The following is a 459,555-nucleotide window of genomic DNA, read 5'->3' as shown; positions in this document are numbered from 1 at the left end:
GGTTATTTAAAATTATCATGTACAAAAATCAATGCAGGCCTTGACAAAACATACAATTAGTTAGGCTAGTCCTTCCTGATAATCTTTGGGGAATAGTCAAAGAGACTAAACATCTCCTACAAGGCCCCGTTTCAGCTGTCTAAATAAAGCTATCTCTTAATCTGAAGAAAAAGTCAATTTTGAATATCTGATATCTTTGTAATTTTTTTCATGTAGCTAAGTGCTTCCATTTAGTAACTATGGTATCCCATAATGGAAATTTTTGCCAATCATCTACAGAATTTGAATTTAGATGCACCTAAACCCAATGTTAGCCTACTTTTGGATTATAAGTAGATTTATACGCTGCTTTACTAAGAATATAGTAATACTCATGAAAGAGAATGCAATCCCTGAAAACTATTCCTAAATGTAAGTGAAGCCGTTTGTTGGAGAGACGATTAGTCTTGGCGCACTAAAAGCCATAGAATACTATATTACCTGTAATAAAGTGTGAATTTAGAGGGAAATAAAATAGCTTGACAATCTCCTATTAAAAATTCTCTTTGAGAAAATACTTATTTATAATAAACATCTTATTTTAGCCATCTTGATTTTGTTTCTAGTATTGTGGTTTCATTTTGGGAAGTATTAATTGAGCTCTTTCTGTTTGCAGCTAGGATAGTCAAGTGTATTTGGCGGTGAGAAGAGAAAAAAACAACACAGAAATTTGTTCAGTCTGTGGCCTCAACGAGTTGATCATCTAGCCAGGGAGAAATTTTTTTTTTTTTTTTTTTGAGATGGAGTTTCGCTCTTGTTGCACAGGCTGGAGGGCAATGGCGTGATCTCAGCTCACTGCAACCTCCACCTCCCGGGTTCAAGGATTCTCCTGCCTCCGCCTCCCAAGTAGCTGGGATTACAGGCATGCGCCACCATGCCCGGCTAATTTTATATTTTTAGTAGAGATGGAGTTTCTCCATGTTGGTCAGGCTGATCTCGAACTCCTGACCTCAGGTGATCCGCCCGCCTCGGCCTCCCAAGTGCTGAGATTATAGGTGTGAGCCACCGTGCCTGGCCAAGATTTTTTTTTTTAATTATTAATTTTATAAGTTAAACATATTGTAATAGAACACTGGGAAGATATGAATCAGACACACACACACACTAAAGTCAAGTGTATTCTTGCTATCTTCAGAGATAATCACTGTTTACATTTTCTATGTATCTTTTCAGTTTGTTTTCTGCATGGATTTTTCTAAAAAGATGATCATACAGTATGTTCTGTTTTATAATCTATTCCTTTTATTTAATATGTCATGAACATCATACACATATAGAATTCTACACATTCTATTATTACATCATGTTTCTTTTAACTTTTATGGGTACCTAGTAGGTGTATATATTTATTGGGTATATAAGATATTTTGATGCAGGCATACAATGTGTAATAATCACATCAGGGTAAATGGAATATATTATATCATTTTTAATACCTGAAGAAATTTTAGTTATAAAGATTATGCCACAATTTAGTTAATAAATTGGTATTAGTAAACCTTTGGGTTTTCAAAATTTTTGTGTTAATACATGCAACAATGCGGTGAACATACTGTATATATTGTTTTCCCATATCCCTGATTATTTCTTCAGGATAAATAAATATAATTCAGATTTCTGGGTCCAAGTGTACTGGAAATGGAAAGACTACACATTATCTACCCCCCATGATTTTTTTAAATATTAGTTTTAAAAGGAAAGTCCATTTTCAGTTCCGAAATTGGCAAAGATAGTAACTATTGTTGGCAAAAGTTGAGGAAAAGGAGCACTCTCCTTATCTTATATACCCAAAATATCTTATATACCCAATAAATATATACACCTACTAGGTACCCATAAAAGTTAAAAGAAACATGATGTAATAACAGAATGTGTAGAATTCTATATGTGTATGATGTTCATGACATATTAAATAAAAGGAATAGATTATAAAACAGAACATACTGCATGATCATCTTTTTGGAAAAATCCATGCAGAAAACAAACTGAAAAGATACATAGAAAATGTAAACTGTGGTTGGGGTATATTGATGTGACATCTGGAGGACGATTATATAATAGATTGCCTTCCATTTCTAGTAGACTAGTCAAATGCTTCTGAAATGCCTTCCACATTTTCTATCAGTAAGTTTATCTTTCTCATATGCATTTTTATTTTTGTATTTATTTTCTCATATGCATCATTAAAGATATATACATATTCAGGTAATCTTTAGAGCAAATGCATAACCTCTCTTCATGGGCTGAACATTCAGCCGCACATCCCCAAGCTAGACACGACGTCTTCTTAATGATACAGTTTTGTACCCGTCTGTTGACTTGTCACTCACAAGCAGCAGCAAAACACCTATGTGGTATGATGAATTCAAACAATAAACAAACTATTGCCCTTAAGTTTTTACTACCTTCAACTCCTATGGTGTCTATGAAATGGGGTGGTATATTAGTTTTTTAGGGCTGCCATAACAATTGCCACAAAAGTAGTGGCTTAAAATAACAGAAACGTATTCTCTCTGTTTTAGACGCTAGAAGTTTGTCATCAAAGTGTTGTTGGCAGGGCTATGCTCCCTCCGGAGGCTCTAGGGTTAATCATTCCTTACCTTCTCCAGCCTGTAGTAGCTGTCACCACTATAATCTGCCCTTGTATTCACATGGCCTTCCCCGCCCTCTCTGTGTGTCAAATATCCCTCTCCTTTCTCTTACAAGGACACCAGTGATTGGATTTAGGGCCCACCCTAAATCCAGGATGATGTCATCTCAAGATCCTTAATGGCATTTGCAAAGACCCTGTTTCCAAATAAGGTCACATTCACAGGTAGCAGGACTTAGGTCTTTGGACATATCTTTTAGGGGGACATCATTCAATTCACCACAGATGGTAAAAAACTGCCAAGATGTAAATCCTTCTCCAGGGCTACAGATGCACAGAAAGCAAAATACAGTCATCCCTGGGAATTCTTGGGGCATTTGTTCCTGGACCTCCTTGGATATCAAGTTCCTTAGGTAAAATGGCACAGTATTTGCATGTAACCTACACACATCCTCCTGTATACTTTAAATTATCTCTAGATTACTTATAATACCTAAGACAATGTAAATGCTATGTAAATAATTGTTACGCTGTGTTTTTTGTTATTTCAAATATTTCCCATCCACAGTTGGTTGAATCCACAGATGTGGAACCTGTCATATGGAAGGCCAACTGTGTGCCCAATGTGGACAGAAGGTACCAATGCCAGGTTTTACCACCAAGCTTATCAAATCATTTCTTCATTTATTGACATTCTTTGATTATAATCGTCTTTTTTGGTAGGGTGCAGTCTCTTTTTTCTCTTTTTTTCCTTAAATTTCCCTAGACCTGACATTCTTCCTTACTCCCCTTTTCTACCTGCATCATCTTCATTCTTACTCTCCTGCACTAGGTATTACATATAAACTAGCTACTGGGGCTGGGCACAGTGGCTCATGCCCGTAATCCAAGCAGTTTGGGAGGCTGAAGCAGGCGGATCACTTGAGGTCAGGAGTTCAAGACCAGTCTGGCCAACATAGCGAAAACCTGTTTCTATGAAAAATACAAAAATTAGATGGGCATGGTGGTGTGCACCTGTAATCCCAGCTACTCAGGAGACTGAGACATGAGGATAGCCTGAACCCAACAGGTGGAGGTTGCAGTGAGCCGATATTGTGCCACTGCACTCCAGCCTGGGCAACGAGTGAGACTCTGTCTAAAAAACAAACAAAAACAGAAAAAATGACCTATTGGGCATTGAACCATATTTTCTCTATGCTCAGAAAATTTATATAAAGACATATGAAGAAAAATTTTGTACATGCTTTTGTAAAAGAAAAAAATATCATTTTATATAACTTTGATCTGCTTTTTTTCAGAAAAGTCTGTAAGTCAACTGAAAAAGCTAATTCCTTCCTTTAACAGTCACATACTATGTCTGTAGAGATTGTAGTGGAAGATGTTGGTGTCCCACCCAGGTCCCATTTGAATTGGCCTAGTGTACCCATCCCCAAATCCTGTGAGCATTGGCTGCTAATGGCTTACAGCTACCTCTTCTCAGGAGAGCTACTCTAAACCCAGAGGCCACCTTGTCAGAGAAGTTATGCCAAGAAGATTTTTATGTCTGCCTTCCTCCTGTGTGTCTGTACCCATAGACAATGACTTTGTACATACATTCTTTTTAAGAAGGCCAATAACTTTGTACACATATTGTTACCTACTTATGTTTTCATTTATAAGTGTTAGATTCTAATGAATGAAATCTCCAGGTCAGAAAAAGATTTGCACTCTTTACTAAGTATTGCCTCATTATTTTGCAAAAGACTGTAACAATTCATAATTCTACCAGCCATTCATGAGTACCATTTCCCATAACCTCGTTACCTATTGCCACTGCCAGTTAGTAATAGGTACTATGTTCTTTTTAATTTTACCAATTATTAGTTCCTTGTTATTTTGTTTTGAAGTTTCTGATTACTAATGAATTTGAGTATTTAAAAAATATATTGCTAGACATTTGGATTTGTTCTTCTTTGAATTATCTATATTTATTGCCCATTTTCTTATTTTTCTTATTTGTAAGAGTGCTTTGTGCATTATAAATGTTATTAAAGATATTAACCTTTCATCTATCCTCTTTGGTACAAATATTTTTTGCAAATTGTTTTATATTTCTTTCAATCATAGGATGCTTTACCAATTAAAATGCTTTAATTTTTCTCTAATCAAATATGTCTATGTTTTCTAGTCTGGGTTTCTTATCTTGATTAAAAACCCTTAGGTCTTCTAAATATTCTCCTAAGCATTTTGCCTTGTACATTTAAGTTTTAATCTATCTGTAATTTTATATATATATGATATGAGGTATAGGTTCAATTTAATTTTCTTCTAGATGGAGAACCAGTTGTGTCAACATCAATTATTTTTAAAATATCTTTTCCCAACAAGTTGAAATACCACCCTTGTCATATATTACATTCTCATTCATGGGAAATTTATTTCTAAACTGTCTTTTCTCTTCGACTAATTTTTTTGCCCTTTCTTAAAGCAATACGACACCTATTGATTATAATGATGTCTTAAAATTTTTAGTATCTGGTAAAGGAATTCCCTGTTTCACTATTTTTCTCTTTAATATACCCCTTGGCTATTTTTTAGTTTTATTCTTTCATATAAATTTATAGATCATTTCATGTAATTATAAAATGAATTACATTGGAATTCAATTCAGGTTTATATATTAATTTGCAGAAAAATTAACATTCTTGGGTTATTAAGTGTTTCCACTCAAGAATGTGGTAATCATTTCACTTATTCAAATCATATTTCATTATCTTTATTAAGATTTTAAAGTTTTCAGTATAGGTTTTAAAACTTTTATGTTAATTTTTAAGCATCTAATTGTTATGTTGCTATTTTAAATAGAATAATTTTCAATTACTAAATACCCAATACTATATTCTATATTTTTGGAAGACCATGAATACTGCTCACTGCTAATGGAGTTAATAAATCACAGATACTTTTAAGATCCATGAGGTTGTTTTCTTTTTCACATTTAACTTTTCTAAAATTGGAGTGTGTCTTAAAATCAAAGTACACATTATTTGAATTTTCTTTTTCCCTATAAAAAATATTTAAAGTTGATGATGTTTTACAGACATCAGACAGGTTTTACAGACTTTTACAGATTTGAGAAAATAAGTGAGCCTATGCAGTTTACAGAGCTGAAAGGAAGTGTGGCATAGCATTTTGAAGACAGAAAGACCCAGGTTTAAATACTTAAGTAAACTCTAACTTTTGTGAACTTTTTAACCTTATGTGGTTGTTCTTAAGAGCCAGTGAAATGAATTAAAAGCTCTTACTACAGAGCCAGACACATAATGCACACTGAATAAATGGGAGGTAGGCAAAATCTTCCAGTAAATTCCAACACTCTGACAATCACACATTATTTTAGCAGTTTCAAAAGCAAAAACAGTAAGAATGTCTTAAAAATTTAACTGAGATAAGGCAAACCTACAAATTTATAAGTTGAGTGGAGTTGTTACAAGGATATTTAATCATTTGCTTAATTTTGAAGTCCTCTTACAGGCTTAGTAACTTAACTGGGCATACTCTTATAATTCTCTTAGGTTGTGTTAGGGACTACACACGAAGGGCATATTTATTAAATCTCCTAACAGTCTTGGTCCACTAGAAAAATAGATAGATGTGCTAAGTTTTACTTTTTATCAGCACATTGGATATATCTATGAGTATCAAGTAGATTATTTTATTACAAAGGAATTTAATATTCCCTGGATTTAAGAAAGATGGATTGAGTTTTTATCAACAACTTGTTAATAAAAATTTGTTCCCAATGACTGGCGCTTAAAATATTATCAAAACTATTATTTTGCAAGCCTTTACTTCTTTACTCTTATTTATATTTTTTGGCTGTAAGAAATGAATACATACGAAATAAGTTTCAATCTATTTTAAAATTATATAATAGCTTAGATATTCTTAGGTTACTTATCAAAATTAAAGAACTTTTAAAAACTAAAACAGAAATTCCTATGAATTTCTCAAGAGAAATTATCAGCCATTCTTATTTATTTTACTTAAGCATTTACTATGTATGAACATTTTATTAAATTAGATTTCTCCTTAATGATAAAGTCTAATGAAAAATTTTGTCTTGATATTTATAGCATATGAAACCAAGGGTTTAAAACACAAATGAATTAAAGTTCTTCTTTAAATACCTTTTTTGCTCTTTATTGAGCATCGTAAGAAATAGCTTTGTCGTTTTCTACTATAAATTAATTCTTGACAATCCTCAGAGATGAATCTGTCTTCTCATATTTGAATGCTTTCTGGTTTTATGTTCATTGTAATGAATGCTCTGATGTAAACACTAGGATTGTGCTTTGGAAATAGTTTTAAAATATGAAATTAAATATGGTACATTTGCAGGTTTTTTGGTCATATAATTCTTACTTTCTCAGAACCAGATTATGTTTCTCTTCATTCACAGAGGTTGCAGTGAGCCAAGATTGCACCACTGTACTCTAGCCTGGCCTACAGAGTGTGATCCTGTCTCAAAAAAAAAAAAAAAAAAAAAAAAAAAAAAAAAAATTTCTCCTTATTCATTCGATGAAGACCTTTATTGGTTACCATGTCAGTCATTGTGCATATATTTTTCCTGCTCAGTTTCAATTCTTCCATTCATTTGTTGAGCTCCTAGTGCCATAGCTAGGGATACCATAGTAAGTATGAAAAGACATAGTTCCTGTTCTGATTGAGCTTAATGTCTAAAAATCACCCACATAAAGGTACACTTACAAGTAAACTATTAAGAGATAATCAATCTGTTATTTTGCTTTGTTTCTTTTTTCTCTTTTTTTTTTTTTTTTTTTACACAGTCTTACTCTGCCACCCAGGCTAGAATGCAGTGGTACAATCTTAGCTCACTGCAACCTCCACCTCCTGGGTTCAAGTGATTCTTGTGCCTTGGCCTCTTGAGTGGCTGAGATTACAAGTGTGTGCCACCACACCTGGTTAATTCTTTTATTTTTAGTAGAGGCTGGGTCTTGCCATATTGCCCAGGCTGGTCTCGAACTCCCAGCCTCAAGTGATCTGCCCACTTTGACCTATCAAAGAGCTGGGATTACAGGCATGTGCCACCATGCCTGGCCTGACAATCTGTTTTTTAAGAAGATACAATAGCAATAAGAGAGATCTTTTAGATATCAAGCGTTGTTAGAATTAATTAGAATAAGAGAAAAATGAGATTACTCCAGACAGAAAGAACAGCATATACAAAGGCACTGTTGTAGGAAGAAACATACATGAAGAATTGGAAGAAGGTCACTGTGGCCAAAGCTTAGAGTAGAGAGTGAGGGCAAATACTGTGGAAGATATCTCTGAAGATACAGGTTGCAGCCAGGCCAGGCCAAACTTGTGATGATGAAAGGTTTGGAATTAATCTAAAATCAATGGAAATTCTTTAAAAAAATTTTTTTTGTAGAGATGATGTCTCACTATGTTGTCCAGGCTGGTCTTGAACTCCTGAGTTCAAGTGATCCTCCTGCCTCAGCTTCCCGAGGAAGATTACAGGTGTGAGCCACCACACCTAGCCTGCAATTCTGACATTGTTTTAAGTTGAGGCAGGAGGGCAGTAGGGGGGAAATAGTGAGTTTGAGTAGGAGAGATTGGTTAGGAAATTATTCATTAGAATAGTGAAAGAATTATGGCACATGGTGGTGTCACTATAGATGAGAGACACAGATAGATTCAAGAAACATTTAGCAGATGCATCCAGGAGTAGTTGTGATGACTTCAATAATCACAAATGGACAACTGGCAAGGCGCAGTAGCTCATGTCTATAATCCGAGCACTTTGGTAGGCTGAGGCGGGCAGATGGCTTGAGTGCAGGAGTTCAAGACCAGCCTGGGCAACATGGGGAGACCCCGTCTCTACTAAAAATACAAAAAATAGCTGGGTGTGGTGGCGTGAGCCTGTGGTCCCAGCTACTTGGGAGGCTGGAGGACCACCTGACTGGAACCTGGAAGTTGCAGTAACCTGAGATGGCACCACTGCACTGCAGCCTGGGACAGAGGAAGACCCTGTCCCAAAACAAAAACAACAAACAAACAAACAAAACGAATGGCCAATTAGAAGATTAGAGTTAACGCTCTGTTTTTAACCTTACTCAATTTGATGACTGGAAGAGCACAGGGTTTGCAAGAGGGATAGTTTTGTTTTGGACACAATGAGTCTGAATTGGTTTCTTACTAATCTAGTGAAGAGATTACTAAAACAGATCTACTGATCTGGAGTTCAGAAGATAAATCTGGCCTAGAAATATAAATATGCGAGTCAGTTCCATCTAGGTTGCTTAGTTTGGATGTTTGACCCTCCAAATCTTGTGCTGAAATTTGACCCCCAGTATTGGAGGTGGAGCTAGTGGGAGGTCTTGGGTCACATGGGAGTGCATCCCTCATGAATGGTTTGGTGCTATCTTCTAAGTAATGCGTGAGTTCTTGCTCTATTAGTTCCTGCAAGAGCAAGTTGTTAAAAAGAGCCTGACACCCCCTGTTTGTCTCTACTCTCACCGTGTGATTCCTGCACAGGCCAGCTTCCCTTTGCCTTCTGCCATAAGTAGAAGCAGCCTGAGTCCCTCACCAGGAGCAGACACTGGGCCATGCTCCTTGTACAGGACTGTGAACCAAAGAAACCTTTTTTCTTTTCTTTCTTTCTTTTTTTTTTTTTTTTTTTAGAAAGAGTCTCGCTCTGGAGTGCAGTGACACAATCTTGGCTCACAGCAACCTCCGCCTCCCAGGTTCAAGCAATTCTCCTGCCTCAGTCTCCCTAGTAGCTGGGACTACAGGGGTGGTCCACCACGGCCAGCTAATTTTTGTATTTTTCTTAGTAGAGATGGGGTTTCACCATGTTGGCCAGGATGGTCGGTCTCTATCTCTTGACCTTGTGATCTGCCCACCTCGGCCTCCCAAAGTGCTGGGATTACAGGCGTGAGCCACCGCGCCCAGCCTAACCCCTTTTTCTTTTCTTTTTTTTTTTTTTTTTGAGATGGAGTTTTGCTCTTGTTGCCCAGGCTGGAGTGCAATGGTGTGATCTCAGCTCACTGCAACTTCCGCTTCCCAGGTTCAAGCGATTCTCCTTCATCAGCCTCCTGAGTAGCTGGGGTTACAGGCATGTGCCACCAAGCCCAGCTTGTTTTGCATTTTAATAGAGATGGGGTTTCACCATGTTGGTCAGGCTGGTCTCGACCTCCTGACCTCAGATGATCTGCCCACCTGGGCCTCCAAAAGTGCTGGGATTACAGGCATGAGCCACCACGCCTGGCCCTCTTTTTTCTTTATAAATTATCCAGCCTCAGGTGTTCCTTTATAGCAACAAAAATGGACTAACATGATGGTATTGAAGCTGTTCATTCACTAATTCATTCAATCAGCATGTTTATCACACTCCTATTATGTGCTGGGCACTGTTCTCGGTTCTGGGGATTCAGATAAATTTTAGAGTCAGCTTGACAACTTCCATGAAAATCCTTTAAGATTTTAATTGGAATTGCATTATTTGTATAATTGATACCTGTATAACATTTAGGCTTTTCATCCTGAAAAAGGGTGTCTCTCTTCTTTACTTGAATTTTATTTAGTTATTTAATATTTTTGTAGTTTTTAAAATTTCATTATATATTTTGCATGTTTCTTTTGTTGAGTTTATTCCCGGATATTTTATAAGCTTTTTATTATTGTAAATGGAATCTGTTTTTTAGAGATGGGGTCTTGCCCCATCACCTTGGGTGCAGTGCAGTGGTGCAATTGTGGTTCACTGTAGCCTGAAACTCCTGGGTTCAAGCAATCCTCCCACCTTGGCCTCACAAAGTGCAGGGATTACAGGCATGAGCTGCCACACCCAGCCAGTCTCTTCCTTTCTTTTTGGACCTCATTGCATTGGCTACGACTGCCAGTACAATCTGAATAGCAAGAGGGCTAGTTAGAGCTTCTTTTATTTTCTTTTGTGATTTTGCAAGTGATGCAGGATTTTTGCTCCTTCACTCAGCTAAGTCCGGGTTACTGTCTCATGGTCAGGAAGAATTAGGCATGCGGACACCAGAGAATGAGTGGAGTAGAATTTATTAAGCGAAACGAAAGCTCACAGCAAAGAGAAGTGTCCTGAAAGCAGGTTGCCAGTTTCCCCCTTCACAGTTGAATACAAGGGTGTAAGGCACGAATTTCTGGTGGCTGCACCCCATCCTTTGAGTGTGCCTGTGGGCCCTTAGTCTGAGCCACTCCATATTAATTTATATCCCTTACTGTGCATATGTTAAGGAATGGAATTTTCCACGTGGACATGTTTAGACAATCTCCCTTTGCAAGTTCCCTTATCTGCACAAAACACCTCATGTAAGCACTTGTGGAGCCAGTGGGAGGTTCTCCGGGGACCCTTCCCTTACTGTCTGCCTAAAGCAAACTGGCTAAATTCTTTCACAAGTTTTTCTTTTTTTTTCTTTTTCTTTCTTTTTTTTTCAATTTGCATTAGAAACCTTTTATTGAGACAAGGTAAACAGTGGGCTGAAAATGTTACAGGCTGAAGGAAGGCTGAGGAAACCAGTATGAAGGCAGCTCAAATGATGAACTAAATACATTCCAAAGGTACTATTTATACTTAAGGCAGTTTTAAAAATGAGGTCTTAACCAAAAATCCTTTACAGGGCATTCAAAAAAAAAAAAAAAAAAAAGAGGGGGTCACTTAAATCTTTTGTATTGACTAACAGAGCTAAATTATGTACCCAGAATCTGTATAGCAAGGGCCTGTTTTCAGCAGGTAAGCCTATGTACAAGTAAGAACCTCTTACTCTTATAACATAGTCCTGTTTTGTTTTGTTTTATAGGAATGTATAACTCCTATCCCCACAGAGTTAGTCCAAAAGGCCTGAGTGACCTCATAGAAATATGGAGCTACCTCTGCTAGAGAACTATTTATACTGTGCTGTAAATACACATATGTGTGTCCACCCCCACAGCTAAGCTGTCAATGCCTTGAGTGAAGGGGTTACAGCTCATTCGTTTTGTATCTATAGTGACAATTGATAGGCACTCAATACTTTTTTTTGCATGATTGATAAATGAAATGATTTTACACTACCACCACTATTTACATTAACATTCCCACCATTAGCCGTCTCCAAAATAAAAACACCAAAGTGCTGCCACATTTTCAGCAGTTTTCACAATACAGTGCTTCTGGACTTTTTAATGTAAACAAACATGCTTGATTTATCAATTTTCAGAGTAATGACACAAACTTAGCATTCTTCTTGGAATGGAAAACTTGCTGGGAAGTTACTTCATTCTTTTTCTCTTTTTCAAAACTGCATCTCATAGCACCAACTCTTTTTCTTGGAAGGAACACTTATTTTTTCTCCGGACATTCTGGCTATACTGCATCATCATAAAGTTCTTCTGTTTTTTCTTCTCTTTATTTGCCGAACGAGAAAATAGATTCATTTTGGTTTTCTTCCTCACAAATTCTTATCAGTCTGTCTTTCTAGCCATTGCAGTTGCTAGTCTTGTCTCTTTGTCAGACTTTGGCTTTTAATGAAGGCGTTCAATGTCCCGAAGAGAAAGTAATTCACCCCTGGGCTCTTCATCACTGTCTATTTCAGTGTATTTCCTCTTCTGGGATTTCCCAGGGGCAGCATCAAGTTCTTTTCTCAGTTGGGCCATGTGGATTTTCTGGAAGTCTTCCTAAGTTAAAACTTGGCTGGTGCTGATGGCTGCAGCTTTGGCTTTCCGCTCCTCCATGGGCATCCTGTTCAGCTTCTTGGAGATTTCTTGCTGTTCTTCATCGGAAGAGTGTTGCACATCAATCCATTCACCATCAGCATCCTCCTCCTCCTCACTGAGACTGGTATTTTCCCATCCATCTTCATCATTTTCAGCATTCTCTTCTTTCTCACCTTCCAGAACTTCTGCTCCTGGAATGTAATCTTTAGCATCTAATTCTCCATATTCTTGTACTCTTGCTTCTATGGAGGCCTCTGTAGGGTTACCCCGGAATTTCTTCTGCAGCATCTGAGGATTCAGCGTTCGGAAGAGCTGAATCAAAGTTCTAGCAGACATCATTACATTTTTATCCTTGTGTGTTTTATTCTGAGCCGGGTCTTGGAGAAGTTCTTCAGTCATGGCCAGAGAACATTGAGCTGTTATCTCTTTTATAGCATTGATTTCTACTGTCATGACTTCTCCAGAGTTCTTGTCGGTAACAAAATTTTTTGCCACAGTCATAAGCAATGATTGAATAATCCCTGGGGGTACTAGGTGATGAGATGCTTGTGCAGCAAACAGAGGATCTTTGTTACTTCTCTTTGGTGGGGCTGCAGAAACCTTTGCAAAAAAGGATAGAAATTGAAGAGGAAGAGCTCATGAATTCCCACCAATCTGGAGATGAGGTTCCTGAGCATCATCTTTACTTCAAACCTCTCCTTACTTCACTCAAGCTGCTTTAGTAGTTTTTCTGCAAAATCTTAGGGATCGTGAATTAAGTGAATGGCTGAAAAGTTAAACATCTCTGGTTTTTTCTTCTTTTTTTGTTTCTCAGATTCGGAGTCACAGTCCTGTTTCTCATCCTCACCTTTTCCAAGACAGAATGTCAAAGTGGCAGCTAATATCTTGGTGACCTTAGAAAAACGGGCAGTTGTAATAACATTGACAGTTTTGGCATCATTCCAGATGTTCCTTCTGTAGAGTTCAATCATTACCTCTAAAGACATCTTGGCTGCGGTTGCATTGCTATGTCTTAACATGGTGTACATGAAATTTTGCAATACTGCATTCACTTTATTGTTCTTGTGTTTTGCGTTTATTTTCTTGATATCAGTCACAATATGTGTATATAAAGTCTTTCGCAGAAGCTTATCATGGCAACGTAGAAGTTCAAAGAAGAGTTCTAGCAGGCTTGATGGATTGATGAGATTCTTATTTCTCAGCAAGATCAAAGCTTTGCAAAATGTCATTCAAAGATCTGGATCCTATACAGTATGATTGCAGGAGAGAAGATCTTTCACCTCTTGAGGAAAATTACTTAAACACTCTGGGTAGCAGTGACTAATCTGTAACAAAGCAAAGGCTCTTCTGAAGTGTCTTTCTCTCCCATAATTAAGATGCACACATTTAGGCTGTTCTGTGCCATAAACATCACCAGCTCTGCTAGTTCTTTGCTGGGTTTATTTGGTTGCAATTTGGAAATCTCCACATTGGCTTTGTAGTGATTTTACTGCTGTAGAAACTCCTCGATGTAGGCTGGTGGGTCTTGCTTGATCAGATTCTGCAACTGCGGCAGGTTGCTGGGCAGCTTGTTGTTTCTGCCAGATATTTTGGCTGCAGACTGGCTTCGCGGCGAGCAGTTTTAATAAAACTCAGATGGCTGGCAGCCCCCAAACCCTGCCAGCTGCAGCTACAAGTTTTTCAAACTTATACCCTTCCCTGCTAAAGAACATATTTTTTGGGGATATAGTTAGTAATGTCCTCAAATGCTTGAATTTACAAGAAAATAAATAATATATAGTAATTTGATTTATAGGCTTTATTTTATTTTTACAAAATATGAAAACATTTAATTTTACTGTTCAGGTTCGGTGCAGTGGTTCACACTTGTAATCCCTGCACTTTGAGAGGCCAACGCAGGTGGATCATTTGAGGCCAGGAGTTTGAGACTAGCCTGGCCAACATGGTGTAACCTGGTCTCTACTAAAAATACAAATATTAGCCGAGTGTGGGGGTAGACACTGGTAATCCCAGCTGCTTGAGAGACTGGGGCAGGAGAATTGCTTGAACCCAGGAGGCAGAGTTTGCAGTGAGCCAAGATCACTGCACTCCAGCCTGAGCAACAGAGCAAGACTGCATCTCAAAAAAATAAATAAATAAAAATTGTACTGTTCAAATGAATTCTCTGAAAAAACTATTGACATAAGATGGACTTGCCAATTCTAAACAAGAAGGGTCCATCTGGTTTTCTGTTTGAGATTTACGTCCTGAAGTATATCAAATGAGTTTAGAAAATATCAGGAATAACCAAGCCTAATTTGAGTGTATGTCTGAAAGACTACAAAAATACTAGTCTCGCAGTTAATGATGACCCTGTAGTATGTGCTACGAATAGCATTTTAGTTCCTGTTAATAACAGCTTGCCATCTAAACAGAATAATGTAAGGTTTGATGAGTATTACTTTAAAAATAAATATTTCTTTTATTTTCAGTGAAGTAGAAACCAGTGCCTTTGTCTTGGTTGTATATTTCAATTGCTGCAAAAATAAATATGCTCAAAAGTGCATCAGACAGCCATTGTGCAGCTCTGAATTCAAGGTATAGCCAACTAGACTTTTCTGTGAAGAGCATATTATTATTCGTCTTCAAAAATTTGGTTGACCAGGATTATCTGACTTGCCCACAAAATTGCATAATTTTAGTGGAATTTAATGTCAAAATGAATAAAACAATGATGACTTTGCCATGCCCACTCTGTAGATAAAAACAAATTATTTAGTTCTAGAAAAATATACTTCATAAAACAGAAAGCATTTGATTAAATGGTCAACTATTCATATTTTCAGTCAAAATATATGTTGACTTTCAAATTATGAATGATTGAGAGTATTGTCTGGCTTCAACTAAACTCCACAGCAAGTAACTTTCATCTTGTTCGGTTATACTAGCCCATTACCAAGAATTTTAGAAATCCTGTGTAACACTGGACAACCCCGTATCACTTCACACATTTTAAACATACATAGATGATTGAAAAATTTAGATGTATATTTCAAATTTAATCATTGTTCAGAGTTGTATTCCTAACTACAAAGACAAAAATTATCTAAAAAATATTATGATTTTCTCTAAGTGATCAAATTATGAGTGACTTTATCTTTCAACTTTTCTGTATTTTTAAAATTATTTGCAGTGAGCATATATTACTTAATTAATGAAAAAAAACTAGTATTTTTAGAAATGGATTCAAGCCGATTGGAAATGTTTATTAGAATAAATCTTCCCAAGCGCAGAAATTTTGCAGATGTTTCTGAGCTACAAATAAATCTTGTGTTCCTTATCAGATCTCTACCCTTCACCAGCCTCCCCTCTCTTTGGGGTGAAACTTGACCAGCAGGAAACAGGAGATGGGGAGGAACTAGCAGAATAATTCCCCTGGTGCAGTGTTTATTATGAATTGCCAAAGTGGTTCTACCACTTTATGCCTTGATTAGCAGTGATATGGTTTGGCTGTGTCCCCAGCCAAATCTCATCTTGAATTGTAGTTCCCAGAATTCCCATGTGTCATGGGAGGGACCCAGTGGGAGGTAATTGAATCATGGGGGCAGGTCTTTTCTGTGCTATTTTCATGGTAGTGAATAAATCTCACGAGATGTGATGGTTTTATAAATGCGAGTTTCCTGCAAAAGCTTTCTTGACTGCCGCCATGTAAGATGTAACTTTCCTTCTTCTTTGCCTTCGGTTATGATTGTGAGGCCTCCCCAACCATATGGAACTGTGAGTCCATTAAACCTCTTTCCTTTATAAGTTATCCAGTCTCAAGTACGTCTTCATTAGCAGTGTGAGAACAGGCTAATACAAGCAGTAAGTACCCATTCCTGTCTCCCACATCTTTACCTGTGTTGGGTCTGGTTTGCAGCAATTGTCAGACCATGTTGCCTCATAGGTAGGGACCTGAGTTTGTTCACCTCTCTCTCCACTCCATCCCAACTATACATACTCCTTGCCCTTGTATTACAGAGATTAGGACCATTACATGAATACTGAAGCAAGGACTCGTTGTATTTATTTCATTCATTCAGAAACTATTTAGTACCTCCTGTGCATTGCACATGGGGGACAGATGATAAAAGAGCAAACAAGGTAGCTTTCAAAAAACCATCAGCCTGGTGGGGGTCACTGGGCAGACACTTTAACGTCCGGCACAGTACCCTGTGATAAGTGCTGTGGTGAAGCTGTGGGTTACATGCATGTTCAAGCTGCCAGGAGAAAGAATGTGAGGTTGTAACTGATTGTATCTGGGCAAAAAAGGGTCAGTCAAGGCAAGGTCGCCCAGGAAATGGTATTTAGGCTGAGTCTTACAGGTGAACAGTAATTGCCTTGCCCAGTTTAGAAAAAAATATACATCAAACTTTTTTTTTTTTTTTTTTCTCCTGAGACAGAGTCTCACTTTGTCACCCAGGCTGGAGTGCAATGGCACGATCTCAGCTCACTGCAACCTCCACTTCCTGGGTCCAAGCAATTCTCCAGTCTCAGCCTCCCGAGTAGCTGGGATTACAGGCATAGACCACAACACCCAGTTAATTTTTGTAATCTCAGTAGAGACGGGGTTTCACCATGTTGGCCAGGCTGGTATCGAACTCTTGACCTCAAGTGATCTGCCTGCCTCGGCCTCCCAAAGTGCTGGCATTACAGGCGTAAGCCGTGGCTCCTGACCCAATATATACCAAACTTCTACAAGGATTAACAATGCTAACTTAAGGCCTAAAGCTATAACTCTGAGTCATTCACGCCTTTGGGTCAACTGCCTTTCCTTTTGAACTCACCTTTAAAAGATGATTTTGTTTCAAACTAATGGTGCTAAAATGTCTAAAAACACTTCCAGCTCAAAGAATTCATATAAAATAATCACTGAACAATTTTACTTATTTGAATATTGTTTTACTTCTGCAGCTTCCAAGAATAAGAAATACTTTAAAAAGTGATCTAAAATTTAAGAATTAAAAAAAGCCCAAATCTTTATTATAATTTTACATGGTGGAACAAGAGCCTAGAGTGAGAAGACTTGGCTCTGCTGCTTATCAGCTACTGGATGCTGTCACTCATATCATTTAACTTTTCTGCCTCCCTCATAAGGAAAACATTACTGAAAAAAACGGCAGTCAGGTCCGAATGGTGGCATCCCCTTACTCTCTAATACTGGAGTATTTTCTAAATGCTTAGGCTCCCAGAACAATGTTATCATTAAGAGCATGGATTTAACAGGCCGGGCTTAGTGGCTCAGGCCTGTAATCCAAACACTTCGGGAGGCCAAGGCCGGCAGGTCCCTTGCGTTCAGGAGTTCAGAACTGGCCTGTGTAACACAGTGAGACTCCATCTCCACAAAAAATACAAAAGTTAGCCAGGTGTGGTGGTGCACGACTGTAGTCTCAGCTACTTGGGAGGCTGAGGCAGGAGAATCACTTGAGCCCAGGAGGTTTTGGCCATAGTGAGCCATGATTGCGCCACTGCACTCCAGCCTGGGCAGCAGAGGGAGACACTGTCTCAAAACAAACAAACAAACATGGATTTGATGTTAAATAAACTTCATTTCAGTCCCAATTCTCTTAATTCCTAATGATTGACACTGGACAAATTACCTAACTTCTGTGTGCCTCCGTTTTATCATCTGTAAAATGGGAATAGCTACCACATGAGGGTGCTGTGGGAATTGAGTGAAATAATTAGTGTAATGTGCTGAGCACAGTGTCGAACATAGTAAGCCCTCAATAAATATTTGCTGATAGAACAATTTATTAATGGGATAGTGATATAATTCCATTTCAGAGTGGACTTCTGGTGGGACATAGAGTTTGATAGAAATACTAGTTTTTCAATTCTATGAAGAAACTGTATTTGCACAATAGTAAATGTGAATCCTAATAGAATTATAGTACTAAAGTCAACTTGTTACTTTTTTTTTTTTTTTTTTGAGAAGGAATCTTGTTCTGTCTCCCAGGCTTGGCTCAGAGATCTCGGCTAAATGCAACCTCCACCTCCCGGGTTCAAGCCATTCTCCTGCCTCAGCCTCCTGAGTAGATGGGATTACAGACGCCTGCCACCACGCCTGGCTAATTCTTGTATTTTTAGTAGACACGGGGTTTTGCCATATTGGCCAGGCTGGTCTCGAACTCCTGACCTCAGGTGATCTGCTCCACCTTCCAAAGTGCTGAGATTACAGGATTGAGTCACTGCGTCCAGCCCATTTTAATTTTTCAGCCTGTTTCTTTTTGTTGGGAGAAAAGACAGACAGGGTGGGAAGCCTACTGATTAAACGAGACTCAAGAGATACAGTAATCAAATGCAACATACAGTCTCTGGATCCTGAATAAAAAATTAAACAACAAAAAAATCATGAGACAATGAGGAAAATGATAGTAGATTCACTATTTGATAATATTAAATTATTTTCATCAATTAATATTAGTAACAGTATTGTGATCTTTAAAAGGTGTGTGTGTGTATGTGTGTGTGTGTACTGAAGTTTTTGCAAACGAAATATGTTTGGGATTTGCTTTAAATCATCTAGTGAGGGGAATGAGGATTTATGTGGGATGTGGAAAAAACAAGATCAGCTATAAATGTTGATACTGCATGAGGGGTACCTGAGGGCTCATTATACTCTATCCTCTATTCCTGTACATATTTGAAAAGTGTAAAATATTTTGCTTTCACAAGAGAGCAGTAGTAATTTATGTAATTCCTATGATTTAGTACTAGAAAAGCTCTTTTTCTGTTAAATTGTTGAGTGGTCATGTTAATCATCTCACATTTCTGATAATATCTTTGACATAAAAATATTTATAGAGCATGCCTTTGAATTTTTATCTCTAAGTGCTTTTATAATTTATGAAACTCAAAAGAACATTTCTGGGCACCTTGGCTCAATGCAGGTGAAAAAACATTGAAAAGTGGAGTCACGATTAAGAAATTTTTGAAAGGTCTTAAAATGATTAGGCTCCCAAAGGAACAGAGCTATGATTTTATTTTATATTACACCCATTGATAGGAGAGTCAAGGGATGAAAAGCGATTTTAGAAGAGGCACACTTTAAGAACATCTGAACTCTGAAATGTCATCAGAAATAACTATTCATTTACCAAAGGATTTGCTTCAGCCTTCCTTTAAATAGTGGATTCCACTTGAGCACTAAAATAAACAACCCAAATGTGATTAACTATCATTTTTAAGAGCACACCTATTAGACAGAATACCTGTAATTACATTCTGAGCTGGAACCTTCCAAAAGATTGGTTAGTATTTCTGTTGCATTTTGTTTTATGCTTTATGGTATTATTACATACATAGAAAAATGTGCACGTAAACATACCGCTTGATGCATGTTCACAAGCTGAACATGTGTATGTAACCAGCAGCCAGATGAAACAGGAAATTCACCCTTTGTGTCACCTCCCAGTTGCCTCCCCCTCCCAAGAGAAGCTATTATCCTGACTTCTAACACATGGATTAGCTTTGCTCAGTTTTTGTACTTTACATAAATAGAATCAAATAGTAAGTATTTTTTGTGTCTAATTTCTTTCACTTATTATTATGTTTGTGACATTTATCCATGTTTTGTGTATCATTATCATTGTTGTTTTATATTGTGTTGTGTAATAGACCACAATTTATTCATCTTTCCATTTTCCCATTGATGGACATTTGGGTTGTTTTTCAGTTTGGGACTATTATGAATAGTGTTGCTAACAGCATTCTTATACATATCATTTGGTCAGCATTACTACATCTTTCTGTTGGGTATCCATTACTCCGAGAGGAATTGCTAGAACATGACTACATGCTGACAGTCAGCATGAGCTGATGTGGCCAAAGAAGTACTCACAACTACCAGAGTGTGAGCATTACAGTTGCTCCAAATCCTTCCCAATATTTGATATTTTCTGTCTTTTTTAACTTTAGTCATTCTGGTGGATTCTAATTTGTAAATGGTTTTAATTTGCATTTCACTCATGACTAAAGAAGTTGAACACAGTTTCAAACATTTACTGGCCACTTAGATATTCTCTTTGAATTTGTCTTTCATAAGATATTGTCTGTTCAAATCTTTTGTTAATTTCTACCAGATTACCTTGTCATATTTTCTTATTGACTTGTAGAAGTTCTTTATATATTCTGGATTAACATCTTTTGTTGAATACATGCATTGCAAATATTGTGACTTTTCTGTGGTTTGTGTTTTAACTCCTTTTATGGGACCTTTTGATGAACAGAAGTTTGTAATATTAACATAGTCCAATTTTTTCAATTAGTTCTGTTTTTAAAAAAAGTTTTATTATTGTACCTTTCATACATCAATTTGCAATTCACTTGGAATTGATATTCGTGTTAGGGTCAAATTATATATACACATATATGTGTGTATATATGTAGAGAGAGAGAGAGAGAGCACATAATAAAAAGGCCATTCTTTACCGCCCTGCAAAGCCACTTTTGTCATAGATCAGGTAACCATGTATATGTGTAAATACAATTGAATGTGGGATGTATTTGATGGGGGAGGGGGAGAAAGGAAAGTGTTTATGCTTACATACATTAAAATGTTTTAAAAATGTAAGCTTCCCAGCTGAGCACAGTGGCTCACACCTGTAATCCCAGCACTTTGGGAGGCTGAGGCAGGCGGATCACCGTAGGTCAGGAGTTCCAGACCAGCCTGGCCAACATGGTGAAATGCCATCTCTACTAAAATTACAAAAATTGGCCAGGCATGGTGACGCATGCATGTAATCCCAGCTACTCAGGAGACTGAGACTGGAGAATCGCCTAAACCTGGGAGGCAGAGGTTGCAGTTAGACGAGATCACGCCACTGCATTCCAGCCTGGGTGACAGAGCAAGACTCTGTCAAAAAAAAAAAAAAAAAAAGTAAGCTTCCCAAATGCATATCCTTGTTACTCATATCCACAGTCAGTGCTCATGAACAAGATGATATAGATGAAATCAATACTTTTAGCAATCTCTGAATATAAAATCTTCAATTTCTTACATTGGATGGAAAAATTGTTGAAACCATACTAGCATACAAACACCACATAAACAGGCTTGAGTTAAAAACACCTGGCAACAACAAGCAAAGTTAAGCAAAAGCCATAAAATATCTATCATTTGTGAGAGAAATAAAAGGAAAATTCTTTAAAAATCCATATTCTTAATGACCAACATAAATCACTTTGTGTATGATAAAACAAAATTTCTCCTGCCTCCTTCACCTGTCTTCATTATTTAGTTTATCTTGCTTTAAAATCTACCCAGAGGAAAAGCAAGGACAAGAGTGAAATCAGTTCCCATCAGTGCAATTGAAAAGGACGAGCCCAGGGAGCACTGGAGGTGCAGGAAGAGCATAAAGTGCACAAATTTTTTTATCTTCTTAACTTTGAAGGCCTTGGCTTAGAAATCACAGGGCTTGGTTTCATCCTCAGCCTAAGGAAGATAGAAGGAAAATCATCTGTGACAGGTAATTGTCCAAAGCAGAACACGTAGGAAAGGGTTGACAACATTTTTGGAGTGAAAGGTGCTTCCTATTCAGGTTAGAATATTTCAAACCCATTTGCTCAAATCTTAGCTTGTGTCTTAATTGCTGACAATTTTACTCTTTCTTCCTCAAAATGGATAATAAAGATTTATTATCCTGTGAGCTGAGATCTTTCTTTTCTTTTAACTGAAGTATGAAATGTCAAATGAACCAATCTTTCATTGCTATCTGTTGTGGTGGAAGATGAGTATAAACCATGGAAGTTTAGTAAGTAGGAAAGAAAAAACCAAGAAGGATAGGGACTTCCTTTAACACATCAGCCCCATCCTTTAACAAATGAGAAACCAGAAGCCAAAAAATGGTAAGACTTATTCAAGATCTAGCAGCGAGCTAATGAGAGAGCTGAGAATGGAATCCAGGTTTGCCATATTCCTCCAACACATTCATTTTATTGCGTGCATTCAGTTTTTATTTCAAAAGACAGCACCAGGCAGCAAAATTTATGTCATGGGAAATCTCTGTGTATCAATTACCTATTGGCTACAAAATGAACTACCCACTACTTGGTGGTGTAAAACAGCAACAAACATTTTGTTGTTGTTATTATTTTGAGACAGGGTCTTGCTCTGTCACCCAGGCTGGAGTGCAGTCACCCGATCATGGCTCACTGAAGCCTCAGTCTCCCTGGGCTCAGGCAATCCTCCTGCCTCAGCCCCCTCAAGTAGCTGAAATTACAGGTGTGTGCCACCACGCCTGGCTAAATTTTTTGGGAATAGTTTTTAAAGATGGAGTTTCACCATGTTGCCTGGGCTGGTCTTGAACTCCTGAGCTCAAGCAATCTGCCCACTTCAGCCTCCCAAAGTGCTGGGATTACAGGCCTGAGTCACTGAGCCTGGTTGTTGTTGTTATTATCTCTCATGGTTTTGGAGGTTCACTGGGCTCAGGTATGTAGTTCTCAGTCAGGAGTCTCCATGCAGTTGCAGTCAGCTGGCAGCTGGAAACTCCTGACATCTTCTTCGCTCACATGTCTAATGACTGATGCCGATGTTGCTGTCCTCGTGACCTCAGTGAAACCTGTCAGCCAGAACACCTACATATGGCTTCTCCACCTGGCCTGGGTTTCATCAGGGCATGGTGTCTGGATGTCAAGAGCAAGTGTCCTAGGAGAAACCAAACAGAAATTGCACCATCCTTTATAGTCCAAGTTCAGAAGTCACTGGGCCACTGTCACTATTGTCACAGCACACTAAGATTTAAGAAGAGGGAACATAGCCCTTATGTCTCCATGGGAAGAGTGTAAGAAGAGCCTGTGGGATAGAAGATAGCATTGTGATCATTTTGGAAAATGCAATCTGCTATACCATGGTATCATGAAGAATCGATCTAGTCTTTGTTCTCAGTTTCTGACACAGAGCTTCGAAAACACTTGGAATTTCCTGTGGTAGGAGTGTTTTTATTATGCTAAAAAGGTGACTCATGGTGGGACATTAGCGTTAGGGTGTGAGCTGGCTGCCAGAAAGACCAACCGTGTGATTAGAAGGCTGGATCTTTGGGTCAGTCTGACTTCCAGGGATGGGAGAGGAACTGGAGACCGAGTTCAATCATATGACAAGAATGTAATCAATCATGCCCAGGTAATAAAATTCCAATAAAAACTCTGGACACCAAGGTTCCATGGGGATTTCTGGTTGGTGCACACATCAAAGCTCTGGGAGGGTGATGATCCCAGATTCCACAAGGGAAAGGCTTAGAAGCTCTATGTCTCCTCCACCACCAAATCTTGCCCTGTGCATCTCTTCTTTTGGCTGTTTCTGATCTGTATCTTTTTTTTTTTTTTTTTTTTTTTTTTGAGATGCAGTTTCACTCTGTCACCCAGGCTGGAGTGCAGTGGTGCAATCTTGGCTCACTGCAACCTCGGCATCCTGGGTTCAAGCAATTCTCCTGCCTCAGCCTCCTGTGTATCTGGGATTCAGGCACACGCCACCATATCCGGCTAATTTTTTTGTATTTTTAGTTGAGACAGGGTTTCACCATATTGGCCAGGCTGGTCTCGAACTCCTGACCTTGTGATCCACCCACCTCAGCCTCCCAAAGTGCTGGGATTACAGGCGTGAGCCACTGTGCCTGGCCACTGTATCTTTTGTAATAAAACGGTGATTATAAGTACAGTACTTTCCTGAGTTCTGGAAATCATTCTAGCAAATTATCAAACCTGAGGGTGTCATGGGAAACCCTGAATTTGGAACTGGCTGTTCAGAAGTGCAGGTATCCTGGGGACCACTTGTGGCTGATGTATGAAGTGAAGTTGATCTTGTGGAGGACTAACCCACTAACCTGTGGGGTCTATACTGTTAAAAAGAAAAGCCTTAGACAAATGAAATTTAACACAGTTTAATGGAGCAAAGAACAATTCATGAATCAGGCAGCCTTCCAAGCCAGAGTAGCCTCCAAGAGACTCCAGGGTAGCCATGTGGAAGAAGAAGATTTATGGACAGAGAAAAGAAAGCGATGTACAGAAAACAGAAGTGAGGTAGAGAAATAGCCACATTGGTTACAGCCTTATTTGCACATGGTTTGAACAGTTGGTCACCTTTGATAGGCCAAAACTTGGTGATTGGCACAAAAGTAGGTTAGTCTGTTTACACATCCAGTTACGTTTCAGTTTATTATGTACAGAGAAACCTTTAGGATGAATTTAAAGTATCTAAGGAGGCCGCTTTAGGCTAAACCTCATTTAACTGTGCTCACTCTGGGTTAGCAGCATTTAAATTGAATTGCAGGACACACAGTTGGCATCATAGAATTCGTGTGAGAACACTCATACATGTGACCTTCTTCAGTTATCAAGTTTTCTTTTTATTATTTTCACTTGTCTTAAAACGGAATTTTATACATGTGGTACCCACTCTACATGCTGGAGACAGCTTACAGGTATTACAAAAAGCTCAGAGAGCATTCTGTTTTTGTCGCCAAAGCTCTCTCTTTTCCATTTTCTTCCTATGTCAAAGATACCTAGTGAACATTTGTAATTTCCACTTTAGTGGGTTTCCTATCCTATCTTCAGTTTTAAGAATCATGAAGGCTTGGACAGCACTTCTTTCTGACAGGTCAGAGTGTTCTGCTCTGATGGAGATAATTACAGCAACACCTCCAGTACTCAGTCCTTGAATATTTTCTCTTTTTCTGCCTACATTCTCTCTTTAGTTGATTTCATCCTGTATCATGGCTTTAAGTACCAGCTATCTACTCCCGACAGGATGTCTCCTCTGAACTCCAGATTTTTACACTAAATTGCCCAGCCAACACCTCCACTCATATGTTTAATACTCATCTCAAACTTAACATGTACAACACTAAGCTCATATGGTTTTCTCCAAATCCTGTGCCTCTCACAGTTTTCCTAATCTCAGGTAATGCTGCCTTTATCCTTCTAGTTGCCCAGGTGCCATCCTTAACTCTCTTTCTTTTTTATTCCATCAGCAAATTCTAACAGACCTGTTTCTAAATACGTTCCAAATTTAACCACATCTTTCTACCCACCACTGTCACCATTATTTATTGACTAAACTATTGCAAAGTCCTCCTAATTGGTCTTCTCGCATCCACCCTTGCCTCATCCCACAGTCCGTTCTCAACACAGAGGGCAAAGAGAGTATGTTAAAAATTAGTTAATGAATAAATTAGATCATGTCATTTCTCAAACCCTCCAAAGGCACTCTATCCCATTCAGAGTAAAATGCAAGGTTGTTAGTAAAACTTACAGACCTTACAAGGCCTAGTTCCCTTACCTCTCTGATTTTGTATTCCAACTTCATCTTTTTTTTTTTTTTTGAGACAGAGTCTCGCTCTGTCGCCCAGGCTGGAGTGTAGTGGCACAATCTCGGCTCACTGTAAGCTCCGCCTCCTGGGTTCACGCCATTCTCCTGCCTCAGCCTCCCAAGTAGCTGGGACTACAGGCATCCGCCACAACGTCCAGCTAATTTTTTGTATTTTTAGTAGAGATGGGGTTTCACCTTTTTAGCCAGGGTGGTCTTGATCTCCTGACCTCGTGATCCACCAGCCTCGGCCTCCCAAAGTGTCCAACTTCATCTTTTTATTCACTGCATTACAATCACAATGGCCTACTTCCTCCAGCATATCAGACACACTCCCACCTCAGGGGTATTGTACTAGCTGTTCTCTTTGCTTGGAATTTCACTCCCTTGTACCCACATGGTTCACCCCTTGCTTAACTCAGATTACTACTCAAAATTCTGCTTTTCAGTAAGACTTTCACAGATCACCTTATTTAAAACTTCAAACCTCTTCCTTTCTGGATATTCATTGTATTCTTTCCTGCTTGATTTTTCTCCTTAGCTAGTATTACTATCTAACATACTATATATTTTACTCATTCAATGCCCAATTAGGAGCCAAATAAAATAAGCAATTTGGGAATTTGGAAAAAGGGGAGATTCATAAGGCAAGACTTCATGGAGCGGGAGGATTTGAGTGGACTTTTGAAGAAATGAGTGGGCTTTGAATAGTCAATGAGATGTGTACAGGTAAAAAAGTTAATACCTTTTCCTCACCCATTGCAAGGGTCATAGCTGACATGTCTGTAGCAAAAGACAGATTAACAAGAGAAAAATGTAATAAATGTATTTAATCAAAGTTTTATATGACATGGAATCTTCAGAAATGAAGATCCAAAGATGCGGGGAAAACTGTATTTTTAGGCTAAGTCTGATGAAATAAGTGGATAGCTGAGGAGAAACATGAATGGACAAAAAGTACATGATCTAGTGGTAATAAACTGAGGAGGAAATTCAGCAAAGTCTCTTTGTTCAGCTTCTTCTTGGTCTCTCTGTGTAGCATTCCTTTCCCCAGGACATCTGTCATATGAGAGTATTATGACCTACTTTCAGGAAAGGTAGGTCATAAGGTCTTATGGCTTGCTTTGGGGAAGAAAAAGGGGTGAAAGACAGGATGGAGGGAGAAGATCAGGGAAACCTTCTAGCTTCTGAGGCCCTTCCTGTCTCCTTCAGCTCAAAAATACTCAGTGTTGCAAAAAGTATCACAATACTTTGTAATATGTGTTCTGAGTCCTGACCAGAGAAAGGGAGTAGTCCACATAAGAGAAGGTGTAAGCTATTTTTCTGAGATTTTTGGATGCAAAAAAATCTGACCTCTTAGTAAGTAGAGAATTTCAGTACTTTTTAAAAAAATTGGCACCTCCTTGAATGCAAGAACTTTTTAATCCCTGTGTTCTCAAATTTTATCTATCTGGCATAGAATAGAAATTTAATAAATGTTGGGTGGATTATTCAATGAGTAAATGGATGGATGGATAAATAGAAGATGGAGGTAGGAATGAATAAGGGATGGGTAGATGGATCAATGGGTCAATGGATCAACAGATCAAAGGATGGATGAGCAGGCAGATGACACAAACTCTTGCATTCAGCTGCTTCCTGTTTAAATGACATTGGTCTCTAACCATAAAGATGTTTCTACACCTAGTGGATCAAAACACTCAGATAATTTTGACCTACAACTGAAAAAATCTTTCAAACGAACTATAAGACATTTTCACTTTTCTTTATGCTACTTTTACAGGTGCGGTCACTGGAAAACTTTCTATATTGGAAGCTAAAGTTCCCTGTCATGCAATTCGAAACTAGATTGTGAAACAAGAGCTATTTTTAATTTCTTGGTCTAATCTTTATATGTATTTGGTAGGGAAAATGATAATTATCTTCATTATATAAGTGAAGCAAGTCAAAATATCATGCTTTGTGAATTCCAAGACACTCATTTTTTCCCTCACCTTTTAATATCTCTGAAATAAAGATGTATCTTCACACATCAATGGTGTTTTAGTATTGTGTCATAGTTTAATTGGCAACATTTTTTCTCTCCTGGTGGCATTTTTTAAATGGTATATTGGATAAGCATTGGTGTCTTAGAGCCACGAAACAAGATCAATAATTATCTCAAAGTGTCAAACCCAGTCTGTGGTGGAAGTGGGACTGGAACTAAGATTTCCTCAGTTTTTAACTAGTGTTTTAAAGACCAGATGAAATTTACACTAAAAAATGGAGCCCTTGGCAAATTGCTTTTATACCATACCTTATAAATTTAAAGAAACTATCATTCTCTTCTTCATGTCTCCCATTTGATGTTACAAGGGAAGAAATGTTGAGTTTCAGAGACAATATCTTATGATAATTTTCCTGCAGCTGGTACCTCACCTAATGTTGCCAAATATAGCAAATAAAAATACAGGAATGTTCCACATGTTGGATATGTTGGGGTTCATAAACCAACACCCCTAAATATGGCTCTTTGGCATGCAGAACAAAGGAAGCAGCCTCAATATCTCTCTGATCTCACCAACCACCCCCATCCTGTCTCTCAACACTTCTCACAAAGCATAAGATGAGGTTATTCTCTGAAATTCCCTTATCTGCCTAGAAACCAGACCTACCAAAAAATTGCACAATTGCCTTTGATTTCCTCCCTGAAATTCATCAACCAGAGAAGAGATAAACTCATATCACAGAGAAAGAGACTGAACATTAAACACCATGTCTAGAGCCCAGGCAAACTTTGTCCCAAACCATTGTTTGTTCTCAGGTCCCAATCAATTTCCAAAGAGAATCATTTACAAGATACTGCCTGCCACCCAGGTCCATTCATTCCCCACTAAAAATTATTCACTCCTATATCCCCATCTCCTCTTCCCCTATGAAGACGGGCATACATGCCTCTGGACCTCCCTGGGTTATTTGAGTAATCATCCTCCAGAATTCCCCTGTGCTTATGCATGTTAAATAAGTTTGTATGTCTCATTCTCCTACTAATCTGCCTATTGCCAGCTAATTTTCAGCAAACCTTTGGAAGGCACAGGGTGGGGAAGCCTTCTTTTGTCCCCTATATTTGGAACAGACGCTGAAAAATAATGTATTGTTAATCTGAAATTCAAATTTAACTGAGCATCCTGTATTTAATCTGGCAACCCTAACCTCACCCAACTTTCACAAGAAAGGAAATCAACAGACTGGTTTAACTTTCCACAAGATTCCACAAGAGTGCCAAGCAGGGGAGCTGGGCAGGGAGGTTGGGGCTGCTCCAGTTACCCAGGGGTGGAAGGGCATTGTCTGACCCAGGATCTTGGGAGCTCCGCTGATTCATTTCTTAAGATTCGTGCTGGAAGTGTGCCAAAACTCATTTTGGTTGAATGCCAACTGGCTTAGTGTTTAAATAAATATCAGACTGAAGCCAACTATCACCAACTTAGAAGGAACTTCTGGGGTAGATTGTTCTCTTTTAAAACTCATAGGTGGAATGGAATTTAATCATGAAATAAAAATACAGTTTTTAAAGGTTACTTTATGTCATGAATAATAATCTAATAATTCTGCAAAGATTTCAAATATGTTTTACATATAATCCTTTTATTCTGCCTTCCATTCTTATTTAAAATTGTATAAACATTTATTGGTTCAAAAAGGATAGAGTGTTCCTAAAGCTATCTAGTAGAGGCATTCTCTCTTTGTAGCTTTGTTTTGTAGAGACAGGGTCTTGCCCCATTGCCCAGGCTGGAGTGCTGTGGCACCATCACAGCTCAGTGCAACCTGGAACTCCTGGGCTCACACAATCCTCCTGCTTCAGCCTTCTGAGTAGCTGGGGCTACAGGTGCATGCCGCTACACCTGGCTGGCCAAGACTTTCTCTTTTACTAGATTTCTGTTAGCTGCTGATCTTGCTTGACTTAACTACTTGAAAGCTTTAAATTACTGATTTTGTAGGTAAAATCCTCAGCTTTCACAATCACTAATTATAGTAGCATTTTAAACTCTTACAATAATGAATATATATTTATACTCCAACTTACTGATAGGATTTTAACATATAAAGGTTACGAGGAGATTTTTCACACCAGGTTATATCTAAATGATCTAGATTCTTACCTCTATTCAAAAATGAATATTCAGATATTAACAATAAATCTGAAATATGTACAATAATTATATGTAAATAAAAATAAAAATAAATAACACTCCTGAAAGAATGGCATGCTTGTTTTATTTAATTTTTTCTTTAAAACACTGAAAATGTGGTCCTGCATCAGCAGCATTACCTGGGAGGAATTCAGAGGCTCTCAGGCCCACTCCAGGCTTTCAAAATCAGACCCTCTGAGGGTGGGGCTGTGTTTAACAAGCCCTGCAGGATACACAAGTTGAAGTTTAAAAGCCCTGACCTTGCAACAGAAGCACCTGGCAGCTGGTTAGAACTGCTGGATCTCAATCGCAACCCAGCCTAGGGAATTGGAATCTGCATTTTAACAAGATGCCCTGGTGATTTGTGTGTACCAGTAAGTCTGAGACACGCTGCTCTAGAAAATACTACAACTGAAGGTTGTGTTTTAGTCATTGTCTCTAACCAGCTGATGCTGATGAAGAACCAGGGTCTCTGAGAACCAGACCCTTGCACCTGGGACTGACAGCTGGGCCTAGTTCAAGACTCTTCCCTGATCAACGACATATGGGAATTATTTCAAAGCAAAGAGGCTATAGACCCCACAGAAGTCCGAAAACTGGTATGGCACTAACCCCAAAGTCTTAACTCATTCCAGCATTAACTCAAAAGTTCAAGTCCAAAGTCTCATCTAAGGCAAGTCCTTTCTGCCTATAAAGCTGTAAAATCAAAAACAAGTTAGTTACTTCCAAGATACAATGGGGGGATAGGCATTAGGTAAATGTTTGCATTTGAAATGGGAGAAATCAGCCAAAGCAAAGCGGCTACAGGCCCCACACAAGTCTGAAACCTGGCATGGCACTAATTAAAGCTCCAAAATAATTTCCTTTGACTCCATGTCTTACATCCAGGACACACTGATGCAAGAGGTGGGCTCCCAAGGTTTTGGGCTGCACCTTAGTAGAGGTTCTCTATGAAGGCTCTGCTCCTGCAGCAGACTTCTGCCTGGATATCCAGGTGTTTTCATACATCCTCTGAAATCTAGGTGAAGGTTTCCAAACCTCAATTCTTGCCTCCTGCACACCTGCAGACCCAACACCACATGGAAGCCACCAAGGCTGGGGACTTACACCCTCTGAAACCATGGCCCAAGCTATACCTTGGCCCCTTTTAGCCACATCTGGAGGTGGAGCAGCCTGGGATAGAGGGTGTCACGTCCTGAGGCTGCACAGAGCAGCTGGGCCCTGGGCCTGGCCCATGAAACGATTTATTCCCTCTTAGGCTTTTGCGCCTGTGATAGGAGAGTTGCCATAAAGTTTTCTGAAATGTCCTGGATACATTTTCTCCATTGTCTTGGCTATTAACATTTGGCTCCTCTTTACTTATAGAAATTTCTGCAGCCAGCTTGAATTTCTCTCCAGAAAATGGATTTTTCTTTCTTTTTCTTTCTTTCTTTCTTTTTTTTTTTTTTTTTGAGATGGAGTCTCACACTTGCCCAGGCTGGAGTGCAGTGGTGCAATCTCGGCTCACTGTAACCTCTGCCTCCCAGGTTCAAGTGATTCTCCTTGCCTCAGCCTCCCAAGTAGCTAGATTACAGGCTCCTGCCACCCCACCCGGCTAATTTTTTTGTATTTTTAATAGAGACGGGTTTAACTCTGTTGGTCAGGCTTGTCTTGAACTCCCGACCTTGTTATCTGCCCACATTGACCTCCCAAAGTGCTGGGGTTACAGGCGTAAGCCACTGTGCCCAGCTGGGATTTTTCTTTTCTACCACATGTTCAGGCTACAAATTTTCTAAACTCTTACACTCTGCTCCCCTTTTAAATATGTTCCAATTTTAGTCCATCTCATTCTTTACGCAAATGAGCATAGACTTTTAGGAGCAGCCAGGCTACATCTTTAATGCTTTGCTGCTTAGAAATTTCTTCCATCAGATACCCTAAATCATCTCTCTCCAGTTCGAAGTCCACAGATCCCTTTAGCAGGGGCACAATGCTGCTTTTTATGCTTTTTAGCATAGCAAGAGTGACCTTTACTCCAGTTCCCAATAAGTTCCTCATATCTATCTGAGACCATCTCAGCCTGGACTTCATTGTCTGTGTGGCTATCAGCATTTTGGTCACAACCATTTAACAAGTCTCTATGAAGTTCCAAAGTTTCCCACGTATTGCTGTCTTCTTCTGAGCCCTCCAAACTGTTCCAACCTCTGCCCATTATGCAGCTCCAAAGTTACTTCTATGTTTTCCGGTATCTCTATAGCAATGCCCCACTTCCCTGGTACCAACTTTTGGTATTAGTTTGTTCTTACACTGCTATGAAGAACTACCTGAGACTGGATAATTTATGAAGAAAAGAGGTTTAATTGACTCTCAATTCCACAGGCTTAATAGGAAGCATGATGGCAGGCCACAGGAAACTTACAATCACAGCAGAAGGCAAAGGGGAAACAACTACCTTCTTCTAATGGCAGCAGGAGAGAGAGAGACTGAAGGGAGAAGTGCCACACACTTTTAAACCATCAGATCTCATGAGAATCACTTACTATCATGAGAACAGGAAGTGCAAAATCTGCCCCACGATCCAATCACTTCTCACCAGGTCCCTCCCTGACACATGGGGATTACAATTCGACATAAGATTGGGGTGGGGACACAGAGCCAAACCATATCACTACCCAAAGGAAAATAAATCAATATGTTGAAAAGATACCTGTATCTATATTACATGTTTATCACAGTACCATTCACAATAGCAAAGATGTAGAATCAACCTAAGTTGTCCATCAATGGATGAATGGATAAGGAAAATGTGGCATACACACACACACACACAATAAAATACTATTCAGCCATAAAAAAGAATGAAAACGTGTCTTTTGCAGCAACATGAATGGAGCTGAAGGTCATTATCTAAAGTGAAACAAACCAGGCACGGAAAGACAAATATCACATGGTCTCACTCATAAGTGGATGCTAAAAAAAGTGTTCATTTGGACATAAAGAGTGCAATAACAGATACTGGAGACTTGTGAGGGTGAGAGAATAGGAGGGGGACGATGATAAGAAATTGGTTAGTGGATATACTGTGGATTATTTGGGTGGCAGGTACCCTAAAATCCCTGACTTGACTATACAATCTAAGCATGTAACAAAATTGCACACGTACCCCATAAATTTGTACAAATAAAAATGAAAAAATATTTTTTCAAATTATTAAAAACATAAATATATATTTTTTGAGATGGAGTCTGGCTCTTTCACCCAGGCCAGAGTGCAGTGGCTCTATCTCAGCTCACTGCAAGCTCCGCCTTCCAGATTCACGCCATTCTCCCGCCTCAGCCTCCCGAGTAGCTGGGACTACAGGCGCCCGCTGAATACATAAATAATTTTTATCTGCATTAACTCATTTATCCCACATGATATTCTATGAGTTAGGCCTTATTACCAGTTTACAAGTAAAACACTGAAACAATAAGGATAAGTCACTTGTCCACGTTTAGAAGACTAGTAACTAGTCTGGGTGCAGTGGCTCCCAGAACTTTGGGAGGCTAAGGTGGGCAGAAGGCTTGAGCCCAGGAGTTTGAGACCAACCTAGGCCCGTGATGAAACCCCGTCTCTACAAAAAAATATAAGAATTAGCTGGATATGTTGGTACATGCCTGTAGTCCCCATTACTTGAGATGCTGAGATGGGAGGATCATTTGAGCTGGGAGGTAGAAGCTGTAGTGAGCCATAATCATGCCACTGTACTTCAGCTTGGGTGACAGAGTGACACCCTGTCTCAAAAAACCAAAAATCTGGCCATGTGCAGTGGCTCACACCTGTAATCCCAGCACTTTGGGAGGCTGAAGCGTGTGGATCACTTGAGGCCAGGAGTTTTGAGACCAGCCTGGCCGACGTGGCGAAACCCAACCTCTACTAAAAGTACAAAAATTAGCCGGGCATGGTGGCACACACCTGTAATCCCAGTTACTTGGGAGGCTGAGGTGGAACAATCACAATCACATGAACCCGGGAGGTGGAGGTTGCAATGAGCCAAGATCATGCTACTGCACTCCAGCCTGGGTGACAGAGTGAGACCTCATCTCCAAAAAACAAACAAACAAACAAACAAACAAAAAAGACTAGAAACTGGTAGAGTCAGAATTTGTACCAGACTGTACTTTTAGGATATAATCCTATCTTTGTAAAAAAATAAAAAAGAATGTGCAAAAAAATCTGGAAAGATACACACCAAAATATGAACTGTGTTTACCTATGGTTGGGTAAAAAATACCTTTTTTGGTGCTTATTGTTCTTTCTGATTTTTCTAAAATGAACAATTTTTTTAATGTAACATGTTTTTTAAAAGTTGGGGGAAAGAGAAGCCAAAGTGGACACTGCAAAATAATGCCCTCACAATAAGTCATTAGTGAAAGCCACCACTCATTGGTTAAGAGTATTAATGACAAATGATAGAGGCTTGAAAGGGACCTTTCTATATTATGTTATCTCATTATATCTTGGCAGAGTGTCACAAAATGGCCCCAATACTCCTTGTCACCTTCATTCAAGCCCTTTGCAACATGGCATTACAGCTACTCCCATAAAAACGTCTATTTTCCCACACTGTGACTAGCTAGTCCTCAGCTGATTCACAAATTGAGATCCACCAAAATCAGCAGAGCCAGGCCAAATCTATGGAGCCAATCTGCTGACCAATAGCAAAAATATGTGATGTTACTTTAAGCCACTATATTTCGGGTGGCTTCTTACACAGCAATAGTTAACTGATGCAGTGTCCACTAGGATAGCTTTATCAACGTCTTTGTAAAGCCCTTTGCAAAAAATATCTTGAGAGCTCGTACATAAAAGTCTTCAGATTTGTTAAGAGGCTTCTAAAGCAGGATTCCCAGTCATCACTGCGTATTAGACTCACCTGGTAGCTTTAAAAATTCTGATAGCCAATGAGCTCTCCAGACAATTAAATTAAATCTCTTTGGCTAGGACATAGTTCTTAATCTTTTTCTGAAAGTTTCCTAGGGAATGATTCCCGTATGTAGCAAAGGTAGAGAAGCAATAATCTGAAGTTTGGTTTAATTACCACACCTTCTCTATACAACGTGGCCTATGAGGCTAAGCTTAAAGCTCATAGTCTTTAAAGTTCAAGTGAATGAAACACATGGCTTCTTGGTTGGGAGTCTTATAAGCTCTTTATTGTCCCATAAGAGGAGCCTTCTAAGTAGGAGGTAAATGGGTACCATCCCTCTGAAAAACCCAGTCATTTATGAAATCTACACCAAACCCATTCCTGGAACTAAGTTCTTATCACCTGCTTCAGACACATCAAAAGTTTGCCAAGGCCTGGCATGGTGGCTCACGCCTGTAATCTCAGCACTTTGGGAGGCTGAGGTGGGCAGATTACCTGAGGCTGGGAGTTCGAGACCAGCCTGACAAACATGGAGAAACCCCGTCTCTACTAAAAATACAAAATTAGCTGGGCGTGGTGGCACACGCCTGTAATACCAGCTACTCAGGAGGCTGAGGCAGGAGAATCACTTGAGCCCAGAAGGAGGAGGTTGCGGTGAGCCGAGATTGTGTCATTGCACTCCAGCCTGGGTAACAAGAGCAAAAATCCGTCTAAAAAAAAAAACAAAAAACCTAAAATTTGCCAAAAGGCTCACATTTTATTTTCTCTTCTTTCTGACCTGATGACGCCTCTCCCCAGTGTGTTGAGTTGCATTCCCCATCCACCCCCTTACTTTACCACTAGGAAAAAGATCTGATATGTGAGGGTCAGAGTCCTGTAGACAGCTAGAAATTGACTTTTAAGTTTGAACTCTAGGTTAAATATTGATTGATTTTGATCTCTCAACCTAACATAGTCTTTGGGAGAAAATATTTGTGTTTAACAACTCTTACGGCCATAAGACTATTGCTTAAATTTAACCCCAATCCATCCAGCAGCTGAACAAATTTATCTCCATTACAGAAGAAAATTCTTGATTACAGCTCTGCAATCCCAGATGTGTTTGGAATTTGAAATTTTTGGGCTGTAGAAAGATAACACAGTGCATATATTGCATATTGCATTCCATCTCCAGGGGGATCTAAAGCAGCATCCTGTAATAAACACATTTAAGTCTCTGCAATAAAACACAAAAATTCACAGTAAGTGAGATAAACTGACATTATAAACAGCCTCATGTGAGTTCCGGTTTTCCATTCAGTTTAAGAAAAAACTTAGTTTTCACAGCTTTTTCTATTTGGATAGTATGGATAAGAGAGTGTGGATTCCAAGAACGAGGTACAAGTTGCTGTGAAAAATTAAAGGGAATGAGCACCAACTGGGAAAAACTGAAGGGAAACAAATGAACAACAGCAGTGGTAGACACTGAAAAAGCTCCTTTAACAGATTTCTTTCCACAAGCAAGCTGCATTTAGATGAAAATTCTTGCTCTTCAGGGGCCAGTCTCAGATTCCCGACCAGGAGATCTTGCAACAAAAATGAGACTGATTTGGATTGAGAGATAAAGTTTAAGGGAGAATGGAAGGAGGGAAATAATAAAGAGCTTTAGGAACACCTAGAAATGGCACCGCGTATGTGAGCTAATTATTTCCAAGGCTGATTCATTTCCCAGTTCACAGCTGACTCCCTTTTATTCCCCTCATTCTTTTAATTCATCTTTGTCCATGTGCTGAGTGGTGGGTGGGTCAGGAAGTCTTGGCCCACCCTCAAATAGACCCAATGTTTTCGTAGCCTTTTAGAAATCTCTGGCAGAGCGTGGCTCACATCCATAATCCCAGCACTTTAGGAGGCTAAAGCAAAAGGATCACTTGAGCCTGGGAGTTCAAGACTAGCCTGGTCAACATAGTGAGATCCTGTCTCTATAAAAATAGATTTAAAAGAAAATAAAAAGAAATCTCATAGCCTCTTCTTAGATCTTTTAATTTTACATCCCAAAGCCTCAGGTCCGCTCTGCTCTTTGTTTTTCTTCACAGGGAGAAGAGAGGGATCTTTTGGGTCTCCTCTGATTATTTAATTGGCCTTTGGTCAAGGATCATAACAGGTTAGTGGAAAGGAGATGGAAATTGGAAGGCTGTGGCCCTCCTTTAAGAAACATGGTGCTGGCCAGGCGCAGTGGCTCACGCCTGAAATCCCAGCACTTTGGGAGGCCGATGCAGGCAGATCACTTCAGCTCAGGAGTTCAAGACCAGCCTGGGCAACATGACAAAACCGTGTCTCCACAAAAAATACAAAAATTAGCCAGGAGTGGTGGCACATGCCTGTAGTCCCAGCTACTCGGGAGGCTGAAGATATGGGGGGATCGCTTGAGCCAGGGAGGTTGAGGCTGCAGTGACCTGAGATCACACCACAGCAATCCAGCCTGGGCAACAGAGCCAGACCCTGTCTCAAAAAAGAAGAAAAGTAAAAAAGATTAAAAAGAAGCATGGTGCTTTTCTTTCTCAGCATGTTCCTGAGGATTTTCTTTTTACCATCATCTTTTAAAAAGTGAATCTAACCTGAGATCTGACAAAGATAGGTTAAATATTCAAGAGCAAATCATTTCTTCCTCACAAATACCTTCCTGAGTAGAAAAACAACGCACCTCAGAAGTCTATATCACTTTTAAGATAGTCACAGGGTTTTTTGTAATGGAAATTTTGTTAATGTGTGGCATACATAGAGAAAAGTGCACAAATCCTAAGTGGACAGAGAGATGACAATGACATCATAAGAAATGTATATTTGGTCTCTGCTCACAGTTCCTGGCACAGGGCTTCTGAATCTCTTGTAATTTCCTGAGTGATAAGGTGCTAGAAGCATTTTTCATTATAACGTAGTTGTCCTTCAGTAGCTTCAAGAACCCCCCTTCACCCCGGATAGCAAAATAGGAGGTTGCTCAAGTCCCTGAGATAAAATGATGTAGTATTTGTTTATAACCTATGCACATCTTCCCATATATTTTATATCATCTATAGATTACTAATAACACCTAATACTATGTAAATGCTGTGTAAATAGTTGTGATACTATACTGGTTTTTATATTTGGTTTTTTTTTTTATTATTTTTTCCAAATGTTTTTGATCTGCAGTTGGTTGAATCTCGGATATGATGGGCTCACTGTATTTGTTATTAGTCCTGGATTCTGACGCACAAGCAGTTCTAAACCTTTTGGAGTTTCTGGAGTGATCAAAGTGTCTTTTTGTACGTCAGTGAGAAGACTGGCGTCTGAAAGCCCCTAGAAAGATTCAGGGTGGGGGCTGGTTGCCAGAAGAACAAACCATGTGATTAAAGGGCTAGAACTTTCCATCTAAACTCCAACCTTCAATGGCCAGTGATCTAATTAATCATGTCTACATAATGGAACCTTTGTAAAACCCCTACATGATAGGGTTTAGAGAGTTTCTGAAGACATGGAGGTGCTGGGAGGTGGCTCTCCTGGAGAAGGCATGAAAGCCCCACAGCCTTTCCTCATACATTGCCCTGTATACCTCTTCATCTCCCTGTTCATCTCTATCTTTTGTAATAGCTTTTATAATAAACTGGTAAACATAAGTAAATATTTCCCTGGGGTTTTTTAGCCATTATAGTAAGTTATCAAACCTGAGGAGGGGATTGTAGAAACTCCTGATTTATTGCTGGCTCTTCAGAAGTACATATGAGAACCTAGGACTTAAGTAGGGGATAGTTTTATGAAACTAAGTCCTTAATCTGTGGGGTCTATGCTAACTCACAGTGTCAGGATTGAATCATAGGACATTCAGTGGTTTGCAGAGAATTGGAGAATGGCTTAGCGTGGAAAACCCACATATTTGATGTCAGAAGTGTTGTAAGAGTTTAGAAAAACAGTTGTTTATTCTCTTTAATGACTTGTCACAGAGTTTACATACTCTGTAACCAGTGCAACAGACCAAGTAATAGAACATAACTAGCTCTGCAGAAGCCCTTCCGAGTCCCTACTCCAAAGGTGGCCCCTATCTGAACAGAACATAGGTTAATTTTGTTTGTTTTTAATTTCATTCTTTTGTTTTGCTTCTTATGCTTAACATATTCATGAGATTCAGCCACATTATTGTGATATGTTGTAGTTCAACGGTTTGTATTGGTGTGCAATACTTTATTGTATGATATGCCACTTAACCATTCTCTAATGAGTGGTCATTTGGCTTGTGGCCAGTCTGGACTATCATGACTAGTACTGTTTAAGCATTTCTGTACCTGTCCCTTGGTGAACATGCATATGCATTCCTGTTGGATACCTAGCAGTAGGATTCCATGGGTGGGTCACTGGGCATGTGCATGTTCAGCTTTAGTAGATATTAGGTTGGTGCAAAAGTAATTGTGGTTTTGGGCCGTGAATTTTAAATCATTATAACTAGGCTCAAACACCTTTATTAATCAAAATAGGAACCATTATAACCAACACATTTTTGCCAATGAGAAATAAGTTTCTTTTATTCCTGTAGCATAAAAATCCATGCTTTGGGATCTGACAAACTCTTGGAAAGCATGTTCTGCATCCTGCTGGTAGTGGAAGCATTTTCCCTGCAAAAAGTGTCGAGATGCTTGAAGAAGTGGTAGTTGGTTGGCAAGAGGTCAGGTGAATATAGTGGATGAGGGAAAACTTTGTAGCCCAGTTTGTTAAACTTTTGATGCGTATGTTGTGAGACCTGCTGTTGGGCATTGTCCTGGAGAAGAATTGGGCCCTTTCTGTTGACCATTGCCGGCTGCAGGAACCACAGTTTTTGGTGCATCTCATCAATTTGCTGAGCATACTTCTCAGATGTAATGGTTTTGCAGGGATTCAGAAAGCTGTCGTGGATCAGACCGGCAGCAGACCACCAAACAGTGACCATGGCCTTTTTTTGGTGCAAGTTTGGTTTTGGGAAGTGCTTTGGAGCTTCTTCTTGGTCCAGCCGCTGAGCTGGTTGTCACTGGTTGTCGAATACAGTTCACTCCTCGTCGCACATCACGATCTGATTGAGAAATTCATTGTTGTTGCATAGAATAAGAGAAAACAACAGTTCAAAATGATGATGTTTTAAATTTTTGGTCAGCTCATGAGGCATCCATTTATTGAGCTTTTTCACCTTTCTAATTTGTTTCAAATGCCCTAGAAAGGTCGACGTTGAGTTATTTGCCAACTTCTCATGTAATTGTAAGAGGATCAGCTTTGAAGATTGCTCTCAATTAGTTGTTGTAAATTTCTGATGGTCAGCCATTATGCTCCTCATCTTCAAGGCTCTCATCTCCTTTGCAAAACTTTTTGAACCACCACTGTACTGTACGTTCGTTAGCAGTTCCTGGGCCAAACGCATTGCTGATGTTGCGAGTTGTCTGTGCTGCTTTATGACCCACTCATTTTGAACTCAAATAAGAAAATCCCTTGAATTTTCTTTTTGTCTAACATCATTTCCATAGTCTAAAATAAACATAAACAGCAAGTAGTAAGTCATTAGCAAAAAAGCATAAAGAGAGAAATGCCCATTAAAATGATGTATAATATAACCACATTTATTGAAGAATGTATTCCAATATCAAATGGCAAATTCCAGTAATGCAAAAACCACAATTACTTTCGTACCAACCTAGTACTACCAAAGAGTTTTCCAAAGTGGTTGTACCAATTTATACTCCCACCAGCAGTGCATGTGAATTCCACAGGGCTTTTTAAAACACATCTCCATGCACAGTCATGTAATTTTTCAGTTTAGATATTTGAAGTTGTCCCTCTATCTTATATCTATAGAGATCCTCTCAGTTGGACTATGAGCCTCTCTTTACCTTTTAAGTCATCCCACCTTTTAAAGTAAGCTCTGGGTTTCAGAAGAGAAATGCCTGGCTCACTGTTCTGTGAGCTTCACAGCACTCGAGAGCCTTTCTTGTTCCTCCTTGACCAATCTTCTTTTGTAACACCAGGTGTATTGATTCGATCATTTCTGAACTTTCAGAGAGCAGTTTAAGGGGCCCACAATTTAATGAGTAATGTTCAGACTAAAAGTTAATTAGTGAGGCATTGAAGAGTTAGCTGAGAAAGTATACTCAATTCTAGCAGAGTCTAACACTGAGCAGAACTTGAGACAGCAAAATCAGGGTGACTTTCACATGCAGTTTGTATGTCTCATTACTTTGTAATCACATGTATGGCCATACATAAAGCAAAGACACAGGGTGTAGGTACCTTACAGAAGGCTTTACTGGCCTCATTTTATGCACAGGTGTATAATCTAACACCAATAACACCTATTGATTAACCACTGGCTGTGTGCTAGGCAGTGTGATTGAGGCTTTAGATTCTTGCTATTCAAAGTGTGGTTTTGACATTAGCAGCATAGCCATCAACTGGGAGCTTGCTAGAAATGCATAGCCTCACGCCTCACCCCAGGCAGGTGGACTCAGAACCTTCAGTTTAACCAGATGCCAATGGGGTTCTGAAATACATTAAAGTTTGACAAGTGCCGTTTTAGACACATTATCAAAATTAATCCTCATTATGACCATGTAAGGATGGGAGAGCAATATCTTCACTTTAGAGATGAGGAAACAGGGAAGTAGAAAGTTCTGAAAAGAGCAAATTCAGAGAAAGACTGACAGCAGAGCACAGACTTGTAATCATTAGTCCATGAGACCTCCAAATTATTCTATAAGCATTTAATTTATGTATAAATTTTAGGAGCTTACCTTGATATAAATAAATGCTGACTAACATTGGAAGTCTAGCCTTTTCAGTATTGACTTTTGGTAATTCTGATATGTTGCTGCTGATCAGACAAGGTCGACTAGACAAGGTTGAATGTGACAATAGAGAACTAGTTTTGTTCTCAGGTAAGGTGGGCAATTTGGTGTAGATGGATAAGCAGATGAGTAAATGAGTTGACATTGTTGAACTTGACCTGAGCCCTGTGCTCCCATAAAACAGCACAATTAAGAAATCCTCACAACATTTTGTTATCCAAAATCCCCCCCAACTCTTTTTTGTTCCAGGAGAAGGTTTACGGCAAAGAGCCATCCTCCCTCACAGAGTTAGGTCAGACTGGCTGTCCACTTTCTGATGATTCCTATCACTCTTCAATGGAGGCCTCCCTGGTTTACCTGTGACAAGGCCAAATATAGACCTTTCTTCTTTGGCTTGAACCTGCTCAAAGGCCAGAGACAGACCCTCCACCTCTCTTTTCTTTGTCTCATGAATGATTATCTGAGATTAGAACTACCTGTACCCTTGAATATAGCTAGACATAGAGATAAACATTTTCCTTTCAGCTAACAGATAGAGAATTTTCCTAATTGCAAAATAACCTAACTGTAAATCACCCCATTTATAATGTGTCTACACCTCCCTATGAAAGTGTAAGGCAGGCCGAGCGTGGTGGCTTACACCTGTAATCCCAGCACTTTGGGAGGCCGAGGCAGGCTGATCATGAGGTCAGGAGATCCAGGCCATCCTGGCTAACGCAGTGAAATCCCATCTGTACTAAAAATACAAAAAATTAGCTGGGCTTGGTGGCACATGCCTGTAGTCCTAGCTACTCAGGAGGCTGAGGCAGGAGAATCGCTTGAACTTGGGAGGCAGAGGTTGCAGTAAGCTGAGATCATGCGACTGCCAGCCTGGGCAACAGAGTGAGACTCTGTCTGGAAAAAAAAAAAAAAAAAAAAGTGTAAGGCAAACTACCCTGCCAAGACACTGTGGGGTTTTCTCCTAGTTTTAATAGTCTGAATAACATCAATTTCCTTACTTGTTGGTTTTTATCTTTAACAGGGCTCATGGTCTTAGTCTTTAGTGACTCAGAGTTGGTGGTCAACTTGGCAAAGATGAATCTTGCCTTATTACCTCTGAGTTTGTAATGTCAAAGATAAGAAATGAGTGTTCCTTTCAAACTGCAAGAATTATCTTCTCCCTCAATTACTGTCATCTTCCCCCAGGTCTGATAATTTTAATAAACTACCATCTTCTTAAAGGCTTTCTGGAGCACAGGACATCACCTGGGCTCCGGCATCAACCAGTATTAAGTTTATCCTTAGCAGGTTCAGTGGCCTCTGAGTTTCCTGCTAGAGGCTGAAAATGTTTGAAAACTGTGAGAATATTTAAAGCAGAAATCCCCTAAATGTCTAAGTGTGTAATGAGGTTGCAGAATTGATCTGACAAGCATCGAAAGGCTTTGCACTAAGATATATAATGCATATCTCTTTCAACATTTGCATTTCATTTAGTAACATCATTTTGTTCCTCTAGAAGTCTGCTTAACCTTTGAATATAAAAGGTGTTAGGAAGAAATATGTATTTATTCCATTTTATTTGTCACAAAGGAAGAAATCAAGCTCTTTCCTATGCTTTACTAAAATACATGCTTTCTACAAAACAGAATTTTAGAAGCAGCAGGGAAAGGAGGTTTGCATTTGTTCTGTCTTCCATTTTTGCCATTAGAAGCAATCCTGAGATCTATATAAAAATCCATTTAGGGGTCCTTCTTTGCATTGCATTTGTGTTGTGGGTCAGATATTAAATGATTAGGAAATAGAGAATAAATAAACAAATAAATAGAGAAGTCCTGATTAACCAAATGGTTTTTGGCTTGAGTTTTTAAATCCTGACACTTGAATGTGTTATTCAGTGTTCTTTTCATATTAAGTGTGAGTGTATTTAATGAATTCAAATTAGAAACTATTTTTAGGTTCTGTTAAAATCAGGTCTAAGACATCAGCAGGAAGTGAAATATCAAGGTCTATTAATTACTATTTCTGTAAAACTCTATAAAGCTATTATTAGAATTATTATATCCGAAGTTGTCAATATGTAAATGTTTATGACTGTAGACATTCTTATTTGGCATAGAGTCTATGCAGAAAGGTCATCTACTTGTCAGTCACTTTCACTGCCCACCACCAACCTGTTGTCACTAAAATCTCAAGACTTACTTTCATGTCTGTATTTTCTAGTCTATCTCTAGGGAATAATTAGACAGAACCAATAGCACTGGAGATAACTAAAGGGTTGTAATGGATTTCAGAAGTAGTGAGAAATAACAACAAGCAAAGACCTTTCTGCACAATAGCAACAGTGTGGCTGGATTTTGAACCTAAGCCAACTGAATTATTTTTGTAGTATGAGTATACACTTAGGTTATCGCAAAGTTATCTTAGCCTTTTTACAAGATAACCTCTACTATGAATCAATGCATAAGATCTCAAGACTGTTGTTTATTATTTTTTTGAGGTTATTTATAGACTGAGTTAATCTAAGGTCAAAATAGCAGCACCTTCTGTTGAATGCAAATAATTCCATTTGTATTTTCATTTTTAAAAGTTGGATGAGCTCATGGTCTACTTATGATAACAAATCCACCAAGTGAGTGTTTGATTTAATTGAACATTTCTGTTTTATAAACTTAAAACAATTTATATTATACTAAATGTTATTTTTTAATAAAATAAAATTTATTGTGACATTTAAAGACAATCAAAAAGGTATAAAGAATAGCACAGGGATGATATAACACGTACCCACTACCCAGCTTCAGAAGTAGAATTTAACCTTTACATTTGAAACTCTTGTATTCTCTCCCCCAATTACAACTCCCTCCCTTTGGAGAAACCACTGTCTTATTTATTAATTAATTAATTAATTTATTTATTTATGTCTTCTTCTTCTTTTTTTTAATTGTACCTTAAGTTCTGGGATACATGTACAGAATGTGCAGGTTTGTTACATAGGTATACATGTGCCATGGTGGTTTGCTACACCCATCAACCCGTCATCCACATTAGGTATTTCTCCTAATGCTATCCCTCCCCTACCCTGCAACCCCCTGACAGGCCCTGGTGTGTGATGTTCCCCTCCCTGTGTCCATATGTTCTCATTGTTCAACTCCCACTTATGAGTGAGAACATGTGGTGTTTGGTTTTCTGTTACTGTGTTAGTTTGCTGAGAATGATGGTTTCCAGGTTCATCCATGTCCCTGCAAAGGGCATGAACTCAACCTTTTTAATGACTGTATAGTATTCCATAGTGTCTATGTGCTACATTTTCTTTATCCAGTCTATCATTGATGGGCATTTGGGTTGGGAACCACTATCTTAAATTTGGTGATTGATATTCCCCTGCAATTATCTTCAAACATGACTGTATCCCCAAGCAATACACAGTATTTTGTGCATCTTTTAAAACTTTACCTAAAAGGTAATATATTGTATGAAATTTTCTTCAACTTGCTGTATTTTGCCAACATATATTTGTGAGATTTATTTCTGTTGATGCATACAACTGTGGGTCATTTTTTTAACTACTGTATAGTATTCTAGTATTCCTTTTTTTTTTTTTTTTTTTTTGAGACAGTCTTCCTCTGCCACCCAAGTTGGAGTGCAATGATGCAATCACAGCTCACTGCTGCCTCTATCTCTCAGGCTCAAAGGATCCTCCCACTGTGGACACCCAAGTAGCTGGGACCACAGGTGCATGCCACCAAACCCAGCTAATTTTTTAAAATTATTTTTTGTAGAAATGGGGACTCGCTATGTTACCCAGGCTGGTCTCTAACTCTTCGGCTCAAGTGATCCTCCCATCTTGGCCTCCCAAACTGTCGAGACTACAGGTATGAGCCAATGTGCCCAGCCTGTACAGTATCCCATTTTATAACTATGCCATAACTTATCCATTTAAGATATTGCTTATTTTACAAAGTTGTTTTAATTTATATGTAATTTACCCATAGTGGCCTATAAGGGTCCCTATTGTTTCATAGCCTTGCCAGCATGTGATATGGTCAGAGTTTTCCTTTTTGCAAATTGTATGAATATGCTAATTATTAATTTAAGTTAACATTTTATTAACATGTAAACAAATTTTAAACAACAAAATATATAATTTGGAGCTAAATTACCATTCATAGGTATATTAATTAGAGCAGAGATAAGCAAATTTTTTCCTAAAAGGCCACATGGTACATACTGTAGGCTTTGTGTGCCATGAGATCTCTGCTGCAACTACTCAACCCTGCCATTGTAGTGCAAAAGCAGCCATAGGAAATAGACAGACAAACGGGCATGGTAGTGTTGCCATAAAACTTTATTTACAATATCAGAAGGCCTATATTCAAGCTATATTTGACAACACTGAGTTAGAGTTACTGTATCAGAGTTCTTCAGAGAGACAGAGTCAATAAGATATATATATGTTGTTGAAGGACAGGAGAGGAAGAGTGTATCCTAGCTCCAGCAGATAGATTGATACATTAACCTTTTTTCTGCTTTTGTTCTCTGGGGGGTCCCCCAGCAGATTGGATGATGCCAGATCACTTTCCCCACCTAGTTCATCCAGAATCACATGCTAATCTCTTCTGGAAACATCCTCACAGATGCATCCTGAAACAATGCTGGTATGGTTTGGCTGGGTGCTCACCCAAATCTCATCTTGAATTGTAATCCAAATTGTAAACCTCACATGTTGAGGGAGGGACCTGGTGGGAGATGACTGGATCATGGGGGTGGTTTTCCCCATGTTGTTCTCATGATAGTGAGTGAGTTCTCACGAGATCTGGTTGTCTGATAAGTGTCTGGTACTTCCCCCTTCTTCCCTCTCTCCTGCTGCCATGTAAGACGTGCCTGCTTCCCCTTCGCCTTTTGCCATGATTGTAACTTTCCTGAGGCCTTCCCAGCCATGCAGAACTGTGAGTCATTTAAACGTCCTTTCTTTATAAATTACCCAGTCTCAGGTATTATCTTTATAGCAGTGTGAGAATGGACTAATACAAATGTATTTTGTATTTTATTAAATGTTTTATTAAATGTTTTATTAAAATATGTTTTATTTTGTTAAAAAATAACATTTAGTACAATATAAATTACCATGTTTCTAGGTATTCTTTAATCCAGGCAAAGTGACACCTAAAATTAACCATCACAGTAAGTAACACTAAATGCTATAATAAATCTTCTCCAAATTTCAGTGGATTAACACAATAAAGATTTATTTCTTATTTAAGCAAAATCCAATGTAGAATTTTCTGGTTATTTGGCCCCCTGGGAAGTTCTCCTTCAAGCAGCAACTCAGGCTTCTGTGCTTCCTTCACGTTGTGCTCTGTAACATGTGACTTCTATGGTTGCCACAGAAGGGGAAAAGAGATGGTGCATTTGGTCGTATGTCCAGCCCGCAGCACCTCCATATGTACTCCATTGGTCATACTCCAGTCAAATGGCTCCAACTGAAGGTCAAGGGAGGCTAGAAAATGGAGCTGTCACATGTGCCAGGAAAAGAAACAAGAGTAATGAGCATGGAGCCAGTCTGCCACAATATGAGTTAAATATATTAGTTATTTCATGAGATTCCACAAAAAAGCATCATGATTTCCAGACTTGCTGCCTGAAGAATTTGAAAACCATTCAGGTACATTCTTCTTTAAAACACTAACACTTCTGTTGGACTCTAGAAATGCTGATCTAGGCTGGGCACCAGTGGCTCATGCCTATAATCCCAACACTTTGGGAGGCTGAGGCAGAAGGATCGCTTGAGCCTAGGAGTTTGAGACCAGCCTGGGCAACATAGTGAGATCTCATCTCTAAAAAACAAAAGTAAATAAATGCTAGTCCAGCATTTTCAACTATTAAAAGCCTGAAACAAATTAGTTGACTAAGTGCCACGGATATAAATTAGTATTTTCATTCAATGAATGTCTTCATTCTTGTCTACATTCCCATTCAAGAACAGAATTTCTGGAGTAAAATTGAGAGAAATACTTTTTCCTCTCCTGCAGACTTCTTAGCTAGGCTTCATACATTTCTTTTTAACTCTTCAACCCAAGGGTCACACATGCTATGGAAATTACAGCAGATACTAATTGATTTTATTCCAAGTTCCTGAGGCTTCTTAGGCACTTATATTATTCTAAAAGAAATGCCCAGGATGGTCATGTGGCACTCTAGGGATGATGTGTACTTTGGGGTTAGGATAATCAGAGTACATTATTTTTCACCAAAGCCAATTTGTTCAAGCTATTTGCTTTCCAAACTTCTATCTACAGTCTGTTGCTTGTATGGTTCTATTTTATATTGATCACTCTTTTATTCGGTGGAAGCATAAATGACTATATAAACTACACATAGTTTCTATAAACCTTTTTGTTTCTGCTTTACAATGAAATGGCTATCACTAACTTGCCGTCCAAAGGCCTTTCCAACAAACATTCAATAGTTCCTTTTTAGTGTTGTGAAATAAATGTAAATGAGTCAATTGGAAATTGGATGGAAATAAAAGAGGATCAAATATCTAGAATGACTAGTATATTATTATTAAGATATAGGCTTTTTCTCTATTTTCCCTAATAATCACTCCTGTGATTTATTATGAGATGTTGCTGATTGTGGTGCTGGTGGTCAGGAGATGATGACTCTGTGGATATTGCGATGTTGTGTTATGTATAGTTTTAGCAATATCTCAAGGAGGTATTATTATCTTCATTTTGTTGAAAATGAAACTAAGGTGTAGTGTCCCATCTATCACCACATGCCTAGTAAGCAGTAGAGATGACACTGAAATGCAAGTTTTCCATTAGAGTTGTTAGTAACACTGTCATCTGTACCAGAGCTGCCTCTGTTAGAAGGACACCCAACTACAGAACACTATGTTTACAATTTATGGCCAAGAAACCCTGTGTTGGCTTTTTTTTTCCTTCACAGATTCCCAGAATGTTATAAAATTCAATTCTTCACATAGCAATTTGATACTTTGTATCCCTCCCCATGGAATCTGCCCACAAAAATTGTTATTGTTGATTCAGGCTTTCCATTGTCTGGGAAGAAGAGTTGTGCTTTATTAAATTAGAAATGAGAAAAGAACTATTGATCCAACAAAGCAAAATGAAACATTACTTGAGGGAGTGAAAAAAGTGTTGAGCTTTCTGAGAAATGAATGAAACCTCTTTGTTCAAGTCCTAAACACACCATATACAGGAAAAAAGCCTTAGCAAGTGTCATAGAAAATATTTATGGGACTTGGTGCAGTAGCTCACGCCGTAATCTCAGCACTTTGGTAGGCCAAAGTGGGAGGATTGCTTCAATCAAGCTGGTTTGAAACCAGCCTAGTGAGACCTTATCTCTATAAAATGAATTAAAAAAAATAAAATTAGTTGGGTGTGGTGGCATGAGCCTGTAGTCCCACCTAGTCTGAAGGCTGAGGCGGGAGGATTGCTTGAGCCCAGAAAGTCAAGGCTGCAGTGAGCCAAGATGGCCTCACTGCACCCCAGCCTGGGTGACAGAGCAAGACCTTGTCTCAAAAATAGAAAAAAACAAACTTCAAAAGAAAATGTTTAAACCCTTTAAAAAAGAGAGAAGAAAATATTCATGGACTAGATAGAAAAAATGTTAATTTATGAAATGCTCATATCATTGTGTTTTGCATCAAAGCACCTATATGCTTTGATTTTAAAAAGAGATATCACTATTAAAACTGTTTCATCTTTCTGGAGCTCAGTTTTCTCATCTGTAAAATAAGAACAATAAAGTCTATTCTTCTTATCTCTTGGTGTTGTAAAGGTTAAATGAAAGGATTAGCCATTCCTATTGACTTTTGTGCTTTTCCCACTGCTCTCTATGGGTGCACTGGCTGTTGCAGTGGCTATAATCCTAAGAAGAGAAGAATAAGCCTGCCATTTCCCAGCTTCCTTCAGGTAGCAATAACAATACAATATGCACTACTGGCTGGGCACGGTGGCTCATGCCTGTAATCCCAGCACTTTAGGAGGCTGAGGCAGGCAGCTCACGAGGTCAGGAGTTCAAGACCAGCCTAGCCAATATGGTGAAACCCCATCTCTCCTAAAAATACAAAAATTAGCCGGGCATGGTGGCAAGTGCCTGTAGTCCCAGCTACTCAGGAGGCTGAGGCAGGAAAATCACTTGAACCTGGGAGGTGGAGGTTGCAGTGAGCCAAGATCATGCTACTGCCCTTCAGCCTGGTTGACAGAGTGAGACTCCATCTCAAAAAAAAAAGGAATATGCACTACCATGTAGATATGCTACACTTGATTTATTATAGACTGACTTTGACCAAGGTCAGGGAGAGAAATCCACTTGGGCCCATAAACTCTCAAACAAACATGTAAGTTCAATTTAACTCTATTATAAATAACTTCAGAATGTTTTCTCTCTACGTTATCTTTTGTAACCTCAATCCCAAGGTAGAACTAGAAAGACCACCACTAGCTCCACATGTAATTACTATTTACTTCCTTTGGATGTGTTTTTTCCCATTATCAGATGGGGAAGGGCAGGTCTTAACCAAGGAACCTAAGTGGGCATGTGTTCAGGCTCTGTGGGACTCCCTACCCCACTGGATCACATTCCAACTGTGTTCTTGGCTCAGTTCACTTTTGTGGTTTCAAGAATGTAAATAATTTGCAGTTTTACCCTCTTCATTTTATCTATTTCTCCACAAGGTATTGGTGACCTGAATATATTCCCTTGAATTCACCGACTTCAAACATTCCATTTCTGCAACTGACCTCAATATCTTTTCCTCCTTTGAAACAATAAACTCGCTAACAGATCAACACAGTCTACTCAAGTGAAAAGATCATGAATAAACATGAGACTCTTTAGAATTTTGATATTGCTATTGCTAGCTTTGTGTTGCTCGTTTTAAACCCAAAACACTAGTAAGGGTGAACTAATCGTCCCAGGACCACACGTTGTCTTTCCTGTCTTTAGATTTTTGCTCCTGTACTTCTGCTTCTTTCAATGTCCTCTTGTTGTCCTGACAAAGGTTTCAATACGACCAACCTTGGTACTGAAACTTCCTGTAAACACTTTCTTAATTTCCCAAACCTGGAGTCATTATTCACTGGCATTTATTGTTTATAGAATTTATTTATTAATGTACTCAAGAGCTGCCTTGCAATATTGCTTCACTTACTCTTTTACCCCTTATTTATCCTTCATTCTGCTTAGTGCCATGTTAATGTCATTTCTCCCTGCCTAGAATTTTAACTCCTCAAGAACGAGAACTGTTTATTGTACTTGTAGGTAATCCAAACTTCCTCAGCTCAATGCCTTAATTTAGGACACCCTGAAAAAATAATTGTTTTTATTTTTTGTTTTAAGCATTGGTAGAATATAGTTGCTTCCTACATTTTGTCAAAGGAAGTTAACTTGAGCTGGTGCTGCTTTAACTTATTTCTGAGATAGAATAGGAATGGGATGCAGCTCCTCCTTCACATATTTTTTTTTCTTTTTCTCTAGTTCCACTGATCACAAAACCCACACCACTCACTGGTGATATACCACTCGCTGGTGATATGTCCACGAATCCCAAGGCTTTAGTCACACAGAGAAAACAGCCATTCTTTCGTGCTTTCATAACATGTAACCATGCCTTTTATGTAAAGAATTCCGGAAACTGGCTTAGGAAATCTAAATATTGTGGACTGTCCCACCTTGGGAAGGAATGCTGAACAATTGATTTACAGCTTTGTTGCTGCCAGTCAGACCACCAGGTAGTCCATCACTGAAGATAAACATTGCAACCAGATATGCTACCTGAATAATCTACCCCTCACATGCTTTGAGCCTGCGTACCCTATGCCTGATGTTAATTCCCGTGCTTTGCCTAATAAAAAAGCCCCAACCAGCTTTTTCAGGGAGTCCTTGTACCTCCACTGTCTTCCTTGAGCTTGAGCACAAGCTCCAAAATAAAAACCTTGACTGGGAAAACTACTTGGCCCCGTATTAATTTTTATTACATGGGAAACCAAAGAGGTTGTGATCTGTAACATTTCCAAATCTTCTGCTCTGAATTTTGTTTTTCTTGAGACAGAGTCTCACTCTGTTACCCAGGCTAGAGTGCAGTGGCACGATCTCGGCTCACTGCAACCTCTGCCTCCCGGTTCAAGTGATTCTCTTGTTTTAGCCCCCAAAGTCGCAGGGATTACAGGCATGCACCACCGCACCCAGCTAATTTTTTGTATTTTTAGTAGAGATGGGATTTCACCATGTTGACCAGGCTGGTCTCAAACTCCTGACCTCAGGTGATCTGCCCGCCTAGGCCTCCCAGAGTACTGGGATTACAGGCATGAGCCACTGTGCCTGGCCTGAAAATTCTTTTTTTTAAATTAAGATTTACTTTTTTAATTCAAAAGTTAACATAGCAGAGGTGTTTGTTCCAGGGGTGGTTGTGATGATGGTGGTCTATGACACAGCTTCCACACCTCAAGAATAACAATCGTCAGTGTTCAGTGAGCACTCCCTATGTGTTGTACTGTGAATAATCAAAACACGTATTTAGGCTACTGGGGAGGCTGAGGTAGGAGAATCACTTGAACCCGGGAGGCAGAGGTTGCAGTGAGCCAAGATCACGCCATTGCACTCCAGCCTGGGCGACAAGTTTTGAAACTCCGTCTCAAAAAAAAAAAAAAAAAGTATTTGGTCTTTGCCCCTGATTCCTGCCACAGAGTTTCAGAAACCCTTGGAATTTCCTTAATGATAGGAGTGTCTTTTGTTATTCATAATGAGCCACTTTTGCTATATCCAAGTATATGCCAATAAGGTAACTTTTGGCAGAGCCCCTAGAGAGCTTCAGGATGGGGGCTGGTAGCTAGGAAAATCAACTGTGTGGTGAGAGGGTTGGAACCTTCAGCCCCAGTCCCTGACTGCTGAGGAGGGAGGCCAGAAACTAAGGCTAATGTGGCTAATGACTAATTAAATCATGCCTACATAATAAAACTTCAAAAAAAGCTCTGAATGATGAGGTGTGAAGTGCTTCCCAGTTGGTGCACACATTGATGTACCAGGAGGGTGGCAGACCCTGGCTCCATGGGGACAGAAGCTCCTGTGTTCAAGACCCTTCCAGATCTTGCCATCAAATGTTTTTACATCTGGCTATTCATTTGTATCCTTTATGGGAAAAGAGTAATTGTAAGTACAGTGTTTTCCTGAGTCCTGTGAGTCATTCTTTCACAGGGTAAACCTCAAGGGGGTGCATCCTGGGAGGTCACATGGGTTCTTGCCTTCGTGCAGGAAGGAAATCAAAAGTGAGGTGACAGAGTAAAGTGAAAGCAAGTTTACTAAGAAAGTAAAGGAATAGGCTGGGCAAGGTGGCTCACACCTGTAATCCCAGCACTTTGGGAGGCCGAGGCAGGTGGATCACGAGGTCAGGAGGTCGAGACCAGCCTGATCAACATGGTGAAACCCCATCTCTACTAAAAAGGCAAAAATTAGCTGGGGGTGGTGGCACACACCAGTCGTCCCAGCTACTCGGGACGCTGAGGCAGGAGAATTGCTTGAACTGGGGAGGCGGAGGTTGCAGTGACTGCATTCCAGCCTGGGAAACAGAGTGAGACTCCATCTCAAAAAAAAAAAAAAAAAAAAATCAGAAAGTCTTATGGGGGCAAAAACCAGTTACTGCATTGTGAGGGCTCAGTTGGCAATGTATTCCTGTTTAGTTTCTCCCTCTTGATTCCCTGATCCCCTGTTCCCCTCCAAACCACTCCTGCTTCCTGGAATTATTTCCCAAATAAACTACCTATGTGTTCTCAGGCTCTGCTTTCCAAAGAAACCAGGCCACAAATAGATATGGCTAACCTCAGCCAGAGGGATATTGATGTCACCTTAATGACAAAATGGTACAGAGACGAATGGGTTCTTGCTAAGTTTACTGCTCCTGTACTTTGACTTGTGGTGAAAGAAAATATGTTGAAACTAATTAAAATAGTTTCACATCATGAAATTTTTTGAAATAAATGACCTCAAGCTAATAACATCTGAAAAATGAATAATAGGACAATTGAAAAATTAACAATGAAGAGTGTTCTTTAGAATTTACGGAAAAATTAATATGAAGGGATTCAGAGTAGATAAGATATCCTTTTATGTGAATTTAAAATGTATTTTATTTTACTGCAGAAGAATTTAGAATAAAAACCTTTGATAAGTTGTCATCTGGCTAAGGAAGGCCAGTGGCCACATCATGCTGATATTTGCATCCTCACCATTTGGTGCCTGGAACATAATAGATATTTAAAAAATGTGTGTTGAATGAATAGAATCTTAAAATTGGTGGTTAGGCATTGTAATGGGTTGCATCGTGGCCATGAAAAACATGTCCAAGTTCCAACTTCAGATACGTGTGAGTGTGAATGTGATCTTATTTGGAAAAAGAGTCTTTGTCGGTGTAATTAAGCGAAGAATCTCAAGATTAAACCATCCTGGATTAACCAGGTGGGCCCCAAATCCAATGACAAATGTGCTAAAAAGAAGAGAAGAAGCAAACATAGGGGAGGACCATGTGAAGATGGAGGCAGAGATTGGAGTTGTGTAGCTGCAAGCCAAGGGATGCCTGGAGACATCAGAAACTAGAAGAGAGCTTTTCACAAGATGGTGCCAAAGATGAAGAAGGAAGCTTCCATCCCTCCTAAAGCCAAGGCCAAAGCAAAGTCTTTGAAGGCCAAGAAGGCAGTGTTGAAAGGTGTCCACAGCCACACACACACACACACACACACACATAAAGAAAATCTGCACGACACCCACCCACCAAGACACTGTGACTTCAGAGGCAGCCTAAATATCCCGAAAGAGCACCCCCAGGAGAAACAAGCTTGGCTGCTATGTCATCAAGTTTCTGCTGACCACTGAGTCTCCCATGAAGAAGACAGAAGACAACACCACACCTGTGTTCATTGTGGATGTTAAAGCCAACAAGCACCAGATCAAAGAGGCTGTGAAAAAGCTCTGTGACATTGATGTGGCCAAGGTCAACACCCTGGTTAGGCATGATAGAGAGAAGAAGGCATATATTCTTCTGGCTCCTGATTATGATGCTTTGGATGTTGCCAACAAAGTTGGGATCATCTAAACTGAGTCTGGCTGGCTAATTCTAAATATATATATCTTTTCACCAGAAAAAAGAAACTAGAAGAGATAAGGAAAAATTCTCCCCTACAGCCTTGGAGGGAGTGTGGCCTTGCTAACACCTTGATTTCAGACTTACAAACTCTAGAACCACGAGAGAATAAATTTCTGTTGTTTAAAGCCACCAAGTTTTTGGTAGTTTGTTATGGCAGCCCTAGGAAACTGATACAAAGGTATGAAAAAAAATATGGCAAAAGCTAATGGAACATAAACAATGATTTCAACCATAAAAACATTCAACAAATATTTATCAAACATTTACTATATGCCACGGACTTCTCTAGGGAAACAGCAGTGAGCAAAATATATGGAGGCCTGTGCACTCACAGTGCTTGCATTCTAGCAATATTCTGGTCAGAGAAGCCAGCTTATTTGAAATCTTTACTCTTAACCAAGGTGTGTTTATGTCTGTACCTACATCAGGACCAACTTTACACAACTAGCGGTAAAGAATTTAGAAAATAAAGATTACATAACAACAAAGAAGCACTTACTCACCACAGAGGACTCCAGCTCCAAGTTCCCAGATGGGATATATTATTTTTTAACAAGGATAACAGAAGAAAGACATTCAGAGTTTTTTGACCTTCAGATTTCCAAGCAGCTCATGAGATAGATTGGAATTGTCTCCTGGGTTGCAATGGAAGGTTTATCTTCTATAAGCAAACACAAGGGCTTCTGCTAAAATGTAACAGCATTCCAGTTTGGGGAAAAATAACTCAAGGAAATTTTTCTTAAACTTGTTTTTCTACAATACTTTTTAAAAATATTATGCATCTTAAACTTTTGACAGGTGCCATTGATTATCTGCCAGAGAGGACTAGCCGGTAGCTAGACAAATGATCATACAACAAACCAATATTAAGGGATAGGTTTGATTCAGAAACCTATGAATCAAATGTGTGTGTGTGTGTGTATTTGGATTTGTACACTTGCGATCATGACACTATTGCCTTTCATGCTGTGTAAATTTAATTAAATATAATGACCCTAATCAATATAAACTTAAAATAACCAAACATAATTTTGTGTTAAAGTGTTATCTGTGTGATTGGAATACAACATAACAGTACTATATTCTGCAAGAAGCACTTTGGCTTCCATTGGCTCTAATACTAGAACAATTCTGAGGCCTGCTTGGTTAGCATCAATCAGCAAGCAGAGCAAAGCTCAGAAACGCTGGACAGAGAAAGCATAAGATCAAATCTGAGAGAACACTTAAAGATGAATCTGAAAACTTCTTTACATTTTAATATTAATATGTCAGGGTTAAATCATAAATGTATTTCATGTATGCAGGTTCAACTTGGCAAAAATAAATAAATAAACAACCTTTTAAATTTTAAATTGCAACTGCTAATCCACTAATTGAGAGTGAGTCCTGTGGTCAATGTGAGATAGGAAACTTCGTACCCTCAGCCTCCTCAGTCTCTGAATGCCTCTTGTGTGTGTGTGTGTGTGTGTGTGTGTGTCTGTGTGTCTGTGTAGCTAAGTTAAATATAATTCTTATATTTAAAATTATGTAATTTTTCATAGAACATGTCCTCTGATTCTAAGCCAACTATTCTCCCTAGCTTTTAACCAGACCTTTCACTGTGTTCAGCATCTTGAAAGGGATACAGACTGTGTTTTAGGGGTAATTTGAGGGGTTTTTCAAAAGTAAATTGGCTCTGGAATTTCTGTCTCATATAGAATCTAAATGAGAACTAGAGAGAGAGAGAGAGAGAAAGAGGCTCTGTTGAACATTATATGACACAGCCAAGAATATGAAAAATGATGACAGTCGCCCCAGCAAACAGCTTGACTGCAATCTCGTGAGACACCCTGAGCCAAAACTATGCAGCTAAGCTGCTTCTGAGAAACTCTGAGAAAATAAATGTGTGTTGTTTTAAGCTGATGAATTTCAGAGTAATTTGTTATGCGACAATAGATCACTAATACAGTGTCATAGATTTGAAGAAGAAAATGTAGAGTCTTTGCCTTTCTATATTTTGAAATCAAGATGAAAGAAATACGTGCAAAAAAAAAAACCCTATAAAACAATGTGAGAAATGCCATAATAGGAGCAAGTCATTAATGAGCCAAATAGTATTTAGGAGAAAAAAAATGGTTACTCCATTTCTGATCACTAGAGGACTACATTATACTCCACTAAACAAAGAATAATCTGCTTTCAGCAAAAAGTTTCCTAGTTTTGGGAAGTCCAAAAGGACTATTGCCAAGGGAAATCCAGGTTATACTAGTAAGAAATGGCGGAGGAGAGGAAGAGCTGAGAAGCACACAGGAGGGCCACTGACACTTATTGATTACTTATGTCTCATGTACTTTATCCACATTTTCTTATTTGATCTTCACACCAATTGTATGAGTTAGATCTAATTTTCTTTATCTTATAGATGAACGCTATCTATACCAAGGAATGAAAGCTTTTTTTTTTGGAATATTCTATAGCATTTGGCAAATTTGATCACCAAGACTATGCTGAAAGTCAGACTCTCTGGCCTGTAATAGATGGTGACCTGAATTTTATTACTAGTCAACTGCCATCAGAGAGCTATGACAATTTCGTAGGGGTTGGGCAGCTATTTCAAGAAGGGTCAGGAATTAAACAATGAGCAAAAGTAACGTAATCAATAGGTTTTTCTTTCAGCCCATTTCTCTTAACTTTATAGGTGAATAATACTTTCCAATCTTATTTAACTCTCCTGAAGTACTCCAAGTGGATATGTTCACTGTAATCTTTACCTTGACAGTTATGATTATGTCCAAATTTTTAAATCACTTGAATAATTAAGAATAAGCACCAGACATTTGCCTTCCAAGAAAAAATTATCAATGGCTTAAATTTCTTTGAGAATATGCACTACAGCATCACTCTTATTGCTAATGATTTATAATTCTGTAAAATTAGACTTGTAAAACAGAAATGAAAGGAAAATGGTTATTACCAGGTGAGGAACAGTTAGAAGTTGGCCTAGATAATTGTATTGCTAAAGAGCCACTTACTTCTTGTTTTAGTCTGTTTCATGCTGCTTTAACAGATTACTGCAGATTGGGTAATTTATAATAAACATAAATTTATTGGCTCACACTTCTAGAGGCTGAGAAGCCCAACGTGAAGATTCCAGCATCTGGCGAGGACTTTCTTTCAGTGTTAAAACATGGCAAAAACCATCATATGGTAGAAGGGCAAAGAGATCAAGAGGGCCGAACTTGCCCTTTATGTCAACAGTAATCCCACCTATGAAAGCAGAGCCTCATGGCCTAAGCGCCTTTTAAAGGTCCCACCCTTAATACCATTACAATTAAATTTCAATCTTACTTTTGCAGGGGACAAACATTCAAACCACAGCACTTCTGTACCTTGAGAAGTGCTGAAAGGTTACTCCTCAAATGATTTCTTTATTGTTTTGTTAAAATACTTATAATACCTGTGATCAGAGTCACTGCTTTTGTAGTTTTGCAAGGTTTGATCCTTTAATGGCCATGAGAAAGACTACATGATCAAAAAACAAAACAAATACAACAGCAACAACAAAACACAGACCCAGGAACTTTCAGTATGACTTTGTGTAAGTAAGTCTCTTTCTTTTTCTCCTCCTGAGATCTATACAAAATCTTCAAGGAGAATGAAAAAACACACTTCAGAGATGCCATCTTTAGTAAAAAGTAGGAGACAAATATGATTCACAGACTGTAAAATATAAAAGCAACAGAGAGGAAGAGCAGTTGAGAAAAGTAAAAGAGAAAGGGAAGGATAAAGGCAAAAGGTTAGTGAAAGAACCCAGAAAAAACAGATTTCAGAAAGCACTGTAAGAATACACTGGCTAAAGGTGACAGAGCCATCCTGAAGTGACTATGGACAATATAGAAATTTTACAATACTACAAATCGGAGTGAAGAAAGTAGGAGTTAAAATAAGTCTGCTGATTTAAATGACATCATTAAAAGCTGACTAATGAAGTGATAGGCATACACACATTTTTAATAATACAAAGGTAACAATAAGAAAGATAATGTTATTGATTTAAATTGGGTGGTGGGGAGGAGAGGAAGGGAATGGGGAAGAAGGAGAAAACACTATTTTTATTTCTTATAACAGGGAACTATTACGTGCTGACAATATGCATTAATAAAAATAACCATCAAAACAGAACTACAGACCTCCTCAAATCTTAGAACTATACACAGAAAGCAAACCAAAGAAAACAGACTGCATGAAGTCTTTAAAATATTAAAGACTTTAATATATAAAAACAGAAAATGTGAAACAATATGACAGAACAGAGACCAAACATATGTCAGCTCAATAAATATAAATGGATTTAGCTTACATTTTAAAGGAGAATAAGTTTAAATTAGGTTGGAATTTAAGCGATTGTAAACCCTATGCCATATATGAGGGACACATGTTAGAAAAGTGATTTAGGATGGTCAAAAATTGAAGGATGAGCAAAACTGTATTAGGAATGGCAAATTTTTGAAAACCCAGGAATCATGGTCATAATATCTGAAAAGATGTAATTCAGTCCTAAAAGCTGAAGGTGCTTCATAATTTTGGAATGTGTAAAGCATATAAAAATATATCAGTTTTTTGGGAGGCCGAGGCTGGTGGATCACCTGAGGTCAGGAGTTCGAGACCAGCCTGGCCAAATGGCGAAACCCTGTCTCTACTGAAAATACAAAAATTAGCTGGGCGTAGTGGCGGGCGCCTGTAATCCCAGCTACTCAGATGCTGAGGCAGGGAGAACAGCTTGAACCCGGGAGACGGAGGTGGCAGCGAGCCAAGATTTCGCCATTACACTCCAGCCTGGGCAACAGAGCAATCAAATAACATGGCAACAAAAAATCATAAGATGGAAACTATAGAATAATAGAGGACTTCAAATCAACTCTTTTATTCTAAAATATTTTATTATTCTATTTTATTCTATAATAGTTTGAGTGGATGAAAAATAAGAAATGATATGAAAGGTCTAAATAACATAATTTTAAAGTAAAATTGATTATATATATATACACATAAACATACACACACATACGTGTGTGTGTATATATAATATATATATGTGTTTATTAGAGCATATGCATTCTTTCCAAGTGCCCACCAACACATACAAAATAGGGTACAAAGAAAACCTCAATAAATTCCAAAAAGTAGAGATACTTTTTGTCTTGAATGAGTGAATGACTGTTTCGTGACCACTTACTGTGTTTTATTTTGGATTCTGCCAGAGAACAGACTCTGACACAAAGATTTGAATGTAATTTAGGAGCTGAAAATTTGGGGCTTATTTAGAAGATAAAGGCAACTGGAATTGAGGGTTACATGAGACAGAGAAAGGGAAAGGAGCCAATGATATGTACCTTGTCAAGTCAGCTGCTGTTAGGGATGGCTGGAGCTCAGTTCTGCTGGGAATACTCTGAAAGCTAGTGTAGAATATTCTACCTGAGGGTTAAAGAAACTGAGACATTTATACGCCAAACAGCAGAGGGGGATCCAGGGGACAGTGAAAGACCTTAGGGAAGGAAATGCGAGGGCTGGCTGTTGAAAGTTTGACTGATGTGCACTGAAGAGGAGTCAGGGGTTACAAGGTGGTGCACCAACAGCATCTGAACTTCAATGTGTGCAAATACAGCATTCAACAACGGGGGAGAGCTGGATAAAAGCAAAGTCAGATAAAGATAAAGTCAGAATGGACAAGTTATTCTGGGCACCCAGGTTAGGTTAAGCAGAAGTCTAAAATCAGAAGCCTTCTTCCAAAGCTTTCTTCTGTTGTTTTTCTATTTTCTTAGTTCTTTCATTAAGGGCTTTTCCTATGAGTTTTCCTTACAGGGAACCCCCTCTGCCAGTTGGTGTGTAAATGCCTCAGTTCGTTCCTCTATGTAAGGCTGTACAATTCTTCAATATTTAGGAATTAAAAAAAAAATCTAACACTTTTTGTTAGAATTGTTTGCATAATCTTTCCTCGTTTGGGTAGCATTAGATGTAGAATTAACATTGGTTCCCATTCTATGCTTGTTCTTCCTGGCTTTCCTTCTATTTTGCTGCTGCTGTTTTTAAAGAGATTTGCATTGATTTTGTGATGTGGCTGGTGGGTGCCAGGAGGAACTTAACTGGAAAGGAACTGTGAACAATTTGGCGATGTGGGGACTGTAAAGCCAGGGGTAAAAATGTAAAAATATTTAGTGTACAACACGGCGTGGGCAACAACCAATTACCATGTGAACCCTGGACTAGATACTGACTTTCTGCTCTATGCCAGAATTACCCTTTAGTAGGTGACTGATCCTGGGGGTTCTAGAGGGAGAGGCTGGGATTACTGGGATAACCTGAGGATTATATGAGTGGCTCAGAGCCATGGCTAGTTACCAAATGGTGCTTAAGTATTACATATTTTAACAAGATGTGAATACTTGCTGAATCTCAGCCCTGTGTATAACCTAGATAAAACTTTGTCAGAATTTGCTTCTTTCTTCCAGGTGCAGTGGTATGTGCTTATGTCTCAGGATCCTTGGAGTGTCACTTCACCAGCTAGGAACATCTGTGGCCAATGGCACTTTTGCCTGAGTTTTGCTCGGGCCCACTGGACTTGTTCCACCCACTTGGCCTGGCAGGCTGCACTCGGCTTTTGCTACTAGCCTGGATCCCACACCTGCCAAGGGTGAGCCAGGCATGGACCAGTGAGGGGGTGCATGAATGAGTGAGCCTGGGGTCCAGCCACTGTGCACAGCCAGGCACACTGGCCGTGGCGGGGCAGGCAGCTCCAGGCATTGGCATGGGTGCTGGCTTCCTGCTGTGGCTGAACTAGGCATACCACAAGTGGTTTCCACTGCAGACACTGGGGAACATGTTGGTGCCCAGAAGCTTGGAGACACCAGGAATGGCAGAGCCCTAAATCGGATTTCATAGCCCTGGTTCTGGGAGCTCTTAGTCTGGGCTTCCAGAAGGGTGGCAGCTCTTCTCTCATCTCTTTCTCCTTGCCATGACGTGGTGAGCAGTGGGGGCATGTTTCAGCTCTGTTTGTGTTACAGCTCCTCCAGCCCCACCATTCTGTGGGTCTCAAGTTCTTGTCCCACATCCAGGAAGAATGAGATACGAGGACAACCGGAAGGTGAGCAAGGGGTGCTTTACTGTGCAACAGTACAGTGCTCAGGAGACCTTAAGTGGGTCGCTCCTTTCTGCAGGCAGGTAGTCCTGACAAGTGTGCAGCTCTCAGCAGAAAGGAGACTCAGAGTGGGTAGATCCTATCTGCATCCAGGTCATCTGGATATCTACCCAAGTCTGGCTGAGTCTGGGGTTTTTATGTGCTTCAGAAGGGAGGAAGTGCATGCTGATTGGTCCATGGGAGGTGATGGGCAGGCCTGGAGAAAGCACCATAAGTTCTCACTCTGGTCCAAGGAACTGGCAGCCCCGCCCCTAGTCTTCAGGCTGTCCCTGGCTTGAAGGCAGGGCTTCACCAGGGTCCTGCCCCTTTCCACCCAGGAGGCTCTCTGCCTCCTACCACCATCAACCTACCATCTATGGCACCCACAGCACCCAGGCTGTTCATGCAGAGGGGTGCCTGCAGGCCCATGCCAAGCTGCCCTCAGTTCCCCCTCACTCTCTCCTGTGCTCACTAGTACTCAAAGTCCAGAAGGGACTGAAGGGGCAGGGGGCTGGCATGTCAGTGCCACCCCAAGAACACATAGACCTGGCCAAGTTGAGACAGTGACCAGTCTCAGCCACAACTTTGCTGTGAAATAGAAGCAGGTGCTGGGAGCCAGGAGAAGGAGGCCAGGCAGTAGGATCAGGCACTTTCAAGCCTGCAGGGGCAGGGGGGCTTCGCAGGTCCACACCCTCTCCAGAGCACAGGGATGCCCAGGTCTGCAGCCATAGTTGGGCGGCTGCAGCTATGCCCAGGAGTGTGGGGTTCCCACCCCACCAGCTTGGAAGGGGATGGGGCTCCTGGCTGTTCCCAACTCCTGCTGGCTCTGTGGAGCATGCAGCCCTGGCTGCACCTCCCTCGCTGCAGCAGGCATCTTTGCAGCAGTGGCTCCAGATAGGCTGCTGCTGCCATCATTATAGTCACAGTTCCTTAGAAGGCTGAGGCAGGAGGACAGCCTTCAGCACAGGAGTCTGAGGCCAGTGTGGGCAACACAGCAAGACCCTGTCTCAATGCAATAATAATAATAATAAATTTACTCCTGTGAATTGGGCTTAATATGACATTTTGCCTACCTCTGCTTTTCAGTTGGGGGCTAAGGAGTCTACAAAATCCCCCCAAATGTCTATAATTCATATTGGTCATGTCTAGTGACTGCGGGAAATACATAACCTCTGAAGAGGTAACATGGACAAGATTAGTCTAGACTGGTATTTTGAAACTCTTGCTCCAATAACATTTCTAAACATTAACTTACAAATGAAGAATTTAGTGTTTCTCTTTCAATTGATACTGAAGGAGAGTCTGAGGATCTCTAGTGCTGTTAAGCTAGTTTCATTGTAACATGTGGCTGCAATGCACAAATTTTCAGTCATATATTCATGGGATTTAAATTATTTCAGATGTGCCTTTTCCCTGAAGACATTCTTCTGATTTCAATCTCATGCTTTTTTTTTTATTAATATTGCTGTTAAGAAAAAATATTACCCAAAGCTTATACGTAAGGTAAAAAAAAAACAAAAGGAAATTTTGTTTCCATTGTTAGACAATGCCCTGTTCCCAGATCAAAAATTGGCACATGATATAGTTTGGGTGCCCCCTCCAAATCTTATGTTGATGTGTAATGCCCAGTGTTGGAAGTGAGTCCTGGGGAAAGGTGCTCAGGTCATGGGGGAAGATTCCTCATGGCTTCGTGCTCTGCTCACAATAGTGAGTGACTTCTTTTAAGATCTGATTGTTTGAAAGTATGTGGCACCTCCTTCTTACCCCTTGCTCCTGCTCTTGCCATATGATGTGCCTGCTACCACTTTGCCTTCCACTGTGAGTGAAAGCTCCCTCGGTCCTCCCCAGAAGCCAAGCAGAGGCTGTCGATATACTTGTACAGCCTGCAAAACTGTGAGCCAATTAAACCTATTTTCTTTGTAAATTACCCAGTCTCAGGTATTTCTTTATAGCAAAACAAGGATGTCCTAACACATCAAGATTTTTGTTATATTTTGTTTTCTGTAAAGAGGCCAGATAGTATTTTAGACTGTGTGGGCCATCCAGTCTCTGTCACAACTATTCGACTCTGCAGCAAAAGCAGCTATTTAAAACATGTAAACAAATATGTGAGGCTGGGTTCCAATAAAACTTTATTTACAAAACAGATGGTGAGCTAGTTTTGACCCAGAGTCTAAGCAAGGCTCTGATTGGATGACTTCTGCCCTAGGGTGACATGATATATAAGTTTGTTTGATTTACCATTTACTGTTCATTACCATTTACAATTTACAACTCTATAGTATTGCTTTACTGGAAACTGATAAGGCATAAATAATTTTCGACCAATATTATGCAATAATTTCTGTACAGAAACAGTGGGGATTATTTTTGCCTGGTGGTGATACACACAAATTTCCTTGGGTAGAAAAGATAACCTCAAAGGATATAGTTGTATTGCTGGTAGAACAATAACAGTTTTGCGTCTAACTTTGTGATTTATTGCAGAATTCTTTTCTTTCATTGACTATATAATTGTCAGTCCTTGTATCCTACAAGTTTGAACCTACAAGTTGGTTTGAACCAAGTTTGTTGGTTCAAAAAAACCGTTAACTCATTATTAAGTCCAATAAAACTTTGATTTCTATTCATTATAAATTTAATTGAGAATTATATAATTTTAAACATTTTGAAAATTACATTTTGGGTATTGTCTGTTAAGATATTTGCCTAGATTTGATCCCAGTGCTCTTGTCCTTCAATTTTATGAACAGGTAGGGAAAGGAAAAAGTATTTCTATTGACTTTCAAATCCAACTCAAGACTCTTAAATAATCTAACCAAGAGTTGAAAACAAGTAAAAACTATCTGAACGTGATAAAGAAGCCATAGGTGCCTTGGAAAGAGCATTTAACTGAAATGTCAGGATGTGGCTTCAAGTTTGGCAGTAGCAGAAAGCATGTGGCATGTGTTTCTAATTCTGATACAGCGAACCTCTTGCAACATTTTCTGTTTTCTGGCAACATCTATCTCAGGATGGCAGGTGTTTTGCTCACTGGAAGTTGTCAGCACTTCTTTGATGTTACCTTTAAAACAGGAATGAAGGAACATTTCAGAGTAAGTGAAATCCATGCATTAAATGTATTTTTCCCAAAAAATAACCCTCAGGAAAATTTAAGAATTGAGATTCTTCTCTCCCGCTTTGGCTCCCAGCAGTGACTGTGTCTGCTTTTAGGAGAGGCTGAACTTTTGAAGGACGGCTGAGCTCATGCTAATCAGCAGGCAGTAGCAAACTGAAGTGGATTTTTTTTTCACATTAGACTAGATGGTGTAGTGCCAAGTGGAAAAATATTATTCAGTTTCATTTTGGATTCATGAGTTTTTTTTTCTACTGTGTGATACTTGAAAGTCAAACTGAATGTCAGAGATAAAAATGTCATGCAGATTACAGCTAGGTTCCCTGGGTTAGTTGGAGATATACACAGTTGAGACTGTTGACTGAGGTATAGAGAGGTCAGTTCAGCCCTGCTGTTCCACAGCTGCCCCCTGCTATTCCTTACTCCAAAACAGTAATTCAGTTTTTGTGTCCAGTTGAAACTCAGGTATGACTAATATTCAGCTGCGCTCCTAAAAGCTTAAAGACAGTCAGTTTATGAAAGTACTAAGGATAAAGTTTTTAGAAAAGATAGACTTATAACTCTTCTACAAATAGAAAATGGACACATATCTAAGATTTTATTTAACTCATTAATGAGGAAACAGTAAGATGTTACAACCAGTTCAAAGAACAATTTGAAGAGAAGACATACATGTAGGCTACCATAAATGTCAAAATGAATTTGAATTTCCATAATTGGTGCCAAAATGACTTGTTTGGGTAGGGGGGAATCAACTGAACCTCCACCAGATTCACTTGTATATTTGTGGAGGTTCAATTCAATCCCAATGCTATGGTCTTTCAATTTTATGAACAGGTAGGGAAAGGAAAAAGTATTTCTTTTGACTTTAAAAACCAACTCAAGACTCTTAAATAATCTAACCAAGAGCTGAAAACAAGTAAAAACTATCTGAATGTGATAAAGAAGCCATGGGTGCCTTAGAAAAATCGAATGTGGAGCATCATTTGCATTTCTTTTTTTTTCATAGCAGCATTATTTGTAATAGCTGAAATGTGGAAGAAACACAAATGTTCATCAACTGATAAACGGACAAACAGAAGGTGGTATGTCCACACAATGGAACACCACTCAGCCCCAAGCCATAAAAACGGATGTGTTCATTCATGCTATAGTATGGATGAGCCTGGAAAACATTATGCTGCCTCAGAAGAGCCAGACACAAAAGGCCATATGTTGCATAATTCCATTTATATGAGTTGTGTCCAGAATAGGCAAATCCACAGAGGCAGAAAGTAGATCAGTGGTTGAGAAAGGCTGAGAGGAAGGTGGAAAGGAGGGTGACTGTTAATGGAGATGAAATTTCTTTTGGAGTGATGAAAATGTTCTGAAATTAGTGTTGATTGCATAATTCTGAATCATTTGCATTTTTCAGTTGCAGAATTGTAAAGAACTCAAATAAAATAAAAGGTATAGAGACTCCAAAGTATCAGGTAACCTGGAAGGGTATATTAGACAATGCCTATATTTTAATTTAAAACATACAGTAATTTTTTTGGTGTATTTTAGTCCTTTGCAATTTTTCTCTACAAAAGAAAACTCAACTAAAATTATGTTTGTATCTCTAGGGTTATATAAAACAGAAAAGGCAATAGTGTTCTTCTCCTGCATCTGTTTGCCAAAAACAACATAATAGAACAACAGATGGACTAAGTAGCAGACACTTGAAAGCTAGAGAAATCAAATGGAAGAAAAAGTAAACTTTATTCTTTGCTTAATCATTGCCCTTACAGCATTTTACTTTGTGTTTCACATTGTGGAAAATTTTAAGAGAAAAATACTAAATGGACTGAGCTGTCTTAAGCTCCCTGTTTTCATTTTACAACTTTTCAACATTTTGGAATGTCAGAAAAAGCAATATAAATCTAAAGCCTTAGAGAATAATGTGGAAATCTTGTGACAATTTTTCATGGAAGGAAGAGGCGACAGCACAATGGATTCCACATGGCATACCTTTCTAATAACCCTTCTTATATACCATCCCCCCGAAATGTTCCACTCCTAATAGCTCTTCCTGAATCTTTTCTCTCTCACGTACTCTCCAAAGTTTCCAGTTGTGCTAGCTCTTCTGTTTCTCCCGTCTTTTCTCTTTTTGTGCTCATGAAGATTAATTGCACCTTCTCAGTTCTTCAAGTCTTCTCTCCTTCCACAACAACACCCTGATAAACAAACCAAACAAATACTATTTCTTTTACCCTTAGGAAGAAATGGAGAGGGTGATCACAAAAACTTGTAATTTGGTATTTTCCTCCACACCCCACTTTATTTTTAACCTAAAGATTAAATACGTTTGCTATATACCTTGGAATATAAATAGCTGCCACACTGTAATTTTGAATAAGTACACCATAAATGATAGCAATTTTATTAAACTTGGGTAAAAAAGTATTTCTATACTTCATCTAAATGTCAACTGGGTTCCTCCCAATACTTCCAAAATTCAGGTAGGCAAAGGGCTGTATTAGTTTGCTGTGGCTGCCATAGCAGAATACCATTGACTCTGTGGCTTACAACAGAAATTAATTTTCTCACAATTCTGGAAGCTTGGAAGCATAAGATCAAGGTGTTGGCAGGTTGGTTTCTTCTGAGGCCTCTCTCTTTGGCTTGGAGATGGCCATCTCCTCCCTGTGTATGTCTAAATTACCATTATAGGTAATTTGTTTAGTTTAATGTTTATGATTCTTACGGAGAAAATAAACATAATGCACACATTTAAAGTGTTCTTCATTTATCTTTGCATTAGTGCCTAAAATACATATTTCTCTTTCAAGATGGCATTTAAAAATTATTCTAATACAATAGCAGCAAAAATACAATTCTGCAATTATAAAAGAGCTCAACTGGAATCCACAATTAAGCTATTCTTATGTTTAGAATTGTGATTCTGAGGCCAGGCATGGTGGCTCATGCCTGTAATCCCAGCACTTTGGGAGGCTGAGCCAGATGGATCACTTGAGTTCAGGAGTTCAAGACCAGCTTGACTAACATGGTGAAACCCTGCCTCTACTAAAAATACAAAATCAGCTGGGCGTGGTAGCGCATGTCTATAATCTTAGCTACTTGGGAGACTGAGACAGGAGAATCACTTGAACCCGAGAGGTCGAAGTACAGTGAGCCCAGATCATGCCATTGCACTCCAACCTAAGCAACGAGCAAAACTCCGTCTCAAAAAAAAAAAAAAAAGAAAAGAAAAAAGAAATAATTGTGATTCTGAAATAAATACCACTACTATGTAGCTCTGTTGTAAGCTAAGTTTAGTTTAGTTTATTTATTTATTTATTTATTTTTTTGAGACAAAGTCTCGCTCTCACCCAGGCTGGAGTGCAGTGGCATAATCTCAGCTTACTGCTACCTCCTCCTCCCGGGTTCAAGCAATTCTCGTGCCTCAGCCTCCAGAGTAGCTGGGATTACAGACGTGCAGCACCACATCCGGCTAATTTTTGTAATTTTAGTAGAGATGGGGTATCGCCATGTTGGCCAGGCTGGTCTCAAACTCCTGGCCTCAAGTGATCCGCCTACCTCGGCCTCCCAAAGTGCTGGGATTACAGGTGTGAGCCACTTTGCCCAGCCTAGGTTTGGTTTAAACACACACATACACAATTTCAGTTGTGGGAGGCTTTACAAGTTATACTCCAAGCACTTTTTTGAAAGAGTTCCAAAAGAGCCAACCAGTACACAAGACAGGCAAAAAAGAGTTAAGTAGGATAAATAGGACTCCTACATAACATTAAAGCATGCAATAATCTGCAGCAAACAGGGAGTACTTCAAGGTTGCCCTACTGTCTTCTTTAGAACTGATTTCATCTTAACATTTTTGAAAGGTGGACATTTTAACATCATCAAGTCCATTTAGGTGACATGTTTCTTTTGTGTTAACTTGACTTGCCTGAGTGACCTAGTTAGTGAACCAGTCATGGGTAATTTGGTCACCAAGCAAATCAAGCCTGCAAGAAAGGCAGCCAATATTCAAAATACCATATTATTGTCTGAATATATTCAATTTGTTTTCAACATAAACATGTAACCTCAATAGTGAAATGTGTAACTAATGCAAGCTCCTCCAACAAGACCAAGAGAGCATCTCTTCTTCTAAGGCTTGGGTTTTGCCCAGAATTCCCAATATAGGGAATAGCCCATACCAGGAGTCATTGCTCCCGCAACAAAGCCTTGGGCTGCCATACACATGTGGATCAGGTGAAGGGACATTTTAATATTTCCCCTGATCTTTAATTTGTTAATCCATGAGCAACAACTGCTGCAAAACCTGCTATTCCAGTGGGGATTAATGGTGTCTCTTCAGCTTTTCAAATAGGTTTGGATTCCTGATCTTCATTATATGAAGAAAGAAAAACATCTGTGTTGGTTGACATAGTGATTGCTTGAAGAATCTTCTGAGAGCGAGAAAACCTCTCACAATCCAAATGGCTTCTCCAATCTTTATAGTTTTCAATTTTTTTCTTATTATTGAGTTTTAGGAATTCTTTGTTATATTTTGGATATAAATCGTTTGTCAGATAAGTGTTTGCAATTCTTTTCTTCCATTCTTTCATTTTTTTAACAGTGCCTTTTGCAGATAAGTTTTTAATTTTAACAAAATCTGACATAACTTTTTTTTTCTCTCATAGATTGTGCTTTTGGCATTATATCTAAAAACTCATCTTCTAATCCAATCATATAGATTTTCTCCCAGGTTTTCTTGTAGAATTTTTATAGTTTTACACTTTACATTTAGGTCTATGATCCATTTTGTGTTAATTTTTGTGAAAGGTGTAATGTCCTTATCTAGGTCCCAGGACCATTTGTTGAAGATCCTTTCTCTGCTGAATTGTCTTTGAATCTTTGTCAAAGATAAGTTGACTATATTTGTGTGGGTCTATTTCTGGACTGGTTTTAATCAATATATGTAGAAAACTTACTGTTAGGTAGCTTAATACCTACATTAGGTATTCAAATTTATTCTCTAAGAGGTAGAAAACAAGTGCCCCCAAGTCTGCTATCTCTCCGGAAGGAAAAAAAACAGGATAAAAATAAAATGCATTTAATTTCAATAAGCATGCGTGTGTATGAAAATCTACCTCAAAATAGCTAAAATGGTAAAAGATGTGTTGCTATTTTAAAGTCAGAAGAGTTGGATTTGCCTCCGGCAGCTTTAAGCTTCCAGGGTGTTATGGCTCACTAGTTTCAGGTTAGAAAATTAGAAATGCAAGCCATTCTATAGTTTCAGTATCTGCCATTCTATCATAATTTTGTAGTACAAGGGTTTCCAGGGAGGGACCTAAGGCAGAAGGTAGGAGGGAGGGGACAAAAATTTATGGAGAAAAGAATGAAAGGTACCAAGAGAACTGGTCCAACTATCTGTCTTTATTTTTAACAGCTTTCAAAGCAAGTCATGCATGCTGAGCACTACAAAAGCACCAGGCATTTGTGGAGGGGGAAAAAAATCCTCTGGGAATGCACTGCTTGAGGGGAGAAAATGGCTTCATAAAGAAATGATGCAAACACCATACTTTGCCCTGCCAGCAACTTCTCTCTTAATTTGCAACTGCAGAATGAAATATCCACTACACCAAAGCCTCAGTCAGCTGCAAAAACAATGTATTGTAATCTGATATTTATTTTTGCTGAAATGGATCCACGGCCTTGACATTTCAGATTCTGCAGCTTTGCAAAGCACCCAGAGAGCTTTTGCTGCCCATGAGGGAGTGCAGAAGGCCGTGAAACATCTTCCCTTTTGCAATATAATTTTTCTTCAAGAACCCAAGCCAGAGTTGCATGAGTTTCCATCCAGCTTTGGGAGGGAAAAACAAAAATGAATTAATTGAGCTTACCAGACAGCCTTCAAAAAGTGTAATGTCAGCCCTTTATTATGATATAATATCAGCCAACACTTGGTTCACTTTCCCTGGGAGATACTGGACTGGAGCTGCTGATTATGGAAGAAGCACTTGGCTGTCCCAGCCCACACACTCAAGTGATTTAAATCTAGTCTCAGGAGAGACTTGACATCATAAAGGGAAATTGTATTCAGGTTTTCTAATCTATGAAAACATTACCTCAATACTGCTAAACGCAAGCCTTACCACCATTTATTTCTTTCCTTCTGTCACAAAACTTCACAGAAGAGGAATCAATGCTTCACTACTTCACCACCTAACATTTCCTTAACTCTGAGATCCACTGCCATAGAAAATGCAAACAATGCTCTTCTTTTAAATGTCACCAAGGACCTCACATTCTTCAATCCAATATGTCTTTTTCAGTTGCCGTGGACTTTACCATTAGACACCACTTCCCAACCTTTTTTCCCATTCTGAAGCTTTGTGTTTCCTTGCCTTTTGTGGACATAGTGCCGGAAGTTTCCTCTCTGTCTCTTTTCTGTGCATTTTCCAGGCCGTTCCCTGTGCTCATTCTCCAAGGTTCTTTATTTCAACCTCTTATTCTTTTATATTCCTTCTCTCAACAAGCCCCCATTCCCATATTCACAGCTATCATCTCCCTGATGGCTGGCACTTTAGCAGCAATCTTGAATCATGAAGTACCCTTGAGGATGAAATTCACCAGTGGAGGATGCTGAAGCAGGGCATTAGAAGAAACTTGCCAACCTCCAGATTTCTTTTATGTAGTAGAATAAGCCCTGTGTGTTTAAGCCATTCTTCCTTTGAACTTCTTATTTTATGCAACAGAATCAAATTTAACTAATACAAATAGGTATCAGCCTGCGTATTGTGGCTCATGCCTATAATCCTAGCATTTTGAGAGGCTGAGTTGCAAAGATCGCTTGAGGCCAGCAATTAGAGACCAGTGTGGGCAACATAGCAAGACCTCATCTCTACAAAAAATAAAAAGATTAGCTGGTCATGGTAGCACAGGCCTGTAGTCCTAGCTACTCAAGGAGGCTGAGGTGGGTGGATTGCTTGAGCCCAGGAGTTTGAAGTTATAGTGAGCTATGATTGTGCCACTGCACTCCATCCTGGGAGACAGAGCAAGACCCTGTCTCTTAAAGAAAAAAAAAAAAAAAGAGTATAATAATGCCTTGCTCGTAAAGTCAGTATGAGGTTTACAAGATACATACAGGTCATGTGTCTAGCTTAGAACCAGTCATAGCCTATGTGACCAAATTTTACAGATATTATTATTATAAACTCTATGCTTATATTTTAGCTGTGGTATACACCATACCACAGACCATCAACTGTGTCCTAAACAAATCTCCCCACAACCAATTCCTCCTAATCTCCTTCTTCTTTGGTTTATGACATGACTAATTTGTTTCTAATGAAGGTGTTGATTTTCCTATTCTTTCCCTTTTAATATTGAATCAGTTACTAAACCCTACTAATGTAGTCCTTTGAAGCATCTCCAATTACTTTCCTCATTTTTATATTTCCTCTGCAAACTCCCTAGTAGGGACTTTCATTATTACCTACCCAAACTATTGCAACTGTCAACTCAGTTGTTCCCCCACCCTTGTGGATCTTCCTCTTTTCCAGGTTACTCTATGGAAACCTTGAGATGAAACTTCCAAGAACCGTGCTCTAATCTTGTTACTCCTGTAACTGAAGACCCGAAAAACATATGATGGTCCACTGAGCTAGATAACTCCCTCCTCAGCCTGGCTCTTGAGACCCCAACCTATCTTCTGACCTTGATCTCTGTCTCCTTACATGCCAGTCAGTCTAGACCCTTCAATTTGCCTTCTACTTTCTTAACTCTGTTGCTTGGCTCATGTTTCACTCATCCAGAATGTTCTCTTACTCCGTCCACTTCCTACATTTCAATTTCTTAGCAAACTCACAAAGCTGCATGGAAATATTGTCATTTCAGGAAGTCCTCTTTCTAAAATGGATGTTATTTTCCCTTTACTTCAAGCATTTTGTGTCTGTCTTATGGCATTTGTGTTCTATTGCTTCACAGCAGTGATTCTCAAAATTTGGAGAGTATCAGAATCACCTGGATGAATTCTGAAAACACAGATTGCTGTGCCCCACTCCCAGGGACCCTGATTTACAAGGTCTGGCGGGGTGGAGCCTAAGAATCTGCATTTCTCATAGGATCCCAGGTGATGCTGCTGGTTTGGGGATATCACATATTGGGAACTGCTTTACAGTGATTTGGATCTAATTCTTCTTCTATATTGTAAATGTCATGAGATGGAACAATATGGCTTATTTTAACCTTTGTATTTTCTGTATCTTTCAACACACAGTAGATATTTAATGATTATTTATTAATATTGAAGGCCAAAGTTTTGCTTTTAAACTTGACACTTAATCTTTGGAGTTATGTTCTGTTGTTGGTTCTCATCAGCCAGAAAGAACACATCTAAGTGCTATTGCCAAGGGCACAGCCGAATTCTTCCTAGTCTTCGCTGTTGTTTTTGGTCTGGGGATGTGAGCTCACAGCATGTACTTGGAGAAATGTTAAGTATCGAAAGCAACGACATGACATGAATTCAGTGAACGCAGTAGTTGAAGGACTCCCCCAAAGAAATAGGATGACAAAAGTTCAACATTTGTGAAATTAAGTATGAAGGTTGCCATGGTAAGGTAACAACAGATTTGAAATCTATAATTGTACTGGAGAGAGGCCTGTTAGAGTCCCCTCCATGTATTTTGTTCCCTCTTATGCTTTTAATGCTTCAGAAGCAAGTCACTCTGAATTCAAGTTGTGATTATAATTACCCTTATTATTATTCTCAGAATGTTCTTTGGAACCAACATGGTTTTTAGGGAAGAAAATTAATTGCAGCTTTTCTTGGTTTAGAAATGTAGGCAACTGGATATTCTGGCAAATTCACATCCTGTCTTCCTCCCATGCGTAGATAACAGACTTTCTCTTTCTACCTGTCTATCCAGTTTTCCAGTCAGGGTATTTTTTCAGGAGGGTATTACAGAATTCTGCATATTGTAATTGTTTTTGAAATCATAAGAAAATCAAGAACAAGTCAGCCAGAAAAACAATAACGTCACAGTCATCTCCCCAGAGACCTTTGTTTTTAGGTTTTAATATTTCATGTCAGACTTCTCATGAAGTGAATTCTATAAAAATAATGAAGGATATACGGAGATCATTACAATAAAGGACACATATCAAATATGGATATTTTTTATTTTAAGGAGGCAATTTAATTATATCCAGATGGAACATTTAAAAAGTCACATCTATGCATCATCATCTTTCAGCAGTAGCACAGATGGTACCTTTTCATTTGTACCACGTGCCAACATTGACAGTGTGTCCAGCTGTCTACCCCGCCTCCATCACAATTCCAAGTTTATGTGTAAAAGGACATGTTGGTTAAGTCAGAGACCCGTGGGAAACTGCATTACCAGGGGCCATGACATTACTATTTTACAATATTTCCTTCTTGAGGGAAGCAGATGGGGTTGCCAGACCTTGGCTTTTGTTTGCTGCACTTGAGTAAGGTGCCCCAAGTCTTTTTGCCTCATCCCGGGGACAGGCCACAGATCTGCAGTGATAGAGAGAACCTTGCAACATCTGCAGACCTTCTGTTAAAGCCCTTGTTTGTTTAATATTCTGTTTCCTTGCTATTTATGTTTCTAGAAATTAGGGAGAGCCTTATCCCTTCATGTCCCAAATAAAGTTAAAAATGATGACTGATGTCATCAAGGGCCCTACAGCTTACGAGAAGCAAACGAACAAACCCATAAAACCAAATAGAGTGGAAACACATCATCACCAGCACCACCAGCACCAGCACATCGCCCCCCTCCCCCATCTGACTGTAGGAATGGTTTGTGTGGAGACAGCAGCAGGAATTTTGTTTCTCTAGGGAAATTCCTACGGTCTTCCTGGGGCAGCATACCAGCTTGGGGCCCAGAAAAATCCCAACCAGGGGAGGCACCAAGAAATTAAGTAATGGGAAGCACTTCTCATTGCATTTGAGGGCAGCTAAAGAGACAATGAAAGCACTTGCCGGCCGGGCACGGTGGCTCACGCCTGTAATCCCAGCACTTTGGGAGGCCGAGGTGGGCGGATCACGAGGTCAGGAGATGGAGACCATCCTGGCTAACACGGGGAAACCCCGTCTCTACTAAAAATACAAAAAATTAGCCAGGCGCAGTGGCGGGCGCCTGTAGTCCCAGCTACTCGGGAGGCTGAGGCAGGAGAATGGGGTGGACCCCAGGAGGCGGAGCTTGCAGTGAGCCGAGATGGAGCCACTGCACTCTAGCCTGGGCGATGGAGCAAGACTCGTCTCAAAAAAAAAAAGAAAGCACTTGCCACTCTCAGGCTGACCTGCAGTTTGTTTTGCTGTGATAACACAAACTGTCCAAAGAGCACAGAATCCCTAATTTTGGCATATCCCAGGGCCCTAGGGCATTTCATGGCCTAGCACTTATCACTTTATTGACAAATCCTAAACTGACTGATGTCACTGATAGTGATAGGCGCTTATCATTTTCAACATTCCTGTGTCCTTGCGCTTAGTCAGGAGCCTCTGCAGCTCCTCTCCTCAAGAGATGGAGCCTATTTCCTTGCCCTTTGGTTCCGATATCATCTGTGTGATTTGCTTTCGCCAATGGGACGTCGGCAGCCGTGACTCAAGCAGAAGCTTGAGAAAAAGCTTGTTCTTTTGCAGTGGGGTTTGCTCCTCTGCTGCGGCCATAAGCAAGTGCCCAGGCCATCCTGCTGGAGAATGAGAGGGATGTGGGGCAGGGCTGGGTTGTTCCATTTGTCCCAGGTAAGAACAGTCTAGGAGCAACTCACAGCCAAAGGACTCTGAGACCAGTACTTTACCTGCCATTTCATTGTCAAATTCTGGTTTTAGGGCTGGGCACGGTGGCTCACTCCTGTAATCCCAGCACTTTGGGAGGCCAAGGCAGATCATTTGAGGCCAGGAGTTCGAGACCAACCTGGGCAACATGGTGAAACCTCGTCTCTACTAAAATTACAAAAATTAGCCAGGCGTAGTGGTGCGTGCCTGTAATTCCAGCTGCTCAAGAGGCTGAGGCATGAGAATTGCTTGAACCTGGGAGGCGGAGGTTGCAGTGAGCCAAGATCACACCACTGCACTCCAGCCTGGGTGACAGAGCAAGACTCTGTCTCAAATAAAAAAAATCTGGCTTTATCTCCCATGTAATTCCCAAGCTTGCCCACTTCGCTCTAACTCCATGGCTGCCATCCTCACAGTTGTACCATATTTCACCTGGATTTCTGTAATGCCCTTTTTCCTTCACACTTTCCTGCAAGACTTTGCCCACTCAGCAACCTGGGAATCTTTTAGAAACATAAATCAGATGGTGTCAGTCTGCTGGATAAACCCTTTGCTGGGTGCTCCTTCCTCTTAGAATAAAAGCCAATACTTAGGCCAGGCGCAGTGACTCACGCTTGTAATCCTGGCATTTTGGGAGGCTGAGGTGGGCAGATCACTTCAGGTCAAAAGTTCAAGACCAGACTGGCCAAAATGGTGAAACCCCATCTCTACTAAAAATGCAAAAATTAGCCTGGCATGGTGGCGGGCCCCTAATGCTGGCTACTCGGGAGGCTGAGTCAGGAGAATTGCTTGAACCCGGGAGGTGGAGGTTTCAGTGAGCCGAGATCACACCACTGCACTCCAGCCTGGGCAACAGAGCAAGATTCTGTTAAAAAAAAAAAAAAAAAAAAAAAAAGCCAATACTTAGCAGTTCTCAAGGCTCACATGGTGTGCTTCCTTAGCCGAACTCACTACACTGCCCCAGCCTCTTCCTAGGCTCCTATTCCACTGACCTGCTTTTTTCCCTCAGCAAGATAACTTCCTTCCCATCTCTGAGTCTTTGTCCGTGCTGCTCCCTCCACTTGGAATGCCCTTTCCCCAGCACTGCCAATCACTGGCTGATTTTCCTGCTTCAATCTTTGCTTAAACATTACCTCCTCCTGGAAAGCTTCTCTGTCCTCTACCTAATGAACCCTCCAAGCTGCAGTCATACCATCTAGATGATTTCTTTCATAACATTAATCACGGTCTGTAATTATCCTATTATTTATTTGCTTCTTCGTTGGCTGCCTTCCTAGTTAGAATGTAAGTTCCTCTTAGACAAGATTGTGATTTTCTTACTTTCACTGATATTTCCAGCACCTTGCCCAGAGCTCAGCATATTGTCAGTGCTCTGTGGATGTGTCATACATGAGGTTAAAAGTGGAGAACCCTTATATCTGTACATGCATTCACACAAATAACATACATGCAATAAGTGTTCATGTGAATATGTTAGTGATTCCTTTTTCTTTCTGTGTGTGTGTGTGTGTGTGTGTGTGTGTGTGTGTGTGTGTGTTTTGACCCTGTCACTTAAACTGGAGTGCAGTGGTGCAATCACAGCTCACTGCAGCCTCAACCTCCCGGGCTCAAGTGATCCTCCCACCTCAGTCTCCTGAGTAGCTAGAACTACAGGCACACACCATCATGCCTGGTTAATTTTTTGATTTTTTTGTAGAGATGAGGTCTCACTATGTTGCCCAGGCTGGTCTTGAACTCCTGGGCTCAACTGCTTCTCTCACCTCAGTCTCCCAAAGTCTGGGATTATAGGCATGAGCCACCATGCCTGCCATGATTCCTTTAACTTCACTCTCATATGTAATGTACATGTGGAACACACATACATGTGATATATTTGCAGTATTTGTGTATAATGTATAATATACGTATATATGTAATGAGATCTTTATTTAAAACATTTTTGGAGTCCTTTATTTTTCACCCAACACACACACATAAATATACACAATTTACTCCTGAGAATCTTGCATTGTATAAAAATAGAAATTGAGCATCTTTTTGTAACAGCAGATATAAGCTTACTTATTTTTAAGGTTGCATAGTATTCCTTTGTGTGGCTATATCATAATTTATTTAGCCATTGTGATTTAGTAAGTACTAAGGTTGTTTTCATTCAGTAATGAGAAAACAGAAGCTGAAGGAGAAAAATAGTTTGTCCAAGCCAACCAATGTTGAACTTGGGGTCTGAGTCCTAGTAATGGGGTGGGGCACCTGAAGCCTAACCTGGCACACCCATGCCATGCGCCTGGTAGGAGACATGTTTGTTGGGGGTAGATTCCATTCCTGTTGCTGTCTTTTTTTTTTTTTTTTTTTTTTTTGAGATAGAGTCTCATTCTGTCACCCAGGCTGTAGTGCAGTGGCGCAATCTCGGCTCACTGCAACCTCTGCCTCCCAGGTTCAAGCGATTCTCCTGCCTCAGGTTCTCAAGTAGTTGGGACTACAGGTGCGTCCCACCACGTCCGGCTAAGTTTTTGTATTTTTAGTAGAGACGGGGTTTCACTGTGTTAGTCAGGATGGTCTCCAACTCCTGACCTCGCGATCCGCCCGCCTCGGTCTCCCAAAGTGCTGGGATTACAGGTGTGAGCCACCGCACCTGGCCGCTGTCTTATTTTTTTTGGCTCTACTTTCTCCAATCAATTCATCTCCCAACAAGTTGAAAGGGATCATATATGTCAGTGGTTTTCAAACATTACTGCTCATAAAATTACCCAGAGATCTTGTTATAACACAGACTGCTGGGCTCCACCTCAGAGATTCTCACTCAATAGATCTGGGGTGGAGGCTGAAAATTCTGCATTTCTACCAAGTTGATGGATGCTGAAGCTACTGGTCCATTGTCCGTGCTTTGAGTATGTGAAGTGCTCTGTAAAGTCTGTAAAATCAAGAGGGTGTGAGCTTTGAGCCTGTACTGAATCCTTACTGAATGCCAACTATTGGGATAAGCATTACAGGGAAATAAAGAAACCCAACGTGGAGTCTCATCCATAAAGACTTGAGAATTTAATCAATGAAAACAAAATGTGTAACAATAGCGTAAGTTTTCAGTACAAAGAAGAGTGATATAAGTGCCAAAGGAATAGTCTTTAATTAGAAACCAGTTCTGGGGAAATAAACACTCTACTTAGTGCAGACCATCTGATTTTTGGAAACTTCTCGAATATCAGTTTTGTTGATAAAACCTTCTCCCCTCACTTTAGCATGTGTGGAATTAAGTGTTTTCCTGGAGCTTGACAACTGGTTTGAGCCTCTGCTTGCTGTCTCTCTCTTAGCTGAGACTGTCCCAAGAGCCACATTACCAGAAATGGAGGCTGACTTAGATCTGTTTTCCTAGAGCAGAGCCTGAGATGGGAGGTTCTTGTGCAAGTGATTTATCTAGGGAGTGCTCTCAGAAGAAATCTGAAATGGGATGAGGAGAGCAAGACAGGGCAGGGGCAGGAGAAAAATGAGGATATGGGCTCCGTTGTAGCCTCAGCCTGACCCCACAGGGAGCTCTGGAACAAGAACAGCAGCAGAGCTGTGCCACCGTGAGTCAAGGGGGCAGCCTTCAGTGCCCTGCTATCAGTCACTGCTGTGGGTTGTTCGGGGCGGGGGGTGGCATCATCTCCAGGGTGATGTGGCTCCCTTTGGCACAGGTGCCTTCATGAGGACCTTGTAGGCCAGGGGACTCCTCCTGACTTTCCCCCATTTCCCCCCTGATTCTCACAGTCTTTGTAAAACCCTCTTTTCTTTCTTCTCTTTTATTTGGCAAGCACGTACCACACACATATTCTAGGCACTATTTGTATACTTGTAAGGTCCGTTCAGGGGCCTCAATCTCTGTTCCAGAACAAACAGCGATGTCAATTGCTGACAAAATCTGACCTGGTGTCTCCAAGGAGGTCCTTGACACTCTGCCTCCAGGGTCATACACCTGTATTTTATTGGTGGTCTTCTAAAGACAACTCCCAGTGTAAGATCAAATGTCCTGCCTCTGGGTTCGCCCTCTCCTGCCCTACCCCACACTGTAGCCAGGGGAATCTCCAGTCAAGAGAGGCTGGCCCCTTTACTCTCACTTAAAATCTTTAAGGATGCTGTATTGCCCTCCAGGTAAAGTCCAAATTCCCCATCCTGGTTTGTAAGATTCTTTATGTTTTGGTAATCAGCCCACCTCATCTCTCACCTCTACTTAAGCTTGAGGAAAGTCGAAATGGCCACTCACCAGGGCATCTGCATGTCTGTGTCTTAGCTTGTTCTAGTGTGCTGAATAATGGCCACCACAAGATACCAGGTCCCAATCCGTGGAAACTGTTAATGTTACTTCGCAGGAAAAATGGGTCCTTTAAGATGTCACTGTAAATGATCTTCAGATGGAGAGATGTTCTTGGATTATCTGGGCCCTAAATGCAATCCTAATGTGTTTGTAAGATAGAAGCAGGGCCGGACACAGTGGCTTACTACAGTAATCCCAGCATTTTGGGAGGCCAAGGTGGGCGGATCACTTGAGGTCAGTTCAAGACCAGCCTGGTCAACATGGCAAAACCCAGTCTCTGCTAAAAATACAAAAATTAGCTGAACGTGGTAGTGCACACCTGTAATCCCAGCTACTTGGGAGGCTGAGGCATGAGAATTGCTTGAACCCGGGAGGCAGATGTTGCAGTGAGTTGGGAGGGATCACACTACTGCACTCCAGCCTGGGAAACAGAGTGAGACTCTGTCTCAAAACAAAACAAAACAACAACAAAAAAAGACAGAGGCAGTGGGAAAGTTGACACATAGAAGAGGTGAGGGGAAGAGGGAGACAGAGATTGGAATGGTACGGCCACAAGTCAGGGACCGCTGGCAGCTACCTGAAGTTGGAAGAGGCAAGAATGGATTATCCCCTAGACCCTAGCCTCTTTAGGAAGCGTGACTCTATCAGCATCTTAATTTCAGATTTCTGGTGTCTAGAACAGCAAGAGACTAAATGTCTTTTGTTTTAAGCCACCTGCTTTGTGGGAATTTGTTATAGCAGCCATAGGAAACTAATACGGTTGTGATTTACCTCTTCCTGGAATTACTCGGGACCCCCACTCTCTCCCACAACACATATTTCATCAGCATAATTCTTTGTAGCTCATATGCTGCCTCCTCCAGGTAGCCTCCCAGATTTCTCCTCTCATCACCTCCAGGCTTGGGTCTGAATAGACAGACCTCCTCTCTCTCCCATAATTCCTTATGCGATCCTCTGTCATTGCTTTTGCTCCATTCTTTTGTATATGACTCTTCCTAGGTCAATCTCCTTGTTAAATTCTAAATCCCCAGGGTCCTATTCATTTTCCTAGCCCCCGGGCTTGGCATCATGCCAGGTAAAAGTGTCTTTTCTGTATTTGTTTTCTGCCATGATGGGGACGTAGATGCTATGGTCCAGTGGTTAAAGGAGAGATTTGGGGACCTGACAAATCACCATACATGGATGGGTGACAGCTCCCCAGGCTGAGCCAGGAGTGGGCAGCTTTCTCCCTGACTGTCCAGCCCTCCAACTCAACCTGCTCTAGAGCTTTTTGGGGCCAGGGGCCTGGGGTGCTCCTTTCAGTTTCATGTCTGCAGCACCCATGTTTATTTTCTGCTCAGCTTTTTTTATAATCTCCTCCTCTCTCTGCTCTCCTTCTCCTGCCTCCCAAACAACAGTGACTCACCACCTCCGATGCTGCTCCCTTTTGTCATTATTTTTAGGAGCCGCATGATTTCTCTCATTATCACCCTCGGGCTAGACCAGGATTTGGCCTGCAGTGTTTTATTTCCTAGGGCCAAGGTGCAGAGCACAGACCAAGTGACATTTCAGTAAACTAGATGTCAGGTTAGTGTTCTAATAACCTGGTTTCTCTGAGGAGGTAGAGGCTGAACATAGCATTTGAAAATTAAAGATTGGGCTTCAGTCAAAGAGATGATCTTGAGTCTTTTCAATTCTTCCTCTGACACACAGAATTCCTGGCCAACATTTGCAGTCAATTTTGACACTCCCTCCTAAAATCGGACATTTTTTATTAGCTTCAAATGAAGGTAGGTAATTGTTTTGTTATGTTTTTAGACACCAGGTAGAGGGATTCTAACGTGGAGGTGGTGGTGACAGCCTATTTTCTACCCTTTGTGCTGTTTAGAAGCCACTGTAATGTTGTAATTATGAAAGCTGGGCTTTCGGGGAGAGTTTAATAGCTTGTTCATAAAGTGGCTGAAATAGTTATCTATTGCTACGTACAAATTATCCTCAAACTTAGCAGCCCCAAACAACAAACATTTGTGATCTCACAAAGTTTCTGAGAATCAGGATGCAAGAGCAGCATAGCTGGGTGGTTTTGGCTCAGGGTCTCTGATGAGACTGCAGTCAATATGTTGGTTGGGGCTGCCATCTTCAGAAGGGGCTGGAGGATCTGCTTCCTAGAAGCAGATCACATGGCTATTGGCTGAAGTCCTCAGTTCCTTGTCACACAGACCTCCTTAGAGGGTTGCTTGAGTACTTGTATGACATAACAACTGGCTTCTTCCAATGTAAGTGATCCAAGGGAAAGAAAGGAGGAAGCCACAGGCCTTTGATAACCTAGTTTCAGAAGTTACACATTGTCACCTCTGCCTTATTCTAGTCCATAGAAGTGAGTCACTAAGCTCATACTTGAGGGGAAGAGAATTAGGCCTCACCTTTTGAAGGGAGTGTTGAATAATTTGTAGACATATTTTAAACCACCTAACTGTCTTTTTTTCAAACAGCTTCACACAAGGCAAACAAGTCATTGTTAGCCTGTGGATAAAAATACCACCTGGTATTTGAATGTTCTGCTGGGAGGTTGCAAGAAACATGGAAGTCTTATATATCACACTCATTGAAATAGTGAAAAAGTCGTATTTATGAAGATGAGTGAGAGGGTATTCTGCTTTCGTAGGCATGGATGAGGGAAGAGTTTGGAAAATGTGGGGGACACAATTTAACTTAGAATTTTCTGTTTAATATATACATTGCTAACTAGCTATCTCATTGGGCTCTTTGATTCAACCATTCAACACTATGAGGAATGAGACAAAAATCCCTGCCTTCAAGGCTGAGAGATGAATGATGCAGAGCTAACCCAGCTAAGCTGCCCAAACCTAGCCCAGCCTAGACAGAAACTCAGCTGACCCACAGGTGCATAAATGATTCCAGCAGAGACGGGTAGAACTGCTTAGCTGAGCCCAGCTCAGATATATACTGAAGAAGTGTGAGACATTAATACTTATTGTTGTAGGCCACTGAGATTGCATGATTACTTGTTATGCAGCAATAGGAACAGACACAAGTTTACAGTGTCAAAAGAGACAAACATAATGAAAAAATTTGCAAAGCAATATACAATAAATATTATACTTGAAGATTGTATAGGGTGCTCTGAGAAGAGTGAAATGGGAGTGTTTAAATTTGCCTTGGGAAGTTGAAGACTTCAGTTTCCTGAATAAAGTCCCAAAGATGAGCAGGTATTTGCCAAGGTGAGGTGGGAAAAGCACATCCTTTCAGCTACTGCAAGTATCTTAGTAAATTGGAGAGCGATAGTAATGGATGAGTCCTAATGGTTGGCAGCCACTGGATCAGGAATAGCTTCATATATAGTGCTAGAATTTTCACTTCATCTTAAAGGTAACTATTGCAGGACTGAAGAGGCATAAACTGATCAGACTGATGGTTTTTTAACCATGCTCTGGGAGTGGTATGGAGGGTGAGGCGAGACCCAAGCAGGAACTGGGTAGGCTCATACTGAGTGTGTGCTCTCCCAGATATGGCCGTGGGAAAGGAGGGGGCAGAGGAAAGAGATATTCGGAGGTGGCATAGACAAGACACGGTGACTGATTTAATGAGGGGGTGGTTCCTGGCTTCAGTCCCAAGGCAGAGAAGTTTAGAAGGGGGCGGTGGTGAGCATGTCATTGTGGTTCATGATGAGTTTGAAGTGCCTGTGGGTGAGCTAGAAGGAGGTGTTTAGTAGGCAGGCAGAAATGTGGTTTTGGGCCTCAGAAGAGGAGCCTGCAGCAGGCATCTAGGTTTGGGGATCATTTGCATAAAGGTAGTAGCTGAAGCTATTATAGGCAAGGTTGGGTTCGTATACTTTGAGAAGCAAACCCAATTTAGTATCTTAGGGAAATGCAGACACCTAAAATATGTGCAGAGGAAGAGAAACTGAAGGAGATCGACAAAGAGCAGCCAGAGAAGACCCAGGGGAAAGTGGTTTTGCAAAAACAGATGAAGGAGTTTTTTTTAAGTTGGAGGTTAACAACATCAAATATCCCAGGGAGACTAGAGTAGCTGAGGATTGAAAGATTTTACTTGTTTGTTTTGTGCCCAGAAAGTATAATGAGTTTTATGGTGACCTGAGTGAGGGTTTCATAAAGGTCAAGAAGGATGGAAGATAGACTGTAAAGAATGAACAGGAAAACTAAGTCAAGAAACGAAAACCATAATGGTTATCAACTGCTGCATGATATTTGAACTATCCATGGTTTCTTGGTCTTAGCACTGACTTTCGCCATGGATGGGTAGACAATTCTGTGCAGGCTTTGAATCGCTTCAAGCAGGAGGCGTCTTGCCTTTAGTGTGTACCTTGGGTTTTCCTTTTTGTCTCAGGGCTTCTTCAATGCTATGGGCATCGATGAGAGTTTGCTCGACCCTGTGCATGCAAGCGTGGCAGTGTGGGGAAATTAATACCTCTAGAAATAACCCTTTAGGTACAGGGGATGAGAGCTGATGAATAAATGCTCCTGCCACCCATCTTTTGGGTGGCCAATACTGAGAGTCATTCTGTACACTTCTCAGAGGTCCCATGGAATTGAGCCCCATTGTCCAGAGTGGTGACCTTGACAACAATGCTTATGGTGGCCTTTCTTTCTTAAAAGATCTCTTACTCTGGCTCTCTGAGATCACCTCTTAAATAAACTACCTGAATCAAAGAGCATATGTCAGTCTCTGTTTTGAGAGCATCTAAAGCAAAAAGGAAATATTTTAGACACTAGCAATTTAAGACGATTACATACATTATCAACAGGTACTCACTCACTGCACCCATTCTCCCAACTACAGCTCCTGCTACTTAGGTAGCCATGTTTTGTGTCACATGACCAACTTCTCCATCAATAGCTCATTGGACCAAAGGTGAGCACATGACTGAGCTCAACCAATCCAAACATAGGCTGCTCAGCAACCTATGATGTTGCCTGTTGTGAACCTAAGGTGGGGAAGTAACTGGATTCTTTTCTGTGGGAATTTCAGTAGAAAACATCTCAAGAATGAGGGAGAAAGCAATGAAAGCAGAAGCTGAAAGGTTGAGATGAAAAAAGTAAATGGAGAAAACATGGTTGGTTCTCTTTAGCCAACATTATGAGGTAGCCAAAGCGGTGAGAATATAAAGACAAACAGAAGTGGAAGCACCACATAGCTGTTAAGCAAGAGGAAGAGAAGACTCTATGACTCTCTAATTTCAATTCTTCTGTGTGACGTTCACCACAAGCTTCCTTTTGCTTGAGGGACGTTTAGTAAGACTGTTTCATGCAGCTACAACAGCCTCAGTAGAGTCAGTGTGACTGGAGAAAGATACCTATGGAGAGGGAATGTGTTTGAAGCCTTACTCATTGCTCCAAACCAACACTCTACCCTTCTCCACCCTGTTCTGGGTCTTGGAAGTGCCAATTTGTGTGGACCTCATTACTGACTCCCATCCACTAGCTTCTGGTAGGCTTTGGCCCTTGGAAGCCATCAGAAAGGCAAGAAATCAGACTGTAGGAGTAGAGGGAGACTGGTATTTATTTTCAGTTTTCTCTCTCCACGTTGCCCTAAGTTGGCTCCATTCCTTCACCAAAGGCCACAGCTCCAGCCAGACGGTGTCCTCTCCATGGAAAACTACTTTTTCTAGGTTCAGGGAAACTGCTCCCTTTCCTTGCCTCTTTGGGACTAGGGGTGGGAAGGGCCCCCAGTGTTGCTAGTCCCAAGGGACTGCATGCACTCTCCTCCTTGGTTTCTCTAAACCTGCCCACACCTTTATAAAGAGTCACTGTTATTAAAGTCCTGTTACATTACCCAGGCATTCTAAGAGCCTGACTGATACAGGAAGGCAGTACAGCATAATTGGGAAGGGACATTTTGAAACTGGAGGGACAGGAAATAAAAGTGGTTTATGCCTTATAATTGCAGACCATGGTGCTGTACTACTGCAGGGAGCATTTTTCACATTGGGAAGCAATTATGTAACCTATGCCTATATATATGTCATTTTGGTAACTATTTTGAACTTCCATGTTGAGATATAACATACATACAGAAAAGTGCACATGTAACATATTACACAGATCAGTAAACTTTCACTGACTGAACATGCCCATGTAACCAGCACCTATATCAAGAAGCAGAATTACTAGCACCCCAGAAGCTTCCCTTGCATCTTTAGTCACTAACCATTTCCCCCAAGGATTACCACTATTCTGGCTTCTAACACTATGGGCTCATTTATCCTGTTTCTGAACTTTATACACATGGAATGGAACAATGTGCTCTCTTTTGTATTTGGCTTCTTCCATCCTATATTGAAATAATAAGACTTATGTATGTTGCTTCAGCATGTAGTTGTAGTTTACTTATTCTCATTACTGTAGGTGTTCTATGTGAAAACAACCAAAATTTATTTATTCATTCTATTGTTGATGGGCATGTGGATAAATGCCAGTTTGAGCTACAAACATTCTAGTACCTGTTTTTGGGTGAACAAAAGTATATACAGTTGACCCTTGAACAACCTGGGTTTGAACTGCACAGATCCACTTACATGTGGATTATTTTCAACCAAATGGGGATGGAAAATACAGTGTTCATATGATGCAAAGCTCAAGGATACAAAGGGCTGACTTTTTCTATACTCAGGTTTCACAGGACTGACTTCAAGACTTGAGTGTACACAGATTTGGGTAGAGGCAGAAGTCCTAGAACTAATCCCTTGCCTATACAAAAGGACCACTGTATTTCTGTTTAATAGATACTTAAGAATGGAATTGCCAAGTCAGTGTATGCATACAGCTTTAGTACATACAGCCAAATGGTTTTCTAAAGTGGTTATACCAGTTTACACTGCCACCTGTTGGGCATGAGAACTTCAATGGGATCATACATTTTCCGTGGTACCAGTCCAGGATTTTCCTGTGTTCCCAAGGACCCCAGGCCTAAGGAGGTGTCAGGCAGAGAACTCTATTGATCCAGAGTTTGGGATTTATAGTCCAGGATTGAAGGGCAGAACAGGGAAGATGTTGACCCAAGAGTGGAGGCTGTCACACACTGGAGCTCTTGGCAGGATTGGAAATTGGGGTCATTGAGAGAAAACTTAAAAGCAGACATTAGAAGTTTAGGTTAGTTTGAAGGGCAAGTGCAAAGACATAAGAAAGAACATGAGAGACTGGAGGTATGAGTATTTTGATTAGAGAATGACATATATGGAGTTTAAGATTGCTGAACTTTGGAACAGTGTTGGATGAGCTGAGACCCAGGATGAAAACAGCTTTGTGGTGTAGGAGGGTGTACTCAAGGGCACCTTGGTGATGGCTGTGAGAATAAAGAAAGAGAGGGCAACCAAGGAACAGGTTATTTTGGGAAGATGAACTAGAAATAGCCTGAAGAGGCAAGGGAGAACTGAGTTTGTAAACAGCCTCTGTCCTCCAATCCTTCAGAAACCATTGTTATTTAAAAGCTTCTTTTTATACTTTTTTCTCTGGTTCCTTTTTTTTTTTTTTTGGACGGAGTCTTGCTCCGGGCTGGAGTGCAGTGGTGCCATCTCGGCTCACTGCAACCTCTGCCTCCCGGGTTCAAGCGATTCTCCTGCCTCTGCCTCCCGAGTAGCTAGGACTATAGGCACCGGCCACCTCACCCGGATAAGCTTTGTATCTTTTGTAGAGACAGGGTTTTACCGTGTTGGCCAGGCTGATCTCGAACTCTTGTTCCTTTTTAACTAATAATGACAGTTCTCCTCATTCTCTTCCGTGTTGCCATTTTGTCAAAATTGTTTGACTCTATCTTCTTTGGTGTTCCTTTTCCTTGTCTTCCTGTTCATGCTAAACTATCTGGTTCATTGCCTCTGGGTCTTTAGGATTAAAAGAAACAAAACCAAAAACAAACCAAAAAACACCTTTCCTGATATTATTATCTGTCATCCAAAACCTTAGATCTACTGCCAATATTTAGAATATTTATATATTAATTTTTCCATCTGCTCTTGAGTTCATCCTATTTGTCTTCTAAATTATCTAGAACAGAGACTTTTAAAGATTTCTCTCTCTCTCTCTCCTTTGCCTCTTCTTTTTTAACAGTGAAAGTGCTTTCAAACAAAATCTTCGATGAAACCCTATATATGGAACAGGCGAATGTGGAGCTGCTGTTACTGTATGCAACCTGAACGATGGGATGCAGTACCCTGGGTAGGTGCCCTGCTTGCGTGGTCTCTCCCTCATTTCCCTCCAACAGTAGATGCTTCTTAAATACACCTTCTAATTTTCTTGTCCCTGTCTCTTATTCCACCCACAACAGTGGCAATCAGTTTCATACAAGGTCCAACCAGCCTTACGGAAGTGTGAGCTGACTGTCCCCACTGCAGCCCCACCTCTCCCTTCTGCCCTGGAATTTTTTAGTCCTCTGGTGCAGGACATCCTTGCAAATAACCCGTTGTCATCCATGCACACAACCGAGAACAGGGAAGTAAACACCCTGCCCTGTGGTAATCTCTAAGGTATATAAATGAAGGTTCTGAGAGTAGAAATTTACATAGGCCATTGTCACAGTCAAATTGATAATTGTGTAAAACAAAGTGTGGCAATCCTTGACCAGAAGGAGTTGGGAGTTGAGGGGCAAATGCAGCTCCCTTTCTTGTCCCAGGCAGATGGTCCTAATATGCATTTCATAGGCTTCCCAGCTGTCCCACAGAATCAAACGTGCAGGTGGCTAACTCCATAACTCATGCCTCCATTGGCTTTCCAATGACTTTTTTCACCATTCACTTTTTCATCCCTCATTCCTGCTCCCTGGAGTCACAGTTCCAGATAAACTACTTAAACTTATTCCTCTATTTCAGGCTTTGTTTCCTAAGGAAGCATCCTGTAACATCCCCTAACTTGAGAAAAGCACTTCCAAGGTACTCCAAAGTTTCTTCTTGGTTTGAAATCATTGCTCTGGAATAAAATTACGTTGAGATAGTTGGAAGAGCTATCTTGACTAAAGAACTGTTAATTATTCTCAGCGCTGAGTAGGTTATTTGCATTTAATGTATATAAATGAAAGCTCTGAGAGTAGAAATTTAAATGGGCCATTGTCATGGTCAAATCAATCCGCATTGAAAACAAAGTGAATCTTTAGTGGAGTGGTATAAAAGCTCCAGCCCCTTGGAGAGTCTGTTTGTTCTGGTTTGGAGTTTTGCCTTTAATAACAAATGAAAGTACAGATTTAGGTCTCTAGGGCTTTCTATCTCCACAGCCTCTGGATGTTTAAAAACACATACCATTAGCACTTGCCTCATCTTTCCTAAACTGGCAGTTGTCACGGTTCCTTTAAAGAAGTACAACAGTTCCTCGGAAGATAGCAGCCACTTCCCACACCCCACACCCCCAGACACCCAGGATATATCTTGTGTATACTTAAGCTGTCTTTGACACACATAATTTCTTTTTCAACCCTGAGTAATCAGTCCTTTTTGTCCCCTTAGTAAAGAGAACACTGTATCTTTGTACAGAAAACGTGGGGAGGAAAGGAAAATAAAAGAAAGACCCCTTTCCTCCCTAAATTTCAGTGCAAATTTCCACAAAATAGCAACAAATAAAAGATAGAAAGGAAAATAAATACAGAAGTGTCCAGAATAAGGGTATTTGTCAAGTGCTAATTGAGGATCCAGTTTTATTTGTACATTTTGAAATGTTTTCTTTCAAGTTCTGGGTATTCAGGGGTTAATGATGTGGCTGAAACCCTATTGCTTTGAATAGGAGGGATTAGTTTTGTTGTTTCAGGATTAAGGTCAGTCTTATCAACAGGCTGTCAGCAGCCACCCTCAGCCCTACCTACAATCACTCTGCTCATGGTTCTCAAATCCTCCGTTGGGCTGCTGGACCACTGAGTCCTGTGATTTTTCTTTTGAATACCATTAAAGGGGAAGAATACTGGCATGTGCCCACTCTAAGAAACACAGAGAGTTCACCTTAACTTTTTGTTTTCATGAGTGTCTAGGGTCAAAGAGGAGAGAAGAATTCCATACACCTCTTTGAGGTTGTAGTAGATTGATTGCAAAGACAGGCATACTATTCACCAATCTCTGTATGCACACTCTTTGCAATGAGACTGAAGAATTTTTCAACAAGAAGCAGAGCATATTTCTCTATTTCTTGGATCTGGACAGGTCTTGTGACTTGCTTTGGCCAATAGGACGTGGCAGAGATGAAAAGCTTAGCCCTCGAGATAACTTGCATGCTTCCAATCTCTTTTCTGGACTCCTGACTTTGTCATGAGAACAAACCTTGGCTCCCTGCTGGAGAATGAGAGACTTCATAGAGAAGGAGCCTCAGCCAATAGCTGGCCAACTCCCAGAAGCTGAGCTACCCAGTGGGCTGTAGCTGACCACAATCACATGAGGAGCCCAGCAGAGACTGGAAGAACTGCCAGCCAAGCTTATCCCCAAATGCCAAACTGCAGAATTGCAAGCTAAATAAATATTTATTATTTTAAGACACTGGTTTTGGGGCAGTTTGTTACATAGTAGTAGCTAACTGATAACAGAAGTTCATAGTCTCCACCATATTCCTTGAATATTTTGCCTGGTTTCCCTTATTATCATTAACAGTACTGGCAAAAATGATAACAATAGGTAACAGTAAGATAGAACCGTAGAGCGTAAAAGTCGTTTGGGATCATAGTAACATTTGGGGAAGTATTCCTATTTTCTGGACATGAACAAAAGAGAAAACAGTATTAATGCCCTTGACCTTGATGACTTTTGGGTAATGGTCAGAGACTGAATTTTAATGGTGAAAAATTCAGTGCCCCCACTGCTACAATTGGGAACATGGAGATACTTGGGCAGTTTATTGGTAGACCTGACAAAAGTATGAAACATATTTGATGTGAAATTAATTTACTTAAACCTAAGATGAAGTCCAGTGAGTACAACCTATGCACATACATGTGATAAGTGAATATTCTAATTAAAAGTAGCAAGAGAGGCCTGTTTCTGACCCTGATGGTGCTGATTGTGTTTCCTTTCACCTTAATCATCATCTTAGTGGTATGGAAGATTTACAAGGCAATTTAATGAACATTATCCTCATTGATATTCCCAGCCACCCCATGGAAATGGTAAGGCAAGCATCGTGACGTCCATTTTGCTTATCCATAGACTAAAACTCAGGGAAGTCTTAATCAAGACTCCTGATTGAATTCTCTTTCCAGAGCATGTCCATGCTACCCTTTAGTGTGCAATTTTGTGGGAGGCAGAACATTGCCTTTTACTATAAACTTTCATTTCTCCAACCCTTGTTTGGGGAGGGTGTAGTGATGCCTGAGGACAAAGGCTAAGTTTCATTGTGAAGGGCAGTGGGTTTAGGCAATCGTTTTGGTATTGCTTTGCATGCAGCTTCTTGCTCAGCACCAAAGAATGCCAAGGGGCATTTCACTGAATAATGATGGATCCAAAAAATGCTTTGAAGCAGATGGAAGGCAGCATATTTCTCTACAGCAGTGTTTTGGGGAAGATGCTTAGGAGCTGTCCTGAATCTTGTGAAGGTATTATCTTAGTAGGACTCTCTGAGGAGCAGACCCTGAAACAAGGTTTTTTGGGCAAGTAGTTTATTTGAGAGGAGATTCCAGAAAAAAAAAGTAGGAAAGGTGGGAAAGAGACAGAGAAAAGCAGATAGCCAGTAAAGTGATTGATAATTATCAGGTGAGTTATCACATGAGCAATTAGAGATTGATTCAGCTGGGGAACTCTGGGAGACAATGCAGAACACACACCTTGGAGTTATCCCAACCTAGGGCCAAAGAAGCTGGGGTATCCACTCATCCGTCCTCATCCATTCTTGATGACTGCTTGCAAGGCCATTAAAACTTCAGCGTTCTGGCTATCCCTGCTGCAAGGCAGAGAATTACATGATTCTTCACTGCAAACAGCCTTTTATGAACAGAGGTGTGGCTTGGAGGATGTGGGCAAGGCATCAGCAGGGTCTGGTAGGAGGATTATCGGCCAAATTTTTCTGATTTCTTTATGGAGATAGGATCATAAACTCAAGGCAGTCAACCCCCTGAATAGAATGGTCTTGAAGCTATGTTATGGCAAGAGGCTAGAGGAGCCAAGGATTGTGTAATGGAGGGTGGTGAATACCAGCTGGAGGCATCCTGCCTGGGATTGCTCCTCCAGAACAGTGAGACAACTGAGAGTGTTGGCAACTCATCCAGGAGATAGCTGCGGGTACTACAGTTCAATGCCTTGATAATGGTTCACTTTTCCTTTGTTTTCTTGTTCCCTACATTCTAAGAGACAGACTTGAGTATCCAAAACTTAAAGAACCTGAGGTAGGTACACAACAAACATGTTTGAAGGTAAATTAGTAAGTGGATGATTGTATGAAGACCTAAATCTTGGACCATGAGGTCAACACCTTCTACTCTTCTAAGAAAATTTGACTTGACATTCATTCCTTGCATACCACTTGTCTCATTATCTGAACTTGCTTCCTTGCTCACTGGGCCAAGGGTTTGCAACTTTCTTCTAGCATATGTAGGAAATACTTAGCACGAGTACTGATTTGCAGAGGAGGTACTCCACTATTATTAAATGAAAATATAGAGGCAATTTGTACTTTCGTTTCATCACTTTCAGCCTCTGCTTCTCCAGTGGGTCACTCTGGATATATTTTAATTACTCTAAACCTTGAAGAATTCCCTGACTAAACTTCACTTTATTGGTGAGGTCTTCCCTGACCATTCTGTTTTACAGTAACACCTGGCTATGAATTGAATGTGTCACCTCCAAAATTCATGTGTTGAAACTTAAACCCCATTGTGGTGGTATTAAGAAATGGGGGCTTTTGGGGAGTGATTAAGTCATGAGAGCTTCACTCTCATGAATGAATTAATGCCTTTTAACAGGGCTGGAGAGAACTGGCTTAGTCCCTTTTGTCCTTCTACCTTCCTCCATGTGAGGACACAGAGTTTTTTGCCTCCAGAGGATGCAGCAATAAGGCACCATCTTTGAAGCACAGAGAGCAGCCCTTACCAGACATCAAATTTGCTGGTAACTCCATCTTGGACTTCCCAGTCTTCATAACTGCGAGAAATAAATTTCTTTTATTTATGAATTACCCAGTCTGTGGTATTTGGTTATAGCAGCACAAGTGGACTAAGATACACCCTCTGTCCTACCTCTTATGCTCCGTACCCCCTTCATTGTGTTGCATTTCTCTACAATATTTACCATTCCATATACTTTATATATTGTTAATCTCTCTCTCCGTAGCTTGAGTGTAAGTTCAGTTAATGCAAGGAATTTTCCCTGCTTTGTCTGTTTGCTTTTTGTTTCTCATATTGCTGTTTTTCTGATACTTAGAACAGGGCTTGATATATAATGGAAGCTCAATAAATATTTCTTGAATGAATGAGTGAATAAAAGGTAGGTTCACAAGGACCTTCTGCTATGACATCTAGTCCATCTTTCTTTGCTTCTCCTTGTGGAGGCAATTGTCTCCAGGAGTTTCTTGGCTGGCTGAATTGACAGAGGTGCATTTCTGAAATGTATATTTCAGGACTCTCTAAAACTTCAAAGTCACACACATCTGGCTTAAATCATTTATTTATTAGCTGAGACAGCTTGTTCAAATAAACTGTCAGTTTCTTCATCTGCAAAATGGGGCTAATAATGCTGGTTTTGCCAAATTGCCAAGCTTTTTTTTTTTTTTAAAGAGTTTAATGAGTCAACATAAATGAAGCTCTTAGCACAGTGCCTGGCATGTACTAGATAGATGATCACAAAATACGGATTTTCTTTTCTTTTTCAATGCAATCATCAGTTTATTAATGAATTAGTGACACAGAGATTGGGGAAAGTTGGTGAAAGCAGAGGCTGGAGGAGGATGTGGAAGAAGAGTAACAGACATAGAAATGAGAGTCCGACAAGAGAAAAGGACTCTGTTACTGGGATCTGGGGCCACCCTTCACCTTCTGGTCTTTTGTAGAAGGGTCCTCTGCCAGTGCCAAGTACGAGGGAGGTAGAAGATTGAGCTTTCACAGTGTTCCACATTGCCCTAATCATTTCATTTCTAATGTACTTTCTGAGTTGGCGCATTACCCAGAGCTGATTCATCCCTGGGGCATAGGTCTCCCTTTAGCCTAATGGAGATGACTGCATACAAGCCGTGGCTGGATAACCTCAATCATCAAAAGAAATATGCTTCAGAAAGAATAATGTGAACGGCTTTAAAGCAAAATGCCTGCATCTTACTTTTAATGTATCCAGTGAGAGGTTTTAGTTACTCAAATGATGTGGAAACACACTCACTCATCTGGCTAAGAACAGATGGAGTTTGGAACAGAATTTTCAAATGTGGCCCATATTTGACACCTTGGCAGCTTTGACATATGCAGTAAATTTATTCACTTTTCCCATCTTCTAGCATCCTTTCTACTACCTTAATTTTAAGGAATAAGTTTGTTGTTACTATTGTGCCTTAGAATAACTTCCAAAAGCCTCTGGCTACTTATAGAGCCTGTTCTCAGGCTTGGGAAAAGGTTAAAGAACTACTCATATTTACTGTCATCACTGTTGTTGCTCCTTAATTGCTCTCACCAAACCTCCGGAGATGCTTTTATGGATAAAATTATCTGACAGCCAACCAAGGCAACCAGGATGAATGTATCTGCATTGCTACTATGTGGACATAGAGAGAGGTGGAGGAGGTGGCAGACATGATGGAAGTGATGATGATGATGTTGGCAGAGGAGATGGGTGGTCAGGTGTTGGTGGTGATGGTGGCAGTGGGAGCGGTGGTGGTGATGGAGGTGATGATGGTGATTATAATGGTGGTGGTAATAAGGGTGGAGGTAATGGGCATGCTGGTTAAGACGGTGTGGAGGTGGTGGAGCCAGTGGAAAAGGTAAGGTGGTGGTAATTGAGGCAGTGGTGGTGTTAGTAGGAGTAGGGATAGTGATGATGGAGGTGATGGTGGTGGAGGTGTTAGTGGTGATTGTGGTGGGACAGGCAATGATGTTGGTAAAACTGTGGGGCAAGTGAATAAAAAAATCTATGTCTACACAAAAACTTTTACATCAATGTTCATAGCAGCATTATTCATAATAGTCAAAAAGTGGCTGGGCGTGGTGGCTCACGCCTGTAATCCTAGCACTCTGGGAGGCCAAGGCAGGTGGATCACCTGAGGTCAGAAGTTTGAGACCAGCCTGGCCAACATGGTGAAACCCAGTCTCTACTAAAAATACAAAAAAAAAAAAAAAAATAGCTGGGTGTGGTGACAGGCGCCTGTAATCCCAGCTACTTGGGAGGCTGAGGAAGGATAATCACTTGAACCAGAAGGCAGAGGTTGTAGTGAGCCGAGGTCGCACCACTGCACTCCAGCCTGAGCGACAGAGCAAGATTCTGTCTCAAAAAAAAAAAAAAAGTCAAAAAGCAGAAACAATGCAAATATTCATAACCTGATGAATGGATAAACAAAATAGTATCTATGCATACAATAGAATATTATTTGGCCATAAAAAAGAATGAAGTACTGATCTGTGATACAACATGGAGGAACCTTGAAAACATTATATTAAGTGAAAGAAGCCAGTTCCCGAAGACCACACATTGTATGATGCCATTTATATGAAATGTATAGGCAAATCTATAGAGATAACTAGTAAACCAGTAATTCCCTAGGGCTGGGAGAAGTGAGATGGGACTGATTGCTAATAGGTATGGGGTATTTTGGCGGCAGTGATAAAGATGTGCTAAAATTAGATTGCGTACCTCTGTGAATATACAAAAGAAATTAATTATATATTTAAATGGATGAATTTTATAGTGAGTCAGTAAAGCTGTTTAAAAAAACATGGAGTCAGTGGTGGTGTGGTAGTGAAGCCCTCAATTTTAGATGGTGGAGATTTTGTGGAAAGGAAGGAAGATTGGAGTTGACAGACACCAGATATACCTGAATCTATGTAGGGCCATGCCTGGGTAGCATAGATTTTTTTCCTATAAATTTTTTTTCTATGTCTTCTGGATAACTACATTTTCTCCCTTAGTCAACACTGAATTCACAAGGTAATTCTGGAGCAGGTTATGAGAATCAAGCCAAGTTGTCAGTTGCCGCTGGAATCATGCTTAAATCTTCTATTTTCCCCCACACTGTCCTCGGCGCACAGAACTGGCTTTTAGTAGCTGGGATAGGGTAGCCAGGCTTTCTCTTCTCGTGTGAGTGCAAAATCAGACGAGTCCATGAATAAATTAAAGCAGATCATCTGGAGTCTATAATTTTTAATAATTTTAAACTAGCTACAAAATGTCAATCACTTCACAAACTGACAGAGGAGACAGGAGGAATTTAATATTACATGCTATAATGATATTTATCTCACAGTTTATCTATATTTCATTCATTTATATTATTTTTTAAAAGGTTTCTTTATCAGCTACTAAACATCTCAGCAATTTGGTGTGCATAGCTCTAGATTAAGCAACAAAGAATTGTACTGATAACAAACCACAGGGGAAATGGTGGTTAGTAAGAGTCAGCCTTATAAAATTTACATCCACACTGTCTCACAGCAAGATTGCTCTCTCCAAAACATAGCCATCAAAAGCAGCAAACAAACCCTATATTACATCCATTTGACATAATTTCAGCCAAACATATATTTTGCTGGAAATGATTAAATGGTGAGTGTGTCAAATCCATCTTTTTTAAAATTCTTTTTTTTAAAAAAGGATGATTATGATTTAGAAGTCTATATATATTGACAGGAAAAAAGTGACACTACTGCACTTTTGCTGGTATAACTTAATCTTGACAGTGTCTCAATACTGAGCATGCTTTGTTGTTGTTCTGTTGTTGTTGCTGTTGTTTTGTGTGTGTGTGTGTGTTGTCTCATCAGTATGCTACTGTCATGGAAAGTTTTTGTTTAAGTAGGAATCTAAAAATCTATTTAGTTCTCATGCATAAATGCATAAATCACATCACTTTTAGTGCAATGCCTGTTATGTAATTCCACATTGTCTAATCATGAAATCATAAAGACAGATAACAGCCATGAAGAACCAAAGACGGCACATTTTGAGAGATTCAGAGCCTGACACTCAAAGGACCGTGGCAGTAACTCTGTGGAATGTCACAGTTTTACAAGAACAATACTGTGGATTGAAAGAATCAACAGCACATTGAGCATTCCTAAATTGTTGTTATTCAGCAAATGCCACCAAGGAGAGAAAATGAAAAATGAAACTCAAGACATCGAGGAGTTAGAGCCACCAAATGACCACTATGTACAACCTTTGGAAAGAAAGAGACCAAGAGAGAACAAAAGACACAAAGTATTGTTGGGAAGCTGACAGATGACACAGGACAACATTCACAATGGGGGTGGACTGATGTGTGTTATGTGTGCAGACCTACTAGATAATACCATGAGAAAAGCATGAAGGAGCTATCTTGCCCGACAGCATTCGGAGGAGAGCACAGGTGGGCACATTTAACCACTTCCCAGCATCTTTGTTGCACGTTGGTTGGCCTCATCAATTCTGGTTTTGTTGGAATCAGCCTAGAAAAGGGGGAAAAGAAACAGAACTCAGGTTACCCCTTAAAAATCCATTCACCCTTCTGGGTCCGGGTCCAGTGCTTCCTCTCGGGTGAAACCACTTAAAACCTCCTTGGTGAGCATGGGCCATCCTTTCTTTTGTCTTCCCAGAACGACGGCTATGGCTGTATTTGAACGTGACCGTAGAAGCTTAATTTTCATTTTTTTTTTAATGAACGAACATATTTATTCAGAATCATTGCTTTTTTAATTTTCATTTTTCATAATTTTCCCTAGCAGAGAGCATAGGCTTATATATGATTTATCTTTCTATCCTAGAAAGACACTCAATGATTTCTGTGGTAGGCATTCACATCTGTTGGACCAAGTTGAATTACACTTCTTATACAGTAGGATTGAAACTATGGCTAATTTATTAGCAGTGTCCCTTTGAACAAATTACATCTTGTGGGCTCACCTTTCTCATCTCCAACCTGGATGATAAAAAAATATTGCTAATGAGCATGAGCATGTACAGTGGACCCTTGGACATCATGGGTTTGAATGGTGTGGATCCACTTTTATGTGAATTTCTTTCTTTCTTTCTTTCTTTTTTTTGAGACAGGGTCTTTCTCTGATGCCCAGGCTGGAGAACAGTGGTGTGATCATGGCTCATTGCACCCTTGACTGCCTGGGTTCACGTGATCCTCCCATCTCAGCCTCCTGAATAGCTAAGACCACAGATGCATGCCACTATGCCTGGCTAATTTGTCTATTTTTTGTATAGATGAGATCTCACTATGTTGCCCAGGCTGGTCTCAAACTCCCGGGCTCAAACAGTCCTCCCTCCTCAGCCTCCCAAAATGCTGAGATTACAGGCATGTGCCATTGTACCTGGCCAGGATTTTTTTCAATAAATATACTGGAAAATGCTTTGGAGATTTGCAACAATTAAGACAAACTTGCAGATGAATGTGTTACTTAGAAATATTGAGAAAATTAAGAAAAAATTAGCCAATGTCATGAATGCATAAAATATATGTAGATACTAGTCTAGTCTATTTTTACTATCATAAAATACATATAAATCTACTATGAAAAATTAAAATTTATGAGACTTAAACAAATATAGACCATACATGGGCCTATTTGCAGTTGAGAGAAATGTAAAGATGAAGTATTAAATCATAATTGTATAAAATTAACTGTAGTCCATACTGTACTACTCTAATAATTTCATAGCCACCTCCTATTGTTGTGGTGAACTCAAGTGTTGTGAGCATCCGTTTAAAATGCTCTGTGATACTAATCATCCTCACCATCTCTGCAGTAAATTGCATAGTGCAGTAAAAAGTGATCTCTTGCAGTTTCACATTTTAAAAAAATCATGTTTAGTGCAATACTGTAAACCTTGAATAACGTCATGGCACCCATACAAAGTGCCACCAGTGATGCTAGCAGTGCTCCCAAAAAGCAAAAAAAAGTCATGACATTTCAAGAAAAAGTTGAATTGCTTAATGTGTACTGAAGATTTCAGACCGATGATTCATCTTGTAAACAAATGATATAAACTGATGGTATCAATAAATACAGTATAGTATTATAAATGTATTTTATCTTCCTTATGATTTTATTAATAACATTTTCTTTTCTCCAGCTTACTTTATCATAAGAATACAGTAAAAATACATAAAACATAGATGTTAATGGACTTTTTATGTCATTAAGGCTTCTGGTCAACAGTAGTCTATTAGTAGTTAAATTTTGGGGGAGTCAAAAAATTTTCAGCTGCATGGGGGTTGACACCCTAAATCCCCATGTTGTTCAAGGGTCAACTGTACTTTGTTCCATTCATTAAACTTTGACAACATCAAGATTAACAACATCAACTATAAAGTGTGTACTATTATTAGCTCCCTTTTCCAAATGAGAAAAGCAGTCAGAAACGATCTGGGGAATTTGTCTGAAGTCTTAGTACTAATAAATGGAGAAACCAGAGTCTGAATGCTAGCAACCTGGAGTCAGAGTCCACACTATTCATCATTTACTATTCAATTTGCTGAGATCAAATGAGTTTATACACATAATGTGCTTAGAATAATGTTTTGCAAAATGAAGGGCTCATTAGTTTATCTTGCAATTATTGTTACTGTGTGAAAACTTGGCTTGCTTCTGGGATGCTTAATAGTTTTTAAGTTGCATTTCTGAAGATTCATTTCTATGAGTTTAAAACTCTCTTGTCTTTAACAGGTGCACATTTACCATGATTTTGTAATTGGCTGGCTTTAATCTCTTGGTTGATCTCTTTACTGCTTGGGTTATGTTTGCTGTATATGCAGCATGAAACCTAGGGCTGCTACCAGCATAAATCTTTAAATTCCAGAAAATGAGTGATTCCCATCACTGCTGAGAAAAATGCATCAGCAAGCAGAGGTGAAGACAACGATTCTGTTGAGGCTTTTCTTTTGTCCTTCCCTGACTAGTAATGCTGTCTATCCTTCTACAGCCTGGGAAGAAGAGGAGGAGGCTGCCAGGCAGTGTGGGGAAACCAAACTGTTTTTCTCTCAACCAGTATCACTCAATGATTACCAACTTTGTACCTATTGTGGTGCTGTACTTCCCAACTTTTATTGAGCTGAGTCTTCTGCATTCAGTTCATATTGTGAATTCTCAGGACATTAGAATTATCCATGTTCAAATAGAAATTTGCAAAGTTAAAACAAACATATTTCCGATTAATCATAACTTTGAATACCTGGCAATGGTTCTCTGTCATCTGTTTGGATAATTGACACTTGTCTTTAAAAATCAGTATTTACATAGTAAGATAGGGCATTGATTTTGATTGTTTTGAACTACAGACTCACATTTTTGACCTCAGGTTTCTCAATTGGAAAATGGATAATCTCACCAATTTTACTTGGTTCTTAAGCCTTCCCTTTCCAGCTACAAATGGTATCAGAAATAATGACACTTCAGTGCAAAGGAAAATTACAGGATCAGGGCAATGTGAAATGTTCCTGTAGACTGAATTATTATGTTGCCAGACTAAATGCTTTGAAAAGCTCAAATGAGAAAAATAATTCATTTAAAAATGATGGCATTTCTGAGCGCAAACATTCTAGGATCTCCTGTACAAGAATGCACTGAGGGGCCTTCACTTGGGGATATTTGAAGTGGAGCATGAGGTTACTCTGGATATCCTCAAAGGATCTGGGAGGAGCTGAAACAGACTTATGTTCAATGAGCATCTGTGATTTCCACCTAACTTATTTCTGAAGCATATGAAAATTCCACCCCATGCAATATTTGACACAGAAAGTACTGCCCCTTTATTATATAAAAGAATTAGCTTCTTTTAGAAAAAAAAAGTCTGGAATCTCCTTGTAGATGTCTTCCTGGTATTTGGAGAATGCCCCTATGATCACCCTATTTATATGCTGTCGGACTTTATTTATGATGGCTGTCCCATTCCAATTTTTATATTTCTATTTAGAAAATTCTAAATTTGCTGGAGTGCCCAACATATGTTACATGTTTGTCCTTGTGAGAAGGCCAGGATGACCACCAAAGAGCCAGTAAAAGTTTAGAAGGAGCTGTTCAGCCCATCTTCTGAACACTCTGGGAATCTCTTCAACTTCAGACCATGCCAGGTAACTTTTAGTACCCAGTTCAGACTTCCAGCCTGTTCTGATCCTGGGTTTGAACAGTTCTCTTACTATCCCTTCAGGTGAGGCAATCAGGTCACAGAGCTGGTGAATGGCAAAACCCTGTTAGAACTCAAAGTCTTAGCTCTCAAATGCTGTGTTTTCTCACTGGTAGAAGAACGTGAGGACTGCTAAAGCGTCAGCTTCACTGTATTCCAACGTGTGCCTGTCATCTACCACTGACAACTTTATTTTTATTTATATATTTACTTATTAGAGATGGTATCTTGCTCTGTTGCCCAGGCTGGAGTGCAAGTGCAGTGGCACGATCATAGCTCACTGCAGCCTGAAACTCCTGGGCTCAAGGAATTCTCCCGCCTCAGCCTCTGGAGTAGCTGGGACTGTATGCCTAACTTACCACTGATAATTTTCAATCAAAGTTTGAACATTGCTAAGGTTATTTCCTTAGCAACAGTTCCCATGAACCCTCTGATATAGGCTTGCTTCCAATTCAGTAAGTTTTCTGAAAAAATTATGTTTTTAACCTTAGAAGGTATATCTATATATGGTTGTTTATTTTTATATATGGTTATTTATATATAGTTATTTATTTTATATATATAAGGTTATTTATTTATATACATAAATACCCTTAAGCAGAAAACGAGATTTTTAAATAAAGTAATTTCTTGACAATCCATGAGGATGTATTGAAAATCTCATTGTGAAGGACTCCCAAAACTTCACTATTGATCCAAGTGATGAGAAAAGATCATGATTGATAGAGCTGGGTAAAGGTTGCTGTTGGGGTCATGAGAGACTATGAGAGAAACATCATAAGACTCTCCTTACCCCTACAGTGTGATTGTAATTACATATTAGATGTGCAGGAAACTTCTGCATATTGTCCCGTTATCAGAAATGAGAACTTCAATGAGAAGGTGGAAATCTATTAATAATTGTGCAGTTCATGCGACATGATCATTTGGGGCAATGCTGGGTTGAAGTGGGCTCTATTTAAATCATGTGTGGATTTTGATTCTGGAAAAAAAAGGGGCTATTTAAAGTGTTGACTGGAAATTAATTATTCAAAGGCAATTAGACCCTTCTCCCACTTAAATGATTCTGCACTCAAGGAATGATACAAATTGAAATAGTCATTATCCATCCACCTGCCTGGCTTCTGATTAAACCTTGTAGCTGCATATGTCTCTGTCTTTATAGTACACTGGGCCTAGAAGAAAAACCTTCTCCCTAAAGATGAGAACTAGAAATTCAAAGTGGCAGAATCAAGATGCCACTTGCCTTTCCAGGAACACATTTTCTTGCTTAAAGTTCAACTCTGTCAATAAGAGTTTGACCCTTCTATTAGTAAAGACTCTCCTTCTGGAACCCTAATTGGCTTTGATGCATTATCTAGCTGCATCTGCAAGTAAAGTGGGTCCATTAATAGAAAATGAATACTTCCTGTTTTTTTTCAAATTGCTTTTTCTGTTGGAGGGCAGCTCAGCAATGATTTCTTAGTTCATTATTCTGGGCCGTAATGGGTTAGGTCAGCTTGTGTTGGCTCTAGTGAGTTTTGAAACTCTCATTATTATTTTAATATCTATTGATTTACACAGCTTTAACAGCTTTATCATATGAAAACCTTCTTAACAATGATAAGCATGCCATTACTTGCAAAAGTAAGCAAAGCACAAGTATTTTGCTAACCAACACTAAAGTTTGTGTAGTTCATATTGATCAGGCAAAATATGCAATCAGATATTTTTAACATGGAGTATGTACAACACAACAGGACAAATGTTCCCTTTATGCCTACTTCTTCCTTTTTCGAGTCATTGGAGGCTGCTTGCATACCAAGAAACTACTATTTAGACTTATGATTCTAAAAGTCTTAAAAGTATCCTTCTCTGCTCACCAAAATGGAATGAATTATTATAAGAAAATTTAGGATATCAGACAAAGAACTTCAACATCTCCCAGGGAATAAACACACAACATAAGTTACCCACATTGAGTAGATTATAGATGTACAATTATCATTAAATCTATAATGTCTGTATTTCTCCTTTTTAGCATTTGGACATAAGAGTTTGTAATCAATATTCAAGACCCCACTGACTGAGGAAAGGGCATGAAACTTGGAAATATAAATTATGTCAGAGTTCTGTGTTGCAGAATATCAGGTTTTGTGCCCTAGGTCTCTTTATAGGAACATTCCAGTGTTTTTTTCCAATCTCTTCTAATTTTAAGCCCCGAAACCCACCCCTTCCCAGTCTACTCCCTCCAGTCTTTCTTATGGCCCACGTTGACATGGTGGATCTTAGAGCCAAGTCTGGTGTCCTTGTGTAAACTCAATTTCATCATATAAAATTCGCTGTTTTTAGATCTGGGGATGTGAACTGTTAAACTGGAAATGGAACCTGGATATTTTTGAATTATCATTCAAGCTTTGCCATTTATAAAAACAAAGCTCACAATCATGTCCTGGCTAAACTGACTATTCTTTCCCCCATTTTCTGATTCTATCCCTTCACCACCACCACTTGACAAACTATTAATACTAACCATCCTTCAAGATTCAATTCAAAGTCAACTTACTCTGAGATTTTCCCGAACTTTGCCTCTTGAGATCTTTCCTTATCTAACCTTGTTTAGCATTTTATCTGTGGATCTCTTAGTGAATTATATTTTGAGTGATAGAAAATTCATCTGGAGGCTCGTTGCCTCCCATAGGCCATGAATTTCTTGGCAGTAGGGGTGGTATCTTTCTCATGTGTACATGGCCCACAGTGCCTAGCACAATGCCTGGCTGACAGGAGCCTCTGAGAATATTTGCTGGATTAAATTTGACTCTCTTATTTTCACTCCAATTCTGTTGCTGAGTCCTATATTTTTCTCTTGGAAAATGAAGAACATTTCCAGCTATCAGTGCGCCTGAATCCAAGGTCGTATTTTGAGGATCTTGTTATGCCCTTCACACTTCCTGTTGGTCATTTCAGAAGTGACTCGCAGTAGCGACTTGCTGACTGCCACGTGCTCACCTTCTCCATGATCCTGTCGATCTGGCGATTCTGTGTATCGATCTCATTGCCCATATCCAGGGCCATGTGACGGAGGTTCCCGATGATGCCGCTCACCTGCTCCAGGTTTTCATCCATTTCATTTTCTCGGGCATCGTTTGTTACCCTGGGATTCAAAGAGCAAGTTTTAGAAGACAGAGGGTGGAAAACATATTGAATACCAAGGACCCAAAGCATAGTGGAAATCTGTAGTCCTCTGGGCATCAACTTTATCTATCTTTAATCTCCATCCAGTACAAAAACACATTTTAGCTTTCATACATTTATAAAAAAATGTTTAAAATTGCTTTTTGAACCTTGAATTTCTATTCTTAAAAAAGGTACATTAAATAGATTAATTTATCTACTTTCTCACTCCTTCCATTATGTTGTTTCCCCTTCTTGTGTTTATTTCAATTTTTATTGTTTAAGGATGAAAAAATTTTGTTTGAAAGGACTTTAGGTCAGAGCACGAAGATGGAATTAGAAATGGCATTCTTCTTTCTAAGAATATTCTTAATATTTCTAAGACTCAAATTAAGTCTCAAAATTTCTAAGACTCAAATTAAGAATACAATAAAAAGCTTATTGTGCTAAGTCAGAGTCTCTGTGCTCATCTTTTCACACTTGGGATTGACACAAATGGGAAGAGTAATGATAATTACAGTCTGCCCCTTAACCCTGCTGGCTCCCAGGAACTCCAAGGAGAGCTACTTGTTCAAGATGATTTTTATTTACTCATATGTTAATAACATGGGTTTTTTAGTGGCATGGTGCATAGGTGATTTCAGAGTCAAAAACTGTGAAACTGTGACAAAAGAGTGGGAATGGGAGGAAGGAGCTGGCTCACAAAACACATTACATTTTTTCACAGTCCAACTTGAAAGTTAGGGAGGTACTTATTTCAGAATTTCCCTAGTATATACGGTATTGAGCTAAAAAATATTCAGAAGGGTTAAAATCCTTCCCCCATGGTAACTCCCAATGTAGACTGGCTCATTATGGTTTCAAAAGCAGCCCAGGGCAGAGAAAATTAAAAAATTAAAGGAGAACTTTCTAGCTTTTTTCTGTAGGGAAGAAGTTTATTTATGCGATCATGAACAGCTAAGAGATACTTCTAGTTTGATGGTGCTTGGCCCTGAGTACATATCAGAATCACCTGAGGAGCTTTAATGGGCCACAGGTGCTTGTGTCTCACTTCAAGAGAGTCTGGTTCAGTTGGTGTGGATTGGGCCCAAGCACTGGTAGTAAAGGAAAAAAAAGTCTCCCCTCATGATTCTAATGTACAGCCAGGCTTGAGAACCCTTGGGCTACTTTCCCTGGGAGCAAAGGGAGAGCTGAGTTCTGAATTGGCTAATGTGTGTAACTTGAGTTTTTTTTTTTTTTTTAAAGGAAATGCCCCTGAGTCATAATTTGAACTTTTAAAAATAGATATTTAAGTTGGCTTTTGATTCTAGGTTTCAAAATAAATCATTAATAAGAAGCTCATTATTCTCTATTTTCACTCCAAATCCATTCTTGGACCTTCTTTGCTCTGTGCTCTCAGGAGCTGACCTCATGACTATATCACCCAGCTTCTATTACCCTCTGGCTTTCAGTAGGCTTTGGCTAATGGCCAATGAAACTGCAGGGCAAGAGGAGTGAGGGGTTACGGCATTTATTTCCCTCTTTCACTCCCTGTTAGCTTTGGTAGTGGCTGTATTTTTCTACTGATAGTTCCTTGCCCACAGTAGTAACTATTGCTGGGTTCTGATAATCATTCCTTCTCCTGTCCCCCAGGACTATGGTGGTAACAACTTCCTGCTATTGCTAGCTCAGAAGTGCTTCACCATTCCTTGTTATTAGTCCTGCCCACCCGTCTGTAAGTAGTCTCTTTTATAAGCTCTATTCAATTAAACTCATGGAATGTGATGCCTGTCTACTGCCACATTGAGTCTGGATGTGGTCATGTGACTTGCTTTGTCTAACGAAACCGGCAAATACAAGGTAAGCAAGCAAAGGTTTGATAAGTGCACTGAGGCCTGCCCCCTTGGAATGCTGCTACCACCATGTAAGGAACCTGGGCTTTCTTGCTGAAGAGGCCACATGGAGAAGAACAGATGTGCCCCACCAACAGCCCCAGCCAACCACCAGACAAGTGAATGGGGCCATCTTGGATCACCCCACCCAGGCAAGGTCCAGGAAAGGCTTAGAAAAGAACACTCAGCCGGTATGTAGATTAATGAGCAATAAAATGGTTGTTTTTTAGAAAACCACTCAGTTTTGGAGTTGTTTGTACTTGACAATAGAGAACCACTACAGTGTATGCTGCATGAGGCTCACCTGCGGATGAAGCCGCCACTGATGGCCATCTGCTCCCGTTCGTCCACTACACGAGCAGGCTGGCTGGCCACCACTCCATCCTGATTATTGCCCCAGGCTTTTTTGTAAGCATCACTTGATTTAAGCCTATGCAAAAGAGAGGGTGAGTGACAAGGCACAGGGGTGGAGGAGCAAGCTCTCAACAATTGTCATTTCTTCAAGCGAAGAATCGAACCAAGCGAATGAGTTTTAAGTCGAGGCATTAGAGAATACCGATATATCATAATCCAGACCCAAACAGTTGGCCACCACCATGCCTCAGCTACTCAACATTTCACTTCCAATCGAATCCATTGCAATAGACTGCAATCTTTGCCCACAAGGTTGTTCTTGTTTTGGTTTGTTTTGTGGTTTAGTTTGGATTTTGGACAAGGATTAAGGTAGCTGGAGGACATTTAGTTCTATTTAAGTGATGTGATTATATTTGGAGACACAAAACACACAGAAAAACATACTGGCAGACAGACACAAAACAAGACTGCCAAGTAGAGTGTGCACATCACACCACAGCAACACACTGTCATCAAGAAAACATCCTCAACCAAGTTTTTACACACCATCATGCAAAGATCCCTGTGGAATATTTTTTTTTCCCAACACATGTGGAACTAACATTTCCAAATGGAAATGTCCATGAAGGACAAAAAGGACTGGTGGTTGGCCAAGAGTGACGGTCTTTGCATTGCCTCTAGAGTGATTTGAATTAGATAATATATCGGTACTTCCAAACAGTCACCATACATCCAGAGTTGATGTACAAACCTTTGTCCACAGAGACAAAAAGTAAAAGAAGCATAGTGAAATGAATGCAGGAAAAGAGAAGAGAGAACAAGCCATCTAGCACCAAAAAGGGAAACCCCTCTATGTCTTCTTCATGCACCAGCTACAGGCATGAGTAGAAAGTGAAGCATTCTCATTTAAGCCAAACTACTCCAGAAGTTGACCATTCTCGAAAAAGGCACTAGCAGGACAGTAATAGCCTTCATGAGGATTTGAAACGCAGGTTCAGTAGCTTCTTTGTTGGGCTGAGGGGCAGGGCAGAGAGTGCTTACAAACTCCTACTTTAAACTATCCTGGGGTTGTAATGGAGGAGAGTGGTTTAATGCTGGTATGGTCTCCATGGGCTGTATTTCGCTGAGCTGCCTTGGAGAAAAACTTAAAATCCAGGCATACCTATTGTGCCCAATAGAAACATGTGCAGCATATTTTGGTGAGTGTTGTAATTAAAGGCAATCAAAGATGTTTTTAGGTTCTTTACATAGTAGAAACCATATGCTTTTTAGTCCAAAAACAAGAGACATTCTTTGGTCCCATTTTCACATTTTTTTTTGTAAGACACCAGAATTTAACATTTTATTTTCTTCTTTCGCCAGAGGACCACAGCCATCTATTAAAACTGGCTTTAATACTTGCAGACTGGGGACCAAGCAACCCTAGAGACAAACTGGAAAATTGTACCAATGGAATTTCAGCAACTCCCACAATCAAGTCTATAATGCCGCAGGCCTTAGTGCAGTCAAAATTTATTACACCAAAGGGCCATGGACCCATTCAATGAAGCAAGATCCCCAAACTAAATTTAATAGGACTTAGAGTCTGGCTTTTTTAATTTTTATTTTTCCAACTCCCCATCTCCTCCCTCCTCAGATTAAAAGAAGTTATATGGACTTTGTGATGTTTTCTGCTATGTCAAATGTCTGCTATACCATCTTTGGCAAAGTCAAAGGAGTGGGAAGTATGCGTTTCTGAAAGAAGGCAAACCACTGCACCCACAATGCTGCACATAGACTCACATCACTGCCGTACATCTACCATCATCCCTTGAAACATGCCGAAACAGGGCGAAGCCCTCAGAGAGTCCAGGGCACCACCAGCCACTGCGTTGTGACACATGGTTTTTAAAGCATTATTTACACACAATAGGGAACACCTCAGTCAAGCTTTGAAGCTTAGTTTAGGGTCTCTTGTGCATTAAGGAAATTAGTGACCACTCAAAAGTGGAATTCGTAGGAGCCATCATTTCATTAGAACATTAGAATCCATCCCAGGGGACCCTGCCTTCACCCTTTCTTCACACACAGTTGATGAAGGGGGGAAAATGTATCTGTTGGAATTTATCATGAAATGGATGGAAATCTCACCTGGGGGCAAGTTGCCACTGAAAGGAATATACAGTCAAATCTTGACTAACTGGAATGCTTGGTAATGAGGTTTTTTTTTTTTTTTTTTTTTTTTTTTTTTGATGAATTATATGACTTTCTTAATGAACAGTGGGGCCATGGAGGAAAGTTTTGTTTCATGGATGATGAGTGAATATCTTTGCTAGACTCCTGAGCCACTTTCCTGCCTGAAAGTCTTAAGGTAGAAGACCTGACTGAATCTTTCCTTGGTTATCATTTATACTGATTGCTTGATGGCCTTTTCTGTGAAGATCAACTCTTATTGTTTGGTCCTCATAGATGTGGAAGTTGCAGGAGGATGGAGACTAAGTGAGACAATGCAAACTACCCTGGAAGAAAAACCATTTTACATTTCTGATGTGATTTTTTTTCTTTATTTCTTTTTTGCTAAAAATGGAAGGGAGCAAGAGCATGCAGCTGAGGTTTCCAGTTAGCTAGATTCCAGTTAATCAGGCTTTACTGTAGATCATTCTTTAAAAAGCAAAATTTTTTAATTTTTTTGCAATATGAGCCCCTCCCCCTCCTAAACAGGAAGTGGGATATTTTAAATCAGCCTCAAAGTTTAAAGGATGTGAATGGTCATATAATCTGCTAAAAATGACGTCAATTTCTATTCTAAAAGCTAGGATCAGGAGAGCTTTTAGGAAAAAGTCTTCTTTTAAAAGGGGGGAAGTGGGAGGGGTGAGGGAGATTGGATAAGGAGTTTAATTTTCCAAATGCATGTTGGGCAATCCACTCATGCATTTCTTTTTCCACCACTAGTCCAATGAGACAATCTTCCAGAACCTTCAGTTTTAGGTTCCTTCTGTTGCAAACCTTTATAACCACATGTCACATTTCTGCTACATTCCAAAAAAGCGTTGCAGAACCTTGAGAACAGTTGAATGTTTTGTGATGTTGTGCATGCAAAATCTACACATTTCAACATTTCAGCCAGTGTACGGGTAGATCTTCCAAGGAGAAAAATTTGGGAGGGATGGGTCCAATCTGAGTAAGGCTTGAGCACTTCTTGCTGAAGAGCTCATTGCCTCTGTGTTGGGTGCAGCAGCAGCATCTATTGACAAAATTTGGCAACTGGTGGGCAGTAGAAAGGGAGAATCTCTGTCATATTCTCTAATTTATAGAATGCTTCCCTAGGCCAAATTATCTATCTCTTTTATTTTGGAAAAAATCAAACCTTCACATATGTGTTTCTCATCTTCCAAACTTACCCGCAGCCTTTTCTAAATCTGTAATTTTGACTCTTGGGGTTGGGGAAAAGGAAGTTCCCTGGGTGCCTCTTTCTTGAGGCTAGCCTCTGTCTCAAGGTACACTTTCTGGAAAATGTTGAAACGTTCATCAATAAAAGTTGCTGACAGTGAAGCTTTCACTGTAGTATGCCTGATTTTTAATGCATCAACAGTAACTCCTGCTAATATCATCTATGCTATGAGATGAATGCATTGGAGACGGTATTGATCTGTTCTGCATGCCACATGCTCATCCTGCCTATGAGCTTGGCAGGAATGAGCTTGTCAAGGCTTGGAGATGGGCCTTGGGAAATCAAAGCTTCAGGCAGGCAGGCAGCACCTACTTGTTACAGGGACACACACAAAGCCCGCAGAATTTTCCTAGGTCCGTCAAATTCTTTTCTGCTTCTTTCATGTCCTTATTGATTTGGTCCATCCCTTCCTCAATGCGTTCCAGTTGTTCTGATTAAACACAAGTATTTTATCCCCACAGAATGAAGCAGATGGAAAAGGACAAAGAAAAAAAGACAAAACTTCAGACATTCACTTTGACATTAAAAAAGAAAAAAAAAAAAAAAAAGAAAGAAAACTGGACGCCACAGATTAGAGCTGGTACCCAGTACCTACTTGTTACAAGGACATATGAAAAGGCCACAGCATTTCCCTAAATCTTTTAAATTTTTCTCAGCCTCCTTCATGTCTTGGTTGATATGGTTCATGCCTTCTTCGACACGATCGAGTTGTTCTGGTTAGGACAAAGGGATGACAGTGTGGAATGAATTTTTTGGGGGTCTCCAACAGAATATGAGAAATGACTATGTGAAACAGAATTTGAAAGAGAGATATTACAATGCATTGTCCAAGAGGATGCATTGTTGAAGACTGCTACCGCTGCCCTACACAGGTATGGGTGGAAGGAAACAAACCAAACGATGCTCAAAATAGTTTGTAATTCAAACATGATGGGATGGGGTGGAAGGCCTGTTTGATTCTGAGTGTCCAGGAAAACAGCACAGCATATTCGCTTACTCGGGCACCAGTGAAATCCAGGAGAAAAAAAACAGGGTGTTAGTTTATGTTTTAGGCATTCCAATTTAATGCTACTAAAGAAAGTATCTGCTTCAACTTTAAAATATCTCCATCTTTTGGTTTTTAAGCATCCTCAACCAGAAAAGGGTAGAAAATAGAATCCATTTTCTTCTTTGTAGACAACAGCAGCAGCAGCAATCATAAGCAATGGGTATGGATCTCTTTTCTTCCCCTAGCAGTGGCAGTCTAGCCAGAGGTAGCCATGGTCTGCACTTAATTGTGCATATGTAATTCATAAAAGCTGTTAAAAAAAAAAAGAGTAACATCCACACAGCAACATTGTAAGTCCTGGAACATTGCAATTCCTCTCTCATCCTATGACTTAATTGCTATGAATGTTTTGGAAGGCATTTCACTTCTCTTGCCCCCTGATTTCCAAGTCTATAATGGGGGTCATGCTCCAAGCCCAGGCAGAGAGCAGGGAGAATGAATGTCTCCTTGGAAGTAGGATGATGAATTGGAACATAGGACAATATGGTGTCACTGCTGCCACATAGGTGACCTTAGTGTATCTAAGACATAGATCAATAGTCATAAAAATGAATCATACTTCTAGGTTGCCAAGGTTACATACACCAACTTGATTAATTTTTTTGAATTGTGTCACCAAATTGAGATAACTACAAGTTCAATGAAAGGATTTTTAAAACAGCTTTTAAAAGACCATTAAAGGAAGGCAGCAATGGATGTCTTGGCTGTCTAATTACAAAACCTAATTACATTTCCATTCCTCTTTTCATCTGTATTTTTATGCATTCATGCCTATGCCTCCTGGAATAAAGGCATGCCTAGAATACAACTGATAAGTACATTTCTAGCCTAAGGGCATACATTATCACTTAAACACAATTTCACATTAAGTTATACAGTGGAAATTGTGCTTCCAAAAAAACTAAGATACATTCACTAGTGACCCAAACTGCCAGACTGTGAATTTGGAAAATAAAAGCCTATTGTATTTTCTTTCATGAGGCTAAAGAACAGAATTCAGTTCATGAGGAATCTGCTATTTCTCCCATGCTTTTGAAATGACAGGTGAAAACAAAATTTCATTGTTTATCCAGCATTGAGTACCTGGAGGAGATAATAAGGTAGTGCAGGAGAACTTTTGCTGAATAAATACAGGCACAGTGATGATATAAAAAAAAAATCCGCAAATATAGCCAGGCGTGGTGGCTCATGCCTGTGATCCCAGCACTTCGGGAGGCCGAGGTGGGCAGATCACCAGAGGTCAGGAGTTTGAGACCAGCCTGGCTAACATGGTAAAACCGTGTTTCTACTAAATATACAAAAAAATTTCTGGGCGTGGTGGCATGCGCCTGTAATCCCAGCTACTTGGGAGGCTGAGGCAAGAGAATCGCTTGAACCTGGGAGGTGGAGGTTGCAGTGAGCTGAGATTGCGCCATTGCACTCCAGCTTGGGCAACAAGAGCGAAACTCCTTCCCAAAAATAAAAATTACAATTAAAAAAATTTTTAAGAAAGGCTATATATATATATATATATGGCAATCCCCTACATTCGAGAAGATTTTTTTCTTTTCTAAGGATTTCACTCCAGTTTCCTTATAAGAATGCAATAAATTAGTCTGTAGATGAAGGTAAATATTCAAGTAGAGGGACTGGTGTGGGGAAAGGAACTCATCATCAGATGAAGAACCATTATATGTACAGAAAATAGGGATGCCAAATCCCAATCAAGTAACTGCTAATGGCCTCTGGGAGTGCAGGCTTGAGATGGATTGGAGGAGGCATCTGGGCTCAGGAGAGATGCTGCCCCCAGCTAATGACAGCTGAAATAAGCATAGATTATGGCATGGGGACACATATGCAATTATCCGTCCTTCTTGAGGAGTTTCTCCTAAGTTACAAAGTAAATTGATAATTTTTTTTTTTTTGGCCAAAATATTAACTCTCTGACAAGATATTAGGGACCCATCCACTGTGCTTCCAGAGATTATGAGGTAACATATGTATGTGAATTGGTGCACAGGTATTGGACCTATGAATTAGATAATTGATATTAAAAAGGGAAAAACAAACAGGCATGTCTAAATCATATTTCAGAAAGCTGGGCTCTGCCATCAGTTACCAGCTTAATTTGGCAAAGTTTTGACTAAAAGAGAAAACTCTGAAGCTGAATTTGATTCAGAAAACTATTCAGAAAATAGTTGATTCAGAATACTATTTTATAACTACCAATATCAGTTGAATATATATTTATATAAGAATTCTAAGTCAAACCTTTAATTTAAAAAATATTGTGGAATCATTTTGTTGCAGAAATTCTAGCAATAATATTAATTTTTTAGAGTGTACTGAGTTATGTTTGTGGAGATGTTTGGCATATTGGGACTTCACGGCACTTCAATGATTTCTGTGAAGATACTTCTCAGGAAATGCTTAAAAGCATCTCATTCTGGGATGGACAGCAGCATCTCTGAGGCTGATGCAACACACCATCCAGCGTTGACTGCTTTTGATCTCCCTAAGCTTGTTTTCTGGCTGGTTTCTGTTTATTCTTGGGGGCTGGGAGGAGAATAACATTTTGAGTAGGGAGGGGGTCTTCAGGTAGGTGACACTATATGTTGGGGCCAGAGCTTGGGCTTTCTTTTGCCATGATATTGGATCACTGGATATTTGTGATAGATCCACCAATGACAAGATCCTCAAGGATCTATATTAATGTTTTCCATTAATATTTTTCCAATGACTGATGAAAACAAAATTTCTACTAATCTCTCCTAAGTAAGCCAACATGGGGCCCTTAGTATTCTCAACCTAGTAAAAATCAGTAGAAGAATAGTAAGCGTTAATACTATTAATCTAGTATGCAGCCTTCATGAGTATATCCAGTTACAAGATGCTGCCTCTATGAATTCCATTCTTAGCATTTATGAACATATAGAAATTCATTTAAATTTAAATAGCCTTATGTGGCTATCATGACTAAGTACAGACTTAATCATTCATAACAGATATTGGTGAGTGGACTTTAGCTAGAGAGATGGTTTTTCAAATGCCACCTTATAGTGCCATGAGCCTTTTAAGATAGCTGACTCTCTGGACAGGGATTTACTTTGTCTTTCTTCTGTCAGACAGTAGTCAAATATTTCACTGTTTAGTTTAGAGTTGATCCCAGGAGATTTTCCCAAAAGTCACATCTTCAGCATCAAAACAGACATACAACTCAGCAAAGACCAGCAAAAGGAACAAGAGATATGCAGGTAAAAGCCCACATTAGTGCCAAGGTCATTTGGGGACTTCCCTTGGTGACAAACTTTCTAGAGAATTGAAAGTCCCAGGGCTCAGTACGTTTCCAGGGCTGGTTGTCATGCTCAGTGCTCCTTGGTGTCTCCCGATACCTGGGTATAAAGCAAGAATCCCATAGGAAATTTCCTAGTGCAATCATTTAACTGGACAACCTGGAATGGCCTGGCCTGACCCAACAGTGGTTGAGATGGTTCTTTAGAAGGATGGCTGTTTCTTGAGGCTCCCGTGCTGCTGTGAGGTAGAAATAGTCAACACTTTTGGTGCTCAGGCATAAACAAAATTAGTAGAGCATAACTGAAGAGAAATTTCAAAGCAGTTACTGATCTAAACAAGTAAAGGCAAAATTAAAATGCACTTATAATGGCAATGAAGATAGCTGTTGACATGCTCATCTGTCAATTAGAAAGGTCCTTCTGGGTCTCTACTGCTTAATTAAAAAAAAAAAAAAGGTCCTAAGCTCCTATTATACTATAAATGAAATGTGTACCTTTAAGACTGGCCAGAAACCACCCACTTTCGGGGGTTTTACAGTTGCATGTTTCTCATCAGTGTCTATCTACTCACCACACATCTGGTAAAACCCAGTCTATCCTTGTTTAACTGAGGAATTCAGCATTTACTGTGGTATGGCCATAATTGGAAATGTCTTAGCCGAGAACATTAAGTGTGTCATGGGGAAATCTGTCAAACAGACACTCTATTCTGCTTTGTTTCTCAGAGAATAATACATAGGTGATTCTGGAGATCATTTGTGCTAAAGAATATATATTTTTGCATTTTTATGAAGATTTCAGCAAATTATATCTCTAGATTTTCTTCATCAAAGTGCAGTGCAATTTATCACTCATGTAAGCCTGTTATTCATGTTTTCTCTTTTTGATTCCAGGTTTGTATATATTATTTTCCATGTCTTTATGTCAGTGCTTTATTGTTCGGGGGGGAAAGTCTCTATTCTAAATCTTCCCTAAGTCTACCCTCCATTGTAATGTCTCTTTTTCCACCCACATGAAGTTACAAATTATTAACTTAAAAAATAAATAAGACGAAACTGCTAATTATTTGAGTGTATATGTTTCAGTTTTGCACCGGAAATCAGGTACCACTCTTCTATTGGGCACCTGTTGTTTAGCTATCTTTTTTAAAAGCAATGACTTGCTGCATCCTCAGTTTCAAAGCCTGGGACATTGTTACACAGATCCAGCCAACAAGTCACGTTATAATAACAAACCCATTTGGGGAGTTCTGAAGACTTCCATTGCCACTGCAATATCTTCAACATGGAACTCTAGTAGACTTTGTTATTTGTGTACAACTTTTGACAATTTGTATTGTGAAAACTGAAGGAAAAACGTTGGGGTTTATGTTCAACTTTTTTTCAAACTTTTTTCTCCATTTTTTTGATCAATTGGTATATATTTATTGAAAAAGTTTAATACAAATAAATAATGTAAAACCGAAAGTCTTTATGTGACAGCCAGATGCCTTCCAGCTGTGCACCTATGCAGCCTGCCACAGTGTTTACATTGAGGCCAGGCTCTTCCTGGGATGCTTCAAGCCAATGGCTGAGCACAATGGGCTACTAGTGCTAGAACATTTCTGCCCAACACAGGGCTCCTCTAATCAGCAATCTTTGCTCTCAGGCTCCCCATTGGCCTGGCTGAGGGCTTCTCAGAGCAGTACCCATCTACTTTTATAGGCGTCACATAGTCTGAAGGCTGTCTCTGCCTGCTCCCGCCCGCTCTCCCCTTCACCTATCACAGACATTTCCCCAATAAATCTCTTTTGCTTCTAATTGCTTCCTGGTATTTGCTCCCCAGGGGACCCCAAATGAGGCCATCTTCCTCCAGTCCCTTCCTTCTCCCACCCCAACTCCACAGAAGTCAGTAAATAAAGATTTACCTCATGTATTATATTGGTGGCAGAACAATTCTTTTATGGCCGTACCACAATTAATTGGGTTGGTCTCCCCACCGACAGATACTTAAGTTGTTTCTAGTCTTACATTATTATGAGTAAGCCACATGCATTTTACTTCATATAACTGTAAATGTATATCTGCACTGTAAAATTCTAGGAGTGGAGTGTCTTGGTCAAAGATGGGTGCACTTTAAAATGTGAAGATATTATCAAATTATTCTTTAAGACATTTGTATCAGGCTACAGTGCCTAGCTGTGGAATAAGAGTTTCTGTTTTCCCAACATATTCACAACACTGGTTATTATCATTTTTTAAAATTTATGCCAGTCTGCTCTAAAAAGTGGTATCTTGTCCTTGTTGGTGATTAGAGCATGGTTTCATACATCTGTGATGACGTCTTATTTTACATCCATTTTTCCTTTAGGTTGCTGCCCTTTTCTTTGATATGCAAGGGCTCTCTGAATTTTAGGAGAAGTGCCTTCTCTCTGCTGTCTGTCAGGTACGTTCCCCCGCCACAGCTTGAGATTTATGCTTAGAGTTTATTTAAAGTTTCCTGTGTTGTGAATACATTGTACATTTTTATCTTTGCCATTAAAAAAAAGTCATGACTCCAAAAAATTTTCTAATGCTTTTACAAAACATGAATAAAAAGAAAAAAACTTTGCAGAAATCTGTTTATCATGATAAGAATTCAGAATGGAATCAGGTAACTGACTTGTGGCTAGAATTATGTACAATCTCACCATAGGGCTAGATACATTGAGATGAAGAAAAATGATGGTATTACCCTTTTCAGTTTCCATGTTAGATATAGAGATGCTATATTAAAAGGCTGGCTCTCTGATTTTCCTTGCTTCTAGCATTTCTGTAATAATCTTTAAAACAGGCCAAATATTTCAATTGGTTCAATGTTGTATTTTCCAGATAATTTCCCTCAGGTTATATTCTGTGAAAAACAGCTCCCAGGTATTTAAGAAATACCCAAAACTACTAGATACTGAGTTGGGATGGTCAAAAGAAGTAGACAACATGATATGCCATACGCTCATTCTATCTACGTATTATTAGAAGAAAACCAAATTTATTGGGAAAGTTTAGGGGCAAGGATAATAAGAAAATTCTTACACTGTCCAAAATACTATCATTTAAAAAAAAAAAGACAATGGCTTTTGCCTTCAAAATTCTGTTACCTCAACATATATAACAGAGATAGTGGTATCATTGATTCACTCATGAAGAAGGCCTCCACATTTCCATACGTTTACCAATCTTTTCAACAGAGAAAGAAAAAAAGCAAGATGAAAAATCTAGAACCCTCACATTCATGTACGTGTGTAACACGTGTCAAAGCGATCATCTGCGTATGCACAAATAATTTTAAAATGCACATTATTCAGAAGAGGAATTGTTCTTACTGAAGAAATCTGAACTTACCTCCTTGTTCATCCAACATAACCAAAGTCCTGATACCAGCATCTTTACTCTACATTCCAATAATGGTAGCAAAGTTGAAAAGGAGTTAGAGAGAGAAAAGAGAGAAAGAGAAATCAGTAAGGGGACAATTAGCCCTAGAAATGGAAAATGAAGAAGGACCAAAAGAAAAAAGGGAGGAAGTATGACAAGAGTCCTGAGGGGTTATGGAGGGATAGAAGAATGGGCCAGCTGTGGACTTGATCTACCAGTGATGCTTTAGGCAGAATGAGGAAATGGAGCACTGTCTCCATGGGGTAGGGCTGGGGTGGGGCCTGCATGAAATCAGGATACACATATTTCATATTATACTGTAATTTTATGTTTGGAAATAAACGTGTCCACAGTTTTTATACCACCAATCACAGAAAGCAACCCTTTGGAAATCTTCTAGTCTAAATTTTCTTCTTTGGCACGATCTATCAGAAAGTCTTCATCAGTGAAATTGGGGAGGGATGCCCCATGGGAAGATGTGCAAGAATCTTGGTGGTAGGGGTTGAGGTTTTCAGGTTCATCAGAAGAGAGCATGGCTTTACAAAGGTTGGGAAACACAGCTCAAAAGGAAACTCACTCTCCAATTTTCTTTCTCTATAGAGAGGGTCTGCAGTATTTAGAATGGGTTTGAGATGAGAAATAAGGGCTCTTAATTCTGAAATCTAACATTCTGCATAATAATCTAGTGTGAGAAAATAATTTCTTTACACGCTTTACAGAAGTTCTTCTGTGCAGGGGAAGTCTTTAAAAGGCATCCCTCATCTCCTTATTGTTCAAATAAACCAAATACCACCTGAACCACGAGCAGGAAGTGGGTGGGAGTTGGTGGGCAGGAGAGAAGTAACAAAGATATCTGTATCACTCACACTTAAGAATCCTCATTTCTAGAAAGCCTAATCAGTTAATGCCTTCCATTTTACAGGGCAACTGTTAATGGGTATAAAATGGCATTGCTTACAGTTTGGATGAATTGGTTTTTCAAGTAAAGCTCATGGTACCCCCAGAAGAAATTCTAAGCTAAGACCTCTCTCATGGTGCTTATTTTCCACTGATGTACTTTGAACTTAGAAAGAAAGAGAGAGATACTAGTGGAGGCCAACAAAGTGCTTTTAAAAAAATAGTATTTTAACAATTAAATTTCAATAGTGCTTCTGAAAAATAAAATACTGAAAATGATTTCTATGAGCTTTTATAAACTCACCATTTTAGAGAATGTGTGCAGTTAAATCTCCAGGACACAAAAGCCTACCTTGCCTTTGAGCACACTTTGATAGGCTTTAGTGGCAAAGTCAGGATGTAGTATGGACAGGGCCGGCCCAGGATGGCCTCAGGAGTCCTTGACAGCACAGACTCCGGAGCCAGACTCTGGGCTGGAATGCTGGTGATTTCATTCCCTAACTGTGGGGCCTCAGGCAAGTGTCCTGATTGCTCTGTGCCTCCGTTCTCTCCTTTGTAAGACAGCCATGACAATAGTTAATACCTCATTGAGGAGGTATATGCGTTAAACAAATTAATATGTGGAATGTGCTAGAATGGAGTGTTTCTAAAATAAGTGTTTCTAAAATAAATATATTCAGAAAATGCATCTATAGCAGGCTATCTAGGCAAACTAAAAGCTATCTAGGCAAACTAAAAATATCATCATTATCAAGTATCTGAAGCTTCTAGACCACTACTTTTCAAACTGGAATGTGCATATGAATCCTCTGCACATGAATCATCTTGTAAAATGTAGATTCTGATTCAGTAGGGCTAGGGTAGAGCCTGGGCTTTTCATTTCTAACAAGCTCCCTGACACATGGAGCTGGTTCAGAGACATACATTAAGTTGCAACGTTCTAGACCACAAAAGACATTTCAAAATATTTTCTTTAAATGGGTTGTAAATAGGCTTTTGTCTGTACTAGCCTGTATTTTAATGATTTATTTGCTCTTTTCTTCATTCTTTCTCCATTTCTTGTGAGATGAAATTATACAAGGCAGATGGCTATTCGGGCATAGGGATGTGACAATGCAGGTTCTGCTGAGGGCAGAGGCATCTCGGAGAGCACTTTCTCCTCGAGGGCCCAATCAGGCCACACATGAAATCTTTGCTCCATTCTACTGGGGACAGTGGATGGGAAAAAGGTTAGTGATTTTAGTTTGGTCAGTCCAGCCCTCATCTGTTTACACTTTCTTGATATTCTATTATACCCATTTATTTTTATGTGGAGCCCTGCAAGTATAATTGCACATTTGTCCAATTTGGTGCTGAATGTTTTAACACTAGAATGATTCACGGAACTAATTTGAGGGAGCAAGAGTTTTTCAGGTTGCCCCAGTTTGGGAGAACAGAAGCAGAGAGCACTGATGTGGGAGTCAGGAACACTGGGCTGTGCTCTTAGCTCAGCCAGCAACCAGTCATGAGACCCTGGAAGAGACATCTGACCTTCCGGAATGTTTCCCCATGTTTAAGATAAGGATAGGGATGCCGAGTAAGACTGAGAAGATTGAGTGGTTGATAGGTTGGCTAATCACTCACAGGCTCCTTTTTACTTTCCTTCCTTTCCTTCCTTCCTTCCTTCCCTCCTTCCTTCCTTCCTAGTGTTTATTGAGCCTCTACTCTGCTCTAGGCACTAAGGATAATGGGTAGACAAATGCATGACCTCTCAAATGTGTTCCTTTGTTTGTGAGACAATTTGGTCAGGTGGGCAGAACCAGGATCTGGGAGTCATTACTTCTGAATTCTAGACCTATCTTAATAATGCTAGTGCTCTCAGGTCACCTGTTCTGTGTCTCAGCTTCCCAGCTGTCAAATGGGGACAGTAACTGCTCCCTCATAATTTCTCACAGTAGTTATGAGGGTAAGATGAGCCTCAGAGGGTCCAGCCTCTCAAGGTTCACCTCTATGGGAAGCTGACACCTCCATGAGTTCAGGAAATAAGACATTGAGTAGAATCTCAATCTACTTAGAATGAGCTGCTTTGTTTCCTTAGATCTTTTTTTTTTTTTTTTTTTTTGTGGAATTTTCAAAGAAAAATAATGATTGTAAGAGATGCTGGTGGATGAGAAGTGTGATGTGTAAGAACTTACACTCTGAAATCAGGTAGGCCTGGGTTTTAACTTCATCTCTGCCGTTTATACCTGTGTGTCTCAAGCAAGCTACTTAACCACTGTGTACCTCAAGTTCCTCTACAGTAAAACAGAGATCAAACTAGTAGTAGAAGGAAGCTAACAAAGATTAAATTAGGTAATGTACATTTGATGATGATGACAATGATAACTCCAAGCACAGTACCTGGCACATTTCACCTCGGTACATGTTAGAACTTGCGTTTGGCTCCAGTCTTTTGCTGACAGCTTCTATCAAAAATAACTAGGTTGCTTTTGTGGGGAGCTAGAAGCTTGAGATCGGCAGGGATAGAGACATGATTTCAGGGAGGCAGAATATTACTTTCTCTTATTCCTTAAATAGTATTATGTTTTAGTAGCTAGGAATGTGAGGAGGTGGTTCTATTTTTATCTTAGCTCAATTCTTAGTTTCTGTTTGAGATTGCTGGGAAAATCGCCTACCTAAAAACAGGGGAGTTGAAGATATGAAGGATTACTTTTTCTTTTCCATTTCTTTCTTTTCTCTTTTATTTCTCTATTTTAATTAAAAAAAAATTTTTCCAGATGAACTAAGACAATCTTTATAGAACGTTTTGAATCTTTATTTTGCCATTCTGAGATGCTTTTCCCAAAGTCTAAAACATTTGAACTAAAACTAGAACACTCCAGGCACTCTCTCCAAAAGACCCCACATCTGCATATCTGAAAAGGACTGCTCAACCTGATTTTTTTCATTTTTAGGGGGAAATCTGGCATACACCACTTTAGAATGCTTATTCTCTTCGCATGGCCAAAGTGTCTTGAAAGTCTTGAAAGATAAGTTGGCATAAAAAGAAGGATGCTAAAACATTCATGAAATATTAGTTGTGCAATAACCACTCCATGGAAGTTATGTGGTGTCTCTGAATTGGCCTGCCCTAAGGCTGTGGGGCTTTTCCTGGGCTTAATTTACATAGCCCAAAGCATTGATGTGCAGGCTCCATTTCCTGCATTTAGCATTAGCAGAGTTAACTTTTTTTCCTGGAATTAAATACTCCGTCCTTGAGGATACCTTAATGAGTCTCTTACCAGAATCAGTTGTTCCCTCCCCTGTGCGCCTAAGGCAAATATGGCCTTGAATTTGCAGAGCTACTTACATATCTGTTTCCCAGCAAGATACCAATTTACATCTCCCTTCCTATCCCCAGAGTTAGGCATTCTGTGAATATTTGTTGAAATGCATTCACCAAAAGAGAGTTCCTAACTCCAGGCTGAGAACCAAGTGCTACATGATTTCTAACCTTTTTACCTATCTATGGCATTCATTTTTTCTGAACTTTCTCCACTCACCTCTGCGTAGTTTTACATTACCCTTGAAATGCTGATAACGATGACTATTAAAAAGCAAGGCCCCACCCCTAACCACGGCTACACCCTGGAGTCTGTTAAGGATGGTGTAAAGTTGTATATTCCACTGAAAGAGAGATTGTTTGCCTTAGGGAGACTTCACAAGTTTAGTAACCTTTCCTGTCTTAGAGACTGAATTTCAATAAGGATTCAGCTCAATTCAAATTATATGGCACTGTCAAACCTTGGGATCATGAGGAAGATCCTGGTACTTCAATCCTCAGGTTTTCCAAATGATTTCTGCCCTTGATGAATATTTAATGCAGATTCTCTTTAGAGAATGTCCTTTTTGATTGAAAAGCAGAATATCATCTAAATAGCCAATGTCCTAGACATCACGATGTTTGACCATAAATATAAAATAACCCAGGAGGAAGTAAGAGCAAATCAATCTACTCTAATAACACTTTGCTCACAATTTCCTAAGCATGGAAAGTCTAATAGCCTCCTCTTATTTATCAGAGGCAGGAGATAGCTTCCATCTCTTTTGTTCCTTGTTCTAAGATGTAGCTGCATGCTTGACTGAAAAATGCTTTAGGAGAAACAAAAACGTATGATTCGAGAATCCTACTTCAATCAATAAGCTTTTGAGAGATTTTCCCCTAGAATAAATTAGAGCAGATACTCATTTTTGAAGACTGGCCGACATGGCTTGCATTTTAAGACGATACATGAAAAAGTGACCATGTCTCAGACTCTGATGTGTAAGGGATCAGTTCAAGGTGTGCGTTCTGATTCATTTGTTTTGCTCCTTTCCACTGTCTAGGCAGCATTTCAACATTGCACAGGCAGGCAAATTAGTGACAGTTCTGATATTTCGGAAACTTATACCAGATGTGCACACATGTAAGCAAAAAAAGAAAAATGGGTTTGGAGGCTATGGTTGAAAGCCATAAGGATGTATTGTAATAATATACAATCAAATAAATATCTCGGTTGATTTCTAGGCTCCCTTCAGGTTAACTTCAGAGCTCATGTAGGCATATTACTAAGATGGGCTTCTTTCATTTTTCTTCCTCCTGAAAACTTGAGAGAGAATAAGTCCATGCTAAGAGTCTTGCCTGCACTCCTAGATTTAGAATATCTACCCCCTTCTTCATCCTCAAGTATTTCTGCATGAGCAGCAGCGTTCCTTGGACAGTGCAGATAAAATATTGCTCTTCGCTTAGACAGAACGCTGCTTCCCTGTACTGAGGATCTGCTTTGCTAGGGTTGCCTTCCGGTGTGGCCCGTTTGTGCCACATTGCAGGCTCGAATTATCATTTTGGGGGATAACAGATTTTGTTATGTGTGCCCCACCCCCCCACCCCCTGCCCCACCCACTTCCCCGGCTTCCTAGGGAGTGCATGCTTGCCACCTCCTTCCCACTCCTCCTGCGGCAATTCACATTTAGCCATATCTCCTTCCTAGGTGAGAAGCTGAAGCTACAGATATAAGAGAAGGAGGACATTGGCTCCTAGAGGGTGAGAGGTGGCTGCCTTTCCTTTTACCCTTTGTAAAATTTATCTTTTCTTCCTTTTCAAGTTGTTGCATATGAAATTTATGATAGCATGAGGGGAGTAGGCTCATTTAATCATTCTGCCAGAGAAAGCCCAAGATCTCTAAAAACGATAATCACACATAAATTTATATACTGATAAGCAGTATCAAAGCACAGCTAAAACAGCATCTCACTGAATAAAAACTATTAGGCTTGTTTTATTAGGTTAAGATAAATATAGTCCAACCCATTCTTTTTCCACTTCATCTCTCCCATTGGGCAAATTCAATTAATCCATTTATTCTGCCTGGCTGACTGCTGCTCTACCAAATTGGAATGAGTGAGGTTTATGATTGCAAGTGCCTTTTGATTCCATTATTGCTATTTGCCCCCATTTTACCCATTTAAAAATAGTTTGGGACTCATTAACCCTGCCTTGCAAATGGACTCAATCCAGACAGGAATATAAAAAACCTTCTGTATTTATATTATTGGACTTGATATTTCCCTTTGTTAAAGGGCTTTCCTATTTTTTTTTCATAAATTTTAGTGCTTGACTTTAAATAGAACAATTTCTAAAAATGATACACCTATATGCGTACATATTTTTAAAAGTCATATATGTGGCTAAAGTTAGAACAGAATCTCAAGATTAGATGTAATTTATAGGCACCAAAATAATTACAAATAAAGTTTTATGTAGATAATTCCTTTGTATATTAAAAATTGCTCTGATTTGCTTAAAGTGATACAATCTTCTGTGATTTCTTGTGAGCACTGACTTGGAAATTCTGTTATTCTCTGCTTCCCAGACCAGACTACAGAGGTGGCTTGGGCTGGGAAGGAGGGTGAAGGTGTCTTCATGGCTATCTGGCAACTTAATTACAGCATCTCCCTCATTCTGAGCCTTTCTGATAGGCTACATCCACACTGGAATCTAGGGGATCATGGCCTAAGGAAACATAATAGCAACTAGGAAAGGATATATCAGCATAAGGGATTTGTTTCTTTATCTTAAAATACTGTCACTTCTTACCTCTTCAACCAGTTGCAGCATACGACGGGTGCTTTCCAGCGACTAAGATTTAAAAAACAAACAAACATAAACTTTGTGAGTGCAGGATCCAGAGATCTTGGAAAATCAGAAATACCTTATTTACTTGAGAAACACAAAGGGTATCTATCACATATTCTTTTCAGTTGGCAAGTGAAACACAAAATGTCAGTACATTTTCAAACTCTTTCCTATCAGGCTTTTTACATGATCAGATTCCCTAAAGCAATTACATTAAAGCTTATCTTCAGAAAATCAAAACCATATGAAGCTGATCTTGATATCAAAGACAAAGTAATCTGGAGAAGATAATTTTGCATGCTCGGAATGCATGAAAAGTTATCTCAAATACTCAGAGGACTAATTTGGCCTCCCTGGGCCAGGAATATTAAATTTTAAACACAAACATAATTTTTCATGAATCGAGATGAATATAACATCAAGTTTCTTACAAAGCTCCTAGAAACACAATTGGAAGTTCTTATCAATACAAATTAAGTTGTCGCCTTAGGGTGAAAAAAATCAAGCATGTTTGAAATGACTAGCCTATAGGAGACAGCTATAATAATTATCTTCATCCTTAGATAAGAAAAAATGAGACGGAAAGGCTGAGCTCTGCAATGGTCCCCCAGGCACGGCGTTGTCACTTTTTTCTCAGTTCTTTTGAAACGACTAGAATCCAACAACCAGTGTGATTTCTCAAAGCTTTGCTTTTAACTGACAAACTTATTTTGAACAAGATTCTACAGGAACCTGAAGGATGTTAACTTCCCTGGAAGAGCTGTCAGCCGGCTGCTTTTTGAAATAGAATGGCTGCAAGCAGCAGTCTGCTGGTAAAGGTTTAACTACCGGCTCTCTGGGAAAAATATACGAATACATACATGTATTCAAGTTTATTATTTTACTGATATAAAGGATGAATAGCACAAAATTTATAAATAATAATAAAATATACAATACTGTCTTTATTGTAAATTCCACATAGCCAATTGATTCTCACAGAAAGCTTTTACTGATTTTTGCTGAACTTTTGTGTCTATAGCTAACCATGTGATGAACCAGAGTAGTTCTGACATGAATGTTGGTTGGATATTTTCATTTATATTAATGAGTAAGAAGAAAATTAAACAATGAAGGCACGTGTTGGAATTGTACTCATTTGTGAATGACAAAAAGGATTTCTTTGCCTTAGAGAATCATAATTTTCAAATACTGGAAGATTTCCTCTTTTTGTGTTATTCATAGTATAATGGCTGCAGACATACATACTTTTAACTTTAATCTTCATTATTAATATTTTCTCTACTTTTTAAAGTCTAGACAATCAGCAAAACAATAAGTCAAGTCCTGATCTGCAGTATGTGCAGATTCTTGGGTTATAAATACTCTTACTCTGTCTGATTTTTAAATTTTTAAATATTTTTAGAGATGGGAGTCTCTCTATGTTGCTCAGGCTGGTCATGAACTCTTGGCCTACGTGATCCTCCTGCCTCAGCCTCCCAAGTAGCCAAGATCACAGGTGAGAGCCTCTGTGCCCAGCTCTGACTGATTTTAAGCTACAACTTCATATTACTGATCATGAAGTTGGAAAGATACATGGTAACACATTATTATACCTTATTTCCACCCTACAGATAAAATGGATGGATCTCAAGATCATGGATAATGGAGTAAAATGTAGCAAAATAATTACGAAGTGATGAAGTTTGAGTGTTTATTACTTTTGATTTTAATAGAATCTGTCTAATTGTCAGTTTATATGATTCAATTTTAATAATGTCTGCATTTAGCAACCAGCTTGCAAAGTTCCCGAAAATGTTAACAATCTGTTCTCAGAACTGAGCCTTCTCCAGCATAGCACTCAATTAAGGCACCCAAAGACATTGCTTTCTTTTCTTAGAGGACCTTGACTTCTCAAGATTTCTAGAAATTGAGAGTTAGGGCCAAGACATTAATTTGTATGCAGCTTTTATAATCAACTCATTCTGGTCCACAGAAGTCTTAGGTGTACAGAAAATCAAAGTCATATTACTTTTTCTAAAAGAAATTGCGACATTGAAAGAAAGGCTTTCCCCACCTGAACCTGAATAAGATAAACCACTCAGGCCTTCATCTTTTGCCTCCCTTCCTAGGTCTCCACTCCTTACCTCATCAGCCAACTGGTCTGCCCTTCGCTGCATCTCCTCCAGCTCATTACGCATGTCTGCGTCTTCGGCCATGGTAGCGGTGGGGAGTGGCTGGGCACCTGGGCTGGGGGGTCAGTGACGGGTTTGGCTCTGGACCTGGGAAGAAGTAGATTTGAAAATATGAGAGCTTATATATGTTCATGTAGGTGTGTGCAAAGACCAGAAAATCTAAATGGCCCGTACTTAGTCCACATGACGCAGTTTTCTGATCTGAAAGCCATGCTCAGACAGGGGTCAACAGAATTGTGCTGTTTCTCCAAAAGATGCCACAAATACATACTTGCCAATTCTGCCATGGAGATATACACCTATCTACCTATGAAATATTTTTAAAGAGACAAACTACCCAAGGGTTGGGAATGATGAGGTTGGAGGGATGTGGTTTGGGGTTAGTGTACTTTTATCATCACATTTATTTATTTATTTATTTATTTATTTATTTATTTATTTATTTAAATAGCTCTATTAAGGTATAACAGATATACAGTCCACCTCACATATTTGAAGTGTACAACTTGAGAAGTTTCGACATATGTATACACCCAGGAAACCATGACTGCAATCAAAACGATGAACATAGCCATTACTCCTCCAAATTTCCTCCCCACCCACTGGCCCCTGCCCTATCCCACATGTCTATGCCCAGAAAACTGCTGATCTACTTTCTTTTTATAATTTTTTTGAGATGGAGTCTCGCTGTGTTGCCCAGGCTGGAGTGCAGTGGTGCGATCGCAGCTCACTGCAAGCTCTGCCTCCTGGGTTCACGCCATTCTCCTGCCTCAGCCTCCCGAGTAGCTGGGACTACAGGTGCCTGCCACCACGCCTGGCTAATTTTTTGTATTTTTAGTAGAGACAGGGTTTCACTGTGTTAGCCAGGATGGTCTCGATCTCCTGAGCTTGTGATCTGCCTGCCTTGGCCTCCCAAAGTGCTGGGATTACAGGCGTGAGCCACCGCACCCAGCCTGATCTACTTTCTGTCACTATACATTAGTTTGCATTTCCTATAATTTTATATAAATAAAAATCACATAGTATGTACTACTTTTTGTCTGCCTTCTTTCACTTAGCATAATTATTTCGAGATTTATCTATGTTGCATCACGTATTAACAGTTCATTCAATTTTTGTTGTTGAATAGTGTTCCTTTGTGTTTAGAAGCCTGCGGAAGCCAAAGGCAGAAAATCTCTCATCTATTTCTGTTGTCATCAGAGGTTGCCAAAAGGGCTTGTGTGAGGGTAAGCTGCTATCACTCCAAGGAGGGTGGGTCCTTGGTCCTGAAAGGTGACCAGTCCATTTCTTGGCTACTCTCTTGAAATCCCACATGGTGCAAATGACAGGAACAAGGACTGAGTCCATTCCAGAGAGAGCCCTCCTTCCTCCTTCCTCCTCAAATATTTATTGAGCACCTGTAATATGCCAGGCAGTGTTAGGCACTAGGGATACAGTGATGGACAAGATAGGCAAATCACCTGCCTTTACAGAATTCAGTCTAATTGGGAAGATGCAAGCAAAAGAGGGAACTAGATGATTCAGGGTGATGATAATTACACTAGGGGACATGTCTGGTATCATGGGTGCCCATGGGTTTGCAACAGGCCTTTCTGAGGAAGCCATGTCCCCAGGCCATCGAAGGGAAGGGGGTAAAGGGCCCGATGGGGTAGGTATCTGATAGAATGAAAAATTCTCTGTGAGTAGCACATTTGAAGAAGGCATGGGCTCTTGTCTTGTAGATGAGATGGTCAACTGTGCACTTTATCCTCACTGTTGCATGGTAGAGCATGATCTCTGGGAAATGGCTGTGCAGCCAGGAATTACATTTCTAGTTCCCATCGCAAGGAAGTGGTGCTTTGTGGCTAGAGACAGTCCATGAGTGGTAGTAGAACAATGTGTGTCCCTGTCAGTCTAAGGCAGTTCAGAAGCAGGTATTCTCCTCCCTCTCTTTCTCCTTCTGCCAGAAAAACAGTCTTAAAGGATGGCTAAGCCATGAGACCATGAGACAGAAGGAACTTGGGCCCTCCATATCCCTGCATGGAGAAAAATGACTCCTGGCCAGTAACACCTGAACTCTTATGTGAGCAAACAATATATTTCTATTATGCTATGGAAAATGTGAGAGTTGTTTTGTTATAGCAGGCTGTGTTACACTAACTAGTAAATGTCTGAAGAAACTTAGAACAGAAACATTGCATATGAGCTTGATTTCCTAACCAAAAAACATATTTGTGTTTGTCCTTCTATTGAAAACCGAAGCTGGGAAAGGAAATCAGATTTGGGGCCTTGGGGCACTACCATGTTTATTATTATTATTATTATTTGCATGAGAATGAGAATCACTTTTTGGAAAAATAAAAATGAAAATTCTGTATGAAAAAAAATCAGGAACATACTCATTGAGAGGCAAGGCAACAAAAGTTCCCAGAGGCAGGTCCTAGACCTCATCCTGGGGGAGGAGGCTCTGCCATCTCGCCTCCCAGGTCCACGATTCTACTGCTTTCTCAACAAAGATGGAATTTTCTAGGCTTTTAATTTAGCACATATTAATATCACTTTCCAAATTTATTGCTCTTGTGAAAAAAAATCATACCTTTAGGGTTCTTAGGAGGAATCCTAAAGTGAAACTTCTTTGGAGATAACAGGTTTCACAGTTCTCTACCCAGTGATTGCTGGGCAAAGCAACAAATATGAAATCTGAGTAAAAAAAGAAATAACAAAGCTTCAGGTTTGCCTTATTCTACCACTGGCATTAAGCAAATAATGGAGTAAGTTTATGTGAGGTTAGCTTTATGGGCAGTCATTTAATAACTGACAGAGCATCTTACTATGAGCCTGCTAATTTTCAAATGCCTGTTCCGGCCACTAGAACATGTGCTCGTGAGATGATATAGAGATGTGAACACTGTGTTTTATTTAAATACATGAGACTTTATTTCCATGTCTCCATTTTAGAAATTAGTATCTAGAAAACAGACACTAGAAAGAATTTACACCAAGTCACTCCAGAATCTTAAGAATCACGGAAATGAAATCTCAGTATTCTCAAGTGACTGGGGATCTATCCTCCAGAATAAAGCAGTGGACCCGTGGGGAAGTTGAGTAGACTATGGACCATAGTTTTTGGAGTGGGTGGATAAAGACATTGATGTCAGAAAGACCCAGCTGGACTGTTGGCTCTGGCGCTCAGAAGCTGGGTGAGTCTAAGTTCATCGCCATCTCTGAGCTTTAGTTTTCTCAACAGGACAAACAATACCAATCTCATGGGGTTGTTGAGGGGAATAAATTACAGAAAAGTTCTGGCCAACCTTTTTTGTAAAAAAGGATGTGGAGCTTAATATTCAGAAAGCCTCACTAATTCAGGACAGCCCTACACCCTTGGCTGAGTGTGGAACAAACCCGGTATTTGTTAATCAGCTTTCCTCTACTAACGGCTGGGCATAAGGCATGTTGCTGTGGTGCTCAGCACCCACGGAAGCTTGAAACCAGGGAAACCAGCAGAGTGCCTGAGCCTCCAGTCTCCAAGCAGCACCTCTCACAGGAGTACCACGAGGAGACAAACAAGAGTGCCTTCTGGCCCCATGCTCCATCTTTATATTTTGCTGCTGGGTTCCTGGGGGGAAAATGTGTATTTTCAGCCTAAGCAAGCCATTGACCTTTCCTTTTCACAGGCCAGTTTATTAGAAGGCAGGGGTCCATGTGCTTTCAGACTTGTAGTGCTATTGCTCTGTCCCACTCCTTCAGGTCTATTTGCTGATGAATGTTTCTGTGCATGGTTCTCTCTCTTCTCTCTCTCTCTCCCTCTCTCTCTCGCTCTCTCTCTCTCTCACACATACTCAAGTTTCCTGTGTTTCCTTGGCAATCTCCTCTCAAAGTTGTTATTCTCAGCATGTGAAGAACAGCTGTAGGGCGCCCTGGCTCCAAGTTGACAGCAGCCTATCCAGGCCTGGCTGATGGGCAGCTGGTGCGATGGCGGAGAAGCCATGTGGCAGATACCCTTGGTTTCATCACTTTCACGGTTCCCCCAGGAGCTCCCACACCTTTGTCCTGCTCTAAAACATGGAGATACATCTGTGATTTGGGAGGAGGGCTGATGAATCCGGTGGATCTCAAACACACAGCATTTCAAAGCTGAAAAAGTGATTCCCTCTCTTGTAATAAGAACAGCTGGAGAGTGGGCGCTGAGTGTACCTCCAGATCTTCTGTTGCGATGTTTACTGCTAGTGTTTAATAAATTGTTCCTATAAACCCCAAACTCATGCATGTTAGCATTCTAAAAGACAGCAGCTGAAGAGGCATAAGGATGTTTATTAATAGTAATTTCAGTAGCTGAAAAGATGTTAGTAGTGAAGTGGCATTTATGATCAAGGCAGCCTGTAATACATCCCTCATATTAGCACATTAAACTGCCATCTTGTGTGTCGCAGAGCAGGTAGAAAGAGGAAACTAGGAAGGAGAGGAAATTAGGAAGAAAAGCCACTCAAAACTATTCCCCGAGGCTCTGATTGTAAGACAAACTCCCAGTCTATTAAGAGCCTAACAGATCTAATTAATTATCTCAAATCACCAGTGCTTATTAGCAAAGGGTCTGACCCCTAGTAAGGGTTCAATTCATGTTAACTGACATGGATGAACTGTTCTGACACTCCCATGTAGCATTCAGTGTTTCCAAATCAGCACTTTACAAGGTGTGGTCCAGGACAGAGCTTCTGAAACTTCCCCCAGAGTCAGAATATGCAGAAACCTTGTTAAAATGGATTGCTGGGCCCCACCCTCAGGGATTCTAATTCAGTTGGTCTGAAATGGGGTCACTGATTCTGCATTTCTTTCTTTCTTTCTTTTTTTTTTTTGGAGACAGAGTTTCACTCTGTCACCCAGGCTGGAGTGCAGTGGCGCCATCTCAGCTCACTGCAACCTCTGCCTCCCGGGTTCAAGTGATTCTGCTGCCTCAGCCTCCCAAGCAGCTGGGATTACAGGCGCACGCCACCACGCCCAGCTAATTTTTTGTATTTTTAGTAGAGATAGGATTTCACCATGTTGGCCAGGCTGGTCTTGAACTCCTGACCTCAAGAGATCCACTTGCCTTGGCCTCCCAAAGTGCTGGTATTACAGGCGTGAGGCACCGTGGCCAGCTGATTCTGCATTTCCAGCCAGCCTTCAGGTGATGCTGAAGCTGCTGGTTCACAGAGCACACGTTGAGTACCTCTGGTCTGTAGGACCTTCTCTCCTGGAATGTTCATGAGCGTCACCAGGTGGGGTGGTGGGAGTCCTATGGTATTTTTTGTTGTCGTTGTTGTTTTTGAGATAGAGTTTTGCTCTTGTTGCCCAGGGTGGAGTGCAATGGCACGATCTCGGCTCACCACAACCTCTGCCTCCCAGATTTCAAGCAATTCTCCTCCCTTGGCCTCCCAAGTAGCTGGGATTACAGGCGTGCACCACCACGCCAGGCTAATTTTGTATTTTTAGTAGAGACGGGGTTTCTCCATGTTGGTCAGGCTGGTCTCGAACTCCTGACCTCAGGTGATCCGCCCGCCTCGGCCTCCCAAAGTGCTGGGATTACAGGCGTGAGCCACCATGCCGGGCTGGAGTCCTATAGTTATATAGAGTGGGAAACAAGGGGCAGGCTACATTAACCAGGGGCTTTGGGGAAGTTAGGGCCCACGGGCCAAATTCAGCTGTTTTTGTATTGCCCTTGAGCTGAGGGTGGTTTTTACATTTTTAAAATGATTTAAAAGACTCAGAGAAAAAATTTTGTGACATGTGAAAATTATATGAAATTCAAATTTTAGGGTCCGTAAATAAAGTTTTACTGGAGCACACACACATCCATTTGTTTATCTGTTGTCAATGGCTCCTTTCACGCTACAACAAGAGTTGAGTGGAAAGACCATATGCCCCCAAAAGCTGCAAATAGTTACTACCTCGCTCTATGCAGAAAATATTTGCAGATCCTTAGCCTAAAAAGAATTAAGCAAAAATTCTGAAATTTTTCAAAATCAATCTTAATATCCCCAGAGCATTATACATTTCCTATAGACAGACACGGTAAATTTTTTCTGTTCATATGTGTCTGTAAAATCCCCTTTTCATGGAGCTTCTAAGGTGGGGTTAGTGTTTTCTGGAACATAGTTTATTTTTAATTTTTTATTTTTAAGATGGAGTCTTGCTCTGTCACCCAGGTGGGAGTGCGGTGGCACAATCTTGGCTCACTGCAACCTCCACCTCCCGGGTTCAAGTGCAACCTCAGCCTCCCGAGTAACTGGGAGTACAGGCATGTGAACCATGCCTGGCTAGTTTTGTATTTTTAGTAGAGATGGGGTTTCACCGTGTTGGCCAGGCTGGTCTCGAACTCCTGACCTCAAGTGATCCACCTGCCCTGACCTCCCAAAGTGCTGGGATTACAGGCGTGAGCCACTGCGCCGGACTTCTGGAACATATTTTAAAACAATGCATGAAGTAAAATACAAGATGTAAAAACAAATTTGCCTTTGATCGACTATTCCTACAGGGTTTTAGGATTGCAAATCAGATTTAATCTATATGATTGATTGCAAGGTTATAGGGTGCCCTTGTGGCCCTCAAAACAATTTCTAACTTCTGCAACCAGCTGCGGACAAATGTTCCCAGCCCCAGTAGTAGTGGTGGGAGACAGAAACATCTGAGACAGATGTTTAACATCAGAAACGGAAACATCTGAGGGTCTGTCACTGTCAAGATACTTGCTTCAAGGTGGGCAGGCTGCAGTTATTCTTTAGTGTCAAGGGTAATTTGAAAAGCTCTTTATTCTTTAATGCTACACGTAAGTCTATCTGAAACCCTCATGACATGGGGGGCAAATGGACTCCACAGAAAACTGTTCTTCCCTGTCAAGGGGCTTACTTAGTTAGGTGCCTTAGGGTAAAAATGCTTTCCTGCTGAAGACTCTGAACTGAAATATGAGTTTAGGGCCCAGGAAGAGAGGTGAGTGTGGATAGAGCAGGGTGTGCTTTTTGATATACAAGGTGAATAGAGACATGGCTATTATGCTGGGGACATGGGTCATTAGTCCAAGTGCCAAAGGACAGGAATGTCTCAGGAAAGGTATAAGGAAAGTGTACCCTGATCTAATATATTTATTTCTGTTCCTCTTTTAATAAATAAACCAAACTAACAAATATGTATAAATCAACACCCATCAGCTGAATTATCACAGAGAGCCGAAACCTACATCTTCATTTCTCGCCACACTGTTGATCATTTGTATGAAACTTCTGCAGGATAGATCGTTCTCTTCCTGCAGACCCTGCCTGTTTTCTGGTGGAGGTACACCTTCAAATTCAACAAAAGTTTATGAAAACTCACTATATTTAACAAAGCCCAAAGAAGAACAAAAGGATTTTATAAACCAAGTGGGACAACTCTCCTTATCTATTAATAATAATCATATTAACTAACACTTACGGAGGGCTTGCTCTTTGTTGGGCACTATTTTAAGTGCTTTTCATATAATATATACCTTTAATCAAACTTTCAGTGATACACGGTGTGCATACTATTACTATCCCCACTTTGAGATTATGAAGCAGGCTTAGCGGTAACTATTAAGATTAGGCTAAATGTTAGATCAAGAGTTTGGGCCATTTAAAAAATATATTTTCAAAGTATATTTATTCTCAAAGCAAAGTGTGTGGCTATTTCGTGTTTTAATTAAAAACTGGAGACTATTGGCCGGGCACGATGGCTCATGCCTATAATCCTAGCACTTTGGGAGGCTGAGGCGGGCGGATCACAAGGTCAAGAGATAGAGACCATTGTGGCCAACATGGTGAAACCCCATTTCTACTAAAAATACAAAAATTAGCAGGTGGCGTGCGCCTGTAGTCCCAGGCACTCGGGAGGCTGAGGCAGGAGAAGCCTCGTACCTGGGAGGCGGAGGTTGTAGTGAGCCAAGATCATGCCACTGCACTCCAGCCTGGTGACAGAGCGAGACTCTGTCTCAAAAAAACAAACAAACAAACAAACAAAAAACCTGGAGACTATTTTTAGTTTCATTTACATATTGGAAAACAACACAGAGTGATTTGACAGGTACACCTCAGTAAATCCCAGTTTTCATTACTGTTTATCATCTCTACCTATATTTTAAATCACTGGTTCTTCCACACACCCCACCCCCACCTTTATTCTTATTTCTTTTTTCTTCCTAAGATGTGTTATTGTGTTGTTCCTTTTATATCTTCTTGAATTGACAAATGACTCCTTTACTTGGCATTTTTCTTGTTCTGGGTATAGTATACTTATTGCTATAAATTGTCCTCTATGTGTTACTGTGGCTGTATCTTACAGGTTTTGTCATATAGTATGTTCTTTGTTATTTATTTCTATACAGTTTTAAATTTCAGTTTTAATTTCCTCTCTAATGCAAGAGTTATTTGAAAATGTGATGTTAAGATTGAAATATTAGAGGTTTTTTTGTGATCTCTAATTTTATTTTCAATATGTTGAAAGTGGTCCATATGATTTTTACTATTTGGAATTTGTTGAGATTTCCTTTGTGCCCTAACACATGGACAATGGCTGTGAATGTTTAATTTGTGTCTGAAAAGAAAGTCCATTCTGTCCTTGACTCTAACTACCTACCTATTGACATCAAATCAAGCAGAAAAGGAAGGTTTATGTTTTCAAACTCTCTAAATTCCCTAGTCAATTTGACCTATTGATTTCTGAAAGGGGTGTGTTCAGGTCTTCAACAGTGAGTTCGCTCCATCAATTTCTTCTATTTCAGCCTATTTTTACTCTTTACATTTTGCAGCTGTGTTGTCATGCTTATACGTCCATGATTGCTACCTTTTCATAGTGCATTATTGCTTTTATCAATATTGAAGATAAGTATTGCTACCATAACCCTGTTCCACTATGTTATTCATGTTGCATAATCTTGATCAAACTCAATCCAATCAAATATTCATTTCTCTTAGCCTTATGTCTCTCATCTTCATCAAACAAACCGAAACAACAGCAACAACATCAAAATAGTGCATCTAAGCGTCTAAGTCATGGGTTAATGTGCTCTCATTTGGCTCACAGTAGCCACCTTTTTTTCTCTGGGTTTCCATTCTTGCCCTCCAGAAAGAGCCAGTACTTGGATTTGTTTGGAGACTAATAATCTCTTGCCCTGACCGTAATGGCATGGGAATATGATCAAAAATGGGTTTGGTGCTATTATTTTCACTGGATGAAATTTCTTGAAGAGAATGCAACTGTAAGATGCAAAGCACTTATTCTAAGGGAATATATTGTTAAGCACAGTGACTGCTGCTGAGACAACTCCCTAAGTCCCCTCATTGAAGGGGTGAGTGAAACTGGTGGAGAGGTGATTCCTTCCATTTTCTGAATCATCAGAATTTGCCCCAGGGTTGAAGCAGACTTTCCCTGTTAGGCAAAATCAGCTGCATCTATTCTAACATTCTATGCCACACAACTGTTAGTTGTCAAAACACTCTTCATAATAATAGTTATTATCAAGAACTTGCAATGTGATAGGAATCAAACTAAGAACTTTATATAAAACTAGAGGGATTATATAGAAATCCCCAAACCTTTGGTACTGCAAATGTGTTCCCCAGACCAGCATCAGCCTCACCTGGGAGCTTGTTAGACGTTCCACCCCAGACTTATTGGATTGGATCACTTACTGAACAACATATCAAGCACTAAGTTTGAGAAGTGCTGCCCTAAATCACATTATCTCCATATTAGGCTGGTAGGTGTGAGAGGCGGAGTTCCCACCTTGGGGGTGACTCTGTGCCTGTGCTCCACTCTTGACCATGTGACGTTATTTTAACCTCGCCAATTCACATGTCCTACAGACTCCCAACATCATTTACTTCCCAAGCTCACTGAAAGCTCCACGGGGCCATGGGTTCTGAGTCTCCTAATGGTGCCCTGCCCTGGAGGGTGGACAAAATGAGTGATTTCCATGAGATAAATTCTTGTATTCAGAAAACGAAGAGAAGATAGTTATTAGAAAAAGCACACTGACGATGTTCTGTCTCTCCCAAATAACAGGGTTTGTGAAGTCTTGTTCTATAAGATAGAGGAAGAAGAGACGGAGGATTTTGCACACTGGAGACTCTGTGGATGGTACTGATAAATTATTCTTCTTCCTCTGCAAATAATTAAAACTTATGTCTTAAGGCAAACTAAGGACCAGAGCAAAAAGTACTTTCAGCAGATAACCTGTTATAAGTTTCTGTTTACATTTCTATCACTAAGAATGGACACTTCTTAAATCTGCCGTGTTCATAGTTGTAAATTTTCTAAAGCATGGGATGGACTTAGCTCCTTGTTATTGTATTTTTGAATATTCCTGTGCATGAAATTCAATCTCCTCTTTTCATAGCAGGAAATACTGGTTTTAAACTATTTCCTAGTTAAATCAAAAGATTATATTTCAAATATGATGAACACATGTCTTGTGGATGAATTGATATACCATCTTGCATCTATTTTACACCCATTTTCTGGATAACAGATGAGTCACAGTGGCTCATAACAGGGCCTCTTAGTGAGCCGAGATCGCGGCACTGCACTCCAGTGTGGGCAACAGAGCGAGACTCCATCTCAAAAAAAAAAAAAAAAAAGCATGGTCTGAGATCTCCTTGCATCAAAATCTTTTTTAGTTGCTTGCTAAAATGCAGATTCCCAGTTACATTACCTGTGGAAAGCAATCCTGTGGAGGTTGGGCTAGTATCTGCATTTTCAACAACCACAGGTCCTTCTTATGCTCCCCCAGAGTGGAAGGATCCATGTGTAGCATGACTTAGGGCTGAAGGTCTTTGTAAGGACCCAGTGGGAAACTCTGGTAACCTTATGATAAGCTATCCAAAAACACAAGAACGCGGCTCCCCAGCATTGAGGAGGCCATCTTGATCTGAGGTGATGGTCACTTTTCCTTCCCACCATGTTGTTTTCAATATTTGATGACATAGTATGTGTTAAACACCATTAATATGCTTCTTATAGGAGAATTTGGCTTAAGAACAATCTCAAGTGACAAGTACTTTAACCAGCCCACAGAATTGTCACCCTCTCCCACAGTGTCTCTGAGAAGAGGCACTAGCATTAAAGCCCAATTCCTTTCAAGCTTGGCTAATCTATTTCTTGGAACATTCCACCCCACACCATTCCTAAATGGGATTCTATATCTGTATGTCTGGATATAAATAGACACAGTCTTGATCTGGTTTCTTCTGAGAAGGGAAGTCTGGCTTCCCTGATATGCCCCTTCCCTGGGCTAGTCCAGGATTAGTGACAGCATCATGAAAAGCGGCCTCTGCTTGGGTTTTGTATTTTAGGGTGCTGGGTCTGGGGAGGCCTGGCATTGAAATGCAGCCAGCATTGGCATTTCTTAATTGTAACAGGGCATCCAGCCACAACCAACACTGATTATGCCTAAATCTCCCTTTTTCGAAAATGCCAATGTTTCTTTTGTCTGTTTTGCAAATGTGGCTAAATGGGTATTTAGCCCTGTGGTTTGTATTATGCAACAGTTCCCGATTGTTTACTTAGGAGCCAAAGCACAGCAGCCTCACTGACCAGGAGAGAGAGAAGAGGGGCCCCAATCTTGTCTCATTGATTCTGTTCATAGTTAAACAAACCACGGTAACAGCTTCATTCATTTAACCAATATTTACAGAGTGCTACTGTTAGTGCAGCCGCATCCAGCCTGAAGCTGGAGTGGAGAACCGCCCCTAAGGGATGGTTCTAGGAGCTCTCGCAAGAAACCTTTGCGTTTGGGTCTCTTCCTTCCCCTTCCTAGGACAGAACTGATGAAAATGTTTGTATTCTGAGGTACACAGCTTGGTTCTTGGGAGATGAGTAATCTTCTGTGGGGCTAACACTTGGCCACAATAAAAGAAAGTCTTGTTATACCCTAAACAAAATGATTCCTCTCAGGAGTGCGTGAACAGACAGAATCTAAGACCAAACAGAAAGACCCCACTCCCACCATTCTCATGAAAACCAAACTGTTTCTGTGCTGCTATGACCACACCAACACCTGGAAGGAAGCTGGTGTGTATTCAGGCTTAGTAACAGTTTTGTCTTCAGCAGTCGATGTTATTGGGTACCTGCTCAGCTCCCTTAGGGGTTCTTTGTGGTCATCTCCATGTTTCTGTGCCTGTGATCCTCTTTGTAAGAACACCCCAGGGTTGGCCCAGTGCAGTGGCTCACGCCTGTAATCCCAGCACTTTGGGAGGCTGAGGCGGGCGGATCATGAGGTCAGGAGATCGAGACCATCCTGGCTAAGCCAGTGAAACCCCGTCTCTACTAAAAATACAAAAAAATTAGCGGGGCATGGTGGCGGGCGCCTGTAGTCCCAGCTACTCAGGAGGCTGAGGCAGGAGAATGACATGAACTGGGAGGCGGAGCTTACAGTGAGCCAAGACTGCGCCACTGCACTCCAGCCTGGGTGACAGAGCGAGACTCCATCTCAAAAAAAAAAAAAAAAAGAGCACCCCAGGGTTGCTTCGCCTGATCCACTGAGAGTGGCAGCAAGTACCTGGGAGCTCCGCCCATCCCCAGGGCAGGCCCCTAGCTAATAACTAACTGGCAGAGGAGTACAAAAAACTAGCTCCTGTACTGCTTCTGTGCCTTAAGGTGAGACAAACCATAAGGTGTAACGTACACTCCAAAGATTCTCTCAGGATCATGCCAAAGTTGGGACCCTGCCGGCAAAGGCTCCTTGGCTTGGCTTCTTTCTGTCCCCACTGTCCTTCTCCAAACTCCCTTTCTGGTTTCTCCTGCGAGCACTGCCTTAATAAATCACTATCATGTAAATCCCTGTCTAAGGGTCTGCTTCTGAGGAATCCAACCGAAGACAACTTCCACTTGTTTATGAGCTATGTTTTTTTTATCACGTGTGGATAACTGGACGCCGTGTACTTAGAGGAATCAACAAACCACTGAATCAGGAAAAGAGGGGAAAAAGAACAAAAATTCTCTGTATTCTCAGCTTGGCTGAACTTACTTGGATTTGAAGACTCCACATTCCAAATACCACAGAATGGCTAGAACTTGAGGATTACTGGGTGTCATTTGTCACAGGAGGAAGGGAAGCTCAGAAAGGTGGAGTAATTTGAAACTACAGAGTCATGCAGAGTCTGAATCTTTAAGTCCCAATCTAGGGCTCACCTTAAGGTATCCTTGAAATGGCAAACATCAAAATAGTGGAGAAGAAGGGACTTGTCTGTGCTAGTTGAGAATGTTTTTAGAATATATAAAAATAACAGGACTAAGGCCAATGTAGCCTGTCTTTTTCCTACTGTTAATTTCAGACAATTGCTATTTTTATATTTCATGATATCATCCTTCCATAGCAAAACTAAAACTCTACTTTTTTCTGACTTAGATCTTCTCTGGTGGGTGCTGGTCTTGGTATAGAAGGCTTTCTCTCCTGAATTAAAGCAGGCATATGAGCTGTATGGTATTTATCAAAGAATCAGTGGTGTTTGTGTTGCTAAACTCATTGTGTTTTGGCACTTTGTGTTATTTTTTACTGCCTTCTGGAGAAAAGATGAACAGTTTGGCAGGTAAATAATGCTGATCAACATAATTTCTGTTTTCCTAGAAAAAGTTCTTATGGTGAAGACAACTCTGGCCAGGGCCCCCATATCCTGAACTCATTATCCTTGTGAATAGTTTTTCCAAAACCCTGGGCCTCTTATGTTTTCTTCACAATTTAGGCATAAACTCACGCTACATTGTTAATTCCCTAAGTCTTTTTAAAATCATTGATTTTAACGCACCTTTCAAACCTAGCCTCATTCTAAGTAATAATATCTATAAAATCAGAAATGTTATGGCCAATTATGTTTGTTTAATATACATTAAAGTAGATACACAATTACTAAAATGTATATTGCAAATTTCATCTATCATCCTCCTAAGCTCATTTCGCCAGCCACTGAAGGTATATGTGCTATACTGGGGAATTCATTGCTATAGATAAGGGGATGGATCACACACCCACATTCTTGCCTATGTTTCCATATGTCTGACCCATGTAGAGGATGCAAACATAGGCAAGGGAAGCTTGGCAAAGAGAGGCTCTGAGTTTGAGCAAGGTCTAGGGTGTGGTGGCTCAGGGAATAGAAGTGGAACATTTAGGGTGTGTGTAGGTACCTTTATCCTGGGATCTGGAAGCCCACAGAACAAGTGATTTCCTGAATCATATGTTCATACTCATGTTCATACTCATTCATTTGTAGTTACCTTAAAGCTGGGAGGAGAACAGTGTGGTCAAGGGCTTTGAAATCCCATTATACTAAAAATGATTGAGGGTATGAGGGTATTTAGCTTGGAGAAAAGAAGACAGAGCATGACTCTGGTTACTGCAAGGAATAGATACTAGACTGGTTCAATGTTAGCCATTAAATTGTAATTTAACTTAAAATTCATTGACATGAATGTATATTAGTTGTAATCTGTACCCAAGAGGTGGTTAGTAAACAGTCATGGTTCCCTAAGCAGAGATAGAGACTTCTAGGATATGCAGTTAGCATTTGAAAGAGTTATATCAGGAGCTCACATTTCTGAGATAGCTACTATTAGTGCTTCAACTCCCTTTGCCTGTGATCTACAGAAAGGTTTACTAATTAACCTAATGGACGTTAGGAATAATTTTTTATTGGTGGAATGAATGTTCAAAATATAAAAATTGGCTAGAAATACTGTAAATGTACTATCATCCCACATAATATAAGCCGTGTGTGTGTGTGTGTGTAGTGAGTCTGAGTATGCCATTAACCTAAGGCTTACATTTGCTCCTTGATTCTGTCATGGTTAGGGGAGTTTCCTGACTGGTTTTCACGGGTAGGGCTTGTTAAAACTCAGATTGCTGATGTAGTAAGTGATTCTGGGGTAGGGCCTAGCAATTTGCATTTCTAAGCTTCTCATTGTCTCATGCTGCTGCTGGTGGTGGTTCAGGGAATGCACTTTAAGAACCACTTTTTTTGTTTGTTTGTTTTAATCTGATCTGACTGCAAGGTCACCTGAATCCTGCCACTAGAATATTATGCAAGGTGCTGATTGGAATGCCCAAGTGAACAGAAAATGTATACTTCATTGTGTTTATAGAACAAGTTTTCCAACTAGTATTGTGTCTGCTTGCTAAGAAATATTTTGGTGAGGGAAGAATCCATCCTGAGGCTTGTTTTCCTTAAATATAATACCTAGTTTCAATGTCATGAGGGAGGAGACCTACGAACTTCACCTACTTTAACTACGTCTATTAAAATAATTACTGAGAATTACCAGATCGGCAGAGGAAAATTTGCAACAGACTCTAAGGAATAAAACCGTCAGCACTGGGAGGAAGTGACAGAAGAACTTTCTAAGAGATCTGTCCAAAGTCTGGGTTAGAGGACTTGGAAAAAATGAGTTACCTATTTCAGGGAAAGGCTGACCAACCAGCTGGTAGCCTTGATGGACATGATTCATTTATAAGATGGAACACTGGATCAGGTGATGTGCAAATTCTCTTCCAAACCTGAGGTCTCTGGCTCTATGAAGAAAGCCAAGGTGTATGCACAGTGTTGATGACACAAACCCAGGTCCTTTCATAAGAATGGGTTCTGGCTGGGCACAGCGGCTCATGCCTATAATCCTAGCATTTTGGGAGGTCAAGGCAGAAGGATTGCTTGAGGCCATGAGTTTGAGACCAGCCTGGGCAACATGGCCAGACCCATCTCTACAAAAAATTTAGAAGTTAGCCGGCATGGCAGTGTGCACCTGCAGTTCCAGACACTCGGGGGGCTGAAGTGGGAGGATGGTTTAAGCCCAGGAATTAGAGGCTGCAGTGAGCTATGATCACATCATAGCATGCCAGCCTGGGCAAGAGAATAAGACTCTGTCTCAAAAAATGAAATAAAAAAATAAAAAAAGTCCTGATTAGCTGGTCCTTTAAAATGGTTCCTCAGAATCTAATTTCACCCACAAGACTGTCATAGAGATTAGAATGCTGATGGACCTAATTCTTTCTATCCTCCCATCCTTTTTGGAAAAGGTTTACCGTGCTGGAAGAAACACCATCTGCTCCTCAGTATTACAGGATCCACTGTGGAAACAAGAGAGACATTTCCTAAGCCAGCAAACTCCCAGGAAGGAGCTGACTCACTTGCAAATTCTGCTTCCATGGAGGTGAGAGAAACAAAAATGCCAACTTAATTGTTATTCCTCAGATTAATCTAATAATCTCATATCAAAACACATGGGCATTCACCCTGGACTTCATCATTATTATCACCTCTGCTGAATATATATATATTTTGCCATACTCTGCCATATATATATCTTTGTATATATATAGCCTTAGATAACAGTTCTGCTATGTCCCTCTTTGAAGAAACCAGGACCTATGAACACAATCCCACTCTGAATAAACCTACTGTATACCAACCTACTAAGAAGTTAAACTCTCTGGAAAATTATTTGCTCTAGAAGTGAATTCACTGCAGGGTTTCTTTAAATAGCAAAGCTACTAGCTTATATTCTAGAATTTTATAGATCATTGTGGGAGTACTTGACACAGAGAGGGGTAACAAAAAATAGAAAAACGTCCGTGGCCAAAGTGTCAGGAGTCCCATTTGATGGCAGAAGAACTCCACATGATGATCAAGTGTCTCTGAAGTGATTGTGGGAGTCAATGGTGGCAGAAGACTGATTGGTAAAATTGGATTTACCCAATATCTAATTGCTTAAGGTAAGTAACTACTGTGACTGTAACTACCCTAGTGTGTAAATTTGACTTCTCCAGTTACTCAGTTTGGCATTCCCTGTCATTATCATGGAGTGGATGTAAAAGGCACTTGGATTAGACCTCGTGGGCAAAGGGCCTGGAGATTTTTGTAAGCCACACAGACTGCATGTTCTGAGAACATCAGAAGAAGGAAGCATATTGTGGCCAAATGCTAAGATGTTGTTGCTGGATCAATCACCACTCAGGATGAGTTTTCTAGGTTCACTTCTATCACTAAATCCATGTTTGATCATCGACAGTTTTCAAGGTACCCTTTCAAAAAGTTAAAAACATGAGTCTCATAAAAATATAGGAGTATGTGATGAAGATTTATTAACTCATTAATGAGAGAGCCAACAAGATGGTAAAGCTGGTTCAAAGAGAATTCATACATAATACTGGAATAAGATTACTAACTGAAATACAAAGCTGGTTAATATCTTACAGAGCAATAAAAGTGTCACTTTTGCAGTTGTTTTTTCTATCACACAGGAATCATTTAAATTTCCATGACATGAGAATCTCTAAATTAACAAACATGTAACTTCACAGAGTCTGGACCCTGATCAAAAGTTAATAGTATGTCAAAGACAGAGAATGGGATAATCCTTGAGTGGGCCCATTAGATGACCAGTATGTCAAATGAAAGATGTGCATCAATTATTTTGCTTTATTTCCAAGTTATGGATAATTTTTCTTAATAATACAAACAGGTAAGGTTTTCCTTGGGCACTATTCTATGAAATTTGCTGGCAACTAGCAGGTGAACTTTTTCTTTTTTTTTTTTTGAGACAGAGTCTCACTCTGTTGCCCAGGTTGGAGTGCAGTGGCATGATCTTGGCTCACTGCAACCTCTGCCTCCTGGGTTCACGCAATTCTCCTGCCTCAGCCTCCTGAGTAGCTGGGACTACAGGTGCATGCCACCATGCTGGCTAATTTTTTTGTTTTGTTTTGTTTTTGAGATGGAGTTTCGCTCTTGTTGCCCAGGCTGGAGTACAATGGCACAATCTTAGCTCACTGCAACCTCTGCCTCCTGGGTTCAAGCGATTCTCCTGCCTCAGCCTCCCGAGAGCTGGGATTACAGACATGCACCACCACACCCAGCTAATTTTGTATTTTTAGTAGAGACGGGGTTTCTCCATGTTGGTCGGGCTGGTCTTGAACTCCCAACCTCAGGTGATCCGCCCGCCTCAGCCTCCCAAAGTGCGGGACAGGCGTGAGCCACTGCGTCTGGCCCATGCTGGCTAATTTTTGTATTTTTAGTAGAGACGATTTCATCGTGTTGGCCCGGCTTGTCTCGAATTCCTGAACTCAAGTGATCCACCTGCCTCAGCTTCCCAAACTGTTGGGATTACAGGCATGAGCCACTGCACCTGGCCAGGTGAATGTCTTTTTGCTTCGGAAGGCTAAATAAATATTTATTCTTTCTCCAAGTCTTCTCAGTGAAGAATTGTTTTTTTCCTTTTTTAAATCATATGCCCATAGTTCTCAAATCTGGAGGGGTGCATTTAAATCTCCTGGGGAGCTTTAAAAAAATCTTGATGCCCGGGTGACACCCCAGACCAATTCAATCAGAATCTGAGAATGAATACCAGGATGCAATATATTTAAAGCTCCCCAGTGACTTTAATGTGCAGCCAAGATTGGGAACCAATGTGCTATTCAGAATCAACATACATGTGTATGCCTGCATATACATAAATTTATTTGTTAAAGAATCAGATACACACATATTATCCTGTTTTTTATAGTTAATTACATTATGAAAATTTTCATATATTAGACATTGCTCAAATGACATTTTTAATGACTGCATGATGTTCCCTCACATAACATATTAAGATTTATTTGGCTAATCTCCTGTTACTGGATGTTTAGAGTTGTTTTGTTTCCTCTCTCCTCTTCCTTCCCCATCCTTTCCTTTCCTTTCCATTGCCTTTCTTTTTGCCTTTGTAAGTTAGGCTATCATGAACATATTTACACAAACATTGCATTTACATCTTGGATTATTTCCTTATAATAGATTCCCAGGAGTGGATTTACAGGTCAAAGAAAATAAATTAATGACAGCTGAGGTATATTACCAACGTGCTTTCTACAAAGGCTCATCAGTGTATATTTTTAACTTGTGATTTCCTCAGTATTTTATCTGTAAAATATTTGCATTTTCCAAAATGAGTTAAAAATTCATTTTTTTCTAGTTTTCTCAGTGGTCATATTTAATTCAACGTTTTAATCCAGCTAAAATTTGTTTTAGTGTACATACGGAAAGAATTAAAGCCCTAATTCTATATTTTTCCAAACAGCTCCTTTTTCAACATCATTTATTGAATAATTCATTCTTTCTCCATTAGTTTATGACTCAAAGAAGTTTAAAATAAAATATGTAGGTTAATTAATGGTACTTCGTAATAGTGGATAGACTCGAAAGATGCACAGGAAGAAGGTTTCAACTACTAACAAACTAGTTTAAGCACATTCTTGCCTAAATCTTAGCTATTATTATTTCTTAGAGATACCTAGCTCTGATTTTAACTCTTACTCATTTATAGAACACTTAGGTGTTGAAAAACAACCCAAAGCTCATCCTCTCTAAGATGGCTTTAATCTGTCTGCAAGCAGCTTGTAGCTTTGCCAGTAACAGGTCTGCCTAAATCCATCTGTTCTACTTCACATGTTCTCCCTCTGAAACATTGTTTATACCCTTGCATTATCTACGAATAAAGGTTTTTTTACATAATGTTGATTGATTACCAATTCTGAATGTAATGGAATCGATTTTTGTAAGTTTTGTTATTATGCATTTATTTCTGTTCTTATAATAATCATAGTCTCACTGTTCTGTGCTTAATAGCCCTATATAAAATCTGTAAATGAAGCCCAAAGTTATCAAAGCCATATTAACAAAGGGAAAGGAGGCTAGAATTTTTAATTATGTCCAAGAAAACAGAAAAGCATTCAATAAATGGAGGACACAAATCTTCTAACCCACATGATTCCTGTGTTAAAAATCACAGGAAAGGTAGATTTGCCTACTAATCTTTTTAATGAGTTGTACTTCATTAGTAACTCTAGTACTCAAGTTGTACTCTTTATCAGCTTTCTTGGGCCCCAAACCCTACATTTTGCATCTCCTATTGCCCGGTAGTGTTTAGACCACAGTGAATTCCCACCCCAGAACCCTGAGTTGGCAGAAGAAATAAATTGTGTGTGTATGTGTGTGTGTGTGTGTTACTGTTCCAGAAACTTGGAAGAACTTACCCTGACTCATTCACCCTCTCCCACCTAGTCTCCATATAGCTCAGAGTTATTTGCCCATTGGAAGGAAACACGCAAGAGGGTGGACAACACTTAAGAGTGTCACTTGTGGCCAGGGGAGCAAGCATCGTTTGATGGCCGTTTAAGCAATCAAAGTTTGAAGTGCTTTGCCACACCAGTGAGTCTGTGTAGTACCATCCAGTCTTTTGGAAACTTGGCAGGTTGGCTGTCACAACCGTTATTCTTATCCGTGGGCCCACTTGGACCCTGGGATTTGGCAAACTCCAAAAGACAAATTTGCAGATATTTTTCTTACCCAAAGTCTAGGCTATGGGCTGCCCTGATGGCTTGGGGAGAAGGGATCCCTCTATATCATTTCAAGTACCTTAGCCACAAATGGCTGGGCTCAGGAGTCCCATTGTGTCCCATCAATCATTTTACTTCAGATGAAGAAACAGTTGGAAGGCACAGGACCCTTTTCTATGGTGACTGAGCTGAAGAGGGAAGCTAGGGAGATTTTCCCTGAGGCCATTGAGACACAGGCAGGCTATATCTGTTTTGGAAGAAGTTCATGAGGCTCCGAGACTGCCCAGTGCTTTAAAAAATAATTTTCCAGACCTGAGGCAGGTCTGCGTCTCCAGCACTTTGCCCTGGGGGAACTGTTTTTTCCTTGGAGGATTTGAATTGCTGTTTTCTCCATTTACCGCAAGGCCTGTGTCTTTCCATCTGGTTTCTCCTCCTGCTCCCAAAGTGTTTACAAAGCAGGTAGCTCAGGATAGGGCAAACTGCTCAAAGTTCTGTGTTTCTAAGAACTTCAGAGCAGGACCGTCCTCCTTTGGGATTCCATAAGCTACCTGCAGAGAGGCTCTTCTCTAGTGGAGGTGGGAGTGTGGGGGAAAAGGAGCTCCTCCTGGGTTTGCTGCTTCTAAGAGCCAACCCTGAGCTAAGAGTCTATGTGCAGGGAATTTGTTGAGGGAATGCTCCGGGGGGAGATCAGGAAGGGCGTGGTGGAGATAGGTCAGAAAAGGGGAAGATGCCAAGCAAGGGGGGTGTGCCAGCATCAGCATCATCCTCCATGGAGCTCTGGAGTCTTAAATGCACCTCAGAGCATGCCTCACCTCCAGGAGAGAGAGCTGGGCTTTGCACACTTCTATATCAGTCAGTCATTGGCTAAAGCCACTTGTAGGGTACAAAAACTCCCAGCCATTTCTGGTCTCTGTATGGATGAAGCAACTCTCTGTATGAGTAAAATCATAGATTGCCTTTAGCAGCAAAACATGCAGAAGCTATGCAATGGGCTGGTAAAAGGGAAAAAAGGGATCTCATAGGAGACCCACAGTGCCTGCTAAAGGAACCTTCCGGGGATAAATCTTGTAGCTCAGGCTGAGCAATGCCCCAGAACTAGGAAGCAGCCATCTTCCCCAAAGCAGGTGGTAAGCCATCTGTGGGCTCTGTGGGAGGAGGAGGGCACATCCTGCGTAGGGAACCCTGCCAGTCAGCAGGGTGGAAGGTCTGGCTAGGCCACCCTGAGAACTGCCCGGTCAGCCCCTTTGTGGGTGTTAACAACTTTTTTCCAGCCCCAGGGTGTGTGTGACATGTAGATCACAAAGTGTATAAATGTCATTAAACTACATCTACAACTGCCAGACAGCTTGTATTAGTACCCCCAAATACACCTTTGGAGTTATTGCTGAGTGACACCGCAAAGGGGAATTGTCCTGCATATAAAAATTACATTTTCAAGTCTCATCATTTTGAGAAGTCCACCAACACTCCTCAGGCTTGCTGAATGGGACCCTTGGCTGACTGACCGCTCATTCACAGGTGCTCATAGTAACAGGGATGATCCCTGAGCATGTAGAGTCCTCCCAGCACTGTATAGATTCTGGTATGTGATAACTCAGTATCATAGTCCCACCACCAGCTCTATGTGAGGTGGGTGCCTTCATCATTCCCATTTTATAGATAGGAAACCAAAACACAGAGGGGTTCAGTAAGTAGCCTACAGTCACATAGCTAGTAAGTGGCAGAATCAGGATTCGAATCCAGAGTCCTCATCACTGAGATACAATACCGTGGACAGAGAGCCCTAAGAGCTTATGAGATTCTGGATGTGAAGAAGCCAGGATTCCATCAGGATTCAGTCCAAGGCCTGGTGAATCCAAGTCTAAAAATTAGGACCTGCTTTAGCTCTCATATACTCCTCGCAGTTTGTAGCTGAGGAATCAGAAAAAAGGTAAAGACAAGTGACCTGATCAAGAACACAGTTCTGAGTGTCCTTAGGATCTCATCCCTGGTCTATGATATTTTTTGTCTCATTGTCTCTCATTCACATAGCTCCTGAGCTACAGTGCTCCTTGGAAATGATAATTAAGAACAGTTAACCTTTACTAGGTCCTTAATATGTACCAGGTGCTGTGCTAAGCACCCAAATGCATATTTTTATTTAACCCTAGTAATACACCTATGAAACAGAGATCTATTATTATCTCCATTTTTTTTTTTTCAGATGGAGAATCTGAGCCTCAGGGAGGTTTAAATATTTTGCCTAAGGTTATAAACTTACTAAGTGGCCAAAACTTAAACCTCTTTGAGTTGAGAACAACTACTTTAATTAAAGCCAAGAAAAATTATCTAAAGCTTGAAAGCTAAAAAAATAAAAAAGGATGAGGAAATTCTTTTATATCATATTGGAACATTTTCTAATAGGACTGCCTGGGGATTAGCTAATTTTTTAGGGGAATGTAACTTGTTTGGGCTTACTATTTTTTTCTAACAGCTTTATTGAAGTATAAAGAACATACAACGAATGCACACATTTATTTCAAAATCTGTTAAATTTTAACATATGTATATTGCCATGAAACCATCACTACAATAAAAGTAATAAACATGTCAATTACCCTCAAAAGTTTTTGTTATTTACTCTTGATTAGAGACCAGACTGACAAGTTAGATGTTGCTTTATACAAGATTGAGCACATGACTTTCATCCAGTAAAGAAGCAAATGATATCTCTCTGGTAGAAAAGATAATCCCAAGCATTGTAGTTGTATTGCCTGGAGGGCATTAATCAGTTTTGAACCCAATTAAACAAATTTTTTTAACCTCCCTTTCCTGACTGACCATATAAATCTTTGTTCCTCAAATACTCTGTGAACTGACTTGATCTGCCTACTGGTTTTCTCACTAATGAAGTAAATAAATCTCTGACATACAGTCACTATACATTCATATGATAGTCATGTGCTGACTCTGGAAATTATGCATTGCCTCTACTGAGTTTGCACGTGGGTGTCTCCGTATGTGTAGATGTACAAAATGTTCCCAAGAGCAAACCAGGGCACATAGGGCCTGTTAACTGGAGGGTGGTAGAGTTCCAGATGGTTCTAGAAGGTCGTGGCAGCCATATAAGAAAGCAAGCTTATGAACTTCGCTCAACCTGATTTGGCATGTGCTGCTGGAGTGACCTGTCAAACACAAATGTACAGAGAATTTGTGCCTCAAGTCTCTGTAGGTTCCTGTTCTTTCCATCTCCGCAGATTTGAGATTTCCTTTTCTGTAGCTGCACAAATATCCAAAATTTCCATCAATTCACTTTCTAGGAGGAACATATGATAGGCAAACAAGCTTTTCTGGGCCTGTAGTTCATTTACCTAGAACCTTGAGGGGATATACGATGAAAACAGAAGATCTCATGAATAACAAAAAGGAAAGACAAAAGCCACCCAGGAAAGGTTAGCCTGCTTCAATCACAAGTGCAAACATGGCTCCCTTCAAATAGATTTATGTGTTCCTTTTTGGAGGTAGGACAGGTTTGTTTAACGTTCTCCAAGGGATCAGATCTCATGCTTATTAATCATTGCTCCTTCAGGAGCATGCCTGATGAAAATGCTTCCCTACTTACTTTTACTGTAATCCTTCCAATGTCTGCTATTTCTTTTGCCATAATATCATCCCTCAACCCTTTTCCAGCCTTCCATCCAGCCTTCAAAATTCTGAACAAATGGCATCTCCTGGAGTAGGCCGGCAGCCTGGACCAAGGCTCCCTTTGGACTCCTGTGTGGTTCTCAGGTATCCTTCCCAGTATTTCTTGCTTCGTGCTACATTGGCCTCTATGTCATCTCTATCCCCCAGGAAACTGTGATAGGTCCTCAAATTCCCCTTGAAGCACAAATTCTCCAGGAGACAAAAATACTGTGTACATTCGGGTTTGACAGGTCACTCCACCAGCATCCTTTTAGTCTAAGTGCCTACCATGCAGAAAGAAGCAAGTAAGTAATTGTGAGGGCAAGGATCATGTCTCACACCTCTTTATAACATTTTTTGTTTGACATGGTGCTGGGATCTTAAATTGGAGTATACAGTCATGCGTCACTTAACGATGGGGATACCTTCTAGGAAATGCGTCATTAGGTGATTTCATCATTGTGTAAACATCATAGTGTGTACTTAGGCAAACCTAGATGGGATAGCCTACTATACACCTAGGCTATATGGTATAGCCTATTGCTCCCAGGCTACAAATCTGTTTAGCATGTTACTGTACTGAATACTATGGGTAACTATAACACAATGGTAAGTATTTGCATATCTAAAGATATCTCAGCTTGGAAAAGGTACAGTAATAATCTGGTATTCTTATCTTACGGGACCACCCATCTATCCATCATTGACCAAAATGCATAGCGCATGACTGTGTATGTTTTTTAATTGTTTCATGAAGCTTTTTGGCACCAATCTTCCTTGGACTATTTAAGGCAATATATTTCAAATTAATTTGAGCATGTTAATACTTATAGGAGAGTCCAATGAGTAATTTAAAAAATTCTTTACATACTTTGCCCATTAAGCGTCAGTATCCTAGAGACTGTGGGTTAAGATACTGAGGGTTTAAGACTAGAGATAAGTACTTTAAGGTTTCTTCCTCAGGGGACTTGGAGACCACTTGTGATCATTTGGGTGTCATTTTTGCAGGGCTTGACTAATGTACTCCAAAAATTTAGTCCCCCACAATGTGTATCAGGAGGGCTCTGGTTCTAAGCAGATGGAAGGTGATTAAAGTCTCCTGAACAGGAAATCATGAAGCCATGCCATACCTCTTCCATTTACTTACACTCAACAAGCTCTTTCAGAAATGCCCTGGACAACCAGAACCAGTTCTACTTTAACATAGTTTGTGGACTTTGATTGAAAAATAAGTTTAAAAAGTAAGTAGTTTTCTGAAGAAACTGAGTTCCCTAAGTAAGAAAATATAATTTTGAAATGGAATGACAGAATCAGAGATCTTGAAAAGGTCTGACAGTTGCAGTCAGTTTTTTTTTTCTTTAAGAAGAATGCTGCTAAAGGAGTCTAGGAATGTGGTCCAGGACAGGCAGCAGCAGCATATGCAGGAACTTGCTAGAAATGCATATTCATGAGCTCCACCCTAGATCCGCTGAATTGGAATCTCTGAGGGTGCGGCCCAGGAATTTATGTTTGAATAAGCTCTCCAGGTGATCCTGATGGTCACTAAAGTTTGAGAAGAGCAGACCTTTAGGTCTAACACTAGACCTAAAGGGTTTTAACTTTCCAGAGGGTTAGCTGTTCTCCTCGGGAAGCAAAATAATTAGCTTTGCAGGGTTCTTGTTAGACTAGGGCTTCTAAAAATCACCTGGAGAACTTATTAAAACACAGATTCCTGGGCTCCAAATCTAGAGATTCTAGTCCAGTCGGCCTGTGGTGGGGTTTATGAATCAGCATTTCTATCAAGTTGCACAGTGATGCTATTGTCTGTGGCCCGCACTGAGCAGGAAGGATGGACACCCAGAGAGCTCCAAGCTGGTCCTACATGGCTACAAAAGCTACACTCCATCTAGGCAGACATCACAGAGGCTCTGCCATCATAGGAGGGTTATTTTTTTCTTGTAAGGAACCCACCAAAATAATACCAGTCTCTTTGCTGTTAGAAAATAGCACAGAGGTCTTTGGAACTGGTTCCTGTCAATAGCTTCAACAGGTAACATCTTTGTGCCATTTTTTTTTTCTGTTCATACTTCACTTGGTGAGATTGTCATTCCTTCAGTCAGAAACAGTCACTTCAGTATCAGTATGTGGATGCTGCTGGGGGCAGGAATCCTACCACCAACCATCATGGATGGGGCTTCCCAGCTAGGGCTCCTTGCCAAGGGATTGAATGAATGAGCGAACAAATGAGTGGCTGCAATCCACATACCTCCCAGTAAAACCTGGCTCTCAGAGAGGCTGCATCTAACTTCCGAACTATCTCCTTAGCACTATAGCCTCACCAGAAGAAAGGCACGAGCTATCAAATGAAGTAAACATTGGCTGTTATTGTTTTCCATGAGAGTAAACTGGAAAATGGACATAACACAGACTTGACAAGCTGTGTGTCCATGGCCTATTTATTGAATCTTTCTGAACTTCTGTTTTTTCATCTATGAAGCGGAATTAGCAGTACATACCTTGACACTGCTGTGACCAGAGTTATTCGCAGAGTGGTTGATGAACCTGCAGTATCAGCATCACCTCCGAGTCTGTTAGAAATGCACATTCTTAGGCCCCAGACCAAATGAATCATAATATCTGGAAATGATGCTCAGCAAATTGCTTTAACAAGCCCTTCAGGGGATTCTAGTGCACACTAATGTTTGAGTAACATTGGATGTGAGGATCAATAGTACAGATTTTAAGGGTCAAAAATGCTCTGAGGAGTGGGGCTGCACTACTTTGAATGCTGGCTCTACTACTTACTTGCTGTGTGATCCCAGGAAAGATGTCTAGCCTCTCTGTGCCCCATTTTCCTCATCTCAAAAATGATTGTTGTTGTGGGGATTAAATGAACTAATACATATAGAGCAGTTAGCAGACATTCTGACACATAGCACATAACAAATGGTGTTATTGGATATTTAAATATAGATATAAACCAGGTCATGTTATGTCGTATGTATAATAAAATAATTATTCATAATTATTGCCTCTGCACACGAGATTATGGTTAATTATATTTTCCTTGTTATGTTCCTCTTTGCCTATTTTTCTGCAATTAACATGAATTACTTTTATAATCAGAAAAAAACACTATAAAATAATTTGCATTGAAGGAGGGAAAATGTTAACAGCAAAATTACATGAGGTGTTGGGGTTGGCTATAAACTATTTTATGGGTCTCCTGGGTCTCCCTGCACCCTATACCCTTCTCCTTAAAGCCAAGTATACTTTTTGTCGGCGTCTGTGCACACATGTGTGTTTGATAATTCCCATGCAATTCAGTTGGGGAGAACAACTTTTTAGGTCTCATTATCTCATAAGCATGGGCTCAACATGATTAGATTGGAGTGTTCTCCATCCGTCTTTGTATCCATGCAACCACTAGGTGAACAAACCCAGGCTAGTCTAATGGATCATGAGATACACCCTGCGGAAGAGAGAGAAATCGTCTTAGCTAAGGCACTCTAAACCAACGAGCCCTCCAGCTGATCCAGCAACAGACTACAAAGGGAGTCCAGCTGAACTCAGCCCAAACTGCTGACTTACGGAATCATGAGCTAAATAAATGAATGTTGTTTGAAGCCTCTAAGTTTTAAGTTGAGGGTCATTTGTTACAAAGCAAAAGCTAACTGACCTACTGAGTATGTCTCAAAAGTTTGCTTTCGTGCCATCATCCTCTCTCCCAGTTCTGCCCTCCATACCCTGCAGTCACATTTCTTTTCACTCTTTCATGTTAGGAGTTTTAGAGACAGTTGGACTATTGGGATGAGTAAGCAGCAGGCAGCAAGTAGAGCAGAAATGCAGCATGCTTGGAAGGCACATCAGTCATGGAAGGTGCTCGCTTCACATCCTTTACCAAAAGAAAATAGGCCAAGAGGAAAAAAGGAAACCTGACTTAATCTAAATTTTTCACATGGCATCTCAGGAACAACCAATGATTCTATTCTTAGCCTTTTCCTCTATCGAAGCTAAAATGTATTTCCAGTTTAATGCCTGTGTTGGTCTAAAAGGGAATACTGAAGTTGTGGGCTAGGACAGGAAGAACGTCACTGGTGAAATAAAATCTTGTCATTTCATTTCATTTCAGGAGCCAGAAAAAAGTTTGCTATAGGGCTGGCCCTAAATGTCATCACTGATCGGAACAAGTGGTTGTTGTTGGCACCACTCGACCACTCTGTTGTTGGTCATTGATATGAGAGCTCAGGGGCAGCCTTCTGGGAAGAACTAGGGTGTTCTCTGCAGCTTCCCAAATCCTTTAAGAAGTAAAAAAGATGTTTGCATTTGCCATTGAGAAATTGCCGGTTCTTTTCTAACTTTTGGGTCATATGGATCTTAACTGGATGCATGAGGCCATCTTCATGCTTAGAAACACCATAGTTGACATCTGTGAATCACTCACATCATGCCAAGCAGTGTCTAACTTCTTTATGTGTGTTAGTGCTCATAACAATGTTATGATCATCACCCCTTTTCTACACATGAAGAATGGAGAAACAGGAAAGTTAAATAACTTTCCCCTAGGTCTCAGGCTGTTAACCTTTATGCTAAATTGCCACTACATGCAGGACAGTGCCTGGACATAATAAATGCTCAACAAATATTGTGCCCAACGATGTGAGCCCTAACAGGAATATTGTACCCAGTAGCTGGTGAACACATCTTTAGAATGAATATTAGTGATAGGGCATTTATTTATTCTCCTCTTCTGTCCTTATCTCTCCCCTTAAAGGGCCACCCTTAGCACATCTATTCTTTCTGGATTTCAAGGGGGCTGTGAAATTAAAAGGTGGCAATTTGGTGGGAAGTTTAGGAGACTTGTCTGGAAAGTGAGTTTTTTAGCAAGCATGTAGTTTTCACTGAGGCTGTGTGTGCATTGTGGCTGAGGGCTGGGGTACTGATGAGCCCCTGGGGATGGTGGGTAGCAATAGGACTCATTCCCCTGCCACTGTCAGGGTGGCTTGCCTCTTTTCTTTCTTCTCCATAAGACGTTTTAGATAAACATCAAAATTTCCTGGGCTCAGCCAATCATTCTGTCTTCACTGATAAGGAGAACCTTGCAAGTGCAATTCCCCTCCCTCTCAATAAACAGGCAACCCCCTTTTATCTCTCTCTCCACCTTCTCCCCTCACCCCATGTACATGCACAGATGTGCGCAGGATGCGCTCACACACGAATGCACGCACGCGCACACGCGCACACACACACATACACCCACACTATCTTCTCTTTTACTCTAAACCAGGAAAATTCGATGTGAGACCCTGTCTTTGAAACATAATGGCTCAGAAATAGCTCAGACTCAGCTTAGAATCAATATGCTCTCTGTGAAGCCACTGGAATTCCAAGTTTTCCTAGCAGGCTTTAGACAGAAGTGGAGTCAACATATTCAGGCATAAAATGAATTCCAATGAGCTCCATTAAATAATGTCAATGCTTGAGGACACTCACTAGTTACCTCGGCTGAAGGGCACACAGCTTTGAAGTCTCAGACTTCAGTAAAGGTATGTTTAAAATTTCAGTCATGAAGTGAATTAAGATGCTTTTCTTCCCTGCCAATTTTGGAAGTAGAAAGATGATTTTATATGGGGACAAGATGGGACAAAGGAAAGGACAAAGCTTATGATTTACATGTGCTCTTTGGATTTCAAATATAGATGCAGTGACAAATAAGCAAGTCACGGCACCTTATCATAAGTCTAATTATAGATTTATTTAAGACACATATTGAGCACCTATTGTGTGGGAATTGTCAGTGTGTGTGTGTGTGTGTGTGTGTGTGTGTGTGTGTGTATAAGATGAAGATAGCATTTCTGTCACCCAGAAGTTTGTAGTTGAATTCTGATGCAAGACTTTGGATCTGGGCACACGCCCAGGGTGAAACTGTAAATGTGATGCTTTGAAACCCACACTGCCCCAGAAACAAAACTTTTTTTAGACCCCCCAGTTTTAAATGAACATTCACTTTCCCCAAATATAATTTGATAGCTAATCTAAATTCTCCCAATCAGAAACTTCCTTTGCCTTACGAAACTCCTGACCTAAAAGCGAAGGAGGGTGGATTTTTAACTGTGGAAGACACAGATGAGGATGTGCTTTGAGTGGTCCAGGTTCTTTTATACCGGCGATCAGTTCCAGTTATTGAAAGAGATGCCCTGCCAGCTCCAACCTCCCTAAAACCAAAGACCGACTGAATTCCCAAGGGCACATTCAGAAATTGAGAGAGCAGGATATAGACAGTGAGAGAGAGAATGAGATATTTCTCAGAAAGAAAATTTAATATTAGTTGGCTTTGGGGGAGAATGCTTAATATCAGCTGGCTTTTGTAGAGGATGCCACACTAGACTGGGAGTTTCCTTAGCAATCTTTCCGAACACCTCAGCTCTCTTTTCCTGACCCTGGCCCCTCTCTCCTGTCTGGCATATGCTTGCTTAAGATTTAACAGATGATGGCCGGCCACGGTGGCTCATGCCTGTAATCTCAGCACTTTGGGAGGCCGAGGTGGGTGGATCACCTGAGGTCAGGAGTTCGAGACAAGCCTGACCAAGATGGTGAAACCCCGTCTCTACTAAAAATACAAAAATTAGCTGGGCTTGGTGGTGCGTGCCTGTAATCCCAGCTACTCATGAGGCTGAGGCAGGAGAATCGCTTGAACCCGGGAGGTGGAGGTTGCAGGGAACTGAGACCACGCCATTGTACTCCAGCCTGGGTGACAGAGCAAGACTCCATCTCAAAAAAAAAAAAAAAAAAAAGAAAGAAAGAAAAAAAAGATTTAGCAGATGTTATGTCTCACTGGGTTCCTGCTCCTGATGAGACCCAGTCATCTTTCACACAGTCTCACAGTTTATACTTCTTGTTTATCCCACATAGCATCGTGTAGTGGTTACAAGTGTAGACTCTGAAGTCGAACTGCCTATATTCAAATCTTGGCTCTGCCACTCACTGGCTGTGTGCCTTTAGGTAAGCTGCCTCACCTAACTGTGCCTGTTTCCTAATGGGTAAAATAGTGATAATAGTTCCTACCTTGAATTCTTTTCATGAAGATGGAATGGGTTAATATTTATAAAAATGATTTGAACAATGCTGGACATATAATAAGTGCTAAGTGTTTCTTTATAATAAATAAACCTGGTGGATTTAGTTTCATAATATGTCTCTCTTTCCCAAATGTAAGTTCTAACTTACTGTTTTATGTCACTGAGGTGCATTATTGTGACCCTAGATATCAGATACACAAGGTCAGAGTAATGAAGGCAATTATTACTACGACTATTAACATGATTGATAGTGAACATTTGTTGAATGTTTGCACCATAGTCAAAACCTTATAGGCATTATCTAATTTAATCATGGCAATAACTCCTAGAAATAGATATTTGACCAATACCCATTTCTCAGAGGAGGAAATTGAGGCTCAGACAAAACTAAATAACTTACCCAAGGTAACAGTCAAGAAGTGCTGTCTCAATCCCAGGGGAACTGAGGGGTATGCAAAGTCCTAGATCATTTGAGAAAGTTTGCAAACAGTGATTGGGAACTAAGGCAAAGAGATGAGGATAGTTTGGTGGCCATAAAAATGTGTCTCATAGATTTCTGACTGATTTTCACCCACCTCTACACACGCCATACTTTGAGGGTGAGCTAGACTCAGTCAAAGATTAGAATAGGGAAAGGGAAAAATACTAACTTTACAGTGGAGAGACCTGGCAAATATGACCTTCACCAAATAACAAAGTGTAATATTACCAGTAATGTCATATGGATCTACTGTATCCCCTGACATGAAATGATGAGTAGGCCACTTTACCTTAGCTGTACTCTTTCCAAAAACCCATAACCTGAGTCTAACAACCTTAGTCTTGTTCCATTACAAGAACAATAGACAAACCCAGATTGGATGATATTCCACAGGATCCCTGTCAATGCTCCTCAAGACTGTCAAGGCCATGAACAACAAAGAAAGACTGAGGAACTGTCACAAACTAAAGAAAACAGGGGAGACATGACAATTAAATGCAATGTGGTGCCCCAGATTGGTCCTGGAACAAAAAAGAAACACTAATTGAAAAGCTGATGGAATCCAAGTAAAGTCTGGAGCTTGATTAATAGTAATGTACTCATGTTGGTTTCTTGGTTGTAACCGATGTATCATGATAATGTTAGGTTTCAACAATGGGGGAAATTGGGTGAGAGGTATACCACCCTTGCAACTTTTCTGTAACTCTAAAAATATTCCAAAATAAAAAGTTTATTTAAAAAGTATTCCCAGAGATTGTAATTCAATTGGTTCAGGATACGACCTGGGCTTCTGGATTTTTAGAAGATCCCAGGGCGTTCTGATGTGCAGGCAAGGTCTGGAAACCACTGATCTACATTCTAAAGAGCTACACAGTTGAATGGTAAAGCCAGTGCCTCTGAGCAAAGCTGTGGCCATCACAGAAGCAGCTGTTAGGCGGCCCTACTTCTTAGCTACTGGTTTCTTCTCTGCAATCACAGAGCAGGGGACAGGAAGAGCCACTCCTTGCTAATAGGCCATGTTTATTCTCCATTTATTCTCAAAAACAGGATCAGATAACTTTGGCAGAAGATTCTAATGTACTGATTAAGTGCACCTAATCCTAATCTCTTTTTATGCTGGCTAAATGGATATTTAGATATAACCTTCCAGAATGCAATGAACTTATTCTTGGGAAGCTGGATGAATGGAATGCCCATAAGTTGATTCCTATTTTAAGGGCACACTGGGAGCTGATTATTTGGAGAGCATCTGTAGGCAATGAGAGGTTCATCCTGTAACAGGCCTCCTATGTTAGCTCATTTGCTTTTAGAAATGTGCGTCCTGTGCTTTCTTGCAGCAGGACACTTTCTTAGTCTAGGCATCCTCCCTCTCCTCTCTCAGTAAAGTCATGGCCACTATAACAGACGCTGGAGGTGCTCTGCCCAGATTCCTGTTACTTTCCACTAGCAAGTGCACCTGTTCCCCAGATACCGGGCTTCACATGGCTTAGAGTTTATACCTGTGACTTCTCCTGAGCCATGCCCTTGAGACACAGGAGCCCCCTCCCCTACTGGGAGTTTCTAACACCTCCACTCTGTGCTGGAATGACTGACCAGTTCAGGGCTACCAAAGCCTGGCACTCCGAGTCTCAAGGCAGGAGTAACTATGATGCAATCCACACTCCAGGGCTCCTCTGGGATCAGCTGATGCTAGTCTCCAGCTGCAACCACATCCTTGCTTGCTTCTTTCTCCTGCCGCATTCTTTCCCCCTCATTTTCTTATATAGGTTTCACTTGAGAATCCTTCCTCACTTAATCACTTGCGTACACATTCTGCTGCATTTAGGGAACAGACTTAGAATCAGCTTCTCTTCTGCTCCAGGCGGAGACTGTGGAAACAGCAGTTAGGGTTCTCCAGCAGCTCCCCATGGTGTGTACCCGCTGGCCATTACTATCCAGTAGGGATCCCCTAGTAAGGAATGCTGCCTCCCTGGGTTAAGTTGCTTCACCCACAGTCATACTCTGGAGCTGCAGCCGCCTCCTTGCTCTACTCCAATCCAGATTATCTTGTAGAAAGATAAATCAGATGGTATCAATCTCCCTGTTACAATTCCAAGGGCTCCCCAGTGCTTTTTGAACAAAAGCCAGTCTCCTCTGCAGGCTGGCAGGCCCTGGCTAACCTGGCTCCCTCCTAACACTTCACTTTCCTCTGTGTTTCCCTCCAACAGCATCAGCCTATTGCTGTGTCTTGAAAGCACCCACCTTGCCCCTGCCTCAGGCTTGGCATGAACTGTCTGCAACGCCCGTTCACACCATCTCATGACTGGCCGTTCTTGTCATCAGGCCTCAGCATAAACATCTCCTCCTCGGAGAGACCTTCCCTGACCCGTCTCTCTCGACCACCTCACCCTATTTCAATCTTTTACTTAGCCACCATCCCCATCTGATATTTTTCTTGTTCATCTGTCTGATTGATGTCTGCCCCTTCCCATTAAAATTTAATCACCCTGAGAGGAAATATTGCCTGGCATGTTCACCCCTGTTTTCTCAGTGCCCGGAGCAGCGCTAGGCATGTAATAGATGCTCAGTAAATGCATGGGAAGTGGCAGAAAGAGGAAGGAGGGGGTATTGATGGACCCGGGGGCTGCAACTGTGCGTGATGAAGATGATGAGGATGATGAGGGCGATGAGCAGCTGGGGTGCGGAGCCACCCCATGCACTCTGAGGCTCAGGAGATACTGCTAGGTTGCCTGTTAATCACAGAATACAGATGCTGCCCTCACTCCCCCCACTGCACCTACCCTGCCCTCCCATACTGATCCCTGCCTTCCCAGCCAAGGCCTCTGCTGTTCTCTTCAGTGCAAGAACAGCTTCATCAGGAAAGCCCATGTCGGCCCTGCAGTTCACACTGGGCCTCTCTTGAGCAGGGCACGCAGCCCTAGAATCTTGCCCGGCTCCGTGGAAACTCAGCAAGGCAGCAGGGCATTTCCATTACTCTGGCAGCTGCTTCGCAGAGGCTTTTCTCCAGCTCATGTCGGGGACCCCCAAAGCCTGCTGTGACTGCTGGCTCCACGGAGCAATTGAAGCCATTCGCATCACTCCCCAGGTCGCTAATGGCAAACACTGAAAGACTGAATGTTCCAGAACCCCCTGCCTGCTCTTCCAGGGCTCTGCAAGCCTAGCCTCCTCTGGAGGGATGATTGTAGATTAAGGCAATCAAGGTCAGAACAACGCATATAGGCCCCAACTCAGGCAGGTGGATGGGTCTGCAAACATCACAATTACCCAGGTCAGAATGAGGCCTGGCCGCTAAGAAATGTTCGTTTGGGAGGCCTCTGGCCGTGTGATGTGGACCAAGGCTCTCTGTAGGGCAGGAACACTTGCAGCCTTGGAGAGAGGCATGGAGAATGGCGGAAGGAAGCAGGATCACGCTTTCCTGGCATGCAGGGTGCCATGCTGAGATGACCCCCAGCATTTCTGTGCCCTGGTGCCCAAGTTCTTTATAATCTCCTTCTCTTGAGCATGGGGGGCACCTGTGAGCATGACAGGATGCCATTCTGTGATTAGCTATGATATTTGGAAAACGTAAATGGATCCTGCATGTATAATTAAGGCTCCCAATCACTTGATTTTGAGACAAGTAAAAAAGGAGATTGCCTGGGTTGGGCCTGACTTAATCAGATGAAGGCCCTTAAAAGAAGGACTGGCCCTTCCTGAAGAGAGAGATTCTTCTGCTGGATTTGAAGTCAGCTGTCACGTTGTGAGCTGCACCAAGAGGGTCACGTGGTAAGGGACTGAGCATGATTCCTGGATGACAGCCAGCCAGGAAACAGGGCCCTCAGGGTGATGCAAGGAACTTGCAAATTCTTCAAACAACCTGAATGAGCTTGGAAGTGGAGAAAGCTGCAGATGAAAATGTGCCCTAGCTGACCCCTGCACAGCAGTCTTGTGAGACCCTAAGAAGGGAGCCCTGCCTTGCTGGGCCCAGACTTGTGATTCCCAGAAACTGCAAGATAAGAAATGTGTGTTGCTTTAAGTCACTAGGGTTGCGGTAATAGTGTTACACAGCAATAGCTAATGAATACACCCAAGTTCCAGAAAGGCCTCTCTGGGTTCTTGCTGCTGCCTCCCCAAAATCAGGGGGCTTCTACCCTGTCTTGTCCTCCTCTGCTCCTCTACTTAGGGAGGGCTCATGGGACATTGTGGAGTAGCACAGAAGCATTGGCCCAAGGTCATGCAGGTTCCAGGGATGGCCACCCCACTGACTAGCATGGTCATATTCCATATTCTGGGCATATTCCTTGTAACTTCTTAGAACCTCAGTTTCCCCATCTGTAAGTGGAAATGTTGAGATTACCTACTGCATTTGGCAGAGTGAATAGCAAATGACTTCATATGCATACAGCACTCAGTTAGTGCCTGGGAGCATGTGAAATTTGTGATGACTTTTTGAAATAATTCTCCCCTGCTTGTACACCTGCCTGCAGCCACCAAATGAAGTCTACTTTGTAGTTTAAAAAGATCTACAGGCTTGGGCCAAGAAAGAATTCAATTGTGTTCCAAAGCCAAAATTCTTAGATGAATGCCCACTCTGTCCAAATATAGTATCTCCTTCGTTCTCTCTGTTCCTCCTACTTTGTTTGTCTTCAGAGGACTTACATTACCTGAAATATCACCTATGTGAATTTCATATATGTGTGCATGAAATTCGACTATTGCCTAAAGCCACAAAGGTGGCACCGCACGCTCAGTGGTTCAAAAGAACCTGGAGTTGGAATCTAAGATGGGATTTAAAATGAGGTTTGAATGACTCGAGGCCCCCTACTCTTCCTTCTCTATAAAATACTTTAGATTTTGTCATTTAAATGGTCCATTTGGAACCAGTGTATAAAATTTATGCTCCCTAATCTATACCAGGGCATTTTCCATCAACAACCTCTGTCACATTATTTTTTTAGGTCTAACTTTATTTTTTGTTTTTGGCCTGTGATGGATGGAGAGAATCTGCTACTCACTGATAGTGGCTTCTGAGCCCCCACCAGAGATGGTGTCAGAATTGACGCCTTATTGATATTATTATTATTATTATGTGAAACGGAGTCTTGTCTGTCACCCAGGCTGGAGTGCAGTGGTGTGATCTCGGCTCACTGCAACCTCTGCCTCCTGGGTTCAAGCGATTCTCCTGCCTCAGCCTCCTGAGTAGCTGAGATTACAGGTGCCCACCACCATGCCTAATTTTTTATTTTTAGTAGAGACAGGGTTTCACCATGTTGGCCAGGCTGGTCTTGAACTCCTGACCTCACGTGATCTGCCTGCCTCGGCCTCTCAAAGTGCTGGGATTACAGGCATGAGCCACCATGCCCAACCTATTGATATTCTTTTTGAAATAATAGTATGATCCTCATGAAGTTGGATATGTTGACTCTAAAACAGAGTTGCACAGCATCCTTCTGCACCCATCCGTTCCCCTTATACTTTTTGCCACCTGGAAGCTACAGTTTTGTTTATTACTGTGGAGCCCTCCTGAGACTGCAGGAGGTGCCACCTCCCTCCCACTCCCTCTCTGCCAGGCTAGAATTAATTACTCCCTCTCTTAGTGCTTGCTGCATGCTATCTTAGTTTTAAAATATTAACCACGGTAAATCAGAGTTTACACTGTGGCCTGATGCTTATGAACAAATCAAGCAGTTCAATTTGCTTGGGACCCACAGGTAAGATCAGTCCTAAACCTGCAAGATGCTACAAAGAAATGGTTCCATGATTCCTTCCCCACTAGGATGCCAGAAGCAGTAGGATCCACCAAAGCACCTGTTGTGTGTGGGTGGAACAAGACCAGATCGTGGGTGGGTGGGTATGAGTTGGAGGGTGTTTAAGGACTTAGAGATTCAAAGATGTCTTGAGCATGCAGACAGTGATCCCAGCCCCCAGGGTAAGGAGGTCTGGAGGATGAGAGGGATAGCCCACTTCCCCAAGAAAGGATCTAGAACACTGAAGGGACATCAGTTAATTCCATGGAGCCAACCTGAAAACAAGAGATAAAGGAACAGGAAAGACCAGAAAGGAAGAGGAGAAAGATTCAGGAGAAATGGTGGTATGGAGGTTGGACATGGCTGGGCCTTTTCTCAGCAGGAGAAAAGACTCCTCACCTAATTGGGGTGAAGCTTGCTGTGGATAGAGCTTGGGCTTTAAAGTGGATCTGGATGGGAATCTCAGCTCTGTTATTTTTAAGCTGAGGGACTTAAGATAATTTACTTAACCTCATTGTACCTCGGTTTTCTCAGCTATAAAATGAAGCTAATAATACCCTGCATGTTGTCCTGAGAATCGGATGCGATGATGTATGAAAAAATTTTATCTCAGTACCTGGCACATAGATATTGAATGAATGGAACCCACTAGGGACCCAGGGAATAAATGAAGGTCCAAGCTATCAATGTGCTAAAGCTAGAGACAGCCATTGTGATACTTGGGGTGTCTGGTGATAACAGTTTGCAAAATTCTAGCAGCCAGTTGGTGCCCACCATATACCCTCGGCACTCGCCTTTTCTGTATATTCTGAGGGCCTCTTCTGCTAGTGCCTCTACTGTGAGTGAGGCAAGACTCACTGCCTTAGGATTTTCTCCAATCTGAGGTGTAGAGTTGGTCTCCTGCAGGGCTGGGTGCAAGTTTACACTCTGGGAACAGCCCTTCACCACTGAAGGATGGGAATTGGTGCATAATACTCCAGCTTCCTTGCCTTTCAGGTCAGGCAATCCAGGCATGTTGTACACTCTCTCTGAGAGAGGTCCCTGGCTGGGCTGAGCCCCAGGAGCTGGCAAACTGCTCATGAGTGCCCCCTGTATTGGCTTTCTTTGAATCCCTGTCTAGATTCTCCACTCCCCCCCATCAGCGCTTCCTAGGATTAACACCCAAATAAAATATGTGCACCCTCATCCTTCACTAAGGATCTGCTTTTGGGAGGGCTCAACCTAGGACAGCATTCCAACAAAAGAATTTAGAAGCATGCATTTATTTATTTATTTATTTATTTATTTATTTATTTATTTATTTTCCTTTGGAGGCTCAGTAAACTGAAGCTGGTGCAGGAACTGACACAGTTCTGCCCAGGGCCTCATCTTTAGGGGTCTTCTATTTGATATCTGAAGTGAGTTGAGCAAATGTACAGCCAGGTATCAGAATGCCCTATGGAAGTGCCTGGCTAGGCAGCTGGGTGAGTCAGCTGTGCCCTGCTAATCCCTGGAATCACTAAGAAGAAGGCTCTGGTGGGACCTGCTGCGAGGCTTCCACGCAGTTGCTTGGCTTGTTTTCCATGACGCAGCAACACAGCTGAAAGGCCTTCAGAGTTTTTTCCATTGCCTCCTCCCTTGGTTCCCATTACCAAAGTACTCATTGGGCAGAGGGCTGGCAGAGAATTGTTTTTAACATTATGGGTAGCTCTTGTAATTAGATGAGAAAGTAGAATTTGCTTAAACAGCGGGCACTTCTGGAGAGACAGGGAAAAAACTTAAAATGCAGTCGTCTTTACCAAGACAGGCTCAAGTGAAATTACAGATAAAGCAACATTACCATAAAACAATAAGATGCTGATCCCCTCCTGCTCCACCCTGCCAGTTTGAATCCAGAAAAGTTTACTTATCCTCAATATTCAAAGGAGAAAATTTCCCCTTTGACTTCCCTGCTGAATTGATCAGATACCTGTGTCTATGATTCCTTAGTTACCTTGGAGAGATGCAACTAGATATTCAGGTGCCCTCTTGAACCAAGGATATCCAAAGTTAAACTTAAGGGCTCCAAGGCCTATGGGGACAGGGTACTAATAAGCCAGGTCTAAGTTTCCTGGTTTGTGGAACTTAGTGGAAGATGTGTAGCCACAGGATGGATGGGCAGAGGCCATCTATCTATGGCAGAGGTGGTGCTCTCTCTGACTTATGCTCCCAAGATTGGTGGGAACTATGGTTGATTTTTTGTAAATATAGTTGGCATAATTCCCCTCCCAAGATCCATAATCCCCTTTCCACACTGACTCTATGCTTGGTCATGTGACTTACTTTGGTTAATGAGATAATAGCAAATTGTAGCCTCAACAAAGACTTGGAAGGTGCTTGCACATTGGGGCTTGTTCTCTCTTGCTGTTTTCAGAAACTCTGTAACTCCCACCATGTCTGTATGCCAACACTAGGGCTAGCCTGTTGGATGAGAGACATGTGGTCCAGCCCCTGATGCCCTAGCCAAGAGCCAGCAATAACCACTAGACATGGGAGTGAACACATCAAGCAGGCGCCAGCCAATCTACCAATTGACTGAAGAACTAACTCATTAGCCCATAGACCCATACACAATAAGAAATGGTTGCTGCTTTAAACCACTGAGTTTTGGGGTGGTTTGTTATACAACAAAAATGACTGCTTCAGGGCCAGCCAGTTTCACTGGACCTGGATGACATGTGGATCCACTCCTCCCTCTACTTGACTAGCTTCCTTCCATCCCACCACCCACAGGGGTTCAGGAGAGCTCGACACTGATGTCTTCATATCATTTTACAGTTGTTGCAGATATCTCAAAATAGCAAATATTCTCATTACCACTTTGAAATTATGATAGTTATTAGACTTACCACTAAATATTGTTATTTAATGCTTTAATTAAAAAACACATATTATACCACAAATGTGGTTTTTCTAAAAATATTTTAATAGTTGTATTTAAATAAAATTGGTTTCCTATATAGTCCCCATGTATTTATTTTTATTTTTTAATTTTTATGTTTTAGAGATGAGGTCTTGCTCTGTTGCCCAGGCTGGAGTGCAGTGACATGATCATATCTCACCGCAACCTCAAACTCGTGGGCTCAAGCAATTCTCCTACATTAGTCCCCTGAGTGGCTGGGACTGCTGGTGCAGGCCACTATGCCCAACTAATTTACTTTATTTCTGCAGAGACAGGGTCTCACTATGTTGCCCAGGCTGGAATGCAGTGGCATGGTCCAGTTCAAGGCCACTGAACTCTTGAATTCTTGGGCTCAAGTGATCCTTCTGCCATGGCCTCTCAAATAGCTGGGATACAGGTGCACATCACCATGCCCAGATAATCCCTATTTATTTTATTTTATTTTATACATTAAAAAGTATCACTCTGAAAATGGCTTCAGTAGATCTTCACCATACTACCAGTGGGATCCATGGGAAAAACAAAAATCTAAGACTGCTTGAATTCAACTCAGATCAAAAGCCATAGTCTATTTAGTGCAATTTATATGTCTAATCGTGTTTCCCCAAATACTGACATAACTCATGAAGACATTCATAGGAAAGAGTTGTGGTAAAATAACTCAAGAAACTTCTAGTCATTTCTGATTCTGGCAGATCATAAAACCATGACAAATTGTACAACTTTTGTAAGCAATGGAAGCAATCTCAAATGCCCATAGGGCTGGGAGAATAATAAAAATTATGCCTTGGGCATAAGTAATGGTAGGCTTTCCAGCAAACTGGAGAGGGAGTATCCTGCCTTAAGGCATTTCAGATTAACAATTTTGTAAATCCAGTACTGGCCAAATAAAATAAATTTGTGGGTAGTATTAAGCCTATAGAGCACTAGTGTTCCATTTATGGATTAAGAACAAGATTGGGGAACTGGACATCTGGCTAACCTTCATCCCTGAACTGGCTCTGTCATCAAATAAGTAGGTGATCTTTTCCAGGGCAGTCAAATTTCTATGTCCCAGTTTTCATATCTGGAAAATGGCTGTGGTTTCTGTATCATCTTCCTTTCCAGAACTGTGATGAAGTTAAAAAAAAATTAAATAATAGTGGGGAAACAATTTGAAAAAAAAAGAAACAAGGATCATTAAACAGATGCAGAATAAATCAATGCAATTGTTTGGTAAGTGACCTGAAAAAACTTAAGTCTATCTATATAAGACATGGTTCTTTTAAGTTACCAGCCTGTCAGATCCAAAAGGGGAACTTCAAAAATGATGAAGGGAACTTTGCCCGCTTCACTGAGAAGCCAATTTTGATCCATTGGGCCAAAATTGTTAATAGAGTTGGGAGGAAAAAGCACATAAAAGAGCCACCCATATGAGTCTCAAGCCCTAAGGTGGAGGACTAATTTCCAATTCAATAATATACAAAAAGCTACATGCAGGCAAACAAAGTTGAAAACAAGCTTAAAGAATAAAAAGGAAGGAAAACCAGACTCCTGAGATACTAGGACAAGAAGGGAATAGAACAAGTCGAGGGAGAACGTGACCTTGAAACTAAATTTGCCGGTCCAGAGGCACAATCTTGCAGCCTAGCAGCATCTTTGGGCCCAGTTCTTCCACCTCAAGAGGGTCTAGTTCTCAGGTCTGTATGCCTTCCTGCATCCCATCATCCAATTAGATGCCATCCCTTAATGCTTACCTTCTCAATGGACCAGAGACAACTCAGCTTTACACTGGGCCTTTTTTGTGATTGATGGAAAGATGGGTTTTGGTTAGTAAATGCAGAGGAAGGAGATTCTCCCTTTCCCTTCCTTCACTGTGTCCAAGAAAATTTGTGACAGGGTTAAATATTATGGTTGGCTGGGTCAAGGAATCACATTCATATCTTTTCCCTCTGGGTTGCATATATTTTCATAAAGCTTACATGAGATGTGGCCTAAGTAGGTCTGGAAGGAATCTTAGGCTTAATGGGAATTCACCACCCAGTTTAATATCCTGTGACAGAATCTTTGGTTTGGCTCTAATCTTTGAGCCCTTTAGCCCACACAGGCCATAGGTGCCCCAGCTCATCCATATATCTGTGCACATAATACGGTCATGATAGGAGGCAAAATGAGCCAGAGGAGGAAAGACGTGAACCAGAGGACCAGTTATCCCTTATTTTCTGCCACTGTGGACTGTTTGGATTTTATGAAGTTCTTTTCTCTCACTGTATCCTTGAGCTGTAAGTGTGCCCGGTCATGAAATCGGGGAGACAAATGAGAAAATGATGGGAAAGCAGATCTATATGATTCAGATCAAGGTTAAGTTTATTTTTATTGTTGAAAAATAAAGGGATTAAGTGCTGGAGTTCTGCTGATGTTATAACGGGAAGGGGGCATAAAAATCATTGAGCCCACAGATGATTTGGTCTCTGCTTAAATGCTGCCTCTCAGAGATACATTCTCTCATAGTTCTTTCTTTCTTTTTTTTTTTTTAAATTTATTATTATTATACTTTAGGTTTTAGGGTACATGTGCACAATGTGCAGGTTAGTTACATATGTATACATGTGCCATGCTGGTGCACTGCACCCACTAACTCGTCATCTAGCATTAGGTATATCTCCCAGTGCCATCCCTCCCCCCTCCCCCCACCCCACAACAGTCCCCAGAGTGTGATGATCCCCTTCCTGTGTCCATGTGTTCTCATCGTTCAATTCCCACCTATGAGTGAGAATATGCGGTGTTTGGTTTTTTGTTCTTGCGATAGCTTACTGAGAATGATGATTTCCAATTTCATCCATGTCCCTACAAAGGACATGAACTCATCATTTTTTATGGCTGCATAGTATTCCATGGTGTATATGTGCCACATTTTCTTAATCCAGTCTATCATTGTTGGACATTTGGGTTGGTTCCAAGTCCTTGCTATTGTGAATAGTGCCGCAATAAACATACGTGTGCATGTGTCTTTATAGCAGCATGATTTATAGTCCTTTGGTTATATACCCAGTAATGGGATGGCTGGGTCAAATGGAATTTCTAGTTCAAGATCCCTGAGTAATCGCCACACTGACTTCCACAAGGGTTGAACTAGTTTACAGTCCCACCAACAGTGTAAAAGTGTTCCTATTTCTCCACATCCTCTCCAGCACCTGTTGTTTCCTGACTTTTTAATGATTGCCATTCCACAGCCAATATCATACTGAATGGGCAAAAACTGGAAGCATTCCCTTTGAAAACTGGCACAAGACAGGGATGCCCTCTCTCACCACTCCTATTCAACATAGTGTTGGAAGTTCTGGCCAGGGCAATTAGGCAGGAGAAGGAAATAAAGGGTATTCAATTAGGAAAAGAGGAAGTCAAATTGTCCCTGTTTGCAGACGACATGATTGTATATCTAGAAAACCCCATCATCTCAGCCCAAAATCTCCTTAAGCTGATAAGCAACTTCAGCAAAGTCTCAGGATACAAAATCAATGTACAAAAATCACAAGCATTCTTATACACCAAAAACAGACAAACAGAGAGCCAAATAATGGGTGAATTCCCATTCACAATTGCTTCAAAGAGAATAAAATACCTAGGAATCCAACTTACAAGGGACGTGAAGGACCTCTTCAAGGAGATCTAATAGTTCTTTCTAAATCATCATTTTACTTCCTTGGGGTATCACTCTATGTCTCTGTCCTGCATTCTTTAAGTCATAGCATTGTCTTTCTCTACTAGAAGGTAAGCTCTATGAGAACAGGACCTCATCTACTTTGTTCTCTGCTTATTACCATTGCTTAGAACTGTGCCTAGTCTATGGTGGGGGCACAATCTATATTTGGCGAATGAATTGTAACATGGAGGGAACATCCTGCAGAACCAGGCTAGTGCGAGCACAGAAAGGTGAAAGAAACATCCTTCCTCACTTCTGTGAAGTCTCCTTAATGTTCTCAGAGGTGAGTAGTTTATTCTTCCAAAGCAGCAGAGATTTTACCTGTGGTTTGCTATCCAACCCAACCTTTTGGAGAAAATAAGGAAAGATGGCTTACTGTGTCTGCTTTGAAACTGGTTCTTCCCAACTGAACTGTGTGGTTCCAGCATAGAAATCACATTCCTCCATGCCACTCCACACCCACAATTGATTGAGCACTTGGCCCAAGCTATGCCAATCAGAGATCTTCCTTGGTATTTTTGAATCGAGGATACAGACAACAATTGGCAGTTCCTTTTCCATAGTGGAAGTCCAGAGAGTACAAATCGCATGTGTATGTTTCTGGTATGGGGAGGGAGGAAGTGTTTTTCAACAAGAGAAAGTGGAATCAATGTACAGAAAGAATCAGGGACAGGAGGCTGAGAAAGAGAGAGCTTTGATAATGTTTGCACACTGGGCTTGAGTTGTTCCTGAATTCCAGCTACATCTCTGCTTTTCCTATGGCTTGACTGCTCAACATTTACTTAGATTGTTTAAGCCAATAAATCTGAATTGTTGCCAAAACCACTTATAGCTGGGTTTCTATAATATGAAAAACCCAAAGAGATGTAAGCAGTATAGGTTGAGTATCCCTTATCCAAAATACTTGAGACCAGAAGTGTTTTCCATTTCAGATATTTTTAGATTTTGTAATATTTGCATCATGTTTACCAGTTGAGCATCCCAAATCTGAAAATCTGAAATCTGAAATGCTCTAATAGGCATTTCCTTTGAGGGTCATATTGCTGCTCAAAAAATTTCAGATTATGAAACATTTTGGGTTTGGGTACAATCTGTACACCCAAATTTTTGAGGAAGCTCTGCCTGATAGCTCAGGGTTATGAGAATGTTCCTACCCTGTTTTGTAGAGTTTGGCACACCATTTGAGGCCAAGACCTCTGAGTGTACCAACAGACTGAGAGAATTCCTGATTGGGGATCTGGAAACTCCAGGAGATTGGGGCTGCACCAGAGAGAAAATTTGGAAGAGATGGAGGCAGATGTGGTAAGGCAGTAAAGGGCAGTGGAAGGAGAGCTGAAGCTTGAGTCAGGAGCCTTGGCTGCAGTGCTCACCCTGTGACCTTGGTGTGAAGTTTATCTCTGGGCCTGGTCATCTGCAATTTTTTTGAAAATACAATTTAAAAATCTCAGCAGGTACTCTGAACCCATGATTCTAAGCAAGAGGAGGACAGGAAAAAAAGGGCAATGTAAGACATCAGGATCCTTTTCCCAAGGGCAATGGGTATTTTAATCCAGGGCAGAAACAAGACATTGCAGGGGATGAGTAGAAAAGGCCAGGATGACTCTCTGCATCTGTGGTAGCTCATTGCTGAGGGATGGGGGCAGGAAGTGTGGGGGGTGACACAGAGGAGGAGTGATAGAAACTCCTTTATTCTTTGCACTGCGGACACTTTTTCCTCTTTGGTATCCTTCAGAGGCTACGGGCTGGGACTGCAGAAGGAGGAAAGGAAATGTCCTATTATTTGATGAGATTTTAAGCTTTGGAGACAAGATTCTGGGGGCTGGGATTGGGCCATTGCTGAAGAAAACAAAGCACAATAAAGGAGCCAATTGGCTCCCACCTCACACACTTGTCCTCACTCTGTGAATGCTCACCTTCCTCATCCTTCAAACTCACTTGGATGAACAATAGCATCTTCATTACTAAATCAGAGGGTAAGTGGAGACTTCTATCCAATGGTCCAGGACATCTCTTCTCTTGCTAAGTACCCAGTGACAGCTTTTGAAAGGTTGAAAACAGTGAAAACACCTCATTCTCAACAGGCTCAGTTTGAGACAGATGTGAAAGTCTGAAGGAACAACTAAGATCTCTAGGGCAGTGTTTCTCAAACTTGAGCATGCATCAGAATCACCTGGAGATGATTAAAACAGAGGTTACTGGGTCTCATCCTAGAGTTTCAGATTCAGTAGGTCTGTGTGGGGCCTGGGAATTGCATTTCAAACAAAATCCTGGGTGATGCTGATGCTGCTAAACACCATAGTTTGAGAACAAGTGTCCTAGAGTAATGAATCATTGATTGTAGAAGGTCATTGCACTTGAGATCTTAAATTCAAACTCAAGTTCTCTCTCTTATTAACTGTGTAGAAGAAGGAACCATTTTCCCCCTCTCAAAGACTCATCAATTCCTACTTTGTCCCACAAAATGGGATTCTCCATTCTTTGGGAAGATGAGTGTTGGGATGATATTCCCTCCACCCCTTCCTTTACTTGCCCCTCGAACCCCCAACTAAAGTATTCTGTGAGATGGGAAATAAGCAGTGAGCAAGTATAACTCAGTTCTCCTCCTTGGCTTTTTCTCTGGGATCTGCCTGCCTATAGCAAGCTTGCATTTTCTGCTCCCCTAGATTGCAAGTTTCTGGAAGCAGGTTCTGTCACTTGGGGGAATGGGTGGGAAAAGGAGAGAAAGGCCTTTGGTTCTCTAGCTATCCTGTCTGACTATACACATTTCTGCAGCCCTTTCTCCTTTGGTAGGTCCCAATGTCTAATCTTGGAGTAGAACTAGAAAAGAGTAAGGAAATGATAGACTAGATTAAGAAAATGTGGCACATATACACCATGGAATACCATGCAGCCATAAAAAATGATGAGTTCATGTCCTTTGTAGGGACATGGATGAAATTGGAAATCATCATTCTCAGTAAACTATCGCAAGGACAAAAAACCAAACACCGCATGTTCTCACTGATAGATGGGAATTGAACAATGAGAACACATGGACACAGGAAGGGGAATATCACACTTTGGGGACTGTTGTAGGGTGGGGGGAGGGGGGAGGGATAGCATTAGGAGATATACCTAATGCTAAATGACGAGTTAATGGGTGCAGCACACCAGCATGGCACATGTATACATATGCAACTAACCTGCACATTGTGCACATGTTCCCTAAAACTTAAAGTATAATAATAATAATAATAAAAAAGAAAGGAGTACGGAAGTCTGATAATCTGACTCTGGCTGCTGGCTGTAATCTTTTCTTTTCTTCTTCTTTTTTCCCCACAATTCTGCTTAACAAAATGCCTAGTATTTTAATCACTAACCCCTGTTTATGTATGAACTGGTTTGTCGGGGGAAGAGTTGTGATCAGTACCTTAGAATCCATTGTAAGACCTTGATTAAACAGTATTCTCTCTTAGTCAAGTGTGACGTATAACCTGCCACTCAGAAGGTTGCTGTAGAAAATAAATACAAAACAAGCAACGATAGCGTAACATAATATCTACCACATAGTAGATGCTCAAAAAATAGTGTGACTTTCAAAATCTTTCCCCAGCAAGCTCTCTTGTCTGTAGAGTTTCTCCCTAAAGCAGAATTTGAAGTCATTGCTTTATATAGGGTTGTTTTGGAAGCCTTTTCCAACTTTAAAGAAAAATCATTCTGTGAATGCAACTTAGGAGCATAGATTCTGCTGTTCTTGTAACTTGCTTGTGCAGGTTTTATATTTATTGGTTTATGAATAAAACTAAAGCTTTTGACAATGAGATGATGCATGTAGGAATTTTGTATTCAAGACTGGCTCCAAGAAAGGGTCTGGGTTTGCATCTCTCTGCTTGTGTATTGTGTGCACGTACAAAAACACATGTGCACACACAATATTTAATAAGAAACCTATCCCCACCCCCAACAAAAATCCTTAACACAAAGCTGAATATAAAATGAAGCCAACAGATGCAGCTTCAGTAATGGTTCACTAAATAGCTTACAGAAAATTTCTTTTTCAAAAGCTAAAGAATAGCAGGACATATTGCATATCATCTCTTTTAACTCCTCAAGCATCTTTAAAATACAAAATGTTAAGGAAGAGGGGACCAGTGTTTAAATAACAACTGGGCCTCTTTGGGTATCTAAACATTACCCTGAGAAACATGAGGTCATTCCCAAAGCAGAGATGCTAATCAAAGGTATTTAAAAATCTTCCCCCAAATAGAAAAATCAAAGGCTGTTGATATATTTCCCCATTTTATTTTGCATGCTGATCAAGCTAAAAAATATGTGATACCAAGACTTGTTTCTTTAAGCTAACAGAATAATAAAGAGGAAAAGAAGCATATGGCCTTCATGTAACCTATAATAAAGAACCCTGGAAATCTGGTATGGCAAATAGCGGGTAACTGAACATAACAACAGTCCCTTCCTCTTTCTCAGAGTGGTGGAGGTAACTACTTCACAAGCATTAGCTCCTTTAGGTCTCATGACAACCACTTGACATATATGCATGGCAGCAATTGCTCTCCTTTTACAGATGTAAATAAAAGTAAGGCTCAGTTCAGATTAGGTAAATTGTTCAGGGTTATACAATTGAGGCTCAGTTCAGATTAGGTAAATTGTTCAGGGTTATACAATTGAAGTGGCAGAGCTGGCATGCAGCCAGCTGACTCTCCACCCATTGCTCCATGAACTTGTTTGGACACATAGTTTCTCTGGTCACTTACACCACCATATCTCACCTGGCTATTTAGCTTGGAGGACTCAGCTTTTTAGATTTGGCTGACTCATGTTCTATGTATCAGCAGTGTGCTTTCTGTTAGAGGATCTCAATGTATTTTGTGCAACTCATGGGATAATTTATGGGGTGGTGAGGAAAACCATGGACTTTGCGGTCAGAGACAAGTGTTCCGAACTCTTTTAAGGCTGCCATGGAAATTAAATGAAATAATATACATCAAGTGCCTAGTGCAGCACACAGTAGGCATTTAGGAAGTTAGTTACTTTTTTCCTTGTGGTCATTAAGTGGTAGTATCTTCAGTCTTCTCTGGAGAAAGTTGGATGCAGAGTAACCCGTGTTTCCATGAGAAGGAATGGGGAAAAAAGAAATGCAAAACTCAGTGCTCAATTGGTGAAGGTTTTTTTCTAAGGACAAATGGGACTGATTTACCAAATCATGCCCAGGCTTATGATTCTCTCCCAGGCAAGAGGACACTGACTATTTGAGAGGAAAAGCCAGAGACTGGTGTCTCTGAAGGACACTTTCAAGGAAGCGGAATCGACATGAAAAACTTGTGTCCACCATGCCAATTCTAATAGTGCAGCAGCAAATATGTGACCCTGAAAACATGAGTTGGCCAAAGCCATAAATCTACCCCACTGGTGAATGTAATATATGTCTCAAATGGATGTATGAAATATCCTTTTCATCCTAGTGGACAGTAAAACATTTAAACTTATATTTCATATATGCTAAACCGCTTGGCTTTAAATGTGAAACTGACTTAAATTACTCTTAGTGAGTGGCTTTTAATCTCTGAATATAAACCTTATTTTAGCAATGCCTTTATTGAGAATCCTTTGATCCTTCATTAGCATTTTAACTCCTGACTCATAAGTGATAAAATAACAGATTAGAATATTGTATCATTTGCCATAGATTGGTAGCTAGTTAGGGTAAACCAAAGTAATTCCTTGGGACATAATTTTATTCCAATATTTAGGATGAATCTATGTGCAAGGGTACACAACAATTCCTGAGTTATTCTGATCATAACATTTGATCAATAAAAAGCAGGATTACTTACAGTGGTAGAATTCTTTTCTCTGCAAAGGGGTAGCTGGTATCCCCATTCGCTCACTTATTTCCTGCATACATGGGTGTGACAGGCACTGTTATAGGTACTGAAGATTCAAAGAAAGCTAAGATATTACCCTTGCTCTCAAAGACTTCCAAAGTCTATTAAGGAAGAGAAATACATAAGTAGGTAATTACAAAGCAGTGTGATCAATCTTACAAGGGAGACAGGGGCATTGCTCATTGGTAAGAGGTGAATTTCTAGAAGTAGGAGTTTGGGGAATTACGACATAATTCTACTTGATCCAGATTCACTACATAATTCTACTTGATCCTGAATCACTGAACCTTGTTTAGTGATAGGAAGTTTTCAGAGGAGGAAGGTGGATTGGATTGGGAAGTACTCTCATCCAAAGGACCCTTTCTTAGTCAACCTATTCTTGCATTGCTCCATGAGTTTTAGAGTTGGGAATAGGATTTCTAGCCCAGGAGGTACCATGTTTCTTAAAGCTTGACCCCTTCCTCCCGTGAGTGGCAGAAAGTGGTCTGTATAGGGAGAGATCCCAACAGATTGGGATACTGGAATATAGTCATGTATTTAAGGGGCATTTTAGTGACATCCTAGTTGATTGCCATGTAAATAGAGACAAGTTCACACAAAGACATATCTTAGATATTTACTGAGTTCGGTGATGGCTGAGGCTGGTTCTTAATATGTATTTGTTTATGATATAGCAATCTCTCTGTAGATACTGACAGCTCAGTAGAAACCTTCAATAGATTGTATATTTTGATTAGAGAGCCGTAGCTCTTTTCTACATTGAGTTAATGTCTTAGATTCTAAAAGGTATCCCATTGAAACATGCCTTCTAAAATAATGACACCCCAAGAGGGGACACCTAGCATAACACATGGAGGGCAGAAACACGACAATTTTATTTACAGCTCTGACTTCAGGAACTAGTGTATGTTTTCCTGGTACATGGCAGGTGTTCAATAAATATTTATTCAATGGATTAATTAATGAAGAATGCCATAATAGCAGTTGATTTATGATGAAGGAATACATGGGCAGTGATCATGGAATTGGAAAAAGTAGATATATTCAGCAATTTCTCTGGCATAAATTAGGAATGGACTTTCCCATTAAAATAAAAAATTCACTCAACAAGGCTAATGCGTATTGAAATAGTTTGCCGGTGTTTTTCCTAGCAGGCTTTCTGGCATTTATTTCTGTGCATTTTCTGTTTATTGATAGAGAAGTCACAGTGTAATTTACCTATACCTAGCTGCCAGACCAACTTCGGAATAACTGCAGGGAAATTTAAGAAATTCACTGTTTTGGAATTTGCCAGTCATTATTCTTTGAAACTGTACCAAAGATGAACATAAATAAAGGAGATCAACAACTTGGTCTGAGACTCTTCATGGAAAGGGAACTCTGTCCAACTTGCAGGATTTTCAGAGCTCAACTGAGAAAATTCTCTGAAAAAGCAATGAGGCAGGAGTGTGGGGCTGAACTCTGGCCTCAGGGGGCACCTAAGAGACTTTCATTATTTTACTTGCTGTTATCAGTAAAGGACAGAAACCACTGATTCAAGGTTACAGGCATGGAAAGTCATCTCTCAAGTTCAAGATCTGTGACTAGTGTCATTTGAATAAAGGAAGTGATGGGGAAGCTGGGACCAGATGGTCATTTTGTAGAACCTGCCACTTTGGAGGAAAATAACCTTTTTCTTTAAGTAAAAATGGACCACCTTGGAAGATTAAGACACGGTGAGTCAGCAGAAAGTGCCAACAGTCTCAATTTAAGACATGAGAATTAGACATCTTTGAGTAATATGAACCATATCAACAACAGCAAAGAAGAGGATGAAATATATTTTTCCACACCAAAGAAAGCAAGCCATAAGCCCAGTACAGCTGTTATTCAGCATCATTCGGGAGCAGGCATCATTTGACTGAATTTCTCTGGAATCATTGTTAAGCATTTAAAAGGAAATGCTAATCCTTAAATAGGATTTCCCCCCATCTCTTTTTAGGGATACAGATTTGTTCTTACCAGTAAGTCAGTCACTGCTGAGGTTGACCTCTGTAGTCAACAATAAGAAAATCAGTTAGGATTTCCTCTTGTGATACCATGTTTTACCTTGGTGGAAAGACACTGAAATCTGCAGTAGGTTGTGACAAGGCGAACGTGGTTTTTCTTTTTTTTTTTTTTCTGGGACATGTGAATTTATCTGATGTGTGACTATGAATTTAATTAATCAACGTTGTACCACCAGCTGCTGACCTCTGACCTCATAGGCTTTAAAGCTCCCTTCTCTCCTTGTCCCATGTTTTCAAAGCTTTCCTGTAATGTCATTTTACCCCACATCCTCCCAATGTGATTAGTTTTTGAGCTGGCTATCAGTATCATGAGATTCAGGTCACACAGGAATGCTACTTTTAAAGTACTTTACAGCTCACAGATTCTATAAAAGCTTCTGTTTCCTCTTTGCTAAGTGGCAGAAGAAGTAAGAGGATGAGTGAGGAAACTGCAGCTAATGTATCGCTAAGTCAGACACAGGAGATGATCAAAAAGAAGTCTAGAAAGAAATTTTTAAGAAGTTAATTTGGTTGAAAACAGAATTATACAGTTTAGGCAGGTTGTAGGAGACAGTATGTGCCAGATAGCTACAAATCTGATTGAGAAGAACAGGAGATACCCAAAGCAGTGATGACTCAGAATCAGGGCTTTGAGGAAGAAGACAGGATTTCTTAACTCTGGGAAGGCTTCAGAAAGATGAAGGCAAGCAATTTTGAGGGGGAAAAAAATAAGGATTGAGATGAGGGAGGTGATGAATGTAATTAATCTTCCAATTGGGTCCAGATCAGTTACTGAAGCATTATTAAGATGATGCCAGCTGAGGCCATCGGTCACTAGGCCAGGACCCATTGCCTGGGGTTTTCAGCACTGATTTCCTTGATTTTTGAATGGTAGGGATATTGGACATCATTAGTCTACTTCTATCATTCTGCCAGTAAAGAAACCAAGTTCAACAGTGGTTCACTGACTAATTTAAAGACTGTGTAATTTCAAACAGGAAATTACAAGCAGTTGTTTCAGGGCTAGAGCTGGGTCTTCTGGCTCTGACCAGCATCCTTACCTTCAGGCCTTGCTACCCAAGTGAGGAGGAAAAGACTGCAAAAAAAAGACATGTACAATCTCTATGCCTTATTTGGCCAATACGAAAAATGTGGATGATGCAAGAGGTAGCATAAAATATACTTCATAGCTTAATCTCTGGAGTCAGACTGATTACATTTAAGTCCTGGCTCTGCTCTGTGACAAGTTACTTACCCTTGTTGTGCATCAGTTATTTCATCTGTGAAATGGAAATAATAATAGTAATCTGACCGCAAGGTTGTTAGGAGGATACAGTGAGCCAGTATAGGTAAACACTTTTAGAATGAGAATCACATTCTTCTTCCCCATAAGCCCATTCTGATTAATCACTGATTTGGATATCTCTGTCATTCTAAATCAATTTATGTCTGACTAAATGTGATCTAATACTATATCTGAACATATGTGTCTGTGGGTTGCACTATTTATTTAGAAATCAGAAATTCCTTGGACTTTCATATTGGGTGAAGTGCTTGAGAGCCTTGTGAAGAAAATTATTTAGAAAGAGTAGGTATTATTGTTAAGGCAATAATAGCAATTCTGAGGAGTTCACAGTGTAGCTGGGGTTCTCTAGAAATTTCTATGAAGTGTTTTTCCTCTTGTAAGACTTTTTTTTTTAACTTTTTGTCCCCTCATCATATCCTACTTCCTCAGTGCTATGTCATATCTCCTTCCTTCACCTTACTTGATGCTTGTGTGACCCCTGGACTCAGTTTAATAACCACCAACCTGACCTCCTAAAGCATCAAATGTCACTACCTCTAAGTTTCCCCTAGGTAGTCAGCTTGGGTATAAAAATGTTATCCTGTGGTGTCTCTACTGCCAGTGTTTTAGTGAAGAATAGATGAGGATAGTCTCTTGATACCTTATAGCCAGAAATGAAATGGCAGTAAAATCGGTATCTACCGTTGCCATTTCTTCCTCTACCTGAGCCCACTGGCTATTTTGGCTTAGCAATTCTGTCAGCATTTGGAATTTTGAAGCTCTTCTGTGAGAGTAGCAACCACAAGGTTAGAAAGGAAATGGGTGTAATCCAGACCTCAAGGTAGCCCTGAAGTGAGGGTAACTAACAAGAGTCAGCAAAATAGGCAGGGAAAGAAATCTGATATACTACCCATCCCAGTTTTTCAAAATTCTACCATTCCATCTTTTTCCTCCCATTTTTAGCCACTTGGGACTGGTCCTATATGTTATGCTGCTCAAAACATGCTCAGGAGAACTGACAATTTTTTTCATTCCTCCAGTCAGTGCACTTGACAATGCTGAATATTCACAGAGGGCAAGAGAGTGTTCGGCACCATGTTTATTATTCAAGTGCACCTTCTGGGACCTTCTGGGGGTGTCTCATCACCAGATTCTGGACCTTCTTTTCAGTCTGCCTGGCAAGTGCTCAACTTGCATAATTTCTTTTAGTCAATAATGGAAAATTGAAACTTGCAATTAACTTCCAAGCAGGAATTATATGTCTATGTAGGCATATGTATCCTGAAAAGTGATCTTAAAAGATGCTTCAGTAAGGACTGATTTTTTTTCATTAACCATCTCTTATGATACCAATTTGTTCCCCTCTACTTCTGGAAGAATGCAAATTAAATCCACTCTGTCAATAGTAATTTCTGGATATTAAAAGGACCTGGTTACTTTGTTATATCAGCTTCTGCTCAGAAATCAACTTTAGAGGAAAAAGTACCAAATTCTCAGCTTGACATTCAAAGCCTTCCACAGAAGGCTCCAACTCTGCATCCTAGCCTATTCCCTCCAACCTTCCCACTCCACCCAAATGAATGGGCATTTTCAGGGTTTGCTAACTGTGGAGTGGGCTTGCCTAACTTGATATTCTGCATATGTTGTGACTTCAACTTAACAGAACTCTCCCACCTCTCTGCAACCTCCAAAAGCCATCTCAAGGCCTGCCTCTTCTCTCAGATTGTTCCAGTCCACTGCGATATTGCCCTCCTGAATTTATGTTACTTATTGTTGGTCACATTCACTTGGAAATTAATCACATATGTCCTCATAATTTGTCTTCTAATGTTTTATTGCATTTAATTCTGGTTTTATTTATTAACTTATTGTTTATTGCTTTTATTAAGATTGCTAGATGCTAAACTTATTGAGGTCAAGACAAAATCATGAAATTTTATATCTCCCATGGGATTCATTTCTGTATCCGGTGAATACCGATTGATCAATATCTTCCTATCAGGTTGGTCCTTGCTGACAAGGGATGACATTGCAGAAAGTATCCAGCACTGAGGCTTAAAACATGGATTTTTCCTTCTTTCATAGAATTGTAAAGCAGTCCCATAATGTAAGAAACATTGTTTATTCACAGTGAATTATCTAAAAAGCAGATTTTCTATTTTTCTCCTTCATGTCTCCTCTCTCAATCTCTTTCTCAGATTATTTTTCTCATTTCCACTAATCGTCAAAACCTACGTGTTATGCTGAAGGCTGACTGCTTACGCAGCTTCTAGGTGTCACTGGCAGAAACATGTCTTTCAGCTGATAACCCTCACTCCAGGGTTAACATTTAGAGCTTAGGAATATCTTTAGACAAGCTAATTAAGGGGTAGTTTGCATTGTGTTTGTGCACGTGTGGTTGTGTCCATTTAACAAAGTAAAAATAAAGTTGTGAATTCTTGGGAGATTTTGCCATGAAGAGGTTAAGAGGATTGTAAATTGTTCTGTAATTTGAACACTGAGGTGGTAATGCAGTAAATGCTGATGAACAAACAGGCATCAGAGGGTCTGTGTGAATGACTCCTGGCTCATCCTATGTCCATCTGCTCCTGCCTCTTCTCACCGCATTGCCCTGAATTTTAAAAATTCTAACTTAAAATAGGAAATTTCTTGATTTTTTTCCCTGGAAGCTTGTCAATGATATAAATGTTAAATTCATAGCTCAATGATATATTTTTTAAATTTCTCAGTAAGCTATTCCAAAATTAGCTTTCTAATTGTGCACATTGCTTCTTCCTCTCAGCTCTGTGCCCTTTGCCATCTTCACTGCGGTCCTCTACTTCCCCCGCTCCTCCCCAGTCTTCCACTAGCAAACAAACCCAGCAGTAATTACTGATGTCCAAGCACGTAATTCCGGCAGCATTAGGCTTTTCATTTGACGCAACTACGCAGACAGCTGTCTGGACATGCAGCATGAAGTTAAAGCATTTTTAAAGATTCCTACCCATATTTTCTCTCCTCCACTACTAAAACACAGTTGTTTATTTTTGTCTGCAGATTGCAAAGTTATAAACTTCTTTTATATATTTACATACTCGTATATAAATGTCCACCCAAATAATTTTACATCCATGCAAAATAACAGATCAACATATACATACATAGAAACACATGGTCATCTATAAAAAGAAAAAACACTAGGAAATAAATAGCTGGGAATGAAATTACCTTCTGTATATGGACAGGGAATTTTAGTATCTGTAGCATACAGATGATAGGAGGTATGACTATCTAAACACAATCCAAGTTCTCATTTGGGGTCTTTTAAGGGGATCATGATAGCGTTTCTTTAATGCATTGTATAGATTATTACATATGACGCTGTTACTCTTTTTTGCTAACGACTCAAATGGCATAATTTTGACTCTGGTCATTTTTATGCCCGTTTTATCTATATCAAACAGAGAGAAATACCCCTGATGACTTTTGCTCTTTCAGATGCTCCAAGCCTCAGAGTAGAAAATGGTTAAAGTAGTCATCACCACCTCAGCAAAATCCCGCAGTGCCATAAGAGAAATTGCAGTAGATCTTTAGGTCAGAGTTAAGTTCTAGTTTAACACCATGGTTCTTTACCTGCATTACCCTGAAGGACACACTTGGATTCTCCTGAGGAAGGCCAATCTTAATATTGTCAAAATCTGAAGCTATCAGCCTGCGATAACCAGTGCTGATAGGAAATACTTCCAGTAACTCTGAAACCGTGGCCAAAGAGGTTAAATCTATTCAGTAAAGGACCAGTAAAATTTCTCAGATATGTGTTTTTGTGGATGAATGCTTGTGTTCATGCCTGATTGCAAGGATGGGGGAAGAAGGAAAAGGAAGAGTGATTCATTCTTAAAGTTGATTCTGTTTAGTTCAGCTAATCTCACATTTTTATCAAATGGAAACATAGAGAGAGATGTATCATCCCTATAAACAGATAGCATTGGCTTCTTCATACATACAGTACTTATGCTTACCCAAGATCTGTAGACAGATCTACTCTGTGTTAAAAAACAAAACCAAACAAAAACCTTGATACCCTGCTGGAGGATAAATCCATATTTAAAAAAATGTATTTATTTTCTACGTAAAATAAGGGTCAGAGGGCAACACAGAAGATTTCCACAAGTAGACTACTATTTTGTTGAAGCTATGCAGGAGGTGAGGAGGGGAACAGGAAATTGTCTGCAAAGGAGTCTCTGTGAGGAAGATTTATTTCTTTCTTGTTTTCTTTTAACCTACTATGACTCCTCTATTAAGGGTCTCCGTAAGACCGGGGTCTCAGAGAGACAATTTGGTCTTCAGCCCTGGCACATCCAGCCCTGGCCAGGCATTTCTGCCGCAGGCAGATGCGACGCAGCGGCTGGACCGCTGTCCCCGGTGCTGAAAGGTCGAGGGCGCCCGCGCGAGCCCTCTGTATTGCTATCCAGGGTGCTGAGCGCGGGCCGCCGCAGTCCCCGAAGCCAGCCCACCCGCGCCAGCCCTCCGCAAAGCCCTCCCACCCGGCACGACCCGCCCGCCTCCCGCCAGCCTGCAGTTGACGTGGAGCAGGCGGCATAAATCAAGTCCGCGGGGCATGGAGGCTGCTGTCGCTGCAGCAGCTCAGCTTGCCCGGGGCGGGAACTCCCCCTTTCTCCTTTCGCCTCCCCAGCACCCACACCCTGTCTCCCCCTGAATTCTTCCCTGGATAATAGCACCCTAACGACAACAGTCATAATAATAGGGTTAGAACGACAGGGGAGGAAAACCCAACAGCCTAAATATCTCTGAAAACTGCATCGCAAAATGGAAGAAAGAGGGGGTCCCACTACTGTTTCAAAAGAGTAAGTTATTATTCGGTACGTACCCTCGCTCTTCCTCCCCGTCGCTCCATTTGCAGGACTCCCGTTTCCCTTTCCCCCAGCAGCTCACCTCGAAAACACTTTATAAAGCCCCCACGAGACGTGCACACACGGAATACCGCACCCTAAGTGCACCAATACTTGTATTTACCCAAGCCCACTCGGACTGCCCAGCTGCTGTCCCTTCTGGGTAGGCAGCCATCCCGAGCCAGAACCACGACCTGGGGAGGGGGGTCCTTACCTGGGCTTTCGGGAGGGTTGTGTTCTCCGGGCCTCTGCAGGTTGCAAGTGTGGTGGAGCCGCCGAGCAGGGAGGGAAGGAAAGACAGCGCCTGACCTCCCCGAGGTTTCGTCTTCAATGCAACGTGAGCTCTGCCCTCATCAAAGATGGCCGTCCGTTTTGACGTCAGCAGCTTTTAATAGCCGCCCGGCGAGGGGCGGGAGGAAGTGGGGGCGGGGCACCGGCGGGGGCGGGGGCGGGGCCCGGGCTGCGGCGCGCTTGACTCGGCTCCCAGTGCGCTGCCCTGCAAACCTGCGTGTTTTCACCTTCTATGAACACCCGCACGGGGCGACTCTTATGACTCCATTTTAACACTCGGTCTTGGGCAAACGCGTTCATCCCGCAACTGCATTCCTGATGTTCTTTGGTGTGTGTGCGTGTGTGTGTGTACATATGTGTATATGTGTGTGTGCATATATGTATGTATATATTTTATAATACATGTATAATATATGTATAATTTGAGTGTGTGTGTATATTTCCCCCCCACCCCCACCCCCTTTCAGTGGAATCTGTGGTTGAGTCATCTAAGGAGAGGGGAAGGCAGAGGAGGGGTAAAAGGTAGTGATGGGAGGGGTGGGGGAAATTTCAGCGGCGATTCGTTTTCTCCGAAGAGGGTCCGGAGGGGCATCCCCGTCCACCCTCGCCAGCTCCATATATGGCCAGGCTACGTGGGTTGCTATTTTTATGAGTGATTGCTTCATGTTATCGAAGCAGCGTCGAGGGCTTGTGGCTCTCGTTGCTGTGGTCAGCCGGGCAGCGAGGCTGGCGCACGTTATTTTGAACTACGTCAGAGCCAGGCTCTCTGAGCTGTTGCAGGAGTCGGGGGAAGAAGGGAAGCGGAGTTAGCCCAGCCAGCGTGGGTTTGCAAGGGCTCGAGGCTTGAAGTTGAGTTGTTTGCCGAGGGCAAAAACGGATGACTCTGCTTTCGGTGGAATTTGCAGTCGGCGCTGGGGTTTCGTGCTGGGTGTCTTAGGGGTACCCCACGGAGGCACAGACGCCCCGAGGGAACCGTCCAAACAGCCGGGAGGAGGTGGGGGATTCAGAGCAAGGACGGCTGGGGCGCGGCCGAATCTGGTGGTTCACTCAGTGCGCCAACCCCGGGGTACCCGTGCAGGCTGCCTCGGGGGGCCCTCGGATGCTCAAATCAGGGCGGGGAGACAAAGGCTACTTGTGCTGGTCATATTAGAGATTAAAAGTGATAATTATAAAGCAACAACCCTAACTGTCCTCCCTGGCCATGCCCGGGCCCGGGGAGGGGGTGGTGCGCGGATCGCTCGGCGGTGGCAGCCTCCCGGATGATTCACAGGTGTTGGGGAGGCTGTCGCGGGGCTCTCCGCGGGGAGGGAGGGCTGGGGAGAGCGTGGGAGGTGGGGGACCTCGTCTGAGGAACTGTTTGTACTTTTCCGGGAAGGATGCGATTAGAAGTCGTGCCTCGCAATGTTAAAACTTGATGGCCTCTTTTAGGCGATGGAAAATCCTTGTCTCGCTTAGGAAAAACCATTTAGAGCTGAGTTCGGAAAAGCGGCGAACAACCTCTCCCCTTGCACCCTCCCCCCCCACCCCCTCCCCACCACACACACACACACACACACACACACACACACACACATCCCTAGCTGGTCTGAGAGCCAACCTTAGGCAATAATACGGCCTTTGATTGCACTCCATTGCGGAGGGAGGGAAGCGGGGTGGGGGGAAGGGAAGAAGAGTTGTGAAGGCGCTGCGTTTAGAAAGAGACAGGCTGTTAAGAATTTAATAAAGGATGCCTTTAATCAAAATCAGTAGACATAATTGTTTCTTAAAGATTCCCTGGCCTGAAGGCTTTTTTTGACGTAATAATGTTTTTGCCATAATAATTAACAGTGTTTGAATGTTAATTAAAGCCAAATTCCTAAAAAAGGCATGCTGCTGAAATTTGTTTACTTAAATATTCATTAAACATTTAAGATTTCCATACAATAAAGAAGAAAATCTGCAAAGTCCTTAGATACTTAATTGCCAATAAAAGTCTCCTGATTATGGCTCTTACTTTCATTATAAAGCAAGTTGGAATGGGGGAAAGGGGTTTGAATGCAATGTACTGCAAAATCCTTTATAGTCAGAATTTTTTCCAAAGTGTGACACTTTAAAAAAAGGCAGCATGCGGAAGTTTGAAGAGAAAAAAAAAACCTGCAGAGGGAGAAAAAAATATGTGTATGGCCCTCAGACTAGAAATCATTCAGGCAGAAAGTTTTGTGAAGGAATAGAGGAGGTGGGGGATTTTCCAAGTTAAAAAAAAAGTTAAAAAGCAACTACGTCAGTGATGGAGGCTTATCCTGCAGGCAAAAGCTATGTAGCAGTCACAGGGAAGGACTGGCTTGGTATTCTGAGTTTTCAACTGATGATGCCCCACACTGACATCTTTAAAAATGACAGATAAGAGGAGAGAGGCAGACTGTTTCAAGGCATTACAGAAAATACGATGGACCCTACAGGATTAGCTGGTGGTGATGACAATGTTTTCCATTGCTAGTGCTTGTTTTGAAAATGATGCTGTTTGAGAGGTTCTTCATCTTGCTCTGGGAAAGGTAAAAGAGTCTAATTTGAGATACATAAACATTGGGTACATAAAAATCTGCTAAGGATGACCAGATAACCCTAAATGTATTTTGAATATGATAATGAAATTTTTTCCCCTTAGGATTTTCTCATGGCATGATTAAAGCAAAACAAAAACAAACAAGAAAACGTCATCATCTTTGCCAGTAGGGAACCAGCAGATTCATGTTACTCAGAGTTTGCAATGGCCTGAACCACACAGCAAAGGAAGGTGATGGAAAATTTGTTCCAAAATGGTTCAGCTGCTATGGGTTATTTCTGCAAAGGACTAACACACAGAGTATCTAATGCTTAGGATGAGTAATGAGAAAATTACCTGCTCTGCTAGATGGATATTTACACTATGATAATTCAAGCCTCTGAAAGCTTTTTTGATACATTATGCCCCAAAGTATTCTGGTTTACAGTAGCTCTAGGTCCAAGGTATTTAGCTTGTATCTCCAAGGTAAGGTACAAGATTCATAGTTGACTCAATAATTACAATTTTATAAGGAATAATAATAATAACTTTTCTAAAATCCCATGTGATCTTTCCAAAGTCAGTTTAGAGATAGCCCAGCTCAGAAGTCCTCTCTCCAGAGTCCTCCTTTGGGACATCCCTGGCACTCTATGACAATGTTTCAAAACACTGTGAGGGCAAAGAATATTCAGTTCTGCGCAAGAATATTCAGTTTGATAGAGCAACTGTTTTGATTCCTTGGTTTGCTTTCCACGTGGTTTGCTTGCCACTTTCTCTTCATATATTCTTCTAGCCCTTAACCCAGCCTCCCACCCCATTTATATATAGTGAAGTAGTAGTACCTTAAAATGCCTCAAGTGGTTTAACTCTAGGTTTAAACTATCCAGGCTGTTCTTGTTCCCTGAAGCTTCTAAGGTAGATACATATCTTATGAAAGGTAAAAAGAGAACCCGGAATATTAGTTGTTGTTTCTGGTTTGCCATGTTAAGAAAAAATAGGACTGTACACTCAGAATATTAAATAACACTTTATTCTTTACTACGGACGTATTGTGGGAAGGAAGAAGGGGAGTGTCCGGCAGCCAGAGGCTGGATGTTTTCACACTTTTGTTCCTTGATGCACCAAAATTACAGACTTTATTTTACAATGCATCCTAGGACCCTTCCCAATGCTGAGACATGCCTGTGGTCAATAGGTAGGAAGAAACTGTGACAATTAGGAACAGAGAGGCAGAGAAAATGGTAGTCCAAATTAGTACATTTCAAAAAGGCTATTTGTTTGGGATCACAGTATTCCTTGAGTAAATCTTTTAGGAATCATATTAGTTCTGTAACCTCTTTGTATCTCAATTATCTCATAGGTAAAATGGAGACAATAATTATACCAAATACACAAGGAAATTATGAAGCACTGAGTGTCGTGTCTAGCACTATGAAGTATTGGCTAAATAAAATCTATCATTTTGATGAGACTTTAACTTTATTTCTCTAAGAAATGACATGTAGCTTGGTTTTAATATGGAGGATTGCCATTCTTTTCGTTAGCTATTAATTAGATATGTATCAATCATACTGGGCCTTGTTTTTTTCATCTGTGTGAACTTATTCATTTACTCAATATCGAATAGCTGCCATACGCTTAGCACTGGGGTCTAGGAAAAATTGAGTAGAGAGTTGAGGGTTAGAGCGGTTAAATAACCAGGCCAAGGACACAGCTAAGAAATGGGATAGCTGGGGTTTGAACCCCAGGGCCCAAGCTCATAATCACTACGTTTTAGTACAGCCTCCTCCAGCTCCATCAGACTCCCTTCTGCCCTCTGCAGCTACCTTCTCTGCCTCAACACACTGTGGCTTGCATATGCGTTTTCTCATTAGTAGCTTCAGGGTTTCATTTGCTAGAGGGATGAGTATGAATTACTGGTTTGGTTGGGTGAATCATAAGGTTTCGCTGCGGCGAATTTCAAGAAAGAAGTCTAGGCTGTTAACCTGCGGTGAACAGAAACAACATATTCAAAGGAAGAGAGTTCAAATTATAATCAAGGAGGGAATTCAGAGATCAATATCCAATAAACAGCTTAAATAAGAATCAGGGCAGAAAATGCTCTCAAAATATACCTAAGCAAGTCAGCCAGAGGTCAGAACAGAATGGCAATGTGGATCAGTGGTTTTGAAGCAGATGATATGAGGTCTTCAGCACGAATTGATTCCAAGGGTAAAGAACTCTGAAGGTGAGGATGGGGTTAAGCTGGGTTGAAATGAATGACTCAGGATACACCTGGAAATGGAGCAAGAATATCTCGTGCCATTTTATTGATACTAGCAGAGAAGGGCATCACACTTCTGCCAGCTCACAGGCACCAGCCTAGGCAAGGAACATTCTAAGACATCAGCAGATTGCATCAATAATCTCTTGGTCATGTCCAAAGGACTTTTCATCTATATTGACTTCTGGGTTCACCTGATGGCATGTACTTACCCCTTCCCTTTCTTAAAGCTTTCATTATCAAGTGGCTTCACCTCTGTTTCTCCCTTTTTTGTTGGCTCCTCATTTTCCGTAGCAGATGGGTTGAAGCAGCAAAATTGTTGTGCCCAGCAGGTTAAGCTGGACATTTCCTTGAGTCCTGCACAAGCCCCCTGGGAGCTCCATATGTCCATAGAACCTGTCCTGACTCTCCACCCTGAAAGCTTCTGTGCTCTAAGCCAAAGAGAAAAAAATTAAATAGCTCTCTTTTGTATAGCTCTGTGCCAAAGAAATACGAAAGTTGCAAAGAACTGTCACACACATGATCTCATTTTATTCTTGCAACAACTCTCTGAGGTATGTATAATAGTAATTATTATTTTAATTCCTAATTAATACATGACGATCTTATACCATGCAGCCAGTTGGTAATGGAGTTAGAATAGGTACTGAAAACTTCCTACTCTAAATTCTACATCAGAAAATGCAGAATTCTGATTGGTCCTTCAGCCTTCTCTACTGACCATGGTACATCAAGAGACTCTGTTCTATATCTTCCTTCACATGTTGTCTTCAAAAAATCTGATTTCATACCCTTGAGTTTAACCACCTTTTTATATATTTGACTTTTAATTTCCCATTGCCAGTCTCACTCGCTCTTGTGAGCTTCAAAGTCATATTCCTAGCTTCTTAATGAACACTCTTATCTGGCTGAATCAAAGGCACCTCAAACTGAACATATATGTGCATAAGTTGATTCTATACTCTGCAAGAATCTACTTCTCCTCTTACATTCTTAATTAACATTTTCTCATGATGTCCCATCCTCCAAACTAGTATACTCACAAGCATCTTATTTTCACTCTCCTTTGCCGGCTTTGCTTTCATTTTCTCAACTCCGAGGGTTCAAGACTTGGAACTTTTCTCCTCTCTACATAATCATTCCCTGGTAATTGTATCCATTTCTAGGGCCTTGGGTAGTATCTATGTATTGATGCTTTTGTGTTACATATTCAGCCCTAATTTTGCTCCTGGACTGCATCATGTATGCACAAATTTCTACTCAATATCTGTACTTAAGCATAAGGCAAATATGGAGATCTAACTTAGCATATCCAAAGCAGATTTCAGATTTTTTAACTTCAAGAGGCTCCCTTCATCTTAGTTCTCCATATTAGTGAATGGCATTGACATTCCTAGTCCCCGAGGATGAAAATCTTGTATTATTTCAAGGATATTTTTTACATTCACACATAATAAATAACACTTGCTGCTCTATTGTCAAAATACTTTTCAAATCCAACTACTTCTCAGCACCTCCGCGGATACCACCTTAGTTTAAGTCGCCATCACTTCTCTCGGGATATTACAGTAACCTCTTAATTTGTCTTCTAGCACCTGTATCTCCTCTACATAGCTGCTGCAATGATACTTTTAAAAGACAAATCTGATCATATTTCCTTTCTCAAAAACTTTCAATGTCACCCATCACACTTAGAAGTCCTTCCTTTACTCTACAAGATCATGCTCCTGGCCACCTTTCCGAACTCGTTTCCCAACACCTCTCCATTCCAACCACATTGGCCTTCTTGCTGTCCATTGAATAACCAAGCACACTCCTACCTCAAGACCTTTGCACTAGTTATTGTTTCTACTTGAAATAGCCTCCCTCAGATCATCTCATGTCTCATCTCCTCAAATGCCACGTTTACAAAGGAGCCTTCTCTGACAATCTAAACTAGTTAAAGTTGCTAACCTCTATTTTTTAAAATTATTTTACCATGCACTATTTTTCTTCATAGCACTTTTCTCCTGTTGACATTATGTATGTGTTTATAGCTACATCTATATTATATTTCCCAGAGGCAATAGTTTTCAATGGCATTTGCATTTTCTTTGGTTAATTTCTTTTTTGTTTCCAAATAATACGCAGACGTTGCTAATTCTTGATTTATAAAATAGACATCAGTTGACTTCCTAATAATAAGGCTCTCTTACATCACCCTTGTTTCTTCTCCCCATCCTGTCAGTAACAAAACTGTTTGTTAGTCACTCTGCCATGAATATATCTAGGTAAATATTGTTCACTGTAAGTAGTACTACATAATGAGTATGCTTCTTTTTATTTTTGCATATTTTCTCACTTTCCCTAAAGAAGCTCTTAGAAGCTTCATAGAGAAGAAAGAGGTGGTTGCATACAAAGGAGGAAGAATTACAACAAAATTGGACTTCTCAAAACAAATTCAGATGGTAGGAGTCAATGGAACAGGTCTTCAAATACTGCAAGAAAAATAAATCTCCATCTGTAAGTCTATATTAAGCCAGAATATTAATAAAGAACGAAGGGCAAAATGAAAACATTTCTAGATGTGATGTGGACAGACTCAGGACGATTACCTCCCATTAATATTTTTTGCAAATAAAAATATTTTCTAAGGATTTTACCTTAACAATACAACTCACAAAGGAATCTATGCAAAAGAGGAAGACCAGGAACTTAGGAAATATTAGAACTAAGATAGCATTTTTTTCCTAGGACCAAAGCTAGGAAACAGGTATGGTAATAAATCAGTGTAAAATTAGTTTGACAAATAGTGTAGTTTAAAAGCTAATTATAGTATTAACCTGACAATGGCATAAATATCTCCTATCAGTAGTGACAAGAAAATGCCCCTATAATGACAGGAAAAACAAAAGCTATATCATATATTTTTGGTTCAAATCTGAAGTCAATTATATGACACAATTTTGAGCATTTTTTGATGGAGTTTAAGGAAATATTTTTTATTTGTCCTTTATCTTCAATTTTTTTTCTTTTTTGGTGTGAAAATTTAGTGCCACAGAGAAATTTTTTCTTTAAAGGTTTACCACCCTACCTGGTTCTGCAATAAATACTATTTATATAATCATAAGCTGTAAATGCTCTTTTTTGATCTTTGAAGTTTAAATTAAACTGTAGACCAAGAATAAAGACTTAATATTTACCAAACAGAATCTGAATATTATGGGACCTAACATATAGAAGTAGTAAGAGAGCTGTCAGATGTGGGAAGTAAAGGACAGGGCTTAGGAGAGGCAAGGTAAAGAGATTTTATAATGCAGACATCACAATTTACTCATTTTATATGGTAAAGGATTAAAATAATCAGTATAAAGTTCATAAAAGGAAAAATAAAGTTTACTCATGGTATAATCATATATAAAGTTATATGTATAATTTTAAAGTTAGCCAACAGAAGCCCAAAAAGTAATAGAAGTACCAAAGTTCAGTGGTTGCAATAAGGGAGACAGAGCCAATAAGATAATGTTCTCAGTTTTTTCATAAAGGACTTTTATATATTATTTAAAATTGGTAACTCAAGAAATAAAAAGATATTATTTAAAATTAAGGTTGGAAACACCAAAGATAACTTGAAGAGGAAGTATTTCAAGATGGTTACTTCTGGGAAGGATAATGAGTAAGATGCAAAAAGATTTTATTTTATTTAAACAATCTTCATTATTGTTTTCCTGTGAATGTGTTACTCTTCTTTAAAAGAATGGCAGTAACAAAATTATTTCAAAAAGCTTTTATGCAAGCTCTCCTGGTTTGGGTGGGCTGCAAAGTTCTGTCTTCAATGTCCTCTCCTATAATGCTTTGGCAACTCCACAACCTTTCTTATTCAGTATAACAAAATGGCATTGATTTTTAAAGTGGAGAAAAGAAAGATTCCTTGAAATGTATTTTTAACCCCTTTGTTTTTCTAGGCAATGTTAAGGAAAGATACTGAGATTAAAATAGAAATATGAGATATGAGAGCTGACATCTGGTCAGGAGGTCTGTTGGAGCCAACATTTTAATAATAAAATTATGATTATGAAAGAGCCACTTTGGGGATGGTTGAATAAGGACCCTGAAAATCTGTTCCTTCATAAAAGCCACAAGAACACTAGCAAAAATTGTTAAAATAATTTTTTTTTTTAGAAATCTGGAAATTAACCAAAGACTTGCAACAATCTGAGGAGCATTTATTCAAGAAAAATGTCTGCATTTTGGTAAGAACAAGAAACTTTGTGGCATTTAAATTGCCCTATTGCCATTCCCCTTTCTGCAGCTTTATAGCAACCTTGAAAACCAGGAACCTACATGTCATTTGGAAGGTAACAGAATTGATTTGGAGCTCCCCAGAATCCCATCCAGAGAAAATTGTCACTATTTAACTTGTCTGAAAGTTTCCTGAAGGTGAGGATCAAAAAACTACCTATTGGGTACAATGCTCATTACCTTGGTGACAAAACAATCCATACCTCAAACCCCCATGACATGCAATTTACTCATGCAGCAAACCTACTCAGGTACCCCCTGAATCTTAAATAAAAGTTGGAAAGAAAAAAAGTAAAAATAAAAAATAAAAAGTTCCCTAAAAACTACCACTCTTGAGGCTTATCTTTATTTGATGTAACTTAGAGCTCACATAGTATAAACATTATCTCCCCAAAGCATTAGTCAAAAACAATCAGCATCAAATGTTTCACATAGCAGCTGCCTGAGGCAGTGATAACAGCTGGGACAAATAAGAAGCTGACCAAAAATCATAACAGGAAATGCTGGAAAATGAGATGTTCATAGGGTATTTTGAAAAGCTCTGACACATTCCTGGGAACCTAGAAAGCCATGCACATGCAGAAAGCTGGGTGCATGCCCCAAATCTGAGAAGGCCCTATTCTCTCACCTCTCCATAACCTGAGACTGCATCAACAGGAAGCAAAGACTAAGGCAGCTTTGTAACCTGCCTGGCGGAGCATTGAAAGATTACTCCAAAAAACACATACACAGAACTTCTCAGCAAAGACTGTGAGACTTATTGGTGCAAGGTATTTAGGGAAATCTCTGTCCAAACATGAGCTGAACATTAAATTAGCTAAGTAGAGACTTCCGGGCCACACACAATAAAGAAGACTTACCAAAGTAGTTCAGCAAAATCGCTCAACAATCAAACAAAACTCCCCCAAATAGATTGAAAAAAAAGATGAAATATATATACCATGCAAATAATCAAAGAGAATCGGATAAAGTGGATATCAGACAAAATAGAATTTAAGACAAAAATTGTTACTAGGGACAGTAACAACAGTAGTAACAAATAGCAACAATAACAAATGCTGTGGGATGAAGGTAGAAATCTGATTTCCAGAATTGCCACATTATATTATTTAAAATGTGTAGTTCTTAACTAAATATTAAGACATACAAACAAATGTGGCCCATATACAGGAGAAAAACAGTCAAGAGAACCTGTTCCTGAGGATACCTAGGCATTAGAATTTCTGGACAAGGACTTAAAATCAGCTCTTATAAATGTGTTAAAGAGCTAATGAACTAGCCGATGTCCAATGAACTAAAGGGAAATATGGGAAAGATGTCTCACAAAATAGAGCATATCAATCAATAAATAGGTATTGTAAATAATCAAATAAAAATTTTGAAGTTGAAAAATCTCATAACTGAAATAAAAAAATTCATTGGAGAAGCACCGTAACATATTGGAGGTGGCAGAATAAAGAACAAGCAATTTCAAAGATAAATCAATTGAGATGATTCAGTCTGAGGAACATGGAAAAAGAATGAACAAAAACTAATGAAGCCTCAGAGACCAGTGAGACATCATCAAGCATACCAAGTCAGCATAAAGGAAAACAAAAGGAGATGAGAGAAATGGGTAAATAGAACATGTGAAGATGTAATGGCCAAAACTAACAAAATTTTGAGGAATAACATTAATCTAAACACCCAAGAAGCTCAACAAACTCCAGTAGGATAAGCTTAAGGAGATCAACATCTGCATGCATTACAATCAAGACTAAAAGTCATGGAGGGAGAATACTGAAGGCAGAAAGAGAAAAATGGCTCATTATGTACAAGGGATCCTTAATAAGATTAAGATTCTCATTAGAAACCACGGAGACAGTGGGATGACATGCTCATATTTAAAGTACTGAAAGAAAAAGACATTCAACCAAGAAGTCTACATTCAACAAAATTATCCTTCAAAAGGAAGGAAAACAGCAACAATAACTAAAATAATTTGTTGCTAGCAGACCTTCCCTGTAAGTACTAAAGGAAGTGCCTCAGCTGAAATGGAGGGACTGGACAGCGACTCAAATCCACATAAAACAATAAAGAGTACTGGTAAAGGTAGGTACAAAGAGAAATATAAAAGCCAGCTTTATTGTGTTATTTTGGTTTGTATTTTTTTCTTCTCCTATCTGATTGAAATTACATAAAGCAATAATTGTAAAACTATGTTGATGAGTTTATAATGTATACAGATGTAATTTGTATGAAAATAAAAGCACCAAGGAGGTAGGAGGGAATAGAGCTATGTCAGAGCAAAGTTTTGGTGTATTATCAAAATCAAGTTTCTATTAATTTGAACTAGATTTTTAAAACTTATCACATTAATTGTACTTCCCAGCTATGCAGTGGCTCACCTTTGTAATCTCAGCTACTCAAGAGGCTGAGGTGGGAGGATCCCTTGAGTCCTGGAGTTCAAGTCCAGCCTGGGCAACATAGTGAGACATCATCTCCAAACAAACAAACAAACAAACAAACAAACCAAAACAAAAACTTTACTGAAAAACCCAGAAATGTTTTTGGGAAAATAAACAGTATGGTTCTAAAATTTATATAGAAATGCAAGTAACCCAGAATAGCCAAAAAATCTTGAAAAAGAAGAACAAAGTTGGAAGAGTCACTCTTCTGCATTTCCATACTTAATACAAAGATATAGTAATAAAGACTTTATGACACCAACATAAAAACAAATAAATGGAATCAGATTAAATGTCCAGAAGTAACCCTTTCATTTGTGATTAATTTATTTTTGACAAGGGTGACAACAGAATTCAATGTGGAAAAAAATAGTATTTTTAACAAATGGTGCTGGAAGAATTGGATATCCACATGCAAAAAAATGGTGTATCTGTTTCTCACGCCATATAGAAAAACTAACTTACCTGAAGTGATCTATAGGTTCAATGCAATTCCTATCAAAATCTCATTGACTTCTTTTTTTCAGAAATAGAAAAATCCCTCTAAAATTCATACAGAATCTCAAGGGATTCTAAATAACCAAAATGATATTGAAAAAGAAGAATAAAGTTAGAGTTTCAGATTTCCTGATTTCAAAACTTACAACGAAGCTCCATAATCAAGGCAGTGTAGTATTGGCATAAAGTCAGACCAATGGAATAGAATAGAGGGTCCAGAAATAAATGCTTCCATACAGTATGATCAAATCATTTTTGACAAAGGCTCCAAGACCTTTCAATAGGGGAAGGGGCAGTATTTTCAACAAATGATGCTCAGAAAACTGCAAAATATGCAAAAGAATGAGGTTCATTTGCAAAAGAATGAGGTTGGCCCATTTCCTTATATCATAGACAAAAATTAACTCAAAATTGATCAAAACTTAAATATAAGAGCTAAAACTATAAAAATCTTAGCATAAAACATATGTGCAAATTTTTATGACCCTGGATCAGGCATTGAACACCAAAATACAAATGACAACAAATGATAAATTTGACTTTCTCAAAATAAAAAAACTTAAATGTGTTTCTAAAAATACAATTTTACAAATGAAAAGACAAAAAGCAAAAAGGAAACTAATATTTGCAGATCATATATCTGATAAAGGACTTCCATGCAGAATATTTAAAGGACATTTACAACTCAATAATAAAAAGACAACACAACTTAAAAATGAGAAAAAAATTTAAGAATTATTTTTCTAAAGCAGATATACAAATGGCTAATAAACACATGAAAAAATGCTTGACATGATCAGTCATTAGGGAAATGCAAATCAAAACCACGATGAGATACTGCTTCACATCCCCAAGATATCTCTAATCTAAAGATGAAAAATAGCAAGTGTTGGTAAAGATGTGGAGAATATATAACACTTATCTATTGTTGGTAAGGTATAAGATGGTGTAGCCACTTTGGAAACATTTTTGCAGTTCCTCAAAAACTTAAACACAGAGCTACCATATGATGCAGCAGTTCTACTTCTAGGCATAAACCCAAGAAAACTGAAAACACATATCCATCAAAAAAATCCTGTACATAAATAAATGTTCATAGCATTATGTCCAATAGCCAAAAAAGTGGAAATACCAAAGGCACAGGCAACAAAAGAAAAAAAGTAAATTGGACTACATCAAAAATAAAAATCTCTAGGCATCAAAGGAAATAATTAATAGAGTGAAAAGACAACCCACAAAATGGAAGAAAATATTTGCAAATAGCATATCTGATAAAGAATTCATATACAGAATTCATAAGAAGCTATAATTCAACAACCACACAACCCATCTCAAAAATGGGCAAAATATTGGAACTGATATTTTTCCTGAAAGATATACAAATGGCCAATATGCACATGAAAAGATGTCCAATATCACTAATCACTGGAGAAATGCAAATCAAAACCACAATGAGAAGCCACCTCACACCCCTTAGGATAGATACTAAGAAAAAAACCTGAAAATAACAAGTATTGAAAGAATGTGGAGATATTGGAACTCCTGTGCATTGCTGGTGGCAGTGTAAAATGGTAGTTACTATGGAAAACAGTAAAATGTATCCTTGAAAAATTAAAAATAGAATTGCCATATAATCCAGCAATTCCACTTCTGGGTATATATCCAAAAGAATTGAAAGCAAGGTCTAGAAGAGGCAGTTGCCAACCGTGTTCATAGAAGTATTATTCACAATAGCCAAAGGGGGAAACAACCCAAGTGTCCATCAATGGAGGCATGGATATGCAAAATTCATGTACATACAATGCAATATTTTCCGCCTTAAAAAGGAAGAAAACTTGGACACATATCACAACATGGATGAACTTTGAGGATACTATGCTAAGTGAAATAAGCCAGTCACATAAGCACAAATATTGTTTGATTTCACTTGTGTGAAGTACCTAGAGTAGTGAAATTCATAGGGACAGAAAGTAAAATGGTGGTTGTCAGGGTGAAGATGGAGAAAAGAGAAAGTTATTGTTCAATGGGCACAGCATTTCAGTTTTGCAAGATGAAAAGAGTTCTAGTGATGGATGGTGGTGATGGTTGCACAGCCATGTGAATGTACTCAATCCCATAGAACTCTACACTTAAAAATTGTCAAGACAATTATTAAAGTAAATTATTATAGTAAATTTTATATGTATTTTATCACAGTGAAAAAATACTGATGCCTGGGTAACCTTTCCAGAAATCCTCAGTTAATTGAGTTGAAGTGAGTTCTGAACATAATTTGATAATTAAAAAATCAGGCCAGGTGTAGTGGCTAACACCTGTAGTTCCAACAATTTGGAAAGCCGAACGGGAGGATTGCTTAAGTCTAGGAGTTTGAAACCAGCCTAGGAACATAGTCAGATCCTGTCTCTATAAAAAATTTTCTTAAAAAAGTAGCCAAGTGTGGTGGCACATGCCTGTGGTCCCAGCTACCTGGGAGGCTGACTGGGAGGACCACTTGAGCCTGGGAGGTTGACGCTGCAGTGAACCATGACCCCCCCCACCCAGCCCACTGCACTCCAGCTTGGGTGCCAGAGTGAGAAAAAAATTATTTTTCTGGTGCATCTGGTATTTCAGTCTACTCCTTGGGTCAACCATGAATAAACTAATAGGTGTTGCCTTGTTTGTTTCTTTCTGGTTCTTTCCATCCACTCAATGCTTTTTTTCTAATTCCTTTCTCCCTTCAAGAAGCCCTAGTGACCTAATCTGCTGCTGCAGATAGCTTCTACTAAGTATAGATTATCAGGTGACTAATTCATAGTAAGCATTTAGAGACTTCTCACCATGCTAGAAAATCAGAGTAATTTTAAGAATTGAGTAAGGTGAGGTTTTACACACATTGCCAGGTCGTTAAAGAGATCTTGTGGGAAGAGATATTTCTGGTACAGGACTGCGGCAGGGTATGAAAAATATGCTTTGGACGTGAAGTCAGATTTATTTATATTTATTTAATAAACACACATATAAAATGTTGTAAGTTGCTAGCATTCTGAACACTTTAGAGATTTAACCCCCTACAACTTTCTGATGTTTATACTATTATAATGCCCATTGAACAAATGAGTAAACTAAGGCACAGAGCACTTAAATATCTTACCCAAGGACATTCAGCTAATAAGTGCCAGGACCCAGGTGCCAGCTCCAGAATACAAGTGCCCAAACATGACCCGTTATTCTCTTGAACCTTCTCAACTCTCCTGTAGGTTCTCATTCTTCCTCTGCTATGTCCGTACTGTGTGACTTTTTGAAAACCAATTAACTTCTCTGAGCTTATTTTCTCATTTGTAAAATAGAACATTGTGTTTAGTTGGAATAGGATGTCATGCCACACACAGGGTCTAGTCAATCTTTTTCTTTCTTTCTTTTTTTGAGATGGAGTCTCCCTCTTGTTGCCCAGGCTAGGGTGCAGTGCTATGATCTCGGCTCACTGCAACCTCCACTTCCTGGGTTCAAGCGATTCTCCTGCCTCAGCCTCCTGAGTAGCTGGAATTACAGGCGCCCACCACCACAGTCAGCAAATTTTTGTACTTTTAATAGAGATGGGGTTTCGCCATGTTGGCCAGGGTGGTCTCGAACTCCTGACCTCAGGTGATCCACCCACCTTGGCCTCCCAAAGTGCTGGGATTACAGGCATGAGCCACTACGCCCAACCAATCTCTTTCTAACTGATAGAGGCACCTTTTTATTTTTCTACCATCTGTGTTTCCTGTTAAGCTGCATGTTAAGTTGTCACAATCTATGTAAACCAGGAACCCCTAACTATGAGTGTCTTAGAAAGTCTGGGCTGAAGTAAATCTCCAAAATGTCTGCTGATTTCATGATGAGGAAACTGAGGAAGAGGAGGAAGTACAGGGCCAGCCTTCTAACCATCAGGCGGTTACTTTCCCCCATAGTATATGTTTGAGTAGTGAGCTTCTATACAGAACCCAGCACTTCAGGCCTATTCTATGCTATTGAAGAATTGTGTCTATCCCAAGTCTCTGGGGTCAATTCCCACTTGTGATTACGACAGCAAATATAATATGTAAAAATTTTGTAATTTGGAAATTGGAAAATGACTGTCACAGGTGATTGGAAACAGAAGAGAGACAGGAAGTTGAGGCAAAAACTTGTAAGGGGGGGCATCAAGCTTACAACATAGGGTGGCTTTGCAGACCAGGACCATTTTGCTTGCAAATTATAGAAACCAGACCACAATAACAGGCATAAAAGGAAATGTATTGGCGTATGCAGTTAAAAAATCTGGAATCAGATCTATAGTTTCAAGCAAGGCTTGATTTAGGTCCTCAAACAATGTCATCAGGAACTTATCTCTCATCATCTCTGTGTTGATTTCATTCTCAGATAGACTCAGCCAATTATCATCAACAGCAGAAAAGAACATGCCACTTTTCCAATCGTTCCAGCAAAATCCCTACTTTTTTTTATTGGTCAGACCTGGGTCATATATTCATTCCCGGAAGCCATGATAAGTCCAACCTGACACACATCGCCTAGGAGTGGGGAAGGAAACTCCTTTCAAGGAAAAATCAGAATGAGGCAAACAAGAAGGAAATGCATATGGAGCAAGCAAAAATACCAGGCAATCATCCCAGAGAGCAGGGCCAATTGACAGTGGAAAGTATTGAGTGCTTGGGTGGGAGGTCAGAAACTCCGTAAGGTGCTGGGCCTTGAAGGGTTAATTCGTCTAATACAGTAAATCTGGCTACACATGCTTTTCCAGTAGTATAATCCTGGTGCGATTCTTGCTGAACCTGTGCTTCTCAGATTCTGATTTAGTGGGTCTGGAATGAAGTTCAAAAGTCAACATTGCTAACAGACTCCCACGTGATGCTGATGTTGCTGGTTAGTGGACCGCATTGTGCTAAAGCATTAACATGAATAATCTCTAGCTGTGGTGAGTTCTGGCATCTTAATTGCCCTGCCCTTGAATTGGTGAGAGGTTGGACGATTCTGTATGCCCTGTCTGTGTGTCCTTGGCAGGCTCCATCCTGCTATCATTCATCTGTCTCAGGGGGATTTGGGAATAGAGGCAGCCTTTCTGCCAGAATTATGGGCTTCCTCATTTCTCTACCCCAGGACTGCATGGGTTTAAGGCACTGGACCAAAGGAAAGCCTTGGCATGGGGTTCTGGAAGGTTAGTTAGCTGGCCCAAGATCAGCATTTTATTTAATAAAAGAGTCAGAGATTATTCAGTTTCTTGCTGCTCACTTATTGCTCTTTGGCTATAGACTAAAGAGATTTGCCAAAGCCCAGATGACTACAGTTGCAGGAGTGGGTCCTGCTGAGGCCAGCTTCAACCAGCAGAATGGCCAAGTTGACCCACAGGTTGATAAGTCACACAGAATGGTTGTTGTGAGCTGCTGAATTTGGGGGAAATTTCAATACTGTATTATTATGGCAATAGATTACTAAAAGACTATCTGTGTGGATTTGGGAATTTTTTTAACCTCTGTAAGCCTTTGTTTTCTCTGTAAAATGAAGATAAACTCATGTAGGGTTATTGTGAAGATTAAATAGAATAAGAAAGAGGAAAAACTTGACGTAGTATTCCAATAAATAGCAGAATTAGAACTACAGTTTTCCTGTATACAGCTAGTCTTCAAGAAGCCTCATAGAGAAAGAAACTTTCTGGTAGAATTAAAAAGAGATGGTGTAAAAAAAGAAGAGAGAAGTGGAATTTGTTATTCCCTTTTGGTGTCAGGTGGTTTCACAGATCATCCAATATATTTGATAGAATTGTATCTTCCCTACCAACTTATATGGTAAGTTTTTCTATTCCCTTTTCATAGATGAGGAAACCAAGACACAAAAGTGAACTGATTTTGTTAAAGTCAGATAGTCAATGGTAGAGGACCTGGGATTAAAAAATCAAAAACACTAAAAAATGAAAAATAAATACAAAAGTTAGATCTTTCGCTCTAAATACCTTGCTCTTTCCATCATTAAACCCCAACTCAAACCTTAATCACATGACAGCTTTTATTTAAATATTTTTATTCAGAGCTCCCACTACAGAGTAAGAAAATATATGTCTCAAATAAACCTTTCAAAGATTACTTTTGCTTTTTCTGTTTAACTTAATTTATCTTTTCTTTCCAGAACCAGTCTCTCTCCCCATCTCTTTGAATTTCTCCCTGACTCTCCAGCTGTGTCTCTCTTCCTCTCTTCTCCCTGACTTTTTCTCTGTCTCTTTCTTTCTCTGCCTAACACAGGCTGTCTTCAGATCCTTGTAGTTAAAATTCAAGTGGAAAACAAGTGACTCAGCAAGCTGGATGTTAATTTCTTTAGTTTATTTGTTCTTAAAGAAAAAAATTCTCTTGGCAGCATATGTAGAAAGAGAGAAATGAAAATTTTAAGGCTCTTGTAGGAAAAGCATCTTAGGTATACACAGTCTATATGGTATTTTTAAATTCAACCAGGCAGGAAAGGAGGCCCAAGCTCACAGCAGAGTTTAAATAAACCTCTTTACCGTTTGTGCTCACATGAATGAGCCATTTCTTCTTTCTATGTTTAGTGTCTGTAGGAAATCAGACCTAGGATTGCTTTTTTTTTTTTTTTTTTTCTTTGAGAGGGAGTCTTGCTCTATCACCCAGGTTGGAGTGCAGTGGTGCGATCTTGGCTCACTGCAACCTCCACTTCCCAGGTTCAAGCGATTCTCCTGCCTCAGCCTCCCAAGTAGCTGGGATTACAGGCATCCACCACCATGGCTGGCTAATTTTTGTATTTTTAGTAGAGATTGGGTTTCACCATGTTGGCCAGGCTGGTGTTGAACTCCTGACCTCATGTGATCCACCCACCTTGGCCTCCCAAAGTGCTGGGATTACAGGCATGAGCCACCACGCCCAGCCCCTAGGATTGCTTTCGTCAAGTTTGATTCTTCACCTTTACGTGATTCTTGATTTGTACACATACAGCTTTTTCACTTTGTATTCATAGAAACAAAAGACTCAGAACCATGTTGCCATTTGGTGCCATATGACCTAGATTTGGATGAGGTATTGGTCAGCAAATGCCATGTTATACTGCAGTAACAAACATCCTCATGCTCATAATGGCTTAATATAAGAAAAGTTTATTTTTCCTCTTGCTATGTGCCCAGTGTAGATCAACAGAGCCTTTCTTCATCATACTCACTAGTGGATATCTGCTGATGGAGTTTCCAACTTGGGATTCCATGATTGTCAATGTAGAGAGAAAGGGGGAATGAGTCAAGCACAGTTACTTAAATGCTTCTTCTGGAAGAGACATTCATTACTCTTACTCATGTTTAAGCCAAGTCATGTGGCCTTTTTTTTACTTTAGGGAGTGGGGAAGTGAGTCCTCCCACACCCCTAGAGAAGGAGAGCCAGGGTTTTATAAACAGCTCTAATAACTAGCCCAGATGGTCTCCCTGAAGTCAGGTAGGGTCCTTGCTTCTCCTGGACCAATAATAAAATAGGATCCAGGCTGATTCACTTTTCTCTTAGGTGAACTAACTTCTTTTCTTGGAAAGAAACGATGCCATATCTTATTATACAGCTTAGAAGGTTAACATGTACAAGAAATATCTGTGCTTTGAAAAATATTACACAAAATTTTATTCTTTAAAATGATATGTACGTGGAGATAATACCCTTAAAAATAAGCAGTGTCCTTTTTTAGTTATTTCTTGCTTCTAATGTTACCTGGAAAAAGTCTTAACATTGCTCATGCTCTTGTTAGGAGTTATTAACTTTATTTTTAACCTATAATCCATAATTATCACTGAGCTCCAGGAAGCTAAAATTTTGTTCATATTGTAGATGTGAAATTTGGCTTTCCAAGGTGAACTGAACCTTCAAATTTATAAAATATATTTTAAGAAATTGCATGCATATGTTTAAATTTCAGCCAAATAAAGGTCCTCTTATGCTTTTCTAAAACATTTATCGTATTTTCTACCAAATAGGATCGACAGAACTTGACTTAGAAAGCTGGCACACAGCTTCATGGAAGCAGCTTCTAGAGGAATGCTATCCAACATAACTTTCTGTGATGACAGAAATGTACTACAGCTGCCTTGTCCAATAAGGTGATTACTAGCCACATGTGGCCATTTAGTGCTTAACATGTGGCTACTGCCACTGAGGAACTGCATTTTAAATTTTGTTGAATTTTGATTAGTTTAAATTTGTATAGTCACACAGGCCAGTGCTAGTATATTGAATAGCACTGCTCTAGAAGTTGGGCTTTCAACTGATGTTTATTATTGTTGAACTTTAAAAACCGAAAATGCATCCTTAACTTGAAATAAAGGAAGCTCACATGTGCATTCCTGGTCTGCTTGCTGAGAACCTGAAACTGCCACAGTGATGTTTTCTAATTCTGGGGTGTGAGCATCTTTGAATTCTAGCAACCTGCAGAATCACTTATTTGGGAGTCTCTGGGTTAGACCATGTTGGGTAGCATTTTTAGACTGTGGGATGGGATAGAGGGCAAGCTAGAGACTGTCCTCAAGAAGAACTATTACATCAGTTGTTTGGTGGCCTGATACCCTCTCCTGGTGAGACCTATGGGCTCCAGCAGGTCACCTGAGGTGGTCAAGGAGAGGATCCTGCCAGCTTATGCTGCAGAAGAACTGAGGTTCACATACAATCATCCCATAACTTAACTCCTGCTATCATCATCCCCCATCACTGTGGGGATCAAGGTTGACAGTTTTACATCTCCTTCTATTATTTGCCTCCCACCTCAGTATGCCCTCTCCATCATTCTTTAAAATTACATTTGCTATTTTATCCAATTTTTCTAGAGTATAAAACAAACATAATGTCATCCGTCCCTCAAGTATACACTCAAAAGACAAATGTTCACCCTACAAACCAGCTCTTCCCAATATAGATATTTGGGAGTGGACATTGACCATCACCATCATCATCACCAGGAGAAAGAGTCGACAACGCTTCCTCTCTGATTTGTCCAGAGTTGCCAATCCTTCTTAGGTCTAATAGGTGCCAGCCTCTGTGCTAAGCCCTCAGGGTACAAAAATGAATTACAAAGGTTTCCTCTTTCAGTGAGCTCCCAACCAACAGCTGGAGTTAGACATATAAACAGTTGACTCGTGATAACACATAATAGTAGTGTGAGGTGCTTGAAAACAAAGGATAGGGAGTAACAAAATAAAATATTTAGAATGAGATTAATATTCCCCCTAGTTACTTTGAATTTAGAGAAAGAAATATTTCTGGGGCCAGGCTTGTTGGCTCATGCCTATAATCCCAGCACTTTCGGAGGCCATGGTGGGAAGATTGCTTGAAGCTAGGAGTTTGAGACCAGCCTGGGCAACATAGCAAGACCCTTTCTCAGAAAAAAAGAAATATTTCCAAAAATGTTTATGGTAGAGATGGTATTAATACTCACCAATCCTGATGCTTCTTTCAGGTCTCACAGGCTATGTTACCCAGCCTCATTTTTTGTTTTTTCTTTGAGATAGGGTCTCACTTTGTCACTCAGGCTAGAGTGCAGTGGCATGATCTCGGCTCACTGCAGCCTCAACCTCCCAGCTCAAGCGATCTTCCCACTTCAGCCTCCCAAGTAGCTGAGACTACAGGCATGTGCCACTATGCCCAGATAATTTTTAATTTATTGTTTTTTGTAGCGACGAGGTCTCCCTATGTTGCCCAGGCTGATCTTGAATTCCTAGGCTCAAGAGACCCTCCTGGCTCAGCCTCCCAAAGTGCTGAGATTACAAGCATGAGCCAACACACCCAGCCACTAGCCTCATTTTCATTTAGGCAGAGGCCATGTGACAAGGTTCTGGGCAAAGTATCTGGTTAAATTGACATGCCTCCCATAAAAACCTCCTGTTTTGTTCTTCATGTTCTCTTCTCTTACAGGAGCCATGGAAGCCAAATGCTGAGGATGGTGGCATCATAGGGTGAATGGAGCTGGGTTCTTGAAACACTGCTTGGAGGAAAGACAGCAAAAATGCCTCATGAATCCAACTGGACTGTTATGTGAGAAATAAACTTTCATTGTGTTAAACTACTGGAATCTGGGGGCCGTTTGTTGTAACGGCTAGAATCAATTACCCTTACTAATATATTGTTCAAATGGTTTCAATTGGGTTATCAGATATAATCTTTTTAATCTCCATATTTTACCAAAGAAGCAATGAAGTAACTTGCCTAAATTCATACAGCTAGTTTTTGGAAGTTCTAGGACCAGAACCCAGTCTCCCAGTTCGCAGCCAAAGCTCAGCTCTACAAGGCCAAACTTGCCTCTATTCATCTATAAATAATTTTCAACAACTCTTGTATGACTGCTGGTAAAACAGAAATATGTAGATTGAATTTTGTGGAAAATAAAAGTTGTCTTTATGGGGAAGAGAACAAGGTAACACTGAGGTTTACCAAAAGTGATTTATTTTGATATTAGCACATTTAGGTTGCTTATAAAGTGCTGAATTTAAAACATGGCTGGATTTATCTATCAGGACAATTTTAGATTTATCATTAGGACAATGCCTTGTTACATGGTGTGGTTTTGTTATTGTATGCCAGGTATATAAATTTATCCATTGCTGGGAGGTTGAAACTATTTGGATACAACATATGGGTTCATCAATTACTGAGAAGAGTAGACTAACTTTTTCAAGACTCAGTGTCATCAGATTGAGCTCTAAGTTTCTTAGTCCATGGACTTAATCCATAACATCCATATTTTCTAGAATAAAGAGGGACAAAAGAACCTAGAGTAATTCAATTGCTATGGCAGATGCTGTTGCCGGTATGATCAATAGCCATTCTTCCCTTCCATCATAGATATCAGAATCTTGATACATTCGGGTGGAACCAGCCTAGCCCAGGTGATGATGAATGGTGATGAACGTAAATCAGGAGTGGCAATCTTGGTCTCCCTTGCAAATGATAGTAGTGGGAGTGGAACCAAATTCTGGCCAATGAAATGTAACTAGATATCCACTGAAGGCTTCAGGAAACTATTTTTCTCTTTTCTGAGTGGAAAGTACGAGGAAGAGCCATTATTGTCTATCCCTTCCTTCCTGCATCTGGATTTAATTGGGTGAGGATATGACTCTTGGAGTGGCAGCAGCAGTTCAAGGAGGGGGAAACCTGTCTGGGTGGGAGCATTCTGTTCTTCACATCCCTTTGCAACACTCCCTCCCTCAAGAGCACAATTGCTTGTTTTTCAAGTCATGGGAATTGAGCGATTAAAGATTGGGCTCTATATAGGAACTATAGGGTTCATGTCCCCACTCCACTTCTCTGACAAATTGGCCTGGTTACCATACTGTCTCTCTACTCTGAGTATAAGTAATACAAATAATGCCTGCCCTCAAATTTCTTATTTGTAAAACTAGGATGATAAAAATCTACTTGATAGTGTTATTGGAAGACTTAGATTAGTTTATTAAACTAATGTTTACTGAGTGCCTACCATGGGCCAAAATTTGTGGAAAGCACTTATGATGCTAAGTGAACAAAGTAGACATGGTATCCTGCCCCCATGAGATTTCAAATCTAGTGGAAAAGACAGGCAAGAAAACACATATTGTTAAGTAAATACACCAAGAATCAGCAATCGTAATATTTTCAATGAACTGAATAGGATGGGACAATGGAGAAAAATGGTGGGGCAAGAAGACCACTTTAGACAGGGTGGCCAGAAAAGACCTTCAAAAGGTGGCGAGACAATCTGGGATAAGAAAGAGGTAAAGGAAGACACCCGGCAAAGAGCAAGAAGAAAGGAAAGAGACTTTTGTAGCAGATTAAAGAGCAAGAGCAGAACCCTTCAGATGAGGAAGAGCTTGGCTATTTCAGGAGAAGCAAGAGGGCAAACATGGGCTGGGCATGGTGGCTCACACCTGAAACTTTAGCTTTTTAGGAGGCTGAGACAGGTGGATCACCTGAGGTCAGGAGTTCGAGACCAGCCTGGTCAAAATGGTGAAACCCCCTCTCTACACAAAATTACAAAAATTAACTGGGCCTGGAGGTGTGCTCCTGGTGTCCCAGCTACTCAGGAGGGAGGCTGAGGCAGAAGAATCACTTGAACCCGTGAGGTGGAGGTTGTAGTGAGCCAAGATTGCACTACAGCACTCCAGCCTGGGTGACAAGGTGAGACTCTCTCTCAAAAAAAAAAAAATATATATATATATATTTATATATATAAATATATATATTTATATATATTTATATATTTTTTATATATATATTTATATATATATATAAAGAAGGCAAATGTGGCTGGAATGTAGTGAGTCAAAGAGTGAGAGTGGCGGGAAGAAAGACTGGGGAGAAGGAAAGGAAATAGGTCATGGAGGGTCTCATGGGCCATGATACCCAATTTGGATTTGATTCTAAGCATGATGAAAAGTTTCTGAATGGTTTAAGCAGGGAACTGACATGATCTTCTAGGATTTTTAAACCAAAACTAGCTTTTGTGTAAAAAAGGTTTGGAGAGGTTCAGAAGGGATCAGACAGGAGGCTACTGTAGTGCTGTTGGCATAAGACGTGAGCAGCTTAGCCTGGCAGAAGTGATGTGAATGGAGTGGACAGAACTAAATGGATTCAAGAAAAATTTAGAAATTAGAATCAGCAGGACTTTCTGATGGATTGAATGTGGAAGGTGAAGGAAAGGAAGAATTAAATGGTATCATCCAGAGTTTTGGCTTGAAGAACTGGACAGATAAGGGGGCCACTTTTCAAAAGGAAAACACTGAAGAGGTTTTTAGATGGGGTAAACATCAAATTTGGTATAGTTCTTTTAATGGCTATGAGATATCTATATGGAGGTGTAGATTGGTATTGAATACATGTCTACACATATGTCTAAGCTGGTATATCAGTTAGCTATTGCTGTGTAACAAACCACACCAAAACTCAGCAGTTTAAAACAATAACTATTTTGTTACCCTATGATGTTGCAGCTTGTTTATTTAGCTGGGTTAAGCTGGGGGGGACTCATTTGGTCTTGCTTGAGTTACCTCATGCATCAGTAGTCAGCTGCAAGTCTGTTAGATGGCTTTGCTTCTGGGGGTTGGTTGATTGTCAATGAGTGTAATGTTCCATGCGGTTTTTCGTTCTTTAGTGGGCTGCCTTGGGTTTGATCATATGGTAGAGGGAGGGCTTCAAGAGTAAGCACAGCCTTAAAGTTGGTAATGCAATTGGTATTCCCCAACCTTCTATTGGCCAAAGAAAGTTATAGAGCCAGTTCAGATTCACTGGGTAGGGAAATAGATTCTACCTCTTGATGTGAGTTGTTGCAGTGTGACTTTGCAACAGCTCACATCAAGATATGAGAGGGATATAGAGAGGCCATTAATTGGGGCCATAAATGCAATTAATTCGCTGTAGTACAGGTTATAACTCTAGAGTCTTTAGCTTACAGGTGTTATTTAAAGCCATGGGACCAACTGAATTCGGCCAGAGAGAGGTTTAGATGAAGAATAGTTGAGTTGTAGGAAACTTAAGTATTTTGTCAATAATTGATTAAATAATTTGTCAATGAGGTTGGTGACAGCAAAAAGACTTAGAAGGAAAGGCCAGTGATATAGAAGATAAAATAGGAAGCAAAAGCATGTAGAGCAGAGATTTGTGTGTATTAATGTTTAATAAACTGAGTCTGATATAGTTCATATTCATTTACTCAGGGTGTCCTCATTTCAGGGTACTTAGCTACCACTATGTTAGAAAAAATGTGTGGTATAAACTACAGTCCTACTATCCAGCCATGTAGAATATATCATTGAGTTGGAGCCTTTATGTAAGCCTTATGCTTACATAAAGTTAATAACAAGGTAGGACAACTATACAGGTGTTTTTCAAGAGCCCATCAGTGAGACTTTTTAAATAAGATAACACTTTTGCTGGTTACATGAGTGTTTTAAGTTTGTGAAAATTCATCAGATCACATAGTTATTACTTATGTGTTCTTCTATGTCAATGTTATACTACAATAAAAATTTTAAAACAAACACACACACATGCCTTACTCCTCTGGATTGTTGATGCCTCAAAGTGGTTTAGTTTGATTAAAGGTGCTAAATGTCTTTTCATTAGAACTTACTTTTATTATTTTCATTTGCATATATGTGTGATATACTCATATATATTTCAGAGCCAAAATTTAGAAAAAGAGGCTTCGAAATAAACAAAACAAATTCCTTCTCTCTGTATGCAATTTAATCATGATTGATTTTTAAAGGTTTTAATAGTTTTGAAAAATATTTATTATCTTTGTCTTCTATCCCAGCTTAAATGAATCTCCAATATGTAAAGGGAATTTAGTTATCTGCCTTAGCATGCATTGCCCATTTAACATAGAGAAAAATAAAATTCAAACAAGATAAATTGCTTTTTGTTATAAATTTATGCTAATAAAAGGTATAGAAGCCTCTTTTGAATAAGACTCAAGAACAAAATTGGAACAGTTAGAGAGAAAAGAAGACCTTGCAGAAATTTTTTAGAAGGCCAAATCAGATAGGGGCTTGCTTGGAAAACTGGCATAGGGACAAATTGGCTGAGTCAAAAAGGAAAGCAGCTTTTAGAAAATTGGCTATGGAAACAATCAAAGCATCAAAAGTTGGTAAGAATAATTTAGAGATGCTTGGGAGGAGGGAGGGCAAGGCAGCTCAGATCCTCAGGAGGTTTGCATCATGTTCTGTGAAAAGTTGAAATAGAAGCAAGCCCTCTTAAAACTAATGCAACTAAAAAATTATTATTAACTGTGTGTCAATGGCCTGTGAGCATAGTCAATGGCTGAACTCTCATAGAGCTGGCTGACTTGCAAAGCACTTAGAAATGATGAGATACAAGGACATTTAATTCAGATGAGAAAACTGAGGCCCAGGGAGACTAAATAATTAGCCAAAGGCCATCTGACTAATAAATGGTTGAAACACAACTAGAGCTAATAATGAAGACATATAGAACTGGACTGAGTTAAGACCTTAAGGTTTCAACAGAGACCTGCCCTGTTTCTGTGGGCAGAATGCAAATGTTGACTTTGTAAAGGATGAAGTTGGTGTGGATTTTTTTTTTTTTTTTGTATCGGTCAAGGCCAGTGACAGAAGCAGTGAGAGTACCAGAAGTACTCTCCAATGGGTAGGATGGAGACTGATTTCTGTAAGAGTGAATGCAGCAGTTTAGAATAAAATGGCCACAGATTCTCGGATACTCCTTTCACTGAGAGCTTGGGGGTCTATATCTCCTCCCCTGGATCTGGGTAGGCTTGTGACTGCCATCTGAATAATGGATTGGGGGTTGGAGGTCAAGGAGAGAAGCCAGGGCACCAGTTAAGAGACTGTTGCTGCCACATGGGATGATGACAACTTGAACCCTAACCCTAACCCAAACCCAATCCCTAACCCTAACCTCTTTTCTGGAGGTTAAGTGAAGACAAAGGTTCTAAATATATTTTGGAGGCAGAATGAATGGGACTTGGTGATAAAATGGATGTGGGATGGTATGCCTTGAGCAACTAAGTAGTGTTAATTCCCTCAGATAGGAAAAGCTAGGCATAGAACCCCAAAGTTCTATTTTAGCCATGTTCCATTTGGGGTGACCATGAAATATCCTAATTTCTATTTGGGGTTGGAAGTCAAGTGGGAAATTGGATTTACAAACCTAGGGCCCAAGAAAGACTTCTGAGGTAGACATATAATTTTTCTTATTAAACAAAAATGAGTTTTTAAAACTTGAATTATTCTTTTGACACAGCTACTTTGGCTGTGGTCTTAAATCCTGTAACTTTCGATGTCCTTTTGGGCTTCCCAATCACTTCAGCTCCAGGTTTATTCCTGTAACACCAGTGTCATCTTTCTCCATCTTTGCTTTGGTGTCTATGAATATTTTTTTCAGCCCTCTTCTCTTCTTATGAAGTAAAGCAAAGGCTGACCAGATTTCTGGACTCTTAGTGGCAGCATCAGAAAAAAAAAAAAGATCTGGAGCTTAAATGGCTCCATACCGTGTATTTGTAACTTCACAGCAGCCCCCAGACTTAAAGAAAAATATTGGAGGTTCTAAGTCAGAAAAAATTGGTGCTCCATCATCAGTTTGCCTGTGAAATTCTGTAACTTGATATGGCTGATTACATCCATTTTTTTTTTTTTTTTTGGTCTATAGAAGCATGAAGGGATGGCTACCTTTCCAGATCTAATAACTTCCCATGGGACTATAATGATGGTTAGTCCCTTACACCCAAATCCCCACTATTCCTCTTTCAGAATTGCCATTATTTTCCCATTAGGTCATTTCTATTCCTGGAGCTTGTTTTCCTGACCCCATTAAGTCATAACTTTGGAAAGATGCACTTATTTAATTCCTGTCCTCAGAAATCATTCCCATTATTTCTTTATTTCATTGATTCTTGCTCTGCAATATTTGTAATTGGTTCTTGTTATAGGAAGTCAAGAGGCTGAAAAGAGTAGAAAGGATGCTTTTCTCCAAGATATGACATATGCCTACCTGTATAGAACTGTTGTTTTGGATTTCTGCTCTTAGGAATCTAACTGGGAAATGCCCCACCAATACCCTGCTGAAGTGTGTTCTACATAATGGGGAAGGGGGAGGGCAGTTCATTAGTGTCAACAATTTTGTCAGAGTGGAAATTAGCATCTCCCACAAATGGACATGATCACAGACTTAGGGACAGATCAGTCTGGGTATATAATGCTAGTCTGACTTAGCAGCTTGAGCATAACCATGACCTTGAGCATGACCTTGAGCATAACCATTCAATATTTCTGTAAAATGTTCCCCTCATCTAAACTTTTGCACTTCTAGCTCATCTTTACCCTTCAAATCTTAACTCAAATGTCCTTCCTCTGAGAGGCCTTTCTCCCTGCCCTCCCATGTAAAGAAACCAGCTCCATTTCTGGGTAATTATTCTCTGTTTTATTACTTTATTTCCTTCCTTCTACTTACGATAATTATCTGAAATTGTCTTATTTACAATGTTTGCTTGTGTGCTTATTTCTGATTCAACTGCCACTTTATCCCTTGCTCAGGATAGGTGCTCAGTTAATTAATGAAATGTCTGTGCAAGGCCAAAATCACTAGCCAGTCTAGTGAGAAGACTCAATCCAAATGATTATTTGCTATCCTCTGCTTAGCACTGTCCATTGGAAATATAATGCAAACCACTTATGTAACTTTAAATGTTCTAATCATCACATCAGAAAAGTCAAAAGAAACAGGACAAATTAGTTTTATATTGTATTCTACTTTACCCAATATATCAACATATTTCAACGTGAAAGTTATTAACATAAAAATTATCAATGAGTTTATTTACATTCTCTTTTTTATAGTATTTTTTTGAAATCTTGTATGTATTTGTTATATGTAGCACATTTTAATTTGAATGTTAAATTTTTATTCAGAATAGTCGATCTGTGTTTAGATTTTGTAAGATTTATAGTTGAAAAAGGAAATTCACATACCCAAATTGTTCCAAATATGTTTAAACATTTTTCAATACTCTAATCAAGCATCAGGTTTTAAATTTAAGTTTAAATGAATTAAGATGAAATAAAATTAAAAGTTCAGTTCCTAGTTACAATAGACACATTTGAGTGCTTAATAGCCACATGTGGCCAGTGGCTACCATACTGCAATTCTAGATCTTGCCAAACATTTCTCATCATGTTGTCTTGTGGAAACATGTTCTTACAATCAGGTTATGTTATTCCAAAAGGAAGAAGAGAAAGGAACTTGTGTGCATTAAATGGAGGTATACAGCGGGCACTTTGGTAAATGTTTTTTAAACAACCCTTTAATGAATCTATGAGGCAAGTTTCATCATACTCATTTTATACACTGGGAAACTGAAGGTTGAGAGAGAGTTTGCTGTAGGCCCATAATGTCCCTCTTCCTCTGCAGCGGTTTTTAGCTGAGAAGCCAGTGAGCAAAGAGAAGCTCACTCTCAGCTTTCTACCTGGTCCTCCCGACATCTTCCCAAGCACTACTCCGACCATCTGAGAGCACACCTGGCTTCTTCTCCTCAGATAGAGGCAACGCAAAGTAGGCTTTTTGCTTCTCACTCTTGCAGAACCTGGGGTTGACTGGCCACAGGTGAGGCCCTCTTGCCTAAGGAATAGAACTAACATCCTTCTCCCCCTTTAAAGGGCTGAGAGAGCACTGCCTTATCTCAGAGCTAGAGTGTAGACAATTGAGATCTTTCCTCATGGTTCTATGGGAAAGCCTCTGGGTTGGGATGCCCCTGGGGATATGGAAACCAATTTGGCTGCAATAAGTTAAAATCTTCTGCATTATTCAACCTAGATAATGCTCCTTCTATCCTTTGAAAAAAATAGTATATTTATTTGTATTTTCATTTCATTTTTTAATTTTATTTTTTTTGAGACAGAGTCTCACCCTGTTACTCAGGCTGGAGTTCAGTGGCATGATCTCGACTCACTGTAACCTCTGCCTCCCAGTTTCAAACGATTCTCCTGCCTCAGCCTCCCACCTGAGTAGCTGGGATTACAGGCATGCCACCACGCCCAGCTAATTTTTGTATTTTTAGTAGAGAAGGGGTTTTGCCATGTTGGCTAGACTGGTCTCAAACTCCTGACCTCAGGTGATCCACCCGCCTCGGCCTCCCAAAGTGCTGGGATTACAGGTGTGAGCCACTGTGCCTGGCCAATTGTATATTTAAAACAAGTTTGAAGTGCCCAGTCATAATCTATCTTTACGCACTCAGTTTCTCAAAAGGTTTGGGGGGGAAATAATTTTGATGACTTTATATGTCTAAGATTACTACTTGAACTTCAATATCCCCTTTCCCTTCTTCTTTGGTGGCAGAACACCTCATTTTTAGCTGGGCACATACGTCTCCCCTGAGAACAAGAACAACATTTCTCAGCTTTCCTTGCAGCTAGGTGTGGTCATATGACTAAATTGGGCTAATGCAGTATATGAGGAAGTGTTGTGTGAGGCTGATGAGCAATTTCCTTAGAAAATGAGCCTTTACCCTTCTTTACTTCCTTCCTCTACTGTGCAGGCTGGAATGCAGGTTTGATGTCTGGAGTTTCAGCAGCCATTTTGAGCCATAAAGTGAAGGCCATGAGCAACAAAATAAAAGGAGCTCATATTCTTGGCACCATGGAGTGCTAAACCTGCCCTGCACTATTTAAATTTTTCTTATGTGAGAGGAATATAAACTTTTATTTCTTTAAGTCACTGTTTGCATTGTCTATCATAGGCATCTGCACCCAAATCAAATTCTAACTGAAACACACACACTTCTGAAGTAGAAGACAGTTATGGAAGTGAGTGTTCTGCAACTGAAATGGCCCGATTAATTAGGTTACACATGGAGATGAGAGGTATGAGGCCTCACTTAGTCTGCTCATTATTAAAATGTATCTGATCTCTAGGCCCATCATCCGTATTTATTCATGATGTAAGAAATTTGCATTAGATTCTTAGATTAAATATTAGGCCAGATGTAGAGACTACAACATTTTCCACATCTTGTTCATTTTACCACTTTTTATCTATTGATATATATTTATTTTTAAATTTCCTTTTGTTTCACTCTTACCTATATTTTTTGATTCAACATTTCTTTTGTATCTTTTCTTTTATTTTTTGAGACAGACTGTCACTCTGTCACCCAGGCTGGAATGCAGTGGCACAATCATGGCTCATTGCTGCCTCAACCTCCTGGTTCAAGCGATCCTGCCACCTCAGCCTCCTGAGTAGCTAGGACTACAGGCATATGCCACCATGCCTGGTTAATTTTAAGTTTTTGTAGAAATGGGAGTCTTACCATGTTACCCAGGCTGGTATTGAACTCCTGGGCTCAAGCCATCCTTCCACCTTGGTCTTTCAAAGTCCTGGGATTACAGGAATGAACCATCATGCCCAGCCTGGTTCAACATTTCCACATTAGACTTTCCAATGTTATTTTTCACAGACACAGAGAGAGAATCATTACCAAGTGGAGTATTTTTCTGGTTAGGGCAGAAGGGCACAAGGGTTGAACAAGGAAGAAGACAAGGTTGGCTTTCTGGGCTGTCAGAAAGTTATGCTTGTAATGTTGGCATCATTACCCAAGTATGGTTAATAATGTGCAAAGGACACATGCAAAAAGTACATGTGCAGGAAAAAGACAGAAAGGAAGTGCCCAGATTGAGAGCAGTTGTTATTCTCTGGAGAATGGAATAGAACTCACACTATTATTTTTCATCTTATATACTTTTGGATTATTTGTTGTGTTTTTATCCTTAGAATCAGCATTTTTTATTCTACAATTTGAGAAATAGAAATTAGTCAAGAGGTGCATAGTCAAGAGGTGGTAGTGATTTTAAAGTCACAGAAACCATGGGAATGTTCAGCTGTGCCTCTGTCCAAAAGCCATTCACAGACCTAAGACCACATTCTGGAAAACCTTAGCTCCTGCTTGGATCTGCCCTTGTGTCTTCCAGGAGAGTTTCCTCTTTCCTGCTTAGTTAATACAAGAGAGTCGTTTCCGGGTAAGTAGTAGGAGGGCAGTGAAATGCTGGGCCAGGCTGAGGGTTACCTGCAGACTGGGTCAACACAGACTCCAACCTAAATATTTACCCAGGTGCTGATTGCATGACTGTGCTTTCATTTTGTCATCACACTGTTTGCTGAGTTCCCTGAAATACCCCAATTGCTCTTACTCCAGGCATTTTGCTATTCTTCCTCCCAGGAACCTATTTCTCTGTCCAACTTCATGGTCATTGGCTTGTTATTGTAGATGATTGCATTAAAGGTCACAGATTTCCATGCCTCCATTTACCCACAGCTTTGGTTACTGACCTTCCACGCTGATTCTGGGCTTGGCTGAGATGTGTTTAGCTAGGGAGACAGTAGCCAACTCATAGAAAAAAGTGGCTCAAAAAAGGGCATGAACATTTTGGCTTTCTCTCTTTCCCTTGGATCCTTGCCGCAATCTAGAGAACAGGCTTCAGCTGGCCTGCTGGAAGGATGTGAGAGATACATGGAGCAGAGCCAAGTCATCCAAGCCAAGGCCACCCTGAACCAGGAACTGAGAGCTAATTCAGCAGCTGAGAGTGGATGCCAGAACAAGCCCTGCCAAGATCAGCCAAGACCAATCCAGATTTGCAGAACTTTCTAGTAGAAATGTAAGCTCATGAGAAATAACAAATGGTTGTTGTTTTATGTTACTACGTTTTGGGATGGTTTGTTACATAGTAACAGCTAATTGATTCAGTTGCACATTCCTTTCCTCATCTGCCTTCCTCCTTCCACCTTACTGCAAGCCCATCAGCCCGTCTCTAAACAACTGCCTCATTTCCAATTCTCATAGCTTCCTTGGTCACATCTTCAAATACTTCCAATAGCTTGCATTCCACCCATAAGCCTGCAGAAGAGAGAGAGAGATTAAAAAAAGAAATATATTGAGGATCCTAGTGGTGGCCTATTTCATATGAGAGGGGCAAGGATTAAACTCTCCGTCTGCCCTGGGACACAACTGAGCCAGGCAAATGCTACGTTATACTGGGCCAACTGAATGGTTTTTAAGATGACTGTTCTTTCACCTACAGAGCCCTCATTCTCTCCCTTTTGTTGCTTACTTCACCACTAACACCATAGATTTTAGTCAATCTCATCAAAGCCAGAAAGCACATAACTAAAGGGCAAACCCATAACTTTCTATTCATAATTTAGAGAAGGAGGAAAAAAAAGAAGGAAAGCAAAATATTTAAGTTAATATAGTTAGAGGCTCTGTATATTGACTCGATGCTGGTGGACACATGGGAAACTCATGTTGTGGCCAACAGGAAAATTATGAATCACCATCCCATTGATTCGGAACTGTGTGGTATAAACAGGTCAAATAGTGATTACAAGTTCCAGCTCTGCCATTTAACACCTATGTGACTGTATCAGTTTTCTCTGTGTAACAAACTTCTCCCAAATTTTGTGGCTCAAAACAACCATTCACTCATAATTGTTCATGAATCTATGGATCAGCTAAGGGTTCTGCTGATTCGGGTTAAGCTTGCCTGATCTTGGTGGGGTTTGGTCATGCACTTGTGGTCAACTGGAGGTTTGGCTGGTGCTGATTGATTTCATATGGTGACATGAGAATGATTGGAGTCTCTCTCCACAGACAGAGACGCATCACTTAACATGCTAGCCTAGGTTTATTCACTCAATGGTCACGGTGTTCCAGAGTATGCAAGAGAAGAAATCCTAGTGCATTAGCACTTTCCAGGGCTCTGCTGGCATCAAGCTTGCTCTGTCCTATTGGCTGAAGCAAGTCACATGGCCAAGCCCAGCATCAGCAAGGAAATGTACTACCAATAGGTAGATTCAGAGAGGCAGGAAAAATATTGGGGCCATTATGGCATTGATTCACCACAGTAATGTTACATAAATCCCTTGGTTTCTCTGAGCTTCAGTTTCTACCTCCAAAAAGTGGATATGGTAATATTAGCCTGTTGTGGGTTATTATGTTCCCCAAAAAATATGTAGATGTTCTAACCCCTGGTAGTTGTGAATGTGACCTTATTTGGGAATAGTACCTTTGCAGGTGCAATCAAGTTAAGATGAGGTCATTAGTATGTGCCCTCATCTAATGTGACTGGTGTTGTTATAAGAAGAAGAAAATATCACATGAAGACAAAGGCCCACAGGGAGAATGCTATGCGATGATTGAGGCAGAGATTGGCATAGCACAGCTACAAGCTTGTGAATGCCGAAAATTGATGGCCACCATTAGGAACGAGGAACAGGCAAGGATGGATTCTACCCAGAGTTTCAGAAAACATGGTCCTGTGAACACCTTGATCTCAGACTACTAGTCTCCAGAACTGTGATACTACATTTAAGCCACCCAGTTTGTATTACCTTGTTATGGCAGGGCTAGTAAACTTCAACAGAGCCCAACTCATCTGGCAAAGCTTTTATCAAGGTTGAGTAAGAACAGTTACTGCTGATGGACGGACTCTAGTCCTACAAATGGTTATTCTGAGATAATGCAGATCTTATAGTTTCTTATTTGTAGGAGGCTGTTCAGGCATGGTGGAGGTTATATAGTTGCTGAAGCATCAGAGCAGCCTCAGATCTCTGGTGTTAGAGTCCCTGGGATTTCCAAGGGAGGAAAATGCCAGCATTGCTTGTCCTCCTGTCAGCTTCCCTCCTGGTTTGTAGTGTTACCGGGGCTCCTGACAGACCTGCCTCCACCAATCCCTGAGCTTGAAATGCCTGCAGGGCCTGGGATTTTCCCCTTTGCTAAAGGAGAAGCCCCAAGATCTGGTAGCTGGCCTTGCTCCCATGTAGCTCTAGCTCTGGGAGCATTTCAGGAAGGCAGAGCCTAATTTAATCTTCCTTATCTTGTGATTTCAATACTTCAATACTGTGTCCTCCATTTATACTTTCTTATTATGCAGGGAACATGGTTCCAGACATTGCTAGAGGCAGTAGTAGTTGTTTTTGCAGGCAAACACAGGCAGGGAAAAGCTTGTCCTGTGGGCTGCGGGAAGTCTCACATCTCCCTGGGCATTGGATGAGGCTAAGTACATGAAAGGGCACCCAGAATGCACCACTGGATTTCTCCCAGAATGCTCCCTGTTGCCTTCCCTAATTTGGCTCACCCTATTCACTTTGACTTGAGAAGGCTTTCTACCATCTCTCCATGTTAAAATGGTTCTTAAACTTGGAGAACTTTAAGACAAGTAAAAATGGAGAGAATATAGGACTTGAAAGAAAGACCTGAGTTTAAGATTCATATTTCACATTTACTGGGTGACTTTAAGCAAATCACTTAACATCTCTGATGTTGAATAATTACTATTATTATTATTATCTGGTAGACAGAGTAACCTCATTCTGAGAGTCAGCTAACATAATGGGCCTGAAAGTGCTAAACTGCATAAGACCATTCAATTTAGAAGGAGAAAATTTACTCATTCATTCACCTAACTAATAACTATAGGAAGCCTGTTCCATGCCAGGTTCTCTACTAGATGGTAGGGATGTGAATGAACAATATAGTTGAAGTCTCATAGAGCTTACATTCTAGTGCAGGAAATAGGCAATAAAATAGCAGACAAAAAAATGACATAATTGCAAATAATTACAAATTATAATAATTGCTAGGAAGGAAGCCAATTGGATCTTAAGCAACATGGACCGAATTGATAATGTCTGCGTTTGAAGGCTCTAATTCTCTGTACCTGGAGGAAAAACCAGGAAGGGGTGTGATAGGGATGGATTTTTTTTTTTTTTGAAGTGGAGTCTCAGTCTATTGGCTAGGCTGGAGTGCAGTGGCAGAATCATGGCTCACTGCAACCTTCCTTGAAGTCCTAGGCTCAAGTGATCCTCCCATCCCAGCCTCCCAAGTAGCTAGGACTATAGGCACACACCATCATGCCTATTTTTTTTTTTTTTTTTTTTTTTTTAGTAGAGATAGGGTCTTGCCACCATACCCAGCTAATTTGTTTTGTTGTTGTTGTTTCTCAGTAGTGACAGGGTCTCGTTATGTTGCCCAGGCTGGTCTTGAACTCCTGGACTCAAGTGATCCTCCCACCTCAGACTCCAAAAGTGCTGGGATTACAGACGTGAGCCATCTAGCCCAGACCATATTTTTTTCATGTATTCTGAATTTCCTGTTGACCTGTTTTTCTTACTGCCTTGCCATTCTCTACTTATTAAGTCACTGGCATATGTATCTTCATGGGATGGCAGGGGCCCCTAGACAATAAGGGGTGTCACTGAATCACAACTTAAAAGTTGAATGAAACAAAAGTTTAGAAAGCTAACTTTAGTCAGCAAAGAAAAAAAATTTAAAATAGTTAAGCCTTTCTTTACATATTAAGAGCAATGTGTGGAGACTGAACACAGAGTTTCACTGTAAAGCAGAGTAGAAAACTTAGCTTACATTTAAAGGAAAGTTTCAATGAGACAGAAAGGAGTAGAAAGTTTCCCACCACTGAAAGAGAGAGGGAGAAAGAGAAACTGAGGGGCAGGAGGTCAGATATGAGTGAACTGGTTCCTTCTAGCAGATAGACAAAACCTTTAGAAAGATAGTTTTAGATGATCACTTAAGATGATTATTTTTGAGCAATTAGCTTCGTATTTGCCTGCTCCTTATTGATAGACTGAATATTTTGATAGCTGTCCATCTTACCTCACACAGTCCATAGTGACCAGAGAAACTGAACTCACCTTTAGTTACTGGGGTGGGGCTTAGTCTCAGCAAAAATTATGGTAATCCCAGTCCCCTTGATGGCAGTTGGTTCAGAAACCCAGGTGTTTGTCAGTCAGCACATGGTATTCCTTTGTCCATTCTTACTTGTTCTGAGATGGCCCAATCAAGATGAAGGAAAAGTTTTTAAATATAAGGTTACAGAGAAATTTTGTTTTTTTCTTTCCCATTGGTGATGGAGGAAGCAGGCTTTCTATACAGTAGTCAGTCCCCCCCGTCTCCATGGTTTTATTTTGATTTCTGCATCTCGGTTACCTATGGTCAACCACAGTCTGAAACTATTCCATGGAAATTTTCAGAAATAAACAATTCACAAGTTTTAAATTGTGCACCATATCCACATTGCACATGCTACCACGCATTAGTCATTTAGTCCTCTCAGCTACCAGATTGACTGTTGTAGTATTATAGTGCTTGTGTTCAACTAACCCATATTTTACTTACGGTTGTTAATCTTTATGGTACCTAATTTATAAATTAAACTTTATCATAGTATATATGGATAGGAAAAAAGATAGTATATATAGCATTTGGTACTATCAGCACTTTTAGGCATCCACTAGAGGTCTTGGAACAATTCCTCTTGGATAGGGGGGTATTACTGTACTATTTACAGCCAACTTCTGGCTATGCAGAAAAGTCAGCTTTGGAATGAAATCAACAGTGTGGATTTCATAGTGAAGAGATGGAAATAACCCATGTCCCAGCTGACATTGCTGAGCCCTTGAATCAACCAAACCTAATGCTAGACTTTTCATTTTGTGGTATAATGATGTTCTTTCTTGTTTAATCCAGTTTGAGTCAGGGTTTCTGTTATTTAGAGCCAAAAGCATCCAAGATGATACAGTGGGAGAAATAACCAGACAGTTTTGGAGGAATGCCAGAACAAGGAAAATTATTCCTCACTTTTACCAGCAGATCCTAGAACATTTAAAGACCTTAAGATGAGTCCTATGCCAACAGGGAGATGTCAAAAAAGAAAAGAAATGAACACATGATAGTGTTAAATACCAAGAAAGCTTATTTCACCTGCCTTAGCCTGAGAATGCTTTACAGAGAATTCACTTTCCTGCATACCCCAGGAAACTGACTTGTGACCCCACCAATGGACTCTCAGTAAAGAATGTGGTGATTTTGTAGAAGAGGCCTGCAGGGTGGGTCACTCAGGCTCTAGGTTGAATGGGAATCATTGCCATGTCCCAGAGGAGGAATTTCAACACCAAGACCCCCAAAGAAAGACAATTCAGCAAGGACAGCCTATAAATTGCACAAGACCCATCAGCAATAGATGCAGTAAAATTAGAGTTTTCCCTGGTAGGGTATATCTGAACTTGAGGTCACTGGGAGCCAGCAGAGAACAATATGTAGGTAAGAACATAAACTTCTATCTGTTCCCAAACACTGTATTAGAAGGCAAGATCAGGTGTTGTGAGATCCACTGAGAAGGAAGAGATAACAATACTTCTAGAGAATTTGAATAAAAAGTGATTAATTATTTGCCCAAATGAGACTGAGTTAATCTGAAAGAGATGATGTTAAACTGGTAGTGATGGATTGCACCATTTGTCCTAATTCTTTGCCCAACCCTGTATTCATGTATCCTTTTGTCAGGTGACCTCATAATTCCTCTTTCTATGAGGTAGCATCTAGGGCACAGTCTACTTCCACACTCCTTGGATCTGGGGTTGGTCACTTGACTTGCTTTAGTGAATGATGCAGACTGTAGTTGTATTTAGTTAGCATCTGTCTCTCCTTTCCCACTTACGGATACATTAGCTATGGGTACAGGGCAGATTAAGACACTTAACCAACCCAAATGTGGCCTGCACAGTCCACACGGCACCCAAGTCCACCCCATGATAATACGGGTATGGGCCAGTTTAGACATTTTTATCTGATGGAGATTTGAGTTCTTCCCAAGACTGAAAGCTGCTGGTCTCACAGAGCATTGCTATCCAGACCACTGGGGGCAGCACTGCATTTGGCCCAAGGATCGCTTCTTTCTGGCTAAGAATCTCATTGCTTCTGTCCTTGGAATAGGGATTTCCCAGAGATGGTCTTCTTCTAGGGTTCATATCCAATCCCACTTAAGATTTTGATGCTGAAACAAAATATTTTATTTTATTTTTCTGTGGAATACTTCATTTTACTTTTCTAATGTGAGAGTAACAGCTAACTGAATGCTGTTATTTCCCAGCTGTCTTAAAAGGCAAACTGAAGGACTGAGGCCCAGGAGCTACCAAGCTGGAGGCTTCTTTGAATTATGCACTTAGGTGACCAATATATTTTAGACAAGAACTCAAACAAGGTCTAGGCTGACAACTTTGCTCCTTCTCAAAGCAAAGATGGCCTATGAAACTAGTGAGAACAAAGACCAAAGAAGGAAGAAGGCCTGCCTTCTGGCACACAGGTGGCAAATGCTAAGTTTTTTTATGTCATTAATAACATTAATAATATTGGTAGATAACAAGCATCATAAAATCTCATCAAAAATGATAAAAGCTGTGTTTGGCACCACAACGTCACTTGGAAACTGGCCTCTGTTTAATAGTAATTGTCTGAATCACTAAGAATATTTGCCTGTTCCAGGCTTATCACTGGGACTTGCTCTAAAAACCATCAGCATTCATTTATTTTTTCTTTCCTTCATGAGTTAAGTTTCCCTGCATTATTAGTACACAGAGGACTTCTGAGATGAAATGAAGCTTGGTTGATTTACTGCATCTCCTGCTGCCACAGCATGTGCTGGAAATGAGACTTTCTGCCCAGGAATAGTGGAAAGGGGCACCTGTTCCATGTTCTGCTTCTGCCTCCCAGCCAAGGATCTCTGTGGATGCCTTCCAGACAGTTAATTTAACTGGTTTCCTTGGATGGGCCAACAGCACAAGCTCTGGGCTCTGGCAGTTCCCAAGATAGGACCTATTTACCACATACCTTGTTTTGCTGACTGCAAAACTCTTGTTAGAACATGCTTATTTCTTCCCTAAACACTTAAAACATCTTTCTAGTTGAAGCCTGCATATCCTTTGTGGAAACACATGGATCCTACATTTAGTTTCTTTCAACTTGCTAAACTGCTCCTCGTAAGTTATTGAAGCTTTATCTTTCAACACAAGTGTGCAGAATGGAAATAGCAACCATAAAGCAGCCAATCAGTTAACAGGCATTGAGTGGGGGAATAATCTTCTCTCTACAGTAGAAACATACATAAAAAACATTATGGGTTATATGTAAGTAAAAAGTAAAGACCAAAAAATATGAGTCACAATGGAGTACAATATATGTATAAGCAATAATCGAGGAATACAAAATTAACAAAAGAGTCCAATCTTCAAGACAGTCCAAAGATCCCACTGTTAGCCACTCTACCCCTTGCATGTTTAGATAAATAATGGGAAACTGCTGTGGAACTAATGGATGCCATTGCAAAAATCTGCTACCATAAGCAATTTTAGAAGTTCCTTGAGGTTGAAGAAATTAAACAATATGCTCGATCTGGTCTTTGGATTACAGATTTTTCATTTCAGATCTAGACCCAGCCCAACTTATTGTTTGCTGGTGCAACCCAAATATGATAGGGCTCTCTTGTGGACCAGTTTTTGCCTGGACAAGATAGCAGTGTAGTTTCTGGTGCCTAGAAGATGAATGTAAATCTTTACTGTAAGTTTTCTCAAAGATGTGGTATAGGGGCTTCTCACAGTGAGTTGCTCAGAAAACATTCACAACATCCTCTCTAGGTATCTCTTCACAAAATTGTTGAGTGAGAACAACTGCTAAATTTTCTCTTTCTTTTTCCAAACCTTCCTTTCACCAGCACGTGGCTTCCCATTTCTTCATTCCCTACTCTGTACTATTTCTACCCATCATGCTTATGACATGGGAACTCCCTCACCCCTTACGCTTTACAGTATTGTTCTTCTGTTCTTTACACTATTGTTCTTCTGAGAATCATCCTCCTTCCCACTCCAACTTTAAATGAAATTCCAGTAAATAAAGTTCTTCACTATGGTTAAAGACAGAACTCCCCACTCCTTAAGTGTGGACTACAATTAGCATCTTGATTCCAAAGAATACAGAATGGAAAGGGAGAAAGAAGCAACTTTACAGTGGAGAAGTTGGCAAACAGCACATTAGCCAGATGGTCGAGGTTAACATCATTGGTGATAAGTCACGTTGATGATATGCACACTTGATATCGTGTGTTTAAAATGCCATTTTGCCTCTGTGGTCTTTTCTGTGTGGGAAGACAATAACTCAAGTGTAACTATGAAAAGAAAAATTTAGAAAAATCCAATTGAAAGGCATTTCACCAAATGCCTGACTAGCTCTCCTCAAAACTTTTGTGGTTACCCTAAAAAAGGAGAGTCTGAAAAACTGCCACAGCCCAGAGGAGTTAGGAAGACATGACAAACCAATACAATGTGGTATCCCAATTAGGATGTTGAAACAGAAAAAATGTTATTCGGGAAAAATCAATGAAACCAGAATAAAGTATGGAGTTGAGGTTTTTTTCTTCCTTAAGAAAAGGGTAATTGATGTTTTGATTTGGACCAAGTATTTAGAGAAGGCACAAACTCTGGTTGTCCTTTCAGGGGATGATTCTTAATTAAATTTGCTCCAGATAACTACCCAGTTTGCATGTGGTTTAGGCCTGCCAAAGTGTTACATTAAAAACCAACTAAGTTAGTGGCCGATAGTAATAAAAATAAAAAATAGATCAAACTTCACTTCTGTATCTGGAAGAAAAATAAGAGATCCAATTCATAACTCAGTACAGTATTTTAAAACATTCTTTCTTCTCTCTAGTTTTCATGTAGCCATAGTTTTATTCATTCTACAAATCCCTTCCTTTCTATTCTGCACCCCAGCTTTTTCTGCTGCCCCATCTTATGTGGTTCTCCTGTCTGATTCTCTTACTTTTTTCTTCCTGATTCTTCTAAACTTTATGTTCCCATTATTCAGAGTCAACCACCACAAATCCTGGGACCTTACCCAGTAAAGACAAGGGGGAATACACAAAGTTGAGTGATCAAACAGAGCATTCTCATTCACAAGGAGGAGAAAAGGGGATAAGGAGAGGCTGAGAACCCTGTAAGTTAATACGGATTGCCCCGTCACTACAAACAATTGGCTTTGATAGACAAACTAGCCTTCAGGGAACCATAACAACCACTGCGGGTGAAAAGTACATCCAGAGGAGGAATCATACAGTCTTGGTTGAAGTCCCAGTGACACCACTTAAATGGTAAACTCTATGTTCTGTACAGATAAGATCTATGTCTGCCCTGCTTTCTGTTGTGACTCCAGTGCCCATTCCTGGAAAAGAATTCCTATATATTTGATGGGCGAATTTGAGAAGAAGAGTATCAGTTTCTTCCATTGTTAGGTAGCAAATTTAGGCAATTTCTGCCTAACCACTTCACAGAGATTTTATGATAATGGACATGAGCTACATCGTATGGGAAATAACTTGGAAAAAGGAGATATAGTGGACAAAACATCAGTGTGGACAGAGTATCAGTGTGGAAGGCAGCATAATCCTGTATAATTTATTTAATCAAATGGGGACTTGGCTAAGCTTGGTGCCTGTAGTTTCTCATCTGTTAAATGGGGAGGATTGGGCTAAATGATCTCTGAGCTCTTACTGGTGCTCTGCAATGTGTCTTTGCAGCTCCTTCCATCAAGAAGCGGGGTTGTGGCCGGGCGTTGTGGCTCACGCCTCTAATCCCAGCACTTTGCGAGGCTGAGGCGGGTGGATTACCTGAGGTCAGCAGTTTGAGACCAGCCTGGCCAACAAGGTGAAACCACGCCACTACTAAAAATACAAAAATTAGCCGGGTGTGGTGGCACACACCTGTGGTTCCAGCTACCGAGGAGGCTGACACAGCAGAATCACTTGAACCTTGGAGGTGGATGTTGCAGTGAGCTGAGATTGAGCCACTGCACTCCAGCCTGGGTGACAGAGTGAGACTCTGTCTCAAAAAAAAAAAAAAAAAAAAATAGGGTTGTGACACACTTTGACAAATAGAATGTGGCAGGATGACAGTGAGCAAGTTCTGAGCCCAAATCTCGAGAGACCTTGTGCAATTTTGCTCTCACTCTTGGAACCCTGCCTCCCCCGTGTGAATAAGCCCAGGCTAGGCTCTGAAGGATGACAGATACATGAGCTCATCACTCCCATTGCCTCAGCCAATAGCCAGCCAAGTTCAGACACAGAGCCACTTAGCTGACCAGAAGCCAATTGCAGATCCCAGGTAAGCCCAGAAAAACTATCCAAGTCTACACAAAGACAAGCCAAACACATCATTTTTTAAGTTACCAAATTTAGGGGTAGCTTGTTACATAGCAATTGTTCACTGAAAAACTTTCAAATCTAAAATGTAGCCAGTCAATTACTTTGGCTTCACTTACACTTTCAGACAGAGGGTACATTTTCCAGGGAATCTGCCATGACCAACAAGGGAATCTGAAATATCCAATGCATTGTCTTGACGGTCTGTTGTGTGCTTCTGTGTACTTCCTATACATCACTGCTATATTAGCTATTGTAAAAGCTCTTATAGTTATGGTTAAAACCTATAAGAGCTATTATAAAAACCTATAAGAGCTATTATAAAAGCTCTTATAGTTATGGTTAAAAGAGGTCCCTATGGTTGGAACCTCTTTACTTCTTAAGCTCTTTCATATTTAGCAAAGGCTAAGCTACCAATAACTCTTGATACTAACTGAAAAAAAAATGTAGTAGAACATTGCTGTCTTCAGTTTCCTCACCCTTCTCCACTGAGAGCCATTATCCTTGAAGATGGATAGCACCCACTTGTCTTTAGATATCTGGAATCTTTCACCAGGAATGTTGAAGCTTGCTTGTTTGCTGTCATATTAGATTAGAACTCTATTCTCTGCATTTTAAAGCAACACATTAACTCTGCTATGATGTGGCTTATCATAGAAAACTCAGTTCAAGTTTTCTTGGGTGAAAAGGGGGAATTAATATCTGTTACCGGAAGGATCTGGCTTCAGAAATGGTATTAATTAGGTTTCAGTCTTTTTCACTCCATGAATAATCTCTTTTCCTCTATGTTGCCTTTCCATGTGGTGACAAAATGGCTGCTGGAAGCTCAAGGCTCCCATGTTTTCTCCTAAATAACTGCAGCAGAAACAGATCTTTCCCTTCCCAATAGTTTCAGCCAGTCTTGAGACTGATTTTCATTGGACCCCGTCGTATCACATCTTCTGCCTGAACCAATTACTTTTTTCAGGGGAATGGAAAAATGCAAAGAGGCCAAACTGGTAGCCTGCTATTCCCCCGAAAAAAAGTAAAATGGGAGGTGATGATGGGGTTAGTGTAACTCAATCAAGTGGACCAAGAAAGAGTGGGGTTTCCAAAGGAACATCAGGTGCTATTAGTGGAAGGGAGAACAGATGCTGACCAGCAAACTAGCAGCTCCCACGAGAGCAGAGGTTTTCAGTCTTACTGTTGTTATAGTCACCTGGAGGAGCTTTTAGAAAACACCTCTAGAGGTATGGTCTGAGGTATGGCCTGGGCATCAGTGTTATTTTAAATTCTCCAAGTGCTTCTAGTGAATAGCCAAGCAAGAGAATTGCTGTGTTAGAGATATTAATAGGTCATTAAACCTTATCCTAAGGATACCTTGAAGTGCTATGGGTTTTTTAGTTTAGTTTTTATGTTAGTTTAAAGGAGTGCATCTCTCAGGTAGAGTTTCCAACTCTAGAGAAGGCCAAGAGTCAGTGTGGTGCAGTGGTCTGGTTATAGATTGGGGTGGGTAGGTGGGAAGCTCTAATTGCCCCCAATCTGAAATACATTAGCAACCTCCTTCTGTGTACACAGCTGCCAGTCCTGATGGAAACTTCCGAAATTAAAATTTGAGAAATCTTTTGTTCCAGAAAGCCAAAGAATACACTCTGATGCCCCCAATTACAGAACGAGAAGTACAGAAGGTTAGGTACCTGGTCAGAGGCCACTTCCTTCAGGGTTAAATGTATAGACCCTTGGGAGTCCCTGGCATCATTCAGCCTGTTGAGCCCACCCCTGGCTCCCTGACATCCTACCAGTGTGGGGTGGAACAGCCATTGCTATCTCTGCTACTGCAGTGTTTTCTCTCAGCTGGTTGGAGGACTGGATTCTCCTCATCTCTCCAGTGAGGAAAAGTTCTGGCCAATCACAAGAAACCAACTGGAGACTGCAAATATGGGGATGAGATGGCAAAATCTGTTTTTGGAGCTGCAGGAGACACACCTCTCCGTGTGCAGAGATGCCCCAGAAACTTGTCAGGCGGGCATTGGCAGCTGCTGAACGCCCAGGGTTGCGTGGGGGTTTCGGAGGCTGTCTGGGTCTCCACACTCGGAATTCCATGTCTTCCCTTACCGAGGTCGAGGCCCTGGGAAAACCACTCTGTGTTGCTTCTCTCGCAATTTTAATTTCTGAGAAACCGGAAGAAGAGAATGCCCAGGGAAAAGCAGTGGATGCAGGAGGCAAAGTAATGGATCGCAAATCCCAACCACAAAACCTTGATTCCTGTCTGCGTTCCTGCCTCAACCTCAGTTTTCTCATTTGTAAAATGGGATATTAGATAATGTCTGAGAGTCCTCCAGGCTCTGTGGGTTCTGAAACTATGATGAGGCGGCAGCAGCCACTAACCTGCTTTGCTTTGGGGGCAACTCGTTGTTTGCAGCCGATGGATTGTTTATGACCCTTCTCATTTTTAAGAGCAAAAGACACCTCCTTTCCTCCTTGTCATTTTCTTCCCTCCTGTCCACCATCACTGTCATGGCAGGAGCATGAACTTTGGGTTAATGTCTAAAGTGTGTGAAGGGCAGGCCAGCCAAGTCCCATCTCTACGGTTTTACTTCCTATATCACACAGGGAGCTGTTTTGCACTTCTGCAGTTATGAAAGCTCAAGTTACCTTCCATTTTTGTTCCTCTCCCGTCGTCTGTCTTCCTCCCCCTCTCCTCTCCAGTCCTGACCTGCCTTCCTTCGCTGCCGTTTACTGATCACCCGAGTTGTGATGACGCCAGGCATTGTGCCAAAGGCGAGGGCCCGAATTCATCAGGGGGTGGATTAGAAGGCTCTGCCTTAAGCGAGTCTATCTTGTAACAGAGCAGATGTAGAAATAAACAAACAGTGACAATGCAGTCACAGCACAGCGCCCCGAGGGCTCCCGCGGAAATGAGCACAGGCTGTTTGGAAAGCCCACGGGAGGCCCCTTGACCCAGGGGATGCCTTGCTGGCGCCCCTCGGCTCGGTGGCAGCGGTGGCAGATTGCAGGCGGCGCGGGGGTGGTGCTGTCGCCAGCCCTGCCAGTGCCGCAGTGAGTCAGGAACCCCGCCTCCCAGCCTGCGCCCGCGAACAAATCACCGCCACCCAACTCACTGCGGCACCGGACAGATCCCTCCCGCCCACACCCTCACCGCGGCCCCGCCCTCCCTCCTGGGCGTCCCCCTCTCCACCCCCCGCGCCTTCTGCTCTTCCCTGGGCTCTGGCGCCCCGACCTTCCGCCCGGCCCGCAGCAGCCCGAGGGGTGGGGGTGGCCGGCCCAGCTGTAGGGAGGCAATCGCCCCGCTCCGGTGTTCCTTTGCATCAGGAACCTTGCTGGGGAAAGGGGAGAAACAGAAACAGTGAAATGACTCAGGATTTTTGAAGGGCTGGGACACAGTAGCGCAGAGGCCTCACTTCAGAAGAGGTGGGAGGCAAGACGCTTTGCCAGTCTCTGTGTCTCAAACACAGGGCCCCTGCCCAAGCTCTGAGCTTGCATTTCTGCAGGAGAGTAGAAATGCAGATATAATTTATAGCTCTAAAAATAAACGGATGTATTTGGATGAATTCACACCAAGCAGGTGACCCAGAAAAAGGAAGTAAGCTCTCAGAACCTTGAGCGTCCACAAAATAATCTCTGCTGGACAGAGATCGCGTTCTCTCAGCCGGCTGCCTTTCCAGTTGACCTTTAGGGAAGAAAGGATGGAAATGAAAAGTAGTGACTAGAGTCATTTCAGTCTCAAACTACCCAAAGGTACATCGCAGCAAAGCCACTCTGAGATGTATCCCGCTGGTTTGAGACGCCCTGGCTATGGGGGTCACAGGTTCCGCAGGAGCTCCTGCTGTAGCTAGGATTGACTTTGTACCTCCCAGGTCACTAGCCATGGGCTAATGGTGAGGAATGGTGCTGCCTTGGCCTCTGGGATCAAAGACTTAGCTCAGGCCCAGATGGGCTTCAACCAAGATGGGCAGTGATTTGTTCAGTAAAACATATGACTCGGAATCTCACCTCTTAGGGTGGCAGTGGGAAGCTTCTCGTTTCTCTGGTCCATACCAGCTTGATATCAGATGAGGAAATGGCTGCCCGTCCTTCATACAGCAGCCAAGGTCACACTCAGGGAACCTAAGTTAGTTCATACCTTCATCTGCTCAGATTCCCCCACTGCCTTCCCATCCAAAGTCATTACCAAAGCTAAAAGACCCTCCAGGATTGGGCCCCTGTTATTGCTCACCTCCTTGCCTTCCGTTCTCCCGGCTGTTCCCTCTGCTCCAGCAGTACTGGCCTTCTCCCTGCTCCTTGAAGATGCCAGGTGCACCCCAACTTCATGGCCTTCCTGCTGTCCCCTCCACCTGGAACTCTCTTCCCTCAGATATTTATTTTATTTCACCGCTCAAAAGACCATCCTATCCAAAATAGCATCTTTTTCACAGCGCTTTTGTTCTCTATTGCTTTCATGTCCTTATTGTATATTTATTTATTGGTTTATCATATATCTTCCCTAGAAGGTAAGTTCCCTTAGAGCAAGGACTTTGTCTTGTGGACTATTCTATTCCCAGTGTCTGACACGTTGTAGGTGTTCAATAAATACCTGTAAAAAGAATGAGGTTGGAATAGGCCCCATAATTTGCTTAACTTCAAGCAGTCGATTAGTGGCACAGCCAGGAACCAAACCCTCATTTCCTCCTCCTTGTCTAGAACTTTTCAAGAATCTCACCTTCAAGCTGGTTATATGGAAATGATTTTGAAATGGAATCAGATTGGACAATGGCCACTGGACAAGCTGGATACCTTTTGAGCAAGATGCAGTTTTTAGGGTCCTATAATCTCTCTAAAAGCTCAAATCCTCCTTACTTTGGAATGTGAATATTTATAAAATTGGGAAGTTCCAATAGATGTTGAGAAGTTCACAAGGCAGTACCAACCTCTGGTCTTTCTTGACATTTCTTTTTTAGTCACCTTTGAAGGCTTGGCTGGATGCCAAAGTTTATGGAGTTGAGGGCCTTTGTAATGCAGCTCATCCTACCCATTAAGGCCAAAGCTATTTTTGGAAGAGTGAGTCCTGCCAACTGAACCCAAAATTATAAAATCATAAAATCTGTATCAATGTGTTGGAATGTGGCTGATGATCATCTGGGCAAAGATGAGCATTCTAAGAGGTTCAGTCCTCTTAAGGCTATTTTTCGAGCTAAGAAAAGTTCCTTTTCTTAGCAATGATTTATTTTCTCTTCTAAGGTTGTGTATTATAAAAAAGTCCAAGAATTTCAGCAGTGCTAGTACTTTTTAAAATAGCGTGATGCAAAGAAATAATTCCCAGAGTTAGAGACAGGAAAACTGGGTTTGTGTCTTGGTTTCTCTGTATACCAACTCTGTGACCTCCTTTGTACTCTGAGTCCTCATTTGAACAGTTAGGGTCATCCTATCCAACTGAGAACACCATTGTGAGGGTCAGATGAGTTAGTGTGGAATAAAGTGCCTTGTAAGCACTATAGGATTGGATACTACAGTGCCCAGCATGATGCTATTAGAAAGAATATATATATTCTTATAATTGAGAACCAAAGTCCACCTTTCTGAGGCTACACTCAGGGTGGGGGATATGTACAAAACAAAGCCCACTGGGGTATAATAAAAAAGAAGTTGAGAGCCAAAATGGAAAACCTGCAGGTGTCAAGAATCAAATATGAAAGAAGCACTGTGCCAATGACTAGGGAGGAAATGTGATCAGTGAACACTTTGGGAGAGTTGCAATGGCTGAATCACAGGGCTGGAACTGGTGATAGTTGGCAAGGCCAGATAAATGGATCTGACCAAACTGAGATGAAAACACAAAGTGGAAAGAATGGAAAGATGGGTAGGGCAGGACTAGTTCCTATTTTCCTCCCTTCTTTAGTTTAGTAAATATTGTTGAAGTGCTTACCATCCAAGTGTTAGGCACTGTCTTCTTTCCATCATCTTCAGGAAATTGTCCTTAGATAACTGATGAATAGTCAAGTCCTTCTTTGTGAAAGTGGGTTGATATTGGTACACTCTTCTCCCCTCACCCCAGCTTGGAGCAGTTTCTTAAAGAACTAAGCAACTTAAACCTCTGAAACACCTAGAAAAGCATGTAATTTTCTATAGATGGAAACCTGCCACAGGTTTCTAGGAATGCAGGAGAATTGGGTTTTCTGGGGCTTTGGAAATTAATAATCAAGCAAATCTGAAATGGTAAGATAAGACCAAACAAAATATTTAATCTTACCCTTTTGTTATCAATTTATCCAATACTTATCTATATTTTCTACTAGCTACCTGCCTCTGTATTGCCTGTGTTTATCAATAAACTATAAGGCAATGGGCATCCTGTCTTCACAGCACATCAAGCACCAGGTCACTATGTAAAGAAGCACATAAGAAATGTTGTCTAATGGCAATGTGTTTTCTCTAACTTGTTAACCACAAAATAATCTTTAAATGTTTGAAGTTTTCAACCATTTATTAAATATTGATCTGGCACCCCTGATATTCTATTTTGTGGGTATAACTTCACCTACCTTATTTTTACTACCATCTCACTCCCTAATAATAGTTTTTTGTAAATTAATGATGATGTAGATCTTGATATTGAGACTCCTGATAAGAGGTGGTGATTTGCTATGTGGAAAGAAACAGACAGTAATAATAACTTCCATTTGCATTGAAGTGGAAGTAGGAAGATGAAAGAAATGTAGCAAGTGTATTAGTCAGCTATTGCTGTATAACAAATCAGCCCCAAACTCAATAGCTTCAAATAACAATATATGTTTTTTCTTGCTCATGTGTCAGCAGTTGGCTGTATGCTGGATGATCTAGACTGGGCTCAGATGTGCTTGTCTCAAAGCAGTGAATTAGGTTTGGATCTATGCACATGTTTCTCATTTCCCTTGGTTCAGTGAGCTACTGTAGGCAGATAATAGGAGCACAAGAGGGCAAGCACAACCAAGTAAGTCAATTTCTAGTCTTTGCTTGCATCACACTTGCTAACATTTCATTGGATGAAGCAGATCACCTTTCCATTGCCTATCGTTAATGGAGCAGGAGAGTGTATTCTGTCTCTAGTGTGAAGGATTGCAAAAGGTCACATGGATACAGGAAGGAGTTAAGGACTTGCATCAGTAATGGATAAATAAGAATCCAGTTTCTCTATTTGGAATGTTCCCAGATTGTGGAAATATATCTTATTCTACGCTTTGATGTTCTAACTCATTGGAATCTGTTAATCCATGGATTAGGCTTTTCAAGCAGCAGTCGGACTTCTCAAGTGAAGGCCCGTTTGGCTGTAGGTTCATTGGTAAATGCCAAATCAGATGCATTACTGGACAGAATCAAAGAGTCTTAGTTTCAAGTCCCAGTGGCACATTTACCATTGGTGCATTCTTGAGCGGTTGTTTAACCTCTCCAAGACTTCATTTTCTTCTCTGTAAAAACGGGGGTAATAATTCATGCTCTATTTTTTCACATGGGGTTGTTAAAATTTTCTGTAAACTGGAAATAACTATACCTGTAATGTAGTATTATTACGGAACAAAGAGCTTAAAGTCTTCTGAAGGGTACTATTTGTACTGGAAGCTTGTAGAAGTTGATCTTCTTGACTGATTCTGCTGATTCAATGACTTGCATTATTCTTATGCCTCTTAGGCTTGTTCTTGGGGCAGCCAAATTAAAGCATAAGGAATTTGAGTTGGGGGTGTGATAGAGCAGAATTTTCAATAAAGGGACATAGAGAAAGGTGGTAAAGCTAAGGAAAAACCCAGCCCACTCCTTGCTCTTCTGAATACTAATTCTGCCATCCATGGACGTCCTATGGTCTTAGAGCATGGAAGCTTGAAGTTAACATCCTTTGCCGCAGTTTTGAATTATTTCTTCCTGGTTCTTCTCGAGTGGTTTCTCTAGAGGTTGGAGCATGCTATGAAGGCCAATACCAACAAACATGGAATAATGCATAGCTTTCAACAGTGTTTGTGGTTTCATTTGCTTGGCTTTCATTTTAGTTATAAAATTCTTGATTTTCATGAATCCACCTAAAAATACATACTTATTTAACAACTTAGCAGTCTACATTATACATATTCATATCTGGAATGCCATCTGTTCTATCTCTTGGAAAGAGTTGGTTCCTCGGTGTGTGCCATCCAACCTCATCCAGGAGGTAGCCTGGGGAGTCCATATGGCTTCTGGCATTTTCCGGGCCATACCAGTACCTGGGCTTAGGCCCAGGAAGTGGTCTGGGATTAGGAATGAGCATGAAACCAAATGGACTAAGGTTGAATCTGGAGGATAATCGAACTTTTCAGGCTGTTCCTAAAAGGATAAGAAAAGGCTATGGGCTACTTCTTGCAATGTCTCAGTGACAAAATTCATTATGTGGGAGGATTTCTCCCCAGTGCATCTATTTAGGCAAAGCCACTAATACAGTGGAATAATCTTAGGTTTTTCTAAGAATAAACAACCCACATCACATGCAAGATAAGTTATAGGGTTGAAATATGAGGTTAAGATAAAGCAAACATGCAAATCAAGCAAAATACTTAAACCAGAATTGACGAGGATAGTATGAAGAGGGCATGGAATCAAGATTCCTTAGTTCTGACCCCGACTTTGTCACTAACTAGCTGTAAAATCTTGAACAAAGCATTTCACTGATTTGTGCCTCAGTTTCCTCATCTGTGACAGGAATAAATTGGAGCATATACTGTTAAAGTCCTGTCCAGGTTTGTCATCAAAGACTTTTGTGCCCTCTTTTTTTTTTGAGATGGAGTTTCGCTCTTGTTGTCCATGCTGGAGTGCAATGGTGTGATCATGGCTCACTGCAATCTCTGCCTCCCGGCATCAAGTGCTTCTCCTACCTCAACCTCAGTTAGGATTACAGGCATGTGCCATCATGCCTGGCTAATTTTTTGTATTTTTAGTAGAGACAGGCTTTCTCCGTGTTGGTCAGGCTGGTCTCAAACTCTCAACCTCAGGTGATCCGCCTGCCTCAGCCTCCCAAAGTGCTGGGATTACAGGCATGATCCTTCTTTATCCTTAGTGGCAAAATGAGGAAATAGGGCCATTTCATCTAGAAATTGCTGGCTCCTCCATCCGTGATTTTCTAGTAGGAGTGCGACGCAGTCAGTGCAAGTCCTGTTGGCCATACATGTTCTTTGGCAAGGATTTTTGGTTGGAAGACCGAAAGGAAGAAGAAAGAGAAGTAGACTTTCTCCATGAGTATTAAAGTGAATGTTTTGTTTAAAATGCCCCAAATAAAAATAAAACAAAGGAATCCACATTTTGACATTTTTCATGTAAATAATAGTCAACATACCATTAGGAAGACTAGTCAGAAAGTACATAATTTAAAAGTGCGTTTTTCATTTGCCAGGTACTGTTTCGAGTGAATGTTTCTGGCAAAGCCCCATGCCTGGTGATGTTTTCCTTAGCATGGAGGATTTAGGAACTGAGAGAGAGGCTATGCAGAGGGGGAAGTGTATCCAGAGATTCAACGTGTCTGTGCTGCTCATCTTTTAGGACCACCAGATTAATAACCTCATTGACTCTGACTTTCAGTGGAGTATCCAGACAGCTCACTGCCACTTCTGGAGCCTGAGGACGAATGAGCATCCTCCACACCTTGGCTTGTTCATGCTTTTGCTTCCCTTTCTCTCCTAAAATCTTCCATCTATTCCATCACCCTCTGCTTGGCTGGCACTGACAGGAAAGAACACTTTGGCTTACGTGGATTTCAATTCATAACTTCTTTCTAGGCTGAGTTTATGTCAAATGGTTTGGGTATGCATCAGTCTATTTGGGGGTGGAAAGGTGGAAATCATGTAAGCCACAATTTGTAGGGTGCATTTTTAAAAATTAATTAATTTATTTTTTATTATACTTTAAGTTCTAGGGTACATGTGCACAACGTGCAGGTTTGTTACATAGGTATACATGTGCCATGTTGGTTTGCTGTACCCATCAACTCGTCATTTACATTAGGTATTTTTCCTAATGCTATCCCTCCCCCAGCCCCCCACCCCCCAACAGGCCCCGGTGTGTGATGTTCCCCACCCTGTGTCTATGTGTTCTTGTTGATCAACTCCCACCTATGAGTGAGAACATGTGGTGTTTGGTTTTCTGTCCTTGCGACAGTTTGCTGAGAATGATGGTTTCCATCTTCATCCATGTCCCTCCAAAGGACATGAACTCATTCATTTTTATGGTTGCATAGTATTCCATGGTGGATATGTGCCACATTTTCTTAATCCAATCTATCATTGATGGACATTTGCATTGGTTCCAAGTCTTTGCTATTGAGAATAGTGCTGCAATAAACATAGGTGTGCGTGTGTCTTTATAGTAGCATGATTTATAATCTTTTGGGTATATACCCAGTAATGGGATCGCTGGGTCAAATGGTATTTCTAGTTCTAGATCCTTGAGGAATCACCACACTGTCTTCCACAATGGTAGAACTAATTTACACTCCCAAAAACAGTGTAAAAGTGTTCCTATTTCTCCACATCCTCTCCAACATCTGTTGTTTCCTGACTTTTTAACAATTGCCATTCTAACTGGCATGAGATGTATCTCATTATGGTTTTGATTTGCATTTCTCTGATGACCAGTGATGATGAGCATTTTTTCATGTCTGTTGGCTGCATAAATGTCTTCTTTTGAGAAGTGCCTGTTCATATCCTTTGCCCACTTTTTGATGGGGTTGTTTATTTTTTTCTGGTAAATTTGTTTAAGTTCTTTGTAGATAGTGGATATTAGCCCTTTGTCAGATGGGTAGATTGCAAAGATTTTCTCCCATTCTGTAGGTTGCCTGTTCACTCTGATGATAGTTTCTTTTGCTGTGCAGAAGTTATTTAGTTTAATTAGATCCCATTTGTCTATTTTGGCTTTTGTTGCCATTGCTTTTGGTGTTTTAGTCCTGAAGTCTTTGCCCATGCCCATGTCCTAAATGGTATTACCTAGATTTTCTTCTAGGGTTTTTATGGTGTTAGGTCTTACATTTAAGTCTTTAATCCATCTTGAGTTAATTTTTGTATACGGTGTAAGGAAGGGATCCAGTTTCAGCTTTCTATGTATGGCTAGCCAGCTTTCCCAGCGCCATTTACTAAATAGGGAATCGTTTCCCCATTGCTTGTTTTTGTCAGATTTGTCAAAGATCAGATGGTTGTAGATGTGTGGTGTTATTTCTGAGGCCTCTGTTCTATTCCATTGGTCTATATATTTGTTTTGGTACCAGTACCATGCTGTTTTCGTTACTGTACCCTTGTAGTATTGTTTGAAGTCAGGTAGCTTGATGCCTCCAGCTTTGCTCTTTTTGCTTAGGATTGTCTTGGCTATGCAGGATCTTTTTTGGCTCCATATGAACTTTAAAGTAGTTTTTTTCCATTTCTGTGAAGAAAGTCAGTGGTAGCTTGATGAGGATAGCATTGAATCCATAAATTACCTTGGGCAGTATGGCCATTTTCATGATATTGATTCTTCCCATCAATGAGCATGGAGTGTTCTTCCATTTGCTTGTGTCCTCTTTTATTTCATTGAGCAGTGGTTTGTAGTTCTCCTTGAAGAAGTCCTTCACATCTCTTATAAGTTGGATTCCTAGGTATTTTATTCTCTTTGTGGTAATTGTGAATGGGAGTTCACTCATGATTTGGCTCTCTGTCTGTTATCGGTGTATAGGAATGCTTGTAATTTTTGCACATTGATTTTGTATCCTGAGACTTTACTGAAGTTGCTTATCAGCTTAAGGAGATTTTGGGCTGCGATGTTGGGGTTTTCTTTTTTTTTTTTTTGAGGAGGAGTCTCGCTCTGTCACCCAGGCTGGAGTGCAGTGGTGCAATCTCGGCTCACTGGAAGCTCCGCCTCCCAGGTTCACGCCATTCTCCTGCCTCAGCCTCCCGAGTAGCTGGGACTACAGGCACCCACCACCACACCTGGCTAATTTTTTTGTATTTTTAGTAGAGACGGGGTTTCACCGTGTTAGCCAAGATGGTCTCGATCTCCTGACCTTGTGATCCACCCGCCTTGGCCTCCCAAAGTGCTGGGATTACAGGTGTGAGCCACCGTGCCCAGCTGGGGTTTTCTAAATATACAATCATGTCATCTGCAAACAGAGACAATTTGACTTCCTGTTTTCCTAATTGAATACCTTTTATTTCTTTCTCTTGCCTGATTGCCCTAGCGAAAACTTCCAATACTATGTTGAATAGGAGTAGTGAGAGAGGGCATCCTTGTCTTGTACTGGTTTTCAAAGGGAATGCTTCCAGTTTTTGCCTATTCAGTATGATATTGGCTGTGGGTTTGTCATAAATAGTTCTTATTATTTTGAGATATGTTCCATCAATATCTAGTTTATTGAGAGTTTTTATCATGAAGGGCTGTTGAATTTTGTTGAAGGCCTTTTCTGCATCTATTGAGATAATCGTGTTTTTTGTTGTTGGTTCTGTTTATGTGATGAGTTACGTTTATTGATTTGTGTATGTTGAACCAGCCTTGCATTTCAGGGATGAAGCTGACTTAATCATGGTGGATAATCTTTTTGATGTGCTGCTGGATTTGGTTTGCCAGTATTTTATTGAGGATTTTTGCATCAATGTTCATCAGGGATATTGGCCTGAAATTCTCTTTTTTTGTGGTGTCTCTACCAGGCTTTGGTATCAGGATGATGCTAGCCTCATAAAATGAGTTAGGGAGGATTCCCTCTTTTTCTACTGATTGAAATAGTTTCAGAAGGAATGGTACCAGCTCCTCTTTGTACCTCTGGTAGAATTTGGCTGTGAATCTGTCTGGTCTTGGCCTTTTTTTGGTTGGTAGGCTATTAATTATTGCCTCAATTTCAGAACTTGTTACTGGTCTTTTCAGAGATTTAACTTCTTCCTGGTTCAGTCTTGCGAGGGTGTATGTGTCCAGGAATTTATCCATTTCTTCTAGATTTTCTAGTTTATTTGCATAGAGGTGTTTATAGTATTCTCTGATGGTAGTTTGTATTTCTGTGGGATCAGTGATGATATCCCCTTTATCATTTTTTATTGTGTCTATTTGATTCTTCTCTCTTTTCTTCTTTATTAGTCGGGCTAGTGCTCTAACTACTTTGTTTTCAAAAAACCAGCTCCTGGATTCATTGATTTTTTTGAAGGTTTTTTTGTGTCTCTATCTCCTTCAGTTCTGCTCTGATCTTAGTCATTTCTTGCCTTCTGCTAGCTTTTGAATTTGTTTGCTCTTGCTTCTCTAGTTCTTTTAATTGTGATGTTAGGGTGTCAATTTTAGATCTTTCCTGCCTTCTCTTGTGGGCATTTGGTGATATAAATTTCCCTGTACACACTGATTTAAACGTGTCCCAGAGATTCTGGTACGTTGTGTCTTTGTTCTCATCAGTTTCAAAGAACATCTTTATTTCTGCCTTCATTTCGTTATTTACCCAGAAGTCATTCAGGAGTAGGTTGTTCAGTTTCCATGTAGTTGTGTGGTTTTGAGTGAGTTTATTAATCTTGAGTTCTAATTTGATTGCACTGTGGTCTGAGAGACAGTTTGTTGTGATTTCTGTTCTTTTACATTTGCTGAGGAGTGTTTTACTACCAACTATGTGGTCAGTTTTAGAATGAGTGCAATGTGGTGCTGAGAAGAATGTATATTTTGTTGATTTGGGGTGGAGAGTTCTGTAGATGTCTATTAGGTCTGCTTGGTCCAGAGCTGAGTTCAAGTCCTGGATATCCTTATTAACCTTCTTTCTCATTGTTCTGTCTAATATTGACAGTGGGGTGTTAGAGTCTCCCATTATTATTGTGTGGGAATCTAAGTCTCTTTGTAAGTCTCTAAGGACTTGCTTTATGAATCTGGGTGCTCCTGTATTGGGTGCATATATATTTAGGATAGTTAGCTCTTCTTGGTGAATTGATTCCTTTACCATTATGTAGTGGCCTTCTTTGTCTCTTTTGATCTTTGTTGGTTTAAAGTTTGTTGTATCAGAGCAACCCCTGCTTTTTTTTTTTTTTCTGCTTTCCATTTGCTTGGTAGATCTTCCTCCATCCCTTTATTTTGAGCCTATATGTGTCTTTGCACGTGAGATGGGTCTCCTGAATACAGCACACTGATGGGTCTTGACTCTTTATCCAATTTACCAGTCTGTGTCTTTTAATTGAGGCATTTAGCCCATTTACATTTAAGGTTAATATTGTTATGTTTGAATTTGATCCTGTCATTATGATGTTACATTAGCTGGTTATTTTGCTAGTTAATTGATGCAGTTTCTTCCTAGCATCGATGGTCTTTACCATTTAGCATGTTTTTGCAGTGGCTGGTACCTGTTGTTCCATTCCATGTTTAGTGCTTCCTTCAGGAGCTCTTTTAAGGCAGGCCTGGTGTGACAAAATCTCTCAACATTTGCTTGCCTGTAAAGGATTTTATTTCTCCTTCACTTATGAAGCTTAGTATGGCTAGATATGGGATTCTGGGTTGAAAATTCTTTTCTTTAAGAATGTTGAATATTGGCCCATACTCTATTCTGGCTTGTAGGGTTTCTGCTGAGAGATCCGCTGTTAGTCTGATGGGCTTCCCTTTGTGGGTAACCCGACCTTTCTCTCTGGCTGCCCTTAACATTTTTTCCTTTATTTCAACCTTGGTGAATCTGACAATTATGTGTCTTGAGGTTGCTCTTCTCGAGGAGTATCTTTGTGGTGTTCTCTGTATTTCCTGAATGTGAATGTTGGCCTGCCTTGCTAGGTAAGGGGGAAGTTCTCCTGGATAATATCCTGAAGAGTGTTTTCCAGCTTGGTTTCATTCTCCCCATCACTTTCTTGTACACCAGTCAAACGTATATTTGGTCTTTTCACATAGTCCCATATTTCTTGGAGGCTTTTTTTGTTTCTTTTCACTCTTTTTTCTCTAATGTTGTCTACTTGCTTTATTTCATTAATTTGATCTTCAATTACTGATATCCTTTCTTCTACTTGATTGAATCGGCTATTGAAGCTTGTGCATGCATCACAAAGTTCTTGTGCCATGGTTTTCAGCTCCATCAGGTCATTTAAGGTTTTCTCTACACTGTTTATTCTAGTTAGCCATTTGTCTAACTTTTTTCAAGGTTTTTAGCTTCTTTGTGATGGGTTAGAACATACTCCTTTAGCTTGGAGAAATTTGTTATTACCGACCTTCTGAAGCCTACATCTGTCAACATGTCAAACTCATTCTCTATCTGGTTTTGTTCCCTTGATGGCGAGGAGCTGCGATCCTTTGGAGGAGAAGAGGCACTCTGTGTTTTGGAATTTTCAGCTTTTCTGCTCTGGTGTCTCCCCATCTTTGTGATTTTATCTACCTTTGGTCTTTGATGTTGGTGACCTACAGATGGGGTTTTGGTGTGGATGTCCTTTTTGTTGATGTTGATGCTATTCCTTTCTGTTTGTTAGTTTTCCTTCTGACAGTCAGACCCCTCAGCTGCAGGTCTGTTGGAGTTTGCTGGAGGTCCACCCCAGACCCTGTTTGCCTAAGTATCACCAGCAGAGGCTGCAGAACAGCAAATATTGCTGCCTGATCCTTCCTCTGAAAGCTTCATCTCAGAGGGGGTACCTGCCTTTTTGAGGTGTCTGTTGGCCCCTACTGGGAGGTGTTTCCCAGTCAGGCTACATGGGGGTCAGGGATGCACTTGAGGAGGCAGTCTGTCCATTCTTGGAGCTCGAACGCCATGTTGAGATAACCACTCTTCTCTTCAGAGCTGTCAGACAGGGTTGTTTAAGTCTGCAGAAGCTGTCTGCTGTTTTTTGTTCTACTATGCCCTGCCCCCAGAGATGGAATCTGTAGAGGCAGTAGGCCTTGCTGAGCTGTGGTGGGCTCTGCTCAGTTCATGCTTCCTGGGCTCTTTGTTTACACTGTGAGCTACTCAAGCCTCAGCAATGGCAGATGCCACACCCCCCAACAAGCTGCAGCATTGCAGGTCAATCTTGGACTTCGGCATGAGCAGTGAGCAAGGTTCTGTTGGCATAGGACCTGCCGAGCCAGGCACAGGAAGGTATCTCCTGGTCTGCCAGTTGCTAAGACTGTGGAAAAAGCACAGTATTTGGTCAGGAGTATACCATTTCTCCAACTACAGCCTGTCATGGCTTCCCTTGGCTAGGAAAGGGAAAATCCCCTGGCCCTTGTGCTTCCCAGGTGAAGCGATGCCCCATCCTGCTTCAGTGCACCCTCTGTGGGCTGCATCCACTGTCCAACCAGTCCCATTGAGATGAACAATGTACCTCAGTTGGAAATGCAGAAATCACCCATCTTCTGTGTCGATCTTGCTGGGAGCTGCAGACTGGAGCTGTTCCTATTCGGCCATCTTGGAAGTGACTCCCTGTAGGGTGCATTTTAAAAGGTATAAGCAGATGTTACTTTGTATAAATTCCTTGTGGACCCAAGTACAAGTGACTTAGAAGGTGATACCAACAAACCAATAGAGAAATGGGACAGAGAAAAGAAGGCAGCCAATTAAGGGTCGTTATCAAACAAACTAGGCTCAATCCCCCTGAGGAACTCTGAGAGCTCATATAGAACATGTGTCTCAGCATTACACAAAAGGAACAAGGAAGCTGGGATATTTACTCACCAACTGCTGCCAATCATTCATTGAGGGCTGCCTCGGTGTGGTGTTTTGTTACCCACCACTTCTGTACTATCTAGTGCTGAAGCAAAATCACTACAGTTAGCCCTCGGGAGTGGGAATTCAGGTAGGAGAACATTATAGTGGTAAGATCTGAAGTGATGTGGGCAGGGCTTCACCTACACTTGCTCCAAATAGACACATCCAGAAGACCACTTGTAACAAACACATCTATGTAGCTGAAAGTATTAGAATTTCCAATTCAGACTTAAATAATATGAGAGCCATAAGGATTCAAACTGAAATGTCCAAAGATTGATTTGGCTTTAGGTAAAGCTTGATCTAGGCTCTTAACAGGTGTGGGTTTCTTTTCTCTAATTCTTTCTACCACTTACTATATGTTGGCTCCATTATGGGTAGCATCTACCTTCATGGTTGCAAAATAGCTAACAGTGGTTCCTTGGGGCTATATTTTCTAGGTTCAACATCCAGCCAAGAGGAAAACTTCTGTTTTTTAAATAGCTTAAATAAATTCTGAAATTAATTCTTTTGGGGCATGAGTGGCCTTATTAGGGTTCATCTTTATACCACTTTCTGTAGCCAGAGGGCTTCAGTCTTTCAAAACTCACTTTGCCGGGGGAGAGGGCAGGCTCTAACTCAAAATACATGCTTCGGAAATTTGAGATCTCTTACGACAAGACTACGAAGTAACTAATAATGGGGCCCTTAAATCTAGTAGCAGCACAAGCATTTGATAACCTTAAGCAAAGGAGCTAAATCAGTGATATTATTTCAGTCCTCTGATGTCAGAATCCAGCTGAACATCCAGGGAGGAGAGAAAGAGATTAGCGGTGGACTGGTAAGGGAAGGAGATACAGGAAGAAAAATTGATGGTGAAAAGCTTGGGTACCAACAGCCACTCAAGGGAGCTGAATTCAGACTGTATCTCTGACAACATTAATGCTGGGTAATATTTATTTAGCTAAGCCTAATAAGCAGTGTAAAGAATCTCATCTCTCAAATTGGCACAGCAAGGTGCCATAGCAGCCAGGCTGCTGATAATTAACAGTGAAATGCCTGACGTGCTTTCTCCCTGCAACATCTGAAGGGGTGCATAGGACTGCTGGGTGAATTCATTTTCCTCTCACCAGCTGGGATAAGGATAGAGCTTGCTGCAGAAAATTACTGGAGAGGCAGTCAGACAGGAGCAGAACAAAGTGGCTCTTGTGAGGATGCAGGCAGAGGAGGGCAACTCATCTCTTACCTGTGGAAGGTCACATACCCACCACATACTGCACTTTCAGTCCCCATAGGTGTAGTCCAATGCAGGTGAAGGGAAGTTATGTTGTTTATAACTCACAAGTGCCACATTTGAAACAGCAGTTGCAAAATCATAGAATGTTAGAACTCAGATGAACGTTGAAGATGGTGTAATTTATCCATCTTGGCTGATGAAGAAACAGAGACCTAGAACAGATGTGTGGCTTGTCTAGCCCTGTGGTGAGTTTGTTGTAGAATTGACACAAGAGACCAACACTCTTATTTGCAGGTAGAGTGTTAATAATAACAATAGTGTCTATGATCTAAATTCTTGAGATTCAACATGGACATAGACCCTGTTCCTCTTTTGTAGCTGAATCATTTGGTGAAGTTTATATAGCAAGTCAGTAGCAGATGAAAAACTACAACCTTGATCAGTACTGTCCGCAAATAATTCTGGAAACCTCTCAAATTAACTGATAATAATGATGATGGAAATGACAGATAATAATTATTTAGCTCCCAAAATATATGAGGCACTGTGTTAAATAATTTACAAGCATTATTATTTTTAATTTTAATCCTTATAATAACTCTTAGAGAGTTCTCAAAGAACTAACAGTTTAACTACCACTTAACCAATTAATCCCATTACTGGGTATATACCCCAAAGAAAATAGATCGTTCTACCAAAAACATGCACCTGTGTGTTTATTGCAGCACTATTCACAGTAGCAAAGACAGAACCAATCTAGGTGTCCATCAATGATAGATTGGATAAAGAAACTGTGGTACATATATACAATGGAATACTATGCTGCCACAAAAAAGAATAAAATCATGGCCTTTGTGGTGACGTGGATGCAGCTGGAGAACATTGCCCTAAGTGAATTAATGCAGAAATGGAAAACCAAATCCCACATGTTCTCACTTGTAAGTGCAAGCTAAACTTTGGGTACACATGGGTATAAAGATGGGAGCAACAGACACTGGAGAATATAAAAGGGGAAATGTAGGGAAGGGGCAGGGGTTGAAAAACTACCTATTAGTTACTATGCTCAATACCTGGGTGACTGGTTCAATTTTACTCCAAACCTCAATGTCACGCAATATACCTTTGTAACAAACCTGCCCATGTTCTCCCTGAATCTAAAATAAAAGTTAAAAAAAAAAAAAAAAAAACTCCTTGCGTGGGCACTAGTCCCACTGTATGGTGGAGGAAATTGAAGTTTATAGAGTTTATGAACTTGCCTGAGATCACACAATTAGTAAACTAGTGGAGCCAGGATGTGATCTTGGGTGTTCTCATTTAAGAGCTTGTACCTGTAACCATTACTAACCTTAACTTTTTCTACTTAGCCCTGTCAGTGTTTCAATGACTTCTAGTGCATTCTGCTTCTCCCATAAGAAATTCTATATCTTGAGAAATCTGGTATAATTTATTTTACCCCAACAAAAAAATTATAAATATATTATACTTTGTAGAATTGCTGTTAAAGATTTTGGAGATTTGGTGTTTTTCCAAAAGGATTGCATGTGAAACACATTTACATATTAAAAGACAGTTTTCCTAAATATCATTTCAAAATATAGATTTATTAGGATTTGGAAATAAAATTATTTTCTTTTATTGCTGATGCTTCTACTGAAGGGTGTGCAAGTTACATCCCTGAATTAGAGCATCGTGGGAGAAGCTGACCCCGCCCAAAGTATTCCTGCCAAATAGCCTTTCTTCCTTACCGTTTCCCCACCCCTGATCTGCCTGACTTCCAATTCTCCTTCCCCAGTTTCTCCAGATGGCAGGCATCTTTCAGCCTCCTGGCTCCTGCAACTTTTTCCTACTGAATTAGAGCCAATTCCTCTAATCCAACTACCTCCTCTTCAAATGGGTGTGCATAGCTTCTACAAGGATGCGGCCATCTGACTCCATTGCCTGTTGTCTTCCCTTGCCAGCGTCCTTATTTAACTTCAGTTTTTCTCCAATCAGTCCCCATGGTGAGATGACCCTTGGCTTGACTCGGATCAAGTCTCCCTGTTGTTCGTTATCTCATCTTAATTCTTATTTTTCTGAACTTTACCATTAGTATCCCACTCTTCTCTCCTTTGCGGCTGTCTCTACCCCCACTATAATAGCATTATTATCACTTGGAGCAGCTGGGTCATCTCTGATATTTTAAATGTCAAGCCATTTTGGCAATTATATCACCAGAGATCTGGCTCAAGTATGACCAAATAATTGACTGTTCATCTATAGGGGTGTGGGAGGAACTGCTTAGCAGGAAAGAGAAACCCACCACGAAAGAATGGATTATTGAGGCAGAGGTGGGAATCACATAGAACATACCTAAGTATGGTTTCTACTTTTCTCTTTTTCTATCCGTTCTTAGCTCATTAGGAACTGAATTTGCCTATCTTTCCTGTCTTTAAGCAATTACTGTCTTGTGTGCTGTATTCCAAGCTTTTCCTACATTATTGATAAAAAATTGTCCTCCATCTTCTAGAAATTTTCAGTCTACCTGAATGTTTATCATATGTATAATTGAACATTTCCCTAAAGCATAAAGATTCAATCAATGGGCTTCTACTGCTCACTGAGATAATCACCTTTAAAAAGACAAATATTTTTTCTGCTAGATCTCTTTATCTTCACTGTGGGTTCCTCTTATTTTGTTTCTACATCAATGTTCATATTTAACTTATTATTTTATCTTATTTTTAAATTTCTTTTATGTTGAGCCTTGATGAAAGCCATAGATTCTCTCTCCCCAATAAAATGCCCAAATATCACACACTCACAAATACATGTACAATTTTGGCCAAAATTTCGAAGTGTTCATGGACACACCCATTCCTCACATTGCTGTCAGTCTAATTGTTCTATGAGATGAGTGAGGCCAGTTTACTTTTCAAATCTTTGTCTTCCTTAGAATAAAGTCCAAAGCTTTTCATGACCATTGCATAAATTACTCTTCCCTTCCATTTGTCTTCTGTTCTACCAATTTTTGTGCATTCTTATCTCTTTGTGCCTTTGCTTATGTTGTTCACTTGACCTGGAATGCCTTCCTCTCTTTCTGTATATTGAATAACTATATGCATCTTTCCTACTCCCACTAATGACACCTTCTGTGAATCTCTCTATAATCCCAACCATCAAAGAAGGCACAAATGCTATCAGGATTCATCTCTTCTTTCTTACCTTTCAGCTCCCTGAAACTTTTATCTTTTGACACTACTTAGGACCACATAAATCTGAAGACTAACTAGAACCTTAAAAATCATTTGGAAAACTGTTTTTGAGTTTGCCTCATATTATTCACTCACTTATAGATAATAATAAAATTTAAAAATATTTAGTGTGCAACTACTATGAGCCAGGCACTGATAAGAGCCCTGGGATGTAGCAGTGGACAAAGCATTGCCTTTGGTCTTCTAGAAGCTCTTCATATTGAGAGAAAAAAGACTAGAAATACATTTTAGAAAACATCTACGGCAAAAGATACTTTCAAATATGGAGTATTTGGAAGAATAATACTTTGAAAAATGAAGTAGAGAACGACTGAGGTCGGGGAGGAGGAAATTTTTTTTAACTGGGAAGTCAAGAAAATCATCTCTGACATTTAAGTTGAGGTCTGAATGGTGAGAAGGAGTGGGCCAAGTAAAGAAGTAAAGGTGGGAGAAGAGACTGTGTGGCAGAGGATATAGCAAGTACAAGGGCCCTGAGGTGGGAGCTTTCTTTCTTTCTTTCTTTCTTTCTTCTTTCTTTCTTTTCTTTCTTTCTTTCTTTTCTTTCTTTCTTTCTTTCTTTCTTTCTTTCTTTCTTTCTTTCTTTCTTTCTTTCTTTCTTTCTTTCTTTCTTTCTTTCTTTCTTTCTTTCTTTCTGTCTTTCTTTCTTTCTTTCTGTCTTTCTTTCTTTCTTTCTTTCTTTCTTTCTTTCTTTCTTTCTTTCCTTCTTTCTTTCTTTCCTTTCTTTCTTTCCTTCTTTCTTTCTTTCTTTCTTTCTTTCTTTCTTTCTTTCTTTCTTTCTTTCTTTCTTTCTTTCTTTCTTTCTTTCTTTCTTTCTTTCTTTCTTTCTTTCTTTCCTTCCTTTTTCCTTCTTTCTTTCTTTTTGAGATAGAGTCTCACTCAGTTGCCAGGCTGGAGTGCAGTGGCGTGATATCGGCTGCAACCTCCAACTCCCTGGTTCAAGCAATTCTCCTGCCTCAGCCTCCTGAGTATGGGATTACAGGCACATGCCACCATGCCCAGCTAATTTTTTGTATTTTTAGTGGACATGGGGTTTCACCATGTTGGCCAGGATTGTCTCAGTCTCCTGACCTCATGATCCGCCCCCCTTGGCCTCCCAAAGTGCTGGGATTACAGGTGTTAGCCACCACGCCTGGCCTGAGGCGGGAGCTTTCTGAGGCACATCAGAGAGCCAGTCCAGCAGTAGGGGAGTAGGATGTTTTTAGATGAGATCAGAGGTCTCAGGAGAAGCAATAATCTTGAATTTTTTTCTAAATGACATAGAGGCTTCCAAGTCTGCAAGTTCCTTGAAAGCAGACATACCTTAGTTTTCTCTATATTGCTATGGCCTAGCACAGTGCTTGGCAAAAGAAATAAATGCAATGAAGGAAAAAGTTTTACAATCAAGTCATTTTGAGAATGTTAAGATGCTCCTTATTGTAAACCAGAAGAAAATGTCTCCTATGTCCATGGTCACATTTCGCTAAGAATTTGGCCATTAAGTAACCGCATTTAGATTTCAATTTCCTCCTAGGACCATTGTGGGGATTTTTATGAGCCTATAACAGTCCTTCTTGCCCTGCAAGTTCCCATTCATTCTACTTTCTTTGGTTCTATCTTATCACTGAAATGGTTTGAAGCCTCAGGAGTTTTACAAGCTTCAATCTGCTCTTGGCTTTTTGCCTCTGACATTTAATTTTCACACCTACTTTTATGAATTCAAGAATGGTACTAGACTGGCTTCTTCTGATAGAATGTTTTTCCTTTTCAACACATTGTCAAACATTACTTATTTAGAAGGCTGTATAAAACATATATGTTTAAAGAATAATTATAAAGCAAATACTCGTGCAATCACTACCCAGGTTAAGAAATAAAATGTCACATTTTGTAATATGGGATTTTAGAACCAAAAGTAACTTTTAGAAATAGAATCAGTTGGTTTGCAAACCTTTTACAGATGAAAAGACCAAGGCTCAGAGTAGGCAAGTGGTTTTATACAGGTCCATACAGCAGTTACTGATGCAGTTAACCAAGATTCATGAACTCTAAACCATCAGGCCCCACAAAAATCGGGTTTAATTTCTCATACCAGGCTGTCTGGGCTCTAAATGAATATTTTCAGATTGAGTTGAGGAAGGAGGACCTAATTATCTCATGAAGGGACTGTTGTTTTCATTTCCAGGAGTTTTCCATAAAGGCAATGCTGGTGGTCTACTCTAAAGGCGCTTGCTAATCTCAAAAGTGTTTGGATTTTTAGCAGGGAGTTTTTTTTTTTTCTTTTTCATCACCAACTTGGCTCATGTTTAGAGATAATATTTTCTTAAGTACCATGAGATTTTTGGTGAGTAAATCTTCTGTATGTTGTGGTATGAGTAGTTCGGAGTTCTAAATTGTGACTTTTTATGCCAAAGACAATTTTAGTTGCAGGGGTGGAGCATTGTAAGCATATCTGATCTTTTCCCTAGTAGGGTTGAGATCTAGCTTTCTCTCTCTCTCTCTCTCTCTCTCTCTCTCTCTGTCTCACACACACACACATACACATACCCCTCAATGAACCAATCAACTCTGGTACCTTGGAAGCACTAAACCATGGGGACAACAGTCACACAAACATGTATATTCTCCATTTGACTTCTTTGACCTTCAGTAGGCAAGTGGGGAAGGGCAATGTTTTTTGATTCCTAAGGATTAATTCAAAGGTGGAAAACTCCTGGGTATCTACCAAGAGGAAAAGAAGCCATTATACAAGAAAGATACTTGCGCATGCATGTTTATGGTAGCACAATTCACAATTGCAAAAATATAGAACCAGCCCACATGCTCATCAATCATCGAGTGGATAAAGAAAATGTGTATATATGTGTGTGTGTGTGTGTGTGTATGTATATATACCATGGACTACTACTACTCAGCTATAAAAAGGAAAGAAATAATGACATTTGTAGCAATCTGAATGGAATTGCAAACCATTATTTCAAGTGAACTAATTTAGGAATGGAAAACCACTAAGCTATGAGGATGTGAAGGCATAAGAAAGATACAATAGACTTTGGGGACTCGGGGAGGGGGAAGGTTGAGCGTGGGGTAAGGGATAAAAGACTACACATTGGGTGCAGCATACACTGCTCGGGTAATGGGTGCACCAAAATCTCAGAAATCAGTACTAAAGAACTTATTCATGTAACAAAACACCACCTGTTTCCCAAAAACCTATTGAAATAAAAAAGTAAAAACAACAAAACAAAGGTGGAAAACTCAAAATGTCTTATATTCTTGGCAGAAAATATAAGGAAGGGAAGATATGAGATTTTGGGAAACATAAGTATAGTATGTTGGGAGTTAAATAGCAAAAAGTCCTGGGGAACCACATTTAACTAGAGACCATTTGCCCAGTCTAAAGACATTCACATTCAGAAATTTAACAAATACCCTGTGAAGACCAAACAAAATTTATCTGTAGGTAGAATAAAGCCTATAGCCATTTCCTTCCAAGTTTGTCATCTCTGAATCTTTTCATATCAATCAAATCAAATTAAAATCGCCAAAAAGTATAGTGGTGGTGGGGAAAAAATTCAGAGTTGTAGCATGTGGGTTCAGGGTTCTGGTAGTGGTGATGGTAAAAAAGGTGGTAGATGGAAGGGTCATGATATAGTTTGGATGTTTGTCCCCTCCAAATCTCATGTTGAAATGTAATACTCAATGTTCGAAGTGGGGACTGGTGGGAGGTGATTGGATCATGGGGGCGGATCCCTCATGGTTTAGCACCATCCCCTCGGTGATAAGTGAGTTCTTGCTCAGTTCACACAAGATGTGGTTCTTTAAAAGTCCGGGATCTCTCCCTTCTCCTACTCTCTTGTGCCCATTCTCACCACGGGATACATCAGCCCCCCTTCACCTTCTGCCAGGACTTTTTTCCCACCACCATGATTTTGAGCTTCCTGAAGCTGTCACCAGAAGCCAAGCAGATGCCAGCACCATGCCTCCTGCAGAGCCTGCAGAACTGTGAGCCAATTAAACCCCTTTTTTTAAAAAAGTAAATTATCCATCCCCAGATATTCCTTTATAGCAACTAAAAAAATGGCTTATACAAGTGAGATGTAGGGGAATTAGTGTGTGTGTATAACATACATATACATACATATACATATATGTATATTTATGTACATATACATACATATACATATAATTATATGAGATAACCTATGGCTTTCATCAAGGCTCAACATAAAAGAAATTTAAAAATAAGATAAAATAATAAGTTAAATATGAACATTGATGTAGAAATAAAATAAGAGGAACCCACAGTGAAGATAAAGAGATCTAGCAGAAAAAAATTTGTCTTTTTAAAGGTGATTATCTCAGTGAGCAGTAAAAGCCCATTGATTGAATCTTTGTGCTTTAGGGAAATGTTCAATTATACATATGATAAACATTCAGGTAGACTGAAAATTTCTAGAAGATGGAGGACAATTTTTTATCAATAATGTAGGAAAAGCTTGGAATACAGCACACAAGACAGTAATTGTTTAAATTATATATTGTATAATTATATATATACACACATATATGTATGTATATGTATTTTATGCACACACATACATACACACACAAGTGTGTGTGTGTGTGTGTGTGTGTGTTTTGGTGAATGATCATGACCAAGAGGGAAAGTGTGAGATTTTGGAAAATATATGATTTGGGATCCTGAAAGACAAATCTTCTCTTTTCACAAACTCAGGATGTGTGACATCTTCAGAATCAAATGAGTTCTTTTTGTGAGGTTCAGCTAAAGAGTCAACGTCTTTTCAACACATGCTTCTTATGAGTTTGAAAGTTGGCATATCAATCTGTGAGTGCTTGCAAAAGAGGGCTTTCTTAATTTTCTTGGCTTAAAATTTCTAAAGCACATGAAGAAATTTTTTTAGTAAACTTTTTATTGAAATATGAAATAAATACAGGAAAATGCACATATTATAAGTGCACAACTGAATGAATTTTGGTAGTTAACACATCTGTGTAACCAGGACCCGAATATAGAACTAGATCATTACCAGTACCCCAGGTGCCTCTTTCATGTTCTTTTCTAGTGACTAACTCCCTAAGGGTAACCACAATCCTGATTTTTCACACCATGAATTAAGTCTGTTTGTTTTTTTGAACATCAGACCAAATTAGTTAGTATATACTCTTTTGTGTTTGGTTGACTGGCTTCTTTCTCTCAACAGTATGTATCAGTATCATACAATGCAGTTGTAAACCATCCATTCTCATTTTTTGTACACTAATCTATGCATGAATTCCAATATAATTTATCCATTCTACTGTTGATAAACATGGGGATTCTCACCATTTTTGGCTATTACAAATAGTACTGTTGTGAAAAATCTGGTGCATTCTTGTTACCATTGAGTAAACATGTATATGAGGGAGATTATTGACCTTTCCTCTTCTAAGCCTTATTCTCTTCACCAGGATTTACACCCAGATTCTTGTCCTTGATCTCTTAACCTGGGGCATAGGCAGTTAAAGACTCTGAGATAGTTTCCATGAGCTGCCTTCTGAATGAACTGGGAACACTTTGTCCAGCTTACTGTGACCTTTGCCTGGACCATATTTCTAGAATCAAATGGCCAAATAGGATGAGTTTGATAAAAAGCAGAAAGACCTCATCAGTAGAACACATCATTCTGGTTTAAACTCTGGGTCTAATGTCACAATTTCTGAGCACTTGTCTGTGATTCCACCTGGTGAACCAAGTTTTAGATGCTAGCCATTACAGGTTGTCTTAGAAACCAATTCTGCCATTTCCTAATTGAATCTTTTAAGAATGCAAGAAAAACCTTTTTCAATCTATAGAGTATACAGTTCCTTCTGAAAATATAATTACAATTCTACTAGCTAATGGCAGTCTGTGAGAACTCACAAAGAAGGGATGTCTGTTTGTAGGATCTTCAAGTTTCTTAAAATCCACTTGGATAGAAAATCTGTCCATATATTAGAACAAAAGATGTTAAAAGCAGGGCTTGTGATTAATGTGAGTTTTTGTCATACATACCTCAAAGCTAAACAGATGGCTATTATGAGAATTAGAGTAAAATTATTCATTCCACAAAGCCAACTGAGCGTCTACTATTTGCTACTGTCTATGCTAATGTAATTTACATTAAATTATATTAAATTAAATGTTAATTATATAAGATAGCATCATTATAACATGATACATTATAATTTCAATGAGTGATAAGAGCTAAGGAGAAAATAAAACAAAGTATGGAGAAGAGTGGGAGTAAGATGTTATTTTAGATGGTGGGTAGAGTCAGGAAATATCTTTGAATGGACAACCTGAGTGAAGTGCGGAAGAAAACCTTGTGAAGATCTGGGAAGAAAGTATCCTGGAAAGAGGGAGCAGCAAGACCAAAGGCTCTGAAAGGGAAACAAGATTGGCAAATTCAAGGCAGAGTGGCTGGAATATAGTGAGCAAAAGGGAGGGGAGGAAGTAAGATGAGAGAGGAAGAGAAATGCAGGTGTATTAGTCTGTTCTTGTGTTGCTATAAAGAAATACTGGAGACTGGGTAATTTATTAAAAAAGGCTTCATTGGCTTGCGGAAGCATAGCACTGGCATCTGCTTCTGGGGAGGCCTCTGGAAACCTGAAATCATGACAGAAGGCCAAGCAGGCGCTTGCATGTCACATGGCAAAAGGAAGAGCAAGAGAAAGAGGGGAAAGGTGCCACACACTTGTAAATGAACAGATCTCATGGGAACTCACTCACTACTGCAAGGACAGCACCAAGGGGATGGTGTTAAACTATTCATGAGAAATCCTCCCCCTTGAGCCCATCACCTCCCACCAGGCCCCACCTCCAGCACTGGGGATGACATTTCAATATGAGATTTGGGCAGGGACACACATTCAAACTATATCAACAGGGATCAGATAAGGAGTTTGGATTTTATTCCAAGGGTGATAGGATGCCACTGGATGTTAAATAGGAGTGGAAAATGTGGAGTTTGGTTTCATATATAGTTGGGAATGATCGGTTTGGCTACTTCATAGAGAACAGGTTACAGGCATTAGGAATGAAAGCAGGGAAGTCTTCCTGAATTCTGAGAAATGCATTTAATTCCCTGGGGTTGCGGGGGCGGGGGGATATGTGTTATAGAAGTTGCTATAGGGCAGAGTAAAATATTGTTTCAAAGGAAGAAAGGAGTCAACATAGGTGAGCAAACTGTCAGAATTTCAGGTTGAGAAGATACCAGGCATATCAGTACCCTCTACTCATTTATTTTACAGATGAGAAAACCAAGGCTCAGAGAGCTTAAATAAGTTTCCTAAGGTGAAGATGTGATAACAACATTAAAAACATGAAGAAATTTGGTGAAAATTGATGCTATTATAAAATTAAACTATTCATATGCAATAAAGTAAATTTATGGGTAACAGTTACAAACATTTTGAAATTGAGAGTTAAATTTTTTTTCGAAAGCTGAAAATTTGGAGAAAACAAAATGACCAACTTGTGATACTTTATGCATCTTAGGAAAGCAGTATTGACTGAACTTTTTAATGGCAAGGTCTATGCCATATTAATTTTCTAAAACTGTTGTTGTGGACAATGCTTGCCATATGGTGGGTGCTCTATAAATGCCTGTTGAATGAATACAAGATAAAACCAGGCATCAGAATACTTCTGGGGGGGGGGGTGGTTGTAGAAAAAGGAAGAAAATAAAGGTCTATGCTCTCTAATTAGTACTTTGTTAATGTTGAAAAAGAACAATTAAAGCATTCGTCAGAGTGCCTTGGATTGTGAGTGACAGAAAGTCAGTTCAAACTCATCTAAGCATTAATGAACATCCATTGGTTCATGTAACTAAGTCCAGGCAGTAGTTCTGACTTCAGGTATGGCTGGATCCAGGGCTCATATGGCATTTAAAGGACTATCTCTGTCTCTGTTTTCATCTCTCTTTTTTCATTTATTTGTTCATCTTTCCTTCATGTTAGCTTCATTCTCAGGTAAAGCTTTTCTCGCAGAGAGGTCTCCCTACAGTTATAAGGCTACATCCACCAGTTTATTTACACCAATAAAAAGAGCATCCCTTTCTCAAATGGTGCCATCAAAAGTCTTCAGACTCATGCTCATTGTCTGGGGTTGTCTAGGTTTACATCATGTGACCATGTCTGAACCAATCAGAGTGGTCTAGATGACGGAATGATCTCGTTTGCCAGGCCTGGGTCATGTACTCAGTCAGCCCACGCCAGGCCAGTCAGCACATCTTCACATGGGCTGAGAGTTGGAAAGGGAGTATTTCCTAAAGGAAGAGTGGAGTATGATTAACAAAAGTTGGTAGAGTGGATAGTGGCAAGCAAAACAACAAAGATCTTCTACCAAATCAAAAAAAGGAAAAGAGAATCTTGTAGTCTAAGAGGCAATTTCTGCTTATGCAATCCCCTAAAACCTAAGGCTCCTCAGCGCTAGAGCAAGACTTGTTAACTCAGTATTCAAAAGGTTCCTTTGCTCACATTACTGATGGTGCAGATACTTCTAGACATTTTCAAGTGCTCTACCTATCTTCTTTCAGGCTTTCTGAGACAGCTAAATTTTCCTAAGACCTCCCTGATAAATTAAGTGGACTTCTTGGGTGCATAAGATCTCACAGGGCTAGCAGTCACTGCTATGTCTCTCTTCTCTTCACACCCTCCCCAGCCATCGGTATAGAGCCCCAACCACTCATAGTTTATCCATAGCTTTTTTTGAAGCCATTCTTCATGTTTATTGAAGGAGCCATCCACTGAGCCCAACATCTGCTTTTCTCAGAAGCTCAAGGGCTAGGTCAACTGAAATAGTAAGTCACGTGGAGTTGTGGCTTCAGGTAAGTATGTAGCTTTTACTCTGTGATGAAGGTAGCCAAAGAGACAAACTCTGTTTCCTTATATTCCACCAAAATGTCCAAAAAGCCTCCTCCAAACCAGTTGAAAAATCAGTCAGCTGAAGGACTCCAAGACAATTAGATTAATTGAAAGCACATTTCATAAAAGGAATTGAATAGATTTTTTAAGGCAATAGGACATCAATTAATGAGTTTCCTTTGGCATTTCCAGCTTTACTTTGCCTCCAAATTGTAATATTTTGAAATCCATTCAGGTATCCTTTGTGTAAATTCTGAGAATGTGTGTTTCTAGTTATGTCACCATGAGACCAGTGTTTACCACCGTCACAATTTTGCCACATGTGTTAAATTAATAAAGTAATGAGAAACCACTCTAGGTATTTCAAGCAGAAGGTGATTTAATACAGGGAAATAGATGCTTATAAAATGGTGAGAAGAGTATGGAAGTCAGAGGCACCAGTGGAACTTTGGTATCCATGTCAATGGAAGAAACCACAGTTTTCACGTTTTTCACTCTTGCTGCCATCATAACTGCCTCAGTCGACTAGAGTAGAACCATGAGTCTGACTCCTGCATGTGCTCAAATCTCACAAAGCTTACTAATCAGCTGCCATTACTGCAGCAAGGCTCCCTTCACTTTCTTTCTGCCTTACAAAACTCATGCAACTGCATTTAATTGGCACAACAGAATTCATCCAGAGCCTTAACCACAAGGATGTCTGGAAAGTATAATTCTAAGACATCCAACCTCTTGGAAAGAAAAGGGGAGTTTGAAAAAACTAATCCAAGAATATACCACCTGTACTAACTTTACAAATTAAAGTTATTTTAAAAGGAAACTTTGTATTTATACTGTAAACGAAAATCCAGGATCATTTGCCATTAACAGATGGTACTTGTCAAAGTAAATGCAAGGAAATTGTTTGCTTAAGTTTCCCAAAGATGTTCTTCCTTCCAGAGAGAACAGAGTGATTATAAAAAGGCTCTCCTCCTAACCTCTCCTTGTTACTGAGGGTTCTGTCCTTTCTGCACCCTTCCTCTGTGCTACTCCCATCTATCCACTTGGTGGGAGCCAAACAACAATATTTGTAATAAAATTACAGGTCATATCTTGAATTATGGCAGAATTCTATGCAAATCATATTCAAGATTCTTTTATTTTCCTGGTGGGGAGATGAGAAGACCACTTAGAACCTCTCACTCCCACCAACAGTGCCCTTCAATGAACTTTACTGATGTGAAATCTTTTATTAGCATGTAAGCATCTTATAGATACTTTGACCTCCTCTGTCTGAAGTTCTAGGACAGAACTCAGTTTTTAAAAATTCAACCTGAATTTCAAATTTTAACTAAGAAAGAAAATCAAGAATGATGACTCTTTCAAATAGTTTCAGGAAGTGAAGAAACCCCAACAGTGAGTTTAAAAGCAGGGTCTTTGTTGCCTTTGAGGTGGGGGCTGCATTCCTGGGGACACTCATGCAGGTTGAGCCACCAACTCTGGACAAGAGTTGTCTATTTAATCCAATTCCTTTCCTGGTGCTTTGAGTTGATCCTTCTTATTACTAGCTATACAAATCCTTCTCTGCCATGGGAACTATAGCTTTCTCCTCTTTTTCCTCTACTTCACCTTGGTCATCATGCCCCTTAACCTCCTATCCCCAACTCTGTTTTATTTGTTTTCAGAGCAGTTACCACTCCCAACTTCATATATACTACCGTCTGCCTTTCAAAGACCTCCATGATTGTCTGTTTTGTTTACAGTGGAAGCCCTAGACTTAAAAACACTGCTTCTTATAAACACTCAGTTCGTGTTGATTGAATGAAAAATAAATGGGTGAATGAGCAGTCAGCCTGCCTAGCTCAGCCAGGCCAGTCTCTGAAAGATGTCTAAACCCAGCTGAAACTCCCTGTGGCCCTTACTGTGTTTCACAAAATGTCAGATTAACCAAAACTATTTACAACAAAATGTACTTCAAACTCCAGACAACTCTAATCAAATACAGGCCTCATGTTGCTGTAAACTTAATTTTGAGGTAATGTTGGAATTTTTGTCTTTTGTTTTAGAGAGCAAAGAATTGGGCTTGAGCCTTGAGTCTGCCAACCCTGAATAAAAAGTCATTTAGATTTTTTCTCATCTGTAAAATGAAGATATTTGCATTTAATTCACTAATTGTTGCATGGCTCATATGAAATAAGGCATTTATCCATAGATTTCATTATTAAGGAAGTAGTTTTATGAGTGCCTACTATCTACAAGGCTTTTAAATACATATCACAGAAAGGCGTGTGTAAGTGCGTTCTAACCTGCAAAAGTGTATAGAGATTCAAGGCAGGACTACAGTATAATGAAAGACTGGATGATTGGTCTTGTTTCTTCACTCTTTTACTATTGCAGAATTATACTTCCACATCCTTTGCTGTGGGTTTGCAGTGCCTCCCCCTAGGGCATGTGGAATGTAATTCTCCATCTATTTGATGTTGGCCTTGGTCATGTGACTTGCTTTGCCCAATGACGTGTGAGTGAGCAGGAGCTTTAAAAGTGCTTCATGGTTTGGCTGGGCCTCTTCTTCTGTGATCACCATAGAATGTGTCTTTCGGTTCCGGAAAAACTCAGAGGCAAGGTGGGCAGACATGAGCCCAACCTACAGCCTGCAGTCAAGCCACCCTGAGCCCAGCCAAGATCACCCAACCCACAGATCCATAAGTGAGAAAAGCAAATGCTTGTAGTTGTAAGTAACTGAGATTTAAAGTTGTTTGCTGCGCAGCAAAAACTGACTAGGACACATATTATTTAAGTGAATTGTTCTGACAATGGGTATGCCAGACTGACACTTTCTCAGAGATACCAGGGAAAGCCGAAAACACTAGATTTCAGTGCTGGCCTTCTTTCTAGGTACTGCTGCAACCATTGGCAATGGGATGCTAGGCAAGCTGGCTACTGTCACTTTTCTCACTTTACAGCCACATTGGTCTCTTTTGCTACTTCCTCCACTTGACAAGTGCACTCCTGACCCAGGGCCTTTGTACTTGTTGTTCACCACCCAGAATCCTGCTCCTCCAGGTTATCCGCATAGCTTGCTCCTTTCCCACTTGTGGTCTTTAAATGTCATCTTCTTCAGACCCTGCCTAGCATTTCAACCCTCCCCCACAACACTCCTCTTTTCTGATTTGCTTTTCTCAAAAGCACTTTTCACTTTCTCACGTAATATATATTATATTGATTTATTAGATTGGTGCAAAAGTAATTGCAGGTTTTGCCATTACTTTCAATGGCAAAAAACTGCAATTACTTTTGCACCAAACTAATATATTATTCATTATAGATATCTATTTAATTTTGTATTGTGTGCCTCTCCCTACTAAGTTTTAAGCTCCATGAGAATGAGTTTAAAGAAAATATTCGTTGCTGTTCTATTGCCAAGGTCAGGCTCATAATAGGCACTTAATGAATAATGTGGAATAAATAAACAAATGTCCCATGCTCAGAGTACAAAAACTGACATAAATCAGTCTACTGTATAAAACTTGAATTTATTCATTATTAGAGAAACTCTGAAGAATTTGTGGGCCGGGCATGGTGGCATGTACCTGTAGTTTCAGCTACTCAGGAGGATGAGGGGGGAAGATGGCTTGAGGCCAGGAGTTTGAGACTAGCCTAGGCAACATAGTAAGACCCCATCCCTTAAAAAACAAAAAAGGAGAAAAAAATGTGTGTTCTATACTGCAAGATGGCTTGTGGTCACCTGGAGAATGGTTTAGGGATGGAGGGCCGAAGGGCTGAGGTTGGGTTTAGGGAATGGTTAGGAAGTCAGTGCACAGTTCCAGGTAAGAAATGACAAGATGTGAATGAACTCAGACAATGTCTGCGAATGAAGGGAAGTGGATAATTAGGAAATACTGAGGCTGTAGAATTGCAGAGCTTGTGGCTGCTTAGATATGAGGCATGGTGAGAACAGTGGAATCTCCATTGAGTCCCTAGTTTCTAGATTAGGTATCTGAGTAGATGCTGCTGCTCCCTGAGTGGGGAGATGCCAGAGAAGGAGAGGGTGTTTGAGGGGCAGGCACAGGGAGACATGAATGTGGAGTCAGGTCCCCATGAGCCAAGAGATGTGTACCAGGAGGTTGAGAATGTGGCTCTGGGGCTTAAAAGACAACTTGGGCTGGGGATGAAGATTTGAGAGCCACGATTCTAGACCCTAAGGGCAGCACGTGGAGTGAGGAAAGGGGAGGACCAAAGGGAACACCATTAATTAAGACAAGTCCAGAAAAAGAGAAACTGCAAAAATAATGAACAAGCAGCCATCAGAGAAGTGGGATCAGAAAAATTCCCAGGGAATTTTTCTAAGAAGAGGAAGCCAACAGTGTCAGATGTCAGAAAGCTATAAAGCAGCACAGGAATGAAAAGTCCCCACTGCACTTGGCAGACAGAGGTTCGGGTGACAGGATGGACATTCTGTCAGGAAGGCTGAAGATCCTCACTTTCATTCTCATCCCACATCTCCATGAATGGGACCACAGGAGAGTGTTTCATTGTCCTCAAAATAAGCCTTTTGCCTGCCCGATTTGAGACCCTGGTGTTCTGCATCCAGATGGAAGAGATTCTCATTTACTTAAAATCCCAAATGACTATTATCTTCCTTAGGCCAAATACCTGCAGTTCCTTTATTGTATTAAGCAAGCATGGTGTGCTGGAAGGTTCTGGAATTAGAAGCTAAAAAGCCTGGGCTGATTTAGCTTAGGATCTGTTATTGTTAAAGGGAAAACTTGAACAATATATGGATTTTTTTTAATTCAGTGTTTCTCATCTGTAAAATTTTGGGGTTGACCTCAGTCAGGTCCCTGGGAAGATGTATCAGGAATATTTGAACTATCTTTTAGCTTTCACATGTATGAGTTAATGAAATCAACGGTAGACATTCATTGAAGATTCAACTAGTGGGCAATTTCTATTCCCTTCTAATAATAATTTTGCTGTTGGACCCATTCCATTCCATTCCTCTATATACCTTCAGTAAAACACAGAAGCCTCAACAGTCCACAGAGTTCTCTACCATGGCCATGACTAATGCAGAGTACATAAGAAGGCAGAACGAAAGTACAGATTCTATACCTCTGTTGTAGGCTGCTGCTGTTGTCAAGCTGCTAGTGATTTATTTAGTATTCTAGTCACAAGGAAGGAGAATACGAAATAAATATCAAATAATTTGCATTGATTCTTCAGGTTCTCTTTAAAAGTAATTAACCCAAATTAAGACAATACTTACCAAGGGTCCTGAAAACATAAAACAGATAAAACCACCAACCTACTGAATCAATAGTCAGATTTCTTAAATGTAGCTAAGGAAATTTTGTTCTCTGTGTTGTGCGTTTTCCCACTGGGATCTTAATATGTTTTGCAAACGTGGCTCAAACGCCAGTGATACCTCCTCATCTTTGTCTCTTAAAGAAATGGAGCCAGTGAGAACCGAAGACCCATGACACCATCTCATTGGTTGTATTGAAAATGTCATCTTTGGCGTTCGTGAATTCCTTTGCCCCGGTCTTCAAGGGAAGTGTGTACTTTCCTGCCCAGCAGATGTTGGCCTTGACCATGTGTCTTGCTTAGGCTAGCGGCAGTGGATGGACATGACAGTGTGTGCCAGGTGCCTTCTTTGACCTCAGGAGACAGTGCATTTTCCTGCTAGTTCTTCTGGAAGCTTCTTCCTCCATCCTGAGAAGAGCTTCTCACTAGTAGCTGCTACCTTTGTGGCCTTGGGTCTAAAAATAATATTCTTGGAACAAAATTGCCCCAGTCAACCTACAGACCCTGAGTCCAGCCAATCTGGACTCAGGCTCCAGCCAATCTGTAAACCCAGAAACACAAGAATGACTATTGTTTTAAATCACTGAATTCCAGAGTGGTTTGTTAACAATAGGACTATGTAAATAGTTAACTGAAATAATATCCTTTGGTATAACAGCTTATCTTATAGACACATTTTGAGATCTCTGGTCTCTATCACTATCTTGTTCAGGGCCTAATTGAATACAAGGCAAATACCATGGCAGAGCTGTGCTTAGAGAAAAGTTAGTTTACAACTTGAAAAAGCCCAGAAATCAAATTTGTCTAACAGTTGCCCATTTTTGAGGCCTAAGTCTGTGATTCTCAACCAGAGGCAATTTTGCCTCCTAGGGATATTTGGTGACGTCTGGATACATTTTTAATTGTTATCACATAGGGTAGGGATGCCGCTGGCTTCTAGTGGTTAGAGGCCAGGGAATGCTGCTAAACATCTTACAATGCACGACTCCTCACAGTAAAGAATTATCCAGTCCCAAATGTCTACAGTTTCAAGGTTGAGAATCCCAGAGCTAAACCTATATTTCTTTGTATAACTGACTCTAAGGGCATATCAGATGTTATCTTTGGGCAGCACGGCATTAAAACTGGTATCATTTATTAGGAACAAACAGGAAAACTTCACCAAGTAAACGACAGCTTCCAGAGAAGAGACCAGAATTCTTCTATTATTTATTACTCCATTGAAAAACATAAAGCAAAAGTAATTATCTGCTCCCTTTTTGAGACTTAAAATATTTCATTGGATTTATATGTCTCACTGAGGCGTCCCTTTTTTATGAACACTTCTGTATTACTCAGATATCAGAGGCTCCATTATCTACCTAGTTATTTACTATCTCATCCATTCAGCTTATTTATGGAGCACCTACTATATGTTGGGCACCCTTAGAATTTCTCATTCCCAAGATGTCAGGTTTAATTTATGTTTGTTTTGTTTTGTTTCAAATGCTGTATATAAGAGTGCATGAACATTCACATTCATTTTGAGACACCTAGCAGTGAACACCATCTTTCTGTTTACCCTGCATCTTTGAACACCCCTTCCTGTGTTATGAGTCTTGAAAGTGGTAGAACCTGCCTCCCACTGGAGATAGCTGAGACCTGAGATGCATTTTCCCACCTTACCTTATAAATTATGAGATACAGCTGTGTGGGACTTTATATTAGAAGCTAGCGGAACCCATTCTGGTGATAGCTAGAAGTAGGTGCAAACGTTTAATGGTAGCAATAGAAGCACACAGATTCACTGTACAAGCACATTTCTTGGTATATTCTATAATTTAGTATCATGTTTTATGAACACATGTTTGATGTGTTTTGTTAGTAAGAGGTATGCCAACAGAATTTGATACCACTAGGTCAATGAGGATAATATTAAGCTTAGAACAATGGTGATCTCAAGAGAAAACTCATTAGGCTTAATCTAAAACTGCTGAGCAGCAGGCTTTTGTCCCTCAAAAAAGAAAGAATTTTCTGGCAGATCCACAAGCCCAGCAAGGGCCTCAAAAAGGTGTGACCTAGCAAAATTGTCCCCACTTTCCACTGTAGGTTCCAAGGGAGGATGTGGCCAGGGCAGGCTCTGGTCATGAAAGTGCCAGCTCCACCATTCTCTTAGTTTTGCCCCTTTGAAGCCACAGGAGTGGCTTCCCGAGGAGCCAGGATGTGAAGCAGGCAGAGGGTTCAAGATCTGACCTGAAAGCCTGACCTCAGGAGTGCAAACAATGAGTGAATACAGCAGTTCCCTGGCCACAATGTACTGGAATGCCCTTGTTTTTCTGCTAATTTAATTTAGCTGTTTTGGATTCCACACCAATAACTCCTTCACACAATGCTTCTTCCTGTACCCAGCTACAGAAAGACTAGAAGGCGTCTAGCCGGAAAACAATCCTCTGACAATAGCAGAGAAAATCAATGGCAGATGCCCCCTTCAATTTTTTTTATCTAATCCTTACAAAAACCATGCGAGAAGGGTTAGTTTCTATTTTTCAGGTAGGAAAATGGAGATTCAAAGTGGTAACCTGAATTCTAACTCAAGTTAGTCTGATTTTCAAGTCCATATTCTTTTTTATTAACTGCAAAAGTCAATGTGGATTTCATTTTATAACTTGTTTATATTCAAATGAACAAGATTTTTGTCATGGAAAAATCCAAGCCATACCGGGAGGGAGAAAACAAGGAACATAAATTCAGCTCCTTTGGTGAAAGGGTGACATTGCATATGGTTTCAAATCGCTTGGAGAGGCAAGAAATCTGCTCTGAGTTTGCAAATTTGATTCTGAGGACTCCAGGCACGGGAGCTGTGTCAGATTCAATATATCTGCCCAGGGATAGATTAGGACCAGATGACTGCCAAGCTGTTCTCTGTACCTTTCTGACTCACCTGCCCCATTCAGCAAATCACTGTGCAGTCAGACCATTGAGGCAAAAGGTAACTTTGTGCCCTCTGCCTTTTGCCCTCTACCTCTCTCACTGGGCTTTTTAAGACACCATGTTGGTGGCAACCAGTGACCACCTGCTTATAGGCACAAGTCATTTGAAGTCATAAAACAAGAGCCAGCACCAGCCACTGAATTAAAAAGGGTGTCTCAGCTTTTCTTTGAGAATACATGTTTTTTTCAAAGGGTCAAATGGGGTACAGATGCTCCTCAACTTACAAAGGAGCTATGTCCCGAGAAACCCTTCATAAGTTGAAAATATTATAAAACACATTTAACACACCTAACCTACCAAACATCATAGCATAGCCTAGCCTGCCTTACATATGCTCAGAACACGTACATCAGCCTATATTTGGGCAAAATCATCTAACACAAAGCCTATTTATATAAGGTGTTGCATATCTCATGTAATGTATTGAATACTGTACTAAAAGTGAAAAACAGAATGGTTGTGTGGGTACTTGATGTATCATTTCTTCTGAATGCTTATTATTTTTTTACCATCATAAGTTGAAAACCATGAAGTTGGACCATCACAAGTAGCGGGTTGTCTGCACATATGTGAACTCTGGAGTCAAATTGCTCTCAACCTGGTGCTCCTCTTTACTTACTGTGTGGCCTTGGGATGGTGCTTTACCTCTTTAATGCCTAGGTCTCCTCATCTGTAAAACTGACTGATTTATTCCTTCCATACATACATCCCGAGCACCTGCCCTATGCCAGGCCTTGATTCTCTGTGCTGAAATGGAGCACTGAGCAAAGCCAAGCAAGTCCTTCTGTTCTCCCAGAGGAGACAGATCATAAACAGATATAATTGCAGCATTATTTTCGGCAGTGCTAAATGCTATCAAGACAAATCAAACAGGGTAAGGGATGGAGAGATGGGGGAGGGGTGGTTATATTATCCCCTCTTTCGGAAGACAGGGAAGGACTGGGGAGGAAATAATACCCTGAGAAGATCAGAATAATAGGAAAGGAGGGAGATATTTGAGGCAAGAGCATTCCAAGCCGAAGTGAGGACAAAAAGAGACAAAACAAAACATCATAACTGTACCTAGCTTATTGGACTGCTGTGGGCGTTAAGTGGGATAATACCTGTAAAGTGAGACCATAGGAGCTACTCTGTGAAGGTTAGCTTTGCATGTGTTGTAGGCTTTCAGAGTTAAAAGAATGCTGAGTTCTATTCCAACTTTTGCTTATAATGCAGGTGACTCCTATACATAGTCGTGGAGCTTCAGCTTAAGTACCTGTCGTCATGGGGGGGCTCCTTCTTCAGGAAGCAGGGCCTGGCCTCCCATTGTTGGGTGGTTTTTCTTTGTGAGAAAGTGCCTCCTTCTACTGAACCTATATCCCACCTGCGGGAACCGCAAAGAACACACCTGCTGCCTCTTCCCACGACGACGCCTCCAACGTTTGAAATAACGTTTCATCTCAGCTCCATCAGTTCCTTCAACCACTCCTTATCTATATGGCTTTCAGATTCCTCACACTTTCATTTCATCATTTCAAAAACACAGCACAATATGCTCCATCTCTGAAAGGCATGGGAAAAATGACGAGATGAGCCTTTGAGGCTCGAACCTCCTCACACAAAAGCCCTTTCCTAAATAGCAGAGCCCTTAGATAAAGGGCAGTATGTCTACGCTTCCCAGTGTGTGCCTGCCCCTTCTCGCCATCCTGCTCAGGCACACCCCCAGTGTGCACCAAGCTGAAAACACATTTTTGGTAATAATTGAGAGACTAAGTTGGCTGATCAGTGGGTCCAGCTTCCTGGAGACTGGTATGAGAGGAGAAGGCAGGGAGGGTTGGGAGGGTGATGAGTAGCAGTATGTTCACAGCAGATGTTAATGCCCTGTTATTAATTAAGCATCAAATTAACAGGACTAAGACAGAGCTGATGAGTCAAAATCCTAGGATCCACTTCATGTGAGCCAGCCAGGTCCTGCTACTCAGCTTCAGCCCAACCTCCCTATCCCTGCCAGCTGCCTTATAAAGATGAGCCATGGCCACAGAGGTTAGAGAGTATAGACAGCTCATCACAAACCCATCCCTGCTTCTGGAAAACAATGGCCCAATGGTAAATGAGTTGGGCTATGTTGTCTTTAGAGCTTACCTGACAAATCCTCCCTGGCATGACTTCTGAAGCAATGGGCAGATTTTATCACCATAGACTACAGGCCTGAATTGTTAGCAGTTTGTTCAATGGTGAATGAGAATTTCAATATAACTATGCAATTGTGAAGTTCTGTATAATCTTTTTTGAATTCAATTGTTGGACAAACAGACATTGTGGGTGGTAGTTAGAAACAAGAGATAACAGTAGAGTCATGTTTAGATCTGTTTATTCATTTATTTCAATTTTCATATTGAAAACAAAAATCTTAATTCTTAAATGGAATGCAGGAAGGATGAGTGCAAGAAAACTGAGACACCTGCTCAGTCTGATCTAATATGAAACAATAGTCATGGTGCCAACAGCCTCTAATCAAAACTTCTCAGTGGTTTATCTGCTCTGTTGGACTGGCTTGATAAAGCAGCCACCACACCGATGTTCACATGATGCCACTCCAGAATTCAATTTGCTGGGGGCTGCCAATTGGCTGAGTAACTGCTGGAAAATAATGAGCCAGTTTCTCACTGGCTGATCTACTTGACTGACAGGTGGGTTGGACAAGGCCAGGAATCTTTCCTGGGCGGGTCCATTTCGGTACAGCAGGCAATCTGACCTTGAAGCTGTCCAAACTGGGCGAGTTGCCATTTGGGGATCCTGATAGCATCAGCCACAAGAATTTGCAGACTCATTCTACCTAAGTCAAAGCTTTTGCTGTTGTGGAAAATGTGTCTGAAAAATGTCACTGCCTTCCGCAGTTTGCAGACATATTTTTTTTTAACTCAGTGGAGGTGGGAAATTACTACTCCTTGAGCTCTCTATACTCAGCCAAAGCCCAGACATCCTTTAAAGGCAAACTCCTGCATGGATTTTTTTATTTTGACCACTGATGTGCACAATAATCTCTCTCTCCCCTGAATTTTTAGAGCTTCTTTTGTCTAGATCAGTAGATTTCAAACTTTAATGTGCATGGAAGCTCCTGGGGAATTTCCTTAAAAGGCAGGTTCCTTAAAAGGCAGGATTTAGCAGGTCTCAGGTGGAGTGTGAGACTCTATCTCTAACAAGCTCTCAGGAGATCCACAGTTCTGTAGCAAGGGTCCATTTCTTTGACAGTAGAAATGGGCCGTGTTGTGGCCTTGCACGTTTCTCCACACGTATCTGAAGCTTCTTGAGGGCTTGTCTGCTGTCTTCCTTTGTACCCTCCCTAGCACCTTGGGCAGTGCTATGTAAGCAGGTGGTGCTCAATAAATATTTGTAGAATAAGTGAACGCCTATATGGTAGACAGTGTACTGCTTTCTCACTAGCACAGTGACTCAAGCATGGCAGGTACTCGATAACTATTAATCGAATAAATGAGTGAACTGTCAGTATCTAGGTGACTAGTGAAAGAAGACTGAAATCTGAGTGAGATTGTTAAGCCCTGTCTGCTTCAGTTAAACAGGTGGGAAAAATAAGGATGGAATTTCAGATAGGATGGTATCTGAATTAACTTTTTTATACCCTTGCCATGTGACATCCAACACTGAACCTTTTCTGCCACGAAGATTTTTTTAAATTTCCACTGTCGTGATAGGGTTTGGATCGAATTCCCTGATGTGTCCTGCTTTGGGTGTTGTATACAGGTATACACAGCAGGGAGTAGGGAAGAAGTTGAGTAGCATCCATTCTGGCAAACCTCATGGGAAGGACGTCCTAGGTTGCTTGAAAAGCTGTTAATCCCTAAACAGTGGTTTTGGCTGATGCTTTTCAGGGACCTCCACCTCCTTTCCCCACCTCTGGTCACCTGTCAACATACGCCCAACACTCACAACGATTTTTAACCTGGGCCTGGAAACTTGACCCTCCTTCTTGTATGGCTTTGTCTGCTAGAAGGTTGGATTCAGTGCCCTTGCCACACAACTAGGCCCTGACTGAATACAGTCTGCAGCGATTCATAGAGAAAGGCATCTGTCTCCTCTCTCTATGAACACTGGGGAAGGGTAACATTTAACGTGGACGGCAGAAAAGTAACATTTATGGAGGCAAACCGGGCAGCTGGGAGCACTGGGGAGGCTGCACAAGGCAGAGGCAGGTGTCCTACTCTTTAGACTGAGGGGGTTGATTGGGCTCACACTCCACGGGGACAACTCACTACACATTGTAACTTTACCTCCCTTCAAGCTTCTTTACCTGCCCTGAACAGCTCCCTTACCAGCCAGTGGTACTCCCTTCCTTTTGCCTGTCCCAGAACCTCTGCTATCCTTTTAGGTTAGGAAACAAATCAGACATTGGCTTTGGAAGGCCACTGCTAACTATACCTTTGATGTCTGGCGCCTGTGGGGGTGGTGTGGGGGAGGCTGTACATTTTCTTGGAGTCTTCCCATACCAGTACACAGGCAGGCAGAGCCCTGGGGGTATTTTTCAGTCTCCTCCAGCTGTATTTGAAAGGAGGCCGTGGAATCTAGTTTCACTGATCTGAACCATGAGCCGTGCTGAGCCAGTCTTCCTGGCTGTGGGACTGTCGTGGGGCTCAGGGTCAATGGGGAGCATCCAGACATCTTCAGGGTAGGCAGAGCAACTCTGCAACCTGGAGCTGCTTCCTGGAGGGGGGTGCAGAAACAGATGGTGAAAACCCAGGGTCCTCAGACCCTGCAGGTGTGCAAGGGCATGGTGCTACACCCATCTCAGGTTACTGCAGTCTGAGCTACACCCATCTGGGGTTACTGCAGTCTAACTGGCTTTACTGCAGAGCTGTGTTCTCTCTGGTGCAGGTGGCATGGATGCTCTGCAGTACCCAGCAAAGGTGCGCTGGGCAGCCTCCACTCTCCCTGCGTAGCTGAGAGTTCTGCAGTGGGGGTGCAGGCCAACTCCAGGCTGGCTGCCAACAGGCTCTAACAGACTGCGTCACAGCACAGATCTCCTGCCTGCAGGCAAGGGAGGAGCAGACAGCAAGGCCAGGAACTTGAAATGCGTCTCTGGAGCCCCTTCATTCCTCTTTCCCAAGCCCCTCTGGGCCATTTCACGTGGTGGCTGGGGTTCCTCATTCCTTTTCCCTTCCTCTGCCCTGCCCCCTTTGCCCCCACTTACCACACTGCAATATTTATGTCCTTGGTGGCTCCTCCTGCCAACTTCCAAACAAAGTTACACAGTGCATGCCCTTAGGACACTGCTCTCTAGAGAGAGGCAGGCTGGTTGGCCTGATAAAGCGTTAGGAGTGCCAGTGGGTATCAGTGTGAAATAATGGAAATATCTGTGTTCAGAAAATCAACAGAGCTTCCACCTAGAGACCTTCCCCTGGCAGAGAACCAGCAAGGTGCCCTTGGCACATCAAATTCACCTTTCCGCATCATATTTCCCTATCTGTAAAATGAGAACAGTTATTCCTCCTCTCTCTGTTTATAGAGTTTTGTATAAAGTATCAGTGGGATAATACAGGGCTTCACAAACTTTAACATGCCCGGGAATCACTTGGGGATCTTTTAAAAATGCAGATCCCGATTCCAGGTCTGGGGTGGGGCCTGAGATTCTGCATTTCTTACAAACTCCTAGGTAATGGACGCAAGTTGTCGGGAGGCCACTCTGGGTAGTGGGGGAGCTAATAAATAAAGGATAATTTGAACATTGTGAAGGACCAGCAAAGGTAACATTTAAATTCTTTTATGTATTTACCCTTCTAAAAAGCATATTTGCATCTCAAAAGGAATCTTCACGTCTTTACTTCAAATGAATGTCATTTTAGTCACTTCGGATAGCCACTAGACACAAAACGTGAAGTTAGGAAGAACTGATATCATTTCTGTAGTCACTGGAGCTACCTTCTTCTTTCTCTCCCGTTTCCTCCTCTTGCCCTTCCTCCTAGAGTGGGCTTTGAATTCAGGGGCAGATTCTTACTGAGCCTGTGGGAATGGGTGACCAAGGGTGTCGGGTCATTACTCAAACCAGTTGATGAACAAAGGAGGGATTGATTAAAAGCCACCGGTTTAGCAAGAGAAAGAGAACGTGTGTGCACCAAAAGACACGTACAAGAATGTTCATAACAGCCCTATTCATAAAGTCAAAATGTCTAATAACAGTAGACCAGAATAAATTGTAGTATATTCATAAAATGGAATATTACAGAATGATAAAAAAAGAACATCTTACTATAACATGCACCTCCATGTAAGAATTCTACAGGCAAAATAATGAGCAGAAAAAAAACAGAGTTGAGGGCATGTACTGCATGATTTCATTTATATGAAGTTCAAAAATAGGCAAAACTAGTCTGCAATGGTAGAAGTTAGAAGAGGGGTTGCCTCTGAAGAAGAAGAGTTGACCAAGAATGGGCACAAGGGAGACTTCCGGGTGCTACAAAGCCTTTTCGTGTTGATCTGGGAGCTTACACCACCAATTCACTAGGCTGGACTCTTAAGATCTGTGCAATGTATTGTTTTGTGTTTTCATTTGTTTTGTTTTAGTTTTGCTTTTTTGAGACAGGGTCTCACTCTGTAGTCCAGGCTGGAGTACAGTGGCATGATCACAGCTCACTGCAGCCTCAAACTCCTGGGCTCAAGGGATCCTCCCACCTCAGCCTCCTGAGTAGCTGGGTCCACAGGCATGTGCATGTCCACCTAATTTGAAATTTTTTTGTAGAGACAAGGTCTCCCTACATTGCCCAGGTTTGCCTTGAACTCCTGGGCTCAAGCGATCCTCTCACCTTGGCCTTCCAAAGTGTTGGGATTATAGGCGTGAGCCACTGCACCCAGCCAATTTACTGTATTTTTGTTATACCTCAATAAAGAAAAAATTTAAAGCTACAAAAAAAACCTAGTTCTAATTTTACCCCCAAATTTCACACTTCTGGGCCCTTCTCTCTTTCTCTTCCACATCTTTCATAAAACGGAAGCCCATGTTGGCCCCATCAGTCAACTTCCCTGATTGGCTCCCTGCTGGCTTCCCAGGTACTTTTTCTAGATCACATAACAAAAATAGAACCTGCCTTCTCATCACTTCCTCCCCGTGTGACTTCACAGAAGGCTCCAGGCTGTGCTGTTCGCAGCTCACGAGCCCCTCTGAGCTCTAAGCCTGCTCTGTCTCGAGTGCTGTGTTCTCTGACCACTAATGCCTCTGCCTTCTCCGTGGTCCATTTCCTCACACCCAGAGTCAGGTGTGCAGAGCTGTCTGTAGTTTGTAGTTTAATGCTTCTGTCCCATATTTGGGTCTCTCCAGGAAAGGTCTGAATGTCGTGAGGTATCATTGAACCGTTGTCACAATAATTCTGCCTAACAAGGCACCCCAAAAGTCAGTGTCTTCAAATAGCAGCCATTATTAGTTCTCAAGGTTACAGGTCAGTGTGTGACCCTTTTGCCCTGGGCCTTTCTCTGTTGTTCTCACCTGAGTTCATATGGGACTCATTGGTCAACCAGAGGAGTGCTGCTCCAGGATGGTCTTGCCCACATGTATGGTGGTCAGCTGGCTGTTTTGGGGGGGATGGCATGACTGGGGCACAAGTCTCTCAGGCTAGTTTGTCTGGGTATCATCACTTGGTGCTGGCTAAGGGTCTGAGAGAAAGAGGAGAGTGTTCAAGCCTATGGAGGCCAGGCTTGGAACTGGCAAACCATCCTTTCCACCACATTCTATGGCTAATTCAAGTCATAGAGCAGATTCATCTGGTGGGGAAACAGAGTCTATTTCTGGATTGGAAGAATCACAAAATCACATTGCAAAGAGTGTGCATACAAGGAGGAATGGGAAATCAGGACTATTTATTTTTCTATAATTAATCTACTACCTGTGGCAGGGGCGCCAAGACAATGGTGTTGAGAATCAGGTCTTTTCCCCTCCACAACCTGTCTATGTAGAAAGCAGCATTTATCCAGGCCTCCTAGGCTGCAGCCCCTGATACTGACCCTACAAACCAGTCAAATGTGTTCTCCAGTCGTCTTCCATGCTTTATTCCTTTGGGGCTCAGCAGGCTGTTTTCATCTTGCCTGGTGAAACAAATGTGTGGCAGTGTGGGAGAGCTCATAAGGAACAGTCTGAAATGTGGATTCTTGTTAAGTGTTATGTGACAGAGGAGAAAGAAGAGCGGGGCTAGACATAAATGTGGTCTTCCCTGGTGCTCTTCTGGGGAATTTGACCTAAAACACTCCTCCTGTGAGCAGAAACATTTAAGATAGGAGACAGCTGTAATGTTTAAATACCCTAGGTGATTTCTTTGTATAAGTAAGGTTGACTACCATTGTTATAGGGGAAGTTCTCAGATTTTGGCTTATGTCAGAATCACCTGGAAAGCTTGATAAAACAGATTACTGGGCTCCACCCCTAAAGTGTCAAATTCAACAGGGCTGGAATGGGACTGAGATTTTGCATTTCTCACAGTTTCCCAGAAGATGATTATGCTGCATGTCTAGAGCAATATTTCAAGAACCACTGCTTTAGGCCAGTGCTTTTCAAACTAATATGCACAACCACCACAGGAGGTCTTTTAAAATGTGGGGTCTGATTTAGCAGATTTAGGATGACTGAGAGTCTGCATTGCCAACAAGGGTCCAGGAAATGCTGATGCTCCTGGTGGGAAGACCCTACTCTGAGTACCAAGTTTCTAGATTTTGCTCCCCCCATCATTTTATTTTGCCTGTGTGGATTGGGTGTTTTAGCATTCTGCTGGCTAGGTCCTCAGGTGGGGGTTGATGGAGAGGAGCAATAATCCATTAGGATGTTTGACAGGCAGTAGTGAGCATCAGATGGCTTTTTTGGGACTAGAGGCAGAGCTGGGTAGGAGATTGCCTACTCTAAGTGCAAGAAGGACATTTTCTTGATTAAATGTAAACCTTAGCTGCCAAGAAGAAAAACGTAGCTGATGAAAGATGCACATATCAAAGTAAATGGACTTAAGAGTACTTCTCTGTAATAAAGATATTACTGTTTGGACTTGTTTGCAAAATAAAAATTTCTGGCCAGGAAGTAACACTAAGATATGAACAAAATTCCATAATTAAGTGGAATGAAGTCAGTCAAGAAAAAACAACATGAGCCATCTTCCTCAACTACAGTGGCCCAGCATTACACACCGATATTACAGTTGGTGCTAGCAATTCAACTTCCAAACTTTTATCAAGAGTAAAAATCATCCAGTGATGAAGAAATAATAAAGAAAGGTGTAAATACAGTGGCAAATGTTGCATTTTCAATCTTAAGAAGAATAATTTCCAAAATAAAATCAAGCACACTTTACCAGAATTAGACCTTATGCAATACAATTGCTAACCACCCTTTTTATTTTTATTTTTTACTTTTAGGAGACAGGGTCTTACTCTGTTGCCTAGGCTGGAGTGCAGTGGCGTGATCTCAGCTCACTTCAACCTCCACCTCCCATGCTTAAGTGATCCTCCTACCTCAGCCCCCCTGAGTAGCTGGGAATACAGGCATGTACCACCATGCCCAGCTAACTTTTTGTGTATTTTGTAGAGATAGGGTCTCGTCATGTTGCCCAGGCTGGTCTTGAACTCCTGAGCTCAAGTGATCTGCCTGCCTCGGCCTCCCAAAGAGCTGGGATTACAGGCGTGAGCCACCAGGCCTGGCCTTAACCACTCTTTTTAAACTCTTTGTACTTTCCTATTGTCCCTTCCAGCCCTGATGATGAAATATTTGATTAATGTTTTTATATGTTATGTCACATGAGTGGTGGCCACTTGCTGAAGCTTCCAGGAAGCCTTTTAGAAGTGGAGAGACCCAGCTGGCATGTACCTTTTACCTTTTGCACTTCTCATTCTTCTTCCTGCCTGGAACATGGCAGAGGTGAAGCAGCTATCTTATGGCCTTGAAGTGTTGAACCTGAGGGAAAAGGCCACTTACCAAGGTAGAAGGAGCCTGGGACAATGATGATGTTCTGGTTTTGCAGAATCAGCCCAGGGTAGCTGAACTCCATTCTTCTTGTGACAAAAAAATAAACCCTTATTTAGTTAGACCACCGTGGTCCAGTTTCTTTCTTTTTTTTTTTTTTTTTTTTTTGGCCTACAATAGTCCCAACTGTTATAACCACTTGCTTCTTAAAAGTAGCTCTGTTACTGGCTGTAGTTAGAGCAGTAATTCTGCAAGCGGCAGAATCATCTGGAGGGGTTGTTAAAATACAGGTTTCTGAGTCCCAACCTCAGAGATTCTGATTCAGTAAATCTGGGGAGGGGCCTGATAATTTGCATTTTTAACAAGTTCCCTGGTGATGCCCATGCTGCCTTCTGGGAACCACACTTTAAGAGCCCACTAATATAAATGTACAGGAAAGGAAAAAAAAAAAACAAAAAAAACCAGTGTGTTGTGGTATCAATGTATCCCTTCCACAGGCAAGGGCTTGGAATGGGTGGTGATACTTCAATGTCCATTTCTTGAATCCCCTAATTCTGCGAACCTGTTTACACTTGCCCGAAGACATAAATATTATCTACCTTTAACTATTAGTTTCAAGAGATTCAAACTCTCCAAATGATTGGGTTAATATTTTCAAGGCAACCTAGGTATTCCATCACTGGGTAGGAACAATTAATTATTGAGTCAAATTGTTTCATGAACACTTATCTTTCCTTGAAGGTACTAGGGTTTTTCTTGGGATCCAGTACACATATGTAGTAAGTTTTAGGCATCTAAATGCCCAGGCAGAGGTTTGTTGCAGGGGCAGTGCCCTCATGGAGAATCTCTGCTAGGGCAGTGCAGAAGGAAAATGTGGGGTCAGAGCCCCCCCACAGAGTCCCTATGGGGGCTCCATCTAGTGGAGTTGTGACTTCCTTTTGCTGCCTCTGCCTGCCAGGACGACTCCTCTCCAAAGTTTGTTTGAGGGAAAAACTTTTTTCTTCTCTAATAGCAATGAGTTTGGAAGAAACTCAAGGTGACATTGTCTTACCATTCCTCTTTTAAAGACTCTCTTTCACATCGTCTACTAATAATTGCTAACTTTTCAAAGGAGCCAGGGGAGATTAATACTCTGCAAAAGTGGATTTATAGCCAGCCACCTCTGAGAACATGGCCTGAGTCACTCTCCCTGACTCATGCTCACTCCAGAATATTAATGATAAAACTCTTCTTTTTAAACACAGAAAATTTATGAGCAAACTTCAAGGTCCTCCTTCCAAGTTTAGCAATTAATCTTGAAGCCAGATAGGAAAAGCAAATGAAGGCTATTTGTAGAGCAGCACAAAGGGATGCCCCAAATTTGGTTTTTCAGGCTGTCTACAGGTTGTGACTCCATTGACCCTTTGTCCTTCATGCTTCCTGCATTCTCCCAATTTGGGATAAGGCAGAATCTTCCCCCAGTTATAAGGCCTAAGTGGTTTAAAATATAAGCTACTTTTGAGAATCCACAGAACAGAATGCTAAGTATTAAAATAATAATAATACATTTATTGGGCATATGTCCCTGTTTTAATGACTGAATCTTGAATTAAAAAAATTTTTTTCATTTTTAATTTTTAAAATTCTATTATATTTTATTTTAAGTTCCAGGATACATGTGCAGGGCATGCAGCTTTGTTGCTAATATGGTTTGGCTCTGTGTCCCAATCCAAATCTCATCTTGTAGCTCCCATAATTTCCATGTGTTGTGTGAGGGACCTGATGGGAGATGATCAAATCATGGGGGTGGGTCTTTCTTGTGCTGTTCTTGCAATTGTGAATGGGTCTCACAAGATCTGATGGTTTTAAAAACAGGAGTTTCCCTGCACAAGCTCTCTTTTTTGCCTGCTGCCATCCATGTAAGATGTAACTTGCTCCTACTTGCCTTCCATCGTGATTGCGAGGCCTCCCCACCATGTGGAAATGTAAGTCCAATAAACCTCTTTCCTTTATAAATTACCCAGTCTCAGGTATATCTTTATCAACAACATGAAAATGGACTAATACAATAAATTGGTACCAGGAGTGGGGTGCAGCTGAAAAGATACCTGAAAATGTGGAAGCAACTTTGGAACTGGGTAATAGGCAGAGGTTGGAACAGTTTGGAGAGCTCAGAAGAAGACAGGAAAATCTGGAAAAGTTTGAAATTTCCTAGAGACTTGTTGAATGGCTTTGCCCAAAATGCTAATAGCAATATGGACAATAAAGTCCAGGCTGAAATGGTCTCAGATGGAAATGAGGAATTTGTTGGAAACTGGAGCAAAGGTGAGTCTGGTTATGTTTTAGCAAAGAGACTGGTGTCATTTTGCCCCTGCCCTAGAGATTTATGGAACTTTGAGGTTGAGAGAGATGATTTAGGGTATCTGGCAGAAGAAATTTCTAAGCAGCAAAGCATTCAAGAGGTGATTGGGTGCTGTGAAAGGAATTCAGTTTTAAAAGGGAAACAGAGCATAAAAGTTTGGAAAAATTGCAGCCTGACAATGCATTGAAAAAGAAAATCCCATTTTCTGAGAAGAAATTCAATCCTGCTGCAGAAATTTGCATAAGTAATGAGGAGCCGAATGTTAATCCCCAAGACAATGGGGAAAATGTCTCCAGGGCATGTCAGAGGGCTTCATGGCAGCCCCTCCCATCACAAGCCCAGAGGCCTAGGAGGAAAAAGTGGTTTTGTGGGCCCGGCCCACGGTCCCCATGCTGTGTCCAGCGTAGGGACTTGGTGCCCTGCATTCTGGTTGCTCCAGCCATGGCTGAAAGGAGCCAATGTAGAAGTTGGGCTGTGGTTTCAGAGGGTGCAAGCCCCAAGCCTTGGGAGCTTCCATGTGGTATTGAGCCTGTGAGTGCACAGAAGTCAAGAACTGGGGTTTGGGAACCTCTGCCTGGATTTCAGAGGATGTATGGAAATGCCTGGATGCCCAGGGAGAAGTTTGCTGCAGGGGCAGTGCCCTCATGGAGAACCTCTGCTAGGGAAGTGCAGAAGGGAAATGTGGGGTCAGATCCCCAACATAGAGTCCTTATGGGGGCTCTGCCTAGTGAAGCTGTGAGAAAAGGGCCACCATCCTCCAGACCCTGGAATGGTAGATCCACAGACAGCTTGCACCGTGCACCTAGAAAAGTTGCAGACACTCAATGCCAGCCTGTGAAGGCAGCTGGGAGGGAGCCTGTATCCTGCAAAGCTAAAGGAGTGGAGCTGCCCAAGACCATGGAAGCCCACTTCTTGCATCAGCATGACCTGGATGTGAGACATGGAGTCAAAGGAGATCATTTGGAGCTTTAACATTGACTGCCCTGCTGGATTTTGAACTTGCATGGGGACTGTAGCCCCTTTGTTTTGACCAATTTCTTCCATTGGGAATGGCTGTATTTACCCAATGCCTGTACCCCCATTGTATCTAGGAAGTAACTAGCTTGCTTTTGGTTTTACAGGCTCATAGGCAGAAGGGACTTGCCTTGTGTCAGATGAGACTTTGGACTGTGGACTTTTGAGTTAATGCTGAAATGAGTTAAGACTTTGGGGGACTGTTGGGAAGGCATGACTGGTTTTGAAACATGAGAACATGAGATTTGGGAGGGGCCGGGGCAGAATGATATGGTTTGGCTCTGTGTCCCAACCCAAATCTTATCTTGTAGCTCCCATAATTCCCATGTGTTGTGGGAGGGACCCAGTGGGAGATGATTGAATTATGGGGGCGGGTCTTTCCCATGCTTTTCTTGTGATAGGGAATGGGTCTCATGAGATCTGATGGTTTTAAAAACAGGAGTTTCCCTGCACAAGCTCTCTTTTTCCCTGTTGCCATCCACGTAAGGTGTGACTTGCTCCTCCGTGCCTTCAACTATGATTGTGAGGCCTCCCCAGCCATGTGGAACTATAATTCCAATAAGCCTCTTTCTTTTATAAATTGCCCCGTCTTGGGTATGTCTTTATCATCAGCATGAAAACAGACTAATACAGTTACATGTGTAAATGTGTGCCATGGTGGTTTGCTGTGCTTATCAACCTATCACCTCTGTATTCAGCCTTGCATGCATTAGCTATTTATCCTGATGATCTCCCTCGTCCCAGCCCCCTGACAGGCCCCAGTGTGTGTTGTTCCCCTCCCTGTATTCATGTGCTCTCATTGTTCAGCTCCCACTTATAAGTGAGAACATGCGATATTTGGTTTTCTGTTCCTGTGTTAGTTTGCTGAGGATAATGGCTTCCAGTTGCACCCATGTCCCTGCAAAGGACATGATCTCATTTCTTTTTGTGGCTGCTTAGTATTCCATGATGTATATGTACCACATTTTCTTTATCTCATCTGTCATTGATGGGCATTTGGGTTGATTCCCTGTCTTTGCTATTGTGAATGGTGCTGCAGTAAACATACGTGGGCATGTATCTTTATAATAGAATGATTCATATTCCTTTGGATGTATACCCAGTAATGGGATTGCTGGGTCAAATGGTATTTCTGGTACTAGGTCTTTGAGGAATCACCATACTGTCTTCTACAATGGTTGAACTAATTTACATTCCCACCAACAGTGTAAAAGCATTTCTTTTTCTCTGCAACTTTGCCAGCATCTGTTGTTTCTTGACTTTTTAATAATTGCCATTCTGACTGGCATGAGATGTTATCTCATTGTGGTTTTGATTTGTATTTCTCTAACGATAAGTGATGTTGAACTTTTTTTCATATGTTTGTTGGCCACATAAATGCCTTCTTCAAAGAAGTGTCTGTTAATGTCCTTTGCCCACTTTTTAATGCAGTTGTTTGTGTTTTTCTTGTAAATTTGTTTAAATTCCTTGTAGATTCTGGATATTAGGTGTTTGTCAGGTGGATAGATTGCAAAATTTTTCTCCCATTCTGTAGGTTGTCTTGAACCCTGAATTTTTAAGAGGTCATTTAGTCCTTTAGTCTACTGACATTTAGTGGTGGCCTCAAAAATTTTCCCATTTTACAGATGGGTAACCTGGGCAAAGAGAGGGACATAACTTTCCCTGTATCATAGCTACTAGTGGTGATGGCCAGTACTAGAAACCCAGCAGAAGCTCTTAACCACATAATGTACAAACCAATCTGATCCAAACCAAAAGAAAACAAACAAATAGAAAACAACTTGACTCAGGGATAAACTAGTCACAAGGAATTTTTTGATTGGTATTGTTTTGTTTTCATTCTCAGACCTTTAAAGGATGTTAAGGAAGCATATTTAAATAAGAAGGAATTTTTTTTAGGTTTCAAACGAATTCAGGGACTTCCAGCTTTTAAGCTGCAACAGGAGATATATATAGGGTTCATAACAATTATAACATGTCCAATTGTTATAATTTTATACTATATAATTACATATACATTTATACAATATATAATACACAATAATAAATATGAGATACATATTATATTGATTATAATGTGTTATATAATATATATTTAGCATATATTATATAAAGTGTTTGGAACAGCTTTATCAAGATGTACTTCAAATATTATAAAATATATTAAGGTGTGTAAGTCAATACTGTTTAGTATAGTCACAGAGTTGTGCAACCATCACCACTAATTGCCGAACATTTTCATTACCCCCAAAAGAAACTCCATACCCACTAACAGTCATTTGCTATCTCCCTTCTCTCCCCTCCGATTGCCTGGCAACTACTAATCTACTTGCTGTCTCTATGACGTTGCCTATTCTGGATATTGCATATAAATGGAATCATAAAATATAAGGTCTTTTGTGATGGGCTTCTTTCACTTAGCATGATGTTTTCAAGGTTCATTCATGTTTTAGAATGTATAAGCCAGTACTTCATTCCTTTTTATGGCCAAATGATAATCCGTATGGAGTATACCACATTTTGTGTATCTATTAATCAGTTGATGGACATTGGGGTTGTTTCCACTTTTTGGTGATTGTTACCTAGATGTGGAATTGCTGAGTCAAACAGTAATTCTAAGGCTGAGGTGGGAGAATTGCTTGAACCTAGGAGGCGGAGATTGCAGTGGGCTGAGATTGCGCCACTGCACTCCAGCCTGGGAAACAGAGTGAGACCCTGTCTCAAATACACACACACACACACACACACACACATACACACAAACAGTAACTCTATTTTTAACTTTTAAAGAACTGCCAGACTGTTACTTAGAAATGGCTACACCATTTTACAATACCATCAGCAATATATGACGGTTCCAATTCTCTACCCTCGCCAACGTTTGTTACTGTCTGTCTTTTATTTTTAATCATCCTAAGGGATACAAAGTGATATATCATTGCAATTTTAATTTATAATTGCATAGTGGCTAATGATGTTGAAGATATTTTCATGTGCTTATGAGCCATATGAATATCTTCTTTGGAAAAATGTTCATTCAGATCATTTCCCCGTTTGTTAATTGAGTTGTTTGTTATTTTCTTGTTGACTTTGAAGAGTTCTTCATATGGCAAGTGTTTTATCAGATATATGGCTTGCAAGTATTTTCTCCCATTCTGTGGTTTTCATTTTCACTTATTTCATGATGTTCTCTGACACACAAAAGTTTTTGATTTGTGCTTTTGGTGTCATACATATGAAACTATCACTTAATATAAGATCACGAATATTTATACCTAGGTTTTCTGCTAAGATTTTTATATTTTAGTTCTTACATTCAGATCTCTCCTACATTTTGAGTTAATTTTTGTGTATGATATGAGGTAGGGTCCAACTTTATTCTTTTGCATGAGGATATCCAGTCACCCCAGCACCAGACTGTTCTTTCCTCACTGAATTGTGTTGGCATCTTTGTCCAAAATCAATTGATTATAAACGTAAGGGTTTATTTCTAGGCTCTCAACTTTGTTCTATAGATCTATATAACTATCCTTATGCCAGTATAAAGTATTCAAGATGATTCCTGTAGCTACGTAGTAAGTTTTGAAATGAGGAAGTGTAAGTCTTCCAACTTTATTCCTCTTTTTCAGGACTATGTTTGCTATTCTGAGTTTACTACATTTCCATGTGAATTTGAGGATAAGTTTGTCAAATTCTGTAAGCAAGGCAGTTGAGATTTTGATAAGGCTTGGGTTTAATCTGTAAATTAATTTAGGGAGTGTTGCTATCTTAACAATATTGTCTTCCAATCCATGAACGTAAAATGACTTTCAATTTATTTAGATATTTTAAGAATTCTTTCAGTAAATTTTTTTAATAATCTTGCATTAGAGTTCTCCAGAGAAAGAGAACTAGAAGTATACATATATGTGTGTGTGTGTGTATATATATATATATTTATATATACATACCCCATATGTACCTATGAAAGAGAGAATAATCGATTATAAGGAATTCGCTCATGGAATTATGGAGGCTGAGAAGTTCCACGATTTTCAGTCAGCAAGCTGGAGAACCCAGGAGAACTGAAGTTTCAGTTTGAGTCCAAAAGCCAGAAAAGACGAGCTCAAGCAGTCAGGCAGGAATTTCCTTTTACTCAGCTTTTTTGTTCTGTTGAGGTCTTCAGCTGATGCGTTGAAACCAACACACATTAGAGAGAGCAATCTGCTTTACTCTGCCTACTGGTTCAAATGTTGATTTCCTCCAGAGACACTCTCACAAACATGCCTAGACATGCCTAGAGTAACGCTTGAACAAATGTCTGGGTAGCCCAAGTCCTAGTCCAGAGGACATAAAAAATAAATGACCATACACTTCTTTGCTTACATTTTTTCCTAAGTATTTTATTCTTTTTAATGTTATTATAAATAAAATGTCTTTCTTAATTCCATTTTTGGGTTGTTCATTGCTAGTGTACAAAAGGAGAACTGATTTTTGAATTTTGATATTTTATCCTGTAGTCTTGCTGAATTCACTTATTAGTTATAATAGCTTTTTGTGTGTATGCGTGGATTTTTTAGGATTTTCTATATGCAAGATCATGCCATCTGCAAATAGAGATGATTTTACTTCTTCCTTGCAAATCTGGATGTCATTTACTTATTTCCTTTTTTCTTACTTCTTTTTGCTTAATTGCCCTGGCTAGAAGCTCCAGTATAATGTTTAATAGAAATGGTAAGAGTGGCCCTCCTTTTCTTGTTCCTGGTTTAGTGGGGAATCTTTTCAATTTTGTGTAGTATGATGTTAGCTGTGAATTTTGTGTATTGACTTTTATTAGTTAAGAAAATTTCCTTCTTTACTATTTGTTATCATGAAAAGGTACTGAATTTTGTCAAATGTTTATCATGTGTTTATGGGGATGATCATGTTTATGGAGTAATTTTCGAAATGGGAAATAAATGAAATGGACGGATAGAAAAGGGTGTTCTCAACCCAAATGCCCATCAATCAACGAGCGGATAAAAAACTGGTATAGGCTGGGCACCATGGTTCATGCCTGTAATCCCAGCACTTTGGGAGGCCGAGGCGGGTGGATCACCTGAAGGTTAGGAGTTCAAGATCAGCCTGGCCAACATGGTGAAACCCCATCTCTGTTTAAAATATAAAAAATTAGCCAGGTGTGGTGGCAGGTGCCTGTAATCCCAGCTACTCGGGAGACTGAGAAAGAAGAATTGCTTGAACCCAGGAGGCGGAGGTTGCAGTGAGCTGAGATCTCACCATTGCACTCCATCCTGGGCAACAAGAGTGAAATTTCGTCCCAAAAAAACAAAAAACAAACAAACAAACAAACAAACAAAAAAAACCCCCAAAAAACCAGGCTGGGCTTGGTGGCTCACGCCTGTAATCTCAGCACTTTGGGAGGCTGAGGCGGGCAGATCACCTGAAGATGAGGAGTTCAAGACCAGCCTGGCCAACATGGTGAAACCTCGTCTTTACTAAAAATACAAAAATTAGCCGGATGTGGTGGCAGGCACCTGTAATCCCAGCTACTCGGGAGGCTGAGGCAGGAGAATCACTTGAACCCGGTGGGTGGAGGTTGCAGTGAGCTGAGATCACACCATTGCACTCCAGCCTGGGGAACAAGAGAGAAACTTCATCTCAAAAAACAAAACAAAACAAAAAATCCCAGTATATATATATATATATATATATATATATATATATATATAAATAAAATACCCAGTATATATATATATAATACCCAGTATATATATATATATATATAATACCCAGTATATACATATATATAAAATGGAATACTACTCAGCCATAAAAAGGAATGAATTAATGGCATTTGCAGCAACCTGGATGACACTGGAGACTATTATTCTAAGTGAAGTAACTCAGGAATAGAAAACCAAACATTGCTATGTTCTCACTGAGATGTGGGAGCTAAACTACGAGGATGCAAAGGCATAAGAATGATACAATGGGCCAGGTACAGTGGCTTATGTCTGTAATCCCAGCATTTTGGGAGGCTGAGGCAGGTAGATCAGCTAAGGTCAGGAGTTCAAGACCAGCCTGGCCAACATGGTAAAAACCCTGTCTCTACTGAAAATACAAAAATTAACCCAGAGTGGTGGCACATGCCTGTAGTCCCAGCTACTCAGGAGGCTGAGGCAGGAGAATCATTTGAACCTGGGAGGCAGAGGTTGCAGTGAGCTGAGATTGCATCACTGCACTCCAGCGTGGGTGACAGAGTGAGACTCTGTCTCAAAGCAAACAAACAAAAAATCAAAGTAAAGAATGATACAATGGACTTTGGAGACTTTAGCAGAAGGGTGGGAGGGGGATGAGGGATAAAAGGCTACAAATAGGGTACAGTGTATACCCTATTTGTATAGGTGTCAGGTGATGGGTGCGCCAGGAGCTCACAAATAACCACTAAAGAACTTACTCATGTAACCAAATACCACCTGTACCCCAATAACCTATGGGAAAAAAATGTAAAAAAAAAAAAGAAAGAAAGGAAGAAAAGAGTGTTCTTAGGGAGCCCATCTGATCAAGAATTTGTCTGAGGCCAGGTGCGATGGCTCACGCCTGTAATCCCAACACTTTGGGAGGCCAAGGCAGGTAGGTCACGAGGTCAGGAGATCGAGACCATCTTGGCCAACATGGTGAGACCCATCTCTACTAAAATACAAAAATTAGCTGGGTGTAGTGGTGTGTGCCTGTAATCCCAGCTATTTGGGAGGCTGAGGCAGGGGAATCGCTTGAACCCAGGAGGCGGAGGTTGCAGTGAGCTGAGATCATGCCACTGCACTCCAGCCTGGCGACAGAGCGAAATTCCATCTCAAAAAAAAAAAAAAAAAGAATTTGTCTGATTATGTGATTTGATCAAAAATATGTTAATAGATGACAGGATATTAAAATATCTTTCTTCTAAGCCTCAAGTCCATAGGCTGGGTGAGAACTATTTTGTTTTATTTTATTTTTGTAATAAAATTTTGGTTAACCAATGTTTCTCAATGCCAAACAAAAGTAACTGCATTAATCTGTTTATTAAATAGCTTCAAAATTTTGGATAACATCTCACCTTGTTTTATGGTTTTCAAGTTTTTCTTCAAAGCAAAATAAGGCAGGCTTTATAAATTCCTGGGCTGTTTTCTTTGACCACATCAGAGTCTGGTTTCTAAGTTCCTAATGGTTTCAATCAAGGTCTCATTCTCCTTAAATTGTCGTTTCTCTGTTAAGAGGGTTGTAATTTCCTCCACATTTATTTGAAATTGAATGGTCAATTAAAATACACACTAACCCTTAAATCGATTGGACTTCTAAGAGATTTTTCAAAAGGTATTTAGGGGGATATTAAAATAAATGATGCTTGAATGTTTAAAAGCCCCACAGTTCTATTAAGGCCCACTCTAATTTAGGCAAAACCCATGCAATATGCAAAGAGCTATAAAGAATGGAGCAGAGCAGTGAGGGGATCTGTGTTCTTCACTGAAAGGAAGGGATGGGCAGAAATAGCAAAGGCAGAGAGGTGGAGATTAATGGAGACAAAGAGAAGGATGGTGGCTTCCAATCTCACACCTTAGCATCTTCTTAGAATAGGATATATATATAACACCCACGAAGAGAAGCTTGACACCAGGCCCTGGGGAAACAGCCATATAACAAGGTACCCTGTACCCCAAAATGACAGAGAACTGTCAGAGCCACCTTCTTTCCAGGGACTACACAAATCTGAACAATGATCATGCAAGTTGACCAAATAACAGTGACATCAAATTCTATGCTGTGTACAACTTCCTGGGCCATTTTGGGAGCTGAGGGGTGGGCAGCAACAAATCATACTCACTGAGATTGAATCTTCCTCCACCTAAGTAAAACAAGGAGTTGGAGTCAGCTACAATTTGACTTTTTTTCTTTTGAAGAATAAATCATGGTGCCATATTTTTAATCATGAAACTTTTTTGGAAGCAGAAGGAAGCTGACAACTTAAGTTAAAAATCTTCCTTCCCTTTGATCACTGCATTCCCTTACTCTTAGTAAAGAGTCAAAACCAAGCAGACATGAATAAGTCATATACTTTGTGGTTAGAATAAAAACAGATGATGGAGGCAGGTCCACAGTGATAGAAATTCTCTCACTTACATTTAACAGGAACCTTCTGGATTGCATGCTTTAAGAATAGAGGCATCGTGGAAAGACAGAGCGCAGAACCCAGGGGCCGATGAGAAGGCACTCTACCTTGTCAGAGGGGTGTAGGGTAGGGCTAAGAGAACAGCTGTGTTCAATCCTAGCATCACAGCTTACCACCTGTGTGATCTTAGGATGCTATTTATCCTCTCTGTACTTCAATCCCATCATTTGTAAATGGTGATAGTAACAGAATATCTCATAATGTTTTGGAGATGATCAAATGAGGTAAGATATTCATAGCACTTAGAACAGTGTCTTGCCCAGAATTAGTACTTGAACATTAATATCATCATCATCATCATCATCATCATCATCATCATCATCATCACTTGTGTCTATGTCAGGTGACCATGGTTCTCATTCTGATTTTAGCACTTCCTTTTGCACAACAAAAAGGACTAGATCACTAGGATAAGATCAGCTATTTCCAAACATGTTTTTAGCAGCAGAAATCATTTTCTTCTACTGCTAAAACACAAACTCCAAGAGAAGCTAAGCATATATGTACACATTGATTTTTAAAATTCTAGTTCCATAAATCACCAAACAAAATAAACTTGTGAGCTCACATAACAAAATAGTCCAGGGGAGATCAGCTTCAAGAACAGTTGAATATCAGGTTGAAAGCCGTTAGGATCAACTTTTTTTTCTGTCTCTTCTCAGATCTACTTCCTCTCTTTCCACTCCATTCCTAGGATTCTCTGCCACTTTTCCTATGGTTGCTAGCAGCTCTCAAAGTACTATACTTCTAAATTCCAATCTAGTGAAAAAGGGAGAACATTGTTTTCCCAGAACTCCCTGGGAATGTCCTGATACTCACTTTGATTGACCTGACGTGGACTACATGTCCAGCCCTACACCAATCACAATGGCAAGAAGAATGTGTTGCACTGATGGGCACCTTGGGTCAGTTCCACCCCTGAGGCTGGGAAGAAATCCTCCCTCTGATGCCAGAGAGAGAGAATACTGTGTCTCTAGAAGGCTTGCTTTCACCGTACTTCCTTGGAATCCCTTCTCAAAACCTGAGTGTTCCTAGTTTGAAACCCACTGAACAAGGGGATTGCTAACATTTGGCAAGTTTCCAAGATTGCATATCCTCTCAAGGCAATTACTGTGGAAGAGGTCAGGGACCTGAGCAGCCCCCTGAGGGAGGTTACTTTGAGTCATTCTCAAATCATAGCATGCAGACATCCACCCACTCTACTGTCTTGTGAGGCATGGCCTTGGCTCTGTGCACCCACAGCAGTGCCAACTCTCATAGACGTGTATCCAGTGGTGGGTAGGAGAGTCCTTTGGGTTGAATTGTACATTATATTATGTGTAATGCACCTCCTGTTCCCATTATGTATTGCAGTGGAACCAACATCTTCAAAACACAGTAGCTTAAATCAATAACAATTTATTAGTATCTCTCACAGTTCTGGGGTCCACTAGGCTCCTCTGGGCATTTCTGGCTTTGGGCTCTCTGTGATTACAGTTGAGCAGTAGCTAGGGCTTGTGCCATCTTGAAGGTTTTGTCACTCCCATGTATGATGCCTGAATAGCTAAGGCTTGTTGGTCATCTCTCTCTCTCTTAGTGGCCTCTCCACCTAGTATGTCCAGCAGGGCAGCCTCGGGACAGTAAAATTTCTTACAGGGAGGCTGAATATACAAAGAGTATGTGTTCCAGGAGAACAAGGAAAACGCTACATGACTTTTTTCAGACCCAGCCTTGGAAATTATAGTGTCACTTCTGCTGCACTTTGTTATTGATCAAGGCAGTAACAAAGCCCACCCAGGTTCAAGAGGTGGGAACATAGACCCTACTCTCAGGGGGAGAAGTATCAAAGAACGTGCAGTGCTCTTAAAACCATCCTACTTCTAGGCCATGTGCAATGGCTCATGCCTGTAATCCCAGAACTTTGGGAGGTCGAAGCAAGTGGATCATGAGGTCAAGAGATCGAGACCATCCTGGCCAACATGGTGAAACCCCATCTCTACTAAAAATACAAAAATTAGCTGGATGTTGTGGCACAAGCCTGTAGTCCCAGCTACTCGGGAGGCTAAGGCAGGAGAATCACTTGAACCCGGGAGGCGGAAGTTGCAGTGAGCTGAGATCGCACCACTGCACTCCAGCCTGGTGACAGAGTGAGTCTCTGTCTTCAAAAATGAAACAAAACAAAAAAAACAAATAAAAATAAACCACACACAAAAAAACCCATCCTACCTCTTGAGGATGGCTTTGGGTCAACCTACTAAACAATGTGTACCTTCCAGGCCTCTGACAAACCATGTCACACTTCTCCATTTGAAACCACATTTTAGAGATTATCCTTGTCCATGCTGTTCTGATTCTGTCCTGCTCTTGATGGAAATAAGTTATTCAAGAGGAAATAAGTTATTCAAGAGGCAAGATTATCAGGGCATAGCAAGAAAAGTGGTTTCTTAAACAATTGTGTGCTGGAAAAGAAGCTTAGACGTTATGCGCAAAAGCAATAGCCTCCATCTGGGCACATTGACCAATATTAGGAAGAGCAGTAATCCTTTTTAACACTTGTGAAAATATTACAACACCTCACCCTGGTGCAGCTTAGGCTTTTACTAAGAAATACCACTAGAATCGAGAAAGACATTATCTTTATCATGTGCTTATTAAAAGCAGTGAGGCACCTCGAAGGAGCTGTGATACAACCTGAGGTTACTACCTGGAGTTTGAGCATCTTCAGGAGAAAGATGGTGCTGTTTTCAAGGTGAGCTCCAGCATTAACTGCGAACCTTAGCCTGGCTTTATATACAAGGTAAAGGGGGAAATACACAAACATCTGAGTGCACAAAAGCTCAATGCTCTGCTGTTTATGGCTACCCCATCCTTACAGTGATTATTAAGCCTGTGAGTAAAATCAGAAGGCAGGGAGAAAGCAAAATGAGAATGTTTCTACATGGCGTTCCAGAAGAAGTGGATTATGAAATCTCGATTCTCACATATTTTCAAGAGTGTTTAAGAAAGCATGGCATGGGTATAAGTGTGAAGGTATTGTCAAAACATGCAAATTATGCCTTCATTTTAATTTCTGGCACCAATTCCAGGCCTAATCCCTTTCATTAGACCTTAAATGCTTTCAAAGTAGTGGAAGGATGAAATTCAGCATTTTGGAATTGGCTCGGGACTAGGAGCTAAGTTTTGCTGAACAAAGAACACGCTGACTATAAAGTCAGTGAAGATGGCCTTCAGCCTTCTACTCCTTAGTGTGCTAACATTTGTGCCTGAAAAATCTATTCTCTTCCTAGTGACTGGCAGATGTCCAGATGGGCTGGACAGTTTTCTTCAGGGCTAAAGTGTTACTTTCATACACTAGGAAGCATATAGACTTCAGCATGAGAAGATGTGAGCTTTAGAATAAGGAAACAATGGTACATAATGGCAGAAATTTTGCCAAGAGGCTGCTGGAGGTAGCATCAAGCAATTGGATCAAATGACTGGCCTGTGGGCTGTCACAGGCAGTAGAACAGCTTCAAAGCTCATTACTGCCTCAGCTTTCTGAGGCTCACATGGTGTAAAGGAACTGAAGGTGTGGAGGAGTTCGTATAAATAGACCAGCTTGGAAAGGGGGGATTCAAACTTGTAACTTCAGATAAGCCTTTGGGACCAGCAAGGTACTGATGTTTGTGGGCATGTACCCAGCTGTTTCCTGTGTGATGAGTTTATCCCCAACAAATACACCAGCTGGTGAAGTTTTATTTCCTTGTTGACTTTTTGCTGCTATCTAGAGAGTCCTGGTAACTGTAAACAAAGCTTTAGAACACTAATAAAGTGTCAGGCGCCAATGCAGTGGACTCTGAGCAGGTACTAAAATCCAGGAGCCTGTGGATAGGCACATGGCATGGGGGGGCCCCAGCCACACAGGATGATGGGGAGTAGGAGGAGGCCAGGAGCAGGAAGGTGGGATGAGAAAAGGGATCTGATTGCTGAAGTCCTTCGTTCATTGCCCAAGGCCCAGGCACTTGTAGTAGATGCTGGTGGATGAGCAGGGGCTCTAGCCTCCAGCTGCTGTATTGACGGCTAAAAGCTAACAGAGGTCCTCTTCCCTAAGTATCACCCTAAGTTAATGCCCAGAAAGTTACACTCTCTAAACGGTTTTATCAGGAGAAGTCTATGGCAATGACTGGCTGATACAGAAGTACAAAAGGCGAACCACCTTGTCTTAATGATGAGGACCATCATGTCACTGTTGTAATTTATGCTCCAGATCCTCTCTCATATCAGGCCAGGTTTAGATTTTTCCTGAACATGCATCTTTGCTTGGCTTCTTACCCCAGTTGTCCTGTCTGCTTTTCTTCTTTTAGATGCTTCTTTTGAGAGTCTTTCCTCAAGAGGACTGAAGCCATGTGTGCCTGATTTTCCCTGTCTTGGGTTCTGCTTCTGGGGAACCCAACCTAAGACAGCATTGAGAGTTTTAGGCCCCATTGCCATGGTTCAGTCTGGCGGGATGAAGGCAGGGCATTGAAGCAGAAAGTCCCTAGAGATGTGTATTTCGGGCAAATTCTCCATGTGTCTCTGTGAAAAATGGCAGATAGAAGTTGGAGACATACTTTGAGGAGCAGGTGTCAGCTCCTGGGGAAAATGAGTTGGCAGAGGATGGGTGTCAGGGGCTCAACTAGGAAAGTACTAGAGCACTCAGTAAGAGAACCAAGGATAAATCCAGTGCTAGAGACTGGGGTCAGCAAAACCAGGTTAGGGAATGCTATGACTTGTAGGATACATGCAGAGTCAGGCTCATGTCTGACTCACTAAATCCTTGGTTGGTTTGTGGCAAGGGCTGGCCACATAAATCTGGGCAAGTTAATCTTCAGATCTAAACTTCCATTTCTTCATCTGTAAAGTGGCATATAGCATGCATTCAATACATAGTAAATATTTTATTATATAAATATTATTCTAAGCCACAGTGGTTAATGAAACTTTTTGCCTGATAAAAGGTACACCTGGCTTTCTAGACAAGGCCCACCTATAAATCCAGACTTGGAAAGCAAAGAAATGCAAAGCTATAAGATACAAAGTAGAGGCTGAAATAATGGCTCAACCAACTGGAAAGCCCATGATGTTGCTTGTATGGTCACCTGTGGTCTTGCATCTTAAAGGCCAGAATCCCAGAGTTGCCTTCTTGTATATTCAGAGCCAGTCTTAAGAGAAGTAAGCAACTGCATTGAGAGAGAGAGAGAGGCCAGGAATCCTCCAGATTTGGAATTGGGCCATTATTAATCTGGAATTGGACCCAAGAGGGTATGCTCCGGACAGAAAGTTGGCCAGTCAATAATAATTGACCTGAAGTCTGAAGTTGCAGCAGTGTTTTTCTAGCTTGGCAGACACTACATTCACAATGCCAGGTTCCTAGTGCCCAAATCAAACTGGAATTTCCCAATGATAAAAGCAGCAGGAATCCTTAACCACTTAAATATTCTTTCCCTAGAACTACTTTTTTTTTTTTTTTGGCATTATCACACTTTTACTTGTACAGTATATATACTTAGGTAAATGACCAAAATAGCCTTACAAATAGTGGGATTATGGGTGATTTTCATTTACTTCAAATTTTTTTAAATAGAGAACATACTTTTATGGAATAATCCTGTTTGTTTGTTGTTTTTAAGTTCAGGGCTACTTGTGTAGGTTTGTTATATGGGTAAACTTGTGTCACAGAAGTTTGTTGTATAGATTACTTCATCACCCAGGTATTAAACCTAGTACCCGTTAGTTATTTTTCCTGATCCTCTCTCCTCTCCCACCCTCCACCTTCCAATAGGCCCCAGTGTCTGTTATTTCCCTCTTTGTGTCCATGTGTTCTCATTATTTAGCTCCCACTTATGAGAACATGCTGTATTTGGTTTTCTGTAGAACCACTTTCTACTCTCTTTTTACTCCTAGTACAGAGCTGTATGGTCCTCATCTTAGGAAAGGGTTCCCAGAAGCAGACCTTGAGATGAGAAATCACATGCAACTCAATTTATTGAGGAAAATTTTCAAGGTAGAACTGGGTGTAAAAAGCAGGAAAGAGAAGAGAAGAAGCCAAGCAGAGATTCAGCCTCAGCCTGATCCCACGGGGGAGCTTCAGAGTGAAAATTATACCTTAGATTTGTCCGAACTCTAAGGCAAAGGAGCTGGGCTTCCATTTACCCACACCAGTCAGTCATTGAATAAGGGCCATGATTGAGGGCATAAAATCCCAGGAACTTCTGTTTCACAGTAGCCACCCCAGTGGCCTAAGGGTGGTTCTCCATAGAGAATCACAGAGATGGATAATTAGAAACATAATTTATATGTAGGAGGTAAGAAAAGGCACACTGAAAAAGTAAAAGAAATTCAAGGTAACCTGAGTGGAACGTTGACAGATATGCTGCCACACTAAGGTTTCTCTTAAGGACATAGAAAAGGCTAATCATTTCTGCAGATATGCAGTTTATTCTACATGTGTTAATGTTATAAAATGGAGAGGGCATAGGATTAGTATTTAGAAAGTGTGAGTTTTAGTCCTAGCTTGAATTCATACAAACTTTGTGATCTTGCATGAATCACTCAACTTGCCTAGGCCCCAGTTTCTATATCTATAAAGTGGGTTTATTATTTTCCAGCTTTTTAACACAAATTGGTGTTTTCTGCTGACTCCACTGGCTTTTGATATGTGTTTTAAAATCTCAGACAAGATAGTAGATTTTTCAATTTTGTTTTGTAATTTTGTCAGCATTTTTCTTTTATATTTCAAGGCATAATCTTAGCCATTCAAATACAGTACTGGTTTTTTTTTTTTTGCTTTTTTTTGAGACGGTCTCACTCAGTCACCCAGGCTGGAGTGCAGGGGCGCGATCTCGGCTCACTGCAGGCTCCGCCTCCCGGGTTCACACCATTCTCCTGCCTCAGCCTCCCGAGTAGCTGGGATTACAGGTGCCCGCCACTACACCAGGCTACTTTTTTGTATTTTTAGTAGAGACGGGGTTTCACCATGTTAGCCAGGATGGTCTTGATCTCCTGACCTCGTGATCTGTCCTTCTTGGCCTCCCAAAGTGCTGGGATTACAGGCATGAGCCACCGCGCCCGGCCAGGACTGTTCTTTTTATCACTACATAATGTCTCTTTTTATGTTTTTTGGCCTAGATCCAATGCCATCTAACATTAATATTGCCATATCAGCTTTCTTTTGGTTAGTGATTGCGTTACTTGTTTTTTTCCATTTCTTTATTTTCAAACTTTGTGGACCATTATGTTTTAAATGTGTTTATTATAAGCTACATATGGTTGGATTTTTAAATACCTACCCTGATAATCTTGCTCTTATAAGTAAGTTGATTCCTTTACATTTATTTTGATTACTGCTGTATTTGGACTTAGTTATTATATATTTTATGTTTACCATCCTCTTTTTTTTTGCTTATTTTACCTCTTTTCTTTCTTCCTGTTTGATTGATAGTTTTAATATTTTAACATTTTTAAGTAAAAAAAATTCCAAACAGAATTTCAGTGATTTAGTATCTCTGCTGTTCTCCCAAATAACCCAAGAACTAAATATGCTTTTATTACACACATAATATCTTTCCCATCTATGTCTTTCTTGGTGTTATTTGAATTTTGTCTCATGATGTGAAAAATACCATTCTTTTTAAGAGTCAATAGTTAAGTAAATTTATCATCATATTTTATGAAATTCTGTACTGTTTTTTCTGCATTCCACTCCATTCTTCTATATCTCTTAGGGTGTTTTCTTCTGCCTGAAATACATTCTTCAGCAGATATTTTAGTGAAGACTAGTGGGTAATAGTCTCTTTTATTATTTCCACTTCATCTGGAGTGAACTCAGTTCTATTAGTTTATTTTGTTGCTGTCTTTCTTAGTATTACTTCCTTATGTGTTTTGGAATTTCATTATTGAATGGAGGTCTCTCTCTCTCTCTTTCTCTCTCTCTGTCACTCTCTCTGTCTCTTTCTCTCTCCCCCATTTTATGTCTCACAGTCTTGCAGATTTATATTTAATTTCTTCTTCCACCATTTCTCAATAACATTTAGTCAAAAACCAGGTCTTATATTGGTAGCTCAAGGCTCCCAAACTGCATTGAAATTGAGGTTTTCGCACATTCAGCTACCAAGTCAGCAGTTAAGCCTAAGTTCAGGATAAAAGACTTTATTTTCTACGGCTTCCCTGCTATCCAGTTTTATAGTTCAGACAGTGGTTTTAAGAGCTTATTTCAACCCCCTTTAATGCATGAGAGAACCTCAAACTTGTTACTAGTTCCAAGCAATGAGTTTGAAGAGTGAATCTCTTACTTCCCATGGGATACTTTTAGTTTTGCTACCCCACAGGGCCCCAGATGTCTCCATTTGCTTCTGGATGTGGAATCAAGTGAATCTGCAAACTCAATCCCAGTCTGAGTTCACTTACATTTCTGGGTCTCAGAACTGTTGATCTCTATTTCAAGCTGGTTATGTTGTCTTAAATTCTTTGCAGGTGTCATATTTTGTATCAGTCAGATACTGCTGAATTAAAAAAAAACTCCTAAAAATGGAGTAGTACAGCAGTTACTCCTAAAAATGGAGTTAGTACAGCAGTTGTTAATTCTCACTAATTTTTCTGAGGTTTGGTAATGTGGGCTGGGCTCAGCTGGGCAACTGTGCTTTAGTCTGCAGGAAGTGAACTGGGGGAATAGAAACTGTGGCTTCTTTATCTCCCTGCTATCCGGTCTTCTGTTAGTATCCCTGATAGCTCAGCCTGATTATGGCCAAAGGACTAGGACATTGATACATACATAAATGCCAGTCTCCTGAGCACAGAGTTGAGTAGAGAAGGTGACAGAAGGCAACAGAGAATATCCAGCACATGACCCAAGGGGAGTCATGGGTAGTTGGAAAATCACTGGGAGACAAAGGCCACATGCAAACATGAAATGAAGAGGACTCACAAGCTGAAAAAAGATATGATCACCCAAGACATATTTTGGAAACTTACTTTCTTGGGCTTTTGGAAATTGGCAACTCTTGGCTCAGATGGAGGATACTGAGGCAGAGGGGACCACGTTTCTTCAAGTGGGAAAATCCTGTCACCTTTGGAAGCTTGTCTTGCACTCAAAGAAATATAGCACCCCATGGACTTTTATGACTTAGATCTCATTAATCTAGGGTTTTATACGAAAAATAATAAAAAAGGAACAAATTTTTCCATTCAGTGGATGCTGCAGTGACAGTCAGAAAATCTATTGAGTTCCAGCTCTGCTGCTGTCAAGCCATGTGACCTTGGACAATTCACAGGGCTTCCTTAGCCTTCAGTTTCCTGCTGCAGAAAGTGAGGAGATTGAATCAAATGCCTTCAAATCTCTAAACACTCAGATAGCTACAGCTTATAGGTGGGATAAATGGCTTGCATTTAAACATTTTTATTCAAAAACATTTAACAGTAACTGCCTATGTTCTGGTTTCCTTGCTGAATCACTTGAACTAACGGGAATCTTAAAAAATAACTTTGTATTTTCCATCTTCTCTCTTAAGTCCATTATTTTCTTCTATGCCCCCAAGCAAAGAAAAGCCATCTCTGACAGCTGCTCAAGGCAAACCATGGTTTGATAATGGTAAAAGGAGAAGCTATCAGCCTGCAAATTTAGATTTCCAGCATGTGTACTGATTTCCTGGCCTCACAGACATCTCAGTAATTATCTAGAATTATGCATAATTTACCTACTTTCATTTTCTAAGAAATTGTCAGTTTTAAGGTCAGAGTTTGACAATTTATTGGTTTGTCCTGTAGAAACAAATTGGGGGCATTTGGAGCTAGAGTCTTTAATGTGTGCAGTTGGGGCCATAGATGTGAAGCTGCCTCCTATTTATAACTGGGTAAGCTTAATCGTTGCTTTTCAATCTAAATAGAAAGGCTCTGTTTACTGCTGCTTTTAATTGTAGCAAGCTGGTGAAAAGGCATGCAGGGCCTCTTCAGTAAAGGCAACTCAATAAAAGCATTTTGCAGTAAATTATTATTGCCATCATGAAAACCATGCACAGCATTCAAATATAAAGCAAGAAACAGCTTAGATTCTCTCTTCAGTGGCAGAATCTTTGATGAACCCAGTGCACGGCTTTTAAATGTTCTTAATTCATTTTTTTCTCATTTTCTTAGAATATTAGGGCTGATAAGGGCATGTGGTTCTCCTTATTATTCAGATTTAATTTTAAGGATGAAAATCTGAGTTCCTTGTTCAGGTCTGAGACAGGTTTATGTCCAAAATCATAAAAACAAAAGATTATCTGGGAAATCAGAATGTCAACCCCCTTTCTGTATGTTCCTGTTTGAAAGAGAACTATGAGGCACACTGAACCTTTATTTAGAGAGTTCCCTCTTTGATAAAGATCTTCTCAAAAGTTTTCTGCCAAATGTGCCATTTTATCCTCAAATCTCTGGAAGTTGGGTAGCATAGCATAAGGATCCAATTCTGATCTGGAACAAAATCACAAACCCAAGTGTTTGAAAGAAAGTTCCAGAAAGAGAAGCTTCGTGTGGGAAGGTAGGTATGAATGGAGGATTATACTCTCCAAACATGACCACAGCAGTAAATGCAGTCCCACATTCTCTTCCAGACCTTGACACTCTCCATCAAAAGGAAGAGTCTATTTCCCCATCTCTTGAACTTTGACAGTCTTTATAAATGCCTCAAATGAGTAGAATGCAACCAAAGGAATTTTTAGTGACTTTTGAAGTTAGGTCATAAAAAGCACTACAATTCCACTTTTTCTCTTTCAGGATGCTCACCCTTGGAGACCAGCAACAATGTATGCAGAAACCCAGGCCATGTGGAAAGGCCCCACGTACGTGTACAACTGAGGTCCCAGCTGACAGCTGGCATTGACATGTGAGCGAGACTCTGAACGTTCCAGCTGATGACGAGTACAGTTTGAGCGAGCTATCCCTGTTGGGCCTGTCAAAACTGCAGATTTCATGAAGCAAATAAGAGTTGACTTAAGCCAGTAAGTTTTGACATACTATGTTGCACAGCCATAGTAGCTGGAAGAGTGTGAAACAAATACTATTCTCTTGTGTCTCATTTCTCTATAAAGTATATCTTCCCCCTTCCTTGCATAGGGATTCTTTCTCCTTTTCTCTCAGACAATTCTGCTATTATCCCTGCTAGAGATGCTATTACTACTTCAAATACTATTGTTTTTATATCTGTTGCTACTACTGAAAATAAGATAATTTTATAACTAATTTTGAGTATGCATCTACTGTATAGATTTACATCCTTAACATGTATTAAATCACGTAATTCTTATATCAAAAGCAAGGAATTTTATCACCCCAAGATTCATATGTTGAAGTTCTCACCTTTAGTATTCGCAATGTGACCTATTTGGAGATATGGTCTTTAAAGATGTGAAATGAAGCCATTAAAGTAGTCCTTAATCCAATATGACTGGTGTCCTTATAAGAAGAGGAGATAGGACACAGACACACACAGAAGCAAGATCAGGCGAAGATATAGAGAAAAGATGGTCAACTACGAGTCAAGGAGAAAGGTCCTCAGAATAAACCAACCCTGTTGACACCTTGATCTTGGCCTTCTAGCTTTCCAAATATGAGAAGGCAAATTTCTGTTGTTTAAGCCACAAAGTCTGTGGTACTTTGTTATGGAAAACCTAGAAAACTAATACAACTTTATGAGTAAAGTACTATTAAACTTTAGATAAGGAATCCACAAAAGAGAAAGCTGACACATTGTAAAGGTAAGTAACTTGCCCGAGGTTATACAATTTTATTTCCTTTCAGAAATAAGAAAACAAGGGCCCAATAACTTGACTTCCTGAAGTTTCACAGTCAGTTTAAAGAAAGATTCAAAACTAAAAAAATCAAACTCTACCCTATATTTACACCATTTAGTATCAGAGTCCTCAGAAATATGTCACTTAGTCCTGTTAGCTAAGTTAAGACAGGATGGCAGCATTATTGAGCACCAACTACTTACAAGCACTTACAACCTCAGTTTTTCTTCGTAACAGAACCTCAATTTTGTTCAAGTGCCCTGTCTTCATGTAGCCCATGTGACTCCAAGGAATACCCTCAGCTTCAGGAGTAACTCTGATTGGGTTAAGGGTTAGCTCATACCCCCTTGTCTGTGATTTGTTTATAAAAAGTCCTGTGACTCAGTTCTGGCCAATGATATGTGAAGGGAGGTTCATGGAAGACTTCTGGGAAAGTTCTGCCTTGCTCTAAAGAACAAACTATTCTCCCGCTCTCTCCCCAGATTTGAATGAAAGTGGATGAATCCACAACTGTCCTCTGGTGGGAACCAGCCTTAAAAATGAAGTCAACCGTGTGTATAGCAAAGACAAGAAATGTAGAGAAACTAAGTCCTAGGTAATAACACTGGGGTACTGGATCAACCAGCTTTTATTAAACTTCCTGTTAAATGAGCTTATATATTCCCTCATTTTAAAAAGCCAGTTTAGAGTATATTGAAATAACTGAAAGTTAATGGCTGCAAAAGCATCCCAGTAGAGTTGACCCTTGAACAAGGTTGGGGTTAGGAGTATAGACATCCTGTGCAGCCAAAAATCCATGTCTAACTTTTGACTCCCCCAAAACCTAACTAGTAGCAGCCAAATCTGGACCAGAAGCCTTCCTGATAACATAAACACCTAATTATCACATATTTTGTATATTATATATATATATCATACACTGTATTCTAAAGTAACCTAGAGAAAAGGAAATGTTATTAAGAAAATCATTACTATTCATTAAGTAGAAGTGAAACATCATAAAGGTCTTCATCCTCTTCTCACTTTGAGTAAGATGAGGAGGAAGAGGAGGGGGTGGTCTTGCTGTCTCAGGGGTGGCAGAGGTAGAAGAGGTGGAGGAGGTAGAAAGGGAGGCAAGAGAGACAGGTGCTTTTATTGAAAAAAGTCCACATGTATGTGACCCACACAGTTCAAATCCATGTTGTTCGAGGGTCAACTGTAGTTCCAAATTTCTACAATGGAGCAAATGATCTCTACCCTCTGTTCCCATAGCAGCAATAGCCAAGATTGGCTTTATCCCTTCTAGCTCTGTCTTCTTAGGCTATAAATGGCCAAATGGCTTCCTTCTCACATGAAGGATCATAGGATGAACTCTGTGCAATCTCCCCAAACCAGTCCTGAAATAGAAAATGTTGGAATCTCAGCATTAAGGTGGTCCACTCTGTACAACACAGCGTAAATGAGGTTATTTCACAGCAACCCTTGCAGCAGAAAGAGAACACGTGGCATATTCCTGGTTTCTTCAGTGAGTCATAGGGCTGGAAAAGAGATCAGGCTCTTCTCTTCTCTTGTCCAAGATTGTCTTTGCTTATATTTCTGAGATTTATTGAATGATGGTGAAAGTGAAATTAGTTGGTAGTCTTAGTCAGGTAATTATATTTCTAAACTACCAGGAGAAATAGGCTTTGAGGCATCATTTATATAATGCAAGCTTTTAAATACCAAATATTTGTATAGAGCCTTGGTTCTTATGTTTTTAAAGTTTTTCTCTTAATTAATATAATTTTTACCTATTATCAACTCTGGGAGATAACTGTAGCAGGTCTTGTCAATTGCATTATACAAATAATTTTAGACAAGAGGAGTTATTTACTTAAGTTGATTGAATCAAAACCTGAATCTAAAACTCCTCACCCAAAGTCCAGTGCTCTTTCCAATTATTTCTCCACTTGACCTCTTTCATATTTAAAATTCACTTTAGCCTTAACATTTCTTAAAAATAAACTTTTTGAGATAATTGTAGATTCACATGAATTTATAAAAAATGATACAAAGGAATCTGGTATACCAATTACCCAGTGTCCTCCAGTGGTGACATCTTACAAAACTGTAGTGTAATATCACAACAAGGATATTGATATTGATGCAGCCAGGATACAGAACATTTCCATCACCGCAAGGATCATTCATGCTATACTTTTACAGTCAAACCAACTTCCCTTCCACCTTTACCCTTAACCCCTGGCAACTAGCAATCTGTTTTTCATTTCTTTAATTTTGTCATTTTAAGAATGCTATATAAAGAAAGCCTTATCGTGTGAAATCTTTGGAGACTGGCTTTTCTTTTCACTCAGTATAATTCCCTGGAGATTCATTCAGATTATTGCATGTATCAATAACTCCTTCCATTGTCTTGCTGAGTAATATTTCATTGTATGGAATGGTTTGTTTAACTATGCATCACCTGAAGAACATCTGGGTGCCTTGTAGTTTTGTGCTATTATGAATAAATCTGCTATAAGTATTCATGTACAGGTTTTTGTGGGAACATAAATTTTTATTTATCTGAGATAAATGCTCAGGAGAGCAATTGCTGGGCCACATAGCAGGTGCTTTTTTTTTTTTTTTTTTTTTTTTGAGAGCAAGTCTCACAGTGTTGCCCAGGCTGGACTGCAGTGGTGTGATCTCTGCTCACTGCAACCTCCGCCTCCCAGGTTCAAGCGATTCTCCTGCCTCAGCCTCCTGAGTAGCTGGGATTGCAGGTGCCCACCACCACGTCCAGTTAATTTATTGTATTTTCAGTAGAGATGGGGTTTCACCATGTTGGCCAGGCTGGTCTTGAACTCCTGACCTTATGATCTGCCCGCCTTGGCCTCCCAAAGTGCTGGGATTACAGGCATGAGCACCCGGCCTCACAGGTGCATGTTTATTCCTTTTTTAAGAAACTGTGGAACTCTTTCCAGAATAGCCACACCACTTTATATTCCCAGCAGCAATATATGAGTGATATGATATCTCTGTATCCTTTCCAATATTTGGTTTTGTTAATTCTTTTTTAATTTTAGCTATTCTGATAGATGTGTAATGATATCTCAATGTGGTTTTAATTTGCTTTTTCCAAGTGGCTAATGTTGTTGAACTTCTTTTTATGTGTTTAATTTCCATCAATATAACATCTTCAGTGAAATATCTCTTTCTTTTGCCTATTTTCTAATTGAATTGTTTGTTTATTGTTGCATTTAAGAGCTTTTTATATATCCTAGGTACTAGTCCTTTGACATGTACGTGGTTTGCAAATATTTTCTTCTAGTTTGTACCTTGTCTTTTTATCTCCTTAATAGGTTCTTTCACAGAGCAAAATTTTCTAACTTTGGTGAAGTTCACTTTTTCAATTTTTCTTTTTATGAATCACATTTTTGGTGTCTAAGAACCCTTTGCCTAGTTTTATATACCAAAGAGTTTTTCTTGTGTTTTTTTTTCTAAAGGTTTTATAGGTTTACAAGTTGTAGTAGCTATTTTCATACTGCTGTGAAAAAAATACCCAAGACTGGGTGATTTATAAAGAAAAAAGAGGTTTAATAGACTCATCAGTTCCGCATGGCTAGGGAGGCCTCACAATCATAGCAGAAGACAAAGAAGGAGCAAAGGCATGTCTTACATGGTGGCAGGCAAGAGACCATGTGCAGGGGAGCTGCCCTTTATAAAACCATCAGATCTTGTGAGACTTATTCACTATCATGAGAACAGCATGGAAAAACCCACCCCCATAATTCAATTACCTCCCACTGGGTCCCTCCCACAGCACCTGGGAATTATGGAAGCTACAATTCAAGATGAGATATGGGTGGTGACACAGCCAAACCATATCGCAAGTGGATAATAAATTTTAGTTAATTTTTGTATAAGATGTGAAACTTAGAGTTCATTTTATAGTTTAGAGTTCATTTTATAGTTCATTTTCAACAAATGGTGCCATCACCTTTTGTTGAAAACATCTGTAGTGATATTCCCTGTTTCATTCCTGATACTGACCTTTCTTCTTTTTATCTGCTTTGATTGATGTTTGTAAATATCATTGATGTTTTCAAGGAACCAGCTCTTTATTGATTTTAAGTTTTCAATTTCGTTGATTTTTTTGCTCTTATTTTTGTCATGCCCTCCCTTCTTTTTGAGGTGGGAGGTTAGAATTTTTATTTGAGGATTTTCTCCTTTTGCAATGTATGCACTTAGTGATATACATTTTACTCTCAGTACTACTTTAGCTGTGTCCTACACATTTTTTAATTGACACTTAATAATTATACATATTTATGCAGTATAATATGATATTTTGACACCTATATACAATGTGTAATGATCAAATCAAGGTAATTAACATACCCATTTTCTCAAACATTTATCATTTCTTTGTATTAGGAATGTTTAAAATTCTTACTTCTAGTTATTTTGAAATACAAAATATTGCTAACTATAGTAACCTTAGAGTGCTGAAAAACACTAGAACTTATTTACCTTACCTAGCTGTAATTTTGTATCTGTCAACCAACCTCTCCCTATTTCCTCCTTCCCCCTTCCCTTACCAGCCTCTAGTAACCACTGTTTTACTCTCTACTTCCATACCTCACCTTTTTTAGCTTCCACACATAAGTGAGAACATGCGGTATTTCACTTAACATAATATCCTCCAGGCTTATCCATGTTGCCACAAATAGCAGGATTTTATTTTTTATATGGCTGAATGGTATCCCATTGCATACATATATATCACATTTTCTTTATCCGTTCATCTTTTTTTTTGTTACCAAACATTCATTTCCATTCATCTGTTGGTGAATACTTAAGCTGATCTATATCTTGGCCATTGTGAATAAATGAACATTGGAGTTCATTTATAAATAAATTATTTATTTATAAATAATGAACACAGAAGTGCACATATCTCTTTGACATACTGATACCCTTTCCTTTAAATATATATTCAGTAGTGGAATTGCTGGATCGTATGATAGTTCTATTTTTAGCTTTTTGAGAAAACTCCCTACTGTTTCTCATAATGTCTGCACTAATTTATATTCCCACCAACAGTGTACAAGAGTTCCCCTTTTCTCTACATCTTTGCCAGCATTTGCTATTTTTTATCTTTTTTTTATAACTAGCCATCTTATGGATCAAAGACTTAAATCTAAGCCTTGAAACTATAAAAATTTTAGAGGGTAACATCCCCAAAACTCTTCTAGGCATTGGCTTAGGCAAAGAGTTCATGACCAAGAACCCAAAAGCAAATGCAACAAAAACAAAGATAAATAGATGGGACTTAGTTAAACTAAAAAGCTCTTGCACAGCAAAAGAAACAGTCCACAGAGTTAACAGACAACCCACAAAGTGGGAGAAAATATTCACAAACTATGCATCCAACAAAGGACTAATATCCATAATCTACAAGGAACTCAAACAAATCAGCAAGAACCAACAAATAACCCCATCAAAAAGTGGGCTAAAGACATGAATAGACAATTCTCAAAAGAAGATACACAAACGGCCAATAAACATATGAGAAAATACTCAACATCACTAATTATCAGGGAAATGCAAATTAAAACCAAAATGTGATACCACCTTACTCCTGCTGGTGGGAATGTAACCTAGTCCAACCACTATGGAAAAGTGTATGGAGACTCCTTAAAGAACTAAAAGTAGAACTGCCATTTGATCCAGCAATCCCACTACTAGCTATCTACTCAGAGGAAAAGAAATCATTATATGAAAAATATACATGTTTTTATAGCAGCACACACATATTTGTAGAAGCACAATTTGCAACTGCAAAATATGGAACCAACCTAAAGGACCATTGACCAATGAGTGGATAAAGAAAATGTGGCATATATATACCGTGGAATACTACTCAGCCATAAAAAGGAATGAAATAATGGCATTCACAGCAACCTGGATGGAGTTGGAGCCCATTATTCTAAGTGAAGTAACTCAGGAATGGAAAACTAAACATCATATGTTCTCACTTATAAATGGGAGCTAAGCTATGAGGATGCAAAGGCAGAAGAATGATATAATGAACTCTGGGGACTCAGGGGTGGTACTACACATTGAGTACAGTGTACACTGCTCAGGTGATGGGTACACCAAAATATCAGAAATCACCACAAAAGAACTTATTCATGTAACCAAATACCACCTGCTCCCCCCAAACTGTTGAAATAATGAAAAAGAAAAAAGAAAAAAATAATTAGCTATCGTAACTGGGATGACATGATATCTCACTGTGGTTTTGATTTGCATTTTCCTGATGATCAGTGGTGTTGAGCATTCTTTCTTATACTTGTTGGCCCTGTGTGTGTCTCCTTTTGAGAAATGTCTATTCAGACCATTTGTCCATTATAAAAATTGGATGATGATGATGATGACGATGATGGTTTGCTGTTGAGTTATTTGTATATTTTTGTTGTTAGTCCCTTGTCAGATGAATACTTTGCAAATATTTTCTCTCATTCTTCAGGTTGTCTGTTTACTCTGTTGATTGTTTTCTTTGCTGTGCAGAAGCTTTTTAGCTTTATATAATCCTATTTGCCTATTTTTACTTTTGTTGTTTGTGCTATTGAGGTCTTACTTATAAAATCTTTGCCTAGGCCAATGTCCTGAAGCATTTCCCTTATGTTTTTTTCTAGTAGTTTTATAATTTCTTGTCTTACATTTAAGTCTTTAATTTGTTTTGAGTTGATCTTTGTATATGGTGAGAGATAGGGATCTAGTTTTATGCTTCTGTGTGTGGATATTCAGTTTTCCTAGCACTCTTTATTGAATAGACTGTCCTTTCTCTATGACACTCAAAAGAGAAAGACAGTATCTCTTCACAGGCCACACAAAGACACCTAAGTTTGTTCTAGAAATACACTAGCTGCTCCTTCAAAGTAGATTTTAAAGCCTTGGGGAAAGTTGGGAATATTTATTGTTACATTCTAGAATCCCTTTTTCCATAAGAGGAGATGTCTCTTCACCCATATTTCCAAAAGCTATTTTCTATTTTTTTTTTTTTTTTGGTCTTAGGTCAACTCTGTCTCTGGATTGAGAGGATTCAGGATGAGGCTTTATTTAAGATTTTTCTGTTTCTAACCACATCCAGACAACCAGCCAATCGTATGGTTTGACTCGGTGAGAAAGATGAGCCTAACTAATCATTGTACTCACATTGGTGGTGGTGGCTGGTGAGGGTCCTGGGTAAGCAAGCATTTTTTGAGGAACCTCCTTGCTTTGGGCACTGTTCCCACCTTGCTTTAGACACTGTTCCGAGTACATTATTTTATTTGAGGTTTATGACAATTCCCTGACATCACTACTATCATTATCCTCATTTTATAAACAAGAAAATGGAAGCTCAGTAAAGGGAAGTATTTGTCAACAGTTACTCAAGATCCATATCAATGTCACCTCTTGAACCCTATCAGCCCTTGCTAATTACAGGAGAACATCATATTCTTTTCTCTCCTTTTTTGAAATTTAAGATAAAGATAATAAGATGACATCCACCTAATATCCATTATGAGGAATTGATCATTGTTGACATTTTATCTCACTTGTTTAAAATATTTTAAAGAAAATGTTAAATGCCTTTGACCCTCACTTTCAACCTCATCCTATTGCCTCTCTCATTTCCATTCCTGTCCCCAAGAATAAATTCTTCATTTTTTTCGTTTTCGTATTTTTAGTAGAGACAGGCTTTCACCATGTTGGCCAGCCTGGTCTTGAACTCCTGATCTCAGGTGATCTGCCTTCTTCGGCCTCCCAAAGTGCTGTGATTACAGGCGTGAGCCAACACACCTGGCCCCTCTTTTTCTCATGGCATTTTGTGAAGGCTGGGTATGGGCTTTCTCTAAGTTTGTAAAAGACATGAAGAGTTCTCTCTCATTTACATTCAAGGGAGAAAGGCGTATCTCTTTTCAGGCCACACCAAGACACCTAACTTATAGCAAAGAATAAATCTTTACTATTACTATAGTAAGAATAAGTCTTTACTATAAGTTTACTGTTTTTTTCTTGCAGTCCATTTTTCTGTACCTCTCAAAGACCTTTCTTGAGGCAGAAGGCTTCGTTCTCCTTACTGCTTCTCCTCCCACGGGTTTTGCGAATCCTAGTTTTTAGAAAATGCCTCCTAACTTAGCCTGCTCCTTTGTGCTTTGGCCCCCATGGTTTGTGATGTTGCTGCCAAGGTGTGAGCTCAAGATGGAGTGGTGGCCTTGGTAGAGCTGAGGCAACCCATCATTGCTTTGGCTGGGACAGTTGTTTGCTCTCAACTCACGCTGATAATTGTTAAATTCCAAAGACAACTACGAGCATCCCTTTGCATTTTTTTTTTTCCTGAGTTATAGGACGACTTAATACAATGCCATCTAGTGTTCCAACCTTTGCCAGCAAGAGAACTGAGGCATCATCCAAAATACAGTAAACAGACTTAAAAAAAGAAAAAAAGATGTTTTGACTAAAATAACATAAATCTGAAACTTGAGATTTTTTTTTTTCTTTTTAATCACCATCACAGTGTAGGAGATGTTGTAGGTGGTGCCCTACTCATATCCTCCTTCCCTTTTATCCTCTTTGCCTAACCGCTGCAGGGCACAATGGTCCAGCTAAGCTAGCTGCATCTGCTTTTCTTTTTTTTAATTTTTTTGCAAAGGTCTTGCTCTGACCTCTTAAGCCACATTGCCCAGAGTGGAAGGCTGAAATTACAAGGAATTTCTGTGCTCTGAGAGCAGCCTGAGTAAATGACTGATATGGATTGTATTAGTGTGTTCGTGCTTTGAGAAATACCTGAGACTGGGTAATTTGTAAAGAAAAGAGGTTTAATCAATTCACAGTTCTGCAGGCTGTACAGGAAGCATAATGGCTTCTGCTTCTAGGGACACCTCAGGAAGTTTCCAATCACGGTGGAAGAGGAAGGAGGTATAAGATGTCTCACATGGCAGGAGCAGGAGCAAAAGAAAGTTGGGGTGAGGGAGGTGCTATACACTTTTCAACAACTAGATCTCATTAGAACTCACTCATTATCATGGGAGCAGCACCAAGTGGATGATGCTAAACCATTCATGAGGAATCCACCACCATGATCCAATCACATCCCACCAGGATCCACCTCCAACATCGGGGATTGCAATTCAACATGAGTTTTGGGCAGGGACCCAGATCCAAACCATATCATGGATTGATGTATAAACATCCTGGCGTCCTCCTTTAGGTAGGATAATGATGAGGCCTGTTTCCTGCACCAGCTTCCAAAGTTCTCCAGTGGAATTATACTCCAACTGCCCAGAAGGCTAGCTGACTTGGCTTTGCACCCTTTACTGGCTGCTGCTTCTCTGTGTCTCCATTTTTCTCTCCCCTACCAGTATTTCCTTTCCTTTCCAAGTAAACCATTTGCTTTGGAATCTTGGTCTCAGACTTTCCTAAACTAAGAAAACCTCTCGGTCGTAGATTGCAAAAATGGCCACGAAACTTCCGCCTCTCTACATCCTTATACAGTAAGGTTACAGTTCCTTTCATTAAGAAGTGGGCTCACCTTGGGTCTTGCTTTGGCCAGTAGAGTATAGAGGAAGTCATGACATGCCAGTTCCAAGTCTAGGCTTCAAGGGATCTTACGCATTTCTCCTTTTTCTCAGAGACTTGTGAGCAAGAATACATGGTTGTTGTTTAAAGCAACTAAGTTTTGGGTGATTTGTCATGCAGCATGACATCATACAACTCCCACCCCAAGCACATTTTTGATATCCTCTTGTGTGTTCATTCCCTTGAATGAGAGTATTGTTTTCTCTAAAGAAAAGCATCTTTTCAGGCACAGAGAGGTTGAATGACCTTCTCAGATTTGCTCAGGAGAATCTGGGTGCCAGTTGTTGGCAGTATCCTGGCATATTCCTTAGCCCCAGGGCCTCTGTGCTGACTCACCTTGTCTGGGTTTGCTTGCTAGCTGCTGCATTTTCTCTCTGCTACAGTGGCCAGCACAGCTGCTGTTTTTTTCCAAAGCCCTCTTTCACAGAGCTGTTAGGTAGGAGGCCACTGTGTTTCCATGATTGTGCGGATGACATATGTGTCTGACAGGGATTCTAGCACCTCAAAGCTGGCCTGGGATGGAGAGCTCACCAAAAATACTACAGTTGCTGGATGCCAGGGAATTTATTGAGCTTTGGAGCCAGCAGGATGCAGAGTAAACAGCATAGAAATAGAGTGAGTCAGGATGCTTAATCCTGACTTTGCCTCTTGGCTAATTGTATGGCCTTGAGTGGGACCCTTGACCTGCATTTCTTTAATTGAGACAAGGTAGCCTCTGAAGTCCCTTTCAGCTCTAAAATGCTAGAATTCAAGGACTGAATAGGGCTTTATAAAAATGAAATGCCAGAAAGCATGGAGTTAGTTGTCTAATTAGAGGAAGTTCTGATAGGCTAGAACACTGGTTCTCAAAGTGGGGTCCCTAAACCTGCAGCATCACAACATCACCTAGGAACGTTAGATCATAGCTCACTGCAGCCTCGAACTTCTCAGCTGAAGGGATCTTCCTCCCATGTAGATGGGACAACAGGCTCACACCACAATGCCTGGCTAATTTTTAAAAAGTTTTTGTAGAGATGGGGTCTCACTATATTGCCCAGGCTGGTCTCAAACTCCTGGCCTCAAGTGATACTCCTGCCTCGGCATCCCAAAGCACTGGGATTACAGGCATGAGCCACCATGCTGGGCCCAGAACTTGTTAGAAATGCAAATTTTCAGGCTCCACTCTAAACCCTCTGAAGCACTTTCTCAGCAGGTACTCACGCTCACATGAGAAAGAGGTAACCAGCTCTGTTAGCAAAGGTAGATAATTAATTAACCAATTTATTCATGGATAACCTGTTTCTGTGTGCAAGAAACTGTTTTATTCTTGGGGTGAAAGTAAAGGGGAAGGTGCAGGGCTATTATAAGAGAGTCTTAGAGTAGTGCCCAGCAATTTGTGTATTAACGAGCTCTTCAGGTGATTTGAATACAGGTTCAAGTTTGAGACTTACTGATCTAAAGCTGCGTTATTCCAAGTGTGGCTCACATCATCGGCATCATCTGGGAGCTGCCCGAAGAAGCAAAAGCTTAGCACTACCTCTTTAGAACTCCTGTGCCAGAATCTCCATTTAACAAGATTCCCAGTGATTTGAATGCATATAACAGCTGAGAAATCCTGGGTGTAGCCTCCATTCTTGGAGATTGTAATCCAATAGAAAGGGATTGGGGGGAGTGGCAGCAGGAGAGCAGAAATTTACGTTTCTAAAAAGCTCCCAGACATGGCTGAGAGCTTGCCGTTGCAGGTTCAGGGACCACTTTGAGTAACAAGGCTCTAGATTTCAGCCCAGGCTTAGAATCTTGAATATGGAAGGGTTTCAACCCAAAAGTTGGTTTCAGCTACACTGTACAGATGTGCAGGTTGTGCACTGCCAAATTCCAGAAGGCACCATTTGCATAGACTGAGTCAAGAACCTGAACCCCAAAGCTAAGAGGCAGGGGCTAGCTAAAGAGTGGGTTTTAGAGAGTGTTAGAATTGGGTTTGGATCCTAATCCTGCCACTTACTTAGTTGACCTTGGGAAATATATTTAACTCTGAGCCTCAGTTTCCTCAACTGTAAAATGGAGATGAACATACCTGTGTCCCAATATAAGATACTCAACAGTAAGCACCCAGTAGAAGCCCAGCTATTTGCAAATAGCTATTCTCTCTGGCCTTTCCTTTCAGCTAAGGGAAGAGTAGTTGTTATCAGATGGCATAGGTTCCTTTCCTCCTTCAGTCTCATCCTGGCCAGTGTGGCCTAATCCCCTGGTCAGGCTGAAGGCCCGGTGAGTATGATGGGCTTTTCTTTAGAGCTCCCAGGGGTCAGATGAAGGTGATACCACCATAATGCAGACTGTTTATATTTAGGAAAGCTTCCCATGGGTTTGTACAAATCAGTTCATAAAAATGACCCACACAGCCAGTTTCAAACCATGCCCTGAGTTTACCTGCTTACCAAAGTCATAAAAACCAGTAATAGTTCCTGGTCCTACCAAGGCTTTGATGCCCCTGATGCCTGGAATCACTCAAAGGCTTTGCAGGGGAGGGCACTTTGGCCCATTGGGCCTGGAAATCTTCGTTCTTCTGCATAAAGAACCCACTTAGACCCCTTGTGTGTTTCTGTGCGAAAAAGACCATCAGGAATTCTCTGAAACAAACCTAAAGATGCATTTGGGGTGAGGGAGAGCCATTTGGGGGTACAAGCAGGCAAGCAGGATACTTTTGAAAATCAGTTGCTTATATATGTGTAGGTCTGTGTCTGGAGTCTGTACTCTGTCCATTGATAATTATGTCTACCCTTATATCAATCCATGCTGTCTTGATTACTGTTAAGTCTTGACATCTGGTATAATCTTTCAACTGAAAAATAAAAAGCTCATTAAAACACAAACCAGGGGAAGGCTATGAGACCAGATAAATCTTGATCAGAAACTAGACATAATTAAATTTATTTCTTTGCGGTTTATGAGAAGCAAAATAAATATATATACATATTTTTAAATTCAGGGACTGGTTGAAATTTCAGCAGGAGCTGAGAGGCTGAATTCTGAGGGATTTCAGCCTAAGAATAGCCACTAGAGGGCCTAGGAGATCCAGAAACACTGCATGGTGTTTGTAGGAGCCAGGCAGGCCCAGAGAGCTGCCAAGGCCTGAGTATGGTGTTCAAGGTGAACCTGATTCCTGAGAACCTTCTCACCAGGTGCTCACCTTCATGTGAGAAAGAAGTAACGAGCTCTGTTAGGGAAACTAGATCATTCACTAAGCAATTTATTCACCAATAACCTATTTCTGCATGCAAGACACCGTTCTATTCTTGGGGTTAAGGGAAGCTGAGAATGCAGGACTATTATAAGCAAGCCTCTCACTTAGGGCTCAGTGGTGGCATCAAGGACCAGCTTGGGAGGTGTGGGCTTTGGTGCCCATTATTTCCATGTGCTGCACCAATAAACTTAAAATCAAGATAAAAATAGCGTATGTGCTAAGCAAATACAGCTTCAAGTCAAATCCCTTTAGATCACTAGACTGCCACACTTTAATCCTTCTGTAGAAACTCTAGAGTTTTTGTGATTGGAGCTTTGTGATGTGTGTTGAAGCAGGGATGAAGCTGATTTCTCTATTATTGTTTAAAAAGTCCTTAAAGTATACAGTACTTTACAGACAGAATACAAAAAAGTTCAGAAACTCGCCTTTCCTAGAGAGACCTAGGGGCTATCTAGTTACGGCATGTGCTAGAAAATGACCTACGAGGTATGTTCTAGCCCGAGGAATTGCTGGCATGTGAATCATGGGGACAGATGCGTGGGCAGAATGTACCGTTTCCTCTGTCAGCATCTGCTAGGCAAGAGATGCCTTCCCCTCGGCACCCTGGCTCTGCAGTTTTCCCGCCTATGGGAGGCCTTTTTACCAACGTGACTATGCCACCCACACTCACTCCCACACCACCACATCTGGCAGCAAATTTTGTGAGCCAGGAAGTTTGGGGGGTACAAAAGAGGGGCTCCTTAAAGTGGAAGAAGGGTCTCCCAGTCCATGGATAGCTCTAAAAGAGCTGAGTCCTAGAGGACTTGCAGATATGGTCCCCTCCGTGATCAGAGCTTCTAAAAGAGGAAAGAAATTGGTTGTTTCAGCATGTTTCCTTGGTCATAGGAGAAAGACAGATAAAACAAGCGAGATAAAACAGATGATATCAAGCAATGCAATGATGCTTCCCTTTCTTATAGAAATTTCCTTTTCAGAGGGTAAAAACACAGTTAACTTCTCATATACCAATTTCCCCAGGATATAAGGAGGGTCTTCCCTGTAAGATTTGCTGTCTGGATTACTGAGGCCAGCCCCTCTGACTGCTCTCTTTCCACCTGTTTATATTAGGAAAGCTTGCCATGGGTTTGCACAAATCGATTCATAAAAATGACCAATGCAGCCGGTTGCAAACCATGCCCTGGGTTCACTTACTTACCAAAGTCACAAAAAACAGTAATAGTTCCTGGTCCTGGAAAGACAGAGGTCATAGGGACTGGCCTCAGTAATCCACATCCATCCTCCTACAGATACAACTTTTGTCTGATCACTCTTTGCTCCATAGCTTCTATCATGAGTTCAAGTGTCCTTACCCGACTCCCAAGGACAGGCCATCGTTTCCACTCAGTACTGATCCTTTACTCTTGTAACTGCTCAACAGGTTCATTTTGCCATCTGTCCAGATAGAACCGATTTATCAAGACAGAGAAATTGCCATAAAGAGTTTAATTCTCGCAGAGCCGGCAGAATGCGAGGCCAGAGTTTTATTACTACTCAAGTCAATCTCACCAAAAATTTGGAGACTGGGGTTTTTAAGGATAAATTGATGGGTAGGGAGACAGGAAGTGGAAAGTGCTGATTGGTTGGGTCGAAGATGAAGTCATGAAAAGTCGAAGCTGTCCTCTTGTCCTCATTCCCAGATGGTTAGGCATTCTAAGTCACAGGATGAGATAGGAGGTCGGCACAAGATATAGGCCATAAAGACCTTGCTGATAAAACAGATTGCAGTAAAGAAGCTGGCAAAAACCCACCAAAACCAAGATAGCAATGACAGTGACCTCTGGTCATCCTCATTGCTCATTATAGGCCAATTATAATGCATTAGCATGCTAAGAGACACTCCCACCAGCACCATGACAATGTACAGGTGCATGGCAATGTCAGGAATTTACCCTATGTGGTCTAAAAGCCTGAGGAACCCTTAGTTACAGGAATTGCCCAGTCCTTTCCTGGAAAACTCATTATTAATCCACCCTTTGTTTAGCATATAATCAAGAAATAACCACAAAAATGGGCAACAAGCAGCCCTTAGGGCTGCTCTGCCTATGGAGTAGCCATTCTTTATTCCCTTACTTTTTAAATAAACTTGCTTTCACTTTATGGATTGGCCTAGAAATTTTTCTTGTGTGAGATGCAAGAACCCTCTCTTGGGGTCAGGATCCGGACGCCTTTCCAGTAACAGTTTCAGTTTCAACCTCTCATCTTACTCTCTTATATAAAGATTATTGACATTGACCCTTCTGGACTTTTGCTCATGCAGTTCCCCTTGCTAGGCAAGCCTGTCCTTCTGGCTGACACAAAAGTGCACCTAAGCTACTTTTTCTCTGGAGTCTTTCTGGACTGCTTTAGCCCTTATTGATTGCTTCTCCTTTGAACTTCTTATAGACATCGGGGGCCTTAATCTAATACCGGTGGGGATTTTTCTTTTATTTTAGGAATCCTGACTGTGGCTTGGCAATCAGATGGCTAGATCCTTGAGGACAGAAGTTTGTGTCCCAAGACTCCAGCATGGTGACCCCTTGCACACATTAGAAGCCCAATTAACATTTGCCTGGTTAACTTCCATGGATCCTTGGGCTCTTAGGTTGACCCTCACTTCCTGAGGGCAGCCCAACCCATTAGATCCAAATCTCCTACTACAGATTCTAATACAACCAGGCATCTCTCCTGCATAGCACTACTCAAAGATGGACAGTTTTATTCGTTTGCTTTTATTACTCAGTTCCCTCCATGAGGGCTGGAAACTGTATTTGGTTTTATTTAGTGCCTGGCATACACTGGGTAATCTATCAATATTTATTAAATTAGTGAATACGTGTGGGTTGGCTGAACTGAAATGTGACACAGACTTCTTGGGAAATGAGAGCAAAGCTGAAGATGTTAATCTCCTGGGAGCCAGTGCCCTTGAGCACAGTCCTAAACAGAATCTAACAACAAAGGCTCAGATGGGCCAAGTTAGCAAAATTATTGCAGGACCATTAGTGGCAATGAGTGGCCATATATATATATATATATATGTATGTATATATACATATATATGTATATATATGTATATACATATATATATATTTAGAGATTTTATACAAATCTTTATAGTTATAAGTAATACATGTCCTTGTGGAAAACATGTAAACTTTAGAAAATTATAAGGAAGCAGAGGAAAGTAACTACAATCCCACCACTCAAAAACTTTTAAAAAGTTAACATTTTCTTCCAATATTGGTTCAGTACATGTTTTTTACAGTGTGGAAATTCTACCAGATTATACAATTTTAGATCTTGCCTTTTAAAAAAAACCACTTAACTTTAAATTATAAATGCCTTTTCTTTTTATTGAAACTATGAATCATAATTTTAAACAGATTCAGAATATTCTGCTATATGGATGTGCTCTAATATTCCCTCAATACAGGACAGGAAGGTTGATAAATATAAGTTTTGGCCCTTATGATTTTGAAGGCATTCTATATCTAAAGACAATTAAGATAATGGGAGAGGTATTATATTATAGGCTTCCCCAGCAGTTTCAACAGAATGCCTACTTTTGTTCATTGAGACCTGGCTACACAGTTGTCAGCCCTCCCCAAGTGAGTGCTCCTCATTCCTTGCTCTCTCATCCCCCAGCCCCTACTCTGCTACCCTCTATTTTCCCCATATAGCAGACACGATTGATGCTCTATTTACATATCATCAATACTCAGTATTCCTGCACATGCCAATGGTTTCTTACTGCAAGCACCTTGGATTCTGCTTAAGGACTTTCTTTGGCTGCAGGAGCATGATCAGTTATGAGTGGGGCAGGCTAGGAGTGCCCAAGTGCAAATGGGAGTTAGTAGATAAATATCCCAGCTCCTCATCACACGTGGGAAACAATTTGGAGCTGTGTTCTACATAGAGCTTTCCGTGGGGACTGATTTCCAATTACCCACTCATTAATGCACCTGTGTTAGCTTCCTTTCCTTCACTGTCTCATTTCCACATTTTCCTACAATGGTTGCCGGGGTCACCTCACAAATAAACCATCTGGACTCAAACCCTTGTTTCAGTGTCTGCTTCTGGGGGACCAGTGTAAGACTCCCCTCCTTCTTAATTATGAGTTCTAGCACTCTCCAGCTTAGACTTTCCCTGTTTTTTTTTTTTTTTTTTTTTTTTACTCAAGTGGAAGCTAAAAAGTCTAAGTGATTCAACATATATTTTAAGGAACTGTGTAAATATGCAAAACGGTGCCAGATTGCTAACTCTCTTTTCATCAGAACTACTGATAGGAATACTCCCAAGAGGGAATAAATTATACAGAGACTCTGGTCTCTTTGGAGGTGACTTTGAACTGTTCTTTGTTTCTCCTCTCTGTTGTCCTCTCTCATTTCTCTCCTAATCTATTTCCTCTGCAATAGAAGAGAAACAGCTGACTGTTTTTGCTACCAACTCCTAATTAAGTTTCCAGATACACCCATAAGCAGGGGTGTGATGATAGGCATGTTATAAAGCAAGTTTATATTCATTTTATATAATTAATTGTTATTACTGGTTACTAAAGACTTGATGTATGCTGAGTATTTACTAGGTTCTGCAGGAGATTCTGCAGAGATTAAGATGTTGTCTTTGTAGGGAAGATAAGACACATTACACAGCTGGACTCATTCAGCGATAAGTGTGATGTGTCAATTGAGGGGCACACATAGATCAAAACCAATAAACAACTCTAGATATTCAGAGAAAGCTGTGGTTCACTCTGGCTGGATTTTGAGAAAGCTTCATGGAAGAGGCTAGGAATGGATGGGTTGGGTTTTAATAGATAAATAGGACAAGACACAGAGAAGAGAGGTGTTCCAAGCCTTCCCCATCTCAATTCCTAGGAGACTTCTATTTGATGTTAAATGTTGAGACTGCTGCTTCCCTGCTCTCCCCTCCTTCTGCCCTCAGTAGGCCATAAAACCTTCAGTTTCTTTCTATTTTAGTTTCTCCAATACCCAATGGGGGAAACTACGCCATCTTTCTGATGCAAACAGACTAAGCCAGTTCCAAGCCAAACTGTAAATTAGGCATATCAGTTAGAAATTCATTTAATTTTAGATATCACATTAGATATCACCCATGTAATAGGGGCTTAAATAAAATGGACATTAATTTTAGCTCTAAGAAAAAGAAGACTGAGGCATTTGTTACTGGTGGTTTAGCTAACTCAGCAACAACATCAAAGATCCATGCCTTTTCCATCTTCCTCCTCTGCCCTCCTTAAGCTGTTGATTTTTCAACCTCATGCTGCTCCCCACCTGGCTGCACCTTGGCTGCATTAGTTTCAGGAATCATGACTGCCTTCAAGGCAGGAAGAAGGGAGAAGAGCAGTAACAAAAGTCTGCTCTTTTCATGATGGCAAAAGTATTTCCAGGAGTCCCCTGCAAAAAAAAAAAAAAAAAAAAAAAAGAAACGTGTATCACTGGCTACAAATGCATCATATGGCCACCCTAGCTGTAAAAAATTCTGGAACTTGAGTATTTCACTCCTTAGATTCTATAATTACACAAAGCAAGGAAAAAGGGCCAGGGAATGGCTACAATGAAGGCTACAAATTCTGCCTTGTCTTAGGGGAAACTTTACTTGCTATGATTAAGACACTCAGAGCATCTCTCTGTCTTAGATGAATAACTAGTGTATTAGTCAACTGTTACCTCGACCATACTGCACAACAAGCCACCCCAAATCTCAGTGACATTTAATGATAAGCATTGATGATCACACTCACAGACTTGATGATTGGCCAGGGTGCCTCTGTTCCATATGTCTCACATTCTTCTAGAATAGAAGAATGGTGTGGCAGAAACCAAGAGGAGTGAGCAGAAAGGGATAGCACTTCTTTGGGTGTAGGCTCAGAACAGTACATCCTCACTCTTTCCCATATGTCACTGGCCAAAGCAAGCCACATAGGACAAAGCACACTTTCTAGAGGAAGGAACCGGAGAGTTCTTGGGCAAGGACATGGGTACGGGGAAGAGTAAGGAATGGGAACATTCCCACACCCAGCTGAGTAATCTGGTACATTACCTACATGACAGTGGTGGTGGTGCTAGAATGTTAATGTGTTTCCCTCCAGGTAGCAAATATCCCTGTAACAGGCAAGGGCCTACTTGAGGCAATGGCAAATCAGAGAACTGACCCTAGGGCTGTAATTTTAGACTAATCTTTTTGGAAAGGTAGAGCATGTGGTCCCTTGAATTACCTTTTATAGGTGGCTCTTTCCTTTTATTTATTGAATGTATTCAACAATAAAGGGACTCTAAGACTTGACTTCTCACCATATATCAATTTGGCATTTTTAGGAGCAGGCAATTCCTATTCTCAGTCTTCTTATGTGTCTGGGAGTTTTTATGTCCTAAGTAGGGACTGAATTCTGCCTTCCCCAGCAGTGGTGTCTGGAGATGTGACCTTCATATCACAAGGAGTATTTTCCCAGCCAAACTACATTTACTATAATTACTATCCTATATAACTTAATTAAACCAAATATTGTGACAATAAAAATAGAATGGGGATGGAAACAATTTCTCATGATACTTGTAATGCCCAGATTGTTCCTTGACGCCATTACATTAGGCAGAGCTTCCTTGACAGGAGGACTGCATTGGTGTTAATTTAATTACATTCTAATGCATGCTCATAGAAATTACAATACAGATGAGCCGCATTAAAGGACATCCATGTGTCTTAACAAGTGTCTATGTCCTTTCCTTTGAAAATGAGACTCATTCATTTAGTAAATATTTCCAGTAATTTCTCATCTCTCTGGAGGCCACCTTGATGGGAAGAAGCCTAGATGAATTCATTTGAGAAGTCAATGAATCTTCTTTTCTGAGAAAAATGTATAATATTACACTTTGTGTATTTATTTAGTGGGTTTCTTTTAGCCCTTGTCATCCGCCAGACTTTATTGCAAGCACTTCACAAATAAGAACAAATAAAATAGGAATGATAATAGGACCTACCTCAGACATTTATAAAAGATTAAATATAATCTTTATTATATTATCTTATTATATAAGATTAAATGTAATCTTTATTATAAATGTATGAGGTAGGCCCTATTATCATTTCCATTTTATAGATGGAAAATCTGAATCATGGTGAGATTAGACAACTTTTTCAAGGCTAGGTAGCTTTAAAAAGGTATGAATTCCCACGTGACTGACTAATGGGGAAAGGAGATTAGGTGCTTGGTAGATGATACAATTTTCTTCATGAAACACCTAAAGTCTGAATAAATTATTTTGGGGGAACTGACTAGCCTCCTCATTGTCAAAAGTCTTGATTTGACACACAAGGAATTTTTCCTGCCCAGCATCCATTCCCTCTTCTCCTAGCTATAGCAGCCTGATTTTCCCTTGAAAGAACAAACCACTCTCCCTTTTCTAATTCATGGGGGTTGAGTGGTCAGTTCCAGCCCTCCATCTCCAAAGCTGGGAAATTCACCAGGCCTGGGAATTAGTTGAGGAATGAGCATGAGATCTATGCCCAGACCAGAGAGCATCAGCCCAGGACATTGGCTGGGGCTTTTCAGAAAGAAGTACTCTCTTTTTGGTAGAGTTGTTAAGAATAGGACATAGGCTGGGGTAGCTGGTGGCCATCTTTTTACTACAGTGAAACTCTGATTGGATTTAAAGCAACACAGGGACATTGATGCTGAGAGATTAAGAAAAATAAATTTGTGATGACATTATTTGATCCTCTGGATTTAGCCATGCCTGAGCTTCTCACTACAGAACATGTAGATGTTTTATTTACTTGAATTGATAGAGTACTTTCATTGTCAAAGCCAGTTTGAATCAAGTTTCTGTCATTTGTAAACAAGAGCCCAGTCTGAAAGTGTGCTAGAACAATTTCCAGGACCATCCTACTGCCCTGGGAACCTCTGCTCTTTCTGCCCAACAGATCTTGGAGAGTTAGGCTGATTTCCTTTCTCTGAAGCTTCTGCCAACATCCTCCATTCTTTCATAGAAACTTCTCCCCTTTCCTAACCTTCTTCACTTCCTTATTGACACCACTGACAAGAACACAAGGGCCTTTCATTTAAAGGCTTCAGATTAAACATTATGGAGAAGAAAATGGGTCACATAGAAAATTAGCGCAAAAAATTTATGAAAGTGAAACAAATCTCACACATTCTTATAGTCATTGTGTATGAGCTAGTGTTGTGATGTTCAATATGGTAGCCATAAGCTACAGGTGTCAACTAGGCATATAAAAGGTGGCTACTGAGATTTTTTTTTTTTTTTTTTTTTTGAGACAGAGTCTCGCTCTGTCACCAGGCTGGAGTGCAGTGGCACGATCTTGGCTCACTGCAACCTCCACCTCCCGGGTTCAAGCGATTCCCCTGCCTCAGCCTCCTGAGTAGATGGGACTACCGGTGCACTCCACCACACCAGACTAATTTTTTTGTATGTGTATTTTAGTAGCAACAGGGTTTCACCATGTTGGCCAGGATGGTCTCAATCTCCTGACCTCGTGATCCGCCCATCTCGGCCTCCCAAAGTGCTGGGATCGCAGGTGTGAGCCACTGTGCCCGGCTGGCTACTGTGATTAAAGAACTGAATTTCTAATTTTATTTAATTGTAATTAAAAATTAAAATAAAAAACTGTGATTCAGTTATTGGAAACTTTTTAATGTATGCTTAGAACAACTTGAGTATGTGAATCTTACTTGCCAATGATAAATTTTATGAAATGTAACTACTGAGTAATTATTTCTGATAAATTTTACTATCTAAATTGAGATATGGTATAAGTAAATTACACATCAGATTTCAAGAATAGATTTGAAAAAGCAAAATATTTTGTTAATTTTTGTATTGCTTACATGTTGAAATAATGTTTTTGCTGTATCCAGTTAAATAAGATAGATTCTTGCAAATAATTTCATGTTTCCTTTAACTTCTTTGAACATGGTTCATGCCATATTTCCATTGGATATTACTGGTCTGTAGTTTCTGTCTAACCCATGATTTGGAGTACTCTGGAGGGTGTTTACCACACCTAAGATCATGTGTGGTCTTTTATTCTGAAAGCATTGAGGGTTTGAGCTTTTATTCTGGAAACACATTGAAGAAATGTGTCAGTAAATTTATATTAGTCTTCCTTATAAAAGTCTAAACAATCTAACTAAACAGTTTTTTATTATTTTTCATGTCATTAATTGATGTTTGAACAATCTTTTTCTTGTCTTGACCTATGTGATGCTTTTCTAGTTCAAGTGTACAAAACCTGAGTTTCTGAAAAATAAAGAAATGAAAAAATGCCATTGTATTCAGTGCAAAATATAAGATGTTATGGATTGTTTCCAGAAATCTTTCCATATTGCATTTTTGTTGCTATTTTGTCCATTTTTTTTACTCACACATGTCTGATATTTTTATTGAAATAATCTGGCAACTCTGGAAAGAACTCCATTTTGCTTCATTTCCCCCCCTTTCCAGGAGCCATGACTGTTCCTTCCAGTAGACTCCTTCTTCCCATTCAGAAACCTAGAGATACAGTTTCAGCAGAATGGTAAATGAGGGTGAATGTCTACCCATGTACCCAAGCCTCAATGGACCTGCCAAGTGGAGGGGTCCAGTCCCAGTGGGCCCCATGCTGTGTGAGGTAACATATTCAGTTTCCAAGGATTAGAATGTGGATATCTTTGGGGAGAAGGCCATTATGCTGCTTACCACAATAATTAACAGCAGGAAGACATCCTGCATCTGTAAACTGAAGGCTCTTGTTAACCCCTCCTCCATCTAGCATGCTCTTTTCCTGAGAAGACCATTTTTATTCAAGTTCAAATTCACAGCAGTGAGGATTTCTTTTCTGATTATGCATAGCCAAGCAGAAAATTTGCTGTACATTTTTACAATAGAAGACAATGATAAATTTACATATTCATTAGATGGTTTTCATCAGGATAGCCAGGCAAATCTCAGATTAAACTCATGACAGAGCATTCTTCTAGATTTTCCTTAATGAAGGGACAGGCATCATTTACTCTGATTGTTGCTTTGCTATAACAAATCATTTTGGCTGTAATGACAGATTAACACTGTTCTATGAGATAGTGTTTCTTGCACTGGTTACAGTGCTTCCACTGAAAATAGGTCAATTTCTTGTGAACCAGGGCTGGACTTGGTAGGTATCTAGAAACTGGATCTTGGAACTAATTATTAGAAAGTGCTAATGTTTGCTGACTTATGATGAATAAACCTTCCTTGCCAAGTAGATTAATTTCTCTTTAAGGAAAGAGCTAATGAAATTTAGAAACTCCCAAAGATATCACGAGTAGACATTTGATTAAGCAAGCAAGTTAAAGCAAGAACTTGGCACATAACCATGAAAACAGTTCTTGTCAAGTCTCTTCACATTTCATAGAGCAATTGCATTCCTCCAGCAACCAAGGGGATGGCACATTAAATGTTCAAGGACTGAAATTATGCAATCAACCATCAGAAATGATCAAGCTGCCCTTCCAGTTAGTCAGAAGTAACTGGTTTTTCCCAACATCCTCCGAGCATTTGTATGGTTTTGTCTGTTTCATTCCTGAAGGACTATATTAACAGGTTGAATTTGTTCCAAAATTAAGATGCAAGAAAGGGACATTTCTCTGATTTCATAGCTCAAGTCAAATGCTGCTCACCAAGGTTGGCAGAAAGTCTAATAGTTGTTGTCATTGTTATTATTACTATCATTATTGGTTTCTTCCTCTTTTTTGAATTAATGAAAACCAGGACAAATGGGGATGTGGCTTCTGGGCTGCCGAGATATATATTGCCTATCACAAATTGGACCAGTAAATTGTTGGCAGTTATGTTGTCAGCACCTGCCCTCTCTAGGAGGTCTGGTTGGGTGCAATGAACTTCACAGATGCCCCCAAGGATGCAGTGCTTTGTGTTTTAAACTGATTCGAATACCATCTCTTCTTGAAAGGTGCTTCCATAGGAGTGGAGTCCTCTATCCTGCCAGTCTTGAGAAATCCAACCCTGTCAATGGCCTAGCTTCTCTACCTGTGAGGGGGAAGGTGAAAATTACCTTTTCAACCTTTCCATTGGCATTTATTGAACATTGTCTTAGTTTAGGTTTCCTTAAAAGCAGACTCGGGGACAAGAATTCAAGTGTAAGTGGTTTATTTGGGAGGTGACCCCAGGAAACACTAACAGGGAAGTGTAGAAGTGAGACAGGAAGGAAAGGCAGACACAAGGAGGCCATTATCAAGTAAGTCACCACTGTGGGCAGCTGGAGCTCAAGCCCACTGGGGAACTCTGGGAAACAGTGTAGAACACTCAGAGTTAACTTACTGAGAAGTGAAGCCAGCTGGACTTCCTGGGTCAAGTGGGAACTTGGAGAACTTTTCTGTCTTACAAGAGGATTGTAAAATGCACCAATCAGCACTCTGTAGCTAGGATTGTAAAACGCACCAATCAGTGCTCTGTAGCTAGCAAAGGGATTACAAAATGCACCAATCTGTGCTCTGTAAAAATGCACCGATCAGCAGGATTCTAAAAGTAGCCAATCATGGGGAGGATTGAAAAAAGGGCACTCTGATAGGACAGAAATGGAACATGGGAGGGACAAATAAGGGAATAAAAGCTGGCCACCCCACCCAGCAGTGGCAACCTGCTTGGGTCCCCTCCCATGCTGTGTGGAAGCTTTGTCCTTTTGCTCTTCACAATAAACCTTGCTACTGCTCACTCTTTGGGTCCGTGTCGTCTTTAAGAGCTGTAACACTCACCGCGAAGGTCCGCAGCTCCATTCTTGAAGTCAGCGAGACCATGAACCCACTGGAAGGAACCAAGTCCGGACACACTATGGAGGGGTGAGGGAGCTGGATTACATCCACCAGCTCCTGAATTGAGTGCTGCCAGCAATTAACATTCCAGACTATCCAGTCTACTATGCCCAAGGCCAGAAAGGCTTCCTGCTGTTTGGGAAAAAGCCCTCTGGCAAAGATACAGATCCTGGTAGTTGGAAGTGGAATAAGCTCATGCTGTAGTGGTGAGGCCCAAGGGGCAGTAGTACAAAAAGTTTCTTATCCAGCCTATGATTAAGGCACTGAAATAGGTGCTGTAGAAAAGCTTTATCTACTTCATTCAGTACATTAGGGAGAAGCAGCTGTGTTTTGCTGACTACGTGCTCAGAATCGTGCCAAATGATATAGGTGAAACAGAAGAAATAGGAGGCATGGTCTCTCCCTGATTTGGAGGAACTTATTCTCTAAGTAAGGAAGACAACCCTGGCGCTACCATGCACCAATGGGTAAATGGACAAAATAAAATGTTGATTTAGGCATTAGGGGACAATTGGAATTCTGGGAAAGGCTTCATGGGGAAAGTAGGAAATGAAGGATAGTGTTTTCAGAAAAGAGCCAACGCCTATATAATTTGAGGGACAATGAGAGGAAGTCTGGAGGCAAATTTAGCCCAGTATGTTGGTAGACAGTGAGCAAGCCCATGAGAATGGAGTTGATGGAACATGTTCAAGAGGACTGGGAATCTAACAAGCGATGTTGGCTTGTTATTGCCCTACAGATGTCAGTCATTACCCTGAGTGCATAATTCCTCCTGAAAAAGTCCACTCATGCCTACAGTATTGTCAAAGAAGTGGTTGTGTCATGGCAGATGACTCTGTTTCCACTGTTGAATCTGATTTGGATGGGGCAGGGACTTGACCTTGGATGGGCTCATCAGAGTCTGTTTTTTTATTTTATTTTATTTTTGTCTGGCATTTGGACCTACAGAATTAAGGGACTGGATAAGTTGGTTCTCTGTAGAGCCAGGGCAAGAGTTTCTTCGCCTTAGGAAGCCACAGTCATGTGCAAACACATTACATTAGAGTAAAACATCATAGGCAATATGGGACTACCGTAAAAAAAGACAAGTACAAGTGCTAAGAGAAACAGAGGAGAGACACCATGTGGCCCTAGCAAGTAAAGGTGACTTGCGAATTCCCCCAAGCCTATCCAGTACTTCTAGCAATGTAGAGTCCTCTGTAAACTTTCCACTCAAGCTAATTTGAGTGGAAATCGAGGATCTTTCTCTAAGACGACATGGCAGTCATTAATTTTTCTATTGCCTATTAATTTTTCTATTGCTCTGTTTTTTTGTTCTATGGGTTGATGTCATAGCTGTTGATCTTCATAAGCAAACCTTGAGAATTGTGTGCAAGTGGTTTACTAAGGAAGGCTCCACAGAGACAGTAAAGGAATGGGGGAAGTAGGACAGGGAATGGAAGGAAGTGAAGCTGGTGGTGAATTCAGACCACGTCTGTGGAGCCTGCAGGGGGTGCTGCAGTGGAATCTTGCCTCAGGTGCACTTTTCTCTTTACCTGGGCAAGGGAACTAGGCATTTACACCCTTGCTTATTGTCCTGGGGATGTAGAGGTAAATTAGACAAGATCCTTGCCCTCAATTCATTTACAGCCTAGTTGGGAGAGACAAGCTTGCAAGCACAGGAAACTAGAAACAAGTCTTCTGGGTGGAGGAGGATAAGAAACACTCTACCCAAAGGATGTTCTCTGCCAAGGGTGAATAATTTAACATCTATGTGCCTTTCCCCCACCAAACATGTTAGAATCACTCAGCAACACAAGCATGGCTCATTTCCTCCCAGGTACTATTTTCTTATCTCTTCCAGAAAACAGAGCTTCCTGAAAAACAACTATTGAAGGAATATGGTAAGAACCTGGCAGGAGCCCAGTTTATACTCAGTAGCTTTGACCTAAGAAAGAGAAGAGTAAATATTAAACCCAAGGTCGGTAAGACTTGTGTATTTTTTCTTTCTCCTTTAAAGGTATGTTTGCTCTTTTAAGAACTGGGAACTTATTGTTTAAAGTATTTTTGGTGCAAGGGTCAGGCTGCCAGGAAAGCAGTGGGCATCTGCTTGTGGTTCTTGGGGTTTTACCCAGTGTCTGCAACCTCTATTTAGTGCAGGAAGAGAGTGTGGTCCAGCATCTACCTGCCTATCAGGAGTCTTAAGGGCCCAAACTGATAGAACACTGAGAGCTTTTTCTTTATTATGGGAAATGATATGCCATATGATATCATTTCATTTTTAAATATATAACCAAGTGCTATCTGCTAGTAAGTTACTATATTAGGAGCTCACAATTAGTAAAATTTGGTATTTCTACATTTGAAATAGCACAATACTGGAGCTTATTGAGAACAGTAATTCAGGATTCTGTGAAAGTCAGCGTCCACTAAATATTTCACAGCACTGCAAATCTTGCACCGCTGCTGCACACAGGCAAACAGTATGAATTCCCACAGGGCTTGGCCAAGACACTGTGTCATCAGTGCATCCATAGTGTTATGCACAGTTTTTAATTGCCGCTATTCTTGCTGCTTAATCATCAGTCATTGTTGGTCCCAACTCTTCTTACTCTACTTTCTTTTATATTTGATTTTCCTTTGTAGAAAAATGCCTTTTGAGTTTGGGACTCCCCAGAAGTAGAGATGTGGATGTGAGTGCAAGTGATTTGCTTTGGGAGTGATCCCAGGAAACACTGGACAGGAGTGGGGAAATAAGACAGGAAAGGAGGAAAATTACTAAAGGAGTGTGCTAATGTGCAGAATTGTTGCTGTGGGTAACTGGGGCTCAGGCCCTTTGGGAATCTAGGGAGACTTTGCAGGACATTCCTCAGTGTTGTCCTACCCAAGAGATGAGGAGTTGGGATATTTATCCAGCATTTCCCGTCTGATGTCTGTTGAGGGCTGCTTCCTGAGGCATCAACTCACAGATTCTTCCAATCTGCCCTGCACGCTGAAACATGCTCCTGCAGCCAGAGAAAATCCTCAGGGAGAGCACCAGTACTTGGTGAGAGGCTGTCAGTGAGAAGAAGAATCAGAGGAGACTGTTAATGGAATTGGGTGTACATGGGAGCTCTTGACAGCATCTGCTATGGATGCATACTTCCATAAACAGCAGTTAGGGCCCATAGTCTTCTAATCACTTGACTTTGAAACACACGTGTTGCATTTCAATGTGTTACATAAGATCAAATTGCTGATCAAATTGCTAAGTATTCAGTGAAAACTATATGTTAAGGATGTGATCTTAAAATTGAAACCTGGATAATGGGAAGAACCCAGCCATATGAACATCAAGGGGAGAGTGGTCTTAAAGTCTTTCCTGTTGCCCATTTATTTTTTATTTTATTTATTTTTATTCTTTTAGATACAGTCTTGCTGTTGTACCCATGCTGGAGTGCAGAGGCATGATCATAGCTCATATAGCCTCGAACTCCTGCATTTTGCCTATTTAAATTCTGAGCCTAGAACAAGGAAATTTAAATCCTGGATTGCTTGAAGACTGATTCTTGGCAATCACATTCTCATTCAGAATAAAATTGTTTTTAGCCATCTCCTTCAAAATAAACTTTCAAATTTTCCATTTGATATCATTATAATGTTCACGTTCTCTTGTCTAGTCAGTTTCTCTATGCCCACATTCGTGAAATTTCCCCATCTCATTTCCCCAAACACTGCTTTGACAATTTCTTTTTTCCATGCTAGGCTTCTCTAAGCCCCCTCAGAGCTGCATAGAAACTATAGTTCTTAGATAAAAAGAAAACCTTATTTAAGACCCAGAAAATCTCAATCCCCTATACCAACAGCAGAGAGGGCAATTTGGATACCTGAGCCTGGACTTGCTCAAATCTTTCTAGTTACAAACCTGCCCCCACTGTTTCCAGCATCTCAGGCAAAAGGTAATTCCGTATCTCTTAGACACCAGTGTTGAAATTTTTTAGACTCTTAATGTTCTCTGAGTAATTACATGGCATGAAAAAAAATCAGATGAGTTTTTGAAGAGATGTCTTCTCCCCAAGGCCCTGAGTCACAGATTTTTTTTCTTTCTATAGAGTCACTGTCAAAATTGTGAGTCATCCATTTCTTCTTGCCAGTGCAGCACACTCCCAGGGGACACGTGGCTTCACTCCTGAACAAGTTCAGTAATCAGTGCTGGAGAGAATACTGAAAACGTTAAAGAATTATGAATACAGCTCATATCTCACTTTCCTGTTTTTTAGATTTTGGGAATTCATTCAGGTGGAAACAGCATTTCTTGCCATCACATGATGGGGGTGTCCCCCTCTGCCATGTCTCCCATCATTTCTATCTTCCTCCCTTCCAGTTTCTCTGGACATGTCTGGCTTTTGAAAGAGTAATTTTCTCCAACATGTATTTTGAATTATCTTCTCTGTACATAATTATTTTCTATCTCCTAGAATTTCTTCACAACTTTTGTTCCTCTAATGGAAGATTGTAATTTTTTATGTACTATTAAGGATTATTTTAATCAATTTTTTTTTTTGCTAAGGCTTTACAGTGAGAGTAGATATCTGTACTCAGTTTGTAAGTTGATAAAAATTTTTAATAGCCCACTATACATGATTTATTTTTGCATATCCAGCAACACAATGTTGGCTTTCAATAAAGGTTGAATGAATAAAATGTTTAAAGCATTGCTTTTTAAGAAGTTCTAACCTAGTGAAGTCATAAGCAAACTTGAAAAATGTGTGTTAAAATAAGTCTAGGTATCAGGTTTTCTAAACTTGTATCCAAAATCTTATATCAATTTAGTTGAATTTGCTTATACAGTGTTAGCAAGAAAAACAATTAATACATACGCATATCTTCACATAGCTGCAACAGAAAAAAAAGAAAATGCCCTCAAAACTATAAACCAGTATTTTAATGTATATATGATTCCTGCTTGATGCATTTCATTACTGATATTCCAGGCTTTTTTTTTTTTTTAATACTTCCAATGACCACAAACTCATGATACCCACATAAGGCGATTTAAAGCAGTTTCGGAAAGTTCTAATTGTTGGGGGAGAAATTATTTAGGAGCCAAATTATGTATTGTGGACTGTTTTAACTGCTGTGCTAAAAAATCTAGATAGTTTCTGTGTCAGTCACCTTGATTAAGAAAACTGCAAATAAATCACATTAGCAACCGAAATGGAAAAAGAAAACCATCAATATTGAGCCTCAATGTCCCCTGCTAGCTGTAAATCCCTAATTCCCTATGCAATACATTTGTTTACCTAGCAAATGTGTACCCATTTGAGTACCTGTCTCATTAGAGGACTATAAATGACTACGATTTAGTACGTATATTGTTCAGAATAGATTTATTATCTCTTCAACTTCTAGCCTTGATAAATCATCATGGCCCAAAGGAACACTTTCCTAGTTCTTTTGCAAAAGTCACATTGCCCAAGGAGAAGTTCTTGAGATGATCACTCTGAGCCATCTGCTCTCCGTATGTGATGTAGCATAGGCCCCTGTTCCTGGATTTCAATTATGGTGTCAGAATTTTACCCAGGTTTCTTACATTGATCCCTTTAGGATAGAATCCAAGATATATTATTTGCCTTGTTTTTAACCTCATATCATAAGAATGGAAGGAGATTATCAAGGCAGGTCTTAAGATATTGTCTTATTAATAATTTGGCAAGCATGATCAACATCTGAGGTTAATCCCCAAGCTGCATGTAGATAGGAATAGTCTAAGCCTCCTTGACTTTCTTAATATTCGTTATATTACTGCTGCCTTCATTTAGGCTCTCTCCATTTCTAATCTGGATGATGACCATTGTTTACTGTTCTCTTTAGCTTCAGCCTTGCCACATGTCTTATCTGTCCCCTCCTGCAGCCAGAGTGCTCTTTCTTAAATGCACACCTGAATATGTCACTCTGCTGCTTAACTGCTTTGTTGTATTTTGCATAAAATTCAGGCTCCTTATTATGGAATACAAATCCTGCAGGCCAACTTCTCCAACCTCATCTCCTGTCACTATCTTTCTATCCTCCAACCACATGGAATTGCCTTTGATCCTAGACTGCATATGCTCACTGGTGGCTCTCTTCCTCTGACTTTGGCTGCATCCATTGAGAACTAGCCTTACTGCAAAGCCCCCAGGAAGCTTTTGGTTTCCCTGAAACCTTCTCGTCCACCAGACGAGGTTTGTATTCCATCGCAGTGCCATGGCATCCTGAGCTTATCTCAAATCCTAGCATTAATCACTCTGTATTATAATTGTTTGCTAGTCTACATCCTCCTCATACCTGGAGCTCTTGGAGAGGACAGGCTAGGTTTAATTTCATTGATAACACCACGGTGTAACACGTTGTTGTTGCTTCATATTGCAAATGCATGACGTGTGTGGGTGCTCAAACTCAAAAGTGAATAAATGTTTGGCACTCTGGAAAATACAGTTGCACTGCTAAGGACCATTCTGCAGAATACACCTTTTGAGTGAACGCTAAAGTAGCTAAGTAATGGCTGCTTTTAGGGGAAGCACTAAAATATGAATAATGACTATCTCTGATGGTTTTTTCCCTGGGTTATGTTTTTGACTTAATAATTTTCATATTTCCTTATAAGGAACTATATAGATTGCATTTATAATTATACACAAATATTTAAAAGCAGCATATATTATTTTGTGTTCTATTGCACCTCTATGGCAAATGTTTGCAGAATAAAAGGACTAGGGTAAAGTCCTCAAGTGGTCAACAGTGATATTTTTCTAGGGTTGGAATTATGAGTGATTATTTTCTTCCTTGTAATTTGCAGGGCTTTCTCTGATATAATTTTGTTTTACAAGATTTTCTTTTACAAGAAAAAATTCATTTAAGTATTAAAAAATTAAATAGATGGTATGATGATTAATAATTTGAATAATCAAATAAACCACCCCTGTCAAGGGATTACTGAATTTAATCAAACCTTACTTATTGTCAAATCATTTAAGCTGTCATTTGAGAACACATGGAAAACAATATAAATATTGATGTGTTTTTTTAAATGGAGAAAAATATGACTCTGGCAATTATAAAACTGGAAAATTTGTTTTAGAGCTTTGGGAGCTAGATGTGCCATTGGGCTGGAAGCAGACCCCAAGTCCAGTCATGAATTATGGAGTTGGTTTTTAATGGAATATAACTGTCTATTTTTGCTGCCAAATCAATTAGCCTTTAGTACATGATACACAGGAGATTAAGGTCTCATATAGATATTCAGCAGAAGATTTACTGTGAAGCAGTAAAAATAGATTTAGTTATAATTTATACAGGTGCATATTTATAGGTAGAATATGTTTGTAAAAATGGCAAGGAGAGAAAGAAATCGATATTATTTTAGAATGTTTTCTTTTGATTTTCTCCTTTAAACCCAAACATTTTGCATCTGTAATGAATTAAAAGTAAACACTTCTTTAATATTTTCAAACAGTTAAGATATATCTCAATTACATTTGGCAAGAGCTATCAGTTGCATATCATTATTTATTGAAAAGGAGATTAGATATGTTTTCAGCCATTATGAGTTTACTTTTGTGAGCAAAGTAATGTTCAGTTCTTGGAGGTTCTTCCATATCACCTATTATCATAAACCAAAAATATGATTTACAAACTTGATGAACAATAATTTGCATGTATAATTAAATGCCAGAGTAAATATTTCTAATGATAACTTGAATCATTCAATTCTAGGCTTGAAAATTAAATCCTGAAAGCTACGCAAATGCTAATACTTGGGCAGAGAAATCCAGTAATGCTTACCTGAAATATAGAAACCTATATTTAGCACTTCATAGTGTGCCAGATAGTATAGCAATTGCCTAGTGTCTATTATCCCATTAAGTTCTGATATGGTATGGATCTGTGTCCCCACCCAAATCTCATGTCAAATTATAATTCCCAGTGTTAGAGAAGGGGCCTGGTGGGAAGTGAGTGGCTCATGGGGACAGAGTTCTCATGAATGGTTTAGGATCATCTGCTGCTTGATACTGTATAGTGAGTGAATTCTCATGAGAGCTGGTTGTTTAAAAGTGTCTGGCACCTCTCCACCCTCTCTCTTCCTCCTAGTCTGGCCATGAAGTGCCTCGCTGCCCCTTTGCCTTCCGCCATAATTGGAAGCTTTCTGAAGTCTCCCGTGAGCCAGAAGCTGCTATGCTTCCTGTATAGCCTGCAGAACTGTGAGCCAATGAAACCTCTTTTCTTTATAAATTACCCAGTCTCAGGTATTTTTAATAGCAGTGCAAGAATGGATGAATACCAGTTTATCACAAACCTATGAAGTAAGTCTGTTAGTGAGGCTGGTCAGTAACCTAAAGTCCCAGTTGCTTATAACCCACCATGTCCATTGATGGGCAACTCTGCATCCTACTCCATATCTCCTAGGCTGACAGAGTGGCCAGCAGCGGAGGGGAGGATTGCTCAGAGAGCCTCACACCTGCAATGAAAAGCTCCAGCCTGGAAATGGCAAACATCACTTCCATGCATAGCTCATTTGTCAGAACTAGTCACCTGACACCACCTAACTACAAGGGAATGGAGCAGAGAGTATAATCCTACCATGTGTCCAGAGTGAACAGGAAATATTTGGTGAATAGTACTAATCACTACTGTAGTGTGTCCCTATTTTATACATGAGAAAACAGAATCTGAGAGGTCCAACAACTTGCCAAGTCACAAAGCTAGTAAGCAGAAGAGCTAAGATGCTGTTAAAGAACAAAGCATGAATTTAACAAGTTTTTACAGCAAATTCTAAGCCTACTAATTCTGTGTCACTTAGAAAGACACAGGAAAATTAGAGATTGAACAGAGACTAGCAGATGTCTCTTGCTCTCACATTTGTGAAATCTGAAATCCTTTGGCTATACTTCCAGCTGCCTACTTGAAAAGCTAGAGACTAAAAATATTGATTTTCTATTATCAGAGCTGAGTCCTTCATAAAATTCTTATGGCCCTAGGAGTTCTTGAGGATAATTTATGGATGATACAGAGCAATGTGACTTGTAATCACTTGGGAGATGCTATCAGCAATGTGAAAACCAATTGAACTTGGAAAGAAATCCACACTCCTTACTCTTCCCTGCGAGTTCCTCGATATCTGGCCCAGTCCTCTTCTTCAACCTTGTCCTAAGCTGGCTTCCCCTTGCTACCACCATCTTTGTGCAAGCTTTTCTGGTTTTCTTCCTGCTCTTCACCAAGCCAGGCTCTTTCTGGCCTCAGAGTTGTGGCAGGTATTGCCCCCTCATGTGTAGATTGCCTCCGCACGCCACTATAGAGTATCTCCTTTGAAAATTATGTTGAAATTTTTATATAATGTTTTATTTTTAATTTTTGTGGATACATGGTAGTTGCATCATGGGGTACATGAGATGTTTAGATACAGGTATGCAATGTGTAATCGCATCATGGAAAATGGGCTATCCATCACCTCAAGCACCTGTCTTTTATGGTATAAATGATCCAATTATAGTTATTTTTAAATTTGTAATTAAATTACTATTGACTACAGTCACCCTATTGTGCTATCAAATACCTGGCCTTATTCATTCATTCTAATTATTGTTTGTACTCATTAACCTTTTCCACCCTTTCTCCCATTTCCCCACTACCTTTCCCAGCCTCTGGTAACCATCCTTCTACTCTCTATCTCCTTGGGTTCCATCGTTTTGATTTTTAGATCCCACAAATAGGTGACAACATGCAATGTTTGTCTTTTCTTGCCTGGCTTATTTCTCTTAATATAACGACCTCCAGTTCCACCCATGTTGCTGCAAATGACAGGGTCTCATTCTTTTTTATGGCTGAATAGTACTCCATTGTGTATAAGTACCACATTTTCTTTATCCATTCATCTCTTGATGGACACTTAGGTTGCTTCTGAATCTTGGCTATTGTGAACAGAGCTGCAACAAACATGGAAGTGCAGATATCCCTTCAATATATTGATTTCCTTTACTTTCCTTTACTATACCCAGCAGTGGGATTGCTAGATCATATGGTAGCTAGTTTTTTAGTTTCTTGAGGAACCTCCAAACTGTTCTCCATAGTTCATATTGAAATTTAATTGTCAGTATAGTTCTATCAGGCAGTGGGGCTTTTAAGAGGTTAGTCATGAGGTCTCTGTCCTTATGAATGGGTTAATGCTGTTATCTTGGCAGTGGGCTAGTTATCTTGGGAGTTTGGCCTACTTTTTCTCTCTGTCTCACTTGCTTGTTTGCCCTTCCACCATGTTATGGTGCAACAAGAAGGCCCTCACCAGATGCAGCCCCTTGACCTTGGACTTCCCAGCCTCCAGAACTATGAACCAAATAAATGTGTATTGTTTATAAATTACACGGTTTGTGGTATTCTGTTATAGTAGCAGAAAACAGGCTAAAACACCTTTCCTCCCCTTAATCCAACAGCTTCTACTCATTCTTTAGGTCTCATAGTAGACATTTCTTCAGAGAGGCACTCCCCGACTCTCAAACTAAAACTCCACCCAGTACTTTTCCATGGTAACACACATCCCAATTTATAATAATATAGCTGTGTTTATTTAATTGCTATCTCCCTATTATGGTGGCAGGAACCAAGGGAGCAGTGAGTGCTGTGTGTAGCATTATACACCAGTGCCAAAAGAGGCCAACTGGAAAATAGTAGATCGTTAGTATTTATTGAATGAAATGAATAAATGAATGACTTTTAGTCTTTAAGTAAGGATTTCAAGTGAGTTCCTAAAATCCGAATTTGTGTTTCTCTTCTTTTAAGCTTTATCAATAATTCCATGTTAGCAATAATGAAGTGGAGATGGAAAAACCAGAAACAATCCGAAAAGTTTAGATAAAAATGAAAACATTTATCCTCTCTTTTCTGGTTTTTGTTTTGTTTTCCAAAAGCCCAAAAAGAGTTAACCTCTTTGGACTATTGATTTTTAGAATAAAGTATAAAGGATTTAAGAACATTTTGCTGCATTTGAGATGATTTTTACAAGTAGAAAGGATAATATAGAAAACCGCCAAGCCAATTACTGCACTTGAATTGATACATATGTTTTCTTTTTTCTTGTCAGACATTTCTTACCAAATGGTTTAAATAATATCATCTGTTCTTGTTTTTTGTGCATTCCTACTCACACATATCAAATGAAGAAAAGCCAAAGGCTTTATGAAGCACTGGAAAGAATTTTGTTGCCAACCAGTTCATGCTACTGCAATTCTGTGGGTCCATGACACAGAGGAAAATATAAGGCTATGTACTGATTTACATCACAGAACACATGGTACATCCAGGAATGAGCACCACAAGGGTAATTTTAATGCTGCAGAACACATTTATCTGCTGATATATGGTCTAGGAATACACTGTTTTTATTCTGCCAATTCTGACTCCCACTATTCCCTCTAAAAATGGAAAAAACTCTTGCAAGGTCATTTGGAAAGAATGTTTAAAACTACTTTTTCTTTGCTTATTTGCAATGCCTTCACTTCTTAAGAATGATTGGCAATGTTTAGGTATCCTGAAGCCTGGGGTGGAGTTAAGATTCAAACAGGAGACTAATGGAGTAAAGGAGTCCCTCTCCTAGTGGGCAGAAATTATAAGCAGCCATTTAGATTACTTATAGACCTGGGATGGCTACAAACAGCTATGTTCCCAGTGGCCAAAGGGAAAGCCAATACAGTCCAGCAGAAAAAAAATAGAAACCATCCTAAAGAACAGAGGCAGGAACTCAGGAGTACAATAGTCAGGGATGAATTAGTATAAGAGAAACTCTCCACATAAAGAGGCACTGAGAAAGTACATATGTGATTTTCAGTTGTGCACAAATTTTAAAATAATTCAAGTTTATATTACGTTATAATCCCATCAATGTGGCCAGAAAATATGTGGTATATTTTGGAATGTTCAGTCATGACAGTTATGGTGTCAAATAATTAAATGTTATTCAAATAATTGCACAGGTGAAGATATAGTTGCAACTGTGGTAAGTGCCGTGAAGGAAGGTGCATTGTGATCTATGAAGGTATATAGGAAGAGAATTTAACTTCGTGAGGAAAGTGAGGAAGGCTGCCCTAACAAAAAGATGATTTCTCTGAGATGAAAAAGGAATGGAAAATTAAGCAGATGAGGAGTTGGGGAAGAGGAGGGAGAATGAATTCCTGGATAAGGAGGATACAGTTTATGCAAAAACTTAATGGAAGGTGGGAGCATGTACATAAAATAAAATAACAGACTGTCTACAGCAGAGTGTTTAAAGGCCTGATCTGGAGGAGGAGTAAGTATGCTCAGATCACTCAGGGGATCGTAGGCCATGTTCATGTACATTGTCTTATATTATTAAGAAAAGTGGTAATTTTGAAAGTATTTTAATTAGATGGTAGGTAGAGTACTGAAGTAATCACTTTTCATCCTTGAAAAGACTTGTCTGGCATCAATGTATAGATAGACTGCAAAAGAGAAGGAGATAAAAGAACAGATCAGAATATTTCTCACAGTTTTCTGAGTAAGATGATAAGGTAGACTATGGTGGTAGGGTGGAGATAGTAGGAGGAAGAGTCACAAGAATTTATGAGATTAAATGGAGTTGAATTGGGGTGGATGGGTGCTTGGGGAAGCAAGTCATGGTGATATCTGGGAGTCTGGCTTTCATAGCAGAATGTTGGTGGTTCCATTACTGAACTAGAAAACACTCGAAGTAAACTAGACTTAAGGATGGGCAGTGGAGGTCTAAAGTTTGATTTGGGAATTGTTGAGTTTCAGGAGCGTTTGTAAGTTCAAGAACTGATGTCAAGTATAATTAGATATGTTTCTGTGGGCTTAGATGAAATAACTGCGCTTAAGACACAAATGTGGGAGTCATTCCAAGGAGAGAGTGCAAATGAGCTTGCCTAGGGAGAGCTCGTAGTGTGAGACGAAGGTGTGAAACTGAGTCTTGAGAAATTCCAACATTTAATGGTCAGGCGGAGGTTGTAGTAGCCACTTTTTTGGTTTGTTTTCTTCTCCGTCTTTCTCTTCTTTCTTTATTCCTTTCTTTTCTTCCCCTCTCTTTTTTCTTTTTCTTCCTTCCTTCCTGTCTCCTTTTTCCTTCCTCCCTTCATTTTCCTTCCTTCCTTCCTTCTCTTTCTTTCTCTTTCTCTTTCTCTCTTTCCCTTTCTTTCTCTTTCTCTCTTTCTCTTTCCTTTTTCTTTCCTCTTTCTTTCTCTTTCTTTCTTTCTCTTTCTCTCTTTCTTTCTTTCTTTCTTTATTTATTTTTTTTCTTTCCTTTCCCCCTTCCTCTTCCCTTCCCTTTTCTTTCTGCCTTTCCAGCATCCCTAACTCTTTTTTAGGGGAAGAATAATCCCGACTTTTTCCTGGGAGCCCACACCTATACAATTAGCAGTCTGGTGTTTTGGGTAGAGTGACTCATTCCCTGAGTCATGGGCTGACAAAATGATCTGGCCAATCAGAATCTTGTATCCTGTGGTATAACGGCTGGTGTGGAGAAAGATCCTTGACTCAAGCCTGACCATTGAGAGTGCGATCAGGGTTTTCACAGGACCAGTTGGGAAAGAGTACCTCATTTCACTTGGAGTTCTAGGATGTAACCCTGGAGCTTCTGGTGGACGTCTTTGCTACATTCTGGCTAAGGTTGGAGCTCACACAGACTAAAGCCAAGCAGAGAGAGCAAGGGAGCCAGACAGTGAGAATGTCAGCAAGCAAGGAAGAGAGAAACGGTTTTCAGGGAAGACATTTTGCCTCCAGTCTTGCTCAATCCACCCCTTGAAATTCTGTATTAAGAATTCTCTTTTTCTAAGTCTTAATAATTCTCTTGTTATTGTCTGCTGGTGTTGAGAGTCCTGATGCAAAAAGGATGGCTACAAAGGATATTGAGAAGCACCAGGAAACTGTGGTGTTGCTAAAGTCAAGAAAATTTCTAGGACAAGGGACGAATCAGCAGAATCAAATGGAAATCCATCACTTTCCAAATCCATATGGTTGTCTTACAAATCTCTCCAGGATGTGGCTTTGGCCTCTTTCCCTGACCATTTTTTATTTATTTCTTGTCACATTGCTTTTATTTCACTTGCTGGAATCGGTCTGCACTGCAAAATGCTGCTGCTTCTACTCGATTCCTCTCTTCCCTCAGGGTCAACTTAATTCCTCACTCATTCTTTAGAGTTCAGCTAAAATACCATTTCATTAGTGAAAATTTCCCCGACTCTGTAGCACCACTATAAGTTCATATGTTGTATAAGGTAGCATTACCTTGCAGCTATCCTGGGGTAGCCTTCTCTTTGTCTCCTAGGATGCTTGAAGTCTGGTCAAGGTAAGAATGAAATGTGCTAGTGAGGACTTTATAATGTGCAATGTGCTATTTAAAGCTCGAAATTCCCTTGGAGGCAGCATGTATTATCTTGTCTACATTGTTTAGGACTGTATAGACTGATAGTTTTTACCTGGTCTAATAGGGTATACAGCCTGGGTTTAGCTACATGGCTGGTGGGTATGAAAGACCCCTCAATAAATATATACCTGGACTCACACTTATGTTGATCGTATGTAATCTGAAGATAAAATGTGTCCTGTCCTGAATGACTAAAATGGACCCTGGGGGGCTGTTTCTGGAAGCCCTAGACACCTCTGTGATCATCTGTGCTCTGTGTCCTGATGTATCCTTCACCTGTATTAAAACCTTACTCAAGTACACACTGTGAAATCCTGTGAGTCTTTTGATAATCTTCAATTATTCAATCCTGTGCAATCGTCTCTTATGTATTTTAGGATTATTCTATTAAAATATGCTTTTCCTACCAAACTATAAGCTCCATGAGGACAGGAGCTATTTCTGGTTTTGCATTCAATTTTCTCCAGACATGCCACTGTGCTTGACACATGATTAATCAGGATCCACGTGGGGAAGCAGAAACTACTCTGAGTTCCTACAGAAGGGAAGTTAATGGGAGGATTTGGTTGCACAAGCGATAGAAGAGGCTGAGGAAACAACGGGAGCACAGTGAGGCAGCCCTGAGACTAACAACAAAAGAAGCTGGTACCACCCTTGGAGGCTTAAGGGACAGAGGGAGTGGGTAGTACTACCAGAGCCTAGGGGCCAGGGTCACGTGAGGAAGGCTAGGACCACAGCAGGATACACAGCTCCCCACACAGTGGGGAGTGGAGCCATGGGGGAGACAGAGCTGTTGACGGGGATGCTGACAAAGGCAAAGACAGAAAGGGGGAACTACCTGGCTTTTCCTGTCCTCCCTCTCTCATCTTTTGTTGTCTCCTGTTGTCTGGATCCAGCTGGAAGCCAAATAATGCAGAAACCTGGGACATGCAAACTGGATGAATTGCTCTCCTGTCATGCACCATGAAAAGAGCAAGGAACAGACCTAGGATTTTCATTATCGGTGCTCAATAAATATATGCTGAATGAATAAAACCAAATTGTATGTAGAACAAGGGCTGCTGATAGATTCAGCATTCTAGTGGTAGCAGCCTTGGACAGCATGAAAAGTCTCAATCTCTAACTGAGACACATGTGTTATATGGACCAGAGGTCTGCTGAGTCTGAAGACACAAGGTCTGCCTAGGTACTCTGATTCCATGATCTTCTATTGCTGATCAGTTCTCCTTCTGGCTGACTTGTTAGCTTTGGGAAGTGTTGAGAAGTGTTGCTTTAACTTGAGATATATTCAGACATCAATAATACTCACTGCTCATTTAATTCTTTATGTGTTAATTTCATTAAATAATGAAATTTTGTGAGGGAATACTTATTTCTCTCACTTATTTTTCTCACTTCTAATACTTTTCAGAGGAAAGCATCAAACTGCAGCCTGCAGGTCTCAATAACGAAGAACATAACAATCTCCCATATTTAGAAAAATAAATGGCTATTTCAAATCATCTTATAAAAAGTTATTAAACTTATGAAAAATAAATCTTTTTTTGCATATTAATTCCTCTTCAAAGTTTTATTTACCTAAGATAAAAGGAAAATACCATCATTATTAATCCTGAATAAACACATACCTACACACACATATCACATCATACATCACACAATACTCAATTATTTATCTAGGATAAAAGAAATCTCCAGTAAGTTCCAGAATCTCAACAGAATATTCAGTTCTTCCTTATTACTCAGATAAAATTCATGATATAGTAATAATTACCTAAGGATCTAAGAATATTAGCATGTGGCTATTTGATATGCACAAACACCCCATCTACCTTCATTTGTAAACTTCCCCTAGGATGCATTGTTACAGAAATACAAATCCATATAATGAAATATACATACGGTGTAAATACTTAATAATACCATAGTTCAGATGACTATTTACTTCAAATTTATGCCTGTGTGGAGAAGGCATTTGAATTTTCCCATTTCTCTCTTTTTACACCACCATTTTTGAAAAAAGTACAGGCTCAATATTTCTCTTGGGCGCTTTTCATGGCTATATTGTGAATTTAATAAAAGTTGCTAAACTAACTTCACAGGGGATGATTGATTTGTACCAATTAGACATGACCTTATCCTGAGCATAAGGCTGAGTACATCTTTCTGTGTCTCATGTTTATAATTTTTAACCGTTGATGACACTCAAGTTTGAAGAAGTGGAAACCACCACTGGGATTTGTGATTCCCCTTTCAACTAGCTGCCAAATCAGTTATCAATGCTGTTCCTGCTCATTCATCTTTATTCTTAACAATGAGGCAAGTTCGGAAGGTTATTGAAGTTATATTCTTTTTAAAAACAAAGTGTGTCATGCAAAGTGATCTCAAGGAGTCACCTTCTGAAATTTTGCACCTGAACTTTGCACACAAGAGCATGCCATTTGTAGCAGATGCTGTTGGTGTGCTGCCCAGATCCCCTTAACCAGCTGGCCCACCCAGTACTCAGCTGCTGTGGTTGGAGGCTAAGCGCTACCCACTTCTCTGGAGATTGCCTTTGGCTGATCAGAGCCACCTTGCGAATCAGCCAGGTGACACTTGTAAGGTTTCTCTGCCGACAAGGGGCTGGTTAATGACTGATTGATGCAGGATACAACAGCCCAGGCTTCTTCCCTCTGGGCAGGACCAACCTCTATGGTTCCATTCATCCTCCAAAGCTCACCAGGAAATTAGGCTGGTGCTAACTCCCTCCTGAGATCACATCCTTCCCTCAGGTCTTTCCCTGCTTTATTCTGCTTCTCTCATTCCCTGACACGTTCCTTCTCAATAAGTCACTTGCACTGGAGTCCCCATCTCAGCTTCTATTTCTAGGAAGCTTGATCTAAGACATTATTTTAATTACCTAACTAGTAATTACCTAGATAACCTTTGGGCCACTATCCACAGGAACTATACTGAAATTAGTAAGTATATCTTATGGCAAATAGGGATTTTTCAATTTTTCTCTGATTATCAGAAACTAGATAAATAGATAAATACGTAGATAAAATATCTACATGTTTAGGGCCAGGTGCAGTGGCTCACACCTGTAATCCCAGTATTTTGGGAGGCGGAAACAGGAGGATCACTTGAGGTCAGGAGTTCAAGACCAGCCTGGCCAACATGGTGAAACCCCATCTCTACTAAAAATACAAAAAAAATCAGTAGGCTGAGGCAGGAGAATTGCTTGAACCCAGGAGGTGGAGGTTGCAGTGAGCTGAGATCATGCTACTGTGCTCCAGCGAGACCCTGTCTCAAAAAAATATATATATATATACACACACACACACGCACATGCGCGCGCGCGCACACACACACACATATATATATATGTTTAAATGACTTCAACGGTCTGAAAGTGAATCTGCTCCAGGAAGCCTTTTCTGTTCTGATTGTTCAGGTCTGGGTCCTTATTCCTTCCTGTGCCTTCTTTTGGTTCACTTTTCCTCTAGAGACTGAAAGATGGTTAAAAACAAACCATATATTGACCACTGTTCCACTAGAGTCTCATTATTCCACTAGAGTCTCATAAGAGTTCATTGAGGGACTATTATTATCCCTACTTTATAAATGATGAAATTCGGAGTCATGACCATTCGTAACTTGATCCATAGGCAAGCAGGCAGTAAATGCAGATTACTAACAATATGCAGATTCAAATCCAGGTCTGCTAATATAAAACCCACAGTCTTACCCAGTTCACCAAAGTGTAAATTTAAAGATAAGTACATGTGTCCCCTCTCCTGTGCTATGCACGCAGTTACAGCTTCTGCATGCTTTCTAGCCAATAGTTCCCACCATGACCTTTGCAGACTTGCCCTCGAGCACTGGAACAGCCTCGCCAGTACACCCTCAATCCTGCAGCTACTGGCTGATACAGGAACCCAGAAGCCCAGCTCCTTGCCTGTGCGCTACAGTTCCCCACGGGCTACTCAGAAGCTGTGGTTTCATCTGAAAGGGCACCCTTGTTTGGCTCCTTTCATTTCCCTGTCCTGTTTCATACCCCTCACCCCATACTGCTCTCCCCTGGGAGCACTTCCTTCACACATCATTTGCTCCTGAATTCTTGGCTCCGTTCTTCTGAGAGAATCTTAATGCAATGCACAAAAAGGCATAAAAGAGGCAAATACTAATAAACTCACTTTGGTATTACGGACTTTGGTGTTAACTTGTGTTTTTTCTTTTTTTAAAAAAAACTGTTAATTCCAAAGTAATATGTGTACATCGTAAAAAAAAAAAAAAAAAGAAAAAGAAAAACAGAAAATACAGGTAAGCCAAAATAAAACAATAAAGGTCAGATAACTCATAAAGACCCAGAAAAATTACTATTTATGTACAAGTGCATTTGCAAGTCTGATATTGTACTACTTACAATGTAGGTACTTTTCATGCAACATTGACAGTCTTTTTATGCCAGTAAGATTTCCTCTACAAAATTTTCGTTATGCTCATATGGACTTCAGTACTATAATTTTGGGCAGCAGGTAGTGGGAGCAAGCTCCCTGTGATGCTGCTGGCCTGTGGATCACTCTTTGAATAGCATTGATGTTCTTTTGGGCCATTGTTAGAACGTGGCTCTGCTATGTTTGGGTTTAGCCTTAAACTCCAAATAAACTCAGTCAATTGTGTGACTGTTCCCCTCACACAATTCCCCTTTAAACATGTTGAGCCATTAAAATGAATACAAACACTCCGTATGTGGGGAAAGAGAGTTAATAGGACCTAACATTAATGCTTACTCTCAGTTTATATTTGCAAGTGGCTGAAGGTGATCCCAGGACACCACTATCTATCAAACTGACATTTAAAAAATGTACTCACTAGAGTGAAAACAGAAAGTGATCACCTCTGAAAATCTGCTGTTGCAGATTCATTTTCCTTGTTCCTGAACGAAGCCAAAGGTGGGCATTTTCCCTCACATTCAAGAAATAAAGAGTCCTCTGAGTGTTTTAGAAAACAAAATGTCTTTTTATCAGGAGCCAACTTGAAGGGTTTTCCACTAGTTAAATCAGGGACAATTTGAGCATCAAAATTAAAAAGGAGAGTAAAGGATCACATAGGGGAGGATTAACTTTTCCTCTACCCTCTTAGGTTTAATGCCTAGAGCCTGTGAATTAAACTGACAAAAGGCATTTTAACAGGAGAAAACAAGTTTATGAATGCAAGGCATATACACTTGGGAGAACTCAGTGATGAGTAACTCAAAGGGATAGTTAAAATCGGTGGCTTATAATCATCTTGATAAGCAAAGGGGAGGGGGAGAAGACATTTATGTAAACACAATGATTTTTTAAAAAGATATACGAGTTTTCAGGTGAACAAAGAGGAAATAAAAAAGTATGTGATAATGTTTGTCTATACAGGTATAAATGGTCCTTAAATTTCCTTCGGGGCCATACAACACTTCTGGAGAAGGGATTTGGGGGTAGGATTACTTGTGTTCTAGAAGTAGATCAAACCTGAAGAGGAATTTATGGCAGCCTTATTTCCTAGAAGTTACTGCTTGTAGTCAGATAAGCAAAGGTCTGAGAAGACTTTTTTTTCCCCCTGCATATGGTATGTTAAATCTCAAATGTCTTTGGCTTAAAATAATCTTTATACCAACTCTGGAGTTCTGAGTTGGTCCCCACACATATATAATTCGCATTAAATAAAAAGGGAATGCATGAGTCTATACTGATTTGAGTACATAAATTAATAAGGAAGAAAAGAAAGCTCTGTCCAACAGCAGAAGGCCAAGTAAGAAATGGAAAAAATGATAAAAGGTAGAAATTATTTTATGGCAACTGTCACTGTAATAATTATTTTAGGCAAGAATCATCCACGGATGCTAAAATTAGTAGGTGAAAGTATGAAGGTAGAAGGAAATTTCCATAGTTTCAAAGTATCTATCTATCAGATATTCATTAAGTACAAGGAAAACTACTAGAGAGTTAGCGGCACCAACTCTCCTTACAATAAAAAATCCATGTATAAGTTTTGCCTCCCCAAAAACTTAGATACTAATAGCTTACTGTTGACCAAAAGCCTTACTCATAGCATAATCAGTCAATTAACATGTATTTTGTATGTTATAAATACTGTATTCATACAATAAAGTTAGCTTGAGAAAAGACAATTGAACTCAACACAATAGCAACAGGAGGTGGCTATGAAATTATTACAGTTGTACAGTATGTACTACAGTTAATTTTGTGCAGTTATGATTTATTACTGCAGCTTTACTTTTATTTACATTTCTCTCAACTGCAAATGCAGTTGAAGTTTACATCAGGTATCAACATCATGTGCCTCCTGATATGATGTACTGAGAAGAGTGCAATGACATCTGTAGCACTGCTGCCCCAAAAGCATCACCTGAATCTATTCTTGAAGACATTTAAGACAAACCAAAGTTGAGAGACATTTTACAAGATAAGTGGCTTGTGTTCTTCTTATATACTGTTATAAACAACCAAACAAACAAACAAGAAATACAGGTTGTTCTAAACTAAAAGAGACTAAAGAGATGGGGCAAGCGAATGTATTTCATGACCTAGGAGTACAAAGGAAATTATTGGGATAAATAGCAAAATCTGAATAAGGTCTATAGATTAAATAGTTCACTTAAGTGTTAATTTCCTTATTTTGCCAATGGTAATATTGTTACACAAAAGAACATTTTGCATGATTTTAGGAAATACACAATGAAATATTTAAAACATCATGTCTTCAACTGACACACAAATATGAAAACATCATGTGAAGAACATCATGTCTTCATCATGTCTTCAACAGACACACAAATAGTTTGGGGAAAAAAATTAAACATACATATGCATATATGTAGAGGGAGAAAGAGATAAAGCAAATGTGGTAAGTGGTTAACATTTAGGTAATCTGGGTAAAGGGCATATAAGAATTCTTTGTCAAATTATTGCAACTTTTCCATTAATATGAAATTATGTCAAAACAAAAAGAAAAGAGAGAACAAAAAAACCAACCAAAACCTTATAAAACAGACAAAATTTAGTTGTAATAGCAAATCTTGGGATCCAAATGCAATGCTTGTAAGCAACCCCTGTTCAGGTCTGTCTCCTCCAGAGAGGTGGGCCTGGTTACCTGCTTCACTCTCTCTCTTCCCTTCTCCCTGACTGGCTCCTGTGAAAGGTCCCTTGAAGGTTGGAAAGAGAGGGAGGAGGTTAGAGGAAAGGGGTTTAATCCATATGTGACTGACATAGCTGTAATCTGCAATTGGTGCCTTCTGGTAAGGCAGATTCTAAAGTGGCTTCTTTCCGTCAATGAGACGTTGGATATTTTTGGAGCTCCTGTTCGGTACCCACCGCATTTCCTGGTGTGAGTAATGTATCAGCTAGCTTTTTACTCCAGAGTACACCTCCAGAGATGGTCAGTTTTATGACTCAACTTGGCTAGGTTATAGCACCCAGTAACTCAATCAAATACTGATCTTAGGTGTTGTGGTGAAGGAATTGTGTACATGCAACCAACATTTACAATTCATTGACTTTATGTAAAGGAGATTGTCTTAGATAATCTAGGTGAAACTGATCCTATCAGTCGCTTTAACAACAGTTGAAATTTTCACAATCGTAATCTGGTTAGGTAAATGGATGCCTTTTATTTTAGGAAAGACATACTGAAGTATTTAGGTGTATGAACAAAACTGAGGTTTCCATGATGAAGAAGAAATTCTACTTGTGGACTTCAGGGACAACTCCTGCATGTTTCCAGCCTGCACTTCCTGATAGCCTGCCCTACAAATGTAGCACTTAACCATCTGGGGCCCAAAATTATGTAAACCAATTATTTGCAATAAATCTCTATCTATCTATCTATCTATCTATCTATCTATCTATCTATCTATCTATCATCTATATATCTGTCTATCTGTATTTCTAGCTAGCTAGATACCTAGCTATCAGGTTGGAGCAAAAGTAATTGCGTTTTTGCCACAATTAAAGGTCATGGCAAAAACCACAATTACTTTTGCACCAACCTAATATCTATCTATCTAGGGCTAGGGCTATCTATCTAGGGCTGTTAAAAGTGTATTCAACCCAAGGTATCTAATACACATAGTTTATAATGGCATGTGAGAAATAAACTCCTTCCTTAAAAGATTAAATATTACTTCTTTTTCCAAAACCTAAATTGTTTCATCAATTTCCACTAGAAATGTATCTTCAATAAGCAGGCTGGGCACAGTAGCTCATGCCTATAATCCCAGCACTTTCAATGGCCAGGTTGGGAGGATTGCTTGAGCTCAAGAGTTCAAGACCAGCTGGGGCAATATAGTGAGACTCTGTCTCTATTTAATAAAAAAAAATATAATTAAAAAAATAATCAGCATAATGATGTAGACCTGGTAAATCTTTTGACAGCAATGTTTATAACCCACATGCCATGTATTTCACTACATTCATAAAGGGGCTTGGGGATTTATCCAGAATGACATACCATTCATTTCAAAATAACATACATCTTTTCTCTAGACAGCTCAAATATTTATAGTTGTTAAAGCAAAAAGAAATACTTGGTAACAAGTTCTTGGTGTATGGATTGCTTTGGCTTTGATGGAAATATCTACTTTCTCCAAAGATTGGTCCCTGGGCCTCAAAGCATTTACCCCAAGAAATAACTGCTATGACTTAGGTCTTCAAGGCAGCTTCCAGTGCTCGAGCTTTCTCTGTGATGTTCTTCTGAAAAGGCATCATAAAATCGTCGAAGTCCACCTCATGTGTAAACCTCTCTCGCCTTAGTTCCCTCTTCCTGATCAGCTCTGCTGTTGTGGCTTCAGGACTCCAAATCTTAAAAAGAAAAATAGCCATGCCCGAGCAGGTATGAGTATGACAGCCAGTAAATATGCTAATATCCAGACAATTTTCAATACACAGTTTTAACTTAAAAATTTGTTTATAGTTTTAACTTAAAACTATTAAATTTACTTTTAGATGTGTTTTAACTTCTTCCCCCCTCTCATATGACAGTAGTGGTTGCATGAGCATCACTGTTTTTGATGATGACTGTCTAGACAAATAATGTTGAAAATATTCTTCAGTTACTTCTCTGGCCAGTTATGCTCAGACCAGCTGCTGTTTGTTTTTTAGGATGCCAAAACAGGGAAACAAAGGAATCAGAAGATCATCTAGGTTTACTACCTATAGGTCTTATGTAGAAGTCAAAATTATTTTTATAATAGAAGGCGAGGGGAGCTGCTTGTTCAGCCTGGTTGGATGGCCAATGGAAAGACAACTCTTTTCTCCAAAAGATGTCTCCACCTCTTTAGTTGTGGAGGTTTTCGGAAGCTACTGAATAAATCCAGTCTTGATTTATATGAAACTCCTGCATGAGCTGGTAGCAGTTAAGTACAAAGAAGGGTTGGGTCTGAGAAGTACCAAAAAAAAAGTATCCTTAGGAGTTAGTGATTAAACAGCTGCAGATCATGCCATTGATTCAGAAAGACTTCAACCTTTCTAGGAAAATGTAAATCTTAATACAGAAATAGTAATAGAAAGAGAACTAGATGCCGGGAGCTATTACTTGGGCATACTGAGTTGAAAGAACCAGAACCTGGCAAAAGAACATTCACAAATAGTAACTATGAAAGACAAACTGCGCAGATTTGTTTGGATATTCTACATAAAAAGCTTTTGAAAAAATGACATTATGAGCTTCTATAATGCTATGAAGATCTTTTCGAAGCACTTACCCTCCGTGGAATAAATGTGATATCCACTTTCTTAGTATAACCACTGGTAATCAATGAATTGAGATGAACCACATTACCCTTCTGTACTTTCTTTCCCTCTGATGTGGTTGGTACACCATAAATTGATGACAGCAGTTCCTGGAAACAAGAACAGAAAAATTATAAATTGTAAAAATCTATACTGACTTTCTAATATTATTTGCTGTTTCACATCTTACTCTGAAGCCAGAAAGAAACCTAAAAATGCTACTGTACAAGTTATAATTTGAGATAAAATAGTATATTATTATAACTTTGGGGATGGGGAGAGATAGTTTGCCTTGTTTAACTTTAATTAGAAGTATTGGTAGAAGATCACATAAGTCTTTGAGATACCCATCCTTGATCTGTGGCCTACTAAAATGACAATGGAAGAACTTTAGTTGACTGATCCTCCTTCACCTTTTGCCATTCTAACATCCTCCATGCTGATAACTCTGCTGTCTGTCTACAATCCCTTCATTCTATCTACTCCCTACCACCTACATTTCCCCAATCCTTTCCAATTTGATGACACTAAAACTTTTCCTTTTTGATTTTCATCTCTTGTCCTGTGTCAGCCAAGATTCTCCAGTAAATATTCTGCTCCCTTAAGAAAAGCTTCCAATCTAGAGACACACTTAGGGGTTTCCCATTAATGATAAAGTCTTGATGTCTCAGTAACTCCCGTGGGCAACAACCTCAACCTTCCGCTGCAGTTTAGAAGTTCCAAATCACTCCGGATTACCAGAAATGTTGAAAACCTTCTACAATCATTTTGCAGGATATTCTAGAGACAATGACTCCATACCCCAGAATTCAGTGGTATTCATTAAAATTCCTTGGTAGAAGCGGCAGGTGGGAGGAAGGGGAAGTGGTGGGCAATGAAAGGGGATATGGTGGCAATGAGACCAAAATGAAGAAAAATCATGCTTTACTTCACTCCTCATAAGGGTTAGCCTCCTTCCCTATTTGGACCATCTCATCAAATCTGTGTAATTCAGGATCAAATATATACAAATCCAATACCAGTTTTGGTTTTCTTTTTCAACATTCTAATTGTATTTGGCTGAACCCATTTGGTTTTTGTATGGATTCTCTTTGCAGTGAGTACTTTTTAGGCTCTTCAGTGATAAGAATTTTATTAGATATTTCTTTAAAAGTACTATATAATAATGCTATTGAAAGTATGCACTGCATATTATCTTGCCCATGTTGTATAACAATATGTAAATAGTGCTTCTGCCTTCCCCAAAACAGACTTTTAAAGAGTTCCAGTTACTAATGGGTAGTCAACCTTTTTTCTTACCTCTTCTTTCTTAATTTCAGGGCCTTCAGTCTTCAGTATAGGAGGTGTCTTGCCTTTTAGTTTTTGATTTTCTGCTGGTTTCGGCAAGTTATCTAGCTTTTCTTTAATCAGACCAATTATTCTATAATCAGCATATGCCTTTGCAACATCCATGGCACTATGCCCTGTTGAAACATAAACATAAATTCAGAGTGACTATAAACATATTAATGATAAACCATGTAGAAAAATATCTTAGCACATCAGCTCTAAGCCTGCCCTAATAAGGGTGACTCCTAAAGCAAGGGGTATATATACGGAAGTTCACAGAGCTAGATCAGATTTTCTCTATGGTGGTCCCAGCTTTAAAATCCCGTGATTTATAGTGCCATCTAAATACACAAAATTACTTTTCCTTAGTTTTTTTTACTATGTTTCTTAAAAGAGTGATAGGAAATATTATATTACATTTTAAATATCAAATTGATTGTTCTCTCCCCACATTGTGCAAATTTCCTTCTATGTGATAGATAATTTTACATTATCTTTCCCTTTCCTTGATGTAAGGAGGTAAATTCCAAAAGGTCTGGGGAAGCTAGTGGCCACAGGTGCTCCAGGCAGATGGCTGGGCAATATGTTCCCTATAATATCATCAGGCAGGACAAGTGCAGTAGTACCTGTGACTCAGAGGCAGCCTGAACCAACCAGAGGTATGATGCTCTCTCAGTCAAAGGAAGCAATGGCTTCCAATGTAGGAAAATGGTACTTCCAAACAAGGAGCTCAAATATATTCAAATGATTTTTTAATTTTTCCTGTATGGTATTTATGATACAAGGTAGGTTGTGTGTTTACTTCCTGGAGTCAGGGAAGCCTCAATTCAGGAATTACTTTGTCCAGCTTTAAGAGAAATCCAAAGTCTATAGGGTATGCAATTATTAGTAATTAACAGTCATAACAGTGTAATAACTCAATGTGTCATCTGCAAACTGGTGCAAGTCCACAGACTAATAGTTACTGATCCATAATGAAGTAACTACAGAAACTAAGTATTTATAAATGTTTATAGCAACTTAATATAATTTTCTGTCATTAAAATTTAAAGATTAAAAACAAAGTTTTGGCCTTGTATTTTGTTTTTTTTTCATTTTATTTTTCTAATAAATCATTTTATTATATTTTACAAAAGTATTTCAGTCCATGAAAGATTGTAAACATAAATAATTGGCCCTCCAACACCAATGAGTGGAAAAGCACTTGGTATAAGATAAACTTCCATAACGTTTAACTCAGGCTTGTGTTTGCACCAGGAACCCAGTGGACAATGCAAGCCTGTGAGAATAGAATCAGAAGGGGCTTAGAATCTAACATAAGTTCTCCTTTTCTAACCCTAATCATCAGTAATATGAATGCATACCTTTTCTATTTTCCAGCTGGAATTTAGCACCAATATCGAGTAAGTATTTTACTGTATCCAGTCTGCAGCTTTCAATGGCTCTATTTAAAGGAGTTGAGTTGTTGATTGAAACTGCATCTATTAAAGCTCCAGATTCAACAAGAAGCTCAACAATGTCTTGTTGGCCTGCATGGCATGCAAAATGAAGTGGAGTCCACAGAAAGTTATCTGTTGCATTAACGTTAGCTCTGTAAAATAAGATAGATGAACAAACTAAAAATACTGGTTTTCCAATGGCTGGACACTAAAAATGCAAAGTAAGATTTCATAGAGTTCTATCAAGTTGCTAAATTGTAAACTCTGTGCCATAGTTTTTCTTCAGACCTCTTTGTTCTGCATTATTTGACAGTCTTAACTTTCTTTGTGTATATCTACATTAAAAGGCACTTTAGATTCTAGGGATTACGATTCACAAAGGTTAAAATCAAGGAAATTTATAAAATCAGATCCAATGAAGATAAAAGCTGATAGGACATATTTCATTTTGTGACTTTCTCTGCATGTAATACATTTTTAAATGAAACTTCATTAATAAATTCTAAATATTACCATGTATTATTTAACATTTTAGTCCTTTTTAGAAATTCACTGTCCAGAAGTTCATATTCTCATTAGTTGCTCTCTTGATAATATACAAATTTGAGTCTTTCTTTAACATTAAAGTACTAATAAGATTAGTACTTTATTTCTCAAGTATGCAATTACTGTGTTAACAAGAGCTTTACATATTTTAACTCAATTTAATCTTCAACTAATCTTGTGGCATGAGTCACTACAGTCTCATTACATACATGACAGAACTGAGGCACAAAAATATTAAGAAACTCACCCAGGTTATACAACTATGGTAGAAGAAGGAATTAAACCTGAGTGATTGTTGTAGTCTAAAAAGTTAAGTATTATAAAACTGTCATGATTTGACATTTTAAAAATATTTACATGACCAAGGAAAAGGCTGCGCCACACTGGAGGAGGGCAGCAGGTTTTGGGACCAAAACATGTTATTATAGCCACCATTCCACTTGTTTGAAGTTGTTGAGATCCCCAAATAGAGGCAGATTAAAAAGTGACTCCACACCATCTAGGTGAAGCTCTGAGACAGGACTGAGCTGTGCTGCCACTGATAGAAAGCCAGTAATAATCAGAAGACTCTGTTTACCCTGAGAAAACACTTACTGGCCTTCACTTCGTGCATAACTGCTATTGGCAAAATATATTTGTGCACACACAATCCTATGCTCCCATTATCCTCGTTTCCCATATAAGATCTATGGGCTTAATTAATTTATTACAGGCTTTAATAAAGGGGCTAGGGATCTAACATAACATAAATCTAACATAAATTCTCCTTTTCTAACCCTAGCCATCAATAATATGGACACATACCTTTTATAGGGCATTTTATAGACTTTAATAAAGCCTATAATAAATCAGCATTTTTAATAAACCATTCTTTAATAACATTCTTTAATGAAGCCTATAATAAGTTAATTAAGTGTTAATAAAAGGCTTTTATATATTAAAGCCTTATAGACTTCAATAAAGTAGCACTTTTCTATATTACTAAAATTCTGTCTTTTCACTTCCTTGAAATGTGAAGACTCGTGAAAATTTAAGCCACACTCGACTGAGACGCATACCCTTTTTCAAGAAGAAACTTGACCACATCTATGTTTCCACTTGCACATGCCGTCATTAGCGGAGTTTTGTAATAATTATCCTTCATATCCACAGGTATTCCTGATTCAAAGGCCTTTTTCAGAGAAGCCAGATCCCCTGCTTTGGTGATAATATTAATGTTTGAAAATACCTTCTCTGAATCATCAATGTACCAAGCAGAGTCATCCTGAATGGGATGTTCTGGGGGGTGATCTCTGTTAAATCGGCTGCTATCAGTGACATTCTTGTAGGTCTCAATCATGTAATACGGTGGCCCACCATCCTGCCGGCGTGGAAACGCGTACTCAGGAATGACACAGATTGGAAGGGGTAAGACAAATTTCCCTTTCTTTCCTTTTTTGCCCATCCCTTTTTTCTTTTTCTTAGGTCCATACGATCCTAAGACAAAAGACTTGTTTAAATATCTGGTTCCTTTAAAGAATTCATTAATATTGACCCCTCCTCCCCGGGTTTTCTCATGAAGTTGAGCGATGGCAGCCAGCTGTTCTGAGCTTGCATAATCTTGCCTTTCCTCCAACACCATCACGAAGTCGTTCTTGCTGATGCTCCCATCACCCCTGTCTAAAACCGAAAAGGCTTCCCGGAGGAAAGCCTGACGTTCTATGGACCAATCGTGCAGTCTAAGGGCCCACAGTGGATTTGGATTTTTGGCTCCTGGCCTGGCTAGTTTATTAGCGATTCTCTCTGCTCGGCGTATTTCTTTGCTTGCTGCTTTGAAGCCGCCTTCCTTAGCCACAGCCCTGGGCGTTTTATGATCTAAATTCTTCCATTTCAGGTCACATCCTAAAACATAAAGCATCATAATTACGAATGGTGCCAAGGCATTTGCATGGCTAATAAGTGACACTCATCCAACTGTTTTCTTAATTTCTCGTGATTAGTAAAAAATGTGTCCCCAAATTATATGTATATAGAGATGTGCACATTTTGCTGTTATAATTACAAAATTGAGCTATGATTTTTTTTTTCTGTGAGCATCACTTTGGTGAATTCTGAAGAACATACGTTTACAATTTACAATAGGATTAGAACATTCATCCCTAGAGATATTTGAAACACATACCATATTGGTACACTTGCTCAGGGGACTTCAGGCCAACAGGAAAAGAGCAAGGATACATTTAAATTTGGAAAGAAGCTGGATTCAAACAGCTTACCTAGGACCTTATGAACTCAGATCTGAACCTGAAAAGATGCAGAATACCTGCTTCCTTTTGAATGATTTAAACCGTAAATCTGTGTATAATTTTAAGTATATTTTTTCCGTATTCTTCATTAAATAATGTAATTTATACTAATCTGCTGTTTTGTGGTATGGCCATATGAACAATCTTCACAGAGGAAAAAGTAATTTGTAATTAAATCTGAGGAGTTCAGCATTATATTTATGTGCAAGTTAGACATTAAAATTCATTTTCCTTTTTGGTCCCTTATTCAACAAAATGATGATTCCAACATTATTTATAAATATTCACCAAGGAAATAAACTTTTTTGAACATGTTAGGGAATCCATTTAGTGCTACCAAAAAGGCTGTGTTGTCTATAATAAGTATATGTATAAGTCAGACTTTGAAGAAGCAGTCAGACCATGTTTTTCAAGATTAATACTTTCCTTAGTATTGCCAAAAATTAAAATGTTATACGATGGGTAAAAAAATAGAAAGAATAGAAAAAAATAGAAAGAATAGAAAGAATGAATAACACCTACTATTTGATAGCACAACAGGGTGACTATAATCAATAATAATTGTATGTTTTTAAATAGCTAAAAGAGTGTAATTGGATTATTTGTAACACAAAGAATAAATGCTTGAGGGGATGGATACCCCATTCTAGAGGATGTGATTATTAAGCATTGTATGCCTATATCAAAACATTTAACATACTCCACAAATATATATATACTTACTGTCAAAAAGAATTAAAAAAAGAAAAATAAATCTATTTTACTACACACACACACACACACCTTTATACTAAGGCTGATAATTTTACTAGTAGTAGAAAAACTAAAAAAGACTATGGGGACAATAAAGGTTCTAAAATTTCTATATTGGATAGTTTTAAGAACAGTGACTCTACAGTGTAATTCCATAGCATAGTAATTCCATAGTGCAATTCCATACTAATTCTGATACACTGTTTTTACTTAGCTATTTATTTTGCTTACTTAGGGTGTCTGGGGGTTTTTGATCCCAACTCTCAAGCCACTTCTTCTATGTTCACCCAGCACTAAGGACCAAAGGATTTTCATCCTGTTTTAGCTCACCCTCTGCAGCTTCCAGCTTAATCCTAGTTAGAAACTTCCATGTGTATAAAAGACTCCAACGGATCCCACTTTAAAGAGCTAAAGGCAGTTTTCCTGTCCTTTTGACTCGGAGCTTTCTGTCTCCTCCTTTATGATTAGTAAATAAAGATCTATTCATTCCTTGTGAGACTTATGCTCCTCTGTGGTAAAGATGTTCAACTTCCAGCTGGCTGGTGTTGCAGAACTCAGGGAGTTGAGGGCCCAGGAAGAGGAGGAGGAGGACTCCACGAGCTCCTCTCCACTGCCCTTGGATGTGGCTCTCACATGCTTACAGGGAGTTGTCAATTGCTCCAGCAGGGGGACGAGGGGGCGAAAGAGGACCATCATGAGGAAATGTGAGAAATGAATCCAGCCAGCACAAATGCTTTACAATTAAGTACAGAAGAGACTAAACCCAGGGAGCTTATTCAGAAACAAGCATTTGATCGCTAAGGGTTTCTTGCTGCTCTGATTGCCTTAGATGTAAGATTCTAAAGGTAGAAATGTAACTGACAACACTTCTGCTGTGCAACTGGGTCACCCACATAGGATCTGGTGACGTGTTTATATTTCCGAACACGCACAGAACTCAGAACATTTTCAAACATTTGCTTTAAAATAGTCTCATGATTGATTCTTCTAGGAAAATGGATCTTTTCTGCATCACTGAGTTAGGCCTTTTTGCACGACCCAGGCTCTGGTCCTTGGCTTCTCAATGTGCTTTCTGTGACTTTATTCCAGGAATACATAAATGATAGAGTATGTGTGATATTTGTCCCAATAAGAAATAAGTCAACATATTAAAGTTAAAGAAATTTGTCTCAACTTGACTGGATCTTTAGTTTTTAGAAATACATAATGTTAAATCTGAAATGTCAGAATAAACTGCTAATAGAGACAGATTTGAAAACACAACCAATTAAGACAGTTTGAGAGAACCAGAATTGCATTTGATATATTTTTTCTCATTTGCTAAAAGGGTTTATCACACTGGAGCCATAGGGAAAGTATACATTCATACAAGTAAAAATGGATGTTATTATGCTATTATAGTTATGCGGGCATGTTAGTTTTATTTATAATTTTAGTGACTTCTAAAATTTTCTGTCTGTGTGGAAGACAGAAAAATAAAACACTTTCTTTGCTCTATTATAGAGTCGTTGAACTTTAAGTTTTTGCGTATTTCTCATAAACTAGAAGAAATATATACAGTTCTGCAAAATGCAGTTCTATCTCTAACAGAGTAAAAAAGCTTTTAATGTGCATTTAATTAGCATGTAATTAACAAAAAATTCATATCCTTAAATATAATTAACTAATATTTTCATTTTAAGAAACTCATTAAGCTATATATGATATAGTTCATATTTCTAAATTAATACTTAAAAGCTACAGGAAAATCTAATATTAAAAATTCTGCTTACATTTCAAATTTTCCATGAAAATTTTCATTTCATGTTTTCCCCCAAATTATTTTCCCCATAACTGCAAATTATCCAGAAAAGTTATCTTTGCATTTGACACAATGGAACATTGTTTAAAATAAACTAATTAAAAATTCAAATGAAAGCAAATGGTTTCCAGTGTGTGTCCTTTTTTAGATTGATGTTGGCATTTTTAAAATAAGGAACTTAAACAACTGTAAGTTTTTTGTTGTTGTTTGTTTGTTTGTTGAGACACAGGCTGGAGTGCAGTGGCACGATCTTGGCTCACTGCAACCTTTGCCTCCCAGGTTCAAGTGATTCTCGTGCCTTAGCCTCCCAAGTAACTGGGATTACAGGCGCCGTCACCATGCCTGGCTAATTTTTTTTTGCATTGTTAGTAGAGGTGCGGTTTTGCCTTGTTGGCCAGCCTGGTGTTGAACTCCTGACCTCAAGTGATCCACCTGCTTCAGCCTCCCAAAGTGCTGGGATTACAGGCATGAGCCACCACACCCTGCTCTCAACCATAAGTATTTGAATAATTAGTTGGCTCAGGAACAATCCCCTTTAGGTTTTTAACAATAATCTAAAATTTATGGACAAATGGGTTTTCATCACTTTTAAGAGCAGATTCATGATTTAACAGAGGGTAGTATAAGAAATAATTTTCAATTTTCTTTCTACATATGAGTGAGGTTTTGCTATAGAAAAAAATAAGCCAGTGACAAGTGATAGGCCCAAATTCTCTGCTTATCTATGACATGGGTAAATCATAAGTACTTTAAGCACAAAATTGCTAGACAATTTTACCTCGCTGAGCTATATATTTACAGCAATCTGCAAAACCACCCATGGCAGCATAATGAAGTGGTGTGTTCCCATTTATCGAAATCAGCCCCAAGTCTCCATTGTAGGCAAAAAGAAGCTTCAATATCTGTAAAATAAACAGTGGATATTGTGGAGGAATAGGAATGTACATCTACTATATAAAAACCGACAGCTAGACTGGCACTATCCAGGACAATATCAATTAGCCACATATGACTACTGAAAATTCAAATTGAAATGAACTAAACTGAAAATATTTAAGTTTCATTTGTTTGTTTCACTAGCCACATTTAAAGTACTCAAAAGCCACGTGGCCATTGTGTTGTACTGTGTTGTATAGCACAAACACAGAATATGTCCATCATCACCAGAAGTTCTATTAAATAGCATTGATCTAGAGGATAGAAAACTCTATACTTAGACGGGGCACTACCATTTTTGTTAGTGTAGGTAATTTAAGAAAGCATCAGAGCATGGAAAACAGCATCCAAGGGGAAAATTCTTTACCAAACGTGGTGTCTATCTTTGTGTATACTTATATTGCAGGGAAAATAGTGATATAAATGAAGATAACTATGTTAAAACTCAAAGAAATTGAGTAAAGAAATTTCAGATGAAATTCAGAATTTAAAAAAATAGTGTTTTTATTTTGTTTCTGCAATGTTACTGTATCAGTGAGATATTCTTTGCTGTATGTTTAGATAATCAGAATACTTGAGTTTAAAATTCAGGTATATCAATATCTAATACACACAAACACCATGGAGATAAGAGTATGAGGGCATTGTTCTCCCATAATTAGATCATATTATATTTTGAAGATTCTAGTATGTAATGAAGTCATAAAATACAGTAGTCCCAGGTGGCAGAAGTTTTAAATCGTTATCATCGAGTGTACAGAAAAATACTATGAATAATATTAAATAAGTAAATTAGCAAACACATAAAACTAAATAAAGAGATAAAGTTTTTAAAAATATAATTTTAGAATTATTTGAGGAAATCAAGATGAAAACAACTAGGTAACTCAGAAAAATGTCTGCTTTAGCGTACTCTATATGACATATAAAAAATTTGAGAAAAAGGACAGAAAAGTTTTAGCAACAAATTTTAAAGCAAAGAATAGATTATTACATCGAAAAAGCCTCCTTTAGCAGCAAAATGAGCGGCGTGATGCCTGTCATTGTCAAATGCATTCACTTCACCTCCTCTTTCCAATATGCCTCGAACTATTTCCACTACCCCTTCTCTTGACGCTTCCATTAAAGCTGTGCGGCCTGTGGACTGGACATGAAACAGATGAGACGCTGTTTATACCCATCATACTAAGTAGCAGAATCAGTACAAATACAGTCTGAATCCATTTGACCTTAGCTTTACACTTACAAGTTTAGTTCTCTACATTTTTCTTAGCTTCATTTAACAAAGAGGAAAAATTAAGCAAGTACAATGGGTCAGTATCCAAAACGTAGAATTCTAAAATCAGAGTCAAGGTCACACTGCATGCCCCTGTGAGAATATCATGCTAAAAAATATATTTCTTGCAAATAGAGCAGAATAAAAAGGGAGAAAAAGAGATAAAATATCAATACCTAATATAAAATTAGGTCATAGGTGTTTTATAATGAGAAGAAAATCAATGTTTAGTGTCAAGAAAGGGCAATTACAAGAAAACTCAAAATTAGCCAAATAAGGAGAGTGAACAAAATTGATATAAGAAACAACAGAACTAGGCTGAGCATGCCTGTAATCCCAGCGCTTTGGAAGGCAGAGGTGGGCAGATCACTTGAGGCCAAGAATTCGAAATCAGCCTGGCCAACATGGTAAAACCTGTCTCTACTAAAAATACAAAAAATAATTAGCGGGGCATGGTGGCATGCACCTGTAATCCCAGCTACTCGGGAGGCTGAGGCAGGAGAACTGCTTGAACCTGAGAGGCAGAGGTTGCAGTGAGCCAAGATTGGACCACTGCACTCCAACCTGGGCAACGGAGTGAGACCCTGTCTCCAAAAAAAAAAAAAAGGGAAAAGAAAAGAAACGGCAGAACTATATATTTTCTTTCTAAGAAGATAAATCCTATTATGCATCAGCAATGCCTTTTTTTATTATTTCCTATAATGGTACCTTGACATTATGCATAATAAATACCAAGTTTCCAAACATAATTAGGAAACAGACTATAGAACCACAGCAATATGAAGATAATCAAAGTATACCATCTTCAAGCATTTTGAATCAAAATGAACAGTCTATCAGCTAACAGGATAATGGCATCATATTTAAATGCAAAGATTATACTATGCTGTAATTGAAACAAGAAATATTTGTAAACACAAGAATAGCCATACTGAGTTGATTGCATTGGGATTGGCTCCTTTCTCCAAAAGTGTCAGGCACACATCTTTAACATCATGTGCATCTTCACAAGCTCTAAGGAATATTGGCTTTCCTTCATAGGTAAAATTGTTGACATCTGCACCATGTTCAAGGGCGATCAGAGCACAGCGATAATGCCGCTTAGTCGGTAAAATGCAGTAAAACAAAACACCTGCAGAGAAATAAAATCCCCAGAGAGTATTTAACAGCTATACATATTTGACAGGAAGGAAAGTAAAATTATTAAAAATCCATATTTAGCCAGTTAAAGGCATATCTGCCTCAGTTTCCTCTCTGAAACCAACTAAGACACCAAGACAGAAAACAAAAAACAAAAAATCTTAATTCCTGATGTAGTTAGAAAACAGTCACAACCACATGTGATAGGACCTTGCTTATGGAAGAATTGGAGTGCTGATAGGTGAACCCTGTTGACCCTGAGTATTTGGCATCTTGCAGTACGTACCCTGAGTGTCCCTTCTTGGAATGTGCGGGGCTATAGCTATGTGTGCCAAAAGGCTACTGGTAAGTCCCCCGGTCCCCTCTAAAACTGCAGAATGGCAAAAGAGATGGTACTGGGTGATGAAATGTGTAGACCGGCCATGTTTGTTAGAAGCAGGCTGTCGGTATAGCAGTCAAGAGATGAAAAATTAGATGGCAAGTGGCTCTGCCATTTTAGCAAATCATTTTGTTCCACTGGAGAAAGGAAAACGCTAAATCCCTACACCCAGGACCTGTAACATATAGGCCTTCAATATAATCCATGTCAAAAGCATACTACACATCAGGGTTACTGTTATAAACCCAGGGCAGAGTGTTACTAAGAAAGTCCTAGGTAAGTAACAATCAAACTCCAAACTGACTTTGTAATGAGTTCATTCCAAAAAAGGGACTTCATTCAAAGAATAACCAAAAAAGAAACCACTATGCAACCTATTAAAAAAAATACTGCAAGGAAAAAGGAAACTGATACTGAAAACCATGCAAAAAGGATACATACTAGAAAAGACATACCAGTGAAAATTACTGGCTAATTCATTTCCATGATAGCAAAGAAATTAAATATAACTTGTTCTAAAATAAAAGTGCAAAGATAGACCTGAATCCTAAGATTAAAAGGGTATGTTGGGTCTCAGGAAAAGTTGCTTAAGAACAGTCAACAAGGCATGCCTAGGTAAAGCTAAGCAAAGAAACTGTCTCATAAGAATGCAGGCAAAAATTCAACTAATCCATAAAGGGGAAAAGTCCAGCTGCCCTCAAAAATTTATCACAACAACATTCAATGCTACAGTATAATTAAAGGATCTCTACACTATAACTTGGGAAAATAACAGGAAACTTTTATACCCAATCAAGACTTTGTTCATGTAAAAGCAACAGACATGTATAGTCCTAAGGATATAAGTAATCAGGGATATAAGCCCAAAGAAGTGACTTAAACTACTTGAAGGCAAAAGTGAGTTTTCCAAGAGATCAATAGAGAATATGTGACTAAAAGAACAGTCATAAATACTGAATCTCTTTAGCCACAGAACCAAAGCTAAGTCACCTTAGTAATTTTAGATAGAGAATAATATATTGCAATTCATAATAATGTAAAAATAATATAATTTATCAAAAATTTGGAGGGAAGGGAAGGAAGGAGAAATAGTATAAGTATTTGATCTTCTCATATTTTAGGGCTAAGACTGAGATATTACGTAAAGCAGGTAAGGAGATAAAGTACAAGGTACTTATTATTTAAAAGGGAATCATTGAAAGAACTAAGTAATTATAATTGAGTATAAAATTGAGTGGTAGAAGGGAAGTAGCGGAGGTAAGAGGAAGGGTTATTGTACTAATCTTATCTAATTTATACTATTGTACTAATCTTACTAAACAGAGTAAAGAATCAATGAATACTGTTTAAGATGCTATCTCAATAAACAGGTTTAAGGGCATATGAAGTATCAAGTTAACCATTAAAATAATTAAAAACAGCCCATCGATTTTAGAAAATACACTTACAAGCATATAAAGAAAAACACACATATACAGCAAAGCAAAACAAATATATGGACCATATATGACAATACTTTCACATATATTTTATACATTAGATATATTTTGCCTTCACAATATAAAATAAATGATGTTTCTGAAGCCAAACCTATGGGAAATCTAGATAACTATAAATTGGATAAATTCCACCATTAAAATAAAAAATAAAATGTATATGAAAATCAAAACCTAAATGTATTTTATATAAACTGATGTACCTAAAATAGGGTTACTCAGAACAGTTAAAAAAAAAAAAAAAGAAAAGATTGTCAAGGATATTACTGAAAAGAGAAAGTCAAAGACAGAGCAAGACATAGAAGGCAAGAACAGAGCAAAACAACAACAACAGCAACAGCAAAACAACCTAAGCATAATACCCAAGGAGGCTGAATTCATTACAAAAGGCCCAGAGCCACTTATGAAATGAATATTTCATGATGATGGCATGTGCAACACACAGTTAAAGTATATCTGGGCTGACTCTTTAAGCCACAAAGAACACGAATCAGCATTCCTAAATTGAAGGGAAAACAGTTTGAAAAATATTGTACCTTATCATAGAACTGGCATACGGCATTGAGGACTGAGTACACATTCCTATAAATGCAAAAACCAATGGAATGGGAATGGGTGCTATAAGGAACTATTATAGCTTAACTTTTAAGGAGAATGATTCCACACTGTAATTAATTCCCTAGGACAACATACAAGAAATAATGTATTGGCTTAGAGCTTTACCTTCTCCATATTCTGTAAAATTGTTCCAAGAGAAAGTGCAGCTTAGGCCTAGGGCATGTCTCACATTCTAAAGACCCACTTAGCCATTTAAATGTTTGCTTATCCTTTAGGAACGATGTACAGTGAGTCAAACATGAGTCACTAGAAAATAGGACGTCAATGACAGAGAGGGTACTGTGGAATAAGCAAAGCACTTTGGCCACTGGCAGCCAAACTGAGGGACGTGCAAGCTGAGTGAGGATTGTTGATGTGGGAAGAGACAATGTACTCTGTACAATGGGCAGTACCTTGGGTTATGCAGAGTGAGGGCTGCAGGCAGCCACCCTAACAAGCTTATGTGTGAAACAAGATTTTACATTTGTTTCCTTTTATAGTTTCAGTTCTGCCCATGAGATTTGTTTCCTTTAGCCGTATGCCTGTTGCATTTGCTGCAAGTATTTACTTGACCTTGTTTCCAATTTTACCTTGATTTTTTAAAAAAAATTTACACTTTTACATTGTTATGCTAAAGAATTTCTCTCTTTTTTCTTTGTGATTTGTATCTCTGTTTCAAACTCAGTAAGTTAAACGTTTCTCTATTACAGTGATTCCCAAAGGTTAGTCCACAAAACTCCAGGCATATAAGATGCCATTAAAAAAATTATTTTGTGGTCAAATAAATATGGAAAATGTCACCATTTTTGAGCTAACAACGTGAAAGATAAATGCCTAAAATGTGTCTCTAATGAATGTGACCGTGGAACCAATTTTGCCTGTAGCACTTCTCAACATCCTGGCAATTCAGTGGTCCATGGAACACACTTTGGGAAATGGTATTCTATAGAGCTTTGAGAGGATACCATTTTTTCAGAATTTAACATTTCAAAATACATCTGGCCCCTGAATGCATCTGAAGTTTATTTTGTTACGTGGTACAATTAAATATGTAATTATCCCTTTTCTTTGTCCTTTTTTGTTCTAAGCAAGTAATCACATCAAACACAAAGTCTGGAGAGAGTTAGAAAAGTAGATTTTGCTCTTGTCAGTAAATATTCACATTATCAAATGAGATTCATTTCTCCATTGCAGGGCTGATGTTAATGGCCTTGTATCTGCAGAAACTCAGGACAACTGCTTAAACCTACCAGTTTACATTAAGCTTATTGGTAATTATCTCAGTTATTTTTATGAGGCTGTGTCAATTCTTGCCTGAACCTTAAGTTATTTGGGCAAGAAGTCCTCAGACCATGGTCTTGAGATGATGGGATTAACGGTGTGGAAGTGCAGCTGTTTGATCTGAATCATTGTTGAAAGGTCATGTCTAAAGTTTGAAGTTGTATTTCCAAATACATTTTTAAACGATCCTAGAAAGTTGGAGTTTATGCCAGAATTGACTTTAGTCCTTTCAAGTTTCCAAGTGCAAGTCCTTCCTACATCAGACTGCTATTTAGGGGGTCAAAATCCTTTTGGAGTCCTAGGTGTAGTGCTGCCTGAAATTCTAGAATGTAAAAAAAGAATAAGAAATGCTCTACTTCATCTTTGTTTTGAACAAGAGTTTATAATTTATAATGAGTAATCAGTGTGTATAATGTTCAAAATTCTCCACATTTAAAAGAAACCACCAAACACAAATTAATCTAAGTATATGAGCAAGCTCTCATAACTGATTTCCCTAAGATATAGCTATCTCATTTTCAAAGTATGAGGAGATAGTAGGTTTAGGTATAGGAGTGAGAATTTAGCCTTTCCGTTAAAACCATAAGTAATTCACTTCCAAAGCTGGAAAACAAAAAGAGTCCATGTTATTGCTTTCTGGCTACAAAGTGAATTGCAATCTGCTGGAGAGGATGTCGGAATTTTTACCTTTTCCTTCATTATCAACTATAGTCATATCAGCCTTTGCCTTTGCTAATATTTCCATTGACAATTCATGGCCCAGTTCTGCAGCCCTCATTGTGGGAGTACAGCCCATTCGGTCTTGCACATCAGGGTGAGCACCAAGGTCAAGGAGAAAGCTGACCATATCAATATCATTGGAAACTGAGGCTAAGTGCAAAGCACTAAGTCCATTAATGGGGTCTGTATAATTGATTAGTTCAGGGTATCCAAGCTTGGTCAGCTTCTCTATCTGCTTCTTGTCTTTGCTCCGCACACATTGAAGAACTTTGTAGATCTGTAAGTTCTCAAGTCTCTTATCTGCTAAAGCCATGCTTGACCAGCTCCTTGAAAATGCTTTCTGGACCAAAACTAAAGCTGAAGCAACAAAAAAGAAAAATAACTCAAAGTTAATTTTATCATCTTCATTTTGATTAAATAACAATATTTTGGAACTTCCTTAAGAACAGAGATTGTTTTTTAAGAAATGTTCAGAAAGTAGGATTTACACATAAATACCAAAAATATATTGAGTGGGCATAAAGTTAAAACAGTTCAAACAAATCTTCCATAATAATTAAAAATAGTTTGCCAGGTGGTTTTCTTATTATCCATTTAACCTTCCCTCCTCACCACACTTTACCATTTTACCATGAAGAAGCTGAGGTTGACTAAATTGCCATGGTAAGGGTTTGAGTTCCCACCATCTACCTACATGGTTTCACACCAGCACAATAGAGAGATCATACAGGTTTTAATAGTTTTAAGGTGTTATAAAAACATATAATTTTGAGGTGTTCAGTATAAACAAATCTACTGGGCTCTGTAACATATCAGAGATGTGATGAGTGATTCCCATGTCATCTTAAGTGGAAAAGATGTAGTTAAATGGCTGCAAGGAAACTGCAAATCTTCATAAACAATCCCCCTGTTAAATTGTGATGAGCATTCTAGTATGTAATTTTACCTCCTTGTATGGAAAATCTTTTGGATTGAGTAGCAGGTCATGCTAGGTATGACCAGTTGTTTCTTCATTTCTTATGAGAAAAGAACTCCATTATCATATAGGGAATCCAGTTGTTTCTTCATTTCTTATGAGAAAAGAACTCCACTATCACATAGGGAATCCTATCTGGGTCGTTTGGATGGGGCTGTCCCTTCTGTCCCCTGCCAGAGGAAAGGGTCTGTGGCCTAGGCTTGGCCCATTTGAGGGAACCATCCCTTTCCAGGTACACTGAAGCTCAAGCATATGTGCATAAAAGACATCAACCAATCAGCAGCCCATCATCCAGAATTATGAGGGAAGACTATTCTGCTGAAGTTGTTAAGCAGTATGGTGTGGGGCTGGGGCTGCAGGTAGCTCTCTTGGGTGCCACAGAGAGAGTCCATGCTTGGAAGATAGAGAGAGACTGAGATTGATGGCATTAGTTGCAACATGGATTCCATGGTGCCAGAAGCCATCTACCACTTTATGGGTAAATATATCTTCTCCCCCCGTCACCTTATTTTGGCATAAGCTAGTTAGCTGGGTTTCCAACATTTGCAATGAAAAGATTCCATCTTACTACAAAAGCTGAAACGATGCACCATCTTTCTCCATCGCAAGCCTGCTCCCTCACCTACATTCTCTATGGCAGTGAGCTCTCTCTCCTTTAAATGTGTCTCTCTAGGCACCACAACATCTCCATTGCCTGCTTCCATCCAACACCAATGCCCCCTCCTGCTCAGTCTCCTTTGCTGACTCCCCGTTTCAAGAAGCCTATGTTGGGTGCCCAGGGCTAGGTCCTCAAGACTCTTTTCTGTCCTCACACACTCCCCTGGTGTCTCGCCCTATCCCATGACCCTTGACCCTCAGCCCAACTCTCGCTCTGTCACCCAGGCTGGAGTGTAGTGGCGTAATCTCGGCTCCCTGCAACCTCCACCTCCCGGGTTCAAGCGATTCTCCTGCCTCAGCCTCCCGAGTAGCTGGGATTACAGGTGCCCACCACCACGCCTGGCTAATTTTTGTATTTTTGGTAAAGACAGGGTTTCACCATGTTGGCCAGGCTGATCTTGAACTCCTGACCTCAGGTGATCCACCCGCCTGACCTCAGGTGATCCACCTGCCTCAGCCTCCCAAAGTGTTGGGACTATAGGCATGAGCCACCGGGCTAGGCCTCCTTTGCCTTTTAATCTGTTTATAATGTGTGGTGGACTAGGGAACCAACTGAGGCTGCCTCAGAGTCATCCACTTGAACTTTGCTGCATGGCTTGGTGACGTTCACCTTAGCTGCTATTTGTGGCTTGTTTTATTCCTATCAGCCATATTCCGATTAGGTGCAGTGTCATCATACCGCATATGTATATGTGTCATCTATGGAATAGGGCAAGATGCTCCTACATAGGTAATGATTAGACTGAATCAATGCCACTTGATTTGTGAAAATAGGGATTTCCCAATCAGGGACTTCAATGTTGCCTCTGTTAGCACCCATCCCTTATGGAGAATTAATTAGCAGCTACAATGATGAATTCAGTAGGTCCATGGGTCGGTTTCCTGTGGACTGCCTCCCTCCCAGCTAAAGCCCTGAAGTGCTGGGGAGAGGGCACAGCTCCCTGTGTAGTGTCCTTTACAATCAACTGCTAAGACTGACCAAGAGCTCACCCCACTGCAGGAAATCACACAAGTGTAGCCCTTGAGTCTTGGGTTCCTTGTAAATTGAGCAGCATATAGGATCCTCCACATACAAGCACACCTGCACTTTTCCCCAGCATGACCCTGGGCCACCTTAGACACATCTAACCATCTACCAAGGTAGTGGAATAGAGCAGAATGTCTTAACTTGAGGTCCATGTTCGGGGTCTGAATACTCGGAAATTACATGAAAATCTGTGGGAATGTGCGTGTGTTCAGGTCATTTAACTCTCAAAGGGGGCTGTGCGACAAGGGAGGATCATTAGAAAGAGGAATGGAGGAAGACAAGCTTGGTACAGTGGAGTGTAGGGTTTGAGGTGGGGAAATCCGTTGTGATCCTCCCTTCCCTGTATCATTATTTACACTAAAACTAGTTGGATAAATATGGATATGCTACCTACCTAGTTTGTACCTCAGTTTCTGCATCTGTGAACTGGGAATAGCAATGGTGCCCACTTCATGGGGCTGTGTGAAAAGGAAATGAGATATGATCCTTGTAAAATATTTAGCAAAGTCCTTCAATATAGGCTCCCTATGAAAACACCAAACTTTTGTGGGTTTCAGCTCACCCACAAGTGTAAGCGATAGTTTACATGTTGGGGGTTCTCTACTGTGCTTTCCACTTTTTAGTCTCCAGAAAAATCTGGAGAAGAGAGCAGTGGAGCGGGTAGAGATGTAATGTCAAAGGAAAGGCCACGTGTCATGCTCACCTCTTAGTCTTCCGGGCGATCAGAAGCCAGGGATCTCTGGGCACCTATGCGCCTGGGCCTGCTGGGGCGACCAGGGAGGCCCCTGCTCTCCTCCTCTGACGCTCAGCGCTGGCCCAGCCACGACCTTGGGCTCCCGGAGCCCGGCAGAGGCACCCAGGCGTGAATGGTGTCCCTTTGGGTAGGGCTGGCGAGCTGGCGCGCTTGACAGCAGGGCTGGATGTGTGTGTCCATGGGCCGGATGTGTGCGTCCGTGGGCCCCGGGTCCCCGGAGGGCGAGCGCGCGGGCAGGTGAGCGCATGGGGCGGGGTGGGACCCCGAGGGACCGGGCTGATTGTGAGCTTCGGCCACGCAGGGCGCGGCTGCCGGGGCAACCGCAGCGTGCGAGATGTGGCGGCGCTCGCCTCCGCCTCCGCCTCCGCCTCCGCCTCCGCCTCCGCCTCCGCCTCCGCCTCCGCCTCCGCTTCCGCCTCCGCCCCCGCCTCCGCCCCTCGCTCCTGGCTTCTACGCCAGGTTGCCTGCCGGCCTGGGCGGGATGGGGTAGCTGCGCTGGGCGTTCCAGGACGGCGCGCAGAATGCTGCTGTCTTGAGGATTCTGCCCTTCTCTCATCCTCTTCTCCCACCTCCTGCCCTGGGTCAGAACGTAATTTAGTTATAAAATTAAAGCTGCATATGGCAATTAAAAAAATGAAATCAAATATACAATAAATAGTTTACAAAGTACAATTAAATGAAAAATACAATAAATTACACAATAAAGCGAAAGTGAACCTACTCTCAACTGCCACAGATTCTTGTAAATCTTCCCAGAAATTTTCTTTCCATACTCTAGGATGCATATAGGCTTAAAAAATATTTATACACAAATGGAAGCAAATATGGAGATCATTTTATTTCAGGGCCTACAAATGCACCATAACACCCCTCTCTCTCCCTCCACACATGCTTTTTGGCGCAAAATTCTGAAAGCTTTGGTTTGATTATGTGAATGTAAAACATATATATGTGTGTCTATATATATATGCTTTTTAATGCTGTATGTAATTGCTTCCAATTAAAAACAGTAATTCCTTACACCAACCTACCCTATTCTACTCAGAGACTGTTTAAAAATGTTAAGAGCAAAGACATGGAGTCAACCTAAATTCCCATCAATGATAGACTGGCTGAAGATAATGTGGTACATACACACCATGAAATACTATACAGCCATAAAAAAGAACAAAATTATGTCTTTTGCAGGAATATGGAGCTGGAGGCAATTATCCTTAGCAAGCTAACACAGAAACAGAAGACCCAATACTGCATGTTCTCACTTATGAGTGAGAGCTAAGTGATGAGAACACATGGGCACACAGAGGGGAACAGCACACACTGGGGCCTATTGGAGGGTAGAGAGTGGAGAGTGGGAGGAGGGAGGGGATCAGGAAAATTAACTAATGGGTACTAATCTTAATAGCTGGGTGAGAAAATAATTTGTGCAACAAAACCGCATGACACAAGTTTACCTATATGACAAATCTGCACATGTACCTCTGAACTTAAAAGTCAAATAAAAAATAATAAAAATGTTATTAAGGACTATTTCATGCACACCAAAATATACTGTATGATATATGGAAAGTACAAAAAATACAAAGCATACCATAGCTAACGAAAAAGAAAGCTACGAAAAATAAAGGAAAAAGAAAAAGGAAAAAAAAGTCTGCCTCTACTGCTGTACTTACGTGTATTTCTTCCCAACACTGCATCCTCCTCTTCCTGTTCCCAGAGATAATACCTGTTCTGAATTTTACATTTATCATCCCAGCCTCTTAAAAATGCATTGATATATATGAATGCCTCCCTAAATAATGCATGTTTAATATTTCATATTTTGAGAATTTATAAAAATGTGGTAGAATATTGTGTATTGTTTTGATGACCTTTTTCCTTTCAACGTCTTGTTTTTGAAATGTATCTTTGTTGATATGTTTAATTGGAGTTCCTTTATCTAAACAGCTGTATGTTATTCCATTGTATTACCATTCCACACCCCTTTCAAATCAATTCTACCATTGATAGACATTTGGGATGTTTCCAGAATTTGCTACTAAAAGCAATACTACTATGATCACGTTTATACATGTCTTTGGATGCACCCGTTCAAGAGTTTCGCTAGGGTGTATGTCTAGGAGTTAAATTTCTGGGTTATAGGTTATTTATAATATCAAGATAAAGACAACTTGTTTTCCAGATATATATAGCAATTTAGACTCCCATCAGCAGTGTGTATCTTAGCCAAAACTTGGTTTTGTCACACAAAAAACTTTCTGCCAATCTTGGTACCAATCCTCTTTCATAATTTACTTTACATGACCTGATTACTAATTATTAATCTGTAAGTTTGATTCCTTGGAGATATTTGAGTGTAAATTTATTGTCAAGCTACCCTATTCACCCTCAACTACTTATCAGATAACTCTCAGATTATTTTAACAGAACCAGGGCACCGTTTCTTGAACTACTGTTTCTCAGTGTAGGCAAAGCCTCACATTTGAGTTTGTTTTTTTGACATAATGGAACTTAGCAATGATGAACAAGTCACTCAGGTTCCTTGGGTCTTAGTTGTAAAATCAGAATAGTATGAACTGCCCTCACAAGCCATAAAAGAAGTATGCATTACAATGAGATAAGCTCCATCTTGGCTCTGTGGTTGATTCTTGGGGAATACTTCTGTGGATAAACAGTTCCAACTATGTATTACAGGTCATCAATAGATCTTTCCAGTGATAATCTTCCCCATGTTTGGAGACAAAGTTGATATCAGTGACAACCTTGTTTCTATTCTGGAGAAAGTTCCTTAAGTTATTTGAGAATCTGGTAGATTTTGGAGGAAACATATCTAGAAGACTGAAAGGAGTAGATTAATAATGTGTAAACTCTGCTTGGGTCATATCAGAACTACTGGTGCAAATATTTTGAATAGAAGTTGGATAAGCATTTGTTGGTTGATTGAGACCTTGGAGATAAGCATGTGGTCCGATTCACTCTCCTAACTTTGTTTTAGGGATTTTTTTTTTTTTCCCCGAAGGGGTACTGAGTTTCATGAAATAATCTTTGATTTTATAATCAGGTAACTGAATAGTAGAACAATAGATAAACACATTTAATTTCAATCTTTTTAACCTAGGGAGGCTACTAAAGTCGTTATTGCTGAACTATTTAAATAACAGCTTCATGCTAATGAGGGGACAGGCAGGGCATGGGTAAAGTTTTGGAAATCCCAGATTAGTAATTAAACACAACCTTTCTCCTCTTTCACCAGAGGAGAACTGAGAACACTGCAGAGCCTTCTTAACTTGAACTTTATCATTTTTGCCCTGAGCTATCTGGCAGTAGAGTTGTCAGAATTTGGACAACACAAAGGAAAAATGGGAGGAAAGGGTATTAAATATTCCTACTGCTCAAAACATAGCTAGTTGGGAGGTGACAGAAAAGTACACATTCTTGCCAACGAGTTACGATACAAACTGATGCACTGGCTAAATTCTCTAATAACCTAACTTGTGTTTCTATCTTTGTCTGGTATAAAACCAATTTTTATCTTTAAATTACAACTATTCAAAGGGCTTGCAAATTTAATACTTCTTACATAGTCCTAGGCATTCTGCAAAATGCTTGGCAAATTGAATGTGATTCTATTGAATAACCTCACACATTTTTATAAAAATTTTTCTTAAAATCCAGTAAGAAACTGCATTTGCTATCACAAGCCCTTAAACTCTTATTTACTGGTCTGAAAAGCAGGCTATAGAGCTGTTGTTCTATAACAGCAATTATAGTCATTAATTTAAATTAGAAGATAATTGAAGTATGAATTAGAAGCTGGTATGGCATACTACTGGGTGATAACATATTTAATTGGAAATAAAATTTGATGACTCATTATGAAACTTCTTATAAGATTGAGCTAAGATTAGTAGAGTTTTGTTATTGTTGTTTTCTTTTCATAATTATTTACAAAATTCATATGCTATAGTGGTCAGGTTTTAAAATTTTTTTCTTCCAAAACAAACAAAACTTTTCAGGATGGCTTTGTGTTATGGGGAAGTCTATTTGCCATTTTACACTGTGCAGTGATTTAGAACCTTATTTAATGTACAAGTAAATGATGGATTGATAACATATTTAGTTGTTTCCTTCCAAAAGAGAAATGAAAACATGTCAAATAACATTTGAAATGGGAAATAAATTAGTTGACAACATAGAGCACTACTTAATACTTCCATTAAGAAATTGTTTTGACTCCTTTATATTGGAACAATTACAGAACACCTCTTGAATGAATGAGAGTTGAATAGTATTACTTTATAATATGAGTCGTTTGTAGATAAATATATTCATATCAGGATCTGCACTTTTCTTTGGCTTAAATAAAGTAAAGCCTCTTTAAGATTGCATGGGGGAGTTTTTGTGAATTTGAAATGAGTATCTCAAAAGCTGTCTTGCTATGAGCATATTTTTATTCTTTGTAGGCTACTGAATCTTGGTTCTTCTGAATTCTCTTATCTGTTCCTAAGAACTTTCTTCCTTCTTCTGTTGTCTAGAATATTTAAAATATATGTGAAACTATTTATTCTTTAAGGATAGACAGAATACAGCTATGAAATCTGGTCTGATCTGCTTTCTGCTCTTTCTTTCTTTCTTTCTTTCTTTCTTTCCTTCTTTCTTTCTCTCTTCTGGAGGGCACTGGCACAATCATAGCTCACTGTAGCCTCGAACTTCTGGACTTCTAGGCTCAAGTGATCTTTCTGCCTCAGCTACCCATGTAGCTAGGGCTACAGGCATGAGCCACCATGCCCAGCTTGCTCTTTAGAGGGTACATTTTTAATCATCTTTCCAAACTCTTGCATGAAACTTGATCTATTCCTGTTTTCTACTTCAGAATAAGGTCAATTTTCATAATTTGTAATTTGTTACACAATCTTCTGTGTCCTCTCAGTCTTCAAATTTATTGCCATATAACTGTAATTCTTTGAAACTTCTTTGATTGTGAAATTATATTTCCTTTCTTAATAATAAACACACACACACATACACAAACTTTTTTTCTTTAATCTGAATCATAAGGCTTTCTGTTTTATAGATTCTTTAAAAGAGCAGATTTTTTAAGTCCTTTTTATCCTTTCTAATATATTTTATCGTTTTCTATTTCATTAAATTCAGTAATTTTGCCTTTATTTCTTAGTAGTATATTTCACTTTATTTGCTTTTTTCCTAATTTCTTAGGATAAAAACTATTTTTTTCTTTCATTCACTTTATCAGTGTAAGCATTTAAGGCTATACATTCTCCCCTGAACACAGTTTCATCTGCATCTCATAGGTTTTGGATTAAGTGTTCTTTAAATTGCTTCCTAGAAAATTAGTAACATTAGTTGTGATTTTCTCTTTGATGTGGAGAGGATGTTTCTTAATTTGCAAGTACTTAAACTTTAGGCCACCTTTAAATCATTTATCTTCAACAGCCTATGATCAGATAATATGGCTATTAAATCCCAATTTTTTAGAAAAGGTGCATGTGCGTGTGTGTGTGTGTGGTTAAATATATAATTGATTTTTTTTTTTTTTTTTTTGAGACGGAGTCTCACTCTGTCACCCAGGCTGGAGTGCAGTGGCGCAATCTCTGCTCACTGCAAGCTCCACCTCCTGGGTTCACGCCATTCTCCTGCCTCAGCCTCCTGAGTAGCTGGTACTACAGGCTCCCGCCACCATGCCCAGCTAAATTTTTGTTTGTTTGTTTTTTTAGTAGAGACGGGGTTTCACTGTGTTAGCCAGCATGGTCTCGATCTCCTGACCTCGTGATCCACCTGCCTCGGCCTCCCAAAGTGCTGGGATTACAGGCGTGAGCCACCGCGCCTGGCCATATATAATTGACTTTAAGAACTATTTCATAGGCATAAAGTATATTATCTGGAAAATGAATATATGTAATCAACTTCGTTGTATTGTTCTATTTTCATAAACATTTGATTATATTTAAATTTACCACATCAGCCTAATTTTTATATGTTAAATCCCTTGTAATAAGTGTATTTTAATCAAACTCATCTTATATTTCTAGTAATTTTTAATTAATGTATTTTCTGGCCATACTGTTTGTGCATATAGATTTATGTCATCTGCTTCCTAATTTTTGCCACTGTAACACTATGTCATCCTTTTTCTTAGGTAATGTCCATAACCTTTAATTTCTCCTTGTTTAATATTTATTTCTTCTTGCTTGCTTTGCCTCAACTCTCTTATTTTTAATCTTTCATTATCAATTTGTTTATAAGAATGTTTCTGAGAAATACTACATAGATAACTTTTTGTTCTTATTTAATCCAATTTGACTTTCTCTGTTTTTTATTGAGAGAATCTGGTATATTAATATTTAGTGTAACAAGTGATATACTTGATTTTATTTTCTCAGTCTCATTGATTGCTTATTATCTAGATTATTCTACTATGATATCTTTTTTTTTTTATTGTTATCAATTTGGTCTTCAAGTCCCTCCTTACTAACTTGGAGAATCTGATGAACTTTTTCATCCCATTAATAATCACCTTCTGTTTTCAGGCATTAATAATCAAACATCTTTTTTTTTAATGAAATAAAGTAACTCTTTGTGCCCGTTTCTAGATGCTTGATTCTCCCAGTCCCTTCTCAACCTAAAAAAGCATTTTGTCTTCTACTTCCCCATTTTGTTTTCTTCTCCTAGATGAGATCTTGAGAACGACCTTACATCCCTCCAACCTTCTACTCAGCCCTAAGTCTTCAGTTTGGCCAAGATAAGTTAGAACTTCTAATTCCAGATAACTATGGTACTATCACTGACAGTATGAATGCTCCATGTGAATGCATGTGCCACATTTGAAGGGATTCTTTCTTTCTTTTTTCATTGAAAAGCAGTTAGATTCACATTGTGGTTGTGAGTTTGGGTGCTCCTATCAGACTACATGGATTTTTTTCTCAAAGGTGTTGCCTGCTAATCGTGTAAACTTGGACAAGTTAAATAAAATTTTTTGTGCTTCAGTGAAAAGAAGAATTATATTGTGGCTGTTCAAAATATCTGTACATTCTTCAACTCTCCCCCAAAAAACTGGAGCCTCATTCTCCTTCACTTTTCTGTTTGGTGAATTTAGTCTCTCACTTCTGGTGAATAGGATACAGTGGAAGTGACAGCATGTGACATATGAGATGAAGTCATAAAAGACTTTGTGCCTTCTAACTCTCTCTTTCTCTCTCTCTCAGAATGTTCACTCTGGGGGAAGCCAGCTGCCACACCGTAAGGACACTCGGGCAGTCCTATGAAGAGGCCCGTGTGGTGAGAAAGTGAGGCCTCCAGCCTACAGCCATGTGAGTGGGCCATTGAGAAAGCAGCCTCAATGCCTGCAGCCCTTCCTGGCATCCTGACTACCACCTTAAATGAGACCCTGAGCCAGAGCCACTACTTCCAAATTCTTGACCACAGAAATTGTGAAATAATATTTGTTGTTTGAAGCCGCTAAGTTTTGGGAGTAATTTGTTATATAGGAAAAGATAATTAATACATTCACTTCCTAAGATTATGATGAGGAATTAAGGATACAGCATGAAAAGAACTTTGCTATTATTTTTATTATCTGATCCAATTTATGTTGAAGGGCTTTCAATACTTTCTTCTTTTACTCTCTCTATCTTCACATTTGTCTGAATCATTTTTGCTTGTTTGTTTGTTTTTTAGAGATGGGGTCTTGCTATGTTGCCCAGGTTGGAGTACAGTGGTTACTCACAGGTATGATTCCACTACTGATCAGCATGAGAGTTTTCACCTGTTCCATTTCCTACCTGGGAAGTCATCATATTGATGGCAAACTTAGTGCGGACACCTGATCAGCATAGCGCAGTACAGCCCAGAACCCCTGGGCTCCAGTGATCCTCTTACTTCAGCCTCTTGAGTAGCTGAAACTACAGGCCCGCACCACTGCACCTGGCTAGTTTGTTTTTGTTAGAGTTTTGTCTCTAGGATTGTCCTCAGCTGAGTACATGAAGGCTAACTTCTCCTTGTGAATCTGCAAATATCCTTATTTTACCCTGTATTTTACCATGTGTCATTTTCAGGTAAATGATATCTTAGCTGTGTATTGAATTTCTGTTTTTTGTTTTTTCTTCAGTACTCTATAAATATTACTCCAGTATCTTCTAACTTCTCCCATTTTCTCCTAGTGAATGGTTATTCTGCTCTTATCTAGCAGGTGGTAAATCTAACAACAGATACCTTTTCCTTTTTGTTTTATGTGTAAGTTGTTATTTCTTCCTTAAAGTTTGTAATCTTTTCCTATTTATTCTTTAAATGTTAGACTATAACCAGGATGTGTTTAGGTTGATATCTTTGCTTATCAATTCTGCCTGGAAATCAGGAACCTCGTCCAATATTCAGACTTGTGTTTTCAGCTCAGAATAATTATTTTATCATTTGTTTGATTATTGCCTTTAGTTGCACTGGATCTTAGTTAAAATGCCCATTCTGATTCAAAATATCTGGAAGGCAAGTATTTGTCAACTAAGGGAAAGGTGACCATGCATCAATGGTTTTGCTGAGACTAGCTGGTTTACACCTTCAGGCTTTATACTTAGAAAATACTGCAATCATCTTCTTGTCATGAAGTTACAAACTTCAGGACAAAGGCTAACCAGCTAAGACTAGCAGAGCAAATTCCAAGAACTTGGGGCTTTAATTAACTTGAATTAATTTGGACTTGCCCTACCTTTAACTTCACACTAAGTGAGATAATAATTCCCCATATTTTCAAGCCATTTTTGAGATGAGTCTCTTATGGCCAAAAGCATCCTAATTTATACAACATCCTTTTGGTACCTAACTAAATATTCACCAATATTTGGTACATTTGTTAAATCTTTTGGTGTGTGCCTCTTCTATGTAATGTAAATACGGTCTGACTATCTATTCAGAAATTATAGTTGATTTGCAAAAATAACTACTAGACCGCCTATATTAATTGATAGTTATTCCTTCCCAACCTCCTTTCACTCTTCCATATATATACAAAGTAAATCTCAATCATTATGTTGATTAAACAAAATAGCAGTGAAATCAGGATGTTACTGCTCATTGTACATTTATTTCAATTATGGAAAAAGCCAAAACTTTACTCCCTTAATTAACACTTCTCTAGAAAAGCAGCTGAAATAACCTAGTGTCATTCTAAAATGATTTGTATACTATGTAGATCAGAATCTAGGGCTATACCTAAAAATACATAAATGAAATTATTCTAGAAGTTAAATCTTCATGAAAAAACAAATTAAATGGTTTACTAACCTCAAGCTGATTAAATGTTTTTATTAAATGCAGCCTCAGCCAGCACCTCTTTTCATGGCTGCAATAATTAAGTATAATAAATATTCAAATCAGTAATTGAATTTGTTAAAAAAAAAACATGCTCAGCTCAGTGAAGACTTTCTAATAAATAGAATTCAAGTACCATATTTTCATACTTCATAACACTTGCCTCATCTTAGTTTAATGACTGCCATTTCTTGCACTATAACAAGATTTTATTTTTTATTTTGTTTTATGCTATTCAAACAAACACATTCAAAGTCATAGGCTATACCTATGTATAACCATGTTCTGGGAGTTGGTTTATGTGTTTGTTTATTTTCTCACAAGTAAAGATAGGTCAGATATTGCCAAATTAGTAAATAACTAAACTTGAGATGGGAAATACTCTAGAGACACAATCTGCTTAGCTTTGCATACTTTTAGTCACTTTTCCCATTACTCTGTCCAGCTTTCCAGTAATACTCATAACATTGCCTTGATTTCATATGACCACGCAGTAAAGTGATTACGGCACTTAGAATTTTGTTGCTTTTTCTGTGCTAACAACTTAAAAGTTTCAAATAACTGATGTTCAAAACAGTGAAGATTTCCTTTTATAAACAAGTTGGAAAGGAAACTTTTTATGTTATTACCCTCAAGTATTCTAACTAATATAAAACGTCTTTCAGTCTTTTAGGCAAAGCATTTAGACAAAAAGTACAAAGAATAAATTTACATTGTGTTAAGCTGCGATCATATTTCTTTCTCTTGAATTACTTTTGAAATTTTCCTTATGCACCTGGTGATACTGAAAGATGAGTCCAATAGTGTAATACAATAGGGCAATATGAACTTCTGTTCTAGTTTCCATTATTTGCATCAATTCAAATTGCACCTGGAAAAGATCTAAGCACGACGTAAAGCCAAGAGAGCAGATAAGGTGATGGCAAACAATAATAATATTTAGATCTTTTTTTTTTTTTCTTGAGACAGAGTCTCACTCTGTCGCCCAGGCTGGCTGAAGTGCACTGGCGTGATCTCGGCTCACTGCAACCTCCACTTCCCGGGTTCAAGCGAGTCTCCTGCCTCAGCCTCCTGAGTAGCTGGGACTACAGGGGCCTGCCACGATGCCCAGCTAATTTTGGTATTTTTAGTAGAGAAGTGGTTTCACCATATTGGCCAGGATGGTCTCAAACTCCTTGACCTTGTGATCTGCCCGATCTTCATTGCATCATTTAACTTTCATTGGTATCACAGTAATTCACTAACATTCATTCCTTACAGGCAGTTATGAATAATTGAAAAATTTTAAACATCATCTCATAGGCAAGAGAATATTTATTCATTGGCTTAGCTTAACAAATCATTATTGAACGCCTACTGTGTGCCAGGCACTATTCTAGACGCTGGGGTTACAGCAGTGAACAAAATAAGCACGCTCTCCAGTCTCGTGGAGTTCCCATACTAGTGCGGGGAGAGAGATGCAGACAAACAAAAATGCATATATAATACTTCACCAATTGATAGGTGCTATGAAGAAAAATAAACCATGGTAAGGATGACATAGAGTGCTGGATGGAGGTTTTAGTACATATAGGTTGGCCAGAGAAGGCATTTCTGAGAAGTTGCCATTTGAGAGAAAGAGGGAGTAGGCTCAGTGGATTCTGAGGGAAGAATAAGTTTGAGATTCTGAGTCATTCATGTCCTTGGCAGATCAATAAAGAGGAAGCAGATGCTGTGGCCGGAACTCGGTGTGCATGTTGGGGCAGTGGTAGGAGGCTATGGTGGTAAGACAGGGCTACCTCTCATAGGGTCTTGAAAACCATAGTAAAGACTGTGGCATCTCCTCTCCAGTAGTTTGAGCAGAGGAATGGTAGCATTCTACTTAGGATTTAAAAGGTTTGCTCTAGCTGATTTGTGGAGAATAGGTTTGTAAGGCAGCATAGTGAATGAAAGGAGAAAAGTTAGGTGATTGCAAACATCCAGGCGAGAGTTGGTATCAGACTCTGATGGTGTGGCAGATGCATTTCATGTGATGGGCTCAATTAATGGCCTCCATGTGTCACCCTTCTCTTTCTTGGGACTGGCTTGCCTGCTGGAAGGTGAGGAAACAGCCTGTCATCCCAGCTGAGGCCATCCTAGATCAGCCAACTGTCAGCTGCTTGTGTCTGAGTGAACCCCAGTGAAGACCAGAAGACCTACCCAGCTGAGCTCAGCCAAGATCAGCAAAACCTCTCAGCTTATAATCTTATAAACTTACCAATTTAGGTGTGGTTGTGTCACAGAATTATTGTATTATTGTATGCGTGGTAAGTATTGTATATTACACACGGGAATCATAGAAACAGTGAAAAGCCAGTAATTCCTGAGTATATATTAAAGTTAGGGCAAATTGTGTGAGGTAGAGAAGACACATACTACAAATTTCTGCCCTGAGACATTGGAAGAATGAATATGGATGATGGAGGTGAATATTGAATCTGAAATGAATTTTTCATTTTGTGAAATTTTGTGAAGTTTCATTTTGTGTTGAGTATCTTGTGACTCACTGAAATGAAAATCATAAAATTTGTCCTTAATGCATAAAATTTTATAATGTTGTTCTATTCTTTAGGAAAAAAATTCTGGCTGGGCACGGTGGCTCACGCCTGTAATCTCAACAGTTTGGGAGGCCAAGGCGGGTGGATCACTTGAGGTCAGGAGTTCGAGACCAGCATGGCCAACATGGTGAAACCCCATCTCTTTAAAAAAATAAATAAATCTATCAAACATCAGCATGGCTTTGGCTAGAGACACAACAGAAATAAAAACCCAGTTAAAAACCTGCTTCTCTTTAGCCACTCTGCTAGAGAAAAAGTATCAAAGTCATATAGCCTAATTATTTTTAAAAATAATGTTATTAAATATTTCTCCACTAATTGTGGAACTGGACCTTGGTAGATGCTGGCCCTTTACCTGACCAGTATGTTTTCCCCCAGCTGCTGTGACTGCTACTGCTAGTGGCTCACAGCCGTTCACTCTCCTGGGAAATGCCCTTGGCCAGTGGGGCCCACCTACCAGGAGACGCCTGGAAGTTACATTCCACTCACCCATCAAATGAATAGTGCAGGGGTACAAAAAGCCAGCACCTTGCCTCATGGTTGGAGAACTCAATTTTGTCTATAATGCAGACAGAAGTCAGCATTGTCATTTCCTCCTAATTAATAAATATTTAATACTAGTTTTCCATTGCACAGAAATGAAAACAAAACCCTATAGTATCTCATTGCTTCCTCTTATCTAAAAACATTTAAGTCACTGTGTTTAGTATCCTTGGTTCTTGTGCTGTTTTCTGTAACTGTGTTGCCTCAAGTCACTTCTTGTTGAAGAGCTAGCAGAGTTATGGGACAGAATTTGGCAGTGCTGCGTGGAATGTCACTTGAGTTGGGTTTGTCAATAGAACAGCACTTCGCCATTCGCACCCAGAGCTGCTCTGGTAATCAGCAAAGGCCAGATTCCAGTTGGATTCCCATCTGTGCTCAGCCCCCTTCTCCTGTCCTCTCCTGTTCTCCTCAGCCTCTTACCAGTTTCCTCTGAGAGCACTTCCTCAATAAATCACCGAGCAAGAAAGAATACCTGCCTCATGTTCTGTTTCTAGGAACCTGAAGTAAGACAAGGCTTGATTAAAATTGCAAAGTACATCTAGGGTAGTAATGCCATAGGAAGATGAATATTGTTAAATGCCTCCAGTTTGGTGGCTTTTTACAAAAACGTTTACTTTATCTTTGAAAGGTATCACATTAGTAGCCTTTCATGCCAATGCAGCAACTTACATACTGATTTTCATAAAATTATTCTTGTGAAATTTGGGGGGAAGATGACTATTACATATGCAGAGCAAGGTTAATCTTTCTGGGGAAGGAGAGTCTTACATGTAACTAAATCCCGTGTCAACAAAATTTAAGGAATCATGCATTTGTTTAATTTGTTTCATTGTTTCCTAAAACCACATTGCAAGTTAAGAGAATATATTGTCATGGCTATAAATGCTTTATTGAATTTGATCGGTTTCTGTAATTATGTATGAAAAACGAGACTTCACAGCCTTTATTCAGAATCATACTTTATATTGCTTATGACTGACTCTGTAACAGTTCATAAAATTATATAGCATGTTTGGATATGATGAAAATTTAGCATTATCTAACGTAAAGCCAAAAGAGAGAGATGTTGGAGAAATCTAGTCCAATTCTTTTACTATTCAGTTGAAGTAATTGTAAGTTACAAATATTAAGTGGTTTGTCCAAAATCAGAAAGGTAATTGATGTCAGATCTGGAACCAGAAAGTAGAACAGGGTTTAGGAAACATTTTCATTATAAGGTTTAACTGGTGTAATTGTTGCTATTATTGAAAAAAGAATAAAAAATGCATTAAAATGAAATGGATAATTGACAATTATCAAAATAATTGTTTCAAATGACTCACTTATCTACATAATTCAGACAAAAGTCAGCATTGTAGTTTCCTCCTAATTAAATCGATATTTAATACTAGTTTTCCATGGCATGAAAATTAAAACAGAAAAGCCTTTAGAATCTTATTGCTTCTTCTTATTTAAAAACATTTAATTCATTGTGTTAAGTAGTATCCTTGGGCTGCCTCAAGTCACTTCTTGTTGGAGAGCTAGCGGAGTTACGGGACAGAATTTGCCAGTGCTGTGTGGAATGTCACGTGAGTTCAGTTTGTCAATAGAGAAGCACTTCGCAAACTTAATGTTCATAAGAATCATCTGGAAGTCTTGTTAAAAGGCAAGTTTTAAAGTGCATGGCCACAAAAATGAAATTAAGAAAATTTCAGAATTTTATTAATTATGAGAATTATATAATTAAGAAGAATAAATATTTGGAAAAAGTTTCACAAAAGAAGTGCAAGACTTGTAACTGAAAACTACAAATCATTGTTGACAGAAATTGAGGAAGACCAAATAAATGGTAAGCTATTGCCTGTGCATGGATGGGAAGATGATGTTAACATGGTAGTATTCCCAAAATTGGACTACAGATTCAACTCAACCCTTGTCAAAATCCTAGCTGTCTTTCTTGCAGAAGTTGACATAGCTGATTATAAAATCCATATGGAAATGCAAGGGATGCAGTAAGAAGAGTCAAAACACTCTTGAAAAACAACAAAGTTAGAGAACTAACACTTTAGAGTTCAAAATTTACTACAAAGCTACAGTAAACAAAACAGTGTGGTACTGGCATAAGGATAGAGACATAGGTCAATGGAATCTAATGAGAGTACAGAAATAAACCAATACACTTATGGTCAGTTGAATTTTAACAGGTTGTAAGACCATCTAATGGGGAAAAGAAGAGTCTTTTCAGTAAATGATACAGGGACAACTGGATATCTACATGGAAAATAATAAAGTGGGACCTCTACCTCACATCTTATACAAAAAAATTAACTCAAAATGGACCAAAGACTTAAATATATAAAAGGTAAAATTATAAAATTCTTAGCCAAAAACATAGCAGTAAGTCTTTGTGACCTTGGATTAGGCATAATGCCTCTTAAATATAATACCTAAATACAAGTAACCAAAGAGAAAATAGATAAACAGGGCATCATTAAAAAAATTTTTGTGTTATAAAGAATACTATCAAGAAGTAAAAACCCACAGACTGGGAGAAAATATTTGCAAATCATATATTTGATAAAGTTATAGTATCCAGAATATATAAAGGACTCTTACAACTCATCAATAAAAGACAAGTGACTCAATTAAAAAATAAAAGATTTGAATAGATCCAAAGAAATATATAAATGACCAATAACACATGAGAAAAAATCTCAACATTATTAGTCATGAGGGAAATGCAAGTCAGAGTTACATTGAAATATTACTTCATACCCATGAGGATGGCTAGAATCAAAAACATGGACAATACCAGGTGTTGGTGAAGATGTGGAAAAGTTGGAACCCTTAGACATCTCTGATGGGAATGTATAATAGTGCACCCATTTTGGAAAACAGTCTTGCAGTTTCTCAAAAATTTAAACATAGAGCTATCATATTATCTAGCAATTCCCACCCCCAGGTATATATATATACCCAAGAAAATCGAAAACATATGTTCACACAAAAACTTCTATATGAGTGTTCATAGCAGCATTATTCATAATAGTCTAAAAAGGGAAACAACCCAAATGCCCATCAATTAATGAATGAACAAACAAAATGTGGTATATCCATAAAATAGAATATTAGCTATAAAAAGGTTTAAAGTACTGATACATGCCACAACATGAATAAATCATAGAAATACTAAATGCAATGAATTAAATATTTTTAAATAAGAGGAAGCAATAAGATTCTAAAGGCTTTTCTGTTTTAATTTTCATGCAGTGGAAAACTAGTATTAAATATCGATTTAATTAGAAGAAAACTACAATGCTGACTTTTGTCTGAATTATGTAGATAAGTGAGTCATTTGAAACAATTATCTTGATAATTGTCAATTATCCATTTCATTTTAATGCAATTTTTTTCTTTTTTCAATAATAGCAACAATTACACCAGTTAAACCTTATAATGAAAATGTTTCCTAAACACTATTCTACTTTCTGGTTCCAGATCTGACACCAATTACCTTTCTGATTTTGGACAAACCACTTAATATTTGTAACTTACAATTACTTCAACTGAATAATAAAAGAATTGGACTAGATTTCTCCAACATCTCTCTCTTTCGGCTTTACGTTAGATAATGCTAAATTTTCATCATATCCAAACATGCTATATAATTTTATGAACTGTTACAGAGTCAGTCATAAGCAATATAAAGTATGATTCTGAATAAAGGCTGTGAAGTCTCATTTTATACATTTCATTACAGAAACAGATCAAATTCAATAAAGCATTTATAGTCATGACAATATATTCTCTTAACTTGCAATGTGGTTTTAGGAAACAATGAAACAAATTAAACAAATGCATTGTTTATACAGTCTGTCATTGAGCAAAACTTTGTTATGCAACTTATGACTGTATTTAAAGTGTACGATGTAGTGGAGTTTCTTGTATATTCACCGTATTGTATGATCATCATACTACTTAATTCCAGAATATTTTCATCACTCCAAAAAAGAAATCCTGGACCCATTAGCAGTCACTCCTCATTTGCTCCTTCCCTAATCCCTGGGCAACCACCAATCTCCTGTCTCTATGGATTTGCCTATTCTGAACATTTTATATACATTCATGTAAATTTCATATAGGTGAAATAATACTTGGCTTTTATCAATTAAAATAATATTTCTATGAAATTTATATGAATTTTAAAAATAGAAGAAAGCTTATAGAATAAGGGTATAAAGAAAATATTTTTGTATGATGTGTTTGTGTTTTAAGCTAAGTGTTATTATGACAGAATCAAAAAGTTTTAAAAAACTAAAATGTATAAAGTTTACACTAAGTTAAGGTTAATTTATTATTAAAGAAACAAAAACATTTTTCATAAGTTTAGTGTAGCCTTGGTGTTCAGTGTTTATAAAGTCTACAGCGATATGTATACAGGAATGTTGTAGGCCTTCACATTCACTCACCACTCTCTTGTTTACTCACTCAGACAAACTTCCAGTCCTGCAAGCTTCATTCATAGTAAGTGCCCTTTGTAAGTGTACCATGTTTTGTTTTTTATACCATTTTTTACTGTATCTTTTCTATATTTAGATTCACTAATACTTACCATTGTGTTATAATTGCCTACAGTATACGGTAAAGAGTATAGTAACATGTTGTACAGGTTTTTAGCTTAAAGGCAATAGCCTTATAGCCTAGGTGTATAGGCTATGCCATCCAGGTTTGTGTGAGTATGTATCTGATATGGTTTGGCTGTGTCCCCACCCAAAATCTCATGTTGAACTGTAATAATCCCCACATGTCAAAGGCGGGACCAGGTGAAGATAATTGAATCATGGGGGTGGTTTCCCCTATTCTGTTCTTGTGATAGGGAGTGAATTCTCATGAGATCTGATGATTTTATTACAAATGGCTTCCCCCTTCTCTTGGCTCTCATTCTTGCTCCTGCCACCATGTGAAAAAGGGCGTGTTTGCTTCCCCTTCCACCAGGATTGTAAGTTTCCTGAGGCCTCCCCAGCCATGCGAAACTGTGAGTCAATTAAACCTGTTTCCTTTATAAATTACGCAGTCTCTGATATGTCTTTATTAGCAGTGTGAGAATGGACTAATACAATATCCCTGTTGTTTAGCAATGCATGACTGTAGATAAATCTTACAGAGTATGAATTAGCTTATATGTCAATTTTTAAAAATGCATATCTAGAGTGGGGCTCAGGATTCTGGTTTTCTGAAAGCTCTGGGGTGATATTGATGCTCCTTGGGATTAAAAAGGGCTTAGAGAACTCATTCCAAGCTCTGGTGAGGGATATATCACTCTACTTCTGAACATAATATTAGTGATATGTAATTTTTCTGGAAAGGGAAGTTTCTCTTATATCTCCAGTGTTAAGGTTGTAACTCTGAACAACAGATCTTGGGTCAATGTGTGATGTATGTATCTTGCAATGTGACATAGACCTGGTATCATTAAGATGGTATCTGATTCATGAGGATCAGAGTGGGCTCTAGTGGAGGGAACATCAGAGATATACAACATCTGGGAAACTAGACAGTAGGCTGAAAACTGTGTCAAGCTGGGCCTTACCAATGAAAACAGAAAGAATTCTAAGGTATTTAACACAGAGGAAAATTTACTGGGAATTGGTCATATAGGTGATGGAGGAACTGAGTTAGTTGCCAAATGGAGTGGTGAGATACCCTAGAGTTTACATACAGTAGGAAACTACTAATAGCCTTTAATTGGAAATCAAAGGAAAGTGCTGTGTTAAGGAAGTCTGTGGGCCAGGTTATGCCTAAGAAATTGAAGCCGCAGTGAGTCTGTCTGGCAGGAGCTGGAGACACAGGAGGATACAGCTAGAGGCACTGCACAGAGAGGGGAAGAGACACCCTTTCTCCCACCCTCCAGGTTGCTGGAAGAGCCTCCCACTGGGTATTGGGTGAAGCTGTTTTGGAAGCAGCTATCTTGTGAGCCTGGGAAAGAGCCTATGGATATCTACCCCCTGAAATGCACTACCCACAGCGAGGAAAGAATAATGGTTTGGAGGGCAAATAGGCCAACACTGGCATAAGACCCTTAAGGATAGGATGCATTTGTAATTTACCATCATAAATGCCAAGGAATAACAAAATGGAAAAGGGCTAGCTTGAAAAGCTATCAGCCTTCATGCTTCCCAATTTTGGTTGCACGTTAGACTCACCCAGGGAGGTTTTGAAAATTCCCTGCCCAGGCAGCACCCCAGACTAATTACATCAGAACCTCTGGGGATGAAACCCAAGCATTAGTATTTATTAGAGCTACCCGTAATATTCCAACATCCAGCCACGGTTAAGAACCACCAGTTTAAAAAAAGAGATTGTGCATATAATATTTTTATGTGACTTACTACCAGGAATTATAATAATAGAGGTCATAATTTTTCTATTAGCCCTGTAATTCAGTAGCAAAATAACTACAGCAAGAGGAAAAAGGAAGGAAATAAGGCTAGACAAGGAAACATTGCAAATTGAATCTTTTTTTTATGGTGAATATAATATTGTAGAGAGACACACGTAAAAGGTAAGCAAAATATTGGGGCGGCAGTCTTCCGCAGAGGAACAATTCAAAGGGAGAGTCTGATTAGGAGGATGGAAAGCATCAGTCTAAGCTTATGAAAACAAGAGAAGTTGAGTTAATACATTCAAGAGAAATTAGACAAATCAGCCAGACACTGTAGACAGGGCCACAAAAGAAGAGAAAGGGCAAAACTGGGGAAAGAACTGCATTCTTTTGCCATAAAAGTGAGAGGACCCAAGCGCATAATAGAAAAACTACAAGTAGGGTTGCAGTCAGTAGGCATGTGCAGGTGCTGGTTGTGGTTGCTCAGGCAACAGAGGCCCTTTCCTCATGTAATGGCAGTATAATGAGGAAAACCGCATGCAGATGTAGTAAAGAATAATTAGAGGTGAAGTCACACTTGGTCCAGGGAGCGTCTTCCTTTGGGGAATGCTAAGTAGGAATTTGGGTGAGATTTATGTGAGAGGTTGTAAAGGTGTGAAGGGGATAAATTTGATTTTTGTGTGAAAGCAGGAAGCTGAACCTTCTGTAGAGTGTCTGGTAATGGGGTATGAACCATGTGTCTACTTCTCCATATTGTTTCTTGATGCACTGTGTAAGTTCACCTGGGGATGGGGAAATCCAGACATCTGGGGCTTGGTTGGCTTTTCATTCAGAAAGAGGAAACACATTGATTTTTAGATGCAAGAGGGAAAATTACAATCTACAAAGATCACCCTGACCTTTTTAAGATACGTAATTTTTTTTTTTTTTTACTCAGTTGTCCTGCTTCCCAAGTTATGGAAAAATTCTTATTTTGTGTTTAACATTTGAACATTTTAAAATATTGTTTAATATTGTGAAAGGATTATCTTCACATACTGTCTTTGATATTTGAAGACATTTTCCGGTATTTTTTTATATATTAAAAAATAAATTCAATGAGATATTTTACTTTTTAAGCCGTTTCTTTGTCAGTGATTGAAGCAGGAGACAAAATGCTTAAAATCTTAGAGGAATGTTTCACAAACATGAATGTGCATAAGAATCACCTGGAGATCTTATTAAGTTTCAAATTCTGCTGGTCTGAGGTGGGACCTGCCATTCTGCATTTCTAAGTAGCCCCCAGGTAATGCTGTTGCTGCTGGTCCAAGGACCTCACTTTGAGTAGCAAGATTTTAATTGATTATGGTAGTTACCAGAATCTATAAATGGTAATTTGATAGTTAAATATTAATCAAACATAATATTTTTGTTTAATGAACTTTTTTCATTTGTGGAAACAATTTTTGTCGATTTATTTTCCTTTTATAAATTATACAATATATTGTTATTTTAAAAATTCAAAAATTACCGAAATATATAGAGTAAAAGTAAAAGTCCATCTTCATTCTTCATTGAAACGTTTTCTCTTTTCTAATTTCTCTTCTCTGTGGATAATATTTTGGTATAATAAGCATATATATATGTATATACAAACACACACATATAAAAATAACTGAGAGTAGTATAATGAATACTTTGGTATTTATAGAGAACTTTTACGAGGCATTTAGAAGTGGATACACACATGTGCACACATCCACGTATATAAAATAGAAAAGAGGATCACATTATATGCAATTTTTTCCATGTGCTTTTAAAAAACTTAACAACTTCAAATTGACATTTTTCCATGTCAATATTTATTTAATTTTGTGACTGCATACCATTCCATTCTATTGATTGAGGTTATTTCCATTGGTCACTTTTAGAAATAACAATCATTTCGGTGAAACCCCGTCTCTACTAAAATTACAAAAAATTAGCCGGGCATGGTGGCAGGCACGTGTAGTCCCAGCTACTCGGGAGGCTGAGGCAGGAGAATAGTGTGAACCTGGGAGGCAGAGCTGGCACTGAGCTGAGATTGTGCCACTGCACTCCAGCCTGGGCAACAGAGTGAGACCCTGTCTCAAAAAAAAAAAAAAGAAATAGCAATCATTTTTCTGTACATATGTGAGTATTTTAGTAGGCTAATGGCTAAGTTAAAGTTGATTTTTAATTTGACTAGTAATGCCAAATTGATTTCCAACATTGTGGAGTAGGAAGCTATTTTCCTACTTCCTCATTGAACACTGGATATCAGAGCTGTTTTAAAATTTTTGTAAACTTTATAAATGTTTGTTGTTATTTTTAAATTGCATTTCCCCAATTGTGAGTTTGAACATTTTTTTCATACATTTACTCACCATTCATTTATTCTTTTGAAAATTGCTTATAGACACTGTTCCCATTTTTATTTCTATTGTTTGTTTTTAATATTGATTGATGGGAACTTTGTATATGATGGCTGTCAACTTTTTGTCCAATATTTGTATACACACAGCATATTTTTGCCAGAGGCAGTATAGCACGCTGGTAAGTAAGTGAGGAGCATTGGCTCTGAGTTTGCATCTTGGTTTCACCACTTGGCAGCTATGTGACCTTTGACAGGCTATTTAACTTCCCTATATTTCAGTTTCCTCAACTGTGTAAAGTGTAAATGGAATAATAATGGTATGCACCACATATTTAAATACCATTTATTTATTCCTTTTCTACTCATATGAATGCTATCTTTATTATAATATTTCCAGCTGTTCTTATGCATTTACTCTTAGAGATAGCATTTTGAATCAACTGGAATAGCTTCATTTAAAATTACCCTTGGAGTTTTAATAGGGATAATGCTGAATCGATTAAGAAAAAATTTAAAACTTATAAATTTGAGGCTTCCCATTTCAAGCCATGTTACTCACTTTCTGATATTTAGGTTTATTTTTCTGACTTTAAATATGAGTTTTTAGTAACTTTAAGGTTTTATGGGGAAACAGATATTATACTTTTGTTGTATTTTGCATGGGATCTTTTTATTGATGGCTCATTGTTGCTATATTGAAATGATGGTTTTTGTATGTTTTGTTATCCCTAGACATCTTGCAAATCTATTTATTTAATGTGTTTTTATTTCATTATTTTAAATTTTAATGTGAAAGGATTTATTTTTTTCTAGTATTTATCAATGTTTTGGTCTCTTTTTATAGGACCCTCAGGAGTTTGAATAATGGGGATTTGTGGAATTATTGCCTTGCCTGTGATTTTAATGAGAATAAGTCTAACATTTTATCACTGGTATTTGACAGTTTTCTTGAAGGCAATCTGTCAAATTTAGGAAATGTCTTCTTTTTCCCAACTCCCTGAGAGTTTTTAATTTTTTAGACAGGGGTGGCTAATATAGTCTGTCAAATACTTTTCCAACGACTGTTGAGATAGTATATGTTCTGCTCATTTATTCTATTAATCCAGTGCTTTAAACATGCATGCATTTCCTATTACTACAACATTCTTGCATTCCTAAAGTAAACCTTCTTTGATCACCATGCATTGTTAATGCTTTAAGATGTTGCTACAGTAAATTTGAAAATATTTTATTCATTATTTTTATTTGCATTGAACTTAATGTCTATTCTCTTTACTGGTGTTCTCTTTATTGGGCATAATATTAGCATCCGTCAAGCCACATGTAATTATTTAGGAAGGTTTTCATCTTTTTAATGTTCTGGAATAGATTATAAATGTTAAAGGGATTATTTATTCATTAAAATTTTTATAGAAATCCCTCCCCACAACCAGTAAGGCTTGCTGTCAAATTACGGAATATGGGGGTGCAAAGACTAGATCTTTGACTTTCATCTCAACTTCTTCAATAATGTTGATTTTCTAAGCTGGGCATGGTGGCTCATGCCTGTAATCCCAGCACTTTGGGGGGCCAAGGTGGGCAGATCACCTGAGGTCAGGGGTTTGAGACCAGCCTGAGTAACATGGCGAAACCCCATCTCCACTAAAAATACAAAAAAGTTAGCCAGGCATGGTGGTGGGCACCTGTAGTCCCAGCTCCTTGGAAGGCGGAGGTACAAAAATTGCTTGAACCCGGGTGGCGGAGGTTGCAGTGAGCCGAGATCACGCCACTGCACTCCAGCCTGGGCAACAGAGTGAGACTCTGTCTCAAAATAATAATAATAATAATGTTGATTTTCTAATTTGAAGTATATTTAAAGTCAATAAGCAAACATTCAAAAACACTCATATGACTCTCCTAAATCTTTATTATTTAAATAGTTTTCTATTGCACTCAAAAAGATTTGAAGGTATATCCTTCTGTGTCTAAAAGATCAATATAATATTATGTATACATTATCTTCATAGCACAACTATTTGGAATAAGCTTTTCTTCAGAGATGTATCGGCATAAAGGAGCTCTGATTTGTTTAAATATTTTAAAAGGTATTAAAATATATTTTCATTTGAGAACCTCCCCTATATACTCAGGAAAGCTCACTTTTTCAAAACCTGAGTGTTAACTATTTCCAAACATTCTGTAATGTTTATCAAAAACAAAAAATAATGAAAAGAGATGAACATTATTTTGGAGAGCCCCATTGTCTTCATCTACTCAGATCATCCACAATCACTGGAGAGGAGGCAGAATTTTGTCACTGGGACAGCAGTCACTTGACCCAGAATCCTCTACAGATTCCCTCCAGGGAGCCCTTCCCATTGGCTCTTTCCTAATAATTTCATGTTTTTTAGTTTCCTCAGTAAACCTTTGGTCTTAGCAAAAGTCTTTATTCCCCTATTATAATTATCACCCTAACTACAGGCAAGAAAAAAAATAATCTACAACTTATATCAGTCAACTATTGCCGCTATAATGCTACCTCATAGATTCACCCACAAATTTAGTGGTTACAAAAGTAAGCATCTGCTGTCATGCTTGGGTTCTTGAGTTGACTGCTATTGACTCATTTAGAATATGCTTGATTGGGCAGCTCTATTTCCGTATTTATGTTCCAAGACTGAAGCTCTTGGCTATGATGGGTTCAAGTTTGCTCCACGTTTCCTTCCTGGGCCTAGGCTGAAGGAGAAGACATAGCAGCCCATGGGACATGTTTGCCTCATGGATGATCACAATTGCCCAGAAGATAAGCCAACATACAGGCTATGCCAGGTCTGCTAACAACTTCTTTTCCAAAGCAAGTTACGTGGCCAAATCTAGAATCAAGGGGTGGGGCAGTTCACTCAGTCCACTAGACAGTAGTATGAATTTATAACTGAATTAAGAGGAAATGAAGAATTGGGGTGAATTTTTAAAATCTATGATACCACTGAGAGTATTTCGTTTCTGGCCTCTTTTGGCTCTGCCCATGCTTCTAGCCCTGGTGAAATCCACTGTGTTTAAGACCCATTTTCATATCTTGTCATCCAGCTTTTCTATCAGAAAGCACTCATTCTTTGAGTGGCTCCATCTTAGTAATGAACCAGAGCAATGACTAGTAAGAGAAAATTTAAAAATACCCTTCAGTCCCCATGTAGTCTTCACAGAAACAGAACCAAACAGTTGTTATTTAACATAGTTCAGTGAGGTTCTTGGTTTATAGGTGAAAGCAATAAACATGTTGGTTTCTTTTCTTTCCTCATTTGTTCTGCAGCAATAGCAAAGGGGATTTTCATTAAAGGGATCCAATTCCAGTTTAAAGTTTTGGTCTGCAAAGTTTAACAAATAGTCTCAGTTTCAGAGTTCATTTTAACTGCCTCTAACCCTTTACTAATTAACTTATCATCTTTCCTTCTAGATGCCAGAAGAAGACTGTTGCTATTGTTTTTCTCCATGCTCGAGGATTTTTGTCCTTTGCAAAATAATCTCAGAATGTATTGTAGAAGCTACTGATGCCCCAGTCTATGTCCGACAGCCAAATGTCTGGATTCACTGCAGCTGCGCGACACACCCCTGTCTTTCTACCTCAACTATCCACGCCTCTCTGCTTGCTTCTCTGCCTGAGGGCTTTCTTGGCAGTAGAGGAGTTTACTCTGCCTGTATGCAAGGCAGCCTAGAAGTGTAATGGGTTTAATTTCCCAGCAGCAATTTTCAACCAATGAGAAACTGGAACTGGTGCATAAACAGCCCAGATTCCCTAACACGCTTTGGGCCACACTCTCAGAAAGCTTGAGATTGCAGTAACCTGCTCCCTTGTGCACACACCTTTCATTGGCTGTCTTCCCTTTTCTACTTCACTCCTCACTCCCTTGTTGCGCTTCCTGGAATCACCTGTCAAACTATCTGGGGCATGGTGACATGCATCTGTAGTCCCAGCTACACAGGAGGTTGAGGTGAGAAGATCACTTGAACCCAGGAGTTCTAGTCCAGCCTGGGCAACATAGCAAGACTCCTGTCTCTTAAAAAATAAAATAAAATACATGTATCTACATCATTTTCTCAGGGTTGGCTTTTGGAGGAGCCTAAACTAAGACTGTAAGCAGGAAACACTGAGAGCTCTCCCTAAAATGCACAAAACTCAGAGAAACTAAAGCAATAAAGTAACTTAATTTATGTGTAGATAAAAAGTGTCTCGGAGATGGCATTGTTCTGTCAGAGCTGGCAAGTTAAAAAGCAGCCAAATACAAAAAATATGCACAGAAGAAAAAGAAAAACACTCATCCAGGTGTTGGTCTGTGTTTAAAGCACAGAGAGGTGCAGTTTAGTCTTAGGCTTCTTCTGTGCCGTGGTATATTAGTCTGTTCTCACTCTGCTATGAGGACATACCCGAGACTGAGTAATTTATAAAGTAAAGAGGTTTAGTTGACTCACAGTTCAGCATGGCTGGGTAGGCCTCAGGAAACTTACAACCATGACAGAAGGGGAAGCAAACACGCCCTTATTCACATGCCAGCAGCAAGGAGAAATGCCACACAAAAGGGGGAAAAGCCTGTTATAAAACCATCAGATCCCGTGAGAACTCACTATCATAAGAACAGCATGAGGGTAACGACCCCCATGATTAAATTACCTCCCACCAGGTCCCAGCTCTAACACATGGGAATTACAATTCAGATTACAATTCAAAATGAGATTTTGTGTGAGGACACAGCCAAACTATATCATCTGGCTTCTTCCACTCCCTAACTAGTATTACCAGATCTTTTCTCTCTGTGTGTACCCCTTTCTCTGACTGTTGTCCAGAAGGGATGAATATGGTCCTGTGCTCATTGTTTCAAGAACAATAGATTTGCATCAGACTCATGTGCTTCTGAGAACTGATGTCGAACCACTCTTGTGTTGTAGCTCACAACCTCTTGGCCACATTTTTACAGCAACCAGCTTTGTGATAGTGTCACTGCCAGCACCTTGCATCAGCTGCAGCACTTATCTCTTGCTTCTCTGTTACCGTCTGTTAAGATGCCTTCTGCAAACCACTCAGCCATTCTGAAGCAGGTGCAATCTTTGAAGTCCACAGTCGTGAACACCTTCTGGGTCAACATGACCAATGGTAGAAGACAGCCAATGGATCATCCCGTCTCTCATTTGTCTTTCTGGTGGACAATTTTGAAGTGTATTCTGTGTAGTTTCTCAGAGTGTCCCCTGGAGAACTGTGTCTCATTTGCTCACAGCGTTGTTTAGATTAACACATCTTCTTGATTTTACTTTTTCCTGCATGTACACTCTTGTGTCCAACCCAAGTTTCTGGGGAACACTATGCTGTTTGGGTCCACATTTCCCTGTTTCTCCCTTCCTAGTGGCTCCTCACAAAACCCTGGACCAATTGTTCTGACATCAACGTGGTCTCCACCTTGCCTTAAAATGAACAAAGGGGTAAAGGTTTAAAAATGAGAATCTTGCTGCTAACTGCTCTGAAGGTATTAACCATGTGTAAAATTTTGAACAAATGTTTATAACTCTAACTTGTTGAATACTTGTTGACACACTTGTTGAATTTGTTAAATTTTAAAAAACTTACTGATTGGACTTGTTGAATTTTTGAGAACTCTAATTCTTCCTCAAAATTGGTCCTTCATTCATTTCCACTTTTCTTTGGAATGTACAGTATTTACAACCATGGCTGCAGATTTTTTTGGGGGGTGGTTATTGATTCAGAAAAAATGCTTATTAATATGTCATTTGGGCAGGCACTATAAAGAATATAGAGTGACTAAAATTCAGTTGCTAAAATTTAAGGATAATCTAATGATGAAATAGAAAAAGCTTTACAAATAACCAGAGCAAGTGAAATACAGAGTATGATCAGCATAATGAATAAAGTGTTGACATAATACATGATACATGAAGTCCTAATACATAATGTTATGGTGACAAGAGAAGCCCATCTGGTCAGAAGCATAGACTACACACTGTTTTTCAGTTGGCTCATGAAGGATGCTCCTCTTGGGCTGTGCTGAGACTAGCAAAGGCAATTGGCGAGCTTTTTTTTGTCACAATGACAAAAATGTTTGTATTTGGTTGGCTAAGACATTTTGAAGCAACATTTTTCAATTTAATTCTTAAGAACATTTTGATGGCTCTCAACATCTCAAGTTCGAAGGATATTTCAACAAGTTTCAGTGCTATGTCATCAAACAGCATGTTTCTCCTCTCCAAGGTTGAGCTTTTAAGAGTTATGGGGTCTACTTTTCCTGAGGTCATGAAGTCCTAATACATACACTTTTGAAGCATGATGACTCTTCATGCCTCCTGGGTATTTCTGCTTCTTTATGAGAATTTCATTGTTATTCATGTGTAGATGACAGTTTGAGTGACCTAGAAAGAACAAAACATAAAAGTGATGATTACATAATTCATGCCATCCCTAATTAACTATGTTTTATTTTCTAAGAGCTGCAGATGTTATATTACTCGTAAAAGTCTGTTCATATATTATTTATGCCACACAAATAAAATGTTTGTTAGCTTGAAACACTTAAGCAAATTCTCTGGGTTTCTTTAAATTAAAAAAGTAGGTATGAGGGTATATTAGCCTTGTGTCTTTTGATTTTCTGTATTCTGAAGGCTTGACATCCAGGGCCTTGCTCCTGCCTCACAGGGTTCACTAATTCCTAGAAATAGTAAGTCAACAACTCTCCTGCTAGCAAACCTTTCAAATGCAAACCAACCAATTCAGAGCCCAACCACTTCCTTATCAGGTTCTCCTCATACACCAGTCTCTCCACCTGCCCAAATCTCCCCAGGTACTAGACAAGGAAGGATAAGCCCTGTGCTCAATACCATCTTTACAAGATAAGCACTTACATATTTCACAATAAGTCGAAGAAAAACTTGGGAAGAACAAATATCAAGCTCTGTACAGCGGTGACCTCAAGGGCAAAGGATTAGAGAACAAATTTTTGAGTTCTCCCTTTCATAGGATTTTTTTTTTTAATGTGAGAATATAGCACGTTTTTATTTTTATATTTTTCACTACTTTCAAATTTTAAAAAATATAAACAGAACTGGTGAAATTAGTTTACTTAAGCACATACTTCATAGCTTTGTAAATATTTTTATAAATCCTCCAGAGTTTCAGTCTCCTTTTTAAAATAAAATGAATACAATTAAAATGAAATTTTCTCCTTGTAATTATGCCTATGAGATTGATAAGAGGCATGAATTTGGTGGGGAGGAGGAGCATGTGTATTATGGTACCAACTTGGGAAGAAGGAAGAACACAGAATTCTACCCTATTTTTTCATTTTAAATTAATGCCATTTGGAAGGGAAGGGGGACAATAACATTGAGGGAAGAGACACCATCCTGTGTTTTCTTTGATTTGAGGGGCATAAATTGTAAGTAAATAAATACTGTCTTAAAAGCTTTTTATGGCACTCTTTTGAAAGACATATTTGAGAGTTCTATATATTGTCTTTCTCCCCTCACCCCCACCTGCCCCTCCAGGGATCTTTGACTTTTAAGGTTTTAGGAAATAAGGCACTGAGAAAAATGAGAAAATAAGAATACTGAGCCAGGATCATGATTCAAATAATTTAGTGAGAGCCTTAAACAAAATTAAGAAGTAACAAAAATGAAGAAAACAGAATGAAAAAACGACCAAACTGGGTTAAATATTTGGATATATTTTTAGTGTTTATTTTCAAGGATTCAAGTGGTATTATCTTTCAGCCCTGCAACTTCCCACTGTGGCTGCATGTGAATGTATGTGGAGATTACATCTGGAACAGGATGAGGCCTGCTATAAATGTGAGGCCTGAACCCTGCCCCTCACCCTCCCCATGGCAGGCACTGATGGACTCACTAATTCCTCCATCATTGAGAAACACAGAGTGGAAGCAGTGAGTTCACTGTGCTATGCATGTGCTTAGAAAATGTCCAGTATTCATTTCCATATTTCTTATGATAGTGAGGCAAATTTTATCTCACTTTCATGAAGTAATAAATTTAAAATGAAATTAAATGAAACAAAATATTCTTATCTGTTGGAGAAGTTATGAGCAAAACCCAAGAGAAACTGCTACACCCTTTCTGGTGTGGGGTCAAGGCAGTGCAGTGAGGAAGAGATGAATGCATAAAGTGTTTTTACTTTTTAAAACACTTGCCTATGCTGTATAAGTGTCTCTAGCATAGTGTCTACTAAATTGACATGCACCTGATAAATGCCTATTGATTGAAAAGATAAATGAACAAATACATGATGCAATTTTGGGGAGGAGGGGATAATTTTGTTAGCCATCCAAGAAGACTGAAAATTCATGTTGAAGTAGGTTACTAAAATATTATTTTAAGTACTATGTACTTGTAGGGAATTCATTATTTCTATTGGTTATCATAAAAAGCTGCATTAGTTATCATGACAGACAAACAGATCAGCATTGCCATGTTATGATTCTTTTTTTTGGCAACATTAAATGCTTCTGTTTCTCTCATTACTTATTGGGAACCCGAATGTGGTCATATATATCCATGTGCTAGATAAAATAATGGGTGACCTGTGGTATTTGAAACTGGCTTCCTTCAGCTGTGATCATGTAGTAGTTAGTACTCTGCATTGTGAAATTGGCGTTCTTCAATCAAACTTAATGGGAAAATCTAATTACCACTCATAATAGAACATTATTCCCTTTACAAAGATATTAACCTTGATGCTTTGATCTAAAAATATTTAAGTATTTAATTTTTAATGCAATTCTCTTAACATTTAAAAATAATCTATAACATGCTAGGTGTTATAGATATCTAAAACAATGAAAGATGGCCCTGACCTTGTGAAGCTTGGGGTTTAGTGGGGGAGTCGGGGCTATATATACTATCACAATACAAAATAGTGCTATACTTAGAGGTATGAACAAAACAATATTAACTCACAGAGGTGGTGATGACATAGGAGTTAAGAAAAAATTATTTAGGCAGATAGTGAGGGTATGAGAGTCCTTGGTAAAGTTTTCCTTTTAATGAAAAGCAGCCCCCAAATCATTTTCTTTTCTAACAAAGAGCAGCCTGTAAAATAGAGCTGCAGACATAGACAAGCAAGCTGGAAGCTTGCACAGGTGAATGCCAGCAGTTGTGCCAATAGGAAAAGGCTACCTGGGACTAGGCATGTGCAAATGGCGACTCCATGTTCCCTTCTCTTGCCAGCTACGTGTACAGTAAGGAGCAGACAAGATGGCCCCGGCCAAGTGAAAAACCCATTTGCATAATAAGATTAGGGTGGGGTGGCCAGCCTTCCCTGTGTGCTATATAAACATCACATCTGGTCCAACCAATCTGTGGGCCCTGGTATATCAGACACTGCCTCCTCAAGCCTGCCTATAAAATCTGGTGCAGTATGCCACCGGCTGGTTTTTCCCTTTCGGAAGCCCCTTTCTCACGAGAGAGAGAGCTATTCTTTCTCTTTCTTTTAGCTAGTAAACCTCCACTCCTAAACTCCCTCCTGCTGTGTGTGCATGTCCTTAATCTTCTTGGCGGAGAGAGACAAACCTTGGGTATTTACCCCAGATAATGACACAGCTTCAGTGAGGTCACTAAAAAGGAGAAATTTTAGTTTGAACTTATTTATTTATTTATTTTTAGTTTCAATCTGTTTTGGAGTTCACTGGATAAAAAAGAGAAGAAATGAAGAAGTGAATAAATAAATGTCCTGCCTCTAAGAGACAGCAAGGGCAAAGGCAGAGAGGAATTTAAAAACATGATATCACAGTGCATTCACTGTGCAGTAGCTGGAAATAGAATAAAAATCATGCATTGTTCTTCAATGTCAAATTACTGAAGGCCATATGGTATCTATTTGGCTTGTTTAAATTACACTTTCAAATACAAGAAACAAAACAAATTGTATTTCAAGTTACTTGCTTCTTTCTTAAGGAGGAACCTACCTACCCTTTCTAATCTCCTTGTCTAGAGGGAACAAACAGGTTTGCATCAGCAGCTATTCTGTTGGTGTAATATGCATGTCCAAAAATAGCACCAAATCAAATAGCTTTAATCCTCAATTTTGTTAAATAGCTGGATATATTGGATATTTTTCCAAAATAAATCTAAGTAAATATTGAAAAATAAATAAATACACCAACATGGTATACTTTAGAACTATGAGTCACAGTCCGCTGGATAGCCAGGCAGGTGTAGAAACAGATGTTGCCCAGCACAAGGCCTCTGGGTGTGTTTCTTCCAATCTCCACCCATCATCACTCTGGCTTGACTCCTTGATCATCAGCCTTTGTGTTCTACTCATGATTGTGCCCTTTGTTCTTTATTTTTATTTATTTATTTATTTATTTATTTTGAGGCGGAGTCTCACTCTGTCACCCAGGCTGGAGTGCAGTGGCACAATCTCTGCTCATGGCAACCTCTGCCTCCTGGATTCAAGCGATTCTCCTGCCTCAGCTTCCCGAGTAGCTGGGACTACAGGCACCCACCACCACACCCGGCTAATTTTTTTTTTGTATTTTTAGTAGAGATGGGGTTTCACCGTGTTAGCCAGGAAGGTCGCGATCTCCTTACCTTGTGATCTGCCCACCTTGGCTTTCCAAAGTGCTGGAATTACAGGCGTGAGCCACTATTCTTTACTTTTTTCCATTTGCCTTACTACAAATAAATATATAATTTCCCAATAAGCCTATATTTTAAAAAAAATCAAATACGGACATACAGACAGTTCAGAAAGGAATGAAACGAAAAAGGAACTTCTCTCCTTCCCCTGAAAGTTTCTTTCCCAAAGAGGTAAGTGGTATCAATTTCTTGTGATTGCTTCTAGGAAGCGAATGTGTACATATGTGTTACATTCTGTGACTGGGGTCAATCCTGGGAATTCTGTTTTTCAATACAATCTTCAATAACAGGAAAAATTTCCAATTTATTTGTAGTGTGCAACATACTTTCTTTGGGTAGTTTTAGGTTCCTCTCTGTTTTTGGTTATTCTTCATTTTCAAATTTTAATATTGTGTTTTCTCCTTTTGGTGACTAGGTTCATTAGCAAGTTACTAATAGTTACTAATCTGCCCTTAGTTGCTTATTTTCAATCTATTTACCCACTTTATGTTTCCTAATTAATTTTGCTTTTATCTTTATTATTTTCTTCCTTTTTTTAGGTTTATTTTGTTGTTATTTTCTAACTTTTGGTCTTGAGTAGCTAAATTCTTTTGTTTTTATTCTTTCCTGCTAGTTACATAGATATGCAAGGCTATGTATTTTTCTCTGCTTTTAATTTCTAATATTTATTGTTTTAATTATAATAATTTCTAAATACTTTGCCATTATAATTTTGATTACTTCTTTGATCTTAGACATTTATGAGAAGAGAATTACAAATTTCAGGGTGGTTGTAGTTTTTCTCCCTGACTTTTGTTATTACTTTTTATGTTTTGTATGTGTTTGTGTGTGTGCATCAAGAATGTAGTCTGTACTATTTCCACTTTTTCCCTAATATACAGCCAATTGCTTTATAAATATAAGTGATTAAAGTGAAGTATATTCTATAAGACTATAGAGTTTAATATATTTTTATTACTTTAGCTTCAATTATTTTGTTCAGAATTTCAAATTTTTTCTTATCTGTATCTATTTTTTTCCTAGCATTTCTTGAAATTTACGGTTTTGTCATTGTTTTTGCTATGTTATTTATTGCTATCTTATTATTTAAGTAAATGCGTGTTATAAATGTTTCATCTTTATGTTTTTAAACTCTTTTAGACTCTTCCTTGAATTCAAACTTCTCTGACATTAGTATCATACTTTCAAATCTGTATTAATATTTTCCTGGTCTGGATTTGTTTAAGCTTTGAAAGTTTTTACCCTTTCAGCATTTCTCTATATTATCCTTGTTTTATGGGATATATGTTTGCTACTTTTTTTTTTTTTTTTTTTTTTTTTGGACAGAGTCTCGCTCTGTCGCCCAGGCTGGAGTGCAGTGGCGCGATCTTGGCTCACTGCAAGCTCCGCCTCCCAGATTCACGCCATTCTCCTGCCTCAGCCTCCAGAGCTACTTTTTAATTTAATTTGTGAAAATTTTTTATTCATTTTAATGTATACCTTGACATGTTTGAGAGCAAAGTTATATTTAGACTTAGTTCTGTCATCTTGACATCTTTTCTGCTTTCAATACTATACGTTCAATTGAACTAGCTTTTAAATCTGCAAACTAATATTCATTTTAGTTATTTTTTTTTATTTGGACTCCTGCTTTTGGTACTGGCAGTGCTATTTGAACAAAGTATTTTGCTACTTTATTTTTACTACTTATTACTTATACCTTTTTTCACTATTTACTTTTTACTATGTACAAATTTACTAGTTAGCTAGTCTAAGGTATAGGACAACAAGACAAGAAATTGATTTGCTTACTTAATTCAAACACATTTTATAGGAGTTTCTATAAATGTGCTTAAGCCAATGAATTATCTCATAACTACAAAACCACTGTAAGTTTGATTAAATCTAGCATGAAAATAGCAGTTTCTGTGGGGGAAAAAATTAAAAATTTTTTAGAAAGCACTGAGATATTCTAAAAAACACTGCACCCCCAGCATGAGTTGGCACAACTCAAAAGCAGTAGCTAAGAATGATAAGTAGATATTACTGCTTATAAGCTTATGGGTCAGCTGGATGTTCTTGTGATCTCACCTGGACTCCCGCATGCATATGTTGTTCACTGTGGGTCAGGTACGCAGCTCTGCTAAACTCGGAGGCCTCTCTCCATGTTTGGGAGAGAGGTGGCTGTAGCTGGTCCAGGCTGGCCTCCCCAGGGATGGTTGTGATCTGCTCTTCATGTGCTCCCAACCTCTAGCAATCTTCTGGAACTTGTTCCCAAGATGCTGGCAGGACTCCAACAGAAAGGGAGCAGAAGTGCCAGGTCCCTTGAGACCCAGGCCAATCTCAAGCTGGGTCCCTTGAGACCCAGGCTCAACTCTCTATTGGCCTCGCCAAGTCCAAAGGCCAGTCCAGATTCAAAAGGTGGAGAAACAGATGCCACCATCCTCTGCAGGGAGGAGTTAGTTGTACAGTCACATTGTCAAGACCACAGATGATTGAGGAATTGAAACCCTTTGGCAATGGGCACTTCATATGCTACTACTCGGAATTAGAATCCTTTTGTCTTCACGCTACCCTCTCCCCGACTCACACAGCCCAGGCCTTCTCAGGGCCTGGAGCATTTTTCATTAACAGGAAGACTATTTCATGACGGAAAAAAGATGGAATGAAGTCTGCTGTGTGGCAATTCATTTGGGGGCTCTTATTAATGTGTTGTTCTGTGACCTATGTGAATATGTTCACTTTGAAGTTTCAAGATGATCTCCACCCTAGGATAACTGAAAATGTTTACATACCAATTTATGAACTTTGCAAAAAACTATACTTTTCAAACTAAAGACAAAATTGTTGGAGAAAATTTATATTTATTCACATTTGTATTTTATATTAGTGCTTATAAAACACTAATACATTTAAGAAAGATGGATTTTGTATATAGCTGCTCATTGATTTTATTATAGTCATGTCCATTTTCAGGGATGGTATTTCTCACTGAATGATTAATTTATATCTCTGAGATCTGTGATATATAAACACAGTTCCATGATTCCACAGCAGTTATGTTTGTATTATTTTTCTTGATCATACTATAAGTACTCTCCAATTAAATGAATCTAGCTGTAAGGAATATAACACCTAGAAATAAAAAGTCTTTCCAAATACATTGCCTAAATTTGGCAGGCTTACTTCAGAAACATAGTCTTGTTTTTTTTTCATTTTTGTTGTTGTTGTTTTGAGACAGAGTCTCCCTCTGTCACCCAGGCTGGAGCGCAATGGTATGATCTCAGCTCACTGCAATCACCACCTCCTGGGTTCAAGTGATTTTCCTGCCTCAGCCTCCCGAGTAGCTGGGACTACAGGCACGTGCCACCACACCCAGCTAATTTTTGTATTTTTAGTAGAGACGGAATTTCATCATGTGGGCCAGGGTGGTCTTGAACTCCTGACCTCAAATGATTTACCCGCCTCGGCCTCCCAAAGTGCTGGGATTACAGGCATGAGCCATTGCACCCAGCCTAAATCTTGTTTTAAAATAAATCTGTGATTGGATCTTTTGAACTTGTCAAAACTACCAATGACATGAAATCATGGGGTTTCACAGAGATGTTATTAAATAAAATTGCTAAAGATTAAAATTCAAGATGAAAAATAAATCCAGGATATATGTCTCAATCATTTATTTCTTTTCTTTTCAGCAAACCATTCACACATAAAATGAAATGGAGAATTTTAGCAATCCTAAGTATTTTAACAGGGCTACTTGATTGAATTTTAGTAAGTCTTGAGATATTTATTGAGATAATTATCATGTATAATAAAAATTAGGAAAAAATTACTTGATTCAATGAGATATTTCTTTTGTGGTCAATATCTATTAGATGGTAGTATGCAATGGAAATTTTGAAACAATTATTGTGTCCCGAGTGATTCATTAAATGATTAGCTAATTGATCATATTTATTATAATCTATTTCAGTCAATGTTTTCTAAGGACAAGAATTAATATAGGAATGCCATTAGCCATTTATAAATGAAAATTTTTGCTTTATTCTTAATGACAACAGACTACTAGATAAAGACAAAGTAAATTAAGTAAACAGTAGAAAAAAACTAGAATCTATAGGGACTGTAGTTTAGACAAATTACAGTTATGTAATTTCAAAACTGCATAACAATGTTTTAGTCAACAACCACATATATGACGGTGGTCCCATAAGATCAAAATGAAGCTTAAAAATTCCTATTGTCTAGCGAAATCATAACCATCACAACATCACAGCACAATGCATTACTTACGTTGTTTGTGGTGATGCTGGTGTAAACAAAGCTACTGTGCTGTCGGTCATATGAAAGCATAGCACATACAATTGTGTGCAGTACATAATAATGTATAATAATAATAAATATGTTACTGATTTATGTATTTACTATACTAGAGTTTTTATTGTTACTTTAGGGTATGCTCCTTCTACGTATTAAACAAAAAGTCAATTGTAAAACATCTTCAGGCAAGTCCTGCAGGAAGTATCCAGAAGCAGGCATAGTTACCATAGAAAATGACAGCTCCATACGTGTTATTGCCCCTGAATATCTTCCAGTGTGCAGGCGGGAAACAGTGATATTGATGATCCTGATCCTTTGTAGGCCTAGGCAAATGTATTGTTTATGTCTTAGTTTTCAACAACGTAAAAATGAAAATAGATATAATTTTTTTCAAAAAATATGGATATAAAGGAAATATTTTTGTAGAGTTGTATGCTGTTTGTATTTTAAGCAAAGTATTATTTTTAAAGAGTTGAAAAGTTTTAAAAATTAAAAATGTTTAAGTTATAGTAAGCTAAGGCTATTAATGAAGAAAGAAAATTATCTTACATAAATTTAGTGTAGCCTAAGTGTACAGTGTGTATAAAGTCTACAGTGTACAGTAATGTTCCAGGCCTTCACATTCACTCACTACTCCACATAAATTTAGTGTAGCCTAAGTGTACAGTGTGTATAAAGTCTACAGTGTACAGTCATGTTCCAGGCCTTCACATTCACTCACTACTCCCTCACTGACTCAGCCAGAGCAACTTCCAGTCCTGCAAGCTGCATTCATGGCAAGTGCTCTTTACTGGCATACCATTTCTTATCTTTTATATCATATTTTTGCTGTAACTTTTCTAAGTTTATTTATGTTTAGATATCTCTGTGTTACAATTGCCTGCGGTGTTGAGTATAGTAACATGCTGTATCGATTTACAGCCCAAGAGCGATAGACTATACCATATAGCCTAGGCGTGTAGTAGGCTATACTATCTAGGTTTGTGTAGTACACTCTACGATGTTTGCACACAATGATAAAATCGCTAAACAATACATTTCTCTGAATGTATCCCCCTCTTTAAGTGATATGTGACTTTGGTTGTATAAATAAGGATATCTATTTTATAATTAATATTTTGAATTGTGTTTTCTGATAGTATCTCATGTAATCAACACAGCAACCCATTAGTCAGTTCAGGCAAGTTTTACTAAGTAACTATATAGACTTGTGAGTTTACATGACTTAACCTCAGTTCAGAACCAGTCTGTGGTGGACTCATTTTACTTGCGCCAAAGCCCCTGTTCTCTCTACCAAGACAGTACTACATTTGGCCTCATCTGTGTGCACTTCTGGGAGAGCTTAGCCATTGTCAGGAATGATGGAGGCAGAGAAAGAAACTCAAAGAACATATCATGGAACAATTTCCAGCCTTGAAAAATGGCCATAGAAAGAACTCAGTTTTCAAACAATTCTTTCCAGTAAATGGACCTGATCTTTGTTCAATGGAAGTCATAAAAATAAAACTCGACAATTTAAGAACATGGACTTCAAATCTGATATCAAACTTCACCCAGGCAATGTTAGGCCCTCATTTTATTTTACATAAAATAAAAACTATTTAATAATATTAGTAATGTTACTGATTATGAAAAATGTTATTCTGTTACATTTTATGGGTATATTATATTATTGTTCAGCAAATATGTATTTACCACACCCCTCCATGACTTCTATAGACAGCATGCACTTCTTTGCCCCACTGATGTTGGGCCCGGTCATGTGACTTTCTTTGGCCCACGGAACATAACCCAAAGTGACAATGTGCCAACTCCAAGCCTACACTGTAAAAGTCAACATGTTTCCCTATGTCCTTCTTGTGCTCCAGCCATCCATCACAAAGAGAAGATCATGCCTCACATAGCTGCCAGTTCAAGAAGGAAGAGGGACCTGTGGACGAGGCATTGGGCCAAACCTGCAGCTTGGAGCCCAGACTAGCCACATTTAGTTTAGGTCAGCTGGATCTCAGCAATGCACAGTGAAATCATTGGTAATAAGGCTGGAAAGATAGTGTCTAGAAAACTGAGAATACCAGATTAAGTTATTCACAATTACTCTATTTTAGGTGAGTGAGAGTTATTACAAGTCTTTGAGCATAAATTTTGCCAAGATTATTCTGGCAACAATGTGTAGGGCATAGGGCCAAGACTTTAAATGGAGTTTACTTCTATAGCTCCCAGAGAAGAAATAAACCATGCCTTTAGTTTGATGCTAGGACTTTGAGCATGCATGAGGCAATATGAAGAATAAATGGGCTTTGGGAAGAACTCATGCTTGGAAATTTACAGCATGATGGCTTAATACCCAACAGAAATAATGAACCTGAATCTCTGAGAATATGTTTGTCACCTAGTTCAGGAGTCTCCCATAAGAACAATCACATAGTAAATATTCTGCAATTGTTTTCTGTTGTCTTTACTTTGGTATCTCTTGATAAGTACCTTCAGGTTAGGCTTTCAGGTCATTGTTGTGTTTTTATATTTGAATGATCTTCATAAGAATTAACTGCCATTAAGCATCAAATGAATTGTTGACTCACCTTGTTCAAAACTGAAAGCAAATCTGATAAATGTGCTACTGAATTGTTATGGATTGTTTTTAATTTATCTAAGAACATACTGTACTTATTTGTAGGATTTCATGGTGTGGCTTACTAATATTGAATTCTTCATTATGAAAAGCTAGCCAATCAATGTAAATATACTATAGCTTGAGTGTGTCTCTCAAGATTCATGTGTTGGAAACTTAATCCCCCATGGCAACAGTGTTTGGAGGTGGGGCCTAACAAGAGGTGATTTGGTCATGAGGGCTCTGCTGCTATAAATGGATTAATGTCATTATTGTGGGAGTAAATTAGTATAAAAGCAAGTTTGGCCACATCTCTCTCTTGCTTTCGTGCTCTTTTGCCCTTCTACCTTCTGCCAAGGAATGATGTAGCATGAAGGCCTTCACAAGATGCTAGCACCATGCTCTTGGACTTCTCAGCCTCCAGAACCATGAGCAAAATAAACAATTTTTTATAAGCCACTCAGTCTCAAGTATTCTGTCATAACAACACAAAACAAACTAAAATAAGATACTTCATGGTCATCAGTGCCAAGAACAAACCAAATGATCAGACTAATATAATTCAATGATTGAGAACCTAAGGCAGTAGTTTTCAATTCTAGCCACACATTACAATCACTTGGTGATGTTTTTAAAATCTCCATGTCAGGGCTTTACCCTAGAACCAAAAAACTATTATTTTTAAATAGCTTGCTGGGTGATTTTATTATGCAGCCATGGTTGAGATTGGGCATATGTGTTCTATCAAGTTTTTAAAAGCCAAATAATCTGGATAGTTTACCTATACGAAATATCCCCTGTGAAGACCATCATTCCCCATAGCCTAGTTTTTATAATCAGGCAAAAAAATAAATTGTATACATATAATTCTATATATAATTCAATTACATAATTGAATTATACCTATATAGATAGATATGTTATATCTGTATATAGATATAATTATATTGTCTATATTATCTATAATTGTATTATCCATATAATTATATTATAGTTAATATAATTATCTATATACACAGATATAACAGATATCTATCTATATAGGTAGATATATTTATATCTACATATATATAATACATATATAATGAGACTAACCCAACACAAAAAATGGAACAAATGTGGGGAGGTGGACAAAACCACAATTATTGGGTGGAAATTGTGCTTTGAGTGCTTCAAGGTAACTGGTTTTCAAAAAGAGTAATTTTTTTTTAAGAAAAATAATTTTATAGATGTCAACACAGCTGGCTGGATTATTGGGATTTTTGAACGATCCTCTTTAAAGTCAATTTGGAGACCTGTCCTGTACATAACAGCACTGTAGCAATAAATGTGACATTTTATAATGATAAAAAAAATGCCAGGGCCAGGTTCAGTGGCTCACGCCTGTAATCCCAGCCCTTTGGGAGGCTGAGGCGGGCAGATCACTTGAGTTCAGGAGTTCAAGTTTAGCTTGGGCAACACGGTGAAACCTTGTCTCTACAAAAGAGAAAAATACAAAAATTAGCAGGCCATGGTGGTGCACACCTGTAATGCCATCTACTTGTGGGGCTGAGGCAGGAAGATAGCTTGAACCTGGGAGGGAGAGACTGTAGTGAGCCGAGATCACACCATTGCACTCAAGGCTGGGTAACAATGTGAGACCCTGTCTCAAAATAATAATAATAATAATAATAATCATAATAATAATAATAATAATAATAAAAGCCAGAATATAATTGATCTACTTTTTTTTTTTACTTTTTTTATTGTGTTCAAATATACAAAATGTAAAATTTACTGTCTTAGCCATTTTTCAAGTGTACGATTCAGGGGCATTAAGTACATTCACATTGTTGTGTAACCATCACCACTGTCGATCCACAGAACTCTTTCTCTTCGGACAAAACTGAAATCCTGTACCCATCAAACAACCATGCCCCACTTCCCCCCTCCCCAGTCTCTAGCAACTACTATTCTACTTTCTGTCTCTATGAATTTGACAACTCTGTGTACCTCACGTAAGTGAAATTATATGGAAGTATTTGTCTTTTTGTGACTGGCTTACTTTATGTAACATAAAGTCTTCAGCCGGGTGCAGTGGCTCACACCGGTAATCCCAGCACTTTGAGAGTCCGAGGCGGGCAGATCATGAGGTCAGGAGATCAAGACCATCCTGGCTAACATGGTGAAACCCCATCCCCATCTCTACTAAAAATACAAAAAAAAAAAAAAAAAAGTTAGCTGGGTGTGGTGGTGCACACCTGTAGTCCCAGCTACTCAGGAGGCTGAGGAAGGAGAATTACTTGAAACTGGGAGGCCAAGGGTTGCAATGAGCCGAGATCGCACCACTGCACTCAAGCCTGGGTGACAGAGCAAGACGCCGTCTCAATTAAAAAAAAAAAAAAAGTCTTCAAGATTTATTCATGTTGCAGCATGTGTAAGAATTTCCTTCTTTAAGGCTGAATAATATTTCATTGAATGAATACACTATATTTTGTTTATACATTCGTTCCTCAATGGACACTTTAATTTCTTCTGCCTTTTGGCTATTGTGAGTAATGTTGCTATCAACTTTGGTGTACAATATGTATTTGAGACTCTGCTTTCAATTCTTTTTGGTATATATCCAGAAGTGGAACTGCTGAATCACATACTCTACTTTTTAATTTTTGTAGAACCGCCATGTTCTTTTCCATAGTGGCTGCGCCATTTTATGTATGCAAGAGTTCCAATTTCTCCCATTCTCAAGAAAACTTATTTTCTGCTGCTCTTTAAAAATATAACCACTCTAATGGGTATGAGGTAATATCTCATTGTGGCTTTTATTGAGCATCTTTTCATGTTATATTGTCCATTTGTATATCTTCTTTGAAGACATATCTATTGAAATCCTTTGAACATTTTTTAATCAGGTTTTTTATTTTTGTTGTTGTTGAGTTGTAGGAGTTCTTTATATATTTTGGATATTAACTCCTTGTTCGATATATGATTTGCAAATCTTTTCTCCTATAATGTGGGTTGCCTTTTCACTCTGTTACTTGTGTCCTTTGATAAAAAGAAGTTTTTAATTTTGAAAAAAATTCTTTTTTCCCCTGTGTTTTTGGTGTCATACTCAAGAAACTAGGGAGAAATAGTTCATTTACTTTTAGCAAATTCTGTCTTATAAGTCAAATAAGATGATTTACAATGCAAAACAATTAGATTGCCTGGCTTGATTTTCTCATTCAAAACACAGAATATTAAAAATGAAGAAAATTAAAGCTGGCAAACTCTGGGACTTTATTGAAACTTTAACTTTTGAAAAAGCATTACATTTTGTTTGTTTAGTTAATTACTTTGCCTGAGATTTCTAATTCATGTTTGGTTCATGGATGCTTTCAAACGCAAATAAAATGAGAACTCTTTTGAAGTCTACATCTATGTGTTATGTGTCTTTGTTTTGCCAAACCACCTGGTAGAGTTAATGGCAAAGAGTAGCTACTCAATATACCCTTAAAATCATATTAACCCAGATGGGACTATTTGATAGTATTTACACCATATATTCATTTTATAGTTGAACAAATTGATATCTTGGGAGGCAAAATAATCTAAGTGATTAATACTGAGTACAAAACAGATACCTTGCTTGTACATAGAACAAAAATGCTTGGGTTTAGACGTTTAGATAGCCTGTCTGAACTAACAGGACAATGGATACCTGTAGGATGCAGGTATACATATCACGTTGTACTTTAATTGTGAGCAGGTAGTGCAAGAGGGACATGAAGATAAATGTCGGATCCCCAAGAAAATTTATTCTGAGAGTTTACCCTTAGTCCTATAAGTGCTCCTGAAAACTCTCACCTTTTCCCTTGGGGGTTCCCACAACTCATGCATCTCCCAGGTATTAGCAAAGTATAGTGACAGATGATGAGAAACTATGTGTGTAAATTGCCATCTTGGCTGACCAGGCATCTTACTTCTTTTTTTTCCCCCCGAGACGGAGTCTTGCTCTGTTGCCCAGGCTGGAGTGAGTGCAGTGGCGCAATCTTGGTTCACTGCAACTTCTTCTCAGGTTCAAGCAATTTTCCTGCCTCAGCCTCCCGAGTAGCTGGGATTACAGGTGCACACCACCATGCCCAGCTAATTTTTGTATTTTTAGTAGAGACAGGGTTTCACCATGTTGACAAGGATGGTCTCGAATTCCTGACCTCTTGATCTGCCCACCTCAGCCTCCCAAAGTGCTGGGATTATAGGCACGAGCCACCTTGCCTGGCCGGCCTCTCACTTTTAAACTCATTTTGTTTTATAATATTTACAGTAGTTTAGGCCTTAGGGGGCCTTACAAGGCATTAGTTTTGCATGTCCTTCTTTTCAGATGGAGAAAAAGAGGCCAAAGGAGGCAGTGACTTGATACAAATAAACGGCTAGTAAGTGGTGTGGTCCAGATCCTAAAGGGACTCCCAGATCCAAACACTTTTACTGTTATCCTTCTGTATTCATGGGAGATTGGCTCCAGGATCCCCAGTGGTGCCAAAATCTAAGGATACTTTAGTTCTTTATGTAAAATGGCATAGTATTTGCATGTAATCTATGCACATCCTCCTGTATACTTTCAGTAATCTCCTCCTGTATACTTTAAGCTAATTCAGTGTAAATGCTATGTAAGTAGTTGTTATACTATATTTTTAAAATTTGTATTATTTTTTGTATTGTTCTTTTTAAATTTTTTTGAATATTTTTTCATACATGGTTGGTTGAATTAATGAATGTGGAACCCATAGATAGAGAGAGCCAACTGTATATTGTTAGAAATGTCACCAGAGGCAGAAACAAAAAAGGGACTATAGATATGCATTCCAGGAACTGACTGTCTCTTTGTCTTCTAGAAGCTTGCTCACCCTCAGCCTTCCACAAAGCCAGAAAGTCTTTGGCTTCTTTTTTTTTTTTATGCTTTAAATTTTAGGGTACATGTGCACAACGTGCAGGTTTGTTATATATGTATACATGTGCCATGTTGGTGTGCTGCACCCATTAGTTATATCTCCTAATGCTATCCCTCCCCCCTTTCCCCACCCCACAACAGGCCCCGGTGTGTGATGTTCCCCTTCCTGTGTCCATGTGTTCTCATTGTTCAATTCCCACCTACGAGTGAGAACATGCGGTGTTTGGTTTTCTGTCCTTGAGATAGTTTGCTGAGAATGATGGTTTCCAGCTTCAACCATGTCCCTACAAAGGACACGAACTCATCATTTTCTATGGCTGCATAGTATTCCATGGTGTATATGTGCCACAGTCAGAAAATCTTTGGCTTCTAACACTCTGACTCCCCCAAACCTACTAATAAAGCTATGAGGAACCTGAACATGGAGTCTTCCTTACTGCAACCCCAGGGCCTCTTTAGCTGAACCCACCAGAAATGTGATGGCTGGACTCTTTCCCAATTTTCTCCACTCTCAGCTACCTTTGATGAAAGGGGCTTCATTCTGTAAAGATTAGCATAGCTTGCTACTGGAAGTATTCCTGTTGCTGTATTCACAAAAAATTGTATTGGCAAGATTGACAATTTTCTAAAATGCTCAAATTTATCTGACCTTACAAATAACATCCACTGGAAAATTATCAGACATCTGTGAGAGTCATTTTGGGCTGAATTAAATTTTTGATGTGCTGTGAAATTGGGTTAGTGCATTAGAATTACATTTTAATCGTTATGAATGCAGTCATAAAATGTTGTTCTTCCATGCAAATTGGCAACACTCCCAGACTTGAGGAAGCTTTGAAGAAATGAATTTCAAAATTCCTGATTAACAAATACGTACAAGAAGTCAGAAAGGACAAATCAAGAATTTTCTAATAATGTACATAATAAATTCTAGATTTATCTTACTATTATGATCTTAAATGGGTTATTTGCACTGAAAAAGTCAACATTATTCAATGCTTTGAGTAGAAGGCAGGAAATTTATAAAAGGAGAAGCTGATCTTTCTTCTTAGAGTTTGTGGTTCCAGTGAAGTCATTGTACTTAGTCAACTGTTTTCTGGATTGCTTAACAGAGTAAAAATAGGACAATGTGGAGACTCAGATTTCCACTGTATGTTATAAAGAACTTCTTAACAACACACTGCCTTGTTAGGGAAAAAATTCCATCTCATGCAGTATGGCTAAGCAGAAGTTGAACAACTATCTTTCAAGGATATTATAGAAGAGGGGTTTCCAATCTTTCAGCTTCCCTGGCCACATTGGAAAAATAAGAATTGTCTCAGGCCACACATAAAATACATTAACACTAACGCTAGCACATAAAATACACTAACACTAATGCTAGCTGATGAGCAAGAACTGCAAAAAAAAATTCGTAATGTTTTAAGAAAGTTTATGAATTTATGTTGGACCACATTCAAAGTCATCTTGGGCTGCAGGCAGCCCACAGACCGTGGGTTGGACAAGCGTCTTACAGAAAATATTGGATGAGAAGTGTACTAAATGACTCCCAAGACCCTTCTGAATTTTAAGAGTGGGCTGGCGTAGTCTAAAAAATAGAGCCAAAAAGTACCTGGGTTCCCTGGTTGAATCACTGATAAGTAATAAGTCTTAGAAATGAATTTTCACCTAACTGAATTTATAAGTTAGCAGTACTAAACTTACCTTTCTGGAACCCAAATAGAAGCTAAGGGAAAGACAGCTTTGGATGCAAAAGTAACTCAAGTGGAGCTGGAGGAACCTGGCAGGTTACACAAACTTAAATGCCTTGCAGGGCCAGCAGGTCCTCCGAAGCCAGGTATACGACAGGAGTGTAGTGGAATTTGAGGGTCAGCTTCAGAAGATGTTCAAACGTGAAGCATTTTTGATTTCCTTTCTTATCAAATCATTGCCATCAACCCTAATCCTTTACATTGGGAACACATAGGAGATACGCAAGAGAACTCTGGGGCAAATGGCCAAGACCACACAAGAAATCTTTGCTGGGGTCCAACCAAGGCCCATCCGCAGTGAATATTAGCACAGTAGAGTGTAGAATTTACTTCAGTATCTAAAAGCTTATACAAGGCAAAAGTGAATGTTCGCCTTGGTATGCTTCAATTTCATCACATCCTACATTCACATTGTTTCTCTTTTCCACCCTCCTCTTCCTTACCCCTGCCCCTTAGTTCTTCTCCGGGATACCTGACTTCACCAGTGCCTCACATGCAGGACCTATGCTTCTGCCTCCTCTGAATCAAAATTTACCTAAGTTATTCCTCATCCCTCTAGACCCTCTACATATGTTGTGGAGTGAATTACGGCAAGATTTAAAGACAAACAGAAACATACTCTGGGTGCCTCTTTCATGATATTTGCATGGTAGTCAAGTTTTCTTAGAACTGAAAAACCATTTCATTAAATACTGCTTCCATATTTGTAAATTCCATGCAGGTAACCAGCAATTAAGGGCAATTTTTTTTCTTTTTCTTTTTTTTGCAGGGGATGGAGTCTCACTCTGTCGCCCAGGCTGGAGTGCAGTGGCACGATCTCGGCTTACTACAAACTCTGCCTCCTGGGTTCACACCATTCTCCTGCCTTAGCCTCCAGAGTAGCTGGGACTACAGGCGCCCACCACCACACCTGGCTAATTTTTTGTATTTTTGGTAGAGACGGGGTTTCACCGTGTTAGCCAGGATGGTCTCGATCTCCTGACCTCATGATCCACCCACCTCAGCCTCCCAAAGTGCTGGGATTACAGGCGTGAGCCACCGCACCTGGCCAGGGCAATTGTTTATAAGGTATTCTTCGGTTGTGCATCCCCCCATCCCACCAGGTAGGTCAGCCCCTCTACGTCTGTGCATAAACCTGGAAACGATGCAATGGAGATGATTTTAAAATCCCTTACTACAATCTGTACTCATTTGACAACATTTAACCAGTTTCTTCTCTGGAGGAGCTATTGTACTCTTCAACAAGCAGCATGACTGATCTATGGATAACATTACTATACTAAAGCAATTTACTTTTTCTCTAAAAGTTTATGCATTTATGGCCTCTGAGGCTAAGCCTATTATTTTTCCTTTATTGAGTATGATTTTGCTACATTTTGCAAGGAATTCATTTAAGTGTTGTCTGACATTTAGGTTGAAATGATTTTTCAGTTTGTTTGGAAGAAATACTTTTAAAAAGTTAAGAAGTCAGAAGTCTACAAGGCAATGGAGATGAAATATGAAAACAAGGACTTGGTTTTAAGAAGTTGTAATCACAACTGCTAAAATTAAATTAACTTACCAGAACCTTCTGAAAAAAACATATATGCAAATACCATAAAATATATGGATTTATACCACAAAAACCAAACACAGGAACCTATGGTAGCCATTTTTTCTGTCAAAAACCAAGGCAAAACTGATTTGCTTCCACTGAACCAAAGCTGTGAAATAGAATAGGGATGATCAAAGCATCCATTTTCTCAAGGTTTCTCTCCTACCAAACCTTTTAACCAAACTGCTAGAGAAGATTAAAACCGAAGTTTCATCCTCTTTTGCCCTTTGTCTAATCGGTACTTGAGAGAGAAAATAACATAGGTAGGATTCCTTGGTTTGCTGGGTAATTGAGACTCAGCTAAAAACAAAAACTTTTGTAGTATTTATAGAGGATGACAACTCCAATTTTGAAAACTAGAAGGCAGTGATTAAAATAATTTGTTTTTCTCCTCTCATCTCAAGAATGCATTTTACTTGTATTAAGGAGGAAAATGAAGGTCAATGTCCAATATGCTCACCTTAAAAAGTACCTCTCAGTCAGGTGGGTGCAGCGCTCTGGGAAGTCTTCACATGCCTCCTCCACCTCAGAGAGCTCCTCGCTCTTTAGAAGAGGGGACCACTCTCCTTGGGCAGGAAAGACCCTTCTCCTACAGATGGAAAATGGACAGGAAACAGCTTGGAGCTGACTTTCTCTGCACCACCTGCCAAAGGCTCCTCAGTAGCATTGCTAGAATCCAGCACCCAGATTCGACGCTTGTTGAAGCCAAAGTTTTTTTCCATCTCCCCTTTGAAAATATAGAAAATGACCGAGATGAAAATACCAGTGGCAGCCATTAAATAAAAGATAACAAAAATGGTCGAAGCAAGCATGAGATCCACAATGAAAATAATCAGTTTTGTCAACATGTTTGCATTTCTTCTCGTTCACAGAATGTATTTCAAAAGTCCCAAAGGCACCTACCACGTGATTATGTTTTTGTAAAATGTGGGCAGGAATAAGGACATTTCTAGACATGTTAAAGAGTGTTGTAATTCTTCCAAGTATCTACCAGGAAGGCTGGTTTAATGAAAGTTTTGATTTCCCAACTGGTACAAAACAGTGGCTAAAGGTAAAGTGTGGAATATTGCTTCACTGTGGGGACTCTAATGGGGAGAAGTCCAAGAATTTATTTCATCCCATAACTGTGTAATTACTGATTCACTTGGATTTTAATTTCCACAAGGTATAGACACACTAATGTGCATTTATAGCATAAAAGGCTATTATAGATATCTGATGTTTCTTAGAAAAGTAAAATGTGCCTGTCCAGTGTAAATGGAAAATAAAGCCATTTTCGACATGCAAAGCTTCAGAAAGTTTATTTCTCTTGTGTATATTTTTTTAGAAGTTACTAAGGAATATAATTCAATAAATTATTGTGTTTGCTGAAAGGGAAAGACTTGACATGTAAGAAACTGCAAATTTAGCCAATAGAGCAATGAAATTAAATCCCAGAATCATAGCTCAGCAGCAGACATAGAAGGCAATAAATTCAAATTAGAAAAGGAACTTAGTGAGCTACCAGAGACAGTCTTTAGGAAGACAGTCACTTTCCTGTGTTAAGTGGTATGATGAAAAGGCATGACGATCTAAAAATAAAATGGCCATTATATATCTTAGTTAACAAGGTAAATGAAAGGTAATAAGAGAATTCAAGAAAAACCACAACATTGAATAATGAGCCATGATCCTCATATGAAACAAACTAAACTGAAGCACAATTCTGAAAAACTGATAGAATACAGGAAATGAGAATTAATTTGTCCTTAATATTCAGAACGTTTCTTCTTTAAGTAGCACAGATTGAGAGTGGGAGATTGTACTTCCAAAGGGTTCAATCACACTGCTTGATTGTACAATGAAATTGCCAAACTCATAATATTTCAAATACTGTCACATGTTTTACATTTCTAGAGACCTAAAACAAGACAAGAAAATTAAATTTATTAAAGTGATAGAACAGAATTAAAAGGTTATGAACCTCAACAATTTAAAAGTAATGATATAGCTTGACAAAAGTTTGGAGACATAGTGGGAGAGGTGGAGAGAAGTGAGGGAATATTAGTTTCCACACCTTGCATAGCTGGAATTCAAAGGATATTGTCTAATACAAGTGTAAGAAAAGAAGAGTAGGTATAGTTTTCAAAATAATAAAGAAGACTAATGGAAGACCTAAAAATACATATTTAATGAGATTTGTAAGATAGAATGGGTAGCACAAGATGTTAAATTCTTCATCTTTTTGACAGGAAATTAGCAAATACTGTTTAAAATTGCTAAACAAAAAATTTGATTTATTTAGCATATTATCTAGATCTTCACTGTCAAATATGATAGCCACTAGCCACATGTGGCCATTGAACACTTGAAATGTAATTAATCTGAATTAATATGTGCTATAAGTATAAAATACATATAAGATAAATCATAGAATTTAAAATATTCGTTTTTTAATGTTGACTATATGTGAAATAATAACATTGTGGATAAATGAGATTACATAAAATGTATCATTAACATTATTTTCACCTGTTTCTTTTTACTTTTTAAAATGTGGCTACTAGACAGATTAAACATGGTTCACATTATGTTTCTATTGATCAGCAGTGGTTTAGAATTTCCAAGCTCATCACCACAAGAACCAAAACCAAAAAATGTTAAACATAGTCCTCTTTGGAAAGTAGGACAGTTGTAGGGAGAGAGGAAGACTTTATATTTTTATTTTGTGCCCTTTTGTGTAGCCTGAATTTTTATTATCAAGTCCATGCATTTATTGAATGAAATACACATAAAATATAATGTTCAATGAATAAAAATTATGATACATTTTTAAAGAGTGTATTAGCTAGGTGAACTGAAAGCAAAAATCAAACAAATGAAATGAGAAGAGTAATTTAGACAAAACGTAAAAACAACACACCTATAGGAAAAGAATGAAAGGGAAGCGTAGATAATTATAATTATATTTTAGATATGAAATATATTATAATCTACATTTTAGATATGAAATTTAGATTTTAAAATGTATTATAGCAATCAATAGTGCATTTTTTAAACTTAAGATCCAGTTTTAGAAATCACTGGGTAGTTTTCTACATATTACATTAAATAATAATTTTTAATAGCCAGTAGAAAATGGCATTGTAATGGTTAATACAGTGTACTTAGCTTTATGCTTAAGTAATACACACATGCTCCAATTTAACAAAGAGATAAATTTGGCAGTAATTTTTCTCACTAAAGAAGCTTGTCCTCAACTAAAAGAACCAATGGAGAATTTCAGAATTGAACACCCTCAAGTATTACCTCAAATTCAACTCCCTAATTTCACAGAACTGCTACAGAAGTAACAAAGGCAGGGAAAGAATCTAGATTTTTCTAACTGCAATTTTTAAAGATTGAAGGAAAGTAAATTCACATACAACATTTAATAAAATCAAATGTAGAGTCAACATTTCTCAGGAACATTAAGTAAAACTAAATAAATATTAGTGTTAATTGGAAAAAATATTGAGTTCAGTCTTTCATAATGAAGAGTAAATTTTTAGGGTCACTGTGGAGAAAACTCTGTTCCTTGTGGGTTGGGGGGAGGGGGGAGGGATAGCATTGGGAGATATACCTAATGCTAGATGACGAGTTGGTGGGTGCAGCGCACCAGCATGGCACATGTATACATATGTAACTTACCTGCACATTGGGCACATGTACCATAAAACCTAAAGTATAATAATAATAATAATAATAATAATAATAAAAGAAAAAAAAAAAATTTGTTCCATCAAAAATGCCTGTAAAATTGTCAGAGGAGCAGACAGAAATGTAACATCCGTATGAATCAACTGTCCTTTTGAATATTTGTTTTTAAATGTGCTCTACTGTGTGATTTTAAAAAGAGAGGAATATATCCCACTTTCACTTTCAGTTGTCTTAATTTCCCTTTAGATCATCCTTCCTTTGGCCAAAACTGTTTTCTACTGATACTTGCATACAATTGCCTATGCTAATAGATTAAATTTCCTCAGCCTTTAAGGTATCTGATGGTAAATTTTAATTAAAAATAACTTCTTTTAAAGAATAGATTTTGAAAGAAAAGATAGAAAAGATTAAAAGATAGGAAAAGAAAAGGGGAATTGAGGCATTAGGAAACATCATGAAATTGAAGGCTGGGCCCGGTGTCGGGAACCTGTAATCCCAGCACTTCGGGATGCCAAAGCTGGAGAATCGCTTGAGTCCAGGAGTTTGAGACCAGCCTGGGAAACATAGTGAGAGCCTGGTCTCTATAAAAAATAAAAAAAAAGCCGTGCATGGTGGCTCATGCTTGTAGTCGCAGCTACTCTGGAGGCTGAGGTGGGAAGATCACTGGAGTCCTCACTGCACTCCATCCTGGGAGACAGAGGGAGGCTGTCATTGAAAAAAAAAAAAAAAGAATTCAGAAAAAAGAAAGCAATACAGGAACAGTTAGGCTCAGAGAAGATTATAGCAAACTTCACCTACTCTACAGATTTGGATCTCCAGGTGCCTGGCTAGTGAGAGACCATGAGGGCATCAGTTGGGATTGTGGCTTTTCATATCCTTCCACATAAAAACCAGTGTGATTTCAATTGTAGATTGATTTGTGGCTCAAGACTAAAAGGATCACAGAAATTCTTTTCATCTGGTTCAAGAACTTTGGGTTCTTATCATAAAACAGATTTATGTAAAAGTTTTTAGATCTAGAATTAAGTATGGTAGAGAACAGTGCTTTAAGATATAGTTTGCTGACATATATTTTATTGATGGATGAGTTTTTTCTGAATATAAATCAGATCTTATTTTTGACTGCCAAAAATCACGTTTAACTCTTCACCCAAAAGAGCTCCCAAAATATACTTCCAATTATTTAAGATGCATTTTAAACCAGTAGCAATGAAGACTTCAGTCAATTTAAAACTACTGCAGTTGACTCTTGCAGCTAAATCACCCATTTAATATCTCTTACTTTTCAGATCATCAAATCCCATAAGACTTACTATAAATCTTTTCATTTCCACCCCAAAATGACTTGGGCAGATACATTGTGAATTAAATGATGCTATAACTTGATTTATGTACATCTGGACTTTCAACCCAATGGCTTCCCAGAACTCAATCAATCTTTATGAAGTCCTGGTAATGTACTCGAAAAGAACTGCAATGCAGTGAGTTATAAATGAAGCCTGGATTTTTGCCAATGTTACTAAATAAGGAGCTGTACGACCTGGCCCATGCTTTATAGCTGCTGATGGAGGAGCAATTCCACTTTGGGCTTGGCAGCTCCCTGGGCTATGTTTCCTGCCCTCTCAAGTCAACTACCATGCCCTGAAATGACTTTTCACTGTGCCACTGCTGAGAAAAGTTGAGAAGAGTTTCAACGCTTAGACTCTTTGAATATTTCTTTTATGGAGTTAGTTGAAGCTTCTACAGCTTGCTTGTATTTTCACCCTATTAATTTATTCAGATAGGAGCCTCCTTTTGCCTAATATAATGTAATTCCGTAAGTCTGATCATTGTATTATCATTCCCAATATTAGGGGACTCTCCATCCTTATAAAGGATTAAACTTTCCTTCCCCATTGACATCAGGCTTGCTTTGGACAATGAAATGTGGTCAGAAATGTCAGAAGCCAGTTCTGAGCAAAAGCTCTAAGAATCACTCTGTGGTTTCACATCATTTTCTTCTCACAGCCAGGGGCCTGGTAGGTCCCAGGTAGGGGCTGCTCATTCAGCCCGCATGCGCTCAAGATACAGGAGCCTAAGTCAATCTATGATTGACATGTAAAATGAGAAAGAAAGAAAACTGTTTGTTGTTGTAAGCTACTAAGATTTGGAGGTAGGGGGTGTCTGGTTACTGTAGCATAACACAGCAAGCTGACTGATACAAAAAGCTTCCTATATGGAAACTGTAAGAACTGCTTGAACAGGAATAAACCAAGAAAGCTCAGCAAAGCTTTAGCTAAAGAGAGCAGTATCTTATTTTCTTAAGATTTGGGACATCTATACTTCTGTCCTATCATCCTTACGTATCCTTGGGAAAATATTGGCAACTGAGCAAGCTGCTTCAGGAATGCTATATTGCCTGTACTTGCAACCATCTAGTAATTTCATTTTTCTTGCCAAAGTGAAGATAGGTCTGGAATCTTAAAGTCTGAAGACCACTCTCTTTCCCCTTCCTCCTTGAGGTCAGCATTAAACTGGCCACTATAGACTTCTCAGATGAGAACTTGTATCTGGGAAGAATCTTGGAAGAGCAGGCTGACTCTATTCTGAAACCTACAGAGATGGATGGGCATGAAATTCCAGATAGCACTGTGGTCAAGTGCAGAGAAATATCTGTGGTAGACCAGCCTACCACAGTCTGTGTGTAGACCCATCTAGATGGCACTTGTATTCAAGGGGAGTGTAATTTTTGGCAAGTCAGGAATTATCCAAAGAAAAATGAAATGTAACTCAAGGAAGACCATCAGGCCACAAATCATTAATACCTTGGTTTTAAATTCAGTTGCATCTTTAGTAGCTTGTTAGGTAAACTTTAATGTCTATTTTTACCTCTAAAAATGATGATGCAATGATTGTGTGAGTTTTTCAAACTGAGTTTTAATTCCAGCTAGCTTACTTGTTGTATATCCTTGGGAAGCAACTTAACTTATCTCTATTTCAGTCTCTTTTGCTGGAAAAGGGGGACAATAATAATACCTACCTCAAACGGCCATTACAAGATTAAATAATTTAATAGGTATAAAGTGCTGGAAAAGTGCCTTGAGTATTCAAACTTAAATTGGCATTATTAGCGATCTTGCCTATCTTAAAAAGTTGCTTAGATTATCAGGTGCATAGAAAGAACTTTACAAACTTTATGAAGCATTATTTTCATTTTTATATATATATACTTTTAGAGACAGAGTCTCACTATGTCACCCAGTCTGGAGTGCGGTGGTGCAGTCATAGCTCACTGCAGCCTCGAACTCTTGGGCTCAAGCAATCCTCTTGCCTTAGCCTCCCCAGTAGCTGGGAATACAGTTGCACACCACCACACCCAGCTATTTATTTCTTTAAAAAAATTTTTTTAGAGGTGGAGTCTTGCTGTGTTACCCAGACTTGTCTCAGATTCTGACTTCAAGCAATCCTCCTGCCTCAGCCTCCAGAGTTGCTGGGATTAGAGGTGTGAGCCACCATGCCCAGCTGAGGCATCATTTTTGTTGCTCCTTATTTCTCACTATACTGTACAATGCAACGTATTTTTCTTTGTTTGCAACTCTTCAAGGGGCAGCAATAATTGAAGGTACTTAATTAATTAGTTTGAAGAGGCCAGTATCTTCTTGTGTGACCATTGGAATCAGAAACAATTTATCTCCACAAATCTGTCTGAAAATGTGTGTCCAACATGGTAAAATATTCTCAATTTGGTTGATCATTTGTGTCAAATTTTAATCCCAAGGTGACTTCCTTTTCACAGCTGGACATCTTTCTAAACCATGAAGACTGATTTGACTAAACTAACACTAGGATGATAAATCCCATCACAGATAAAAAAGAAAAAAATTCATTCTCCATGCCTAAAGCAATACTTTAAAGAGACTTTGCTATTTATTAACTATTCATATTGTTGCTTTTTCGTTTAGCATAGCTAATGCTCCTTTCGAAAACTATTTTGAATTTTATGGAAGTTTATTGCAAATTATCTTTTTATTTTATAAACCGTATTGGTCCGTTCTCATGCTGCTATGAAGAAATACCTGAGACTGGGTAATTCATGAAGAAAAGAGGTTTAATTGACTCACAGTTCCACATAGATAGGGAGGCCTCAGGAAACTTACAATCATGGTGGAAGAGGAAGCAAACATGTTCTCCCTCACATGGTAGCAGGAGAGAGAAATGTAGAGTGAAAGGGGAAAAAGCCTCTTATAAAACCATCAGATCTTGTGAGAACTCACTCACTAGCACCAGAACAGCACGAGGGGACTGCCCCCATGATCTAATCACTTCCCATGAGGTCCCTCCCCCAACATGTGGGGATTACAATTAGGATTACAGTTCAAAATGAGATTTGATGGGGACACAGAGCCAGATCATATGATAAACTTCAAGAACTATTCCCAAATATTTCTCATTTTTTTTCCCAAAAGATAACTGTGGAATAATTCTACCAAATGTTACAGAAATCAATGTATTCTGAGGAGCTTCTGAACATCCTCTATTTTTAAAGACCCCTGTTCCAGTGGGTATCTGTATCTCCTCTGCATTTGGATGTCTTTTCAGATCAGCTGAGCAATATCAGAGATCTATTGAATCCTTTCAACCTTCATATAAAAATGGCACATTGGCCATAGCTTTGGCCTAGAACACAAAAATTGAGCACTTCAGTTCAACAAGACAATGATAAGTGGTGGAGCTCAGACAAGAGAGACAAAGAAATGACACTGCCATCTTTCGGAGAATTCAGAAGTTAGGGGTATGTTTTTGTCTTGTGCTCTCTCTGGCAGATATTTTCCCCTTATGCGTCATGTTGTTTTTTGCTGGGCATTACACATAGCAACAGCACCACCTATTGCCTATTCTGTTGGTTTGCTGTCACGAGGATTTTCCTAACGACTCATATATAGATACAGAGGATGCACCTCACAGTTTCACTTTTATCACCCTACCCTTGTTATCTTAATGAGCACCTTTGTTGTACAGCAGTTTTATGGTTAGCTCAAAAGCTCACCACTATTAAAAAGACATTTTAAAATAAACCATTTCTTAGTTCCTAAACTCTCTCTTCTTCAAAATAACAAATTGCATCAGTAGAGGGTGAATAAGTGATTCATCTTTGGAGGGAACTAAAGTTGACATTAATAACACAAGCTAAGTAACTAACCTAACTCTGTTTTATTTCCTTAACCTCAAGTATTGTTTCTGCTTTCAGGAATAGACATGCTAGAGTTATGAGCTGATGTTAACTTCTTTTTTAAAATGCAACTACTCTTTTTTAAGTACAACTACAAGTTGTACTTGGTATTTGTGTACAATAGAATCTTGGGAGAACTTAATGAATATGTTATTTATTTAAAGATCCTTATTGGAGAAAGCATGGAAATTCTGTTTTATTCCTACTTTTGCAGAATTGTGAAATAGACTGGATGAAATATGAGTCAAGATTGTTTTGAAGTTGGGTGTAATGATCTTCAGACCCAGAATGACTTCTAAAGAAATAATTAAAGTGAGCGCTAATAGTCTTACCTACAGCTTCCTGATGTTGGGCCACATAAAAGCAATGACTCACACACAATAAGGGATGTGAAATGTTTGAAAAACAAGGGAAGGGAAGATGGAATTAGTACAGAGACTATCAAATCACAGGAAGTGCAGGCTCAAAGCAGAGCCTAGGACAGGGATCCCTGTGTGTGTGTGATGTACTGAGAAAGCACTCTTCAGGGTAAACCCTCAAGGGGATTAAAAGGGATGAGGAAGAATTACAAGGATGTGGTCTCAGATAAGGTCTAGCCTCAGGCAGATCCCATAGGGAGAGCTCTAAAACATAAGCCCTATCACAGATTTATGTTCCTATATCACTCAGTCACTGGCTGTTTGTCCATGGTTACGTAGAGGGAAGACAAAACTTTCCTGACAAGACACCCCTTCTGCACTGAAAGTAGTCCTCTGGGGAAAGAGTGGCTGGAAGCCATTTGGCATCTAACCTTCACAGCAACTGGGTGATGGGTGTATGGAATGCCTAGGAACTGAAGGTAGACTTCAGACAAGAGTGCGAGTGGAAAGAACCCAGGCTGTTGCTGATGAGCTACATGAAGGCATTAAATGCAAAAGACAAGGAAAGGACTGACGGGAGAGACAACTGCTTTTTATTCTTACCTAACATGTGAACAAAGCAGGGGTTGGGGGACTGACCCCCTGTGCAGTCTAAAATCTGTGCATAACTTTAGACTCCCTCAAAACTTAACTACTAATAGCCTTCTGTTGATTAGAAGCCTTACTAATAACAAACTGTTGATTAACACATATTTTGTATGTTATGTGTATTATCTACTGTAGTCTTAAAGAAAGCTAGAGAAAGGAAAATGTTATTAAGAAAATCCTACAGAAGATAAAATATATTTACTCTCCATCAAGTGGTACTGGGTCATTATAAAAGTCTTCAGTCTCATCATCTTCACATTGAATAGGCTGAAGAGGAGGAGGAAGATGAGAAATAGGTCTTGCACTCTCAGGGGTGGCAGAGGAGGAAGAGATGAAGGAGATGAAAGGGGAAGCAGGAGAGGCAGCCACACTCAGTGTAACTTTCATTGAAAACATGTGCATATAAGTGGACCTGCACAGTTCAAATCCATGCTGTTCAAGAGTCGGCTGGGTATTATCAGTCAATTACGTTTAAAATAAAATTTTGAAGCTAGACATATAATTCATTGCAAGCTTATTTCTAATTTAACCAGACTACTTAGAGTTATAACCCCTCACCACAGAGATTAATTAGAATTTCTTCCTGCCAGAGGATCATGAGCAGGTGCCTCAACCATTTATTTTGTAGATAGCTCTGAACCAAATTTAATCCTAGGCTAGGAAGAAAGACAACATAGAAGAATGACCCTTGTGTCTAGAATCACATAACTTACTTCAGCCTTGGCTAGCTCAATTTAAAATGGGTATAAGAAAACTGTATTAATCAGTGTCCCAACATAAACCAAAGGGAATTCTCACAACAGGATAATTCCAAGAAGTTTTAACAAAGGGGCTGTTTACCAAAGTTTGGGTATAGGGGAACCACAATAGAGGGTGAAGTTGGTTGCAGCCACAATGATGAAGGAAATGAGTGGTTCCCAGAACACAGAAGGAGAGACTCCTGTAGAGTTTGCTGCCTTGCAAGGAATGGTGACTTTTAGTAGAGGGACAGAGCTAGCCCAGGATAATCTGTCTCTTCCCTTCCTCCAATTTTTTGGGGATCTCTATTGGCCCAGGGCAAACAAACAAAGTCGGAGGACATAGCCGTTCCACAAATGTAGCCAGCATAGGTCTGACTTCCGGGGAGGAGAGCAGGATGAGAGAGGAAGAGAGAGGATCTTTATCTTAAGGGGCAAATGGAAGATGTCAGGCACAATTACTGAGGTGTCACAAGGTCCAAACTTCAATCACGGGCATGAAAGCATTTTGTAATCCACAGATGGCTATTGATATATGGGATAGTGGTTACTTGGTTGTTGTTTATTAGTATTCTTGCCAAACCCTTTCTGATTTAGGAAGAATTTGTTTAATAGATAGGAGGTTCTGTGGAACTAAAAAGAATAAGCATTCGTCATCAACACTTGAGAGAGTTGGCTTGAACATCTTTAGAACTTTCCTCAATAATGAGCCATATTTTTCCAACTTTTTCCGTATCTATTGATTCTTTGTTTTCAAAACTGAGCAAATTAGTGTAGAAAACAGGCCTTTATCTCCAGAGTTTAGGAGATTACATTTTTAAATTTTATATTTATAATCTATTTTGCAATCATAATGTCAATAGAGATTTCATCTTAGTTTCATGTTTAAATGCCTTTGAGATTTACTCTCATTTTATTCAACATTTCTTTTCCTGAGTTCTTCATTTTTTTTCAACTCCAGATTGACTGGACTTGATCCTCAGGAATTTCTTTTTTTCCAAAACGAATTCATAGGCATGACAGGTTGTATACTTGAAAGGTTTGTTTTATCTTTATGTTTGAAGGGAAATTTAGGGGGTATAAAATTCTTGGGTCACACTTTTTTCTTCTCAGTAGTTTATAAATATTACTCTAATCTTCTGGTACTTATTATTTCTGGAGGGAGACAGACGCTAACTTTTTCCCCATGTATGTCACTTACTTTTTCTGTCTATGATTCCCATATGATTTTTTATACTCGAACCTCTGTAATTTCAGCAGGATATATGTTGGTGTCTGTATTATTTCATTTTCATGCTGCTAATAAAGACGTACCTGAGACTGGATAATTTATAAAGGAATGAGGTTTAATGGACTCACAGTTCCACATGGCTGGGGAGGCCTCACAATCATAGAGGAAGGCAAAGGAGAAGCAAAGACACATCTTACATGGTGGCAGCAACAGAGCTTGTGCAGGGGAACTCCATTTGTAAAATCAAATCTTGTGAAACTTATGCACTACCATGAGAACAGTATGGGGGACCTGCCCCCGTGATTCAATTATCTTCACCTGCCCCACGCTTGACATGTGGGGATTTTTACAATTCAAGGTGAGATCTGGGTTGGGATACAGCTAAACCATCAGCGCCCATTAGAGGCAGACTGATTCCCCCTTTCCCCAAAGATAGCCACATCTTAATCCCTAAAACTTCTGCATATGTAATCTTACATGGAAAAGGGACTTAGTAAATGCAATTAAGGATTTTGAAACAGTGAGATTGTCTTAGATTAATCTAGGATGTGTAATCACAGTGTCCTTAACAACAACAACAACAACAACAAAAAACAGAAGGGGACATGAGGATGAGAGCAGGGTTAAGGAGAAATTTGAAGATGCTACACTGCTGGCTTTGAAGTTGAAGGGGCCCCGAGGCAAACAATTCAGGTAGCCCCTAGAGGCCAGAAAAGGCAGGAAATTATTCTCCCCTGGAGCCTCCAGAAGGAAAGAAGCCCTGCTGCCTCCTTGATTTTAGCCCAGTGAAAGCCATTTTGGGTGTGCAACATCCAGAACTACAAGATAATTAACTTGTATTGTTTTAAACTGTTAAGTTTGTAATAATTTATCACAGCAGCAACAGGAAACCAACAGAGTCCACCAAAACATAGCTCCCTGTGGTTCACTTTGTATATCTTCTGTAACTATCAATTCCTTTATAATTGTTTTCATTGCTCTTTTCCATTTTGTTTTGTGTGACTTTTTTCAAGCCTGTCCATCATGATTTTGATTACACTTTCCACAGTGATGTTTCAATACCTGTTATTACTAGTGGGCCCTTTATCTCAGGAATGCTTTTATATTTTCATTCTGTTTTTTTCCTTAGGCTCTGCAAGTTGATTTTTCATCTACTTTGTCTTTCAAAGTTGTTTGAACTCTTATGTTTGGGGGCTGTTTGATGACACCCCCCAAAGGGGGTGATGTTTGTTCCTTTTTCTTTCTTTCTTTTGGAGTCATCATGGTGCATGTCATTTCTTTGAAAATATGGGGACCTATAAGTTTCTCTGGGACTCCTCTTGTTATACACCATATTTTCTTCATCTACCTTTTACTTACATTATATCCTTCCCTTATTTTTATTTAGTGGTGTCTATCAACAAGTCTCAAACTGGTACCTAATGAATATGCATTTTGAATGAGTACAGATATATGCTACATAACTTGTAGGGGAATAAATCAGGAATGTTCTGTGACAGTCGGGCTCTAATAAAATCTGTTGTTTCTGGCATCCTTTTACTACATATGATTTTCCCTTAGGCCTCTCATGTATATCTCTACTTACAGCCTTCAATAAATTGGTATGGTTCACAACTAAATTTTTTAATTGCAAGCTGTCATTTGAAATTGACAGTCACTGCCTCTTTTTTTCAGCATTACAACCAGACTTCTTGTATCTTGCTTTAAGACTGGTAATGCATGGCCTTTTTATGCAGATTTCAGTTTGGGGCAACTGTATTTCCATGATTTGAGGTTGTAGCCCCTTTTTCTTTCTTTTTTTATACAGTTTTAAAAATTGAGACAATTTGCATAATATAAAATTCACCCTTTTAAAATGTACAATTCAGCAGTGTTTTAAAAAATATTTACAATGTTGTGCAGCCAACAGCACCATCCAATTCCAGAACATTTTTATCACCCCAAAAAGAAACTTCATACCTGTTGGCAATTACTTTCCATGTCCTCCTCCCCCTAGTCCCTGGCAACCATTAGTTTACTGTCTCTATGTGTTTGCTTATTCTGGACATTTTATATAACTGGAATCATACAATATATGTTTGTGTGCGTGTGTGTGTGTGTGTGTGTGTGTCTGGCTTTTTTCACTTAGCAGAATGTTTTCAAGGATCATCCACATTGTAGCATGTATCAGTACTTTATTTTTATTACCAAATAATCCTCCATTGTGTGAATATATCACATTTTATTCATCTATTCATTTTTTGATGGGCATTTGAGTTGTTTCCACTTTTTGGCTATTATAAATAGTGATGTCACCATGAACATTTGTGTACACATTTTTGCATGGACATGTTTTTAGCTCTCTGGCATACTCTTCTCTTTTGAACATTTTCCCCCTCTGTTTATTACTCTTTTTTGATATGTTTCAAGAGGGAATTGAAATAAAAATGTTTTTACTTTTCCATCCTTAATCAGAAATACCCTTATCTTATCTAAACCACAGTTATGAAAACCAAAATCCAAAAGCTTATGTAAATTGCTGAAGGGCATCAGTCAGTTAACAATAGAACTGGGAATAGAGGGCTTTTTGACTTTATGACAGAGCATTTTATTCTCACTTTCCATTGTGTTCCCATAATACCTTGATTATTTTTCCTAAATCCTTCAGTTAGCTATTGCTGCATAATAAAACACCTTTATGTTTAGCAACACAAAACATCAACCATTTATTATTTCTCTGCAGTTTTCAGGTCAACTGGGTGGTTCTGCCGATCTGAGCTAGGTCTGGTGGGTCTCACTCACTCACTTTGGTCAGCTGCTGGTTGGACAGGTAGCTTTATTGATTGTTGCTGTGCTCTTGGACATATCCAGGATCTTGGCTGGGATGACTTTATTGCTGCTTCTCATGGCCTCTCATCTTCCAGCAAGCTAGCCTAGACTTGTTCTCATGGCAAAGGCAGGGTTTCAAAAGAGAGAAAAAATATGCAGCTTCTCTGGAGGCCTGGGCTCAGACCTGGCACACCATCCCTTCCTTATACTATGTTGGTTCAAACTAGTCACATGGCCGGGACCAAGTTCAAAGGGTGGAGAAATAGACTCCACCTCTTCCTGATGGGAGGTGCTGCATCTTAGTCTGTGTGGGTGTTACAGCAAAATACCATAGTCTAGGTGGCTTATAAACAACAGAAATTTATTTCTCACAGGTCTAGAGACTGAGAAGTCCAAGATCAAGGTATCAACAGATTCAGTGTCAGCTGAAGGTTCACCTTCTGGTTCATAGAGGTTATCTTCTCACTGTGTCCTCCTATGATAAAAGGGGTTGAAACCACCTTTGCAAAAGTTATATCAGTGAGAAAATTATAACAGTTAGCTAAGATAACCCAACTCCCGTCTTGCCTTCCCTTAATTATTCCTGGGCTATTGGGCCAAGCTAAATTTGGAAGACATTTAGGCTGTAGTGTAAATGATAATAGGCCTTGCTTTTATAAAGCTAATGGGAAGTCATCAAGCTGGGGAAAGGAATCGAGCCTGAGTCCTGATGAGGTGCAGACATAAACAACTGTCAGCCATTTTGCTGATGTTATAAGATATGCATCTTCTGCAACTACTCCTGTGAATATCACCGCTGTTGTAGATTGGGCTTTTGAGATATCTTTCCACTTTTTTTGCATGTCTGACATCTGTGGCTCCACCTGGACTGCCAACCCAGCTCCTATGGCCCTACCTGGTAGCCATTCAGCCATCAGGAGGACAGTTTCAACCTCCTGTGATTTCATCTCCTCTCCAGCCAATCAGCAGCAAGCACCTGTTATCTGGCCACCTCCACCTCTTCCACCAAAATGCCTTTGAAAAACCCCTAACCTGAGAGATTTGAACAAGATGATTTGAATACGAACTCCATCTCCCACGTGGCGTTGCCAGCCTCATATCTATTAAACCCTTTCTGTATGACAATGCCTGGTCTTTCTTTATGCAGTGGACAGGAAGAACCCCTCAGGTGTTTACAGGGTGACGAAGTTCCCTAGGCCCATTTTTAGAAGGCCACTAATCCCATCCCTGAGGACTCTGCCCTCATACCCTAGTTACCCTCAAAGGCCTCGCCTCCTAATACCACCACCTTCTGGGTTAGAATTTCAACATATTAGTTTTGTGGGGACACAGATCATTGCAAGCTGCATGCTCACATAATGTGGATACAGGAAGGGGTGAAAAACTGATGTCATTTGGCAAGTAATCTACCACAGTGCTTGTACTAGGAATTATCTTGCAATAATCATGTGAGAGTTGACAGTGAAATGACAAAGAAAAAATAGTTTGAAAAAAATAAAATTAGCACTGTGTATGGAGTTCTTATTAGAGTCAAATACCTATTTAGGGCTTTCCAGTAACACTTTATTCTAGATAGGCTAGTATGCAGGCTGTCCTTCAAATCTGCTCCTATTTCTCGTGGTCTCCGCCACGGTTTGATGGTGCTTCTTATAAGGCGTGGTGTTCTGCCTTTCCAAATTCCACCAGCTCTGGACTCTCAGCAGCATCTAGAATGTTCCTCTTATAACACGTGTGGAAGTTGAGTATACAAATTTTGCCATTCTTGTCATACCCAACTAAATCAGAGTTGAGGGGCCAGGAATAAAAAGCACATGAGACACATAGCACCTGATCCAAAAGTTTTATTTTCCATAGGCCCAGCTGCTGAAACAGCCTGCTGTAGCCCTAAGACCAGTTTCATCTCATAGCTACTGAAATGACCTGCCATGAGTCTAACTAGTCTAGTTTCACCTTCCACCGTCACTTACTATTCAGAACTTGTCAGCTCCCAAGAGCTTCCTAGTGCCAATGAGCTTTCCTTCAAAACAGCGTACAACATTTCCCTTTCTAATAAAAGCCCCAATCTTCAGGCATACTGAAGACCACCCAGTCTGTGTGTATACTTCAAATTGCAATTCTGTGATTCCCCAATAAAACATTCAATTTAGAGATTTGTCTCTGTATTTTATTTTGACTTTGACACATATTCCTATAATAAATTTACATGTCTGCTCACCCCATCCTGCCCCACTGGACCAAAAACTCCTTGATGACAGAAGAATTGCCTAATACCACTTTGAATCATCTAGACCATAGAAGCAGTTTAATAAATGTTTGTGAAATTAATAAATTAATGAATGAAACCATAGCTGCCTTCTCTGACACATTGTGGTTTTTCTCCTATGGCTTATTTTATGTATTATCTGTATCACTCACTTCATCTTTTTCCCATTGTGATATATTGTACAGTATGTGTGTATACATACATATATTCACACATATATATATACACAAATGCACAAATACATACATGTTTGTGTATTTATACATCTTAATACATACATATACCTACATTTTTGATCTTGTATGGTTATTTAATTATTCCATTGCTGTTAGGTTTAATTAACTAATAATATGTAATATTCTTAACTCTAATTCTTAATTTATATTCTATATACTTTAAAAAAGAATTTGTGGTGACTTTTTCAAAGATACAAAATTGGTCTTTATAGGTAAATATTTTTGAAATGGAAGATCCCTTTAATGGTAGCAATGTTCTACAAACTCAATTTAATATCATTGCTTTAGCAATTATGGTAAGTAGGGGAAAAAAAGTAGAGATCATATTTCCAGAGAAATTCTTCTAAGAGGAATTGACATGGCTGCTTGTATAAAGAGCATCATAGAACATAATCAATGTCATCTATAAAAGTAATTTTGTAACATAAGCAGAAAATTGCCTCACATGGCCATTTTTTCACACTGAACTTCTATTAAACCCAAAGTATTAAACCATAGCTTAATGAAGGCTTTCTGTGGAGAGCTAAGCTCAAGTGGCCTGGGAGAGCTTGTTTCTGGTATTCCAGCCCGATAATGGTAAGGCTTAAAAAATATAGGATAACAAGGAACTATTATTCTCCTGAAAAAATGCCCTCAAGAATCTGCAACCTTCTTTTCTAATGGAAGGATTTCAAGATCAATCTGTTTAACATTGAACTCTCTAAAACATTCCAGAAATATAGGTGTTCCTTATTGATTGAAGTGTGATCCACAGTAAAGTTCAGATACAGATTACTAGAATATATTACTGACATATTTATAAATATTAATTTCATGATAGAGGGCTTCTAGCAAAATACAAGGGTCAAAGAAATGCTTCTAAGATACATTTAACTAGGTATGCTTTCTCACATATCTCAATGATCTGTTCCTTATGAGTAAAGCTTGGTTTTTGTTTCCCAAAATTTAATAATGCAACCAACGAATCCATGTTGAATAAATGAATGAAGACACTGGAAGCTAGGGTTTTGCTATTGTGGGGCCATTATTGATGCTAGAGATGTAGGGAATAAAGAAGGCAGATGCATTGGCCATTTTCTTTTGTCTTCCTTCCATATCCATTCTCAGCCTTCTCTGCTCCGCTCTGTGCCCCAGGAGGCTGATCACTCTAAATGGCAATACCTGCACCCCTTGCACCTTGGCTTTCTTCTGAATTTGACCAATGGGAAGCCCTGCTGGAGATCCCATGGTGAGAAAAGAGCTCAGAGTCATTCTTCCCCACTCCCTGTCAGCTTTGACTTTCCAGTTCTAGAAACGGCTGAGTCCTTGCATAATAATAGCATCCATCTGACAGCTCATCTTCCATGGCTCCAGCTCTCACTTGGCTCTGGTAACATCATCACTGCCCTGCATCCTTTCAGATCTATGGATGATAGCCATGGATGCCTCATGTTTCCTCTTTTTGGTTCCTTTAATGCTGCCCGTGCCTCTGTTAATAGGCTCTTCATTTGATGTCTTTCACTAAATCATCTGAATAGAGTGCTGTTTCCTGCTAGAAATCCACTTACTAATTATCTATTGCAAACTTGTATTCAATTATAATATCCTATCTCCTGTTTTGGCGGAGCTCTAGCAAGGAAACAGCGATGAGGAGTTTAATGTTATTTATAAGATTATATAATCTGATCATCTATTTAGAAAATAAAGGTATATTTCAGAATATTTGCTTGGCCACCACAGAGTTAAAGTGTGAGTGGAAGGCAAGAGTTAGGTATTGCAATGAAAAGATTAGTGGGAATAAAGATGCAAGTCAGCACCGATCTGGGTATGACGCTGCAGGTGTGTGCAGATGTGCGTGTGTGTGTGTGTGCATGTGTGTGTATGTGCATATGTGTGTGGTGCTTTTGCGTGAATCAGATTAGGTGAGGGGATGAGATAATCCAGATATTTGTTTTCCTGCAACAAACATTTGGCTAAGTATTTTAAGGTAGATATCAGGAAAAGAAAGCATATGAATTCCTATTTTAATTTCATAACCGTGACAAAGGATTAAGTGATAAATAAAGATCCAATGAGAATTAACTGGTAAGACGGTGGCTTCAAGGGAGAAGTCTGTATTTTTTGTTTTTCTATGAGCCAGAATATACAGGCTTTTCTTTCTCTCCCAGAAGCTACCACTACTGTGCCTATCAGGACAAACTTTTCTTTATAAGCCTCCAACTTCATCTTTCATAGAGTGATGTAATCAACAGATGGAGTTAATTGAAGGCTGGAGAGGAGAAGGGACTTCAGCAGAAGCTACCAGCCACTCTTTGATAGAGTTTGGATCCTGTCTGTGTGCTCACTTTTGCCTCCTTGTTGGACATTCTTTCCTTTCCAGGGTTACAGTTAAGATTAAATGAGACAATGTTACATGAAAACCCTCAACGCTATGCTTCGCCTGTAGAGGGCAACCAGTAATTTTATTTTTCCCTTCTGTTGCGAAGGATGATGATGGTGTAGTGCCTGAGGAGACAGATCTGAGCTTGAATCCGGCCTCTGTCTTTTTATCCCTTGTTAGCTGAGAGATCTTGAGCAGATTATTTACCTTCTCAGACTTTCAGTTTCTCATTGGAAAAGTGAGAGATCAGAACACCCAAGTGCGACTGGATATGTAATTCATGTGCAATAAACACCATGTCAGTCTAAGCCCAGGTTTTCTCATCACGATAGTTATCCTGATTCCATTGGATTGTTGCTGGGAGTTAGTGAGATGACACGTGTGCCAAGAACCCTCAAGGTGTGTTAGTTTTAACCCTTTCCTCAACCCTCATGACTTTGATTTACGAGCGACAGATTCTATGCCACACAGAAGAGACTAGTGGCAAAGCAGGTTTGTGTCCAGTTAACTTGAGTATAAGAGGCCCACCAGAGTATTTTGGGCATTTCATTTGTCCCTAAAATTAAAAAAAAAAAGGCAGAAATGGACAAGAGTAAAGGCACAAAAATGGGAAAGTGCAAGACCACAATCTAGGGTTTTTGCAGGGAGAGAGCAGGAGAAATATTGAGGAATGATGGCTAAAGCCAAAATAGGAAGGATGACCTTGAATGCAAGGCAAAAAAATAAGTTTTTGCTCATTAAATGGTACAGAGCCATGGAAAGTGCTTAGGACAGTCAAAGATCTAATCATACTGGATCCAGGCAGGAAGTCAGGCATGAAGAGGGATCACACAGACTCCACATTTTGAATGAAATCATTATTACTGTCTACTGAAATGTGGGAGTATAAGTGAGTCCCACTGAGTCTCACCAACATGAGTGGGAAGAGAAAAGATTATTTTGCTAACTGTTGTGTCCTCAAAACCAGCATGAAAAAGGACCTTGGGGTGACTTGCCCATGTGCCACAGCAAACATTGTATAGGTTGCTTTGCAAGTTATGTTCTATTTGCTCACCTTCCTCCCACCAACCAGACCCATTTTTTGCCCTTTTCTGCCCTGTTTTAGGTCTTGGGAGGGGATGGCGGTAATGGTGTCTATGTACTCCCTGGCCTAGACTCTCTTGCCCTCTGGTCTCTGGTTGGATTTGGGAGTCAGCAGCAAGAGAGGATGGTGAGAGGAGAGAGGGCGGTCAGGGCATTTATTCCCTTGACTCCCTCTCTGTCTTTGCTGTTTTTGCGGCAGTGGTTACCTTGAGGTCCCTACTCTTATTAGGCTCCATTACCGCTGCTTCCTCCCCTTTCCCTTTCAGGCCTGTGGTGGTAATAGCCTCCTACCATGGCAAGTCCCGGGATGCCATAACCATCCTGTGGTTTCCCTTAACCCTACCCATACCTCCTAAGAAATCTCCTCATTAAAGTCTCTTGAACAATCTTCACTGGGTCCTATTTTCTTTTTTAGTTTTACTTTGTTTTTGAGATGGAGTCTTCATCTGTCTCCCAGGCTGCAGTGAAGTGGTACAACCTCGGCTCACTGCAACCTCTGCCTCCTGGGTTCAAGCAATTCTCCTGCCTCAGCCTCCCGAGTAAGTGGGACTACAGGCATGGGCAACCATGCCTGGCTAATTTTTGTAATTTCAGTAGAGATGAGATTTAACCGTGTTGGCCTGGCTGGTCTCGAACCCCTGACCTCAAGTGATCCACCTGCCTCGGCCTCCCAAAGTGCAGCGATTACAGGCGTGGGCCACCTCGCCTGGCCTCAGGTCCTATTTACCAGCAGGATCTTGACTTACACAGTTGCTAAGCCCTGATACTAATATTAGTGCCAGGACATTCAGACATCTAAGAGGTTTTGCACTTATCTCTATTTCCAGTCACACTTCCTCTGGTCTTGGCTATCTCAGTAAATGGTTCTACCACTCACTCACTCGTTCAAACTCAAAGGAACTATTTTTGATTATTCCGGTTCTCTCCACTTCTATTCTGCAATCAATCTATCGCAAAGTACTGTAACCTCTTTCTCCAAGGTATATCCTAAATCTGCCCATTTCTCCTCATCTCCTCTGCTAACAACTTTGTCCAAGCCTCCATCGTCTCTATCCTGGAATGTTTTGGTGGTCTCTTGACTGTTCTCTTTAATTCTTCCTTCCAATTCATTTTATACCCAGCAGCTAGAGGGTCATTTCTAAAAAGTAAATCAGACTACATCATGCACTCCTGCTTCCTCCAAAGCCTTACATTGCTCTTAGATTAACATCAGCGTCTTGGGATGAAATAAAAGCCCCTGCATCATATGGGCTCTTAAATAACCCCTTACCTCCCTGCATTTTTCTTCCTGGGATGCAACTACCGAAGCCTTCATTCTATCCTTAGAACACATCACATTTGTGTTCTCAGGGTCTTTGCACTTGCTGCTTCCTCTGCTGGCATCTCCACCCACAGCTTGTAGGTATCTGGCTCCTTCTTGTTATTCAAATCTCCACTTAAATGTATCCTCCTCAGAAAGCCACTCCCTGATGGATCATCCACTGGAATTCACTGCCCCTTCTCTGTTACTATCATATCACATGTTAATTTTCTTCATTGTCTCAAATTCTCATGGATGCTTTGTTGATGGATGAACAAAGAAATTTCTTTGTTCTTTTATTAGATTATTTCTTGCTTATCCCAGTTTCTCCAGAATACAAACTCTAAGGGAGCCATGGTGTTTGTCTGTCTTGTTCACCACCTGCACTCATAATGCACAGAAGAGGGCCTGGCCACAGTAAGTAACCTATACATATTGGTTGAATGTGCAAATGAGCAAACATCCTAAAACTTAAGAAAAAAGCAGAAAATAAAACTCAAGTGGCCAATCAACAATTTAAAAGAAACTCAACCTGATTAGTTTTCAGAAAAATGCAAGAATTAAAAAAAAAAAGAAAGAAAAAGAAATGCTAAATTCATCCATCTGATGGGGAATTTTTTTTTTAATCTGCTGAAACCAAGTCTTGGCAAAGTATTGAAAACAATGAAACTTCTAAGCATTGCCCTGAGAATGTCAAATGAGACACCCATTTTAGAGAGCAATTTGGCAGAATAAAATTGAAAATGTGCTTAGCATTTGACTTAACAATTCCACTTCTGAGAATTCACAGTAGACACATGATTGCATATATGCATAAGCAGATGTTAGGAGAGTGTTTATTGCAACAACTGTACATTGCAGAAAAATTAAATCAATCTAAATGTCCATTAATGAGGGAATAAATGAAATGTAACTTATCTATATGGTGAAATACTATACAGAAACCAAAAGAAATGACTGTTATGTGTATGTACATAAATGTATAAATATATGAAAATCAAATTGCTAGACCTCCAAAATATAACTTTAAGTAAAAAGAGGCAAGATATACTTTGATACTATTTATGTAAATAATAAACATATATTTTATATTCTATTACACTTATTGTTTATGGTATAAAACATGGAGTGGAAAGAAATCCACCATTGACCATTGTTCCCTTTGGGGAAGGAGTTAGAAAAAACCCAGGGGATTTCTGACTGAAAGGGAACACGTTTCTAACGTTATATTTTTTTCTGAAAGCAACCATAATCAAATATTAACAGTTACAATTTCTGGATAATAACTATATGGGCATTTTTAGTATTTTAAAAATCGTATTTAATAATTTTTAATTTATAAAATTAAAAATAAAATAATTACTGTGACATAATAAGAAATATATACGTAGTCTCTGTCCCCAGTTCCTGACACATAATTCCTAATATCCTTTTAATTCTGGGAGACAGAAGCAACTTTTATTCTAATGAGGTGACTCTGAAAGGTTGAGGGCTGATCACCCCAGGAACAAACTATGTGATTAGAGGGTTGGAAATTTCAGCCTCACTCCTGACCTCCAAGGAAAGGAGAGGGGCTGGAGATTGAGTTAATCTCCATAGTGCCAATGATTTACTCAATCATGTCTATGGAAAGGGGCCTCCATTATAACCCTAAACAAAAGTGTTCAAAGGATTTCCAGGTTGATGACGCACCCCCATGCTGGGAGGGAGGATGGTGGATTCCAGCTTCACAGGGACAGAAACTCCTGTGCTTGACCTCGCTCTGTGCCCCTCCCCATCTGGTTGTTCTTTTGTATCATTTATAATAACCGTTATAAAAAACAGTAAGTCAAGTATTTCCCTGAGTTCTATTAGCCATTACAATAAAAATCCTCTATTAGTAGCTATGTCAGACAGAAGCAAGGACAACCTGGGGACCCTTTGTTTGTGATTGGCACCTGAAGTTGGGGGTAGTCTTGTGGGACCGAGTCCTTGATTTGTGGGGTCTGCACTAACTCTGGGTAGTTAATGTCAGAATTGAATTAAATTGTAGTACTACCTGTTGGTATCTGCAGAGTTGGAGAATTGGTTGTTGGTGAGAACACACACACACACACACACACACACACACATTTTTGGTGTCAGAAGTGTTATAAGTAGAGAAACAATTTTCTGTTTAAATGCCACTAAAAATGAAGTAAATTATTTGGAAGTGGAAGCAGATGAGAAAGACCATCAGAAAGAACCAGAGACAGAGAGGAGCTGCGTCAGGCTGTTATCTGCACTGAAGGGCCTGGGAGGAGATGCTATTAGGCTTTGTGTCCTTTACTGGCTGGGCCAGTGCACCCACCAGCCTGTGTTGCCAAGGTCCGTGGCTGCACAGTTGTCCTCTTTTCTGGAGCCTTGCCTGACCTTGTAGCCCCTGAGCTGCGTTACAGAAGACCTAAGGCCATTCTCAATTCCTGTACTCTTCATAAGGCCTGGATGAATGGCTGAGATGGCAGTTCATATGTCCATAGGCATTTTATTTTAAGTACTTCATTAAGCTTCCAGTACTGAAGATGACGTCTATGAGCTTTTTCCTTAAAAAGCCTAATCCAGTGAGCTTTGTGGAAGAAGAACAGGATTCAAAGTAGTTCAAATTGACAAATAAATAAATAAATAAATAAATAAATAAATAAATTCCAGACCCAGGAATTAAAAGATCCCTTACTTTTACCATCCATCTTATCTCAATTGGTTGAGACCACTAATATGAAACAGACACACCCATTCTACAATTACAACAGCAACACAAAGTGTGGAGTGCCAAGAACCAGGAAATGTCAGTACATTTAATAATTTGAGTATATTCCCCCTAAAATTATAGGATAATGATTGTCTGATCACCCATAGGGAGAAGATTTGAAATCCAGAAGTCAGCTGGACCCTGCATGTGAGGGAAGCCAAGTGCACTGCCTAGTAAAGAGAACCCATCTGCCAGAGACACACTCTGCTATCTAGACCATGTTGCCAAAGGCAGGCCCAGTGCACTGTACCTAGATAGAGAAAAGCCGTGTCCAAAGACCCCTCACCTTGCTACCTGGAAAACCATAGTAAAAGCCCCTGCCCCTGTCCAGATTCACGATGATTTTTATATGGAAAGTTTCAAAGAACTAGACAGAATTGGATGGGATACCGAATTCCACCATTGAGTAGCTACCGTGCGCCATGAGTAAATTACTTAACCTCTCTGGGCATTTCATTTTTTGCATGTAAGATGAGATCTAGAAGTTTTCAGTGAAATAATGCATTACATGAATCCACACTAGGCATATTGTCAAGTCAGTTTCTTTTCTCTGAGCCAATGCAGGCTTGGCTTGGCCTTGATGGCAATACCTGCTACTCCCTTTGGCCAGGGCCTGCCTTTATGATGCAAGGTGATGGCTGTAGGGGGTGCATGGATGATCCCCTGTCCCACCACACTCATGAGGATTCTAGCCCTGAATATGCTGCCAACTGCCTTCACTACCCAGGAACTTAGGCTAAAGTAAGGCTACGGTCCATTTTTTCAATACCATACTCAAACACTTAATTAAAAAAAATTGTTTTAGATGTATGTGTTATTTAAGAGCTTGCAGTTGCTCTTATCCTCCATCCATATGTAAAGTAGCACAATCACCACAGCTTATCACTAGGAGAGGTTGGAAATAATATCTTGGGAAGAAATTCAATTCCCTTTGCTTTCTCCGCCCATTCCAGAGCAGATGCATGTTTGCTTGATATAATGAATTTGGTGGCAAACAAACTGGTAGATGTTATCTCATGTAATTTGGGGATATTGTTTCATTAGTGGGTCAAACAAGGATTCACTGTTTCCCATTTTCTCACGCATATCTTTGCCCAAATTTATTTATTTTTCCTCCTATTTACTCTTTTGCTGGAAATATTTTGATATTTCAACTTCCTAATAGAGATAGGTGATTGAAAACATTCATTTTCTGTCCCTCTGCAAACCTTATTCATATAACAGTAAACCAATTGGTTTTCATTATACTTTAAGTTCTGGGGTACATGTGCAGAACATGGAGGTTTGTTACGTAGTTATACATGTGCCATGGTGGTTTGCTGCACCCATCAACCCATCATCTACATTAGGTATTTATCCTAATGTGCTTCTTCCCCTAGCCCCCCACCCCCGACAGGTCCCCGTGTGTGATGTTCCCCTCCCTGTGTCCATGTGTTCTCATTGTTCAATTCCCACTTATGAGTGAGAACATGTGGTGTTTGGTTTTCTGTTCTTGTGTTAGTTTGCTGAGAATGATGAGTAAACCAATTAAAAAAAAAAGGAGTAAGACCTACTAGTACAAGGGACAGGAGAGGCAGCTACAACATAAAATATTGGAAGCTAGAAAATGGGTGAATCAGAAGAACCTGACTTAGCAAACCAAAGAAGGTCAAGTGATAAGCCTCAAGTGGGGACTGAGGAGAAGCAGTCCAATTAGCAGTCATTGACCTCCAGCAGGAACAGAAGTTGGCAGTACTGGGTATCCCTGGAAGTGGGGAAGAAGGTGGCGCCAAAACAGGGGATTGGTTGGAAGTCTCTTGAGTTCGATTCCAAGATCCTACAGTCCATTCTATGTGGCCGGGCAATCATCTTTCTTCATTCTGGTGAAATATCAGAAGTTTAGTAGTGGGAAAGGGTAGCTGAAAAGTCTCTGGGCTGGAGGGTTGGAGGTACAGTGAAAACAAGAAGGTCCAGGCCTGCATCTGACATTTTCAGAGCCCAAAGCAAGAGTAGTATTCATGGGGACTGTGGCCCTGGCCTCCCTTCCTTGTCTTCACACCCTGATTTCTTTTTTGACTGTCAGGGCCTTGAATGAGCACCTGTGGACACCCAGCCCTCCTGTGCAAGCTCTATCAGACTCCTGCAAATGGCCACTCTTATATTTCTCTTGGTTTCAGGGGTACATACACTGGTTGGTAAAATTGTTCACCCTCAGAGGGACAGACTGAGGGAACAGGCCCACACAGTCCCTGGAAGCAAGCTTGAGGCCACTTGGCAGAATTCTGAAACACAGTCTACAAACGGTGGCAGGTGCCCTTGGCTATGGGAAAAGGTATCAACAAAGAAGGGCCAGAGAAAGGTCCTTTAAAGAACATTGTCCAGGCTAAAGTGACAGTCTTGGTTTGCCTGGAACCATACTGGTTTAGCACTAAAAGTCTCACATCCTAGCAGACTCCTCAGTCCAGGGAAAACCATGATGTTTGGTTATCCTTCCAGCTTAGTGGTGGTCCTGTATTTGCATACTTAACTCTGAGATCTCCAGCCTTCTTTTCCCATTTAGTTCCCAGAGTGCTGACAGCAAGGCCTATATCATCCAGGTATGAAATTAAAAGTTTTTCTCTGGGGAATTTGAGCAGCCCAAGGAGAAAGAGCTAAGAACTCTGACTTTAAAGATTATCTCAGAAACCTCCCTTAGACACCTCCACAGTAAAGCCCAGAGTTAACAAAGCCCATCCACTGGTTCAGAGCATCTAATGAGCTTTCAGGGCCCTAGGTTTAAACACAAGCAGATTTTTAAGGATCACTAGACACTTCGGAAATTATTTATCATAAAAGATTAAGACCAAAATAAGTAGACCAAAAAATCTATTTGGAGAAAACATATTATGCAATGAGAAGAAATTTTAAAACACCTACATTAATATGCTCAAATCATAAAAGAAAATATTGTATTTATGAACAATAGAAGATATTAAAAGAAAACTTCAAATAATTTTTAAAAATCTTAGAAATTAAAATGTGAGAACAAACTTAAAAACTCCACGGAAGTATCAGAAAATAAAGTTGAAAATGTTTCCACAAATGAAAGAATGTAAAGATAGAAATGGAAATAGGAGAGGAAAAAAAGAAATACTCCCACAAGATCTAAAAGCAAAAAAAAAGAAAAGAAAAGAAAGAAAGAGAGAAAGAGAAAGAAAGAAAGAGAAAGAAAGGAAGGAAAGAAAGGGAAGGAAAGGGAAGGAAGGGAGGGAAAGAAGGAAAGAAAGAAAGAGAGAGAAAGAAAGAAAGAAAGAAGAGAGAATATTGCAAAGAAATATCAGGTATTAGTGAAATATCAGGTATAGGAAGAAACAATGATTTGAGAAATTTCCCAAAATGGAGGCGGTTAAGTTTCCTGATTGAAAAATCCTAGCAAAATGAATAATTTTTCATTTATTTTCAGCAATAATTGAAAATATTCCTATGCCAAGACAATGGGGAAATATCAAAGACATAGGATGAAGAGGAGATACTGCAAGCTTCAAAGATACTTTTTAAAGTTGTAATTAAAGAATAAAAGTTGAGAATGGTCTTAGACTCCTCATGACCAGAACTAGAAGCTATAGATATCACTGGAAGATGTAGACAATGGAAACATGGTTTACAATTCCAAAGGAAATGTCTTTTTGACCTAGAATTTTATACCTTCACAACATGTCACTTAATGTTAAGTGTAGAATATTTCCAGACAACACAAGGCCTCCAAAATCTTTCTTTGGAAGCTACCAGAGGATGTGCACACCAAAATGAATAAACAAACCACAAAAGAATAAGACAGGGCTGTAGGAGGAGCCAAGATGGCCGAATAGGAACAGCTCCGGTCTACAGCTCCCAGCATGAGCAACGCAGAAGACGGGTGATTTCTGCATTTCCATCTGAGGTACAGGGTTCATCTCACTAGGGAGTGCCAGAGAGTGGGCGCAGGTCAGTGGGTGCGCGCACCATGCGCGAGCCGAAGAAGGGTGAGGCATTGCCTCACTTGGGAAGCCCAAGCGGTCAGGGAGTTCCCTTTCTTGGTCAAAGAAAGGGGTGACAGACGGCACCTGGAAAATCGGGTCACTCCCACCCGAATACTGCGCTTTTCCGACAGGCTTAAAAAACGGCACACCAGGAGATTATATCGCGCACCTGGCTCAGTGGGTCCTATGCCCACGGAGTCTCGCTGATTGCTAGCACAGCAGTCTGAGATCAAACTGCAAGGCGGCAGCGAGGCTGGGGGAGGGGCGCCCGCCATTGCCCAGGCTCGCTTAGGTAAACAAAGCAGCTGGGACGCTCTAACTGGGTGGAGCCCACCATAGCTCAAGGAGGCCTGCCTGCCTCTGTAGGCTCCACCTCTGGGGGCAGGGCACAGACAAACAAAAAGACAGCAGTAACCTCTGCAGACTTAAATGTCCCTGTCTGACAGCTTTGAAGAGAGCAGTGGTTCTCCCAGCACGCAGCTGGAGATCTGAGAATGGGCAGACTGCCTCCTCAAGTGGGTCCCTGACCCCTGACCCCCAAGCAGCCTAATTGGGAGGCACCCCCCAGCAGGGGCAGACTGACACCTCACATGGCCGGGTACTCCAACAGACCTGCAGCTGAGGGTCCTGTCTGTTAGAAGGAAAACTAACAAACAGAAAGGACATCCACACCAAAAACCCATCTGTACATCACCATCATCAAAGACCAAAAGTAGATAAAACCACAAAGATGGGGAAAAAACAGAGCAGAAAAACTGGAAACTCTAAAAAGCAGAGCGCCTCTCCTCCTCCAAAGGAATGCAGTTCCTCACCAGCAACGGAACAAAGCTGGACGGAGAATGACTTTGACGAACTGAGAGAAGAAGTCTTCAGATGATCAAATTACTCCGAGCTACAGGAGGATATTCAAACCAAAGGCAAAGAAGTTGAAAACTTTGAAATAAATTTAGAAGAATGTATAACTAGAATAACCAATACAGAGAAGTGCTTAAAGGAGCTGATAGAGCTGAAAATCAAGGATCGAGAACTACGTGAAGAATGCAGAAGCCTCAGAAGCCGATGCAATCAAATGGAAGAAAGGGTATTAGCGATGGAAGATGAAATGAATGAAATGAAGTGAGAAGGGAAGTTTAGAGAAAAAAGAATAAAAAGAAACAAGCAAAGCCTCCAAGAAATATGGGACTATGTGAAAAGACCAAATCTGCGTCTGATTGGTGTACCTGAAAGTGACAGGGAGAATGGAACCAAGTTGGAAAACACTCTGCAGGATACTATCTAGGAGAACTTCCCCAATCTAGCAAGGCAGGCCAACATTCAGATTCAGGAAATACAGAGAATGCCACAAAGATACTCCTTGAGAAGAGCAACTCCAAGACACATAATTGTCAGATTCACCAAAGTTGAAATGAAGGAAAAAATGTTAAGGGCAGCCAGAGAGAAAGGTTGGGTTACCCTCAAAGGGAAGCCCATCAGACTAACAGCAGATCTCTCGGCAGAAACCCTACAAGCCAGAAGAGAGTGGGGGCCAATATTCAACATTCTTAAAGAAAAGAATTTTCAACCCAGAATTTCATATCCAGCCAAACTAAGCTTCATAAGTGAAGGAGAAATAAAATCCTTTACAGACAAGCAAATGCTGAGAGATTTTGTCACCACCAGGCCTGCCCTAAAAGAGCTCCTGAAGGAAGCACTAAACATGGAAAGGCACAACCGGTACCAGCCGCTGCAAAATCATGCCAAATGTAAAGACCATCGAGACTAGGAAGAGACTGCATCAACTAACGAGCAAAATAACCAGCTAACATCATAATGACAGGATCAAATTCACACATAACAATATTAACTTTAAATGTAAATGGACTAAATGCTCCAATTAAAAGACACAGACTGGCAAATTGGATAAAGAGTCATGACTCATCAGTGTTCTGTATTCAGGAAACCCATCTCACATGCAGAGACACACATAGGCTCAAAATAAAAGGATGGAGGAAGATCTACCAAGCAAATGGAAAGCAAAAAAAGGCAGGGGTTGCAATCCTAGTCTCTGATAAAATAGACTTTAAACCAACAAAGATCAAAAGAGACAAAGAAGGCCATTACATAATGGTAAAGGGATTAATTCAACAAGAAGAGCTAACTATCCTAAATATATATGCACCCAATACAGGAGCACCCAGATTCATAAAGCAAGTCCTGAGTGACCTACACAGAGACTTAGACTCCCACACATTAATAATGGGAGACTTTAACACCCCACTATCAACATTAGACAGATCAACGAGACAGAAAGTCAACAAGGATACCCAGGAATTGAACTCAGCTCTGCACCAAGCGGACCTAATAGACATCTACAGAATTCTCCACCCCAAATCAACAGAATATACATTTTTTTCAGCACCACACCACACCTATTCCAAAATTGACCACATACTTGGAAGTAAAGCTCTCCTCAGCAAATGTAAAAGAACAGAAATTATAACAAACTATCTCTCAGATCACAGTGCAATCAAGCTAGAACTCAGGATTAAGAATCTCACTCAAAACCACTCAACTACATGGAAACTGAACAACCTGATCCTGAATGACTACTGGGTACATAATGAAATGAAGGCAGAAATAAAGATGTTCTTTGAAACCAACAAGAACCAAGACACGACATACCAGAATCTCTGGGATGCATTCAAAGCAGTGTGTAGAGGGAAATTTATAGCATTAAATGCCCACAAGAGAAAGCAGGAAAGATCCAAAATTGACACCCTAACATCACAATTAAAAGACTAGAAATGCAAGAGCAAACACATTCAAAAGCTAGCAGAAGGCAAGAAATAACTAAAATCAGAGCAGAACTGAAGGAAATAGAGACACAAAAAACCCTTCAAAAAATTAATGAATCCAGGAGCTTGTTTTTTGAAAGGGTCAACAAAATTGATAGACTGCTAGCAAGACTAATAAAGAAAAAAAGAGAGAAGAATCAAATAGATGCAATAAAAAATGATAAAGGGGATATCACCACTGATCCCACAGAAATACAAACTACCATCAGAGAATATTACAAACACCTCTATGCAAATAAACTAGAAAATCTAGAAGAAATGGATAAATTCCTCGACACATACACTCTCCCAAGACTAAACCAGGAAGAAGTTGAATCTCTGAATAGACCAATAACAGGAACTGAAATTGTGGCAATAATCAATAGCTTACCAACCAAAAAGAGGCCAGGACCAGATGGATTCACAGCTGAATTCTACCAGAGGTACAAGGAGGAGCTGGTACCATTCCTTCTGAAACTATTCCAATCAATAGAAAAAGATGGAGTCCTCCCTAACTCATTTTATGAGTCCAGCATCATCCTGATACCAAAGCCGGGCAGAGACACAACCAAAAAAGAGAATTTTAGACCAATATCCTTGATGAACATTGATACAAAAATCCTCAATAAAATCCTGACAAACCGAATCCAGCAGCACATCAAAAAGCTTACTCACCATGATCAAGTGGGCTTCATCCCTGGGATGCAAGGCTGGTTCAATATATGCAAATCAATAAATGTAATCCAGCATATAAACAGAACCAAAGACAAAAACCACATGATTATCTCAATAGATGCAGAAAAGGCCTTTGACAAAATTCAACAACACTTCATGCTAAAAACTCTCAATAAATTAGGTATTGATGGGACGTATCTCAAAATAATAAGAGCTATCTATGACAAACCCACAGCCAATATCATACTGAATAGGCAAAAACTGGAAGCATTCCCTTTGAAAACTGGCACAAGACAGGGATGCCCTCTCTCACCACTCCTATTCAACATAGTGTTGGAAGTTCTGGCCAGGGCAATTAGGCAGGAGAAGGAAATAATGGGTATTCGATTAGGAAAAGAGGAAGTCAGATTGTCCCTGTTTGCAGACGACATGATGGTATATCTAGAAAACCCCATTGTCTCAGCCCCAAATCTCCTTAAGCTGATAAGCAACTTCAGCAAAGTCTCAGGATACAAAATCAATGTGCAAAAATCACAAGCATTCTTATACACCAACAACAGACAAACAGAGAGCCAAATCATGAGTGAACTCCCATTCACAATTGCTTCAAAGAGAATAAAATACCTAGCAATCCAACTTACAAGGGATGTGAAGGACCTCTTCAAGGAGAACTATAAACCACTGCTCAAGGAAATAAAAGAGGATACAAACAAATGGAAAAACATTCCATGCTCATGGGTAGGAAGAATCAATATCGTGAAAATGGCCATACTGTCCAAGGTAATTTACAGATTCAATGCCATCCCCATCAAACTACCAATGACTTTCTTCACAGAATTGGAAAAAACTACTTTAAAGTTCATATGGAACCAAAAAAGAGCCCGCATCGCCAAGTCAATCCTAAGCCAAAAGAACAAAGCTGGAGGCATCACACTACCTGACTTCAAACTATACTACAAGGCTACAGTAACCAAAACAGCATGGTACTGGTACCAAAACAGAGATATAGATCAATGGAACAGAACAGAGCCCTCAGAAATAACGCCGCATATCTACAACTATCTGATCTTTGACAAACCTGACAAAAACAAGCAATGGGGTAAGGATTCCCTATTTAATAAATGGTGCTGGGAAAACTGGCTAGCCATATGTAGAAAGCTGAAACTGGATCCCTTCCTTACACCTTATACAAAAATCAATTCAAGATGGATTAAACACCTAAACGTTAGACCTAAAACCATAAAAACCCTAGAAGAAAACCTAGGCATTACCATTCAGGACATAGGCATGGACAAGGACTTCATGTCTAAAACACCAAAAGCAATGGCAACAAAAGCCAAAATTTACAAATGGGATCTAATTAAACTAAAGAGCTTCTGCACAGCAAAAAAACTACCATCAGAGTGAACAGGCAACCTACAAAATGGGAGAAAATTTTTGCAACCTACTCATCTGACAAAGGGCTAATATCCAGAATCTACAATGAACTCCAACAAATTTACAAGAAAAAAACAAACAACCCCATCAAAAAGTGGGCGAAGGACATGAACAGACACTTCTCAAAAGAAGACATTTATGCAGCCAAAAAACACATGAAAAAATGCTCGCCATCACTGGCCATCAGAGAAATGCAAATCAAAACCACAATGAGATACCATCTCACACCAGTTAGAATGGCGATCATTAAAAAATCAGGAAACAACAGGTGCTGGAGAGGATGTGGAGAAATAGGAACACTTTTACACTGTTGGTGGGACTGTAAACTAGTTCAACCATTGCGGAAGTCAGTGTGGCAATTCCTCAGGGATCTAGAACTAGAAATACCATTTGACCCAGCCATCACATTACTGGGTATATACCCAAAGGACTGTAAATCATGCTGCTATAAAGACACATGCACACATATGTTTATTGTGGCATTATTCACAATAGCAAAGACTTGGAACCAACCCAAATGTCCAACAATGATAGACTGGATTAAGAAAATGTGGCACATATACACCATGGAATACTATGCAGCCATAAAAAATGATGAGTTCATGTCCTTTGTAGGGACATGGATTAAATTGGAAATCATCATTCTCAGTAAACTATCGCAAGAACAAAAAACCAAACACTGCATATTCTCACTTATAGGTGGGAATTGAACAATGAGAACACATGGACACAGGAAGGGGAACATCACACTCTGGGGACTGTTGTGGGGTGGGGGGAGGGGGGAGGGATAGCATTGGGAGATATACCTAAAGTATAATAATAATAAATAAATAAATAAAAAATTAATAAAATTAAAAAAAAAGAAAATGTGGAACATATACACCATGGAATACTATTCAGCCATAAAAAAGAATGAGATCATGTCTTTTGCAGCAACATGGATGGAGCTGGAAGCCATTATCCTTAGAAACCTAGCACAGGAATAGAAAACCAAATACCGCATGTTCTCACCTATAAGTGGGAGCTAAATGATGAGAACACATGGACACATAGAGGGAAACAACAGACACTGGGGCCTGTGGGAGGGTAGAGGGTGGAAGGAGGGAGAGGATCAAAACAAATAACTATTGGGTACTAGGTTTAATACCTAGGTGATGAAATAATCTGTACAACAAACCCCTATGACAGGAGTTTATGTATGTAACAAACTTGCACATGTACAGCTGAACTTAAAATAAAAGTTAAAAGAAAAGAAAAAAAAAAAAGAATAAGACCGGGCTTAAGAAATAGAGAATCCAATATAGGGAAGAGAGAAAGACAATTATCAGAAGGACATTGATTCACCAGACTCATGGCGACTCTTCTGATGAAAGCTTGCCAGAAAGGTTTGGGAGAAATGTATTTGAGAAAATAAAATTATTGGATAATGATATATCTGAACATTTAAAGAGGAGCAGTCAGTGAGATAAGTAACTGGCAGAGAATTTGGGGTCGAATTATTAAAAAATAAATACATGGAGAATCAAGAAAATAAACTAGATGGACAATTAATTGCAGATAAAAAGTTTGCAAGAAATGAAAAACATATAGTGTATCATGTGGATCAGCTGTAGATAGCATTATTAATCATTGTAATAATTGCATATTATTCTAACCCAAGTTGGAATGTAACTATCCTAAGAAGATGAGCGGCAAAAGGTGTATTTCAGGGTGGGGAGTACACGGGGGAGCTAGAAGATACGAGAGAGAGAGAGACCATGTAGGAGTCACTATTTTTCTTATCAGGAAGACGGTAGGTAATGCCCAAGACTGAAAATACAAAGAGATAAGTATAAATGTGCAATTACAAGCCATAAGGATGTCTAAACCAAAAGAATAGTTGTAAAATTTTGGGAATGCTTGTCTGTTGAAAGAAGGCATTAGGGGGTGGCTGCAGGGATGTAGGGGACTCATGTTTTTCATAACAAATATTTGAAGAACTATTGTAATCATTTAACTATATGTATGTATAACTTCATAAAAACACTTTCCTTCCCAAAAGGAAAACATATTAGGGAAGTTCTAAGTTGTAACCCAGCTTCCTTTTTATTCAACGATTTCTTTAAAAACTTTTTCTACACAATCCTTTAAATATTCTTTATTTAAATAAATTCAATGGTACTGACTAAAATAACCAACAGAAAACCATAGAGGTACTGCCTAAGTTTTCGGTTATGGGTAGTTGATTAAATTAAAAGGAAACCAGTCACGTGATTTTAACTTTTCATTAGGGAAAATATATTTTTTTTTTTTTGAGACGGAGTCTTGCTCTGTTGCCCAGGCTGGAGTGCAGTGGCTCAATCTCCGCTCACTGCAAGCTCTGCCTCCCGGATTCACATCATTCTCCTGCCTCAGCATTCCGAGTAGCTGGGACTACAGGAACCTACCACCACACCTGGCTAATTTTTTGTGTTTTTAGTAGAGACGGGGTTTCACCATGTTAGCCAGGATGGTCTTGACCTCCTGACCTGGTGATCCGCCCACCTTGGCCTCCCAAAGTGCTGGGATTACAGGCGTGAGCCACTGTGCCCAGCCGGGAAAATACATTTTTAAATAAAGTGTGAAGTTTAATTAAATTTGTGTTCATGAGCTAAATAAAGTGAAACTTTTACTTATTTAGAATTATAGGGAAATTAGATCTTCTAAATAATAGAATATTCTACTTATGTATGTGTGGTAGATTGATTTTTTAAATGTCTCTAACTCTTTATCTTTCATATATGCATCCTCTACATAATGTGACTCTGTAGCAACCCCCATTGACAAGTGGAGTCTATTTCCTTACTCTAGAATCTGGGCTGGTCTTGTGAGTTGCTTAGCTAATGTAATGGTTTGGAAGCGATGGTATGCTAGTTCTGAGGGGTGCATGCACACTTCCACACTTTCTTTTGGACTCCCACCATTGCGTTGTAAATAAGGGACTATTTGGTTGGAAAATGGGAGACAACATAGTTGAGAACTCAGTAGTCTTAGCCAAGGCCCTGTTAAAACATCTTACAGCCAAGTATTGAGGAAGCCCAGCCTCCATCAACAGAGCTACCTATCCAACATCTGTTGACTGTAGAGACATGAATGAAACCACCTGAGACCAGAACTTCCCAACTGACCTTAAGAAACCCCATGAGCAAAAAAAAATGTTTGTTTCTTTGAGCCGTTAAATTTTAGAATGGTTTATTACACAGTACTAGCTAACTGATAGTTATCAACTTGTACCATAAATGAATATTCGACTTTCAAAGAACTAGAACTTAATAAGAAACTGTCATGATGCACTCTAATTAGGGAAAATAACCTGAACTTTCCTGTTTTGCATTTGTTTTGCTGAGAACTTTATACAAATGTACATAAGAACCACTGGGAATAACAGAGAGAGCTGAGTTGCCCTACCTATAGAGGAAATAAACTAACTTCAGAGTTGGAGAGAAGTTGACAAGAGTAGCTCCTAAAAGGGGACGAACAGAAAGAATCCGGAATGGTGAGTGTCCAAGTTGGGATTCCTAGAAAGAACAGGGATGTTTAAGACGTAATTATTTAGTTGTTTTTTGAGGGGTGTAAAATGTAACACTCAACCTACACAACTTATGCCCTGATAAACTTTCAGTAAAATTTATGATGCTTACTCATGTTTCCTGTGTGACTGGACACTATATGAGTAATTGGAAGGTCTTGCAAATTTCATATCCAGGTTATTATTGATGAAGTTGTGAGGTGGTGGGGGAAGACATCATGAAATGTCCTGGTAATCGGATGCAATGATGCCCTTTAAAATGAAAATTGCTGAATGCAAGTTTGCATTAGGGGATAACTTTAAACTTCCTGAGATTATATGCTGGTAGTGGTCTGAACCATTTTACTCAGATCACTAAAGGAAGGAAGCCCAGCTGTCTCAGTTACATAAAACAGTTTGCAGGTACATTAGGAAATACAGTAGAAGTTATATGTGTGCTACAGGACTTGACAACCCTACTCCTAGGTATTTACCGCAATGAAATGAAAACCTGTATTCACACAAAACTCTTTACATACATGTTTTTAAGTTATTATATTCATAGTCATCCAAGTTGTAAATAACTCAAAAGTCCTTCAACTTGGGAGTCAATAAAAAAAACTACGGTACACACATACAGTGGAATATGTCATTTGTTAGAACTTGTGGAATTAATATACAAAAAGGGAAGAATTATACCTTAATTTTTAAAACTAGAAAAATGTGTAGCATTAGGACCTTAACCTAATGGGGTTAAGGGTTTCCAATGTACTTTTGGAGAGAAAACACGGTTGTTACAAAATCATTGATGCTATGGGCATAATTGAGCTAAGCACCTCTTGAAGCCTGCAGATTTTAATTGATAAGGCAAGAAGGGATTTCCAGACCAGAAAAGCTTGAGAAAACTTAAATGTATTGGTCAGATTTAGATGGGCTGTAAATGAAGAGTGGGTATTAGGTTAATGGGGAAAACGAGAGAAGGGGAGAAAGTAAGCAGAAATTAAATATCTTATTCTGGCAAAAGGGAGGAAACCAATGAGGCTGGAATGGTACATATGTGATTGGGGTGGTTATTACTCCTGATGCAAACAAATGCATCACAAACTTAGCATTCTTCCTTGCTCAGCCTCTTCTGCCTGAAACAATCCTCTAGAGTGGTCTCCAAGATACTGAGGACTCCCAGGTAATTACTTCAATTTGCACGATTGCGTGGGAAACTTGCTTCTAAATCAGGATTTCAAGAGGCAAAACTTGAGACTTTGGGAATTACAACTTTACAACTTGTTTTTACCTTGAGATTTCCCTCAAAATAACAAAAAGATAAAGTAAGGGCAACGGAGTTAAGAAATGAAGGCATGAAAACAAGATAGAGCAAGTTTTCTTTGCTTGCGATGACTGTTGTTTGCAAAGGAGGAAAAACATGAATTTCAGTGAACATTTATTTCTAAAGACTATGTTTATTTATATTGAAGAATTTCAGGAGATAGAATGAATTTCTATTTGAGAAGAATATGACATTTTAATTTTAAACTCTCCCTCATTTGTGGTGATAATTGTCTTTCTCTAAGTGGCATATTTTTGAGTTTCCACTTAATTCAGAAATTAATTTATTGAGGGCTTTTTCTCCTAGGCTTATCCATATGGGCTTGGAATTATCCCAGTAGATCTTAAACTCTAAATGGTTTGGACAGCTCTTCTAATCAGCTTCAGAGTAAAGAAGTTTTGTGCAAAACAAAACTGGGATATTGTTCTTTGAAAATAAATTCTCAGTTTTGGTTTGACCCCATGGGCTTTGATGAAAGCAGGACATTTGTCCATAATATAATAGGCCATGTCGTTTCCACTGATGTTGAGGTTTGGTAACTTAAAGGCACAAATGGCCCTAGAGTCATATTATATGACTTTTATTCACATTACTGCAAAGAAATCAGGCAGCTTATATAAAGCAATAATAAGTACACACTCATAAGCTATTTTTATTATTAATTCTAAATGTTTAGCACCATTGCAGTTCACGGTTTTCTTTGTTGTTGTTGTTGTTTCAGGCCAAAGAGTAACCAACATAACTCCATTGGGAACTTATGTTTTTGTTTATTTTGGTAAGATCTTGAGCAGGCTTTTATTAGATTGGAATTTAGCAGCAGCCTTCATTAGCACATAACATCTATAGCCAACTGGGAGCAAAGTGCTAGAATGGGCAAAGATTGTGTGGGCAAGCCTCAGGAATGATATCAAGGTTAATTAATTTAATTTGAAGTTTTGACAACTATTAGACAGATACAATCTCAAAAAATTTCCTAGGCAAGTTTGTAAGCCTCAAGGATATTCTGTGATGATAAACCTGGCAATTATTGTTGACAGCATTTGGAATGAGGATTTTAAGGGACGTTATAACAGTTTGAATAGCTGTTGACAACATTTTCCTTGGTACATCAAATATTTTTTAAGTTACAAGAGTGTTGTAACTTATTGTAAAATATTCAGACACTATAAAAATATAGGGGGTGAAAAATCAAAATCTCTCCCTTCCAATTCCATTATCCTGAAGTAATCATTGTTAACAGTATATTGTATATTCCCCCAAAATCTTTCTTACACACACACACACTCACACACACACTCACACACACATAAATAAGCAATGTAAATATTACTGAGGTTGTTGTAGAGAAAGTGGAGAGGGATATGTTACCTATACATATTTTTTATTTTCCAAAACTGGGATCTCTTTATCTATAGTACTGCAACTTATCCTTACATTTACTAATGTTCATAAGCATTTTCCATGCCAGTTCTTAAAAATATACTTCTCTAAAAATGTGTATAAAATTCTATAATATGATTGCACAATTTGAATTTAATAATTTAGATTATTTCTAATTTTTTATGTCAAACCATGACATAGTGCATTCTTTGTTGGGATCTCTTTATGCAAGTTAGTTATTTCTGATGTAAAGCTTACTCGATAAAGAACTGTTGGGTCAAATAATTTTAAGTATTGATTTATAATAACAAGTTGCACTCCACAAAAAGAGAAAAAATCTGTATAAGCTTACACTTTCTGCTTTCTGCCAATTTTGAAATTAAATTTTTTTATTCTAGCCAATCGGATTTTCTTCTAAAAACTATGCAGTTATTGCCTGATTGCTAGTAAAGATGATATTATTTTTTCTTCTTCTTTTTTCTTTTAATACAGACAGAGTCCCGCTGTGTTGCTCAGGCCAGAGTGAGGTGGCACCATAGGCCCACTGTGGCCTCCAACTCCTGGACTCAAGCAGTCCTGCTACCTCCAGAGTAGCTGGAGCTACAGGCACACACCACCATGCCTGGCTAGTTTTTCAAATTTTTTTGTAGAGACAGGGTCTCACTATGCTGCCCAGGTTGGTTTCAAACTTCTGGACTCAAGCATCCTTCTGCCTCAACCTCCCAAAGTTCTAATATTACAGACATGTGTCACCACACCCAGCCTGAATATTCTTTCATAGTATATAATTTTTTATTTCTTTTTCTATGAATTATTATTTGATAATTGGTTCATAATTATTGGTTCATAAAAACTCTTTGCATATTAAAATTGTGCAGGATACTGTGGGTTGACTCACTTAACTTTTTATTTTTTTATTTTTTTTGAGACAGAGTCTTGCTCTGTTGCCCAGGCTGGAGGGCAGTGGCATGATCTTGGCTCACTGCAACTTCCGCCTCCCGGGTTAAACAAGCAATTCCCCTGTCTCAGCCTCCTGAGTAGCTGGGAACACAGGCACGTGCCTTGTATTTTTAGTAGAGATGGGGATTCACCTTGTTGGCCAGGCTGGTCTTGAACTCCTGGCCTCAAGCAATCCATCCTCCTTGGCCTCCCAAAGTGCTGGGATTACAGGTGTGAGCCACCATGCCCGGCCTACTCACTTGAATTTCATTCCAAAATACTTCCAACATACAGAGTTAGGAAAGGAAGGAAAAAAAATATTTTCCAAATTCCTCTGAAACTTGAGTTCTGAACATAATCTAGGAGCCACCAATCAAATGCATGTACAGAGTACATCATTCAGAAGAAAGTAGAGAGGCAAGGTTCGGAGCACCTATTTCACAGAGAATAGTAGCGGTGGAAGTGGTATGGTTTTGGGAGTAGAGGCTATAGTTTCAACTTCCTAATCTGTACACAGATTCTTGATTCACCTTCTTCTCTTATGAAGAAATGCAACTCCCCTGATTTAGACAAATGTAGCATGGGTTTCTGCAGCAGTGGCAGAGTCCTCCGCATTTGTTAGCTGCCAGAGCAGCAGTAGAGCACTTTCCAGATCACACTTGGGGCAGAGTGATTTTGAGGCCGGAAATTTCTGCTCTCTCATTCTCATGCTGATTTTGTATACACTGTTCCCTGTATTATGTTCTTCTCAGCCAAAATCAGCTTGTGTGGATTTTGTTGTCTGCAACTAAAATCTGAACATTACAGAAATAGTATTAATTTTCAACTGCTTTATGTGTTATACATATTTTCTTCCAGTCTTGTCACTCATCTTAAGTTCACATTCATTTTACAGAAGTTTAAAAAATTATGAAGTCAAATCTGGCAATCTTTACATTTATGTATCTGGAATTTTGAATCTTGCATAGGAAATTTCCCACCGCACTCATATCCTGTTGTATTTTTTTGTACTTCCATGTTTTTATATCTAGAAATGTATTCCACCTAGAGTTCATTTTTTATGGTGTATGTAAGTACCTAGTTTTATTTTATTTCCCAAAATGAATAGATAATTAGCCCAACAGTATTTATTCGATAATGTATCTTTCCTTCATTGAATTGAAATGCTACTTCTAACAAATAATAATTTCTCATTTATCATGAAATAGCTTCTGAATTCTGTTCCATTGTTATTCTTCCTATTCTTTTTTAAATACTTCATTTTATTTATTATACAGTTATAATATAGTTTTAATTTTTAAATTTATTATAATAAATAACCATAGGTTTAAGTAACTAGACAAGTAACTTGACTCATATGAAGCAGAAATTCAGTTTCTGAAAGCTCCTGGGAGTCAATTCCACATTTAATTCATATTTGTATTCATGAACACTGTAATGGTGTTCGGCATATAACAAATATTTTTGAGTAAAAAAATTATAAAATTCATCTCTTTTACATAAATTACAAAACTAACCATCTGATTATTGTTAGTGCCTAGTTTTTTGCAATGTTTCATACCAAATGATTGTTCAAATCGTATCAAATTCATGTGATCTTTGCTTAAATGACTCCATTTGTTAAAAAGATCCTAAGGAAAGCATAGAAAAGCTTTATGTATAAATTTTCAGCATCATTTTTAATAGTATAGGTTGGCACAAAAGTAATTGTGGTTTTGGCCATTACTTTGAATGGCAAAAATCGCAATTACTTTTGCACCAATCTAGTAAAACTCCAAAGAACCAATAATAGAACAAAACAGAGTAAGTGTCTGTTGAGGGAAATGAAAATAAATTGTCAGATCCCTCAAAATTTGGAGTATTATGCTGTTCACAAAAAATTTGAAGACAATTTAACAGAAAAAAGGACTGAGATATGGGATTAGGTTAATTTTAAAAAAAACAGACTATATCATCATATAAGTAATATGTCTTCTACGTATTACTATCTACAGTCCTGTTTAAAAAGGAGGCTAAGCAAAATCACTCTGAACCATTCTGGTGCTGGATGCTGCCCGATTCACAAGCCATTCTCTACTCAAACTCTGTTAAATTCAATTTGTCTCAAGTTTTTCTTTTAACAGATGGCATCAGAAGTGAGATTTGAAATGTAGAGCTTCCAGCAACTAATGGGTAAGTTCTCTCTCAGGTTCCAAAGCTCCACAAATTCATGTTTTGAGCTATCTAAGTTTATTTGAGCAAATTTCTTATCTGAACTGGATTCAGAAGTAACAATGGAAACTGGACTGGGTACAGGATTGGATTGAATCCAATAATTAACTGGATTTGATCTAGTTAGAAGCCTCTGATGTCTGACTATGTTAGAAATAAAGTGGCAGTAAATGGCAATACTGCAGGGCATGTGAACTCTGGCTTTTGAAAATTCACAGGCATTTTTGTGTTCTACCCCACTTGTTTTGTTTTCTTGTGTGCTCAGGTAGGGAAAAATCAATAGCTAACCTGATCAAGGAGATCTGAGAACCAAAGTGAAGATTCAAGGTAAAAATGGAATCTCATTTTCTAAGAACTGAGTACTCCACCTTCCAGCTATGCCCCCAAATAGCAAACACCAAAATGGTGAAATCTTATGAAAGATAATTTAGAATTACAATGGAATGTTCCAAATGAACAACACTGTGCTTTAAGAAGTGAATTTTAAAATGAAGTCTCCTAAATTAGGCTCATCTAGGGATGCCTATTGATGTGCAGAAGCTTCTAGAAAGATTTAAATATTTTTATTGTCTCTTCTAAAAGATTCTTCAAAAAAAGCAAATAAGTGGCTAATTAATAAGAACAACTAAATCTGCTAAACTTTTGACTTAGTGACTATCCTTCCCCAAAAGCGATAGGCCCTGGGACAATGTAGGCTTGTTTCTTTTGTAGAGCTACCCATGCTGAGCCCATACATAGAGAATGCTTTCTTTTCCCTATTCTTTAATAGGCTATACCCTGAACTCAGTAATTTTAGCTAAAAAAAAACAGAACCTAAGTTAAAAAGACCACCTATTGAACTAAATCAGTGTCCAAAATCCACTCTTCTGGCATTTGGTTGTCTATTTTTAAAAGTCTTTTATAAAATAAATTTGCGTCTATAAAGGAAAGCTCTGCTTGTAAGGGAATCTTCCTCTGTGCACCAGGAAGAGAGAGAAGACTAAGTCACTAGAAAACCTTACCACTGGTTTAGACTGACACAATATGTCTTATGTGTAGGGTCCTTTTCCTGGCCATCTTGTCTTACCTGGGCCTTTACCTACACTCTTCATTGGTTTGGGCAAATGATGGTATAATATTTAGGTTAGAAGTCTCAACTCCACGTCCTTGAGATATAAATTTTCTACCTTGTTTCACATAAGAATCATCCATTAGAAGCACAAATTTAGGTTTGCCTAGCTGTCAATTGCTTAGGGCAATGGAACATGTAATTGGAAGACTAATAGTCTGAATGGGGAAAAGAAAAACTATTTGGAAGCTAGCAAAAAAAAATCTTA

General features: G+C 39.5%; 2 protein-coding genes, 1 long non-coding RNA gene and 3 pseudogenes across 10 annotated transcripts; 2 read left to right on the top strand and 4 right to left on the bottom strand.

Moving 5' to 3' along the window:
* Positions 1 to 11,716: 11,716 nt before the first annotated feature.
* LOC100462328 (protein SDA1 homolog) lies at positions 11,717 to 13,667 on the bottom strand (annotated as a pseudogene).
* Positions 13,668 to 54,098: 40,431 nt separating this feature from the next.
* LOC134760783 (large ribosomal subunit protein uL23-like) lies at positions 54,099 to 54,632 on the top strand (annotated as a pseudogene).
* Positions 54,633 to 68,986: 14,354 nt separating this feature from the next.
* On the bottom strand, positions 68,987 to 69,372 carry LOC100435622 (HIG1 domain family member 1A, mitochondrial-like; annotated as a pseudogene).
* A 26,872-nt stretch (positions 69,373 to 96,244) lies between these two features.
* SNAP25 (synaptosome associated protein 25) lies at positions 96,245 to 185,247 on the bottom strand. Of its 6 annotated transcripts, none has more exon segments than NM_001135488.1 (8): positions 96,245 to 97,539; positions 104,210 to 104,354; positions 106,550 to 106,675; positions 110,625 to 110,742; positions 117,709 to 117,757; positions 124,730 to 124,771; positions 126,895 to 127,029; positions 185,093 to 185,247. In NM_001135488.1, coding segments are annotated over 7 exon segments (621 nt in total). In that variant the 5' UTR covers positions 126,967 to 127,029; positions 185,093 to 185,247; the 3' UTR covers positions 96,245 to 97,470.
* On the top strand, positions 184,564 to 393,553 carry LOC103888743 (uncharacterized). 2 transcript variants are annotated; one of them, XR_002912579.3, is made up of 6 exons: positions 184,564 to 184,833; positions 207,070 to 207,189; positions 299,101 to 299,209; positions 375,538 to 375,642; positions 376,010 to 376,060; positions 392,923 to 393,553. It is a non-coding gene; the product is annotated as an uncharacterized LOC103888743 (long non-coding RNA). The 2 variants fall into 2 exon arrangements; XR_008516805.2 differs by lacking the exons at positions 184,564 to 184,833; positions 207,070 to 207,189; positions 299,101 to 299,209 and adding an exon at positions 368,659 to 368,895.
* ANKEF1 (ankyrin repeat and EF-hand domain containing 1) lies at positions 345,248 to 368,650 on the bottom strand. Of its 2 annotated transcripts, XM_024238517.3 has the most exons (11): positions 368,264 to 368,650; positions 364,868 to 365,257; positions 360,220 to 360,419; positions 359,006 to 359,155; positions 357,854 to 357,977; positions 353,295 to 354,117; positions 351,616 to 351,842; positions 350,222 to 350,385; positions 348,895 to 349,032; positions 347,812 to 347,992; positions 345,248 to 346,338 (listed from the first exon to the last, which is right to left on the bottom strand). In XM_024238517.3, exons 2-10 carry the CDS (start codon positions 365,211 to 365,213, stop codon positions 347,834 to 347,836), a joined length of 2,331 nt encoding a protein of 776 aa, XP_024094285.3. In that variant the 5' UTR covers positions 365,214 to 365,257; positions 368,264 to 368,650; the 3' UTR covers positions 345,248 to 346,338; positions 347,812 to 347,833.
* Positions 393,554 to 459,555: the final 66,002 nt, after the last annotated feature.

This window comes from Pongo abelii, chromosome 21, assembly GCF_028885655.2.
Source record: "Pongo abelii isolate AG06213 chromosome 21, NHGRI_mPonAbe1-v2.0_pri, whole genome shotgun sequence".
Classification (NCBI taxonomy): domain Eukaryota; kingdom Metazoa; phylum Chordata; class Mammalia; order Primates; family Hominidae; genus Pongo; species Pongo abelii.
Note: the sequence above shows the minus strand (reverse complement) of the source record. Positions and strands in the feature narration are given on the sequence as shown.

What these genes read in the sequence shown, in the direction of transcription:
- SNAP25 (XM_024238567.2), bottom strand. Translation starts at nt 126,966, where the DNA reads ATGGCCGAAGACGCAGACATGCGTAATGAGCTGGAGGAGATGCAGCGA. An exon ending in CAGACCAGTTGGCTGATGAG is followed by an intron (nt 124,772 to 126,894) that starts GTAAGGAGTGGA and finishes TTTAAATCTTAG; the next exon opens with TCGCTGGAAAGCACCCGTCG. An exon ending in TGCTGCAACTGGTTGAAGAG is followed by an intron (nt 117,758 to 124,729) that starts GTAAGAAGTGAC and finishes ATTGGAATGTAG; the next exon opens with AGTAAAGATGCTGGTATCAG.
- ANKEF1 (XM_024238517.3), bottom strand. Translation starts at nt 365,213, where the DNA reads ATGGCTTTAGCAGATAAGAGACTTGAGAACTTACAGATCTACAAAGTT. An exon ending in ATCCCAATGCAATCAACTCA is followed by an intron (nt 359,156 to 360,219) that starts GTATGGCTATTC and finishes TTTCATGTCCAG; the next exon opens with TCCACAGGCCGCACAGCTTT. An exon ending in AAGTTTCTTCTTGAAAAAGG is followed by an intron (nt 351,843 to 353,294) that starts GTATGCGTCTCA and finishes CTTATTTTACAG; the next exon opens with AGCTAACGTTAATGCAACAG.